General features: G+C 44.0%; 33 protein-coding genes, 6 long non-coding RNA genes and 1 other non-coding gene across 86 annotated transcripts in view; 20 read left to right on the top strand and 20 right to left on the bottom strand.

The window, feature by feature from the left end:
- LOC119031729 (transcription factor COE1-A-like) overlaps positions 1 to 19,481 on the bottom strand; it is an 86,920-nt gene extending 67,439 nt beyond the window's left edge. For both annotated transcript variants that reach the window (XM_037120390.1, XM_037120391.1), the window contains exons 1-6: positions 18,838 to 19,481; positions 18,152 to 18,308; positions 17,436 to 17,499; positions 16,454 to 16,509; positions 9,660 to 9,733; positions 4,436 to 4,504 (exon numbers count right to left, since the gene is read on the bottom strand). In XM_037120390.1, coding sequence (XP_036976285.1) covers positions 4,436 to 4,504; positions 9,660 to 9,733; positions 16,454 to 16,509; positions 17,436 to 17,499; positions 18,152 to 18,308; positions 18,838 to 18,965 — 548 coding nt within the window. In that variant the 5' untranslated portion in view covers positions 18,966 to 19,481. The remainder of the gene's footprint in view (positions 1 to 4,435; positions 4,505 to 9,659; positions 9,734 to 16,453; positions 16,510 to 17,435; positions 17,500 to 18,151; positions 18,309 to 18,837) is intronic.
- Positions 19,482 to 19,889: 408 nt separating this feature from the next.
- On the bottom strand, positions 19,890 to 23,422 carry LOC119031733. The gene is made up of 2 exons (XR_005078683.1): positions 22,139 to 23,422; positions 19,890 to 20,622 (listed from the first exon to the last, which is right to left on the bottom strand). It is a non-coding gene; the product is annotated as an uncharacterized LOC119031733 (long non-coding RNA).
- Positions 23,423 to 23,734: 312 nt separating this feature from the next.
- Positions 23,735 to 38,964, bottom strand: LOC119031728 (RING finger protein 145-like). Of its 2 annotated transcripts, none has more exons than XM_037120388.1 (12): positions 38,759 to 38,964; positions 34,750 to 35,001; positions 32,796 to 32,904; positions 32,550 to 32,641; positions 30,860 to 31,095; positions 30,525 to 30,700; positions 29,810 to 29,950; positions 29,544 to 29,726; positions 29,077 to 29,224; positions 28,839 to 28,961; positions 28,465 to 28,698; positions 23,735 to 28,007 (listed from the first exon to the last, which is right to left on the bottom strand). In XM_037120388.1, the coding sequence occupies exons 2-12, from the start codon at positions 34,931 to 34,933 to the stop codon at positions 27,414 to 27,416; spliced, it is 2,220 nt and encodes a 739-aa protein (XP_036976283.1). In that variant the 5' UTR covers positions 34,934 to 35,001; positions 38,759 to 38,964; the 3' UTR covers positions 23,735 to 27,413. The 2 variants fall into 2 exon arrangements, with proteins under 2 accessions (XP_036976283.1, XP_036976284.1); XM_037120389.1 differs by lacking the exon at positions 38,759 to 38,964 and adding an exon at positions 35,948 to 36,078.
- Positions 38,965 to 39,162: 198 nt separating this feature from the next.
- On the top strand, positions 39,163 to 67,477 carry ublcp1 (ubiquitin-like domain containing CTD phosphatase 1). 4 transcript variants are annotated; one of them, XR_005078681.1, is made up of 13 exons: positions 39,163 to 39,298; positions 39,742 to 39,927; positions 40,190 to 40,510; positions 40,705 to 40,796; positions 40,972 to 41,057; positions 41,176 to 41,291; positions 41,515 to 41,613; positions 41,732 to 41,769; positions 42,256 to 42,354; positions 42,645 to 42,761; positions 42,874 to 43,001; positions 43,825 to 43,949; positions 66,654 to 67,477. XR_005078681.1 is itself a non-coding variant. In XM_037120396.1 (12 exons), the coding sequence occupies exons 3-12, from the start codon at positions 40,357 to 40,359 to the stop codon at positions 43,850 to 43,852; spliced, it is 957 nt and encodes a 318-aa protein (XP_036976291.1). In that variant the 5' UTR covers positions 39,163 to 39,298; positions 39,742 to 39,927; positions 40,190 to 40,356; the 3' UTR covers positions 43,853 to 45,371. The 4 variants fall into 4 exon arrangements, 2 of the variants coding, with proteins under 2 accessions (XP_036976291.1, XP_036976292.1); XR_005078682.1 differs by lacking the exon at positions 66,654 to 67,477 and adding an exon at positions 52,138 to 52,172; XM_037120396.1 differs by lacking the exon at positions 66,654 to 67,477 and having other exon boundaries at positions 43,825 to 45,371.
- On the bottom strand, positions 45,411 to 49,344 carry il12bb (interleukin 12B, b). The gene is made up of 9 exons (XM_037120393.1): positions 49,136 to 49,344; positions 48,012 to 48,105; positions 47,793 to 47,894; positions 47,397 to 47,570; positions 46,565 to 46,670; positions 46,306 to 46,475; positions 46,008 to 46,168; positions 45,799 to 45,917; positions 45,411 to 45,670 (listed from the first exon to the last, which is right to left on the bottom strand). Exons 2-9 carry the CDS (start codon positions 48,103 to 48,105, stop codon positions 45,622 to 45,624), a joined length of 975 nt encoding a protein of 324 aa, XP_036976288.1. The 5' UTR covers positions 49,136 to 49,344; the 3' UTR covers positions 45,411 to 45,621.
- Positions 51,987 to 64,748, bottom strand: ubtd2 (ubiquitin domain containing 2). Of its 2 annotated transcripts, none has more exons than XM_037120395.1 (3): positions 64,591 to 64,748; positions 59,348 to 59,584; positions 51,987 to 53,343 (listed from the first exon to the last, which is right to left on the bottom strand). In XM_037120395.1, the coding sequence occupies exons 1-3, from the start codon at positions 64,658 to 64,660 to the stop codon at positions 52,832 to 52,834; spliced, it is 819 nt and encodes a 272-aa protein (XP_036976290.1). In that variant the 5' UTR covers positions 64,661 to 64,748; the 3' UTR covers positions 51,987 to 52,831. The 2 variants fall into 2 exon arrangements, with proteins under 2 accessions (XP_036976290.1, XP_036976289.1); XM_037120394.1 differs by lacking the exon at positions 64,591 to 64,748 and adding an exon at positions 64,316 to 64,580.
- Positions 67,478 to 83,144: 15,667 nt separating the features above from the next.
- LOC119031716 (beta-2 adrenergic receptor-like) lies at positions 83,145 to 92,042 on the bottom strand. Its single transcript, XM_037120367.1, has 4 exons — positions 91,400 to 92,042; positions 87,329 to 87,458; positions 86,953 to 87,244; positions 83,145 to 86,653 (listed from the first exon to the last, which is right to left on the bottom strand). The coding sequence occupies exons 2-4, from the start codon at positions 87,453 to 87,455 to the stop codon at positions 85,609 to 85,611; spliced, it is 1,464 nt and encodes a 487-aa protein (XP_036976262.1). The 5' UTR covers positions 87,456 to 87,458; positions 91,400 to 92,042; the 3' UTR covers positions 83,145 to 85,608.
- Positions 92,043 to 101,485: 9,443 nt separating this feature from the next.
- On the top strand, positions 101,486 to 148,075 carry LOC119031320 (actin-binding LIM protein 3-like). Of its 3 annotated transcripts, XM_037119721.1 has the most exons (23): positions 101,486 to 101,715; positions 111,715 to 111,879; positions 121,648 to 121,831; positions 124,157 to 124,269; positions 124,947 to 125,073; positions 125,906 to 125,999; positions 126,415 to 126,502; positions 131,412 to 131,470; positions 131,817 to 131,897; positions 132,611 to 132,769; positions 132,913 to 132,942; positions 133,952 to 134,063; positions 134,342 to 134,449; positions 136,641 to 136,691; positions 138,311 to 138,451; positions 138,550 to 138,614; positions 138,872 to 139,013; positions 142,346 to 142,375; positions 144,242 to 144,300; positions 144,601 to 144,667; positions 145,056 to 145,063; positions 145,892 to 145,972; positions 146,536 to 148,075. In XM_037119721.1, the coding sequence occupies exons 1-23, from the start codon at positions 101,697 to 101,699 to the stop codon at positions 146,647 to 146,649; spliced, it is 2,097 nt and encodes a 698-aa protein (XP_036975616.1). In that variant the 5' UTR covers positions 101,486 to 101,696; the 3' UTR covers positions 146,650 to 148,075. The 3 variants fall into 3 exon arrangements, with proteins under 3 accessions (XP_036975616.1, XP_036975617.1, XP_036975618.1); XM_037119722.1 differs by lacking the exon at positions 134,342 to 134,449; XM_037119723.1 differs by lacking the exons at positions 134,342 to 134,449; positions 136,641 to 136,691.
- An 811-nt stretch (positions 148,076 to 148,886) lies between these two features.
- On the top strand, positions 148,887 to 164,961 carry afap1l1b (actin filament associated protein 1-like 1b). The gene is made up of 19 exons (XM_037119720.1): positions 148,887 to 149,054; positions 155,225 to 155,353; positions 156,657 to 156,737; positions 156,881 to 156,966; positions 157,047 to 157,167; positions 157,286 to 157,375; positions 157,471 to 157,682; positions 158,413 to 158,592; positions 158,718 to 158,810; positions 159,308 to 159,446; positions 160,772 to 160,927; positions 161,278 to 161,492; positions 161,690 to 161,835; positions 161,961 to 162,039; positions 162,342 to 162,450; positions 163,014 to 163,181; positions 163,274 to 163,440; positions 163,871 to 163,996; positions 164,101 to 164,961. Exons 1-19 carry the CDS (start codon positions 149,033 to 149,035, stop codon positions 164,125 to 164,127), a joined length of 2,346 nt encoding a protein of 781 aa, XP_036975615.1. The 5' UTR covers positions 148,887 to 149,032; the 3' UTR covers positions 164,128 to 164,961.
- Positions 164,962 to 166,226: 1,265 nt separating this feature from the next.
- Positions 166,227 to 191,590, bottom strand: fgf13b (fibroblast growth factor 13b). Of its 5 annotated transcripts, none has more exons than XM_037120530.1 (5): positions 191,174 to 191,590; positions 176,598 to 176,708; positions 173,159 to 173,262; positions 171,718 to 171,916; positions 166,227 to 167,626 (listed from the first exon to the last, which is right to left on the bottom strand). In XM_037120530.1, the coding sequence occupies exons 1-5, from the start codon at positions 191,220 to 191,222 to the stop codon at positions 167,487 to 167,489; spliced, it is 603 nt and encodes a 200-aa protein (XP_036976425.1). In that variant the 5' UTR covers positions 191,223 to 191,590; the 3' UTR covers positions 166,227 to 167,486. The 5 variants fall into 5 exon arrangements, with proteins under 5 accessions (XP_036976425.1, XP_036976426.1, XP_036976424.1 ...); XM_037120531.1 differs by lacking the exon at positions 191,174 to 191,590 and adding an exon at positions 185,061 to 185,356; XM_037120529.1 differs by lacking the exon at positions 191,174 to 191,590 and adding an exon at positions 182,308 to 184,367.
- On the top strand, positions 178,038 to 193,516 carry LOC119031807. The gene is made up of 3 exons (XR_005078704.1): positions 178,038 to 178,161; positions 178,976 to 179,400; positions 193,189 to 193,516. It is a non-coding gene; the product is annotated as an uncharacterized LOC119031807 (long non-coding RNA).
- A 480-nt stretch (positions 193,517 to 193,996) lies between these two features.
- LOC119030678 lies at positions 193,997 to 196,772 on the bottom strand. Its single transcript, XR_005078372.1, has 3 exons — positions 196,291 to 196,772; positions 194,879 to 194,956; positions 193,997 to 194,761 (listed from the first exon to the last, which is right to left on the bottom strand). It is a non-coding gene; the product is annotated as an uncharacterized LOC119030678 (long non-coding RNA).
- Positions 196,773 to 197,177: 405 nt separating this feature from the next.
- On the top strand, positions 197,178 to 201,348 carry f9b (coagulation factor IXb). Its single transcript, XM_037118443.1, has 8 exons — positions 197,178 to 197,499; positions 198,498 to 198,667; positions 198,796 to 198,820; positions 198,915 to 199,028; positions 199,127 to 199,258; positions 199,764 to 200,149; positions 200,368 to 200,512; positions 200,641 to 201,348. The coding sequence occupies exons 1-8, from the start codon at positions 197,412 to 197,414 to the stop codon at positions 201,195 to 201,197; spliced, it is 1,617 nt and encodes a 538-aa protein (XP_036974338.1). The 5' UTR covers positions 197,178 to 197,411; the 3' UTR covers positions 201,198 to 201,348.
- A 678-nt stretch (positions 201,349 to 202,026) lies between these two features.
- LOC119031538 (proto-oncogene DBL) lies at positions 202,027 to 222,423 on the bottom strand. 2 transcript variants are annotated; one of them, XM_037120093.1, is made up of 26 exons: positions 221,959 to 222,423; positions 216,053 to 216,187; positions 215,782 to 215,898; positions 215,131 to 215,280; positions 214,900 to 215,024; positions 214,710 to 214,824; positions 214,501 to 214,620; positions 213,773 to 213,964; positions 213,398 to 213,589; positions 213,137 to 213,317; positions 212,246 to 212,334; positions 211,854 to 211,954; positions 211,613 to 211,679; positions 211,292 to 211,407; positions 211,105 to 211,174; positions 210,920 to 211,012; positions 210,669 to 210,761; positions 209,541 to 209,666; positions 208,886 to 209,101; positions 208,687 to 208,779; positions 208,503 to 208,581; positions 208,277 to 208,322; positions 206,364 to 206,536; positions 205,355 to 205,467; positions 204,861 to 204,973; positions 202,027 to 204,705 (listed from the first exon to the last, which is right to left on the bottom strand). In XM_037120093.1, the coding sequence occupies exons 1-26, from the start codon at positions 222,322 to 222,324 to the stop codon at positions 204,624 to 204,626; spliced, it is 3,363 nt and encodes a 1,120-aa protein (XP_036975988.1). In that variant the 5' UTR covers positions 222,325 to 222,423; the 3' UTR covers positions 202,027 to 204,623. The 2 variants fall into 2 exon arrangements, with proteins under 2 accessions (XP_036975988.1, XP_036975989.1); XM_037120094.1 differs by lacking the exon at positions 221,959 to 222,423 and adding an exon at positions 218,437 to 218,735.
- arr3a (arrestin 3a, retinal (X-arrestin)) lies at positions 218,947 to 229,804 on the top strand. 3 transcript variants are annotated; one of them, XM_037120097.1, is made up of 18 exons: positions 218,947 to 219,037; positions 225,075 to 225,106; positions 225,814 to 225,844; positions 225,955 to 226,015; positions 226,114 to 226,158; positions 226,250 to 226,440; positions 226,975 to 227,034; positions 227,126 to 227,202; positions 227,285 to 227,420; positions 227,501 to 227,585; positions 227,674 to 227,746; positions 227,827 to 227,964; positions 228,073 to 228,156; positions 228,688 to 228,711; positions 228,816 to 228,865; positions 228,992 to 229,011; positions 229,151 to 229,180; positions 229,361 to 229,804. In XM_037120097.1, exons 2-16 carry the CDS (start codon positions 225,099 to 225,101, stop codon positions 228,994 to 228,996), a joined length of 1,068 nt encoding a protein of 355 aa, XP_036975992.1. In that variant the 5' UTR covers positions 218,947 to 219,037; positions 225,075 to 225,098; the 3' UTR covers positions 228,997 to 229,011; positions 229,151 to 229,180; positions 229,361 to 229,804. The 3 variants fall into 3 exon arrangements, with proteins under 3 accessions (XP_036975992.1, XP_036975990.1, XP_036975991.1); XM_037120095.1 differs by lacking the exon at positions 218,947 to 219,037 and adding an exon at positions 223,098 to 223,334; XM_037120096.1 differs by lacking the exon at positions 218,947 to 219,037 and adding an exon at positions 224,243 to 224,986.
- A 1,120-nt stretch (positions 229,805 to 230,924) lies between these two features.
- On the top strand, positions 230,925 to 233,849 carry znrd2 (zinc ribbon domain containing 2). The gene is made up of 4 exons (XM_037118694.1): positions 230,925 to 231,051; positions 231,554 to 231,705; positions 232,220 to 232,304; positions 232,457 to 233,849. The coding sequence occupies exons 1-4, from the start codon at positions 231,036 to 231,038 to the stop codon at positions 232,897 to 232,899; spliced, it is 696 nt and encodes a 231-aa protein (XP_036974589.1). The 5' UTR covers positions 230,925 to 231,035; the 3' UTR covers positions 232,900 to 233,849.
- A 618-nt stretch (positions 233,850 to 234,467) lies between these two features.
- On the top strand, positions 234,468 to 236,911 carry fam89b (family with sequence similarity 89 member B). Its single transcript, XM_037118695.1, has 2 exons — positions 234,468 to 234,930; positions 235,696 to 236,911. Exons 1-2 carry the CDS (start codon positions 234,676 to 234,678, stop codon positions 235,978 to 235,980), a joined length of 540 nt encoding a protein of 179 aa, XP_036974590.1. The 5' UTR covers positions 234,468 to 234,675; the 3' UTR covers positions 235,981 to 236,911.
- Positions 236,912 to 239,434: 2,523 nt separating this feature from the next.
- ehbp1l1b (EH domain binding protein 1-like 1b) lies at positions 239,435 to 265,354 on the top strand. Of its 7 annotated transcripts, XM_037118686.1 has the most exons (25): positions 239,435 to 239,976; positions 244,667 to 244,724; positions 244,814 to 244,909; positions 245,325 to 245,378; positions 245,489 to 245,667; positions 245,800 to 245,918; positions 246,050 to 246,139; positions 246,867 to 247,514; positions 248,324 to 248,389; positions 248,512 to 248,652; positions 248,752 to 248,970; positions 249,051 to 249,177; positions 253,300 to 253,734; positions 259,187 to 259,370; positions 259,452 to 259,600; positions 259,756 to 259,804; positions 260,008 to 260,332; positions 261,329 to 261,396; positions 261,519 to 261,558; positions 261,690 to 261,736; positions 262,091 to 262,211; positions 262,931 to 263,030; positions 263,121 to 263,194; positions 264,067 to 264,181; positions 264,268 to 265,354. In XM_037118686.1, exons 1-25 carry the CDS (start codon positions 239,873 to 239,875, stop codon positions 264,353 to 264,355), a joined length of 3,696 nt encoding a protein of 1,231 aa, XP_036974581.1. In that variant the 5' UTR covers positions 239,435 to 239,872; the 3' UTR covers positions 264,356 to 265,354. The 7 variants fall into 7 exon arrangements, with proteins under 7 accessions (XP_036974581.1, XP_036974582.1, XP_036974583.1 ...); XM_037118687.1 differs by lacking the exon at positions 253,300 to 253,734 and having other exon boundaries at positions 239,436 to 239,976; XM_037118688.1 differs by lacking the exons at positions 246,050 to 246,139; positions 246,867 to 247,514; positions 253,300 to 253,734 and adding an exon at positions 258,200 to 258,772 and having other exon boundaries at positions 239,437 to 239,976.
- On the top strand, positions 253,931 to 268,899 carry LOC119030810 (CAAX prenyl protease 2-like). Of its 4 annotated transcripts, none has more exons than XM_037118693.1 (9): positions 253,931 to 253,948; positions 265,415 to 265,743; positions 265,846 to 265,948; positions 266,371 to 266,454; positions 266,868 to 266,946; positions 267,029 to 267,196; positions 267,300 to 267,371; positions 268,129 to 268,191; positions 268,591 to 268,899. In XM_037118693.1, the coding sequence occupies exons 2-9, from the start codon at positions 265,607 to 265,609 to the stop codon at positions 268,818 to 268,820; spliced, it is 936 nt and encodes a 311-aa protein (XP_036974588.1). In that variant the 5' UTR covers positions 253,931 to 253,948; positions 265,415 to 265,606; the 3' UTR covers positions 268,821 to 268,899. The 4 variants fall into 4 exon arrangements, 1 of the variants encoding a protein (XP_036974588.1); XR_005078425.1 differs by lacking the exon at positions 253,931 to 253,948 and adding an exon at positions 267,909 to 267,948 and having other exon boundaries at positions 265,490 to 265,743; positions 267,300 to 267,803; positions 268,591 to 268,613; XR_005078423.1 differs by lacking the exon at positions 253,931 to 253,948 and having other exon boundaries at positions 265,490 to 265,743; positions 267,300 to 267,803; positions 267,909 to 268,191; positions 268,591 to 268,676.
- A 7,426-nt stretch (positions 268,900 to 276,325) lies between these two features.
- On the top strand, positions 276,326 to 280,937 carry LOC119030814 (endosialin-like). The gene is made up of 2 exons (XM_037118697.1): positions 276,326 to 277,324; positions 278,991 to 280,937. Exons 1-2 carry the CDS (start codon positions 276,877 to 276,879, stop codon positions 280,727 to 280,729), a joined length of 2,187 nt encoding a protein of 728 aa, XP_036974592.1. The 5' UTR covers positions 276,326 to 276,876; the 3' UTR covers positions 280,730 to 280,937.
- A 367-nt stretch (positions 280,938 to 281,304) lies between these two features.
- trnas-gcu lies at positions 281,305 to 281,386 on the bottom strand. Its single transcript has one exon. It is a non-coding gene; the product is annotated as a tRNA-Ser (tRNA).
- A 200-nt stretch (positions 281,387 to 281,586) lies between these two features.
- dpp3 (dipeptidyl-peptidase 3) lies at positions 281,587 to 289,815 on the top strand. The gene is made up of 19 exons (XM_037118698.1): positions 281,587 to 281,740; positions 283,118 to 283,276; positions 283,438 to 283,582; positions 283,711 to 283,800; positions 283,970 to 284,107; positions 284,472 to 284,546; positions 284,761 to 284,851; positions 285,067 to 285,197; positions 285,604 to 285,734; positions 285,855 to 285,913; positions 286,239 to 286,433; positions 286,523 to 286,635; positions 286,738 to 286,830; positions 286,983 to 287,045; positions 287,135 to 287,259; positions 287,825 to 287,945; positions 288,273 to 288,452; positions 288,717 to 288,879; positions 288,979 to 289,815. The coding sequence occupies exons 2-19, from the start codon at positions 283,152 to 283,154 to the stop codon at positions 289,119 to 289,121; spliced, it is 2,181 nt and encodes a 726-aa protein (XP_036974593.1). The 5' UTR covers positions 281,587 to 281,740; positions 283,118 to 283,151; the 3' UTR covers positions 289,122 to 289,815.
- Positions 289,816 to 289,870: 55 nt separating this feature from the next.
- On the bottom strand, positions 289,871 to 296,312 carry LOC119030817 (ras and Rab interactor 1-like). Of its 4 annotated transcripts, none has more exons than XM_037118705.1 (8): positions 296,253 to 296,312; positions 294,325 to 294,566; positions 293,999 to 294,118; positions 293,710 to 293,913; positions 292,879 to 292,999; positions 292,438 to 292,510; positions 292,225 to 292,316; positions 289,871 to 291,460 (listed from the first exon to the last, which is right to left on the bottom strand). In XM_037118705.1, the coding sequence occupies exons 3-8, from the start codon at positions 294,002 to 294,004 to the stop codon at positions 290,343 to 290,345; spliced, it is 1,614 nt and encodes a 537-aa protein (XP_036974600.1). In that variant the 5' UTR covers positions 294,005 to 294,118; positions 294,325 to 294,566; positions 296,253 to 296,312; the 3' UTR covers positions 289,871 to 290,342. The 4 variants fall into 4 exon arrangements, with proteins under 4 accessions (XP_036974600.1, XP_036974598.1, XP_036974599.1 ...); XM_037118703.1 differs by having other exon boundaries at positions 296,118 to 296,305; XM_037118704.1 differs by lacking the exon at positions 296,253 to 296,312 and having other exon boundaries at positions 294,325 to 294,909.
- Positions 295,525 to 304,490, top strand: rbm14a (RNA binding motif protein 14a). 3 transcript variants are annotated; one of them, XM_037118702.1, is made up of 9 exons: positions 295,526 to 295,699; positions 296,323 to 296,502; positions 297,608 to 297,792; positions 298,043 to 298,228; positions 298,335 to 298,435; positions 298,650 to 298,931; positions 299,014 to 299,237; positions 300,295 to 300,699; positions 303,609 to 304,490. In XM_037118702.1, exons 2-9 carry the CDS (start codon positions 296,342 to 296,344, stop codon positions 303,610 to 303,612), a joined length of 1,548 nt encoding a protein of 515 aa, XP_036974597.1. In that variant the 5' UTR covers positions 295,526 to 295,699; positions 296,323 to 296,341; the 3' UTR covers positions 303,613 to 304,490. The 3 variants fall into 3 exon arrangements, with proteins under 3 accessions (XP_036974595.1, XP_036974597.1, XP_036974594.1); XM_037118700.1 differs by having other exon boundaries at positions 295,525 to 295,699; positions 299,014 to 299,219; positions 300,295 to 304,490; XM_037118699.1 differs by having other exon boundaries at positions 300,295 to 304,490.
- A 2,120-nt stretch (positions 304,491 to 306,610) lies between these two features.
- LOC119030843 (phosphatidylinositol-binding clathrin assembly protein-like) lies at positions 306,611 to 330,427 on the bottom strand. 3 transcript variants are annotated; one of them, XM_037118754.1, is made up of 19 exons: positions 329,555 to 330,427; positions 323,496 to 323,638; positions 322,059 to 322,134; positions 321,604 to 321,706; positions 321,062 to 321,155; positions 320,864 to 320,975; positions 320,395 to 320,501; positions 319,005 to 319,046; positions 316,343 to 316,428; positions 315,695 to 315,797; positions 314,872 to 315,005; positions 314,588 to 314,685; positions 314,259 to 314,372; positions 314,122 to 314,152; positions 313,829 to 313,982; positions 311,497 to 311,520; positions 311,013 to 311,069; positions 310,793 to 310,912; positions 306,611 to 309,244 (listed from the first exon to the last, which is right to left on the bottom strand). In XM_037118754.1, exons 1-19 carry the CDS (start codon positions 329,682 to 329,684, stop codon positions 309,230 to 309,232), a joined length of 1,743 nt encoding a protein of 580 aa, XP_036974649.1. In that variant the 5' UTR covers positions 329,685 to 330,427; the 3' UTR covers positions 306,611 to 309,229. The 3 variants fall into 3 exon arrangements, with proteins under 3 accessions (XP_036974649.1, XP_036974650.1, XP_036974651.1); XM_037118755.1 differs by having other exon boundaries at positions 313,829 to 313,970; positions 329,555 to 329,684; XM_037118756.1 differs by lacking the exon at positions 319,005 to 319,046 and having other exon boundaries at positions 329,555 to 329,684.
- Positions 310,824 to 315,789, top strand: LOC119030846. Its single transcript, XR_005078435.1, has 4 exons — positions 310,824 to 310,927; positions 312,626 to 312,710; positions 313,050 to 313,139; positions 315,710 to 315,789. It is a non-coding gene; the product is annotated as an uncharacterized LOC119030846 (long non-coding RNA).
- Positions 330,428 to 330,610: 183 nt separating the features above from the next.
- On the top strand, positions 330,611 to 336,618 carry LOC119030847. Its single transcript, XR_005078436.1, has 3 exons — positions 330,611 to 330,945; positions 334,508 to 334,646; positions 336,490 to 336,618. It is a non-coding gene; the product is annotated as an uncharacterized LOC119030847 (long non-coding RNA).
- On the bottom strand, positions 333,044 to 338,682 carry rab38c (RAB38c, member of RAS oncogene family). 2 transcript variants are annotated; one of them, XM_037118760.1, is made up of 5 exons: positions 338,555 to 338,682; positions 337,317 to 337,881; positions 336,559 to 336,689; positions 335,242 to 335,379; positions 333,044 to 334,606 (listed from the first exon to the last, which is right to left on the bottom strand). In XM_037118760.1, exons 2-5 carry the CDS (start codon positions 337,507 to 337,509, stop codon positions 334,439 to 334,441), a joined length of 630 nt encoding a protein of 209 aa, XP_036974655.1. In that variant the 5' UTR covers positions 337,510 to 337,881; positions 338,555 to 338,682; the 3' UTR covers positions 333,044 to 334,438. The 2 variants fall into 2 exon arrangements, with proteins under 2 accessions (XP_036974655.1, XP_036974654.1); XM_037118759.1 differs by lacking the exon at positions 338,555 to 338,682 and having other exon boundaries at positions 337,317 to 338,152.
- Positions 338,650 to 346,387, top strand: LOC119030844 (ras-related protein Rab-39B-like). 2 transcript variants are annotated; one of them, XM_037118758.1, is made up of 4 exons: positions 338,650 to 338,926; positions 340,382 to 340,629; positions 341,035 to 341,305; positions 341,622 to 346,387. In XM_037118758.1, exons 2-4 carry the CDS (start codon positions 340,415 to 340,417, stop codon positions 341,775 to 341,777), a joined length of 642 nt encoding a protein of 213 aa, XP_036974653.1. In that variant the 5' UTR covers positions 338,650 to 338,926; positions 340,382 to 340,414; the 3' UTR covers positions 341,778 to 346,387. The 2 variants fall into 2 exon arrangements, with proteins under 2 accessions (XP_036974653.1, XP_036974652.1); XM_037118757.1 differs by having other exon boundaries at positions 338,652 to 338,926; positions 340,397 to 340,629.
- On the bottom strand, positions 345,200 to 360,002 carry slc7a3a (solute carrier family 7 member 3a). Of its 3 annotated transcripts, none has more exons than XM_037118751.1 (12): positions 359,798 to 360,002; positions 351,241 to 351,856; positions 350,955 to 351,116; positions 350,278 to 350,461; positions 350,074 to 350,189; positions 349,459 to 349,681; positions 349,220 to 349,359; positions 348,830 to 348,932; positions 348,513 to 348,742; positions 348,252 to 348,418; positions 348,016 to 348,124; positions 347,679 to 347,830 (listed from the first exon to the last, which is right to left on the bottom strand). In XM_037118751.1, the coding sequence occupies exons 2-12, from the start codon at positions 351,605 to 351,607 to the stop codon at positions 347,679 to 347,681; spliced, it is 1,953 nt and encodes a 650-aa protein (XP_036974646.1). In that variant the 5' UTR covers positions 351,608 to 351,856; positions 359,798 to 360,002. The 3 variants fall into 3 exon arrangements, with proteins under 3 accessions (XP_036974648.1, XP_036974646.1, XP_036974647.1); XM_037118752.1 differs by lacking the exon at positions 359,798 to 360,002 and adding an exon at positions 358,746 to 359,094; XM_037118753.1 differs by lacking the exon at positions 359,798 to 360,002 and having other exon boundaries at positions 345,200 to 347,830; positions 351,241 to 351,607.
- A 7,748-nt stretch (positions 360,003 to 367,750) lies between these two features.
- On the bottom strand, positions 367,751 to 376,965 carry snx12 (sorting nexin 12). 2 transcript variants are annotated; one of them, XM_037119335.1, is made up of 6 exons: positions 376,599 to 376,961; positions 373,915 to 374,010; positions 373,461 to 373,585; positions 372,423 to 372,513; positions 371,863 to 371,873; positions 367,751 to 368,659 (listed from the first exon to the last, which is right to left on the bottom strand). In XM_037119335.1, exons 1-5 carry the CDS (start codon positions 376,755 to 376,757, stop codon positions 371,868 to 371,870), a joined length of 477 nt encoding a protein of 158 aa, XP_036975230.1. In that variant the 5' UTR covers positions 376,758 to 376,961; the 3' UTR covers positions 367,751 to 368,659; positions 371,863 to 371,867. The 2 variants fall into 2 exon arrangements, with proteins under 2 accessions (XP_036975230.1, XP_036975229.1); XM_037119334.1 differs by lacking the exons at positions 367,751 to 368,659; positions 371,863 to 371,873 and having other exon boundaries at positions 371,964 to 372,513; positions 376,599 to 376,965.
- A 216-nt stretch (positions 376,966 to 377,181) lies between these two features.
- LOC119031119 (cytokine receptor common subunit gamma-like) lies at positions 377,182 to 388,252 on the bottom strand. The gene is made up of 9 exons (XM_037119333.1): positions 388,116 to 388,252; positions 387,430 to 387,520; positions 386,140 to 386,309; positions 385,886 to 386,019; positions 385,630 to 385,795; positions 385,265 to 385,373; positions 384,754 to 384,802; positions 384,368 to 384,660; positions 377,182 to 378,695 (listed from the first exon to the last, which is right to left on the bottom strand). Exons 1-8 carry the CDS (start codon positions 388,177 to 388,179, stop codon positions 384,397 to 384,399), a joined length of 1,047 nt encoding a protein of 348 aa, XP_036975228.1. The 5' UTR covers positions 388,180 to 388,252; the 3' UTR covers positions 377,182 to 378,695; positions 384,368 to 384,396.
- Positions 378,687 to 382,427, bottom strand: LOC119031118 (cytokine receptor common subunit gamma-like). The gene is made up of 8 exons (XM_037119332.1): positions 382,291 to 382,427; positions 381,559 to 381,649; positions 380,432 to 380,601; positions 380,178 to 380,311; positions 379,923 to 380,088; positions 379,553 to 379,661; positions 379,070 to 379,118; positions 378,687 to 378,988 (listed from the first exon to the last, which is right to left on the bottom strand). Exons 1-8 carry the CDS (start codon positions 382,352 to 382,354, stop codon positions 378,725 to 378,727), a joined length of 1,047 nt encoding a protein of 348 aa, XP_036975227.1. The 5' UTR covers positions 382,355 to 382,427; the 3' UTR covers positions 378,687 to 378,724.
- A 3,116-nt stretch (positions 388,253 to 391,368) lies between the features above and the next one.
- Positions 391,369 to 404,202, top strand: LOC119030755 (sodium/hydrogen exchanger 6-like). Of its 4 annotated transcripts, none has more exons than XM_037118575.1 (17): positions 391,369 to 391,785; positions 393,053 to 393,252; positions 393,552 to 393,629; positions 393,789 to 393,865; positions 393,962 to 394,074; positions 394,210 to 394,315; positions 394,924 to 395,052; positions 395,694 to 395,835; positions 396,086 to 396,191; positions 396,996 to 397,084; positions 397,968 to 398,081; positions 398,292 to 398,403; positions 398,808 to 398,961; positions 399,047 to 399,077; positions 399,165 to 399,256; positions 399,530 to 399,635; positions 400,829 to 404,202. In XM_037118575.1, the coding sequence occupies exons 1-17, from the start codon at positions 391,509 to 391,511 to the stop codon at positions 401,150 to 401,152; spliced, it is 2,250 nt and encodes a 749-aa protein (XP_036974470.1). In that variant the 5' UTR covers positions 391,369 to 391,508; the 3' UTR covers positions 401,153 to 404,202. The 4 variants fall into 4 exon arrangements, with proteins under 4 accessions (XP_036974470.1, XP_036974471.1, XP_036974473.1 ...); XM_037118576.1 differs by having other exon boundaries at positions 391,370 to 391,785; positions 399,168 to 399,256; XM_037118578.1 differs by lacking the exon at positions 394,924 to 395,052 and having other exon boundaries at positions 391,370 to 391,785.
- Positions 396,201 to 411,499, bottom strand: LOC119030761. The gene is made up of 3 exons (XR_005078406.1): positions 410,479 to 411,499; positions 400,105 to 400,144; positions 396,201 to 396,417 (listed from the first exon to the last, which is right to left on the bottom strand). It is a non-coding gene; the product is annotated as an uncharacterized LOC119030761 (long non-coding RNA).
- LOC119030759 (four and a half LIM domains protein 1-like) lies at positions 404,819 to 416,775 on the top strand. Of its 3 annotated transcripts, none has more exons than XM_037118589.1 (6): positions 404,819 to 404,971; positions 414,492 to 414,671; positions 414,758 to 414,932; positions 415,154 to 415,323; positions 415,592 to 415,778; positions 415,879 to 416,775. In XM_037118589.1, exons 2-6 carry the CDS (start codon positions 414,516 to 414,518, stop codon positions 416,028 to 416,030), a joined length of 840 nt encoding a protein of 279 aa, XP_036974484.1. In that variant the 5' UTR covers positions 404,819 to 404,971; positions 414,492 to 414,515; the 3' UTR covers positions 416,031 to 416,775. The 3 variants fall into 3 exon arrangements, with proteins under 3 accessions (XP_036974484.1, XP_036974486.1, XP_036974485.1); XM_037118591.1 differs by lacking the exon at positions 404,819 to 404,971 and adding an exon at positions 410,326 to 410,470; XM_037118590.1 differs by lacking the exon at positions 404,819 to 404,971 and having other exon boundaries at positions 413,419 to 414,671.
- LOC119030758 lies at positions 416,304 to 430,614 on the bottom strand. 2 transcript variants are annotated; one of them, XM_037118586.1, is made up of 3 exons: positions 430,482 to 430,614; positions 424,853 to 424,940; positions 416,304 to 419,215 (listed from the first exon to the last, which is right to left on the bottom strand). In XM_037118586.1, exon 3 carries the CDS (start codon positions 418,337 to 418,339, stop codon positions 417,413 to 417,415), a length of 927 nt encoding a protein of 308 aa, XP_036974481.1. In that variant the 5' UTR covers positions 418,340 to 419,215; positions 424,853 to 424,940; positions 430,482 to 430,614; the 3' UTR covers positions 416,304 to 417,412. The 2 variants fall into 2 exon arrangements, with proteins under 2 accessions (XP_036974481.1, XP_036974483.1); XM_037118588.1 differs by lacking the exon at positions 430,482 to 430,614 and having other exon boundaries at positions 424,853 to 425,055.
- Positions 419,748 to 423,981, top strand: LOC119030760 (adhesion G-protein coupled receptor G4-like). The gene is made up of 3 exons (XM_037118592.1): positions 419,748 to 421,286; positions 421,408 to 421,683; positions 422,835 to 423,981. The coding sequence occupies exons 1-3, from the start codon at positions 421,079 to 421,081 to the stop codon at positions 422,966 to 422,968; spliced, it is 618 nt and encodes a 205-aa protein (XP_036974487.1). The 5' UTR covers positions 419,748 to 421,078; the 3' UTR covers positions 422,969 to 423,981.
- Positions 426,460 to 434,793, top strand: LOC119030756 (adhesion G-protein coupled receptor G2-like). The gene is made up of 15 exons (XM_037118580.1): positions 426,460 to 427,141; positions 427,658 to 427,862; positions 427,947 to 428,112; positions 428,668 to 428,814; positions 428,934 to 429,059; positions 429,148 to 429,193; positions 429,288 to 429,391; positions 430,071 to 430,192; positions 430,505 to 430,773; positions 430,883 to 430,979; positions 431,225 to 431,303; positions 431,535 to 431,736; positions 432,840 to 432,941; positions 433,246 to 433,410; positions 434,070 to 434,793. The coding sequence occupies exons 2-15, from the start codon at positions 427,681 to 427,683 to the stop codon at positions 434,204 to 434,206; spliced, it is 1,944 nt and encodes a 647-aa protein (XP_036974475.1). The 5' UTR covers positions 426,460 to 427,141; positions 427,658 to 427,680; the 3' UTR covers positions 434,207 to 434,793.
- A 1,219-nt stretch (positions 434,794 to 436,012) lies between these two features.
- adad2 (adenosine deaminase domain containing 2) lies at positions 436,013 to 445,369 on the bottom strand. Of its 5 annotated transcripts, XM_037118582.1 has the most exons (12): positions 445,219 to 445,236; positions 445,082 to 445,120; positions 444,154 to 444,304; positions 442,773 to 442,917; positions 442,471 to 442,513; positions 441,718 to 441,846; positions 440,975 to 441,125; positions 439,533 to 439,703; positions 438,986 to 439,200; positions 438,202 to 438,436; positions 436,410 to 436,542; positions 436,013 to 436,309 (listed from the first exon to the last, which is right to left on the bottom strand). In XM_037118582.1, exons 3-12 carry the CDS (start codon positions 444,288 to 444,290, stop codon positions 436,199 to 436,201), a joined length of 1,470 nt encoding a protein of 489 aa, XP_036974477.1. In that variant the 5' UTR covers positions 444,291 to 444,304; positions 445,082 to 445,120; positions 445,219 to 445,236; the 3' UTR covers positions 436,013 to 436,198. The 5 variants fall into 5 exon arrangements, with proteins under 5 accessions (XP_036974477.1, XP_036974476.1, XP_036974478.1 ...); XM_037118581.1 differs by lacking the exon at positions 445,082 to 445,120 and having other exon boundaries at positions 445,219 to 445,369; XM_037118583.1 differs by lacking the exons at positions 445,082 to 445,120; positions 445,219 to 445,236 and adding an exon at positions 444,789 to 445,023.
- Between the last annotated feature and the right edge of the window lie 17,131 nt (positions 445,370 to 462,500).

The following is a 462,500-nucleotide window of genomic DNA, read 5'->3' as shown; positions in this document are numbered from 1 at the left end:
GGAGCACTACGTAGTTTTGGAGAAGAAATTCACACTCAGAATATGAAATTGTGACGTCCTTCGCGAGGACGTTTGTTTATTCAGTCGTGAAAACAGATAGAATCCGTCACTTCTGATTAAAAAGTCTTCCCCAACACTACAGACGGCTCCTTTAACGAGCCAGTTTAACACATATGAACTCTGTCAAAATCAGTAAACAGCCAATCAGAGTCATTAGCAGGGTCGCTGATAGCTCGTGCCCAGGAGAAGATGATCTCCAACGACCCCCCCGAAGGTTTGATTGGTCCTTCTGTGTGATTTCTTGACCCGGGGCCCGGATCACTGACCCGGTGTTCCACCTCATCAGCAGACCTGGTTATTAGTGAAGCCACGAGAACATGAACACTGGAAAACACTGACAGTCAAACCAGAACCCCTGAAGTGTGACGCTCTTATTAAAGGTGCACTATTCTGATCTGAAATGAGGTGATAATACAAACTCAGGAATATTTATCTGATGAATATCTTTTCATAGCTACATAAACAATCTGTCCCAGAACACAGTTTGAAGCTGGAACGGTTCTGAAAATAGAAGCAAAGTAAAAACATACAAATTAAATTTGTTTATCGGTTTATTAAGTCATGAAAGTCAGTCAAAGAGGATTCAATTATTAAAATTTCTTTGCCAAAACTACACAGTGCACCTTTAATAATCATATTTAGTTTCCTCGAGTTCCACATGTAAATGGAAAAAACTTAAAAGAGCTCCAACAACATCTCCAAAAACAGTCCAGCTGGTTATTAAGAAGAAGAAGAAGAAGCTGCAGACGGCATCATTGTGCAGTGAGTCATGTGGGAAAACAGCCCAGCACGATGTTAACTTTACAAACCGAGTCTTGTCTGAAAATGATGTAACGTCAAACTCTAAAGGAAACAGAGAGAGGGCAGCGTGATGCACAGAGACCTGTTTCTGATGAATGATTCAGTGCTTTCAGCCCAGGTGCTGAATGGTAACTACTACCGGATCAGTTCTGGTTCAGCTCAGATCATTTATGTGGAGTAAAAGTGGAAATACTATAAATACTCCATAACAAGTAAACGTCCTGAATCCTAAATGTTGCTCTCGCAGAAGTAAAGTGGTGTTATTGTTGGCACAAAGACAAACTGATCGCTTCCCAGTTTCCCTCTGAGTGTCAAACAACAAACAACACGAGTTCATTCATTCAGTTGTTGTATAATGGAGACACGATCATTAGTTCAGTCTCTGATGGAGACGTGATAGCAGGTAGAAATGGTGCCAGGCTGCCAGTCTGACTGCATCGACAGCCGGCCTTCATGTTCCTGTTTACAGAGAACCAATCAGATGGTGCCGTTACTCTGCAGACAGCAATCAGCATTTACTCAATAACCATCCAGTAAAGCAAAGAGCTTGTCTACTGACCGTGCTAACAGCTCACCCAGTGCTGCTCTTTCATAATATCACTCCTCTGCTCCGCTAACTCCGCTAACTAACAAAAGGCAGTGACAGTTGGCAGCAGTTAGCGGTTACCATGGTGATATGCTTTGTAGGAATTCAGGCGGCCAATTCTGCATATTGCACCTTTAAGTTTTAACAGTTCAAAATGACTCGTCTGCTTTACTTGATTAATTTGAAAGTCACTTTGTCAAACTGCACAGTGAACAGTGATTCCCTCTGATATCTAATGGGGTGGGGATGAATAATAAATGTAGTATAGAATTGAAAATACTCAAATAAAGTACAAGTATATCAAAACTTGTGTTCCACCTCTGTTTCTGATCCAAACCCTGGTTCTGTCCCACTCCAGCTGTCCAGTGTTTCTGTTATATTAACGTTATAACTACATGTGATTCTGTCGGACTTTAAAAATATTTGCCTGTTTACGAGCGGCGACACTTATAGCTTTTATTTTGACTCTCGCTCTCTCCACATGTTTGGGTCGGACAGCAGAGTTCCAGATGTTAAGCTGAGAGGCTGTGAACCACTGAGGAGTGGAGAGGAAGAGGAGGAGGAGGAGGAGGGGGAGGAGGAGGAGGAGGAGGAGGAGGAGGAGGAGGGGGAGGAGGAGGAGGGGGGGGGGAGGAGGGGGGGGGGGGATACAGGAAGTATCCCACGGTATCCACGGTAACCTTGACATTCCATCCTGACCGAGTTCCCTGACATCTCCCACAATTCACTCTGCTCCTCTCCTCCAGCCATAAAACACACACACACACACACACCACACACACACACACACCACACACACACACACACACACACATTATGATTATATATCTATTATTTTGTCACTTTGTGTCTAATATATCATCTGTTCTCTCAGTGACCCAACCCACGTCACAACCACACACACACACACACACACACACACACACACACACACACACACACACACACACACACACACCCTTCCAGGCGAAGATATAATGGGGTGTAAGCTGAGATGTCTGAGATTAGCCGACAAAAACAAAAAAGAAGACTGTGCTGTAAAGATACTATAACGTCCTGCACACACACACTCACACATACAATCACACACACACATACACACACATACACACACAAGTGACGCAGTTGTGTGTAGCTGTCGATCATGAGGCTTTTTTGCACTTCGGGTCTGCGATTGGAAACACACAGCCGAGCACAAACTGAGATTTCTTGGCACTTTGAAATCGCTCCATCAAAGCTCACTTTGAGACACAAGTGTTTATCCACTTCATACGATTTCTCCAAAACACAAAAACAAGTGGGGGAGGTGCAGGAGAGCGAGGACGAGCGGAGCTGAGTCCTTAAAGCTGAAAGTGTGAATTAAGATGTTCGACTTCACAAGATGTCTGCAGCAGAGTACACACACACATCGCATACGTGACGTCAAAGCTGTTAAATCTGCACAGTTTGTTTATAATTTAGGTTCATTTTTGAATGTTTCAAACTATAACAAACCTCTCTGACATATATCTCCTCTAATAAATATCTTTTAAAGCATCTTATTGTTTGTTAACAGTCAAACAGATATAAACTACAGTGTAATCCACTTTAAATTTACCATGTATTAGTGTTTGTTGCTATAAAAGATGTTACATCATACACAACATCTGTTTCCTGGAAGACGAAACAGCAGCACTGATGAAAGACTTTAATCTGTTTTGTTTAAAAGGGTTTGTAAGGAGTCCGGAAAACATCTGCCACAACTCTGTTATCATTTAAGTGGAGTGAAAAGCATGTGTAAAGCTACAACTGCTAAAGCTAACAATCAGTTATTCCCTAAAAATATCAGACATGCACACATGCAAAGCCTGTTCTTTAATATTTTAAAAGTAATAAAAAAATGATGAAATGAATGAAAATCGTTTCACATAAAACACATTTTTTACTCTAAATCTGATCACACTGAATTATATTTTACCACAATCTCATTTTAAACAACTTGTGCTTCTATAAGACTGTGAGTAGATTCTACTTTCTGTACCGGTGGTCGTTATCTTCTGCTGGTTACAACAACAACAACAAGGAAAAAAAAAAAAAAAAGGATGAGTGGTTTCTGCAGAGTGACGAGAATCAGCCCTCCGTCTGACACACACACAGACAAACCTGCTCACACAGGGTTAAAACAACTGCCAAGAAGAAATCAGATTAAAATGAGGTTGGATCTCGTTTCAGTTTTTCTCTGTCACTTTTTTCTTTGCACATGACCCATTTTTCTGAGCTGCTGCTGCTGCTGCTGCTGCAGGAGAGACGGGGAGGGAGGAGAGGGAGGAGGAGGAGGAGTAAGGGAGGGATAACTTCAGTCCTCCACCGCGACAGAAAGACAGGAAGGAAGAAAGACGCAGACAGACAGGTAAAGGAAGAAGTGGCAGTAAAAATGACTGCCTCCGCTAGTAAACAGCTCTGTGTTTTGCATTACGTAGAGGAAACGCACACACTCGTCTGAGCGCTGCATGTTCACTCCAGTCTGATGTGCATGAGTGTGCATGTGTGTGCATGAGTGTGCATGAGGGTGCATGAGGGTGCATGAGGGTGCATGAGTGTGTGCACGTGCCCAAATCTGCCAGACATGAGGTGGTAACAGAGCAGCTGATGTGCTTCTATGCCTCCGACTGCACAGGTCAGCGAGTACATCACTGAAGTGCACATGCAGGTGTAAACGAGACGTGTGTGTGTGTGTGTGTGTGTGTGTGTGTGTGTGTGTGTGTCTGTGGATCTTTAATTCCTGCAACTTTCATCCATTTGCCACCAAACGCAGAGTTTCAAATGTCTCCCTCCGTCTTCCACCAGACGCCATCAGTTCTATCTGAGGAGCGTCAATTTCAGGAGTGACAGCGGATCATCTTCACTCACAGACATCCTGCCATTCACACAGGTCAACACAGCCCCTCATCCAGTGTGTGTGTGTGTGTGTGTGTGTGTGTGTGTGTGTGTGAGAGAGACAGACAGTACCTGTCGATGATGACGGGGTCCGAAGGTGTCTCGTTACGGTTCCCGCAGCTCTTCTTGTCACAGCACCGACTACGAGACGAAGACAGCAGAAGAGTCAGAGAACAGACGGTGTGAGTTCAGATTTACAGAATAATCCAGTTTGTGCTTTTGTCTGTACTGACGACTTAACGCCCGTCTCTGTTTCGCACAAATTGATCAGATCAGTTTGAAACAGGCCAACAGGAAGAGACTGCGGCGTCCACACTGACAGCACGGGTATAAAAATAGGCGAATGTGACATGAACAGTGAGCGTGAGGCAGGATCTGACAGAGACGAGACGAGTTTTCAGGGGAGAAGTCGGCTGGTGAGGTTCGCCACGAAACAGATCCATCACCAGGTGATCACCTCAGTGATCTGTGACACTGGATCTGTTCAAGCTTCAGTTAACAGTTCCTGCACATTATAATAACAGTTTGCCTGAGGACGGTGTGAACAGATGTGCATCCAGCTGCTCCTGACCGACCATCAGTGAGTCTGCATGTATTGACCATTGTATTCACCATAACTGTGACTCTGATCTGTCGGGAGCTGAGGAGCCACAGAGTCACAGAGGTCGGAGGTCAGGCTGGATGAAACGGTCATCATGAAAGTGTCCGTTTCCTGTTTCCTGCCGTCCGCCAACATTAGTTTCTTGTTTATAACTGTAACCACGATGACGTCCCCTTCGTCTAAACACACCAGTCATTTCTGTCAAAGTTTGAGTTTTTGGTTTTGCTGTTTCCTGTTTTATTTTGAAGTTCTGTCGTCCTCCGTCTGTTTTCCTGCCCCGACCCTCGTCTGTTCTGTTTTGCTCTTTCGTTCTCGTGTCTCTGCGTCCTGCGTTTCTGCTCTTTGCTTCCTGATTCTTCGCATTATTTCTGGTTTGTTCTTTGCTTTTGTGTCTACGTTTGTGTCCTCTGTTTGTTTAACTGTTGACTGTTTCAACTCAAACCACCTGGAATCTGAACCAAACCACAGCTTTGTCACATTGTTAAACAAGCGTCTCGTTCAGCCGTTCTTTGTCACGGTTTTCAACACTTTCCTTTCTTCTTCCACGACCATTAAAACATCCCCTGATCGAGCACTGGTTTCTGATGTCCAGATAAGTTGGTGACTTATCCAGCAAGTCTGACAAATCTTTTAGTAGAATACACATTCGGTCATTTAGCTAAACAGCACAGAACAAAGAAACGATGGCTCAGATTAAGATCTATTTGACTTTTCAAAGTGAACTGATCATGGAAAGAGGCGAGGACTGTTTCATAACGTCTGCAGTGGCTCTGGAGCTGCTTCATCATAATCTGAGAGGGAGAAAATATCCCCTGATGATGTCATAGTGATGTCATCAGTGCATTTCAACAGAACGTGTTGTGCACGTGTTGCAAACTAGACGTGGCATCTAATGAAAGTTGCATTATGGGACATGTTTGTGGATCTTAAAGTGGCTTTTTGTAACAATTTGCAGCAAATTTAAAGGTGATGATCTCTCTTTTACTCTCCACAGAGCTCCTTCAACCTGAAACACTAAAAACTGTGACTGACCTTTAATTAATGATCTCTAATATTGAAGCTTTCTGGTTTTATGTGAGTGCAAACACCAAATCACGAGCTCCGTTTCTGTCGTCTCCTGGGTGCTTCTTCAAAATCGACACTGAATTTAATCTTGAGGGAATATCTGGCGTGTGAGAAAAGCTGTAAAACTTCCACTCCATCCTAATTATGAACAGGTGGAGAAGGATTGAGGAGGCCTGAGGCTCAAACAGGAGTGGGTGGGACACACACACACACACACACACACACACACACACACAAACTGGCATGTGCTCCAAGATTCACACATATGTACGACGAGTCTGTCAAAGCTTTCTTGCGTGCATCAATTATGGATAAAGATGTAAGCAGGAGGGGAAGGGTGAGGCCGGGGGGGTGGAGGAGTGAAAGGGTGAGCGTGGGAGGGAAAGCTAAAAAACAAGAGGCTGGGAAGAAGAAGAGGAGGAGGAGGAGGAGGAGGAGGAGGAGGAAGGGGCGACAAGCTCAGGTTTCCCTCCGTCACAGATGGCAGGGGTGGAAAGAAAGAGGCTGATACGTTACACCTCACACATTGTCTCCACTATCTGCTGCTCGGCCTCGCGCTCCGACCCCGCTGTCACTTCCTTTCTGCCGCTCAGTGAACTGGGTCACTCCAGAACAGAACAGAGCAGCACCGGGCGAGGAGGAACCAGGCGATGAGGGGAGAACAGGGGGGAGGCTGAAGATGAGGAGGGGAGATTAAGGTTGGACAGCCGAGGAAGAGGAGACGGGAGCGGAGTGGAGGGGAGGCGGGACGGAGGTAATGTAGCACTTATTGCTCTGGATCCTGGTGATCTAATCATCTCCCCTCCTCCCACCACACACACACACACACACACGCACACACACACGCACACGCGCACACACACACACACACACACACACACACACACACACACACACACACGCACACGCACACACACACACACACACGCACACACACACACACACACACACAGACACACACACACACACACACACACACTTTTAAACAATGGAGCATCACCCGGAGATAGAGCCCGTTTTCACATGTTCCTCATGTCACAATTAAAGCAGTAAATGTTTACAGAAGCAATTTTTGTATTTTTGCAAATACATTTTTTTGGATATATTTGTTTTATGTTGTTTGTACAGATGCGCTGCAGCTTCCAGAGGTGGTGAACGGGCTCATCTATACATTACTATAAACTGTGACACTCTGTGTCAGCACTGATCCACAATCAGTCCAACGAGGGAAAGAAGAAAAGTGTATCGGAGGAAATCCCCGTTGATCATCAATTATTCACGTGTCAATAATCAAGTTCCAGCTGCTGAAACTTGAGGATTTGCTGATTTTTTTTCTATTTTGTATCCGTGTAATTTAAATGTTTGGATTGTTGGTAAAAAAAAAATCTGAAGACGTCATTTTCAGTTCATGTTGTCGACCACAGTCGTTCCTGTAGATCCAAACTCTTCAGATACGTTTTGTATCAGATGTGATGTATTGATTACTGATTGCGTTCGTCTGTTCCTCTGTGGCTCTTCCTCCATTTGTTTTCTTCTCCTCTTCCTGCTCACCTGTGTCCCCAGTGCACCTGTTTCCTGTCTCCTCCCCAGTCTGACCCTTCTGCTCTCTGATGACCTTTTTTCTACACTTTTGTTGCTCACATTTGCATTTCTGGACTTTGTTCTGACGTTCTGACCCGCCTGCTTCAGTCTCTCTTGTGTCTGAGTCTCTTTTTCATAAGTCTGACAGATTTCACTGATAACTTCTTTTTTAAGAAAACAATAAACATCTTGTGTTCATAATTTCTTTAAAAATAGGACAGTGAATGAGTTTGATGATCATTGAGTATCGTACAGCATTTCAATATAAAAGTAATTCTCGTTTTCAAGAAGTAATTAGTGCATCTTGTGCCCTGATGAAGACCCTCCAGGTCTGAACTGGTCGGTGTCTCATTGTTCTGTGAGCAGCCGCGTTTTGAATAAAACGCTTTTAACCCATTCGAGTGTTTTCATTGCTGCTTCACGCTCGAGCGCCTGAAGTCTGTTTATTCCTGTCGTGTGCTTTTCTTCAACAGCACCTGCGTTCTGCTCGAGTTTGGTGGTGTGCAGTCAGTCCTCGAGGGCCGCCGCCTCTGAAACGTGCTCACATTCCTCCTCTATTTCTTTAACTGCCTTAAAACCACAGCTGGTCAGTCGCTACAGATGTGGAGCCAGATCACGTCTTCACTCGCAGAACTTTATCTAAAATTCACTTTCCGAGGAAACCAAATGTGTCTGAATGTCTTTAAAATGATGCACAAAACATCTACAGGCAGAAGACGACAACAGTGTGTTAAATACTGCGACTGATTTGAACCAACGTCTGTGCTGAACAGGATCTGAACACCGAGTCGCCTCTTTTGTCTCTCTGGACTGAAACCATTCATGTGTTCGTGCCGGCGCTCCAGCCAGGTTTGTGACGACGGTCTGCACGGTGGCAGATTGGCTGGGAGCATATGGCTAATAGCACCGCCGTGACAATGAGCCACACTGATTAATGGACGCCCTGAGCTCTTTGTGCGTGTGCGTGTGTTGTGTGTTGTTGTGTGTTGTGTGTGTGTGAGGCCCCCGCTGCAGAATCAGCATGTGCGAACACGAGGCAACGGCCGTAACTTTGACCTGCGCTGCCGCTGCAGACGAGCGAGTGTTTACATTAGACATCGGAGGACTTTCTACAGTACGAGTTCACGCAGACATACATATGCAAAGAGGAGCGTATTCATGTCCGTAATAACAATAATGTGCGATAAAATCTGCTGCCAAATACAGTTTATTTATAAATTCCTCGTGAGCCACATCAGAATTTCAATGGGTTTACCGTGAAGCTCTGCAGCTGAACAGCCTGAGGGTTATTCAGAGAGCTATAGAATAAAATATTAGTGCGCCTGATTTCACGGCTAAAATCCTGCTTGTGCATAAAGATGAACCCCGATTTATATTGTTACGGTTAAAAGTTGTTCAGTGACAAGGTCGGGGGAATAAGAACAACTTAATTCATGTGCTAAATTTGAATTTTTACAACTGTGTGTGCGCGGGAGGAAGCGTGCATATGCATACTGTGTGTGTGTGTGTGTGTGTGTGTGCGTGTGTGTGTGTGTGAGACCCTGCCTATATTTTATAGTCAGATTGTGGAGGAAGGCCCATTTGTTAGCCATGAAACAACAGGAGGGTTCAGACTGACTAATGAGTTTCTCTGTGTCCTAATTAACCAGGCGTCACACACACACACACACACACACACACACACGCACATGCAAGCACACGCACACACGCACACGCATGCATTCACTCACACGTTTCCTATTGTATAGCATAGGTTGGTAAAATGCCTCTATAAATAGAACTCTTTGCTCCCAACCTACTTCCGAAGAAATTCATCTTTAGATTATAATTAAAGCGACGACTCTGATAGCTAAAACTCATCTTCCTCAACAGATTCGGCTCCGTGTGTCTGTGTACGTACGCGTCTGTGTGGGGGGGTTAATAAGGGTGACAAAATAAGAAATGTATCGAGGACAGAGAGGTGACTGGTGGGAACTTTCTTCAGACTAACAAAGTGCGCTGCTGGAGAGGAGAGAGAGTCGGAGCTGCAGGATGAAGGTGTGTTCTCACCTGCACATGATCTCGTGTGTCAGCAGCACTCTGCACATCTCGGGGTTTTTGTCTTGGCCTTCATAAACAATCGCCTGGAGAAGAGAAGATGTAAGGAGAGAGAGGAAGACAGTAAGTAAAGGCAAATGTTAACAGCAAATATTAAGAATGGGGGAGAATAAAAGAGCATTTTGTTGTTGTCGTGTTCTTCTGTTCACAAGATATGATGGGGGCGTCACACCTCGGCAAGACAGCGACCAAGTCTTTTCATTTTTTGCAACCATCGGGTCAGCGGGTCAAACTTTAAGTTGAAATGTATAATTTCAGCATTTTTCCTGGTAGTTGCTGAGTTAATTTAGTCACTTAAAGTAAGTAAATGAGCTTATAGTAGTCCATATATCATAAATTTCTAATTTCACACTGAATACAAGCAGGTGGTTCATAATCCTGTTTGATGACGTTGTGCCAATCAGAGCCTCTGATGGCCGTCAGCCTCCGTCTGCATCAGAGCGCGGAGGCATGACAGACGTATTTGCATGTTTTCAGACCGCTGCACTCGACATGAACCAGCGCTGCTGAGCAGAGACACAGTGATGATGTTAAACCAGGAGAGAAACTGAAGCCTCGCTGTACAAAGACTCTCCTCTGGTTACTGCAGTGACGCTGGCTGAGTGTCGCTGAGGAAACAGGTTCGATCCCACTTCACCTGAGAGAACCAGCGCTAACACCTCCACTTCACATGCACACACTCACACCTACTGCCTGCACTGTGTCTGTCGCCCCTCACACGCAAACACTTTGTTCACCTTGTTATAGAAAAAAAAAATAGACTAAGGAAATAACGAGCACGTCTCGTCTGCCGACATGCTGATCAGCTGAGCGAGAAGTTAAGAAGAGGATTGTTGTGTGTTCACGGAGCCGCGGCCGGCCGCAGTTTCAGCTCCTCAGCTCGAGCTTCACCCGCCGCCGTGGTGAAAAAACTCCTGGTTCTGGTGTGGAAGCTCAGAATAAAGTGAAAGCAAAATGTCACACACCGCTAAGCTATCTATCAATCAATACGCACGGCCCGTCTGTCTTTGGTCTATTCCAGTCTGTTTGATCTGTCGCTCCAAACTCCAGCAAGTCTCTCCGAGTGACACGCTCGCTTTTCTCTGAGAACGGTGAAGAAGTTTCACTGTCCTCTTTAATAGTCTTCAGTCGGGGTTCAGACTACCTGCTGCCATCCAGCCAACAGCACTGTGAGTTTATAAATGAGGCTCATTTAGCCGAGTGAAGGATTGAGAGCACTGAACAATATGCAGCGCCTGAAAACAGAACGTACTCACGGGTGATTTCTCCAACAGAAGAGACTGGATGGACACAAGCTGAAGGTTTCTGACTGGGTTTAAGGTCCAGTGTGTTCAGACTGAGACATCACCTTAATCATAACCAAACTGCAACCGTACGTCAAGACAAACAACCTCTTCAGTCGTTCAAAAGATTGGACTCAAATAATTAAAAGCTTGTGGAGACAGTGGATAAGAAAACTAAGGACCGACCTTTGGAAGACTGATATTATAAAAACCTTGTGGCCCATCAGGGGCCCCAGGGTGATCATGCTCCATATGGGGCCCAGCATGATCCGACGCCGCAGACCGAGCCCCTCATTTGTAGAAACTACAGCCCGACATGGACCTCAGGAAACAGCATTAACAGAGAGCAGCGACCGGAGCTGTTCAGTCTGAGGGCCCCATTACAATATTGTTGTAGCCTAAAGCGTTCCATACTAATAACCAGTTGTCTCCAGGACCCTCTGTGTTTTCTGGAATTGGAGCCCACATTTGTTTCAGGGCCCGGGGCCCCTGTCAGTCACGATTTCACATGCATGTGCATTTACATTCCAGCTGAAGAACCTCTGCAGGGAATTTACCCACACTGGAGTCTGCAGAAGGGCTCCTGGTGGTCCAGGACTGCAGCGCTGTGCACGCATCAGTTGTGTAATATGAAACAAAAATAATCTAATCACAAAGCAGGAAGTGAGCCAGAGTGTCAAAAGAGAAGCTGAACATGATGGCAGAGAAGAGGCTGTTGTGCAACTTCAGGCAACCATATTGAAATCTGTTCACCAGGCTGCAGCCAAAGCAAAGACGCTGCTGTTACACCCGAGACACCCGAGACTGTTTCACTGTGATACTTTCCTCCGATGCCGTCTTCATAAAAGCAAATCAGAGTGTGGGAACTGAGCGAAAAGACACAACAGACTGACGAGGAAACGCACTTTTATAAGTTGGGTCTATGATTAGAGCTGCCTGAGAACGGAGTGGGCCGAGACAACTCCCTGAACTTTTTCCTGGACAAACATGCATCAGTGTCATCTCACCCTCTCGCTTCTTCCCTCTTTTTTTTTGCACTTTTGCTCTTTTGTTCTCTCTCACACACACACACACACACACACAGACACGGAAACGTTCACACCTCGGGCCAGGTGAATACATTCATCTTTATGAACAGAATCAGGTCTGATGCACCTGAGCAGAAGAGGTCAGAACATCTTTATATACCACGCGTCTATCTGTACCGTGACTCTCAATAATAATCATCATTACCCGCGTTTGCTTTGTCCCAGTTGACCGTAACTTTAGCGGGACAGAGGACGGATGCAGCAGGAGAGCCAAAAGTTAAATATGTCGCCTAAACTCAGCAAAGCAGCGCTGGAAACAAGCAGAAATATCCACATTCTTGTGCAGAATTTAAGACTCATCATGTCAACAAAACCAGCAAAGGAAGAAAATTAACTTTAGTTTAACTCATTGATTATTTCTACTTGCTTGATTTAAACCAATCAGTGCATCTCACGCACAGAAGACGGAACAAGATAGAAGGATGGAAACAGACTCCTGTTAGTGTCGAGTGTCGAGGTCCGACGACACCAGAACAGATTCTGAGGAGCGAGACATTCCCGACCCGCGGCTGCTGGCGCCAACAAATAATTCTCTTTACTTTCATACTTTGAGGACGTTTCAGAGCTTCTGAACTTTCTGACTTTTACTTGTGTGAAGAAGTTGAATCGATACTTCTATTTTTCTCCAGAGTCATTTCATTTATTTTTTTTACACAGGTATCTGTAACTTCTGCTCCAGGACAGAGTGTGAGTACTTCTGCCACCTCTGGCAGATGGATGGTATATTTATATAATATCCACTGCGGTGCCGTCGACTCATCTCCCTCTGTAGCAGACCTGCATCACATCCTCGCCTTGTTCTGACCCCGTTCGGACCTGAAGGGGTGTCTTACACTGCATCAAATCCTGGATTACAAAAAGCTGACAGTCACTCAGAAACTGCATTAAACTGAGGTCTGAAGTTTCTAATATCACTCGGTCTGCCCTGCTCGGTAATCTGAGACATCTGGAGCTCCAATCAGGAGCGCAAAGAATAATGTGCGGATAATATTTCCTCTTGTGTGAGCGTCTAACTTCTTCTAGCGCTCGGCCCACGTTTGTCTTGGCGTCTTCATCACGCTGTCACCTCGCCTGCTCCTCTCCCGTCTTTCATCTTCCTCCGTCTCCTCCCTCTACTCCACCTCACCGGGCCTTTCATGCAGCATCTCCGCCGCGCTCTCCTCCGCCTTTGAAGTGGCGTGACATGCGCGGCGTGTAAACAAGGAGCCGTTAAGCAGGGGAACACACTTCCTCCTGCGTTAGTGTCAGGTCGACTAGCGAGCTAGTGATCCGACAGGGCCGCGGTGACAGACGCTTTATTCTCCGGGACAGAGTCGTGATAAACTCGCGCCAACGCTCTGCTTCTGAAGACTAAGAGGAGGCCCTCTCCTCCTCCTCCTCCTCCTCCTCCTCCTCCTCCTCCTCCTCCTCCTCCTCCTCCTCCTCCTCCAGTTAACACAATCAGTGCTGCCCCTCTCACACAAAACAGGTAGACGCACAGAAATAGCAGAGTGACAGGAATAAGTGCCAGCTCAAGGTGCCAGACGATGCTTTTCTGGCAGAAGAATCACAGTCAGAACCGTGAAAGAAGGCTCGGAGATATGAGCCTGACGGAGCAGCACAACAGTCTGGACTTTAAAGGGCCCGTCTGCAGGTTCTGTCCAATAAAAAAGTGTCCACATGTACACAGTCACTGCGTCATGTATAGACTCGTAAGGACAAGAATTTAGTTTGCAATCAGATAATCAGGACGTGGAGTCAAAGTCCTGCAGTCGCTCCAACACAAGCAGCTGCTCCACCTGCACTGTGGCTCGGTGTAATCTCTCATTAATGAGGGCGTCTCTCACTGATTGGTCTTTATGAAAATGTGAAACATGTTCCGGAGGTTCATTATCCGTAATCTGAGAAATTAGTATGTTCGGCACCTGCTGTTAGTATTTAAATCCATCATAATCACGAAGGTTATCCAGTGAGGCGGCGAGCGTGTCTGATGTCATCCTCCACATCACACCCACATTCTAGTCTCGACCACTTGGGATGATGGGAAATTGTGTTTATTGAAGGTTGTTAACACCAAAATGTCTAACTGAAGTGGAAGGGAGCGCTGTCTGTCTGTCTGTTCTTCATTTTTCCCGACAACCATTCAGCCGACCGGCTTCACGTTTGGCAGTTTGTATTTGAGGATCAGTGTTGAACGTGAAGATGTTTGGACCGGGTTTGTTCCCAACAGGCCGGCACCAGTTCCGTCTGCTTCCACGTCTCCATTAGAGACTAAATAAATCAAATAACTCGTGTTGTGTCCGGTGTTGCTGGTATTCGCCTCTCTGACGAAAACAGAAACGATCCGGTTGTCTTTGCGTCAGAGTTTGGAAGCACTTCGACACACGTGTGGTGAGAAAGTTGCCTGTTGCCACGTCTGTTTGGACTAATTAACTGAAGAGCACGACATACTTTAAGTTCTGTTGTAAGGTTTTATTTATAGATACTAGCATTATTACAAATGTCAAGTCTTGAATCAGGTTCTATTACTCATGGATCAGAAGATGATGTTTCGCTTTAGTCTGAGATACATTTTTAACAGCCTCGGTCAATTAGTTAATTTAGTAATGATGGAAGACTTCCGTATGTGAATTCTTTGGGAGCAACGTCAAGTTTAGTAACATTAGACAGCAGAGAAAAGTGCTGCTGAGGAGCAACAGTGACGAAGAACAAGCAGCGGCACACCAGCAGTGTCAGTGTGTGTGTGTTCATATGGTGTGTGTGTGTTCATATGGTGTGTGTGTGTGTGTGTGTGTGTGTGTGTGTGTGTGTGTGTGTGTGGTTAGAGAGACAGTGGCCATGACATCATTGACCGATTAAGCCAACCACACCACTGTTTTAGTTTGACCACCTGTTAGTGTTCCATTCCTTTAACGCTGAGAATCACACACACACACACACACACACACACACACACACACACACACACACACACACACATACTCAGAGTTGAGCATGCTTTATTGCTCCATATGCAGTTTTGCCCATGTCTCTACACAGATATTCAACACTTAATAACTCGGCTGTTTCCCATTTGTTCATCTCTTCCTCTCGTTCACATATAAACCTCTCACTACCCCACACACACACACACACACACACACACAAACACACACAAGAAGATGCCCACAGGTGCAGCACACACCTGCCTGCATCAGCATCTTGAGGAAAAATCACTTTTCCTTTTCATGTCGGCTAAAAAAAAAAAATTCTGTTTCATTTTTCAGACAACAGCGAGTGTGAACGTGTATTTGTGTGTATTAGCGTGAGTGTGTGTGTTCAGGAGGTTAAACCTCCGGACTTCCACTACACAGGCCGACTGAGTGTGTGTGTGTTTGTGTGTGTGCGTGTGTGTGTGTGTGTGTGTGTGTGTGTGTGTGTGTGTGTGTTTTAGGTTGGCTGTCACCCCACATAGCTGAAGCTAAACAGTGTTATTAGGGAACAGTGTGGTCCCTTCAGCCTGCCAGGCACACACACATGCACTACACACACACACACACACACACACACACGCACCATACACACACACACAAACACACAGTATATGATACAGCGTGGCAGCAGCAATGTGAGACTGGAGTCACATTAGCGAGTATATTCAGTGCATAGCGGGGCTTCTTGGCTCCTCGGACCATGCCAGACACACACACACACACACACACACACACACACACACACACATCACACCAGATAGAAATCTCACTGTTCCTCATACAAAATCCTAAAGCTCCATCTTCTTCTTCTCTGTTTACCTGAGCAACACTGAGCACTGAACCCGTCTGTCTGTCTGCCTGTCTCTCTCTCTCTCTCTCTCTCTCTCTCTCTCTCTGTCTCTCTGTCTCTCTCTCTCTCTGTCTCTCTCTCTCTCTCTCTCTCTCTCTCTCTCTCTCATGAAGTTGCACATAAACAACAACACAAACATTAACAGCAAAATTGGATCTGATCAGAACCTCCGTGCTCCTCGGCACAACGGATCCCTGAGGTGCTGTTACATCTTTCCACTTCCTACTGTGAGCGGCAGAATCACGCCGCTGTTCCTTCACACCCGCTCGCTGCCTCCTCGCTCTAATCACAGCGAGAGAAGTGCAGGCAGAAACGCCTGGAGACATGTGGTGTGTGTGTGTGCGTGTGTGTGTGTGTGTGTGTGTGTGTAGTGTATGCAGTGGAAACACCCACCCACAGAACACACACACACACACACAAACGCTTGTGTTAGTGTGTGTAAGTACATGCAGAGGAGGGCGGCGGATCAGTGGAGCAGCTCATTGTCAGCGAGGTAACAGGAGAGGTGACAGACCTCTGTGTGTGTGTGTGTGTGTGTGTGTGTGTGTGTGTGTGTGTGTGTGTGTGTGATTACCTGTTTAGTCATGGAGTCTATGAGTCGAACATAAAAGTCCTGCTCTGTTCTGATGCCTGTTGGGACGCAGAAGAAAAGAGGAATTATAGATTTTGCACAGATTTTGACGCGCAGGATCACATTCAGAACTCCATTTGAAAAAGTGTCAAATTAAGCAACATTTTTTTTAAAAAAAAGGTCATAATTAATTAATCCTGCCTTCAACAACTCATAATTTTAGGGGCTGCTAAAATATTTCTGATACACAGAATTACATTTATTATTTCAGACTTTTTTTTTTACGTGAAATTTTGTTTATTTTGATTATCATTTTATTTTTATTTTTTTATCTTTTTATGACTCAAAAAATGAGTCAAGGGAAACATGATTATTTGGTTGAATTAAAGGCTCAGAAGCCAATAAAATTAAAAAGAATGTTTCTCAGCATCTGTGTGTTTTTGTTTTTTTTTCCTGAGCCAATAAAATGTGTTTCATACAGATTCACACATTTTATAAAACACACAGACCTCATTAGACCCTTTAATGGTTCAGAGGTATTTAAATGTCAACACTTTACAGTCGATATCACTGATAAATGGTTTGGCGTGTTTGTTTTCTTTTTTCTTTTCTTTTCTTTTCTTTTTTTTTAAAGTGACATTAAAATCAATATTATCAGCTCTGTGGTGTCTCCTGCCAGTGTTTCTCGTCACAGGCCTGAACAGATCAGCTCAGTGTGTCAGTCAGAACCCTGCAGCTCCGGACCAACTGATCCAGGGACAGCGGCGCTGATGAAGCCGTGAAGCGGCCTCAGCAGCTGCTGCGGAATATAGTGACTTTTAGCCAGAAATCGTTCAAATTACACACATGTGAAACTCAACACATGCAGATTGTGTGACACGCGGATGGCAGCCTGTTGGCCTCCTCTGCCTCACGTGCGCCCACATCATATCTGAATATCGGCTGTGTGTGTGTGTGTGTGTGTGTGTGTGTGTGTGTCACTCACCATTACTGTAAAGAAGCTGCAGCCGGTAATGAATCCCGTTATTGGTCTTCTCTCCACTCGTCTCCTTCACACACACACACACACACACACACACACACACACCGAGATGTTTACTCACATGTTTTCAGGACAGATTAAAATAAACAAACAAACAAATAAATAAATAAAGACACGTCTCTCTTATTGGATTCTTCACGCGTTAAACAAACGCGTGATTTACGCGCGGTGGTCACATTACGCGGAGCAGCTCTGTAATTCCTCGGCGTGTAATCACGCTGTTATTGTGGCTTCTTCTCTGTAATTCCTCTGTAATTACTGGTTTATGTTTGGAGGGCGAATGAAAATCCACACAGTGAATTATGTCTAATTTAAACCGGTGTGATAATTGATGAGGGGCGCGCTGCCCGCCGCAGTGCGCTCGGGAACAAGTGGTTTGTGTTCAATCAGCTGCGAACTAAAACTATTTAAACAGGTTTTATTATTTATCAGATGAAGAACTGGATCGAAGGATTTTATGAGTGATGGTGTGTGCTTCAAATCCGATTTAAAACATAATAATAATATTGATTATTAGAATAGTAATAATACATTTTAAACACAGCAATTTATTTGTTTTATTCACGTGTTTCTGTAAATGTTCTGAATAACGAGGCCTTTACAAATTAAAATGTTAAATGTACTAATAAGATAAAATGTTTGGGGTTTTTTGTCCCCACCTTCTCCTTCTCGATGAAGTCCACGAAGTTGGTCCTCTCGATCTCCACCGGCTGACCCTGCCGGTCGTACAGCGCCAGGACGAAGTGGAAGAAGTTGGACTTGCGCAGGTTGGAGGGCGGCTGCTTCTCGAAGTGCGCCCGGGCCAGACCCACTCCGCTGCGGACACACAGGCGGAGGATGAGTCGGTGTTAGAAGCGAATGTCGTGGGAGGCGAAACAAGTTTACAAGAGCAAAGAAATATGAGCAGCAAATCTTTTATTATTGTTACTATCATTATTATTATTTTCTTGATTTGACCAGGATTTGTTTTATTTGATTTATAGAATTAAACCACACGTGTCTGTCTGCTGGTCTCTTCACATCTCTGAATTTCTGGATCAAGTGGAGAATTTTATCGCCATGAATCTGTTTTACAAAGATTCAGCTCCTCGTTGTAAAACCAGAGCTCAGGCCTGATTTATGTATTTGTCTCCTTTTGGCTTCATTAAACCTCAGACAGCTGTGCGTAAAAATCAGTGGCACCGGCACATGTTGCTGTTAACTGCTCAGCACGTTGTCTATAAATTATACAGTTAAAAAAACAACTAAATCAGCAGCAGTTAAAATCCAGAGTTGTTCCCGTCAGGTCACAGGATCCTGACAGAAGACACCACCTCGTCTCCGTCTCCTCCCGGGCAGAGCTCACCTTTGGGCGGCCGTGTTGGCGTCCAGCACGCCGCCCCCCTGCATCCAGCTCCGGACGTTCATGCCTCCCAGCGGCTCCTCCTTCAGGCTGCTGCCGCTTCTCTGGATGCTCTCTTGGATCCCAAACATGAACAGACCTCCGTGGCTCGCTGCTGTGCACTTGTCCTCCCGTAGATCCTGAAGCGTCGCGGGCTCAATGTGCTGCTGGGGAAAAAAACCAAAGCGGGTCGTAATTCTTGTCCTGAAGGAGCGCGTGTTAAAACAGACGGGACATCGTAGCGGGTCCAAAACTGTCCGAACACTTAAGACGCGCGTTTAAAATCACCAGCGGAGAGTTGTGAGGAGTGAGGAGCTGTTAGAAAAGTCTCTCCTGGAGCGCTTTGAGATCCACAGTTGAAGCTGTCAGGCAGAACAGAGAGATCAGCTATCACCCAGATCAGATGTCATCATCATCTGTCGCCTCTTTCTTCCTCTTTTTGTTCGCTTTCTCTCCTCTTCTCCCTCAGTCCGGCGGTCCGGGACGCGTCGGGCGCTCTGTGGTGTCCGGAGCAGCGCTGCTTTCCTTCGGATGACTCCCGAGCTCTCGGCTCTCCGCTCCCTCTCTGAGGAAAACGCTTTGTGACTCTTCCCAAAGGACTCTCTCTCTCTCCCTTCTCTCCCTCTCTCTCTCTCTCTGAGAACCAAACGCGAGCTTCTCCCGCCCCGGGGCGAGAGAGAGGGAGGGAGGTGGGATGGGAAGAGAGGGAGGGGAGGGGACCGGAGGAGAGGAGAGGAGAGGAGAGGAGAGGAGACGCCCCCAAACAAAGAGTGAGGTCCGGTGCGCGCCGTGGAGCGGCACGGAGCTCCTCCGTCCTCCGTCCTCTGTCCTCCGTCCTCTGTCCTCTGTCCTCCGTCCTCCGTCCTCTGTCCTCCGTCCTCTGTCCTCTGCAGACTTTGCAGAAACGTCTCTTCTCTGCAAATGTGGAGATTTAATCTTTAAAAATCGCCCGCGAAAGTTCCTGGAAGCTGCTCAGCGGCTCTTCATCAGGACGCACACAAACACAATCACATTAATGATCTCCAACATGTGCTTTTATTATAAAAATACAAAAAGGAAAAAAACGAAACACGAATAATTTAGTTTTGGAGGATCTGATTGGAACTTTAACACAATAATATTTCTTATTCTATAATGATGGAACGAAGAAGAAATCGATCAGGCCGATCTGATCCCACAGCGGAAGCTCAGCTGGTGTTCTGCAGACACTCTGTGATTCTGATCTGAAGCCTGAACTTCTCCACGCAGGTTTAATTTAGACGAACCGGTCCGGCTCGGATAGAGAAGCCACAACATCTCTCCGCTCCTCATTGTCCTCCGCCGGCCTCCTTATTGCAGGCTCGCGCCGCAAGACGCACAAACAAAAGCGACAATAACAATAATTAGCTCAAAATAACAATGAACATAATTGAGGATAATTGCTACCAGATCCCCGCTTTGTCTCCTGCAGCACCATCTGTTATTCCAAACTATTTATCACGCCGAGAGGGAATCCAAACCCAAACACACATATTAATAGATAATCGCGTCAACTCTCTCTTTATTTTAAATTATTTTTTAATAAAATAAAGCTGCAGAGTATCGATCTGCAGAGGTGCAAAAGGTCAACAACTTGTGTATTATTCAGCCGGCTGTGGGGATGATTGGCAGGACGATCTGGCGCAGCTCCAGGCTTTAATTCCCAAAGGTTATTGAAAAACGCTCCTGACCTTGATTATGGAGAATAAAAGTCTTTTCTGCTCCAGTTTCCTGCATATAGAAGAGAGAGAGAGACAGAGAGAGAGAGAGAGAGAGAGAGAGAGAGAGAGAGAGAGAGAGGACTGAACACACACGTGTGTGTGACGATCGATCCGAGCACGTGTTCAACTTAAACAATTAAAATATAGAAACTAACTGCAGGTTCGTCTCTGCGAAGAAATGTGACAAATTAATGTATTAATGTAAAACTTCAGGTGTTAGAAATAAAAATACGATAAAATATTCACTTGCAAAATTAAAACAAAAAACATTAAATACAATTTATAATAAATCAAAAGGTTCTTGTTGCATTGTTAGGAAATTATATTATCGATTTATAAACATTCTGAAATATTATTTAAATTATTCTGAAGATGATCAAAGATTTTTTTAAACATGAGACAAATGGACAAATACCAGCGGTGTCCACAGGTCACTGTGAAGATCAACTGATATTTAATCTGCATTAGAAATATAAATTAATAAGTTTTAAACGCAAGAACAAATCATTACAGATATTAAGAATAAAAATATTTAATTAATGAATTTAATAAATCTGTAGGAGCCCGAGAGAGCAGGAAGAACCCGGCAGATTAAAGATGGACACAGGGAATAAACTCACTGTGTGTGTGTGTGTGTGTGTGTGTGTGTGTGTGTGTGTGTGTGTGTGTGTCCAGCTGCGGGTCGTCTCCCGCATCAGCTCCCGCGCGCTCTAAAAACAGCCCAACAGCGCCATCTTCTGTCTGAGTCCTGCAGCTTCTCCAAACTCTGAACAGTCAAGAGAAAAAGACTTCAGACTGCTGTCCTGTCGTCTGGTTGTGTTTCTTTACATTTTCAGCACTTTTCTCCATGTTATTTGTTTCTTCTATCATTCTTGCACCAGTTGTGTTTAATTTCTTTTATTTGTGCTGTCGATATCATTGATTTAAAAAAAGGTTGAATAAATGAATTAATGAATCAAAGCAAACAGCTGTCATATCTTGTATGTATGTTTTGCTTCATTTAATCTTTTCAAAATGTTTTAAACTGTTTAGAAATTGTTTCCCTTTCTCCTTTTTACTGTCGCATTTAGGTTTTTTTCTTGTAAGTTGCAATCTTTAGTACATCTTGTAATAAAAGCAGAGCTATTCTGTTACAATATGTTCCAAATTATTATGCTTTTAGTGTTGTTATTCTTTCTTGTCCTAAATAACACATATAATTGGAAGTCAATGGGATTTTTTTTTGTTCTGTGAATTAGTTCCAAATAATTTTGTAAAACAGAAGAAAAGGATTGAAAACAGCCTGTTGTATGTTTTTGCATCAGGAGGTAATTTTTCTAAAATCAAAGTTTGTCTTAAATCGGAAACATCGTGACAGATCCAGTTACAGAGGAGCCCTTCTTTGACATCACACTAAAACATTATGTATATACACTAATGTTAGTCTATTTCTATACATCCATGTAAAGTTTCTGCCTGTACTTCCTTCGAGGATGCCAGAACTGCCTCCCAGACCTGCTGCTGCTCAGAGGTAAACTTTCGCTCACCCTCATGGAGCTTCTTTTAAAGATGCTTCATAGGTTGTCTGTAGGGTGGAGGTCTGGAGATGATAGAGGTCTGGTGATGATGGAGGTCTGGGGATGAAGGAGGTCTGGGGATGATAGAGGTCTGGGGATGATGGAGGTCTGGGGATGAAGAAGGTCTGGGGATGATGGAGGTCTGGGGATGAAGCAGGTCTGGGGATGAAGCAGGTCTGGGGATGATGGAGGTCTGGGGATGGTGGAGGTCTGGGGATGATGGAGGTCTGGGGATGAAGGAGGTCTGGTGATGATGGAGGTCTGGGGATGATGGAGGTCTGGAGATGATAGAGGTCTGGAGATGATGGAGGTCTGGAGATGATAGAGGTCTGGGGATGAAGGAGGTCTGGGGATGATGGAGGTCTGGTGATGATAGAGGTCTGGGGATGAAGCAGGTCTGGGGATGAAGCAGGTCTGGGGATGATGGAGGTCTGGGGATGATGGAGGTCAGGGGATGGTGGAGGTCTGGGGATGATGGAGGTCTAGGGGTGATGGAGGTCTGGGGATGATAGAGGTCTAGGGGTGATGGAGGTCTGGGGATGATAGAGGTCTAGGGGTGATGGAGGTCTGGGGATGATAGAGGTCTAGGGGTGATGGAGGTCTGGGGATGATGGAGGCCACACCATGATTGTTTCTCGCTTCATGCTCACAGCAGTAAAGACCTCAGCGGCATGTTTTGCAGCGCAGGACGGTTCTTTATCTTCTATGAAAATTATTTTACCATCAGCAGGAAATGGGCAGTTAGGAACTCCACATATATTCTGCAGAGGTCATTCTGACACCTTCCATGATTCCAGTCCAGAACAAAGACTCCAGCCCCTCCCTGCTGACGTCGCAGCCTTGTTGGGACATCAGTGAACTCCGTCCATCTGCACCATCCAGGGAAGCACGGCAGTCGTCAGTGAATACAACTGTTGGAAAAAGTAGTTTCATGTGTTTCTGAGCCCACTGTGATCGTTCCTCCTTGTGGGCATCGGTTCAGGGTGGATGAAATACAGCTGTATGCACATCAGCAAGCCTCTGGAGGATCCAGCGTTGAGGCACCAGCAGCTTCTAATACCTGTTTGCTGCTCATCTGTGGCTTTTTTCACAGCTGCTCTCTTAAAACGATGAGTCACTTTCCTTAATACGCCTTTATCACACAAATCTTTCCACAGTACCATGATCTCTCTTCATTTCTCCTGAAATATCCAACATTTTCATTTCTTTTGCAACATACTGCACTATGACATGCTTTCCATCTGCACACAGATCTTTCTGTTTCCCCACACTGCATGAAACCTGTGAGTTGCTTAACAATGTGGATCAACCTCCTTTAATTAGTCTCACCTGGCAAACTAATGACCAAACCTGTCTGAGGTTGATGTCAATGATCTAAATAGACCGGAGAAGTGCAGTTTTTTCTGATCCGGCTTTTCTACAAAAGTTGAGACCGGTGCCGTATTGTACCATACAGTAGTATCAGTAGTTGGCCTACTGCTACAAATAACAATCTCATAATAATACATAATATTATCACATGATGCGGTTTTAAATCAGGCATCTGAAATAAAAATCAAGGCCGAGTCCAGAGTGGATGGTTCGTTTTATTTCTGACATTCAATTTTTGTAAAATAACCAAAGGCAATGCCAGGCATCAAGTCCACAAGTCAACCGTGGGGCTTTTTAAACAGAACATAACTGGCATTCAGAGTCCGGTTTGACAGAGCAGGTCCTGAATGTGTGAGTGGAAAAACTAAACCAGACGTAAAGAAGAGAAATTAAACAGAGATGTGAAGTAAGTCTCAGTCAGAGGCGACAGTACGAGGCGGCAGAGCCCCGTCCTCTACAGATCTGTGGCAGCTACTGATTCCATCATATTTGCTTACATTTTTAATGTTATATTCATGGTTTTGCAAAGTATTGTCTGAGAAACATCTGGATTTCAGATGAGAGACCGACTTCAGTTCTTACACTGGCTGGTGGTCATCGAGGGAACGCTTGATTGTAAAGTTGTTTTTTAGCAGAAAATCAGTGATGACAGTGATCAAGTTAAATCTGATGACCTGACATGTTTAGTGCAATAATGTAATAATTTTAAAACACATTAAAGCTCAGGAGAGAAGCTGCTCTCTAACAGGTTCACTCCCTGATGCAGTTGAAACGATGAGCCGATAAAGCAATCAGCTGATTGATTATTTTGTGAGCAGAAAAATAGTTTCAGTCCTGTTTTAGTTGCTGGTTGAAGATTTTTAACTTAAAGCATTTGTTGATTTTTTGTTCTTTATGATGAAACTAATTAAATGAAGAGTTCTGAGGGGTTTTGGACTGTTGTTGGATAAAGGAAGCAATTCGAAGAAGCAATAACGGATCGTGAAGGAAGTCTGCAGCTCTGTTTCACATGAAGTCAGTCCCTCAGCTAAAATCTCAGAGGTGCTTTGAAATGCAAATAATGCATTTAAAAGAGTCTAAAAAACTTTAAATAGGTAATGTCCATAAGCTTCCTTCAGTTCTCAGATGAAGACGTTCAATAGTCAAATATTAAACATGGAGCTTTGATTAAAACATTTGATGTTAAACTGTCCCAGACAGTATGAAACAATATGTCACAGTTCAGCGCCTGGAGTCACTGCAACTACTGCAATCTCTCCAACATGGAGTATAAACAGAGCAAATACGTCTGGAATCAACAGCTGGGAGAACTCTCTGCCAGGTATCATTTAATTCTGCGATGCACATTCACATACAGTCGCCAGTGACAGTCATCACATCGTGGAGACGTTTCATCGTGCAGGTGATCGCTCTGCCTGACACGCTTCAAATGCTCCATGGTAAAAAAAAAAACCAAAAAACCAAAAAAAACAAAGAACAAGTGAGTATGAGGATGTTTTAAAATGTGTGTAAAAGGTTTCAAGTGCTTTTGTATGAAATCAAAGACTTAAGGAATGGAGCTGATGAGAATACAGAAAGATGTCCTTATGTTCACCTTTCAGAGGAACATGTGCAAAATACATCAAACTCTACATTTCATCTCTTAAAAAAAAAAAAAAAAAAATTAACACAAATAGATAAACGAGCGCTGGCCAGGTCGGATCCTACATCGAGTATTAATGTATTCATTCTGAGCCCTGCAGCCAACGCTTTCCAATGTCAACGATAAAGTCATTCATAGTAATAAGACCTTTAGTAATAGTGGTAGTAAGTAATACTGTCAATGGTTAACTAGTGCGTCTCCTGTCCGTCTGCGCCATGCTGATCCCACTCCTAACAGTAGAGGGCACCGGAGTGATCACACCAGCGTGAGGACGCGTCATACAGACCGGAGAGGCGGTAACACTGGCTGGTCTCAGGTCAGAGCGCTCGCCTTCCCGAAAGCTTCCAAGTTTGTCTTTGTCCACAGACATGTACAGTAACAAAGACTGTCGAACCACCAGGAAGCCTTGGAGAAATCGAGCCCCGATCTTATTCATATATCAACACTCCTCTGGTTTAATATAGATGCCATACAGGGCAACATTTATATACATTACACACAAACAGATTCGGCTGTTTCCTCGTACACAAACAACATCAGAGGGTATTTGGTTGCTGACAGCCACAGAAACGGCTTAGGAGCATCGCTAGTATAAATGACATTAGTGCAAATGCAATCCAAGAAAAGAAAAGGAAAACAAAAATGGCAGAAGAAGAAACATCGGTAGCCGGGGTGGAGAACACGGCGGGACAAACGAATAAACGCTATGGTAACAGTGGCAGCGTGCAGGCTCTACAAATAAGCGTGCATCAGGACTCGGCATTCTCTGGTTCTCAAGTCTTTCTATTAAACCTTCAGACTCTCCATCACACACACGTCACGGGAGCCATCAGTGTGTGTGTGTGTGTGTGTGTGTGAAAAAGCTTTCTTATCGAGCGGCTCAATTTGCTGGTAGAAACATTTCATGGAGGAGGAGGAGGATGGTGAGGGTGCTCTGATGCGACTGGATGGAGCCGTGAAAGAGTCAACGACTGCCGGCTCCACGACAAACATCGGATGTCCTGGTTCAGTGAGCGTGTGTGTGTGAATCAGCTGATCTCGGGGCGACGAGTGCGGATAAGTACCATGAATTAATGAGAGCCAACGACGACGAAGTTTGAGCTCTGAGGGCTAATTTACACTTCGCTCCACTGAAGGGTCAGATACAAGCTTAAAACGTGGCCTCTCTTGCACGTCTTCCCCGTCCTCTCCCTCACTTTCAGTCTGTCTGCACTGCGCGTCATCTGATAAAGCGGCAATGTAAAAATTATCTTAAAAATAACATTTCTTCAACAGGAATACAAAAGTTTGGCGATGAGGAGTGAAGCTGCTGTTGCTGGGACCAGCCAAACAAGTTTGATTTGAAGCTTTGACACATGAAATCAATTTGTCTTCCATGTGAACATTTGACTAGACCACATCATGTATCCTCTTTGAGCACCAGGCTTCAGGTCATGTGATGGCCTCGAGAAAAACAACATTCAATCTCTCTTGATGCTCTCTGTATTCTCCAATACACACAAATCTTTATCAAAACCAATGGAGAAATTTGTACTTTGTGAATCGCTGTTTAAAAACGCAACCGTCAAGGCTCTCTGAATGCTTTGAACCATTCGTCCACAGATCATGGCACATACAGGACTACAGAGAGAAACCAAATACTACGAAGTGTACAGCAACGACAGTGCTGCTGCACAAACCGAAGGCAGGATGGGAACGACCATCACATGAAATGTTTGGGACTGAAAGGAAATAAGCTTGATTCTATCAGTGTCACCATGGGACTAATATCAATGGGAAGTTCTAAGAAAAACAGCAAAAAAATAATTGAGTGATACTTCAGTTTCATTCAGGATTTCACATTTCGTGGACATGATGTAGAACTCCCAATTATTCATGAGATGAGATTACTGCTGTCCCCTTTTTGTGGGAAAGGAAAAAGAAACCCATGGAAAAAGTTATGCCCGCTCTAATGAAATCATCGCTGGCATGAAAGTTAAACTCGTCATGGAAACACACTGAGATGATCTGTTCCAAGACTGTAAAATGCTGAGTGATGAATATTTGCTTAGAGATTGTTTTGGATTTTTTTTTCCTCCAAATGAAAACGGAGGAATATGGAGTTGAATTTCTGACATGATGGGATAGCCGACCGCTGGACGAGTAGAATACAGGCAGAATACTGGCAGATGGAGTATTTAGATTGTGTGTTTATATGTGCATGCATGTATGTCTAATGTGTTGCGAGGGGGCTCAGAGGCTGCATGAAGGAGGACACTGTTCATCAGAAGGGGAAGTGGGCTGGTCAGGCTGTTGTGGTGATGATAATGATGATGGTGGTGATGATGATTCCTCAGGTTCAGCCTGCGAGGACGAGTGGTGAGAGACGGAGGGGGACATGTCCGATGTGTCGGAGGAAGATGGCGAGGGATGATCTGAGGGCAGCTGGTTCTTAGATTCAGTCACAAGTGGGGAAGGAGAAGAAGAGGAAGATGATGATGAAGTCTTCAGGTTCTGGGGAGCAGAGGGTACACCAGAGGAGGAGGAGGAGGAGGAGGAGGTTTCTCCAGCTGATATGACAGGTCTGTTATCTCCCCCTTGCTCTCCTGTTCCCCCCTCCTTCCCATCATCTGGAGTGCCATCTTTCTGCTTCTTATTGGCTTCGTCCTGCTCTGCAGGGCTCTGATTGGCCACAGGGGCGTCTTGGTTGGGGGCAGTGGTGGTTGGTGATTGGCCCTTGAGTTGCGAGTGACAGAGGGGGCATGTCTCCTGGACGTACAGCCATTTCTTCAGACAGCCAGCGTGGAAGAAATGACTGCAGGGAGTGATGACAGCACTGTTCATGTCCTGAGGGAGAGAACACAAACACACAGCGGCTGTGTCGTTATATTTATTTCATTTCAAAACCACTCTGGCCTATAAGATGCATCAGATCCACATTAACTCTGACTCTAAAAAAGTTGGTGTGCTGTGTAAAACATTAAATAAAAACAGAATGCAATCATTTGCAAATGAACTGTGTTCAGTGGAAACAGTTTACTATCACCTCTTGAGTTACAATATGGCTAGGAGCTAGCTGGTTAGCATGCTAACTTCAATAGCTATTTCTGCAACACAAGACAAACAAGATCAAACTGTTATTCTGAATGTTTTAAGCTAATATTTGTTGATGATCTAAACATGAAATACATTTCCCAGTCAGCTGTCAGATTCTGATTGATTTGTGGAATGGGGTTGTAGCTTCAACTGAAACACTGAAATATGTTGTTGGCCATGAACAGAAACAGGCAGAACCAGCACATACCTGGTAGCAGATAGCGCAGATGTCGTTGTACTGTTCCAGCTGTGTGTTGCTGGCCGTGGGGAGACTCTTGATCTTGTTTACAGCATCTCTCCTGAGCAGGAAACTCTGCCAGCCCAGCTGGGCTCTGAGCCAGACATTATAGTAGGAGTGGACCAGGATGATGGTGCTGCCCATCACACTCCACTCCCCAAACACAGTCTCTGACACGCCGTAACACACCACACACACCGCAACCTGGCAGAGGAGGAAACCAGCCAATGTCTTAATGTAACAGATGCAACACTGTGTTTCAACAATGCTTTTATAAACATCCTGCCTTCTCAATTGTGCTCCTTTACGAAGCTGTATACCATGTGTGCATGTGTGACACTCACCAGGAACTCCAGCAATCTGTAGGTCCCATTGACACAGTAGATAACTTCATCCATGTTCTCCACTGGAGCCTTACGAAACTCCTCCACCATGAAAAGAACGTAGATCAGCAGAGTGCCAAGAACCTGAGGGTGACAGAAGGGAGCGTCTGGATGTTATTCAGTTGAATAACTAATCACAAAATATAGATTCATAAGGATCCTCAGGCACAGTAGATAAAACAGGAGTTTGTTGTGTTACCTGCAGGGAGGTGAGGATGGAGGAGGAGATGATGATGAGAAGCCAGAAGTCCATGTGGAAGAACTGACAGATCATGTAGGCCATGTAGGCTGGAAAGATCAGCAAGAACAGACACAGAGACACAGCTCTGAAGTGTTTCCACAAACTCCTGCAGGGACAGACAAGAGAAAAGGATCAGCTTCATCTGTTCCAATGTGGAAACTTTGCTTCAACACCACCAGCCAGGTTTTTTTTCTTGTTTTCAAAAAACACTGCCTGCCCTTTGCGGCCATAATAACCAAATTTATTCCCCAGTTTTGACCTTTAAGCTTGTTGCAGTGAAGCCAAAGCACTCAAGTGTTCAGCAATTTTCACAGCAGAAATCTGTTTTTGGAAGACATGCTGCACTATCTTTCAAGACGGAGAGTAAGAATTGTTAAGGAAACAAATTCTCAGTAAAAACAAGATGTATGGTAAATTGAACTTACTTGTCTCTGGACGCTCCCAGGGCCAGGACTATGGGGTCAGCTATCTCCAGCATGGACTGCAGGATGGAAGCAACAACAATGAAGAGGATGATGGAGAGGAGGAAGGCTCTGTGAATGACCTGAAGCTCGATGAGGCCGGTCTGGACAGCGAGGATCAGCAGGGTGATGCCCTCGGTCATCCCCCTGCACAGGAACGAACACACAAGGTGATTAAAACTAGAAATCAGACACCCTCAACAAACCCACACACATCCTCGCTGACTGACCTGTGCATGGTGTTGTCATTCATAAAGGCTCTGTAACCTTGAAGGTAGAACTTGCAGAGTGTGAGAACTCCCAAAGCAATGAAGGAGACGGTGAAAACCAGACCCAGCAGGGAGTACGGTGTACTACAACATTCTGCAATACTGAGGACAGGGAGGGAGGGGGGGAGAAGAAGGAGGAGGTGGTGAGTAAAGGATGGTTACAACACAAGGCAAATAAAACACCCAAACTAGAATTACAGCCTCGTGGTTGTAAAAATCAACACACCAGTCCAGCTGCAGTTTAAATCCATTACAATCTGTACGGTGAACAACATCATCTGCCCCCAGAAGGAAAATCTGGGCCTTTCAGAGATATTGTGTCCAAAAGATTGAGGATGGCTTGGACATGCACCTACAGACTACCCAAAAACAAAAAGCCTCTGGCCACAGCTCTCGTCAAGGTGGAGGGATAAAAATCATAACCCTGTTTTGGCAAACTGAAGTAGCCCAGGAGACCTATAACATACTGATCTGGCTCCTGTGAGCTCAAGCAGGGTGACGTCAGTTTGGTCCAAGGAACATTTCTCCACAATTACTGACCAGTTTGCATGACCAGTTTGCATGAAATTTGCTATTGAGATGCACAAACCAACACGACAATGTATCTCAAAATATGAGGCTACAGACACAGACTGAACAAACTCTCTGTGATGCCCCACACAGATTGATCACTTACCTGGTAAGAAAGAGGAAAAGGAGCCTCTCTCTTGAGGTAGGCTGATCTCTGGTGCTGAAGTATGAGTAGATCTGCAGAGCAAACAGCAGTAGCCAGAAACACATGAAGAGAACGGGAAGGACCAGCTGGTTCCATAGAGACATTCCTAAAGCAAGCAGCCCGTACACTTCCACCACCTGAGGGACGAGAGACAGAGAGAGAGATGGAGGTCATTGGGCCAAAGACAGAATCACATTAATATTACAAACAAGGAAATCTCTCAGGACTAATACTCCTGAAATCCTGTCAAAGACTGAAAGAACGTGCACGATTAGGACACATATCGAATATATTACCTGAGCCAGCTCCCTGTAGGCAGTCTTGGCCAGGTTGTATGGTACCAACAAGTTAGAAGCCAGGAAGTAAATGACCTCCAGGCCCGTGAAGATCATGGAGAACTTATTGATGAAGACGATGGTCTCCAGTGGGACCAGACACAGTCTGGCCACCAGAGGGAGGAGGTGAGCAGAGAAAAGCCAAATCCTCTTGGTCTGCATCACACAGGAACAGAGTGTACACACCACCAGCTGACCTGAAACAGATGAAAGGAGACGTACGTACAGAAGCATGAGAGTGTGCACACACTGCTGCAAATGTGGTTTATGAACAGCTTGTTCTCATGTGCGGTCTGTTGATGTTTGTCTTATTGAGAGCTCAAATAAAACAACCGTCTGAAAACATTTAGATGATTTAGATCAGTGTGGTGACAAAATGTCAGCTGCAAAAGCCAAACAAACACCCAATAAGAAATAATCTGGAGTCCACTTTTATAATTAGTCGCTTTAATCCCCCCCTCTCTCTACACAGCACTCTATCTTTGTCACTGTAACCATGTTATTTTTGCTTTCTCAGGCTTTCACTGTGCAGCGAAATCAGCTCTCAGTATGGTCTATTTATAGCACAGGAGACTCCGTATCTACCCTCTAGTAAGATGAAACCAGGTCCTATGGTCCATGGTCTGATGAATTTCCAGTCACACAGAGTTAAGGTTAAACTTTACATCTGGACAAGCTAAACAGTGACAACAGAGTTTCTTAATATCTCCACTAGTAGGGGGTTTCAAAAAGCAATGTGTTCAGTGACCTAAAACACTGCCTTATGTGTGAGAAAGCACAAAACACAAAAAAAAGCTTTGTTACAGGAAATACCAGGCCAGTGAAACTCAATATCATTTTGTTTTTGGTTACCCTTCATTTGAGGTTACTAGCATACTGATCAGATTCCAAAAGGTGGAGTCAAAACACTGCAGACCACCAATCGGTCAGTCAGAACAAGTCGTCTCGTCCTCTGCACTCTGAGGTAGAATTTCCCAAACTCTTATTTGCTTTCTCAGCAGTCTTTTGTCTTGCTGCCTGCAGCGTTTTCTCAACCAAAGCTTGTTTCCCTGTTGTGATAAACAACCACACATGTGTTCTGCGCTGTGAGTATTGAGTGTGTGGTTGAACAAAAGAGAGAAGGGGGGAGGGGGCAGAAAAGAGACCAGGGGTGCGAGCAGAGCTAAAGGGAAAAGAGAGCAGCAGTTTGTATATGTTGTCAGTCAGGCAGTCGTGTACAGTATCGGTCGAATTATGTCACTTAATAAATGCATCAGCTTCTCATGTGTTTAGGCCAGTTTCCCCTGTTGTTTCCCAACAATGCCCAGCCAGTGACACTCCCGCCTACATATCAGAGTACTGTCCATGGTGGAAACAGAAAAAAGCTCTCCCACTGAGGTACAGTAACCACAGGTTACATATGGGTACTTTAGTGGAAATTGCAGGATTGTAAGTGACAGATGATCTGTGTCATTCTTGGTCCAGACTTTTATTGACTCTCCACATGCATGGGCAACCACGAAGAAGAGTGTGAGAGGGTAAAGAGTTGAGCTGTGAAAGCAGCTGATGAAATGGATCCACCTGCCTGGTGTTTAACTGTTTGTACGATGCATTCATGCCCCGTCATGTGTACTGCACACGTGTCTTCATGCATTCATACGTAATAACATACTTATAAGGGCAGTGGTGAATCTGTTCATGGAGAGAGGTTCCAGGTAGATGGGTCCTTCATGGCCAGACTCCAGTTCACTGCGCACGTAGTCCCTGACAAAGAGATCAAAATGCTCATTTTACAGGAAATCTATTATTATATAACGTCATCCTATAACTTAACACAAAGATTCCCGACCTCTCATCTGAACCAGCAAAAGGAGATCATGGGATAGCTGCATGACATAATGTCTAATGGTGTGTGTACCTTGAGACTTGGTGACCAGCAAACAGTAGCAGGGCCGTAAGGACATACAGGTAGAGTTTAACCAGGTGTTGACGAGGCAGAGTCAGGAGCACCAGGCTCAGGATGTAACCTGCATGTGGACACAAACAATCTTATTGACACTCAACAAAAACAGCACAAAGGAAGACTGTGAAAATACTTACAAAAGCTTTTCTTGCACTTTGCTGACCATGCTGTGTTTTCAATCACAAAACTGACATACTTGATGCGTATTATTATTATGTGTGTGTGACAGATGTTTCTTATGTAATTGCAGGGAGCTATTTTTGACGGTCAATCAAACATTCACCGCTGCCAACAGGCTTATCGTACAACAGTCCGCTACCTAAAGCTCCTCAGTGCATAGCAACAGTTACTTTGGTTTCACAGCCTCTCTCCCCTTTTATTCTGTCTGTCCACCCACAGCGCAAATCAGCACATACCAAGCCTATTGGCTCATTAACCAACTGCAGCCAAGTCTGACAGCACACTCACAAACGCAGACATAATAAAACTCAACACTGAGCTGGTCTGTGGTTTGAACAAACAGTTTTCTTTTAGCTAGCTTGGTTTCTATGTTAGCCTGAGCGTGTTGAGACTTTACTGTTTCAACTTCACCCTCACATATATGCTCCTTTGTTTCAGTGCTTCTGTGTCAATACACCGGACACCTGCCAAAACGGATGGGTCATTACTTGTAAGACAAGGTTAACAGCTTACAAAGACTTCACAATATGTTTGTTAACATGTTTGTTCATTGATATTTAAGTATAACACACAGAACTTATCACAAATCTGGGAAACCATCCAGTTAAAATTCAATCCAGGCCCACAGCATAGAAGAGTGTTTTAAAAGCAGGTTTCAACACATTTCTGTGGTGGTGAATCAAAAATGTAGCTGCCACTATTAAAAAGACTTCTGCAATTCAGGGTTAACTGTACCGCTAAGAGATTAAACTTAATGCTGCATTCCAGAAAACTCTCAACTTGAAAATGTTTGACCTCCTTCTAGAAAAACTGCAATGGAATGTCACTCCAGAGCAGAAGTCCTACTGGGCTGCCAAATCACTCTACCTGGACCTCATGAAGAAGCAGTTGTCTGACATCACACATTAATGGCAGCACCCATAGAGAGGCTGCAGGATGTATTTGTATTAGGCTAGTCTAGTATAAGCAGTATAAGTGCATGGAGAACACAAAAAACACAGACCACAGAAAAGGTTGGATTACAGGTCAGGCTTGATGAAGGATGGTGCTCTCACAGCCTTTTTGTTTGTTACTTTTCAATTCTACTGTGTAACTTTCTCTGTCGACAGAGCGACCTACACACTCGACACTCGGTCTCACAGCAAGTTTGACTGGCACCGCTGAGTCACGCTGCCAGAATGCCACTGCTGGGGCAAAAACCACACTGCTGGAGGAGGAAAACTGGTTTCACAGAGCATCCGCTATTGTTAGTTTACCATTGGACAAACAGGACAGTTTTAGGCAAATGCCACTTGTCATCATGGCAAACAAACTGTCCTGAATTCACCCCAAAGCACAGACTCATCATGGCTTACTGCCTACCACCCTGTATGAGCATTCTGAAACTGACTGAGTTGTGTAGAGAGAATCATGCAAATCCAACCAAGATTGTGACTGTTGTATCCTTAGCTAACGATAAAGCTAACGGAACAGGAGGCACTTTAGCTGATAGCCCAGTCAAATAGTATAAACAAAACACCTACTGCAGGCCATTAGAACTGAGAGACCATCGGCTACAATGTTACATTATCAAACCTGGACAATGCTACATGGTGCAGACAGAACAAGCCACTTGTATACAGTGTTTGCTTTACACTTATCCTTGAAGACCCATTAAAGAAAGAAGACTGCGCTGGAACAGACAGTGTGTGTTGTGTGTTGTGTGTGTGTGTGTGACACCAACACTGACCTACGTAGTGCAGGTATAGAGCCAGGTATTTGTACTGAAACAGGGGGTTGTTGGAGAGGCTGGAACGCTGGATCTTCTGGAAGAAGGAGCTGACGTCCCAGCGGTACAGGACGTCCAGCAGCATGATGCTGGGAACTCGCAGACCCACATTGAGCACCGCCTCGACACGGTCCTTCACTGCCATGGCCTCAGGTTTACCTCTGATCGGCAGGCAGAACTGACCACTACGACGGGATGTTAACGGTGGGTGCACTGCAGGGAGAGAAAAACAATGCACAAGAACAAATTTAATAGGATGCAGAGACTATAGGAAGCAGTGACAGAGTGCAAGGGCAGGAAATGAGGGAAGGATGAAAGCCAACCTGCAGAAGAGGAGGAGGAGGAGAAATGGGGTGGAGACAGAAGGGAGTTTCACAGGGAGGTAGAGAGATAGGTTAAGAAAACACAACATTTCAAATAAAGCTGGATCTACATCAAACAGGCTTTTCATTCTAACGGCTACAGAAGTGCATGCAAAACACACTAACTGCTAACAACAGTCAAATTTTATTGTGGCTGGCACTCTTCCTGCATTTGGCAGGTGGGTGGTGTTAAAATCCCCAACCTTTAACACTCATAACATTCAACGGGCCTTTTCATATGTGGAGCTAAAGCAACACAAATGTGTATAGATACACTTGCAGATTCATTGAAAAACGATGCTATAACTTACACAAAATACACTTAATTGGCAAACTGTTTAATCATTCACTTATGTCACAGATAAACAATATGACAGAACCAAACAATACAGGTTATTGTTCATGCAACAACTGGAGACTTTGACACTATTATCCCGCTTGTTATATCAACAAAGCAACACAACACTCAGAAATACTTGATGGAGGACAAAGAGCAACGAATTTATAAAGAGTCAACACACATCCATAAAATGTCATTTTCTCATCTAAATAGCTGAAACCTACGGAGCCCATAAAGGGACAATAAAGGAAAATAAAACAAACATTTCTCATGCTCACCAGGAAGTTTCCCGTGTGCACGAGAAACATGTCACTTTTTTCCCCCTGTCCCTTTACAATCTCTGTAGAAACCAATCCAATCACATCAGATATTAGGTTTTTTACAAGCTGTTCATTTTGGACCTGGTATTGTGAGTTTTAATGCTGTTGAAATGATTATCTGTGACAATTTAACAAACCAGTGGCCTTGCTGCCTCTCCAGTGCTTCTGTGTGTGTGTGCAGGGAGGACCAGTGAGGTGGGGCAGTCCACAGAACCAAGCAGTACCTCCAAACAACTCTTTACAGGCCGTCGCCCTGCCCTAACTCACGAGTGCCATCATGGAAAATCAGCTAGTCTGGAAAACGGTTGTTGCAGTTCCAAAAGACACAAAACAGATTCAAATGGTTCAATCCAAATCAATAATCAATCAAGACTTAAGTACATGTAAAGGCATCCAGGCCATTCTATTTGCTTCCAGACACTGATCAACTGCACAGAGATTAACATGAGCGCTGGACAAGCAACTGGGAAAATAAACTCTGGTAACACTGCCAGGTGTTCTAATGCAGGTGCGACTCTGCGACAGGCCGGACAAATTAGGCATACGGGCAAAAACTGCTTATTCACATATACACTTCCCCAGCTGTTCACACACTGTTCTGTTTATATCTACAGATACAATTAGTAGTGTGTTTATCTAGTTCTTTACAACACTTTCTACTGGCAGACATGTTGGTCAACATTCTCTATCACAGTATGTAAGATTCATAAAATCCATATTAGTGGAAAAGTACATTTTCATAAATATAATTGATAAACGACTGTTTAGAAAACAGGTGTGGACTACAGGAATCCAATATGTTGATAAGAAGTGTACTGAAGCACTCCATCTTATTGATGGAAGACTCTTATAGATCCAGTATTGCCATAAAACTGTCCTGCTCATTGATTTGCAACACTGCCCTGCAGAAAAGGCCCAATCAGAGATATTAAAAGGAGGGACATACATCAGTGGAAAAAAGGGTATTGCAAAATCTCTGAAGGCTACGATTTCATCGCGAGGTCTTACATTGTTGCAGCACGGACATAAGTGGTCCGCGAGGCTGCTGAGGTTCTGACTGAAGCCTACTTAATTCTACTTATCAATCTATCAGAAATATTAACATGATTACAGAATAGATAGAAAAAGAATCAGAATCAGAATCAGAAAAAGCTTTATTGCCAAGTACGATTTTACACATACGAGGAATTTGTTGTGGTGATATTGGTGCATGCATCAAATAACTATTAAGTGAAAATATAACAAATTAACAATATAAACTATTTGCTTTATCTTAGAGATGCAAAATGTGGTTTCAAAAAATGTATAGAGAGTGTATTCTAAAGATATTACTCCTGCGATTTGATGTGGGGATGATCATTTTTACATCAAATGTCAATTTTCTTAAATAAAAAAAAACTATTAAAATCCTGATAATGTGACATTTGTTGGAGTCTGAACCAAACAAACATGTCATCAGGTAATCCTGGCATCTCTGCAGCATTATGATGCATTTCACCTCTGAGAAATTGCTGCTTCTGCACCTGGACAACGTTGTAATTGATATTGATTAATTGTGCAGGCCAACTTACACTTAGACTTCAAGATTGCGTTTCATTCCTTTCCCCAACTAAATGAAATGATGCAGTTGCTGATGAAGCACAAAATACCAAATGAACCAAAACACTATTAGATCGCAAGCATTAAATATAACTCAATTAAGCTAACACACCTGATATAATTACTGTTTTCCAAACTAACTTAACCACCATTGAGAAAAAAAACATAGTCTATTGTTATTTTCAGGCTAAGCGATCCTGCTGTTCCCCGTTTTCTTAAATTAACAGACCAGCCGGCAGCGACTCCAAACAGAAGAGCTTCTCCAACATGTTTACAACCCTGCACCACCTGAGTCCTCCTCACACAGGGTGCTGCTTTCTGAACTGCAGGTTGAGACTATTCTTAGAGGCTCGAGCAGACTCAGCAGAATGAAGTTTGATCATTTCCACAACGACCCTCTGATTGTGGCACTTTAAAAGACAACTTCTCAGTCCCTGTTTAACGCCGGAGGATACATCAAAGTTGCCAATAGCAGAGTTTCCATCCATTAATATCCCTGTATCCCGGGACAGGACCCTGATAACTTACATAACTCTGGATTCACCACGACGAGCGCCGGCCAGAGAGAGATCACTTCGCAGAACACGAGCTTATATAACGCGGCAGTCTAACACTGTATTTTTATCTGTCGTAATCCATGAGCACTAACAGTGCATGGAGTAGTTGGATTACTTTAAATGGTCGTATTTATACCATTACTCACTTTACTGAGACACCATGACTACAAACGTTACGGATGAGTGAGTGCTGCATCTATTGTGGTGGCTACAACATGAACTCTAGTAACCCCGACGGGAGGAAATCTCTAAGCTACGCTGCAAATAACTGCAACACTTTGCTAGCTTCGCTGGTTTTATGTGTTGCAGCGTGTTTATGGGGCCGACAATCCAAATGTGAGGCTTCGGTTTCTCCAGCTGTGATGTTTTAAGTTGGTGATACAGCTGTAAGAGAGTAGGCTACGTGCAGAGTGGAGATGATGAGCTGCATCGAGCAGGCGGCAGGCACGGCGCCAACATTTCGAGCTAACGCAGTCAGCTAGCACGGAGCTCTGCTAGCTACTGTCAACAACCAACACAAAACATACCGCAGGCGTTAGCTTGGCTCTGACGCTGCCACGTTACACACCAGCAGCCGCGGCCACATCCACACACGCCCACAAATAAGCAGTTGAGGTTAGCTTAAACCATTTGAAGATTAGTTTGCGTTAGCATTAACTGTTGCCCCCTTGTAGCCACTAAGTCCAACCGGAGCTAGTTAGCTAGCTAGCTAGCGAGCAGGCTGGTAACGTTAGACATCCCGAGCTAGCTATGGCGCCCGACCAGAACTAGTGAAAGAAAACGGGAACTTACATTTGAAGGACGATGTTCGCAGTATGTACAACAGTCTCGGGATGCTTTTCGGGTCGGATATCGACCATTTTAACTCGGCACCGCCCGAGTTAACGGTCCTCTCGATGGAAGCGCCTCACACTCGAAGGATGCGGCCGATCCGCTCATCTCACCTCGCAGCCATTACCCCAAGTACCGAAGAGCATGTACTGCGCATGCGCATTATAGGCTATCCCCATTAAATCCTTCGGTCCCTTGAAGTGAAGCTAATGTTTGAGAAGTGATGCTTCTTCATGATTTAGACCTTTACTGAAAGATTTTATCAACCTTGTGTTTGGCCTAAAGTTTGGCCTTCCTAAGTTAAATGCAGGATAAATGTGAAAGTATTTGTTCATTATACTATTTATTTTAAGTAATAATAATAACTAGTGAGGATCTAAGTGAAAACAAAAGAAAAGAAAAGGAATGTTGTCAAAGTGGAAAACTCTGCTGCCACGTTAAACAGCTGTAATAACAGATGCCAGGGAATTTAACTGCATGCAAAACATGGAGATGGAATCTGTAAGTGACTGAATAACCACAGATGTATACAGTGATATTGAACAGTTAAAATTCAAACTTCATGTCACCAGCTGGCATAATGTACTACCGACAACTGAGTTTCAAAAAAAGAAAAGGAAAGAAAGAAAGAAAGAAAGCTCTGAGTTTCTTATTGAATTGTGAACAACATGATGATGAAGAGTGAAAACCAAGTGATCTCTACTTGTTTCTGTTTTTTTCTGTTCTTTCTTTTCTTGTCCTTTCTTTATTTTTTTCTTTGTCTTCTTTTGTTTTCTTTCTTTCTTTCTTTTTCTTTTCTTTCTTTTATGTCTTTCCTTTATTTTGTCTTTTTCTTTTCTTTTTTCTTTGTATTCTTTATTTTTTTTTCTTTTCTTTTCTTTTCTTTTCTTTTCTTTTCTTTTCTTTTCTTTTCTTTTCTTTTCAAGCGGTTTTATGTTAATCAGTGGAGATGTGGTCACTATGGTTACGAAGCTTCCTCCTACGTCACTACCGGCGGTCGCCAGGAAGAACAGCGCGTGCGTGCGGCTGCCGATGAATGAAACCGAACAGCAAACTTCATTCATTCATTTCACCTGCCGAGCAGATTTGACGGTGTTGGCCGACAGTCACATGTGAGCTCGTGCAGCCGGGTAAGGATACGTTAGCCGCGTAGCATAGTCAGCTAATGCTAGCTAGCTGGCAGGTTACCTCGCCTGTTTACATTGCTGCTAGTCGGTGTTAGCCGTCTCAAGCTAAAAATATCAACAGCACAGACTGTCGGTGTCTGCGCTCATTAGGAGGCATTCTGCCGCTGTGTCTTGAATTAGACGAGCGACACAACACACGCTCAACAACAGTGACGTCATGTTTCAGTCCCAGTGTGTCACCATCAGCTACTTTTGTGTGTTTCAGCTCCAGTGTGCCATCCTGACTCACCTCCTGTCACTGCCACCTCTCTTTGCTAGGAGTCCGTCCGCATGCTGGTGACTGTAGCTGGACGTCCCTGCCTCTAAGTGTGTGTGTGGGTGTGTGTGAGTGTGTGTGTGTGGGTGTGTGTGTGTGAAGAGCCCGTGTGTGCCATGTCGGTGTCAGTGATCATAAAGTGGGGAGGTCAGGAGTACTCCATCAGCTCCCTGTCGGAGGAGGACACGGTGATGGACCTGAAGCAGTCCATCAAGACCTTGACCGGGGTGCTGCCAGAGAGACAGAAGCTGCTGGGACTCAAGGTTAAAGGTGAGAGGATGTCAGGTGCGCAGGAGATCAGGACCTCATATCTGTTTGTGTGGTCGCTTTACTGTTAAAATCTGATAGGAAACTTCTGATTAAATAGTTTCATGTCCACGTTCTTAATAAAATGGGTTTGTTTGCTCCAGCGTTGCTTCCGTCTCGTCCTTCTGAACCGTCCTCACTTTCCTTTGTGCCGTCAGGTAAACCAGCAGAGGACGAGGTGAAGCTGGGCTCTTTGAAGCTGAAGCCCAACACCAAGATCATGATGATGGGCACCAGAGAGGAGAGCCTGGTAGGTGAACGTGTGCTGGAGAGTTTAACTGACTTTGTAGATATCTGGCTGGTTATGACTGGATGATCTGCAGCTTTATCAGACATAACAGAAGAAGAACTGCTGGCCGCTGACTTCATGTCTTCATGTTTGTAGGCCGCTCTGTAAACTGTGTGTTTGTTTTGTCTTTGTGAAGGAAGACGTTTTAGCCCCTCCCCCCGAGAACGATGACGTGGTCAATGATTTTGACATCGAGGAGGAGGTCATCGAAGTGGAGAACAGGTTAGATGTTGTGAATGTGATTTTTATCTTTTTTTTTTGTCTGCAACTTTTGTGAGAGAAGATGTGAAGGAAAATGTCCGTGTGTGTCTGAGAAACTAATGTTTGGCTGCGTGTCTAGAGAGGAGAACCTGGCTAAGATAGCCCGCAGAGTGAAAGACTACAAGGTGGAGGAGATGAACGCTCCCAGAGAAGGAAAGCGGCTGCTGGTCCTGGACGTGGACTACACACTGTTCGGTAAGAACGTTAAGAATATGACTGGGAGACAGCTGAGCGTATGGCTGCAGGTTTTCTTCTCTTCGTGTGGGCACAGGCATGTGTTCAGAGTTGTTGTTGTTGTAGTTGTAGTCAAAACAACAAGACACTTAGCAAACTATAAACCTAAAACTATGAATGTTTGTCAGCCGCTGATTGAATCCAGGACATTATGCACTGATGTCTGCATGCTGTGTGTGTTCAGATCACAAGTCGTGTGCAGAAACGGGTCAGGAGCTGATGAGACCATACCTCCACGAGTTTCTGACATCAGCCTACGAGGACTACGACATTGTCATCTGGTGTATGTATCTTTGTTTTACATCTACAAAGTACTTACTATTTCATAACTGTGTTTTGTTTCTCTCAGACTCAGGAATCTTTTGGAATAAACATCTTACACATGTTCTTTCTCTCCTCAGCTGCTACAAGTATGAAGTGGATTGATGCCAAAATGAAAGTGAGTATTCCACTTGTCAGAATAATAATAGTTTCATGTTTGTTTATAATTCTGTTTAGTTTTAGATAGTTTCCAGACTGAGTGACTTTGCTCTTTTCAGTTTAGTTTTAAGGAGTTTCAGCGTTAGTCTTAGTTTCTTCCATCACATTAAGAAGGATATTTGTCGGGGAGGATTTAAGAAGTTCAGAACAGGTTTTGCAGTTACATCACTGTCATGTCAATAAAAACATGCATAATTGCAATAGTTTAGTCAAATGTTTTTTTTTCACATTTAGTTTTAGACTTTTTGTCATCTTGGTTCATAAAAGTGAAATCTGACTGTCACCATGACTGTACTCCACCATTTTTCTTGCCAAAAGGTGGCAGTGTTAATCCAATAACCTCCTGTATTGTTGGTGGGGAACAGAAAATCATCTGTGTGTGTGTGTGTGTGTGTGTGTGTGTGTGTGTGTGTGTGTGTGTGTCTGTGTGTGTGTGTGTGTGTAGGAGCTGGGAGTGACGGACAACCCAAACTACAAGATAACGTTCATGTTGGACAGCGCAGCGATGATCACAGTGCACACCCCGAAGAGAGGCGTCGTCGAGGTCGGTACAAATCATGAATTATGAGTATATATTAATGTAACACACACTACTGATGCAACACAAGACCGTCTGTGTGAGTATACATTTAGAAAAAGAGGAAGACATTTTATTTCTCACTCAACTTGCAACAACAGTATAAGAATGTAACCTGCATGTTATCCTCTGGAGAGCCGTCCACAGCTGAAGGTGTGACTCTCAGGAATAATAACATGTCTCTTCCTGGTGTTTTTGGCTTTGTGATAAAATAAAAGCACTCAAAATAATGTGTTTGCTGACGTGTCTGTGTTTAGGTGAAGCCTCTGGGTGTGATATGGGGGAAGTACGGAGAATTTTACAACAGGAAGAACACCATAATGTTTGATGACATTGGACGAAACTTCCTCATGAATCCACAGAATGGACTGAAGGTAGCCGGCCAGCACCACCGTCACTGTGCCGAGCCTCTTCTCTTCCTCATCACTGTCAGCTTCATGCTCACATGTTGCTGAAACGTGTTTGGTGTGTGTCTGTGTTTGATAGATCCGGCCCTTCATGAAGGCCCATCTCAACAGGGAGAAGGACAGGGAGCTGTACAAACTGGCTCAGTACCTCAAAGAAATTGCCAAGCTTGAGGACTTCAGTGGACTCAACCACAAACACTGGGAAAGGTACGCACACACGCTTAACACTGATACGGACGACTGGAGAGTAGAAGAAAATGATGAAAATAAATCAGCCAACATGTGAACATCCACACATGTGAGACTATTTTCTAATGCAATTTAAATAGAAACGTTTAATATAAAACGTTCAACAACAAAACAGCCTCAGTCAATAAACATCTGCAGCCAAATGAAGTAGAAACTCTCGAGAAAAGCTTGTAATCTGGAACAAGAAAATAAATAATCAACATAATGCAGCTTTCATTAGAATATGTGAATCACTGCACCAGAATTGTTGCAGTAACTGAGGGAACTTATCACACACAGATAACTGATGCACAGTAGTAATAAAAGGAAGGACTGCACATAATAGAGGTTAATGCAGCAGATTAAGTCTGATATATTATAAATAAGAAAGAGAACATGAGTCCATACAGACTCTTTACAATAGACAGTCACATCCGCTCGTCTCTGAATATGATCCTCTGTATCAAAGTGCAAATCAAGCAGCTTCAAGCGATCTTTGTTTCCGTCTCATCGAGCCTCTGAACTCAAATTCTAACAGCAACATGTTGTTCTTCTTCTTCCAGGATCTTTTGTGTTCTCAGTGTCAAGTGTCTCTTTTATGTTTTAAGAAGCTCTCTCATGAAGCAGCTGTCGAACACTGTGTGAACGCTTTTTATGTTTTTGTGTTGTTTTTATATGAGCAGACACTGTGCCCCGGACAGACTTCCCCTTGGGGACATTCATGTTTCAATCAGTCTGTCTGAAATCAATTTAAATTCAGTGAAGTAAATCTAATATCTGAAATATGTTTGTGTGTCTGTAGGTACCTGTCGAAGAGGCAGCACCACTGAGAGGGGACGGCATCCTCGACAAAGACTGGGGCTGGGCAAGAACATCCCATCATCCACTACTCACTCACACACACACACACACACACACACACACACAGACACACACTCGACTATTACAAGTCCTTCGTTTCAAACCTTACAACAGATCCAACACTAACCCTCCTGCTGACAACACTCAAAAGCTCAGGACTGAGATGGGCTTCCCAATTTCTATATTTGCATGTTCTCTGTCTCTCTCCCGAGTCTCACACCTTGTTTTATTTCAAGTGTTATTTGCATTTATTCCAGAAATAATTCCAGTTGCTACCAGTCAGTGTGGCAAAAATCCACCTGTGTGGGTTAAAAAACAACTTCTTCATGCCAACTTGTCTAAAATACATCTTGAAATCCAGTCAAACAGCTTCTGAAAAAAAAGTCTGAGCTCTGTTAAACCTGCTTGATCCTGCAGATTGCTGAGGTTTACAGCATTTTCACATTAATTAATGTTTCTACCAAGTAACTTTAAAAAAAGAGAGACTTATACTTAGTGTCATCCACCTGTACAACGCTTACGTTTACATCTTTAAGAAGTAAGGATTGAAAAGGATTAAATCTGAAGTTCAGAGGAAAATAATTAATAAAAACAAGTTACATAAATGTATCTAAAAATGAGGATATATCCACAGTTTAAAGGTGCAATGTGTTAAGAATTTTAGTTGAAAACATTCTGAACAGAATGAAGAAGAATCTGTTTTGACGTCTGAACTGTCTGAGAGATCTAGTTAGCATGCTGACCAGCTAGCACCGGTGCTTCTGCTAGCAGTGTGAAGTCTGATCCAAGTCTGAGTCTTACTGCAGTACATTCAACATCAAACCCACATCTGAAACCCAAACAGTTGAATGATAATATGCAATAATCCTCAAAGCTGGTCGTAGCAAAATACTTCAAAACAATTGATGTACAAGCTGTTGTTCCTCCACCAGACTCAGGCCTGTCAGCAGAGGGCGACACAGGTGTACAGGTGACGGTCAGGTGAATCGCTGTGTGAGCATCTCCGTTGTTACATGCCACCGCTGTGGACGCACACAGTCGATGGGTTCTAGTTTTTGTTTAGTTTTTTTGATGCAGAATTCGTGGGTCAGTGTTTTGTTTAGAGATTTTACTGAAACGACATGGTAACTTGAAATGTTAACGAACAAAGCGAGGAGGAGGGATGATGATGATGACGATGATGATGATGATGAAACACTCATTTCACAGTTTGTTCTTCAGTTGCTTCTTCATCATCTGCACTTATTGTTAACGTGTATTTTAAGTTATGGGTGAAGAAGGCGGAGGTGTTTCTCCTCCTCATGAACAAGTAGCACCTGAAGCTCTTGGAAACGGGGGGATGTGATTTTTCTTTCAGATCTTGTCAAGTTTACAGCTCTCTTTTCAACTCCTCTTCATTTTTTAAGATCTGCCTTTTTGTGTTTTCCTCTTCACATCCCCGACTTCCTGGCTGTAAATATGACAATAAACCTTTTTTTTGTACCAATATCGCCTGTATTGTTCATTCTTTCTTCAGTCACAATCTTTTACAGTGTTGAAGCATTTCATCATAATGAACCAAAATGCCAAAAGCTGCAGTAAATAAACCATTTATTAAATTTATTGAGAAAAATCAGAGTTACAAAGGATTTGAGGGAGTTGGGAACAGATTTGAAACAGATGTTTTAAAGATCATCAATAAATACTGTACAGGAAAATATAAAAATATTTTTCTTCCATCTTTGTGTTCTTCCTTCCTTCATGGCTGCAGTTTGAGGAAGGAGCAGTTCACGGTGTTTCTGTTCACTCTGGAGACGGGACAGGTTGGACAGAGTCAGTACGGAGAAATCTCAAGAAATCATAAACTCAACCTGTGCAGAAAACTCAGTCACAGCAGTTCTTAATCTCAGTGGTTTGAGTGATGGACTGTACTTACGAGCAGTAGCTCCAGGGTCCGAACGGCCCTCTGGTGTGCTTGTCCTGAGCTCGCACGCAGATGATGTACCTCTTGGTTTTGAAGTCGATCTCAAACTTGTTGTCGTCAGTGTCGTGGAGCTGTGCAGCAGAAGAGGAGACTTGTTGAAGACAAACAGATGCTTTCTTACACTACAGAGAAGTGTAGCTGGAAGCTGATGTTGTAATCACCCGTATGTGCCTGTCGCTGTGACACGTGTCGTCGTTGTGGACCACCTTGACCTGAAACTGCAGGCTGAAGAAACTGCAGGGCTTCTCCCAGGAGTCGGGGTAGCTCCAGCTGAACTCCTTCCCATCAGTGATCTGCAGGTTCTGGAGGTTTTCTGGCCTCACTGAACAGGGTGAGGAGGAGGGGAGGAAATATCGGTTCTAAATAAATATCCTCGCTCCCACAGCTGAGATATGTCAGAGTACTCAAAAACAAACATATTGGCCATAATTGTTCTGTCACTGAAGCACAATCGCTTACCGATGTCTCTCAGGTAGAAGGTCTCTGTATATTCCTCCAGGCGAGAGTAGCTGTAGATGTAGATGCTGAGGGCGATGCGGTGCTGCTCCTCTTTGAACGGGCAGCTGGCGTCCTGGCACTGAATGCTGGACCCGTCAGCAGCCACCACACAGGGAATGTTCTCCAAATGACTGGAACGAAGACAGACTGGTTGGTACAGACACGGTCTACAGCAGGACACATGAGTCTGGGACGAGTGTTGAGTGTGTGTGAGCCTCACCGTTCTGCCTTCACCAGGAGCACGGCGGCGTCGGATCGGTACTGAGCTTTGGTCCAGCTGCACTGGAAGGAGCCTGAATAGTTGGGTGCTGAGCAGCGGATGTGACCTGCAGGAGCAGAGACACGTTCAGCTGTTTGTGTTGAATGTCACAGCATTTACACTTCAATAAATCAACTCTAGTTTCATTTGAGGGTGTTAATTTACTGACTGGGAACAGGAGGAGAGTTCTGCCAGCTTCACACCAGCTTGTTTACTATATTTTTTTTTTTTGGCCTTTTCTGGCTTTATTTGATAGAACAGCTGAAGAGTTGGACAGGAAACAGGGTAAGAGACGGGGAGTGACACGCAGCAAAGGGACCCGGGCCGGGAGTCGAACCCGGGTCCGCTGCAGAGCCTCGGCACATGGGTCGCACGCGCTACCGACTGAGCTACGCGGCGCCCCTTTACTATATTTAACATTTTGTTCAATCAAATCAGGCACAAAACACAAAACCAGAGAAAGGATGAAGTATCACCATCAGTTTAGCCAAGATGCTGTGCTGTATTTACTCTCTGTGTCCTCTAACATCCTCCCGTCCCGTCATTTCTCCTGCTCTGATCCTTGTTTTGTCCACTTTCTTTGTACATCCACCTCAGTGTTCATCTTATCTGCTGAACACTGTCGGCTCCTGGACCACAGCCCATCTTATTACCCTCTCCCACCATCTTTCTTATCTTTTCAGTGACATCTATCCTCCAGTGTCCCCCAATAACACAACAAATCTTTATCTGTCTCTGTTTGTCATTTCTAATGCGCTGCAGCTTCTTTGTCCTCCATCTTTTCTTATCGTACCTTCCTGAGGGGATTTTTCTTTCAGTATGACAGTCCTGTTCTCCACCTGGATCATGATCACAGTGTGGTTGAGGTATTCTCCGTCTGGGCCGAGGTGACAGGTGTAGTTTCCCCCATTCATCTCCTCCACCGGGACCTTCACCTGATTCCCCTGCAGAGCTGGAACCTCCACACCTGAGAGAAGAGCACATGTCAGCGTAACACTGATGCTTCTGCTTCGGCTGGTCATGACACAGATGATGTGCCGTATGACTGAAGTTTAATTTCCTGCACAAAATTCTCTATGTTAAAATTCATCTACCGTTAAAATGTGTTTTTTGCACAGTGTGTTATCTGTATATTTAGTGGCAGTAGAAGTTATATCAGCGGTGGTTCTGACAGAACTAGTTGTATTACCGTTCTTCTTCCAGGTCACAGGCTGGTTCTGATAAGCTTCTCCGCAGGTCAGAGGGACGAACACCATGCTGCCTTCTTCGTTAGGCAACCTCAGGACCAGAACTGGTTTATTCACAGACAGGAGACACAAACACAACCACACAGAGTTTATTGAGTCAACATATATTGCATGCGAGGTGAAGAGATGACTGAAAAGGAAAAGGACGAGGAGGTACCAACCGTTATCCATCAGGGTCTCTATCTGGTGCTGGCTGCTGTCAGAGGAGGCGCTGCACAGCGAGGCGCACAGGAGCACGAGGAGCAGCGAGAGCATCTGAAACCACAGCACAGAACAGAGACTGGAACAACTGAGTCACCGGTTTTAGTGTTTCTATAAAGCTCTGACTCTTCGATATGCATAAATATGGTTGTTCAGGAAGAAAAAGAATCCTTCAGGTCCAAAACTGTTGTTTGTCACCAAGTTAGTGTGTGAAAACATTACATTCTACAAATACAAGTAAAGTCTTCATCCGAGAAATCTACAGTCCTAAAATGAATGTGGTGGAGAAGAAAGTACAATATTATAGTATAGTAGAATATCAAGTATCCCAAAATGTGGATACTCCAGCAGGACGGTGGTTCACAACCGTTTTCTCTTGTGATCATCTTTTCATGAGTCGGTTGAAGCGTGTTAATTTTCTTCCCTTCCATATTTTTTCCACTTTGTTTATCAAGAAGGAAGATCAGCCTGTAGTTCACAAATAAAAACTTTTATCTTCTCTCTATAAATTGTGCAACCCCTCCTGGCAGTCACTATACTCAGGTGAACCTGTATTTCTGAAACACATTTAAGTAATTTCAGCACACGAGTGAAAGTATTTCTTATGATTCTGTGAGCAAAAGTTCCTGCTGACACAATCATCAAATTCAGCTTCGTCTAAGTCACAGTATCACCTGCACTACTGAGAATGTTAATGATAACAATTAATAAACTTAAATAACTAAACTTAAACTCATCTAAAAAGAATCCGAGACCAATGAAAGACGTGTTAACCTCAATATATTACAATTTATTACTTTAGTATTCATCTTGTTAAGTAAATGTTTGGTTCTGATGATCAATTTGATTAGAAATAGCTTCACATTTCACATGAAGTCTGACTGCTTTTAGAAGTTGAGCATGAGTCTAAAATAAAGTTGAGAATGAAGATTCCTTAACTGATGGTCACACAAAGTCGTAGTAACCTGATTAGTTGTTGCATTGATTCATAAATGATCATTTCAAGTGTTAGTCCTCCCTGAATATTTGCTCTGTACCTTGATTACAGTGTTACACAGACAGATAATGAGTGAGTCGATCTTACCTTGACAGCTGGACGGGATCCAAAGAACACACACTGAGCTCTGACTTGTTGAGAGGTGAGACGCCGGCGCTGAGTGTGAGTTCAGGTCGTCTGCAGAACTTGTTTATATGCAGCCCAGAAGCAGAAGGTCGAAAAACCCCTCGACACATAGAGGAAGTTTGTGTGTGGGATTTATTACCTGAGAGTGTGATGACATGAAATCGTGATCCATCAGCTGGAAACACCAAAGGAATTCATACTAATCATGCAGAAGAATGGATTATTTCTTCATTCCTGACACGGCTTTCAATCTGACTCTCCTCTGTTGTTTGGTCCCATTCAGGCGGTCATGAGGGAGATAACCACAGCAAAAGCAAAAACATACCATATTCCATTGTGAAATAAGTGCAGATACGCTTGGGGAAGGAAGTCGGGACAACAATAGAGACTGAAACCGCAGGATGGGGAACTGGAAAAGCATGACAGCGTGCGGTGGTGGTGGTGGTGAAAAACTGAACAGGTACTTTGGAGAATGGTCATCATGAGCATTCTGAGGAATAAGAACAAGAAAGCAAAAGTGTCCGAATGAATGAACAACTCCAGCGAAGTGGAAAAGGGAAGATGTCCCCGGGATGAAATAAAAGAGAAAAGCTTTGATCAGGGAAACGTCACACGGACGTCTCCTTCATGCAGTTTGTGAACACAACATTCTTTGACCGCAGACACATTTGGGAAGTTACCTGTGCAACGATTTATGGAGGAGTTTCCATCACTCATTCTGCACTTATTCTAACACCATGTTTAAATATATTGATCTGTAGTGACAGGCAGCAGCAGAGCGTTTCCTTTAAACACACTCTTAATTATAGCATGAGGTTTCTTTTGATTCAACATCACTATGTGGTTATGAAAAATAGATTGTTAGATGACTATAGTAGCTGACAGTTGGTGAGCTTTGTGGTTTTAACTGGACAAAATCACCTTTGCACTGAATCATATCGTCACTGCTCGTCGCTCCTCTGATGTCAGGCACGCTCACAGACTTCCCACTCTAGCTTCCATTTCACTTTTCATAGCCGTTATCCTGATCTAATCTTCTCTTTCGGGATGGTCGACATGACTACAAAGGGAAGAACGTGTGTTGTAACACCTTTGGCTTTGTGCAGGTGTGACCTCTAAAGGTATTTCCAGAAAAAGCCAATCGTGACGACGTGAGATTTAATGCCACGCTGCCCACAGATGGTACCGCTTCCCCTCTGCAGCCTGTTACTCATGCACAGGGTAACCTTCCACATTTAATGGCTTAATAAGTGACTTATGGAAGTTATAAACAATGGCTGATGAGTTTAAGTGATCGGCAGGTAGGATGTTGACCAACAGGTTAGTTCTTTCCTCATTCCACCGCAGGCGGAGTGACGTGTGATTACCTGGCTGGGAACAGCAGCTGGCAGCACTTCATACAGAGACAGTGTTGACTCTCTCCTGAAGGCCTCTGCATCATCGAATTTTTTGAGAAATTTTCCATGATTAGTCTGAGGTTTTCCAATAAGGAAGCTGACATTAAGAAAGGGAAGCTGCTATAAAGTATCATCTTTAAACAGGGCTGTATGTAACAGCTGTAGCAAGTTATATGTTTTAATCATTTTTTCAGTTTATATTTGTGGCGATATGTGAGCGGATTGTTGCGTGATATAAAAAATGAGACCTTCCCCGTCCGTCCCAGCTGCCTGTGGATGATTTGTTTAATTGATTGATTGATTGATTCGGGTCGGAGTCCAAAGAAGATTGGATGATGAGCTGAGCTGGGCATAAAGACTGGAAGCAGAACAGCTCGCCCGGCTTCGTCAAAGGTAAATAAATATATAAATAAATCCACCTGAAAGCATCTTTAAAGCGAAGTGTGCTGGAACGATTCCTCCGTCAGCCTGTTCTGTTTGCTCCCTGAAAACTAACACCAAACTAACGCACAAAGCTCCCCCTAAAACCTCCACGTACAGTTGGACATTTTTATTCGTGTACAGGTGAAACAAACAAGATGTGCCACACTGAGATCTCTCGAATCGTCATGAAGCAAGTTACTGCTGTGAAAGCATCAAAACACAAAACGTACGGAGGAAGGCAAACAGCCCGCCGTTAGAAGCCGTGACTTTATAAAAGCCGCCAGGACTTCTGTAAGGTTGTGATGTCACGGTGCCTGCTCAGGCCTGTGAGAGCCGACCAATCACAGCAGACTGGGCTTTTCAGGGGGGAGGGCCTTAAAGAGACAGGACCGAGGGTGAATAGAGGTGCTGCAGCAGTGGACAGTATGAGAAAATGTGTGTTTTCTGAACATTAGAGCGTGAAGACATCTCGCAGACTGAAGTATGAACCTCTAAATGAGCATAATGAGACGGTGAGAGCATCACAGGTGCTGGAGGACTCAGTCAGGCCGGCTGTTGTCCCCTGAGTCCCTTTATGAAGCTACGGTTTGATATTTATCGTCCAGACATGAGAGTCGTATTGATCTCCTCATCTGACCCTCGACAAGAGAGCAAGTAAGTTGATTACCAAAAGGTTTAATACTAAAAAAAAAGCCTTTAAAAATCCAGCACTGGATGTCAGTCAGCTTTCTGTTCCCATCTGTGGTCTGAAACCCACAATAGAAACACAAATGAATAGTTTGTCTACTTTTACCAAGTTAACAAGGGTATCATGAAGAAGGTGAATGTGAAATGTGTGATGCTGTTTAATACAACCTGATATCTGTGAGGGAAACAGTTAATATGTCCTACAAGTTCCCTAAAGAGTATCTGTACGTCAGCCTTTAAAACAACGATCAAAGAAACAGAGAGAGAATTAAATCATCAACACTAACAATCAGACAGAGACCGAGGGATAGAAACAATGATCCATTTTAATTAAAAACATTCTATTTTTAATCAAAATATGCAACTGTGTTTCTGATGTCCCGTCGTTTTGCCACATGAATAAGTGTGGTTGTGTCTTAAACATATATAGGCATCCACACACTCATAGTCCACACGCACACACACACACACACACACACAAACACACACACATAGGCTGACTACTTAATGTTTATTACATGATTGATCTGATTGTTCAGTGAAACAGAGTGAAATAAAGCGTCTAATCCAGCGGCAGAGAGAGGACACATCAGCGAACTCGCCTTCCTCCGCAGCTGCGAGCTCACTGAGGCAGTGTTCTTGATCTGATTCACTAATAATTAAGACTCGCCTGAAGAACTGTCATGATTGTTAAACTATCTGTGTTACGTTCTCTCTTATCTGCAGTCTGTGTTTAAAACGTGTATGAAACGTATGTGGAACCCTGTAGCCTCATGAACACAATTCTGCTGATCCAGTCTCACCAGAGAGCAGAACTTGAATGGAAACTGAAACATTCGAAACATCAGAAAACCCTTCGAGCCATCTGACAAAGTTCTCTTTTTGTTGTTTGGTTTCCATAGGAACAGTTAAAAAGACTTCAAAAAGGTCAAAATTTCAACGTGTAAAACCAAAATGGCGAGTCTTTGCTCAATTCAAGAGTCTTGTATCTCTGGCAGACAGCCGACCTCGGCCCAATCAAAGCCCTTCTCAGCAAAAACAAAGAGAGAAGAGAAAGAGTGCAAATCAAAAGAGAAAAGTCAGAATCAACTTGCTTTTATCTCCCTTGTTATCCTCCTCCTTTAATACCGCCGCCTCCGCCTGCCTGGAGCTAATTCTCCACCGGCATGGGCTCTTGCGGCAGAGCAGCCACTGCTTCCACTGTGACCGGCCCAGAGGCCTCTGGTGTGTGTCCTGGGGTCGATACCGGCTCTGGCGGCGGAGGCTGGCTGAGGATGACCTGCACTACATAGTCCCTGGAGATGTTGAGTTGGTCCAAGCGCAGCCTGTCTGTCAGTGGCCGACCTGAGAAAAACCAGCGCTGGGTCGCGGCAGGCACGCCCTCGTGACTTTGTAAGCGGCGCTTCATCATGCCCACCGTGTCCGTGGAACGGACCGCCAGTCGGAGGTCGCGACCCGTGGAGAGCCGCAGCCGAAGCTGGCACTCCCCTCCTGAGGCGGGGTCGCTGGCGCTGCCCGAGGACGGGTCTGCTGCCCCGGAGTCTGGATCTGAACCGTCAAGCTCTTCAGAGCGCTCCTCAATCATGTTGACGGGAGGAGAGAGGCAGTAGACCGGCAGCTGGTAACGATTTCCCAGTTCATCGTAACATTCAGTCAGAGCTCCTGGAAGAAAACAACAAGTGTCAGTGGTTCAATGTTCAACAGGCACCAGTTTCATCTTTAACAAACTATAGGAGACTTTTAACTGGTTGTTAAACAGTCTCAATTTAATAAGTAAACGAGACCATCAGCAGAAGATTTCTAAAGACTTGTTATTGTTATTGTTAATGCCTGGTTCTGACTCATCCCGGCTGGGATGAACTGATGAGTCTCGGTGCCGAGAGATGAAGCTGTGTGTCGTCTGGTGATACGGCACTAAAACAAAACTTTGATTTGATTCGCCATCACCACGTGTTCTCCCACATTCAACATAAATATTTCAGTCATTATTCCTATCAGTTATTATAACATGAACATCTTCAGCTCCAGTGAGAGTCTGCTGGGTCACAGAAAGACTTCTATGCAAAGCCTGTCATATTATAAGAATCACATACACATACTGAAAGCTTTAAATGATCATCAGCTCATCGAAACCCACGATTCGTGTTCTGAATAACTCATGATTTGGGAAGAAAGGTAAGAAATGTGCCTCAATATTCCTCTTGTCATCATCTTTCCAGCTAACAAAGCCAATATCTGCCCTCAGTGAAATGGAGAAATGAAAGTCCAACTTAGTTGAAAACAAAATAAGGAAAGATGATACAGTGAAAGTAGGAGAAAAGGGAATCTCGTGTGTCTGTGAGTACTACATACAATGCATTCTGTCACCGCTGTGATTCAGATGCAGAGCAGAGAGGTGGTGGAGAGTGGGGGGAAATAAGATGTAGTGTAGAGGTCAAATTATTCCACAAACAGAAACTTAATACTGTGGTATTCACTGGGGGGAGGGGGGCCCTCAGGGGGATTTCAGACAGGTCCGCTGGTGCCAGGATGAAGTGTCATTTCTGTCACACCTGGAAATGTCAAGTTATTGTGGTGTTTCAAACACAAGGTTTACTCAGCTTTTTACCAAAACAGCCAGTTTGTCTCCAACACTTTGCCTCTTCCTCAGTTTTGACAGGATACTAACAACGTCGACGTCCTAAAACCTAAAACCTAAAACCAAACACCAGCGTGACGACTCTCCTCCGCAGTCCTGACAGTGTGCTGAAAGGTCACTGCACCGCTCTCTTGTAGTTTTATGACTTTAAATTGAGGCGCGAGTCGCCCGCGAGAGACGAGAGTTTTGTGGTAAGTGAGCGCGAGATGAGTCAGCAGAGGATGCTGCTCCGTTCTCTGGATGACTGCTGCTGTGGTCAAGGTGGAGACAAAAGGGCAACTTTCTGCTAAGGTCATGGTCGACCAGAGTGAGTGAGGGAAAGTAAACCTGATGTTGTGTCACCTTGTGACAACAGCACTCACCAAACAGAGAAAGGTGTGAAAAAACTTCTTTCAACCACAATTTTCATACCACAATTGGTATTTTATAATATTAAAACTCTCTGCTGTTGTCAGACAACATGACATGACTGAAACAATGTGGGGAAATAATCCACAGATTCAGATTAATCATCTTCTAAAACACAATAGTTTCACCACACTTACAGCACAACTACATTGAAAAAGTGTCAATTGTTCTTTAGATCAGCCTGATTAGCGGAAAACCACATGAAGTCATCTCTTTTTGTTGTTGTGTTATTTCTTTCCATTACTTGAAAGAAAGAATAAAAGAGAACTTCGAGCAAATATGAGAAATGGGTCCTTTTTGGTGTCAGCTGGCTGAAGGGATGATCAGTGCCAGCAGCTTGAATCATTTTTCCAAACTTAAATTTAGATTTTAAAAGAGGACAAAGGAAAAAGTGATATGGGGGAACTACATTTGATAAATGTACAGCTAGAAGAGGAATTACATTACAAGAAAAACATCTCCTAACTGAGGTGGGTGTTGTTGAGTGATGGGAAACATCAGTCAGGAACTCTTTAACTCTTTAACCATTTATAGCAACAAATGAAATTACAGTTGAGCTTGGCGCTGATGGCTCGGCTCTGAAGCAGCATGCTGAGCCACAAAACACAAAGCACAACGCAGAAAAACTTCCGAATGAAGCCTCAGCAAAACGATGGAGACCGGAGAGGTGGCAGCAAGTTTGCCTGCACCGGCGATGTGTGGCAGTATTTCAACAGGAGGGAGTCAGAAGCAGAGACAACATGGAAACTGTCAGAGCCACAAAAGGTTAATATAAATACAAGATGGATGTTAAAACTGTGTCTGTGTATCTAACTCTCTTCTCCAGTCAGCTCCACCTCAGTGTTCATCCCTCTGCTGCAGAATGCTAATAGTTTCCAGGTGCTGCTAATGCCTCTGGTACAAAAACAAAAAACAAAACAAGAATACAGAATGAAGGCCGGATTAAATTTTATGATCAAAGCACGAAACAGTTGTTTACATGAACAATGCTTTGCTGCGGTGGTGTTTTCTGCATCGGCAAACAAAAAGCAGTTTCTGTTCTGGCTGAAATCACGATAATGACGTGAATCAGTGAACACGATGCTTTTATTTGTGGCAGGATGGACGGACGCCAGCATGTTGACCGACTGCTGATGCAAATGGATCTCATTGTCTGCCTCAGAGTCGCTTTTGATGACCACAGATCTCCAATCAGATTACATACAGTGAGCCCATCAATAGATGCGCCTCTAATGAGCTTAAAGTCTCCATTATGAATACAGAAGAAATACTTAATACTCAGCTCCTTATTTCATGCTTTTAAAGGACTGTGGAGTATCACTGACTGTCTGTAACAAGCTGCCGTTTAAGTAACCGAGGCCACAGTGACGTAACCACAGGAGCCAATGTGAGATTCATCCTGGAGTAGCTGATGGGCAACAGTAAACATTCTAGCCCTTCATGCTAACGTTAGCTAGCATACTATTGTTGACAGGTATTAAACCTAACAACTTAAACCTTAAACCTCACCTCCAGTTCTCACTGAACCCCCCAAACTTTTTCCAATCGTGCCAATTTCTTCTGCTTTTGTTTTCTCTAACTGTAGCGACAGAGTTGTTCAGCCAGTCTCCATTTGTTTACATCTGCTTCCCCACAAGATTGTGAGCTGGTAGATCACTCCCGCTGGAACGATCATCTCTACTGGAAGTGTGTGATGCACCATTATCAGTAGCAGAGAGTGCATGATTGAGATTAGAGACACGAACATCTGCAAAGTTTCTCCTTGTGTGTGTGATGCAACTTGATTTCACCGTCGGCTAGAATTTTAAAAGTCCTGCAGTCTGAGTCTGGACTAAGGTGGTGGAACAGGGCCAAGACCGTCAATCATTCAGCCGAAACTGGAATTGTAAAAGCAAAAAAAAAAAAAAGGGCAACAGAGAGGCATAAAGTTGTGAGTGGTAAAATATTTAAGTGATCTAGCTGCTTTTTGCAGCGGAGTGCTGGTTGAGTGAAATGGTGATGTCAGGTCTGGGGAATCCACAGCTGCAGCCCAGCGGGATCCGATCTGACCTGGACAAACTACTAAAAGGAACGGCGCAAGACAAGACACGGAATACATTTACATGCATGAATAGCCTGTCTGCTGGCAGCTACTACACCGAACATTATTCAGGTAGAGCTGTTTTTCCATCTTTGAAGCCTTGAGGTTGTGTCCCTGTTGGCCTACTGACAGAATAACTCTGCTGCCCACCTCTGCTTTCCTGCTGAGTTCACCGAAGAAGAAAAAAGTGGCCCGGCCCTCAAAATGAACTGCCAAAAGTAAAGTTCTGCTTATTTGTTGACTTCAAATATAGACTACTAAACTTCAGTAGGAGTATGAACATTTGTTTCATAACAGAGCATGTGATTAGATATTATTGTGATTCAATTTGCTTATGACATTTACCCTCACTGATTCATTAAAAAAAATAACCCTGATGAAAGTCAGTGAAACCAGAAGGTCACCACCGGGACAAAACTGGCCGAAACTCACCACGACAACAAGAAGCAGATCACCTCTCCTCTCCCCAGCGCAGCTCATGTGATTATGAGGTAATATGAATGAGGGATGAGGACACAGACGCACATCCACAAATAGAAAACCTGCTGAAGCAGCTGATAATTACTTTGTGGAGCTTTTGTCAATTTTCTATCGACTTGTTCAATATGGATGCTCTCCAGTGTGTGTTAGAAGAGGCCCTATCTTTGGTATACTTATGTGAGTAATAACCTCATTAAGTCTTCCTTTCTGGAGACCCAGCACACGCCCATATCATTTATTATTTATTGATTTCTTCTGAAGTACATACCTCCTAATAGCTAAAGCCGAAACTCTAAAATGCGGTCGTCGAGATACACTTAGACCTTCAGAGCATCATTAACTGGTTCTAACTGCAGGCTGAATACTGTCCTGTCCACATCCACTAAACTCTTCATTTTTCTGTGAGCTGGGAAAAAAAAACAAAAAAAACATGCAGACACGCTTCCTGTTTATGAAAGTTCCACATCAGAGGACACAACAGAAGATAATCTACACAGACTTCCTCAGAAGACTTAACTGCATCCTTGAGCTCATAGTTTCTCAAAATGCAGCCGGCAAGACAAAACCTGCAAAACCTTTAACTCCAACAGCTCCCTGCTGCACGCCGACACGTGGCACCTGACGACTTCCTGTGCAGACCTTAAAACATGTGCTGGTTCCCTAAACAGCATCTCTAATGTAACCTGTAAATATGTGCAGTCATCTCACAATCTCAGGTCCGGCCAAAGACACATTAGCTTGAGACGAATGTTTTCTAAAGTGGTCTGTACAAGAACTGATGGACGACTCGCTCTGTCACCCAGAAAACAATATGAACCGTTTCTTCACCTGTTTGAACTTTGGGATGTCCTGAGCTTTACTTCCACTTTTCAAGCTACAGGCTGTTCTGAAACTGTTAAGTGAAATCTCGGCCTGTGCAGCGGAAGCATCATGAGCCGTTTTCTATTCATAACATACGTAGATTCCTAACGGTTCCCAACACAGCGCTTTTAAAAATGTCAATGTCACAATTTGAAGGATTTCATTACTTATGTTTTTGCTTTCTGATGAGTTTTAACAACAGTAACTGTTTTTCATGTTTTCTAGCTGTTTTCTTTCTTTCACATGGACTAATTCAGCTGCTCGATTCTTAGTCAAGTTTTTATTCTGCAACCTGAAAGTCTGGAATATTCTTCCTGAAGTCTTTTATAACAGTGCGAACACACGACATGCTGGAGTCCTTCAGACTGTCCCCGTCTTTCTTCTCTCCTAAAATGCTTTCATGGCTTTTCCTGTATTTTTATTAATGTACAACCAAACAACCGGTTCTAAATCTTAAAACTAATCTCCAGCAAGTTTGCGATGAAGATGACAAACACAGGGATTAATTATTTTTCATATGGTGGATCATGACACATAAGAATATATTTCAATGGATTTTAGTTTTTGCCCAAAATGTGGCCGGCAACAGAACAGGTGAGCCGTGTTTTTAGCCTAGCTGACTGCCAGAGAAGCCTTTTGCTTGGTCGTAAAATACTTGTCAGAAAGACGGAACTGTAAGTTTTACGATGACTAAAAATTGATCTTATTAAAATCAATTTGAATTCACAACACATTCTGCTTTTAAAGGTACCAAAATGTAGCACAAGTTGATCTACGTTCCTCTTACATCTTAAGTACCGATGTAAGAGGAACGGCTTTAGCAGTCGTTATAAAACAGGTTTTCCAAATATTTTGAGTTTGGTCATAAAGTAGCATTATGTTAATGGTTCCAGTAATGTGCAAGATTAGCCGTGAACAGATGAAGGCGTGTCCAGACGCACATGACCAAAAGATTCCCTCCATGCTTAATAAGAAAAGAGAACTTCACGCATATCAAAACTAGCACAGAAAACAAGAACTACAGCCGAGCTCCTGAGTTTTAGCAGCTCTAGAGTATTTGGGAAGAGGGAGTTGAAATTCTTGAGGTGGTAATCATCCACTGCATGTCCTACATAACGTCCACCCAGCAACGGTATTTCATGGGGAGTAAAACACAATGAGGTATCGACTACGTCTGCGTCTGCGGACATGTGTGTTACCGTGCGGCAGTGTGATGCTGGCCCCGTCCAGGATGGCCTGAGCCAGCAGGTGGTCATTGCTCTCAAAGGCGCTGGCCGCAGCCCGCAGCGCATCCCAGATCTCCTTCCGGCCCTCGAATGCTGGCGCCGTATCCCAGAACTCATCTCTCTTGCTGCGCAGCTGGCCTTCAGTCATCGGGTAGTCACTTTTCCATTTAGGCCGCTCTCTCTTCAGGGGCTGGTTACGCCCTAGAGCCACTGGGAGGGGAGACGGAGAGAGCGAGGAGGGGAGGGATGGAGAGGAGGAAAGATGGAGGAAGACAGGAGGTTGGGAGGGGAGATGGAGAGGAAGCAGACGGGAAAGACAGAGAATGAAAGTGAGGGTGAAGGATGTGAGAAAAGAAAGCGAAATGGTGATGTAGGGAAGAGAAAGAGCTGGGATCAGTCTTTTAAGATTACTCAAGTACACAACTAACCTCAGATTACAGATTAAACATAAACCTACCACATCCTGTGATACATACATGGAGTACACGAACACTGAAGCTCAAAGTATTATGTTACTAAACCCAGTTAAAATGTTCGGGTTATAGCGTCTACGGTGCTCCATCTGCAGCGGAGTGGCTGATTAATAACACCATCTGGATCAACACCGAAGGGAACGACAGGTACAGGACAGCCTCTGTGTGTGTGTGTGTGTGTGTGTGTGTGTGTGTGGTTGTGTGGTTGTGTGTCGTACGTGCAGCACACACACACACACACACAATGAGAGGAGAGAGGAGGACGGCAGATCAAGGTGTTGCGTTACACCTGCTGCTGGTGCACATGTTCCCTGATGATCACACGGCACACCCTGATAACATCAACCTTCCGCTGGCTGTTTGTAGTAAATAAGACCTCTGACTGACTGTTTACACCCAACTTGACTTTTGTTTGGTTGTGTATGATTCCACCAGTATTCTCCAACAGCCAACAACATCGGAATGAAAGTTCAGTGGTACCTGTGTGGAAATGTAGACACTGCAACAAATAATGACTCATAAATATTAACCAGTGGGTTTGGTGCTTTACGACGTCAGCAGCTGCTCATTCTGACGGATGCAGAGATCCTCAATCACACCTTCGTTTCATCCAGGCTTGATTATTTGTCTGTCTGCCACAAGCTGGTCCCAAGAGTTAAAAAGTCGTCAGCTGGCTGCAGAGTCATTTTGTTTTGTTTTTAATCATCTCCCTTTCTCTAGAACAACGATGCCAAAATATTTTCCCTTGGAAGGCCAAAAGTGAAACTGAATGTTGGGACCACAGGCCAGAAACAAGCTCCTATTGAGACGCAAAATGGCATAAAACAAACACCCTCAGAGAGAAAGTGACAGAAAAAAAGTCCCGGTGATCTATTTTTCCTCCCGTGTATATGACTTCAGTTATTGTTGTTCAGTCTAGCCCCTCCTGTCCTGCATGATTAAGATGTTTCGCTGCCCAAACACACGATTCAAATGATCAGCTCGTCATCCATGAAACCTGACGACGACACACTCGTTGATTCAGGTGTGTTGGCTGCAGGGGAACATCTAAGACATGCAGGAGGTGATGTCTTCCCCCAATTATCTTTGTCTTTTCTTTTTCCTCCACTTGTCTCTCAGAATTGCCAGACTACCTGCACAATGTGTCACTCTGGCCTCCACACTCAAATCATAATAATTAGAAAATATACTTAACAGCAATTCATATTATAATTTTGGTGATCTGGTGGGCCAAATCAAACCTCATGGAGGACTTTGGGCAGTCCTGCTCCAGAATAACCTCCCTGCTGACATCAGACAATCAGACTCAATTCAGGCCTTTAAATCCAACTGTGTCAAACTTTTAATTAGTCCTTATTCTTCAGTCAGCTCAGCTGTCGCACCAATTACTATTACGTCCTCCAGTGGGTCGCTCTCGGTCTCAATAAATCTCTTAACCTTATATTTATTGTTCATGTCAGCCCTGCTGCCAAGAACACAACAAACGATCTGTAAACATTTCTCTAACTTCCATTTCTCCTATTTCCTCCTCCTCTCCTCTCATCTCCTCCTCCTCCTCCTCCTCTCCTCTCCTCTCTCCTCCTCCTCTCCTCCTCCTCCTCCTCCTCCTCCTCCTCCTCCTCCTCCTCTCTCCTCCTCCTCCTCCTCCTCCTCCTCCTCTCTGCTGGATGGGCAGCTGTCCGGGAACATCTCTCTCTCCTGGCTGTCGGTGCCTCACATATGCTGCATCTGGACCACTCTACCCTCAGGGCCTCCTTGTGGATTAAATATCACAATCTTCTTATAACTGCACTTTTCTTATTAAAATCTGTCTATATTGTGATATATTTTTGTGGCATGTCTTCTTCCAGGTCACCATGGAGGAGAGGAGGTCATGTGCCTGCTCAGTTGTTTTCCTCGACCAAACAATCTTCACATATACTTTATAATCTATCTTTATCAGATATTTTGTCGTAATCTACATACGCAAAATCTACTGCACGCCTGTTCGTCCCGGGAGAGGGATCCCTCCTCTGTGGCTCCTCCTGAGGTTTGCTTCATTGTTTTTCCCTGGTACGAGGGTTTTTTGGGGGGACTTTTTCCTTACTCAAACCGAGGGTCTATCAACAGAGGCAGTCGTACACTGTGCAGATCTTAACGCCTACTGAGGCAGTGAAACTGAAATGAAACTGAAGACAGTGGTCTGCCAGAAATACCTGCCCGCGATTCCTACATGTGCACTGCGTCCATCTCGACAGCGTGGCCCACTTTCCTGCTCGTCCATCCACCGATACTCCACCTTCACACACTAGCCTACTTGCCTGTCTTTCAGTAATTCCCAGAAACCCTGAGGGATGTATGTAGGCCAGTGTGTGCAGGAAGCAGTTTTATACTAAAATATCAGATTGTCTGAACTAGGAAAGTCGAGTTATGACACCTGCTGTGGTGAAAACAGATACATTTACATGTGTTCGGGTCTAATTGCCTTGTTTCTGTCGTCACCAAGCAAAGTGTCAAATAACAGCTGCTTGTTTGCATCCGTTTTAACACTGCGTAGCTTCTTGTTACCACAAACACACACTAAATAAAGATGTGTGTCCTTTCTGTGATGCAGCACCACATTTGTTTCCTGACAAATGTGAGGTTAAAGTATTTTTGGTCTGTTGTAGTGCAGAAAAAAACAACCAGAGAGTTTAACAACCAGGATATAGGACTCATCATCTCTAGTCCGCCCCCACCCCGTCGCTCTATCTCTCAATCTGTGATTAAAATAACTCAGACCAGACAACCAGGAAACTACAGTACAGACTTGTCGAATACCTCAGCTGGATGAAAATCTCTACAAACTGCGTGCTGAGATTCAGCATCTGTGCCTGCTTTTGTGCAAGCTCACACCAGATTTCACACAGAACATCTTCATGGCCTCAATCACCAGAAAAGTTAGCGACACACTGCTAAAACTGAGGGATGGAAGATGTGGATGTTTTTCGGCTGATACCAAAAACTATATAGATAACTAGATATTTACCTGCCTCTCATGAAGTTTTGGCGAGCAAATGTGATGACCTCCCATAAGATTTATTTCTGTTAAACTCGGCGACTTTGCCCTCCTCTACGAACACTTTTCACAACGTGCGTTACATGTTAAAATCGTGTCGTCCTCTGAACTTCTGGCAGCAACATGTGTGGCTCTTGTTTACATCACGCAGCTCTACACAGTCGCTGCCACGCTACGTCATGACAAGAGTGACGACCAACCCTGAAGCTGCAGACCGCCACCTACGCTGTTAAGTCAACTAAAGCACTCGGGGACGACTGATACGGCTTCATCAGGACTGATACTGATCTTTAGAAATCAAGGAGACTGCAAACAAACAATCTGCAGTAAAAATGACATTTTTGGGTCGAATTTTTTAGCAACAACTGACGGAATAAAACAGCTACACGCAGATAACTCAAGCACTGTTCATACTTTACATGAGTGTTTCCATTTTTTATTACCTTAAACTTCTTCTCCACACATTCACTTGATAAATGTAGTGACCAGTTACCTTGAAGATTTAGATTACTAGGTTATTAACTATGACGTGTTACGTATCAGATATTGTTGCAGGCGGGACATTGTGTTGAAGGACGCTGCACCAGAGCCAAAGTAGCACATTTCTAATTCACTGATAACTGGAAAATACTGAATATCGACCCGATTATCAGCCAGGGATGATGATGATGATCGGTCGGACCCTGGTTCCACTGAATATCCTTTTCACTGCTAATGAATATTGATTAGCTGCGTCCTCGATTTCTAATAATCAGTATCGGCCCTTTAAACGCCACATCGGTCGACCCCTACAGCCCACACTGACACTGACATAGGATTTCATGCACAAACATCTCCATGGCTTTAATCACCAGAAAATGAACTAACTAAAAATAACCTCTTTTGGTTTTTTTTGTTAATATAATCACATTTTCATTCACAAAGCTGCACTTAAAATGGCATCGCTTGACTTATCATGCCCCATAACCTCAGGCACTAACATGCTCTTCTGCTCATTACACAATTAATACAACAAGGACTGATTTCTGACGCACACTTCTCTCAGGCTTTGTTCACCAAAAAAATAACTATTATTTTAAAACACACACACACTTTATCATCACACAGCAGCCTGTAAGTTTTGACACCTCCTCTTGTTTCCTCCCCCCAACATGCTCCAGTGCACCTCGGTTATCACACAGAGCAGTCAATAAAAAACAGAAGCCTGGCGTTAAAAAAAAAACACAATAAAATGCAGTTTGTGTTGAGCTAACACAACTTAATAGTGATTTAAATCAGACTGAATCTCTCCACTGCGTCTCCCTGCATGCCATCGCCGCCTGTGACCCATATTTGTTATGCAGAGAAGCTAGCTAGCTAACTGCCAGGATGCTACGTTTTAGCCGGCTAGCATCGTCAACGGTTAAAGAACAAAGGGAGGCAGCGTCGCACCGTCAATATTTCCCGGGTTAGAAAGTACACACGAGCCGTCGTTTCTCCCTCCTAGGCCCGCTGTGAGGAGCACGGTACCCGGGCAAAGCAGGGGGGGAGGGGAGGGGTGTCTTGTCTCCGGCTCTGTCTGCCTGGCTCGGATATTAAAAAAAAGGGGAAGCGAGAGAGAGAGAGAGACCTCCAGCCAGGACAACATGCAGAAAGCCCGGAGGAAGCCCCCCCCCATGTTTGTACAACACGAGCCTGTAGGCGCTGAAAAGATGTCGACAAGTTACCTCCGGTGCCGTCCGAGTTCTCGTTCAAGCTGCCCGAGGAGTCGTGGTGGCTCCCCACACAGCCACCCATGGATGTTTCGGCAGAGCAGCCCGGGCTAGGTAGCTCACCCCCCGGCCCACAGCTAGAGCTACATCCACTAACACCCCCTCCCCTCCCTCTCTCTCTCTCTCTCTCTCTCTCTCTCTCTCTCTCTCTCTCTCTCCCCTTCTTTCCTTTCCTTCCCTCCTCGTCTCCTACCTTCCTCTCCCTTTCCCTACCTCCCCCCCCTTTTTTTCCCTCTCAGCACTCACAGGGCATCATCATCATCTTCTTCTTCCTCTTCATCTGTGAGGAAGGACAGAAAGAGAAGAGGAGCAAGGTGACCTAGAGAGGAGAGAAGGAGGGAACAAAGAGAGGATGCCATCTTCTTTTATTTGGGATATAGTAAATGTTTGTGTCTGATGATGAGAGAAAGTACTCTGTCATTTTTGTTTTGTGTTGTGTGTTCACAGAAGCTGTCCAGAGTAAAGAAACGTCAGATAACTGATGCTTGGAAACATAAAAGACGGCCTCCTGCTGCCTCGGGGATAAGTGGGTCACCGGTTCTGTTCTGGATAATACAGGTAAAAGGTTCAGCTGTTCATTTCTACAACATCAGGGTTGTAGAACACAATGTAAGATGAATGCAGTGTATGCTACATCTATACATCTATTCATATCTATATGCAAAGAGAGAGACAGAGAGGTAAAGAAGGCCCGTCCATACGAACCAGGCAGCGCCGGCATAAACCACACAGCATGCCGGTGTTACAGAACCAGACGAGGCGTGACATCATAACACTAAACACGTATCCACCTACTGTTCATGATCATATGGATGCTGTTATAAAGTGTTGTGATCGACCCAGCATGCATTGTGGAAAGTTACAAAGATGCCGCGGACAGACACTGTTTTTCAGACAGTAATGTGGTGTAGAGTCAGTAGGACAGACAGGATGGCAGACAGGATGACAGGCACTTTCCTGTATAAAATCTCTGTTTTTTATTTTCCATAAGTTGCCGAACACATCTGCTACCACGTTGCTGCTGTTTTGGTCCTGTAACGTTGTTGAAGACATTTCTCTTTTATGTGATGAGTGAAGGATGTGTTTAGTTGTCAGACTGTGGACGCCATCAGACCGACGACGTCTGTCCTGCGCTGCCGTCAGTCCCTGACACCCAGATGTCACCTCGCCGTCGCTGGGAGAGCAGAGATCCAACGTCAGTAGCCCCGCCTTTAATCCTGTGACTTTGTGACATCACACTACGTCACAAGTTTTCATAATTAATGAGTAGCGGCTAGTTTGGCATGTGAAAATTGATTGACAGCTGCTGTTGTTAGCATTGCTGGCTCAGACGTACGTGAGCTGACCAATCAGAGTGTCAGAGTATTCGGGGGGGGGCTTAAAGAGACAGGAGCTCAAACATACAGCAGGGGAGCACAGAGCTGCAGCCGTGGACAGAATGAGAAAACAAATGTGTTTTTTGAGCATTAAAGCACGTAAACCTGTTCTAGTACACCAAAATAAAATTAGCAACCTGAAAATTAACATAATATGCCTCCTTTAATGTTGATAAGCATCTCGTTAACCTTGATAAGAACCCTGTTAGCAAATAAAATGTTAGCAAGTTTCTAAGTGTCTCATAATCAGAATTAATGTAACACTAATTAATAAACACTTATAGTCTTATTAATGTTAATGAGCATCTTATAAGATCTTAAGGAGCTCATTCCCTACTAATTAACAGTTATTACAAGACCTTAATATAAAGATTAATTCATTTGTTAATGTTTTGCAGATGAAAATCCAAATTTTAACAGATAATGATATCATCATGTGACTAATTTGATTCTGTTTCAGTCTTGACTTTATTAATTATAGTCATAATAGCAATAAATACTCATAATAGTTTCTCTTCTACTAATAGTTTCTCGTCTACTCGCTGTGTTTCTGCATCCAAATGCTGCAGTGTTGAACACACTCCTGCCTGTCCACTATCTTTAGGACTGTCCTAAAGAGACTTGAGTGTAACCTGACACATGCACACACACACACACACACACACACACACACACACACACACACAGCAACAGGATAGCGAGGGGTAATTTTACAACAAGGCTGTCTGGAATTACAAGTGTTTCCCATTACTAGGAACTGAAAGAAGACGTGTCAGTGCAGGAGCGAGGTTACATGGAAACCCTCCTCTGATCGTCTGCATGATGTGACGTGGTGTAACATGTTACCGATAACATACTTGGCATGTCACTGCATCTGTGATCAAGGTCACAGTGGGAGGTTCAGCTGAATCGTCTACGTGTGCGTTGACTCCTGTTCATGACGCAAACATCCGTTTCAGGGTGTTTTGCTCAGGAGGTGCCACAGAACGCTGCCTGAGGAAGTGATTTTGTAGGTGTTGCTCTTTTAGGGACGAAGGAGAAAGTTTATGTAGAGATTACTGAGGCTGTTTCACTTCACAGAATCTCAAACCCACATTGTTTAGTCCCTAAAAGGTGAAAAGGAAACTATAAATGTGGTTTATGGTTCCAATTAAGATCCCAGAGCTGTTTGTTTGCTGCAGCGTTGTTAGAAGCCACAGTGAGCTGTGAAATGTTACCCACAGTGTTCAGGAGGAGAAGAGGCCGATCTTTACTGACTCCTGCAGTGACCTCTAGTGACTGTGGTGGAAAAGTCTGATGTAAATAACACAAATCATGTAACAGAATCACTGTGCCGGCAGACAGACTCGTGGCAGTTAAAACAGGACAAACTGTGGCGAGTGTCTCGGCTGGCAAAAACACTGTTGTGTTACATTTCAGTTTTAATATTTTTGTCATGTTTCTAATTAAACTTAGAGGGTAAAAGAGTTGATTTTTGCAGACTTCCTTGTATGTTTTGAACAAGAATAAGATCAGTTTCCACACCTTGTGTATCAATTACAAATATGTTTGAGTAACACTTAATAATAAACAGAATTACAGTTAATAATGAAAGTGGTAATGGTATATGGTAATATAGAGAAACATGATAATCAAATCAGAGATTTTAATATACAATCATAAAGGCAACAGCACAACAAATTGTATTTGAAAATATGGAATGGAGATGGAATAAAAATACAAAAAATACTCTGTAAAAATATGTAAAAACATCAATTAGCTTGACAATATAAATGAATGCATTTAAATAAATCAGATGTACTCTAAAATGTCCTTAGAATGGATATAACAAAAAAAAACAGTTTCTTAGGCATTTAACTCTTTGTTAACAGTGAAATCATTAACTGAAGTTTAACTCACCATGAATTTACCATTTATTAATGAATGTTATGATAGTTTTACTAAAGTTATTTTAACAAAACTTACTTTTTGACTGATATTTCAATTCAGTTCAAAACTCTAATTAAGCCTTGAAAGTAACTGAGGTTTCTCTCATTCGTGGTGTTGTCGAGGTTACACAAGAACACGAGTTCAAACATTTAAAAAGAACAAAACTCTGAAAACAGTTGTGTTTTGAGATCACGTCAGAGTAACGACCTGGAGAATGTTTTGTAGATATATAATCACTTGTTTGGTGTTCAGAAACTAAAGGCAGATTTTTCAGCAGAGCGAGGTCTGATTGGGTTCTGTGGTCCAGTCCAGCACAGATGTGACACAGATGTTACACAGAGCGCTGAATCAATGAATGAACAGATTCCTTTGAATCGTGTACAGTCTTCTGTCTGTGCATGGCTCAGTCGGTACAGTAGATGGAGCCGGAGAGTTTGAACTGCAGGCTGAGGATCATTTTATTCCCTGTTGAATAAAACATATCACACCTGGTTACAGTCCTGTAGTGCTTCCAGGTTTCTAACCCTGTGAGCACCTTTTTGTTTTAGTCATCAAAGTCACATTTCTGTTTTCTGTATTTTGTGCCTCTCACATGCACTTTGAACAAAACATTGATGTGATGCATCTGTTGAAAATGTGAAAGCAGAAAACTTCTTTGCTGGTGGTTTTCTGGCAGGTTTCTGGTTTTGCTCGGCTGTCGGTCTCTCCTGCAGGACGACCAGACACCAGACCTCCTTTTACACATGAAGAAATAACAAACAGAAGAGCCCGACCTCCTCCAACATCCACCACAGGCTTCAGAAGTTCTTCTCTGTCTGACATTTCTCTCTTATCTCTGTTTGTTCTGTCAGCGTCTTTGTTCTCCTCCGGCAGCCTCTCTTCCTCCCATCTCGTCAGCAGAGCAGCTGTCACAGAGGTTAATAGGCTTGTCATTGATTTATTCTCAACTGCCCGACACTTGGATGGCCCAAAGTCCTCAGCCTTATATCTGCCCTATTATCCGTCTGATGCTGCTGCTCCAATTGTCTGGCCATTTGAAGATGTTCGACTGCCCCATCTGTGCTGAAGATAAAGCCGCGAGTGGATCCATTGATTTACTGTTATCTGTAAAAGGCTCCCCCACCCTCAAACCCCTCACCCACACCTATAACCACGGAGTGTTTGATGATGACCGCAGAGGCCGGGCTGTATGGAGCTTTTAGAATCGCTCACATCCAGCTGTGTGTGAAGACGGCTGGCAGATGATTGTCCCTTTCATTGATTTACCATTACCTGCTTTGTCCAAACCAGTCACAGCCCCCCACCGACTGTCCAACGCGTTGCACGCTTCTCTGATAATGAAACCAGAGACGGAGACCAGACAGAGAGACGGAGGAAAAACAAGAGGGTGAACAAGAGACGAGGGAACAATCGCTCCGCCTCGGTTTTCATCTGTTTTATTTTATTTGTTCTAATTCAAACATAAACATCTTTTTGTCTGTGTAGTCAATTAATTAAGCACTCAGACAAAAGAACATGTGTCACGTTGTGGCTGTACTGGCAGTAAAACACTTACAGGCCGGTCCAACATACATACAGATATAAACATGTAAATCTATGAGGGAACGCCCCAGTGTCCGCTACCTGGACAATAAACCAATAAACAAATAAGTTCCTGTAAGACCCAGTGAAATAACATGTCAGGCTGAAGGTGCTTCAGGTCTCAGGGGTTCATGAACAAACAGTTTCCTCACTAGAATGACGTGCAGCAGAGTTTCTGTCTGACAGTCTGAGGGAACGAGATCCTCAGTGAGTCGGGGACAGATTCAGAGTGAGAGTCAGAACCACCTGAGTACCGTCCCAGGTTCTTTAAGCCTTCACAGAAGGGCGTCGTCACACCCTGATTGGCTGAGAGGGAAGTGACCCGGGCTGCCTCCACTCCTCAATCAGGAGTCAGTCTCTCCACCACCTTCACACAGGTGATCTGAATCCACTGCAATTAGTCAGCAATCAGTTAAGAAGTTGGAAAAATCCACCCAAAACAAAGACAGAAAAAGCAAGTCTCAAACAATGGGGCTTCTGAAACATAATCTAATCAATCGTTTCAGTCATTTCAGGTCAAACATTTGCTGCTTCCTGCTTTTTAAAATGGAAGGATTTGCCGCTTTTTGGACTGTGTGGTTAGATAAAAGATCTGAAGACGTCACTGTGGGCTCCGGGAGAATTATGATGAGCATTTTTCAAAATGTTTTTTACTAAATGAGACACTCAAGCAGGCGGGTTGAGATACAAAAAGCGAGACTGAACGACATATAGAGGAAGTCCAAAAAACAAAGGCAGGCAAGAAACCCAGAGCAGAAACTAAACAAAGTACAAACCAGGATAATACAAAGAAGTCCGGCAGTGAATGCAGGTGAGACACGGAGAGCACACCTGGGAAACTGACGTGAAAACACACGACCGGGAAATTGCAAACCAACTGACAAAAAGAGAGAGAAAACATTTAAATACACAAAAGAGGGCGGAGTCATGCGGGACAGGTGGAGCTAAAGGGAAAAAACATGAAGACAGGAAGTGTAAACCTACAAAATAAAACAGGAAACAGCTAAAGTAAAAACCCAAAAACCATGACAAAAAGCAGATTACTCAATAATAAAAGTCACTTTCCTTGGAACAGGATGAACTCTGTGTCAGCCACTCTGTCCTCACATCACTTCCATCCAAGATGTTGTGTTATTATTAAGATATGACAAGAAAGATGTGTTATCAGAAGCAGTTTTTCCATCATCAAACTCAAACAAAATCAGATTTACTCTCCCCAGGTGAATCATTAACACCAGCGTCGACCCCACATGCTGAGCTTTACGGTGCTAAAGTTGTCGTTGAGGGACAAGAGAAAACAGTGGAGGGTGATTCACCTCACCTCCAGAGCAAAAGGCTCATTCCAAGTTAATTCCTAGCATCTGCTCTCAGATACTTTAAGTCCTCTGTCTTATCCTCTGGCACATGCTGTTTTGTGGGAAAGCATCAATTCGGCTTTACAGGAACACAGATGGCTGCATGGTTAGACAGAGAAACATGGAACTATCAGGATTTAAAGCCGGTCTGGGCGAGAATGAGACGGACGACCTGCAGGCTCGTCTGACAGTGTTACGGCTGGACGGCTGCAGTGGGAGATGCTAACGTACGATCCTGTCACTGAACGCCTCAGACAAACAAAGTGTGCCTGAATCTACCATCAGAACAACATCCTCTCTGTGGAGCAGCATCGTGTCTCAGGCCCGTCGAGCTGCAGAGACGAGGGGAATGTTAAGCTTACTGTACAGGAGGACAACGACTGAAGCCACACGCAGGACTGTGAATACCAAAGACATGACGCCGTCCAAACAGAACAATGACTTAACATCAAACCATTTCAACATCTCCTGGCTTTTTAACAAGACTGTTTAAGTTCTTGACGCCGAGCCCAGACTTGAATCCCTTTGAGACTCTGCGGACTGACACCTCACTGACATAACGAGCTGTTCATCGACACTCCCCAACGTTAGATTTTGACCAAGCTGGGACAAACCTGTGAGGACTCATGGGAGTATCGTAAAGTCCAGATGAGCTAATCTGACACGTATGAATCATATCTGTGTCCAAGGGCTGAAACAAAACGAGGCTTCTTTACACAGCGGAAATTATTATAAACAGTGACGGAAGAAGTATTCAGATCAGCATTTTACTGACGCAGATGTTCAAGGTTGTGCTAATTTTAACTATTGTTGGATAGTTTCATTAAAACTAATGGCCTTAACTCGACATGGAATTCATATAATACCTATGTATAACAGTCTTTTTATATAACAGACTTCATTAAGTGGTGCACCAAATCTCAATCCTCATTTAGTATCTTAAAAAACTTGATGACAAGGTTCAACCAGCTCTTTGCATCAGAGCATCAGTCAAACTGTCGCCCCACCTCAGCTGTGTTAGTCCTCAGCTAGCAGCTCTCCGAAACTGGACTCACTCCTTCACATTATGATTCTTTATATCCAAAATGTCAGAGGTTTAAGTGAAACTCTGGCCAAAGTGCAACCTAGGCTTTTTTTGTGAATGAACCCGAGTCAATCCTTCGTTTAAAAGCATTATTACGACGACAGACACACTTTTAAGATTTACCGTATTTTCGTTTTCGGGTCAAACTCATTTTCAACTTTTATAATAGCATCAAAATCTCTATTTTTAAAACAGTAAGAAGTCTCGACACAACATGAAACTTTGCTGGTAGCATCACCAGGGTCTCTACACATGAACACCAGCACTGAGAACATTGTTTGTGTACACAGAGTTTGCTAAAAAGAAAGTTTTTGAACAGCTCATGTTAGCAGTAGCTTGTTCCACTCGCCGCCAATGTTGACCTTGACGTTGAAAAAGGAGCCTCATATAACAAACGATACTAAAATCAAAAGCCGGAAAACACGTGAGATCTCGTGGATAGTTGTTGCTGGAAGACAGTAGTTCCACCTGAACTGTCCTCCAGGTTACGTCTCATTCTGAGATCGATACGACAGCGACAATACGGTAAATCTTAAAAATTGCTTTTTCAGTTGTAGTTACAGCTAAATGCTGAAACATCTGAATTTGAAGGGTAACAAGTGAATAAAGCTGTCAAACAGATGCAGTGGAGTAAAAACCAGAATAAATCCTTTCTGAGATGTAGCACAGGAAGTCACACAGCACATTACATCATTTGTGTAAAGTGCTGTCAGAAACCTAAACATGCAGAACAACTCGAGGCTTCGTGTACGTTGTATAGCATCGTATAACGGATGCTTTATGAGACTGTAACTCAGAGTGTTATCAGCATTATCATCAACAGTAGCCCTCAGCCACCAGACCATAACAGACGTCCAGTGTGGAGAACCTCGCTATTAATTTGTCGCCACGGCCATAATTAAACCGTTAAATTACCGTAGACGGGGAGGAATGGTGAGACGTGGTACAGCCAACTTCCTCTTACTAATTTTGGGCATGGCTGCTGCTGCTGCCGGACCGCTGGCTTCGTATATCTTATCATTCCAGAGGCTGTCTCGCTCTCTCTTGTTGTCTCACACACACACACACACACACACACACACAAATCAGCGCCCACACACAGGCCTGCCTTGTTATGGTAAAGCTCAGTTGTATGTCTGTCCACTGGATGTACAACCAGTTTATCACACCACTTAGTGTATATAAGTGTATATCCTCCATAAACACGGCTTTAATCCCTCCTGATGTAAACCTTCAGCCTCAACACATCACACCACACTATGTGCATCCCTGACGTCCAAGACAAATCTCATTACGCAACTTTCACTGCTCCGGATTTTGATTTAGAACGGCGGAGTATTTAAAGGGCTTTGTGGTGAAATACTAACCTGAGCTGTCAGAGATTCATAAGCTTGTTTGATCCCTGTTGTCTTCAACACTCGTACAAAGAGGGGACTGAGACGTTTTGTTCCAGAGCTGACTGGTGAGAAAAGCAGTCTGCAAAGAATGAAGTGTTCAAGAAAGTCAGAATATTTGTATTTATTAGGTTACAGATAAAAAAAAAAAGTTTATGTGGGTTTATGTCAAATGTCAAATGGTGTTCATCTGATTTTTAACTTCTGAGTTGCATCCGAGTCTTTCGAGAGAAACGACTCTTTGTGACTCAGTTTGTTAATTATTGTAGTTTCCACAAAAAAGACTCGGCCAAAGGGAACACAGTGATCCAGAGGCTGAGAACAAAATGAAGCCATGCTGGAACAGAACCAGGACAACAGAACAACTTCCATGACACACCAAATCCTGTTTTGGATCATTATTTGCACAACATCAGTCAACAACTGTTAGTAAAAGCACTATTGTATGAATATGATCATGACCTTGACTATGAAATGCTAATTAGATGGATTCTGACTCGCTGCTTCAGGCGGCTGCTGTTCTTTCAGTGTGAAGAATCGATCCGACCGCGCTGCAGAGATAAATATCCCGTGGAGGATTAAACCGGCTCTCACAAGGACACGGCAGAATACTCACAGACGGAAACAGACATTTAATTGAAAAGTTCAACTTTCAGAGGAGGAGGACCGACCTTGATGATGAGCTTCAGGCATCACAGAGACGGAGCGGAGCGCTGAACGGGTCCAAATACACCGAGAGGAAAGAGTGATATCACACGTCTCGAAGCCTTTTGAACAGCTTCATACATTTAGTTAATAAATGTTGTTCTGCGATGAAAAGGCAGGAAGTGAGCTCTGAAGGAGTGAAGACGACTGTGAATGTGTGAATACGACTTAAGACGGATGTGTGGAGGACCAAGACTGCAGCAATCAAAAATAAAGAAACAAACAAACAAATTACTCAGTAAATAAATTAATATTAACATAAATTTAGGCATCAATACATTTTACAATATGACAGAGATTGATGTGTTTAATTTGATCTGTAATTGTTTTTTTCATCAATTTATTCATTTTGGAGTGAATGTATGTTTTATTTTCCTTTTGTATTTCCCGTTATCCCCACTAAACTTTCTTATTTCATCATTTTCTTTTTACATTTATTTATTTTTATTTATTTATTTATGCACTTCTGCTTCACTCTGCACATCAGAGTGCACAGATCGACGATAAATTAACACATTAATTCAAAGATATATAAATACAGAAGCAAATTACAGCAAATAACACAAATTGTTTATTTTTTTATATGATTTCTGGTGCATTTAATGACATATAAATGTATGTATTGGTCATAAATCCATCTATTTATCTTTATTTTGGTACTTTTGGTCTTCCGCAGTCAACAGAAGGTGTATTTCTTCTTCAGGGATCCAAAATGCAATCATCCGCCCACATTTTCCTTCCCTCCTCACATTTCTGCCGGCTTGTTTGTACTCTGTCTCCACAAGCGTCCTCTGCAATGAGACGTGCACTTTGGTTGCGGAAAAATCCAGCCGGCTTTGGCAGAGCTTAAAGGGCAATTAGCAACGTAATGAAATAAACCAGCAGAGTCTCCTGTTTGACAAGAGAAGGATTAAATAGGTATTGTACCAAAGCGGTAGCTGGGTACAGAACCTCTGCAGGCGGAGGTGTCGTCCTCTCAGCTCCAATGTGCATCACATAAGGCCTGATGCATGCATAGCTGTAATACCACATCCATCTGCATCTTTTCCTCCCAGTGTGTGTGTGTGTGTGTGTGTGTGTGTGTCACAGCTGGATCGCCTTCAGCCAACTCAGAAATGTGATCACAAAGTGCGCCTGAGACACCTCACCGTCTCATGTGGATTATTGCAGCAGCGTGAGTCAAATTAGATTTCCGTGTCGGAGTCGTCACCTAATGCGTCCTGGCGTGATTGGATGATAAAAGTCACAATGAAACGGCAGGAGCTCCGACGGCCCTCAGAGGGGCCGGCGTGAGTTAAAGCGCCTGGATATCTCCTCACCGCGTTAAGCGCTAAGGAGGTGTCTAAGTGACGCTCTGATCCTAATCTAATTAGAGCTAATCGAGCTTGATTTGAGGTAATCCGATGCTGTTAACATGCGCTGATTGGATTTCTTAGAATGGCGTCGAGGAGACTTGCAGGCGCCGGAGGGCACTTCTGTTACGTGGACGTCAGGCAGGAATATCGTGCTGTGAGTTTGGGGTTTATTCCCTCAGTGTCCACATTTATTGCACTTGTTGTCTTTGCACACTGACACCATGTCCACATGTACCAAAGCCATCTTTTTTCTCTTTGTCTTCCTTGGCATCATTTCAAGAACATTTGCATCCAAACGGATCCACTTTAAACGACTCAATGCGCTTTAGCTCGTTATCTTCTGCAGCACCAACACAGGCACGTAGTCCGCCGTTGTTGTTGTTGCTGTTGTTATGAGACGTCGCGGGGTTCAGAGGTCGGAGTCTAGAGGTCGAGGGGCGGGGCAATGGCGTCATCGATGCGCAAAGTGTGCAGATTCGCCGTCCACACAAGAACGCAAGGGCGGCGTTTTCGAATTTTTCCACCCTGAGACCAGGTTTCAAAAAAGTGCGTTTCCATGTGGATGGGCGCTGAGCCTCCCGTCAGTGCTGGTGTCAGGAAACAGCAAATAAACAGGAAGTGGAGCTCGTATCATCAAGATTAAGAGCCAAAAAGAACGGAGACGATCCTTCACTCACTCGCAGGTCAGATCTCTGCAGGACGGTGGACGATACGACAGCACTCGCCAAATCGTGATGTAGGCCGACAGCAGGACAATCAGAAAATATTTAACTTCCTGTGCTCCCTGGAACTGTACCACACACACACACACACACACACACACACACACACACACACACAAACAATATGTATGTATGGACTCACCGGCACACACATGCAGCCTGTTGCCAAGGCGGCCCGGTCAGCTGGTGTGACGCCATATGTCGCGGCGTTTGGCAGCACCGCAAGTGTTCAGTCGGCAGACACACTTACAAAATACTCAGGTGTCGTCTGATCAGCAGGAGGGAGGAGGCGCTCATGAGAACACACACACTCACTGTAAAGTCACTTTAAAGGTGTTGTTTGTAAGAAAAGGTGATTTTTGAGTCTCATAGCCAACTGATACTCAAGAATCACCTTTTCTTTCAAACAACACAGGTTTCTGGAGTGTTTCTTACAAATATGAAATGGATTAAAAGTTTCCCTTCGTACTGGAGGTCTGTGGGAAAAAGAAAAACACTCCTCTGAGCCAAGAAGATGTTTTTACTGCAGCTGGCTACAGGGTCACACTGGCAGCGAGGCCGACTGGCATCAAACCCCCAGGACGGTCCTGCCGTGCTGCGCTGCACGTTGTGTTACTCATTGTTCTGCCAGAAGTCGTCCCAACCTGAAGTCCACAGAGGGACGAGCGCAGGACCGGCACACACTGGAAGGGTTTGTGTCCTCTGGGAAGCCGGATGTCGACCTGTCACGGCCGATAATGTTTCTCGCCGTGTGAGTCCGTGAGTGTGCGTCATAACTGCAAAAGTGAGGCGGCTCCTGTGATGTGAGCTGACGCGGAGGTGATTCTGAGTGTTTATACGTCCGTCCGTCCGATTGTGGACAGAATTTTATCTGCTCGATCATCATCAACATCGCGGCCGTGAAAGACGCAGTCAGAAAACTTTACAGGTGTGTAGCTGAGATAAAACAGCATGTCGACTGGCTCTGCACACAAAAATAAAAGTTTGTAGTTGTAGTTTGGGATAAAATGGACCCTTTCACCTGGGCTGGCGCTGTAAGAACCAGGCAGAACAGTTTTATCGAGGTCTTTTAGAATATTCGTTGGTTATCCTTGTGTTTCTCCAGTTTAGCTTCAGTATTAAATGGTGCTGCTCCTTTAAATATTGTAAAAATAACACAGTTGGCTCTAAGACATTCTGAACAGGCCCCTCTTATTCTAAAAATATTTTTATAATAATTTTATGCACACAACATTTTGAAAAATAAAAAAAGTCTTTTGGTGCTTCAGGGTTTTCATGTGTTTGTTTACAGTGTGAAGAAAAAGTTCTGCAGAGAAACGTGAAATGTCAAATACCACACGTGATATAAAATACTGTCATGCTTTGTTTTAAAACTGTCCTCGCTGAGCTGGTAAAGCTGGACGGGATCGCCTGCTCGTCTCAGTAACATATGGATCTGTCAGGTGAATCTATACAGAGCGTACGGGAAGCTTAACACCTCGCGCTGAGGACTGTTTGACTTTCAGCTCCCAGAATACCAGCGAGGCCCCAAATAGCAGCGACGGGTTGAGATGTTGAGTGGGGCTCCTCGTCGTCTTTGGGTTTTGTGTTTTAAACAGACCTCTCAGGACTTCATCTTTACTTCTGAACAGCCTTAAACATCTGCAGGTCTCCTCTGTGTTTACAACAGCTGGATCTTTCACATCTGGGTCTCAACCGAACCAGACCTGCCACCTGTCACCTGACATGTTTCACCTCCAGTGTTCTCCATGTTTACCTCCTATCCTGTCCATCTTAGTTAACAGTAAAACACTCCACCTACTAACACCTTTCAATGTAATTTATGACCTTATTTAATAAACTAACTCTAAAATAAAACTACTGGCCGGTGTCGGCTGAAAAACCAATGTTTTCTTTCTCAGTTTGGCCCAAAATCTGATGGTTGGTTTCAGTTAAGTGACAGAAACTTTAAAAGGAAAAACAGTCTGAGAATATTCGAGCTTTCCTCCACAGAACCCGCCGCACAAGTGGTCAGGGCGCCGATCCAAAACCAGATCAAGGGTCTCATTTACAGTCAGACGCTTGGCCGGTGTGCCACCACAGGATGACGTGTGAGCGAGATAGAGAGGTCGTATTTATAGACCAAAGCCACAAGATCTGATCAGTGTGGTGTTGAGCCGGTCTGTGGTTGACGTGTTTGTTCCCATAACTAATTTCTTCCCACAGGATCCCACTTACGCTCAGGATTTCTCTCGCTTCTGGTCCGACTGAGCCTGAAGTCATGGAAGGATTATCATGAGTAGGTGGAAGTGTCCTTGAGCTTTTAAAAAGAGATGACGTCATCAGTGTCGAGGACGTTTGTGACAAGAAAGACCGATTAGCACATTTACTACCACTCCACAGTGTGGACGGGTCTCTGTGTGGTGGACGTGTTGGGAGACTGAAACACTTTTACTGGACGAGTTCCAGGGTCGTCAATATTTGACTCACAGAGCTGATCAGCTGTTTTCACTTCTCTTCTTCTCAAAGAAAAAAAAAGAAAAGAAGAAGCTGTTTGAAGAAGTTGAAGGCAACTGGTGTGTCTCTTCTTCTTCTTCTTCTTCTTCTTTGATGTTTACTGCCAGCACCAGGCAGCTGGTTCTGTTGCCAGTTCGCGACCTCGACCTCTTTTCCTCTCTGGTTGGCCGAGCATGAAACATCTCATACGGCTTCTTACTTCTGACGAAACCAATGTCAGTGTTGTAAAAAGTTCCCAAAAGTCTTTTAAAAAACTCTTACGTTGGTAAGAGTGAAAGTCTTCTGATATTGAGTGTTGTTAGATATCAAAAGTACATTTTGGGCCGCAAACACACTGAAGTTGAAGCAAATTACACATAAATTTAAAAATCCAGCTGATCTCCATATATTATTTTCTGTTTTTTTGACTCTTCATCAGTTAAGTGTGTAGGATTTATGATGTATTCACAGACATGTAATATAATATTCAGATGTTTCATTAGTGATTTATCAGCTGAAACTAAGTGAATAGTGTTTTGGTTGCTGTACATCAGTTCTGACTGACTGACAGTTTTGTGTTCATGTGTTTCTCTGACGCTTGTTGTTTCTCTCTCTCTCTCTCTTTGTACCCGGCTCTTGTTTTCTCTCAGTTTATTGCCTCAGTTCAGGAGGCCTGTGACTCTCGGATGCCTCCACCCAAGGACAGACAAACATTATGTAACGTCGCTGTGCAAACAGAAGTCCAGCGTCGATGAACAGTCACCCTGGTCACAAGTACACATCCGAGCACCAACACAAACAGATGCGTACATCAGAAATATAAATGTAGGTGGTCCTGACCCGAAGCCCAAATGATCCGATGATCAACCTGAACAGTTTAGTCTTCATTTTAAAATCTAGTGTTGCCTGCTGTCAGTGTTAAACTCAGCTGCATCAACAGGAGGGTCCTGGCTTGAGATAATTTCACGAAATAACTTCATTTCTTTATCAAATGTTGCAATAAATCAACCCCCAAACATTACAGCAGAACGATATCACACAGCGGGAATGTTGCACTTGCTGAACGTTTCCAGTTTTCCCTAGATTGCGTTTTTCTGGCTGCTGCTGCTGTGTTCCTCTTTCACAATGCATGGCCTCTTAAAAAAAATGAGTCCAGAGAGCTTTGTTTTGTCATCTTTGCCCTCGTGAGGTCTCTCTGACCGCCAACTGAATAGTGTAAAGGCGACGTGCTCGCCGAGAGGACACGAAGTCTCTCTTTCGCGGTACGTGTACAAAGGGGGCACGAAGACGCTCGAACAAAACATCCGACATCCTCTGACAAACACGCTAAAACATACTGGCTGCATCTGATCAGATGAACGCCACTTGTTGGAGTTTCAAACCGGTTCAACATTGCAGTTCATCTGGAACTTTGTCTTGTGTTATAAAAACAGCTCAGAGATAAGCCATGAGCTCACTGAATCTGTCTTCATTTTCTTTGTTTTCTCTCCACTTCAGTTTCTAGAAGTCTCACTGAGTTTCATAATGAAGCCAGATGTCATCGCTGCACATTTTTAAACGTGCACTCTGAATGCATCACACGGCTTCTGCAAAGACAATAAACGGGAGAACATCAGATCCTGTCGACACCGTTAGTCAATGTTGTTCTGAAAATGCTGGTCTTCATATTTTAGATCTAGAAGACTCAGATGCGTCTCAGCGACTCGTGGCTGCTCGGCTGTCGATGGTTTGGGCGTCGGTACATACTTCCTGTAAAGCGGAGGAAACAGGCGGAAAGATACTGATACGTTGTTATATTTAGTAGTGATGAAACTCTAGATAGTCACATGAACTCACACTCAACATCCTCTCTGGCCGATCTGTTTCCTCATCTCTTCCTCTTTGTGACCTAAAAGTTCAAAACTGAAGAAGACACGTGGACACGCTGCTCTGCAGGTCGCTGATGTTCAAGAAGAGACTGCTGTGTTCAGGTGTTGCAAAGGTGCACATCACCACCACCTTCAGACATGTGGCCCCCGCACTGCTTTTTGGGTTTCACACCGTTTTGGGATAAATGTGGTGTGTTCGTACGTACGTGACGCCGACAGACGGACAGAATCTGAATCTGTCTGTTCTCACTGTCCTTCTTGCTTTTTGGCAGCAGACGTCGGGTCGGCTTCAGTTCAGGCAGCAACACAAGCTCACAATCTATAAACTCTCTGTGATCATAAGATACACTTGGCAAACCTCACTTTCTCTGTAACACACACACACACACACACACACACACACACACACAAACTCAGGACATTTTGTATCTCTGCATATTCTGTATCATCTTTGCATGCATACACGTGTGCATTTGCATTTTACTGCTGCATGTATTTGAGAGATGAGGAGAGTGTGTGCGAATGTGTGTGTGTGTGTGTGTGTGTGTGTGTGTGTGGAGGGCATATCTCCAGCTCTGTGTTCTGTGTAGAAAGGCCTGAGGGCTCAGAGGGTCTCTGTTTTCATCTAGAGGGATTAAAGTGCATCTGCCTGTCAACAGGGGCGTGTGTGTGTGTGTGTGTGTGTGTGTGTGTGTGGCTGACTGATGCGCTCTGCTCGTTGTCAGCTCTATAATGCAAGTTAACACCTCATTGTGCGTTAAAACGCGGACACACCCAGACAAACGTTTGACGGGGAAGCGACGGCAGATAATCACACGCAGAGACGGAAGACGGGAGGATGTTAAACTCACAACACGACGCGCTGTTTCAGTCGGTGTAACGCAAAGTGCTGCAGAGGTAAATTCACTTAAATCAGATCAGTGATTCAAGGATGAGGTGGTAACCAAACACACAGATAAGATGTGTGAAGATGGTGACTGCTGATAGTTTGAGGTCAAATCCGCCTGTAATAAAACATCAGAGTTATGATTCTAGTTTCTGTTCTTGATGTTCTGCTTTCAAAGGAAATGTTCCCTCAGATTAAACTCGCAGCACTATTAATACACTATTTTATATCATCAAACATCACAAGACTCCAGCTGTTTTCTTCTTGATTCATGGAGCAACAGAACACCGGACGAAAACTTTGTTCCAGCAGGAGACATTCTGTGTTTGAACGTTCGAATGTTGCTGTAGTGACGCAACAAGTTCCGACTGCGTGTTTCAGGTACACTTTGAAGTTTACAGGTAAACAGTCCAGCTGCCAAGAGGTGCAACAGACTCTGACAGGAAGAGGTTTATAGTGGCGCTCATGTCAGGAGAATATTCTGAAAATCAAATGAACCGAACACACGGACGAGAACGTCAGCCGTAACATTTCTCAACTGGAAACTTGTTCCACAGAAACAAGTCACGTAGACACACACACACACACACACACACACACACGTTTTAATGTTGTAAAGCTGTGTGTGTGTGTGTGTGTGTGTGTGTGTATTGACTGGGTATAGCTGATTGTATTTCCTCTGCAGCAGCTGATACTGTAGCTGCTGTGACCGGCTGCACCTGTCACTGCACGTCCACCCCGTCCACACACACACACACACACACACACACACACACACACTTTAATGCAAACAGGCAAGTCTTTGGATGACTGAATAAGCACAACAAGCCTCCTGTCTCGTGAGCTCGGTGAAAAAGGTTGCAGTGTGAGGAGAATCACATGTCGTCGTGTTGACAAAGAGCCCTTTGAGGACTAACAGACATCATGAAACCTCATGAGGAACTCTTTAAAATGACATGTTTGATGAACGCTCAGCTCGATCAGCAGCTCGAAGTCTGACTGTCAGTTCTTCAGTCCAACTGGCTGCTTGACAGGCGACTGATTGACAGCGAGTGTCAGCGCTAATATGAAAACTCTGCAGTGTTGCTGTTGGACCCGTCTGAGGGAAGGATTAGATGAACATCCAGTCTGATAAACTGCGTCTGGAAGTGGCGTCGAGAACACTTTGATTTTCTAGTCATTTGTCACTGAGGAAATACTTCCATGCTGCGTGAGCATGTGTGATGACCCAGTGTGCTCCAGGTTCTTTGTTAGAAAGCATGCAGTGAATGTTAGTAGTGTCACAAGATAACATTGAACTGATAATAACTTTATTCGTCTGCCAAACTTCCTGAGGTTGTTTGTTAGAGAGCGAGCCGTCACAAGGTAATCAGATCATTTTAAGCCAGAATCTCATGCTGAAGGTTCTGGACGCCATTTCAGGAAGCGGTTCTGGTTCTGATTGTCAAACTTCAGATAAAGGTGAGGACCAGGTGAGCCATCCTGGAAACTTCCTCTAATGCAAAGAAGGAGCAGGCAACATGGCGGCTCAGTGCTCAGTGCTCACATAGACAATGAGTGGGAAGCTGCTGCTCTTTTGTTTCAAGTGAGGTTGTTCTGGCATCTGGTCAGGATCCCTCCTGGATCCAGAACCTGTTGGAGGGATCACAGATCTCATGTCGCCCTGGAGAGAAAACCCTGCTGTCACCGTGATGCAGCTCCGGTTACGTTTCTCTTTCTGATGGCTCGTCTCTTGTGATCACACACAAAAACACACAACAGATTCGAACAACGCTGTGATCAAACTTCATTCTTTTACTGACAAAAATATACAACAGCTTATGAATAAATATTTGCACAGATGAAATGACATTCACGTGAGTCCGGTGGAGGTAGAAAATGAATCCGTTCCGCTGGCGAAACACTTCTGAAAACACAGATTCAGATTTGTGTCGGTGTCCCAACACGGATCGACTAACAGAGTGAAGCGATCCAACGTCCACATGCTTCAACAACACTAAAACAGCTCGTCAGTTCCTTTCTGAGAACGTGATAAATTATTGAACTTGAAATAAAAAAAGGACAACATTTCCAACTTGTAGTTAATACAACACACACGTACACGTTACAGTAAAATAACAAATATCCAACGACACGTTTCAAGCTTTAAAATGCACAAATATCTAATCACATCACATCCCAAGTGCACGAAACACACACAGACAGACACACACATGTGCAGATCATATTTACAGTACAGAGCAGTCGCCAGGAACATGTTGGCATTTGACATTTATGCAAACTACAGACGGTGTCATTTCATGTTCACATTACATGTTAACGACCTACGTTCATATGTGGAGGTGGAGGGAGACGCTGGTGGAGTTTAAGGCTGCCAACTCAGTGACTGCAGATCAAGATGGTGTTTCAGGTTTCATAAGCGCGACGCCTCAGGCTGAGTACCCACACACACGAGCTCGGTGTGACAGATTACAGCGCTCGCACTATAACCGAGCTGAAAATGGCGAAACCTGCAGAGAGCGAGAGGGGAAACGGTTCCAGCAGTCGTGACAGTCACAAGTTTGGCTCTTCGATGTTTATCTGCGCTACAAATACACACCAGCACAATGATTTTTGGACCGGCTGTGAGGTTCATCAGCATGGAATGAAAAAGGTTATTATCATTATTGTAAGACTCTCAGCTGCAGGACGAACAAAAAGCCTTTTTAAATCTCTGCGTCATGGAGGTTTTAAATGGATGCTGCTGGCAGACGAGCTCGTTAGCGCTGCCAACACGGTGCCAGATTCCTGCTCGTGCTTCCTGCCATGTGGGCTCATGTCTAAGATAACAACTGAGCTTGTTGTGATGCATATCAAACACCACCCGAGGCTACAGCCGGCCTCCAGCTTGAACCTGAACAGTCGCTGAGGCCCGCTCCACACTGACACAGGTACTGAAGCCTTTTACATGCGATTTAGTCTTTTGTGCACATGAACAACAACTGAAGGTCACTGAACATTGTTGGAAAACTCTTGGATCGCACGCTTCATCGTCCTAATGGAACACATTCATAACACAACACACTGACATTGAAATGATGACGGAAAAGTGTTGTATGTTTTCATAAAGAGAAGTGAGTTAAAAAGCAACTAAACTGAAAATCATTAGTTGTATTTTCTGTAACCAAGCAGCCAGTCACAGTGTGGACAAATCTGCTCCCTCACAGTGTGAAAACTCTTGTGATGTGTTTTTCAGGTGTGTTGCGACGGAGGGAGATGACCTCTGAACCAGAGTCCAGTTCTGTTTTGAATCCTGTTTTCTGCGTACATGTGGACTTCTGTTCATGACAAACTATCTGAAGACCCTGAAAACATTTTAGGAGCGACGGCATCCCAGACGAACATGTCGCCTCCTGCCACAGTTAGAACAGTTCTGGGTGATTTTATGTGACATAGATTTATTCTCAGCTCTCCTCACTGGTTCTGACGGCTGATCTCTCAAATCCTCACAGTTTTTTTTGCTATTTTTGTCTTGAATATGTTCCATCATACAGAAACACAAACACACAACAACACAACAGAAGACAAGATTTCAGGGGCTTAAACATCCAAACTGTATGAAGGCTCATTAAACTGTCCTCAGTTCTCTTTGTGGGCACCACGCTGCAGCACATGCACAGGTGCTCTGATACCTGCAGTCCAGCAGACGTTGTTCAGTACATTCTGAATCTTTTATCGTCGGTGATTTACAGCGTGCATGATTCACCTCCTTGAAGCTGGACAGTGTGCAGGAATCTGAACCGGCATCCGTCCTGCCAGTTCTTGTCTAACAGCAACTTTTTTTTTTTTTTTTTTGGATTTTCCTTTTTGGCTGCTTTTAGTAAACGAGCATTTTGGAATGCATGATACTTTTTATTATCTAGCAGTCAGTAAAACTATTTCATTGGGTCACTGTGATACTGACATCACCTTCCTGTAAACCACAGTTTGGTGAAGCTCATAACGCAGCCCAGTAAACGTTTCTGCAAACCACTGATATATTCACATTTGTGCGTTTCATAAGTAACATATAACATCAACATCTGAGCAAGAAGGGAGCTGCAGATCAAGACTGTGAGAAGAAAACCTCGGGCTTTCACGCTACAAGATCACAGCCTTAAGAAGAAAACAAATGTGAGTCATTCTCAACCAAAAACAAACATTTTGAGCTTCAGCAGATTGCACGGCTTTGCACGCACAATTTAAGTTTAACATCGTAAACTGGTCAGGCAGTGGAAGCCAGGTTTTCTTTACAGCTCCCGTTGGCAGAGCTGTTAGCCTGCCAGCTTGCCAGGGAACCAGGAGCGACCTCCAGCGCCTGCTCACCAGAAGTCGTCGCAGGATCCAGAGTTAAGGTGCTGTCTCGAATCGAGCTCTCCAAACTGCCCTTCCACCCCAACCTCTGCGGTAAGTCCAGCCCCCGGACACCCCTCAGGTCTGAGTTCCCATTCGTCCTGTTTGGGGACTTTGAGTAATAATCTCTGTCCCTGCACCAGCTCCATCCTCTCCTCCCTCCCCAGCTCCTCCCTTTGCCCCTCAGACAGAGTATCTCCTGGAAGCTGTGCCTGAAGTCGGGGCTGCGGCAGTAGATGAGCGGGTTGAAGGCAGAGTTGGCGTATCCCAGCCAGTTGAGGAGTCTGAAGAGCAGCTTGATGTCTCCCAAGTTGAGGAAGTTCATGAGGATGTTGAGGATGAAGAAGGGAAGCCAACACAGCGTGAAGGTTCCCATGATGATCCCCAGAGTTTTCACAGCCTTGTGCTCCTTCAGACAGAACTTCAGACGCTTCGTGGCCGATTGTTTTCCTTCCCCCTTTTCTGTCCTCGCTCTGCTCTCTGCTGACTTCTCCTCCCTCTCAGAGTCTGCACCTCCTGTTTTCTGCATGTTCAGTCTGTACTCCCCTGCTTGTTCTTCCACCTTCTCCCCTGTTCTGAGTTGATTCAGCGCAGGACTGTCATTGGGAGTCATCTGTGCAGTGTAATGCAGGTTATAAAAGTGCCGCTCCCTCCCTCTGATCTTCTCCAGCTGTTTCTGAGCCTCCTGGAAGACTCGGCTGTAGAGGAAGATCATCAACACCAGCGGCAGGTAGAAGGACACGATGGAGGAGGACACCGCGTAGGCTGGGCTGGTGTTGAAATCACAGCAGCCGGTGTCGTTCAAGCACTTGAGAGCGATCATGTCGTCTGACACCCACAGCTTCAGATGGATGGGCAGGAAGGAGATGAGCGAGGCCACGACCCAAACCCCGAGGATCGCTGCGAAGGCTCGACCCCTACAGCGACAAGAGAGTGCACACAGATAAGTCAGAGATCGCAGGCTGATTTAATATTGTGCTGGCTGTCCAAAACGTCCTCTAAAAGAAACATGATAGGAACCATTTGTCGAATCACAAACAGATTAAATTAAACTGTTCTAATGAGCCAGTTTAGCAAAGCACATCTACAGAATCAGATCTCAGCCCGGCCGCTTCAGAACACAGCCCAGATTTTAGTTTATCCTTCCCACTTACCGTACAATGTGTAACTTCACTGTCAAAAAAATGACTGTCTAGAATTGAGCGGAGGCTAATACCTGGTGAGTAGCATGGGGTAGCGCAGGGGCGAGGTGATGGCGAGGTAGCGGTCCAGAGCGATCATGCACAGGGTTTCTATACTGGCTGTCACACACAGGACGTCCGTAGCCGTCCAGAAATCACACATGAAGTTTCCAAACTTCCAGGTTCCCAGCAGGATGTAGCTGGACCCAAACGGGACCACGACCAGACCCATGATGAGGTCGGCACACGCCAGCGAGGTGATGAAGAGGTTGGTGACGGTCTGGAGCCGCTGGTACCGCAGGATGGCTGTGATCACCAGCACGTTACCTGGACACAAGAACCAAGAGACATCACAATGTTTCCCAAATCAGTTCAGCTGATAAACTGCTGATGAATTATTTCTTAACTTACCAAAAACTATCACCAGGATCAGAATGGCCATTGCGATGCCCAGCAGCACGAGCTCTGCATCAGAGGAGAGCAGGGAGGTGGTGCTGTTCTCTGATTGGTTAGCCGGAGCTAAAACAACACTCGCCATGATCTACAGACGGAACAACACAGAACAACACAGCTTTGTTTGTAATAGAGGAACAACTCCCGACTACACATGGAGGCGACCTTCTGTTCGTACTCTGTGTTCATTTGGTTTGTATTTCTGAAAGTTTACGAATATTGACCAACAGAGCAGTACCTCCGGTCGCCACAGGGAGGCAGCAAAGCCAACAATTCATTCGACATGACCTCGGGAGAAGAGGACGTTATTAAAATGGTGGAACTTTTTGAGGAGAGGATATGAGCCCGGGCACAGAGACAAACAGTTACTACAGACGAGCTGGGAGGCTGTAGAGGTCCGTGTGGGTCAGTTTTCAATCTGAGTAGCGCCCTCTAGTGGTCGTATTGCTTTACATCCAGGAATGCATGGACTGTATGAGGGCAGGGACGATTATTTCATTGAAAAGGACGTATCGATTTTCATACATAAAGGAGAATAATGAACCTTACAAGGGACTTGAAGGTTCGTCCCACTTCACTGGGGAAGACCAGAAAACCAGGGGTTGGGGTGAAACCTGGAAATGGCTCAGGGTTACGAGCAGGCTGCAGTTCAGAGTCTATGGGAGGTGATTTACTGGTTAAATTCTAATGAATCCTTGCACTATCGAAGTGGAGTTACACACTCTGGATATCAAGAGATGAATCTCTGCTGAATGAAGATAAACACATGTGGTCGTTCATATAGACGTTTTATTCCCCTGACGTTTATTATGAGTTGATGACATCTCATCTCAGATTTTACATTTTCTTACTCTGTTTTCATGTTTCTGTCGCTTTTATGATATTAGATTGAAGTGTTGAAAGGAGAACAAGAGAAACGATGACATGAAGCATCATCAAGTTGTTTTATTAACACACAGTTTGAGCAGAGATTAAGTTTGGGCTCTTGGTTCAGATATAATCGCTCCCTGCGAGCGAACACCAAGTTTCCAGGTGAGGATGGATGTGAGCTGTTACAGCAGCATGTTTGTAAGATGACAACTGCAAAAGAGCAGCAGCAGCAGCAGCATCGAACGACCTGTGAATGAACTCTCCCACAGAACACTCAGCCCCTTAAACGCATCATCAGTAGTCCCGCCTTTAATTCCTGTGACTTTGTGACATCACACTACATCACCATTTGTGTAAACAACCTATTTGGCGCGTCAGATTTGCTGTAGCACGGCTGCTCTGTTGTTGTTAGCGCTACTGGGTTGGGCCTGTGTGAGCTGACCAATCAGAGAGGACTGGGCAGTCATGGGGGGGCGGGGCCTTAAACAGACGGAGGGGGAACGCAGAGCTGCAGAACTGGACCGAATGACACAGCTGATGTGTTTTGAGCACTAAAGCATGTAAACCTGTTCCAGCAGTAACCCAGAATGAAATGATGGACCTGATAATGAGCAGAATACGACTTCTTTAATGAAAACAGGCTGGATTAGCTGAGCATGAAGCTCCAGTTGGCTCCAGCAGACACCTGGTGATCCTTGGTCACTGTTCTGACGGTTCTGACTGTCGGGGGATGGGTCCGGACTGTAGGTACAGTGAAGTCTGCAAAGTTTCAGGATTTTGCGTCATCCTACAGAAGCTACTTACCGTCTGTTTGCTTCGCAGGCGGAGCTGTGTTGACTTTAGTTGTACAGTGTTGCAGCAGGTACAGCTCGTGTTTCTTAATGCCCCTCTGAGTTTCCCTCAGGGGATGTTGGCTTCACTCGATCTTCTGTGTACATGTGCACTTGCATTAATATGTATGTTGGCGTCATTCCAGCACAATCCAAACACACGGACACACGTTAATGTCCGCCGGAGAGAGAGATGCATTGATTCACAAGTGTTTGCCCAGCTCAGTGAGCAAAGTGTTGGATATTGGGGTGCGTTTCATAATGCCAGCGTGGATCATGACAAGATTATTATTCGCTCATGATGATCATTTGTCAGTCTTCTTACGTTACAGCAGTAAACGCCACACATTTACACTGAGAGGGTGTAGAGGTGGTTAGTTAGAGTGCAGAGCAAATGATGGATCTGCTGCAAAGTAATCTGCAGACTCCTTTCTAAAAATCAATCTTTCATCAGTGATGTTTTCAAAGGTTGTCTGAGTTGTAATGAACGCAGCTCAGTCTGCCCACGACTATAATAATGCATCAAACACTGTGAACCAGAGGAATGTTTTCATCTTTAATTCATGTCTGTGAGAGGTTCAGCACATTTCTTTCCTTGGCTCGGCCTGACGCTTGACCCTGCCACCCTTTACACTAATGACCCCTCTGACTCCCACTGCTGATTAGATCAATAATCTGGGCGGTTACCTGCACTGATGCATCGTCAGGCTCCGCTCCTCCTCCTTACGTGAGCTGTTTAAACAGTCACACAAACACAAAGAAAAACTTGACCAGCCCTCCCAGGCCGATGATCAAACACAAAAGATTTACTGAGTCGTAAGTGTCTCAATATTTAGGCAGAGATATCTCAGTGGTGGTAATTACCCTGAAAACACACACGGAGAACACGCAGTTTACCAGAATAAACTGATGAATGTAGACGGAACTGAGACAGAGGAGAGACGTCTTTACACATCTCGTGAAAAGCACGCCATAAAACACTTCAACGTCCTGATGTAAACCGAATGTGTTAGAGATGAAAGCTGGTTTGGATTCACTGAGTATGAATCAGACTCACACCAGAAGAATCTGACATATTTCTGCTAACGTTGGTGAAAGCTTCTTATTCTCCTGCGACAGCTGATAGAACAAAGAAAAGAGGATCTGAGTGAAGCTTTTTATACGTTGCAGACTTTCAACACGTTCAGTGAATGTTTCAGCTTCTGATTTCGGAGAAAAAAAAGGTTCAAATGTGTCGTTAGACCTCAGAAATAAATCAGTTATATCAACCAGAGTTGGGTTGTAATGTATTAGATGTAATGAGGATTAAGGCTGAAGAATCATGTTAAACATCAGTGTGCTGCTAATTAAGATCAGAGGATGTTAAGAGACACGTTTCATGATCCCGACTGCTCCATGTGAGTTTATGAATCCGTGTCGTATGTGAAAACAAACGTCTTGATCAGAGCTGTCAGAGGATGTGAGATGTATTTCAGGGTAAACAGTGTCGTTGAAGCTTCACCAGCGGTGGGAAGTAACAGAATACATGAAACAGGATTATATAATCTGGATACACAAGAAAAGTTACTGTATTCTTACACATTTTACAGAAACAAAAATGTAATTAGATTACAGATACGTCCAGTAAAAATGCAACAAGATTTTAATTTTAAAATGAAGAATTATTTAGTATTCTGTGAGCGACACTTCACGAGTGTGTCGTGTGTAATCAAACACACTCGTTATTAAGACTAAACAAAAGTCATCTCATTGATTTTTGCTTTTCAAGTTACAAGTTATCAAGTTAAATCACTTTATATCATTGTGATACTTGGATTAATGCAACCTGACAAAAAAATATGTAACTTTAATCAGTCCAGATTGAGTTATAGTGACATTATCAGTGATTACTTGATAATTTTCTATTACGTCTTTAAAACATGGCCATTCTAAAATGATGAAACCACAGTGTTGAATAAGTTCTATTGTGTGTCAAAGTGTCGCTGCCCCTCGGCTGCCAGTTTTCATCAGGGCAACTTGTATTTGTTCTTTTATCTCAGATGTCGATGAATGTATTTGTTGTGTGTTTATTTGCGCTGACTTGTGTGTCAGATAAACATTTGGATTTAAAAGAAGCTGCGACAGAAACTTCCTCCTGCAACAACAGCAGCTGGAACTCATGTCCACGTAATTTCCATTTTATATTCACATTAAAAAATGTGTAGAGTTGTTCAGGGAGCAAACTGACATGTTCTATAATGTAGCTTCATCAACTTTTTTAGTAAAAATCCAACACGTGTTTTATTAATACACCTGCAGACCAGAACACAGTGTGTAGTCAGCTTCTTACCTCCAGGCTGTTTGCTCTGCTTTACAATCCTGTGATCTGATAATCCACTCGCTTTTACATCCACAACACAAAGGATCATTATAATGTGTTTGTCAGGAGCTGTGTGGTTCTTCTTCTTCTTCTTCTTCTTCTTCTTCTGGCACACTCTGCCTCGCTCTCTCTCTCCAGTACTCGCTCATGTACCAACACACTCCTGCAGCCCTCCACCACACTTGCCCCTTTTGCAGCAGCTGAGCCCGTCTCCCTCTTTATATGCAAAGCCCTCGTGACATCACAGCAGGACAGTAGCCTATCAGAGGCCAGGGTTTGCGTTTTTGATCCACTGCTAGATGTACGTTGTATATTTTGCACAATATTACTCAACGTGACGGTGCGTTTTTATTTTGTCCCCTGCTGCTGTAACTTAGAGGAGAGAGAGAGAGTGAGAGAGTGAGGAAGGGAGCTGCAGAACATGACAAAAAGTAAAACCTCAAGAACGTTACCTCATCCGTGAACTCTTGCATCGGTGGCTGTTGAACGATGAAGACACGCTACTACGTCTTTCAGTTTTGATTGAGAGACAGCTAGCGGCACAAACGTCGTGCTGAGCTGGGAAACGATGCTGCTCAGTAAGTCCTGAGTCAGCGTTGTTTTTGGGGGAGAATCCTCAAAGATAACAGCTGTGAAACCCATCAACTGAGGATTTGTTCTTCCCGAGCCACGATCAACCCCCATTTCACACACTTATTGTAAAGTCCCTGTACACAAAAATATCTGCTAAATGAATGCAACGTAATCTGCAGACTAATCGCATTATAGTTCAAACCACATTTGGCGGCGCTGTGCAGAACACACAGGCATCTATATGAGCCCTGACCACAGAGTGTACCCAGCTCAATGTTCTGGTGAAACCTCAGTGACGCCTCACTGAACACTGTGTTCTGTCCGCTTTATGCACATGCACATGCACGTACACAACACAGCCCGCCCACACACACCACTTCATCATGTTCAGCATTTTTTAATCTCTTGTCGATGTCTTCTGCCATGGGAAACAGGAAACCACACTTCACCATCTCTCGGCCACAACTTCACCATCTCCCATCTCTTTGTTTCCTCTCAGTTTCAATCGTTATCTCGTCTCTTTTTTTAAATCCTCTCCTCTGTCTTCGTCACGTCCCTGCTGGGCCTTTTGTTTTGTCGGGGAGCCCAGAGAAACATCTACGCTGCCAAAAGGGACTGATTAGCGATAACGTTCTGATTGCCGTCATTCATCTTCACCGCCTGAGTCAATTATGTTTCGACCACCCAGCTGATCTGCAGTCACTCAGCTCACGCTGCCGTCATGCTGCAGTTCATCTGAAGGGCTCTGCGCCTGCAGAGGAAGCCACTACTGTACCAGGAAGAGCGTTCGCTGTGAGACGGTGTGAGCAGCTTTGGGTGTTTTCTCTTGTCAACACTACAACGTGTCTTCCTATGGGAGAAAGAGACGGTGCTGTCAGCGAGGCCACGTCCTGCTGTCTGTCTGCCCAACACATTCCTCTCCACACCTCTTCCTGTCCTCCTCCACATCCCCGTCTGTTGTCAAAATCACTCCTTGTTTTCATGCTCTCACATTTTTCTCAACATTGCATCCTCCTTTGTCTGTTTAAGAGATACAATAATGTGATGTGGAGGCTTGTATATATCCGTAAACCACATCATGTTACGGAATATAAGGAATCCAGCATTAAAATGTCTAAAAATGACTTTTGTTATGTACTTTGTTGAGACGTGTTCTTGTATCATTCAAGATGTTTCCCACCCAATATTTAAACCCAGAGAAATCAACATGTTTACTCAAGGAAATGGTTCTTTCTAGTAAGAAAGCTTTTACACTTCATCTGTAAACACGTCAGCTGGACTTTATCATCTGCAGGGTAAATGTTTGATGGTGTTCAGCACCAACCAGTCGTTACTTGTGTGAGTTTCACCCGATAACGGAGATCACTGACTGCAGATGCTGCTGCAGTCGGGTTGATAAACCGGAGTGAGGATGAATCCTAAATGTTAAAAGTGATCTCTGAGCTCTCCTCCTGTCTGTTCATGGCTCCGGATCAGAGCAGAATCCAGTGAGACTCTGGGTGTTCTGGTCCTTCACCCGACTCACTCGGGTCTCTGCTGATAATCAGCTCCATAAAATCTGTATTTCTGCTGAATAATGACAACAATCATCTTCACACACACGAGAAGCCTCCAGAACAAACTGTCATGTTTTATCTTGTCAGTGGGTTTGTTGAAATCATTTCAGGTTTACAGAACTTTACAGCGAGTGAAGCAGAACAAAACAACAGTGTTTTAACTTCCCGTCTTCAGTGTGTCACACGTCCCAGTGTGAGCTGAGTTCTGGGTGCAGTTTATTTGTTCTGCCGAGCGAGGCCCGCTCTCTGCAGTGTATCCTGTACATAATGTGCAGCGGGACCACAGAGACCACGCTGGACCGTTTCCTGCTGCGGTATCCTAACTGGATTCAGACCCCTTATCTTTCCTGCACCACAGTCCCACGGTGGCTCCCTGCCAAAGCGTTTCGTCAGTACCTTTTACCCGAACAAGATCAGAGTCCATTAAGGGAAATCAAATTAAAATACGTGGAGTATTCACCTGCAGGATAGTTTTGTTTTCTGTCCGTTTGTCAGCAGGATGACAGAAAAACTACACAACAGATTTCCATGAAACTTGGATGTGAGATGCGTCTCGGCCCAGAACGCTCTTCAGTTTTGGTTAATGCTTTCAGTACATTTAGCAGATAATGATTAATGTAGGATGTTGAATGTGAGAGTTTAACACTGTTGTTTTGGCACTTAGTCTTCTCCCACTCCTGACACTGTCTGTCTTCATGATCATGTGTTTGTGTGTCGATCAGAAGAGAGAGGTGAAACCAGAGAGAAGCTGTGAGCAGAAACATCATCAGTCAGCACCTTTCCTCTCCTCCTCTCTCCCTCATCATCATCATCATCATCTCTCTCTTCCTCCCCATCACTCAGTCTGTCTCTCATCTTCTCCGTCGCTCTCGCTGCGTTCCCTCATCACTCTCTCCTGTTTCATCTCCTCCTCTCTCATCACTCTCATCCGTTTGTTTTCCTGCTGCTCGTCTTTCATCCATCATCTTTCTTTTCCCCACTCGTGTCATTTGTCATCCCCTCCGAAGCGTCTTTTCAAACCATCCTCTGCAGCTTTTTTTCAGTGTTCTTGATAATACAGTTTTTAACATTTCAGCAGCTTTGGATGAGGATGTTTTACCCGAAGATTAATTCTTTCTGTGAACGTATTTTCAGGATGTGCTGCAGGTTCACAGATCTCTCTGATTCTCTCTGGGAATTCAGGTGTTTTAAGAACCTGGAGGCAGTTTGGATTCGATGTAGGTATTTTACAGGTTGATTCAAGTGGATCACAGCTATAACTCTGGTATTTTACCTTGCAAACACATTTCTGGTGGAAATACTGTTGGAAAGATGTCATTCACAGTACGGTTCTGTTACTGAACTGGACCCTGAAGCCTCGGCACATTCCCGTCTGTCCAAACACAGCTGCTCCGAAGAACCACACCAGGTTTGAACAATGTGAGAGAGAGAAGCAGCCAAGAGAGACGTTCAGGTTTTCTAATCTAATCTATTACAACAGCACACCTTAATGACACACTGATGTGTTCCCACGCAGTCTTTTGAAACGTAACACATGAAGCTTGTGTCTGATGTCGTCCTCACGTTGTTGCCGCAGGCAGAAATGTCTGACGGGGATCATTTTATGTCCTCCATGTGAAAGAAGACACCGTCGTTACAGCAGGATAACGAACAACAACATGTGTTTTGGCGAAAAGATGGTTTTGATAGCCGCCATCTGACGTGACAAAACACACACCAAGAGAAAAACCCTGAGGTGATTTTACCATGACGGTCGCTGGGAGAGCTGAAACTCCAGAATATCTTCTCATGTGCTCTTTTCTGGGACGTCATGGGGGAAGTGTGCTGTAATCTGAAGATCTGAGGACCTGAGGTGTGGTTCATCTGTTCTTTTAAAGAAAGAACACGAACATTATTTTAATTTATCAGCCCCACTATCATCTCCTACTGCAGTAAATCTAAAGTTCTGTGGGCGTCGACCGTGACTGTTGACCTCCAGATTCAGATCTATTAACAATAAATGTCACCGTGGAGAACAGGACCCTGACATATAAAGAGCCCACTCATGACCTTTTCATCATGGGGGATCAGGGTAGTCAGAACCAGACACACACACACACACACACACACACACAATGACAGTGACCTCATCTTCACCTCGTCCCGTTTCCTCACTGACAAACACACATCTGTACCAGGACCTCTGCTGTCGGTCCACAAGGGAAAGTCTCCTTAATGTGACTGTCGGCGAAGACTTGAGTCCCCACACTGTGATAAATACACACACACACACACACACACACACACACACACACACACACACACTACCGCCTTATTGTGAAGAGAAAATGTAGTCCATGCATAATGTCAGAACCTCGTGCAACATAATCGTTCATGTTTTCACGTCCTCAGGCTTTTATCAATAAACAATGGAAATGAAATTATTAATAATAAATCTCTCCAATACAACACACACATATATCTCAGTATACTGACATATTTCTCTGTCTCTGGATTTTTGATTTGGATTCAAACTTTGCATATTTTTAGTTGCTTCCATAATTATACACTTGCAGACCTCCACTGATGCCACAGTGCCCTTTAAAACAGTCAGGTCTTATTCAGTAACACAATAAATAAAACATGAAAACAAAAATAAAACAAATTAAAATCAACCAACCAGCCGGCCAAACAACCCACAAACAAACAAACAAACAGACAAACAGACAGACAGACAAACAAACAAACAAACAAACAGACAAACAGACAGACAGACAGACAAACAACCAAACAGACAAACAAACAGACAAACAGACAAACAAACAAACAGACAAACAGACAGACAACCCACAAACAAACAGACAGACAGACAGACAGACAGACAGACAGACAGACACGCGGCCTCCTTGTGGAGGTAATTACACTTATTGAACAACCTGTTCTAGAAACATTATGAAGCTTTTACACGACCTCTTCAGCCTCAAGCAACATTACATACAATTTTAATTAAAATAGGCACAGAGGAATCTTTAAAACAGCTGATCTTACATTATTAATACTTTAATCATGCAAAATGAAATAAGATCGTCACGTCTGTGATTCTCAGTGCCGCCAATTCATGATGACATGGAGGTCTGTGGATCAAGCAGCAGTCCATCACTCAGGATATATGATGGATTATGTTGAAGGTCGGGGATAATGGATCTTTGTACTCGCTCCTCTGCAGATCTCAGATCAGCAGCAGCTGCCTGCTTTTCACAAAACATGGATGGATGATGTACGGTGGACAACAGGAAGCTGCCGGTTCACTCTGTGTGATCCTCAGTCCTGACAGCTGATCTATACATCAGCCTGAGGAGGGATGAATAAAGACCTCTGTCAGGTTAAAGGCGCTACATGTGTTTAACCGTCCTTATATCAAAGGTACAATATGTATATTAGCTTAAAACATTCACAAATTAAATACAAGCATCAACAGAATGTGAGGAGAAAACTTGATGTACTGCGTTGTGGAGATATCTACTGATGTTAGCATGCTAACCAGCTAGCACTGTGCCTGAAACCATCTCCCTCCAGACTCCTGTCCCTGTTAGTTGCACAGTTATAGATATTCTAATTGATCATCAACAAAGGACCAAATGACCCCGTCTGATTTGAAAAGTGACAAACCTGACTAACAGGACTTCTGTCGAGGTCGTTGTTTTGGTCTTCTGGTCTCTCTACACTTCTTGATCGTTTCCAGCAGCAGTTTTCAGGATCTTCAGTCGCCGCGAGCATCAAACACACAGAGTCAGACACAGCGAGCTGCTGGTGACTGTGGTCGAGTGTTTCCAGCTTGTTTCCACTGACCTCATTTTGTAAACAGATGAATAAATGCTATAAAATCAAATAAATTCATGCAGGTTGTTCACATTATTTATTGTTGATTATATTCGTTAAGACAGCTGGCGGACTCGGTTTCACTGCATCGGTGTTTATAGTTACATAAATAGGTTTTCGTGCCACGTTTCCTATAAAGGCTGAGATTTCCCGTCTGAGAGGATGTGACCACTTGCTTTAGGAACCACACTGTGTGTGTTTGTGTTATCTTTTTCCATTTCTGTGTCGGCCCTCTCCACTGTTCTCTCTCTGTTCGTGCTCTTCATGTTAGCGCCATGTTGTATTTGTGCCACAGGAAGACGCTGATGTTACCTCTCAGAAACACCTTTAGATGGAGAAAAACCATCTTGTGTTCACCTGCGACACAGAGACATTTTACTCCAGAGCACCAACTCCCCCGTCAGCTGGTTCTGGTCCGACCTGCAGTAATCTCTTCATCTTTCACAGACAACAGCAATCAACATGATAAGACTGTAATGTTACTGTAATACTGGCCTCCTGTTTAATCACATAGAAATAACTGTGATAGTGATTTAAAATGCAGATTGTGCAACACAAAGCACACAAAGTTTAGTTGGCAGACCGTTTTATTTTGAAGGAGGCCTCCATTGTTTCCTCGCTGCTTTTAAATAGACTGACTCGACAATGGGTCATTAATCACACCCCAGAGTCCCCGGAGACAAACTGGGTGTGATTCTCCAGGTGACATGTTGTTTTTCTGACCCCGGTTCACTTCTGATTGCAAGCCGAGACCTGACGATCGACTGTGATCCTGGAAGCACAATGACGAGGCCAGAACAGCCACAAACAGCTCGGATCCTGCAGGAGGAAGTGAACGTCCTCTGACGCTGATGTTTACATGAGAAGGCGGATCAGAACCAGCACAGACCTGCAGATGATGCCGCGTTGCAGCAGAGTTGTTTTTAAAAGTTCCCCTTCTTGTGCAGTGACATGATGATTAGGAAGTGTCAGTGGTTTACAGGAAGCAGAGGAAGGCACCTGTAAACATGGTTCTGATCCGGAGAGTCTCACCTCACACTGGAGTCGCTTTCATTAGATCAACATGATGTCAGTTTATTGATTTAAACATACATATATAAAGAAGGATATGTTTTAAATTCAATACATTTATCAGAGTTCCTGTTAAGGGACAAAAGTCATTCACCTCTGATGGAACCGACACGACTACGTTACCCAGAATGCATCTCCTGCAGCCTGTAAACACAGCAGTAAATCAGTTTCTTATCTGTTTCCTATTTTGACAGTTCACCAACAGGAAACAATAAAACACCTCCTCACCTGCAGCATCTCCCTCTGTTTACATGAGCATATATTTAACTGTGCTGCCCCCCTGTGGTGCTGCGCTGTAACTACCGTTTCTGAGATTTCACAGTTAAAATAAGCACATTTTATTGCCACTGTGCCATTTTTTTAATGAAAACTAAAACTGTGACCTCCGCACTGACCATGATGTCCAACATACATCATGATGAATAGTTGATTATTTATTGTTTATTATCAGAAGCTCTTGTCTCCCTGTTACAAACATCCCACAGCTGATTATTAATAAAAAGACTTTGTTGTTATTAGATCTATCATTTCTTCTTTCCTACGGTCAAATACAAGAGTGAACATTTGGACTTAGAAGGTAATTGTCCCGGGCCTTAAACCATTAAACCATTAAACCCCAGAGGGTCCACAAAGCCTGGTTCAATACATTTGCATCACTGGTTTCTGGCTATTGATGATGATCAGGGGTCAGTAATTCTAACCTTGTATCAGTGACCTTTGTTTCTTTCTCTTATTATTTCCTGTCTTCTCTTTGGATAGTAAAAAAAAAAACATACGGATGCTTTTAGTTACTGATCATTGATTATATTTTCACCAGAGAAGTTGTTCTCTGGTTCACAGCAGATTAAAGTCGAGATACTTCCATCAGACGGCTGTTTGTTCTGTGTTTTGCGATATCGTTTCAGAATTACTGCAGTCGCTCGATACGAGATTCATTTTGCTGACGATTTCTCCTCTGTGAACTCTCGGCAGGATTATTATATGATAACTAAAGTGACACAATGAGATGAAAATACAATATAGGACTGAAGACTCACAGTCAGGCCACCTTTAACTGCCTATAGAGAGACATTGACCCAGTTTCCTGATTGGAACATTACAGGGATATTACACTGATACACGCAGGACCGACAAAATACCAAATTACAAACAAAGTGTGTCTCGTATAAAATCTCATTATAGGACTGCTGGTAATTAACCCTCCATATGGAGCCTGTGACTCCCCCCACAGGAGGATGTTAATACGTGCAGAGCTGCTCCTCAGGCTCCGTGGTCGTCCGCCCTCCTGCTATTGGCTGCTGACTCTGGGGACCTGCAGCCAATCACAGTCCAGCTGAGGATATAAACCTTTCAGGTCCTGGACGCAGCAGCCAGGGTGTTTGTGTGTCAGGCTGCTGTGAGATGTTTGTGTCCCTCCACTGTTTTATGTTGTTGTCACATTAAAGGTGCAGCGTGTCGGTACCACCAGAACTGAACCCGGTTCTGTCTGTTCTGTTGGGTTTCAGCCTGCTGCATCATCACGTTCATGCTCTCAGCTCCCCGATCGACACACAGGAGCAGTTAAAACTCAAACTGTGATGGCGAGAACCAGCAAGACCAGAGGAACGTTTCAGACCCGTTGAACCTGAAAAATGGGGGATTTTCTGAGTTTTTTTATATCTGTGGTATCAACAACACCAACACTGTCCCGGTGCTCCGAGCTCCCGTCCGGACCGCTAGCTGCACGGCTCACTAGGCTAACTAGCTAACAGCAGCTACAGCTAGCGGCAGCTGTTAGCTTCGTCCCGGTTCCCTCAACACAAAGACGGGAAGTTCTTCTCACATGAATTTTCAAAGTGTAGATTAAATCACCAGAAGTAAAAACCTGACGTCAGTGCCACCTGGTGTCCAGGTGATAGGACCACAAACTTCTCCTCCACAGGCAGTTTATTCTGCGTATCGCACCTTTAATGGAGAAAACACGAGTTTGCTGCTAAATTTCAGATACATGATGAATCATTTTAAGTTCAGGTTTCACAGTTTTTATATCTTTGTAACACTTTTGAGGAATTTAGTATAAATCTGTGCGTTTCTCTGCATTCTAACCGGATCAATAATCACTGAGGAAATAACATCAGAGCCAGAAGAACGAGAAGATACGAGACAAATATAACCAACTTTCACTTAAACTTATCAAACTTATTTAAAGTTATTTATATCAGTTTAGTTACACTTTATAATAACCATCAGTGATTAATGGTGAATGTGTAGTTCAGTGATTTGACTGTTAAGAAACAATAACATGGTTTAAAAACATTTATTAAGTAATATTTAAGGTTGAAAAGCCGTTTTTAAATGATATTTACCAGTTTATTTGAATGATTTGACAGATTTTATAAATGTGCTTCCAGGCTGTGGTTCGGAGCTCCGGCGCTGGGCGGCGCTCTGTCCCCGGGAGAGCGGCTCGTCCTGCCGGGTTGACAGCTGAGAACTCACCGGGCAGCGCACAGAGAGGCGGGCCGGAGCGGAGCGGAGCGCACTGACTCAGGGAGGGATGGACCTCTGCAGCCGGACCAGACGACCACAGGGGCTTGTTGGGTGGGAGAGGCTGAAGCGGAGGGCGTGAGGAGGAGGAGGAGGAGGAGGAGGAGGAGGAGTAGGATGGGACCAGTCAGTTTCGATTTAATTCCTCTGCCGGCGTCCTTTACGCAGGGTGGAGGGGAGCAGTGGTCCTGGCTGACAGTGTGATCCGCAGGGAGCAGAACCCGGTCCAGACTGAGAGAGAGGGAGCAGGGAGAACCCGGTCCAGACTGACACAGAGGGAGCAGGGAGAACCCGGTCCAGACTGACACAGAGGGAGCAGGGAGAACCCGGTCCAGACTGAGAGAGAGGGAGCAGGGAGAACCCGGTCCAGACTGACACAGAGGGAGCAGAGAGAACCCGGTCCAGACTGAGAGAGGGAGAACCCGGTCCAGACTGACACAGAGGGAGCAGAGAGAACCCGGTCCAGACTGACACAGAGGGAGCAGGGAGAACCCGGTCCAGACTGAGAGAGAGGGAGCAGGGAGAACCCGGTCCAGACTGACACAGAGGGAGCAGGGAGAACCCGGTCCAGACTGACACAGAGGGGAGTTGACTCCTTCATATCTGGACCTTCTGTCCGGCTGCTGGAGGCTGAACTGAGGTTCTGGACTGGATTCACTCAGGCTGCTGGACTTCTGCTTCACATCATGAGTGGACCGACTAATGGTGAGCAGTGTGTGTGTGTGTGTGTGTGTGTGTGTGTGTGTGTGTGTGTGTGTGTGTGTGTGTGTGTGTGTGTGTGTGTGTGTGTGTGTGTGATCAATAGCTCAGTGTCCTGGGAGGGTTCAACTTGAAGCAGCCGCTCACTGAGGTTATTGATCACTCGCTCACTTATTGACACTGTATTTCATCCCCTCATCAGTCAGCTGTGTGTCAGCGGAGGTTAGAAACAGAGGCTGATATTGTGTATTGATCGGTCATCAGTGTTTTCTTATTGTGTGTGTGTGTGTGTGTGTGTGTGTGTGTGTGTGTGTGTGTGTTGGGATCGATACAGATTTGTGGTTACATCTCTGCTGAAGAAGTCACAGGAGCTGGTTCATCAGTTGTTCTGCTCCTCAAGAATTGTTTCTTTGTAGCTGTTTTCAGAAATCAGTTTTTATTGGGATCAATAATATCCGGTGTGACAGCTGCTCAGGTGTTCTGGAGAGAAGAGAAGCCTGCTGACGCTCTGCTCTGTTTTCCAGGCAGCCACTTATTAAAATGTTGCAGCGTCTAAACATAGAAGCACACGAGCAGCTTTTTATTAACATGAAGCCTCCAAGTCCCAAAATCTATTTCACCCCCTAAACAAGCTGCAGACGTGACACAGCAGCAGCTCTCAGCCTCAGGTGGTGTTTCACCTGACGAAGGCTCAGGTGCAGTTATGACCGTGTTGGTGCAGCAGAGGCCCGGCTGACGGACCGGATCCCCAGAACTCTCCCACAGGACAGAAGAGGATTATCTGTCCTCCGGCTGACTGGTTTGATTTTCACTCTGAGAGACTTTTACTGTTGTTTATCCCTGAGGTCAAAGGTCACAGTGTGTTGACGTCCAACAGTCCAGACTTTGCTGGAGAATTTGCAGGAAAATAGAAATGATTAGATTTGATTATTGATCAGAATCTGTGGGATCTGATCTATGTCCACTGTGCTACATCATGAGGAGAAACAGCACTGAGGCGTCTGCAGGTGACGAGCAGGTCGATTCTTTCAGACAGATTCTTTTGACCTGGTTTCATTTTTCTAATTCTGCAGCATTTCCTTCTGTGTTTATAACTTTGTGTTGTGGCCTCATGTGAAACCTGCTCGTCTGTCTGAGGACGATTTGAAGTTGTTTAATGCTGCTGTTCATCCTGACTGCAAACACACCTCTCAGGTGTCAATCAATCAATCAGAGGAAACATAAGAAAACAAACAGAACAGAACCAAAAAATTAAATACTAATAAAAATGTGTGTGTGTGTGTGTGTCTATATTTTGGTTGTCAACATGCAAAATGTGAAACAACTTTATTTTAATGGGTCACGAGCAAAAAGGTTTCATTCATCCTCTCTCTCTCACACACACACACACACACACACACACACACACACACACACACACACACACACAGGTGGCTCAGATCTTTCTGTGTCTGTGGTTCCAGTCCTTGTGCTGCCATCTGGCTACAGAACCAATGCCAGATTCTGATGGTGGTGCACACACACACACACACACACACACACACACACACACACACACACACACTGATGATACAGTTTGTTGGGAAACATTTTTGTCCCAGTTTTATCTATTTTTTTTCTCCTGAACACATTTATAGATCCACAACCCTCTCTGTCTCCGTCCTGCTGTCATCAGCTTAACCTACCGGTGTGTGTGTGTGTGTGTGTGTGTGTGTGTGTGTGTGTGTGTGTGTGTGTGTGTGTGCGCGCTGCAATTACATAATACTCCGGGCTGCAGCAGCATTAACTGTAATGTAATTGAACGGAGCAGAGTACAGTAGAGTTGCTGCTCAGTCGATGACAGGAAATCAAATTCAGCATCGATCAAATCTGCTGCCAGTCAGTGAGACATTCTGCTGCCGGTTGTGTTGTTGTGTAACCATGATGAAGACACAACAGTGTGTGTGTGTGTGTGTGTGTGTGTGCGTGTGTGTGTGCGTGTGTGTGTGTGTGTGTTTCAGAGAGCGTAAAGAAAGGACTAGTTTCCCTAAGAGGGATTTGACCAGTTTCATAAGCGAGGATGAAAGAGGTTTAATCCCGCGGTGCCCTTTTCTGTCTCTCAGTCTTTGTGTTTCAGAGGACAGTCCAGTTATTGATGCTCTGCAGCTGCAACAATCAATCGATTAGTGACTCATCATTTTCTTCTGATCAACTAATCATTAGTCAATCACAAGAAAATGACTCAGTATTTTGATAATCCACTCATCGTTTGAGTCATTTCTCAAGCAGAAATGTCAAATATTAATGTCGTGAATTTAAGGATTTCTGCTTGTTTGGAAAACTGTGCCAGTCTGCACCTGCATGTCTCTGTCTCTCTACATGTCTCTCTGCATGTCTCTGTCTCTCTGCATGTCTCTGTCTCTCTACATGTCTCTGTCTCTCTGCATGTCTGTCTGCATGTCTCTGTCTCTCTGCATGTCTCTGTCTCTCTACATGTCTCTGTCTCTCTACATGTCTCTGTCTCTCTGCATGTCTCTGTCTGCATGTCTCTGTCTCTCTGCATGTCTCTGTCTCTCTACATGTCTCTCTACATGTCTCTGTCTCTCTGCATGTCTCTCTGCATGTCTCTGTCTCTCTACATGTCTCTCTACATGTCTCTGTCTCTCTGCATGTCTCTGTCTCTCTACATGTCTCTGTCTCTCTGCATGTCTCTGTCTCTCTACATGTCTCTGTCTCTCTGCATGTCTCTCTACAAGTCTCTGTCTCTCTGCATGTCTCTGTCTCTCTACATGTCTCTGTCTGTCTCTCTGTCTGTCTCTCTGTCTGTCTCTTAAGCTGCTACCTTCTAATGACAGAGTGTAAGTCGTGCTGATCCTCTCGGCAGAGTAACAGACTTTCCAGGAGTCACTTATCCTCCTTCGTCTGATCTGAGCGTGTGTGCGACCGTGTTGTGTCGGCCTCCGTGTGTTTCTGCGTATCGATTTGTGTGTTTGATTGTGTTTTTGGTTTATTGATCCAGCAGGATTGAGGAGACTGTGAAAGATGAAGATAAAGAAATTATTATCCGGAGCTGGTAAAGAATCATATTCAGCTGACTTGTGGATGAGACGTGTTTAAAGTGTGTAGAAGACGAACCTGAGCAGCAGCAGCAGCTTTCAGATTCATCGTACGTTAAAGCGTTTGTGTGTCTGTCACGCGTCCCTGTGAGAACACAAGGAAGAAAAAAATGTGTCAGATCTCTTTTTGTGACAGTCGTTCCACATTTAATCAGACTTTGATCAAATGTTTGAATTCAGCTGAAAGGAAGACAAAAGGGAGGCCGTCAAACTGACAACAAGTGACATGTTTTTGATCTCCTCCCCTCCTCTCCTCCTCTCCTCCTCTCCTCTCCTCCTCTCCTCCTCTCCTCCTCTCCTCTCCTCCTCTCTCCTCTCCTCCTCTCCTCCTCTCCTCTCCTCTCCTCCTCTCCTCCTCTCCTCCTCCTCTCCTCTCCTCTCCTCTCCTCTCCTCCTTTCCTCTCCTCCTCTCCTCTCCTCTCCTCGTTTCCGTTTCCGGTGAGCGTGAGTGAGCGTGAGTGGTTGGTTGGTGGTGGATGTGCGAGTGGCGCGGAGATTTGAATTGTTTTGCTGTCCCTGTTTATCAGTTTCTTCTGTATGTGCATGATCAGGTAAGCTTTTTGATACTTTACTGAGTGACCGACTAATCAGTAGGTTTTTGGTGGTTTCTGGGAGGGATGGCGTCCGCCGAGACGCCACCTCCGTCTATCCGGCAGGGAGTGCGGATAGTCCCGCCGGATAGCAGCGTTAGTGTTGAGGAGGTTCTGTTGGCTGCTGGTGAGCAGGTAGGACATGACAACCTCTGCTTTGCATCGCGGATGAACAAAGCGGTGGTTGTGTTCGTTAAAGACGAGCCACTTGTTCATCTGCTGGTGCAGAGCGGAGTGTTTGTCCGAGATTTGTTTGTGCAGGTGTCCCCGCTGTCCGCTCCCTCATCGCGGATCATCGTATCCGGTGTCCCGCCGTTCATTCCCAACGAGCTGTTGGAGAATGAGCTGCGGAGGTTTGGGAAGTTTGCCAGCGGCTTTAAAACAGTGAGTTTGGGGTGTAAGGACCCGAAACTGAAGCACGTTCAGTCTCTAAGACGACAGGTGTTTATGTTTTTGGATTCGCCAACACAAACACTGGAGGTGTCGTTCAGAGTAAAACACGGAGACGGCTCTTACATGGTGTACGCTAGCTCAGGACAGCTCAAGTGCTTTGAATGTGGAGATGTGGGGCATAAGCGCTACACCTGTCCGCACAAACAGCAGGCGGCAGCCCACAGCAGTGATGCGGTGGGGGGAGCGGATCGGGCGCCGGTCGCCGCCGCTGCTGCCGCCGCCGCGGCCCGTGCGGGCTCCGCTGCCGGCGGCGGTGTCGGGCCCGCTGCCACTGCCGACGGCGGTGGCGGCGCCGGGCCCGCTGCCGGTGGCGGCGGCGGTGGCGGCGACGGGCGCGCGGCCGGTGGCGGCGGCGGTGGCGGCGATGGGCCCGCGGCCGGTGGCGGTGCTACGATCGGCGCTGCGGACGGGGGCGCCGCGGTCCGACCCAGCGGACCTGAAGCCAGTGCCGATGACGTTGTTGTGGACGCGGCCGGCGCTGCCGGTGCGCTGTTGAAAGATAGCGTAGATAGAGAGGAAGAGAGTCAGCAGGATGATGTGGCTGCAGTAAACCTGAGCAGCTCTCAGTATGCAGCTGCTGAAGCTCAGGTAGGACAAAATGAGACAGCATCTACAAGTGTTGCAAATACACAAAACAGTGAGATCGCTGAAGAAGGACTGGGTGTGTTCAGCAGCCAGGTGTCAGGGGAAGCAGATGAAATGGAGTATGACTCTGAGTCAGACACCACTTCTGTAGGTGAAATAACCACCAGGGCCACAGATCTCTACTCGCTGGAAGAAATCAACCAGTTTTTGGACGAGACCTTTAAAAAATCTGTAAAAGTCAGTGACTACTTCAGTGACACTGACAAATTCATAAGATCTGTAGATATGCTAAAAAGATTAGTCGGTTTTGACCTTTTGGATGAGAAGAAGCGCTTTCGCCTCAAAAAACATCTGACAACCTTGAGAAAAGCAACAAAAGGTAAAACTGTCAGAAGAAGGACCAGAAAGTAAAACGCGATCATGCACCACATACAAGTCTTCTCCACCTACTGTACTCTGATAGTTTCTTTCTGTCTGTTTCTTTTCTCAAACTTCTTCATGGAGAGTCTCAAAATAGGGTCTCTGAACATCAATGGGGGGAGAGAAAGACAAAAGAGGGCCATGATAGCTGAAGTTTCCACTTTAAAAAACACAGATGTGCTGTTCCTGCAGGAGACGCATTCAAATCCAGCGGATGAAACAGACTGGAGATTATGGTGGCAGGGTCCATGTGTCCTCAGCCATGGCACTAACTTCAGTGCAGGAGTAGCTGTTTTGTTTAAGACAACAGCTAATGCAACTGTTTTGTCCTGCACTGAAGTGGTGAAGGGCCGACTGCTCATTGTACAGGCAGAAATACATAACAATGTGCTCTGCTTCGTCAATGTTTATGCTCCAAATCATGGAGCAGAGAGGGTAAGGTTCTTCAGCCTGATGGAAAATGAGCTGAGAAATTACCATCAGGACCAGCTCATCATCGGTGGAGATTTTAACTGCACATTAGATTTCACTTTAGACAGAACAAGTGAGGAACCTCACCCTCAGTCAGCCCAAAGTCTCAATAAAATCATCACACATCTGGATCTGCTAGATGCATGGAGGGTAAAACATTCACAGTCCAGACAATACACATGGGTGAGGGTCATTAACAGCAGGGTCAGTGCTGCACGATTGGACAGGATCTACATTTCCCCAAACCTAAGCTCCAGACTGATTCATTGCCACATAAATCCCGTTGGTTTTACTGACCACCATTTCATCAATTTAATTTTGAACATCTCGCCAGGTGAAAGGGTTAAGTCCTACTGGCTCTTCAATAACAAGCTCCTGCAGGACACTGCTTTTTGCCAACACTTTAAATCTCTGTGGCAAAAGTGGAGGCTTAAAAAAGCTAACTTCAGTTCTCTGAAGCTGTGGTGGGAGGTAGGCAAGGCACAGATTCGTGTTTTTTGCCAGCAGTACACCTCCCATTCAACCGCTAAGATAAAATCAACAGTTCAGGAACTCGAAGCGAGCATAAAGAGCATGGAAGAGGAATTACATGGAGACCCAGATCCAACTAAAGGCCAATTGCTGAAGGAGAAGAGGTTGGCTCTGAGCTCTTTTCTGCAGGAGAGGGTGAAGGGGGCTCTGGTAAGGTCTCGTTTCCTCCAGCTGAAGGACATGGATGCCCCAACCTCGTTTTTCTTCAACCTGGAGAGGACGGTGGCACAGAGGAAGCACATGACCTGCCTTGAGCTGCCAGGAGGTAGAGTAACCACCTGCCCAAATGAAATGAGGAACCATGCAATGGATTTCTACACCAAACTTTTTGCAAAAGAGCAGTGCAGCATGGAAGGCCGTGAGGAGCTCCTGGAGGGGCTTCCACAGCTCAGCGAGGGGGAGAGAGCTGCTCTGGATTTTGAGCTGACTTTACAAGAACTGACGATTGCTGTCAATCAGTTGGCATCAGGGCGGGCACCGGGGATTGATGGCCTTTCCACTGACTTTTTTAAACACTTTTGGAGTATACTTGGACCTGATCTGCACAGTGTTCTGCTGGAGTGTTTTAGAACAGGATCTCTTCCTGTTTCGTGCCAGCGTGCAGTGCTTTCCTTGCTGCCAAAAAAAGGAGACCTGGCATTACTGAAAAACTGGAGGCCTGTGGCTCTCCTTTGTACAGACTACAAGGTGCTTTCCAGAGCCTTATCGAACAGACTTAAGGATATACTGGAAATAATTGTACATCCCGATCAGACGTACTGCATTCCTGATAGGACGATCATGGACAACATTTTCCTCATTCGTGATATTATTGATGTGTGTAAATGTGACAATGTCAGTGTTGGCATTGTCTCTTTAGATCAGGAGAAGGCTTTCGATAGGGTTGATCACTCTTATTTGTTTTCTGCACTTAAGGCCTTTGGTATCGGCGATGGGTTTTTGTCTTGGGTGAGTTTGTTGTACAGGGATGCACAGTGTATGGTGAAGGTGGGGGCAGGGTTGAGTCGGCCAATCCCTGTACAGCGTGGAATCAGACAGGGTTGTCCTATCTCGGGCCAACTGTACAGCTTGGCCATTGAACCCTTGCTGTGCAGGCTGAGGGATCGCCTCGGCGGTCTCTCATTGACGGGTTCCTTCAAACCTAATCGAGGTTTTCCGGCCCTTTCTGCCTATGCAGATGATGTTAACATCTTCATCTCCCACCAGGGGGATGTTCAGGGTTTGAAGGACGCCCTGTCCCTATATGAAAAGGCGTCTTCTGCACGGGTGAACTGGGAAAAAAGTGAAGCTTTATGGGTTGGACACTGTAATAAACAGGTAATGCCAGGTCTGCCTGGAGGACTCAAATGGGGTAAGGAGGGATTGAAGGTATTGGGAGTCTTTTTGGGCACAGAAGGCTTCCAGAAGAAGAATTGGGAGGGAGTGAAGGAGAGAGTGTGTGCTCGGTTGTCTAAATGGAAATGGTTGCTACCCCAAATGTCATATAGGGGAAGAGTTCTGGTAGCCAATAATTTGGTCGCCTCGACCCTCTGGCACAAACTGATAGCGTTGACACCACCGAGAGGCCTGATAGAGGACATTCAAAGAGCCATTCTGGACTTCTTTTGGTCCGGAAAACACTGGGTCCGTGCAGCTGGCCTGTATCTACCGGTGGCTGAAGGGGGACAGGGACTGATCAACATCCAATCCAAGATCACCGCTTTTAGACTCAGAACAGCTCAAAAACTTCTCTATGACTGTGTCCCAAGCTGGTGCGACATGGCTCGCTGGCTGCTAAGAAGAGCCGGACGGCTGGAATACGACAAACACCTGTTCCTCCTACAACCTGAGAACATGGACCTAAACGGATTAACACCTTTCTATACCTCGGTTCTGGAGGCATGGCGGATACTCAGGATCAAGCGTGACACTGCAGAGACTCCAGGGCTGTGGCTGTTTGAGGAACCTCTGTTCTTCAACAGTTTAATCAACACGCGAACTCTGCAGTCTGCCAGCCTTCGAGCCAGTTTGAGAGGAGCCGGCTGCACCAAACTTGGCCAACTCATGAAGATGACGGCTACATCCCTGGATAACCTGAGGAACAAGAGTAACATCACCTCTATCAGGCTGATCAAAAAAGTGGTGGAGGAAGTCTGTGCTGCCCTGCCTCAACATCTTAAAGAGACTGCTGAAGATCGCTCACTGTGTGATCAGTGGAGTGAAGAGTGCGAATACAGCTTCCCCTCTCTGTTTATCACCCCAGCGGTGGGGGAGTGGCAGGAGGGAGAAGGTCAGCTGCTGTCTTTTGAAACCCCACACCTGGACAAGTTTCAGGCGGTCGGAAAAAAAGCACTCTATCAGATAAGCGTCAAGACCCTAAACGTACAGTCTCTGGCAGGGATGGAGGAGTCGAGGTGGACTGAGTTTTTTGGCCCAGACGCTTCCCCGAAAGGCAGTTGGCGGTCCCTGTACAAGCTGCCCATTGAAAAACGGACAGCAGACCTCCAGTGGAGGATTGTACATGGGGCAATAGCTACGAACAGATACAGAGTGCATCTTGATCCTGAGCTCGGGGAGGGATGCATTTTTTGCTCACAGGCTGAGACCTTGGCACACTTGTTTGTTCAGTGTCCTCGTTTGGACTCGTTGTTTCATTTGCTAAAAACCTGGTTTCGGGGGTTTGGGGAGGCTTTTTCTTTTGAGTTGTTTATATTTGGTCCAAAATATTCTGTAAAGAAAAGGCCTGTCCATACTCTGCTAAACTTTATATCTGGCTCTGCAAAGCTGGCCATCTGGCTGACCCGGAAAAACCAGGTACAAGCAGTGGGCAGTGTAGAGCCGGTACCGGTTCTGAGAGGACTGCTGAAGGCCCGACTGCGGGTGGAACATGCCTACTACAAAATGATGGGCACTCTGCAGGTGTTCAAAAATATATGGGCTGTTGAGGAGGTTTTGTGCTCTGTGGGGGAAGATGGGGAGCTGGATGTACATGTCTGAAACTCCCTCTGTGTTGTTGGTGGTGATCGTGTTGTTGTTGTTGCTGTTGTTGTTGTTGTTGGTGATGTTGTTGTCACACTGAGGCAAGTGAAAGAGTGAACCTGTTTGACTCCTGAAGTGGCTCAATAAAGGGATTTTTAAAACCTCCTTTCCTCTCCTCCTCTCCTCTCCTCCTCTCCTCCTCTCCTCTCCTCCTCTCCTCTCCTCCTCTCCTCCTCCTCTCCTCTCCTCTCCTCTCCTCCTTTCCTCTCCTCCTCTCCTCTCCTCCTCTCCTCTCCTCTCCTCCTTCCTCTCCTCTCCTCCTTCCTCTCCTCCCTCCTTCCTCTCCTCTCCTCCTTCCTCTCCTCTCCTCTCCTCCTTCCTCTCCTCTCCTCCTTCCTCTCCTCCTTCCTCTCCTCCTTCCTCTCCTCCTTCCTCTCCTCCTCTCCTCTCCTCCTCTCCTCTCCTCCTCTCCTCCTCCCCTCCCCTCCTTTCCTCTCCTCCTTTCCTCTCCTCCTCTCCTCTCCTCCTCTCCTCCTCTCCTCCTCTCCTCCTCTCCTCTCCTCCTCTCTCCTCTCCTCCACTCCTCTCCTCTCCTCCTCTCCTCTCTCCTCCTCCTCTCCTCTCCTCTCTCCTCCCCTCCTCTCCTCTCCTCCCCTCCTCTCCTCTCTCCTCTCTCCTCCGCTCCTCTCCTCTCCTCCTCTCCTCTCCTCTCTCCTCCCCTCCTCTCCCTCTCTCTCCTCCCTCTCTCTCCTCCTCTCCTCCTCTCCTCCTCTCTCCTCCTTTCCTCTCCTCCTCTCCTCTCCTCCTCTCCTCCTCTCCTCCTCTCCTCCTCTCCTCTCCTCTCCTCTCCTCCTCTCTCCTCTCCTCCTCTCCTCCTCTCCTCTCCTCCTCTCCTCCTTCAGTTCAGTACCAGTCGGGTCTGTATGGAGGCAACAACAACAGCAGCTCTCCTCTCTCCAGTCGAGGAAACTCTCCCATCGTGTGTGAGCGCTGTGGGGAGGTGTGTCGTGGGGAGGTGGTGCGCGTCAAAAACACACACTTCCATGTTCACTGCTTCACCTGCCAAGGTAACAAAAAACGCTGCCACACACCTACACACACACACACACATACACTCAGTGCACATTAACACCTCCTCGCACACACACACACACACACACACACACACACACACACACGCTTCCGTTCTCCACCTCCACACTTCATATTCATTTATTTCTCAATCTGAGACTGATGCTGGTGTTTCCATGTGTGGTTTCCACCCACGTCAATTTGAATAATTAAATATTAAATAATTAGCAGACAAGAAGGAACCAGAAACAATTGAATCAGCTGATGTGAACTGAACTGTGACTCTGTGAGGATTAAAGTCAGTCACAAGCTGCGTTACCTGAACCAGCTCAGACAGTCTGGTGCCAACAAGTCCAATAAAATATAACAAAGAAAAGAGCAGCAAAGTTTCTGCTAGGAACATTTTGTTGTTTCCACTGTGGTACAAAACCTAAAAAACAACACTGTCATTTCTGTAAATTCTACTTGATACCAGTAGAGTTAAAAATAATATGGCTGAGGTGGTAAAAATACAAACGTACGCTACATTAGATTAGCATGAAGAATGGAAGCTGGAGGGAAACAGCTGGTGTAGCTCCGTTCAAACACAATCTGTCTACCAGCACCGCAACACTTGCTAGTTAACACCCTGAATGTCATTTTATAAATTCCTACACAAACCGAAATGTCAGTTCACTTTTTCTCCCGCTAAGCTAATCGTCTGCTGGCTAGCTTCGTACTGAGGCACAGCAGAGTGTTCCGACCTTATTCCAGGCAATAAAACAACCACAATAAATGTATGTTTTGATGTATATTTACACATTATTTGTGATTTTCAGCTACTCTCTTGTGTTGAAATTAAACAGATGTTAATCAAACAAACAATCAGATGTTCTAAATATTTATGAATGTGTAGCAAGACTCAAACTAATGGAAACACACTGACATGAAATAATATCGTGTTAGAAATTCATGTTTTTGTAATAACAAACAAAGAAACAAGTTTAGCTGCTCGCACCGAAATAAAATAAAGCAGCCAAACCTTCATGAGCATCAGTGAAACACTGCTGCTGTCAGTACCTCCATGCATGTGCGTGTGTGTGTGTTGTTGTGTTTTCGTGTGCACACATGAGTCTTTGTGTGTCTGTGCATGTTGGCGCTCCGGGTCCGAGCAGGTGGGAGCGACTCAGCAGCCAGCTGAGCGATGCAGTCAGCAGGTTTTCAGCTCAGACTCCAGCTCACCTGCTTCTCTCAGGCCGGGACACACAGGACGACAGCGCCGCCTTCTCCGTTTGATCTGCCAGAAACATCCCCAGTTCACTCAGCCTCAGAGCGCCGAGGAGAAAACTGCAGATCTTATAAATCACCTGAGCCGAAGTTACAGGCTGGGTCGTTTGTTTGGTTGAATAATTGATCGTGTGATCGACCGATCGTTCGCTCAGTCGAAGTGCTTGTTCCCTCAGACGGGAGACGAGCTCGATGTGTCCGCGGAGGAGTTCTCTCGTTGATATTAAAGTATTTACTATCACTGACGACTGATCTTGCAGAGTAAGCTTAATGACTCGGAGCTAATGGAACGTGGGCGGAGGAGACGAGAATCTGATCGGCAGCTTTCAGGAGACGAGCGTCTGTCGTCTCTCTCCTCCCCCTCGCTGACGCTCGCTTTGTTTGTAGCTGTGAATGTCGCAGAGTTACGCCGAGTCTTTGTGTGGTGACTGTAATCTGCTGTTCATGTGGCTGCCCGGGATCGAGGAGGGAGGAGAAGAGATCTGGGCTGAATGAGAAACAGAAACAGAAGAGCGAAGTGACGAGCCGGCAGCCCTGTGAGCTCGTCTGTGACTCCAGATTGTCTTTTATTGGGCAGCATAGTGAATAATTCAGGTGGTGTGGCCTGAAATGTTCTGTAGGTCCTGTTGGACAGTAAAGAGTCACATCTGATACATAAACCCTCTTCTCATGAGTGCACTAAAACCTTTTAGATGTATTTAAAGTGAAACTCTCGCCAAAATGTAACCTAGGCTTTTTTTGTGAATGTACCCGAGTCAAACCTTCATGTAAAAGCATAATTACAGTGAAAGAGGCACTTTTAAGATTTACAGCATCTTTGTTTTTGGGTCAAACTCATTTTCAATTGGAGAGCTACGGGCACTTTAGCAATAGCATCAAAATCTCTATTTTTAAAACAGTAAGAAGTCTCGACAAAACATGAAACTTTGCTGGTAGCATCACCAGGGTCTCTACACATGAACACCAGCACTGACAACATTGTTTGTGTACACAGAGTTACTAAAAAGACAGTTTTTGAACAGCTCATGTTAGCAGTAGCTTGTTCCGCTCGCCGCCGTCCTGCCAGTGGAGACGAGTCGATCTCAGAATGAGACGTAACCTGGAGGACCCTGGTGATGCTACCAGCAAAGTTTCATGTTGTGTCGAGACTTCTTACTGTTTTAAATATAGAGATTTTGATGCTATTTTAAAAGTGCCCGTAGCACTCACATTGAAAATGAATCATTGACTCTTCTTGGATTTTGGATTACCATGAAATCCCCGACCTTTAATCTGCTTTGTGTCGATCCAGCAGGTGGATGTGAAAGAGATGAAGAGATGAATAATATATAAACGGTTTTGGCGAAAACTTTTTCCCCCGTATCAAAAATGTCAAACTTACTGGGTGTAAGTATAATTCCAACACTTAAATATAACAATTGTGACATGTTGAATTTAAATTCTAAGGGCAAATAGCCGAGTGGAAGCAAATTAAGTTCCCGACGAGGCCGATGGTCTCTCATAAAAAAGAAAGAAAAATGCAACTCTGCAAATATCTTTCTGCGCTCATAAAACCTCTCATGAAATATGGAACACATTCATAAATTTGCCCTCGTTTTAAAGCAAATGATGCCAGGAGTTTTTTTGGAGTGTCCTGCTGTGGATGCAAATACGTCGTCATAACTCTTCACTTCGACTGATAAAACGCTGTGATCCAGACTGTGGCACACGTTAGGCTGGTCAGAGTTTCTCCTCCCTTCTCCTCCTCCGTCATCCCTCCATTCATCACGATCACACTCAAATGCAAAAAGAGCTTCAGCGAGGATCCCGTGTTGATGATCTGAATAAATACAGGAAGACAGTGACAGGACGGCAGACGAGCGCTGGATGGACAGATCGATCGGCTCATGGATACCTCCCCCGGGTCCTCCCTCCTCCTCCTCCTCCTCCTCCTCCTCCTCCTCCTCCTCCTCCTCCTCCTCCTCCTCCTCCTCACTCGCGATGCTTTCTCTCCTCCTCCTCCCTCTAATCTCTCCCTCGACTCCCCTCTTGCCTTTCTTCTCTTTTTCTCTGCGCCTCGTCTTCTCGCCTCGTGTCTAAAATAATCCTCCCCTCTGCCAGAAAATTCAACCATGTTTATCATCTGTGACCTTACAAATGTCTTTTTTTTTTTTTTTGTTGAATAAACTCGGCTCAGACACTGTTTCACAAAACGGATGTACCGCTCAAATCCCATTTTTCAGATGGAGTCTCCCCTTAAAGGTGATGCACAACAGGCGCACACTAATTCATCTGGACTCCAGAGTCTTTACCTTCCCAACAGAATACAAAACAGACTCATCTGATTCTTCCTACAGCCTGACCCACTTTGGCTCGACACCAGTTTTGTGTTTTCGGAGGTGCATTCGGTGCATTTCATCAGCGTTAGCGTGCTCGCAGCTGAACAGACAGTCACGGATGGCTCGGCTCCGTCTTCAGACTTCAAGGGCAAACGGTGAAGCATGAAACGCTGCATCAGCTCAGCTGTGCTGCACTCTGTTGTGTGCGTCCTCACAGGAGTGTTTGCACAGTCGCTCATTGCGCTGCTGCTCTTATACATAAGAATATATATCCAGCAGCTAAACCAGAAGGATGAGACGGTCAGCATGCGTATCAGGCCTCCAGGAGTTCGTCTTTCTTGCAGCCATCTTCATTTGTATCGCTTCCTCTCCCTCGACCCTTCCTTCCTTCCTTCCTTCCTTCCTTCCTTCCTTCCTTTGCTTCCACTACAGTTGGAAGGTAGAAAAATAAGAAACATAACCCGACAAAATGATGTTAAATCTCTGCGGAACAGAAATATCTGAATATCAAAACTACTTTTTGCACAGATACAAATTAAAAAGAAATAGTACCATCACAGATTCGCCCTTCAGCCCCACACCTGCACATTTTTGTAGATGTTCAACCCTGAAATCGTTTTCTTTATCTGACAAGACCTCTGTGACAAAATACCCAAATACAAAACACCAAGCAGACAGCAGGAGAACATAAAGCTTCATCCACTGACAACAGCAGCAGACCAAGAGAAACAGAGGCAGGAAGTCAGCAAACACAAAGTGACTTAAATACACAAGAGCTGATGAACTGATGAAACACAGGTGTGCTCAGAAGAAGGCGGAACTAAGACACAAAACAGGAAGTGGAAGTCAGAGCACAACACCTGAGGAGGAATTCTACAAAATAAAACAAGAAGAATCTAAACTGACGACTAAAATCATTTCTTCTTCTTCTTCTTCTTCTTCTTTATGATACTCCAACATTAATTTGTTTCACCTGTTTTATTCAAACCTGAAACTTTGGTTGTCACTTATGATATAGAAGTGATAATCTACAAGCAGAGATATTATAAATCAGTGATTTGGATACACTTACCAAAGTACCATCGTATTATTATTATTATAAGAAATACTCTTTCAAACCTGATGTAACATCACACAGGTCTCTTCTCAGATTCTCGTGGTCTCACATAGAAAATAAAAAGGAGGGTTCTGCTCCTGTCCGGTTCTGACTCAGCAGAACACAGACTAAATATAGGAAAGCTTCAGAGTTTGGACCAACAGGTGGGTCAGCGTGAGCTCATGTAGGGGTCGTATAAGATCTCCTCATCTGGCACAGAAGTGACTGACTGAAGTCTCTGAAAATGAAGCTGCTGTCAGCAAGTTCAAGAGGCAGCGGGAAGATTTGTCCCGACTGTCCCCGAAAGACTGAAATGTCAAGTGACAGAGAGGAATAATGGATGATCGCAGGCCGGCTCAAACTCATTTAGATTTCAGGAGCTGGCATTTCCTGCCTCCGTTATAATTACACTGTAAATCTGCAAAATGAAAAACCTTTAGCCAAGTGAAATTAGGCTGAGACGCACTCTGAATGTGAATCCTGACAGGTTGAATGGTTTTAAGAGGGATTTCTCTCTGAACTGCAGCCTCACGCTCATCGTACGGAGACTGTCGGCCTCTTTAAATACAGCCGGATCCAAACATGATCACTTTCTGATGACAACATGGCTTTCTGCAGTTGTGCACTGAAAAATAACAACCCCTGACATTTTGGATAAATCAGTTTCCATTTCCTTTACAAGAGCAAACCTCAACATGAGATCTGCTGAGATTTGCTTGTTGTTCGTTCTTATTAGAAGCAAAGTTTCAGTACGGAGATCTGAAATAGGTTAAAGTTGATCTGATGAAGATGCACTGACAGCAGAGCAAAGACTGAAGCAATGCAAGCAGCTCTGTGAGGCTACATACCCGTGATGCTAACGTCAGAATGCTAACATGCTCACAAACACTGAACTTCTTCCTCTTCTTCTTCTCCTGTGAGGAACGAGAACGTCTGCATGAAGATATTTTATTGTCATCCATCCAGTAGTTGTTGTTGAGACATTTCCTTTAACACCACAGAGGTAAACTCTGAGGAGAAGTGTTGGACTGACTGCGATGCAGTTAGCAAGGCTATAAGATTAGTCTTTAAAGAAACACCATGAGGACTCTTCAGGGAGGAGGACAACAGGCGATACGCACAGTGTGAATGTCCAAACGTGGATCGTGTTCTGTGAGGATGTTTTTTTGAAAATGGCCTGCGGTCTGAAATCCAAATATACCCGCGGTCCCTGCGGAGAGGCCGAGCCCCGACAGCTCCTTCCTGCTCGCTTCTTAATAGCTTTCCATTCAGACGGTGATGAACGTGTGAACGCTGTCAGCCGGGTGAGAACAGATGATCTCCATCTTCAGTGAATCCTTGTTCCTCAAATTCATCCACATTCAGTGTCTTTGAGTCCTCTGGTTGACCTGTTGGACTGTTTACCAAACAACAAATAGATGTCACGTACTCGTGTGTGTGTTCTGGTGTGTGTGCAGCACATACAGCGGAGTGTGTTCGCTGTAGTCTGAGAAAGGTCAGGCTGGCATTTTGAAGTTGTGCGCCAGCAGCTTCGCCACGACAAGAATATCGTATCAGAGCCGGAGGAGACGCGGAAACAACAACACTGTAGTAGAACGATGTCCTGGTTTTTTCTTTCCTGTATGAATAAATTCACTTCAGCATCTTCAGAGAAGCTTGTGAACAACAGGGACGCAGCAGCTGAACGTACGTATCAGCTGATATTCACCTGCTGATGCAGTCGGTGTTCAGCTGTTGAGTCGCATCATATTGATGAGCTGTGAAACATCTCTGCCGTCAGTTTGTAAAGATGTTGAGTACTGAAATATTCTCCTCATTGATTAGTTGTGCGGTCGACTGAAAGGGCTTTTGAAGCCGTCGCGTTTCAATGAAATCCTCTTTTTTTATGGTTTCAAGGTTTTACTAACGGCTGTTTCAAAGACCGAGTGAATCACTGAATGACTTCCACACAGTCTGTTTGTTTTTTAAAACAGATATTTTTGATCGGTGTCGTGCAGGTCAGTAACTGCAGTGTGAGTACAGCAGGATTGTGGAGGAGGTCTCTGCTGGTTTCACTGTTTTTCTGGAGGAGTAAAGCAAAAACAAAACTGTTCGTCTCAGCAGGATTTAGAAACATGTGCGTCTTCAGACGTCTCTCTGAAGAGAGATCAGATCCCTGCAGGTGTCAGATCTTTACCCTGACTTTAGAACTGTGGGTTTATGAAGTGCGGCTCCGTTATGAACCGTCCAGACCTCTCAGCTGGTCGGCTTCTGTCTCCAGAGTCCAACCTGAACTCTGAGCAGTACTTAGTTTTTATGTTCCTCATACGTGAACAACAAGTCCGCTCGCATCTCTCCAAACACGTCTTTTATGTTTTTCTCTTAATGTCTTTCTGTCTAAAGTAAAGTGCTCTAAACGGCCTCGTTGTTAAAGGTGCTGTAAACTAGGCAGTAATCTGTTTACAGTCATGTGGCCAGTTAGAGGATATAAAGTTACTGCAGGCTGTAAACAGCACGAGCGTGTTAATATCTGCACAATATCACAAGATTATCTTTTTAAGAGGCCGTAGAAAGTTACCTGGACAAGATTCATGGTCTTTGGGTTTAATGGAAGCCTTTTAAAGTTTTTCTCTCTCTGTGTAAATCAAGTGATTCATGTGTTTGGTGGCAGATCTGTGAGAAGGAATACAGCTCGCTTAAATATTGCTTTACTGTCTTTATGTGCTCAGACCGGCTCTGCGTTCTCTCTCTCTCTCTCAGTCTGTCTGAGCCACTTAACACGTTGGCTCGGATCAGCGCAGATCCATTCACTCCACCGGGTTTAGAGCCATTAGCTTAATTAGAAAGCAGCCATTCACTTTACTGTCAGATATCCTGATCCGCCGGCTGCCTCTCCGATGTCTAACTTACAGTACGTCCAGGTCGCATCGCGGTGCCGCTCTGCAGTTTAAACCGGGCCGGCACAACACGGCTTACATCACAGTGACAGATATGTGTTAACTTGAGGCTTGGTCGTGGCCCCTGAATGCCACATGATGAGATACGATCAGTAAAGCTTCACCGACGGAAGGTGAGAGTAACTCTGTGGAGCAAATCACCGCTCAGCTGCTTTCTAACCGTCGAGCCGACGAGCTCAGCACAGCTGGACCAGAAGCAATCATGTGGCTGAAGGACTTTGCATTCGCTAAATAAAAGCCATACATCATGCTGACAGTATATAGAGCCAACACAGTGTGTGTGTGTGTGTGTGTGTGTGTGTGTGTGTGTGTGTGTGTGTGTGTTTGTACTCGCGGGTCTCTTTGCCTGGACATGCATCTATCACACAACACCGCCTCCACAGATACACAAGAGTATTTATTGTGTGTAAACATGATGCTGTAATATATAACTGAAGACATCTCGCACACACACAGACACACACACACACACACACACACACACACACACCGCACACACACACACACACACACACACACACACACACACACACACACACACACACACACACACACACACCGCACACACACACACACACACACACACACACACACACACAGATATACTGTAAAAAAACAGATTAGTTGATTACTGGTGTAATTCCCAAACCCAGATTAGTGTATTAACCCTTTAGAGGTCAGAAAAGGACAGATTGGACTCTCAACAACCCCAAACCCTGAAACCCCCCCACCACACACACACACACACACACACACACACACACACACACACACACACACACTGACTAATGTTATCTGGCCTCAGACCACAAGGTGAAAACGCCACACTAAACTAAATTGCAGCACCAGATTGTGGAATATGAAACTGATACTGATCACATGTTGGTTTAATTACAGACTAATGAAATATTCAGATGTTTGCGTTCACACCGCTCGGTCGCTGCTACAGCTCTGCAAAAACTCAAGTGGACAAAATCAAACGCTGCAGCGGCTCCATGAAGGTCGTCCATCACAAACCCAGTGAAACCCTGAGACACCGGACAGTTTGTTTACGGCCTCGTTCACTCGCCTCAGGTCTGCTGTGTGTTAATGCTTTTAGCTTAGCATCTACAGTTTAGTTTGAAATTAGCACTTCAGAATAACTGGATTACGCTGGATGAGTCTGTCTCCTTCTACTTCGGTTGTTTAGGAGAAAGCTGCAACACTGCTAGATAATGACACAGTGTTCATGTTTGGGTGACCTTTTCCTTCAAAGCAACATAATCCCTTTAGTCTCTAGTCCGACTCAGTGGATCTGCTGGTTTTAAAGTCTGTTGCTGGTCGCCTTCTTCCTTCTTCCTCTCTTCTGCTATCTGTGTGTACTGTTTTCCAAAAACCTCTTCGCTGTGTGAAACAGCTTCCAAACCAGCAACCTAAACGCTGAAACTGGTAAAATGTATCTGACACTAGCCTGTTTGCAGAGCTTTTGTTATCCCCTGTCCCAGAAGGAGGATTGGTGCAGCTGAGACCTTTTTCTCCAGCGCTTACACAGCATGGTGGAAATAAGTCTGGCTGTCTGAGACTACTTAGTCTCTTGAACTCTTCTCATGCTCCCACTGGTGTTCAGTTGATCTACGTCTTGTCCATCCTAGTAAAACCTTTCAATGACCCCTCGTGCCCTGTATGAAACATCTGCATCTGTCATGTTTCTCCACTCACTTGCTGTGAAGGCTGATTGCGTCACAACGCTGCATGAAGTCTGTCCCAGTCTGAAGGCTCCTCCAGATGCTCCTTCTTCTCCCAGTTTCTGGAGGATGCACCGCTACGATCCTTTGTGGCCTCACATATCCCAAGAAAAGAAAATGGCGACTTTGCATGGTGTATATCGTCACTTTTGCAGGCCTGGGCGGCAGAAATCGTGACGCAAGGGTAAAAACATCTGGTGAAGACTAGACCGTCCCATTCATCAACGGCTGACAAGGTCTCTGAAGGACTCAAAGGCCGAGTCCTTCAGAGGATGCAGAGCCTGAACTGAGACACAGCAGTTCACACGTCTTTAACCTGTCGCCGTTCTCTACATCCACAGCAGTTTTCTCTGTTTGATCGGTCTGTCTCTTATTTCTGAGAGTAAAGCGACCTGATTCAGTGTTTCCTCTCCGTGTGTCGCAGTGTGCGGCTGTGATCTGGTGCACTCGGGTTTCTTCCACCACTCTGGCGAGTACATCTGCACAGAGGACTACCAGCGGCTCCACGGGACCCAGTGCGACAGCTGCGATCAGTACATAACCGGAGAGGTGGTGTCGGCCCTGGGGAGGACGTACCACCCGCACTGCTTCGTCTGCAGCATCTGCAGGTGAGAGGGAAGCTTTCATGGTTTTATCCTGTGAAATCAGGGATGAAAATGAAAGAATACAATATATTTTTAAAGATGTACGAGTGTTATTGGAGTCAGTAACAACCGGCGTATTCCAATTTAAATATTTCAGATTTTTAATAGCAGTTTACAGCTCGACATGTTGCGTTCTCACACTGTGGCAACAACAACTTTACAGTTACTGTTCACAGCTTCCTGCACACCACAGGTGGCCCTTTACAATTAAAACACGGTGACATATGTTATTAGTACCGTGGGTCGTTAACTTCCTGTGTCTCACTAACCAGCGTCTTAATGAAACTACTGAGGAATCACTGCAGGAGGTGCTTTAATATATGTTTACAGCCAAACTGCAGCTAATTAAAAGCAACAAATCAAAGTTTTTCTAGGTTTGTCATAAAGTGCTTCACTGAAAGATAAAACATAAAGGAAAATAAAGGATCAGCTGCCTTAAAATCCACAATTCTACACCTCATAACACAACTTAATATTTTTCCCACATAATGCCCACATAACTTAGTGTTGCCTCTCCGGTCCGGTTTCTCTTCATGCTCTGTTTTCTTGGTCAGCAGTAACTTTAGGATCTTTTCACACGAGACTTCATCGTCGTAACAGCAGGTGAGCTTTTTATTAAAACAGCCAGGAGTATTAGAACAAAACAACAGCATCACAGTCAGTGTATTTGCAGGAGGGAGGTGAGACCAGAGCGTCTGCAGGAGGACGGACGAGGGCAGGACTAGTTAATCGATCACAGATGGCCTCGTTCTTGTCTTTAAACGATATATGAAATGCTAAAATGAGTCTCCAGCATCTCTTGGCAGACTGCCCAGGTAGAGTCTACGTGTGGGAAACACTGCCTTGAAATCTAAAGCCAGAACTGACATAAACCTGATGACATCACAGGCTCATTTTCTCAGACTTCAGAAAGACATTAAACAACTTTAACAATATATATATGTATAAAGTGAGCGGGCCAGACGATCCTTTTCATAATATTTGATACGCTCAGTGTCAGCTGGAGTTGGCTGGCCTCTTTTATTTATCATGTATTATGTAAATGTAGTTCTGGCCTCAGTTCAGTTCAGTCAGTTCTGGACTGGATGTGATGAAACGGACTGTAAATGAACTGAGACTGCTGAGCAGCACCGTAAATATTTAAAAGGCTAACCGACTGTCATTCAGAGCGTCGGATGTAAAGACGGATCATTAGCTTTTGGTTTGCTTACGACTGTGTGTGTGTGTGTGTGTGTGTGTGTGTGTGTGTGTGTGTGTGTGCGTGTGCGTGTGTGTCCACTGGATAATAACTGCCTGTACTGAGATTACGAATGAAGCTTGTTCATTTTAGAAGTTGCTCCGTCAGCATATTGAATCCTCTGAAAAGAGTTTTTGTCGCAGCGTTGACTGAACTCCCACATCGACTGTGTGTGCAAAGAGTCTCAAACTCTGACCAGACAGAAAAAAAAAAAACTGTTGGCTGAGCAATAAAATGAAAATAATGCTTCATCATCTCCAATTTAGTCTTTCAGAATACACTGTGAGAGCTACAGTCTGTGCTTCTGTTGTGAGACCGGACGTCCGATTGGAGAGATATCAGACAGACAGTTTGACATTAAGTCTATTTTTCCATGTTTTCCGGCTTCAGCAGAATCTATTGACTCTGCACACAGCTGCTGTCTGTTAGCAGAGATGGTTTGTCGTCATCACCACACCTGATATCACTCCTCAGGTCCGTTACTGACAGAACATGAACACCAGAACCATCACAAAATATTCACCGGGCTCATGAAATACAAGTTGCCCACAAGAACTGTTTCTGAGGTGACTGTAAAAGAGCCAGTGAGTTACAGTTTTTATATTTTCCACCCGAAGAGTTGAACATCTCTGCTGTGATGTGAATACACATTACGGTATAAAATGAAGAAGAATTTGCTTTAACCAAAGAATCACAGAAGCTCACCTTTGCCCTCACACAGCCGAACCCTCCGGCCAAAACACATTTATAGCACTGCACTGTGTTATTCCTTTCCTTTCCTTTGCTTTCCTTTCTCTCTTTCCTTTCCGTTATCTGAGGTTAGCTGTAAAAAAAATATCCTTGCAGTTGTCAGAACTTGTGCAAACAAATCAGAAACTGCACAGACAGATCCTGTCACTGAACTGGACGGGGTTAGAAGTGAAATACATGTTTTATTGTGATTCGGGTGAACTAGAGTTTCTACGAAGTCATATCTGCGTATCTTTACTGAAATGTTTCTGTGTGTGTGTGTGTGTGTGTGTGTGTGTGTGTGTGTGTGTGTGTGTTCTCAGGAGCCCGTTCCCGATCGGAGACAGGGTGACCTTCTGTGGAAAGAAGTGTGTGTGTCAGCAGTGCTCACACTCTCTGAGCAGCGACAAGCCCGTCAAGGTCCACGGGCCGAGCTGTAAGAAACAAACACACACACACACACACACACACACACACACACACACACACACACACACACACACACACAAACATAAGCTACCTGCACCAGATCACGCTGTGCATTATATACATTATGATATGGATTATTTCTGTTATTGCATTGTTTTAAGGAGATGTGGTACATTCTGAAATGTGAACTATTTGTGCAGATTTACCTGGAATAAGCTTCATTTTAGCAGCAGATTGAGACAGTTTTCTCCTGTTACACAAGCAACTTTATTGACAGTCAGAATATTCTTCCCCTTTATTTCTTTCCCTGTAGCTATGAACGCCTGCCCTCTGGCCAAAGCCAGGATCATCTGTGGCCGCGATCTTTAGCCCGCTGACATTTAATTAAAACGAACCATCTCAATCTCTGCGATTCATCTGGCATGTCCGACCTCCAGGTGAAACTAAAAACACCAGGAGACTTGTGCTGTCCACCTGCTGAATGCTGCAAAACATGGCCTCATTCCCTGCAGCCATACACACACACACACACACGCACACACACACACACAGGAGGTGGCCTGCTGCTCCAGGTAGTCCTGTAACCTGGTTCTGGTAGCTCCATCTGGCAAGGACAGTGTGACTCTCACGACGCTGAGCGAGGAGGGATGATAGATGTCCTGTTTCTCCTCTCGTCTCCTCCAGACTGCGCCGGCTGTGGCGAGGAGATCAAACAGGGCCAGTCTCTGCTGGCGCTGGAGCGACAGTGGCACGTCAGCTGCTTCAAATGTCGGACGTGTGGCTGCACGCTCACCGGAGAGTACATCAGCAAGTAGGTGACTCTGTCCCTTTATGTGTGCCGGAACAACGATATTCTCAAGTGACGCACAGTTTCCGTTTTCTGAAGCTCTGTAAACAACTTGTGTTAAAGGAACAGTTCACCCAAAAATCAAAAGAAATACATATTTTTGGTGTGAGCTGGCAAGTGTTGGACTTATCAGGCTGATGGTAGCAGGAGGTTAGGATGACATCAGCCAAGACAGACAGTGGGAAAAAGCTCACTTAGCTCCAGCAAAATGCTTGAACAACTAGCTAATGATTTTCAGGCTGTCTACACTCTGACGATGAGATGAAGTTCAGCGCCCAACCCTAACGATTAGTGGGCAACATTAGGTAGAAACACAATAGCTCTGACATGAAACTGGTCACAACAAAGTCGCTGGATTATCTTGAGTAACCACAACAAATTGGTTTTGATGGTTTGAGCCCCAAAAGTTCAATTTACTTCCATTATATTAAAGAAGATGCAGACGTCTCGTCTCTACAGCCAAGGAGGAATATGCATTTCAGGGTGAACTGTCCCTTTAAGATATGAAGCTAATCAGAGCCCTCTTATTTTTTATTCTCTTATTCTGGCAAGCCAAGTAGGATTTTCCCACCAGCTGTACTCGGTATATAAATTATATTTTCATTTGCCGAACAAGTCTTTAATCAACCAGAAGACACACACAGTATTTATGTAATGTTCATACTTGGAAGTCACAATGAAAGATCCTTAAAAAAAAAAAAAAAAACAGTGTGTTACAGGATAAATAATAGTGGAACAGTTGCACAAAGCCTTGAGATAAAGTCAAAGCGAGCGCTTGTTGCTCTGTCCTCGGCAGGGACGGGATCCCGTACTGTGAGGCGGACTACCACGCTCAGTTTGGGATCAAGTGTGACAGCTGCAACAGGTACATCAGCGGCCGAGTCCTGGAGGTGAGTGCACCTTTACAAGTGTGAGTGTGTGTGTGTGTGTGTGTGTGTGTGTGTGTGTGTGTGTGTGTGTGTGGGCTGATAAAAAGCAGCACGCAGCTGTCCATCTGTAAACGACTGAAGTGTTGACTGATGGCGGTGCAGCGACGGCCTCCCGTCTCCTCCTCCCTCCTCAGTCCTCTTCTGTTTTCTTCTCCAGCCGCTCGCCATCCGTCACTCCTCATTGTTTTCTCTGCTTCTTATCACCGCTCTCTTCTCATTTCCTCACTCGTATCATTTGGTTTTGCTTCTCTCTGCCTCACTAATTTTATCCTCTCCTGTCCTGTCTCCTCCTTTCCTTTCCTTTCCTTTCTTCTTATTTACTGTCCTTTCCTTTCCTTTAATTTCATTTCCTTTAATTTCATTTCCTCTCCTCCAGGCTGGAGGGAAGCGCTACCACCCCAGCTGTGCCAGGTGTGCCCGCTGTCACATGATGTTCCTGGAAGGAGAGGAAATGTACCTTACAGGTGAGAAGGAAAGAATAGAGCAGAGGTTGGTGAAAGTTCCAGCATGTGTAGAAACCTACAGAACCGAGTCTGTTCGTACGGAGGTGCTTCTGCATCCGCACAGCTAACAGGCGTAAAAATAGACTTGTAGCATCTATTGAATTAGCTGAACCCTGCAAGTATCCAGATGGCCCAATATCTCTGCAGCTGTGTGTGTGTGTGTGTGTGTGTGTGTGTGTGTGTGTGTGTGTGTGTGTGTGTGTGTGTGTGTCTGTGTGTGTGCATGGTAACTTAGAGAGCAGAAGGACTCGGTCACCTGATAAATGACTGCTTTTAACAAAGCACCGTTATATAGAGGTTATTGATCTCACATATAACACTCAGCATTTGTAAAGACACACACACACACACACACACACACACACTTTCCCCCCAGCCGATGTTTTCTTGATACACACAAAGGGGTTTGGAGTCAATTACCTCTCAACCTTCGCCTCTGCTGAGTCCATTACTCTGTGCCGACCCCGACAGAATTAATCTGAATGAAACGGGCTTCACCAGAGGTCCAAATCTGAATCACTGAGGAACTTCCATTCTACAAATTAAATGACTGTAATTGAAGTGAATGCGCTCGTGTATTCACCCTGCTGCCCCCTGTGGTGATCTGCTTAATATTTTCTTAATTAACCAAACAAATGTCCAGCAAATTACTCTCATAAACAACTATTGTGCCGCTGGAATCGTGTCCAGGTTGAGATGCTCCACCAGTCTGTATTTATATGGACCCACATGTAGTTTGATGGTCAGACGATGTTTACGTGACGCGTCAGTGACCATCATCGCTCTGCAGCCTTCACCTTAATCATCTCTTAAAGGCACACTACGCAGGATTTGTCCTTGCTGTTGGTAAACCCACCAATCAGAGACAGGAAGAGAGAGCAGCTGTAGCCCAGCGTGTTGACGGGTCTTCTGTAGCTCCAGAGGCAGCAGCAGGTAATATTAAAAAACCTTATACATTGCCTGCAGGTTGCATTGTGGGTAATGTAGGCACCAGGATTTGAAAAGCAGTCTGCTGAACACTACACCAGAATCGATGCAGCAGAACCAGAGATGTAGCAAATTTTTTCCACGCAACCTTCTTTATTTCAAAACCTGGTGCCTACATTACCCACAATGCATTTTGGCATAGAGTGACAACACTGTAGGCAGGGTTCCATGGCTTTAAACTACCACTAAGCACTGTGTAGTTTTGGGGAGGAAATTTTAATTAGAGGACTCGACTGAATAAACAAACCGACCTTAAAGGGCGACACAGTTTCATACTGTTTGTATGTGGCGGACCCTGCCACCTTTCTAGCTGCCAACACTGTTCTGGGGAACTTATTTTCCTCTAAGAACATGTTGTTTATTCATTCATGGAAAATATGAATATATCTGAGTTTATTATTACCTCATTCATCTTGTAAATATTAAAAGTCTGAACAACACGGTGTCTTAAACAACACGGTGCCCCTTTAATATTGCAGGACTGAACAAGTTATAGCTGCTGGCTGTGAATTCAGTATCCACAGGTCTGATATGTTGGACAGGCGTGAACAGCATTTCCATGAAAACATGACGTTAATGCAAATTAGCGGCACATGAACACACTGGAGGAGACAGACCGGAGTGAAAAGAGGAGCCCTGCTAATGTAAACAGCTTCACATGTTTCAGTACGATAAAGCTGGAATGGAAAAGGAAATTTAAACACACACACACACACACACACACACACAGTGACGGTTTCTGTCACACAGGTAATTTGGCCCGGCTGAGTCGAGTCCAGATTAAATGTAGAGCCACTGTACCGGAACATGTGGCGAAGACACACAGACGCCACACAAGTTGACGCCTCGTGTTTCCCCTCATTGACATTCTGCTGCATCTCCTGGCAGCCGCCAGTAAAACTGAGCATTTACATATCGTACCTGAAGCCTGCGTGTCCCCGAGAACAGGCTTTTTAATCTACACAGGCGTCCTGTGTGTGCCGGTGTTTCCACTCGGAAGCATGTTTGCACATTTGAGTGTCTGCATAAGAATGCAGGTGTGTGTGTGTGTGTGTGTGTGTGTGTGTGTGTGTGTGTGTGTGTGTGTGTGTGTGTGTGTGTGTGTGTGTGTGTGTGTGTGTGCGCCGAGGCTCAGTGAGCTGCCCCAAGGTTACATTCACTCCTTTTGATGACTTCAGACATGTAGGAGGGCTGAGCAATCACCCTCTTGAGACACACTCAATTACGACACACACACACACACACACACAACATATGTGCACACACCCTCGCAATCAATCTCATGATGCATGTCTGGAATAAGAATTGGTGTGTGTGTGTGTGTGTGTGTGTGTGTGTGTGTGTTGGAGGTCGGGTGGCCAGGAACTATTTTATGAACTAATCATGAATATTTAATCTCAGCAGCTCCTCTGAAGTAAAGCTGGATGGAAACATTACGTTTGTTGTTCCCACAGTTGTTTTATCGGAGCTTCAATGTTGAGTCGATTAGTTGTCAAATATTATGTTCATCTGTTAACTGTTTTGGTAATAGACAAATTAGTTTGATCAAGTTTTTAAGAAAAAGAGTTCAGATTATTTTAGTCCAGCGTCTTAAATGTTGTTATCTTCTGGTTTCTCTTCGAGACGTTTGTAGACGTCATCTTGGTCAGTGGAAACACTGATTAACAGATTTTCACCAACAACTAATTGATTAATTTAGAAAATTATGATTATTCAGGGTAGTGCAGATGTTGAATCTCATGCCTGCTCGAATTCATTCAGTGTTTTTAGTTTGATCCAATCTAACTTTCAGCTGTGGTGTATTTCTGACCTCGGTTGACTGATCAGTGGTGCTGAAGACGATATCTGTGTTTGTCAAAATCAAAATATGTTGCATTAAATATAAATATTCCAAGTAGAAACTGATAGTAGCCAAGTGTGTTCATGCTCTCTGACTCTCACACTCGTCACCTGACATCAGAAGGTAACAGATCACAATGAATTGTATTTAATTGGTGACATCAGTCCGATATGTTTCCTGTTTCTCGCGGCTGCATGATTCAGCAAAAGGCAAAAATACCTTGAGGTCATTTAAATATCTGCTGCTTTACAGCTTCAGAGTTCCACATGGCAGAAGCACAGGTGTCAGTATTGCTTCCTTAGATTTCACTGGCTGCCTTCATGCCTTCGTTTGAATATCAGGATAGCGAGGACAGTTTCACCGCTGATTAACCTCGCTGTGAACACAGTTAATGAAACAGGAACACGTCTGTCTGAGTGTGCAGCAGCTGGTGTGCAGCAACAAAGACGGACTCAGAATTAATCGCTGAATAAATATTTTCAGGCAGCTAATTTTCTTTGAGCTGATGCTCAGCTGTGGTTTGGATTGAACTCCTGTTTCTCTGCAACCTTTTAGATTCTCCTCTTCCAGGAGATAAAGGATCACAAGTCCAGGGCCATACATCTGAGGAGCGTGGGCGGGACGGGGGCGCACTGAATCACCACGCACGGTTCCTGTCTGCAGTATTGATTTTGTTTGTGGGTGTGTGTGGTTGTTGTGTGTGTGTGTGTGTGAGTGTAGTCCTCCATGTCTGTGTGTTTGTGCTTGTTTACGTGTGTGTGTGTTTGTGTGTGTGCAGCTCAGATTTATGGTGTTGATAGTGGTTGTATATTAGAGTCATGATCAGCTAACTGAGTCCATTCGGTCGGCCTGCGCTGCCCCGAGGCCCGGGAAAATGAGAGTGTGTGTGTGTGTGTGTGTGTGTGTGTGTGTGTGTGTGTGTGTGTGTGTGTGTGGGTTCAGAGAGGATATATTACTGTCATTATCATTATGGGATCCACATGCATATAACATCCTGACATTAGTGGTTTATTGTAATGATTATTATTATCTAATAGCCTCCATTCGTTCCTTCTTTCCTCTGTCGTGAAGTTTCCTCCCCCTCTTTTTCTCCTCCTTCACTATTATTTTGATGCCCCCCCTCGTCTCTCGTATTATCGATCAGATCAGTTCAGTTCAGTTCAGGAAACCTTTATTGGGATGACGGTTAAATGAGCGTGTCTCTTAAGGATTTATGCTTGCAGGGTTATCAATAAATGGGCATTTATAAATGAGATATGATCAGACTGAAGGCAGCTGGATGTGTAATTCAGCCTGAGTAGCTCTGTTTCTGAAGCCACTGGCTCTGTCGCCGCTCAGCCTTGCTTTTAAAGTTTAGCTCTGTCTAAACTCCAAACGAGGTCAATTACGACTCTTTGTATTATTAATTTTGGGTCCACGGAGGATTTATACAAGTAAAACGTAAAGTATTGCTTAGTGGCCTTCTCACTATGACAGCACAGATGCTCAGCAGGTTTAATGTTTACCATCATCATCATCATCTTCTTCACGTAGCATCTTAGCGCTCGAACACAAAGCCCAGCTGAGGCTGATGAGGAGTTCATTCAGTGGAATCTGTCTGGATCACCAGCGTCAGCCGTGCTCCTCCTCTGGAGACCTCGACTCTCTGAACAAAACTGTTTGGATGCTTCAGATCAAAGTGGATCGACCGACGTCCTCTGAGCCAGCAGGAAAACTCTTCTTCTTCTTTTGTTTGTGTTAGTGGAGAGACAAGAAGACTTAGATCTTCTGTCCTGAGAGCAGACACACTGCCTCCACAGCCTCCTGCATCTGTGTGTGTGTGTGTGTGTGTGTGTGTGTGTGTGTGTGTGTGTGTGTGTGTGTGTGTGTGTGTGTGTGTGTGTGTGTGTGTGTGTGAGTCTGTTGATTGATGTCGATGCACTTGAGAGAGGCTGATCTTCTCTTCACAGGATCCCATAAAAGTGTACGACTGCTGCCCACACATTGTAAACAAAACTGTGTGTGTGTGTGTGTGTGTGTGTGTGTGTGTGTGTGTGTGTGCAGGTTCAGAGGTTTGGCACCCCATGTGTAAAGAAGCAGCTCGACTGGAGAGAAAACTGAGGGTGAGCGATACTTAAAATACCCACAACCCCCTGCTCCTTCTGTTTCCGTCCTCTGAGTGTCTCTGAGTTTGAAATCTCTCATTCTTGTTTGACGAGCTGCATCGTTTTAAACTCAGGCTGCCGTCCAGATAGTAGAGAAATGTGGTATTGTGTAAAAACTAAACTTTGAATCTGACACTTTGTTATCTGGCACTTGATAAGAAAAACTAAGTATATTTTTTGTAGCTTTATTCGGTGGAACTCATCCAAAGATGCTTTTTAAATGTTTAAGAAAGACTAAGCTGACATTTTGGATGATGTCTTTATTGACTACATGTATTAAACTAACTTTGCTTTGTCTCGCCAGCTGAGACGAACCTCTGAGACGGCGTCCATCTCCCCGCCGGGCTCCTCGCCACTCCTCGGCTCTCCTCACCGCCTCATCTGTGTGAGTTCTGTCGTCACCGTTACATCCCGCCCTCGGCCGTCGCTGTCACGGCCTTCGATCAAAATGTAACTGACAGCAACAGAAATAGTTCCTGAGAGCCCATCTGTCTGTCTGTCTGTCTGTCTGACTGACTGACTGTCTGTCTGTCTGTCCGTCTGCCTGTCCGTCTGTCCGTCTGCCTGTCCGTCTGTCTGTCTGTCTGTCTGTCTGTCTGTCCGTCTGCCTGTCCGTCTGTCTGTCCGTCTGCCTGTCTGTCTGTCTGTCTGCCTGTCTGTCTGACTGTCTGACTGACTGTCTGTCTGTCTGTCTGTCCGTCTGTCTGACTGTCTGTCTGTCTGTCTGTCTGACTGTCTGACTGACTGTCTGTCTGTCTCTCTGTCTGTCTGTCTGTCTGTCCGTCCGTCCGTCCGTCCGTCTGCCTGTCTGTCTGTCTGACTGACTGTCTGTCTGACTGACTGACTGTCTGTCTGTCTGTCTGTCTTTTTGTCTGTCTGTCCGTCTGTCTGTCTGTCTGTCTGTCTGTCTGTCTGTCTGTGTCTCTGCAGCACCAGAATCGTCAATTCAGAACATCATCAGATCACTTTTCTTTTGGCCGGTTCGTTCTTCAGACTGTATGTTATCGTCATGTTTTGCTTCCTGCCAACATGAACGTGTCTTTCTTTCTTTCCTCATGTCCACCCGTCTCTCTCTCTCTGTCTGTCTGTCTCTCTCAGTCTAAAGCTGACGGTGATTTGGACTATAAGCAGCTGGCGGCGCTGCCCAGGGTCAAAGCCGTATACGACATCCAGCGGCCCGACATCATCCCTTATCAGGCCGACCAGGCGAACACACACCTCTCAGACGACACCCTGGAGCGATACAGCTGTGGACAGGTACACACAGACACAGTAATGACAGTAACAGCATTAGGTGAAGGAAGTTGTGACATTAATAAGAGCTTTATAGAAAGAAACAGTCAGTTTTGGTGGCAGCAGTCGTAGTAATGACTGATTATTTTCTCCTCCTTCTCATCCAGTCATTGGGATCGTTATCACCATACTCTCATGTAAGTACTCCACTAACAGTTTTCCTCCACAGGTATGTTGTACATGTGTTACTGTTCATCAGGGAACGATAGCGGCGTAAAAGCAGGACTATATGAAGCAGCTGAGACTGGATTCAGACTGCCAGCTCAAATCCATTTTCAGGCACACACACATTGGTTTTAAGAAATTTGGACAGCAAAAAGAAAACATATGAAATGTGATATTTGCAAGACGGATTCAAACGACCCTCTGGCTGCTCGTGTGGAGCGTCAGAGCGTCTTGTTGTGTGACACACGACAACAGTGACAAACCCAGAGAGACAGAAGAGCAGTCGAGGAGGTCTGACAGACGCCGCAGACAGCGACAGTCTGTAGATCCCGCTGAAACACACCGTCTGCTCCGCGATCGTTTGGAGGGCGAGACGATTGATCAAAGCTGCGTCACCAGAGTCCAGACACTCTGTCAGATCTGATTTGAGAAGCAAACTGGATTTAGCTGCTGTCTGAACATCGACTGAGAGATCTTCACATTCATATAACCAGTCGAACATTTCAGATTTACAAACAGCAGAGTTTTAAAGCCAAACAAACCAAGTCAGCTCCATATTAATCACATTAATCACACAGACATGAGGGTGATGCTGAAAAGTGAATGACTGTGTCTCACCAAAAGTAGTTAAAGGGTTAAACCGCCCAAAATAAACAGTTACTGGTTTGAACATCCACACATTACTGACCACATATCTCGAGGACATGCCTGGTGTGTGTGTGTGTGTGTGTGTGTGTGTGTGTGTGTGCATATTAAACTGCTTTCAACATGATTAAAATTGAGTTTTGGATGGAGCCTGTGTGTTGTCTAATTTACTGCATTGAGTAAATGAAAGCACATTACTCTCTCTCTTTATCTCCCTCCCTCCTTCTCTCCCTCCCTCCCTCTCTCCCTCCTTCCCTCCCTCCTTCCCTCCCTCCTTCCCTCCCTCCTTCTCTCCCTCCCTCCCTCTCTCCCTCCTTCCCTCCCTCCCCCTCTCAGGATCTCTTGGACGGCGTTGACTTGAGAACGAGGCGTTCCTCCAGCTCCGTCTTCACCGACTCTCCTGCTCACAGTCGCCACGGAGGCTCCCCACTGCATTGTTATCTCCCCGGTAATGCGCCCACTCAAGCAAAGACACTTGTACCACACACACACACACACTCACACACACACACACACACACACACACACACACACACACACACACACACAGACTGTAAAATAAAAGATATACTCGCTCTTTGAGTGGGTGCAGCCATGGTGCCGTGTCCCAGAATCCCTTGCAGCAGCCCTGACACACACACATCCTCACGTACTTCCTCAGTCTGTCTGTCCTTCTGCTGCTCATGCTTTGGTTTCTCTCGCTGTGATTGGCTGCGCTGCCTGCAGGCAGTGAGAGTGGCAGGAGTTCACCCTATTACAGTCAGCCAGAGCCCAGGTGTGTCACTCCCACCCCGACCGCCACACTTCAAGCCCCGAGACATTTCCATGTGCCAGGTAGGCCGCTGACCCCCGACCTGTTTACTAACCCGAATCTCCAAACCGCCCCCTGAAGACTTACCTCAGCCGTGCCTTGTAACCTAGACTCTACCCAACCATCAACCATCGAACGTGTTTCTGCTATGTGATTTAAAGACCCTGACCCACATCCTGACCCACATCCTGACCCACATCCTGACCCACATCCTGACCCCAGATCCTCATTAGCTGCAGGCAGAAAGGAGAATTCAGTCGTTATCCACTCACTCGCATGTCGAACAGCATTCTCCTGAAAATCTGAAGTGGATATGGACGAGTTTTTACCTTTCCTTTAAACCGACCACGGTGATTTGACATAATCGTATACAGATCAGCCACACTATCGTTACTATGCAGTGTTCTGTTGGGGAACCTTCGGGCCTGGTCTTCATGTGGGATGTGCGGAGGCCTGGTTGTACATCGGACTCGTGTCGGACCTGTTCAGGACTGGACACAGGTCCTCTCTGGGTATCTGGCAGTGGGTAGTGAGGTGAGGAGGTCCAATCGGACTTGTTCTGGTTGACATCTTGAGATTCTTTGTCGGGTTATTCAGCCATTTTCTGAGTGGTGTTGTGTAATGTCAGGTCACCACCACGAGGACTGAGGCTGCTGTGAGCGGCTGCACTTTGGGCTGCAGATGTGCTTGGATGAGTGGTTCTTATGAATAATCCACATGAACGCCAGGATCCAAAGTTTCCCAGCAGGATCATTGTTCTGTATCAGGATGATCAGTGTCATTAAATTCACCTGTTTGTGCTTTTACAGCAGTCAGCTGATGGATGACTGACAGCTGATCCATCGTACGCTGAGCTGGTCCAGGAAGATGAATCGATTTATAACAAAACGTAGCATAAATATTCATTGACGATGAAAAAGACTGAAACTAGACCTCGAGCTGTAATTCACTGATAATCGTTATCTGTCATCATTTCTTTACTTTTAACGTTTTTTAATTTTAACATCCATAAAAACGCAGCTGTTATCCTCTCTCTCCGTCCGTCTCCTGCGGGAAGCCTCCGTCTAATTTATCTCACTGATCCGGAGCTCTTGTATAACATATGAGCGCTTTAATCTAACATCTAATAAGCAATTCATTTTATTGAAGCATTCCATCCGCCCTCCATTTTATCACGTTGACGCCGGCCTCCTCCCTGAACGCTGCGCTCCGTCTCTGTTCCCTTCACTTGTAAAAGGCTTTTACTCTTCACTTTGCAAGCTGTGCGTTTGGTTCCCCTCCATCGCTCCTCTCCTCTCCTCTCGTCTCCTCTCCTCTCCTCTCCTCTCCTCTCCTCTCCTCTCCTCTCCTCTCCTCTCGTCTCGTCTCGTCTCGTCTCGTCTCGTCTCGTCTCGTCTCGTCTCGTCTCGTCTCCTCTCCTCTCCTCTCCTCTCCTCTCCTCTCCTCTCCTCTCGTCTCCTCTCCTCTCCTCTCCTCTCCTCTCCTCTCTGCATGTTCCCTCTCCGGCTTCTCTGAGGCTGTTACATTCCTTGCCAGCCCTGCGACAGCACTCCCTTCAAGCTTTTTCATCGCCGAGCAGAAAATGTATTTGGTGGATGCTTTTATCCGGAGTGCCTCGCTGTATCTGGAGTGCATACAGATTTAGCGTGGATGGCCTGTTGGGAGTCAAACCTCTAACTTTGGCAGCAGGCTCTTTACAGTATTTGGAAGTAATGGAATTATTTGTGCTGTATTTCTTTTTCTCTTTTATCTCAAGTGATCAGACAAACTATTTTTAATTTAATTTGATATGTGCGTTTCCAGCACTTGAAGCTGAATGATTACTCCACCAAATGAGAGCTTCAAGCACCTGTCATGTGGAAGTTTCTCCCTCTTCTGCCTCTTTATCTTCCTCCTTTGCCTCTCCACCCTTCAAACTGCTCTCCTCCCTCTTCTTTATTCCGGTGCCATCTGCCACTCTTTCCCATAATAAGCCTGTGAATCTGTATTAATCAGCCTCTCTGCACGTCCGTCAGGTCGTCTGGATGCACGACAGAGTCTCTGCCATAGCAGTTTATTACCCGTGCTGTCAGCTTTACGGTTAAAGAGACTGTAAATGTATACAACTAATTTAGTGGGATGGGATGAAAAGGAAATCCAGATTCCTCTCCTCTCCACCTCCCTCTCTCTTCCCTTTGCTTTTCACACTTATTCTCCTGTTGTTTCTCTCCTCAGCCTCTGAGGAAACCAACATCTACAGGAAACCTCCCATCTATAAGAGACCAGGTGAGTCGAGTCCTCACGATGTTGTGAGACGTTTGTGAGGCTGTTTAGCTGTCAGCCGGCCGGATGTTTGAGACTGCCTGCTCAGTCTTCATACCGGGGAAGCTGTGCTGTTTGTTCACAGTCACATCAGAGGCGAGATTACAGATTCAGATTGTGAAGTAACACTGAGAGCAGCGGTGCCAGATTCTCCTGGTGTGCAGGTGATCCATCAGCGCTCAGACGTCAGGTCCGACAGAGTTACAGTTCCTCAGAGCAGACACCTCCGGATGATTTACGCCAAGCTACAAAGTGCTGACGAACCTCTCTCTCTTCAGTCTGAGCAGGCAGTCTGTTGATCTGGGCTCCGTGGACGAATTCAAATTTACGGCATGAATCATTTATAGAGCAGATCACCATAATCAGGTAAATATATACTGTATATTTAGCGCCGTGATGGATGTCAGAGTCGAACCCGCCTGCACGTCAAACACAAACCAGCCACTCGAGGAGGTGTTTGGTTTTAATACCGGAGGGGACGACTGGGTTTGAACAGCAGATGTGGCACACAGATGATTACACCTGAGTGGTTCTGCCATAATTCAACAGCTCCAGCTGTATAAATAATACATATTTATCATTTTACATTTTATTGCTTCTGTAATATCAGGTTTAAAGGATCTTGTAAAAGTTTCCCCCACAGAAAACGCGGCTCCTGAATCGCCTCGTCAGTAGTCCCGCCTTCAATTCTGTGACTTTGTGACTACACACTTTGCATAATTTATGCCTGTAGTCACAATAAAAGTGAAGCTGATTAGAAGTAACAAACAGGAGAGAGACGCGGTGAGGGGTGCTGGCTCATGCGTGTGTGAGCCGACCAATCAGAGGAGACTGTGTGTTCAGGATGGACAGAGTGTTTCGGACAGAGGGAGTGGAACTGAACGCATGACTTCTGTTCTGCATGTTCTGCAAAACTTCATTAACTCAAGACTGCATTAAAACCCTCTGAATAAAATCACACATTGGGGACAGATTGCTCAGTTTTATTCTTCTGTCCGGTGCAATTTTTGGACTAAATGTCACATTCATGCGTCCTCAACATCAGTCAGAATCTGACCTTTAGTTACATGTCGCCAACTCGCTCTTTTCACACTGTACAAGATAAGATCGTAAGCTCGTCTGCTGCTGCAGCTCGTAATACACGACATTTTCCTTGATGTCTTCACGTAACTACAGAACCTTCCTTCATCCCTCATCATCGTTTGTTGCAGTGCATCACATCCCATCACTCTCCTCTGACCTCCTTTCTCTTCTCTGTTGTTTGTTGTTCGTGCCTCTCTTCTCCCCCCTGCTGTGCCTCCCCTCTCTGTCAGTTAATGCACTACTTTGTCTTCTTTCTCCTGCCAAACACAAAAAGACACGACGCCTCTCATACTGAAGTTGGTCGAACATCTCGAGACCGAAAACAAACACATCAGGATCATTTACATTAAAGCTGAGCGTGATTTAACATTCCTCCACTCGTCCCTCATGGTTGACTTTTCCCTTCTCAGCACCTTTTTATTATTCCAAATATGTAAATCAGCCTAAAAATGCTTGAAGAAGCTTGACACAGTTTCTCTCTCTGCTCGTCTCTTCCTCAGACATTTCTGCCTCTCCGACACCCATTAAGAGGAAGACCAACGAGAACCTGGTCAACTCCCGCCGCCTCTCCACCTCCAACTGTAACAGCAACCTTTATCACCCAGACTCCAACTACTATCCGTATACCGGCTCTCCAAAAGGTAATTCTCCCTCTCTGCACACACAAGTCTTCAGAAAACCTTCCACCAAATGCAGGATACACATCCAGGTCATCTTCTATCTCTGTCTCTGTCTCTAGTCTCCAGGACGAGGAGGTTTTCATCCGGAGGAGAGGAGGACGGATGGAATCAGAACATAAACAAAGTAAGAAGGACGACGTTCTCCTGCTTCTCCCTTTCATATTTTTAAGTGCATCATGTGTTAATGTTTAATGAGCTCCTTAATTAAACGCTTCCATCCACCATCACCCAGCGGACTTGATGCAAAGTGATGCTCTCTTCTCCGTCTTTCACTTCTTATCCGTCCCTCCATCCGTCCAAACAACCTCCGTCTCATCGCCACCGTGCATCCATCCGACTCCACCGACTCTTACTGCTCCATCCGTCTTGCTTCCTCCACAGGGCATCGGCAGGATGATCCTGAAGGAGGAGATGAAGGCGCGGTCAGGCTGTTACGACAATGACCAGTGGGGCAGCAGACGCAGTTCTCGCTGTAACAGCAAGGAGGCGCTGAACAATCTGGGATTCAGCTCCCTCAATGGCTGTAAGTCTGCGTGTGTGTGTGTGTGTTTGTCTTTCATGTTGGATTATATTAACTGTCATAACGATCATCGTAATGCACGATGACTTCTCAGACAGGTTTCTCATGATCAACGCTGAAGTCATGCTCGCAGCTCTTTAGGCACATTTAGACAGTAATATTTGCTAATTAGCGTCGAACACAAAGTGCAGCTGAGGCTGATGGGGATGTCGTTAGTTTGTTGTTTTATAAAAAAATGCGGTTAAAGTTGGAATTCATAAGAAAAGCTATGACACAGGAACAGGTGAAGGGGATGAAGGGAAGAAACAGGAGAACAAGCGGATTATCTGGAGAAAACACTGGGAACAAGTCTGATGTGGGGCTGAGGGAGCACAGGAGGGAAACACCGGGAACAAAAACCCAGAAAACCCAAAATAATCAGATGTTCCAGAGAACCAGACGACCTGATGATGTTGCAGATGAAAAGTAAAACCACAATAATTAAAAACAGTTCATCCTGTGCACGGCAAAACATTTAACAGTTGTCAGGACCTTTCACGTCCGTCGTGGAGGAGCGACTGAGGAGAACTGAGCAGGTTTCGTCCAATAGTTGTAGAGAGATTTCAGTTTGGACCGCAGACCGACAGCGACAGTGTCGTCCATGAAGCCTTGCTGCTGTCACGTCACATCAGTCTCAATCAGACTGCTTAAACACAGGACAGAGAAGAAGCAGCACATCATAAAGTTTCACCAGAGATCGCGTTCTTCTCTCCTTCAAGGCCGAGACGTGAAAGTAATCACTCACAATAACGTTTTACTCCACTTCGAAATGTGTTTTGTAGAAGTTTGCTGCTTGAAATGAGACCCGGGGGACAGAGTTGTCTCTCTGTAAGGTTCAGTTTGTTCAGGTAACGGTGATGACGGAGCGTCTCTGGTGGAGGACTGTGTGTGTGTCTCGTTGTGATGCTGGGCGAGCGGTGGTGTGGGGGAGTTTCCCACTTCTGTATTAACTCTCCCATTGATCCCATTCCTCATCGCATTCAGCGAGCGTACGGGCGAGACGAAGATGAAGAGACTGGGAGAGGGAACGAGAGAGGTGGGGGGTTTAGGCGCAGGTCAGACGGGAATAAAGGAGAGGGTGTTGAAACGGGAGAGGAGGGAATTAAATCTAAAAGAGAACGAAAGAGAGGGAGTGAGAAGCTAAAGCAATTTGGAGCTGCTGGGAGAAGATGTACGACACAGAGTGAAGAGGTAAATCAGGGTCAGAGGGAGCCGGAGAGGGAGGGAGGCGAGCTCTGTGCAGGTCAGACGCAGAGAGGTGAGGATGATGTGGCCATTCACACCTGCGTAATCTCTGTCTGCTGCTTTCATACAGATTATAAATACAGAGAGGTTTGTTCTCTTTCTTTAGAAGAGGCTAGCAGAAGAGTTCCAGGGACGCAGGACAAACCGTTCAGTCCACCGCTTCTGTTTACACACAAATATCTCAAAGACTCTTTAACTGATGGCTGTGAAACTTTGAGGAGACCTTCACACGTCTAATGCATCACTTCAGCTCGTCTGATACATTACTCAGAATGTTTATTATCGGGATATAGAGTCAAATATTCCATTTTGAGAAGTATATTCTGGTTTATAACCTGGAGAAGTGACATTCCCATCACTCTCAGCTGAACTGGTTTTACTGGATTCAGTGCTAATTCCTGTCGGTGTTGCCAGAGTTGCAGGAGACACAAGCAGGCAGGTCTGTGAAAACAGCTGCACTTGTTTGAACCCACTCCATGTTGAGTCCAGTCTTTTCATCGACTCTTTCCTCCAGTCTCTGTTCTAATCTTTCCATGTCGAGCCCAATGTGTCCCTACATTCTTAGCAAGTCAGCAGAAGGAGCTCCCTCCATCCTGGGATTTGATTTGAAGCGTGTCACTCGTGGACTGTTAGCGGAGAAGATGGAGGGACGGAGGAACCAAACATGCGTGTAAATAACTTATTAGACGGGTAAAGAGAGGAGACGTGTAGGGAACAGGCAGGAATAAGCAGCTCCTCTGAAGGAACAAGCGACACCAGCGACCCTCAGCTACAAATGTTTGTTAGTGGATGTCATGAGCCTGTCTGGGCTGGTTGCCGTGGTGATTAATTGCCTCGTTAACACGCTCGCTGCCTGAGCCTTTTCTTGAGTGATAATAAAGTAGAATATTTAAAGAAATACAAATATTCTCTCTGACTTATATGTTTATATGTTAGAATTATAAATGTGACGCTACAGTCGGTCCATTAAAATGACATAAAGCAGCAGGCGGATGGAACATATGCATTTTTAACACGAGTGCTGCTCCATGTTTAATACGACGTGTAGGTCGTGATGGTGATTTGTCTGCACGATGACGCTGTCAGAGGCAGATATTCACACAGCTGATGTTTTATACATGTCCCACAACAGCTGGCCTTTTTTTTATTCATCTCCCTTCTCCTGAAGATGAACTCTGGGTTTATTGTTTGTCCTCATTCTTTGTGGATGTGACGTGTTTATTAACTCCACTTAACACGGTCACACATGCTCTCGATTTCTTGTCACCAGGAGCGGCTGTTTGTGTCAGGAGACAGCAGGATCTGTGGTGGATGTGATGAATAAAGCAAAGTTTTTTAATTGTAATTGATGAGAACGACAGAGATTTCAGCCAGGCTCAAGATTTGGGATGGCAGTTGAATACTAATGCCATTATTGATTTCTTTGATTTATGATCAATAAGTCATAACCAAGTTGAAAAAGCCTTAGCGCTTCATCAGGACAAGGTACAAGCCTGACTTCTGTTTCTTGGATCCTAAGCACCTGAGTTTTGATACCTGCGTTGGTGAAGCAGCAGCCAAATGGGCATTTTCTCTTCATATTGATTCACCTATTGATTTCTGATCAGTGTGTGTGGAAAGAAGTGCTAAGCCTGCCTGCGCAGTCCTGATGTTATTAACACATTGTCCAATAAAATTGTTAGAAAAATAACTTAACCAATAACCTTAACAAATATTGATATTTGGTGCCATTACGAGAACATTGAAGGCAAGATAGATTAAATAAAACAAATAAATAAAATAGCTTGTGTGCTTGTGTACATCTGGGTTAAGTCACTTCTGGAGGAGGTGCTGTTGTATCTATACTGCGCATCGATCTGTATCAATATTTTTGACACCACAATCGATCAGACAATTTAAAACCAGTTCTCAACTGGAATTCATCTGCAAACTCCATCAATACTCAAGACACAAGAATCCTGATGATATATTTATGACTGTTGATGTCAGTTTGATTGATATATTATCTGTGTGTCTCTCTCTCCTCTTCTCTGCCGTCTCTCTGTCGTCAGCGCCGAAGTCCATCAACAGCACCGACAGCGGTGAGTGGTTCATCGCAGCACTTTGATCTCTGAGGTCATCTGAAGGGGACGGCGACACAGCAGCCCGTTCTCCCTCTGATCCCCTTCATCCTGTCTGCTCCGCTGAGACAGAGGCAGAGCTTTAAGTGGGAGATTGTTATCTGCTCACACACACACACACACACACACACACACACACACACACACACACACACACACACACACACACACACACACACACCACTCTTGTCTTTCTGGTTACAGGTTGGATGATGAATGGTTCTGCAGCTCAGGCCCGTATTTATCAGCTTTTCTTTAGCAGCGGCACTGATCCGGGATCAGTGACCTGAAGCCCTCAGCCATCTGTTTCTCGACCTGCAGTTACTCGCTGCACTTTTGATTGTGAACGATACAAACGCTTTAAAATGCTTTAAAATGCCATTTTATTGCTCTCAACTCAATATCATGACCAACTTGGCAACCAAATGCATTTTTTTACATCATAAATTATATTTGTGTTCATCCAGACGGTCATATGAATCTAATAATCTACAATAACTGATCAATAATTGTCCAGAACCCTGACTGTGAGGATCTGAAGGCAGCAGCAGCACTCGTACCATCAGGACTCTGATAAATGATTAAATGCTCAGACGTGGAGTTTTCAGGCTGTTTGTTATCAACACACACTTTGATGAAACAACTTTATTTCCTGGGCTGCATCTCATTTCTTGTTGATAGAGAGAGAGAGAGTTGTAGATGACAAACCAATTATAGCTCAGCGTCTCACACCGGCCGGTATTCTCCTGTGTCACGGTGTTTCTCCCAGCTCTGTGTCATCGCTGTGTAATTTAATTTCCTCCAACACCAGAGTGAATAGTGAACAGACAGAGAGAGAGAGATACAAAAAAAGGAGAAGGTGGAGGGTGAGAAAGCAAAAGAGAGGAAGAATGAATGATGAAGCCAAGAAAGAGGAAACGTGGATCGTGAGGACGAGGCAGGTGAAAGTCGATGTGAGACGGGAGAGCGTCAGTGTGACTCCACTGCCCTCTGCTGCTCCATCTGCAGCAGCACGCCACCAGTAAAGTCCTGCCAAAGGATGCTGGGATGCTGCTGGTTGCCAATGGTTACAGGAGAGCTGAGGCCCCAGTAGGTCTGATAACAAAAGAGAAGATGGATTCAAATTATTTCTGTTGTCTGTGTGCTAGTTTCACAGTCCACCAGCATGTTCGCTTGTGTTTGTATTACATTTTATTTTGGATACCAAGTTCTTAATGTCATAAACCAGGAAGTCTAAAAAAAACCACACATCTAGCTGACTGAAGCAGAGATCTGTGTGTGATCTGAGTCACGCTGATCATCAGCAGTCTGTCAGGCGGGAGGGAGGCAGCAGCAGCCTTGAGGTTTAAAAAGCAGCTCCAGAACATGAGAGGAGGAGAGCTGCAGCTGCTTTGAATTCTCGTACCACACCGGAGAAACAGCTTCCCTCAGAAAACTGGGTGACATGTGTTGTGCTTTAGCTCCTCAGTGATTACCTGAAGACCATCCTGTCCATGTTCGGTCATCAGGTTGGCTGTTGGATGACCAAATCATCCTAGACAGTTGCAAAAACAGAATGAGATTATTTGGCCGTGTCGCTCACTAGGATTAGCTTTATTGTATTGGCACTTTACAGATTATGGTCTTAACATTAAAACATATGATAAGCTTATTAAACATAATGAATTGTCAAAGATTAAAATGTTGGAGGCCACAAACAGATCAGCAGTGTCTGTTTTTTGCTGCTCAGATATTGTGCTCGATATTTTCCTGCACACATTGACTGTGTTGATATTTTTCTGAGTAACTCGTGTGTTCATGGTTGTGTGTTGATGTTTGTTCTTCCAGACTCGTACGTTGCCAAATCGGCCTCGTTGCCAGGCTACGGCAGGAATGGACTGAACAGGGTAAGCGATCACGATTAGCGCCTGAGACAGAGAGCGCGGTAGAGAATAAGACAGGCGAGGTCGTCCTCTGAACTGTGAGCTGCGACAAAGTCCTTCAGTCGCCACTGAACGTTTAATTTGTATTCGTTTGCAGCCTGAGGTCAGCAGACAGTAACTAACAGAAGGCAGAGATACTGTCAGTGTGTTGTTCCTTTTGATATACGACATTGATTGCTGCAATATTTTGAGATTTGCGTCTACTCTGTTTGATCGTCTCCCTCCAGTTCAGTGATGAGATTTTGTCTTGTTGTCTTCTTGCAGCCTGGGAGTGCCGGTGCAGATTATTACCAGTATGACAGCAGTAATGCAGTTAATTGGCAGATCAGAGGTAAGCCTTTAATCTGCTTATCTGCCCCAGTTCTTCTAGCTTTCTCCTGATTCACCTCCCCTCCATGATGCATGATGTCCACGGTTAATTGAGTGTGTATTATAATGCAATAAAGGAACAACACTTGCAAGAGTAAAAGGCGTAATATGTAACATTTCTGCATTTAAATGTCTAAAATCGTCAAGATCTTTGTTTTATATTTGTTTGTTTACGTTTCCAACAACGTTCAGTCCTGCAGAAATCCACCTGCTGTGATTTCATCTGATTCATGGCAGCAAACTCTCGTCTTTGGTTATTCTGTTGACTGCGAGACGAGCAGCGCCAAGATTCACATACTGTGTGTTCAACATGACCGATACTGCGCTTTCTCTTCCTCTTTTTCTTTCAGAATACAAGGTAAGATGCTGCTGCCAAAGCTGGCGAACTGAGCCAAGAGTGAAAGGTCTGGATCGATGGGTAATAGATAAGGATGATGTGTCTCCTGCTTTAAGTTCAGGCCGAATGGTGAATCCATCTCGCTCAGAAACACCCACTTGGCTCAGGGAAGTTTTGTGAAGCTGAGTGGGTCGTTTTATTGACAGGGAAGCAAATCAGCAACCAAAAGCCCACAGTGATGTCACACAGGGTCTGTGTGATGTTACCTTGACTCTGTATGGTGAATTACAGTTCTCTAAAAATGGAAGGTTTAATAGAAATGATGAATTATCATTATTCTTGTTTTACCTGCACATTTCATCAAACTGTACCATAAACATCCCACCAAAGATTGATTAGAGATAATTAAAAAATAGTTTTTGTAGCTCTCAACATTTCCTGCATCAATGTGAAAATCTGCAGTCAGCTTTCCCTTTCTCACACCTCTGAAAATTATTAATTTTTTGGACCATTGTTGTCGATGCTGCATGTGGCCACCAGAGGTCGACGATTAGAGGAGAATCAGTTCTTTCATTTGTGGAGCTGAAACATTCAAATCTAAGCTGGTTTTCTGGGATTCTTTTAAAACCGATTTGAATCACGTTGTAAACAACAACAAGCAAATACACTTCCTCAGTAGAGGAAGTTCCTTAGAATGACATCATCAGCTTCTTAATGCTGTGTGTAATGTGATTTGTAATGCAAATCCACCATGTTGCATCTCTGTTACTGTGTGTGTGTGTGTGTGTGTGTGTGTGTGTGTGTGTGTGTGTGTGTGTGTGTGTGTGTGTGTGTGTGTGTGTGTGTTAGATCTACCCGTATGAATCTCTCATCGTGTCGGTCAGAGGGCAGAAGCGTCTTCCAGGTGATGTGGACAGAGCCCGGCTGGAGGTAAACTGCTCCTGAACTCGTTTACAAAAAGTACTTAAAGGTGCAGTACGTGAGACTTTCCGCTGAAAGGATTTAAGACTTCCCTAACGACATGTTTAGCATGCTAACCAGCTAGCCTGTCTGGGTTCATAGCTCCTCTGCTAGTGGTTTAAACACAAACAGTTCCCAGCCTGGACTGCTAGCTGCACGGCTAACTGAGCTAACCAGTTAAGGGCAGCTGCACTTAGTAATTACTCTAATGACATGCTGACCTCTGTTTATTGTCAGTATGAATTCAAGGGGCCAGTTATTACATCTTGCATCTTTAAGTAACTGTCTTTTAGAGGCATCAGATAGAGGCTGACATAAATGTCATTTTGCAGGTATTTGTTTTAAAAGCAAAGTATTTGACGAGCTAAAAATTATGACCTGAGATGTTTCTAACACAAAAAAAAGATTGCAGTTCCCTCTGAGAGGACAGACAGTGTGCAGACAGAGACACACAGGGAACTATTAGCATTTACCAAGTCAGTCGTTATCATTAACTTTCTGTCTCTAAGCGCTCTGTCTCCTCTCTCCGACAGCGTCACCTCTCACCAGAGGAGTTCTACAGAGTCTTCGGGATGTCCATGTCTGCCTTTGATCGTCTCGCTCAGTGGAAGAAGAACGAACTGAAGAAACAGGTCAGACTCTTCTGAGAAAAATGAAGTCGTCAGAGCTGTCCAACCCAGCACAGGTCCACTGCCAACAGTGTGTCTGAAGCAGCGGCCTCCTGGATGGCGTCAGATCTGAACCCAGACTGGCTCCGTCTCTCAGTGGGAGAGGAACTGAAGGAGCAGGAGCAGATCTGTTGGCCTCCAGATCTTGGCGTGCTTTTAACTAATGTGTACTTGGACTTATTAAGCAATACATACGGAGTTAGCCAAGTGGCCAAATGGGAAAAAGAACTGGACGGAAAGCATGAAGACTTTGAGAGGCTCCAGCAGACAGAAAGTCGATGAGACGTCGGCTGCTTCTCCTTCTCAAACCAGCAGATGGCGGTGCGTTAACACGAGCACCGGGGCGGCCGGCTGATCCGTGACCTGATAGTATTTGGTATCATACTGAGGTCGGCCGCACTGAGCCAAACCTGCATTCATGCCGAAATTGAGGGAGACAGTTTGAGAAGCAAACAGGCTGGAATGTGGTCGATGGAAAACAGGATCCAGTCAGAGACTCTCATCAGACAAGTGGACCACATATGTGGGATCCTTAACATGAAGGCTGCTGAACATGACATACACCTGGGGTTTTTATAAAGTGCAAACACTGACAACCAAATGTTTTTCTTCTTTTTGTTAAAAAAAAACAAAAAAAACTGGCATGTATCTGATTTCCATGTCAGTTTTTCTGAAGCCATATCAGTTCTCCTCTGTGTCCTGAGCTGACTGAGCAGTTCACTGGAGTGTGTTTTAGAAACATGATGTGGTCGTGAGGTTTAATGTGAATGAACTGTGTGTGACGGCTCTGAGCTCAGAGAGGTCAGTCAAGATTAGAAGTCAGGATTTAGTGCCACACACACACTTTAGGATATCTTAGTTTTTACTGTTTTTATTTAAAGAAATCTGAAAGTTTGTTTCGTACTCGCTGCAGCTGCACTCATGACGCAGCAAAGAATTTCCGCTGCTGGATTACAATTAAACCAGACTGAATCATGTTTGTGGTGTGCAAGTGTGTGTGTGTGTGTGTGTGTGTGTGTGTGTGTGTGTGTGTGTGTGTGTGTGTGTGTGTGTGTGTGTGTGTGTATTTACAGCAGATGACAAATAGAGGATCATTCATGGAAGATTATTCAGAAAGCACTCTGAATAATAAGATAAACAATTCTGAGGTGAAGGAAGGACAATGAAAGTTTTACACATCACGACAGAATGAAACAGGTTGTCTGAGCTGAAATGGTAAAATAGGAACACGATTTATTGATAGTTTTTTTTTTTTTTGCAGAAGTGTTGTACTTGGATGTTAAAGATGGAATAATTTCTGCTTCAGGAACCTAAACCATGAGATGTGCATATGTGTTTACAGGTTTTTATTTATTTGAGTAACATGTCCGTCACTACAGCTTCTGAATAAATGATTAAAACATCACTTGTTTTATTAACTGTCCTCGTTATTGTTCATTTTCATGAACAGTGAATGTACATGATGATAACTGGGAGGGTTAAGGGGTCATTAGGTCAGCATTTATTTATTCTGCATCTTACTTTATAATTACTTTTTCTGTAAACTGATCAATCAAGTTGTGAAGTCATAGTAAGAATAGTTTCAAAGTGAAGTCGGCCTTTAATGACGTTTAATGTTCGCGACAGCTTCTTTAGACTCGTTTAGACACTTGGTAGCAACTGAACGCTTTATAATTTAAATTGTGGGACATTTAATGTTGTATTATATGTCATAGAATAAAAGAAAGAAATGTCTTAAACGTGAAAAAAAATGATTTCAGGGTTTTGGCTGTTTTACTGTTTTAGATGTGGGGCAGCTGTAGCTCAGGAGGTAGAGCATGTAATGGGAAGGTTGCTGGTTCGAAACCCCAGTTGGCAGCTTGCATAGTAACTTCTGCCATCGGTCCACAGACTGGGTCAAATGAATGCAGCTGAGTAAAACTACAGTATTTCCTCCTGAATTGTAGTGGAAGTATAAAGTAGCCTGAGGTGGAAATACTCCAGTGAAGTGCCTCCAGTTTAACCACCAATGAAAACACTAATGAAAAACATATTGAGAGTTCAAGACATTACATCCTCTCAAACGTGACTAACGTAATAAAATAAATGTACAAATTGGTCACCAGGAGCCTCAGTGTGTGAGTCTCTGTGGAGTCACAGCATGGGAACGTGAGGAGCTGACCTGACCGGCACTAGGACCCGGCGGAGCTCCGGATGATGAACCAGCCCGCCGAGTGCAGCTATAAAGTGTAGCGGGGCTGTGAGTCACTGTGGCCGGACGGAGGCTGACGGAGCTCCGCGGTGTCTGTGGAGAACACGGCGCACATGTTAATAACTGAAACAGACGAGGATTATAAAGAAAAAAAACATATCGAGCAACAACATGGAGTCCAAACGGCAGAGTGGTGAGTAACCGTCCGTCTTTTACAGAGAAGCGCTCATGTTTGTGTGTTGTTTATCCGCGGCGGAGAAGTACAGTAAGTTTACAGTTAGTGACTTTAACGAGACGAACTGATGAACTGGAGGCTTAAATGTTCATTGAGCAGATTAATGGACGTGTTTCATTCTCACAAACAGGATAAATTATTAAAATCTCACTCAGCAGCAGTTCTCTTGTTACTGTTGTGTCACCAGGACGCGACATTGGAGACAGTTTGACAGTTTAAACAACAAAAACAACGTGACGCGGTTTTATTTCATCAGTTGTCATTAACAAACACTAACGGAGCAGAGCATCAGTCTGCCTGCCTCGCGCCGCGCCGCCGAGTAACGGTTGTGTGGTGATGTCATGCACCTTGACGGCGGTTGGTGCGCTGCCTGTGATTGGAGGAGGGATCCTCGCGCAGGTAGAGTGATGCAACCCGACACCAACGGAGAAAGTGCCCCGCTGGAAGCTGCCGACGGCGGCCGGCTCAATGGCGGCTCTGTTCCCGGCAGCCTGCAGGCGACAGGCCCGCAGACAGGAAGCTGCTCCCCGGGACTCCAGGTGATGAAGCCGTGGCCTCCAGTTAACGGGAACAATGACCATTGTGGATGAAAGTCAGTCAAGAGGAAGAGCTTTCATTCATGCTCCTTTAACCTCCAGGACATATGGGCTCTTTTTTTTTTTTTTAAACAGGCCTTTTGTTAAAGGTTCAATTCACCCAAAAATTAAAATTCAGTCACTATCTACAAGTTATGGATGATATGGATGTTTCTCAGCCGATATGATAACGATAATTACCTTACCTCATAGACGATACCGATAAAATAACTAATGATAGAAAACCCTTTTCCACATTCTAAAAATGAACTGTTAACCTGTAGTGTGTGCACACCTGAGTGTAAGAAAGAGCCAAGATGGTTTATTTGATATTTCATAGCTGTGATAAGTCTTTGTCCCTCATGTTGTGTTCTTCTTGTGAGTTATATCTACTTTGCGTGGCTGTACGCAGGTGCAGCAGTTCAGCATCATGAGCTCGACAACAGCGTGTTGTGTACAGGTGAACTTTTACTTTGAGGGCATGCTATTAAATTATACAAAAATGATGACAGCTGCCTTGAATAGACAGAGAAATTTTAGATAAAAAGGAACTGCTCATCCTAAATTTAGAAACAACATTCAGTCAAAACTACTGATGCAGCCCCAGATCAGACTTCATCTCTTATAATTAACAGTGTTGGATCAGTTTTTACAATTTACATGTGAGTATAATGATAATATAGAATAAACATATTTCTTTGCCATTTTTTTTTATTCACACATGTGATCTTTGATATGATTCCATGAGAAAAAAGACCTATTAAACACTTAAACACAAGTAGGAGAGTGAAGAAGAAACTGGAGTGATTGATAATGGTGTTCTGGGCCAATAGTGCAACTGCTGCAATAAATGGGAGGCGTCAGTGGAAAGTAAAGTTGTAAAAAGGGCTTTTGAGGTTAATACAGTTTTCAGTGGAATTTGGATAATGGATTTCTCCTTTCTTACTGACACATCGGTTCTCTGTTTAACAACTGTCCTTGACCTCGCCTGAGCCGCTCTTACATTTCCTTTTCCCTTTTCCTCCTTGTTACGCGGTGATCCTCCACCCAGCCCCCTCTCTCCACCCTCCCTGAGTCATAAAGCTCCACATCTCTTCATTGAAATAACTTTAAAAGATTTCGAAAGAAATTACCACGCCTCGGGATGCTCTTTCACACAGTTTGGATATCTCTGTAATCTGCGACAGAAATATCTACAGCCACAGGTCTGCGCATGTAAACTATGAGGAAGGTGGAAACTAATCTGATGTTGTGATAACTGTCTTCTGCCAAACAGGAAAAACAGCATATTTTGTCCAGCTGATAATTGTATTATCATCAGCAGCAGCAGCAACATAGCGCTCCTGAGAGACACCGTCACCGAAAACAACCATAGCAACCTGCTAACCACATTAGAACATTAGAAGAAAAACAGTTTGTCAGACTCACTGTGTCCCCGTGTTTCCCCATATACTAAGCTAAGCTAAGCTAACTACCCTCTGTGTGCCAGCCTCATATTTACAGTACAGACTCAGCAGTGGTATTGATCTTTTTATCCAACTCTTGGGGAAAAAAGCAAATAAGCACACATTCCTGGCACCTTTAAAATGTTAATGTTTGAAATTACACTTGACATTGAGCCACATGATTTCTGTTCTCCAGTCTTATGCTAAGCTACGTTAGCCGCCTGCTTGCTGTAGCTTCACATTTACGTAGCATACAGACATGAGAGTGGTCGGCCAATTGATCTCCTCATTCAACTCTCAAACTTTTACCTCAGTGGGAAGAAAGAGATTTTTCACGCACATCAACTTCTTCCTCGTTGAGATAACTATCGTTGTCATGCGGCGTCCCGTGGTCGCCATATTGGTTGAATGGCTCTTAACGTGGTGCAGTCTGAGTTTTAGATTAAACCCATGCTGTGCTTCACTGTCTGCAGCCAGTGTCATGCTGCTGTTTCCTGTGTCTCCTCACCATTTACTATCTGAGGAAATTGATAAGATACTGAAAGAATGTGAGAAAGAGAGAATCTTCCCCCAGCTGTTTCTTTTAAAAGATCTCGCCAGTGTCTGGAGGGGACTTTTTAAAGTGTCTGACTGAATGGTAACCCCGGGCAAGTGGTGACACCATCCACTGTTGTCACGAAAATAAAAAATTACGGGATGCTGGATCTCTGAAGTAGACTTTTGTCTCAGTGGGGGCAGCCAAGACTTGAACTCTGACCTGCGTCTGAAGAGGACGGGTGTCTGGAGAAGGGATGGAGGGAGGCAGACGAGGGAGAGGAGTTAAAAGGATCAGAGAGAGGAGGACGAGAAGGCGGGAGGGAGAGACTGAAAGGAGTGGAAGGGAGAATGTGAGGATCTGGAGGGACCTCAGCCTCTGGGAGTGTGGGGGAGGCAGGAAGAGGAGTGCAGCATCGCAGCTTCACGCACTTGAAGGCTTGAAATTCAACATACAGAACTTATGAATTGTGGAAATAAAATGTGAGGATGATGAAGACGGGAGAGGCAGGTCAGGGTGGAGGTTGTGATTGATGGGTTGGACGTGTAATGGATGGGAGCGAAAGCCTCAGGTTAGGAGGGGAAAAGCATCTGTTCTCCGTGTGGTGAGATAAACAGCAGTAGCAGCGAGTGGTAGTTGTTTTTGTTCGGAGCTGCGACCAAACACGCCCAATCAGTTCAAATGAGAGTCGCATGGCTCAGGTCTCATGACTGACCTTCTGCCAGAGGAAGCTCATCTGCGGAAACACACAAAAATGTATGCAACAAGCACACAAACACATTCTCCAGCAGCCTGTGACTGTGTGTTTGCTGTGTGTGCAGAGTGATGCCTGTTTTCAGTCACACATTAATAGCGTGTGCGTGTCCTTGTGTGTGCTTGTGTGTGTGTGCTCGTGTGTGTGTGTGGAATGGGGAGTTACAAAGATCCCTCTGTGGGTGAGACCGACCACAAGCCTCGAGAACAGCTGATTCTCAGCCTCTGAACCCTCCAGTCCCCCCGAGAGAATGAGCGAGAGCCAGAGAGAGAAAGTGACAGAGAGCCAGAGAGAGAAACGGTCCTGACTGTTTAAAGTTAGACTTCAGGAAGCAGAAAATAGACCAAAGGCTCGCTACTGTCCTCGTTTACACTGAGATCGATCACACTGAATCTTGCAAAGTACAGTAGATGTTTAAGCTGAGAAGCGTCTGCTAATTGCTCCTTCAGTAGGTGCTGAATGAAGTGAGGATCTGAGAGTTTAAGGATGTCGGTGCATGAATGAGAAACAGCAGGATGGAGAGAGAAGAGTGAGGGGAAAGTGGGGAGGGATGGAGGAGAGAGTCCAAATCAACGTGGAGCGGAGAGAAGCTTCTGTCGACAGCTTTGACAGGAAACCACAGCTGCTGGCCGAGAAATATTACACACACACACACACACACACACACACACACACACACACAGCTGCTGAGATATATCCTCTAACCCTGAATGGCCGAGGATCGAGACGATGCAGCTGTGTCGCACCACGCCCCTCTTCCACTCTGTGTGTGTTTGTGTGTGTTAGTTCCTGTTTTGTGTTTCTGACATTGTGTTGTTTGCTCTGGTCTTTTGCGGAGCATTGTGCTCATCTAATTTTGGCCCTCGCCGAGACAATAGAGTATTGTCAGACTAGTTGGGGGGGGAGGCGGCGGAAGAGGCTTTGGGAGAATGAGGGCTTTTCTCCGACTCTCTCCGTCCTGACTGTGTGAGAGGAAGAGGCTGTTTTGATCTTATTTTAAGCTAACCCTTGTACCAGTTTCGTTACGAGAGCTGCATATTTCATAGAGTTTTTCATCTTCAGCATCTATATTTACCTGCTGCTAGAAACTTTTCCGTGTTTACTTTAACATCTGATGTGTCATCACAGAGGGAGGGGTCCGGTTTTCTAGCTATGGCACATAGAATATTATTCCTAACAAAAACTGACTGGATGAAGGCAGGACTGCAACTAATTTGTATTGTTGATTAGTCCACTGATTATTTTGTTGATGCATTTATTTGTGTTTTGGTCCATAAAATGTCAAAACATGGTGGAAAATGACTAAAGAATTATTCATAAGAATATTCAAATTCAAAACACTGGAATGAAAAAAGATTTCTTGAAAAATCTTGAAAAAAGGATTAATTAAATATAAACTAGTTAATATAAATTTAATATACACAATATAGCATCGCAACGTTCTCCTACAACTGAAGCTGATGGGGATTTGATTTGAAACAGAGCTCATGCAGTCAGATTTCAGAGCTTTCAGAGCCTTGGACTTTGCCAGACAAGCTGAATGGAGCCATTTCTTGTATCTTTTCATTTTTCTTTTACAATTTAAAACAGGTCTCTGTCTATTTCACGCTGTTTGCAATGGCTACAAGACTAACCTCCACTCTGGCCTGCCTCTCATATCCTAATTATCCATACATATCCATAGCCAACACTTTTTGGGTGGACTGTTCCTTTAACTGATTAATCTTTGCAACTCTAAATCTACCTGGTAAGAAAGAAAGACAGTGGGTCAAAATGGTCTTTCTTGGTTCACAACATTCCCAGAGAAGGTTTATAAAGATCACGTTCTCATTCGACAGCACAGTCGCCTTTTTGTGTTATGGGTGAACTGACGTTGTAAATGTGTGCACTTCTTTGCCAAAAATGACAAAGGTTAAATGTGTCCCCAAGATATTTCTCTTGGCAGCGTGAAAAAAGGAACACTTAAAAAGCAGGCGGGCCGTCGTGGGGCAATAAAACTTTCCACTGAAACTCAAACTGAAATGAAATTATTTTAAGGGTCAGCAGCTGAAACTCCGAATGATCCGTTCCATCTGTGTAATGGCAGGAATTATAATTCATCATCATCAATATTGGCCAGTATCGAGTGTTTAATTAAGGGTCAGTTAATTACAGGTCTAATGTCCTTGTCACTTATGAATGAAAGTCAAGTGAATGAACCAGCTCAGTGCTGTTTGGTTCCCACATCCTTTTCCATCTCTAGTGGAACTACAGATTTTCTTCTTTACTTTGGCTCCATTTCCTTTAGGGAAGGAAGCTTCCTCCCTCCTCCTCACCTCCTTTTCTCTCCGACTCCCCCCCTCGCCTCGCCTCCCCACCTTGTCTCTTTGTCGACAGGATGTGTGAGAGTGTGGCAGAGCTTTTGGAACAATGTCAGGGTCAACAACACACGGACACACACACGGACACACAGGATGTCAGTGTTGAACGTGAACACAATGATTTTTCAAAGAAAGGTCCAGACTCAAAGTAGGACGTGATCGAGGGGACAGCTAGAAAACTCACAATACACAAAGACGTGGAGTAAGAGAAGAGCACGACTTGTTGGATGGATGTTAAACATATCCTCCCTGTCAGCTGTTGCAACAGGCGGTATGCTGAGGGCCAAACTGACTTCATGGCCTTGCATGCGTGTGTTACATTGATATTTGATGCACAAGCATTTTAGCCATGCTAAGAGTCTGCAGCATGAGCTTCCCTATCCTGATGTGATGGTGCCAACAAAGTACTGTCTCTTAACTCTACAAACCCAAGTAATACGCTCTTTTTCTTGTGTCCAGTGGTGATGGAGCGACTTGTGAACGAGCTTGGTTCGCTGCTGAAGATGTTGGACCACGAGACGGTCAGTCCTGCCACCGCTGACAAGATGGCCTCCGTACGAAACATCCTGGACTCGCTGTCGCTGCCAGGTACAGAGTTAGATCTCACACAGAGCAGTGTCTGTGTTTCCTATCCTATGAGTATCAGGACAAATCCCTTTAGACTTTATTATCTGCAGAATGATAATAGTTGTTCCACATTTTTCACCTCTGTTTGTTTGTTGGTTGGTTGGATGTCAAATTCAGGGTGATTCAGGGTTTGTTTAAAGGTGCAACATGTAAGAACTGTTAACAGTCTAACAGGGAAATGTATCTTAGAGTATTAAATGATGCACATCTATAAATTAGATTTGTAACGTTATCTGCCAGACTTTGACCGAGCGTGCTTGCGGTTTTCCGCTGCATCCGGCCGCGCGTTAATTCAGTATGACACTCGCAGCAGTTCAACCGAAGCACTTCTGAGTTGAGCAATTCGTTCAAGGTCACTGCAGCAGTGTTTATTCAGGCTGGGACAGAGCCTTTCTTTCTCACTCGTCCTCGTGCGATGGGGAAACCCTGCAGTCATGAGCCAGCCACACTGCAACTGCATGAGAGAGCGATCCAGCAGAAGTTGTAATAGAACACACTACACAATGCCGTCCCCGTGACACCAAGTGTTTACATCCTTGTTTATCTTGGGGAGATACAGGATGTCGGAGAGGATAATAGGATTGAGGTAAGAGGATAATGAAGCGTAGAGTTAAAAAAGGATGAGAGGAGGTCATAGAAAGGCGACAAGTAAAAACATCCTGAGAGTAACTCAGCTTCACAGATGTTTCAATGGAGGCTGAACAAGTCTGCTCTCCTTCCAAGGTTGTCAAACACCGCCATTTTTTTACCCGTTCATCCAGCCCAGCCTCCTTTGTCGCTCTTCACACAACTTCACCTCGCTCGCTCTGAGTGTCTAATATTGAAGCCAATGAGTTTACAGTTGAAGGCCCTGCGAGTGGCAAAGCGTTAGTGTTTGATGACCCGGCAGTGAGAAAGTCTGGCGTCTCTTTAGTGTTTCATACATCACATTAGCATATTACACATCAATTCAGCTGTTTACAGCCAAATACTTGGAGATTTATTTCCAAGTCTGGGAGATCTGGCAAACTTTCACACACATTTTAAGACTTAGTTTGTCTTTTTATCTTCCACTACAAAGATTTACAGGTCTGCACTCCCTGGCTGTCTGACTTATGTCTCCATACAGTCGGTTTGTCTAAACATGCTGAACGTTCATCACTGATACTCGCTGATCTTTCTCTGTGCACTCTGGTGATCCTGACTCTCCTGACCTCAGCACCGACCACAGGCCTAACCCCCGACTTTGATCCTGTTTCCAACCCCTAATTTTTCTTCTCCACAGTCAATGGATCAGATGTCTACATGAACAGCTGTCTCTATGGCAACGGCACCAGTTTTGTCGAGTCTCTGTTTGAGGATTTTGGTGAGTGGACCTTCAAAGCAACACCATACCAGCTCGTCTCTGTGAAGGCTTATGTAGGATAAAACTAATCATTAATGTTTATTTCCAATCATCACACAGAACTGTATATTTATACTAACATTACTCCTCTGTTTTTCCACCAGACTGTGATCTGCACATGCTCAGTGTATCTCCAGTGGAGCAGAAAGAGCACAAAGAGGAAGAGGAGAAGACCCATCCTAACAAATCTGTAAGTCGTGTGCAGTGTAGACCTGTGAGTCCATCGTCTGGCTGCCTTTTCCTAAAACTCTGGTTTAACTATCACCTCAGACACCGACTGACACGCCCCCTCCTCCACTGCCAACCACCCCCCTCCCTGACGACTACTACGAAGAGGCCGTCCCTCTGGATCCTGGATCCACCCCTCAGTACTTCACCACCAACATGAACAGTTCTGTACACACACACACACACACACACACAAACTCAAAAACACAGATTTACACGCTGGTGAATTATTTAAACGAATGGGATTATAAGATGTTCATTTTCCTGCTCCTCTCCTGCAGCTTCCAGGAACTCTGTTGAAGACGCCTACTACGAAGATGCAGACAATAACTATCCCATCACCAGGATTAACGGGCCGCCCAAAAACTCCTGTGAGTCGACGCAGTTTGTGACTGTACACAGAATACATAAATGAAAAGAAGATGTTTTTATTAACTTAATGGTTTGTGTTGTTTTCCGTGCTCAGACAACGACTCTGATGCTCTGAGCAGCTCCTACGAGTCTTACGAAGAGGAAGACGACGAGGCCAAAGGGCGAGACCGACCTCAGAGATGGACGGCTGAGGAGAACCCAGACGCACCAGTTAGAGACTGTCGCATCTGTGCCTTCCTGCTGCGAAAGAAACGCTTTGGCCAGTGGGCTAAACAGCTGGTTGTCGTCCGAGACAATAAACTGCAGGTAAATAAAGCTGCTTATTGGTTTTCTTTAAAACCAAATGATCTGATGTGAATCTGGTGTTATTGACGGCCAAATGATAAAGTAACAACAGAATGTGAAAGAATCTGCAAAAATGTACAACAGGTGACCAAAATGAAGGGTATTGGCTGTTACCTTGGCAACCATACAGAAAACAAGGAAGTGAAGTCAACGGTGTTAACAATTAGAAAAAATATTGTACATTGTCAGCCACAAGCCCAACAGCAAAAAGAAAGAAAGAAAAATAAAGAATTGTATTTACGATTTAAATGAGAGAAGAAGTATACGGGGAAGATGTAGAAGAAGAAGGAGGAGGAGGTGATAGAGAAGGAGATGGAGGAGAAGAGAAGAAGAAAAGGGAGCAGAAGAAGAAATTAGGAGAAGAAGAGTAAAGACAGACAGTTTCAAAAGGTCACTTCTTAGATCATTTTAAGATGTTGTTTGTTAGAAAATACCTCAACTTATTGATCGAAAGGTTGCACGGCAGTAAATAAACACCACACTGATAAAGTTTTAGTCTGCAGCCTCACACAGCAGCACAGTTGGATTCCTGCATGAATGTACAAATGCTCCCTTTCATTTAGCTTCAGGTACTTTCTCTTCTGGGATGGAAACTTCACTACATTGCTAGAAAGTCTTTCAAAAGGTTACATTTCAGTACCAAAGTGAAACAGCATCAAGTGATACATCAGCGTGTATGTCTCTTTCACAGTGCTATAAGAGCATCAAAGAGAGCACTCCCCACACCGAGCTCCCGCTTAATCTGTGCAACGTCATCTACGTCCCGAAGGAGGGACGCAAGAAGAGACACGAGCTGCGCTTCTCGTTGCCTGGAGGCGAAGCGCTGGTGCTGGCTGTTCAGAGTAAAGAGCAGGCGCAGCGATGGCTCAAGGTACTTTTTATTCAGTGTGTTGGAAACGTGAGGGGAGGACACAGGGGAACGTGGCCGAGGGGAGAACAAGAACACAAGGTTTGTTTGTTTGTTTGGAAGTGAACGTTTTCTTTTTCTGGAACCAGGTAGTGCAAGATGTTGGCAGCCAATGTAGCAACACTGAAGGACTGGATGGATCCACTTCTCCCATCATACAAAGGAAGCTGGAGCTTGACAAGGTGTGTGTGTGAGAGTGTTCTCTGTCCAGATGAAGGCTCCAGCTGCCTCCAGCTACATCTGAGTTTCACTGTACTGTGTGTATTCCACTCTGAATCTATACCCTAGTTTTTTTGCATTTTAATGTCGGTTGCTGACATCACCTCTTCCAGCCCACGCATGACACAACTGTTCCTTTGGCTTTTAGTGAGGTGACATTATTGTGGTTGCTGAGCTGGCCGGCCTTCAAAGAGCTTTAAGAAGGTTTTGGCACACAGCTCCAGAGACAACAAGCTGTATGCATGGTGACATGGCAGTTACAGTCCACGTCGGCAGGATATGTTTAAAAATACATAAAGTCAATAAACCATATTTTTAGAAAGTTAAGAGTCATTTTTGTCCACTTGAGTTTCTCAGAAGAAACAGGAATAGATAAACTGTGTGTGTTATTTGTAAAATGTTCTCTCGACTCCTTCAGTGAGGAAAGAGAAGTGGTAAAGGTTTCTACTCTCTCCTTCAGGTGCTGCAGTGTGATCGTCAGGCGTCAGACTCAGACAGTGGACCAACAGCAGACATCCAGTCCACTGCACCCGGGCCAGGACCAGGACCAGGACCAGGACCAGGACCAGGACCAGGACGGGACACCACTGACACACTCAGTACGTTTACCTTCACAAGACATTTTCAGCAGCCTTTTTATGTAAAACCTTTTTCTCCGGAGATGACGAATGTTAAACAAATGGAAGTATAGCAATGTCAGTATATGATAACTTATAAATCACATGTATGAGCATATATGTGTGAGACGTACATGGACATAAAAATTAAATATGTTTAGTTTATATATTTTGTCATATCAGAATTAGCTTGTTTGCTACATTCATAGCCCTGTGTGCCTTTTACACTAATAAATACATAAAACAACCATGTAAATGAAAGCAAAATAATCATCTTGAACGCACCTCAGTCCTAAAAGTCCAACCAGTGTGACAGTTAATCCGAGTTTGTGCTTCATGCTAACGTTAGCCACAGGGGCTGTGTGTTTTATGCTAACAGCAGCAGCTACTAACAGTTTTAGTAGCACGTCTGTCACTGTGGAAGACTTCAGTACTATGCAGTGCAGAGACCAGAGTGCAAAGGATAGAGTGCGTGCAGGCAGGCAGGATGTTGGGATGTTAAGACACTATAACCTCCAGAATAACTTACCAACCCTTGCTTTAATTGTGTTACTTATTTATAAAGACTCTCTAGACTTAGCATAGAGACATTGGGGCAGGAAGCTGAGGGTGACATTAATAATTTAGACCTCGGCCACATTCTTCTTTTGGAAATGGAAATAAAATGTAAAATAAACACCTCCTGCTATGCAACTGCTCTGCTAGCTACAGGCTAATGCTGAAATGTGAAGGTCTGGTACACACAAACATACGCCCTTTTAAGCGTCGGATCAAAAGCACGCACACTATTTTTGTTTATCCATCCACAAAATCAGGAAGGATAAAGCCCGGGATCCCTGATGTCGGGTCAGAATATGGGTCAAACATGGTTGTGTTGTCACAACCCATTTACTGAGCTCGCAGCTCTGAACCTAAAGAGACATGAGAGAGAGGGAGAGACAGGAAATGAGGCGCGGACAGATATGACATCCTTCCTGTCCTCTTCCTGCGATTGTCTCCCACTGACATCACAGGAAGTAGGCTGGACGAAGCGCCGCAGCACCTGGTGCATGCAGCATGAACGAGCAAACAGCCTCCAGGGAAAGGTTGAATAAATACAGGACTTCACTGAAATGACACTGACATCCAGTCCTGACATTGAAGTGATTCGTCACTAGAAACGTTTTATTCTCTTCCACTTCTTACAATATGTTCACACACAGCAACGTAGCAGTGATGATGCAGAATCATCTCTTCTCGGTGCTTCACTCACAGAAACTCTACATCTAGTCCGCCACGTCACCTGACCAGGGTGTGTTTGATTTCAGACAGGGGGAAGCGCGGCGCGTTCTCAGAGCTGACGGGGTCGATGAGCCGGGCAGCAGGAAAGAAGATCAACCGGATCATCACGTTCTCCAAACGGAAGCCTCCTTTAGCTGGAGAGCACATGTCGTCCTCTGGTCACCATGACAACCCGCGCAGTGGTGAGGACACAGATTCATCAAGACGTTGTTTGACTGATTCGTTGGCTGGTTGGTTAGTTGGTGGAGTTTAACATGAATGTTAAAAAGTAAAAGGAGAAGTTTGGTTTGAAAACAGGATTTGAATAAATCACTTGATCTGACAATGAGCACATTCTCAGGGTCAGAGCTGTCAGATATATTTGTTATAACGTGTAGAATTCCTTGTAACTTTCAACTAACTGATGGATACTTACAGCAAAGTGAATACACAGATTAAAGGGTTGACATGAATGTAATCTGACTCCAGCCATGTGAAGACATTATATATCACCATCTTTCCATCACTGTCTCATCCCTCCTCCACCTCCCAGGCTACCTCAGCGTGTGTCTGAGCGGCTCGTGGAAGGAGCGCTGGTGCGTGGTTCGAGATGGAAGCCTTTACCTGCAGAAGGACCCTGGAGACCAGCGGCCGCCAGTCATTGTGGTGCCACTGAAAGGTGCAGAGGTGGTGCCGGGCGGCCTCGGCCCCAAGCACCCCTTCTCCTTCTGCATCCTGCAGTCAGGCAGCGAGCTCGCTTCTCTAGAGGTACGATACTGTCATCATGTCTGCAGCTCGGCTGGTTTTCTTGAGTGATTTCAGATGTATGGACAGAGATGAGACAGAAAGTTAACGTGCACGGGGATGACACACCTACATTTTAATGGAAACTAAGTAACTCTGTGTGTGTGTGTGTGTGTGTGTGTGTGTGTGTGTGTGTGTGTGTGTGTGTGCGCGCGCATCAGGCCAGCTGCTCAGAGGATCTGGGCCGCTGGCTGGGTGTGTTGTTTGCAGAGACCGGCAGCACCACTCTCCCTGAAGAGCTCCACTATGACTACATCGACGTGGACACGCTCACTGACATACGGCACGCCGCCAGAAACTCCTTCCTGTGAGTCACTTCCTGCGGAATATGTTTGTGTGTTTCTGCGTGGATTCATCAGGACTTCTCTGTCTCTTATCGTGGCGTTAATCCTGAAATGCATCTGTCTCTGCCTCTCTGTTTTTTCCTCTCAGATGGGCCACCACCACTGCAGCTTCCTCCAGCAGCGCCTCAACAGACTCCAGGACATATGACGAGGTCTACGAGAGCGTGGTGAGGAAACATCATGTGAACCACTGATAAAAAACTACATTAAACTTGGAGGCGCTTTAAGCTTTCCGAACCTTAATCTGCCTCACAGCACTGATCCTCCTCTTCCTGTCATGTTCCGTTGCAGATTTATCTAAAATGCCTTGAATTTTTCTGCCTTTTTTATCCTACTAGAAGACATGTTTGAATTTTTGGATGGATGTTCAGGAATAAACATCAGCTTAATGATTAAATTACACATAAATCTCCCTTCAAGACTAAAAATTGGCCCTGGGAATGTTGTAAGCCTTCTTGTTTCTCTGCAGGAGGGGGATGTTGACAGCAGAGCTGGACAGGTGAGACGTCACGCCTCCTTCTCCAGCAGAGACTCTGAAAAAACTGAGCAGCAGGCCGCCGTCAAGAGACACGCCTCCAGTGAGTCATATTACAGCTATATGTCAGAAAACATGGCCGCAGCTCTCTCTCTAACCTGACAACACATCTGACTCGTTAGCGACCTCAGTGACTGACATTAGCCGTGTTTGTTTCAACCTAAAGTCCCCGAAACTTTTAGTCCCAGGAAGGAATTCAAAAGGTTCCATCAAGCAGCTGTTGTCTGTGTTACCACTGCAGTCTAAAGACCTGTGAGGAGCAGTCAGCTGTTTACATGTTATTTTTGCAGGCGTTAAGGCCAAGACTAGCATAATAAACAAGAAACCAAACTGGTTTGTGACTGCAGATTCTCTAAAATGAAGGCTATATATCAAAAATGTTCAGCATGCCAGTTCCTTCACTTTTAAAAGTCCAACCAGGGACATTTCGGGGTGCAAAAAAAATATCCCCACAACATAATTTAAATGGTGTCTCTGTGGAGGAAACACTCCGAGTTCCTCGTCTCCAGGGAAAGTTCTTGCGGTGGAAACGCGGATGTTGTCTCTCATCATAAATCTGCAGCAGTGCTGCTCTGTATGTTTATGTTCTGCCATGTATTCTGTCAGATGTAAATCAGTATGCGCGGTATGGGAAGACGCGTGCAGAGGAGGACGCCCGGCGGTACCTGAAGCAGAAAGAGGAGCTGGAGAAGCAGAAGGCAGAGCTGAGAAACGAGCTGATATCCCTCCGCAGGGAGAAGAAGGAGGTGAAGGAGGAGATGAAGAGCGACACAGGTCAGAGGCAGATCACACACACGGCTCTGTTTGGACTTCAGGCTCGTAGCTGTACTGACTACGAGTGTGTGTGTGTTTGTGTGTGTGCGCAGGTCATAGTGTGGAACAGCGGTTAGCCAAGCTGGAGTCGCTGTGTAAACAGAAAGAGGAGGAGCGGGTGGAGCTGGAGCTCAGACTGACGGAGGTCAAAGAGAACCTGAAGAAGTCATTGGCTCGAGGAGCACTGGGTCCTCCCACCGACACCAAGATCAGCACCAAGGTAAAACTACAACATACACATCTCATGTCTGGTTGCTGAGTTATGTGTCACATCGCTGGATTTTGATGCCAAAAACTTGTTTCATCATTTTTGGATAAACACTTACTGACCTTCTTGCTGAGAGAGAGAGATAACAAAGAGTCAAACTACTCTGTCTGTGTCAAATGTTTATACAGATTTATACATTGTAAAGTGTAAAAAGAGTGGAATTACCCTTTAATCAATTAGTTGTTGGTCTATAAAATTTCACAAAATGTTGATCAGTGTCTCCCAAAGTCCAAGATGACACTATCAGATGTCTTGTTTTGTCCACAACCCAGTCTATTGTCATAGCTTATGGTTTGTGTTTAATGTGTGTGTGTGTGTGTGTGTGTGTGTGTGTGTGTGTGTGTGTGTGTGTGTGTGTGTGTGTGTGTGTGTGTACACACAGGCACAGGGCAGTAAGGTTGAAAAAGTTTACAACGAGACTTTGCCAGTGAACTCGGCATCAGAGCTTCGAAAACGCCCGCCGTCTCTTTACGCCTCGTCCAAGGGGAACGTCATGCAGAAAGCGAAGGTACAACGTGTCCTCTTTGACTCAGATGAAATATTTCAGATCACATGCTTGTAGAGATGAGGACAGATAGAAATGTTTTCCTCACTTCCCGCTGTCATTTTCAGGAGTGGGAGTCGAAGAAGGCGACCTAGATCGAACACGAACGGATCGACGGGTGGATTCACAGGGAGAAAAAACCTGAGCGGTGACGGGAGGATGTGTGAACGAGGCAGATGGAGAGGAAGATAACTGGCACTTAGAGGAAGAAGAAGAAGAAGACGCAGAGGAGGAGAAGATGACAGACTCTGATACAATCTCTCCTCGTCTTACCTGATAAGAAAAAAGAGGAATGCTTGCAAGTACAGGCAGCGTGACGCTGCGTCCACCGCTGTAAATACGAATGACTGATGCATCAGTACGGTGTTGACGTAGATCACTATGGACATGAAATATTAATGTTTGTGTGAGTTTGCATGTGTGTTTACATTTGCACAGGGCTGCAGGAAGTGAAAATGTGATTCATTCATAGAAATGTAAAGCAAAGGGAGAGTGTGGTTCATAAACACTGTGAGTTCAGAGTTACAGGCAGGACGTCCTACCTACACCCACTGACTTTATCCCTTTTCTACTAATGTAAAATGATAAAGACGTTATTAATATTACCTTAAGTTATCTTTATTAGTGAGAGAAGTATCCCACGTCTCATGGAAAACATATTGAGTATGACACTGTTCAAACCAATGAGTAAATCTTTATTAATGCAATGTGAAACTTTTGGTTTTTAACCATTATACGTGTATTTTTTTTTTCATATTTGCCTTTTTGCACTTTATCTTGTTGTATTTTGTAATTACACAAATGTCTTGGAAATTAGCTTTAGCATCCCACTTAGCAGAGTCATTGGAGGATAAATGCCCGTGTCCACTTTCATCACAGAGATATGAACAAACACACATGTTGGAGTAAAAGACGACTTTAGCAAGAAACTTTGTCTTCGTGGCTGTTTAATTTCCTTCTTTCTTTGTTTAAATGTTTGTAAGATTCTCTTCACTGCAGCATCTTTAACTTTCAGACTGGTTCTTCCTCCGAGGAGAAGCAGAAGAATCAACGCTGAACTACAAGCGCCATCTGGTGGTTAAAGCACCAAACAAGAAGTCAACATGCTGCTGACTAAGATACATTATTGTTTTTATTACATGCAGCTTTGTCTTGAGCCACAAATTGTGGCGCTATTGGCAGTAAAATGTTAACAGGCCGACCTACGTAGAAACATAAACAATAAAGATGTAAACGCCTCAGTGGACCAATAAACATGTGCTCCTACAAGCACCAGGGAAATGAAGGTGTGTAGTGGCGCTTTGGGTTTCAAGGGGTTCCAGAACAAACACAGTTTCCTCACTACAATGATGTGGAGCAGCCAAGAAAACACAACAGTGTGTGAACAGAACCAAGGTTCTGGTCGGCAAGATAAGAGGACAAAGTTCTCAGAGGTTCAGATCAAGTCCCAGTCTCTTTTAAGTCTTCACAAAAGGGCTTTGTCACGAACCTGATTGGCTGGGAGGGGAACGCCCCAAGTTGCTTCCACTCCTCAATCAGGAGTCAGTCTCTCCACCACCTGCACACAGGTGATCTGAATCTCCTGCAATTAGTCCAGAGAGATTCTGAAAATCAGCCCCCCCCCCAAAAAAGTCTCAACAATGAGACTGAGCAGTCATTCTCCTGGAGACCTGTGGACACACTTTAATGTGTAAAAGAGGTGGAGCTGCCCTTTAACAACCACAGACTAAATACATTTTTATAAAATGTGTTGTTTAATTAACACTAATGAATGTGGGTGAGAGAGGAATGTTCTCTGATGGCTCATTAGAAGCTGTGAGATGACTGAACACTGATGAATCATTCTGACTCACCTGCACGACGGATGGTTGGAAAGTTAAACACCAGTGACTCTTCATCAATAACTCTCCACTGACCTGAGAGCTGTTACCACTCATGACTGACTTATTAAGTCTTCCCACTGTAAGACTTGATAGATTATTATCATTATTATCATTATAAAGTAAAAGGAGCCCAACCTGTCAGGCTGGTGGTTCTCAAAACACAATTCACCCATATTTTTTAGATAAAGAGCATAAAACAAGCGAACATATCTCTGTTAGCAGATAGTTTACATTTGAATTTTAGGACACAGTATTTAAGAGTTACATCGACACATGGATGGGAAACATCGACAAAAGAAGACGAGACTCTCTTGTAACTTCTTTAGAAAGAGTTTATTTAGTGCATTTCTAGTTTTGTCCACAGCAGGAACCAAAATATTAAGTTAATCTGTGCTCCCATTGGTTAAACCGGTTCTGGTCCAACACCATTGGTCCGCTCTTGTTCTGGTGCAATACTATTGGTCCAGCGGTGTTCCGACGTCCCCTCCCGTTGGTTCACTAGTGTTCTGGTACGACACTATTGGCTCACTAGTGTTCTCTTTTGGTCAGGAACACGCAAGACCAGAAAAAAAAGGACCTTCGGCATGCTGCTACTGAGCAGAGGTCCACAAGCTTCCATGCAACAACAAACAAACAAACAAACAAACAGCGAGGACGACGACAACCAACAGAAAGATAAACAACAGCATTGCTTGTAAGAAGTAAGCATGGAAGCATATACAGTAAACCTTATTTTAACCTGCTAAAGCCCTCAGGAGGTTCGTCTGATATACAACAGATCTTAAAAAGGTAAAATCCCAGACCACCCCCCAGACTCATGCGTGCGCACACACACTCTCTCTCACACAAACACACACAACACTCCTACTGCAAGCACAGTGTGTACTTGACCCACACACACACACACACACACACACACACACACACACACACAGGTGCACCTGCATGCAAACATATGATCGGTCCTCATAAGTGTACAAGGAATACGTTCGTCATTTTTAAAAATATGACTTAACCCCATGAGCTCTGTGTAAACATAGCGTATGGTAGAGTAGATAAGGACTTCCCTCCTTCCTTCCTTCCTTCCTTCCTTTGTCGCTCTCTAACTTCCTTGCCACCTGCCTCCTCTCTGCCTTTACCTAGTTAGTTAATACTCGGACTCTTTGGTTCTCTGTAACAGTCTGTTTATCGGACTACGTGACTGACTGACTCTCTCTGTCCCTCTCAGCCTCTCTTGTTCTCTCTGGTTATCGTACATTAGCAGGAAGAGTAGTCGAGGGAAGAGATTCACAGGTCCTGCCCCCCCCCCCCACCTGCAGACCAGAGCAGCGGAGCCAGATGGATTGATTGTCCTTGATTTATTTACATCACAGTCAGTCACAGTGGGCTCCGTGAAGTGGAAGAACACTTTCCTGTCCTGCGTCCTGTCGTTCCTCGCCTCCTCGCTCCCCCTCACCAGCCTGATGTGTGGGCATGTCGGCCTGAGATCTGTGTGTGTGTCTGTGTGTGTGTGCAGTCGTGTGTGTGTGTGAGTGTGTGTGTGAGTGTGTGAGGTATGAGGGGTGGGGGGGCTAGGACAAGTCATTGTTGCTGGCCGACTTCCCTCCGCCGTTAAGTAGAGCCGACGCGCTGCGGCTCTTTGTGGGTGTGCCGCTGCCTGACCGCGAGATCTCAGTCAGGTCGTGGAGGGACGGCTCCCTATACATGGCCACTGCACACACACACACATACACACACACACACACACACACACACACACACACACACACACAGAACAAGACAAGACAAGACAAGAATCATTAATTCAAATATTAATCCAGTCACAGGTTTGTTGTGCACGTTCCATTCAGCTCCCCTGCATGTAGATAACGACGAGGTTTTCTTCTTCGCGTCAACACTTTTAATTAATTCTGTCTCCAGAAAAAAACTTCCCGCAGCAAGAAGCTTTAAGTTCTGAGCTGTGACGTAATGATCCGTACAGACGTGAGTCATCACGATCTCGAGTCGAGTCGAGCAGCACAAAATAAACAGATTATTCTCCCAGTAAAGTATCGATTTGTCATTTTTCACTGAGCCTGTTTCAGACCACTTGGATGCAATAAAAACAAGCTGTAATGCAACATTTACATAAAGCACCTTTAAAGTGGTAAACAGTCGCCTATTTACACACACAGCAGGTAGCGAGCAGCATCAGCATTCATCACAAGTCGTGTTTGTGTCCATCTGATGAATCCTTTATTCATCCTGCTCTTAGCTTTGTTTTGCTCTCAACTAACGAGTCAGTGAAATATCTGATGTTCCTCAGCGGGTCTGACTTCGTCTGACCAGCTGTTTGGTTTTAGAGCTTTTTCACTGAAAACATCTGCCGTTCATATCGAGCAGTCGAGTGAGACTGTTTTGATTTGATTTGTTATGTAAAATGATCCTTAAACACTTACTGCAGTCTGAATGTAAAGCCGTCGTTGGACCGTCTGGACTACAGACGTGATTTTGAGCTCTTTTGAACGGTTGGGGCATCTGACATTAATCAAACACACACTGAATTAATTATTTATTTTTTGCGCCTGCATTTTAATGCAAAAACAAGCCTGCAGCTGCCCCTATAGGCTGTACAACACAGTGGGTCCACATAACTGCAAAACGAACACTTAACACTTGATCATCTGGGGAAAGAAAAGCGATTTTGTCGAGGAGAAAGAGACAGAGTGAGTCTACAAGATCACTCACTGGCTGTTGTAGGTGCAAGTGTGGGCATAGAAGATCATATGAGCTTTAATAAGCTGCCGTCTCAGGAAATCTTTTTACAGATAAATGCATTTTATTACCATTTTATCACCATTTATTTACGGACTGAATAAAGTGAGCATTTGGTAAGAAGACACTTTTTGTTGGACGTACAACAGATTGTACATGTCGGTTTGTTAACACGTTTGTTTGTTTATTATACGTTACGGAATTCTTTTTCTCTTTTCATTAATAACAATGTTTGACACGACTTCTCTTTTTATTCCACCCTTTCTTCTTCCTTTTAAAACCTGGTGCCTACATTACCCACGATGCAACTTAGCCACCGTGTGACATCACTGGAGGACACAAAAGGATTTAAACTTGCTTTCACATACGCAGTCGTTTTCCACGAGGCCTGTAAACACACTTTCACATGTGAAACAGGTGGAGTAACAATCAGACTCTGATGACGGAGGTGGATTGTTCGCTAATTTCACCCGCGGGAGACGCTGCTGTCAATCAGCTGTGATCAGAGCACACCCACAGAGTCCTGATGAAGCACATTAGTTTTTCAACGTTAACCTTATTAAACAATAATTAATCTGTGACGTTTGATTGTCGCTCATCATTCAGAGATCCCCTGTTTTCTTCACAAGGCTGGAAAACTTATTTCCTCAATCAGCCTCCTGCCGTGAAAGACGGGCTCCTGCAGCAAATCACATGTTTCCTCTTTCGTTCCTGTTTTCCTCTCCAGTGTGAAGTCGGCAGAGGAAGAAACGTATCGGCACATATCGTCATGCACCAATCAGAGTCCTGAAATATGTGAATCAGAATATGAAGACAGTTTCAGTGCTGACCTGTCAATCAAATCGCTTCAAACCACACCTGCACAGTCCTGATGAATCAGACTGCTTCAGCTTATCTGCACGTCTGATCTGAGTACAGCTGCCAGTACAGACAGCATGAAGCCCTGTGAGGCTGCAGAGGAGTGAAGTCTGATCAGGTGACGTCAGGTGACGTCAGGTGACGTCAGGTGATGTCAGGTGATGTCAGGTGACGTCAGGTGACGTCAGGTGAGGCGACATCAGCTGGGACAAAACACGACAAATTTAAAAATGGATAAAAACTGGAGGTAAACACGTCGGTCGTCCGCTGCTAGCATGACACCTGAACCTATGACACACTGTCAGTGGTCAACTTGCATTGTGGGAAACGTAGGCACCATGTTTAGAAAATGAAGAAGAAAGCTTAGAATCACGACTTCTCTACTGATTTCCATCCTTTTCTTCAAAAGAATTTGTCCACTGTGAGTCAAACAATGTTTTACTTGAACCTTTTTAAATAAGTAACACCTCAGGTGTTCTTCTAACTCTGTACTGCTTGTTTCATCATGAATACATAATATTACACAGACAAGTTCAAATTTTGACATAGAAGAACACGCTGCACCAAATAAATATTTGTCTGATGAGTTTTTTCTACTAAAACAATTCAATTCAACTATTTGTTCCTAAATATTAAACCTCCTCATGAATCTATGAAAATGCAAATGTTTGTCCTACAGTTGTATCAAGTGTCAGTTGTTCACACTGAACCAAGATGGCTTCTAAACCAGTGTGTGTGTGTGTGTGTGTGTGTGTGTGTGTGTGTGTTATAAATCTCCCTCTTCTGCAGATTATCACTAAAACAAACACCTTCAAACGTTCTGCTCAAGAACCGACCAGCAAAAACACGTTTTTCAAGGTCAGTCGTGAGATTTTGTCCATGAATACATCAGCAAACAAGGATCTGACGTGGTGGAGTAACTACAGCAGAGGGCGAAGTCTGCTCGCTCTGTGTGTTCTGTAATCTGACCCGCTCGTTTCTTTGTTTTGTTAGCCGGGACAGCGGCGTGTGCACGTTAATGTGTGTGTGTGTGTTAATGCATGTGTGTCCCGCTCTGTCTTCCTTCTCATATTACAGCCGAGCCGTTCACTGAAATATGTTTCTGGAAACGTTTGAGGCGAGAAATGGGCCGTGCAGAAACAGAATCTCGATTCGTATTTGATCAGCGCCGCCTAATTTAACCGTCTGATACGAGTTTCATGCATCTTTCTGTTTCTTCCCCACATTTATTGCCAGAACGACACACACATTTGTTTTTTTTGGGTCTCAGATGCTGGTGCTTTGAGTCAAATTTAAAGGTGCAATGCATAAAAATTTAGTTAAAAACAATTTCAAAAATGTAACCCTAACCTAACCTTGACCCTAAGGGATATTCTGGTGTAAGTTTAATCCATGGTCCAACACACCGTGACACAGAGTAAGACCCCCTCCAGAGATCAAGTTTTCCGCTAGCTTATGTAGTTTTAGCAACCTCAGAAATGATCACATGATAACAATACACTGCAGTATACGCCTCCACCAAGAAACCGCCATTAAAAAGCCACAAATGATGCTCAGAACAGCACCAAACTTCAGCAACAGTATAAATACAGTCTCAGAACATAGTTTGAGGCATCAAACAGCAGCTAGCTTGAATAGATTTCTATTGAATAGTGAACACAACTCACCACTCTCCTGCAGCAGCTCCCTGTTGTGGGGAAGACCTGACGAGTCGACAACCGAGTGCGGTTAGAAATGCTCAATTCTGTTCTTTTCCCTGTCAGCTCTTGATAATAACTGTTATAAACTGGTAGGTAAGACAAATATGAATTTTGATGGCATTTCCATGGAGTAACAATCATACAGTTTCATCCTTGAGCTGTGGAACTCTGCTGCGCTCGGTAATCGACTCGTCAGGGCTTCCCCACACGAGCAGGGTTGGTTAGTGAGTGGTGAGCTGTGACCACGGATTAAACTTACGCCGGAATATCCCTTTAAATTCGTAATAATAAATGACATTATGTTTTCGTGTCGCTCCCTTCAAGCTTTCTCTGCCGGCCCCCGTCGGTCCAGAGTCTGAAAGCCCCCTTTAGGCAGGAGGTGCTCCCAGGTCTGGATCGCTAGCTGCACCGCTAACTGAGCTCACCTGCTAACAGTTAGCAGCAGTTAGTTTAAGCGTTCAGCTGCAGGTTCCTCCTCTGCTCGTCTTACCTTTGAGTGGTTTCGGTATGAAGTGTGCGGCGGCCTTGTTCTTCTTGACGTGGTTCCCCTTCATGATCCCGCCCTCCTTGTTGAGTCCCAGGTACCAGGCCCGGCCCGAGGCCTGCTGCCGGTACAGCATGGAGGAATAGGTGACGTAGTAGTTCTCAAACACCGACTCCTTGAACTTACACTCCGGGGTAAAATGCTCCTGAGGCGCAGGGGGGGGGGGGCAGAGAGGAGGACAGATATTAGAACAAATCATAAAAGATAGAAGACAAGAAGGTGACTAAGGAGACGTGGAGAGACGGGGGCGTTCTCCGCAGAGAGGGAGTCGAGTCACGGAAGATGTGTGCCGGTAATGGCAGCTGCATTAAAGAGAGCTCAGTCATTCCTCCGTATTGCCATCAGTGTATTCATCCATCAGCTGCTCCGCTCTTTGACTCATTATCTCGGCCGGGCTGTGGTCTCCGAGAACAAACCGCGCCGACTTAGGACAGCTGACATTTGCATTTCCTTATTCCTGCATCGCCATAGCAACCGGCTACTCCCCTGAATACCAACCAGCCCGCTGAGAGAGAGATGGAGCCCTGAGATACAGACAGAACGCTCTTCCTCTCTGTCGTCCATTAATCTTGTATGAATTCTGATTAAGTCTTGCATAATCTCCGAGTGGATTCAGCACGAACACACGGACAGAGTGTGATCCGTGAGTGCGTATTTGTGAATATATTGTGTGTTTAATATCAGGCGAGAAAGCTGAAAATGAGCGATATGGCCGTTGTGACCCAGAGCGTCCAGGAGTGGACACGATGGCGCCTGATACTGATGGTGGCAGACGTGCCTGCAGACGCGTAGCAGCACGGCCATTATTACAGCGAAGTGTTGGTTTCATCTCCTGCTCTGGAAGTGCGTGTTATTTCTGTTGATTCTTTGTTTTGTTGTTATTGCATCTCCACCACCCACCATCACAGCTCCAGAGCTAAAGTGAGGCACTTAATGCACTGCACTGCAGCCGGCGCTGCTTTCTGAGCCGTCTGAGAGGGAATATATATATACGCACGCCGCACGGACGCACGCGTAAATCTGTCGGGGAGAGGCATAAAAACAAATTCCAGGAGCCGTGCGTAAACGGGCGCACGGTAATCTTCCTATCAAAGAAAGACTGAAGGGAGATAAACAAAAGGAGGCTGGTGGGTGATCTGAAATCAATCCTGAGAAGCCACAATATCAGTGGATAGATAAAGAGAGGCTCAGACGCCAGATTATGGCAGCGAGTGGCAGCTGACTCACAAGACAACACTGTAGTTAAAGTATCGACGCGATGATGGGATGATAATGAGACCGGTCACACTGAGAGCTGCTGCTTCATTACTCAGCCTGACCCGAAGACGAGATTTCAGTCTCTAACGGTGCGTAATGATGGCGGCGGTGAGTGTGTGAGGAGACCTACCGAGGTGTAGAGGAAGCCTTCGTTGTTCATCGCCAGGTACAGTTTGGTCTGGACGCCCTGGATGGCCACCACACGGAGCCCCACCGGGATCAGGTTGAACACAGCTGAGGACGCACACAGAGAACAGATAAACACAAAGACACGCACAGCAAACACACAAGGACTCACACACGGAGAGAAACTCCTCGTCAGTATCAGCGGAGCATCTGGTACGCTGACACCTCCATCCAAGCTGTTTTACAAGGTCACTGAGGCGACTGGATTATACTAACGACTGAGCGCAGGATGTGAAGCGTGAGATGAAGAGATGAGGATCATCAGGAGGCCCGAAACAAAGGAAGGTTTGATTTACAGAAACGCCACAGACGGAGCTGCTTCTGACACGATACAACTACAATCTGTCAGCTCTTCTTCCATCGTTCATTTCATCTATAAAAAGTCAGATGGTGAAATCTGCACGTCACAAATGTCCCAAACAAAAGGTGAAGCGTTCAGATCAAGTGTGAACTCATTACTGTGGATTAATTAGTTGGATTATTGACTCACTTTCACTCCCTATACAATGTCAGAACATGATGACGCTCAAAGTCACATCCTGAAATGTCTTAAATTTGTCCACAACCCAAAGATCGTCAGTTTACCGTCAGAGAGAAATAAAGAGTCCAGACATGCTGGACTGAAGGAACTTTGACAGTTTCTCACACTCGTTATTCGACTGTCAAAAGGATCAAACGTCTGGTTCTCCTGAGGTCACGCTGTGGTAGGAAAACACCCTAAAACACAAGAAGGGTTGTTTTCTCATAAGCTTACATACAATCTGACTTCCTTTTTGCAACCAGTGGAAAATGAACATCGGGCTGCATTAAAGAAGAACTGAAACTAACGATTTCCTAGCAGCGGTCCTAAACCCAAAGATATCACACTGTTACAGTAAAGTAAACGATTTAAAAAGCAGGTTTGACATCTCAAAGCTGTTTTTACTCCTGATTTATAAAAACCGATCAAACGAACGTACTGACAGCGACAATATGTTTGTGTTTCAGCTCACGGTTTTGGTAGATTTTGATGTTAGCTAGCTGTAACGTGATGAGAAACATAAACATCAGCCATTATTAGTGGAGAATAATTCTTATAGAATGAGTCTGCAATTTATTTGGTAAAATTCCCTCATTTCTCCAGAAAAAAATGACAAAATCATATAAATCTAAGTGACTTTCTTCTATTGATGTAAGAATAAAATAAAAAACCATCAACCAGCTGATTGTTGCTCTTGAACACTTGAAGTAAAGAGTTTGTTATTAGCGTCATGGCTACCGTGGATGGATACCATGGATGTCAGTGATATGAAAAGGCAGAATATCATGAAGTATTAACAGGCAGGCAGGTTTTTTAAGAATGCTGGTGTTAAACTGTTTTGAGTCCGGCTGGTTGGAAGGAGCACAAACCAGCGAGGGAACAGACTTTAGCATAACACCGAGTGGATGCTCGTCCGTCTCCGCCTCCTCCGTCAGCAGAGCTCTGTTTCTTTTCAAGTTATTCCGGTTGGTCCACCGTCACCTGGGGAGAGCGACCGGGAAGATCAATGCCTCTTCCTGTTTTTGGTTGTGCGCCGGAGGACTTGCTTCCTCCTCCTGCGCCGTAACTCAACCTTTATTTTTGAAAGCGAGGTCTGTAAGGAATCTGGACGCGTGAGCAGTCAGACGTTACTCTGAGAAGAATCAGCAGTAGAAACTAAAACATGTCTGCTGCCAGTTTAAACAATGTGAAGCTGATCGAGCCGGCGAGCTGCGGAGAGGATCTGAACATATTTCTGGTGTCTGTGACGGCCACTCGAACTGTCCGTCATATTCCTCACTGCTGTTGTTTTCTCTGGTGCTGCAGAGGAAAAGTTATTTATGATTCTACTGTAAAAGCTCTGGAGCAGCGACGTAATTATTCCAGACAGTTTGATGAGTCAGGCCCTTGTTTAATTATACTCATTTAGCCAACCATGTTCTTTTATAATGACTGCGGTTATATTGAGACGTGGATTACATGGATTATCCGTTCAAATCCATTCGCGGTCGACCGGTTTCGTGTGGGTAGGCGTTTACATGATGTACACACCATGTAATCATCTAATTGGAGAACACGCTTCCTCTGTGGCCACGTCGCTTTCTTTGTGTCGGTGGCCTGAGGAGTGGCGGAGACTAATACGTGATGCTGGCAACCGCCGAGCGTGCACGAGGAGGAGGAGGAGGAGGAGGAGGAGGAGGAGGAGGAGGATAAGGATCGCCGTCTGAGGCACAACAACAGAATCAAATAAGTCGTATCAATCTCAGGTTGCAGCCGGTGCCAGAAGGAGCCGGGGAGAGGAAACCTCCTCCGGCTGTCACGTCTGAACGTTGCATCCTGTGGATATTTAATCACATTCTTCATCTGGGGAACATTTAACACAGTGAGATTGCCATGTTGCCATCTGACCTTTGGAGGAAGAGCTCGCGCCGCTCCACTAATTAAATGAACACTCGACGTGTTGTTGAGCGACTGTCGGAGTTAAACCTCCCACGTCAGATGGATTTCCACTGGGAGACTTTTATCACTAAATTGGATTCAAAGTGGTTCAGACTGATGAGTCCAAACTGGACATATGGGATTTAAACTCAATCAGACCTTGTGGAGGTATCGAACCTACAATATGTTGTGATGTTCTGTTGTACCAAGAAGAAACATCAGATTAAAAGACTCTGCTGACCTCTCTTTGTGAAGAAAAGTATATGTAAAGATTTCCAGCTTTGTTTTTTTTTTTATATCAATTTTCTTTATACAAGAAGAGAAAAGCAGCTTAAATACATTTTAATAACTGTATTTATAAATGTTTCCAGCGTTGGCGTAACAACTTGAAGGAGCCTCCGTGTTCTGTATCACATGTTCAATATTAACTGAATAAACAAGCTGTTCAAACAGGAAAACAAGGCCGCAGAACACAGTTTGAAGCTAGAGAGGTGGCGTGGTCCGCCACATATAAACAAAGTAAAACACAGTAAAAGGTCAGTTTGTTTATTCAGTCATGAAAACGAAGAGTCTGTTTGTTTTGTCTGTTTAGTCAGTGAGGATCTTTCTCTTCATCGTGCACCTTTAAGATCTGCGACGCTCTGATTGGTTAGTCGATTGACAGATAATCAACCAGCGAAATAGGTAATCAATAAATATTTAAGACTTTTTTCCAACATTTGCTGTTTCCAGTTCCTAAAAAAGTGATAATTTGATGCTTTCTTTGTCAGCAAACTGATTACTTTCGTGTTGTTGTGCCTCTGGTGGACATTTTACAGCCTAATCAATGTTTCAATTAGTGGAGAAAGTTAATCCATAATGACGAACGCAGCCGGAGCTGGTTCTTGAAGTAGAAGGTGAGTAAAGAGAAATCAGTGACATGGAGCGACGTGGAGGTCCGACTCACCGTAGGTGCTGTCTTCATCCTTGGTCCCGTCGATGGTGCCGTCCGGCTGCATCTGCAGCTGGAAGCCCTGGCGGCTGGAGAGCCTGGTCACAATGCCCTTTAACTGGGGCTCTGAGAGGAGCAGAGGAGACAGACACATTAACTGGATCCATTCCTGCTTATTGTTGTCATGTGATCACATCCAGCAGCCGGAAGTGTCGGAGCCGGAGAGGCTGTTTGTGTCTCGGGTCCGCCGGGCCTCCAGGGCCTCCAGGGCCCACATGGATCCCTGACCCCTGTGGACTGTGGCGCACACGGAAAATCACAGAACAAGTGACAGATGAACATGAAGCTGAGCACACACACACATGCAGACACACACACACACATATGGACACACACACAGACACACACACCACTACAACACTTTGCTGCGGGACAACACAAAGTTATTTACATGAGATGTTTGTGTGTCATGCAACAGGATTAATGCTGAGCCTGTCAGGAGGAGATGAAGCAGCAGCAGAGTGATGAGAGGAGAAAATGGTGTTAGCTGGTGATGAAGCTGCTGGTGATGAAGCTGCTGGTGATGAAGCTGCTGGTGATGAAGCTGCTGGTGATGAAGCTGCTGGTGATGAAGCTGCTGGTGATGGTGGTGGTGAGGACGGCTGGTGCTCCTCTCAGACCTGGTGGTCGCCTTCGCTTCCGTTTCTTCCTCGACCCAAACAGTTTGACTCGGGAGAACACATTGAGCTTGCTCGGCTTCTCGTTGGTGCCCTTGCTGTTGCTCGGGCTGCCGCTGCCGCGGCACGCGTTCGCCTTCTCCCGCTCCCTCGCCTGCCGCTTCTGGCGGATCAGGGAGCTGGCGATAGCCGCTGCCCGGGACATGTTCCCCCGGTGGAGCGAAACAAGGCTGTGCGTCCCGGTCGGAGGGAGGTGGGGACCGCGGATAAGGCGCTGGGGGTGTGTGGGGGTGCGGGAGGGGGTCTACACCACCCACGGCTCAGTTCGCATCACACACCGGCCGCTGCAGTCTCGCAGATATCCGTGATGTTAAAAAGCGTCCAGAATCCTCCATCGGTGCGTCCGGACGCTTCATGGAAGTCGTCAAACAAATCCAGAAATGTGCCGGAGAGTGAGTGTGAACGACGCCGCCTCACATCCCCCCACAGGGGTCTGACAGGCTCCGGCTGTCTGCGCCCCTCCGCCGGTGATCTGGCCGTCCCGAGAGAGCGCGGAGGAGGAGGTGGAGGTGGAGGAGGAGGTGGAGGAGGAGGTGGAGGAGAGGGGCTGCGTGAGGATCCAGTCCGGGTCCAAAAGGCGAATCAACAGCTGAGGATGTGGTGGAGACGACACCGGGGGCTGTTGTTGCTGATGACTGCAGCTCCGCTCCGCTCCCCCGGTGACGCTCCGCTGCTCGACGCGCTCCGTGACAGAAATGCAGCAACCGGGATGTTTGTCAATGAAACAGCTCGGGGCTGGATCAGTGGGGACGGGATCATGATGCAGCCGTGCCGTTCATAAACTGCTGCAGCCCTGCCCGCCCCGAGGAGGAAGAACGAGGAGGAGGAGGAGGAGGAGGAAGGTGGGTGTGTGTGTGTGTGTGTGTGTGTGTGTGTGTGTGTGTGTGTGTGTGTGTGTGTGTGTGTGTGTGGACGTGTGATGCGTGTGTGTGTGAGGTGAGGGAGGTTTGGGCAGCTTTCTGCTCATAGCGCACCTGTAACCCTGAACCCCACGTGGCATGATATTTACATGTTAGACTGATGTGTGATAGGAGGAGAGGGGGGAGGAGAGGGGGGAGGAGAGGGGGGGGGGGGAGTGATGTAGGAGGAGGGAGACAGGTGAATGAATGAAAGGGGGGGTAATGGAAAAGGGAGAAAGGAGGAGGAGTGGGTGGAGGAGAGAAAATGAGATATTGAGTGGAGCCTGAGAGAGGAGAGAGAGAGAGGACAAGACATTTAACACATGAGAAGAGGCAGATGGAGAATAAATGAAAAGGACAATGATGGAGGAGAGAGAGGGAGGGAGAGAGGGAGGGAGGGAGAGAGAGAGGGAGAGAGGGAGGGAGGGAGGGAGAGAGGGAGAGAGGGAGGGAGGGAGTGAGGGAGCGAGGGAGGGAGGGAGTGAGGGAGCGAGGGAGGGAGCGAGGGAGCGAGCGAGGGAGGTAGAGAGGGAGCGAGGGAGGGAGGGAGGGAGGGAGGGAGGGAGGGAGAGAGGGAGAGAGGGAGGGAGAGAGGGAGGGAGGGAGGGAGAGAGTAAAGGAGGGGCGCTCATCTTCTTTTGGTGCAGAGGTTCACCGCTGCTGCAGGAAGGAGGTGAAGAACAGAGGAAGCTCTTCAGTTTGTGTCGTTTTCAAGATGTTTCCCCCCATTTTTTTTTTTGATGCATTCGCTTCGCAGCAGCAGCAATCAGCCCATTCATGCGTGTCGGCTGGCCACAGGCGGACCCCCCGCGGGGAGGCAGATGCACAGCTGTCAGCGCCTGATACAGCTGCAGTGGCGCATGGCAACCGCAGCTCCAACCGGTCTGGAAGAGTGGAAGACGGAGGCTGGTGGAGGAAGAGACCTGTGGCACCTGCACGGCGCAGAGAGAGAGCAGGTGCATGGGGTTGAAAATCGATGGCTGGGGGAGCGAGGGGATGTGGAGAGCAGTAAATTAGAGGACTGAGGAAGAAGTGGAGGAGGAGGAGGAGGAGGAGGAGGAGGGGAACTCAGTAATCTGTAGCTGGGTGGAGGAGAGAGTGATGGACTGTGTGGGGTCAGGACCTGGTCACTGAGGTGGAGCCTTCAGACTTTGTGCCCTTGACCGGAGGAGTTGACGTTAGGTAAGAGCCTCGAAAATGTTCAGATAAATTTAGTTGAGGTGTTGCTGCTCGGCTCAGCCCACATGCCCTGCTTCTTTTTCTTCTTTTTCTTTTTTTTTTTCCTTGGAGGGACTTTAGCCGTGCAGGATTTCATAACCAGAAATCTGTGAAAGCATTCATCTTTCATTTATGAGAGCTTCGCTTTTAAACACCACACGCTCCTAAAAGCAAAAGCCGCAACAAACAAAACTTAATGTGCCAACACAAGCTGCAGGAAACGAGACAGAACCACCGACAGAATCTCAGCCGTGGCCTCGAAACCAGAACAATGACAACATGAAATGCCTCAGAAAACAAATGCATCAATACACAAATCAATAAGACCATTATAAAGGCAGAACAGAGGGGAGGACTGGGAGCAGAAGCATCCCGGAAAAGCCTTGATGAGAACATAAAGGTGCCGTGTGCAGGATTGACAGAAGATCCAGGTGATTATTTATCCAGGAGCTTAACCAGTTTTGGCTTCATGCGCGACTGAGCAGATTTGTACATCGATGCATCTTCCACGCAAGGATTCACATTCAAATCTGGACACAACTTTCAGTCCTGTGACAGATGCTCAGCTGTGCATGAAGCCGATATAACTCAACTCGTTCTAGATAATTAAAACATGCAGCTCTTCAAGACTTTCTAAATTTTAGTGGAACAAATGGCTGCAGGTCATTTTGGGGTTTGTGATGCTCATATAAATGTATCCAACCTTTTACAGGTGCCTCTTTTACAATGTAAGCTTACGGGAGAAAGTCTTTTGGCCCGAGTGCATCACATGACGTTGTAGCTGCACCGTTTGGCCACAAGAGAAACTGGCTTCATAGCTTGGCGCGCTTCCTGGAGGTTTAGTTGCAACAAAATGTCTGTGTCTCAGTTCAGGGTCTGCCTCCTCTGAAGGACTCGGCCTTTGCTGTCTTTGAAGGCGAGTCCTTCAGAGTCCTTGTTAACCTGGTCAGCTGTTGTTAAATGGGGCGGTCTCGCCTTTGGAGCATTTCCTGGTTGTGTCACCAGATGTTTTACCCATGAAAGTGACAATCTACGCCACGCGATGTCGCCAAAACAGGGAGAAGAAGGAGCATCTGGAGGAGCCTTCAGACTGGGACAGTCTTTGCACTGTGTTGTGATGTGATTGGCCTTCAGATGCTCCTCTGAACGATGCAGACGCTGAACTGAGACACAGCAACTGTTTCTACAGTGGCCCAGAACAGACAAACTACAGAGGGACTTTCACGTTTTAACACTTGTAGCTGTAACCGTAGCGGCGGGCACTAGATGCCACTAAATATGACACACCGGATAAAAAACTGAAGTCTGTACGTTCGAACATACATTCAAATGCAGGATTTAAAAGATGCGTTTGAACTGTTGCATCTCTTGTCTTTGGTTAAAAGCACGTCAGGTTTGGTCTGAGCTCTGGAACGTGACAAAACAGGTCAGAGTCGAGAAAACTACAGTTTATTTCCAGCAGATGTTCAGAGAGAGAGAGAAAGTCTTTATGTGTGTGACCGACACAAACCCAGCAGCAGCAACAACAGACTGACACAACCTGTTCAACAACCTTGAAATCCAGGTAATCTTTGCTCCAGTTTGTTGGAGGCAGAAAGTTATTTTGCTTCATCTTATTTTGCCGGAGCAGACGATGTAAGAAAAAGCCGCCCTGCAGGCCGACACAGAGTCCGACAGTAACGGGATTAGTCCGCGAGTAGAAGCGCTGTAGCGTTCTGATCCGGAGTCTCTGAGGGCGGTGCTGTGAACTCATGTTGAGCCAATTAAACAATTTATCCTGCGCCTCCAAAAGATGAGAGGAAAATATGTTCAGTAATAGATTCAAAGTTTGGAGTTGTGAAATCTGCTCTGTGAGCTTCCAGGAGACAAGCTGAGAGTCTCACTGCCTGAAATGCATTAAAGGTGCACTACGTAGTTTTGGGAGAAGAAATTTTAAATGGTAGAAAATGTCATCAGTGTTTCCCACCATGACGTCCTAAAACACCTCGTTCTGTCCACAATCCAAACATATTTCATTAGATTTCATAGAGTAAAGAGACGAGGAGATGTGCTAATTTAAGAGGCTGAAGTCTTTTTTTCTTTTGAAAAATGACAGAAACCGATAAATGATTTCCTGCACGGCTGATGATTAATTAAATGGAACACTCTGTTGTTTTGGGGACAAAATTTAAATCAGAAAAAGACTTTTTCTTTTTTTTTTTTTACGCCTAAACAATCTAAATAATCAAACTCTCATCGTCTTCATGACTCAATGAACAAACTGACCTTAAAGGACGACACAGTTTCATGCTGTTTTGCTTATATGTGGCGGACCCTGCCACCTCCCCAGCCTCATACAGTGTCCTGGGGACCTTGTTTTCCTCTGAGAACAGTAAATAGTTGATGAATTTCTTCTCCAAAACTCCATAGAGCCGCTTTACAGACGTGACTTCATGCTCGCGGAGAACAGCAGAATGGTATAAGAGAATAAATTATGAGGTTATCGAGTTCAGAATACTGAAGCTGTGTTGTTGTCGGGGAGAAGAAGGGCGCGTCCAGATCTGCTTCCAGCTCCACGGACACAAATACAAGTTTTAATCGCGTTAAAAACACACGTTTGTCCCAAGTTTACACCAACAAGATCCAATAATATAAAACACAGCGTTACAGAGGAAGAAAATATAGAGAGAGGATGTCGGTCAGTCAGTCGGTCGAACACTGACTGAAGATACACTGAGGAAACGTCTTAGCAGAGTCTGTTTGGAGACTTAAAGAGCGTCTTCTGACCTTCCAGCAGGCTACGAGATACGTAAAGTTCTACTGATATTAAAGAATCGTGTTCCAGAATAACAACGGTCCGGATGGTGTCGGGTTTTCCCCCCCCGGTCCTACCTGAGGTCGCTCGGCGGAGAGGGAAAGTCATGCTGCGCCCGTGGAGCTCCGGAGCCTTGTGCTCATGGCTTTTTCTTCGCTTCCTGTTGTGTTGCTGCTGCTCGACAAAAAGAGGAGGAATTAAGCGAAGTTCAGAGCGCACTATTCTCCACGGCATTGGATCCATTAAGGCCGCGCACATGGCGTTGACGGGAGATCATTACAGAACATTAGAGGCCATTAAGCCGTTGGAACCGGTCATTAAAGATTCATCTCAAGGCCCCGCTGATCTGGCACAATGAGAGAGGGAGGGAGCCAGCAGGCCGGTCCCAAATCCAAGGATCCATGGAGGAGGCACTGAGTGTGTGTGTGTGTGTGTGTGTGTGTGTGTGTGTGTGTGTGTGTGTGTGACATCAGAGTCGAACAGCACCAGCTCTCAAAGCAGGTCCGCTTTCAGAGACTCAGGTTCTCTCCAGAACTTGATCCAAAAATCCAAAAGTGATGAATCCTCACCAGACTGAGTATTTGTGCCACATTAAGACACTGTAAACTAGCCTAAAGAGTCCCTGTAGTGTTACCAATATCATCAATTAATCAGCTGATCACGTTTATTGATTAATTCGATACAACTAGTCTACAAAATTATTTAAAATGCCTCAAAATGTTCATCAAGATATGAGCCGCCTGTCTTCACTCTGCTGTCCACCATCCAGTCTGATGTCTGTGAAATCATTAAGTTGTTAACGATCAAATTAATCGCCAGCTACTTTGATAATCAATCAAAACGCACATTTTCTGTTTTCTTGACTGAATATCTTTGAGTTGTGGACTAAACGAGACGTCGTCTCCGGCTGCGGAAGAAATTTATCAACATTAATTTGATATTTTTAGACCGAGCGACTAATCAATGAATTGATCTCGCGTGGTCTACATTAAAACTATTTTAACTGCACTCTGTTGTTGTGTTGTCATCACCATCAACTAATATCAGTAAATCTTAATCAGGTCATTGATTAATTTGATACATTCAGTCGACAAAAAAAGTCTCAGAATTTCCCCAAAACGACCCGTCACGTTAACCAGTCTGATATCTGAACACTAGAACTGCTACGATTAGTCAATTAAATTATTTAGTTGTAAACGATTAATTAACCAACAACTATTTTGATGATCAGTTTATAATGTTGAGTCGTTTTTAACAAAAATAAATGTCCAGATTCTCTGATTCAGCTTCTGTAGAGGAGCTGTCATGTGACCCAGTGAAATGTCCTTGATTTGATTTGAACATAGCTTACACACACACACACACACACACACACACACACACACACACACACCTAATGGCTTCCTCTCAGTGTGTGTGTGATCACAGCACATTACATGTAGTGAGTACAGTAACCAGACTCGGAGTGATGCTGCCACCACATAATCATGCAGCTCTGTGCTGTCAGCCCATTACACCGTCGGGCTGTAACAGAGCTTCCTGTTAGGACACAGCAGCGTCCATATTACCGAGACCATACGGACGTTATAACAGATTGCAGAGTAGCGTCTATCTACTGCAGGGCAGCGGCCTATAAAAGCCGGTGAGGGCAGTGAAGCAGGATGCTGCTGCTGCTGGTGAACCTGCACACTCAGCAAAAATGAAAAAGTAAAGCTCACAGAAGAAGAAACATCAAAGTTGTCTTTGAAATACATGTGATCAAAACTCTAGGAAGTCGTTGCTGAATTTCAACATCTCGGACCGCACCAGTCAGAAACAAAGCAGGACCATGAGGCTCAGTTCAGCTTCTGCATCATTCAGAGGAGCATCTGAAGGCCAATTATGTCACAACACAGCGTGAAGACTGTCCCAGTTCAAACGCTCCTCCAGATGCTCCTCCTTCTCCCTCTTTTTGGAGGATGCACCGCTACGATCCTTCATGGCCTCATATATCCCAAGATTATTTGTGCACCCGAAAAAAGAATAAAGAAAGAGAGAAAATGGCGACATCGCGTGGTGTAGATCGTCACTTTCGCGGGCCTGGGCGACAGAAATTGTGACGTAAGGGTAAAACATCTGGTGACACAACCAGGAAATGCTCCAAAGACTAGACCGTCACATTTAACAACGGCTGACGAGGTTAACAAGGACTCTGAAGGACCCGGCCTCTGTGGTCTGTGAAGGCGAGTCCTTCAGAGGAGGCAGACCCTGAACTGAGACACAGTAAGAGCGAACATGGTCTGACAGCTAACGTTTGATGTCCTGGTTAAATGTTATTGTTCATCGTTAGGTCAGCACGTCAGCCTTTGTAATGGATGGTGTCAAAATGGCAGCGGTGGATAGCAACTAAGTAAAAATAACCTTCTTTGTTAGAGTTTTCAGGTATCTGTTGTTATTGTTTAGCTGAGTGCAGCCTTTTTCTTTTACTCGCCACATTTCAGCACGAATGTCTGAACTGTCTCCTCCTCACAGTTTCATTGTTATTTTAGTTTTAATGCATTTGAGGGAAATTATCGATTGTTTTTCATTTTGCCTCATCGCACGCCGACTTCCAGACATCACAGAAGTGATTTCAACCCATCAGTGCAGATTAACACACGGCAGACAAAGCAAAAGGAAATGACATAATAAGACAGAAACAGACAGAGAGGGGGAGCAGAATGAGGAGAAAAGCTGAACGCTGAGCTCAGGACCAACATGTCGGTGATTGGCGTCCCGAGGTTCGACACTCAACAATCAAATATGTTTGTGGTGCGTTTATGAGCAGCTCAGACGAATCCTCCTGATTCACCTTTCATCCATTATGTAGGCCCATTACGTAGGCCTCTGCACCGGTTGAGATATACTTGGTGGTTTTACATCCTTCCAGCTCACAGTTATCGCTTTCTTGGAAATCAAGACAAGTATCAGCAATACGAACGTCTGATCTGAGGTAGACAGCAGAGGATCTGGAGGACGTCAACTTCTAAAATTATATCAGTTTCATCTGTAACATTATTTTAAAACCATTTAATTATTGTGCCGTCCCAGATGAAATCCACAGTCTGTTATCTTGACAGGTTATTTCATGTATGTACGTATATTTGATCTTCATGACTGCTACTTAAGTTTTTTGTCAACACTTTCAATTTAAACTGTGTTTATTCTCTAATGGATATTAAATGAATATAAAGTACACGATCCTCTGTGTTCGTATCAGGATATCTTGTTTGTTGTTACACTTGCTCCCGGTTGCTGTTCAACACCCCTGCATGTGGGCGCAGACGTAACATTTGACTCTAACGTCGTTTATAGAAACTTTCTGTCTTTCTTTCAGCTGAACTCTGATACCATTTAAGCTTTGAACAAACACATAACACCTCTCATAAATAGCTTGGTAGCCTTGGCTTGAAATAGCAAACCACAAAGATGCCAGCAGTCACGTTTTTTGGCAAAGGTTCTCAGGCCGACAGCCCGGGACGGAAGCCAGTTTACAATCACTGTAGTCTGCTCGAAAAGTGCCCTCTCTCCCTTCAGATATGGAGATGATCAGCTGTCATTCACTGAGAGTAATTCCAACGGTTCGCCACTAGATGGCGCCATATTATCAGCTCATAAGTGGAGACTGTGGGTAACGCCGACGTTCAGCCCGACACCTCTCACAAAATCCAGCAGGGATGCAAAACACTGACGTAACCATGTGTTTGTTAGAATTCAGCCTGAGAGTTTATAAGTTGTAGGAGTTTGTGAGCACACATGTTCATCTTTCTTTATTCTCTAATATACTTTAAAGTCTATAAGCGATGACATCTGAACACTAGAACTGCAACTATTTGTAGTTTCATCAATTAGTTGACACCTTCTGAATGAATCACCAATTTTTTTGAATAATTAATCAATTATTCAGAGTGATTTTTTGTAAGAAAACACATGTCCAAATTCTCTCATGTAGAGCTGATATATTTCTGCGATTCTAAGAAAGTGTATTTTGTTTACTCTGTGGTTTTTGTCTCTTAATTCCCTGGAAAGTAACTCGTGGTTCATTGTTACTAAACTAGAAACAAAGTCATAATCCAGCCGCTCACCTCAGAAAACTGACGTCGCAGATTGTTGTTTGCGCGACTCTGCTTAAATCAATTAATGATACCGATGATAATGTCAGATGCTAAACTGTGAATATTTCTCAAGTGAAACTTTTATCAGACTTCACGGCCGACCACAGGGAAGAAGCTCTGTTGAAGTCTGTCACACCTCTATTTTTATCTGGACTCCCAGGAGTCGCGGTTTATGTCAAACCTCATCTTCTGTAGCGTAAGGCGGGACAGAAGGTGGACTCGGCTGTCACAGGTGTGACATGAAATGTTCCACTTCATTCATGACGTCACACACTGAACTCAGATTATAGAGTCACAGTCAGGTAGAGCTTTATGTAAAGACGAACAAAGGTAATAAAGTTAATTGAGGACAGGAAGTCATTAATCTGTTGGTGCAAATATTCCGTAAACTTTTCTCCGTCAGTTTCTCCGACTTTGTCATGACTAACAGGAAGTGGCATTTTATTGTGAAGTTTTTCTGTTGTGTGAATTAAAATAAAATCAAGCGCACGGCAGAGCGACACAGTTGTTTTACCGTCGTCATTAAACACCTAAAAGCTAAAGTCAGTCTAATGTTGTCGATATTATGTGGCTCTAATGAGAAGAAACATTAGAATAAAGATAAAAGTAACTAAAAATATCAACGACTATATCTAAACCTGCTGTTTATCTGGAGACAAGCTGCTGTCACGACCAAAAACATGAGGGGTGGAATTTTCCTTTCCAGTGTTGGAGCTGGGCTTCTATATTTATATATATATATATATATATTTTTAAATGTAATAAATCAATGTAAAACTGTGTTTTGTCTGGACCTCATGCTGACATCAGTGAGATATCAGACGGGCTTTAATTGCTGTGCAACGCTGACCTCTGCTGCCAGAATGCTGCGTCACAATCAGGGTTAATTAACAATCGCGTGTCCACAGTTAATCCTCCCCTGCTGCTGAGTCCACACACACACACACACACACACACACACACACACACACAGAGTCATGTTTCACTTTTGGAGACATTAAATAGGCTCTAACCTTAAACCAAGGTGTCATTTAAAAAGTTAAAGTTTCACGTTACGTTACGTCCCCATAAGAAAGTCGAGTCCCCACGATGTGTAAACAGACTCATGTCCCCACAACGTCACATACACAGACACACACACACCCCTCACATATAAGCCTAATCTCCTCAAGAACAGGATGTTAATGAGTTCTTGCTCTACCTCAAACTTAATCCTCTATGCCACTATTATTATATACAGAACAGTACAAGGTGACTTATGACCTTGTACGTCTGTCCGCCCGAGAGGAAGCAGTGAGTCCTCGATGAAGATATTTTGAAAAGTGAAACAGACTTGACATATTTCTGCGATTGTTAGAATCAGTATTTCTATCTCTGTGGCTTTGTCTCTTAATGTTTCCCCCTATGAAAGACTTTAAATATCTTTAATCTGGAAAGTAACTTGTGGTTCATTGTTAGTTTTATCGTTAAAAACTAGAATCAAAGTCATAATCCGGCCGTTTACCTCAGAAAACAGACCTCGCAGATTGTTGTTTGTCTTTTTTGTTTAATGCACAATTGGAAGACTTCTATCAATTGTTATGCTTGATTGGAATTGTTTTGCATAACCTTTTATCTTCAGCTGTACAGATTTAAGGCAGATAAAGTTTATGAAGCCAAATATCGATGTACGAACAGGCGGACCATTTCTTTGCCTGAGTTCAAAGGGTTAAGTGATTCCTCAGTTTTATGGAAACCACTGTGTTGAGCACTTTGTGATGAAGATGTTGTCTGGTAGGTCTAAAACTGGATTTGCCATATTTATAGACAAATAAACATGTTAACACTACAAAATCTATTCTCAAAAATGAGTTAAATCAGTCGTGCCACGGTGTTAACGTCAGTAACAAATCATCAGATTCACAAAGGTCGTATTTACTACAGGGCTGTTGAGTCCATTACAGTGTGCCGGGGTTATTATTGTTGTGACCTCTCGGTGGATTTATCATCACATAAATCACCCTCGGCTTTATTGGTTTGGTTTTATTGCTTTTCTTTCAGTTTATTGATGTGTTTTCGTATCGTATCTTGGAGCTTTATGAGTAAAAGGTAACCATAAATAACGTTTATTAACCTACTGGTCCACAACCAGCACTTACTGGACATTTTGTTGCTATAGCAACCCCTGCTGGCACACCTCCACAGCAGCTGAAGCCTCTTTTTGTTATAATTACTATTATTATTTCTGTGTTGTAGCTAATGTGTAACTTGGTACGTGTGCTGCCCAGCGAGCTGGGTTGAATATACATTTTCTCCACAGGATGGTGAAGGCAAGTCCTGAATATTTAAAGGGTAGCTCCTCCTAATTTTACACATTAAATTGTCTTTACGGGTCTTGTGGAGAGCTACTGCTGTGTAAAAAGTAGTATAAAGCCTTTTGTGGCTCCAGAGGAAATTTACATGAAACCTGATTAATGGTTTCAAGTGATGTATGAGGGCCTGTGACCACGTGGCCGCAGTGTCTTTGTTCAATTGTTCCCAATAAGAAACAAACATCTGCTGCAGCAAGAGGATCCCCAGAGAAAAGAGTAAATCAGGCCCAGAGTCTTTTTTCTGAACACCCCATATTTGTGTTGCAGCTCCAAAAATCCCTCAATTTTTCAGAAAGGCACAGGGTACCGCCGCTCCATTTCCTTTTCCTGGCTTAGGTGATAATAGTCATGCTCCCTCATCCTTCCTGCTCTGATGTCCAGATGTCAAATTGAAAACATAGTAATCCACAAAGCACCGTGTCGATCATACAGTGCCGGATGTCAAGATACTGTTGCCAGTGCATCGTTTTCTCTCTCAGCGCTCCTGGATGCACAGCCACCACTTTTCTGCCGGAAAAAAAAAATGCTATGTGGACCTAATCTGATGAATCGCCTCCAGGCTGAGTTGCATTGTGGGTAATGTAGCCACCAGGTTTTTATTTAAGTCCAGTGGTCTAGCATCCAGCTTCCTCTGGAGCCACAAAAGGCTTCATATTACTTTTTCACACATGCAGTCGTTCTCCCAAACAGCTGTAAACACACCTTAATGTTTAAAATTAGCGGAGTCACCCTTTAATTAGCCTTGAAAGTTCATCCAGACCAACATTCTTGACAAAAATGGAGGTGTAATATTCCTCCTTTTCCAAAAGCCGCCTCTGAGGTAGGCGTAAACATGTGACATGACGTGAAGCACGAAGTTGGGCTGTGAACAGTGACAAAGAATTTGTCTTCAAAATAAGAGCTTTACATTGCACCCCACTGGAGTGTAGAACTGGGTTCTTAGCAGGGGGCTTTTAATTTGAAAGTAGCGACAGTTAGCAGCTTGCTGCTACAACAACAAGCGGACAGTGAAGACAGCTACAGAGACGAGGAGACGCTGCATCTCCTGGATCTCTGCAGCTGTTCAGTTGTTCATCTTGCCGTCTGTGGATGAAGTGACGGACTGACTGCTGTGATCAGCTGTTTCCTGGTTTTAAAACTCCCGGCTGTGAGTCGCACAACAGTGCAGGTCTAGCTGCCTTTTGTCTAAATCCACAGACCTCGTCACAGAAAGGACGCTTATCGCCCAGTATAAAAACAGCTAGTGTGAACTATTTGACAGATGATCTTTAATGAATCCGGTCGCCTCTGGCTGTATTATTCATGTTTGTCTTCACTCTAACTCTGACAGCTTCACTGATTTCAGATCAGATTCAGACTGAAACTATTTTATCAATCCCACCGGGGACAAACGAACAGCTTGTAGATGAGTAGCGAATAAATCAGAATGAAATACAATCCAATAAACTGAAATATGCCGAGGAGTTTGATTAATAAATAAAACATGTTTCCTCCAGTAAAAAAGGCCGACTGCTGCCTGTAAACTTAAACATCAACTTAAATTCTCTCTTTTATAGGAAGACATGGCAGGTTTAACTCTTATCATTTAATAATTATATCCCATAATAATCCTTGTGTTGATTTATTTGTTTATTTATCTATTGTTGTTCCCGCAGCTCTTTATCCTTTTGCTGTTTTTTGTCTTTAATTTTCTTTTTTCTGTGAAGCTCTTTGAAATCTTTATTTCTTTATTATTATTATTATTATTATTATTATTATTATTATTATTATTATTATAACAATGTTCATAGTAAATGTTTTACTGAATCAGATGAAACCTCCTCTTGATGTAACTGGAAACAGTCAGCTGTAGTTTAGATGTTTAGCTGGGAAAATGAATAATTATTGATTAGGTGCTGATTGATTAAACCCCTGCACGAGGCTTCCTGCTGCTTTTTATGAATGAAGAGTATCTCATGAATACATTATGCTGCAGGACGCGCGCTGCTCGCGGGCAACTCCCTTTTTTTTTGTTGTCTCCATGGCAATGATAGTTTCCCAGTTTCCATTGCGGTGTACCGCGCGTCAATTTTATTGCTATCCAAAAGGGGAGGAGGGTGTGTGTGTGTGTGTGTGTGTGTGTGTGTGTGTGTGTGTGTGTGTGTGTGGCGGTTCTGCAGGATCGACAGAACCACAGAGTAACAATCAGCAGCAGAGGTTTGAGTCTGTATGTTGATTAAAACACGTCTGTAAATACATTTTCCGGGTTGTTTCCGCGGCTCACATATATAAAACACGCCTCCCGGGATGACTGTGTGTAGTGATCCAGTTCAGACGCTCCGTGTTCTGGACAATGGGACTGAAAAGTGCTGATCTCAGCACAGCTCCTGCTGTCTGTCTGTCTGTGCTGAGAACAAAGAAAGAAAAGATACAGAGACCGACCCGGTTCGTCCTGATGATCCGGGTTCAGCATCACTCACCTTTGGAGGCATGGTCCTTATCCTCTCTGCCTCTCGATTTTCCGCTCATGGAGTCCCGGAGCCTCTCTGCTGCTGCTGCTGCTGCTGCTGCTGCTGCTGGGAGTCAAACTTCAGCTGCTCTCAGTTCAGTTTCTCACTTTCTCATCCTCTGCTGGCGGCCACACAGTCCGTCCAACTCTGGCACTCCTCCTCTCCTTCTTCTCCTCCTCCTCCTCCTCTTCTTCTTCTTCTCTCTCTCTCTCTCTCGGTCCACACAGCCTCACCACACACCGGCACGAGCGCTCTCCCAGGCGTGCGCGCGCACATGTGACACTCGCACGCGCGCACTGAGAGACAAAAGACACAGCTGACACACAAACAATAATTGACATGAACACTTTCCAATAAAGATGCCTTTATGACGTGTTATGACGTCACTAACAGATAACTAATAGATGTATTTAGATTACTTTATTGATCCGCAGTGACAAAAACTCACAATAACACAAAAAAAGAGAGAAGAATGGTTAAAAAAACCCCACAATATTTACACACACACACACACACACACACACACACACACACTGATTTGAATGATTAACAAGAGACAATATGAATCTTTAATGTGTAAATTAGGAGCATTCCTGTCAGACAGGTATTACACTTGTTTTGTCTCTTTAACTCTCTACACTCAAAACCCTTTAAACAACATGATCACTGGACAAATAAACATATAATACTGTTTATTTTCTGCTGGTTGTCAGTTTTATAATGTTTCTCTCCATGTTTAAAGTTTTTACCTTCATTTCTGTTATAAAGCCCTTTCAGACGTCTGTTCTGTGAAGGTGATGTATGAATAAACGTATTATTTTAAATAAAATAAGTTTTATTTAATACAGCAACATCCTCTGTCCTCAGACCCTCGAGGCCAGTGAGGAAAAACTCGCCATGCTGAGGAAAAATAATCTTTCAAAAGGGAGGTGGAATAAAAGACGGAAGAAAACTCATGAAGAGCGACCAGAGGAGGATCCGTCTCTCAGGAAGGAAACACGTGTTAAAGATGCTGCATGTGCAGAACAGAACAACAAAAATCACAGTTTGCAAATTTACATTTAATTGATCTGAAGCTTTTTAACCCGAACAGGTGCAGGAGAGTAAATAACCATGGTAACTAATGATGGGAGAGCACGGCGCTGCTTTACCTGTAAGAGAAATCTACACGTGAGCTGAATTTTAAAAGGTTGCAATGAGAAATCAATAAAGTCGACTATTAGATCTCGGCTGCTGGCGTCAGATCGATGTCAGTATCGGCACCTGATACTGATTCTGATGTCAAATCGGATCTGTTATTTAATATCAGTGTATCAGAGGGAAACATTTACAATGAAAGTCTGCAGGTCTCTGTAAACGGCAGTTATAAATGTTGATGGATCGTTAATCGATCTGATCAGCAGCTGTAAATATTAAGACGTTCACAGCCTGATTCTCTCGATGGAAACGACAAGATGCTAATTTTCGTTCTTGGCGTCTTAAAGAAGGTCAGGTCGCCCTCGGTCAGAAACATGTAGATCCATGTGCAAACTCAGCAGTCTAACACGATGCTGATGAGTCAGTTTATTGATCACTTAATCAATTTGTGCAGTAAAACGGCTTATTTTGATTTCCTCCATGGAACACACACACGGAGTCCTGTGTGTGTCGTGCTTATTAAAGTGCAGAGTGTGTTTTTGGAGGTTTTCCAAGGTGCCAACTGCTCATCAGAAGCAGTTTGAGGTTCAGTATGTTGCTCAAGGACACTTTGACATGCAGCCGGGATTCAAACCAGCAACCTTCCGATTACCAGACGACCTGATCCACCTCCTGAGCTACAGCCGTCCCAGAATCAGGATGGTATTCCGGGTTAGGGTTAGCAAACAACACGACTCTGTTTCTGGGACAGTAAAATGTTTAATATAATAACTTCCTTCTGCTTCCTGTCGGATTCTTTCTGCTGAATTCTGATTCACGTCTGTTTTTCTCCTCTCTTCTGCCTGCAGAACCGCCCGGTCCAGTTTCCGCTGGACCACAGTGTCCTGGAGGCTCCGGTTTGTTCTCAGTCAGTGTGAAGAAGAAGAAGAAGAAGAAGTCGGGTCGGAGATAAATTTAGTTTCAGCCTACATCAGGCTGATAAATGGCACAACAGGACTGGAAGGAGGCCCGGTTTTATTTTGTTTCTGCCTCAAACAGTGAAGAAATCATTACAGGTGACCCACTTCATGCAAACTTTTTAACAGAGATGGAAGTTTAAGATATTTACTGTAAACCAACTTGAGTCGACTGTTCCTGTGAGCAGACGGTGAGAATAAAGAGTCCTGATGTTTCCTCTGTGAGTGTCAAGCTGTCTTATGTATGTAATTAGTTTTAAGGGTAAAAGATATTTAATACTTTAGGTGTCTTTTGCTAATATAACTTAAAGTTTGTTTTTGTTTTACTTGCTCTGGGCCGACGGCCGACCCGACTTACAATCCCAGAGTCAGAAACAGTTTTTGATGAGTTGAGAATGAGACTAAAAACGATGAACTTTTCTTACAAATAGGACCTTTTATTCACTTTTACTGGGATCTGAATACTTCTGCCGCCACTGTTCTACTGAGCAAAATGTACAAAAGCTCAGTTTAACCCTTAAAGCAAGTTTTAATCCTCAAACCGTGAAAACACACAGTCTCCCCATGACGTCAAGGCAGCTTATTTCTGCAGCGCGTTCATACATCAAAGCAGTTCAATGTGTTTGATTATAGCAAAGATGAAAAGATGCACAATTTGAAGGTGAAGAAGTAAAAACAGGAATCACAAGAAACACAGAACTTAAAGTTAAAGTGCAGTTTAATGAAGAGATAATGAAAGATAAAAGAATAAAGAAAGGCCCATGAATAAATCAATTCAAACATTTGTTTTTTACATAAAAGCATTTTGAAAGCTCAGAGGTTTTAGTTTTCAGTCATTACTGGTTGGAGAAAGTGTAAAATAAGAACAGTTTTAGCTTCAGAGTCTAAAGATGAACGGAGATCACTGCAGGTCCGAGTCGCACGACAAACTGCTGAAGGAAACAAACAAACAAGACTTTCAGACACGGACACTGAGCTCAGGTCCAGACAGTGAAGACGTCCTCGTGTCTCTTCAGACTGAGCTGCAGGCTGCAGGCTGCAGTGAAGAGCACCTGCAGTCGGAGCTCAGCGTGGAGTATTGACGGCTGTTTGATTAGACGGTGAGTTACTGCGGGTGTGGCTGCAGACAAATCACTGTGACTGACGGTCGGATGGCCTTCAGCCAGCTGCCTCCTGGCAACACTGGCCTCGTGATGACTTATCGGCCGAGGCTGATTTAAAAAGAGGCCGAGGGAGGGTGACATCTTTCATTTTAATGCAGCTTATGCAAGACATTAAATTCATCCTCCTCCATTGAACTGCAGATTTACAGCTGGGGAGAAAAACTGGGAGGGAATTCAACAATTAGCATGTTTCTCTTGCTCCGTCTGTGAGAATTATGTTTAAATCACTTCCTGCAGATTACTGTCCTGGGAACAGACCCGTGACGGAGGAGCGAGTCACTGACGGAGGAGCGTCCTGAGATCTAAACACACACAAGAAGATTTTGAGAAGATAAGATTAATATCAGGACGGGCTCAACAAGTGAACAGAGTCCAGTTGAGACTGTGTTCCGTCACGTCGGCTTATCAAATCCACGTACATCTTGTATTCTTTGCCCACAAGTCGATGAGATCAGTCTTCCTCTGATCTGATTGTCTTGTTGTGAATGGACTGTGAACTGCTGAGGAAAAAAATGAAGTCACAACACTTTTTTTATAAACAGCAATCATCCGATCGTGGCTCTAAAATAAGCAAGGAAAGTTTTGCACCTCACAGTTAATTAGATCAAGATTCTATTAAGTCATTTCTGTGTGTCTGTATTTGTCCCATAGCTGTGGGGAACATCTGACATCAATACTTCTTGAGTCTTGTCTCTGTTTTTATTGTGTCAACATGGCTGCTGTCCTGCAGCTGTTGAAGCACGACAGAATGTCTTCTGGGAGTTTCAGGTGCGACTGGTCAGATTTTGAGACGACGCAGTGATGAAGACGCTGGTCAATAACCTCGTTTCTCATGTCAGCCTGTCATCAGTCGGCACACAAACGTCCCCTCTCCTTCTCAGTATTATCATGCAGCTGCGTGTGATTCATGAGGTCAATGTCTCTTGCTGTCAACTGTTCCCTCAGCCAGCACTGAGCGCCGACAGCTGACCTGAGACCAGTTCACTGTGCTCAGAAACTCCTCTGACTGGCTGGCGTGCTCCGGGGCTTCGTCAGGTTTGGTGTTTGCACTGAGTCGGGAGCTGATCTGGAGGCGTGTGTCACATCGGAAAACATAATGAGGGATATTTCACCAGTGACAGGAACACATTTCAGAGGCGGATTAATTAAACACTTCTCGTCTGCTTCACACTCCGTCATTATCTGAAGTGGTGTGATTTAATTAACCTAACACACCTGTGGACAGGTACACCACGGGGACAGTTTGAGACCTAACTGAATAAAGGTAAATAAAGGGAAGTGGCCAGTGAGTGTCCGTGTGTTCGGACAGGGACAGAAGGAGCCATGTGTTGCACTTTTTGTTCTGACTTTGTTCTGACTGACAGCTGGTCCCAGAACAGTAATCCTCCAGAGGAAGCTCTGGCAGAGGGACAGCTGCGCTCTGGTCAGTTGGCTCATTTGGTAGCTGGAGTCAAAAACCCACAACAGCTCTACGTCACCGACCTGTTACACAAGAGCCAGGCAAACCTCCCAACTTCACTTCTACTTAGATTCAATTTCTATCTTCCTCGGTTTAGTGTGAGGCTCAGAAAACACTTTGTCGGGGTTAAAATACCCGTTCAGTTCTCCACAAACACCTGGAAGTTTCCCCAGGTCTTGTTAAAAACACCTGGTTTTGTAGCCACAAACACAAACAGGAGATGGTCCAACTTCCTGTCAAAAATATCAGTTCAGTCAGGACAGACCTCATTTTTTAAATTAATAAATATTTATCACACTGTTCACATCAGATAACCCCATGGTGACGTATTTTAAGAGGGAGGGTGAAGGAGTGAGTGGTGAGGAAACCCACCAGAGGCTGGTGCTGGTGCTGGTGCTGGTGCTGGGATGGAGAAGATGGCTGAAGATCCGGATGAGATGAGGTGGTCGCTGCTGATCTGGACCTGAAGAGAGTCACAAAGACTTCACACTGGAACGACAGCTGACAACTGCAGAATCAAAATTAGACGGCAGGTCAGGTTGAGCTCGTTTTAATCACTTTGTTAAGTTGCGTGGTTTAATCTACAGCGGTGTCTTCTGTCCTGGTCCTCAGTGGTGACGAGCTGATCATGTGACTCAGGTGTGCTGCAGGTGGAGGCTGCAGGAGTAACGAGCACTGATCGATTCATGATATTCTGTGAGATTAACAGATGTTTACTGTGTGGCTGTCACACTTGTCATGTGTTTTTAGCTTTGTTACAACACATTTTTAATCAGTTTATCTATGTTTTTGTCATACCTGTTGAACAGGTTGGATACATTACATCATTAGACAGGTTCTAATACCTTGTCTGTTCTCTTGATACAGATCAGAGTCACGTCTGGATCAGCAGTATGAAGGGTTGACTCACTGTGAAGCGGGGTAGGGTGTATGTAAGGTGAATGAGGGTTCTCACAAATATACAAGAACAAGTGTGTGTGTGTGTGTGTGTGTGTGTGTGTGTGTGTGTGTGTGTGTGCGTACCCCATTTGGACAGACCATCACGTAAGCCATGCTGCAAAAGCTGCTTATCGGACACAAGACTCATCACGATAAACAACATGATTAACAGCTGGTAATGTCAACACACGAACACACGAGTCGTCCTGATTTCTCACCAACAGTCAATATTTGTTGTTGCTCAATTTAAATCTGACACGACTCAATAAAACCATCTGCGTTCTGACTTTTACTCAGTTTATACTTCTGATTTTCTTGCACATACAGATTTATAATCTCTCACACACTCTTGCTAACCTTATTTTCTCTTCTACACACAAAAGTGAACACACACACACACACACACACACACACACACACACACACACACACACTTGGCCTCCCAGGTGAGTAAACAGTGTGCTGCTGTACTTTGGAGCGGTGGATCCGTCTCTATATGAGTTCAGGCTTCGGCTGTGCGGTTCAAAAGCAGACGGACAGCTGAAAACGACAACATGGCCGGAGTCTGTTTGCTGGCTCTCATCGCTGGTTTGCTGCTGGAGGTGAACGGGCTGCCGGCTGACATCCCAGAGGAGAACACAGGTAACCGACAGAGAGAGCAGGTGTGGACTGAGGAGAGGTCCAAACGTCAGGAGAAGACGAGAAGATGAGTGAAGGTGGTCTGATGTCTGATCCCAACGTCTGAGAAGCGACACTTCAAAATCTAAGTTTTGATTATGACAAGAAGTTCTGACCTGTGGGAGGAAAACAGTGTAGTAAATAGTCGAATCAATGGAGAAATATAAACCAGGTGTACAAGATAATATACTTTAAAAATGTTTGGCTGGACGTGTTTATTCTGGCTGAGCTTCAGAGCTTCTGGGAAGTTTCTTTGGACTTCACTTTATTGCAACTGTAAAACTGAACAACTCTTCCTCAGTGGTATCCATTAAATCCACCATGAGATTAAAATGACACCAGGCACTGTGTTCTGATTAGCATATCTACAATCAGTAAGTTTATAATCTACAGACAGATTATCCTGTAATGTGAGGAGATTACAGATCCAGTCTCATCTGGAACGACCTGATAATATCAGACATAGTTTTAAAATCTGGAATACTGGATCAGTACTTTCAGAGCGTCCTGGTTCTGCCAAGAGACGGTAAACACTCTAGCCCCTGAAGCTAACATTAGCTAGCATACTGCTGTTGATAGAAACTCAAATTCTCACCTCCAGTTCTCGCTGAAGAATACAAAACCAGTGTCCATCTTGTCTCCCCAAATCTTCAGATGCGTTCAGCCTTCCCATGAGATCACATGATCAGGTGTGAAGGCAGGTTGTTATTTATTAATGACGCATCACACGTCCAAATTTCCAAAGTTAGAAGTCGATCGGATGAACAGTTCCCAAGATGACAAACAAAAAGCCGGACAGAATTTATCTAGTTTTGAAGTCCAGTGACGTTTGTCGTTATATTCATGAGTGTTTTGAAAACAGGAATTGCAATTAGTGAATTTCAACACGGTGCTAAAATGGGCAACTTGAAAAACAGTTTCCGTGTTTCAGAAGCCCTTTTTGTCTTGTGTTTACTTTTCAGGAGCTGTATTTTTGTCTCGGCAGGCAGCGAACAAGGTGCTGATTCGCCAGCGCAGGTACAACAGCGGCCTGGAGGAGATGCTTCACAAAGACAACCTGGAGAGGGAGTGTAGGGAGGAAACCTGCGACATGGAGGAGGCCAGGGAGGTGTTCGAGGATGATGAGAAAACTGTAGGTCGCACACACACACACACACACACACACACACACACACACACACACACACATCATCCATATCCATATTTGCTGAACTCTGAAGTTTCTGAAGTTTCTCAGTAACGTTCCTGTTTCTCTGTCAGATGGAATTCTGGGCCTCCTACGTTGGTAAGACGAGCGAAAGACAAAAACCTCGTAATGACTCTTAACTTGGCGCCTCCGCCACTGAAGCTGTGTGTTTGTGTTGTGTACCTGTGTGTAGACGGTGACCAGTGTAAGCCACCCCCCTGCCAAAATGGAGGTGAATGTAAAGATGGGATCAAGTCGTACGTTTGTTATTGCAAACCGAACTTCAATGGCAAGAACTGCGAGATCGGTCAGTATGAAAGGCTGAATCTGACTGTTTTCCCCCCCAAGTTTTGTCGTCAATCTATGGAAAAATATCTTCATTTTGCTTTCCCGTGTTTTCCACAGAGGTGTCCAAGCAGTGTTCGGTCAACAACGGCGGATGTTCCCATTTCTGTGCGATGCGGAATGAGCAGATCGTGTGTCAGTGTTCGGCTGGTTACGAGCTCGGTGCAGACAGGATGACCTGTGAACCGACAGGTGACACAAAAGAAGTTAATTTGTCTCTCGAAACAGAACTAACGGTTTTACTCCAAACACTGCACACATCACATCTGCACAAATGGAAACTAATGGGAACACTTGAACTTCATTGTGCAAATATTGATTCTGAGCTACACCCACACACCAGACCGAGACCAGAACGAAAGGCTGGTGCACGTAAACCTCCTCTGGAGATAAACGATTCATACAAGCGGCCTTTAAAAGAAGAAGACGGACGGCTGGGCTCATCGTGTTACATGTTCCATCCTTTTGTTTCCATGATGGGCTGACAGAGCGGCTCGTAAACTGTGTGCTGCAGGTTAAAGCTGTCAAATAAAGATCATGATTTATGGCCGCAACAGAAAACCAGCATCCTCTTCTGACCCTGACCACAAAAATCATCAACACATACACATTCTCTGACTAGAAACTGTTAGCAAATAAATCGAAATATTTCATGTTTATCAGACAGAATTATAATATTGTTTTTTCTGCCCATCAGCACAGTTCAGCTGTGGTCGTGTGGACGTCACGCCCTCCACCTCTGCCAACAGAGTCATGTTAGCTCCTCGCTCATCGCATCACAGACCTGACAGAAATCACAATTCCAGCGACTCCCTGCTGGACGACTACGACGACGACACCAACATCACACAGCTGTACGATTACTTCGACTTCGCCGACGTGTCAGACTCGGGGAACGTCTCTGCGGCGGCGGTGCGCTCGGTGAGGTCGGCCGAGTCGAGCAGCGTCACAGAAACGCCAACGGAGACGAAGAAACCACCCGCCTGGGCTTTCCCAACACTCCCCACCATCACTGCGGAGCAAAACACTGACCAGAGGATTGTGGGAGGAGACGAGGCCTCTCCTGGACAGATACCTTGGCAGGTACGGCAGTGTGACTGAAGGTTAATGGACGATGGTTGCTGCGATCCCCGATGCTTTTACATGCTGATGTATTCTGAGTCCTCCACAAACACAAGGAAATATGAGTTTTTGCCCATTGCAGCTAAAGTCTATGGCATTTATGTCACTTGATTTGAATGTTACCTTTGTGTTGAATTATGGGACATGTAGGCTACATGTGTTTGCTTGTGTGTCTGCAGGTGGCCCTGATGTCTCACTCAGCCACCCTGCAAAGAGCAGAGCCTTTCTGTGGAGGATCTCTGCTCAGTGAATACTGGGTCATCACCGCTGCTCACTGCCTGGCACAGGCTGATATCGCCAACCGAGTTTTCTTCGTCAGAGTGGGTAGGAACAACACATGATTTCTGTACTATACACACTTTACATCTCTGATCCAAATCTCTAAAGTACAGACTTTTAATATCACATGGTCGAGACAGAAAATCCTATAATTAATGCGTCTGTACTTCTAGGTGAACATGACGTGAAAAAAGTGGAGGGTGACGAGCGAGACCACGAGGTGGCCGAGCGGCACATCCACCACATGTACGATTTCAACAACTCACCGTATAACAACGATATTGCCCTGCTGAAGCTCGCCACTCCGGTGGAACTGTCCAACAAGCGGCGTCCCATCTGCCTGGGCCCCAAAGACTTTATAGAAAACCTGCTGAGGGAGTCCCGCACCTCTCTGGTGAGCGGCTGGGGACGGATAAAGTTCCTGGGCCCTGAGGCCACCAAGCTCCAGAAGCTGGAGGTCCCCTACGTGGATCGCACCCTGTGTAAAGAGAGCAGCCGGTACCACGTCACACGCTTGATGTTCTGTGCTGGCTACAAAGATCAGCAAATGGATTCATGTCAGGGGGACAGCGGGGGGCCACACGCCACCAACTACAAAGGCACCTGGTTCCTGACAGGCATCGTCAGCTGGGGGGAGGAGTGTGCCAAAGACGGGAAGTATGGCGTCTACACTCGAGTGTCGATGTACTACCCCTGGATCAGAAAGACAACAGGACTACGAATACACTGACTGACCAGTGGAGTCACAGGTAAAGGTAACGTGGCCTGTCAGCCGACCAAACGGTCTCATATGTCTAGTTTTAGCACCTGAGGAAGTTTGTCTTTGACTGAATGAAATGAGAAATCACTCACGCTGCAATAAAATGTATTTCAATATCAGAGTCCTCGTTTCTTCAAATACTGCACAAAGAAAAACCCTGTGGCGCTTCCTCGAGTCTTGGAAATGATGAAATTGTGACGTCTGTGTCTTGTGCTGCAGAGATATCAACTAAAGTTAGCATGCTAACCAGCTAGCGCCAGCCCATCTTCATCCAAAGCTTGTGTGCTAGCAATGTAAACAGTTCCCATATGCACAGTCCAGACTGCTAGCTGCACAGCTAACTGGGCTAACTAGCTAACAGCAGCCAAAGTTAGCAGCACTTAGCAGAAACTCGAGTGACGTGCTGCTCGCACCGCCGGTTCTTATATAGTGTAAAAAAAATATATTAAAACTCAATTTATGTTATCTGAAAGACATGTCTGAAGTCCTCCCCTGGACAAAAATAAAAAGAACTGGATACAATTCAATCTTGTGTGTCTGCCAAAAAATGTTTGTAGCTGCTGGCTCTGACTACTTCCTGGTGATGCAGCCCATTCAAAATGTGCAATGGTATTTTACCTGCTGGCTCCGCCCACTCGATCCAGCTAATTATGATGATTTTTAAATCACTTTTCTGGGCTCTGGGAACGTTTCACACATACAAAGAAAAAAACAATCTCAGAGCAGACGAACGGAGACGTCAGTCAGGTGTCGTCGGTGCAGCTCAACTAAAGAAAATAAATCACACGAGTCCAGTTGAATCAGTCAAATAATCCTGTGCTTATATTTTTGAAAATAATCATATATATTATGCGTTATCATACAAGCGTTAACAATGACTCAAAATATCAAAAAAGTGCAAAATGAGCAAAAGTAGGACGAGACAAGTGAGAGCAACATGAACAACGAGTCCAGCTGTCGGGTGGATTAAAATGTTTTCAACATGTTAGACTGTTACTGATTAATGAGTTAGTTGTCCCACTGTGGGTGTTAAATACTGTTTGCAGTGTGAATCTTAGATTTAATGGTCAGATTTATAAAGTCCAGAGATACAGTAAGAAATCTATTGTACCGTTTGTCACTTGACCTATGAATGTTAAACATCTAAAATTTAGATTTTCTCACCATTTACATATTCACAGCTGTCAGTAACACAAGTCATCACACTGTTCATCACACTGCTGTCATAAACACTTCTCACACTCTCGGTTTTAAAGCTGCTTTCTGTTCACGCTGTAAAGAAAATGAGCGCAGCCAGTTTTAAAAGCCAAACGATGAATGAATCCACGATGTAACTGTACGAGTTCAAGCTGGTAATTACAACAGTAGTCTACTCTACTACTGACAGTTACGACTCCACACTGAGACTGAGGCAGAGATGAAGCAGGAGGCGCGTGCCGTGATTCGTCCATGCAGAAACATAAAGCTGATCTCAGCTCAGCGGTGGGAACAAGTGCACAAGATTCGTTTGAGAGGAAGCAGACAGTCAACAGCAGCACAACTAAAGAAGAAATTCACCTTCGACTGAACTACAACAACCAGCTCCACCTGTCAGTCCTGCGACACCTGCAGAGCTGCGTCAGAGACATTTTCACTGGTCGTAGCAAGAGAAGCACAGGAGGGACGATGTCATCATTTCACGTCACGATCATCCCGCCCAGAATGAACCCAATTTATATCACCGGACCAACATTTTGTTCTGACAGAGCCGGAGTGAAAACTGGAGGTGTTGGATCCGTTTCCGTTGGGAGATACGATGGGCAAGTAACTGAAGCCCTAAAAGGTCACGGGACAAACACCTGACGTTATTATCCGTGATAACAAACTCTTTTTATTTGTTTTATTTGTTTTTAGGGGTCATACTTCATTTTCACAGAATAACAAACTTTGTCATGATATATAAAATGTTGTTTTCTCGAGATAATTTCCTGAAGAGGTTAGCGTGGATTGTTGAACACTGAAGGTTTTTCTAGAAAAGACGTTTCCACTCCTCTGCAGACTGAACTCGATAAGCTGGCTGAGCTCTCCTACTGTTGTTCTGATTGGCTGCAGTTAGCCTGTGACAGACGGTGACAGACAGATGGTTCATCCAATCACCTGCCAGGTATTTTTTGAAACAGCCTGCTCTTTTCCAAAAAGTTTCTGGCGGCTCGTTCCCAGATAATTAGAAAAACCGTCTGGCGTGTCGGGTGCTCGTTAATCTGACATTGTCATCTTTAATCAGATGCTTCACTTGTTAAGACGCCGTGTACTTGATCTAATTAAGCTGCATTAAACTACAGGGAATAAGAGGGAACAACCTTTCTTGTTATGACAGATTAATTTATCTTAATCTTGGGTAAACAACATTTGTTATCCTGTAATAATGACATAAATAACTTGTGACCTTGAGAAAACAAAACGTTGTTCCCTTTTATTCCCTCAAGATTGTTTATTAAATCAGATTAAATAAAGTTTAGCTTGTTATCAGGGGAAAGACTCACGAGCGACAGAGATGGGTTCGACTGAGAACATGTGGGCTCCTTGTGGTAATTCAGAATAATCCAGAAACCACCACAGAGCTTGATGATGTTCATGATTATCCTGATCATTGAAATTCACGACAACCAACTTAACCTGAGTACTTTCATCGTGATCCTCCACATTATCTTTTATCATCCCGTCCCTATATTGATTACACCTGTGCTTTTCTTGCCAGATGTCAGAAGAATCTCTATAGAGGGAATGAAATGACTATCGCTGCCATAAGATCTGCAGTATCTTCTCTCAGTATCGGCATTAACATCACATGCGTCACCCTCTGGAGACGCAGCTGGCTGTTGTAGGAAAGTAAGAGGCTTTAACTTCATTGTAAACAAGACAAAACTGACAGTGATGTACAGAAAGAAACCACGATAACCAGCCGAGCTGTTTGGCACATGAACAGTGATGATATGTTTGTAGGCAAACGCACGATTTCTGGGATATTTCATAAGAAAATAGAAACAATACATCCTGAAGTCTTCAACAAAAGTCCACTCTGTACGTATGAAATAAAGCTCCTGTTCTGCATCTCCGGTTATAAGTCCAAAGAATATATATGCTGTGTAAGGCTGGAAAACAGAGATAAAGGAAAACAAGAGGTCCAACGTGTGTGTGTGCTTTGCATTGATCCGGTCTTCTGAGGTCCAGTCTGCAGTTTACAGCCTTCTGAGGTGGAAGAGTCGTCTGAGGAGTAAAACAATCGGCTGATGTGCTTCAATCGGATGAGCTGATGAAGAGTGTGTGTGTGTGTGTGTGTGTGTGTGTGTGTGATATGGTTGAACTAAAAACAGGAAGAGAAGCGAACACGTCTCTGTCCTCTGTTCTGATTGGCTCTTAGCAGGTTTCTCCCAGAATCCTGTGCAGGTCCTCGGAGAGAACACGGCCTTCCTCGCCGCGGCTTATATTCCTCACCATCCTGAGATTAAATACACACACACACACACAATCGCAACACACACACAATCACAACACACACACGCAGAGAAATTAACACGTTCAACATGAATCCCACGATTGTTTTCTTTACGTTGTAATTTTGAAAATGCCTGAGCGATACAAAGCGTATTTTACCACATTCCTGACAGCTCCTCATGCAGCAGCTGGATGACATCACCACAGTTAAAGATGATGTCATCAGCGCTGGCCATACTGCTCTCTACCATGACCCTGTACCTGCCCGCCACCTGGAGCAGAAGACAGACAAAAAAACCCACAGGAGAACAGTTTGATACTCGTCTACGTGAGTCCTCATCAGTCCTGAATCTGTAACGTCAGAGAGCCTGAGAGAGACGAGGACGTTCTGCTGCTGCAGGATCACTTGATCAATACTGATTAATCGTCCTCACGGCAGAAGTACGCGGCTTTTCTTTCTGACTGTGTTTGCCCACCGAGCTGTGAGCGATTGTCGACACAGCAGGTGGCGAGTCGAACTCCCCGTTTGGTTCAGGCAGGACCTGAATCCTGAGCGCCGGCACCTGTCCTGGTCTGTTAGACCCAAGGTGCTACACATCACAACACATCATCTCTGCAGGACTCCCTGCGCCATGACAGTAACAAGATCTCACCAGGGGGGGGGGCTGATCCTCCTCCTCTGAGTCCGATATGTTGGAGAGGTCCGTGGCGCCCCAGTCCTCCAGGCCGTCACAGATGGCCACTGAGTGGGCCGGGCCGGGCCAAGCTGCAGACGACAAGACAGCTGAGACGTCTGAGGACTGAAAGTGTTACACTGACAAAGATGCTGCGAGTTCACCGCAGCTCCTCTGAACTAAATGCTCCTTCTGACATACTGACAACACTTTTCTACAACTTTGTAGAGCGACAGCAACGGGTTAAATGCTTCTAATTTGCAGGTTTAGCATTTTACATTTCTGATATTTAACTCTCTGTGTGTTTTATGTTTCCAGTTTAAAATTTAGATGAATGGTGGAGGAAAGTAGACACGGGGTTGATGACAGGATCTGTTTCTTCCTCGTCACTCGTTACAGGAAAAAGCGTTCAACGTGATGTTTAAACACAAAAGTGTTTTTATATTCTGATGCACATTTCAAAGCAGCACATGAGAAAATCTTCATGAAAACAGATAAATTCAAAGAAACGTTCACTTGCTTTTGGTGGTTCTTGCTTTTTTCTTAAATGTAATGTTCTTAAAGGAGCAATACGGGAAAAAAATGTACTCAAGACAAAAGTGGGCAGCATATTGCTACAAAGCTAACTCATGGTAACTATAGCTGCCACTAGCTAGTTAGCTTAGCGTTAGGGTTAGGCTGCTAGCACATTAGCTTTGGACCAGGACAGGGCTAGCTGGTTAGCATGCTAACTTCAGTAGTTATCACTGCAACACATGGAAGCGCCTTCCCAAATTATTTCTGACGTAGTAAACATTTAACTCACGTGACCAATCAGCAGAACATTTGCCAACTTTTGACAGAAATACACTCTGCAGTTTTGTTTATTTGCTCCAAACCAGCTGATAAAACCAATTTACATTCTTCATATCAAATTTACTGAACAATTAGCTGGAAACACCCTGCAGATGCATTGATCGATGTGTGTGTGTGCGTGCAGGCGACTCACTGCGTCGAGGCGAGTGAACCACGGGCTCGGAGTGGGCGGGGCTGGCGTGTGCGGACTCCTCCCCCCGGAGCCTGTGGGAGTGGCTTGTTGCCGAGGAGCTGTGAGGAACAGGGAGACACGCTGAGCAGCCTCCCACCGACGCTCCGCCCCACGACACACACACCTCTGATGCACTAAACCGCATCACCAGGGGAACAAGACACGACCACACCGGACACAACACGACGCACAACAACAACAACAACAACCACGGTGTCACAAAACGAGCTCATCCACATTCTGTTAAATAAAACTGCATTCCAGTCAGTTCACAGTCACATATATTTCAGCGTCAGGATGTTGGAGTTTATAACTTAGATGTCAAATAAAATATATCAGAGATCGCTGGAATATATGGAAATATGTATTTTTAGTACCCAGCAAACAAACACCAGGACTCGATTAAACATCCACAGTGAGGTTCAACCTGCTTTACGCAGCAGACGGGTGGAGCTGCTAGAGGTGTACCCATCTACTGCATAGAGCAGAGACACTTTACTGATTATCTACAAGTGACCTATAAATCAATCAATAAGTGACAAATAGAAACAGTCTCCTGTCATGATGAGTCTCACATGCTCAGACGCTTCTGAAATGTTTGTGCGTATGTAAAAGAAACGACCGTCATCAAACTGATGAAAAGACCAAAATCAACAACGTGTTTCATAAAAATGTAAATAATCTGTTATTTTCTAGAACAGTTGGACAAAAGTGATTAATACACGAGACACAATATACGTGTGATTGAGTAAAGATAAAAGATAATATCCATGTCACAATCTGAGCCGGAGTATAGTCAAATATCATGCTAAAGATATATATCACATGTTTGAGGAGTTATATATAATGTTTATATCAAACAACTGATCAGCAGACTGTTGATTTTGACCTTTTCATTCAGTTTGCTATGAAAAGAAAAACACTGCTCACCTTCTTCTTTACGTTCTTAAACTAGATCGTCGTATTAAAACATTTGATTTTAAGAAAAAACAAAATGTGTTGACAGTTTTCCGGCCTGATAAGTCGACAACAAGCTCTGAAGATCTGAACATTCGTCTGATGATCAACATGCTGCATGCCGTCAGTCAGCACAACACAGGTGTGTCCAACAAACACACACAAACACACACAAACACACATCTACGCCCACACAGCTCCATGTTTGACACCACCAGAGAACCAACAACCATCAGAGCTGTGAGATCTCAAACAGTCCTCCAACAATCTTCATTGATTAAAGCCTCGTTTATGTTCGGGGTCCTGACACTTTTACTGAGCGCTCCTCGTTAAAAGTCAACGCAGGGTTTTTAATTCAGTTGTCTCCATGGTAACCAGGTGGCGTCCTGGAGCGTCACATGAACAGGGAATCGCTGAGTGACACTTTTCCTTCTTCTGTCAGAAGGCTTCTGTTAGAAACTTCTCACATGTCGACGCACCTTTTTATCACCGTGTGATCTTTAAACTCTGGAGTCAATAAGACGACTCACTTTAAGGACTGTTTAAGCAGCCTGACAGGCGTTAAAACGGAGTTTCTCAGTCTGGGAGAAGTCAGGTGAATGAAGGTAACCAGCGGGCGGTGCAGAAGTTTGATCTTTGCAGTAGATTTAGTGTAAAACTCTCTCAGTGGGGCTGAAGTTCAGCAGCCACAGACGGCATTCATGAATATCAGTTCTGACGGCTGATGACAAAGATGCTAATAAATCACACAAACACACAACAACCCTGTGCACAGAGAATCATGATGCTCTGCTGTGAAAATAACAAGATGTGGGTGAAGATGAGGAGTTATTTAAAACTGAATCACTTCAGAAACTGTTTCTCATCAAGGTGAGAGACGGTTTAAATCAATTTCTGAAGTGAGAACAGACACTCACCTGTCTGACAGAGGGTTGTCTGAGAGCGGGAGGGCAGGAGTGTCCTCTGAGGAAGAGGAGAGACAGACGACAGGTAACTGATCCAAAACAACTGGACTCTACATGAAGAGCATATAAACCGACCGTGACAGACGTAAATTCACGTGTCTACAGTTAAATCAGAGTCCAGGTTAAACAGAATGAAATCAGGCATTTCAAAGAAGGAAGTCGACACAGTGATAAAAACCTTGTCGCAGTTTCAGCTGGTTGGTGAGGATCTTTCGGATCTCCGTCAGCCAGGCGACTTTGACCTCCAGTGTGGGCGCCTGGACGAGACCACAGCACAAGAACCGGTGAGTCAGAGAGCAGCAACACTTAAAACCAGCACAGCAACCCCGAGAACAAGAAAACGGGGATACGAAGGTCGATACCTGGACTATGTAGACCACTTCTCTGCCACTGTACCAGATTTCAAACTTCTTTATGTCTCCTTTCACGTTTTCTGTGATTCCCACGGCACTCATCTACAGAACGAGAGGAGAGCAACACGTCACCCTTACTGACCCGACACACACCGGACAGAACCACAGACTGACTGCTGCCTCGGAGCGCGAGTATCATGATTGTTACTCTGAGGCAGGATTTGAAGCTGTAGAAGGGCGTCCTGTCGGCGGTGTCCTCGTCCCGCCGCTTGCAGAACAGCAGGGCGTGGTCGTAGAGGAAGAGGTGTCTCTGCATGGGCTTGAACCGGGCCAGCTCCTTCATCCGCACCGCCGCCCTCTTATGGCTGATCCACACGCTGAAGCCTCCCTGCATCACCACCCGGCCCAGCTGGCTCAGGTCTCCCTGGGACAGACGGACGGGAGACGCAGATCAACTGTGAGAACTTCAGCAATCCTCGTTCCACCGCAGAGACATGACGAGGACGTTATCTATAAATCTGATTCTCTGTCCTTCATACAGAATCACTGATTTACAGCTGCAGTACACAATCAGTCAAACTGTTTTTTACTTGTTTGATCGACTTGTTTGGTTCTATAAAATGTCAGATTTCTTGTTTTTGTCCACAACCCAAAAAATATTCTGTTTCTTGTCAAAGAGGAGCAAAGAAACCAGAAAATATTCCCATTCAGGAAGCTGGAATCATACACAGGATGGATCAAACACCTCCAGGCCCTCAGCTGACCCAGACAGTCATATTAACACATAACGACGTGTCATCAATCTGCCGTCCTGTCACATGATCGGTCACTCCATCTTCCTAATTGATCCGACTGGCCGGTACCTGATATCCAGTGATGGCTATCTGATGCATGGAGTCGTTGACAGACTTGAGCAGCTCCAGCATGGAGTCCACAGCCTCCTGGAGTTCACAGCGGTACCGCTCCTCCGTGCAGTGTTTCAGCAGCTCCTGGACCAGAACACACACACGCACACACACACGGGTCGACAGGTCAGTGTTATATCAGATCCAGTCCGTCCTGATGTCTGACTGCATGAACGTCCGCGTGCACAAATCAGTTTTGTTTGCAGTAATCTTGTCAATCTGTGTCCGTCTCTTCCTGCAGGTCTGGGTCTCTGTGCCGGCGTCCCGTTATTCATTTATTGATCCAAATCAAACATTATAACTCTCTGATCAGAACTCATTACACTCACACTGACCTCTGCACAAACAGCCAGAGTTTCAGGGCTCATGGAGTCACAGTCAGATCAGCAACATGACGCACGAACGAAACCATATTTTCGTTCATCTCTATAAACAGATATCTGCAGGTAATGTAATGTAATGAATGAATTCTGACCAATGATTTGCGCCTCTTCTGCCCTCGACATGGATTGTTTACGTTCATAAAACCAGATCATGCTGCAGACACAGACTGCAAACTGAGACCGAACACTTCTGAGAACAAAATCGTACAAAACGAAACAAACATAAAAATAATAAAGGGAGTTTTAATAAAAGGTGCGTTTCCTGTTGATCTGGGCTTATTCTCATATAGAAAACTGGATCAGACACTCATCCGGCCCACTAACTGGACCACGTGGAACGGTGGCACCATCACCCCACCCAGTATGTGGGTCAGATGAAGGTTCTGGTACAGTTCTGATATCTGGGATTATCTTGTTTATAAATGTTTGCTGTCATATTGTTTTAATTTCCTTTTCACTTCTCTGTACAAAAGATTTATTTCAAAGATTATTATTGTTATCATCACTACAGATTCTGCATCGTACTGACTCATAAAATACTGCTTCTTTTTCCCTTTTTGACATTTTTTTAATTATTTAAAAAAAAAAAAACGATTTAGGGATTTTATGAAACGATGGACTAAATCTTTCAGACATGCGTGTGATTGTGCGCGCTGCATCTCAGCAGGCGTCTCCATGACTGACTGGCTCGGATGAACAGAACCTTGAGTAGCAGCTGGTACTTGGTGAGGCGCTGGACCGGTTTCAGGAGGTACGAGTCCAAACCCAGTTTGTGGTCCAGCTTCTTCTGGCACTCCTGGAGAGAGAGAGAGACAGAGAGATTCATCGCAGACGGATTTTTGCACAAATGATGAATGATGAACCAGGACTCTGTTTGGACCGGGCCTCCTGTCTCATCACTGATCCGACTGACTCGACATGGACGACAACTTCAAACACGCAGGATGTAACTACCTGAAAGAAGGGCGAATCAGAGCACTGTCTCCATAGCAACTCGGAGCGCGGCTTGTTTTGGCAGTAACGCTCGTACACCTGGAACTTCTCTTTCTGCTCACACACACACACACACACACACACACACACTTAGATATTTCACATGACATCACTTCACATGTAGTTGGCGTGTTTTGTTTGCTCACCCGCTGCACGAAGCAATCTCCCACCCTCTCCGGTGTCTCCAGGCAACCCTGCAGATCCTGGAGGAAGATCCTGAACGAGCAATCCAAGAGGAAAATGAGAGGAAGCTGTCCTGGTGAGCAAAGTGTGTGTGTGTGTGTGTGTGTGTGTGTGTGTGTGTGTGTGTGTGTGTGTGTGTGTGAGTCTTGCCTGCTGTGAAACTGGTAAATCTCTGGCATGTTACCAAACAAAACGTCCTTCTGGCTGCGTAGAGCTGAAGGAAGAAGATTAGACATGGACGGGTCCTCCATTTCTGCCCTGTAGCCCTGAGGAGAGGAGGAGGAGGAGGAGGAGGAGGAGGAGAAAGAGAGGAGAGGAGAGGAGAGGAGAGGAGAGGAGAGGAGAGGAGGAGGAGAGGAGAGGAGAGGAGACGAGAGGAGGAGGAGGAGGAGAAAGAGAGGAGAGGAGTTTTCGCCACCCTGCAAACTAATAAGAGTTAAATTACATCAAAATAATCCAAAATAAACCCACCAGAAGGACGGAGAGCAGCTCGTCCACATAGATCCGCTCTGTAGCGATCAGTTCCTTCATAATGTGGCTAGAATGAGTTAAAAAATGAGAGAAAAAGAGACAAAAAGACTTGACACCACTTGGCTCCGGTGAAACACAATTGTAATATATAATCCTGTAATGTAATATACACAAGCAGTGCAGGAGTCACAGGTGAAGCTTCAGGTTAAGGATCCTGTGTGACAGGTGAGGGATGGCGTACCGTGTCACCTGCTCTGGGTTGTCTTCCGCCTCTGAATCAGTGTCGGTGGTGGCGCCGTACAGGCAGCTGCGGTTTCCTTGGAAATCATGCATGACCTCGATCTGACAAACACACAGGAAACAAAGATCTCAGCCCCGAGCCCTCTGAGGCGAGGTCTGAAATATTATATACTGTAAATAATATAAAAGAAACATTTATTTTTTCAGCTAAAACAACAATTAGTATTCTCAGAAATAACACATAATTACATCCTAAAAATACATTGCAGTGCAGAATGTGAAAGCCTGTACAAAGTGTTCATGGTAATCTGTCAAAAGCTGATATATTTCAGTCTGGACCGACCAGCAGAACCACACACACACACACACACACACACACACACACACACACACCTTGCGTTGGCTGTTGTTCCTCCTCGCGGCTCTCTTGCCAGGAAGCAGGTCGAAGGAGAACTTAGAGTTCAGGACGTTGAAGTCAACACCTGTGAAGAGAAACACGGTGGAAGATGCGTTCAGGTCCTTCAGTAAAAGAAACTGCTGCAGTACTTGAATTGCCATTCTGGGGATCAATAATAGATTATCTTATGTTATCTTATGTTATCTTATCTTATCTTATGTTATGTTATCTTATCTTATCTTAAAAGTAAAAGTGCATTTCCTGCATTCAAAACTGTAGAAATTGGCACATTGTGGGATTTGGCGCCCCCCACAGTTTCTGAGTGTAACACCACTGTCGTAAAAACACAGATCCCAGGTCTGTAACAGTTTGTCAGAAGCTCTACAAACAAAACTAATTACGTCCTAACAGTGTTATGAGTTGTATCGTTAAGTAAGCATGAAGGTAACGCTGTGATCCGACCTGCTCTCAGTGGTTACAGTGCAGAAACAAGCGACAGGAGGACGGAGCGGCTGAGACAGAGACACAGTCACTCTGTTACAAGACACTGAAACATGCACATGAGTTTGAAGCTGATATTTATGAAGCTTCAGACTGAATAAAGTCCTGAGGTGTTTATTAACTTCTGACTTCGAGTCAGTTGTGTGAAAAACATTTAAATTCCACCCAGCTGACTGTTTCTGTGATCTGTCTCTCCAAACCAACACATGTATGTTATTCTGTCTGATCTCCTTTGATAAATTATTTAATGACTAAAGTAATATTTTCATACTTTTAATCACATACTTTTAAGCCTGCTGAATGTGTTTCCACTTTGAAAAACAGCTGCTGCAATAAAATCAGAACCGGTGAAACAGCACATAAGTCTGCCTCAGAGCGGGTCGTACCATGTTTGGGGGAGAAGAGGGGTGACTTGCAGCGCTGCGAGGTCTGGTCGGGTTCGGGTCTCGGTGCCACCAGCTGAACTGGTCTGACCTGCACATCGGCCAGCTTCTTCAGACACAGCTCTCTGTTTCTGATCATCGACTGCATCACGTTCAGCTTCTCCGTTACCATGGAGATCTGGGACTGGGAGGAAAGAAGAGGATCTGTGAGTTGAGCTCAGATGTGGGTTATCTGTGTGTCTGCATCAGTAGCGGAGAGTTAACCTGCAGCTGTGGGGTGAGAACAGCCTCAAACTCCAGGCTCAGAATGTCCTGGCAGCTTTTCAGAGCGGACGGCGCCCTCTCCTGGTGACAGCTGAGGCACTGCAGCGCCTCCTGAGCTCCCTCTCGGGTCTGGAACCTGTCCACCATCTGACTGGCGAGGAGATAGGCGCCCTCGTCACACCACCGCAGGGCCTGCACACACCAACACAACACACACGTGTTTTAAAGCACTTCATTACTCAGATTTCTAAACTTGAGAAAGATTTTTAATCCTCTTCTGTCAAAGCATTTTCTTAACATGGATGCATCTTAAACTACTTGCTGGGCAGCGACAACAATTTATGACTTTCCGCTGCATCAGTTCTGCATTTTTACCCCTTCCAGGCGAAGCAGCAGGTCTCGCGCTCGAGTGAGCGAGGCCCGCTTGGTGCGTATGGCGTTGGTGATGACGTCACAGTAGTGTCGCAGCTCGTTGCAGCGCTGGACGATGAGCGCCAGGGCGTAGTGGTGGTTGGCAGCCAACTGATGACCGTGCAGGATCACCACCTGGGCACGAGCCATCTCCTCCTGCAGCACAGACACACACAAAGGCAGATCGATTGTTTTTTGGGTTTCATGATCTCACACACACACAGAAGTTGTTGTTTCTTGATGCAAGAGGACGTTAAGAACTATGGAAAACTGTGGAGATTTGCCAAAATAAACTGATTATTATATTAATCTATGAATATCGCTGCAGTAGACATATGACATCGTACATGAATATGATGAATTTCCTGATAACAGTTTTGATATAATTCTACGTGTAGAAATTCAATAGATAGAACAGACAAGACGGAAATAACAAGAAAAGTAATTCCGGTGAAAATAGACACTTTCCTGAGTTTACGAGGTGCATTTGAACGCACCATGAGATCCTGTGAGTGGGTGCGACAAACTCCAAATGTATAAAGACTCTCAGCACCATTTTTAATTACATGACCATTTTGTTTGGCAGAGCGTCGGGTCTCTGAACTACCTGACCTCCATCAGAAACAAACATGTTGCTTCTTTTCCTCTCTCATCTCAAACTGTAATCGTGTGGTGCTGCGTGACTTTGTGACCTCAGCACGGTTGTCGAGCATCTCCAGGTCTCTCAGCAGTTGTTCTGTCTGCACCACCGTCGTCCCCACCAAGCCGATCTCCTTCTCCTGGTTAATGAGCCTCTCCAGCACCTCCTCCATCTACACACAAACACCCACACAGGGTTGATCATCGCGTAGACTCAGGGATCATAAAGGGAAAGACAAGAGGCAGGCGGCCGTCGTCCCACCTGCTGGAAACTCATCTCGTACTGCAGCAGCTGGAGGTACTGCTGCAGCTTGAGGTGGTGTTTCTCAAAGAAGCCGTCGAACGCCTCCTCCATGTCCCGGAGCTGAGCCAGGAGTCTAAAGCACACACAACACACGGGTGTTCACACAATCTCCCTGTTAGACTGAAGGCTTGATCAGATGTTGGAGTACCTCTGAACAGTGTCCATGTCTGCTTTTATCTCCCTCTCCTCCTCTGCGTCTCTCTTAGAGGCCTTGACAGTTTCCAGGTTGGACAGCAGCAGACGTCCTTCCTTCAGAACGTTACGGATATCGTCCTGAAACAACACAAAAAAAAAAAACAACCGGGAGAAGACGAAGAAGTGAGAAACAGAGATAAGAGAGCGACAGAGGGGAGGGAGGGAGAGAAGAGCCGGCTACAACCTTCATCTGTCGGTATCGGTGTGTGTGCGAGTGCAGCAGGAACTCGATGGCGCTGGCTTCGTCTGGAAGTTCGGACTCGGACAGTTCTGATCCGAAGCCCTGCAGCAGCTGGGCGATCTCCTTCACTGTCACAGCAAAAGTCTCGATGGCCTGGAGACAACCAAACAACAACAAACAGGAACTTATCACACACACACACACAACACCTTTTCAAAACAAAAGACGAGAGATTCAGGTGCAAAGACTCGACACCAGACACACACCGGACTCGGTTCTGATCACGGAGCTCAGTGATGCCTTTTATTTATCTTCACTCCTGTTTATCAGCCCGACTGCAGCAGCTCGAGGTCGAGATGGAGATCTGAACTGATGTGTGATGTTTTTGCTACGTTACCTGAGTAAACTTGTGGATTCCTCTGGGTTTGAACATTGTTGGGAAGATTTGGGATATAAAACAAAGGTTAAGGCCCGTATGGAGGCCCGAGTAACATCATCAGAACAGACGACACACAGCGCTCCTGCCTGCTGCTGTCTAGTATTTCTCAGTTGTTAGATTCATCCTTGCACTGGGTCGTTTCTGATCCGAACACCAGTGGAAGGTGCGCAGCTTTGACCCGGTTTCACCTTCAGACACACATGAGAAGTGTTTACCGTGCGGAGGACGATCCAGTCGCTTTGGCAATATTCCACTTTCGCAGTGAAGTCTGATGTCAGGTGGTTTTCATCGATGTAGCGCAGAAGGTCACCGACTGAGCGCAGCATCACCACCTACGAACACAAACACACGCAGCCGCAAGGCATCGACGTCAGCTACCGCCTGAAACTACATGATTCAGTTTGTTGGAAGAAGAAGAGAAGAGAAGAATTCATGTTTTCTACATGTTTTCATACTCTGTAAACTCTGATTTGAACCTTCTCTCACCGGCATCTTTAACAGGAAGTCATCCTGGCTGAAGCGGAAGCCCAGATCGGTGCTCGATGATGGACTGGGGGTGGAGCTCAACAGGCCGGTGGGGCGGAGCACCAGGACCAGATGCAGATTGCCTGGAAATGACGTCTGAAAGAAGAAGAATGGTGTTAAATCATCATCAGAAACTAAGACGCAAGCAAAGTGTCGTCTTGTGCAGCAGGCAGGAGGAGAGAGGAGACGCGCTGGTGTTTAAAAATGTATAAAGTCACACCCTGCAGATCGATACCAGGCAGCCATTTAAACCTGCTCCGGCTGCTGAGGGTCGAGGATTGTGAATTTATTTAGAGGAAGTATTTATGTGTGGTCAGCTGAGGAGGTTTGTGGATCAGGGGGGCAGTCAGTCAGAACCGTGGACAGCTGAGCGGTGTTCTAGCAGAGCTCAACACGGCATCAACGTCTCTCCGTGTCAATCTGTGAAGTCTCCGCAGGTCCGACTGTCGGCCATCGCCTCGCTCTGATCCTCTGTGCAAACACTGAGCTGTTGTTGTCTCTGAGTGGGTTCTGATCCTCCTCCAGGGCTGCAACGTACAGTTATTTGATTTGATTAATAAATTAGTTGTTTGGTCAATTAAGTGGCAGAAAATATCAATCAGTGTTTCCCACCATGACGTCTTAAAATGTCTTGTTTCATCCACAAATCAAACATATTTCATTTTACTGTCACAGAGGAGTGAAGAGACGAGGAAACGTGATTATTTAAGAAGCTGAAGTCAGAGAATTTTGTCTTTTTTCTCTTTGAATAATGACAGAAACTGATAAATAACTTCCTGCAGTTGATGATTAATTAAAAAGAAGCACTCTGTAGTTTTGGGGACAAAATTTGATAAGAAGAAGACTTTTTTTTATGCCTAAATAAGTTGAATAATCAAACTCTCTTTGTCCTCTTAACTGAAGAAACTGAATAAACAAACTGATCTTAAAGGAAAACACAATATATACTGTTTTACTGTGTTTACATGTGGCGGACCCTGCCACCTATCTAGCTTCAAACACTGTTCTGGCACCTTATCTTCTACATCGTGCCCCTTTAATGTATCACTATTGTCTGTGATTTATCCCTATTTTTTGGTCTTAAACTGTCAGAAAATGTTAGAAAACGTTGATAAATGTTCACAAAGATGTTGTCAAATGTCTCGTTTTATCTGCAATCTTAAGATATTCAATTTACTGAACATGGAGGAGCAAAGAAACAGAACATATTCACATGTAAGAAGCTGAAATCTGTGAATTATCTTTCTTTTTCTCTACAAAGTGACTCAAACTGATGAATCACTCCCCAAATATTAATAGCTGCATCTCTTTTTTCTGCTCTTGTTTATTTCCGTCTGTCTGTCTCTGTGTTTTCCTGCAGCAGACGATTTCTCTGATTAACACTTTTGAGTCCAGAGACACGAGGATTAAAACCCAGCGCTGTTGTCTTGTTGCCTCCAGTGAGGAGAAGGAGTTTCCACAAACCAGATCTCGCTACTCGAGAGCTTCAGCTGATGTGGTGAAACTTCTCTGCTCACCTGCTGCCAACTTCTACAGATCTACTTGTATTATCTCTGCTGTCCATCTCAACAGTGTCTGCACAGAAACTATGGCCTCTGAAGACTTTTACACTTCATGTTAACCTCTCCAGGGAGACTTTACTCTGATAAAACAAGCACAAGCCTTTTTCTCTCTCCTCTTCGGCTTGTAAGTTTGTGATCCGCCTGCAGAAACGAGGCCACAGGGTTTTGTTTTCTCTGACAGGTGCAGAGGAAACAGCTTCCTGCGGTCAGGAGAGTTGGAATCATCTCAACCAGACGCTGCTCACCTACAGCCGCCCTGTTAATGATTAAAACTGACCCTATCAGGTAAAAGGTGACCCCGAGCCCTCAGGATGAGCCTCCTGCAGCAGCCATGATGGATCTAACTGACGGGTTTCTCTGCAGCCCACAGCTGCAGTTAGATCATCCAGGATGTGACACATATTCTCAGATCTGTTACATAAAGCTGCACAAGTTGAGACCCTCCACAGTACCGGACTGTACATGCGTCCTGTTATTGTCCCACACACACACACACACACACACACACACACACACACACACACACACACACACACACACACACTCTTAACGTTTGTCATTGGCCTGTCCTGCACACTCTGTCCTAACCCTGCACATCCTTCTGAATCCGAACCGAGCGGCGTCCTGAACGTCTGCTGCAGTTTGCGCTGTTCTCGGATCAGATCCCAGCCTGTGTGTCGCAGCCCTGAACTGTCCTACAGAACATCTCGTGTCCGTGCTGCAGTATCCTCTCCGCCCCGTCTCAAGCCTCCCCACCTCCCGAACCTCCCCGCAGCTTCTTACCGCGGCCCGGCGCAGACGGGGGAACCCCCACAGCGGGTTGGACTCGGCCATGGCTCTCGGCGGTTCCCCTTCTCCCCCCCGGTGTTCCTCCCCGGACCCGGCAAGTCTGCAGCGGGACGCGGTGTCGGGAGCGAGCAGCACGGTACCGTCCTCTGCAGTGTCCGGGCGGGCCGAGCGGCGCGCGGAGTGCGCACCTCTGCTGCTGGTGTGGAGCGATGACGGCGCGAGCTCACCTGACGTCAACGCCAAAACAAGTTCCCACGCGCCACGTTAATGCGCAAATTAATACGGAGTCTTTACTAAATTATGATTGGATCATCCGTCCTGCTGCTGACAAGCAAAATGTGATTTATTTTATATTTTATTCACCCTGAAAAAAAAAACATTCTGCTTCTGTTTTTACAAATTATTTATTTATTTTTGTCTGTTTTTGTTTCATCGCCACATTTGGAAACATTCAGTCTGCGCGGTGCTGCTGGGAGGTAAAGAGAGAGAGAGAAGGTCTCCAGTAACACCTGAACACCTCTAGATGGCGCTTTAAACTCAGGAGCCTGTGACACGAGCAGCAGCAGCCACCTGAGAGGAGGAGCTGAACACACAGGTGCATCATGGGAAGGTTCACTTGATTCCAGCAGCCAGACCAGCATATGTTGTGTGTTGGTGCTGGTCTATGCTGTTTTTTTTTTTGTTTTTTTCCCCAGCAGGGTTTAAATTATAGACATTTGTGTGATCAATACCTGAACCGTATAGATCATCTACGGTCACACCACGGCCAGCAAACCAGCCACCAGTAGTTCTGCACTGTGGGCAGATCCCAGGTCAGCTGCACGAACAGAACTGAGATGCTGATCTCCTTCTCCAGCAGGACCAGCAGCTGGTTTGCTGACTGTGGTGTTACTGTGCTTAATGAACCAGAACCAGTAGAGAACCTAGACGAAGATAAGCAACGGCAGACTGAACGATGAAGACGAGGACTGATGCAGCCATTTGTGCAAAAGGAGCCTCAACCAAGTGTTCAGTGCAAACATTTTTAAAAAATTACAAAAAATAATGATAAATAATTGGTCTTATGTATTTTCCATAAGCTGTAATCATCAGTCTACAAGAGAAGGCTGAGATATTTCACTTTAAGTGTAATACAGACGCATCGATCAGCTCCATTTGCACACTTACAGACCAGAACACCTGTGCTGGACTAGGATTTCTTAAAACCAGGTTTTCTCACTTGTGTTAATTGAGTAAATCCCCTGGAAACCTGGTTTTGAAGCCCCGTCACACTAAAGAGCGTCGACAGCAGCGGCCTTCATCCGTTATCCGTAACAGATTATCCTGCAGGGTCGAGCGGGGCTGCAGCAGATCCCACCTGTTAAACCGGACAGGTCAGCAGTTCACCAGAGGTCCGACACACAGGATCAGAACACTTCGCACAGTCGGATCATTAGTTTCTGTAATTTTTTGGTCTTAAACTTTGAGAATAATGTAGAAAATGTCAGTGAGTGTCGACTAATCCCAGCATGATGTTCTCAAATGTCTTGTTTTGTCCACAAACCAAAGATTTTTAATTTACTGTCATAGACGAGGAAAGAAACTAGAAAATATTCACACGTAAGAAGCTGAATTTGTCTTAATCTTCTTTACAAAATGACTCAAACCGATTAATCAGTGATCTGATAATTAAAAGTTGCAGCTCGGTGTTTGTTCTCTGCGGTTCTGAAACACAAACACATGAAGCCTCCACACAGAAGAGACCCGGTCAGGAGTCCAGTCCAGGACCCGGTTCAAGTTTACAGTTTATCATACTGAGTTCTTGTAGGACCCAAGAGGAGTTACACAGTTCTGGGATGATGGGTCATACCAGCAGTTTACTAGAACCGCTGACACAGAACTCCTCGTTCTACAGGACAGAACCAAGCTTCATGTCCTGCAACACATAAATAATTCATGATGCCGACTCTCCTCATGAGACACTTCTCATCACAGAACCGGACACAGAACTGACCACAGTTACTGGACGAGTGCAGGTTTTTATCCGTGTGGTTTGAGGAGGTCGTGTTGGACAAATTCAGAAAAAGAATTTAATTAATATTCATTTTTTATCATTTGCATTTCAACCTTTAGATATATTCACTTTCTCTGTATTTTATAACCAAACTCTGTCCAAACAACCGACTCTGTTTCAGCCAAATCAATCTAATACAGCCAGTTCAGTGGGTGTCGTTGTACAATATATGCATCTAACATTTTATTCACATACCACATGAATATTTCCAGAAAATGTCCAAACTACAGACTCTCTCTCTCTCTGTCTCCATCTCTGTGTTGTTATTTAGACACAAATGCATGTGCCTGTCCGTCATGTGACCGGCGGGGATCTCCTCCTGAGAGGGAATCACTCCGTCACGTTGTGTTTCTGTTGTTGGCCAAAAAGACGGCGAGCCAGATGAGACACACTCTTCCAGGAAGCTTAATTTTAAAAGCAGAGGAAACAGCGATTAGTGTGTGGACGCAATGTGACCCGTTCAGATAAAACCTCCGCCTGCCGCACATGTTTTATTTTAACTCGCCCGAGCCTCAAAGTTTATTCAGAGAGTTTTATACAACCTGCTTTAAATTCCTGTTGCAGCGAACGACGCGTGCACAGATCAGATAAAGCTCGTAAAGCTTTCACATAATCTTCACCTGCACGGCGTCCGTATGAGCCTGTTTGATGTGAGCGGACTAACACCTTCACTAAGCCACAGATGTTACAACACAGTGACCCCTCACGCTGTCGGCCGACCTTGGCTGGAGTCCAGTTAAGGCCCTTAGTTCCATATTCTAATAATAACAACAACATTTCATTTAATTATTTTACCAGAAAATATAATCTAGTGGTCTTTATTGGTCAACTAAACCCACTTTTACTCCACTAAGTTTAACTGACAACTTTAGCTACCAGTTACCAGTTACAGCTACTAATTCAGAGTAATATTATCTTATATAATGCAAAAAACACATCAGTCATGATGTATTGTTGTAGTTTCAGATAGAACGCGTCACCCTTCTCTGGGATTTGTGATTTAAGTCCAGCAGGAGGTCGAGTGTAAGGAAAGAGCCATAGCAACCTGATGTTAGCGCGTGGCTAGCTAGTGTCGCTAACAGTTGTACCTCTATCTAAAGCGTCAACAACATTATCAACACTGCACAAAACAAAGTGTTTTTACTACATGATGGATGAAAAAGCGCTGAGATAACAACAGATAGTAGAGTCGACACCTGGCCGGTTTGTAGAGAGATTATACGTCACTACACCTTGATTAAGACCTGATATCAACATTAGCATTGAACCACTTCTCAGCCAACGTTTGACAGTAACAAAGGAAGTAATTTATCGTCAAATATCAACGCACATCTTTATTATTATTCATTTAAACCTGGAGGTAAAATGTTCTGGATGTAATCAAGCAGTAATTTTAGCTTGGAAGTGGTTGAATGCTAACGTTAGCTGAAGCGTGATCCAGTACGTAGTTTGTCTCGTGTTACCCTGATGGTCCCATCACTGTGGAACAGCTTCAGTCTGGACTCATCAGAACCACAGGACCGTTCTCCGTCGCTCCAGAGTCCAATCTTTATGCTCCGAGCAAACTGAAGCCCTTTTTTTTCCTGACTAGCGTCACTGAGACGTGGTTTTCTTGAGACTACGCAGCTGTTTAGTGACGATCCCTCGTGTTCTCTTTGCATTGTTATTTTTAAACAGAGCCGTGATTTTTTATGATTTGATTTCACCAAATTGGTCTTTGATTCTTCTCTTCCTCGAGGATGATGGTTCACTACCATAACTCCAGGTTTTAATAATGTGCTGGACAACAATTGACCCAGTTTTAGTGTTTTCACCATATTCATCTCCATGGTTGTTGTTTTATTTGCTTGATACAGGCCGATAGTTGCTGGGTGAAAAATATTTACCACTGCAGTAATCCAATGGAAGGCTCTAACCTGTTTGTCTGCTTAAATCCAGGCGGTGACTGTTTTTTTTGGACAGGCAGTGTGTTGTGGACTTGTGGAAAGATTCGTGGCCTTTCAAAGGTCAGAAGGGAATCATTCTGGAGATTCAGCCTAATCTCTACCAAGCAGAGCCACCGTTGAATAAGACAGCTTACTCTGATGTTGCCGCCGATGCTCCCATCATCCATCCAGCCCTTAATCTGCTGAGATCAGACAGACTGGACTACTTAGAATCTCCACACCGCTCCACAAACACCTACAAATATTACACATTTATTCATCGAACAATCATCTGGTCACTTGTGTTTTTGTCCATCAGTTGCTGGACACGAGCAACACTGATGAGTCAATGAAGAGAGATCTGCAGTTCTAAACAGCCTGACTTCTTGTTTTAAACAGGTGCAGCTCAGTTTTAGATCAGACTATCAATAGCAGCGCTAAAGTCTATTATTAAACACAACGCTGACATGCAGGACAGCTGAACTCACACCGAGACACATCTGGGACTTTTTAAACAACAGAAATAATAATAATCCCTCTCAGAGAAATTGTAAAAAGCCTAAACTTTTTGATTCCTGGTTCATTTTGAATTAAATGTGACGCGATAGGTCATTTTGTGGAGGTGCAGATGGGATTATCATCCTACTACTACCACCGCAGCCATGTGGCGACTGTGTGTTTGTAGGCCGGTGATTTAACTGGCTGGTATTATTGAACCCTTTGTAGTCCCAAAAAAAGATATCCGTTGATTGCTTAACTGGATTACGAAGCAGGCGACGGCAAGAATAATGAGTCCGTTAAGCCTGAGTGATGCCCAGAGAGAGGCTGGGTGTATAAAAAGGGACATCAACTTTTGCAGGATTCACTCTGCACTCACCCTGATACCCTGCTGAGCTTCCACACCGCTGAAGGAGGTAAGACATCTTCATCTTCATCTTCATCTTCATGGATGGGTGTGGACGGAAAGATGGATGAATTTTTGTGATGATGATGAAATGCAGCTGCTGCATGAAGTTTCACTCGGAGAAAGATGCATGATGTAACTTTTCTTTAAGAATATAATCCACTGATCAGGAAAAACTAACTTTAAAGTCTGTCTGTGGTTGTGCTGGATGTCCTCCACATGTCAGTGTCAACAGATGAATGTGTTTGAGAAAGATGTGTGATGAATATTTACCAGGCTGTGAGGATTCAGAACGAAGCTGCTGTAGATTAAACCAGGCTGGATGGTTAATGTGAGGCAGGAGTGACATTAGACACAGGAGAGTTTGAGGAGCGATAATCCATCAAATCACCTGTTTGATCGATTATCAGTATCGATCATCCAGCATGAACTGTCCTGAAGTGAACAACAGTAACAAGTAAACACAGTGTTGACTTTAAAATACAACATTTAAATGAGAGTTTGTGCAAAATGGTCGCAAGAATCCAAAGAAAATTGCCCGACTGGTGTTTTCACTGTTATCAGAAGTGAGGAATGCACCTGTACACCTGTGTACCTGTCCCTGGTCCTGACGCAGTCTCCATCCTCATCAGTCCAATCCAGAGGACACATGAGGAAAACACAGATTATATTGACTCTGTCAGCATGATGAGAGGGGAGTAACTACATGTTGTAAAGTGTAAAGGGCCAGTTAGTCAAATTAAATAATTTATTGAATTTAATCTGATTAAATGTTGCTGACTTGATATAAAGCTGAGGGGAACTTTTACACAAGCATAAAGTTATAACATCAAGTTATTTAATTTATTCACATTTATTGGAAATATTTAAAGTCGATGTTTTAGTTTTAATGTTTTTTATTACAAGGATGTAAAATTTAACTTACATGTACTTTAAATTCCATCTGATGTTCAGAGTTATAGTTTCCTTACAACATTTTTTTGTTTGTTTGTTTTATTTTGAAGGGGAAAAAAAGAAAAGAAAAAAGGGTCAAATTCCAAAACATGATAAATTTTGGGGGGTATTTCAAGTTTAGAACAAGCAGCCGAACCTGATCAGTGTTTGGTCCACAGACACCTCACGTTGTAATCCTGTTAATGACGTGAACATTTAATAGATTTATTAATATTACTGAACCTGGAGTTCAGCTCCATTTTTCCTGGTTAATATTTTGTAAATGTCACCTGTGAGAAAGACGGAGCAGCGACTGATGTCCGATCTCTCTCCTGGTGCTTCAAACTCTCTGACGAGCAACAATTAAACAAATGCAAACCTCTCTCTTGACCTGTGTGTAATAATCCTCATTAAAGAGCTATAGAGAGCTGCTGTTTGGATTTAGTGTCTCATTAAATCCAGGAACACTGCAGCCAGCAACTGAACTGGTTTGATCCATTTAACCACCCTCGAATAGCTTTGGATTGAGGGGAACATGGCGTGACATAATGGTTTGTGTGTGATCTCGTCCTGTAAGTCCGACACAGAGTTTGGAGTGAGGTGTGTGTATATATATATATATAATAAAGCAGAACAGATTATCTCGGGGAGCCCCTCTGATGGTGTAATCTCATCTCTGAAGATTAACTCCAGCTCTGAAACTAAACATCTCTCCGGCTGAGCTGAGAGGTGATGGAGGGTCAACGTCTTCATCACAACATCTGACTGATGCTGTGACCTTCTCATAAGTCACTTCCTCTTTCTTTTCATCCAACAGAAAACTCCCAAAGATCCTCCAGAGATGGCAAAGTAAGTGTTACAAACCTTTTCTTTCTCTCGTTACATCCAAAGTTATATTTACTGGAAATATTGGACTGAAACGCCGACATTACCACCTGTAATCTCTGGGTGTTTGTGGAGGACGCACTGGTTCAAATGTGCTCTCAGACGCTAACGCAGGTAATAAGCTGTTTGGGAAATGTGCCACACCTCTTGCAGCTCCCTCACCTGGGCCAGCCTCTCAATCCGGGCAGAATGCGGCAAAGCTGCTCCACACTTAGCTGTTCCTAACTGGATAAAAGGGAATAAGGGATTACTGAACCTTATGCTGCCCGCAAAGGAACGAGTCTAAAACTATCATCATTATTTTATCTGGTTAATCCAGACAGTCACTCTGCCAGTGGACATACTTTTATTTAGGTGGCTCTACAAAAGCCACTTACCGTGTTGGCTCGACTGCTACGAATCTGATATAAAGTTAGCTTTTCACAAACTGCTTTTTCTGGTGAGAGACATTTTGGACACAAGCCTTCTAGTTCCATCACATCAACAAAACTCACAAACTCACACCAAAACAATCTGGACGGATAAATAACGCTACAGGTTGGAGGGAAAATACGTGCTTTTGATTTGTAGGTTCGTACTCGAGTCGGTTTTCTTTAACATCAGGAGGTGCAAACTGATGAATTCACACACAAGTAGTCTTAAAAAGTACGTTTCTCTACGTTTGTTCACAGGGTTTTCAAGAAGACCAGTGGGAATGGAGGGGTGAGTCGACAGATTTCTTCTCTTGTTTTAAAGTTTTTTTTGTAAAGCTACTATTGAAAGGTTGAAAATAGACTCAAGAGCTGATGTTCCTCTTCCCTTCTGTCTGACAGCTGACCCTCTACCTGGGGAAGAGAGACTATGTGGACCACATTTCCGGTGTGGATCAAGTTGGTACGTTCCTTCTTCAGTGTGTGTGTGTGTGTGTGTGTGTGTGTGTGTGTGTGTCAGGCTGATAAATCTCATGTTTGGCTGCTCTGTCACATTCACAGATGGTGTCGTAAAGCTGGACACGAAGGATTTTGGAGAAAGGAAAGGTAACGTCACACTGAATCTCAACAGACAACAGTCACCTGGACGGTTAGCGACCAGCTACATGCTAACGACTCTGCCGTTGTGCGTCAACAGTGTTTGTGCAGCTGGCATGTGCCTTCCGTTATGGTAGTGACGACCTGGATGTGATGGGCCTGTGCTTCAGGAAGGACATCTGGGTCCAGCAAGTCCAGATCTACCCCGAGAGCCACAAGCCCACCCTGACCCCCATGCACGACACCCTGATGAAGAAGGCTGGAGACAACACGTATCCTTTCACTTTCGAGGTATGAGAACATGTTCACATGTTACTTTAAACTGAAGGGTTTAACGCTTCAGACAAATGAGCGGTTTACTACCTTTACTGGATTGGACCTGGGTCGAACACAACCCTGTTGAAATCCTTCCAACCGGTCACGAGTACAAGGTTTTCCTTTGCATCCTTTCAACTTGGAACCAGGAACTGTGTTTCCTATGAGCTAGATAGATTATGATAAAGAAACGTCTGGATCTTAAAGACCATCATATGCTTGGTAACGCAGGATTAGGAACAACTTCAACTTCAATATAATATGTGGTTTTGTTTGGTTTTAACCACAAACAAAAACCATGACGCAATCTACTCCAAGCACACGACGCAAAAATAAAACACTGTGTCGTCCTCAAATACACAAAATGTGATTCTCTATGAAAAGGCTCATAATAAACACGTCTGAACTCCTATATCTGATCCTTATTCAGTGGTTTCAATACAATCTCTTAAAACAAAGATGAAAATAACTCTTATGTACAGCTGTAAATGTTCTTCTGTGTCTCTTCAGATTCCCAAAGATCTGCCGTGCTCAGTGTCTCTGCAGCCTGGACCAGACGACAAGGGGAAGGTAAACCTGCACCTTTCTCCTCTCTGTGTACGTTTAACGTGGATGCAGGTAAATGTTACCTCTGTCACACCTGCTTGTGTTGTATCCTCAGGCTTGTGGTGTCGACTTTGAGATCAAAACGTACCTCGCCATGGACAAGTGCAACCCTGATGAGAAGATTGAAAAGAAGTGAGCGTGCTTTTCATAATTTATGACTGTTTATCTTACTATTCTGCCCGACTAACATCTTCTCTATCTTCCTCTTCGACAGGGACACTGCTCGCCTTATCATCCGCAAAATCCAGTACGCCCCCTCTCAGGTGGGCGCTGGTCCCAAGGCTGAAATCTGCAAGAGCTTCATGATGTCCGACAAGCCTGTTCATCTAGAAGCTGCGATGGAGAAAGATGTACAGTAACTTTATCATTTACTACATTTCTCTGCGGTCCTGACTCGACCACCTCTAACTGGTCTCATTTCTGACTGCAGCTCTATTTCCACGGCGAAGCAATCCCCATCAAAATCAAAATCAACAACGAGAGCAACAAAACAGTCAAGAAATTCAAAATCACTGGTGAGCACCTCTAAACTCTCTCATATAGATTTAACACGACTGCCACTGAGAGCACAAGATGATTGTTTTCTGTCTCGATCTCTCACAGTGGACCAAACCACAGACATCGTCCTCTACAGCGCCGACAAGTACACCAAGGCTGTTTACACCCAAGAGTTCGGGTACGTGGAACAAAGACGTCCAGATCTGCCGCAAACACGTGCACATGTCATGATTGTGTTCACGTCTGTGTTTCATTTAGAGAGACGGTGGAGCCCAGCAGCACCTACGAGAACACTCTGTCCATCACGCCTCTGCTGTCTGACAACAAGGAGAAGCGAGGACTGGCGCTGGACGGCCGACTGAAGGACGAGGACACTAACTTGGCCTCCACCACTGTGTGAGTACAAAGTGATGCTCATCTCTGGGATTTGTGCCACGGTGATGCTTTACATTCGCAATAAATCTAATCAAATCCTCAACTTCGTGTCATTCCTCTTTCCCACAGGCTGCGACAGGGTTTAGAAAAAGATGTGTTGGGAATCCTGGTTTCCTACAAAATTAAGATTAACCTCATGGTGGCCGGAGGAGGGTGAGTGTGAGCTCCTGCTGAGGCGCTTCAAGCAGAAAGAAACTCAACTCAGTGACGTTTAAAAGAGTCAAATCAACTAATGCTCCTTGTATGTGTTAGCAAATGGGTAATAAATCCCTTATAAAGTCCTTACACAACACTTATTAACACTAACTAGACTATGTTTGTGTTGATAACAGCATAATAGAAATGTTATTGTCAGATTATAAAACATTTCTGAGCCCTTTTAGAAGAGCATTTGTTTTGGTTTGGATCTCATCGTTTAAGAAACTCAAGGTTTTATTAATGTTCATAAGACGCCTTTAAACTTGTAACAAGTTTCTTAGGCGCTTATGAATGTCTTCTCAGAATCACTGTGCTTATGATGCTATTAATAACACGTATATCACAACATGATAAATAATAATAACAGTAATAGGAAGAAAAGATTTAAAATAAATCATAGAGTCTTGTTATTGTTAATAATAAGAATTTATTAACTAATAAAGTCTTAATATAAATGTAATATATGTTCCTCTTGTCTTCATGCAGCCTGCTGGGCGGCCTCACATCCAGGTGAGTGGGTTTATTTTACCTCATATCTCTTCCCGTACAGCCAATCAACAGTGACCTCCGATCACCTGTGCTGTTCTGATTGGTTGGTTTGTTTTTCTCTGCAGTGATGTCACAGTGGAGCTGCCACTGCTGCTCATGCACCCCAAACCCTCAGGTATTATTGATTACTCACACAAGCCAATATTGGATTTATGTGTACACTATCCTCTTGATTCACGCTTCTCTAATGATCGTAACTTCTTTCTTCCGTTCACATCAACCTGCCTTCCGATCTGAGCAGAGTAAAGACTGCATGTCAGCGTAAGTCAACATCACCTGGAAATCTTATTGTCGAGACTGGTTTGGAAGTTTGAGGTGGCATTTTTTAATATTCTTATCAGGTGATGATGTTCAGACATTTTGAATTAATTAATTTGTGTTTTTATGTTCTTCTTTACAGTATCTTAAAAGAAACTCCCCTGTAGTGAAGGTGAGGTTCTGCTCTGTTGGCTCGGACTCTGTGCACACGTGTTGAGATTTAAAGTTATAAAAATTAAATGCTACTGATCGTCCACGTGGTGACTTGATATGTAATGGCGTGTATTAGTTGCTGTGTTGTACAGGATAATGCGTCTGTATGTTTACACGCTTTGTATTCTCTTATTTCCAGAGAAGATGTTACACTGGAGGTTGTGAAGAAAAACCCACGGAATGACAGAAAAGCAACAGGGTGAAGTGACACCGAACAAAGAAGAAGAAGGATGCGACTGGTGTTATGAAAACAAATAACAATAACTGAGCAATTTTCGACACACCAAGGAGACAGATCAGTAACATCAGTCCCCTCACAGACGTAACTGTTGTTGTCTTTATTGCCTAGCTGTAGAGGAATTAGGTATTTGGTTTGCAAAATAGTACCAACATTTAGAGACCAATGACTTTTGTAGATCTACGTGCATAAATGTTCAAAATAAAGATCTTTTCTCTTCACTTCACGATACGAGCGGTGGAACATAGGAAATCACTTCTGAGATGATATAAACCACGGTGCTTTGGATTATAGCGATGAACTCATGTTGAATGATTTTTTTTTCTGTGATACCTGTCAGACTGTTTATAACCCAAAAAAAAACAATAAAATAATCATAAAAACAGAAATATTGTTTAAGTTGTCTTTTGATTATTGGGCCAGCATGTTGTTCTGGGAGGAAAGATGTCTGAACACTTTCATCAACTATCATGCAGCAATTTGTTTTAATGTTAAACTGAAGAGGACGTTTGTGACACTTGTTTTTAAGTTAAAATACCAAAGTGCTAAAATGTAAATTTTCTAGAACCAAATGTTCAACCCCTCATAATTCTGAATATACAGAAGTGTATGGTTGTGGTTGCTAATAATCGGTGGCGGTCCTAGTTTGCATGCCGACCCGCCTCCCGAATTGTTCCGTCCTGCTGTCAGCCTTTTATGAGTTGTATTGGCCCTTTAAAGGTATTTCAAGAGGTATGAAGGACTGGGTTGGTTATAATCTGTCAAATACAACCATCAGTGAGTCCTACAAATAGGAAGTATTCTAAGTTCTTCAAAATTATTTTTCTGGTTTAATCATCAGTTTGTCAATCGTACAACTGCGTTTTGGAAAGAGGCTTCAAATGCTTCATTAAAACAGATCAACAGAATGATTTCAGTAAACAGAAGGTGAGATGAGTTAAGTGTGCACATTGAGAACAGTATAAGATGCAGTGAAGATGCACAAGAAATGTTATTTTTAGATTATTTACATAGTAAAGAGAGATACTACTAGGAGAAAACAAACTAATACATTAAATACAAGAGCAATTCTTGTCTGCAAGAATGAAGAAAAACAGACGTCTGTTTACTGCAAATGGCTGCGAGTGAATGTGGATTCAAAATTCAAATAAATAATTTAATCAGCAGCTGCATTGAATGGCAAATAGACATCACATTGTTTTGGTCATAACAAATATTTTATTTGAATTTGAATATAGATGAATAATGAATGAATAGATAAACAAATTTCAAAGTTTTATCGTTTTTACTTAGAACATCAGATTACTTTGTGACTGTGTAGAAACACAACAGATTTGTACTGTAGATGGTCACATGGTATTCAGAGAATGTTTACTGATATAATGAACCCTGACTGAGCGGTTTTCAGCTGAAAAATATGACCTATGACCTTATAGTAGTAGGAGAAGGACTTTTTTCCAACAGGGGGCAGTGTTGTGCCGTAAAGGCTACAAAACGTCGTAAAACCCCACAGACGAAGAAGAAAACATTCGGCGGCTCTGACGTCATCACGTACAACGTGTGGCACTGAGGCAACATGGACCTGAATGGAGGTTTGTGAACTTGCTCTCTGATACACAAGCTAACTTTGACACTTCTCACATTAACCTACACTGTTTGTGATTAACTGTTGTGGCGCGTGTGCAGGTGAAGCCTCCCGTGTGTCATTGTGTTGTTTACAAAGAAATGTCGTCCCCAACGTATTGATAACCGCTAGCTGACGTTAGCCGGGTCGATTAGCTAGCTAGCTTAACATCATTTCCTAGCAGAGCACTGCGGCAATGCTAATCACGTTTATATTCAACACAACACAAGTCGATCAAAGTTTGGTGAATATCTGATAATAAGTGAAAACGTTTATTAGAATGTGATTAATAAATGTAAGCAGTATTTTGATAGATGGAAATAACATAAACACACGTTACAGCGATGCTAATGATGTTTATAAGCTGTGTCACAGCAAAGCGCTGAATCCTGATATGATAGCAGTGATGTGCAGTGACCGTGTCGGTTCAGTTCAGTTAAATTAAACCAGCATTTCGGTTCCGACCACAGATGACGAGGACTTTGAGTGGGAGCCTCCGACAGAGGCAGAGATGAAGGTGATCCAGGCTCGCAGGGAGCGACAAGACAAAATCAGCAAGCTGATGGGAGACTACCTGCTGAAAGGATACAAGATGCTGGGAGAGTGCTGTGATGTGTGTGGGGTGAGTCAGGCGCCTCTTCACGGTGTGTTGTGGTGGTGACGGTTCATTTAATCAAATAGGAGATGGGGCAAGTATTCATCAAGGGAGAATGAATTTAATATATATATTTAGGTTCAGTAATGGATGAAAAGCTCACGGGATACAAACTCAGGTGTGATCTGTAGGATACCATTACCTGGTATCTCAACAAGAACAAACACAGTCAGTTTTAATAATATATCTACAATAATACAGTATGTCAGTACACTTTGTGAAACCAGAGTGGAACAGAAAGGATTTACAAACTTCAGTGAAATAAAACACCCTCTCCATGGTGAGGTGTTACCATCAGGAGGAGTAATCAGCATTTATACCTGCCAATACAAACCCTGTTAAACACATCCTGGTGATATTAGGTGTGTTGTAATGTCGTCGCTCTTCTTGGATGTTTGGACCTTTTAACCGTTGCTACAGACAAAAATAATTTACAAAAGGATAATAAACCAAACTAACCAAGTTGTTTGTTTGTTTTCAGACAATTCTTCTCCAGGACAAACAGCAGAAAAACTACTGTGTGTCATGTCAGGAGCTGGACTCTGATGTTGACAAGGACAACCCTGGTACACACTGACACTCTCTTGTATCTTCTGTTCCATCTTCACACACATTTCATTTCCTCCATCACCGCTCTTCTTACCTCGAGCTGTTTTGATACTGAAATTTAATTTGTGTGTTCACATGTCTTCCTTTCTTCCTTCTCCACCCCTCTCAGCTCTGAATGCCCAGGCAGCGTTGTCCCAGGTGAGAGAGCGGCAGCTCGCGGCCCAGTCCCCTGCACCGTCCCAAGCCCAAGAACTCAGTGGAGGTCTCAGCCAGCCAAATGTGTCAGTACCCAGACCGGAGCACTGCGAGGGGGCTGCTGCGGGAGGAAGAGGCCTCCTACTTCCACCCGCCGCCCTACCTCCACCCACTACCCCGTCTCCATCAGCTCCTGCCACCACCACAACCCCAGCACCTGCTCGTCCTCCAGTTTCTCCGCAGAGTGCTGCCATCCAGCCGGTGGTGCAAGAAGCAGAGGAAGCTGTGCTAGCTAAACTTCGCTGGGCCACTAACCAGCTACAGAGTTCGGCCTCACTGGAGGCGAGTATCCGGCTCTGCAGCCTCATCACCAGCTGTGCCAGCTCGCTGCGCAGCCTCAAGGAGCTCAGCCAGTAAAAGGTTGAAACTATGGATTGATGGGAGTGCTGTTTCTGCTCGCGTCTGTCCTGGAATACTGACTCTGGTTCACTCTCGCTGACTGACAGAATCCTTGCATAGAGCTGAAGTCAGATCTGGTCAGGAAATGCACTTGAAAAAGGATTTAAAATGTCAAAAGTTGCTCTTCAGGTGGCAGAAATATCATGTTACATGTTACGTCTCTTCATGTTCGAACATTTGACTGGGCAATTTGTAAGCTACGATGATAAGAACATAACATTTATCAATGCACATTCATCATTGGTACTCATTCAAAACCATCTGGCCAATAAAAGAGAAATGTGTGTACTTAATATAGTATCAGGATCCATATATCCATATTTAATTGGCTTTGATTAATCCAAAATTGCTGCTAACCAGAAGTGATGTTTGTTCTCTGATTGTTTTGTAGCATCATCAATCAAACCGTTCAGTAAATGATTGAACACACACACACACACACACACACACACACACACACCTCTGTGATCAGACCCTCACTGCTGCATTCTGCTACTCTACTGTTCAGCCTGGTTTCTCTGGTTTTCTGACCGTCTGGTTACGCAAAGATTGTCACTGTTCGTTTGCAGTTCTGAGGCTTTTATTGTAAATATATTAGACACATGATGGTTTGCGTGATTCAGTGAGACAGGATTCGTATGACTCTTTATTCATTCAGAGACATCTAGAGCAAAACAAACTGCGCTGTACATCGATAGACGGCAGATTAAATGAAAGTCAGCTTCAGTGTTTGTTGGAGGCAGTTAAGAGTTTTCTAATTTTGTACCTGAATAAAGTCTTGGTGTGTTCAGGAGCGCTGCAGTTTGTTGTTTTCCACAAGAGGTCGCCAAATGCCAAAACAAAGCATCAAGTTTAATTTGAGAAAACGCTGTAATTAAAACAAGCACCAATAAAACACGTGAACTGCATTTCTGTTCAGAAAGTGTCCTGAATCACAGTTTCACCTGCAGCCACACGTCAACACAACAGTTCATTACTGATGCGCTGGTTTAAGGTGCATCTGCTTGTCTGTCCAATCACAGCTCAGCTCCAGTGTCATGCTGCCTGAATCTGAATCTGTTTTTTAAGATGTTTCTTCTGAGATTCTGCTTAAATTCTGACGGCTGATAGACCTGAACTAAGAATGATTTTATTGTGTTTTTACCTTTTTTACCAGCCGAGCAACTCTGATCTCAAGTCATTAGACTAAAGAACAATATTTCTTTACCTATTTTAACTAACTTACTTAAAGAGTTCTTGTCAAATATCATCACGTTCCTTCACTGGCAGATAATTTAACTTGTTTTAAGTCTGTCTCATCTTAAATCCAGCACATCTTCTATATAAAGAGCTTTCTGCAGCTTGTGAGGAGCTCAGCGGTCTTGCTTCGCCCCCCTGACAGCCTCCTCTCCCCGCAGGCTGTCTCGGGGCGGGGCGCGGTCCCGCCGGGCGGAGCGGTGCGGTGCGGGGCGGTGCGGTGCGGGGGTCTGTCGGTGAACTCTCCCACACAAAGGAGAGGAAACAAAACAAAGGCAGGAAGCCTGACAGCAGCTCGGGACAGACCGCCGCTGCCGCCGTTCACGTCCTCAGACCTGAGCAGCGTTACTGACCCGCTGCTGTGTTAGTGAAGCTGATCTCCAGGAGTCTGGACCGGCTGAGTTCTGCTGCAGTGACAAGAATCAGCACCTTTTGGTGATGGTGAGACGCGCGTGACGCACCGGACTCCCTCGCGTCTCCTTCAGCGGCTCGGTGGTGATGAACGGGGGTCGGTGCGGCGCGGCGGAGCGTCCGGTGGGCGGTGTCCTGTCGGCGGAGGGGCTGCCGCCGCTGCCCAAAGGCCTGAGCGGCATCCTGAACTCCAGCGGCGGATCGTGGCGGGACATCGAGAAGGTGCACAGCACGAGAGCGCGCATCCAGGCCGACATCAGCCGGGGCGGCGGGGACGCGCAGCGCGGCCACAGCAAACCGTGTGGACTGGACGCGGCGCTGGCGCTGCTGCGGAAAGAGATGGTAACAACCTGTCTGACTGTCTGACTGACTGACTGACTGTCTGTCTGACTGTCTGTCTGTCTGACTGACTGTCTGACTGTCTGTCTCTCTGTCTGTCTGTCTGTCTGACTGTCTGTCTGTCTGTTAGAGACAAACTGAGCTTGATTTAATATGAGCTATAACAGTAGAAAGTGTCAGATTGAAAATATGCATTAAAAAGTCCTAAATATTAAATAACAAAAGTCAAAATTATGAGATAAAGTCTTATGAGTGTATTATAAGTTATGAGGCACAAAAGTCATAAATATGAGACCAAAGTTGTGTGATAAAATTCAAAATGACGTCATACAAAACATGTAATTATACGATTAAATTCAGATTTATGAGGCACAAACATTTGAGATAAAAGTCACAATTAGGACATACAGAAGACATAAAACTCAATTATTTTTTTATTTCTGTCTCATTATAACTTCTTATCTTTTACCTTTTTTAAATGACGCTCAGCCTCTCGTCTGTTTTTCTGTGGGCTTCCACACAGAACAGCACAGATCGCTGCTCTGCAAAGAAAATTGCGCAACAACCATTTTGTGTCTTGAACAAACCTGTTTTTAAACAACTATTTACTCAAAGTCCAGTTGCAAGTGTTTGTCCTCCACATCAGAAGTGTTTCAGTGTCTCAGACGTGGATCAGTTGTCATGATGTGAGCTCAGATTATGAACGTTCACGCTGAAGTTTCCTCGTCGGTCGTCTGATCCTGGATGTTTCGTGTTGTTGTGCACCAGGTCGGCCTGCGGCAGCTCGACATGTCTCTGTTGTGCCAGCTGTGGTCTCTCCGCGAGGCCATCCAGGAGTACAAGGGCTCCACGCTGCTGTCTGACGCCTCCTTCTCTGCTGATAATGGATACTCTGAGGAGGAGGATGATGAAGTAGAAGAGGAGGAAGAGGAGGAGGAGGAGGAGACGGGAGCTGTCTCACAGCCCTCTTCCTCCTCTTCGTCCTTGTCTCTGCCTCCACCCGGCGGTAACTCCAGGGACCAGTGGATCAAGGACTCCTTTCAGATTCCCTAATAAAGACGCACGACATCTCACTCACGTCTCGCTGTATTTAACTTCATCCACACTGTTTTGCCTCTTCTGTCAGACGAGAATGACTTTATCTGGTGTTTCACTGCTGCTGGAGGTGTCTGACATCACACACGTGGCCTTTGTGTTGTGACGTACGCTTGTTGTATTTGGCTGCACTGCTTCTAAATATCAGGTTTGATATTCAGCTTCAGCCGTCTGATAGGACGATGGAGCCTGAAGTGCCTCATCAGGGACTCTTCAGTCATCTCAAGTGATTCAACAGTCTGGATTCATGGAGACGGATCGTAGTTTTTACTCTCTGTTGTTCCACTTGCTGTTGTGTCACGATTGGTTTGTCCTGTGAAGTTTCAGGGTTTTCCATGCAAACAGGGTCAAAAACTGAATCTGACAAGGTAAAAGTATCTCCAGTGATGCTCGAGATTAAAAGAATATTGTGTATTTGAACCCCCGTCCCACAGTTTATCAAAATGACTCTGATATCCAGCTGTTGACTTTCTGATTAACTCACACTTCCTGCTGAATTTGCAGTTTACAGCATCTGCTGATGTTAAAATCGATTGAAACAGAGACATAAATCCAGACTGAGTGACACCAGATCTTATCAGCTCTCTGCTCTTCATTGTGCAATCTTCATGCTGCTACATGCTGCTACATGCTGCTACATGCTGCTTGGCATTAAAATTAAACAGTTGGTGTTTCAGAGCAATATTGTGACATCTCTGACTACAAGCGTGGGATGAAAACAGCTCTCAGATTCTGCAGGCTCTGTTTTTTTAAGCTGAATAAGATAATTTTTCTTATCACGTTGTTTTCTCAGACATTCAGCCTCTGAACTGAAGAACGTATAAACTGTGCTGTCATTAGTTCTACAAGCGTCTGACGATTTCTTCTTATTAAATATGAGGAAAGATTATTTTCAAAGTGTTCGGTCATCATTCTGTCAAACCAGAGCCCCAATAAATCTCAAAAACTTGATATTTCCCATTGAAAATAAAACCAAACAAACAAACAAACAAGCAAACAAACAACAATCCAATCAACAAACCAACAAATCAACCAATCAATCAATATGCTAGCTAATAAACCAATTAACGAACAGACGGAGACACGGGTGGTGGAGGTAGAAACATTGAACAATCTTTCACTTTTCACCAATAAGGAGGTTTTTTCAGTATTTTGTATCTGTAACTACAAAATAAAACAACTCATTAATGCAACATTAATCACTTTACAGTGGATTTCTTTGTTTGAATCTCTGTTTTGTTTTTATAACATGACAGTTACGACTGTTCGAGGTTTCTCTAACAGAAGAGTTGCTGTCCGCCCAGAGGAAACGCTTCAACAGTCCTTCACTGAATCTCTCAGACAAACTTTAGTACAGCTCTCTCCACAGGGAAACAGATGAAAGTGTTTTAACTACAGACACACTCAGTGAAATGTCTGTATTTGAATTAACAGTAATCAGGGGTGATATATCCACTAACGACCAACAGAGGACAGACTGTCTCTGGTAAAGAGAGACTCTGAGGTCACGTCGAGTCATCAGCGTGAGGAGAAACTGAAGGGGAGCGGCGACTCCTGCTGTTGTCTATTTATAATCAACATGTGTTGTGGTTATTGTTAGAAGCCTGTCTGTCTCTCTGTGCATCTGCTGTCTCCCTCACAACACCTGTTTCTGTGGTGACGACCATCACCTGGATGTGAGCGTGGGTTCTTCTCACCTGTCGGCCTCTTGTCGTCCATCAGTTATAATCACAAGTATTATTGGTGATCTGCAGCGAGTGTGTGTGCTGGACGGGCCGTCAGGTGTTAGCGGGGGAGCTACAGAACAAAGGATGGTGAGATCCGTCCTTCACGAGAGGAAATACCCCCAAGTTAAATAAATATGTGTGACATGCTGTTCCACTGAAGGAAGTAGTAACACCAGGAAGGACGAACTATATAAAGGTCTGTGTTGGATTCAGAGCAGAAACTTTGGTGCAGCAGTGGAGGACTCCTGCAAAAGACAAGCTAACAGCTACTAGCTTCAGGTCGCCACCAGGTTATGTGTTGTCAGTCACAGATTATATTCATACAGCGGCCTTTAGTCTCTGACATCACACTCGGGGTGGGAAACGTGAATTCTGGGATAATATTACTGTGTTCCAGGTTGAAAGTTATATAAACAGGGAATCTGATAAATTCTTGTCTTTTCGCCACTTCCTAATAGTTCAGACAACAAATGGTGATGATCTGGATGAACATGGAGCCACATGTCAAGTTCGAACAACACATCTGATCAGCTGTTAGCATCTAACCACTTGTATTTCACTTTCACAAGTGTGTTATCACTTCTAGGCTCAGGTGAATGTGTCCGAGATGTGCGTTGATATTGCAGAATTAATGTATTCCTTGTCTATTGTATCACATGACACTATCGAACATTCAAGTTAGCTGGGAAGCGGTAGAATGCTAACATTAGCAGATGTCTAATGGAAGCTAACGTATCGAATATGATGCTCAGCATTCACATTCTTATTCAAAAGGCCTGTTTTAGATTTAAAGGTGCAACATGTAAGAATTTGGTAGTAAACAAACAGCATAATTAACCTTTCAGCTAAAGTTTTAAGTTGGCCTACATGTTGATGCTAATAGCCTAATATTGTAGTTTAAGGCTGCAGTTAGCTGGTTAGCTCTGCAGCTAGCAGCGTAGCGGTTGGTCTGGTGATATGCTGCCCCCTGTTTTGTTTGGAATATGATTCTGAAACTTACATAATGCACCTTTAAATCATAATCTCTGTTTGCAAGGAAGTTTGTTTTTAAAACTGAAGCCGTACGAGCTGCAGGTCGGCCGTCTGAACCTGAGTGTTGGACCGGCGCTGTAACTCTAGATCGGCTCTGAGTCATGAGAGAGTCGCTCCCCCTGCTGCTGCTGCTCCTCCACCCCAGCTGCCTCCGTCCATCCATCCATCCCTGCTCCCCCACCTAAAAATACCCTCCTGCTCTCACTGAGGAAAATCCCTTTGCCTCGACTTAGCCTGAACACACACACACACACACACACACACACACACACACACACACACACACACACACACACACACTGGCACACATCATGGAAACTATTCCTCTGTAACTCACACACACTTCTCTGCAGAGCGCTCGATGACGTTGACTCAGGAAGTGACATGAGTTTTAAAAACCCCATGAGCTCAGTTTATTATAAAACCCAACAATAAGTGTCAGTGTGTTTGTCAGAGGAGCCGCTCGCTGATTGGCTCCTCACACAGCTGATTAAGTGAAACAGTAATTGTCAGATAAGCTTGTTGCTGCAGTGACACAGACAGTCAGGATCAAAGTGCAGCCACTGTTACCTCACTGTCTCACCTATAAACCTTTGCATGCTGCTGCATCACTTTTGCATATCCTGTCTCTCTCTCTGAGGGGAGGGAGGGAGGGAGGACTCACTCTCCAGGCAGCTCTGACACAACACGGCTCGAGTCAGAGGTGCTGTCTGCTCGTGGATCCCTGCCAGAGAAGAACAGAACCACAGAGGAAGAGAAGAAGAAGAGGAAGAAGAAGAGAAGTTGTGAATGAAGGTTTGAAGTTCAGCCTCAGGTGTGAGTGACAGCAGGACTTCCTGTCTCTCTCCTCGACTCATGGCGACACTTCTTTATTTATTCATTTGAAGGTTTGAGGGTGATTCAACTTATTTCCCATGAGCGCGAGTCGCAGCTTGTGTGATCATCATCATCATCATCATCATCATCATCACCAGACGCACGCGGAGGAGAAGAAGGAGACCTTTTAAGGAGACAAGTTGGATTATTTGTGATTCGGAGAAGTTTCATTTTTTTCCTCTCCCTGTTGTGTAGAGGAGGAAGAAGAAGAAGCCATGACTTCTGTTTGGAAGAGACTGCAGCGAGTTGGCAAAAAGGCTTCGAAGTTTCAGTTTGTCGCTTCTTACCAGGAACTGTCTCTGGAGTGCACGAAGAAATGGTGAGTGTTCACATCCCGCCCGTCCTCCAGACATGAGGAGGTTGTGTCTGTGTGACACGCTCACAACACACGGAGGACATCTTTATTATTAGGTATAATAAAACTCCGCTAGGACCGCGTTCATGCTCGTGTTGCGTGACTTTCCGCTTCACTGTGCGGGATGAGGGCGGCTCTCATGTGTGTACATGTGCGGAGCTGCCGCGGGTTCGAGTCCCGACCCTTCCACCGAGAAGCAGCTGAGCAACACTCCTTTACTTAAAGGGGCATTATGTAGGAATTTTATTTAAAAGGTTAATTATTATCAGAACAGAACGCCAGGAGGTAAAATTAATGTGAAAGACTTATTGTGTAGAAGAGATGTCAGGTAGTTAGCATGCTAACAAGCTAGCACCAGTCCTGAAAATCTCTTTCAAGTGTGTAAGCGGCGTAAACACAAACACTCCCCTGGTAGTCAAGCTAGCTGCACGGCTAACTGAGCTAACAAGCTAACAGTAGCAACAGTCAGGGATGTATAAAAAGAGTACACCTAGCAGCAGTTAGCAGTTACAGTATGAATTCAAGATGGCCAACTCTTACATATTGCACTTTGAAGTTAAAGTAGCGTACCACATTGTAGAAATACTCAGTTACAAGGAAAAGTTCCAACTTAAAGGGGCTATATGTAAAAAATTATCTAAAACGTTAATTATTATCAACAGAATGTGAGGAAGTAAAAGTAATGTGAAAGACTTAAGTAGTCGCTAACAGGCTAGCACCGGGCCGAAAACCTCTTTCTCCCTGCAGTCCAAAGCTCCTGTGCAAACGGTGTAAACATGAACACTCCACTGATTGTCAAGCTAGCTGCACAGCTAACTGAGCTAACAAGCTAACAGTAGCAACGGTAAGGGATGTAAATAAACAGTATACCTAGCAGCAGAAGGTGCACTTTTAAGCTAAAGTAGCGTACCACAGTGTTAACATTAATGTTTATGATCATTGCCTATTAGCATCAAAATATAGGCCAATTTAAAGGGGCTATATATGAGAAGTAAACTAACTTTAAACTAAAATTATCAACAGAATGTGAATTGATAGCAGTTTTCACATCATAATGTCTATGTAATGTGTTGCAGAGATGTCAACTGAAGTTAGCATGCTAACAAGATAGCCACAGCCTGTCCAGTTCCAAAGCTTCTGTGCTAGCGCTGTAAACAAAGGTGTTACAGTTAACCTGTTGGAGGCTGAGCGCCATTCATTCCTATAAAAGGAATAAATGGTGACTTTCTGGCTATGAAATTATCTTCCACGTTGTGTAAAACATAATTTTAATACCACTGATACAGTAGCATTCAGTATAACAGATAAGCAAATGAAGGCCTTCACGGTCTCATAACATGAAACCATGACATGTTGTGCTGCTTCAAACCCACAAGCACTTCAGAATTTGATATTTTCTTTGATAGTATTTTGTTTGAATAACGTGAATCTGCAAATTAACCCGTGGCTTAAAATATTGTGGAGTAAAAAGGACAATACTATTTGCATCTGTATTTAGTCGAGAGGAAGTTTGAAATAGCAGAAAATGGAAAATACTGAAGTAGAAGACCTAAAAATACAGTAAATGTCCCTCACACAGCTGTGGAAAAGGTTGTGGTGGTATGTCAAGAGAGCGATCCATCAAGATCATTGATATTAACATGTGACACAATACTGACAGGAAGTTAAACAATCATTGTACAATTATTGATGTACGTTCAAAGTCAGTATTTAGTAATTCATCATTATCAGACAGCAGCAGACTCACTCGTCTCCTCACTGTTACTTTCAGAGATGCAGTCAGATCACTTGGCACATGTCGGGCTCGAGGTTTCCTCCTCCCTCTTGTGCAATTTCCTGTTTTACAAAAACATTTGGGAGGTGTCCAGGTGATGCAGCACGGCCTTCATACAGCTCTGACGCAACACTGAACAAAAACACCAACCTATTTAATTGTCACTTTGCGATTTCCTCTGACGTATCACAGAGAAGTTTCTGTATTATCTGTGCTAACTAACCCACGTTGCCTCTTCTTATCTGGGCAGATTACTCTGAAGTAAAGAATAATTGTGTAATCGTTCTGTCAGCAGCACGATAAGAAACACAGATTAGGTTTTTTTTTACCACAATGACTGAAAGCTCTCGTCAGTAGAGTTTGATCGGCAGCAGAGAGCTTGTGTTGTGTGGACACAGAGAAGAGACTCTGTGATTTAGAAAGAGTGACAACTCCCACATGATGAAATCAGAGTTTATGAGTCTTTAGTGCTGATGTTCAGTCAGAAACCACAGACAGGAGGAGGAGGACAGAGGAGGTAAACCCAACGTTTCAGTCGCTTTTACTGTCGGCTCGGTTCTGAAAATGAAATCTTCACAATGAAGTTTGTGTGATTAAAGTCTGAAGATCTCATCAGACAGCAGAGGCAGCAAAAGGAACTCTTTCTGCCTGGAGGAGTTGAAAATGTCTCACAAGTCACATGTTTGTGTACACAAAGTTGTGTGTGTGTGTGTTCGGGAGGGTTGTTCTAATTTAGTGTGATGATTTGAGACCTCTGGCTTTCTTCTCCCACACAGACTCGTTACTGAGACATATTTAGACTTCGCAGCAGATGATGTGCGACTGAAGCTGCTGGAAGTGAAACTCTTAAATCATTCTGATGAGACGTTCAATTGTTGACATGAACAATAAAGTCATTTCGTAAGGTGTGTGTTTATGCGCCCCGAAGCACTTAATCGGATTAAAGCCTTTTTTTGACAGAGCGAAGTGGTTCTGCCTGTTGTGAAGCCGCTAATCTTAAACAGAAGATTAATAAATTTAATAAAACTTTATTGAGAAAATTCAGGGAGCGATAGTTTGCGTTTCTGGTTCGGTGGATTCCTCCTTGTTTGAACTTGTTGTTTCGAAGACTTTAGACCGCTGAGGCATTTAACAAAACTTCTTAAAGTCTTAAAGGTGCATAACTTTTTAATAGTACAGGCCTATAAATGTAGAAGCAAAACTCTTGACACAAGATATAGCAGTTTGCAAGTAGAGATTTTGACGCACTACAAAGCCAGAAACAGGCTTGTATTTTGAGTTTTGAGAACAAAAAGAGCGCATTGTTCATCTAGAAGTCCTAAAGTTCAGTAATATAAGACTCTACAACCAAAACTGTCACTGAAAAGGTTACAAAGTGCACCTTTAAGATGTCCGACAAAAGAGTGAATGTATCAGTGAAAGACCAGTTCTGTTTCTCTATCTCCAGGTTTCTGTCACCTGATGTCCTGATTAGCAGAGAGAAATGTGAGTTGTTTATGGAAATCAGCAAATCCTGGAGAACGATAGTCGACTGTTTCCTCCCAGGTCATCAGATACCGTCGCTAAATTTGTTTGACTGGTTTGTATTTGCTGATCTGGGTTTGATCTGTAAATATCTTTCTCTGGAATCAGTTATTTTACCTTCGAATTGAACGTTACAATCAGCAAATCCTGCATAGTTTGCCTGTAAATCTACATTTTTGGAATTACAAATGAATCACATGGAAACAGAAGAGGAGAGAATCATCCTCTGAGTCTGAGTGTTACTGTTTTGGATCTGACTTGCTGTTTTTGGCAGATAAACTCTTGAAACTCAGACCGACAGCCGACAGCAGGCCTATGAAGCCTGTGAGGTTGTATTTGCATGATAGCGCGGCTGCATGAACAAGATAAATCCTGCAGAAGTTCTGTCGGATGAAAGGAACGAAAACACAAGAGGACAAAGATAAGAAGGGTCGACGCGTTGTACATGACAGCAGTGAGACAGAGACTGTATGGTGCAACAGACTAAACACGATAATTAGAAACATCAGTATCTTTACAATAACACATTTAGGAACATGAGAAATGTTTATTGATCATCTCGTCAGCTGTGGCATAAAAACCATCGTCATGGTCGTTTCGTTTTCATGTTCTGAACCGTTCTGTAGTCACTGTTCCTTTGTCGTTCGTTGTTCCTCTATCAGGTTGTATCTGACGCCTCGCCTGACCTCCTGACACAGTTCATTTAAACTCAGACACGCGCACACACACACACACACACACGTGCACACACACACACGTGCACACACACACACACACACACACGCACTTGATCCACTGAAACACTGAAGCCTGAGACACATAAACTGTTACATCCGGATATGTAGAGTTGAGGAGTGTGAGGGTTTTAGTATGTGCTTCAGGATGTGTGTGTGTGTGCGTGTGTGTGTGTGCGTGTGTGTGTGTGTTCCTGTCAGGAGGCACGCCTCACATTCAGATACTGTCTGGTCACGTGACTGCACAGCTTCCAGTTTCACTTCCTGTTCTGCATGGGCCTGAGAAAACACAATGAAGCTGACACACAAACCTTGTACACACACACAGCCATACATAGTAAATGCACACACACACACACGCACACACACACACACATATTGTGTAGCTTTATTACAAAAATACAAACATGTTAATACGATGTGCAACACTCACATGTCACATGTCTTTGACTTCATGTGATCATTATTCAGCAGCGACGGTCTTGAGACCTTTAGTTAAACTCTCCTCGTCCATTTTGTTTGGAGACATCTTTTAAATAAAGTTTGAACATGGTGACGTTTTAATTTTCCGTCTGCCGAGACGTCACTCTGTGTTTTCTTCTGTGTTTCTGTGTTTCTACAGGCAACCAGACAAGCTGCGGGTGGTTTGGACCAGGAGGAACCGACGCATGTGCTCCAAGGTGAAACCACTAAAACGCCACACATACACACATACACACACACACACACACACACACACTCGATCTCACTGTGTTGCTTGTGTGTGCAGCTCCACAGCTGGCAGCCTGGAATCAAGAACCCCTACAAGGGGATGGTGGTGTGGCCCGTCCCAGAGAACATCGACATCTCTGTGACGCTCTTCAAGGTACCAGAACCAGAACCAGAGTCAGAATAAACAGCTGGAGGATCAATACAAACATCATCACGCTGCAGCAAAGTGAAAACCTTCAGTCCAGAGTTCTTATTGATCCCAAACTTATAGCTTTACAATAAAGCAACATGAAATAAATGATTTAATGGAAGATCACATGACGCAAAGCCCGTCAGCATTTTAAGCTTCTTACTAATTACCACTTAGAGAGGGTGAGACCACGTTCATCCTCGGACTCTGTCTTCGTTTTTATCTCAACTACACATCAGTAAAGTTTTGTGAGTGTGTCTTGCTCGGTTCTGACGCTGTTAGACTAAAACCACAGACAGACAGACAGACAGACATAAACACAGAGACTGCAGTCAAAAGTTTTACTGGTAATAATGTTTGTTTGTTCTCATGTCCTCAGGAGGTCAACGCTGATGAGTTTGAGGACAAAGAGTGGACGTTTGTCATCGAGGGTGTGAGTATCTCCCGTCTGTTTGACTTACAAGAGTTTCCAAAGCAGCAAAACGAACCCAAATAAATTACTTTCTTGATAAAACCTCCTTCGGTTCTGTCCGTCACCTGCAGGAGAACAAAGGGCATCGTAAGGTGCTGGCATCGGCCGACATCAACCTGAAGCGGTTCGCCAGTCCGACGCCGACGCAGACCGACCTGACGCTGAAGCTGAAGCCGCTGTCGGTCAAAGTGGTGGAGGCCACTCTCAAGCTGTCGCTGTCGTGCGTCTTCGTGCGCGAGGGGAAAGCGACGTGAGTCAGTTTTACCGCTCTGGTGGCGTTTATTGTTGGAGGCAGATAAATGAAGCCTCAGCAGTTTAATGTTGTTTGTCATGAGGAGTGTTTCCTGTGTTTCCAGTGAGATGATGAATGTTTGTTCCTCAGCGATGAAGACATGCAGAGTCTGGCCAGTCTGATGAGCGTCAAACCCGCTGACATCGGCAACCTGGATGACTTCAATGAGAGTGACGAAGAGGAGGAGAAGAAGTCCGTCACTGCCACAGGTGAACTGTCAGACGCTGCGTCTTCTCCGCTGACCTTCACTCAGTTGTTTCCTCTGACATTTCCTTTTCCTTTTTCCTCTCCTATCCTCGTCACCTTCTTCTGCTTCACTCTTCTTCTCTGGCTGCTGCAGTCGCTCCTCACACTCTAACTCGCCCGAATCGCCCAGCTCCCCCGCCGCCCGACAAGAGAAACTCCACCGGACTCTCTTCATCGTCCTCAGGTAGCTTCCTCCTGTCTTTTTCTTTTCACTCGCTGCTGCTGCTGATGTTTTCTCTCCCCGAGGCCTGAACAGACTCTCCCTCTCGTCCTGTCTGTTGTTGAGAGGCTCAGTTTGTGTAACAGAATTTCACACATTTGTTCTGCATACCGAAAAATGTCTCATCTGGACATCAGGCGCTGCTGAGAGTCATGTGATGGTGCTGCAACACGGGACATAGAGATCGTTGTGTCCATCGTGACAGTAACTCTGATTTCAGACGGCTTGTAATGTAATGTAACTGTAATTGACTCCCATGTTTTAGTTGAAAACATCTGACTGAGCATGCAGCACTCATGACTTTCTTCCTCTTTGTCACTGAACTGACAAAACACAACATGTCGTATTTTAAAATAAGTGCAACTCTGCAAACTGAGCTGCTGATTCACAGTGTGAGGTGAACAGAGTAAAAAGATCAGGAGCGTCCCGAAGCCGTCCGTAGTTTCAGTTTCAGTTTTTTTCCAACCGTCGCCCCTCAGACGAGCTTCATGTTGTGTTTGTTTGAGTCACGTGATTAACAGATGATCCTCATCTCACCGTGTGGCGACATGAGGATCCCAGCAGTCCTGTGATTCTGATCCTCATTTCATTTTCACTCTCAGTTCATGATCTTTTCTTTCTGTCTTTTCCATCATTTCTCTCCACTCATGCTGATCCATCCTCCCGTCCTTCCATCCATTTGTCCATCCAGCCTGTGAAGGGGATGGCGTCCTCTCCCGCCCCCCTCTGCCTCTCGCTCCACGCCCCTCGCCCCGTCGCAGCCGACACCCCTTCAACACCACGACCACCCCTGTCCAGTCAGAGATCCAGCCGTCTCCCGGCCCGTCCCCTCAGCCCTCACCCAGATCTAAGCACAAAAAATCAGCCAGCTCTGTTCTACCTGAGGTTCTGGCCTCTCCTGAGCCGGATCCTCACAGCTCCCCGGTCCCTCCCTCAGTCCAGAACGCCTCCTCTGTCCCGCCTCTCTCTGATGTGCCTCCTGCAAATCCTCCATCCCCCAAATCCTCCGAGCCTTTTCCCCAAATCACCCCCCCGTCCCTTCAGCCTCCACCTGCCAAATTCTCTGAATCTGCGTCTTCTTCACCTGCCTCTGAAATCACCTCCTCAGCTCCCGATCATATGATGCCCAAGAGTCTCATAACATCGTCCTCCACGGCTCCACAAAAGACATCTCTGACTGTGTCCACTAATCTGACCCATAAAACCATCCTGTCCACGTCCTCCTCTCCCCATCAGCCCTCCCCGTCCTCCGAGCCTCCGTCAGCTCAGCCTCCTCTCACCCGGAGCCTCTCACAGCCTCCATCTCTGCCCAGAATCTTCCAGTCGGGCTCAGGAAAAGGTACAAACGGGGCTGGAAGAGAGAGTCGGGCATGCTGCATGGTTCAGATTTAACTGATTCCTCGTGTGTGATGTTCTGCTTTAACTTCATTTTCCACATGATTTAAAAATAGTATGTACAGTGCAACTTATGGCTCGATGTGAGGAGGATTTATACACGATCAGTTTGAGTTCAACATGAGAACTTTGTGTCAGAACTGAAGGCAACAACATTCCTGTGAACTGAATTTATTTACTTTAAAGTTAGGCTGGTCTAAATTCAAACAATCCTGAGTATCGTCCCCCCATATCCCACTGGGGATCGATCAAAATTGTTTTTTTAATTAGAGTCGATAATTATGATGGAATATTTTCATCAGTGAAATAATTTGTGAAGTTTTTTGTATTTTGCTCGAGCATTTCATGAGGCAAACATTTAGAAGATAAGCAGAATAATTAACTTATTATTTAGTAGATTCAGATATTCAGATATTTGGCAGCTTGTTTTTAAATTAATTTACTTTACTGGGAATCTGACAGAAAAAAAAAACAAAAAACAAAAGAAAGAAACACAGAAACACAGATTCTGTTTATAAGAAAGATTCAGAATATCAGATCTAATAACTGATCAGTCGCTACATTAAATTAGATAAAAGTCTGTCGACTATTCCGAACAGTACATACATCATTAGGAGATCTTTGAAAGTGAGCTCCTCTGTGGTCAAACTCAGAGAACTGCCTGTTAGAAAGCTCCGCTGTTCCCCTTTCACACTTACATTGTTTTTCTCTTCTTCCTCTTTTACTTCATCACTCCTCCTCACCTCGCCTCAGTTCCTGTTTCACACCAGCGGCGCCCCCTGGAGGCTCAAACGTCAGATGATCCAGCTTCAGTCTCCGGTTCGTCTCTGCTTCAGCTGTCTGAAGAGATGCCAGTCTTCTTCTTCTTCTTCTTCTTCTTCATCTTCTTCTTCTTCTTCTCTTGTCTTATCTCCTCTGTCGTCCTCTCTCCTCTCTGACAGGCCGTTCTCACACTTTCAGACCTCAGATCGTTAAGTCCATCGCCCGTCCCACCTCCCCCTCTCCTTTCTCCGTCGATGCTCCTCTTCCTCTTGTGTCGACGCCTCCCGTCCCCAAATCTCAGCCGTCTACCTCAGAGTCAGGTAACCTTCTCTTTCTTCTCTCTGCCTCATTCTTCATTCTGCTTCATATAATCTCTCATCTTTCCCGTTTTCCCTGTGCGTCCTCTCTGCTGTCCTCAGGTGCTCAGGGGGCGTGGCTTACCTCAGGTGCTGACATCACCCCTGTACCTCTGTTAAGCAGTCCGGACCTTGATGCTCTGTGCGACCCCGTTGCTCCGGCCCTCGCCGCCTCCCTCCCTCGCTCCTCCCCTCCTCACTCTTCTTATTCCACCTCCGTTTTATTCTCCTCTCCTCGTCCTCAGCTCCTCGTCTCTCCCTCTGCTCCACCTGCTCCGCCAGGTACATCAGCTGGTGATAAACTTTCCTCTCTCACCCACGGTGTAGGATTCATCGTCTGACCTGACTTTTGCTCTTCGTAGGCTCGACGTTCCCCTTCAGCCAAGCAGACAAGGAGACAGCTGTGAGCCCCGGTTCAGTCCAGATCAGACCGGCCCAGGATTCAAAGGCAGCCATCACAGAAAACAAAGCTGGACCAGCGAGGATCAGGTGAGGTTGTGTGTTCAGTGTCTAAATCTAGGTTGCTTGGTTTGGCTGCGCGAGTAAAGAATGTGTGAGCAGACCACAGAAGAAGAAGAAGAGGCGCCGTGAAGGCCGGTGGAGCCGCGGAGAAACAATGTGGATCACAAAATGTGTCAGAATCACAGTGTGGGTCAGAAAGTTCAGAGTCTTCTCGCTATTGTTGTGTTGAGAAGAAACAGACTCGTGAAAATGTAAATGTAGAGCGCACATCTCTAAATCTGAGACTTAAGACTAGGTATAATTACATAAAGGAATAGTTCAACATCGTGGGAAACGTTTGCTTTCTTACTGAGAGTTACATCAGAAGATCAATAACACTCTCATGCCTGTCTGTTAAAGGTATAACAGGAAATATTTCTATCAAAATTTCTATTAAAGCCCAGAAAAGTCTCTGAGTTTAATCAAGAGTGAGGGAACATAACGTGATTCAAACTTTAGACAATAATTCCCAAAACTTAAAAGTACAATCAGTCTGAATTGTCTGAGCAGTTTGTAAACACAACAGAATTATAGCTGAGTGTTGATTCTCATTCCCGGGACATCAAATATCGACATTTATAGTTGGTAAAGCGTCCGGAGCAGCAACAAAATAAGACAATCAGACAGTCCAGGCCGACGGCTGCAGCGTCCCTGCAGATACGAGACACTAACACGCATTTCCTTCCCGTTCCAGTCTCAGTCTCCGTCCCTGTTTCCATCTTGTCACGTCTTCTGTGCCTGATGATACTGGAAACAGATTAACTGAGGAGACCAGGCTAACTGTGCCCCCTGTTTCCAGTCTTTATGCTAAGCTAAGCTAACCGCTGGTGTTAGCTTCAGACATGAGAGTGGTATCAATCTTCTCCTCTGATTGTGAGCAAGAAAGCAAATAAGCATTCTTCTCTAAATGTCAAACTATTCTTATTGTTATTATACTTTAATATGGAGACACTGTGTCCACGCTGTGACAATAAGGATGTTTGGACATCAGTGTATCTTTCCTCTGAGTGGATCACTGATCACTTATTCCTCCTTTAATCCTTTTCTCTTTGATTTTATATTCTAACTTTGCACAACAAACCTCCAACAATGATCCTGAGCTAACCCACCTGAGAGCTGACGGAGGCGAACCTGCCTCGGCTCGCTGACACGTGTGTGTTTTAGTAACTCTTCAGTTTGTTGATCGAGGATCGAGGCCTGCGTCGATCCTCAGGTGCTGAAGGCGTGACGGCTGCTTTGTTCTCGGTGTCTCCTGGATGCTAACGTGTGCTAACAGCTGCAGAGTGTTTTGCACGCTGCCTCTCGTTGCACTGACCTTCCAGCACACGTCCGGCTGTGTGATCTGTCTAATCACCTCCTGCACGCTCAGCTTGAACTCTCACCCGCCCGTGTCTCGAGGCTGACCTCCAGTATTTCTGTCCCCAGTCCGGCCCATTCACGCTCAGAGCTGATTGTAGCCCCGCCCCCTCCGTGGCCTTTCTCCTGCGGTGAGAGCTCCGCCCCTCAGCAGCCCTCCACCTCTGTTGTGGCGGCGTTTATCACGCCCAAACAGCCAAACGATTTGAAAAAGCCAACCAATGAGAGTATGATTAGCACTTTAAAGACCGATAAGCCGCCGCTGGCACAGCCCGAGCCCGATCCTGACTTTGACGACATCGTCTTCGAGTCGTTTAACCAGAGACACGAATCGGGCGGCTTGTTTCTGGAAGACGATGACTCTAAGACGGAAACTATCAAACGGTGTCCTCCAGGGTGAGTATTTATGTTCGTAGATAAAAATCCAGATCCAGGTTTCAAAATGTGAAGTGAAAGTGCTGATGATGGTGAAACACACACACAGATTCAGGATTAAGGAGTTATTGTTTATCTGTTCTGCAGTCTTGAACAGAAAACCAATCAAAAGGCCTCTGGAGAAAAGCTGCAGGTAACGGGAGCAGCGATGGAGAAGGAGGTGATGGAGAAGGAGGTGATGGTGAAGGCAGAGCAGGAGAAACAGAAGGACAAAGAAATCCTTAAAAAAGAGGAGGAGGAAAAGAGGAGGAAGGAGGAAGAGATGAGAAAACATGAGGAGGAGAAGAAGAGGTTGTTAGAGGAGGAGAAGAAGAGATTCTTACAGGAGGAGGAGGAGGTCAAGAAGGAGAGGGAGAGGAGGAAACGCGAGGAGGAGAGACTCCTGAAGGAGAGGAGAGACAAACAGGAGAAGCTAAGGGAGGAGGAGGAGAAGAGGAAGCAGGAGGAGGAAGAGAGGAGGAAACAAGAAGAGCAGAGGAGACTCCTAGAGGTGGAGGAGGAAAAGGAGAAACTCAAGAGGGAGGAGGAGAGGAGGCTCGAGAGAGAACGATTCCTGAGGAAGATGAAAGAGGAGGAGGAGAAAAAGATGGCGGAGAGGAGAGTGTTTGAAGAGCAAAGACAGAGGAGGGAGGAAGAGAAGAAGAGACTCCTGGAGGAGGAGGAGGAGGAGAGGAAGAAGATGGAGGAGAAACGCTTGAAGGAGGAAAAAGAGAAGAAATTGAAAGAGGAGGAAGAGAGACGGAAGAATGAGGCAGAGAGGGAGAGGAAGAGGAGGGAGGAGGAAGAAAAGAAAGTGAGGGAGGAGAAAGAAAGGATGGAGAGGAAGGAAAAGGAGGAGAAGGAGAGGGTGAAAGGGGAGGAAGAGGAAAGGGAGAGACGACTGCAAGAGGAGAAGAGAAGGCAGGAGGCAGAGAGGAAGAAAAAGGAGGAGGAGAGGAAAGTAAGGGAGGAGGAGGAGAGATGTAGAGAGGAGAAAGAGAGAGCAGAGAGGAGAAGGAAGGAGGAAGAAAACAGGAAGAAGCGAGAGGAGGAGCAGACGAAGAAGCTTCTGCAGGAGAAGGAAGAGATGGAGAGGAGAAAGAAGAAAGAGGAGGAGGACAGGAGGAGGAAGGAGAAGAGAGCTGCTCCTCTCATCAGTCTGGAGGCCAACAAGTCAGACGAGGACAAGATGAGAACTGTGGCTTCACACGACCTCCCCGGCGTAGCTCCTCCTCCCTCCTTCACGCCCTCAGCTCTCGGCCAATCAGGAACCAGAGAGACGACCCGTCAGTCAGTGAACAAACCGAACTCTGCGTCCACGAACAGCAGTGAGCGGTGAGTTCACTGTGGGTGTGGATGTCTCTTTGTTTGTCTTCCTCAAATCTGCTTTTCTTAATCAGCCAATCAACCAATCAATCAATTAATTAATCAGTCTGAGCTCGAAAAGCTTCGAAAGATGATTATTTTTAATCTGTGGGATCAATTCAGGCTGAATCAATCATTATTTCTGTGTCCTGATTACTTTGTGATTCTCGGCTCATCTAAGACTTCATTGATTATCTGGGTAGCATCGATACCGCTGGTCCGAGTATCGATACTAGTCAGACTGATCGTGATGTGTCTCGCTGCACTTTTCTTTCTCTGCTGCTGTCGTTCTGTGCGACCTTTACAATTACATTTATGAGACTTTAAACAATAATAAAGCAGCAAAAATTTATTTAAATTTACTATTTTTCGCCTCCAGCCCCTCAGTGATCAGCTGTCACTTACTGCAGATGTAGCTTGTTGCTCATAACTCATAAGAGATGCTGCTTCTAAAAATAAAAAAGAGTTTTGTTGTCAGTAATCCTGGTTGTGGTGTAACTCAGTGTCCGGTTCTGTGGTGTCACTCAGCCTCTGCTGTTTGGATTCACTCTTCTTTCCACCACCACCTTTTATTTTCCTCTTTCTTTCCCCTTGTTCCAGTCCGGGGCAGTCCTCTTCCTTAAAGGACGGTTCATTGTCAAACGTTGTTGTCCCAGAAAAGAACGTATCTGTCACTCGTTCTCCGCCTGGCGTCCATTCAGGCCTCGCTGCTACACCACCTCCACCCAGGCTGTCTGCAGCAGAGGTTCCTCTATGGAAAGTGCTAGAAGGGAGAAGTGAGATAAACTCTGACAAGGAGGGTAACGAACCTTTGTACAGAGGGTAAGACAGGACGAGGGGACGCTGTCTGTCTGTCTGTCTGTCTGTCTGCTTCATCTTCCTGACTGACTGTCGGTGTGTCTGCTTGGCTGATAGCAGCATGTCGCAAATGTAAAGCTGTCCGTCTGTATTCATGTGTTCTGTCCTTTCTTACAGCTCACACACAGAAGATGCTGCAGAGGTGAAGCACCAGCCAATCACAGCCAGCGACTCAGCTCCTGCTCCACCCGGCGCTCCATCAGTTAAAGAGGAGCCCACAGAGCCAGAGGGACCCGCCGTGGAATCCCAGGTTTCTCCCCCCAAACCAGCCACTGAGCGCACGGCTCTGGCGCTGGAGCCGCTGCTGCCCTCAAAACCAGAACCAGAACCAGAGCCGAGGCCGGAACAAGGTCTCCAAGCATCCGGAAAACCTCAACAAATGGGAGCGGATGAGGAGAAACCAGCCGAGGTGGAGGCCGGTGGTCAGGAGAGTTCGGTCAGCAGTAAGGAGCCGGTGTGCGAGGCAGAAAATCAGCTGTGGGCGACTGTGGAGGAGACCACAGCGGAGAGTAGTGAGGCGAAGCAGGAGGAGGAGGGTGGTGTCACAGGGGGGTGAGTCAGTGACGGAGCCTGCAGCATGGCGTGACACCACACACGCACACACACACATCTACCTGCACACACACCGACTAACACCCCTCTGCGGCGCTGCAGCCTAATCAGTGTGTTCACATCAGCTGCAACTAACCTCGTCTGACGTCAGCCTCCTTCTCTAAACGTCTCTGATGAGAGTCAAATGTGTGTGTCTGTGTGTGTGTGTGTGTGTGTGTGTGTGTGTGTGTGTGTGTGTGTGTGTGTGTGTGTGTGTGTGTGTGTAGTAGTGCACACACACACAGAAGCAGATGCGTGTGTTGCAGAGCAGCAGATGGAGGCGGCTGCTTCATGTCCGCAGTAGTTTTGGGTTGTTGTACAGAGGATGAGTCTCTCCGCCTGATGTGTTACGGCATGAGACGATGTGCAGAAATCTATAAAACAAGTCAGATAATCGATCAATGTGTCCTAAAGACAGACGTGACGTCCTCAAATGTCTTGTTTTGTCCACCACAACACAAAGATACTCAGTTTACCATCACAGGAGAGAAGAGCAACCACAACATATCCATTAAGAAATGTGATTAAAGTTTTAACTTATATTGATTATTATATCAGAGAGTATGAGTATAAATTAATGAGATTACCCATCATACACCAGGATAAATCTACAAAGTAAAACAGGAAACTTCAATTGGCTTTAAGTAAAGTTAACTATCTCAAAAAGGAACTGAAGAAAATGTAAGTATCAGTATATATAGTCCAGCTGTAGTAAGTGTGTGTTAGTGTTTAATGTTGCTGAAAACCTTCAGTCTGGTGCAGAAACAGTTGAGCTGCACATTAAAAACATCATTTCCCAGAGTTCCCCTTGTCGTTGGCCCCTGTGTTTGGTCATTTGGTTGTTCTCGGCTGCGGTGCTGTTGACTTCAGTGAGTCCAGAGAGAGAACAGCTCTGTGTGTCTTCATCTGAGCGCTCACCTGCATGACACCTGCTTTAAATCATGCCAGCGGTGATTAAAAAAATGCCCGTTTTGGGTTTGGTTTGTCGGGCTGGTTTCTCAGTGGATCCAACAATGAGCGTTTCCTCTGTGTGCTTTGGACGAGCACCAAAACAAAGTCTGAGAAGGAACTACTTAATCCAGCATGCTGTCTGGCTTTCTGTCTGGCTGAGGTCACTTCAGGGTGAGCCCGGTCTCACAGTGGTGCTGACCCTCCTGTCTGTCTCTTTAGCTGTGAGACAGCCGCCTCCATCCTGCCGACAGCCTCCACTGACGCAGCTCCTCCACACCAGCCACGCCTCGTTCTGAGCGATGAAGACGACCATGTGCTGATTCCCATCGGTGTGGACGTTTCGCCACCCACGGCCTTCTCTGACCCGAGAGAACACCAGACGATCAGTCGACACGCCGAAGTCGCTCAGAAATCAAAGTGTGTGTCGTCAAGTGGACTCAGCCTGGTGGCAAGTCTGAGACTGGCAGCCACTGAGCAGGAGAAGGAGAGGGAGATGGAGAGGGAGAGGAGGGAGAAGGAGAGGATGGAGGACGCAAAGAGGGAGGAAAGAGAGAGGAGAGAGAGGCAAGAGGCAGAAAGGAAGGAGAGGGAGAGGGTGGAGAAGGAAAGGAAAGAGCAAGAAAGGATGGAGAGGGAAAGGGAGGAGAGAGAAGAGGAGGAGACGAGAAAGAGGTTGGAAAAGAAGAGAGAAGACAGAGAAAGGATGAAGAGGGAGAAAGAGGAGATGAGGAAGAGGATGGTAAAGGAGAGAGAAGAGAAGGAGAGGAAAGAGAAAGAGAGGATGGAGAGGGAGAAGGAGGAGGAGAGGAAGAAGTTGGAAAAGGAGAGAAAAGAGATGGAGAGGAAGGAGAGAGAGAGGATGGAGAGGGAGAAGGAGGAGGCAAGAAAGAAGTTGGAAAAGGAGAGAAAAGAGATGGAGAGGAAGGAGAGAGAGAGGATGGAGAGAGAAAGGATGAAGAGAGAAGAGATGGAGAGGAAGGAGAGGGAGAAGGAGGAGGCGAGAAAGGAAATTGAGAGGAAGGAAAGAGAAAGAATGGCGAGAGAAAAGGAGGAGGCCAGGAAGAAGTTGGAAAAGGAGAGAGAAGAAATGGAGAGGAAGGAGAGAGAAAGGATGGAGAGGGAGAAGGAGGAGGAGAGGAAGAGGATGATAAAGGAGAGAGAAGAGATGGAGAGGAAGGAGAGAGAAAGGATGGAGAGGGAGAAGGAAGAGGAGAGGAAGAGGATGATAAAGGAGAGAGAAGAGATGGAGAGGAAGGAGAGAGAAAGGATGGAGAGGGAGAAGGAAGAGGAGAGGAAGAGGATGATAAAGGAGAGAGAAGAGATGGAGAGGATGGAGAAAGAGAGGAAGGAAAGAGAAAGGATGGAGAGGGAGAAGGAGGAGAATCGAAAGAGGTTGGAAAAGGCGAGAGAAGAGATGGAGAGGATGGAGAGGGAGAAGGAAGAAGAGAGGAAGAGGATGATAAAGGAGAGGGAGGAGAAAGAGAGTTTGGAGAGGCTGAAGGAAGAGGAGAGGAAGGAAATTGAGAGGAAGGTGAGAGAAAGGATGGAGAGAGAAAAGGAGGAAGAGAGGAAGAGAATCAAGAAGGAGAGAGAAGAGATGGAGAGGAAGGAGAAAGAGAGGACGGAGAGAGAAAAGGAGGAAGAAAGGAAGAGAATCGAGGAGGAGAGAGAAGAGCTGAAGAGGAAGGAGAAAGAGAGGAAGGAGAGGGAGAGGATGGAGCAAGAAAAGGAGGAAGAGAGGAAGAGAATCGAGAAGGAGAGAGAAGAGATGGAGAGGAAGGAGAAAGAGAGGATGGAGAGGGAGAGGATAGAGAGAGAGAAGGAGGAAGAGAGGAAGAAGTTGGAAAAGGAGAGAAAAGAGATGGAGAGGAAGGAGAGAGAGAGGATGGAGAGAGAAGAGCTGAAGAGGAAGGAGAAAGAGAGGATGGAGAGAGAGAGGATGGAGAGAGAAAAGGAGGAAGAGAGGAAGAGAATTGAAAAGGAGAGAGAAGAGATGGAGAGGAAGGAGAGAGAGAGGATGGAGAGAGAAAAGGAGGAGGAGAGGAAGAAGTTGGAAAAGGAGAGGGAAGAGATGGAGAAAGGGCAGAGGGAGGAGAAGGAGAGGGCAGAGAAAGAGAAAGAGAGGAGGAAGCACATCGAGAGAGCAGATGTGGAGGAAAAGAAAGAAAATTGTCTGTCACTGCAGAACAAACAGGAAGTCACGTACAGCCAATCAGAGGTCTGGCCTCCTCTGAGGGAAGCAGAGCTGGATGATATTGCATTTGACGATAATCTGCAGGGAGATGAAGAGTCTGATCCCAAGTTACTCAGAAAGACTGACCCTAAAACTGGAGTCCGAACGGGTTCTGACAAAGATAACCTCCCTCTGAGATCTGGTGCCATCCCAGTGTGGCTGAGAGAGGAGGAGGACGAGGAGGTGCAGTATGAGACGGGACAGGAGGAGCTCGGCTCCATCTGGCTGGCTGAGCTGTACATGGAAGGGGAGGCCGGGTGAGTAAAAGGGGGAGAGAGGGGTGAGTAGCAGCAGGTAGAGACAGAGGTGAGTAACCAGGAGAGAGTCGGCTATCTGAGATCGCTGCCTCGTGTGTTTGTGAGTGTGCTTCCTCTTACGGCCGAGCGTCGAATGACTCACTGTATCTGCAGGGACGTATTAATTACAAAGCGTCGCTGCCCGTCACTGACTGTGGGTTTGGTTGTGTGTTGGCATGTGAGTCATGTTCTCCTCCAAACAACATCATTACCAGCAAATTGGAATTCTCTCCTTAAATCTTGCATCGGTTTTACGACTTAAAACAGCGGTTTTCAAACCGAGGAGGCAGAAAGATGTTTGCTGGGGGGGAAGTTATAGTTTGAGCTCATGGATGCAGTTAAGATACTGCTGAGTCATAAATCTGAACACACATACACGGTTTACACCTTTTTTTAGAAGACATCATTCCTTCAAAGTCCGTCAAACATCCGTAAATTTGAAACCACAGAACTAAAGACGCTCCTGAAAACAAGCATGGAAACGTGTGTTTCTGTCCATGACAGTCTGAGCGACTGACACTAGAGATCAATGAAAGGCTTCTTGCATTTCTTCAGTACTCATAAAGTAGCGTGTGAGGTAACACGGATGAATGGTTTGGTTTGGTCGTTGCAGTTCAGTGGAGGCTGCAGCATGTTGTTTGTGCCTCAATTTGGTTTAATCTCACATAGCCAGACCTCTGTCCCGTCAGACGAGGGAAATCTTGGGGATGTTAAGACTTCTGGAGAGCTCGAGACAGCCGTGAGACTAGCTGAGTTCGGAATAAGGGCCTCTGTGTCTGTGTTTTTGGGGTTTTTTTGCTTGAGATTCTCCCAAAACTTTTGTGAGATTTACAAGACGGAGCTCTGGCTGCGTGAGATGAATGGTGGCTTGTTGTTCAGAGGGGAACAGAGCATGACAGGCACATTGCTTTGGGTTCAGCTCTGAAATCTCCTTTTCTGTCTTCAGCCCAGGCCACACATCCCTCGCTGTTACCCAGGAGGCCTCCTCACTTCCTGTCAGCGGACAAACCAGTCAGCCAAATAAACCTGAGCCATCTCTAACCAGCCGGGCTCATCCTAGTTCTCATCCTAAACCTCCATCGGGCTCTAAGCCAGAGGTAGCAAACAAAGAGGAGGGAGACCTTGTCGAGTCATCGGCGGTGCCTCGGCCTCGCCCTCCAGGCAGAAACACTGCCGACACACGTGCCGACGCGACAATCAGTGACACAAAAATGACTACAGATTCACACCAGAGTCTCACCCCTGATCCCAACCAGTTATCAAAAGACCAGCAGCTCAGAGACGAGGAGAGGCTGTTGTTGGCTAAGATCCATCAGATGACTGGTGACACGTCCCCCGTCTCGGGCCCTCGCAGCATGAAGCGCCTCATCCCCAACCCCAGAGACATCGACTGTGACACCACAGAGCGAGTCGATCGCAGTCGGCACATGATTATTACCTGCTTCGACAGTCTGCAGGAAATATCGCTAACTGAGGCAAAAGAGCCGCCGGGGCGAAATCAAGACGGCGTGGAGGGCGAGTAAGTCAGCATGAGCCGTCCGCCGCTGCTGCTCTGTGAAGCAACACGCCGATGACGCCTTTCTGTTTGTGTTTGTGAGACTTTAATCGCAGAAATGACCAGCTGACACTTTCTCAGGAGGTTCCAAACAGCTCTGGCCAGGTGTGTGTGTGAGTGTATGGACGGTGTTGACGACGTTCTGGTGGAATCTGATTGGTTCTTTGGTGATTAAAGAACAGCGCTGATCTGTGCAGACTCAATCATCGTCTCGATGCTGCTTTGTGTTTTTTTATCCCGCCCTCTAACATCAAGCCTGTGCTGCAGTCTGTCATCAGCGAGCTCGCATGTCTCTCATTCGCTACCAACCATTGTTTATCTCCTTCCTTTCGCTAAACAAAACCCGTCTCTTCTTCTGTTGTTTACGTCTCCTGACAGTGGAAAGAAGAAACCACGCAGCAGCGATAAACACAGTGACGCATACATCACGCCTCCACATCACTGCGAGATGAACACCTCTCGACTTCCTACGTTACCAGAAGAGGAAACCTCCGACCTCAAGCACCCACGTCCTGTCCCGACGGTCAGAGAGGAGGCTGATGGGAAGGACGATGCAGCTGAGGTGAAAACACACAAATTACATAAACAAACAGACACAAAAACAGACACACACAACCAAAGCTGAGCCTCTCTCCTCCTGCAGGCTCTGGTGAACTCCAGCCAGTCGCTGCTCCAGTGGTGTCAGAACATCACCAGAGGGTACCGCGGCATTAAAGTCACCAACTTCAGCACGTCGTGGAGGAACGGCCTCGCCTTCTGTGCCATCCTGCATCACTTCCATCCAGAAAAAATGTACGACAGGCGAGCAGCAAAACCTGCTTCTCATCTTAAAGTCTCTTCTGGCATTTTACAGACCAAACAATGAATTGATTCATCCAGAAAGTAGTGAGCAGGTTATAAAACCTGCATGTTCTCATTGTATTCTTCTCTGCTTTTGTTCATTTTAGAGATTTTGACCAGTTGGATTCTCATGACATCAAACTCAACAACAAGAAGGTGAGAATGGGGCTCATGTTAATCTAACAAGATGTTTTTAATCTTTCTGTTGTATTATTTTCCTTACAAACGCAGATGTTTTTTTGGCAACCCACTCAAACTACAACAAAAGATGTCTTGTCTTATTAGTAATGGAGGCTACAGTTATCTTCCTTTTGACTGAAATATGCTGATGATGTCTTCCTTTTCTCTGACACCATCAGGCGTTTGACGGTTTTGAGGCGCTGGGCATCTCTCGCCTGTTGGAGCCGTCCGACATGGTTCTGCTGTCCGTCCCTGACCGGCTCATCGTCATGACCTACCTCAGCCAGATCCGCTCACACTTCACCAACCAGGAGCTGAGCGTGCTGCAGATCGAGCGCAACAGCAGCCAGACGAGCTACGGCCTCGCCCTCTCCGGTCCGGCGCCGTCCGACGTCGACGCCGCCGCCTTCTGCATGGCCAGACTGAACGAGGGGGTGAACCTGGAGGAGGGAGGAAGCAGCACGCTGGTCGTCCCGCCACCGAGGACCAAACGACTGCTTAAAGGTGTCAGCTTCTGTTCCCACTGTCTTTATTATAAATCCATGTCCAAGCTCATGATTATCTTTTATCGTCTTTTATGTGCAGTCAAACTCACTAAAGACTCCAGTCCATATTCCAAAATATCCAACCTTTCTAATAACAGCGAGACAAATAATGAAGTGGAGCTGAAGAGAATCCAGTCAGACAAACAGAGGAGAAAAGAGGACAGAGGAAACATTAGTGCGTCTCCAGGGGACTCAGGAATGTGAAGCAGCACAATCTGAGCTTACGAGACAAGAAGGGAGGATAAACAGATCGCTAAATCAAGTTTACACCACCACAATTAAGATTCTACAAGTTCCCAAGCTTCCCAAACATCCAAAGTAAAGTACGTCATGCTGAATTGTTATGGAACGATGCGGTGATAAACTGGACATTTTGGTTATAAATATCTCTCCCATCATAGATTGTAGTGATTTGTTTCCAAAGCTCCTTAAAAGGTCCTAAAAACACATTTTCTTAAGCAGCTTCTCACTGTGACTGATGGCGTCCTACATTAAAAGATTTAATGGAGCCGTTCTGGTTGGATTATGATAATATTGTGTGTTAACAAGACTTTAAAAGTGTAATACAAGATTTGAAAATGACATTAAAGGTAAGTTAAACTGAATAAATGTGTTTATGCCACTATAAATAATTACAAGATCTCAAAAGGCTTTTATAAACATTTTCAATCTGTCTGTAAATTGTTAACAAGTTTCTTATAAGTGCTGGAAAATGTAACAACAAAGATGTTAATGGTGCTTTTGGTGCTTGTCCTGTGTAACTATCTTGAAACAAGGTTAACAAGGTCGAAAATGAGCATAATGTCTCCTTTAATAAGCATTTTATAAGGATCTTATTAATCAGCGCTTATTACAAGGATCTTAATTTAAAGCATAGTAATTAATAAGAATGACTCAGGAAACTGAGATTCAAGAGGTGAAAATATAACTTCTTGTTGTTCTCGTGTGTTTGTAGCCGACGAGTCAGTAACTCCAGTCGCACCTCCGAGGTCCATTAACAAACCAGTCAAGTCTGGATCTCAGGTAAACTCTTTTATTCATGTATCTGAATGTCATGTTTTAATGTGTGTAGCTTTGTTAATCCACACACACTCATTAATTACTGTGATAGTTAGTGTGTGAAGGTTTCATGTGTTCTTGTTCAGGATGAAGACACGACGACAACAGACAGCTCCAGTAATAAAGGTGTGAACCTGAAGTCTGAGCCTTCATTAACAACACAGCAGCGTTTAGATTATTTATCTGACGTCTCGTCTTTCTGTTCGTCTTCTTCTCGTTCTCTCACACGTCGACCGTCTGTGTGTTTGTGTTTGCAGAGCTGCAGAGTTCAGCTGAGACTCCAAAACCAGAGGAAGAAACGATGGTCAGTTATTTGTTCTTCGCTTCATGTTTCTTCTCCACTTTACCTTTTCCCACGTCTGATACTCTCAGATCAAATCAAATGAACGTCATTGACATCACTCATGGCTGTAAGAGGGACTGAATCATGTTTCACCTTAAATCTACTGTAAACAAACCATTGTGATGATTTTGAACATTCTGCGTTCCTCTTCCCATTCCTTTGGCCTCGCTCTAATCCTTTGACCTTCTTCTTCTTCTTCCTCTTCTTCTACTTGTCTTCTTCCATCTCCATTCTTCTCTTCGTGGCTGTCGGCCATTCGTCTCGTGTATGTTCATGTGTGTGTGTGTGTGTGTGCGTGATGCGGCTTGTGGTCAGTGTCTGCAGGACACCAGCCAGTACGTGCTGAGTGAGCTGGCGGCGTTGGAGACGGAGCAGAAGCACATCGACAGCAGAGCCGCCGTGGTGGAGAGACGCCTGCGAAGCCTCATGGAGACAGGTGAGCGACACGTACACCGAACGCATCGTCCGCAGGTGAGCGACAGAACGTCCTCGGTGAGAGCAAGACGCAACAGATTTATAACCTTTCTTTCTGGTTTTACTAGTTTCACGTCTCTGGGAATCAATAGTTTGTCTGATGGGGTGCTTAAACTTCCTGTATGCTACAGAAAAAATTATAAATATTTTAAATACAAGGACATTTTTCATCTCCCAGTCTGAACCTGCCAGAATCAAATAAATCTATGAAGAAATATATAAATAGCTCTTAAAATAAACTAATATGCCATTAAATGCACCAAAAGTAAAAGCTGAAAATAAATATGAATAAACATTTCTGCTTTAATTCGCCTCTGTATTTATTTAGCTTTGTATTGATTCATCTGTTTGTTTAGCTTTGTATCACTTTTCCATTTTATTTATATGATTTATTTGATCATGTTTTATGGAAAGAATATTTTGTGGTGTTCCCTCTAACGTCGTGCAGCTGCTCTGATTGGATTTCAAGGTTTTTGTTTCTTTGTTTGTTTTTTTCCTGCTACAAAGTTTTTCCTCCTCGGGGGGTCTGAGGACAGTTGATGCCGTTTGGTTTACAGATTTTAAAGCCCACTGAGGAAGTGCGGTTGTGATTTTGGCCTAAATAAATAAAATGTACTCGACTTGTTTTTTCCCCTGATTTATTTGTGTCTAAACTGTCGTGTCTGTGATTTTGTGGCACAGGAAGCGACCGTGATGAAGAGGAGCGACTGATCCAGGAGTGGTTCACGCTGGTGAACAAGAAGAACGCTCTGATACGCAGACAGGACACACTGGAGCTGCTGTAAGACGTCACACACACACAGTCGGACACACACTCGTTTTTATTTGTTTTAATTTGTTTTCATGCGTCTGATTATTATTGTGTCTGCAGCCAAGAGGAGCAGGACCTGGAGAGGAGGTTTGAGCTCCTGAACAGAGAACTTCGAGTCATGATGGCGATAGAAGGTACTCAGATGTTGATGTTACAGCTAGCTGAGGTGGAGCTAATGAACACAGTTATTAGCATGACACACACTGTTATCTGAAAGTAATAGTTATAATAGAATAATATATTAATAGAAATTATTAGTTCAAAACATCCAGTTAATGATCATTTCAGATGATTGGCTGAAGGAAAATGTCTGATAAGTGTCAAGGTTGATTTTTAGTTTAGTTATTTCCTGTCTCTTTGTAAATTCTCTCTTCATGTGTCATGTTTTTCTTTTCACTTCCTGCTTTTGTCCTTTTCCCTTTTTTCCTGTTCACCTGTGTTTGATTTGTTAATTCTGTGTTAGCTGGTATTTTTCCTGTTACCAACTGGTTTCATCACGCGTCTCTTTGTTCCTGTTCCGTTTCCCCTCGTCGCTCCCGTGTTCCCAGTTTCTTCTTTGGTTTTCAACGTCTTTATTTAGTTTTTGGACTAACTGATAAGTGAAACACGGTTGAACAGGAAAAATGACAAAGGGAGGAAGTGAGAAGCAAAACAACACAGGAAATAGCTCAACCAACAACTGAACCTATGACAAAAAAGCCTGGAAGTTGGAGTTGATTTTTATTAAAACATCATAATTATCAAGATATTACAATGTTGTGTGGGGAAAAATGTATTCTAAAACTGTCAAGCATACGTAGATCTGTAAAGAGAAGTTATATGATATTGATTATTTTTGATTATATGATTTACAGATGACCTGAAAGCCGATGATGAGACAGAACAAATGTAGACAGTAAAGCTATTTAAGAATAATGAATTACTTGTCTCCTCCTTGCTGTGCTGGTTTTATATATTTATATATTTATATATATAGTTACGTAACGTTGTGCTGTTGGTCCTGCAGACTGGCAGAAGTCGTCCTCTCAGCAGCAGAGGGAGCAGCTGCTCCTCCAGGAGCTCGTGTCTCTGGTCAACCAGCGGGACGAGATCATCAGAGACATCGACGCCAAGGAGAGAGGGTGAGTGTGTGTGGACGTCCTGCAGGATCTGATGCAGAAGCGAAAATATATTCATGTATATATTCACTGTGTTTGTGTGTTTTCAGGGCTCTGGAGGAGGACGAGCGTCTGGAGCGCGGCCTGGAGATGAGGAGGAGGAAATACAGTAACAAAGACAAATGTGTCCTGCAGTGAGAGGACAGAAGAGAGGACAGAGCTTTTACTACTGAGCCTCTGAAGCCCAGAAAAAAACATGTTTTTAAATCTTTTTCATAATTTGTGCACACAAGGTAAAATAACTTTTGTGGGGTTTTTTTAGTGCCTTTTACTCTCCAGGATCCTTCATGAGGAAACCTGATCGGCTGCAAACTGCAAACTGTGTCATCTTCAATTTCATATCTGTTCAGTCCGTCTTAACGTCAGAGTATTATTTTGATTTTTATTTATTGAAATGTTGTTGTACATCTATTGCACATTTTTTGTGTGTTTGTGTGTTTTTATCTGTTTGTATTTGATCCCTGGCTTTTCATTTCCTCTTTGACAAAACAAGAGCTCGTCAGAATCTGTTCGATTCAGGCAGAAATGTGCTTCTGTAACTTTGACGGGAAATCGTTTACAGTTGTTTAGGATCTGGAATTCATTTCTGGTGATATCCGTCTTTTTATTTCAGACATTTCCACCATGAAAGTGAAAAACATTTGGTTCAAACATGCCAAGACACATTAGCTATAACAAATAACATGTGATTGGTCGTGAGCTGGACTCAAACACACAATGTTAAGAGTGACGGTGCATGTTTTCATTTCAGTAAAGCCCTGAAAGCATTTCCACTTTTTCCACTTGCCATATTGTACTTTACTGTTGTTCTCTTTTTTTTTAGACGTTAGAACGAGTTTTTCTGGCGCGCAGACAAAAGATGTTTGAGGTGTTTTTCAGCTAAAAGCGTTTATTTAAAGACCCTGAGTGCCTTAAATCAACCATGATGTGATGGTTGAGATGTTCGTGCCTGCTGGATTCACAGAAGTGAACCTGTTTCCACTGACTACTGTGTGCTGATAAAGTGGTACTCTGCTTCACATCACTACTGTATATCACTGTACACCTGATGTGGCCGTCTGTATTTATGAAGTGAGGATGTGATGGATTATATTGATAATTATGTTGAAGAAAAAATAAATACTGGTTGGTTGCTTAGATGTTTGTTTCTTTTTTTAGCTTCAGAAAAGGTGAACCGATGGAACACACAACAAACAGCTGTGTGTGTGTGTGTGTGTGTGTGTGTGTGTGTGTGTTTACGTGCACACCTTGCTCGTGTCTCCTCCCACTTGAGTATTAGAGATAATCAGCTTCCCTCTCCACCTCACTGGGATCTACTAACTAATCTGACATAATGAACCTGCTCTCTCGCTGCAGCTCACCTGAGGATCCTCCTGCAGCTCTGACAGCATGCTGGAACCAGAACACGGCCCCGTAACGCAGGTAGAGCACACCTTTACAAGGTGTCAGGTGTGTGTGCTGAGCTGCCTGCTGCTCGCCTGTCTGTACGTTGGCAGTTTGTACGTCTGGAGAAGCAGCTTACCCAGGTACACGACTCAGCAGCGGACATGAGGCGGTGCTGTCAGACGAGTATTTAAACTGCTGCTGTGTGTGTGTGTGTGTGTGTGTGTGTGTGTGTGTGTGTGTAGGGACCATCCCAGTGTGATAAAGCGCCGCTGTGCGAGTGTGCTGCTGGTTTCTGCTCTGTCACCTGCAGCGGTGAAGGTGTGGATGCACTGGGCCGACATCCAGGTGAGTGTATGTGGACACAACACGCTGCTCTCCGTCTCACCTGCTGGTTGTTTACGACAATAAATACAATATTCTAACTTCTAACTTCTTCCTGGTTTCCTGTAACTCAGTATTCACGGTCACAGTTTGCACTCAAACTCTGATGTGCTGTCAGTTCGTTCCTCCTCTAGCTAAAGAAAGAAGCTGCTTGAAAGGTGAACAGTTGAATACTGAAGGTCAGAGGTCAGCGTCAGTCAGCTGAGAGGGATTCAGAGATACTGAGTTGAACCCTGAGCGTCCAGGTGAAGGCCGGTGTCCTCACTCCTCGGCGAATCATCGCTGTACATAAGGTGTTCTGTGAGGTCACCCGGGTCACACTGGCTTAACTTCATAATCGCGTCAGGGTAAAAACACATTTATAAAGCTTCATTCTCTCCTTCCAGGTCGACGCGTCCGTGCTGGAGCTGATGGGAGTTCGTCTGGGAGGTCTTCTTCCTGCAGCCGTGCTGCCGCTGCTGCTGACCGTGGTACAAAAAACAGATGTTTATGTCGACACAGAGAGGTTCAGATTTACAGGAGCACCTGTTTTTCACATTTGATTTCACAATAGCAAACACTGATTGCATTGAGAAGTTTCAGGACAGAATAAAAGCAGCTGAATATCGGGTGCTCTCTCTGGCTCCTGTTTCCCTCTTACAACCTTTTATTTGTGTTTCACTGAAGCAGTTTTGACATCTCAGCGATTAAACCTCCAGTCCCAGTGCGACACAGCGCGGCTTTACAACCTCCATTAAACATCTGCATTTTGCAGTAACGTCCCATGGGCATGTTTAAACCATACGTTGATAAATGTGTCCTGTAGAGACCAGAGCCTCCTCTTTAATCTGTGTTTAATACAGCTCCACTGGATGTAATAATCACATTTTATCCCAAACGTCAGGTATTTTATCTCGGCCCCCTGGTTCATGCTGCGATGGACGACCCTGAAGGCTTCAGCAGGGAGCTGCAGTCTGCGCTGGGTGAGTTCAGCCTCGTAAGTCGGGGTTGTGTTCATGTATTTGATGTGCACGCCATCATAAATTCTTGACTTCACGTCCCCAGATGTTCAGTCGTGGAGGCTGTGTGTGGGAGATGCAGTGTGGCTCAGGAACCAGGTGGTGGCACCTGTGACGGAGGAGCTGGTGTTCAGAGGGGCCCTGCTGCCCATGCTGGTGCCCTGCGCCGGACCCACGGCCGCCATCTTTACGGCGCCGCTGTTCTTTGGTGTTGGTATGGCAACCAGATGTTCAGGCTGTGGTTACAGTGTAAACATTGATGACTTTATGTGTTTGAGTTCACCACAACTCACAGCTGCCGTCTGCTGTCGTTCCAGCCCACCTCCACCACATCACAGAGCAACAGCGCCTCCACAAGGACAGCATGAGCGTCGTCCTCACGGTGTCGGGTCAGTGGACGGCTGCACATCCAGTCAGCTCACACACAACCGGGTCGGACAGCAGAACCTCACGCTGCTACAGTGTCAGCTGTACTGTTACTGAGACGCTTTATAAACCATTTATTGAGCAGCTGATCCAAATAATGATAATGTTTCATAAATGATTGAATTCTTTATTAATAGTAAACCAAACTACCACATAAAGTTTAATTTACTATAATGTTACCGGTAATTAATTATGTGTTAATTAAGTCTTACTGTGTCAGTGTAGTAATAAGATGCAGCAACATGTCGAATCTGTCACATTATATTCTGCATGTGAGAAAAAAAGGAAAGACAAACAGGAAAATGTGAGATTCCACGACATAATTTGATTTATTTTCAGGAGAATATTCCTAGAAACTGGATCTCGAAAGAATGAAAACATTGGCAGCTTTCAAGGTCAGTCGGCTCACAGAGCGAGCAGATAAACCTGAGTCAGTGAAGTTAAATAAAGTTCTGTAACGTTTCGTTTTGAGGTTTACATCCTGTATGTTGGTGTTCCAGGTCACTAGAAGACGTTCTAGAAGACGTGTTAGATAAAGAGGTGAAACAGCTCTTACATATGATTTATATGATTACTGGATCAGTTAGGAAACTTTGTAACACTGTAAGTAACTTTTTATTAGTCCTCAATATCTGAATCTATGCTGATGTAACTGAGGAAGGTCGTTATCGTGGCTCATTTAATGGAAATATTAAAGTACCCTTTTCTTTCTTTCTGCAGGGCTGCAGTTCTTGTACACGACTGTATTCGGTGCGTTTACTGCCTTCATATTCATGAGAACAGGTGAGAGAGGAGCTGAGCAGCACATATCAGACATATTATGCTTTTTTCTGTTTTATTCATCTCCTTCAGTGTGTTACATAAAAGGTCTGGAGATCAAACAGACAGAAGCTCCTCGCCTCGTCAGTAGCCCCGCCTTTAATTCTGTGACTTTGTGACATCACACCACGTCACCATGTCACATATTTTAAGCCTGGCATCTAGTTTGACACGTCTGAACTGATTTAGCACAGCTGCTCTGTTGTTGTTAGCGGTGCTGGCTCAGGCGTGTGTGAGCTGACCAATCAGAGCAGCCTGGACATTCAGGAGGGCGGGGTTTAAAGAGACAGGAGCGAAAACAGAGCATGTGTCCCCGTTCACACCTGAAACACAGGCCTCGTTAAACCCGCCCTCCTCCTGCAGGTCACGTCGTGGGTCCAGTTTTGTGCCACTCGTTCTGCAACAGTCGCGGACTGCCGGACATCAGCGCCGCCCTGCAGCACCCTCAGAGACTGGCTCTCCTCGTCTCATACGTGACGGGGCTGCTGCTGTTTCTGGTGCTGCTCTTCCCGCTGACGGACCCCTTCTTCTATGGTGCCATTCCCGTCTGCAGCCTGGCTCCGCCCCCAACGTCTGCATGCCAGATTCAGTGAAATGAAATGAAATGAAACACAGTCCCGCTCCTAAAACTACTTCTTTTATTGTGGATTTCATTGTGTGCTGGGCTTTCAAATAAAAAGACTATTTTTATACAAAGTGAGAGTGTGTGTGTGTGTGTGTGTGTGTGTGTGTGTGTGTGTGTGTGTGTGTGTGTGTGTGTGTGCGCGCATGAGAAAATAACCATTCTAGCACTTCAGACATTTCCTGCATGGTTGAAAATATTTCCTACTGTATTGAAACGCAACACCAGTACAAGTGAGAGAGCTCTGTGTGTGTGTGTGTGTGTGTGTGTGTGTGTGTGTGTGTGTGTGTGTGTGTGTGTGTGTCACAGAAAAACAGATGATCTGTGAAAGTGAATGAGTGAAGAGGGAAGGCGGCCGAGGAGACAGACACATGTGCAGACAGACAACACAGACACAGAAGCCAACAAACACACAAAAACAACCGAAGTGCAGAGGGACAGTTACGTAAAGTCGCTTTGTTCAGACGATGAGAGTCTGAGTGGTGAGAAAAGGAAGTCAGAAGCCAGAAGCAACAAGAGAAGAAGAAGAAGAAGAAGAAGAAGAAGAGTAAATGAAATGTGGAGGGGGAGGATCGGCGGGGAAACGTTAGTGCGTCCCCGAGGAAAACCAGAATGTGGAGTAGTGGAGCTGACAGAGGAGGTTCAGGGTCGGTGGAAACACTGAAGCTTCAGGACTGAGAGGTGAAAGGTCGCGGCAGACTGTTAAGATTTATGAGCCGGGACAGATGAGCTAATTATAGACATCTTTTCTCTGCAACACAACACCAGGGAACAAAAGTAGATTCACATTAACGAACGTCTGGTCTCCATATTTGTACATGTGGCTCGTTTTTAAACTCTGGTCTTGATAAAAAATGAAAGAAACTGGATTGTTGTGGGATTCACTCTCTTTTCTTTTCTTTCTTTCTCGCTGAGAATTCCACTGAGTAGGCTGTTAGCTTAGCTTAGCATGAAGAATAGAGACAGGGGCCTCTCACAAACTGTGGGTGCCCAAAGTGCACAAAGTGCCAATTTCTACATAATGTTGCTTTAGTCTCCAGGGTTACTGGATCTTGCCATCATATTAATACGCACACACACAACGTGTATATTTTGTTATGTCAAAAGCAAAAGCAAAAGTGTCTAACCTGACAACTATGTGTATACAACACCTCCAACATGGCAGGTTAGACCCACAATGCACTGCGACAACAACAGGTTAGCGAGCTGCAGAGGAGCTCCAGGCTAATCCAGGCTAGCAGTTTACTTCTTTTTTCTTGTCTTATCGAGCTACTGACTGTATCTGTTGAACTTGTTGTGTTGAACTTGTTGTGTCTACGGACCGGAGTGTGCTGAGTGTGTAACAGCCTCCTCTGGTCGCACACTCGGGTTTATGTTCTGTTCAGCATTCTGTCAAATGTTGGAAGAGAGATTAAAGAGATGAAGGAGGGGGTGTTTTCACATCGCTCTATATTCGAGGATCGACGGCTGATTTGTCATCGTGCTTCGCTCTCATGCGTCTCCACTCAGTCATACTTGGGGTCGTTCCAGTACGACACAGTTTTCAGCTGCGGGCCGCTGAGAGTTCGGGGATTTGGATCGAGCCTGACGGCAGCTTTTGCAAGAATAAAACTGTTTTACCTCCCTGATGTTTCTCCCTGCGAATTACATTTGAGTCTAACGACCTGCAATTTTGGCGACCACCTTCCGAGAGCACCGGGCGACCTCGGCCTCGCGGTGGGGAAATATGAAATGAAGACAGCAGCATCAGGCTGTTATACAACTTCCCTGCACAAAGCTGGTCTGCAGAAGATTTCAGCATTGTGGTCAGAGGATGATTTACATCCTGTTACTGACGCTGAGTCAGGTAGTTTTACTGTTTCTCTGCTGTTTTCTTTTTCAGGTTGGGTTTTTTTTTTTCCTGCGAGGCACGAGGCCGGTCACACGAGGGATGTGGGCTAAAAAAAAAAAAAAAAAGTAAAGTTTGAACTTGAGGAGGAGGAAACGGTGCAGCGAGAAGGCAGACGGGTGGTGGGTCTGAATCTGGGTCTTTGTCTCGCGTCCCTTTGTTGTGGAGTCCATTGTTAATGCATTTACTGCTGCACACACACACACGTCTGGAGAAATATGACTGCATCATGGAAGACACTACAAAGAACTGTAAGATGTGTGTGTGTGTGTGTGTGTGTGTGTGTGTCGATGGAAAAGCTGAGCCTATCATCTGGTAAAGGAATAATCTGTCGTCTCTCGGCGCTCTCCCTCCATCTCTCTCTTCTCTTTCTTGCCTCTCAGCAGTTTTTTTTTTTTCGAACACTTTTTTCGTCCTCAGTTTGTCTGAAGTTTGTTTGTTCGTGTGTGATTCTTCATGCAAAACTCCAGACGATGGTTCGTGTGTGTCATCCGAGCTTTGGCTGGTCATGCATCATCCTTTTTTCTTCTTCTTCTTAAAAAATGTGTTTTTGGATGGAGGGAGCTCTGTCACTGCAGTTTCCACCAGCAGCCATGTTTGTCTGAAAAACTTGCCATATGACTTCTGACACGTTCAGTAGCAGCTGTTCACACGGCACTTTAAAGGGACACTGCGTCATTTTGGAGAAGAAATTCACACTCGGTCTTTTAGTATTTACAATATTAATGAGGTAATTATACAAACTTTATATCAGAGAATAAACAAGCTGCTCTCAGAGGACAATGAGGTCTCCAGGACACTGTTTAAAGGTAGAAAAGGTGGCAGGGTCCGCCACATGTAAACACAGTGAAACAGTATAAACTGTGTCGTCCTTTAGGGTCAGTTTGTTTGTTCAGTCATGGAAACAAAGCAAGTTTGTTTATTTCGTTTGTTTGGACATAAATCAGACGTCTCCTCTCGTCTGATTACAGCTTCTCTCTCAAGTGCACCTTTAAAGAATTTTCTACTAAATGAGAGCAACTTGCAACTTGTTTTTCAGCCAAGTTAAGAAGATAAAACTACAAATTAGATTTTCCAGGCGCTCACCCCCGTCCTGGTGGCTTCCAGCTCACAATCTGAAAATCTTGTTCCACTGGAGCTAATCAGCGGCGAACAGTAGGAGGCTGTGTTTGCACTGGGCTGCTCCCAGGTGTGAACATGAGTGAAACTGAGCATGAAAGAATGAGAACACGGCTGAAAAGTGAGCTCAGTAAACTACGCCGAGGTTAAGAAAAGGTTAACAAAGGTCACCTGGTCTGAAGAAAACTGTCGCGACAACTAGCTTGCGGCTATTTTCCAAACTCTTTAGGCTGACGGCTCGAGTACCAGTCGACTGAACTATTCCCTCTGGGCACAACCATATGATAGTGACCCGAGTGTGCTCAGATATTTGTGGTGAGGCTCTGTTGACAGTCCGGGTGTGGAAGGAGAGCATTCGTGTCTGCTGGTGGAGATGAGACACATGGACCTCGTAGAAGAAGTGGATAAAAGTATCGTCTTTTTCCTCCACTCCACAGAAATCACCAGAAATGCCTGCACTCCATTATTTAACCACAAGGCCGCAGCTAATTGCTTCAGCGTGTGTGTGTGTGTGTGTGTGTGTGTGTGTGTGTGTGTGTGTGTGTGTGGGACATAGGACACCAGCGGTCGGGAAAAATGAACGACTGACGTGTCCTCCTGCTGTATTTGATACGGTGCGAGCGCTTCAATCGCTCTGAATGACCCGAGACAAGCAGGAAATAACAGCGCAGCGTCTCTGACATCAGTGATGTCGTGGCCAGTTGCAGCTTTAATTTAGAAACAAAGTCAACAAAACATTTTAATTATAAAAAGCAGAGGCAGAGAAGCGTGTGACACTAGTAAAATGTGTTAGTTTCCAGACTGCCGGTCCTGCACAGACACGTGATTCAGGTTTGAGTTCACATACTGTAGATTAATAAATGTATTTTCAATAACAATAATAAAGATAAGTTAAGTCCCTCAGTGATTCATCTCAACAAATTTGCTCACTGTCTGCACGTCCAGTGACTCAGACTTGAGTATCTACATGTTCTGCTGCTTTATACTTTCACTTCACCACGTTTTGTACTAACATGTTCACATTTTACTCACTACATTTATTTGTTCACATTCTTGAACTTCTTCATTACTTTACTGAAGAAGATTTCACGTGAGAGACTTTCATTCAGTTCGACCCACTGGCACTAATATTTTCACTTATTATCTCTGCTTTTAGTAAATAATGACTTTTGAGTACTTTTTACAGTGACGTCCTCAGCTGTGATCCAACATTAGAGCTACATCACATCTTTAGCCCCTGGCTAAGTGCTAACTGAGGGGTAACTGAGCCCCTTTTCTCACAGATTGTTTCCCAGGTTTAAGCTCAGCTCAGCACTATTTGATTCACACTGCCCAATAATTAGCTGTGAGTTAACGGTCTGTTGTCACGAGTCCTCTGCTTCAGTCGGGGTTTGGGATGAGCCAGTGTGAAAGCTTCCTTAGCCACGAGCTAACAGTTCTCTTAACCAGGGAACAAGCATTTAAAACAACTACATAACGAGTGAGTACTTCAGTCTATTTTAGACCACATGTATGTTGAGCTGAGTGCTGATGTTTCCCAGGCTGTGAGGCTCCTGAACTCACCTCAACAGAAAGCACATTTGTGTTTAGTGCTAGCAAATGTTAGCATGCTAACACACAAAACAAAGATGATGGTGAACATGGTAAATATTTCCCTGCTGAGCCTGTTAATGACTGTCAGTGAAACCATGTTAGCATGCTAATGTTTGTATTTAGATGTGAGCGTTTAGCTAAAAGCAATGCTGTGTCTTAGTAGGCTAGCACCTGACAGAGATGCTAGCATGGCTATAGACTCTGTTTTCTTGAGACGTTTCATTCTCGTCTTCGTTCTAACACCCCATGCTGTCAGAATATTTAGTGTTAGACGTATTTAGGTACAACATTCGTTGTTTTCATGCTAAGGCTGTGAGCCCTGCTGGAAAAACCAACATAATCTAGCACCAAAACACAACATATGCTGGTCTATGCTGGTTTTTCCAGCAGGGAGCTGCGATGGATTTGGAGCAAGACGGTCAAAGCAGTAGTATGTACTTTGAAAGGACAGCTGCAGTACATTATAAAAGTAAAAAAGAGAAAGTAAGTGAGTGGGAACGCACCCCGACTCTTTCCAGTGTCTCACTTCAGAGGATTTACATCGAGTCAAGCGAAGCAGCGATGCGCAGCGCCTGGATTGTACAACATTTCTGTCACTTTGCGTTCAGGAGAAGACGTCTGTTACGATCCGGTTCTTCTCTGGCAGAACCGAGCTCCATTATTCATCATTAAAGTCAGGGCACATATTCTCTGAGTGAGGGGAAACGTGTGCTTTTAATCCGGATACCAAAGCTTTGGTGGCCACAGAAGAACATCACATCCAGAAAAAGTCTGCTCTGCAAATATGCGGTCGCAGTGAAATGGATAGAGGCTCTGGTGCTGGAGGGTTCTGTTCAGCTTGCATGGAAGCTGGGAGCTGAGAATGAATCAGAGCCAGTCATGATATGTGGCAAGTGGCTAGGAGTCAAGGAGGTAGATGGCAGGCTGTGACCTAGGAGGCAGGGAGACAGAAATCAAGACGTCTGTATGTTCCATTAGAGGTCTTCGGGTTGGGAGATAGAGCAGCTTTGAGGTACTGTAAGTACATTAATGTGAAAGAGGGGAATTGGGAGTGCAGGACTATGGAAAGGAGAACTTCTGTCTGTTCTATCAATTACATTTGTGGTATGCGTCTCTGGGGGGCGTGGCCGTCTGTGCAGGGGGAGGAGTCTAACAGGCCGGAATGATAGAATAAACAGAGCGAGAGTGGGAGTTCTGGGGTAGGGGATGGTGTTCTGGGAAAGAGATTGCTGACTTTGGAGGCCAGATAATTAGACTTAAAGAGAAGAAGGGGGAAAGGCAAGTAGCAAGGAGAAGATAAGCAGAGAGAGGAGAGAGAGAGGATGTAAGCAAGAGAGGAGGGGGGATGAAAGAATAATAAGGAAAAGGGAGAGAGAGGAGGATGGGGGTAGTCCAAGAAAAAGAAACTCAGAAGAAGACAGGAGGAGGAGAAAGGGGGTGGGGGAACAAGACCAAAAGGCTCTTTAGGTTCTCCAGGATCCTGAGGTTTTATGTTTGTCCTCCCTCTGCTTCTGACGCGTGTTACATAACTGGAAACGACAGCTGAATAGTTATACTGTATATATTCTGTCTGCCAAAACCAACAGGGCTCAGAGCCAGCCGACTCATCTGCCATACGTACAGAGAACATATGCACCATCGCACACTGAAGCGTCCAGCAACTGATGCAGCGAGACTTTTCCATCCCATCATCCCGTGCAGAGGAGCCACAGCTGCCGAGACGTCGCTGTCACTTTTAATTTTGCGTTAAACAGCCGTTCCGCCGAAATCTGCAGCGTGCGATAACGACGTCAAGCTGCCAAAGAGTGTGTTGTTGTGGCAAGTCACACTTTCCACTGAGGAAACGTGATGAATGTTTATACGGACGGTTATTGTTTGCAGGAGCACTTTCCCACTTTTGTGTTTAGATTGTTAATAATTCAGCTTGTGTGTGTGTGAGTGTGTGTGGCAGACCTTGATTTACATGCTTTGCCCATTTGTTTGTCCTTTAAAATGTCCAACATCTCAGAATCACAGCTACTGGCTTCAGTTACAAGTGGGGGAAAAAGAAAAATGATCCTTATTTTTCTTTGGAAAAATCCAAAGCTCGCCTCGCTCATGGCGGACGGATCATGTGACGGCGGCGGAGGTACCCCGAGTCTACACCCCGGCTCCCCTTCAGCTACCGAGAGGTCAGGCTGATGCACATCTGGCATTTCCTGTTTCCTCTCCTCCATATGCCCCCGAGTGGTCGCCACATACACACTGAGGAGCACTTACGCCTCGACATCTGTGCCCACGTGAAGTTATTGTACAAGAGAGTAAGAATGAACTCCTGCACGACCAGGTCAGCAGGTACTACTGCTCCAAACTGAAATGCTTTCAATGTAGCTAGTGTGGCAGAAACAATGAGAGCAAAGAGCGGGATCAGGACAGATGATGAAGAGACAAAAATAACGAGAGGCTGAGAGAAATCAGGAGACATTTTCAAGGTGGAAGAGAAAAAAGAGGAGGAGGAGGAGGAGGAGGAGGAGGAGGAGGAGGAGGAGATCTCTGCATCTCACAGAGCTGACAAACACTTTCCACTCCTGTGGATGCTGTGCAGCGCTTGAAGGATGTGTGTGTGCATGAGTGTGTGTGCATGAGTGTGTGTGTGTGTGTGCGTCTGAAGCCATAGGCGAGATGGGGGGACAGAACGGTGCCGTATGGTTTTCATAACTCTCTGAGGGTTTCTCGGCTCTGCAGCCCTCCCCGGCCCGTCAGTCCCTCCAGCCTTCCCTTATACACTCACACACTTCACCAGCCCCCTCTTCCAAAAACACACAATTCTTTTTCCTCTACGTAGCCTCCCCCCCCCCCCCATTCCACCCTCCCCCATCTCTCTCCCTCTTTCTGAGGTTCAGTCAGAAAGCCAACTTTGCAGAGGCGAGCGAGCCCCAGCAGGATCAGATACAGGAGAGCGGTTCTGTCACTGAAACTCATCAGACTCATTTATGGACTCTATTGGACTCTTCTGGACTTAGCTGAACCCTGGACTCTACCGGTGCTCCTCTGGACTTTAATTTGGACTGTGCTGGACTCAACTAGGGGATTCCACTGGACTGTGTTGGTTTCTGCTGGTTTCACATAGGATCTGTTGAAATTCAACAGTCTGCATATGAATGGAGTTTGACTAATTCTGCACTGCAGGGCTGTTTGAGTTCTTGAGCAGCTCGCGGTAAATCTAATGTGAGTTCTGGATTCATCTGCTTCAGATTTCTCCAAATAAAAGGCTCTATATAATTAGACATCATAATTTATTTAAATCCACTAACAGGACAGAAAACAGCAACAAGTCTGGCAAGCTGCAAGTGTTTTGTTTGAGAGGCGAGTTCTTCCCTTCATCGGGTTATTTATTCCGACAGTAAGGTTCTGGTACTCATTTGAATGTTGGCCTAGTTTTGACCTCATGTCTTGGTGGAGGATGAAAAAGAGCGCCAGCAGCAGCAGCAGCAGCAGCAGCAGCTGCAGCAGCATGAGTCTCCTGTGTGTCCTGTGGCTGCTGATGGTCTGTCTGGCTCCTGAGAGCGGCGGCCAGAGGCTGAAGGAGGCGGAGGGGGAGCAGCCAGCAGCCAGAGCTCAGCTGGCCGAGAGAGACGCTCTCTGCCACCAGGATGGATGCTACAGCGTCTTCCTCCAGAAGAGATCCTTCAGGGAGGCTGGGCGGAGCTGCAGGGAGCGAGGTGGGACCCTGGCAACCATGCATACCCACGAGGCAGCGGGTGTGGTCCACGAGCTCCTGTCGGCTATCGAGGCGCAGGGTGCCAGGTCCAGGCTTCGCCTCTGGATCGGGCTGCACAGACCTCCACGCCAGTGCTCATCCACCAGACCCCTCAGAGGATTCGTCTGGGTCACAGGCAAAGTCTCCCTTCATTGTTCCACATATTGACATCATCACCACATCAGACACTTGATTTGATTTTAAGAAGTGAGTCAGACCAAATTGCCCCAATTTAGGGAAACAAGGTACATAACTGCAATTATTCTTACAGTTAAACATCCAGGCGTCCCTCCGCCAGTCTGCTGTTAAAGATCACTGACTGTGATCTAATGGAAAAAGTCTGAGTCACTGTGACTTCAGCTAAATCTGTTTAAAGATCCATTTGTCAGTTAATTACCTACTTGACTAAATTGGTTCTGGCAGCGTTTGTAGCCTAACACACACACAACTAAACTGGGATTAAGGCCGATTTAACTTTATGGATTAATTAAACATCTGACACAACAGTAGACTTTCATTAACAACCAGTGTTACTACATTCACAAACACATTGCATAAAATATAAGTACATGTCGTATCAGGTACTGTATTGAACTTGTGAATCACAGAGAGATGAATGTGTTGGACTGCTGTGTGGCCCTCAGCCTCGCCTCTCTGCACCGCCTGGATGGTTATTACATTAACTTCTTTTGTTTCGCAGAGACGGAGCTGGCGCGACGGGGGGAAGTTCAGTCCCCCCTCTTGACCTCACAGCCACCCCTCAACCTGATTTAGCCATTACACAAACGTCGCCTGCTAAAAACCAGATGGGCTTTTTATCACTCGGAGTGTCTGCCACGGTTTTCAGTTAAAAAAAGACTTTACGTTGTCGAGAGTTACGTGCTGCTTTTGTTCCATCGGCCATGATTTAAAGAGTTGGCTTACCATGATTATAAAATAAACATGTTTTCTCACTTATCCCTCGTGGTATTTAGCAGTTTGGGTTTTATTGAGCTAAAGTTTGATTTAGAGTTTTCTTCCCTTTCATTCTCAAAACTTAAAACGAATACGAAGTAGAATAGAATCAGTGTGTCTTTCGGGAAAATAACGTCCTGGTTTCAAGAATAGTTAGTTCATCATTCAACTAACGACTGTGTCACAAAACTCCAGTTTTAGTTCCCTATGAGACACAAAAAAACTAAAAACTATACAAACTTTTAATGAAAAGAAGCTGCTCTGTAGTCTGGTGGTACGGCAGTGAATCTGTATGACTTATTGTATTCATAGGTACAATAATGATGCCTACAGATATATGTAACTTTATTTAAAGAAAACCAATTACCTATAAATTACCAAGTAGAGTAGACAAATAATTTAAAGTTTTTAAAACTTTTCAGCTCATATAACTTTAACAAGTCAGCTTTTAAACGTGGCAGTAGGAGGTGAACATAGAAGGGTAACTGACTCATATCTTACCACTGGAAAACTATTGCCACAAAAATATGAGAAAAGATGAATTCAGTGTTTTTAAAGCCCGTGTGTGCAGAACCAGAACATGTCTGACTTTGGTGACTCCTAGTGGTCGCGTTGAGAAAGACACCAGGAGAAGATAACAGCATAGACTGACTGCAGAGACTCTCTCCATCAGCTCATTTGAACAAATATATAAATTCACATAAAGAAATCAGCACATCTTTAATCGTGATCGTGTCACAACAATATGAAAATTAATCACTAGAAGAGGAATTGCATGTAGTTAAGAAATAACAGAATCAAACTGAATTTCTTCTTCGCTGACTTGCTCCTTGTCTTTGAACCAACAGGAGACCAGGATGGACAGTTCACCAACTGGCTCCGTGAAGACGCCCCCGGCACCTGTGCAGCGCCGCGCTGCGTGGCCATGACCGTCCACACCTCTGAGAGTGGGCGGGAGAGCAGCGACAACTTCAAGTGGCTGGACGGATCCTGCGCTCTCCCGCTGGACGGATTCGTCTGCCAGTACAACTACAAAGGCATGTGTCCGCCGCTGGAGGCCGAGGGAAGCGGCCCGGCTGTCTACACCACCCCGTTCCACCTGGTCAGCACCCTGCTGACTCACGTGCCCTACGGGTCTGTAGCTTCTGTACCCTGCCCTGCAGACAGCTCGGATCCAGATGGTCCAGCTGAGCAGACGGTGCTGTGCATGGAGAGAGATGACGAGACGGTGGGCTGGTCCAGGGACGCCCCGCTCTGCTCGTCTGGTGCCACTCCAAAGAACCAGGACTGGTGTAGCGGGGACCACGGATGTGAGCAGTTCTGTCAGAATGCAGACACAGACTACTACTGTTACTGCTCTGAGGGCTTTATGATAGATGAGGACGGCTACAGCTGCAAACCCGACCCCCTGAGCGAAACTGACTCCCCTGAACTGTCCTCTGACTCCGCCGGTCCCACCGACCAGCCCCACATGAAGGAGGTCTGTGTGGAGATGGGGTGCGAGTACGACTGTGTGGAGACGTCACGGGGGATCCGCTGCACATGCCCCCCGGGGTACCAAATGGGTCCAGATGGCCGCAGATGTTCTGACGTAGACGAGTGTCAACAGCAACCTTGTCCCCAACAGTGCGTCAACATCCCGGGCACCTTCCACTGCACCTGCTTCCCCGGGTACCAGCAGGATGACGAGGGCGAGTGTGTGGACGTGGACGAGTGCCACGACGAGGGCACTTGTGAAGGCACTTGTGAGAACACAGTGGGGTCCTACACATGTCTGTGTAACCCCGGGTACCAGCTGGGCTCTGAGGGGGAGTGTGTGGATGTAGACGAGTGTGTGGGGGAGTCGCCCTGCCAGCAGCAGTGTCTCAACTACATGGGAGGATACCAGTGTTACTGCGACAATGGCTACGACCTGCAGTCAGATGGACTCACCTGCCAGCCGTCAGCTGACGACGAAGAATACTCCACTCTGACCCCCGACCCCAGCGACTCCGCTCACATACCAGACTTGAACCCTCGCCATGATATCCCCTGGTCCTCCTCTTTCACCCCGGACCCAAACTTTGAAGCTGAGACTAACTTTGACGTGGACTGGCTGACAGAAGCCCCTGACTTGCTCTCACCTGACATGGCTCACGGGTCGGATAACCACCTGAACCAGTGGGATGCCCTCTCACCGAGGCGATACCAGACAGCCCCATCCCCGACGCAAAGAGACAGCACAGGTAACGAAATTGATAACGAAGCTGAAGCTAAGACGGGAGGTAGAGGAGCCAGTGATGGGGTGGGAGCTGAGAATGGAAAGGGGTCAGCCGCTGGGACGAGGGAGGGATTTGAGGCGGACAGTCCAGAGGATGTCAGCGGCACAGCAGAGGGATCAGCTGACGGCAAACGGAAGCATGACAAGAGCTGGCTGCTGGTGGCCCTGCTGGTGCCTCTGTGTGTGTTCCTCGTAGTGATGCTGGCTCTGGGGATCGTCTACTGCACCAGCTGTGCTGTGGACAAGAGCCTCAGCTTCTCAGACTGCTATCGCTGGATACTCCCCACGACGCCTCCTGAGAGGAGGGACGGCAAAACCCAAGCATGAACGCTAAACCAAACAAACACGTACGCACGCACACGTGCACTGAACGCCCAGATGTTTGTTAAACATTTTTTCTTATCATTTGGATTTAGTACAGCTGACTGGCTCTCCCCCATTCATCGAGGAAAAAGTAATACCTTCTGTTGCACACCCTTGTAAATAATTCACTTTCTCATCATGTTTTTAGAATTCAATAAAACCAATAAACTGATGAAACACTGTGTGGTTTGTACGCCTTATATAGCTTAAGAGAAAATAATGTCAAACCGAACCGGTGGAAAGAATGTGTGGTTGTGGTTTCATGGTTCCATCCATATGTGTGAAAGAAAATTAAAGACTCTGGTGAATTTCTGAAGCCAAATTTTCAGAATAATGAGAGGAGGGGGAGGTTTGGTGTGGGGGAGGGGTCCAGGAGGAGGAGACAGCTGGGTGGGTAAAAATCTGCCTGAGCTCAGCGTGGTGTGTCACCTCGTCACATGTTCCAGCAGCGTGGCCCTCCTGCAGCGAGCTATTAACAATGAACAGAGTGTACCGGAGCCAAATAACATGGAAATGTCTCCGGTTGTGGAAAAGGGTATCGACGAGGATGGGATTCGAACCCACGCGTGCAGAGCACAATGGATTAGCAGTCCATCGCCTTAACCACTCGGCCACCTCGTCGCGTGAAATGCATGTCACAAAATATAGGTAATTATTAATCGTCTATAATTATGGATACGTCATTCTACCATTAATTAGTATCATGAATCCTTTGTGTGTGTTGTTACGGTCTGCTGGTCCCGTTTGAGACGTTCAGAGGTCGTGGGTTTATCTCTTGTTAGTCAGGACATTAGGACGTGAAATGCACCGAAAAGTCCGGCGCAGCCACTTTGTGATTGGTTAGCGTTTCTATCCGGCACGGATTTCTGAGCTCTGATTGGTCGAGGGGCGGGTTTAACGTTGAATGAACACAGGAAGTGTTCACCAGCGTGAGACTGCAGTTTGACGTTCGCCGGAGCTATTGCAGAAAATAAGGTAACAAGCTGTTGAGTTTGTTTCGGCTTTTACGCCTCTCGAAATGTACTAAATATTGTCCTATCATGCACAGAGGTTTGCATCCGTAATATGTGTGACTTAATGTTTATCTTACAGAAGTTGTGGCAGCGTGTGTGAATGCTCTTAGCATGCTCGCTAGGAGCTAACGTTAGTTAGCTGTTTGAAGCAGCCAGAAGACGAAACGTTTTTTACAGTATTTAGTTACTTACACGCAGTTTTTGTGTTGTTCTGCTGTTAGTATGCTGCTCAGCTTACATCGACATGTTGCTATCAACTTACAGGCGCTTACAAATGTTCCAGATATTTTTTTTTAATTAAAAGTGAAACAGAAAACTGTCTTCTGTTAACTGTTTCCTCTTGAATCTGTGCCATGGTCAGTGATGTTTGTTCAAGGTTCAGGGACGAGCATCTGGTACCTTTTACTGTAGGTGTACCTGTTATAGATAAGAATTTAGTGGGGTTTTTTTTTTTTACAAGAAGGAAGAGCACAAAATGGTCAGATCATCATATTTTAACAGGCACAGTCAAATTTAAAGCAGTGCAGATGAAGAGGTAAAATACTGTAAGAAGACAACATCACATCAGAAGAAATACAAAATGGATTAAGAAAAGTAAACAGATGAAAAGATCATTTATAGAATATGGAAATAAAAGCTGTACTAGATGTTGATGATGTGTGAGACAAGCTGTGATGCTTTTTATTAGTTTTATATCCTACTAAATTATATCTTTGATGTTTGGGGTTGTTAGTTGAAAGATGAAATAATTGTAGAAATTGTCTACAGATCAGTTGACAGATGATGAGTTAATGGCAGCCCTTTTCAATGAATACCCCATTGGTATAATCTTAAAATTACAGTTTTACTTGGTAAAAATCAGCCTCTGTTTTCCAGTATATGTGCAACATAAAAACAACAACACTCACTCAGTAGAACGTACTTGAAGACAGTTTAAGCAAAGTAAAATAAGAATAGAAAGGCTAAAAATATATCAAAGTTATGTTGACTTTCAAGAATGCTTTTATTATTAGAGTGCCAGTTCAGTGGTTTACCTGCTATAAATGAGTATTTGTGTGTTTGTACAAGCTCACATGCTGATTAACCTGCGGAAAGCTTAGACAGGTGTGCAAATACCTCCCAGAACTCACGGTAAAATGCTGTTAGTTCCAACTTAATCTTTTTATCCCACACTCTACCAATTTCACTGCAACCTCTGTTCTTTCATGTGCATCTCCTCATTTTCCACATTTTCTTTCTCGTCACATTCTCTCTTCCTTTTCTGACCTTCATCTGTTTCCCCTTTTCTAATTATTTTATCCATCCCCCCTTTCTCCTCCTCTCTCCTACTTGTGATCAGTTCCTTATCGTCAGTATTAAACCTCAGAGTAAAGATGGTGGACTCCCAGTACTACCTCCCAAATGACATTGGTGTCTCTGCGCTCGACTGTGGCGAGGCCTTCCGTTTGCTTTCACCTCAGGAGAAGATGTACGCCCACTACCTGTCACGCGCCGCTTGGTATGTTGCTGATCTCAGGATGTCGCACATTCAGTTCAAGTGGTGTTGAAGGAAGGAACTTACTGCTGTGAAAAGACACTTCCTCCGTGTTTTAAAGACTAAAAAAGGTTGAACATGTTGAACTGAAACCCTGCTGACCAAATAACCACATGCTGTTTTAGGTATGGTGGTCTGGCAGTGCTGCTGCAGACTTCCCCGGAGTCGGCAAACATCTTTGTGTTGCTGCAGAAGATTTTCAGGAAGCAGACGCCTGCACAGCTGGAACAGGTCGCTACAGCCGCTGGACTCAGCGCTGAGGAGTACCAGGTGTGCAGTGTTTGTGTCTCTGGCTTGTTTTGGTGTTGTCTTGACACTTTATAACCACAAATATGTAGAGAGATTAGTAATGTAAGACACCGTGTGAAACTGTATTTTTCTTTTTGTGTGATGTTTAGGCCTTCTTGGTGTATGCAGCTGGTCTGTATGCCAACATGGGAAACTACAAGTCCTTCGGAGACACCAAGTTCATCCCAAATCTGCCGAAGGTAAGAAGGCTTCTAGTGTCAGTGTCACTTAACACAAATGTGAAAATTCTAATGTACTAGTGTAACTAAAGAAACTAGCAAGATAATGTATTATATATGATCTGTGATGCTCCGTTGCTGCTGCTGCGGCCTGTTATAAGCCGTCTACATTCGTGGTATGTCTGTCCAGGACAAGCTGGAAGCTCTGGTGAAGGCCAGCCAGGCCTTCCAGGAGCAGCCTGCCGAGATGGAGGCTCTGTGGGACAGCTGCTCGTGTCCTCTCTACTCCCTGGAAGACAAACAGAAACAGCTGGGACTGGGTGACAAGGTGGGATCTTATATAATTTAGAAAACAGTAATAATGTGATTTGACATTTCTGCATCATAGGTGCTTGTTTTTGGGATTGAGCTGGAAAGTTTTATTTTTTCTGGTCGGTGTCTGTTTCTGATCCTGAATCTCACTGGAGGTGCTCTTCCTGTCCTCTTCCCCTTTTGTCATTATTGAGATGTTACATTTGCACGAAAAATGTTCAAAGAAAGAAACTCAAATATTTCTCTGGTTCGTGTCAGCAGGAGGCCACTGAACCCCGAACTTCCAGAGGTCACTGCAGGTGATCCAGAACTGTGAAACCTGTGACCCCAGTGAGAAAATGCATGGCTCATGAAGTTTTTCTGCTTTTTCTTGTCTTCAGGGAATTACCACCTACTTCTCAGGAAACTGCTGCCTGGAGGATGCTGAGCTGGCTCAGAAGTTCCTTGACTCAAAGGTAAACTGAACTCACACTAAAATGGATGTTATCACTTCACTGATCTTTACTGAGTCTCTTGTAATAATCTTCCTTGACTCCATTCTGACACCTCGTTCTCTCCCTTGTTGCACTTGATTTTTCTTCTTCCTCTCACTCCCCCTCCCACAAGTTTTGATGTTTCATGGCCGTTCTTTCTGATTCTTGGCTGTGCACTTCGTGTTGTTTTCTCCAGAAACTGTCTGCTTACAACACCCGCCTGTTCAAGAGGGATAATGGAGGTAAAGCCTGCTACGAGGTGCGCTTGGCTTCAGCTGTGCAGAAAGGTCAGAACTACAGTTTTACACAAGAACCGTGATACGATGTGAAACCATATTGCTCTCGTGACACATTTGGCATGAAGAATCTAGAATGCATCTGAACTCAAAAACATTAAGATTTATCAGCACACGAAACAAATGGATGTACAGAGATTTGTTTGTGTAACTAATGTTGTTATTGATGCTACACAGCAATGAAACATACATTTACTGTTTGACAGACTGCGCAGTGGAGGGGGAATGTGAGTCCTGCTGCGGCAGCTTCAGCTTTGAAGACAAAGAGTTCACTGTGAAGAGGGGAGACTACGCTTCTCTCATGGAGAAAGTCAGCTGCTCTCTCAAACAAGCAGAGGTGAGTGCGAGGGATGCGGAGCGGGATACTGTCAGCGTTTAGCTTGTATTCTATTAGCTGCTTGGAACCTCTGCAGGAACAGAACCACCAAAAATCGTCAAAGTAAAAGAAAGCAGAGGATCAAAAGGCACTCAAAATATAAAACTTTAACTAACAAGGAGGGAAATATGGGAACCTATACAGCAAAAACGTACAGAAAACACATGAAGTCTTATGTGTGTCCTCATTGGAAGCAGAATACTTTGTCACAATTGCATCTTAAAGTGAATGTAAAGAGTATTTAAAAGAGGAAGGTGAGATAGAAGCCGTGTCATAAGGTCAGTAATCTCAAAACAATTGTCCTGTAACACTTCCTCTTTTTTTTTTTTTTTCTTAATTCTTGCTCTGTTTCCAAATACTTACTCAGGCGTACGCTGCCAATGACAACCAGAGGAAGATGCTGGAGGAGTACAGGCGCAGCTTCACTTTCGGCTCCATCGACGCTCATAAAGAAGGCTCGCGCTACTGGATCAAAGACAAAGGACCAATTGTTGAGAGGTGAGTTCACTGGACCAGAGTGATATATAAAATTTACACACCTGCATAATTCCAAACATTCTTGAATACTTCTCTCTTGTAATAATCTCTTAAACCCGTCTCTCTGCTCTTTACTTTCAGTTATATAGGTTTCATAGAGAGCTACAGGGACCCATTTGGATCCAGAGGAGAGTTTGAAGGTAACAACCTCGGTGATCAACAACAGCCGTATTGACGTGTTTATTGGCCTGCGTGCTGTGATGCTGTGTTCCTCCGCAGGCTTTATTGCTGTGGTGCACACCTGAAGACTTGTAAGGGAGAAAATTAACAGAGTGAATGAGCTTCTTAAAACAGTTGCTTAAGCAGATACAGCAGCAGCTTTTAACTCCAGTGGGTCATTTTGAATCAGGGGTTTAATTCTGGCAGTGATTACTTTGAGTTTAGGAAAAGGATGGCTCATTGAAACGTTCATGTCTTCTCCTCAGAATTGGTTGAAACATTTTGTCTATAAATTGTGCCCTCCAGGTTTCGTCGCGGTTGTGAACAAGGCCATGAGTGAGCGTTTTGCCAAACTGGTCGGCTCTGCGGAGGTCTTGCTCCCCGAGCTGCCGTGGCCCCGGGAGTTTGAGAAGGACACTTTCCTTAAACCGGACTTCACCTCGCTGGATGTCCTCACCTTCGCTGGGAGTGGAATACCAGCCGGCATCAACATCCCAAACTGTATGTACACTGAATCATGGACGATGTTTAAACCACACTTCATATCAAAACCCACAGTTCACATGAGTGTAAAATGTTTCTGTGTGTAGACGACGACATCAGACAGTCGGAGGGCTTTAAAAACGTGTCGCTAGGCAACGTGCTAGCTGTAGCCTACGCTACGCAGAAAGAAAAGCTCACCTTCCTGAAGGAGGAGGACAAGGTAACACATGCAGCTTCATGACTCTTTCAAACCAGCGTTTATCTCTCTCACACACTTTGATAATCATACATTCCCCTGTGTGTTTGTGTGTTCTTGCGGTAGGATTTGTTTATCAAGTGGAAGGGGCCTTCCTTTGAGGTGCAGGTCGGACTCCATGAGCTGCTGGGACACGGAAGTGGGAAACTGTTTGTCCAGGTCAGTCACACACACTCTCGTTTCAGCAGAGAGTTGAACTACATCATTTATAGTCACATGAAAACAATTACCTGTGTAGTAATTTAAGTGAAGAATCATCAGTAAGGAGATAAACCTGATCTGGATTCATTTGGTTTCATCTCCTGCAACAGGACGACAAGGGCAAGTTCAACTTTGACCAGAGCAAGGTGATCAATCCAGAGACCGGAGAGCCAGTGAGTTTGTTAGATTCTACACCTGATTTTAACTCTGTAAAAAAGTCTGTAAAAGAGACTAAAGGTGTGTGTGTGTCTTTGTCTTTCAGGTGTCCAGTTGGTATCGAGGCAGCGAGACATGGGACAGTAAATTCTCCACGATCGCCTCCTCATATGAAGAATGCCGCGCCGAGTGTGTCGGACTCTACCTGTGTCTCAAAAACCAAGTGCTCAGGTGCGCCATGTGTTTCCTGTAACCTGAACTCACCAAGTGTCTCTGTCAGTTTAACATAGAGGTGGATTTTTTAGTGGCAGCTAATTCTGCTCGACAGTTTGAAGTTGGGGTGGTAACTGACTTCTGAGGGGCTCAGAAATACAGAACATGCTGCAGAGTGGACGCTGATATGAGCTGCTCCTCTTCCATCACTCTCAGTTACAGGATGAGGACAAAGAGCTGAGCGTTGTTCTTATTCTGGACATCATGAAGCTATTTTTGTTTCAGCTTTTGTAAACAGACAGCTGCCTGTGCTGGTGCCCAAAAACTTAATTAATAAAAACTAGAAAAATGTTATTTTCCAATCATAGAGTTTTGTATCAGCTGGCAGCTGTCTGTTTACAGGTAGATTTAGGAGGCCTAGTTAGTCTATTTTTGTATAACCAGTTTAATCTGAGCAAATCAGTGAGGAGTGTTGTGTAAGAAGAGGGACACTAACAGTGACATTATCCCCACATGATCTGAACTGTAGAGCTTCATGATGACCATGTTAACCCCATCACCTTTGTTTTCGTGTGTGTTTAAGTATTTTTGGCCATGACGGCCAGGATGCAGAGGATGTGGTGTACATCAACTGGCTCAGCATGGTCAGAGCCGGACTGTTGGGCCTGGAGTTCTACACACCTGAGAGCAAGAGCTGGAGACAGGTACTCTCTCCGACTTTTTTTCTTTTTCCACCACATGCCGTCTCTCACTCTTAACTTTACAATTCAACCTGGTTCTCCATATGAATAATGATCCTCTCATTTATATGGAGCTTTAGAGATACGTAGTGTTGGGCGAGGAGTGTTTACGAGACGAGTCAACATACAGACCATTAATCTTGTGTCTCTTACAGCCCGACTGGCTCGGCTTCATGTGTCTGTGTTGTTTTATAATATAGCTTATATTAAGTCTGTCTGTGTTTATATGAGTGTCAGGAGATGTATACAGTGTATGACACACTTATGTATGTGTGTGTGTGTGTGTCTCAGGCTCACATGCAGGCTCGTTTCGTGATCCTGCGTGTTCTGCTGGAGGCCGGGGAGGGCCTGGTGGGCCTGGAGGAGGTGACGGGACAGGACGGCAAGCCCGACGCCCGAATCACACTGGACAGAAGTAAAATCCACACTGTGGGCAAGAACGCCATCCACAGGTTCCTGTGTAAACTGCAGGTGCGTCCTAAAATACTAAGCTACACAGAGAATATATACTGCAGTTATAGTTTTAAAAATATACTTGTGGACGAGGCCTGAGTTTCCGCTGTATCACCCAGTGACCTGTCGACTGTCTGTCCCTTCATATTGACATGGCAAAAGGAATTATGACTCCATGGTGGCTGTTAGACTTTGTCTATAAATGAATACACAGTTTCTGAAAAGGGGAATTGTAAAAAGCTCTACAGACAACACTGTTAACCTGATTACACCATTTCGTAGGTCCTCAAGTCAACAGCAGATGTTGAAGGAGGCCGGGCTCTCTACGACGGATACTCCACCGTCAGTGACAGCGGCGCTCATAACTTCCTGCGTCTACGCGAGACGGTACTGCTGAGGAAGGAAGCTCGTAAGATGTTTGTCCAGGCCAACACCAGAGTCAGCGGTGAGTACCTGCACCTAACCCTGCTGTTGGGACTCCTTATGTTTAGTGCAGAGGCAGTTGTAGACTCCTGTGCTTGTTTATTTTATGTCTGATTTCCAGGAGACAACGTCGAGCTGGTGGAATACGAAGGCAGTGCAGCAGGTTTGATCCAATCCTTCACCGAGCGCTTCCAAGACGAGGCAGAGCAGCTGGAGGCCGACCTGCTGGAGATGAACAGAAGAGACGCCCCCTGCTGGTGCTGATGGACGGCTCATCTGCACCAGACGCTTCAGTAATACATTCAACTGCAAAACGATCCAAAATCCTTTTAGAAAGCACTTCTGAACAGAGTAAATTAAAGTTTCATACTTCAGATAAAGCCATAAGACAAGAACAGATCTGCCAAAGACACCAGCCACGGTCCAATATCAGGTCGACCATTGATTACTGGATCAAATACAAAACAATGAGCTAATGATTAATGTCGCACACATTTTTCTAATGAAAAGCACTGAGAACTATTCATTAAACCAACATCTGTCAATGAGAATGGTTAAAAAAAATGACTAAAAGTTACTGTAGTTCATTTTTTAATCAGGACAAAATGGAAAAAAACAGAAATCTTTGCAAAGTGCTCATGATGACATTCTGTCGGTGCTTTGAATGATGTTCATGAATCAGTTTTTACAGTCAACTTTTAAACTCAAAATTTCTCCTTCTTTTTCCAGTAAGCTGAATGTTTTGGTGTTAACGATGATTTGACAGGTCAGAGCTGTTAACGAGCTGCCAGACAGCTGAATGTTGACTGAGAGGCATAAAAACACTTGTATCTGCCCAGTTTGGTGTAAAGAAGTTTGGATTGCTTGAGTGAAAATGTTCTGTGTCTCGACGGCCTACAAAAGACGATGTACGCAAGAAATATGTTTAATCTGCACAAATAAAATTTGTTTGATAAGATCTCAGCTGTATTTTTTTCCCCCCAGAATCAAAGAAAATTTCATCTACAGTCAGATTGAGTTTCAGTATATTTTAATAACATAAGAACACAGGTACAAAAGCAGCTTTTAAGGGACAACGTGTAAGAATCTCAGTTAAAAACATTAAAAAATGACCTTTAAATAACAGTTTTGTCATTATGACATGTTTTGCTTTGCAGAGATATCTACTGATGTTAGCATGCTACTGGCTAGCCTCATCCTCATCAACACGAAAGCTGCACAGCTAAGTGAGCTAACGGTGGCTACAGCAGTTAGCAGCTACTCTGGTGATGTGAATTTGAATTTGAAAATATGACCAATACTTACAAAAATGTTGGCATTGGAATATAAAAGGTTACATTTGCAGTTAAAACACCATTAAAATCTTTGGTTTTGTTCAACTTGTTTAATTTAAAGCTTGTCTCTCTTCTAAAAACATCTTCTGACTCTCTGGGATGCTGTCATGAGATATCACAACATTCTGTTACAGTCTGTAATGTTTGATCGTTAGAGGCTCGTCCCGCTCACCTGTTCGACAGGTGAGTGCGGTGGAGTCTCTGCTGCCCCCTCCAGGCTGCAGAAGGAGCTGCAGCTGTCTGTGTCACTCAGAGTAGCAGCATTCATCCCTAACACCAAACCCTCCTCTTCCTCCTCCTCTTTCTGCTTTTTGCACAGTTCCTCATCAGTCTCATCATCATCATCCTTGTTTTCAGGCACACCTGCTCCCTCCTCCTCTGGTCTCTGCTGATCTGGTCTTGAAGGAGCAGCCGGTGTGTGATAGGCCTGCTCTGCCAGCGGGCAGAAGGATGGAGAGGTGAAGGGAGACAGAGAGAAGGGGGCCTTAGGAGAAGGAGACGGGGACTGATAAGGTGAGAGAGAGGGTGAGTTGCCGGGGGAGTTATGTGGAGAGAGGGACCGAGACACTTTGGGGAAAAGGGGAGGCGCCATGGGAGCTGCAGACGGGGCGAGGTAGGGAGGGAGTAAGGGAGGCTTGGAGAGGCTGATCATTGGAGAGGGCTGCATGTAGTCTGAGTCCTCTTGAAGATTCTCTGTTAGTGTTGGTAGCGGAGCTGTAGCCCGGTCCGTTTGGCCTGGTTCCACCTGATCCTGCATCTGACTGGGGGCGTCCTGGACTGTGGGATCCAGCTGACTGTCTTGTTGTGTCCGTTTGAGCGCTTTACATTTTCCTTTGGCTTTGGGCATCAGAGGTGGTGGAGGAGGAGGAGCAAGCGGGGGCGACAGCAGGGTCGACGACTCTGTGGAAATCCGAACTTTGAGGCTGCGTTTGAACATGCGCCTCCTGGACAGGGCGGTCTGGGACTGCAGGAAAAGGGGGTTGATGAAGCAGAGAGCGCCCATGCCGGAGCCACAGTCCAGCTCTCGGGGGCTGCGTGTCGTGATTGGGCAAAACTCGTGGAACAGGGTGGCATTGGGACCGGATCTTTGGGTGGCGCTGTCCGACTCAGGTGCTGAGTGGAGCAGGCTGTCTGAGTCGGGCTGCGGAGCTGAATCAGGCTGAGCTGCAGAGCTCGTCTGCGGAGCCGCCTTCTCCTCCTCCTCGTCCTCCTTCTGAGGCTTCGGTGCCTCTCGTGGCCCACGGACGTTTAGATGGGAACTCCAGAATTCTATAAAACAATACAGATGTTGTGATAAACGGTTCACAGCTGCAACCAACAATTATTTTAATCATCGAGTAATCTGCTGAGTATTTACTTGATTTCATATTGAAAAATATGAGAAACACTCCTCACAATTACCCAGAAACCAAAGTGGAGACTTTAAATTGCCTCTTTTGTCTAATAAACAGTTGAAAAACAAAACACTTATTTCTAACTTTAACCAAAGAAGAACAGGAAATCCTTACATTTCAAAGTGACTGAAACAATCCATCATCTGTCAAAATAATCAGTAACTAATTTCCTTTTAATTGATTTATGGATTGAATAGTTGTTGCAGATGTGGGTGGCAAAGATGACAAAAAATATTACTGCATTTCATACAAGATCAAAAATATTAACTCTTGAAAACAACATTCTAAAAATTGTCAATGTCATCCTTTCATGGAAAATATTTATTTTAACTATTACATGAAAACAAGTGACTTTTTTAGAATGTTATAAAAAGCAAGACTATATTCCATGGCATACATACTGTTGATTATATTATTATTCATAAGTAAACTTGTCTACTGCTTCTCCCTTTGATGGCCTGGAGGAATTAAATCCCTGCACACTCATTATCCAGTGTTTGTTTGTTACTCAGTAGCTGGGAGTTAATTACTGTGTTTAATATGCATGCGCCTTGTGTAAATAATTCCTTTAAGACACGTGTCTTTGAGGTCGAGGTTACAAAACCTGCTGTGAGGAAACAAGGCGAAGTCTTCACCGACCTATTCCCATGTGTGAGATGGACTCCAGCTCTTTGTGGGACGTCGCCTTCGCGATGGCTTCAGGAAGCTCCAGAGGGAACGGCAACACATCTCTGACACACAGTGACAATAAGAGACATTAACACCAACACTGTGGGTCAACACATGTTGATAGTGAAGGAGAAGAATGACCAAAATAGACTTGAGAGGAAAATAAGACCAGGAAGATTTTACCTGCTGACACAGTAGAAGGAAATAAGTCTTGGGAGATCTGGGAAGCTGATGGCTGAAGTCTCCAGAGACAGAGCTGTGGGCACAGGGAGGTCAGAGGGTGGTGACTCTGACTCTGACGTCTAAATACTCTGAACAGGATCTCTGAAAAGTTTGATTGATCTAAAAGCCAATCCTGTGGAAACACCTAGTGACACTTGTGTGTTAAAGATCCGTAGCGGTACATTTTATAAACTGTACACAAGCTTTACAATTGATTTCCTACATTCCAGCCACCCGTCGGTTACCAGTCGATTAACTTCAGCATCTAAATACACTTGCAGAGACTTGCAGAGACACCAGGAAGTTACTTCACGACATGGTTTGTAATTCTATAAACACACACAGGATCTTAATTTGGATGATGAGATGTGTGTAGACAGACGTGACTCGAACGCATCTTACTCTTGCTGGACTGCTCCTCCCTGATCCCAAACTGCTGGACGAACGACGGAACGCTGTCGTCCGCCAACCGGACGCACAGCACGTTCCTCTGGGATGTGCGAGACTTGCGCACCAGGAAGTTCTGCGGGTCAACACAGCTGATCACTGAGGGCACGTGTGAGTGTGTAGAACATGGACAGAGGTCTGTGTGTATGTGTGTTAAAGGGGAATTCTGTATTTTTAAACCTGGGCCCTATATTTACATGTTCGGCCCAGTAGCCCTGACACAGCTGTGAAGCTCCAAAAACCTGGTCCAAAACCAACGGTCCTGTACTAGCGGTGTAGACACAAATATTCCGGCTAACTGCGCAGCTAACTGAGCTATAAAGCTAACAGTAGCTACAGTCATAAACAGAAAGAAGTAACCAAAGTCGTAGTTTTAGCTCCTGTCTCTTTAAGGTAGCCAGTCTGCTCTGATTGGTCAGCTCACACACGCCTGACCCAGCACCGCTAACAACAGAGCAGCTGTGCTAAATGAATTCGTACGCCCCAAACTAGCCACTCGGCATAAATCATGCAAATGTGTGACATGGTGACACAGTGTGATGTCGAAAAGTCACAGGATTACAGGCGAGGCGTTTGAGGAGCAGTGTTTTCTGTGGGAGAGAGGAGCGTCTGTCGGTGCAACTTTTGACCTTTCTAACTTTCAAGATCTTTTACATGCACATTAACCTATTTAACTTTCACACAGTGAAAGAAAAAAAAAACATAAGAATTTATCTTAAGTTCACTGGAATTCCCCTTTAGCACAAATGCTGTGCGTTCTTGTGTTTGAGTGGATGTGGTTCTGACCCCGGGCGGCTCCCTCTGCAGAATGTGCAGCGCTGTGGCAGGATTGATTGACAGCTGAAGCCAGACAGGAACCGTGAGCAGGAGACGGTCCAGTACGCTGATGCTCCTCAGAGACCCCCGGCCCCTGTGGTGCCCCATGAGCTTGCGCTGCGAGGGCTGGCTGGGCTCGGGGAAGTCGTACAGTGGTTCTTCCTGCTGCGCCATCTACACACAAGAAATAAACCCACATGGTAATTAATTGTCCTGCAGCTGATCATGCAGACTGTTATTATCTGTCCCTGTGGCTCACATTCATCAGCAGGATGGGTGGGATGGCTTCACACCTGCGTAATAAATGTGCCTGGCTTGGGACAGCAAGTCCAGACTTGGTAAAGTGCAGCGGCTCAGACAGAGCTTAAATCAAACAGCACTGTGGGATGCAGACGTGTGAGACACAGACACACAGATGAGACAGAAGGCGACGTGTTAACTGTTAAAAATAAAGACAATTATAATTATATAGTTATTTCCTGATAGCCTGTTTAATAAATCTGTCTTTAGAGCTACCTGGGTCTGCAGCACACATTCCTGCACACCTTACAGCTGACTTTTCCTTCCTGCTGTACAGTCACCCACCTGGTCTGATCTACTGGATCCTGCGCGGTGCTTCCAACATTCCCGGACTTGCTGTTCACCTCTGCGGCCGGAACCTTCTTCCTCTTCTGTCCACCGACTCCACTTCACGGCGACATGTTCCTCAATCTCCCATTAACTTTTCCGCGATGTAAAGTCAACTTCTCCTCCACTCCGGCCTGTCACAACCTGTGCTCCGAGATCCAGAGAGGTCGCGCTCCTCTTTGGCTCCTCCCCCCTCCCACCTGGAACAGACACGTCACAGTCATGAGAGCGAGGCTCACGTGTCCCAGTGAATTATTACTGTGGTAATACTTTATTACACCCACAGCAAGACCGTCAGTATGCTAGTATGTATAATATTAGTAGCATAGGCTCATTGTATTTACATTAAATACTGTGCCACAATGTTTCCTGTACAAGTTTCAAAATAAAAGTAGGCTCCTAATATTGGTAATGTAACAGTATAACAACAAAGCTTAAAAGTTGCCCAACTTCTCCTTTAGCTTCTTTGGTGAATTATATGGAAGCACATTTTAGCCAGTAGAAGAAAAGAGTGTATGAAAACTATGAACTATGAAAATATTGCTATGATTATGAAAAGCAAAATTCTAGATAAAGTCATAATGATGAGATAAAAAATTGAGGTATTTTATATTTATCTCATAATAAATCATTATTTGAATTTTTATCTCGCCTTTGAATCTCACATTTTTTCCTTTTTATTTAATGATTTGATTTTTTAATATATTAATTTCGATTTTTTTTTGTTCCATCACACATACAAAAACAATTCTTATCTTTTTATGTCATGATTATAACCTTTAAATTAATAAATATCAGTGGGATTTTTTTTTAAATTTTAATTTCATTATTAATCAACGCGATGTTTTCATTATTTATTTATTTTAAACTGGTAGAAATGGCCCTTCCACATCATTGACTGAAAATAATTTCCAAAGAAGCTTGATTTATAACCAGTAATAATCTATTTAATACTCTTTGCTTACTTGTTTTATAACTCTTTATCTTATAATTGCGACTTGTTTTTTAATTTTGATTTTAATAGCCACTCAGTAAATCACTGTTGTTTTTAGGCCTTGTGAACATTATCAAGTGGATGACGTCATGCCCAACCCAGAAACATATAATATTAAACATTATTTATGATCTGATGAGTCATTCAGTTTGTAGCCTGCAGACCGAGAACCATTTGATGAGCCCGTGGTGTCAGGAACCATCTTGTGTGAGCCGCAACACAAACGTGATGGAATAACACGGGGACGGAGGAAACTGCGCCCCCATGGCGGCCACAGGCACCGAATGAAACCGGAGCCGGATGTGAGGTTTGAAATACAGCTCCACACGACCGCGTTGGGTAAGAAGCCTGTCTAGCTACTGTGCTGGTGTAATTTACGCTTTTCCTTCATCTTTCAATCAATTTAAAATGCCAAAGGATTTACGGCAGCTAATATACATAATAATAGCTCGTACAGGTGGCGGAGCGGTAGTTTAAGCGAACGTTTTGAGCCACTATGATGAAAACCAGTACGTTAGCTTTAGCTAGCTAGCATAGCTAGCGTTAGCCTCATCGGTAATGTTTGCGTTTTACAAAATGGCCAGTGGTATTAGTTTTAGCTCACTGTTGGTCGTGAAACTGAGCTTCCGTGTAACCATACAGCCATAATCATGTCACCGTGTATTCGTCGATCGGCAAGTAAACCGGCTGCCTCTAATTTAATTGGATACATTTTCGCCGCGAAAGTTAACGGTTTTATTAGCTTTGCTAATAATACCTAACTAGCTAATGGTCATTTCCCTTTCATCGAGTAGCCGTGAAATACATTGAATTCCTAACAGTAATTCCATTTGGTAAAAGCACTCCAGCTGAATTTGGTCAAAGCGTGAATGATCTGTTGAGATTCACTAACTAGCTAACAGTTAGCGTTAGCCCGGTTAGCGCTGTCCAACCTAACCAACGCCTCCTGTTGACTCTTGCAGATGCCTGGTTGATACAGAGATGAGCGGTGAGAACGTGAAGTTGTTTGTGGGGAACCTTCCTTTAGATGCAACTCACGACGAGCTAACCAAGCTCTTTGCTCCATATGGAGAGATCAACACCTGCTCTTTGCTCCGACAGTATGCCTTCGTTACACTGAAGGGAGAAGGGGCAGCAGACAGGTAATCCACTGTTCATTACCACTGTTTTACATTATGAATGAACTGCTGCTCTATAAATGTCTTTGCATATCATAGATATTACGTACGATGGGGCTTTGAAATGTTATCTGCAAATATCTTTTGACACACACACTTAAACAGGTAGTTTTGGGTACTTTTGTCCAGCAGGTACAACTATGAGTTGCGTTAGTTTCCTGAACTGGTTGGACCAGTTTGACATGAAAACCAGTCAACATTTCAGTGAAATGTGTCTCACAGCTGTTGATTCTCCTGTTGTTGTGTATTTAAATATGAGATAGAAGTTTAAACAACCTAAAGAAAATATTTGCACTGGTAACGTTCAGAATGAATACAAAAATACATACACTTGTTGTATTCTCTATTATTCTATATTATAGAAAACAAGGAGACTGAGGCCTGTTATTTGGGACAGATACTCATAAGTTTGTTGTGGAAATCTTGGTGATCAGAGTGTTGAGTGTTAGACCAATCAATAATGAAATAAACTTTTGTACAACTGTTCTTCGGTAGAAATTTGAGGTCCTTTTTACTTGAGTATTTTCATTTTTTTAGCTGATCACATATATAGTGAAACAAGGTAGAAATTACCTGATATGAGCTGATTATAAAGGCATTCTGTTATTAGTTTTATTAAACTTAAACTTATATTATATTTTAGGGGGGGGGATTATAATGCATAAAATAGAGATGATTTTTAATTAAAATTCTCAGTGATGTTCACTGCTTCAGTGCACTGTTGTAAGTTAGGGCAGTAAAGATTAATATAAAATATCCTGCGTCCATTTCATATCTTTTGTCACAAGCGTTTGACAACCAAATATGTGAGATCACTGCAAGAAATTTGCATATATTTCTGATATCAATTCAAATTTTTACTCCTTAATATTGGTATCCTCATTAACCCCCAAAAAAGGTATTGGTCATGCGTTATATATATTACCAGTATTTGACGAGACTCCAGCACCAATTCTGTGCCCTGAAACTCATCTTGAGATTTAGAGGGCAGCCCTATTTGTAATATTACTGTTAGCCTCATCTGCTGTACACCTGATGATGATAACAAAGATAATTCTTGCTCCAACAGGGCCATCCGGCATCTTGATGGCAAAGAGTACAGAGGCAGGCCCCTGGTGGTCGAGGAGTCCCGTGCACGTCCACCCAACTCCACTAAAGTGTTTGTGGGGAACCTCAGCGCCACATGTTCGGCAGATGACTTGCACGGGCTGTTCTCAACCTTTGGAAGAGTTTTAGACTGTGATAAAGTCAAAGGTGAGTTAGGAAGCCACTAACTGACCAGTCACCATGATGCGACAGAAATAGCAGTCAGATTTTAGATAAGAAGTTCTGCTTTGCATGTGAGATTAGTGTTGTAAAGTTTTCTGTGAGCCCTGTATTTAGACAGCTGGGTTTCTTTGAAATGTACAATGCCAAACAAAAAGTGACAATGTACAAATGGAATGTTTTCTTTTTATTCTGAAATCATGCCAACTAATCTCTCTGCTTCCTGTGCGATCTACAGCCAGATTATGCTCAAATGTTGGCTATGCATTTGTGCATATGGAGAGAAAGGAGGAGGCCATGGCAGCCATTGATGCACTTAACGGGACCATGTACAAGGGCCGCCAGTTGGCTGTCGAGCTGTCCAAAGCCCAACCTTTGATCAACCAGATTGCAACAGCTGGAAATTCAGGGGGTCTAGCAGCAGGTGGAGATTAAGGCTCAATTTGTTTGCAAGTGTTTTGCATGTAATTGAATGCATTAGGCAGCCTGTGCAAGTTCTCATTATGTTTTCTGCTCTCTTCTCCTTACAGGTGGTCTTCTTCCAAGACCACCCCCATCACTAGAGCATCACCAGAGCCAAGCAGCAGTGTTAGCAGCCGCTGCAGCAGCTGCAGCTGGACTACCCATCCAGGTGAGTTGAGCCTCTAACAGAGCATCGACCATCTTAGACGATCTGAGACAGCTGTGGAAAGGCAGTTGTTAGTTAGTCCATCTCCCCACTTTTTGTAAAAAATAAGATAAAAAATATTTTGAATACCCCTATGTATTCATCTCCATTATTATTGTGTAGATGAATTAAGTTTGGGTGTACTGAGAAAGTTTTTGTCTTTCATTTTTCTTTGCAGGTTCAACAAAGTGTCCATAATTCATTCTACAACACCACATCTTTTGACCCCACGTACGCTGCTCTTAAAGGCATCACAAGCGCTAAAGGTGCAGATGGGGTGATATACGGCGCCCTTGCCAGCCAGGTGTATGGATCTGTCGCTGACCAGGTGTACCAAGATATTGCCAATCATAGTTCTGCAGTAGCCGCCCCCGTTGAAGAAGTAGAGCCACAGACTGCACCAGATCCAACAACGCTTTTCGAGGCAGCAAGAGCCAAGTTCTTCCAGGAGGGACAGAAGGTCCTTTTTAAACATTTATTAGTTAATGTTCTCCATGAATGTTGTCGCTTTCATGTATTGACTGACATATCTTCACTTAAAGGTTCTGGCAGAACAGCAAGCAGGGAGAAAAGCAGCAGCTTCAGAGAACGAGCGGGACCGCAGCCCAATCCGAGGGAATCGAGCACCCCTCCTCCCCGACCCAGTTCCAGGTTCCTTCGCTCAGATACGACCCAAACGCCGCGCCCTGCTGCCGACACCACCTGGAGGACCTGAAGAGCCCCCAGCTGCAACCAGCGCTCCTGAAGGGTCAGATCCTGTTGCTAGGTACACTTATCACATGTGTTATAGGATGGAGGCAGATGGAAAAATAAACATATTAAAGCCCTATTCGCACGGGTCTTGTAAGACGAGGATAAGTTAGGCTAGGTTAATTTCTTTTACCCACTTTATGCATTTAAGCAAAAACACACAAAGCAGTAAGTAACAGATGCCTTGTAGCTGTTGTTGAATGTGACAACTTTTTTATTTCTCCTCTTTTAACTGTCCAAAGCAGTAATATATCTGATCCCACATCATAGTGTTGACTGCTGTACCTCATGTTAAGAGACAGGGTTATGTTCCATCCTTGTTTAGCAGTCTGACAACAGAAAACAGTTGGAAAAATGACTGCGAATAACTGACGCCACTTTTACACAGAAAATGTGTGTATATGTGGGTCTCTAAAACGCATGTGGAGCTGTTAATAATCAGCAATTAACTCCTTCGACATGGCCAGTGGACAAGTTTGCCTTTTCTGTTTCCCCCCCCCATGTACTCAGTCATCATCATGAGCGTGGCCGGAAAAAATGGGAAACAGTAGCAAGCAGCAGATCACATGCATCATCAGACTACATCTAAGTAGTCAAGTCAAGCTTGTTTTAGAAAGTATTAATCAAAACATTTATGAATTAGACACATCATGTTTTTTATGAAGCTGATGAGGGAAGTTGTTAAGGGTGGGAGGGAGTCATGTGGCTTCTTAGTGATGTCTGAGGGAGTTGCCCATGCACAAACCACACGGAAGCCACAAACAGTGGCTACTTCTGTCATATCCTTAACTTCAGTCTCTCTTTTAAACTCAGCGCTGACTGAACAATGTTCAGTGGATTTACTACTGACTACAAATTACGGACCTGACCATTATGTGAATAAAATCACAGATGATCTCCACAATTTTTGCTAATTGCTCGAGTAATACGAGGCCCGGGCTAATACGGCGCAAGTCTGCTTCCATTCGCACATATAATAACAATGATAATTTGTTAACATAGCACTGATCGAGCAATTATTACAAACTGCTTGACAACAACGTTAAACAATGGAAAAATGTGTTTCTGCTCAGGTCTTACTCAGAGTACTACCAGCAAATGCATCAGTATCAACAGTATCAACAGTACCAGCAACAGTACCAGTACCTCCAGTATGCCTACACCAATCCCCCTCCCCCTCCACCACCTCCTCCACCTCCACCGGCCACAACACAGGCACAGGCCTCCACCACAGCACCTGCGCCGCCGGGGACGTACTCAGCACCTCCATCCTATGCCGCATCAGGAGCCTACCCACCGCCGGGAACATATGACACTTCAGGAAGTTACGACTCCTCAACTGGGAGCTACAGCGCTTCATCTGGGAACTACGACACTTCGTCAGGAAGCTATGCCGCATCCGGAGGCTACGGCGCACCGGGAGCATATGATTCATCGGGAGCTTACACAGCAGCAGGAAGCTACTCCTCATCCACACCGTATGAGCAGACAGCCGCACACGGGCAACCCATGCCCCAGCGCAATGATTACCCTTACCACACGCCAGAACCCCCTTACCGATAGTCCCAACCCTAAACACTCCTTCCACACTGCAGACGTGTGTGTGTGTGCGTGTGTGTGTGTGTGCATGTGTATTTACATAAGGGACAGTTTAAAGAGGAAAATCAGAGAGGGAGCGATGTTGCAACTCGAGTGTGCTTTAAATCTGAAGCATCTCCCCTTTTCTCCATCGTATCCGAGTTTCTAACTAGCTTGCCTGTTAGTCGGTGGCGGTCGAGTGGATAATCAGTTAACGAGGCGTTTGGAGAAGCAGAGAGGGAGATATAAGTTGGACAGCTAATGTTGGAGTATCATCATTCATGTTCACAGATTCTGTTAAATGTTATAGAGGCACAGCGGGCTCCTGGTTGAAAGTTAAAGAAGCTGAAACGTTTCTTGGCACAGAGTCAGACTCGCTGGTGAAGCTTTTGTTTGAACTCGATCAAGGCCTTTAAATACTCTGCATAACGCGTACATACAGTACAAACTTCATGTCAAACTAATACAATAAACGGTTATATTCCTTCATTAACAGTGAACTGGCACCGCAGCAAAAAGAGAAAACTATCCATCTGGCAAATTGGCTCTATTTCTGGTTGGTTCAGTCTTGCAGTGTTTGAGATTCAGGTCAGATTAGACAAATTTTTTTCTTCCATGATTACAATTAAAAACAAAATGGATCCAACCACACACACACACCTGAGAACATGTTGTGTGGAGTATCTAACAGGCTGTTGTTTGGGTTCAGCTTCACTGACCCTTTCGTAACAACCTGTTCTTTTGCTGAATTTTAACACATGTTGACTAGAAAAGAAAGCAGAACTGATGTTAAATCGGGTTTGAGCGTCACATCGTCCGGTTCATTATGCCTCTCCTGGAGAACCTTTTTCTAAAGACTGAGGATGTAATTGACCAGACAGTCTTATGAATATGTTTCAGGCTGGATTCACTGAGCTGACAGGTTTAGTGCTTCTAAAGTGATTATACATGATCACTCTTAAGTGGTGTATAATTTTTGTCCCTCTCAAGTTTGGGTCACGGGAATCTTTGATCTGTAAAAGAAACCCTGAATAAATTGCAGGATAAGCGTGTCACTCAGATTATGTTGCAGCAGATTCTACCTGTTGGTTTTGAGATGTGAGGAATTAGCACAGGGTTCATTTGTAGTCCACACAGGCCTTCCTGTTCAATCCAGTTTGCTTAATTTATGATGGAAATTAGCAGTCTGTTGTTATACGTGCATTCCTGGAGGGATAGCTGAGTGTGAATTTTTGACATGACCTCGATAACGACAGAGTAGAAATACACTGCAGTCGTTCAAATGTTTCAGCCATTTAAATTTAGATAAATGACTGGGCTGTTGTCTCTGAGCAGTTTGCCATGATGTACCTTTGTTGTGTTTTCCTGCTCGGCTCTCTGTATGTCCGAAACACAAACACATGAAGACGGAACAAACAAATCCCGCTCTCAGGAGTTGAATGTGTCCTAGAGTTTTTGTTTTAAAGGTCGGCGTTTGCCTCTAAAACATTTGAATAGAAGTAATTCATCTCTTTCCAGTTCAGTTTTGTGTTCAGTTGCATCCTGTGTGAAACAGAAAAGTGAATGCATTCACTTCTTTCTTTAGTTTTGGGTGTTTCTCAGTTGAACCCAGGTTTTTGGAATATTTTCCCACTGAAGGAGAAGAGTTGCTTTTTTTTGTTGGTTTTGTACATATTTGCATTTATAAAAGCAAGAGGAATGGCAGCATTCAGCCAGTGATGTTAAAACAATCCGACAAATTCTACTTAGATTTCCTTTTGGTTTTTTTAGACATTTTCTATCGTTGGCTTTAATTCTGGTCCCGTCAGCTGCCGTCATCACCTCTGCTCTCATTGGAAACCTGAAAGTTGAGTTAGTTTTCATACCTGAAATTGTACAACTTGGTAACTCTTGTAAATACTAAAAGAAAAAACCAAACTTATTTTAAACTGAAAATGAAATGGCGACCAATATTTGGTTGAACGGGGAAAACATTGACTGTTAATACTAAGATGAATTGATTGTATTTCTTCCTTTAACGGTTTGAGATGGCAAGTAGGCGAGATGAAGTAGGACAGTTGTGTACCAGTGTGTATAACAATAAGAACAGGTGAGCCGTTTGTGTGGCAGTGGCTGGGAAGGATTACCATCATGCTTGTAGCATGTAGCGAGTGGTGGGTTGTACGAACTAAATGCGCTATGAAATCACATTTGAAGTGAAAGGTGAAGCATTTTTCCAGCGTTTCTGAGTGCAGAGCAAGTACAGGTTTATCTTTTCCTGACTGCGGTGCAGTGTGGTGTGTTGCTCTGTATTGTAGGGTTACTGACTGAGCGGATACCAGGTGACGGTGTAGGTGCTGCAGGTGAGCACGATGGTGGTTTCAGATACAGCAAAAGGCGGCAGATTTATCCCGAGCAGCAGTGAGAAGGGCCGACGACCTTTTCCTTTACCCTCGTCTGATCTCACCAGAAACACACACCTCATTTTTGACACAGGATCACTCTGCATTCATTCCACACCTATACAACCCCACACTGTATTTCAACTGGGTTCATTGCATTACTCAAGTAAAGCAGACTCGCAGGTGCAGATTATACTAACGCACACCTGATTCCACCTGTATTTTAATATCACTTGCAGTAGCTGTTCCGTTCGTGATTGTCACTCATTTCTTACTCGCCACCTCAGTTCGTAGTGCTTTTTGGTTAAGTGACACATAGCCTCTCAAAAATATCCACATTATTCCACCTTCTCCATGTGAACTGTTAGTTGCATGCCTTGTTGTTGCTGCTGCTCCAGCCACCTTCTTCCTCTTGCTGATTATTGCAGCTAGAGTGGGAGGGAGCCAAACTGAGCCCTTGCCCTGGACGTACGCCACACGCAGCTGTAGCGTGGGATGGGGAAAACAGCAGCGTTAGGCCTGAAAATGCTGTGGACGATGGGGTGTCCCCCCGCTAAGGTAAACACTCAGACCACACACTCCTGCCCCTCCCCGAAACACGCGTACACACTCTCAAACATACACACATTACTGATACACCTGTGTCCATACTTCCTATTCCTTACCTGTCTTCAGGGATTTTTCTTTGTAAGGATTTTTGGAGATGGATCCCTTGTCTCTCTTTTCTTCTTTTTTTTTTTTTTTTTTTTTTTTAACAGGAGATAACCTTTTTTCCTGCTTTGATTTTCCTGATCACATCCCTACATTTACCCCCCCAAGCATACTCTGCTCATACATTCCTGCTCCCAACATACTGACCGCTCACACACACAAGATTTGGAGGACACGTCCTTTAGTCTAAATCTGAACCCTTTCAGAAGCAGTCATGTTGTTGTTAGTACGTCTCGTACCTAACAGCCCGTCATTCAAGAGTACCAGGCAATCACAGCCAGAGCTGGACGTGGGACATTTAACGGGGATGGGTTGTTAGTTTTTGTAAATGCGCCCCTGGGGCCACTTCGGGGTTAAGTGCCTTGCTTAAGAGCACATCTCTAGGCCCTTCATTTCAGAGTTGAATAACACTGGCTCAGGATCGGTTGCTGGTTCAACGCTCGACTCCCCCTCTCCCCCAAAACAGCGATTTTTTTGATGCCACATTCAACTTGTATGAATGACAATGAACACAAATATCATTTTGTTTTAAATTACATTTTGTCCTATGTTCTTTGAAATGTTTAATTATCAATAAATGAATTTCAACTGAACTGTAACTTCTCTGTGTGAATATTTGTGAATAATATCTTCTCTTTGAGCAAATCAAATGAACAGTAGCAGCTCGGTGGAACAATTTGTGGCAATTTACATGAATTGTTCACTTCACTTATGAACCATATATGAGCGGTTTGTAAAGTGATGTGAAAAATTGGTTATTCATTTATTCTTTGTGAAGGACTCTTGTCAGACTGTCCGTGACAGTCCAAGGGATGTGACTTTATTCATCTTTTTGAGTGCCTTGTGTCATTCCTCCCTCTAACAGAGCGACAGTAGCTTAAAATAAGAAATGGTGTTCACTAAAATAAACTAGGGACCAGCTTCTAACACAACAGAAGCTCCGCAGAGCTCCTTTCAAAGTGTTGGTGGAGGAGTCACCGAATAACTAAGAGCTCAGCATCAGATGACGTTTTATTCCATTTTCTCCAAAAACATCAACCTATGCTTTCAAATAAAAACCAATAATTTGATAACAATCCAAACCTGTTGATAATTCAATCACTTTGATATACAAAAAAAGAAAATGAGAAGAAATCGAAGGTATGGAACCTCACTCCCTGCTAACAAGACTTTTTCATGGACAGTGCTGAGTTTCATGCCCTCAGCAACGATCAACAGTTTACAGATGTTTACTAGAGTTCTGAATGAATGCAGTGTACACAATACTGAGGTAATATGATGAGTAGTTCTATGTATGTAAATAGACGAAAGGGTGGAGCGCGAAACTGCGTAGACATCATGCGCCTTTCATCGGCAAAACAACATGGAGATGCAGTTTCTGCCCTGCTAACATGTTCGTCTGGTTTCCAGCTGCCAGATAAGTCTGAAGTAGCTTCAGTGACGAATACAAAGGGCCAATTTATTTTATGAGCTGAGTGCAAGATAAAATATTAATTTCCCATAATAGACTCGTCCGTTGAAGCTGGTTTTCTCCACTTCTACTTCTGAAAGACTCGTCTGAGGACGCTCTTTGCAAAGTTTGTTTACAGCTGGTATGTTGGGTTCCTTACATTAATTTAGCAGCGGAGATTAAAGATGGAGTGTACTGACTACTGAGACATCACTGACAGACAAGGAGATACTAAATTTAGTCCTGAATCTCACCCATCTGCACTGTAACAGAAGGGTTAAAAACTATGTTGTGGGTCTCTGAACCCCTCGTCCAGGTCTGTTTCAGTCGTCTCAAAAACAAAGTTGAAGCTTCTTCCAAGCCTGGTTTCAGGAAACCAGTCTGTGCTTTAGAGGATGACTGGGAAAGAATAAGTCCAGTTGATGGCAACAGACAGGACAAGACTGGGCAAACACGTTTAAAACACCACACAATATGGACCAGACCAAACACGTATTACAGTACTTTGACTTCCAATCACAACCTCCCATGATGCTGCTGGCATAGTATGAAAAAGGAGCGAGCATTCAAACACACGTATTGAAAATAGCAACGCTTTAATAAAGAGCGATTTTACAAGACTGCAATGTCTAGCTAGCTAGGTGATAACTGGCATTGACATCCATGGTGTTTTACAAAGATGCAGTTACGGTAACTGGGTTTGAAGTTTGATGGGTTACTTGCAAGTTGCATTTCTGCATGCGAGGCAGCCTTCAAACAGTTACAGACCCTCCATTGTAAAACAGTTGATTATGAATGTCAATGAATGTTCATGTCAAGAGGTAAGTAAAAAATCTCATGGAGAAATTTCCTTAACAATTCCAAACACACCGGTAAGTGAGAGTTCACACAATGGTCATGCTTTTACCGGGCACACAAGCCAATAAAAAGACGACACTTAATCATGCAAAAGAAGAGACAGTTTCTTTGTCTTTAAAAGAAAAAAGAACAAAATAAATCCTTTTGAGTTCTGATATCATCCATCCGTAGTGACCTTGAATAAGAAGAAGCTGCGCTTTGATGATGACTTTGGTGCAAAAAAATGTTCCTGTTTCGAAGAGGACAGACCCTGTCCTGTCCACTCCCTCGATGAAGACACTCTTGGTATAGACCAGTTGTGATAGTTTACCCCTGTACCCTCCCGCCCCGCCCAGACCCCGCCCCCTTCCTCCTCGAGATGGACACAAACATCACAAACATCAAACCCCCCCCCCCCCCCCAACCATCCCTGGATGATGACACCTTCAAAATACAACCATTCAAACACAGATACAGCAATAAATTGTCCCACGTACAGTACGTCATCCAATGGGGCTTCGATCACTTTACAGAGAGAGCACGTCTATAAACACATGAACGGCATTACCTATATACAGAGGACACATTAACAGTCAGAGGTTGGCCCAGGATGGATCGAGCTGCGTCGTGGGAGTGAAGTGCACGATGAGAAGAGCATTCGGCTGACGGAGAAAGACAAACCACTGGAACGACGAGTAATGGGGGAGTGTGGAAACGACAGTTTTCCAAAGGAGATATCCAAATGTCAGTTGGCCTCTTAATCTGTAACGTCGGAGAATATCTGCCTGCGTGGTAGCGATTTCTAACTCTGAAGTCTCGCTCTGCTGGCAGTAGAGTCGTAGCTGCGGGGAGATTGGTTTTTGCGTAGCCAGCAGTTACAGTTCAAGGGTGAGTGATAACGCCACCAACACGGGCGAGATTCTCTTGACGATTTTGTTTTGGAATTGGCGGCGTGTGCAGCTCCAGCTCTCTGGAGAGATTCGCCTCAGGATTGGCTTCGAGACTCCAGGTCCGATGACAACTCGGGGCTTGTTGTTTTGTTTGCGGTTTCAGCAGATGAGTGATCCTGGAGCCACCTTAGTTTGATGTTGGGTTGTACAGACTGAGACACGGACACAGTTACACTCACTGCTAAGTTAGAACACGCTACCAGCTCACGAGAGACCTTTCATCTCTTAACCGAGGAACATGACCCTGTTTATCTCTATGGGAAGGCATGTGCACACAAACACACATACAGTACATGTACATAGAACAGACACAATCAATAGAAAACGACTTCATCCCCAATCGATTATTGCCCCTTTCAACTGTACATCCCAGCAATGATTTTAGGTTTTTGTGCAGCAGAGCGTTTGTCCCCTCTTCAAAGGTTTGTGCTATAATATATATATATCGCCTGTCTGTGGGTCTAACTTGACCTTGGATACGCCAGAAAAGCCACAATTAACATTTAACGTCTCATTAAAGCCTCCGTGTCTGGCTGTCTGAACTAATCTGTACGTCGCCACTGTGGGGCGTTACTAGAGTCGTGATCGACAGACATTAACCCTCGGTCGCTTTCCGACAGTCTGGTCCTCGTTTGAATCCCCGCAGCTGACCTTTAGCTGTCCTGCCCATGAATGTCAACACTACATTCACAAACTCCCTCCCTCTGTCGGCCATGTCTTTAAATCCTCCAAGCGAAGGGTGAGACATAAGCTGCATGTTTACGGGAGACTAACTTTGGACAGGACGAATGCTCCGGACAGGGAGGACACCGAAACAGTTGGGACGTGGACCGTTTCTTGATTGGCTAGACTGAAAATTGCCCACTTACTAATATCCTCTTACTGGCTCTCAGTGCATTTTTCATTACTTTTAGAGCAGTACGGGTTTAACAGAACATGTTTCTAAAAAAACAAACAAAACGGCATTCTGTACAGAAACCTGATGTAGACACACAGGAAGTACGACACGACAGCAGGAAACAAGCTTCTAAACAGCCTACAGATGGGTGGAAAAAAGACAAGTGACGAGGTTGCATGATATTGCACAGCTGTAGAGGAGAAAAACAAAAGAACACAGTGTGTACAGCACGTCCCCAAGTAGCAAAGTCAGTGTAAGAGGTTTACATCCAGATGCGATGCCTGGGTCTGGCTCAGTGCTTTCATCAGTTAGTTCCAGTGCAGTAACACGTCGGTACCTGGCAACACAGCGATGACATCAGGTACCAAAAGAGAAACACATACAGTACATACAGCCACGTCCGTCCACACACACACACACACACACACAAAATCATCGTTCCACGCCGGATTTCTTGATGTGAAGTTGGCAATTAAGAACAAACGGGAGCTCGTAAAAAGACTCAAACGTTAATGTCGATGCAGCACGCTGAAATGTAGAAAAAGGGGGACACGCATTCAAATCAATTACATCTGACATCAGGTGATGGATGACACACACAACACAAGGGAACCAATCTGAACAAGATGCTAAAATCACTGACACACATACACCCTTGGCAAAGTTCACATTGAGTAAAGTGCCAGCAAACAATCCAATCAGAGAAAAGAGATGCGTGACCTCCGAGTTTGACTCATTTGTGGGATGGAGAGGAAAGTTTGTTTTTTTGTACAGGAAATAATCGGGATGAGGTGGTTGAGGAGGTGCCATCTGCACTTCCATCGAGCTGTCAAGTCTTCGTAGCGTCATCACAGGTCGTAATCGCCGTTTGAGTTGGCAAATCAAACAGAGGATGAGTGGGACTGATGCGGAGCGTCTGGTGCTCCGGCATTATACAGATTCAAAGACAGAGAGATCAGTAGCCTCGTGGAGAGAGAGGAGAGGAGATCAGAGCGTCGGGCCTCGCATGGAAACACACATCAGCATTTCTTCTGGGCCTCTCTCCGTCTTCCTCTCCCCTCCCTTTTTTTTCCCTCTCTCTCTTCTTTCTTCCTTCGGCGCTGGATTTGGTTCTGGATTTGTTTTCTTCGACTCTTTCTCTCTCCATCTCTTTCCTCTCGCCTTCTCCGTCTCGGCTTTGCTGCCATGGTTACCACATCATCCCTACATGAAGTGCATCTGCAGAGGATACGAGAGAATGGAGAGTGATTTACTTCAACAAAACACCTCATCAAGTGTTCAGGCATCTATTGACGAGCACATTACCTGCCGCAGTGCCAGGAAAAACAGCTTCTCGGTAATCGTGAGTGCTCCGTGAGCAATTATATTACCCCGCCATGTTTTGAATAATTGGTCAAAATACTTGTTTGTTCTGATCGTCGTGTAGCTGCAGCCTCGCCGTGAAAAACACTCTCTGGTCAATTATAAATTATCTGACAGCATGATTCACCCTCCTTCTTGAAGGCGCCGCAGTTTGACCGCAGCCAATTATCATCTTTAAGAATAGCTGTGAACGAGGGCGATAGTTATTCCAGAGGCAGACATACATTTTTATTTTTTTTTTTGCCTTTTTTAATACTCCAATTAGTATTTTCACTTTGCTGCTTCTGCCCTCCCAGCAGCACTTTCCAAAGCATAAAAGAAAGTGCAGCCCAGCATTCAGTCAAGTTTCAGTTTGGATCATCTCCGCTCCCCTTTACTGCCTCTTAAACATGTCTGCATTTATTGGGAGATAAACTGATTTCCTGAGAGATTGCTTAAACTATTTATTAGAGAAGAGCTTCATTTTTATGTGTGCGAGTAAAAGAAGAAAAAAAAAGAAGCTTCAGGTCGTACGGAAACCAGGGGTGGAGCACAAGTCCGTGAGGTTGAAATTAAAGTGTTTCTTTAATAACAGTCCATCGCTCATAATGTCAAACCGACTCAGTTCTACCATTAACCTCCATCGGCATTATAAAACAGAAGTCCATGAAACTATTCAGGACACGTCAAACCGCAAACAAGGTCAGTTATGACCGTTATGAATTTTTGATCCAAGGTTTCATATTTCATATTTGTCCTGGAGCCAAAAATCTGTGACATCATTACAATGTCAGGTTCAGAGCCTGAGCTGATATATGAGGCCAAAACCCGTATTAGAAACAAAAAACAAAGTTTTGTAGAGACCAAACAAAAAAAAAGAAAGTCGCATCTTCGGCCATGGCGATTATGAGAGGCATCAGTGACACCACGAGACAGCTGAGAGCAGACACACTCAAATCTGAACTGAAGGATTAGAAAATAAAATATCTTTTATGGCTCTGAAGTTGATGAAATTGATGTTCTGGATCTTTGCATCAAAATTTTTCTCTAACTTCATGTATTTTTCTTTTTTTTTTTTAAATCCTGCTGTTATGTTTCATTTTGGATGTATAATCCAGTAGCCGGTTACTCGGTGGTGACCAGCATATGTGGTGTTTTGGTGTTGGTCTATGCTGTTTTTTCCAGCAGGCTAGCTTAGCTTAGCATTGTGTGAAACCACTAGAGTAGCTTTGTTACATCTTGTTAGTTTGACCCACAAGTCTGGAAACGACAGGATGTGGTTCCTGCAGGGAGGAATACTCTGAGTATCCTCCGGGTCTGTATGCTAAGCTAAGCTAGGCTAAGCAACTGCTGGCTGTGCAAATATGTGCATGTGTGTGTGTTTCCCCACTACAGTGTAGTGATTCATGTGTGTGTTTGTGTTACCTGTGTCCCCGGGATGGGCCCAAAAGGATTGGTGGGTCTCAGGACAGGCTGGTTGTACATGACAGGCTGTGGGGGCATCATGGGAACGCCCCCCATCTGATGACTCATCTGAGGAGGGAGCTGGATGGAGGACAGGTGAGGAGCAAACACATCAGATTAAGAATGGATTAATCCCTGCAGAGAAGGAGTGAAAGCTCTGTGAGATCAGGCGGCTCGTTACCATTCCATACACAGGCACTTGGGGTGTCGTCATAGGAAAAGCCACTGGTGCTGGAGCCTGTGCACAACAACAGGAACACAACAGACTGTTTCTGGCTGAGCTACAGTTTGATCTGAAACTGAAAGTTGATTGCAAATATAATCCTGATTCTGTTGGCCTCGTGTCTAACCTGCTCCCCAAACAAAGACTGACATATTTTGACTTTCTTAAACATTTGCATGTAGGAAGACACCAAATCCTGAGCAACAACAGGAGGTGCAACATTTAACAGAGATAAACGGAGGAGGCAGCCTGTAATAACCACAAAAGGATGAAATAACAATGCAAAGCAAAATAATTCCCCCTCTCCGTCTGATGATTCATGTCTCACACAATACAAACAGTCCGGTAATGAAAGTGCCACAAATAAAGATTTAGAAAAATCAAACTAGACAGGATGAAATCAGGTACAAAGAGAGGACTGAAGGAGAATAGAAGAACTTACATAGCCAGTATAGATCATCCCATTCTGTGGAGAGTGACAGAAAAACAAGAGTTACAACAATAAAAGTTACACATGTGCAGAGAAGATAAACCGACCTTCGCTCATTCCTCGCGTTCCCGTCGCTTCTACTTTCTATTCTGGCCGTGCCGCCTGCTTTCCAAGCCATTTGCTGAATAAATGAGCGGTTTGAGTTGAGAGGTCAATCAGTCGAACATTTAAAAGATGAGACCGGTTTGATTGGAAGAGACGTGGAGATAATTAGAGTGCAGCACAGAAAGGACAGAGGCACGAGCTCCTTCAGAAGCCTGAACCAGGCAGAGAAAGTCACATTTGGCCGACAGGTGTGTTTGATGAGTTTCACTCTAGAAGGAGAAATTGTGTCATTAAGAGAATCTGACTCCTGACAAAGTGATGGATGACACCAACACTAATGCACATTACACGATTCTGCTGCAGTCCAGATCTTGTTTGACATGAAGATCTGAATGTTTCTGTAGTTAGTTTGTTGCTACCAGAAGATTTCTGCCGTTTATATAATCATGTAATGAAATTCACTACAGACGGAAGTGATAGTTCATTCTGGGAACGTTTTTCTGTACTTCAGAAATCATGATGTCAGAGCAGCAACAATCAATCGATAGTGAGAAAATGATTCTGCAAATCTGAGACTTTTCTGCTTTTTCTCTATTTTATTTATCATTGGAAACTTATAATCTTGATGTTTGTTAAAATCAACAACATGATGTCACTGAACCAATAACATGATGTCACTGAACTAACATGATGTCACTGAACCAATAACATGATGTCACTAAATTAACAACATGATGTCACTGAACTAACATGATGTCACTAAATTACCAACATGATGTCACTGAACTAACATGATGTCACTGAACTAACATGATGTCACTGAACTAACATGATGTCACTGAACCAACATGATGTCACTGAACCAACATGATGTCACTGAACTAACATGATGTCACTGAACTAACATGATGTCACTGAACCAACATGATGTCACTGAACTAACATGATGTCACTGAACTAACATGATGTCACTGAACCAACATGATGTCACTGAACCAATAATAACCTGGTGGTTGCTATGTGTTTGCTCATGCAGGTGTGAGACTGTCAGGCAGCAGCAGTCGGTGCAGGTGGAGGTGGAGGATGCTGATCAAACCGAGGCACGTCGTGGAGACGCGGTGGTAAACTTTAATTTAATCTTTCACAGCTTTTAAGCGTCGGCGGAGACGCTGCAGTGGCCTTTGCATCTGATTCCACCACAACAAGCTGTGTGAAATAAGCTCATAAAATGTCCCTCAGGTGGATTTATACGGTTTTTAAATTATTTTACGAGCGCTGAGTTATATCGTTCTCTTCGTTTACATCAGAATCATGACTTCCCTGTTAATGTGCTCATCTTTTAATCATGAAAGCAAACTCTTATAACGCCTGTTTCAATATGAGCTTAGCCATCAATCATTGATCATCCCTCTGATGTTTAATAATGATGATTGAGATATCACCCTGACGATGGTTCACAGGTTCATGTGCAGAGTCCATGAATAACCACAGCAGCGGTACTGATGCTGTTCTGATGCTGCTGGAGAACCTCGGTGGTGGAGCGGGCTCAGGTACTGACGTCAGTTTCTACATCAGTGTATGGATCATGTTGGAAAGCTTGTGAATGTGAAGCTTTATAATGCTGAAGATCAGAACATGTCCTCACAGTTGAATCTACAGAGCAGTGTTTTGTATGTTTGCTGAACTGCAGCGGAGCGAAAGTCAAACGGGTGCAATCAGCACCGAGCGCCCGATGATAACGGTGTTTAATTGTCCTGTTTATGACTAACGAGGAACATGAGCGAGCTGCAGGGCTTCATCTGTGTCGGGTCCTCCCAGAACAGAATCCAGGAGCTTACAGATTGAGGCCGGCACCTATTTTATCTGTTCTGTTGTTCTTTCATTGCCTATTGAAGTTACCTGTGATGTGAATGTATTTTGAATCTGACGGAGAGAAAACAGTCTGGTGCAGTGAGTTTTGTGTATGTCAGGTGAGCTGACGTGTGGTTCAATGCTTCTTAATGGCTAAATATTGTGGGATGTGATCATGTTGGTGTTGTGTGACGGCTAAATTAGGACTGAAGACTGAAGCAGTCAGTCGACCTGTATGAGTCCATTCTGTGCTGAGCAGAAGTCTAATCAGCCACTGTAACTGACTGTAACACCTGTGTCAGTGAACTCCAGGTGTGTATGAGCTTTGTAGAAATCATGTAATCATGCATGAAACTTGACGACAACGTGAGCGTGGCTTCCAAGTTACCATCTGAGGGACGGGCATGGGTGCAGGTGCCATGGGATGGGTGGTGTGAGTCCAGTTGGTGCTGGTGCACATCGTCTTCGACTGCCAGCCGCTTCCTCCTGTTGGCTTCTTCTCCACCAGCTGACTCCACTGGAGCTCCGGCCTGATGCACACACAGTATTTACAGATGCACAGATTATATGTAAAAATAAAAATTAATCATACGAGAGTTTGAACGGTGATGAAGCTGCATCATAGACGGCTGAGTCATTTGCTTGTGGCCAAGTTTAAGATGTCAAGAGAAACCCACTCACTTTTTAGCTGGCGTCCCTCCGAACTGCAGGTCTGAGAGAAGGAAGAATAAAAACATGAGCTGAAAGAAGAAACACAACAACAACAACGACCAACAACATGATGGCTGAATGTTTGGAGAGAGAAACTGTTTACTCACTGCCAACGAGGTTGGCTAATGAAGAGTCCAAATCATTGGGCAGCATTTTCCCAGAGTGCAACGGGGCTCCAGGGCTGTGAATTTGAGTGGGCGGGGCTGGCTTTAGCAGGTCACCTGATGTCCAAAGGTTACCATGGTAACGTGAAAAGAAAAAAAAAGGGGGGGGGGAATAGAGTCAAGAGCACGAAGCAACCGAGGCATCACTGTCACAGCAGATCCGGCTCTGAGCAGAGTGTGTGTGATATTTGCATGCTCTGTTGTATGTTTGCATGATTATCTGCGTGTGTGTTTGTTTGTGTGTGTGTGTGTGTGTGTGTGTGCCAGCCTACCTCCCCAGGCATTGTTATTGTTGGGCACAGTGTGTGTGGTCTGGATGGGGGTGAAGTTGGGCTGCAGGGTGAACAGCTCACTGGTCAGGTTTGGCACACTGCAGGAAGCAGAACGGGAGAGGAGATGTTGATTCTCGTGTGTTGTGTTTACGTAACCAGAAAAGATCGTTTTCACAACGATCTGATTTATAACGACAGCCAGTCAGAAGGCCTCTTGTTGCAGAACTGGGGCACAATGATGGCTAGAAGTTGAACTGCGACGCTGCAGGTCAGAAGACACTCACTGGTTGTTGACGGGTACGATGGGTGAGTTGGAGAAGAGATCCGTCGCCCCTCCGCTGCTGTTGGCGCTGCCCACTGATTGGCCGCTGGGCGACACGTTGGGCGTCTGGATGTCGATCACTTTATGACCGTCGTCCTGCACGAGAAGCACCAATCAGTGTTACATCACCACGGTTTGTAAAGAGCCCTGCAGTGCACATGACTGTGGTTCACCTCCTCTCCTGTCCTGTCTGATCGGTTTGTTAGTGCCCGGCACGTAAACGTAACAACACAAAGATGGCCGCATAACATCTCATAATCAACAGTTCCACAAATTCAAATAGAGGATTTCAGGGTGTCGAATCAATGCCAGTAGATGTGTTATCATCCTGGAGACAGCATTCTCTGCATTATTAGTATTTCTATTGATTTGTGCGGGATGCTTCTTTATTTGAATGAAAAATCCACCGCAGAGCATCTCGAGATTGTGACTTCATTTTCATTCCGGGCGCATCAGTGCAGGCTCCGGGCCAGCAGCCAGGAACAGACAGTGTATTTCACTGTATTGCAGGATTAATGCACTCGTCCATTCAACTCCAACAACAAGTGCGGAGGACAAAAAGACTTTGACGCACAGTTCTGTTCACGGTCCACACGAGCTGAAGCGATTTCAGCGTGCCTTCCTCACATTAAAGCAGAAACAGCTATGTAGTGAAAAGGGTTTGTGCGCCAGCAGCGATCATGTTGTGTTTTCATTACGTGCGGCTTTGTTGGCGTACAGTTGTGTCTTTCTAAGCCTTTTATATAAGTACATGTGAGTTTAATACTGTCTTGCAAATGTCTCGCCTTGTGTTGCTGCAGTCTGTTGTCGTCCGTCTTGTCGTCCATACGGCTGAGAGAGATCCCAGTGCTGGAGAGAGAGGACACTGCACTGGACAAGGTGCTGGATCTGAGGGCGACACACACACACACACACACACACACACACACACACACACACACACACACACACACACACACACATTTTTTGGCAAACGGCTGCAGAATTTACACGGCGGTGATATTACTTTGTTCTGTTTGTCTTTTTCTCCGTGTGGACGTTACACTCAGAGCAAAGACGAGGGTCGGACGGAAAAGTATTGGACAAGCTGGGAGTTTAATTAGATGATGCAACAGACGAAAGGTCTGAAGATCATGAAATCAATCAGGGTCCTTCCTCTGGAGACCATGACTGTCTGGAGTTAATTTCATGGCAATCCATCAAGTAGTTTTTTGAGATATTTAAGAATGGCGGACTGACTGATAAATCACTTCACATGCTGCATCGACTTGTGTTTTACATCATGGTATCAGGCTGTAACTGTTCTCTAAGAGCGACTATAAAAATGTTATTTATTAGCATTATTAGCAACATTTCCACGGTATTTAAGACTGTTCTGGTTCAGCAACAAGGCTGGGTCTTTGCAGAACAGCCTCCCGGTGATCGGACTGTACCTGCTGGCGGTGGAGAGGTCCTTCAGCTTCCGGCCCTCCAGAGAGGCTAGATGCTGCTCCAGAGCCTCCAGGAGAGAGCTGGGAGCCTGCGGGGGGGTAAAGGTGGGGCAGGGAGGTGTTGATGGGGAAACATTAGAACCACGGCCAAGTGGACAGAACTGGACACACTGCTCTCTCTCTCTCTCTCTCTCTCTCTCTCTCACCCGTCTCCTCACCTCCTCACCCGTCTCACCCGCTCACATTCACACACACACACAAAGCAGCAGCAAATTTCAGACATCATCCTCAGATTCGTTATCTACTCTACGACAGCGCTTTGTTCTTTTTTTTCTGATTATTATAATTATTATGATAACTTTTTTTTTTTTTTTTTTTTAGCATTTGGTTTCATCAGGTTTGGTTGACCAGCACATGCACACATCATCAGCCCTTTAGGATCATGCAAGCGAGTCCGCGGTGGGACTAACAGGTCAGGACAGAGCAGAGCGTCGTCGCTGCGGGGCTCCGGAGAGGAAACACAACAAACACATCTCTGAACCGTCTAATGCGCCCATGCAGAGGCCAGCAGTGCACAAACGCTCTCGTTAACACGCACACTGAACACACGCATACACAGAAATTAAATCACAGTCCTAAAATTGAGAGTTAACTCGTGGCTTCCACTCAGGCTACAAGTCAAATTCAAGTGTTTTATCTGGAAATCAAGGCAGCGACTAAACGAATGAGCCAACAAAAAAAAAAAGTTTTGATCCCACTGGAAGCCAAAGAAGTTAACTCAGTGAAATGTAAACGTCCGGTGAAAAACCAGGTATACACATCGAGCAGCTGGCCAGCACTCTTCACCGGGAAACAAAATGGATGAATGGGTTCATTTTGACCACATGTGATACCGCGGCCTTCACCGAGAGCCTTACATTTCAGCACCAGAGAACACAGTGCAAACACAACAAGCAAAGAAAAGATTTCTCATATACTTATTTTAAGGGGGAAAGAGAGTAAAATGCGAATTCTGGATATCCTTCTTCAGAGAAATCTAGAATATGCTAAAAGTTTCAAAGTAAAACAGACACATATCTAGAGCTCAGTATAAGGCATGGGTCACTATGTGGTTGAATAAGAGCATATAAGGTCTTCATAAGCACTACAAACATGCCCTTAATTTGAAGTCGGCTATTTTCAGTTTGCTAGCAGATTTGTCACATTGTAAACATCCAATCATGTGTCTGCTGGAAAGGATGAGCTGGATTTGGGGCCTCTGAGCGTGATGTGCAGTGCTTCTGATGACATTATGTGCACCTATCCAAGTCATATTTGCAGAAACCTACTTAATAAAAACCATTCGCTGCTCTCCCCACAGCTAATGCAAAGGGACATGACCTTTTTTTTTCAGGGAAATGATTTGAACACTGCTTATATGGGCAAAAAAAAACAACAACCTATTTCATAAAGCTGTGCTGACTTGTTTGTGTGGTAAGCCTTCGAATGAAGAGACAAGTCCTGATATTTACACTGTGAAAATGCCGGAAAGACTGCTGGGAGAAAAAATCTCAGACAGATGCTAAGCCCAGCTGAAATAGAAATATGCAAACTTCTGTTACACAGCCACAAAAACGCTGCTTTGAAAATCCCTCAGAGTAAAATTTGTTCTACAGAGTCAGATAAAAAAAAAAAGACTATTAATATCCTGCAGCAGGTGCAACACGGTCTCACTCCTGACGTGTCACATCCAGCAGCAGGTCAGAAGCCTCACCATCCTTCACCTGGATGCAACATCCTGTGTGGACTTTCACAATAAAGGCTCTGCGGTCAAGTGCGCAACAACCGTTATGTGTAATGTCCAAACTTACAGCTACACGATAAAAAACGTGCTGCATGTTGTTGACCTTGTCAAACAGTCAAAGTTTGGTTACGTTTTCACAACTACTCCGTTTAACTTCGGATGACGTGTTTTTTTAATGCACACCTGGAAGTCGCCCTGGTTCCCTCGTCAAAGGATTTCTTAATTGGATTTTGGATTATTGCAGAAAATAAGTTCTGTGGCGAACACAAGTTTATGTTCCCTCTGTTCAGCATGATAATCTGCACAGATGAGCAACACTTTTGTGATTTTTGAAGCGTAAATTAAAAGACTAGAAGTAAAAAGCTAATGTTAGTCTATAAACAGACATAAGACGTCTTGTGCTGTATTCAACTGCAAACCAGTTATCTGCTAACAAAACACAAAGAACTGGCTCCGAACCAGCCCCGGAACCACACTGGTCGAAAAGGGACTCGGACTTTGTTGCTTTACACTAGACCGGCGCTCCAGAACTGACGTGAGAGGCGTCAAACCGAGACGCTGAGAGTTTCTGACCAGGCTGCTGTATTTGGCGTGTCATGAGTGAGAACCGGCACTAAGGCATCGAAATTGTGAAAAAAAAAGAATGATTGTTTCCTCTCTATTCTAAACTCTGTCCAGGGAGAAAAAAGGAGACCAAGGCAAAGGAGTTACGGAGAGTGAAGAAGAGAGGAGGAGGACGGGCAGCTGCAGTGTGGGCAGGTCTGTAGGGTGAGTAGGGAACGGGAGCGTTTAGAATGAAGCATTATGGGATTGACTTGACGGATCTTAAATACTGGTTGACTGACTGGTTGATTGACTGATTGAGATGAGATGTAGACTGACCTGTGTGAGATCGGGGCTGTCGCCCTGATCTATCCCAACTCGCTGTGTCACAAAAAAGGAGGGGGGAGGGGTTGGGGGGGAGGGAGGAGGGAGGCAAAATAAAAAAATAAACCAAATGTAATAACAAAAAAACAAGGAGTAAAACCAAAAAACCCAACAGAGTCAAACAGAAAAAAGGGAAGAGGCGTGTGAAGGAGGAAGAGGAAGAGGAGGAGGGAGAAAGAAGAATCAAACCCAAGCATTCATTACTTCATGCAGTGGCTGGAAAGGAAAACAAATAAAAGACAACAGAGGAGGAAGGAGGAGGGCGCATGCACACGCATACAAACACCGATATATACACAGTATATGTACACACACACACTTATAAGTACACACACACACACACACACACACACACACACACACACACACACACACACTGAGATCTGGAGGTTTGAAATGAATGCCGAGCACACCGACTGATCGAACAGGCAGGGCGGACGACAGGTCACGTGACTGCGAGGTAAGACATCCAAAAAAAGGAGAGACACTCAACTAATGTTGACTTTGAACAGACGGACAAGGGGGAGGGACACAGATGACAACACAAAACAGACAAACACACATTTTGTTAGACAGGTAAAATGAATGGGTCCTTAAAGTCAACGTTAGTCTCTTGTTGTTGTTTTTTATTTTTTTCTTTGGATCGAGCGGCTGAACTCCAAACCTTCTTCCAAAAGGGAAAACGAAACCAAGCAGAGAGAAAAGCCTGTGAAGATGGATGCTACGCAGCCTACAGAGGATCAGACTGTTTGTGTTCACTGTGAAGCCTAGCGAGGGATGCAACTGTTAACTGGATAACAGCCGTCTTCTTTCTTTCTTTTTAAGAAAAGGGAGGAAATAAAAGAAGAGGAGACAGAGATAGTGATAGAGAGAGAGCTTGCTTTGGGCATGCAGTGCAGGCATGTGAACAGGCAGCAACGCGAGGGGTCCCTCAACTGGAAGCTCTACATGAGTGGCTCTCTGAGAGGCCATTAATCAGTGTTATCGAGTAAACCCCCTCCCCAGGTCAGGGCAAGAGAAGGACAGAAACAGGAGGGAATCTAGAGGCGAAACAAAAAAAAAAAAAAAGACTTGGAGGATTAAGGAGCAGAAAGCCTCTGGACGCTGATCTACGGTCGGGTTCAGGTTCAGAGATATCGACCGTAAATCAGATCCGGCAGGCGACAGAAGTCTGGAGCGAATCTCAACCGGTGACAGTGGATTATTTTCTCAACGGGAGAAATTAAAACGACAGAAGAAAGAAGGTGGAGATTTTGTTTATAAGGAGGAGACGACCGCCGAGATTCGCTCCGGACGGATATTCGCGCCCTCTCTGCGGAGGAGCGGCGGGACAAACGGACGTTACCTCCGCCACTTTGAGGAACTCGGACAGTTTGGTCATCCTGTTGAGGAACGTCTTGTAGATCTCCAGAGCTTCTTTGCACTGGTTCTTCTTCATGTCGAAGTATTTCTCTGCGTATCAGAAGACCAGAATCAACAGGAGAGAAAGCAGAAAACGAGGGAGAAGTAGAGTAACTTTATCCTCAATCAAGTCAAGTAATTGATCATTTAATGAACCGGTCACTGAAGAGTCTGCGGGTCGGTTCTCTGTCTTTCTTCCTCTCCGACTTAATAATTAATGAAAGAAAAGAAGGTGATATTTATAGTCTTTAATTGGACTTTGAGAGACAGTTGCAGGAAACATTGATTTCCCCTTAAAGACCGACTGAGTGGACTCACGGTCCTGTGATCTCGACGTCGGAGGCAGATTACTGAATAAACACGAAATGCAATCAATGGAGATTAACTCGTGTTGTGATCTGTGTGAGGTTTACCCAGCATGTTGATCACCCCCTCGTTGTAGGCAGCAAACAGCCGTATGGAGTCTTTAAACAGCAACATGAATGCTGTGTTGATCACTCCGTTGGTCAGCTCGTTAGAGTTCGGCTGAGGAGATGAAGACAGAAGAAGAGTGAGAATCGGGTCGAGACGTCACCGCGACGTCCCGCGTCCTCCTCCGGTCGGGTGTTTACCTGGAAATCCAGCAGCGCGTCCAGCTGGTTCTGAATGGTGGGCAGAGTCTTAATCAGCTTGTCTGTGTTCATGGTGCGCATCACACCTTCAGCCCTGCTGACACACAACAACACATGCACACAAACACGCATGCAACACACACACACAGGACTCGTCAGACCTGCAGACTGAGGCGTGTTCGTGTGTGAGGAGATCCTTCAGAGTCCACAACGAACTCTCAGAAACACATTTTAAAGTGTGAGGGCAGAATATCAGCAGAGTTACGTTAACTGCTGCTGGCTGTAGCTGCCGTTAGCTACTTTAGCTCAGTTAGCCGTGCAGCTAGTTGTTGGACTGGGAGCTCAGAGCGTCAGGGGAGTGTCGGCTGCTAGCTGGTTAGCATGCTAAGTACAGTAAATATCTTTGCAACAATGCTCATAACATCAAAACTGTTACTTCTCTGCAATCTGTTCAACTAAAACTCTGACATGTTGAACCTTAAAGGGAAAAATAGAAAATGTGTTTGTTCTATTCGTGTCCATGTCGCGCGTGAGTTCGTTACCCTCGCTTCATCTTGGTGAAGTCCACGGCTGCTAGTCTGTACGACATGGCTTTTTCATTCAGGTAGCGGCTGTAGCGTCTGATGAAGGTGGACATGTTGTACCCTGCAGGACAGACAGGGGGCGCCGCTGTTACAGACCCATCACCTATTGGCCTCTTTTCAAAACCCGGTTAAGAAACATTAATCACTTTCATATGGGACAGACTAAACCATCTTACCGTCACACTCAACATATTTAGGAGGAGCCTCTGAACAACAACATGCAGCAGCGTCTTTTATTTTCTTTTATCTATAAAAGGCACATTTGTCTGAAGCTTTTCATCCCCCGTCTGCAGCTTTCCTTTGAAATCGGCTTATTGATGGCGCAACAGATCCGGGGAGAGTCGGACATAAAGTCATTTTCTCAGATGTACAGCGCTGCTGAGTTTACAAACAGCCAAATGGCATTAAATCACCTTGTAGTGCAGCCTTATCGAGGAAGTTGTTGAGGTTGAAGAGCGTGTTTCTGGAGGCAAGGTACTGCATCAATCTCTGACGGGGGGAAAGGGAGAAGAGGAGGAGAGCGGTGGTGAGTTATCTGATGGTGTTTCCTGACAGGCCTCAGTCACGTCCACACAGACACAATCACAACGCAGAGCTCATTTTGAACAGCAGAAAAACAGACGATCACATGCAGAAAGTCAAATGTCCAATACTGATAATGCAGCAGGTGAAAAATGGCATTGAAACCAACAAAAATGTGTGTTTTCCTCTGACTCTACTCTTACCTGGAGTGACTCCAGGCAAGTTTTGGCTCATCTTGCACAAACATAAACAAAACAAACGAGCAGTAAAACAGTTTTAAAATATTCCCCTGCTGGCAAATTAAGAGCCTTCCTCTCTTTAAAAGATATCCAGTTGGTTTACAGTTTACAGTGAACTCTCTCCAGCCTCCTGCTTTATCAGGAGATACATCATGTTAAGTAAGTAAAGGTGCTTTAAACCTCGCGGCTCTTCTGGTCGGCTGACAGTAAATATTCGAAACATCGTGTCACTATTTGTGTTGCAGAGCGCTGTGTCGTCTGAACGCTTTGTGAGAGCCACGACCTCAGTGTCCAGCCCGAGACGCTCATCACTCGACACGTTTGATGTTTTGGTTATTGATCTCGTGGTGTGAGCGGTGCAGGGAGTTGATTTCCCACGTAAATGTCAGCCGGATCGCTCACCGGTCCTTGTTGGACACGAGGAAGATGCACCTTCAAAGAAACTCGCTGCGGGAGTTGGAGAGCGTTTGGCGAGCGGAAATGTCGGGAACTGTCCGCGTTTCATCCTTTTGATGACTCCAGCGATTATTACATGAGGGCCTGAACAACCTGTTAATTGTTTTCCTGATTACTAGATGAATCGCTCAGCCAGAAAACTTAACTTTACAACATAGAATAAGAAAAGGGCAACAAATCCTCAAAATTCAGGAGCTACTTCACAGAGAGTGGTTGATACTCTGGGTTACTGGTTATTTGTTTCCTGTTTTATTTTGTAGAGTATACCCATGTGTGTCACATTGTACGTCCCACTTCCTGTCTTTGTCTTTTTTCTCGCCCTTTTTTTAATTATAAACTGTTATTTCTTGTAAAAAGAAATTATCAAATTTGATACAGTAGACGGAGATATCAGCTTATTTTTAATTCCTCTTCCTTGGTGCCTTCATTACCCACAATGCAACGTAGCCCCTGAGTGACATCATTGGAGGACATTTTTATCAGATTAAGTGCCAGTTTTACTCCTGGAGACCTGGAAACACACTTTAATGTGTGAAATCACACTTGTAATGACTTCTAATGTCTTGTGGTTTTGTTTTTGTGACACTACAGGTTGCTCCCCTCCCTCCCGGGCCTCCGTACGTCCTGGCTCACCTCGTTGCCGTACATCATGAGGTGGTGTGTCGTGATGAGCGCTTTGAAAACCACGATCCAGCTGTTACTGGCCGTGCGCTCCAGCAGCGTGTCTGCCAGGTGGGGGATGCTGACGTTCAGCTCATTGGTGCAGTGGATCAGGTCTGCAAGACACACAGAGACGAAACACCATGACATGATTAACAGATTAAGAATAATTCCAGGAGTGTGTGTGTGTGTGTGTGTGTGTGTGTGTGTGTGTGTGTGTGTGAGGTTAGAGACTATAAGCGTCCGTGTGTCCTTGAAATCAGAGCCGGCGTGTTGACTCGCTGTGAGTCACGGTGAGTAACAGCAGCAGCGTCTTGTCACCATCATCGTTCATCACCTCAGAGAGCTCACAGGTTCAGTTATGAATCGATCGGGAACGAGCGAACAAACCACGCTGAACGCGCTCTCATCGACCGCTGCACGCAAATCAATGAACAAATGATTATTTAATAATAGAGGCCGTATAGACGGGTGAATCTCAGCTGCGGCTACTGTATCACAAAATCCATTTTGTGGCTGGAGTTTAGTGCGACTCAGCCAAAGTACAGACACGGTGTCATCCCAGAGACAAGACTGTTAGCGGTGATGGACGCAGACGTTCAGCCTCTGACAGAGTCTGAGCTTTATGTTCAGAAGAAAGAGAGAAATATGTCTCAGTTTTATATTTGCAGAAATATTCTGGCACAGATAAAAAAAAAAAAGGTGTTTCAGATCTGGAGCTCCAGTCGGACAGATTGGTGGAACAGTGGCCCAAATTCTTCAAGGATTTTTCCGGTTTAAGATCAAAATGTGAAGTATGTGAGGCGTCTGTTTAATCTCACAGATTTACTGACTCTGAGGTGAAGAAACAAGCTTTACATTATTCTGTTTTACAGTAAAACCCTTCATATGATCAAACTGCTCCGTGTTTAATGTGTCCGATGGCATTCAGCAGCAAGTTTGATCCACCCAGGGTCGCTGGACGCTGCGAGAGGAGAACCTGAATATAACAACCATGAACAGAAATCTGAAATAGTGTGCAGAACAGCAGTAAAATCACGAGTCAGCTGAATTAAGTCTCCTGCATTAGTGCCAAATATGAAGGTCGGTTAACTTCCAGTATCTGGTAACTGGAAGTGAAACCTGTGGAAAACAAAAGAGGAAACATGTGACAGATATTTAAACCTGAGAGCTGTGAATCACCACATCACAACTATTTATAATCTGTTTTAATTGTAAGAAGAATTTATGCTCCTGATTAAGTCTCGGTGCTTTAACATCTCGGCCGTGTACGGTGACGGTGGCGTTCAGTCGTGCTTTACACATTGTTAATGTGTTTGTTTGTGAATTTCCTTCTGGCTCAATAATTAATGGGACAATATTGATTCCAACTAATTAATGTTTCCTGTCGAACATGAACAAACACCAACGCACCAGCGAGCCGGACGTGCAGCCGGGTTTGTTTTTTTTACGCCACCACTTTGTTCAACGACCGGACGGATTATTCTGACGTTTGACGCAGGCGTTCACGTTCACCTGAGAATTAACTGTGATGACCCATCAGCCGCACTTCATCTGATCTGTTTGAGCTGCACGGCGTCTGTAACAAGATGTTCATCTTCATTACTTCCACCTGTCGCTCCTGCAGAACAGATCAACTGTTCTTGTGGTTAATAAAGCTGATGTTCGCTTGTTAAAGTTGTTTTTATGGAGCTTTAGCTAATTAAAAGCTAAGTTGGCTTGCTTGACATTTTAGCTCCAAGATTTTACACATTAGCTTTCAGTTTTGCTAATTGTTTAAACGTGTAATGTTTGGTTTTGACCAAGTCAGCAGTCAGTCTTCGATATCAACTTGCTCGACAGTTAATCTTAAGTATTTTACATTTCAGCTTTGTTTTCTTGTTTTTACTGTCGCACGATTTTATATAAAATTATAAAACCATCAGCGTTTGGATTGTTCGCCACCGAGCAAAATGAAGTCAAGCAGGCAGAATCTTTCTTTCTTTCTTTCTTTCTTTCTTTCTTTCTTTCTTTCTTTCTTTCTGTCATTCATTCATTCATTTGTTGTTTCTTTATTTCTTTCGTTCATCTTTCCTCCTTTCTTCCTGTATTTCTTTCTTTCTTTGCGCTCCTCCCTCTCACGCCTCCACTTGAACACATTTACACCTGAATAATAATAATAAAACGTCTCCGGTCACATATTTTTGCGCTGCGTCCTCGTGTGTTTTCCTCGGGGCGATAATACATCAGCTCTGATTTAATCATCGACGTGTGCCGGTGTCGATGGGATGTGATGAAGTATCGACTGTGTGATCGCCGACTGGGATTATTGATAAGCTGCAGTCCACGTAGGAAATAATGTGCATCAGTAACGCAATTAGAAGTAAGATTTAGACATGCAGACAAAGAATAAAACGTCTACAGAAGTTAAATTCCAGGATTTTGTTCGGATAAAATAAAAAGCCAACGCTTAAAGTATGTTTGGCTGGAGGGACTTCTCATAAAGACTGTTACTGTAAAATGCAATAAAACATTCAATATGTTTTAAATCCTCAGCTTGAGAGAAAGTGAGTCACTCTCAGGAGCTGAAGCTGCATTGATATTAAAGGTCATTACACGATGTGGGAGTCCGTGTTCGTCGGCGGTATTTTAGTTATATCGACATTTCAGCTTCTTCTCTTCAACTTCTTTAACTTAATTGTGCTTCAAGTTCAGAAATGTGGCTCAAGGAGGAAGATGACGGTGATTATTATCAACATGTCACAATCTCAGCCCACGACTAAATAAATAACACAATGAGTTACACAGTTTATTCTGCTTTCAGGGGCAGAAGATCATTTTTTTGTCCTGATTGTTGCTCCTCGTGTGATGAATCTGGTTTCTGTCGCCTCTTTCTACCTTCTCAGCCACGCAGAGTGTAGTGAAAGTGAAATCTCATTACTCCATCTGTCGCACTCATCATTCGCTCTGTGGGTTGTAAATAATCAGCAGTGGCTGTTTATGTCACCGACCGGTCTGTCAAGGTCAGGACGCTGGAAGAAGAAGAAGAAGAAAAGCTGATGGTTTGTTCGCTCTGAGCTTCAACGACCAGCATCCGATTTATCACGTGTTGCATTTTGAGAAACGGCACAGCGATTCATCTTTTCCTCCCACTGCGTCTGGCCAGGACGGATCAATAACGAGTCGAGTGTGTTTTAAAGGAAACTAAAATGTCGTCAGTATTTATTGAAACCTCTCTGACGATCAGCTGATGTTGATCTAGAATCAGTTTCCAGCTGCAGAAACAGAAAAAAATAGTTTGATTTCAAACTTTTCTGGCAGGTTCTTAAAAGTTAACAAGGTCAAAGAACCAACAGAAGCTCCTGTCTCCCACTGGAAACACGGCTCCTTGAACGCCTCGTCAGTAGTCCCGCCTTTCATCCTGTGACTCTGTGACATCACAGTGTGTCACCATGTCACACATTTGCATAATTTATGTCTAGTTTGAGCATTAAAGCCTGTAAACTCTCCACAGACTTGAATGTTACGGACCTAGTTTGAAAGTCTAAAGTCGGGTTGTTTCTACGCAGGCTGATGAGACCGGGTCACATCCAGCGCCGGTTCTGTGCGAGCTGCACTCGTCTGAACTCTCAGACGGCAGATGGACCCACAGTCCTGGACCGCTGCCTCGTCAGGAGCTCCGTCGGATCAGCTGAGTTCATCGTCTTTTCTCTCCGCTCTTCACTCACTCACATCCACTGACCTTCTGATCAACTCACTTCCTTCCTCTTCGTCTTTTCTTTAACCTTAAAAGCCGCGTGATGACGTCGGCGAGTCGTCCGTGACATCATCTCTCACAGAACGGGTTTCATAGTGCGAGCTGTCAGAACAGCTGCGTCTGAATGGCTCACGCACAAAAACATCCATTCAGCCGACGCGTTTCTTTCTGAGCCTCCACACAAGAGTTGAACTGATTCAGACTTACAGCTCAGAGCTTTTTCTGCCATTAACGATGAGAATACGAGCCGGATCAGAACCGAACCGCCTCATGTTAGCCACCTCGACCAGAATCAAACTGACCCGTCATAGTAAAACTTCATTGTCCTTGAGCGTGTTTGGTTTGAACCTTATTAGAATCCATGTGGAGGATGAGACCTTGTCATGTAAATGCTCGGGCTCTATTTTTAGATTATCTGCTCCCCTTCAGTTAAATGACATTTACTAGTTTCTGAGAGACTCAGACTCGTGGCGGCGCCGAAACTGGACGACCTTCTACCGTTTAATAACTGCAGGGGTGCTGTGTTCTTATAAAACTGTGGCTCCGCTGCAAAATAAAACCAATAATGGCTCCAGTCACTCAGCGTCCTTCAACCCACTGTTTCCTTTTAGCCTTCGAAACAACACTTCATTTGTACAATTGACGTTCATCTCTTACGTATTTCCGCACATTTTCAGAGAGTTTGGAGATTTGAAGCAGAAGTCGTGAAGCAGCGTAGACGATGATCACGAAGAAGAAGAAGTGTTAGGAACGGTGGATCTTTTTGAAGACAGTTTCTCTGAGTTAGTCGAGGTTTTACGAACGTGTCGATTCTGTTCTGCTTTAGCGGCGGGATCAGAATCGAGACAGCAAACTATCACATCACTTCCTCTTGCTCTACATTTTCGACACTCTGCCGCCAAATGTCTGTAAAAATAGGAGGAAGTTTCTGCCGCGATTGTGACCGACGCCGCGTGGCTTGGATCAGGATCGACTACCAATCCCAGCGCTCCTGGTGACAGTTTATTCTACCAGACGGGCAGAGCGACGAAAAGCAGCTGAAGAAAAGAACAAAGCGAAGAGAGAAAAAGGAAGAAGTCGTACAAATGTGTCGATGTAGAGACGAGGGACGGACAGGAAGTTAGCTAAAAGGGTTAGCATTCTGTGATCTCGTACTTTGTGGTAATTTTAACGTGACCCCACCGTGATCGTGGACAATCTTTCATGAGCTGCTGCAGCGGTAACACGTCTGAAACCCTCCGTGACGACCTCTAACCGCTGGTCACGTCACGATTAAAGCACCAAAGCAGCAGAAATGACTCGACGCCGCAACTAGAGACGCTTTTCATCGCGAGTCGATCCTGAAAACTTGCCTCTGAACCTTTCCCCTGCGCTTCAGTGGCCTTCTCTTAGTGACACAGCCTCTGATTTAGACATCCTGGTGGCACCTTGTGCATCTTGTGAGGGAGCCCAGAACTCCCAGCATCACCTCTGCTGTGGGCACCACCGACTAATCCACTGCCAAACTTGCCGGCTGGCTGGCTGGATGAGTGACTCTGGGGCTGTTTGGCGACCTGCCTCGCTGTTGATTTATCCACATCTCCTCTTGATTAGCCATCTTTACCTCCCTCCTCCTCCCTCCCTCATCTCTCTCTCTGTCTGTCTGTCTGTCTGTCTGTCTGACTGTCTGACTGGCAGCTCCATTGATTCCTCTCGCTCTCCATCGATCATGTCAAGTAATTATAGCGAGGCAGGGGAAGCCACCTGACCTAATAATCACCGGTGGAAATCTACATGTGAGGATCCCTCCATCACACACACACACACACACACACACACACACACACACACACACACACACACACAAACTCAGCACTGACAGCAGCAACACCTTCATTAATGATAATAACGCAGCAGAGGACGTGACAGTGAACTTGAAGTCGGTGTGTGCGGCGCGTCTCTGCGCTGGAGTGTCTCCGGGTGATCGTGGCGTTAATAATGGATGGGCCTCCTCACTGTACAGCGGCCGGTTAGCCTATAGCAGAGCAGAGCGGAGCGGAGCGGGGCACAGTGGCCTATTTCCCCTGGATGACATGCACACACACTACCTGGCCCGTCGCCCCTCTGCCTGGTATGAAAATGTACCGCTCGCGTTTCAGCCGCGCTGCGTAAAATCACGTTTAACTCCCGGAGAATGTGACGTTAAAGCGGCTGCAGGAGGCTGTTTACAGGCGACCCTTTGTGAGGAGGAGGAGGGGGGAGATGGAGAGGCATGCAGGTCTATCTACACAGTATATGATGGGATGCTTTAACCTACAGTCAAGGTGTTTCTTCTTGGGTCCGCTGACTTCGTGCGTCGTGGCCTTGCAGACGGCTTTGCTGATGGCAGACCCGGTCATGCTGTGCTGCGCGGCGGCGATCCGGTCCGTCAAAGACTGTCCCGACATGTTACTGAGGAGGAGGAGGAGGAGGAGGAGGAGGAGGAGGAGGTGGTGGAAGTGGTTGGGGTGCCGATCAAAATGTCTTTAGCGGCAGCAGCAGCAGCGGCAGCGGCAGGGAGGACGAGGAGGAGGAGGAGGAGGAGGAGGGTAGTGCCCTCTGCGAGAATGGGCCGTCTGAGCAGGAGCAAGAGGAGGAGGTGGTGGTGGTGGAGGAGGAGGAGGAGGAGGAGGACAGCAGCAGCAGCAGCAGCAGCAGCAGCACACACCGGCGAGGATCCGGTGGGAGAATTCATGCGGCGGGCAAATAATCAAACAAAAAGACGCTCACATCCAAAATTCACTCGATGGAGGAAGAAAAAAAAAACAAAAAACAAAACAAGAAAAAAAACCTTCCAGTCCTCGATACCGTGACACAGTGTTCAGCGAATGATCCCTGAAAGAGAGCCGCTGCCCGGTTCCGACACACGGAGGGCAATGATCGAAACACTACCGGTGATTAGACTCGGAGCTCTGCGGCATCATGTTCGGCTCAGAGACGATGTGAGAGCATTGTCCTTCCTCTGCGCTCCTCTTCTTCGCCCGGTGCCTCCTCTCTGATCCGCACAGCTCCCCGCGCTGGCTGCATCCAACCTCAGCCCCCCTCCACTCTCTGTAATCTGCTCACAAAAGGGTGTATTTCTGTGTCGAGGGTGCCGATAGGCCAGTTCTCCCGTTTATATATTTATTTTTTTCTGTGCCAGTCAAACTTGTGCGTAAAATGGCAGAACACGAATCAGGTGACTGGGAGCGGAGGGCGATTGGGCCACTTCGTCTTGTCCGGGGAGGGCATCTTAAAGCAGAAGGCATCAGCTGGTCCATCATCACCTTGGTGCCGGAGAAGGTTCTGATGTGCAAACTCTGCCGCTGTCCGGTGAAGAATCAGGAGTGTTTCAACACCAGATGTTTCATTTTGTGTCACTGCTGCAGCTGAAACAACCCAAATCTACAGAACCACAGACGAGCCCAACATGTCTTCATGCTGCTGCTTTATGCTCAGTTTTTTATGAGGGTCCAAAGAACCCTCGGTCCGGGTCAGGAAAAGATCATGTTCCGGCATAAAACCGACCTGGTTCTGTGTCCAGAATGACGCTGCAGACTCACACACACACACACACACACACGAGGCTGGAAGTTGACCCGAAGTTTGCAGCAGCTTAGATTCACAGTAACACATGAAACTGAGACGCAGTCCTGAACAGCAGTCACTGGCTTCACCCTGCACCCTCAGGTAATAACCAGGTGATGTGAGCGTGATGTGACCGGTTTGGTACACAACCTCTGACACGTGCGTTTGTATCGGTGGTTCAGCTGGACTGGACTGAAGCGACCCGATCACCAGAACATACACAGATCAGCTGTTTATCTGTAAAACACAGATCATTAAAAACGACACTGAGCTCACGCTCCGGTTCAGTTTACAGACTTTGTTAGAGTTCAGAAAAGATCCAGTTCTGGTCACAAACACACAAAGTGTTCAGTATGTCGACTAACATGTTGATGAAGTCGTAATCACAGAATGATTCGTTCGGATCGATTCTTCCCGTCTGTTCTTCAGTAACTCGACCTTGAATCTGCTGCTCGGCAGGTTCTTCTGCTTCGTTCCGTCCTCACGTCTTTATGTTCCATGTTGTAAAGTGTTTCCTGTCAGTTTGATCCATTTAGTTACAACAACATTCCCAGTGTGTGTCTGACTGACGTCACGGTTCTGGTGACCGAGAGGAGCTTTCAGTCTCTGTTGGTTCTGTCGTCCCCTTCTGGTCCGACACTGGCGCCGGCTGCTGTAGAGATCTTTGTTGTGGAGGCCTGACAGAGAGACGGCAGGTGGATCGTGTGTTGCTGACGGTCTCGTCTGCTGTTACTGATCAATTATAATCATCAGAAGAATCACGAGCTGATTCAAAAGTTCCTTGTGGTCACTTTCAGTAAAATCTTAAGTAAAATCTGTCTGTGACTCAGAAACATTTATTCATACGGAGATCAGCAAGTTTGTAGCAGCTCTGTGGGCAGTTTCACTGAATTTTATTGCTTATATGCAGCCGTATGTTAATATCTCAACTCATTTTGAGTCGTGTGTATAAAGTTTCGTGTCTATCAGGATGTTATATTTCTAATCTGTCTAAAACAGATATTTCTTTTGGCTCATTTTCTTCATGGTGCTAAAATCTTTTCTGTTGTTCTGCTTTCCCTCCACACCTCCTCGTATCTGTTTCATGACTTCATCCACTCGTAAGTCTTTTTGTTCCGTCGGTTCAGTCCTGATCCGTCTTCCTGTTGTTCCTGGTTTTGGTCGCACTTTGTTCAGATGTCGTGTTTCGGTCTTTGTTCCATCTTCATACCTGAAGCTCGTCTTTTGTTCAGTTTCCTTTCACAGCAGAAAAACCTCACGACCACATACCAAAAGCAGTCGAGCTAATTTGCAGCGCAGTCCCAAGAAACACACAAGAGACGATGTAACTCAGAGATATCTGGAGATATTAAGAGCACAAAACTCAGAAGTCGACGGGAGAATACAGACTGAACAATGTTGCTTCACTTCTTCTTTGTAAAATAAAGGCCGATCTCCAGATTTTGAGGAGAAACACTTGATCCTTCGTCTGTTTGTCTGTCTTTTCTCATCGAGTTCGGACCTTTTGTGTTCTTAACGTTGGACCCACTCTGGAGTTTGTGTTTTTGCTGCACGCTAAATAAACGTTTCATTGTGTGTTTGTGGTCTGCTGCCGTTGCAAATGTGTTGCATTACAAGTTGCGGCGCTGTCACACATCAAAGGCAGCGGAGTCGAACATGAAGCAGACGCTTAATGTGAGAACACAGAATTTCAAATAAGACTCGAGGCCGATTCAACAAAGAGCCGCGCGGAACGTGTTTCCACTGGTGAGAAATTGATTTTAGGGGGTCGTAGAAAACGACCTCGTTCCAGCAGAAGAGGCGACGGTTCGACAGCTGCGTCGGTTATTTTTACCTGACGTTTATAGAGTGAAATCACACAAACATACAGAATATAATGAACTGAATGAATTAATGCTTCATTTAAAAAGAGATTGTGGTCACGGAGGTGGAAACACAGATGTCGTAAAGCGTTTAAACGCTTTACGACATCTGTGTTTCACCACCGTGACGACAATCTCTTTCTAAATGAAGCACTTGTGTCCAATTTCATCTGTTTTATTTCATCATTGAGTTGCTCATTTTCCTCCTCGACGTTAGCGTTTATTCCTGACATCGCCGGCCTCTCGTGTGTTTCTCTGGGAGGAGACGTTCCGGCCCGTCGGTCCAAAGATCCAGCGTGAAAGAAGAACAGCTTCGCTGTAAGCAGGCGATTCAGATGCTGCCTGTTAATGTTACATGAAGTCAAGTCGTTAATCAGGATTTATTTCCTGCTTTGAACCATTAAACTTAGTTACCAAACACAGTGACACGCTGCACGATTCAGAGGAAGATAACAACAATGATTTCACCGTGAAAACTGACGCTGAAGATCGTCGGGAGAAAACAGGAAGCACGTGTTTGGATTTCAATAGTTTGATGTTGCACGAGGAAAATAAGAATTAAAAATCTCTTAGGAATAATTTGAGAAGTTTGATATCGGTGGTCAATAAACCAGATATCAGCTGTTAACCTGATTGGACCGAGCTAGGCTAGCTGTTTCCCCCTGTTTTCAGTCTCTATGCTAAGCTAAGCTAACGGCTGCTGACTTTAGCCTTATTTTCAAATTTTCTGATTCAAAAAAGAAATCTGTCAATAATTTGGAGCACAATAAGAGCATCTGTTTTCCATAATCACATTATTATGAATGAGAATCAATAGTTTTAAAATGTCTGTCAGGTCCAAAATGATTATTTTGTTTATGTGAGATTGTGACGGTCTGGAGCCGATAGTGTAACGCTGTTGGGATCATGTCGTATCTGTGTTAAAAGCTAACAGGCACATTTATGTTATCCTCATTCTGTATTAAACATTAGAAGATGTGAGCAGAACGAAATCCTCTGACTGAAACAACAGAAACCAAATAGTAACCTGCATTAAAGAAAATACAGAGAAGACATGAAGGCTTGATGTTTTTATATGTGCGTCAGTTCAGCTAAACGTCAAAGGCACAACGTCAGATGTTCAAAGTGTACATGTTAGTTACTGTACGTTTATAATAAAAAGTATTCAGTTTAAAGATCCTTTAAACCTCTGAAGAAAACTTAATTCTGTACAAGTTCCAAGGCAAAACTTTGTGTTTTCTATAAGTGAAATATAAATTGTGACCAGTAACCTAAAAACAAATGACACAGATCAGCCTCATCTTCTGAATTATCAACAATTTTCAAAACCTAAACTTTTACGTGTCAGACATCATGTTGCTGTGTGTCTGTCGAGCCGATATTTGGTCTGTATCAAATAAACAAAGCTACACAAAGTGCAGCTCTGTCAGAAGAAACAGAGAAGAAGAAGTGGAGTGAAGCCAACGCTGCCAATAAACCTAAAGAAGAAGAAGAAACACATCCGACACCATGTGGGAAATAATAATCTTCTTCTTCTTCTTCTTCTTCTTCTTCTTCTTCTTCTTCTTCTTCTTCTTCTCTCTGATGCACTGACGGCGACTCAGCTTCAGGAACACAAAAGTTGATTTACTGTTTTAATTTACTTCTCATACAAACGGTCCCTGAGCAGAACTTCTCTCCGAGGCCGTGACGCTCTCAGCCGTCCACTTCCTGGTCGTACGGTGGGTCAGGAGTCACCACTTCACACACGACGAGCAGCTGAGATGATCTTTTTGTGTCTTTGTGTTTGTGTACCCGGACAGAACCAGGCTGCTCGGGTCCCTCTCGATCATCGGGCTCTCCTCGTTGTTCAGGATGTGCTCGACCAGGCAGCGCACCGCCTCCTCGATGTTTGTGTTTTCCTGAGGGAGGAATAAAAGAAGACGCCTGTAAAGAAACCAGGTACCACACGTGTCGACTCTGAGTGCCGTATCGTCTGCAACTGGACTTGTTTCACCTCCAAGAGGCTCCTTCAGTTCTGAAACAAGTCCGGTCGCCTACGATCTGACCTGGATGACTCAGAACCTTCATCAACATGTGGGTCAATTCACCAGTTTACAGTTTACGTATGCTAACGGTCAGATCAGACGTCAGGCAGCATCGAACCTTTCAGTCCAACTTCTTAATTTGCTGCTTCACAACTTTTCTTCTCTAGGTAGAAAACACAGCAAATAAAAAAAGTCTTATTTGGATTTAAATGTCTGTAACTAACGAGAACCCAGGACTGTATACACTGTTAGAAGCTCTTAAGTCTCGGCCCGGTTCTGTCCGGCTCTTCTGTCTCTGACTTGCAGCCCGGTGTGTAATTCACTGGACGGGAGGAACGGACATAACTCACACCAGACTGCAGACATTCCTCTGTTTTTCTCCTGACGGCGCGACAAATCATGTTTTCTAACGTTCGGTGTGTTCGCACGATCGTTTTCTGAATTTTTCATGTGTGAAGTTTACATTTATTTTCCCCTGATTTGGTTTGTTCAAAACTCTCCTTTCGTACCTTCGCTGAGGTCTCGAACCAGCCAACGAAACCGTTCTCCCTGCAGAACGAGTCCAGTTTTGGCTGCTGGGAAGCCAGCTGGTCCGACTTGTTGGCCAAGAGTACAGCTGGAACCGGCCTCCCGTGGTTCAGGGTCACCTGAGGGGAGAGGAAAGGTAGATGACACGACTGTGACATCACTGACTCACATTTTAGGTTAGTTAAAGTTAAACGGAACAAGTATATCAAGTTATATTCAGCTACAGAAGAGCCTGAGGAACCGGGTCAGAACTAAACTACAGAGAGTCGTTGATGCGAAGACGACACACCGTCTCGTCCGGTCACGTCGGTGTCGACTGGCAGGTTTTCTGAATGTTCCCTGAAGGTTCTCTGGGGTTATTGTTATGAAAAATCCAAAAAACATCTTGGAATCATTCCTAAAAGGTTATTCTTGAAAAACCTATTCTTGAGAACGTTCTCTAAAGGTTCTCTGGGGTTTATTTTGGTTAAGCCTTTAACAAACATCTTGGGATCGTTCCTTAAAGGTTCCCAGAAGGTTATTTGTGAAAAAACTTTACAAACATGACTGAAGGTTATATATTCTTGCAACCTTTAAAGAACATTTTAGGATTTGTTCTTTACGTTTTAACTTTTGGAGAACTTTTAGAAAATGTTCCCTGAAGGTTCTCTGGGGGTTGATTTTGTGAAAACATCTCAGGATCGTTCCCTAAAGGTTCCCAGAAGGTTATTCTTAAAAGACCTTTACAAAAACTTAAGGGAATGTTCCCTTTGAGAGTTATATTTTTTACAGACTTTAAAGAATGTTCTTTTAAAAAAAATGTTCAAGGAACCTGTAGAAAACGTTCCCTGAGGGTTCTCTGGGGGTTATTTTTGTGAAACATCTAAAAAAAATTCTCATAATTGTTCCCAGAAGGTTATTCTTGAAAAACGTTTACAAAAACTGAAGGGAACGTTCACTGAAGTTCATATTTTTCTGCAACCTTTAAAGAATGTTTTAGGTTTTATTCTTTACATTTTAACTTTAAAAACTCTAAAGGTTCTCTGGAGGTTATTTTTGTGAAACCTTTAACAAACATCTCTGGATTGTTCCCTAAAGGTTCCCAGAAGGTTATTCCTGAAAAACTTTACAAAAACTTTTGTCATTGTTGAAAAACCTTTACAGAACCTTTACAGAACAACTCTAGGGTTCAGGTTGGAGGTCCTCACTGTTATTTCTCTTATAGAAAAACAGCTTTTACACCTCTGCAGGTGAGACAACAGGAGAGAAACAAACGCCTCGATAAGTTTGACTTCCTCTGTCGGACGTCGACCTCTGACCTTTGAGTCCAGGTCGTCCTTCCACTTCAGCACGGCGTCGAACGTCGAGGCCCGCGTCACGTCGAACACCATCAGCGCTCCCACCGCCTCCCGGTAATACACCCGAGTCATGTTCCCATAGCGCTCCTGTCCTGGGACGCATGAACAACCATCACACACACACACACACACACACACACACACAGTCTGTGAAATCAAATCAGTGATGAATCTCGGGAGTGTGTGTTTGTGTGAGCATGCATGTGTCTGTGTGTGCTGGTTCTATGCTGGCCTCCATCATGTGACTGATATTATGAGCATGGGATCACTTGAGTCACAGCCAGGCACAAGATCCACATTCCTCAACCAGGCTTCAGATGACAGGGAGGGACCGGGCCGACACGCCGTCCCGTCGGGTCAAAGTGAAAAACAAGCCGATCCTGACACGAGCCGACCGGACCGGAAGCTGTTTGATAAAGATCTTTAAGAACTGGAAGAAAACAAGACTCTTTGGGACTCGTCTGTTGTTTTTCTGTGTTGCTGCCTTTACTGAATGTTTATTGTACTTCACATCTCACTTTCCTGAAGCTGATTGATTTTAAGTGTTTCAGCTCTAAACCCTCCAGACTCGCAGCTGAAGGAGGTGAAACAAAAGGTTTTTGTTCCCAGAGAGCAGACAGAATAAATCCTGGTCCTGATCTGCAGCAGAGCTCGTTAACGATCAGCTGACTGGGTGTGTGAACCTGTTCTGTACTGTCGGGTCGTGAGGTTCTACAGACCTGCTATGTCCCACAGCTGGAGCCGGATCACAGTGTCATCGTCCCACTGCAGCACCTTCAGGGCGAAGTCCACCCCGATGGTGGCCCGGTAGTGCTGGGAGAAGATCTGGTGGACGTACCGCTTGATGATGGACGTTTTCCCGACTCCCAAGTCCCCGATGACCAGAACTTTGAACAGGAGCTCCTGCTGCATGGCTGCAGCTCTGCACAGATGTGGAAACTCCTCAGAAGACTTGTGGAAACTGAACGAAGGAGCGCAGGAACCTCAACAGAACTGTGACGAGTCATGAAAGATGGTCTCAGCAAGACGTGGGCCTGTTGTTCTGATCCGGTCTCATCCGGATCTGTCAGAGCTGCCTGTGGTCGCTGCCCGTCTCATCACACATGACAGCCGGAGTCCGTTTACTTCACAGCCGACTGTCAGAGACTACGCTGCACTGGTGGTGCGTTCAGCGCCCCTCGTAAAAATCTGCTTTGGAATTTGTCACACATTTTTCTACATAGGCCTGAATAAACACCAAAGTGTGTCTTTTCTCTGAGAGGTCACAGTCCTCCGTTCACAATGCTGCTGAGTAAAGAGATAGATGAGTTCACAGCGAAATACATAAATATATAAAATATTAAATATGGCTCCAAAATGTTGTAGAGTGGAAGTCGTAAATAGTAAATAATAATAAATTCTCAAATAAAGTACCTGAACCTCAAAGTTGTACCTGAGTAAATGTACTCAGTTACATTCCATCACTGGTTACCATCTTTCAGGGTTTTATACTATTAGACTTCATTATTGGATCATTATCACGTTTGATATTTAGGTTGATCATACTGTATGTTTTGTGTGTAAATATTGTATATAGATATATTTTCTTTGTTTTTTGAATATAGTGGTAAAGTAATATTAAATCTTTTAAAAAAAATCACTTGTTTGACTGTTTCATAAATGTATGTATTTTGTATTTTATTTTCATTTCTTATATAAATTTAATCATTAATACATTTTAGAAAAAATAATAGAAATGAATAATACATTGCAATCTATCTCTCTATCTATCTATCTATCTATCTATCTATCTATCTATCTATCTATCTATCTATCTGTCTGTCTATCTGTCTATCTGTCTGTCTAACTTAATACATATGAAATAAAAATCACCTGATTGCTAATGTAACTACATTGTGCTAAATGATTAATTTTTTTAATAATAAAAATAAGGATCCGAATAAAGATTCTAACTCACGTCGTTAATGTCTCCGACGGTCTGTGAAGGCAGCACGGGGTGGGTTGCTGCTGCGCAGCTGCGTGCGCAGTTACGGTACTGGTGCTGATGAGGGCGCGTGAGTGATGCTGCTGTTGTGTCCTGCTGCCATTTCCTCCTGGATCCTCGCGAACACATCAACACACCTGCTCACCTCCGTCTGACGTCAGCCTGCTCTGAGCTGTTAGCGAGGCCCAGGTGTCGGTTCTGGTCCGGAGGCCCAGTTACCGTGATGCGTGTTATCGGTGCCGGTCATCTCTGTGGGCAGTAACACAAACACCGCCGCTCCGGAGGATCATTCTCACAGGACATCATCATCGATATGGGGATTGATTTCTAGCTGCTGACTCTGAGGTGGGTGATTCTTGACGGATCGGTTCTTGTTCTGATTGTGAACCCAGTGGAGTGAAGCCCGGCGGGCCGGGCCTGATGACCAGAACCAGTTCTGTGTGAGGTGTCTCCTGATGAGGCCAGCAGCCTCCTGTAGCTTAGCATCAGGCCTCCGAGTGTCACAGCAGCCTGTCTGTGGTCCACATGGGGCGGACTGACTACACCTCTGTTTACTGGGCAGGAGAGGAGTGGCCTGCACCTCCTCCTCCTCCTGCACCTCCTCCTCCTCCTCCTCCTCCTGCACCTCCTCCTCCTCCTCCTCCTGCACCTCCTCCTCCTCCTCCTCCTCCTCCTCCTCCTCCTGCACCTCCTCCTGCACTTCCTCCTCCTCCTGCACCTCCTCCTCCTGCACCTCCTCCTCCTCCTCCTGCACCTCCTCCTCCTCCTCCTTCTGCACCTCCTCCTCCTCCTCCTGCACCTCCTCCTCCTCCTCCTCCTCCTTGAAATTAGATCACCCAGCTGTAAATCACACGGAGCTGCTGAGGTGACCCGAGCCTGTGAGTCTGCTCCTGATGGCTGCTGTGATCCAACCAGCCTCCGTGTGGTCGACAGTGTTGTGATCTTACATTTTAACAGAGACGCACAGATGAGACATGAACAGAGCTGCTGCTACGGAAGTCCTGAGGGGACATTAAAAACAATATGTGCATGATAATCTGTGAAAATGTGAAAAAAATAAGAATAATAATTAAGTTCTCTTTATTTTTACATTTTTCCACCTGGTTTGACTCATTCCAGCAGGGAAAAATCAGGAGAGGAAAAATGTTTTCTTAGTTTTCACAGATTTTGTTATAAACACAAGGGAGAGAAAGTTTGGATCCAAATAATCTGAAGCAAAAATAATATTCTAAAAAAAAAAACAAAACCTGGTTTGAGGCAGAAAAAAAGAATTTCAGAGAAACGTTTCTATAGGATTCTTTTGTTCATGTTTGTTGATCGAGTGGAAAAACATTTCTGAAGAAAAACATTTTGTTTTTGTAAAAGACCAAAAAAAGAAGAATAAAAAAAAATCCATCTTTGTAATCTATGAAAAAAAATAATGTTTTTCACCCGGTTACACAGCTGCAAAAAACTTTTTCTCATGAATTATTTTTTCACTCTGAAAAACAGAAATCCTTCAAAATGTTTTCATACTGAAGTAAACAGGGGCTTGATTTTATTTTTTGAAATCTAAATAAACAGAAGAACATAGTTTTCTTAGTTCTTATTCACACAGCGGCCATTTTCCTCCAGCGTCAAGTTGAAGGTGCTTTAAAATGTTTCTGACAAACACTCGGTGGCTCTTGATTCTTCTTTCCACTTGGTTTGAAACGAAAGAAAGAATTGCAGAGAAACATTTTGTAGGATTTTTTTTTCTTGTATGTCCATGTGACACCAAGTGAAAAAAAGTTTAACTTCGTCACATGACTGTGAACTCAGTATCTTCTGACACAGGTGTTAATCTGCTGAGACATGGAGACGATCTGGCTTTATCAGTTCCGTCTGATCGTCATCGGCGACTCCACCGTCGGGAAGTCGTGTCTGATCCGCAGGTTCACCGAGGGACGCTTCGCCCAGGTGTCGGACCCGACCGTCGGGGTGGACTTCTTCTCACGCCTGGTGGAGATCGAGCCGGGCAAAAGGATCAAACTGCAGATCTGGGACACGGCAGGACAGGAGAGGTTCAGGTGAGGACGCAATTATTTATCTCTCTTTTCTTCGTCATCAAAAACGTCATCATGACCTTTAAATCAAGATGGCTGAACATCTGGAGGGACGGCGGCCATGTTTCACATTAGCGTTAGCATTCAGCCACTTCCTAGCTAGAATTTCTAACCCTTCAGACTTTCACCATCCAGTGTCTTTTCAGTTGCTGATCAATTAGAAAGCAGTGAAATTATAACAGACTGGACAACTTGGAACATCATCTGAGCTTCTCAACAAAATGGCCGCTGTGTGAACAGGGTCTGTAAGTTAGTTTCTCTGTGAGCTCCTTCCTGTTCTTTAACCACAGGTCACAGCACTGAGAAGTGTTTTGATTTAAGTGATTTCCTCACGCAGCTCGTCACAGTCGGCCGTGTCTTTCTGTCCAGGTCGATCACCCGGGCTTACTACCGTAACTCGGTGGGCGGGCTCTTGCTCTTCGACATCACAAACCGCCGCTCCTTCCAGAACGTCCACAACTGGCTGGAGGAGGCTCAGAGCCACGTCCAGCCGCACAGCATCATCTTCCTGCTGGTGGGGCACAAGTGTGACCTGGAGGCCCAGCGCCAGGTGACCCAGCAGGAGGCCGAGAAGCTGGCCGGCGCCTTCGGGATGCGCTACGTGGAGACATCGGCACGGGACGCCATCAACGTGGAGAAGGTGTGGATGATAATTGTTCTGTGTAGATACGAGATCAGATGTGGTTCTGTAATGGAGTCTCATCTACAAAAGTCTTGACAGAAAATGTTAATCAGACTTTTAATCACATGTTTTGGTCTTTTTAAGAAGACGGAGTTGCTCAGTTGTCATGGAGATGATTTAGTTGCTACGACATGACACGAGTTTGACATTTATGCCGTCACGTCTGCTGTAATTCCACCAACTCACGTTCCTCTTTGACACGTGCACTTCAGATGGTCGTGTTAAAGAGACAGCAGAGAGTTTCTGATCCGTCACAATCTGATTTTTGTTTCAGGCGTTCGTAGATCTGACGAGGGACATCTTCGAGCTGGTACGGACCGGAGACATCAAGATCCAGGACGGCTGGGAGGGCGTCAAGAGTGGATTTGTTCCCAACACCGTCCATTCCTCGGAGGAGGTGGCCAAGGGCAGCCGGCAGTGCTTGTGCTGATTTACCTGACAGGTGGTGAAAAAAACTGAAGTGGACTCCGTCTGCAGGAGATCTCTCTGGTCTCAGACAGTTTTCTGGGTTTGTAATTTAAATCCCTGCTCTGTCACACACCTCTATATATATAAATAAGACGTTCAGGTGCCTGTTTACGGCTCCCGACATTCAGACACTCGATGTTCCCGACAGGTGTAGAAGCACAACAAGCATCCCGTCACTGTTCTGTGTGCATGTGTGTGTGACTGTAATAGTCCTGCAGCTCTCAACACTTCAGCTTTACTGCACCTTTGGCCTTTCCTGACGTGTACAGTTATTCTCCAGTGGACAGTTTCGTCTCCTGCGTGGTGTGAGCCTCTTCCTTTTTCATGCATAATACTCTGAATATATTGGGACCTTTTATCCGTTGAGAGACACGAGACAGGAACAGATCGTCACTGATTGTACTGCATTTAAACTCCAGGTGGCTCTCACATGATGAGAGAGAGGAGGGACGTGAACCAAAGCTTCAGATTGTCGTGTTTGTTTGTCTGACTGCGACCTGCTGATGAAGACTGATGAAGAAGAGTTAGCACTGTGAAAATGTTTCATGTTGTGTGCTGAGAGGAAAAGTTAGCGTAGCTGCTCACTGATAGACATCATGACTTCTTTTTAAATCAATATGGTAAGTACTCAGATCGTGTTTACTAGACTGTGTTGGTTGAGATATTTAAGCCATTTGTATGGAAACCCAAAGTCTACAATATTAAATACAATTTAAAAAGTCAAATTAAATGAATCAAAGAAATTATAATAACTCAAGTCATGATATCTTTATTTAAAAGTGACCCAGTTAAGCTAGCTACCAGAACCAGAAGTAGCCATCTATGTAAGCTTGTGATCTTAAATTATTATTTAAAAAAAAAACAGTGCGCTAGCATCGTTGCTACACACAGAGAGGCAGCTAACTGGCTAGCTAGCTTGGTGCTGTTGTGAGTCTGAATTATCAGGCTGGCTAGAATTGCTAGCTCTTGTTAGCACCACACACACAAAGAACCTGCTTTTTACAGGGTTTGTTGGGAACTGAATTACCTAATGCTAATGTTAGCTGCTGCCTGCTAACCACACCTGGCTAGTTAGCCTCATAGCTAGGTATTCTAGGTAACATTTGCAGCTTTGTTGAGCTACACAACAGATTGTATTCATGACTTTATTATTAACAGAAGCAGCAGCAAGGTAGGTGATTCAGAAGCTAAGCTAAGAGAAGCTAACTGGCTAAATTTGATGGCAGTTGTTAAGCTAGCTGAAGCAGGTTGAAGTAGCTGCTGCCATGAAATATTATGAAATAGAAAAGTCACATAAATTAAACAAATAGAGGAAAAATATAATTATGAGATGAAAACATTAACTCATTAAAAAAGGGTAAAATAACATTTCATGATCATTTCTGTAATGTTAGTTTGATATTGGATACTTTGGGCCTCCATATGTTTGGAGTCTGTTTGCTCTTAAACACAACACGACGCCTTCAGGTCACACTCTCTTCTCACGCTTATGCCTACAATCCATTTATAAATCCAATCTGTCACATATTTATAATCAGTGCATGCCTCCAGCTGGACTCAAATTTTCCAAAGAAAACAAGTTTTTATTTTTGATAAAAATGTAAATATCCTCTTCACTCAGTACCGACGCTCAGCAGACGCAGAAGAATCGATCTCGTGTCCGATTTGCTTCTTATCTGGTGAGATGACAAAAATGTTTGTGAAACACAGGAAGTGAACAAATGAGGATTATTTGAACGTCACTGCAGCTTGTTAGTGTTCAGATGTTCAGACAGAACATGGAAGCGTCTCTCTCGAGTGCCTTTTGGAAGAAAGAAGCCTAAACACACAAAATCACCAACAGAACCGTGTGTGAATATCAAGATCTGAGCCGTCAGCTGACGAGAACACGTTGGTCTCACGAAACACAAACTGTAGATAATTAATTTAAAGAAACCAAGCCTGATGAAGCTGAATCTGTGATGTTGTTGTGACTCTGAGATTATTATAGCACAAGTGTCATCAGTATAAACGCCCCGAGGCATTAATAAAGATCTGTGCAAAGTCTGGAGGGATGCTGCTGTTTGTACCGGCTGACAGTAACGCTGTGTGTGACCACCAGAGGGCGACTGTAGCACGATCCTTCAACACACCATGAGTTCTGAATTTAAAGGACGTTTACTCAAGTTATTGTATTAAATAACATATTTGATGTTCTTGTTATTAATATTCGATTGGCTGGAGAAATATCACAGACCTCAAGTGAGGGAAAATGATGATCTTGTGAAATATGATGCTGTAGATTAAATCCAACTGTATATAAAGTAGTTAAATAAATTAATATCCACTGCGATTGATCTAAAAACACAATATATGATATTTAACAATATATCATTATATATATGCTCATATCATAAATCTGTTTGTCTCTCATGATTTCACACCTTTGTATAAACTTTCCTCTATAGTTATTTCACTGATAACAATGAAATACTTTAAATAACCATTTATTAATTCATTGTTCACTATAAAGCTGATAATTACATTATAAACCTTTACAGCTGATTAGGAAATGGTTTCATTTTGTTAACGATGAAATACTTACTAATTAATGTTTAATTAAAGGGGCACTATGTAGAAATTCCAAATCATAATTTTATTATTTACAATATTAATGAGTCAATAATACTCAAAACTCAGAAATGTATATTTTCTCCATAATTGAATAAACGAGCTGAGCAGAGAACACTGTCTGAGGCTCGGCAGGTGGCAGGGTCCGCCACATGTAAACAAAGTGAAACAGTATATACTCTGTTGTGTTGAGTCACCGCGTAATAAGTGAACAAAATAAATTCACATCATGTCGAGAAATTAAATACTTATGTTTTCTTTACCGAGCAGAAGATCCGACTGTAAACCATCTGAATTCCACTTCCTCTCTCTGACTGAACTAAGACGAGCTTAATTGCCTCGTTAACTCCTCATAAACAACATTTCATTCAAGCGTCGGCACTTCAGGCCCTCTGATTTTAATAGTTGAATTTATGAATGGTTCCTGGTTACATGAATTAGTCTTAACAAGGTGTTTTACCTCCCTGTTACAGATCAGTGCTGCAGTTTGTTTATTCAGTGTGTTGAGTCACAGTGACGCTTCTCACGCTGTCCTGACTTTGGAAATGATGCTTCGACAAGTTTTTAACTCGACAAACAAGTTTTTAGGGCGTCATAACACTGGTGTTTGGATATGAAATGTGTGGTGAACACAGTTCTTTAAAATAAACCACTAACGCTTGGTGGCCTGAAACGATTGTAGTCAGGAGTTTCACAGTGAAACAGCCCGAGGCGCTCCGACACTCAGCTCAAACTTCTTTAACAAATAAAGAGATCAAACACAGACGCTGTTTCTGCCGTGAGCAAGAATCATTTTATTTAAAAAAACAAAACAAAACATTGAAAATACAGCTCGTTTTGTACATGACAGCCATATATACAGGATATAAAACAGAGACAACAAAAGATAGTTGCTGTTAACGAGTCAGCGCTGAGAGGGGAGATGACGGGATTGACTTTTGAAAAGGCACAAGGGCTGAGTGTGAAGAGCTCGCTGTGATATGAGTCACGTAACCTTTAACGACAAATCAATTCTTCCTGGGATTCATCATCATCGTCAGGAAAACTAATTCTTTAGATTGAGCAGCCCCGGTGCCTCCGTCAGCAGGTGGATCGCTTCTTCAGGCACCAGATAATCGACTGATATCATCCAGAAACACTGTGTGAATCCAGATCTACGCTCACTGAACACACTCCCTCCTCTACAGCGTATGCTGGGAGATCTGTCATCACCTGACAGGTGTGACGGAGGAGAGCAGCAGCTTGTAAAGATCTGCAGGAATGCTCCAATACTTCCATTTTATGTAAAGAAACTGGTCTGGGATCTGTGTGATGTGGATTTCAGCAGCATCAGGTGTCAAAGAAATGCCTTCAAGTGTACGTCACAAAAAACATCTCTTACCAAATTATACTTGAGTTCATATTTTAACAAAAGTACATTTGTATAATTTACAGCATTATACAAATACAAGATAGATACTGTACACATACTGTACATTCTACAGTAAAGCACTTTACTAGAACAACAAAAAAACATTTGCTATTAACAATAAATTATCTTGACTCCAGAGGATCGGGGTAGAAAGATTTTAAATTACACAATTTAAAGACCAAATTCTTAGTGGTCATTCTCCGTTTTGGAAAGCTTAGCTTCCCAAAAACACGTTCAGTTGGTCAGGAAGGATATCACAATTAAATTATTTGATGCTGCGACATGTGTGCAACAAAAAAAGGAAGATAGAAACAAACATGAGCAAAAGAACATCAGCACACTAACAACTGTACACGAACGATCCAAATCTACAAAGCATATTAATTGATTGAGAAGACAAAAAGGCAATAATGACGAAAGCTATCCCAGAAGAAACATTTAAATATTAACAAGTCTATCAGAAAAAAGTTTAGTAGTAAAAATAAAATAAGGTTGAATAAAATACATGTGATTGTTGCTCAACAGACCAAGCTGCCAAGAACAAGTTTCAATTGAAACTAAAACCAGAACCTTTGTGAAAAAAATCTAATTTTCACAAGAAAGTAAAAAAAAAGAAAAGATATCTTGATGTGATTAAAAGACAGGCCCTCGTCCACAGAGAGGCCCCCCGGCACCCCGACACCACCGAGACAGTTCATCCTGGACTCTCTGGGTTTTTAAAAAGGAAGCTCATCGAGCGATTCGTCGGATCGCTCGATGAGCTTCCTCAGATCTGCAAAACAGATCTGAGTACAGGCCTGCAAACATGTAAAATAAACCTGGAATTAAAAGGATTGTTTTAAATTCATACAGATCTTTCCATGCACTCTCATTATACAACTCATGAAAGCCAATTAGGTCGTTTAACTCCCGCTTTCTTTCACTCTTTTTCCTTTAGTTTTTGGGTTAAAAATAGTTTTACTGGATTCCCGGGAATCGTAATAAAATATAAAAGAAGCGACTGATTTCATAGGATTCAATAATGCTGCTGTGTACGCATACTGGCCAGCTGTTCTCTGGGAGCAGGGGGGCACAAAGGCGATAGTGTGTTTAACCTTGCGAATCTGTAAAGCGTGTACTTAAACCTCAGACATCGAACTGTGTAGATGACATCGACCACGTGCTACTGACCTATCTGAATGTTTGCGGCCCTGTCGCTGTCGACCGCACAGCTGCAGAGCTACCCTGTTCACACGAAAAACAAAAAAACAGGAAGGTGCAATAAACTGTGACAGTAAACTAGACATGTTAACCCTACTGACGACTACTGGTGTTTTTCACACTCTGTGCAGTCTAGCTCACGGATCGAGGTCTCTCAACGACTGTAAACTCACCGTCTCAAGTCATAATTTGTTTGTCATGTGCCGATGACTGCACACAAAGCTACAGCGCACTGACGGCAGAGGAGGAGCGAAGACTAAGTTAGTATAGTGTAACATTCATCCAGTTAACGAAAACTTCAAGAGAAGCGCCACAGTACTCGTTGTTAGTTCGGTTCATTTGAAGCAGTTTTTACAGGTAGATCTCCGGAGGGCTAAGGCTAAGTACAGACAGACAGGTTAAAACAAACACACGGACCAGAAAGTGGCTCTGTCACAGTGTCTGGCCGTCAAGTTAATTAGCCTCTGAGTGAGAGGTAAGATGTGTGTGGCGTTTTCTTGCCTCCTCTTCCTTTTATAAACCCAGGGCTGCGTTCCAGGGCCGCCTACACCGCAGCGTTTGGCAGCCATTTCGACCAGACGGCCAAAAAAACGAATGAGTGTAGAAGATCTGCAACACTCCCCAGGTCTACGTCAGTCTGTATCAGGGGCTGCCCGCCTCCAGGTCGCTGTCATCAGGGGCGCCCTTGTAGATCGGGCTCTTGCTCTGCAGCGCGGGCTCATATTTGCGCGGGGATGACCTGTTGGCTGCTTCGCTGCTGTTCTTAATACCATAGAAGAAGTAGATGGCGAAACCTGGCGTGGAGGAAAGAGCGAGAAGAGGAGGTTACTCAACAGCTACATGGAGGGTTTAAACAGCTCTGTCAAGGTATCTATGGCAAAATGTCTCCAGACTCTCAATTGTTACTTTAAATGCAACTGTGGAAAATGAAAAGAACATGTGGCTGTAGACATGGTGATTAAAAAGGACTAAGCTTTACCGATAGCCATCCAGACGGAGAAGCGGATCCATGTACTCAAGTCCAGCTGCATCATGAGGTAGATGTTGACGAAAACACTGAACAGGGGCAACCAGGGCAGCAGAGGGACCTTGAAGGGGACAAAGAAAAGTCACCATAACTCTCGTGAAATTGACCCCGTGGCACCAACTGAGGGAATCAGAGTCGACATCAGTGTAATAATTACAGCGTCACGTGGTCCTGGGTTTGAGCGTTACCTTGAAGGTGAGAGCCTCTTTGCTCTCCGGCTGCCTCCAGATGATGATGACACAGACGGCGCAGAGCAGAGTCAAAATGATGACGGGCACCACGACGCCTGCACTTCCGTCCCGCAGCTCTTGGAGACAGTTGGCCAGGATGACGCAGAGTACAGTGATAAGAATGGCTGCAGGGAGACAAGAAGGACAGAAAGTTACTAAAAGATTGTGGTGGCAAGATGCACTTTACAACATACAACTGTTTTATTCTGTTATTCTTACAAATAATAGCAGTGGTGGCGTAGACGATGGCCCCGGAGGTCTCTGTTGGGTTCTTTCCACTTGGAGAGAAGAGCAGCTTGGCGGTGAAGGTCTCTCGTAGCGGCTTCTCATCCAACTCCATGCCGGACTCGTCACCGCTGTCCCCTCCACTTACAGCCACCTTCTCTCCTTCCACCAGCTCCACCAGCTTCTCCGTCTGGCTGGATGAATTCAGGTTGCCTGGCTGGTACCTGTAAATAAATGCTATGCTTTGAAACTGTCGTCCTGGATACTTAATAACAACTTCAAGAGACTCAAAGAGAAGAAAAGGCGCCTACCTGAGGATGAGGACGCAGATGGCCACTAAAGAGTATGCCAACAGAGTTCCAATCGACATGAGATCGACCAGAGCAGCCAGGTCGAACAGGAAGGCCATGAGCGCTGAACAGGGAAGTAAAACCAGATTCATTAGAAACATTTTTCCTTGTTAAGTTCTTAAGCAAGACAGAGAGAGGAACAAAGAAGCTGCTCACAACAAATTAAACCTTAGCATTCATAAGAGTGAAGTGTCAACAGACAACAGGTCGGAGAGGCTGATAGATACAGAGCTGTGACCCAGACATACAAAGCAAAGATGGCCGATCTGAGGTCATGAGCAAACATGATAAAGAAGATACTCGGAGACAAAACACACGATCAAGAAAAATAAATAATCACAGTGAACGTACCTGCAACAATACCAGAAGCGATGGTCGCCAGAAGGGGAGTCTTTGTGCGAGCGTTCATCCTGGACAGAGTCCGGAACAGCAGCCCGTCCTCTGCCATGGCGTAGATGACACGAGGCATGGGGAACATGGAGCCGAGGAGACTGAGACAACGTTAAAAGTTAGTATTATATTGACACATTAAAAGCTTTACACTGCTGTAAAAGAGCACAGCATAGCAAGAAGTTTATTTCCTTCCTTACCTGGTGGACAGAGCGCAGAGCGAGCCCACAGCCACGATGTACCTGGCCGGAGCCCAGCCCACATGTGTGAAGGCCTCAGGCAGAGGACTCTGCCGGTCCAGCTGGTAATACGGCATCATAAGGGTCAGAGCTGCAGACACGCCGAAGTATGCGAAGAAACAGATGAGCAGCGAGGCCACGATGCCAATAGGTATGGAGCGCATGGGGTTCTTTGCTTCTTCACCTGAGGACAACAGAGAGAACGGAGCACGAAGAGGACGAGTTGATTGGAAGAGCTCAAACAAACAAGCGAAACAAAAAAGCCTGTCAATCCAGCTGCCTCGTGAGTAAAGAAAGATAAGAGCTTCAGTGGACACTGTCAGTAAGAGGCAACCAGCTACAGTAAATAAACAAACCTCTGAGCAAACAAGCACAAGGTCCGGAGCGAACACACGTGTGTGTTGTCTCATCTCATCTTTCCACTGAGATATTGTTTGTAGAGATGATCCACGAATATGTGTCAGTTTTTATGTTCATACCAATGAAGAAAGCGAGTGTGAGGTTTGTGTTTTAATGTCTGTTATCTGTGAAGCCCTTCTCTACAGTGATCGTCATGGAAATAGTAAGATTACTCACTTGTTGTTGCGATGCAGTCAAAGCCCACAAAGGCGTAGAAGCAGGTGGCGGCACCAGACAGAACTCCAGCAATACCAAACGGAGCAAAACCACCACTGCCGAATTCCTTCTCAACTCTGAGAGGCAGAAGAAAAGAGACAATCAGAAACAGATAAAACACTGTGACTACCATTTAATTTGCAGACAAAGGCAGCGGTCGTTTACTTGTTTGTCCAGGTGCCATTGGTCTGGTTGATGAAGCCGACGTAGTCGTCTTCTGTCAGCTTCCAGTTGGCCGTGTCCCCCTTAACAAACCCAGAGATGATAACGAAGCCGAGAACCACCAGATTGATGCCTGTGAAGATCTTATTCACCAGCGCTGACTCGCTCACGCCAAAGGCCAGAAGTCCTGAGTGCACAAAGTACAGGAGGTGGAGGAGGAGGGGGATGTGACGGAGAGAAGAGAGAATTCATATTTCAGCAGCAGTAACAACATGATCTGCTACGTGGGTGGACGTGTTCATCACTTCCAACATGCAATCAGTCACCAAGCCACCACTTCGCTCTAACACTGCTACTGGCATGCAACGCGAGCTGTAATATCAGTGTGACATTTGTTCTGGCTGTTACGTAATGTTTTTTTCATGAATGCTAACAATTTCTATGGCGCTCAGCTTGTGTGCTCAGTTAGTTTAGTCAAAACTTTAGAGGTAAAACTTTCCAGTATTTCAAAATAAATCAAAACAATTACAGGGAATTGGTAAGAAATTTCTTCTTTAAGGTTAAGTCGCCAATCAAATTTGACAGTTAAGAGCAAGCAAAAGTCGTAACAAAGTTTCTGTAGGTTGAACAGGTTCCATCATCTCTCATATAGAGAGCATAGTGACTGATGGTTCACTCACCAGTAAGCAGCAGGATGAGGATGAGGGCAAACAGGTCAGGGTACTCTGCCAGAACCCCTCCTGGCACCTTCATTGCCATCGAGGCTTTGAAGAAGTCAGAGATCTTCTGCTCCACCAGGTTGTCGAAGGTGGAGCTCCACGCCCTGGCCACACTGGCTGTACCTAAAAGACAAGACAGAAACGTGTCACCACAGGAAATCCTTTCAATCATTCTCCATGTTCTCGGTTTAAAAAAGTTCTGAATTGATGTTGTATCTACGTTTACAGCAAACTATAAGAAGCTCACCTATCACATAGGAGAGTATGAGGTTCCACCCCGTGATGAAGGCCCAGATCTCTCCAACCGTCACGTAGCTGTAAAGGTATGCAGAGCCCGTTTTGGGGACACGGGCACCGAATTCAGCGTAGCATAGGCCGGCCAACATGGAGGACAGAGCAGCGATGAGGAAGCAGAGGACGATGGCGGGTCCAGCTTTATCCCGGGCGACCTCGCCTGCGAGGACGTAGACACCGGCGCCGAGCGTGGAGCCCACCCCCAAGGCGATGAGGTCCAGGGTGGACAGGCAGCGGGCGAACTGGGACTCCTCGCCCCCGCAGTTTAATGCCCGGCGACGCAGCAGGGTTTTGCCAAAGTTGGACAGCTTGCTGGCCATATTTGCTGTGACTGTGTGGGCGCTGAAGCAGGCTATGTGTTTTAAACCGTCTAGTGTGGGTGTGTGTGATTGACACAGCTTAAACAGAACACGTGTGACTGGCCTGACAGTAGCAGTACTTTTGGGCAGATGGGTAGGTAAACCGAGTTCTCTTATTGGTCCTTTAGTGGAGGTGTGTTGACGCAGAGAGAAAAGGAAGTAGCAGGTCTACAGTCTCAGTATTCAGCAGCAGCAGCAGCAGATTAGGACCTGTGAGGAAACACAACAAGAAAATGATTCAGTAACTGCCAAACATTTCACACGGCTGTGGGATTTGCAACAGTGAACATTTTCCTGGAAAAACTGAAGGCACAATCACAAACTTGACACTTTCTCTCCCAACGATCAACTCGACAACTTTGTAACATAGCCGGGGAAGTTTTCTGTCGTCTGATATCGTGCACGGTGTCTCAGCAGGGTTTAGATGCATTTCAAGTGACCGCAGGCAGCACACTTTGCACGACACGAGAACTCATAAAAAAAAAAAAAAAAAAAACACACAAAAAAAAAAACAAAAAACAGTTACACAACTTCCAGGAATTCATACCTCCACCTCTCACGTCGTAGTAGCACATCGTGAGACGCAGTGGGACACAGAGAGGCCTCACGAAGACAAAAGAAAACCTACCAGGCTTACAACTGATCTTAAATTTGTCTCCACAAATAAACCTGTCCCAGCACACACCCCTGTAAAAACAAAAAGAGCACCTAGTCTGAATCCTCACCACTCCCTTACTGCGAGAGTATGCACTCCACCACTTGTGTTATGTTTTTTCAGCAGATACAAGCTGACAGGGAGAAGCCTGGGAACGCCAGAGGCTGCGAGGGGACGATATGGTTGATTTCTGCGAATATCAACAAGGATAGAGGAGGACAGCGTGAGCCAGCAGCTCGATAAAGTGAACCAGCTGCACTGTGAGAAGGTTGATAGACGGATAAAAACTGACCTTTACTCTATATCAAACCTGCAAGACAAGTTCAAATGACTAAATCCTCAGTGACTGCAACACATTTATATCACAAACTCTGATTCAGAAGGTAAGTTTAGTCTTACTGTGGCTCTACAAAGAAATGAGCAATTGCGATTTATGCTTACCGGTACTCTGAATTGTTGTCTCCCTGTCGAAGGTTTCACATCAGGACATTTCAGAGGCCTTCAAATTCTGATTTGGTTATTTAAAAATGTGATCAACACTTACAAATAGCTCATAGATTGAACTGTGCTCAATTCTAGATGGTTTATGAGTGTTTTTCTTACTTTTAGACACAAGTTTAAACTTCTGTTTAAAGATTCAAAGAAATATTTCTTTGCTGATAGTCCAAGTGAAAATGCAGTGTAGGCTCAGGCTGGTATTAAATGTGATCAAATATTTAGATATATGCAACATTTTTCACAAATTGAATATCGACCAGCTGTGTGACTCGTCATTCTTCAGTCTGACTGCAAAGTGAAAATCGAAGATGTGAACAGCAGATCAAAATCTCACTTAGCTGTAATTTATGTTACCATGATATCGTCGTCTTTATTAAGGATGAGAAAATTTGGTGATATAAAATGTTGGATGTTGCCTGGGCCTAATGCATTCTGTCTATTGTCTAACTGGCCTTTATGAAATACTATCTGCAACAAAATGATCTGAGACTCGAAGGTCATCATGATCACTCCCCCTCTATCATCATGATGTAGAAAAAAAGGACACAAACAAAAGCCCCTTCAAGGACAACAGCAAACATTTTACCTCAGTAGTAATGAACTTATCAAGTTCAGTAAAGGCTGAATGATAGGGATTACTCCTGTGCCAGTAAAGCAGATGTGCACACACTCGAATACACCGGGAACAGGTAATAACAGGCCAAGGACAGAAACATCTGACCTGAACATACACCATCTCTCTGTTTGTCTTTGGGGGCCTTTCAGACTCAATCACACAAAAACAGGTTTGACGTAAATCCCTGACTGGATGTTGGAATTGAGGGCAGCGACACAGTAAAGAATGCCGCCATGTGACATAAAAACACACCCCAGTAAAAATGTTACACCTGGAACTTATGTAAATGTTGTTACATAAGACTCTTTATTTTATTTTTACTCCAAGCTGTGGGGACACATTCTGGTTCTTGAACAGGTTAGGCTGTTTGATCCATTCCACCACATTCTCACAATAAACCAAGAAAAAGAGGAAATGTTTTTTTCCTTTTTTTCCTCCTGACAGAAAGCAGAATCATCCTGCTGCATGATTTTTTCCTTTTGAAGGACTAAAACATGTCGCTAAATAAAGTTGACTTCGAGATCCAAGCTTTGCACGTCGAGTGAGTGTGTGAATGACAGAGTGTGAATGTCTTCAGCGAGCCAACATTTGTTTTTGTCATCTCGCTACATGTCTTCACGTGTTTTGTTTTATTACTTGAGCAAGAAATGGTAGATTAATTTAGTGTTGCAACTCCAGGCACATGTCAGTCTCAGCAAAGCCATGCTTATAGTCTCCCGTGTGTAGCAGGTTTATCTTATCTGCAAATACTACACTACATTATGACCGCTACAACTGCAATAGATGAACCATTAAGAGTAGAAGAGGAAGTTTATTGGAAATAAAAAGGCTGAACTCAGTTCTCGAGGACTGAGGACAAACTTTTGGTTTCCTCTCAGTTGGAGCAATTCAAAGCAACATTATGTAGAAATTAGCATTTTGTGTAACAGAAATAAGTGATGGTGGGACGGAGTGGCTGATGCACAGTCACAAAACACTTTACCATCAACACAACTTTGAAGCTGTTATTTTAAAAAGGTAAAAAGAAGTTACGTAACGCTGCGTTAAAAAGACTCATCAGTTTTTTCCAACATGGGGCGAGCGAGGCCGCGTCAGAGGCAACGGTGCAGGTCAGAGGCTATTAATGCTGCGACACCTGATTCCTCGGTGTCAGCGCTGAGAGGGCGGATGAACGTTTCAGGCCTATCAGTCACTTCACCGGTGAAGCAGCAAAGAGGAGAAGTGAAACACAAACCAGGCAGCACAGTCACAGGGCAGTCCCTCTGTGTGGATGCACTTCTGGTTGTTCTTTTTGTTGTACCTGCTGTGCCAGGTAAAGCCAGAATTTAGGTGCTGTAAGCCTGAACACAAGGCGAAGAGAACAAGATGAAGCCACTGAGTTTGTGGGGAAAAGCTCGGAGAATCCTTGCTCAGGAGAACAAAACAAAGTTTCAGGTACAGTCAGGCGAGCTGGAATCAGCTGCAAGACACAAAAAGATGTGTCGTTTTTCACGGTACAATAACCATATCAGAGAATATCATGGTAGCACACACTTAACACTTACAATAACCTTTACAATACGCACAGTGGCACATTTTCCCACAGACAAATTAGCTTGTGGTTATAAACTTGGATAAAAAAATCTACACGGTGCGATAACTGTCTAGGTTTTATAACAATCTATAGATTGAAAGAAGTATATCGCTGCAACCTTATGTTACCTGCTGACCTGCTCACGAGTTCAGGTCACAAAGTATATGTGAGACAATTTGACAAAAGGAAGTCTTCCAGCTGTATATTATGTTATGGTCTAATTTTGGCCCGTTTCTTCTTAGTACACCGGATACATGTGCTCACAATGATTCAGTACAATGACAATATTCCTATTAATACCATAAAAATAACATAACCCATTTATCAAAGCGCTTGTAGTCTTTCCGTTTCAAAAGAGAATATCCTGCCCAGTACAGCAAAGTGTTGGGAGAAAAAAGAAGACAAACACTGTCAAACAATGAAATTAAATAATAAACAGTCGGCCCTCTGAAGACTGATGGGAAACTGGTACACGGTGGATACGCTCCCACTCCCCACTTGGTGTGACATTCCAGTAGCATTTTCCACTCGCACACCAGGAACTGAGATCTGAGAGTGTAAATGTTGTGTCAATAAACATTTAATACTTAACTACTGTGCCCAGCTGGCTGTGATCTCCACAGGGGTTCGTCCAACACATACCTTCACTAAGTAGGACAAAAGGTGCTTAACTGGAGCTATGCTGACTGTAAGACTGTCAAAATATCAATTTCTTGGAAAATGCTGCATTTTCCCTTCAAAGTAAGGTTTTCTTTCATGTCTGCAGACTAAGTCGTGGCACAGTTCCCACCGTAAGGTTGGAGAACTGCAGACCTACTTGCTGTATGACCCCATCTAAGTGGGGGTCTCATTAAAGCGATGCTGGAGCCACCTTCACCCTGCTCGATGCCTCCGTCACGTCAGCTCGTTGCTAATCTTTTCCTTGTGGTTTTCACGAGGGTGCCCGTTTGCGTAAGTGGGGCAGATTTATGCCAGGTTGCTCGGAGGTGTGGCTCACAAATGTGCCGTCTGTAAGCTCCACTACGCCACAGCCCACACACACCCACATGAAAAGACTAGTGAGCTACCTGCCGCCATTTTCTCTTCCTGTTTTACACACGACTCTCAGCGAAAAGCAAAACATTAAGTGTTGACAAGAGAGACAAGTTGATTTGCTGTATCATATCTCACTTCCTTCAGCAGCAACACAACCAGAGTATACTGAATTTTCTTTGAAAGAGCCTCTTTCTCTCAGAGGATTCTGCCCAGACTTGGGCCAACACTGCTCCGGTTACAACAGGCTTCAGGGATAATGGTCCTGTTACTTGACTTAGCGTTGCTGCAACTGCTGCCGTGGAATCTAAGAGGATTATTTGGAGAAGTAATAAACCTGCTAACCCCATTATAGCGTGTTGCTGTGCCTCATTCCACCAGGTATAAACAAGGCATGGCTTTGTTTTGACTGCCACTGTTGACAACAACAATAAAAGTGCAGCGCGGTGGTTATATGACCATTTCTGCTATGTCATAGTTGCATCGTCAAGTACCAATTGCAAACTTTGGCGTCAAAGTTCTCAAAAAGACAAAAAAGACTCCTGGGCTAAAATACATCGCGATATAATTGTCCGATTCACAAATGCAAATTAAGCGACGAGTGTTGTCAAAAATATCAAAACAGGGCTGCAGGAGGAGACTGTTGTGGATGCACGAGCACCACCCCAAAAATCTGTCACGTGCCCCTAAACATCGTCACTGGTCGCACTGATGCACCTATTATTTACACAAATTCTTGTTGTTAGTTACAATCACCGACGTAATGTATAAAGAATTCATTTAATATTATTTGATGCACCTAAATTGATGCAGTTGGACACAACAAACTGTACAGATGCGTTAGCATATTGATCTTTTCATTAAAATCTAAACTTTTATACCATCAACGTTGTGTAAAGTTTTTCCTGTGGCACTGAACATGGTAGCGAGGATCATTATTCCAAGGTATTGTGTTGGAAGTTAGAAATTGCAGTATTGTGACAACACAATGAGCCACAAAGATTTAATTTTAATCTGCAGCTTTTTTCATGCAGGAACCTGAAGCTTTTGTGTAATATGTAAATACCGGAACTTAGTGAAGGCTGACTGTGACTGGATGGGACTGAATGACATGAAAATATTTGCCTGTGAGTCAAGCTGAACTTTGTGTAACTAAATAAATGTTGACATTCAAGTCTTCAAATTTGTCCACACCTAATTTCACGTTTCTTCATTCTTCTTCTGAAAATGTGTAGCAAAACTGTTAAGTGACCCAATTTACTGCCAATCCTGCATCTACGTAACAACAATGTTCCGAGTGATAAAGCAGAAGTATGCTCACTGTTGGGTCAGCAGCTGAACAAAGGGAACATCGTGTTCAGTACCCTGTGGGGCTAAACACCCAGCGTAGAGTGCAACTTTGACCTCACGTTACCCTGGAAGGTACCTCGCATTATAACTGTCCGCACAGAGTCCGTGGACCGTTCTGTAGCCGTCACACACGCACAATGGTTTCCCAGGTGTTTGAAGTCATAAACAGTACGTTTGTATGCATAAGACACTGTGTCCTTCACATGAAGGCCGTACGTGTGGACGGACTGACCGCTGAGACTGAACTGAACGACCCTTTAAGTCACCTGGCTGAAAACCACGACTCCTGCCAAAAAAATGCCTTCGTTGTGAGATGGAATGTGACAAACCAACTGATCTGTTCTCTTTCCCATAACCAAAGCCAACAGCATTATCATTTAACTGCTGCGAGAGCAGAGCTGCAAATCTACACGTTGGAAGGATAACCTGTCAGCTGGACGCAGCTTTTCTCAGAAATCATGTCAGACGCAGATCATTGGATGTAGACTGCTGACATTAACGGTGTTGGTGCACACCCCCCTGTTATGACACGTACACAATACTATCAACTATGTTTTTCCACGGTTTAACTAGAAATAACTTAACAGACACCGGATGACTAACCAGAAATTAGCAAATAATCTTACTCAAGAGAGGCAGGGTTGGACAATTAGATGATGCAATACTGCACATATTTAACTGCAACTCTGGTAAAAAAAAATAAATAAACAAATTGCAGATGCCTTAGCAGGCATCACAATAGAGCACAGCTCACGTATAACACATTTACTATGTTTTTATACTTGGCTGGGATTTCATCATAATGATACAGCCTGCAGTGAGTCTTACCTTCATGAAGGTGTCTTCTAATTATTAACCTAACCCTACTGATTGTCAGACACAGCAAATGAACTGAACTAAAATCACCATACATTGGATGTAAATCTCTTACAACAACATAAATAAACCTGATTAGGGTTTGTTTGCAGGGTGTTGGCAACTGTATATGTACAATATTTCCCTTTTCTGTCATTTGAAGCTACTCAAGTGTAAATAATGCCAAGATCTGAAGAGAGTAAGGTGGCATGTGGGTGATGACCTCTCCCAGCCCATCACACACCTGGATCATTCATCACCGAGCAGGTTTGTCTCACACACACTGCACAACCAGACTCTCTCTACTCTTTTTTTTGGTCCATCACAGCTAATTTCACCACATTTCTTGGTTGTGGAACCGGCTGATGCAACACGAGCATGGAAACACCCCGACCGCATGCTACTACACCCGGGTAAAGAATCCTACCCGGAAGGATGAGTCACTTTCATGGCACTCACTAGTGTTTGGAATTTAGGCTACCTTAAAGGCGACAATGGCAGAAACTTAAAATAGCCTTACCTACGAGCGGTGCTGACCAAACTCGGCGTTGTTCAGCGGTCCGTTTAGCCGACAGCCCATCTGTCATGGACCGTAACACCAGCTAGCTACGTGGCTCGTCGGCTCTCGCGTGGTGCCAACGGTGCGTTCACAACTTAAGGAAATCTCGTAATTGCCCGGTCTGACGTACACATACAGCTCGTGCCGGAGGTGTTTTGTACCTGTGGTTATTTACTAACAAAGAGTGTGTCTCCTGTACAGCAGACACACTCTCTGTCGATCAATTTAAACGTATTTAAATAATACTGTGCGAGTATTCATAATTTACAACTATGAACAGAAAAGAACTTGTTGTTGTGCTTCGACTCCTTCTTTTTTTTTTTTTTTTGCAGTAACAGCTGCGTGAATCGAATCAACACATTAATAACTACGAGGTAATTAACAGTACAGTACAAGAGCAGCACCGTGAACTCAATTGATTGTTAGAATTTCGGCGCTGTTTGGGGGTCTTTGAAGGCATCATTACCGTCATCCCACGCCTTGGTTGCCCCCCCCCAACACGAGTAAGCGGGTTGTGTTCGTCGCCTCGGACCAAAACAATGAATGAAACGCGCGATGGAGGACACGGGAGAGCGTCCGTCCGTGTGTTTTTTAACAGAACACACTCGTTCAAACGTTCCCCCGCTGCGGTCACATTTCACTGACTGTTTCCTCTCTACTTTGTTTAGCTTTTCCGTGTAACGTCACATCGGTACCCGCTCAAATGAGACGCCAACCGCCGTACAAACCGTAAACTGCTGTGAATTAAAACAGAAAAAAAAACAGCGCGCGAAGCCCGTCTGTTTACGAGTTTAATTCCCCAACACGTAAAAAACTACAACCGGAGATGAGAACCGTCGCGTTTTAAACCGCGAGTGCGCCCATACAACTGACAAACGCACGAGGGAGGATTGCGTCAGTCTACGAGTACAGTAGTGAGAACACGACACACGGCGGGAAGTGTCTTCAAAACACGATTCAGAGAGAAACAAAATGACTGACCGTCACATGAAACACGGTGAAGGAGTTATTACCTTGGATGTCTTGCGCTTGGAGCGGTCACAGGACGCGGAGAGGCGGACAGAGAGATGCTGAGGCTGCGGTCGCGCTGATGAAATATCCCGCTCGGTTGGGGGAGTGCGTACGGCTTTCATCAGCGGGGCGGGGCGGGAAGTATAAACAAACTGACGCAGACGAAGGGCGGAGCTTCTATTTTTTTCCACTCATGAATGGAAGAACACACATAAGTATATTTATGTTTGTGATAAGGCAGCAGCCCGCTGCTCGGCAGAATAAAAGGAGAGTTTGGACTACAATTCCAAAGATCTGACAAAGAAAGTTGCCGCGCGTGAGAAAGAACGTATGTTCTGTACGCGGGTGCGTCTTATAGTAGAATGCCCATATATGGAGCCGTTGCGTCAGTTTCCGCCCCCTGTTGGCAGCTATGTATAGGTAGGCCCCAGTCTCTGCACTGTGTCCCCTGGTGCTTTTTGTTCCACAGATTAAAAGAAAAGGAGGGAAAAACCAAACTATCTCTTTCATGTGCATGTGCACCTGCTGACCTGGGAGAGCCGGAGGGTCAGCGCCGTGTCAGACCATGAGACGTTCAACGTTTAATTCTCATGTCACTCACCCACTGGAGGTCTGAATCACACCCAGAATCTGTCCCCATGCATGATGAAATTCTGTGACATCACAATGAAGGGGGCTCAAATATTAAAAAATTCTGATGCAACACTGACACTACATGGCATCAGACTTAAAGGAGCATCTCATCAGTTTCCCTTCATGGGACGTTATTTCAGAAAAAAAAACCTTGTATTGTTGTGAATGGAGAGATATAAATCATGTTCTGAGTGGACTGAAGTGCCATGATTTACCTTAACTTAAACTCTGTAGAGCTGCTCCTGCACATTAGCAGCTGGCAGAACTAACAAACTCTCCTCTCACGTCACTGCAGTTGCCAGTATGAGCAGCTTCTCTGTGCAGTGTCGGCCTGTCACATGAAAACGTGTTCATTTGTAAGATGAAAGAGAGACAATAGTGATTAATGTGAAGGTATTTAAATCACTTTGCACCAGCAGTTGAAATGAAAGACGACATTTCAACTCATTTCTGTTCCATATGAAATGTCAAACATATGGAACTATACAGTCGAGGACTTTACTTTATGTTTGGCACCAGAACCTGTTTGGGGTTGGACATTTACTTACCTTAAACTAGGTTTACTTTACATCGTCTTTTTCCTCACTACTTTCTGTACCTGCTGGGTCAGACTTGGTGAGACTATATGACACACCTGGTCCTGGACTCAGCACAGGGTCAGTCTGCATCAGCTCGTCTCCAGGTCACAAGCCAGCAGATGTACTTTCGTTATTATTAACCAGTGAAGTCACTGGAACTTACAGACTCATTTCAGAGAAATTCTGTGTGATGCAATACCAACACAAGGTGGCATCAGACTGGAATCCATCCATCACAGTGTAAAACCCTTATCTGCGTTTTCTTACACAGAATAATACGACATTTTATTAAAGGATCACCTCCATGGAAAATATGTGTAAGTTGTTACTGTGATCCAGTAAATGAAGCAGGATGTGACACATTGCTGAGCTTGGTAGCACAGTTTAGGGAGTGTCTCCATCAGTAAATTATCCAAGTCACGCCACAGTCTTAAGTCAACGGATGCACAAGAATACAAGAACCAGATGTAGTTTCATTACCATTAACCAGTGAAGTCATCCGGTCATCATGTTTTGCAAGACAGTAAATGGGAATGTGGACACGATTCAGTTCGTGGAAATGTTTTTTTTTTTTTAAATTTGTCTCTCTTTCCCGTAAGTTGTCTATTTTAAAAACATTTTCGATTTGACTTGACCCCCGATTTGATTTGGCGAAGTTTGCAACTAATCACTTGTGGAACTGGACATTTTACAGTTTTAGAGATAGAAAAAAAATCACATCACGAGGCAACTTTGGCTGCGGTACCACTGAAAGCTCCATAAGTTCAGAACTAAAATGGACCCAGTGGTGAGACTATTTAGTCAACTGCTGTTTCCAAGACCAAGAATTACTTTTCACTTTTTACCTCTGACATTAAGATGTTTACATTATTCAAACCCATGTTGTCTTTATGGCTGCTGTTAACATACAGAGCAGATAATACAGAAAAAGATGAAACTTTATAAAGAAAACTCCACAGGGAGCATCTCCATCAGGTCATCAAGTCATCACATGTACTTTCATTATTATGCACTGGTGAAGTTACCCGGAGCCTCCTAAGAACACTTTACATTTATCAGTAAGAAAATAGGCAATTTCAAATCATTTATTATTACCATATTTGTAACGAGCAGATAATAGCTAAACAACAGCAAAATTATACCTGACAGAAATGTTGGCATGTTGGAAAACGCAGCTTAAACATTGTGACACAGCTCCGCTTCAATGCAGACGGACCATACGGGTGATAAAACTGGTGAAGGTCCTGAGTTATTTTAGCTAATATGCTTCTTGGGGCCCCTGCAGCTCACCGTGCTCGGTTCGTTGTCCAGCCATGAACAAAATACGTTTGTAGTTTTACAGCTAATAAACTCAAACTGAAATAAATCACACTGTGTTGTAGCGTCGCTGTTTTTAGCATTTGATCGACTCACAGTTTTGTAGATGTTTAATTAAGTTATTAGAGAGTTAATTTTTGATCATTGGAGGAAAAAAAAAATCATCTCAACTGAAATGCCTGCTAACAAACTTTTTCTGAGCTTTCAGCAGAATCCTGTGGTCTTCATCATCCAATGGAGACGGTTCAGGTCAGTGTTTTACAGCTGAGTCACTGAAAACCTGCTGCAGTCTCACTTGTCTTTATTCTCTACTTCTGTTTTTTACGGTTGTTATAATCATATTTTCTGTCTGACTGTATAAACTCTGTAACAGCTTGTTCACACTGTACAAAACAAAGACTTTTATGGCTTAAAGGTGCATTACGTAGTTTTGGGGAAGACATTTTATATCAGATGATAAAGTTCTCCGTCGACTGATTTTTGTTAATGCGTGAACAAACTAAATAAACAAACTGACCTTAAAGGACAAAACTATTTATGCTGTTTTACTTTGTTTATATGTGGCGGACCCTGCCACCCTTCTAGCTTCAAACAGTGTTCTGGGACTTTATTTTCCTCTGAGAACATCTTGTTCAGTGATGGAAATAGAAATGTTTCGTTTTTGTTTTTTCTTGCTGAGGAAGTCCTCCATCAGGTCACAAGTCATCAGATGTACTTTCAGTATTATTAACTAATTAAGCTCCCTGTCACGTAATGTAAGAGCGTAAAAAGGAATGTGAAAACGATTAAGTTCACGGAAACATATTGAATTGACTGATTAAATGTGTTCACAGTCATGAAAATGATTTCATTATTTTTCATTACTGTGTATTTCTCACTTTTTTATGTGACATTTATTGGATTTTATTGTTTTCGTGCATGGGAAAGGCTGAATGAATTGTTTTTCATGCCTCGGACCAGAACCAGAGGTGTAACTCCAGATAAAATGGATTTGTAAATCTCATTTTCTCCCTCTCCCATCGCTCTCCGTCCGACGGTACCATAGCAGCCACTCGTCTCAGCTTTTGTCCTTGCCCAGTCACACTGCTTTGGGTTGCTCTTTCAATTTACTTCCACTTTATCAGTCTAACCCAACTGGGTGTCTCTGCAAACACAACAAGCGTCATGGCTGCACACTGGGCTCCAGCGCTGGAACCGCTAACAAAACACCACCTAATCTCCGCCTTGGCCCGCTGTGTCCGTCCTGTCTGCCCACTTTCATTACTCAGGACATCAAAGCTCACTAGTTTTGTAGGTCACAGCTCTCAGTGATGAGGGAGGTCAGGGAGGGTGCATGTATCCCAGAGTTCCTGGGAAATTTCATTGTTCATTATGTGTTTTTTTCTCTCTCTGGATTTATAGATGTATGGTTGCACTCTGTATTATTTACTACATGAATGGATGGTTGGAAAAAAAAAATCTTCATAAGGTAACATTCACTGAAAGCTCCAGAAGTTCAGAACTACTAAATGGACCTTGTGTGAAGTTGCTGTTGATTATGTCAAAGGTCAAGAATGAGCTCTCAGTGTTTAACTCCAACATTATCTCTCCTAAAAATGTTTTCAATAAAAGAATAAGACAATTTCACATAATTCTGGATCATTATTTATATATACAGTGTGCAGTAATATAAGAGTAAAGAGAGATGATACTGGAAGCAGTTTTTTTTTTCATATGATAATCAGATCTGAGATCCAAATTACACCGTTTCTGGTGATTTGTGCAAACGTTTGGTGGATATCATATTTTGGGTTTTGGTGCTAACTAACTGGTGCATACCAGTGTTTTCTGTTCAATATTTAACATCTGCATATTTTTTAAATATATCAGAAAATGTAACTGTCTCAACATAAGTAATCACACTGAGAGTTTTTATATCTACCCATTAATTTCTTACCTTATTTACCATTTTCTGTCTTTATTGGACCGTTGACCAGAACATCTGTGGAGACATTTTACAGGTGAAAAATTAACTAATATGTTATAAATCAAACTGCGTAATGGCTCCACTGTTTCATGACCACGTAAAGCATTTGTTGACAGAAAAATCTCACAATTTACCTCAAAATCAACATTTTTCTGATCACCTTGTATGACTTCCATTCACCTTTTCACACCTGAGCTGTGGAACATCAAACCCACATGAGCCCTGTGGAGATCAGGGTCACGGCACCATTTCATGGATCATATGTATTTGTCGGAGGTTCTTATTGTGTTCTGGAAAGGATGTAGGACTCTGGATTGAATTACTCATGGAGCGTCTTCATCAGTTTGTCCTCTAAGCCACGTTCAAAACGTTCAAGCCAACAGATGAAGTTTCGTTATTATTTGCTGGTGAAGTCACTTGAACTCAGAGGGTCATTTCGAAGAAATGCCGTTTGATGCAACACCAACACGATGTGGCATCAGACTGGAATCGATCCATCGCAATGTTAAATTGTGTTTTCTTACATAGAATAATACATTTTATCACAGGATCACTGAATTTATTAATTAAAAGGTTTGTGACTAGGATATGTGAAGAATCTGGACATTTTGAATGTTGAATAGCTTCATGGAGAAATATGTGTGAGTTATTTTTGTGGTCTGGACGGGATGTAGGATGTCAGACATGGCTGAATTTGGTAACACAATGCAGGAAGAGTCTCCCTCAGATCTTAAGTTTCACTATTATGCACTAATGAAGTCATCCGGAGCTGCTTCATATCTGTTGTAAGACAGTAGAGGGTAATGTGGACATGATTCAGTTCATGGAAACGTATAAATATTATTTATTCCATTTTAGCAATTCAAGTGAAAGCGACAGCATAGATAAGTTTTTGTCTAAATTGTCTGATATTTAATATATATCTTGAAAGTCACATCTATATTCAGAAGTTTATTACAGAGGGGTTTGTTCTTTGTCTGATTTATAAAACATGTTTTTCCTAAAAACCACCTGGCAAAAATAGATTAAATAAAAAAAAAATCAACAACTAACCATTAGTTTTAACCTGACTTTATCCAATGTTCAGATTTCTGTTTCTGAAATAAATGCAAATCAGTGCATTTTTAATTAGATATGCCAAATTTGCATATTCTAACATAACATTTCAGAAAACTTGTGATACAAAAACATAATTGTGTTCATGTGAATCATCAGCTGTGGACGTTTCATGGTGAAAACTACGAGTTTAATTGTGTAAAGATGAGCAGCAGCAGACTGTTTGAAGGATAAACAATTCTGAATTAATTTTTCTGTCTGTGATTATAAACCTGTGATTTGTTTTCTATCAGGGAACCTTGTGAACTCGTGCAGAAGTGTTCAGCTTGCAGCGCGGTATGAGTCTCCAGTTTATAATACCTTTCTTTAATTCATGTGGAAGCAACAATTGTGTCCAATTACAGTCACGTCTGCTTCAGATCGCCTGCAGGTTGAGATCTGCATCACAAGATCACTATTCTGGGACAACTCTAATCCACCTGTGGCCAGAATTCCCCCGTTAATCCCCGAGTTTCCTGATGGCGAAGTCCATCAAGAAAAAGATTAGAGGACTTTAACATCCATGTTCAGTGAAACAAACAGACCAGTGTTTCCACTTCAGGGCCACAACTTGCTTCCTTCCTGCTTCATAAACAAGACTTTGCTCAGGTTAAATCTTTCTGTTGGTAACATCAAGAATGTTTAAAAGCACTTTGTGTGTATTTTTGTTACATTATTTGACATGTTACTGTTTAAAGGCCTGTTTGTCTTTACACACAAAGAGCTATTTCATTTTTCAGGGACTGGGGATGAGTAAAGTAAGTAAGAGCGAGGGTATTTTTATGCCTTCTTTTAATAAACAATATGTCTATTGTTTTTTTTCTCACCAATAAATTAATTTTCCATAAAATGCCCCAAAGTTGGAGCCTCCAAATTGCTTGTTTAACTCGATGAACAGTTCAGTAGACATGACAGAAAAAAGCATAAAATACCTGAGTTTGTAACACTGATAAAATACTGCTTGTAACTCACTAACTGTTCTTAAATACAGTTTTGAAGCACTCATCTGCATCAGATCACTCTCACTCACACCAGCCAGCCAACAAGCCTGATGTTCTTCATCACGGTCCGAGTGTTATTTCCTGCGGAACTAAACGGAAACGTTGAAAAACATCTTGCAATTCTTAATAAAGAGAGAAAGAACTCTCACCGAAAGTGAACAGGGTCTAATCTGGACAGAGACTCATCCTCCAGGCACGTTTCATGGTCAATCCTGCTGACAAACCAACAAACCAACCAACAGATATATATGTACAATTGATTCGGTACATTTGTTGCCAGAAATTAACTTTTGATACTTTCAGACTTCAACTCAACATCTATTCATACTGATGAATTTCACTTTTTCTAAAATAATATTTTAACACATAATCCTGATTTTGACTCAACTTTGACTTTCAGGTCCTTCTGACAACATCGATAAAGAGCCGTAGCTGCCGACCTTCAGCATTTCTAAACCAAAACGCTTTCTGAGAGTCCAGCAGTGGAACAGTTTGAGATTCAGGGACTGTGTTTCCTGCATTCTGCTAACTTTTAAAGTTTAAGTAAAATGCAACAGCACGTTTATATTCCATACTTTAATTCTCAGAAAGTAACTGAGTATACGTCGCCCTCTAGCGTGAATCTGTGACATAGATTAATATTTATCACTTCTGACTGACTCATCTTTTGCCGCTCTTTAGAGACACTACACACCTCGCTCTTCTCCCCGAGGCGTCTGACATGAGTTTAAACATTCTCCACAACATTTCTGTTCGTCTGTCACGCACCGAGGAGAGCGAGACAGCAGACTACAGGCTGCACAGCGCCATGAAGAAGTTATGACTGAAGGTGTTAAAAAGAATTGTCATAAATTGGAGGAAGGAAACCAGGAGGGCAAAGAGAAACATGAGTGTAATGAGAAAATAGTGATGTTAGGTAAGGACGCGAATAGTTGCCAATAATCCATGTCGGTCGTAAATAGTTACATAAACAGCTTTTAACTGGGAGACAAGTTGTACCAATTTAACACTGCTCATTTATGTTAGACATGGTGTGTTGAATGAACATTTAACCATCCTCAGAACCCAGAAAGTGAAACATGGAGCTCTGCTGATCTCACTGCACCTGTCGGGCCAGAAGCACTCAGCGTTCTGACTGGTTTTATCAAAATGGAGTCAAATCTTTTTTTCACATGTTTATGCCAAAAGTAGTAAAACTTCCTATAAACGTTCACTCAGCTCAACCTCTTCATGCTCTTTCACATTTCACTGTTGAATTAGGTCAACCTGCCTCTCAGTGTGACGCACTGATCACAGTAACTGAGCAGTTTGAGTGGCTTCATTTCCATTTCTTCACTTTAAAAACTGAAAAGAGACATTCAGACATGGAACAGCAGGCAGCAGGAAATTTAATTGGTGGACAGAATTAACAAGGAAGTTCCTCGTCACCCATAGTGGAACTGCAATGATAACATGTATTAATACACTTCACAATAATATTGATAGAAAGAATTAAACAGCTGAAAATAAGCGCAGAATAAGCCTTATTTCAGATCAATAAACCAGATGCTGATTATGCCTTTAAACAATGAAATATTGTTCATATAATGAACCTCTTGTCACAGTGCTTAGATATGGTTATTTATCTAACTTAACATTCCCAATAGCTGATTTGACAACACACAGCCAAAGTGTAGGCATGATGATGTAACTGAGACAGCAGAGTTAAAACAATTCATCAGGGAACAATCGCGTCTAAGAGCCAGAAGAGTCCAGAGCAGAAAACTCAGGGGCGAGGGGGGAAACATTTTGATTGGAATGACGTGTCTGTGTCCTTTTTCATGATGCTACATGTTGCTCAACTTTGGGAGGTTATCATCAAAATCACATCTCTGCTAGCGAAAGAAAAACTCTAATCAAAGCAGGAGATTACCCTCATTTAAAGTTGATCAAATCAATATATAAAAAAATGAAACACATTCAGAAAAAAAACAATCATTGTAAAAAAAAAAAAAGAAAAAAGAAAAAAAAAATCTAGCTATGACAAAATGACAAAAGGATATATGGAACATTTTCTTCGCTGATTACTGAATCAAAAATAATGTACATACTTTATGTGGAATGACTGAATAAAGACACAACACCAAACAATTTATAGAGCGGATCTCCGGGAGCAACAGTTGTGTTTTCTCCTGCACCGTTGATTCTCATCAGTTCTGACATTTTCCACCGGCTTTTTAAATGACGTGATGTAGAAATAAATGTACATGGGGCAGGTGCAGCAGTCTGTATTGTCTTTGCAATAAGAGAAGAGAGAGAAAGAGACAGACAGCAAACATGAGGAATAACGAACAGACGTGGTCGGTGCTGTGAGTCTGAACATTTGAGTATCATATATTGATAATGTTTCCTGTGCGGCTCCTCATTTGTATTTCTTTGTTGGAGCAGGCAGTTGCTTGGGCGATACAGTCAAACACACTGAAGAGAATTGCATTGTGGTCTCTAGAAATCGCTTTTAAATGAGTGTTTTCTTGTTTCCCTTCCCTTCCCCAGCTGTTTAATGTATTGATTATATATTGATGTTGTGATGTGAGACGGCAGAGTTAGGATATCATTATATTGTGATATATTAGAGTCTTGTTTTGTTCCTGGTTTTAAAAGCTGCATTACAGTAACATGATGTCATTTTATCAACATACCAAAATGCTCTTCTTGTTCTAATTCTGGCTACCATGTAGTTATCACATCAACATTATCTATCAGCACTCTCGTGCAACAATATTCATCTCTACAAAACTGCCGCAATATCAATATTTAAAAATATCACATTTGATTTTGTCACCCAGTCCTAATATCTATTAAGTGCTTCAGAGGAGATTTCAAAACATCAAGATTGCAATATATAAAAAAAGCCTCTAAATCATTGCTTGTAATTGTTTATAACTACGTTTTTTTTTAATATAATTCTAAATCATTTTACACGATTGTCTTTATATTTTACCATATAAATTATCTGACGTAACTGCAAACTTTCAGGAGTTTTATGTCACTGATTATTATATAACATTATCTTAATTTGTATCAACTTTTTCAAACTTTTTTTGTTTTGTTTTCTTTTGTTTGGCTGTTTTAACATGTTGTGTTTCACAGAATCTTCATGGTTATATTTCATCCTTTTAATTTGCTATCATGTAATTATAAATGAGGTTCACTCCTCTGTGTTCTCTCAGGTATCAGTAAAGCTTGATTGATTGCTGGAGCGCCACAGGAAGGAGTCCTAACACCCGGAAAGTAATCAGCATTTTTGCACTTCTGGCTTCCTCAGAAGTCAAACACCTTTGAACTGGTTTTTGGTTAAATGTCAGAAATCAGGTCTGTGGTTAAGACAAGCCTACTAGATTTGAAAGGTTGTTTCTATGACATAAAATACGCCACTTATTACCCCACATTTGAATTATAAAGCCTTCCCGTGTGGTTACTAAATGTGGTTGCTTACAAGCGGCGAAATGAGACTACAGAAGTTGTCGGTGACATTAAACGAGACTTAAACAAGGTTCATCAACTCACTGAACTGTTGTAAATGTAAACTATCTCTGGTAAAGTGTGTGCAAAACAAGTCATCCCTGCAGCACTCTACAGATATCCAGGTATTATTTTAAGGCCATGTCACTGAGTAGCAATTAGTAAGTGTCGTTAAATCCTGGAATAAAACTCAACATGCTAACGCATGCTTGTTGTTGGTGTCAGGTTTGAAGCAATAAAATTAAACTTTCTGAGAGAGAGAGCTGATTGAGTCTCATCCTCGGGTCATCAGTCTCTGACATCAGTACCTGACAATCTGGGGATGAGACGAGACAATCAACCATCTTTCTCCAGAGAGTTATTCACACTCAATCATTTTCTTAAATAACTGTTTACTTCTTTTAACATTCTAAGATGGACAACACTGTTTGGACTGAATGGTAACTGCTTCTTATTCAGTTAGTCAGGCAAGTAAAAACATAAATGATGGCAGCTCTAATAGGAGCTAAGCAGTAAAGGTACATCACAGGACCACATGCAGTTTTCATGACATGGAGTCGGAGCTGGCTGAGGGTTTAACTGAGCATCAGACTTCACACGTGGGCTTCATGCAGTGAGGCTGTTCGCATCACTAACGTGTTGTGTTTCTGCAGTGCTATTAATTCAACACTTGCATGTAACCTATACACAGTTAGTGCAACACAATCTTCATGTACGAACATTCAATTTAACTCATTTAGTTCATTAGACATAAACAATGTCTAATGAACTGCACACACTGATGGTAGAATGCAAAAAACAAGCGTGACATAAAAAAACAGTGTTTATCAATATTTAATTATCAACTGCTTTGTTTTTAATGCCTAAAAAAATATTAAAGGGTTACTCTGCCAATTTTCTACATTAAAATGTGTTACAGGTCTTGGGGAGTATTACTGCATGTGTGAAATAAGTAGTATAAACCTTCTGTGACTCCAGAGGAAGCTGCATGTCATCTGATAAAATGTCTACGCTGATGTCACTCAGTGGCTAAACTGAATTGTGGGTAATGTAGGCACAAGGTTTGACAAGTATCATATCTTTGGTTCTGCTGTATTGATTCTGATCATTTGTTTTTAAACTGTCCTTAATGAGTCCAAACGTGTCAGAATAATTGATAACGGTCGATCATTTGAGGGCAGTTTATCAGATTACATGCGGCTTCCTCTGGAGACTAAACAGGTTGTATACTAGTTACTTCACATATGCAGCAGCATCTTCAGGACCTGTTAACACATGTCATGGTGTACAGTCGGCAGAATCACCATTTAAGGAAGTAAATAATCTGAATCAACAGACTGAACAACATGATGGTGATCAGAAGCATGTGAAACGAGCTGTCAGCGAGACTGACACACATATATTGCAAACAAAGCGTGCTAGTGTGCCATGCAGCCAATGATTAGTGCTTTTGATAATGACAGTGTATCAGAATTAGTTTGAAAAGACATGTTTGAAACAAAAACAGCTCTATTCATTGGTGATGTACAGAACTTAATCCCATTAAACAATAGTTCACATAACTCAAAACATGAGTGGTGGTTTGTGTTTCTACTGGTGGACTAAGAAACTTCTGCATGCCTGTTTCTGAGAAATTAACTTTATTGCACACATTATCAATTAAAACAAACTGATTTTCTCTTTTTTTCCACAAATTTACTCTACATCAAAAACAGGCTTGCAGGACGTTCTTCCCTTTGCAACACACCATGATCACTCCAACATTTTGGGGGGAATAACTGGTTGTTTTATGTGACAACCCGGGACTATGTGTGGCACAGATAGCAGTCAGATCTCTTGTGATCGTTTACATGTGGTATTACTGTTGTTTTCCTCAAGTATTTGTGAACTATCGCCTTTGGTCTTTACGATGCCCATGCAACCCCCTTTAACTTCCAGAAAGCTCTTGAAGACAAGATAAAGTAAAGCAAACTTACTTCATTCATACCTAAAAAAACAAAGAGAACAAAACATGATCAGTACTCTCCTTCACAGCCTACATGTATCCCTATGGTACACATTAGCGCCAACACACGTATTTGGACATTATTCTACTTTATTCACATTATATTACAATCATAGATAATGACACTTGTAGGGGGAAAGACTGAATGTATCATACACTGTCTTAACTACTGAAGATTGTGATTAAGAGCCAAATCCTCACGATACAATCACTACTACTGAGGGGTTTCTTTCCTTATTGTACAATTATAAAAGAAATGCACAGAAAGGGAGAGAGAGTCACAGAGTTGTTTGATACATTATCAATATGTCCTGATGTGTAGCAGGAGAACATACTCTAACTCGATGATAGTGTCAATATGACTTAATAATGATATACACAGACTGAGAGAAAGAGAGAGAGAGAGAGAGAGAGAGAGGCAGAAAGAGAGATTAAAGAGACGACTGCAGGGAAAAGAAAGGCAAGAGACAGTCCAACCACCACCCCAGAGTTTAACCACCCCCGCCTCCCTCAATAACCCTAGTGTCGTACTTTTCCAGGAATGTAGTTACGGTCAATGCTTTCCTCTTGCAGAAACATGTGAAGACAGCGCTCGTTCTGGGCCAAGGGGTGACCTGCAATTCTACAGAGACGTACACACAGACGGACAACAGATAAAAGGTCAAACCGTGTGAAGGGCCTGATACCTTTGGTAACGCCTGACCCTGCTGGATTAGTGTGATCAGTCTGTGATCAGTTTGTGGCAAAAAAAATAAAAAAATAACATAATAATAACTAATATTCTTCAAAAGTGATTAATGATGTGACAGGTACAGAAGAAAAGGCTGCTGGTACTTTTCCCTCTGTCTTTGATCAAGCAGCTCTCGAACATTGTTCAGTTGATGCTGAGTTTGATAGAGAGACTGAAGCAAAAGACATTTAAAAGTAACTTGTTCGTGTCTTCTGTGCTTGTCAGCATGTGCAGCTGAACAGAGATGTGTAAGAAGTGAGATGTCTAATTAAGGTTGTCTTTGATTAAGACTTTTCAAACAAATCTTGCTGTCGTCTGGATGAAGAATAATGAGGATTATAATTTGCTGCTTACTATTAGTAAGATATATTGAGGCTAATTATTAAAATGGTTTCAATACACATTTTTTGCAGTATCAACACCATTTTCTCTTTTCTTTCTTCTTCTCTCTGACAGCAACTTGACACACACACTGCTGAAGAGCTCTTTTAGTCCAACCTCCTCCAGAAGTAAATTTACTTGGATGCTGTTGTGCACAACAGACAGTAGCCTTGTTATACTTATTTTCAAATACAAATCTGAAATTCTACTCCCTCAATGTTCTGTCATTTCTTTCCCTGTGGTACTGAATATGGATATTTTAAAAAGTACTGAATCAAAGTTAGGCATGCTAGTATTGTGACAACACTTTATACCGTTCCCTGTTTTTAAACTGCATTTGTGATGACGAACGCTGCACAAAAAACAAAAAAAATATAAAACAGAGAGACAAACTTTCCTCCTGGCGCTTGAAAAAGTCTCACACCAGTAGTGGTGTTAGGACTGTTGAATAGACTGACCTGTTGATGAACTGCTCCAGGCCCATTCGCCGCTCCTCAATGAAGGACTCATCAAAAAGGCCCTCATCTGAGCGGAATGGCAACTGTCTCTTCAGGGCTTTGCCCGGCAGAGATGGTACTACAATCTGCAGGTGTCAGGGGTCAACACAGGTGATGGCAACAATCAAAATCATGACATCCAAAATCCACACCAGCTGTACTGTAAAGTCAAAGCTGCTGACATTTCTATAAATATACCTAAACTACTTTTCACTTACTGTCAACACGGAGGACAAACCAACAATGTAATCCTACTGTTTACTTTATGTGATCATCGACGTCGGACTTCTATTGTTGCAAATGTAACACAAACATACACAAACATCGTCGCTCATCACATTATCTTAATTATTACTTCGTACCCACCAGCCGGCTTAAATTATGATCCTGAGCCGTGTCATTATCATGAGCTCACCTTACTGTCTCTTTCCAGCTCATTCTTTAACCACTCAAAGTCACTGTATCTTCTTCTCACACAGGAATCCTTCAGTTTGAAAATGGGAAGGTTTGTCTGCACAAACAAAGAAGAAAGAAAACACACAAAATATCCACTGATTTAATCTACATTCAATCATTGCAGAGTCGGTTACTATCATGAGTGCTGAGGATACTGTAGAAGTGCCTTCAGAGACAAAGGTGTGACAAAACATATCTCTTACTGACATATTTTGACTAGTATTAGTCTAACACTCTAGTCTGGGGTGACAATTGTTATTCTTCTGTGTAAATCTCTGGTTGTTCATTATTTCATAGGCAACTGATCATTTAAATTTCATGTCGGAAAGTAGTGGCGTTGATTCATTCCATCAAGTATCGCTCAGTGTTTTTGTGGTTATAGAGGGGGAGACCCTTTAACATGACTTCCCCATGATTCACTGCTGCAGACAGTGAGTGGGCTGTAATGAAACAATGAGTTCCAGTCAAGATCGGCTGGTTTGTTTTGTTCTGTCTATAGTTATGAGACAGCAGTATTTGGATATGCAAAATAACTAAAATTAACTCTGATTAGTGGACATTACCTCTGGGGTTGCCACGTTTGTTTATCATAAGTGACCTTGATCTTGTTTTTCTGCAAAGTCGCTTACAAATTTTCACAGAGTTGCATTTTTTGGGCTTGTTTCTCGAGTGTAGCTGCTTCTTTGAGCTTGTTCCCAAAGCCCAAATGCTATAGTTTGACATATTCTAGTGTCAGTTTACAATCCTGTTCCCTCTGAACCTCCCTGCCACCAATACACAACACGAACACGGTGACATTTTAAAGAAAAACACTGATTATAAGAGGTACATTTCAGCTTCTCAGCTAACAATGCCAGGGACAGGGTGGGCCAAATATGGAGGAGTGGGAGTAAGAGACTGTATTGAAAGACTGGATTTGACATCAGATGTGGGATGATTCAAAGGCACTCTGCAGATACTGTAAGTTTATTGTCTTCTTCAATATGTCAGTTTTCACAGGCATTATTGCAGTAGCCTACTTGATAAAGTGTAAAGTGTAAATATGAGAATATACTAGGCTACAAAGTTACCATAACATTCACTAAAACGTTCCCTATGACATGCAAAATAAGTTCATACATTCTTCATATACAGTTTGAACTGAAGTGGCTTCTCTTTCTCACATCAGATTGAATCATCTCCCACTGAACAATTTTTTGATGGCTCAATTCTGCTCCATGCAGCCAAAGCTACGAAGGGATTTGAACCACTGGTCTCAACGTGATCTGAATCAGGCATGCAGCTATTAATCAGCTTTATTACAGACCAGTTTAAGTAATCCAACCTTCATCATGTAGGCTAGAATTACAAGTTCTTTAGACCTGTGACTGAAGAGGAAGAGCTGCAAAAAACTACACTGTAAAAGCTGTAAAATATTCGAACCCTGTGTAGATGTCACCTAAACCTCACCTCATGACACTGAAAACACACCTAGGACAGGTGTTTAAGTCCTTCATTCTGGCACTTTCTCCAATGGATGTCTTTTGGATGTTTTTTTTTTACAAGGTGGTCTTAGTCAAAGCCAGGTCGCTTGTTTTTCCTCGCCAAATCTGGCAACACTGCTCACCTCAGATCCAAGAAACTATCACTCAGGGGGCAGAACACCTGCTCGGGATCACTAATATTACTGTTATTTGTTATGGGCACACTGTCCTGGGAGGAGGGATCTGCAAAACACCTTGAGTTACAGGCTCTCTTGTCGAGACAAGCCTAATAAGTCTCAATTACGCAATCACAGCTTTAGCATAAGCTTCCTGAAAATGTGGTTCCCAAAGTCAGCTGTGTCAGGGATTTCACAGCCGGAAAAACTCAACTGCCAGTTGACCAAACGAGGAAGTTACACGTATCACACACTACAAGTGTAATTATTCGTGTATGTACCATTAAATAAATGAGAGTGAAAAACAAATGACACTGCAAACCACTTCTTCCGTTTTCATACTAACACCGACATTGTTAGCATGTCCATGTATTTAGCTACGCTGCCGGCGTTTCCACTCGCCTCATGTTTGCAGAGCAGTAGTATCGTTTCTAGTCTGTTGGTTGACCGACCTACTTTCACATCTTGTAAAAGGCAGATAATATTAAATAAGTTCTTACTCTCTTGACAGGGGATGTCTAAGCGCCAGTAGCTTTTGACGCTAGCTCCTAGCTTCACCGTGTCTGTTAGGACTCTCGTACTGTTTCGTTACGTTTCTCAGGATTTAGTTTATTTAAAAGACTGAAACTTTAGCTCCAAACAAGTGACATGACTGAAACTGTAAGCGTGCTTTCACCACGTATTGTCACAAAACTTCTATCTAGTTACACGCCAACCTTTGCTGCTTAACAAACTACACCGAGCAGCCTCTGGTGATTAACCCCCCCCACACACACTGCAGGCCGCAGCCGATCCCCGGTGCTTGATTTTTACTGGCGCGCCATCTTGAGCTCCTCCAACCGCCGAACGTCAACGTCACAGCCGCATCCGCTGCGGGCACAACGGCTAGCTATGCTAACTGGCTAGCAACAACACTGTAATTACCAGTTAGCCTAGCGAATAAGAGCTAATGCTGCGAGAGAGAGAGAAAAACAAAACAAAACAAGGTGTTGTTGGACACCTACCCGCATGCGAACTTCGTAAGTTGTGTACCGGGTCCGTCCAACTCCAATGGTTTGTGGGTCGTAAACGTCTATTTCCAGAAAATTGCTGGGGGGGCCGTAAGCATCCAGCAGGTCCTGGGGCTTAGAATTCAACCGGCGAGTGTCGGCCACCTCTGACATTTTGTCGGGCTGTAATTTTTTTTTTGTGGGCGACCAACGGCGAATTCAGACCAACTTAGCTGCACATTAAAGTCTTAAATCTCATCTGAAGACATCAAATGGTTGCAGTAGCTGATCGGTTCAGCTAAGGAAGTAGCTGAGTTGTGTGTCCGTGTCTTGTTGCGGGGGCCAGCCGCCCTGCGCCCTTCCCTTCTTGAATCTGAAAAATGCGTTGACTCAGTTCCGTACTGTGCGGGACACTGCGCTCCCTCTAACGGGCAGTGTGGAGAAAAGTGGACCGGGCAGATCGAACTAGGTTATCCTGACACCGTGTACAGCTGCAGACACACTGTAGCAGAGACTCTGACGTGAGGAGATAAGATTTATTTATTTATTTAGTGCGCAGGAACAGCTGAGATACAGATGCTGGACACAAACATCTGAAAACACACGTATAAAAACAACTGAATTGAAAAAGTACAGTAATGAAAAATGTACCAAAATACAGTAAGAGAAAATAAAAAGTACATTCAAATACAATAAGCGATTCAAAATTAAAGGAATATGATACACAAATTATGATGTTAATATTGATATGAATATATCAGATCATCTGGGTATTAAGCTATCAGTTGTGGTGTCATGATAAATAAGCACTAATGGCTTTATTGATGCAATATACATTATTCAGCAGTCCTTTGTAGATCAATTGCAAGGGCTTAATTAACTATAATGGTACTCAGTGGAGTGCATACCTCCGCCAAGGCTCCACAGTCCCTTTTAATTCAATCAAGCAGAATCAAAAATTCAAATACAACACATTTATTTCTGCAATATTTGTGTGTTTATTTGGATGTGCTTTATTATATACTCATTCATAGATAGCAGCCACCTCAATACGCCAGATTCTTTTTCATCAAAGAGCATTATACCATGTGGGATTAACGAAAACATAGAAAAACACCCTGATCTCACAATGTTAAGAAAGTCAGAAAAAAAACACAAAACAATCCAGGATTCATCCAAAAGTTAAATTCTGGTCTGAGACTCATTCACCATCCAAGTTTTGTGGAAACCCGTTCAGCAGTTTGTCTCGTACGCAAACAGACAAATGAACAGACAGAAACATAAACTCAGAAAACATAAATTGGAAAGTACCTGAGAACAATGAACGCTGCCTTCTTAGACTTTATATATTCATATATTCATCCAGGTCAATCATGGAAAAACTAAAGGCAAGTTAGAACTGAAGAAGCCTCTTGGATTAGAAGTTAAACAACCTGGGCACCTAGATTATATATTGTGTTATCTGTCAGTTCTTTATGGTTAAAATAAAAAGTCACATCTCAAGTATTGTCACAATATTATTAAGGTATTTTGCCCAACATATTGGGATATTCTACTTTGTCAATTTATGTCAGTTGTCAATGAAATTGCATGTAAAATATTTCTTATTTTTAAGTTGAGCTAACTTTCAATCAGCTATTGAAATGCTGTCCTGGAGCAGTTGAAGAGAGGTGAGTATTTCAGCTTTGGGCTTGACTTGGACGGCGTCAGAGTCTGTAGATCAGATTCCCAGTGCAGAAGACAAACTAGTCTCCAATTTAAGCAGAAGAATAAAACTTACAAAAGCTGAAAATAAAGCTGCAAAATTTATAAAGTCAGTGAGTTTTAAGAAACTTCGGATATTATATTCCTCATGCAGACTTTAATATTATGTGCTTCTCATAAGTGAGTCTGCAATGTGAAAGTTTTTTCTCTCCTAATAACTGATATGTTTTTGGAACATGTATTGTCATTGTTAACCTTAAACCAGATGTTGTAAAGGATTAGAGGAAGTGATTGTTTTAAATGGCCTTTGTCTAATATGTGAGGAGAACTTCCCTCGAGGTGCCTGCTGTGATCAAACACACAGACCACTGATAAAGAGAAGACTCACTGTTTGATTATGAATCTTTGGTGAAACCCAAACGTGCCCGAGCAGCTTCCTACACAGAAACCTTCTCCGGCCCCTCAGATGAGACGGACACCGTGGAGGTGGACGAGGAGCAGGAGGTAGACAGGTCTGACCCGTCCAAAGGCATGGAGATGGAGCAGTCGGTTTGATCGGTGGTGACGGAGGAGGTGGAGCAGTCGGAGCTGTCGCTGCTGGACTGGGAGACAAGAGCGTAGTCGCGGACGGGACAGACCCGCTCGATGTAGTCAGGGTAAAAATTTTCAGGCTTCGGGCAGTCGGACCTGGAGAACCATTCCTTTAAAGACAGAAAATGAATTATGACCAGTTTTCCAAAATGAAAAATACAAAGGTTCACAGAACTCTGGATGCTACTGACCTTATCTAATTTCGGCGTGAGGACCACCGGCATCAGCCTGATTCTGACCCTGTATGGGAGGAAGGCACATTTCACCTGTTAGACAATCAGATCAACAACAGCTCACGTTTGTCATGTTTGTTCTCGACTCTTGTGTTTGTTTTGTTCTTGATTATCCCTGTACGTGACACATGTCACCAACATCTCCTGAGGACATAATCTGAAAGTGCTTTAAACAAACAGGATGTTATAGCATCATTTGATGACATCGAACGCGTCACAACCTCCAGTAAACTTTCAGATTTCTCTGCTTTTTACCCAGTTCAAGAAAATATTTGACATTGTTTGTTGTTTTGATGCAGAAATGTCACAATATTTTTAAAAATGTGGGTTTTATTCCCATCAACTCTTACATTTACTCTCCTTTTATACAATTCACATGTCTACAGCATGATGCTAACAGCTGATAACCACAAATTACACATGACGTTTGTGCCAACTCACCTTTCATAGTGCAGCAGCATCATGACCATTAGGATGAGGGTGAGAGCGCCCAACACGTACATCACCGGGGTCCACGCAGATATCGAGGTGTCCTTTGGTTTTGATTTGTCTGTCAGTCAAATTCAAAATAAAGCATATATTTACAGGAATTCAGTGACGTTAGTGGCATTAAACATGTTGTTATTTCTAACTGTTGTTCTGTTTTGCACACTGTCACACAGTTTTAGCATGTGACTGTATGATATTAGGTAATGATGACATTTCTATTGGTTGCCAGCAGAAGTAAGTGTTTACGTCATTCTGGAAGTACAAACTACTATAAGTTATTGTACATAAGCTTTATTTACAGAATACAATTTTGCTCTTTTACCTGTGCTGTTGTTGGCTCCCCAGGCCACAGGCTGACTCCACTCGCTCCAAATTTGAGATCCTCCACAGTCTCTCCCATATTTGCTCCGGACCTGAACCTCATAAAGTGAACTGTCGGAGGGCAAGTTGATGCAGTAGTACTTAATCCCAGTACTGACAGGATCTGACTAAAATGGATTCAAGAAAGGAGATAAGGTGAGGAAACATGAACAAAAAACAACTATTAAATATGGAATGGAAACTTTTTGTCACCTACATTCCAGGTCTTGTTATTGATCCTGTAGCGGACTTCACTCTCCACACAGCCTGAATAACTCTGGTTCCAGTAGAACCACAGGTTACTGTCAGATCCAAGCTTGACAGTCAGGTTGGTTGGTGGATATAACTTGACTGGAGACAAAACAGACTATTCAGTGATAGGTGTAAACAAAACTGCCTCTCCTTCATTAATTAGTTTACCATTTTAAATGAAAACTAAATATTATATTGCCCCCCAGATGATGAGCTTACCTTTCTCTTTAAGCTCATGCTGCATCTCAGATTTGTCGCTGCCATGTTGCAGTTTGGTGTTAAATGGACCAAACCTGTCGTTTCTGTTCTGATAGGGATGGTTACATCCAGTGATTGTACCGTTCTCTGACAGATACGTGGTGCACTCACGCCAGGCGTTAGATCCGAACCTGTACAGAAATTATATTCAGTCATTCAAACACAGGGCACAGGGTACTTGTGCTTACCACAGGTGTGTGGGTCCACAGTGCTACCACCACAGACAGTGGAAAGCAGCTGTGCCACAAACCAACAAAAACCGGCGCAGTATTTTTCCTGCTAGCTAAATAAGCAAGATCACAGTGGAGGCACACTCTGCTTTAAGTCATTTAAAACATTTCCATGCATGCAGTAATTTCACTGCAGCAAGTAACATGGAATATTCAAGCAGTAAAACTAAAAGCTTCAGTTATAAACCGGACAGGACGGGTTGAACTCTACAGAGGTAACAGAATTAAACTGTTTTGTTTAATTGCTGGGATATATGTATTTCAGACAGCTCTGATGGAGCTCGGGATTCATCAGACAAGTTCAACAATTCCACAATGTCTGACGTTTTGATGCACAGAAGCAACACAAAACTGGTCCCTGAATGGTCCTGTTGGCATGTTGGGTGATTTCAGTGCCCTGCTGCTGCTGCACCAGGTACTAGAGGTGCACCAGGTACTACAGGTGCACCAGGGATTTAAAGGGAAAGGGAGATTACATTGTGATTGCTTCAGTTCATGTTACCCCCCTAAAACACAGCTATGATTGAAGACTAAATACAATCGCTTCGTACCCTCATTGTGTGATGTTTAACTAGCAAAATGAACCAGACATGCTTTAAATACACTTCAGACCATGAACTATAGATTTGTTGATAGAGTTACACAAGAGATAATACTCTTCAGTTTACAGAGAGGTCCCTTAACTCCCTTAAGTGATCACATAATTAATCGCAAACACGCAAAAGAGCCTGTTAGTTCAAAAGAAATGCCATTACAGCTTTAAGTTTGAGGGTGAAAGTAAAAGTGTCCAAAAGGTTTCTCTCAGCAGTTTGATTAATTCAGACGTCTTTACGAAAAGTGTTTCGTGTTATTACAAACCTGCCGTGGAAGGTGTAGTTGACCTCTGGAGTCCCCTGCTTGTTCCAGGTACAGTGAACATATTCCAAATGCACCACGTAACAGTCTACATCTGTCAGAGACACAAGAGGGACGGGACCAACAGCTTCATGAGGAAAACTGAACAAAATTCATCAGAGTGACACACACACACACACACACACACACACACACACACACACACACACACACACACACACACACACACTAGAGTAATAGCCCTCTACTCACACACAGAAAACTAGGAAATAGCCTCACTTATGACGTCATGGGGAATTTACAAAAAAATGCCTTAAATCGACAGTTTAATTCAATTTATTATTTAATTTCAGTTCTATTATTTATTCAGTCACATTGATTCAGTCACAATACATTAATGATTTACAATATTACGACTTAATCATAAGTAAAGACGCATGTGCCATCCACGTCTTCTTTCTCAACTGGGTTTTATTCTCAGGAAAGTTTAAAAATGATCATGGTGACAATAAAGATTCCTGTTTATTATCAATTATTACTGATACAAGAAGACAAGAAAGGCAGATTCACCTCATGATGACCAAATGTAAAACAATATGATTAGATCAGCAAAAAGCCCTTCAGCAAATTGAATAACTACTCAGACAAATATAAATAGGTCAAAGTCAGCTATCACTGATGTCACAGTTTGCCTCTAATAATAAAAAAAGATTTTTTTGGTTTAAACGTTCGTACCTGGTGGTTTCTTGGCAAACACATGTCCAGTCAGACAGAGAAGTAAAAGCAGGCGAGTCGGCATCGTGGAGCTTTGAAATAGGAAGCTTTCAGCTCGGCCCGAGGTCGTCTACATCTGAGTTTCTCTACATCGTATCGTTCACTTCCTTGTTCGCTGCTTGATTGTAGCTTCCTGTCAGCGGAAGCTGATTGGGCTGTAAATTAATATGACAGACGGGCCTCATGCTGCATGCACCATGGATAGTGTAAAATAACACACTTTCCTGATATACTTTATAATGAAAGTTCTTTTTAAACGTTCTATAACCAAATTGTTATCTTTCAGAAATGTGTGATTTAAAGTGAACAAACATAGTGAAGATGGTCGGGCTGAGACCGGGTCACAGATGACCATGACATGGTCCTGGGTTCTGGGCCAGACAGACGGATACAGCTGGCTAAATCCAGGCCTATTTCATGGGCACCTACATGAGGCATGGCTGCCAGATCTGGACCACCTGCAGCGTGTAGTTCATTGCTGTATGTGAGCATTACGGGAGTCCATTTATAAGTTATCCACCTTTATGTTATTTATCCTCCACGACAGACTGAATCCTCCAACAGTAAAAACTATGCCTGCACAAGAGTGCGGACATTTTTGTGGCCCCAACAACCGACTTACAGACGGATAACATCTGTGGAAAATGTCTTGCAGGCCGATGCAGATATAAATCTGTTTTGCAAATTTAGCTTGTAGCAGATAATAAAGTCACAGTGCGTTACAACACTTTCTGAGTCTTGAGGATACCTGACAGTTGTTAATGAGCACATGAACAGTCAATGTCTGTTTTGAGGATAGTTGTTAGAGAGAAAACTGTCAAATTGGAAATTTCAAGATACTGGATGTTTCCAGCAGCACATGAACAACATGTCAGAAAAGTCTCATGTTGCCTCGATTATGGACAGTAAGCAGAGACGTGGTATGAAACTGTGTCACTTTACTTCCCATGAGAAGTCGCCACGGCCGTAAGCAGCCGTATAATTAATATTCAGATCCCTATGAGGCATTATAAAGAAGATTCACTGAAATTAAAGAAAATACGAGGAACAAAATGGACTTTGTTTTAGTGGAAGAGCAGCTTCTTTCTTCAGGCTGTGAAGCTCAACTCATCCTCATCATGCTGCCATGGATGCTTGGTTGGTTTTCTTTTCTGAATATTTGGACGAGTATGTTATGTGGAAATCATCACTAAATCATAATTTCTACACTTTTAACAAGATACGATTTATTCATTTATTAAATACACAGGAACAGCTAAGATACAGATGTTGGACACAAACAACTAAAAATACAAGTATACAAACAACCAAATTAAAAAAAAGTACATTCAAATACAATAAGACATTCAAAATTAAAGGAATATGATACACAAATTATGATGTTAATATTGATATGAATATACCAGATCATCTGGGTATTAAGCTATCAGTTGTGGTGTCATGATAAATAAGCACTAATGGCTTCATTGATGCAATATACATTATTCAGCAGATATATATCTATATATATATATATATATATATAATGTGCAATATATATATATATAATGTGCAATATATATATATATATATATATATATATATATATATATATATATATATATATATATATATATATATATATGTGCATCTTCCCTTCTTTTTTGTACCATTACTTCATGTTCTATGTTTATACTGTATATATTGTTTATTCTTTACACTGTTTTTTGCACTGCCACTGGAGTTGGCTTTTTAATTTCATGTGTACAGTGACAATAAAGGCATTCTATTCTATTATATCATCACAATGCTATTAAGGTTATTTTGCCCAACATATTGGGATATTCTAGTTTGTCAATGTCAGTTATCAATGAAAATTAAATTTTCCCTGAAAGTATTTCCCATTCTTAAGTTGAATTAACTTTCAATCAGCTATTAAAATACTGATAATGAGTTTTAAGAAACTTTGGATATTATATTCCTCAAGCAGACTTTAATATTATGTGCTTCTCATAAGTGAGTCTGTAATGTTGACTCACTGTTTGATTATGAATCTTTGGTGAAACCCAAACGTGCCCGAGCAGCTTCCTACACAGAAACCTTCTCCGGCCCCTCAGATGAGACGGACACCGTGGAGGTGGACGAGGAGCAGGAGGTAGACAGGTCTGACCCGTCCAAAGGCATGGAGATGGAGCAGTCAGTTTGATCGGTGGTGACGGAGGAGGTGGAGCAGTCGGAGCTGTCGCTGCTGGACTGGGAGACAAGAGCGTAGTCGCGGACGGGACAGACCCGCTCGATGTAGTCAGGGTAAAAATTCTCAGGCTTCGGGCAGTCGGACCTGGAGAACCATTCCTTTAAAGACAGAAAATGAATTATGACCAGTTTGCCAAAATAAAAAATAAAAAATACAAATGTTCTGTACGCAGAACTCTGGGTGCTACTGACCGTATCTAATTTCGGCGTGAGGACCACCGGCATCAGCCTGATTCTGACCCTGTATGGGAGGAAGGCACATTTCACCTGTTAGACAATCAGATCAACAACAGCTCACGTTTGTCATGTTTGTTCTCGACTCTTGTGCTTGTTTTGTTCTTGATTATCCCTGTACGTGACACATGTCACCAACATCTCCTGAGGACATAATCTGAAAGTGCTTTAAACAAACAGGATGTTATAGCATCATTTGATGACATCGAACGCGTCACAACCTCCAGTAAACTTACAGATTTACCTGGTTTGTGCCCAGTTTAAGGAAACACATGACATTGTTTTTTGTTGCTTTGATGCAGAAATGTCACAATATCTTTAAAAATGTGGGTTTTATTCCCATTAACTCTTACATTTACTCTCCTTTTACACAATTCACATGTCTACAGCATGATGCTAACAGCTGATAACAGTTTGGTGGTACTAAATTAACTAGCATGAATGACACATGACGTTTGTGCCAACTCACCTTTCGTAGTGCAGCAGCATCATGACCACTAGGATGAGGGTGAGAGTGCCCAACACGTACCTCACTGGGGTCCACGCAGATATCGAGGTGTCCTTTGGTTTTGATTTGTCTGTCAGTCAAATTCAAAATAAAGCATATATTTACAGGAATCAATATGATGTCGTTTTACTGTTGTTCTGTTTTGCACACTGTCACATTGTTTGATTTATGCTTTAAGAGGAAGAAGAAGAATCTTTATTCTATGACGACACACGGGGGTTCCAACATTGACCTGCAGTCATGCGTTGTTACAGAACATTAAGTTCACCTGGTTAATCGTCCTGTACAGACGGTCAGTGGCTCGCTCTTTGTACTTGCACTTTTACCTGTGCTGTTGTTGGCTCCCCAGGCCACAGGCTGACTCCACTCGCTCCAAATTTGAGATCCTCCACAGCTTTGCCCATATTTGCTCCGGACCTGAACCTCATAAAGTGAACTGTCGGAGGGCAAGTTGATGCAGTAGTACTTAATCCCAGAACTGACAGGATCTGACTAAAATGGATTCAAGAAAGGAGATAAGGTGAGGAAACATGAACTAAAAAACAACTATCAAATATGGAATGGAAACTTTTTGTCACCTACATTCCAGGTCTTGTTATTGATCCTGTAGCGGACTTCACTCTCCACACAGGTTAAAAAACTCTGGTTCCAGTAGAACCACAGGTTACTGTCAGATCCAAGCTTGACAGTCAGGTTGGTTGGTGGATATAACTTGACTGGAGACAGAACAGACTATTCAGTGATAGGTGTAAACAAAACTGCCTCTCCTTCATTAATTAGTTTACTATTTTAAATGAAAACTAAATATTATATTGCCCCCCAGCTGATGAGCTTACCTTTCTTTTTAAGCTCATGCGGCATCTCGAATTTGTCGCTGCCATGTTGCAGTTTGGTGGCAAATGGACCGAACCTGTCCTGTATGTTCTGATAGAGATGGTTACATCCAGTGATTGTACCGTTCTCTGACAGATACGTGGTGCACTCACGCCAGGCTTTAGATCCGAACCTGCGTAGAAATTATATTCAGTCATTCAAACACAGGGCAAAATATGTGGTAGTGAGCATTCAGTCATATGCAATGGGAATATTTGGGAATTGTTGTTGTTGAATTGATACAGAAAAGGTCACATATGACATTAGCCTTGGAGCAGGATGAATTAAACACATTACAATATGACAAGTCGGGCCCAAAGTGGTGCACAGTGCAGCACAAGTGTCTCTGCTAGTTGACACATGATGTAAATAGCAAAGGTACTTGTGCTTACCACAGGTGTGTGGGTCCACAGTGCTACCACCACAGACAGTGGAAAGCAGCTGCGCCACAGACCAACAAAAACCGGCGCAGTATTTTTCCTGCTAGCTAAATAGGCAAGATCACAGTGGAGGCACACTCTGCTTTAAGTCATTTAAAACATTTCCATGCATGCAGTAATTTCACTGCAGCAAGTAACATGGAATATTTAAGCTGCAAAACTAAGAGCTGGACAGGACGGGTTGAACTCTCCAGAGGAAACAGAATTAAACTGTTATGTTGAATTGTTGGGATATATATATTTCAGACAGCTCTGATGGAGCTCGGGATTCATCAGACATGTTTGACGTTTTGATGCACAGAAGCAACACAAAACTTTTGTTAACATTAGACTCCAACTGGTCCTGTTGGCATGTTGGGTCATCTCAGTGCCCTGTTGTTGCTGCACCAGGTACTACAGGTGCACCAGGGATTAAAAGGGAAAGGGAGATTACATTGTGATTGCTTCAGTTCATGTTACCCCCCAAAACACAGCTATGATTAAAGACTAAATAAAATCACTTCGCACCCTCATTGTGTGATGTTTAACTAGCAAAATGAACCAGACATGCTTTAAATGCACTTCAGACCATGAACTATAGATTTGTTGATAGAGTTACACAAGAGAGAATACTCTTCAGTTTACAGAGAGGTCCCTTAACTCCCTTAAGTGATCACATGATTAATCGCAAACAAGCAAAAGAGCCTGTTAGTTCAAAAGAAATGCCATTACAGCTTTAAGTTTGAGGGTGAAAGAAAAGTGTCCAAAAGGTTTCTCTCAGCAGTTTGATTAATTCAGACGTCTTTATGAAAAGTGTTTCGTGTTATTACAAACCTGCCGTGGAAGGTGTAGTTGACCTCTGGAGTCCCCTGCTTGTTCCAGGTACAGTGAACATATTCCAAATGCACCACGTAACAGTCTACATCTGTCAGAGACACAAGAGGGACGGGACCAACAGCTTCATGAGGAAAACTGAACAAAATTCATCAGAGTGACACACACACACACACACACTAGAGTAATAGCCCTCTACTCACACACAGAAAACTAAGAAATAGCCTCACTTATGACGTCATGGGGAATTTACAAAAAAATGCCTTAAATCAACAGTTTAATTCAATTTATTATTTAATTTCAGTTCTATTATTTGTTCAGTCACATTGATTCAGTCACAATACATTAATGATTTACAATATTACGACTTAATCATAAGTAAAGACGCATGTGCCGTCCACGTCTTCTTTCTCAACTGGGTTTTATTCTCAGGAAAGTTTAAAAATGATCATGGTGATAATAAAGATTCCTGTTTATTATCAATTATTACTGATACAAGAAGACAAGAAAGGCAGATTCACCTCATGATGACCAAATGTAAAACAATATGATTAGATCAGCAAAAAGCCCTTCAGCAAATTGAATAACTGCTCAGACAAATATAAATAGGTCAAAGTCAGCTATCACTGATGTCACAGTTTGCCTCTAATAATAAAAAAAGATTTTTTTGGTTTAAACGTTCGTACCTGGTGGTTTCTTGGCAAACACATGTCCAGTCAGACAGAGAAGTAAAAGCAGGCGAGTCGGCATCGTGGAGCTTTGAAATAGGAAGCTTTCAGCTCGGCCCGAGGTCGTCTACATCTGAGTTTCTCTACATCGTATCGTTCACTTCCTTGTTCGCTGCTTGATTGTAGTTTCCTGTCAGTGGAAGCTGATTGGGCTGTAAATTAATATGACAGACGGGCCTCATGCTGCATGCACCATGGATAGTGTAAAATAACACACTTTCCTGATATACTTTATAATGAAAGTTCTTTTTAAACGTTCTATAACCAAATTGTTATCTTTCAGAAATGTGTGATTTGAAGTGAACAAACATAATGAAGATGGTCGGGCTGAGACCGGGTCACAGATGACCATGACATGGTCCTGGGTTCTGGGCCAGACAGACGGATACAGCTGGCTAAATCCAGGCCTATTTCATGGGCACCTACATGAGGCATGGCTGCCAGATCTGGACCACCTGCAGCCTGTAGTTCATTGCTGTATGTGAGCATTACGGGAGTCCATTTATAAGTTATCCACCTTTATGTTATTTATCCTCCACGACAGACTGAATCCTCCAACAGTAAAAACTATGCCTGCACAAGAGTGCGGACATTTTTGTGGCCCCAACAACCGACTTACAGACGGATAACATCTGTGGAAAATGTCTTGCAGGCCGATGCAGATATAAATCTGTTTTGCAAATTTAGCTTGTAGCAGATAATAAAGTCACAGTGCGTTACAACACTTTCTGAGTCTTGAGGATACCTGACAGTTGTTAATGAGCACATGAACAGTCAATGTCTGTTTTGAGGATAGTTGTTAGAGAGAAAACTGTCAAATTGGAAATTTCAAGATACTGGATGTTTCCAGCAGCACATGAATGAACAACATGTCAGAAAAGTCTCATGTTGCCTCGATTATGGACAGTAAGCAGAGACGTGGCATGAAACTGTGTCACTTTACTTCCCATGAGAAGTCGCCACGGCCGTAAGCAGCCGTATAATTAATATTCAGATCCCTATGAGGCATTATAAAGAAGATTCAATGAAATTAAAGAAAATACGAGGAACAAAATGGACTTTGTTTTAGTGGAAGAACAGCTTCTTTCTTCAGGCTGTGAAGCTCAACTCATCCTCATCATGCTGCCATGGATGCTTGGTTGGTTTTCTTTTCTGAATATTTGTGGAAATCATCACTAAATCATAATTTCTACACTTTTAACAAGAACTAAGAGCTGAAATGTATTGTGTGCATGATAAGTGGGTCATGATGAGATGAAGGCCTCTGCATGTTAGTTTCTGTATGTGCTCCTCCAAAGATGAGTTTTGCAGGTTTCTGTTTCCTGTCAGAGGAAACTGTGTTAAAAATAATGATTCAGCCGGTACATCTAGTGTGCACGACAGCATCCGGGCACATTTTTTAATCTTCATTGAATTATCAAAGACATTATGATATTTTAAGTACTGCAGTACTGGGAGATAATAACCCTCCAAATATGTACAAAGATTCACGGAGAAGAATACAAAACGCATGCAATGGCAAATTACACAATTCTGAGTTAGGTTTTATAATGTTTCTTCAGAACACAGACACATTAGTCAGTCATCTTCGTCCCACTACCACATCTGCAATATCAATAATTTCATCAGGAATGAGCACCCAACCCCCACATATGCGTCAAACGCCTCAGTCGACAATGAGCTCATCTCAGCTCATTTCCAGTGAATTGGACATTGGGGTTTTTAGTGTGAACAAACTGCGGTTTCCTGTTTTATGTCCATTACACATGAAAACGCAGATTATCTTTAGCTTTCATCAGATATTTAAATTATTCAGAAATGCTCAAATACCACAAATGAGCCGAGGCTGAAACTACATGCAAACACTTATATTTGATCAAGGTTAATGGAAAAAGCCCCACAGTGCATGAAACAAGGGCTGATTGATAAGTTCACTGCCGAGGTAGAAGGAGATGAATTATAATATATAATTGAAAATTGTAAGCCAGGAATGTAGATTTGAACACCTGCCCTGTCCCCCTGATTTGGCCCTGTCAGACTAAGACATCTTCCCCAGAATGAAGACGAAGACATTTTGACAGTAATGATGACGTTAAAGCTGCTGTGGACCTCAGACACATTCAGACACAGACACAGAGCTGCAGCACCGGCCAGTACGAGAAGCATTAAAGCATGCAAAACTTTTACAGTGGTGACCCAAAATAAAATTATGAACCATAAAATAAGCACAATATATCTCCTTAAAAGTTACACAGATAATGCTTCATTAAATATATATGATTGAAAATTATATTTCAAAATCAACTACGTCTTTCAGTTTTTTCTTTTGTGTCATTATCATGAGTCTGCTTATTCTATTTCTATTTTATTTCACGTCATTTGTTTTTTCACTGGGTGTTTGTGTCTTTATTCTTATCATTTCCTGGTCAATTTCATTCTCTAATGTTTTTGTGAAATGACAAAAGTCCCCAACATTGAAGGCTATGAAGACATTACTGAAGATACTAATACTACCGTTATTATTATGGTTATTATTATTGTACTACAATAATAGTAACAGAGTATCATAGAAAACGATGGCATGTAAGTACATTTTCTTAGTATTGTAGTACTGTACTATGGTACAATTTTAAGGTACTTTCATTTTACATGATTACTTGGTATTGGTATGGAGTTTTACTCCACTAAGTGTTTTGATAACATTAGTTTCTAGTTACTTTGCAGATTACATGCTGCATCAGAGCCAAAGTAACATAACTGTAAATGTATTTATTTAACTTTATCAGCAATCAGATTTAAAAAAACAACAACACACAAGTGGAATCGATTAATAAAAAATAGTAACGGAGGTATAACAACACAGAACCAAAACTGAAACAATGACAAAACAACAACAGGAAAACAAGACATAAATGTGAGCGGATGGACAAATGTATCTACAATAAACAATCACAATGATTGTGATGAGTGATTATATCAGATGACATGAGTAGAGTTCAGGACTGGTGCTGGTGTGTGAGTGAGGTCAGAGGCCTCTGAGGTCAGGACATGTGGAGAGAGGGAAATAAAATAAAACCAAGATATTGACACTGTGATACTGAATATCGTGTTATACAAAAAGTAGGAGATAATGGTAAAATATATGTAGAGTAATACACAGATACAATTAAAACAAATGATATATAATAGTTTCAATGGTCTTTTATTTTGAAGAACCGGAAGTCGCTGTGTTTTGATAACGGCTGCGGATGACGCTGTCACTCGCCGCTGTTTCACGTCCGAGCGGTAGTTTCCCAGCAGAAGAACGATCCCGATCAGACGGCAGATGTAACCGTGTCACAGAGAGACACAATGGGACTTTCACCGAGACGCTCTCCCGACGTTCACCCGTCCAAAGCGCTCCTGTCGTTGCCTTTTCTGTTGACATTCCTGCTCGTCGGGAGCCGCGGAGAGAGCAATGCGATGGACAACGTCGCGACGGAGAGGATGGCTGAGGAGAGCCACCGACAGGACAGTGCCAACCTGCTCATATTCATAATGCTCTTAACACTCACCATTTTAACCATATGGCTCTTCAAGCACCGGCGGTTCAGGTTCCTACACGAAACGGGACTCGCCATGATCTATGGTAAAGAGCTCTCATGCTAAGCTAACGGTCGTGTTAGCCAGTCAGCCCGACATGCTAGCTGGGCTAATGATGCCGTTAGCGCCACAACATGAACCGCTAAGCTAACGTTAATTTGACAGCTTAGTCTCAGGTGTCAGGTAGGCCTGCGCGAGGGAGGCTCCCCTGCTTATGTACCAGCACTGATCACCTTAGTAACTCATTAAGAGTATTAAAGATCTGCTGCTGGTGTGTTTGTGTTGTTGGTATTCAGTGGTAACAACAGGAAATGTGGAACTGTGGTGTTTTTGTTAGAGTGTGTCTTCTGTCACTACATAGAAAATACAATAAGATAGGAGGTTATAACAGTAACAGCCTTTGATGGAATGTGAATTTACTCAAGTACGATTCTCAAGTGCAGGTTTCAGTTTCAGTCCACAAATTGGAGGCCAACAGTGTACACACTTCTATTCACTACATGTGTTTGATAACTTTTGTTTTGGGTTTGGGAGAGGAAACCACATCACTGAGGTAATAATACAAAATCAGAATTAAGTATTTTCTTTCCACAACTGAATGAACAAGCTGTCCTCTGAGGAAAATAAGTATTCGAAGCTAGGAAGGTGGCGGAGTCCGCCGACAGTAAACAAGGTGAAACAGCAGTGTTGTCCCTTAACCTAAGCTGGTTTATTCAGTTTATTCAGGCATAAAAAAAAATAATCAATGAAGGTGTTTCTCTTCTGACTACACTTTATTCCCAAAAGCTACACAGAGCACCTTTAAGAATACAGAAATTAATGTATTTTTATCAGCAATCACATAAAAGAAAAAAAATAATAACAAGTTCTGACTGTCAGAAAAATGCTGAATGTCTAATTTGATGATTGGTCCTGGTGGGGTAATCTATAACTCAAGTATGACTTCAGGTACTTTTTTATGAGACTTATAGCAGCGAAAATTGATGGAGAATGTCAACCTATTCAAGTAGTAACCTGAAAATAAACTAATGAACCTGACAGTGAGCATAATGTCCTTTCCATCATATTTTAAAATCAACTGTTTCAGTTGTTCTCAAATTGCTTTCAGAAAAATTAACTTTCTGTAAGACCACGATCTAATTAAAGTATTTAGCACACCCAAATAACTCAGAGCAGGTGTTATAAGTAGGATATCTGCCTACTGTGCTGCAGCCTCAGATGATTTTTCGTACACTCGCTTTTCATTCCTTTTTGCATTCTTTTAGTAAACATTGTTAACTTGCCTTCTCTTCTCCTCCTCCTCCTCCCTGCAGGCCTGCTGGTGGGTGTTATCTTGCGGTTCGGCGTCCACGTCCCGCAGAGTATGAGTGACGTGATCCTCAGCTGTGCCGTCAACGCCAGTCCAGCTACTTTGCTGGTCAACGTCAGCGGGCGATTCTACGAGTACACTCTGAAAGGAGAAGTCAGCCGGGGCAAAGGTCACCAAGTGCAGGACGACGAGATGCTGAGAAAGGCAAGAGGGTTACAGAAGGAGGTGTTTCGTGTGTCGCTCTCACTGAGCATATGAAATAACCAGCTGACAGGCTCTAAAAATGTCTGATAAACTGAAGGATTGTCAGCAGCTGAGATTAAAATCTAAACATAATCTCTGACGAGTAAATGTAAAAACGTTGGCATTTAAATTATATGTTGATCTGTTTGTCTGCATTCACAAACGGACACTATGGTACCGCTAATGTTTGGTGTCTGATTCAGAACGTGGGGAATTAACTTCTTGATTAATGTAACCTGATAACCTACTGCTGTCTTCAGGTGACCTTTGACCCAGAGGTGTTTTTCAACATTTTGCTGCCTCCCATCATCTTCCATGCCGGCTACAGTCTGAAGAGGGTGAGAGGGTTGAAACGACTGACTGCACTAATAGACTTGTCACGATAACAACTACGATATATTCTGAGATATCTTTACGATTATAATGATACATGTCTACATATAGCACAGTACTAGAAAGCCTCCGTTGTAATAAATCTGTGTCCTCGTCTGTCTCAGAGACATTTCTTCAGAAACATAGGCTCCATCCTGGCCTACGCCTTCATGGGGACGGTCATATCCTGCTTTGTCATTGGGTAAATCTTTGTGTTATTTAAAAAACAAAAAAAATTTTTTTTGCCCTACACTGCCAGTGTCTTAACTGACTTGTACATGTCCCGGTTTCCTTCCAGACTGATCATGTACGGCTTTGTGTCGTTCATGAAAGTTGTGGGCCAGCTTGGGGGAGATTTCTTTTTCACCGACTGCCTCTTCTTTGGAGCCATTGTTTCAGCAACAGACCCGGGTAGGTTGCGACATAAAACATGGTATTGTGCTTTAATTTTCCCCCACGTTTTCCATCATTTTAATAAATCTGCACTCCTGTCCTGCTATATGATATTTGTGTATCTTTGTGGTGTTTCTCTCTTCTGTGTCTCAGTGACAGTGCTGGCTATCTTCAATGAGCTAAAGGTAGACGTGGACCTGTATGCTTTACTCTTTGGGGAGAGCGTCCTTAATGACGCTGTGGCCATCGTCCTCTCTTCGTAAGCATTAAATAACACACTGCAGAAATACACACACACAAACACACTCACACAAACACACACACACACAGCCCAGGCACCAACAGTATGTACATTTCAAGAGTTATTACTCACCTTCCCCCGGTCCAAAGTTTCCATGAATAGATCCCTTCGTGTTCTGTCTCACATAGAAGAATAGAAAATCAACAAAACCAGCTTTTTGTTTTCCTATACAGTGTTTTCATACAAAATTAAACAAGTGGGACGACTGAACTCTAGAAGAAGATACCTGCTTGTTTTGACAGTTGTAGCCTAATATCAGCTTCTGTCGAGCTTCAGAATAGCATCGACTGCAGATCCCCCTCACTTAACTAAGAATAATATGAGAAATAGAACTCTTTAGTAACTCTTGAAATGTACACAAGTATTGTGAATTTAATGTGAACACACGCTTCAAATTTCTACAGAAGCTGTCGCAGATTCATCTTTGTGTCTTGTTCGTATTGCACATGATTGTACACTAATCATACTAACATCCCTTGTTGTCATTTCACTGCTTGCCTTCTTTCACCTGTCCGTGTCATTCATCGCCCACCTGTACGTACGTATGTATGTATGTATGTATGCAGTGTTCTCCTCCGCCTGGAGAAGCAGAGTAGACGGGGGGCTGGAGCTGTGCTCTCCCCAGGTGATGATGGTCCAGTGTGGCCAGACAGGGCGGAGGAATGGCTGGAAGACAACCAGACATTTACTCCCCGGTGGGTGGGTGGTCTGGTGGGCTGTTATAGAGTTAGAACCTGATCATCTCAGCTGAATAGATGTGATGCAGATCTTTACTTTTAGCCTTGAGCCACCACCCACTAGGACGATCTCCACCCTCCCTACACCCTGCTGCCAATGCAGCCCTTTCTTTCTGTTTGTCTGCGTCCTATAGGCCCTGTAAACTACCAGAAGACAATCTTGTAATCTGTGTGCTGCTGAATATTAGTGCGAGTGATTTGCTTTGTTGGTCTCGAGGTAATTTGGACATCACTCCTCATAAAGTTGTAGCGCTCTTATTGGATATCAACCAAACGATGTTGAGAGATCTGAGATCCTGTTAGAATGAAGCATGCAGGACACAAACTCCCTCCATTTTTATGACTGTAAAACCCAACTCCAGTCCTCGTGTGTGAAATCTTGCATGAAATTTTTTAATGAGGAACCAAAATCCTCTAAATTTAGACAAAAACACTTGACTGGAGATTTGGGTTTCTGCAGGTTTGATTTGAGAATCTCTGTTTTTGTGTTTTTATGTGAGCATGAACATTTGGCCACTTCCCCTTTCTGGATTCTTAGTGTCTACTTCTTGTTTCCATGTAAATTATTATGATTTTTTTTATTCCTCTCCGTCACTCAGCTCCATCGTGGCGTACCAGCCTGCAGGAGACAACAGCCACAGCTTCGAGGCCATGGCCTTGTTGAAGTCCTTTGGCATCTTTCTGGGTGTCTTCAGTGGATCCTTCGCTCTTGGCGTTGCCACTGGAGTCATGACTGCTTTCATATCCTTTCACCGGTTTCTTATCGTCACATCATGCACATTTCTGTTCCTAAGCAGTGACAGAATGATACAACAGAGTCTAGAACAGCTGCTCTCGGGCTGTTTGAACATGTATATAAGCACCTCCGAGTTTTATTTAAACCAGAGAAACTGGTGTGTGATGTCTTTCTGTGTTTACTTGTGAGGGCTGCGGGTTGATGGTGGATGTGTCGCCTCTTTGTTTTTGCTCCTTGACTTTCAATTTTGTTCACGTGACCAAGTTCACGAAGCTGAGGGACTTCCCCCTGCTGGAGACGGCTCTCTTCTTCCTCATGTCCTGGAGCACTTTCCTGTTGGCGGAGGCCTGCGGGTTCACAGGTACGCCTACACACAGCACTCAGCCACGCAATATAAACAGTCAGTTGTTTTGCATCTCGCTTTAACATATGACAAAAATATATAGAACTTGTAGTGGCTTTTTAGCTATTTAATAATTCTTTGTTTTCATCTAGTTTTAATAGATAATGTGTAGAGCTGTTTCTTCAAGCATACATATATTTTTACCTCTCTCAAGTTTTTCTTCTGGGTCAGTTCCAGTAATCACCTAAAAATGAAAACATGATTAGTCATTAGGGTAGTGAAGCAGGATGAGTCAGTGACAGCAGGGCAAAACATCAGACCCTCTCAAAACACCCCCTCAAGCTGTTGATGTTGGTTATCACACCATGTATTAGGTCTGTTATGCTCTTAAACAATGAGAGAAGTAGAACTAATACACAGGATTTGTTTACTGACTAAAACTGCTGGTCACTGTTGTTTCAGCAAACATTACTCATCTTTAATTCATTTAAAGCAGCAGACGAATAAACTTGCTTTTGCTCTATTGAATATTACCAGCATCAGGACTCTGTACAGTATGTTGGATTGACCTACATCTAAGATAAACAGGCTGTGTTTATGATTATGGGCCGTGTCACCATGATACAGCTCGCACAGTATTTTAAGACGGATTCGTTGCCTGTTTTGTACTTTTCATGGGTTTTACCGACAACATCAACAAACACAGAATATCACCAGACTCATCTGATTTTTAAATGTGTTCGTCTCCTTCAGTTAAAACTAATTTGGTATGTTTTGAGAGATGTTTGATTGAGATCTAATCTAACCTGTGTTTTCCTTCAGGCGTAGTGGCTGTGCTGTTCTGTGGGATCACTCAGGCTCACTACACCTTCAACAATCTCTCCCCTGAATCTCAGGACAGGTCCAAACAGGTAATCACATACTGAATCTTTTATTATATTATATTGGTGATAATAAACAACACAGAGGTGATTAAAACAGAGAAATGCCTTGAAAGACAATGAACAGAAGGGAGGAAGTTAGGAAACAGCCGTGCTTCTTAAGAACTCGTGCAAATGTCAAGTCATATTTTTATTAAGTTGCGAAACGTTCTGAGAAATCCAGCTGATGTCTCTAATGTGCTGAGATACAGAGCAGTTTCTCCTGAATACTGCTGTGTTTCATCTGCTGCTGAAAATAGATCAGATGCTGAATAACATTTAGTGCCACAGGTGAGCACAGCACTGCTCATTTACCTTTTCTTTTTTTTTTTTTTAAATTCTGTAAAAATATGCAGGTGTTTTACAACAACAGCTTGACTTTATCCTGGTGGTTTGGGTTTGGCAAGTTCAGCAAAAGAATAAAGAAATTCAGTTAATTACAGAACTCAGTTTCTCAAATCTGTTCAGACGGATCAATAAAGGATCTTTGAAGAAGTAAAGTAACGCAACAAGTGTTTTTTTTCTTCGGACGTGTGCAAGTAGGCAGGAGAGAACAATACTGGAAGAATCACTGATCCTGCTTTTGATTGTGATGATTGAAACTGGAAGCTTTCCGGTCGATGTTTGATTTAGAATCTAAACTACAACACTGAGTAAAAGTGTTGAATATATAACATATTTTTCTTTATCAATTTGACAAGACAGTTTACATTTTCAGCACTAGTTCCAGCTTGAGTTGTCCAACAAGTGCTCAAGTGAATGTATGAAAAGTTTAGCCACAACAGAGTTTCTCGTCAAACTTGGGTGACGTGAATTTTTCCGTTTCTGTTTAATTATTAACAGTATGTATATTTGTTTGTGTCCTCCCCGTCAGTTGTTTGAGCTGCTGAACTTCTTGGCGGAGAACTTCATCTTCTCCTACATGGGTCTGACTCTCTTCTCCTTCCAGTCACACGTCTTCAACCCTCTGTTCATTATCGGAGCCTTTGTATCCTTCACTGTGTTGAGGGGCCACGCAACGAAATCAGAGTGTTGTTCCACGTAACCACTTGTTCTTTTGACTCCCAGAAATGTAGTAAATGTTTTGATGATGCCATAGTTCTTAAAGCAGCTGATTAGTATTCATACAGAACATGTATTTTAAAGATGATGTAAGGGAACACGTCTGTTGTGTCCTTGACCTTCCTGCGTTGTGTAGATTGCGGTGTTTCTTGGCCGGGCGGCAAACATCTACCCTTTGTCCTTCCTGCTCAACCTGGGCCGCAAGAACAAGATTGGATCCAACTTTCAGCACGTCATGATGTTTGCAGGTACGGACCTCAGTCCTTTAAGTTTCTGAGGCACAAATCGAAATGACTCGTCCCACCTGGGAGTTGATTCCATTAAAGCAAAGTGGAACAGAGCAGACCGAGCAGAAAACATTAGCCTAGATAATGTTGCGTTCAGAGTCTGCGACTAGAACATCAACTCCCACTCAGAAACAGTCATGTTGTGAACAACAGCCCCAACGTCAGCTGACATTTACATATGAAACCATTTAATAATAGAAATCCCCTAAAATGTCTCTGCAGATGTTTCTGTGTCTGAACCCACCACAGAACATATGAACCATTTCTGAGCTTACCGACAACTGTGCAGCTGCAAGTTAAAAATATACTGACTCACTTTTTTGGTGAAACACGCACACTGCTCATCATTCTCATGTGGCCCACAGGTCTGCGTGGGGCGATGACATTTGCTCTCTCCATCCGAGATACGGCGACTTACGCCCGTCAGATGATGTTCTCCACCACCCTCCTGATTGTTTTCTTCACTGTCTGGGTCTGTGGCGGTGGCACCATGCCCATGCTGTCCTTCATGAGCATACCGTAAGACTGCATCTGTTGGTGTGTATTTTATCTTTCCGTCTGTCCTACTGAATATTTTTCACTGGTCCTACCTTCTCTCCTTCAGGGTGGGTGTGGACTCTGATCAAGACACCTCAGTGAGTAATAAATACAGACTGAAATATCATTTAAAAAAGTAAAAAAAAAAAGTAATTAAAGTTATTTAAAAAAAATCTTGTGCTCAGCAGAGTTCTGCGGTGTTGGATGGGTCACAGCGGAGGAACACCAAACATGAGAGCGCCTGGCCCTTTAGGATCTGGTATAACTTTGACCGCAAGTATCCTTTGAGCTGCAGATCACATATTTAAGAGCCTGTCCTCAGAAGTGTGGCTGCTATTTTCACCGTGGACACCAGGGGGGGCTCTTTACAAGCTGAGAAATATGGAGCAAGCCTCATCTTTGTGTTCAGGAGGTTTACAGCTCTCCAGCATCAAACACACTATTTCAGTTCTTTGTAGCTCGAACCCTCGACGTACCAGAGTCAGCACAGTTTCCTTTAATTGTTTGACTGATAAACGTGTTAATAATCCTTGACGAGTTTGTTCTCCAGCTACCTGAAGCCTCTCCTGACCCACAGCGGTCCTCCTCTCACTGCCACTCTGCCTGCTTGTTGTGGCCCGCTGGCACGATGCCTCACCAGCCCGCAGGCCTACGAGGTTCAGACACACAGCAAACTACAGAACACTTCTTTATGTTCTTTAAAAGCCTGATATGTAACTTAACAACCATCTGAAATGTATTTATACTTACATTTATAAGAAGATTAGTGTCATTCATGAGTTTGATATTTTTGCTTAATTCTCATTTGAAATTTAGGTAACACAAGAGACACGTATTCATCATTAACTCATTACTTATTAGCAGCATGTTAGTGGCATATTAGCTCTCTATTAGTCATTATAAAATACTTGGTAGTAGAACCTGACAGATATTTGATTCTTTTTCTGCATCATACTCTCAAAGCACAAAAGTTGTAATAAAAATAAAAAACAAATCAATAAATCGGTCAGATGTCATGGAGGTGCTAACTTCAAACAAAACTCATTATGTCTTAACATTGTTACGTGTTATTTAAGGTAAAGAGTGACATAATGTTGCTTTATTAGATAGTTAGCAGACAGGTACCTGATGCTTTAGATGCTCTGGTAGATGAAGGTTGTGTCATCTGCAAAGGAAAAGAACAGAGTTTCAAAAGATACTTAGCAGGTGATTGGACGAACCTTCCGTCTGTCGTTATCTATCATACTTCAACTTGAGATCAACCAGTGGAGGAGTTAATCAAACTGTTACTGAAACCAGTGGAGAGAAGAGAATACGCTCAGGTTCTGACATAACTGATGCTACAGCAGCTGCTACGCTAAACTCAGCAGGAGCTGCTGTAGTTGTTGCTTCTCTTGCTGGTTGTTGCACCTAAACACAACATCAGCTGCCAGTTCTTCCTCAGAGGTTTCAGCCGCTGTGTGTTCAGCCACAAGCACGAAGCCTGAAGCCAGGCTGGACTGTAAGGCCTCAATTCAGGACGGGAGACATATTTTGAGTCAGAAAGGTGTAATTCAGAGTTGATTAGAAACTGTTTTCATTCCTTGTTTTGTTACAAAAGAAAACGCAAAGCAATTACAGATGCTGATTTTAATTAATGCACATCAACTTCCTCACTGACTATAAATAAGCAGCAGTTAGCAGTTTACTGAGGGAAAACTATAGGTTAAAGGCCTACATACCTGTTTTATTTAATTTAAGAAAAAACTCAAACAGATTTTTGAGTCCTTGCAGCATATAAAGTTGTGTGATAAAATTAGTTGGCAGTACTTTATTTCTTTTTCATCCTCATCTCTTTATTCCCTCTCAGAACGAAGGCCAGCTCCACGACGACGACTCTGACTTCATCCTGAACGACGCCAGCGTGAGCTCCATGTACGCCGACGTCACAGTCAGCACAGACGCGTCCGGATCCCGCACCATCAACCGCAAGCGCTCCTCCACTGCCAGCACCGGGGTAGGTCCGTTTGATGAAGCTCTGGATCACGAGCTCGCCTTGGCGGAACACGAAGTGGCAATCAGGGGCACCCGCCTGGTTCTGCCCATGGATGACCCGATCGAGCCCCCGACCACCGTCACCCTGCCTCCGCCGCCCTCCCCGCCCCGCTCCGACCCTCGCAGGCACAGACTGTAAGACGACTCGCACTTTGTTGCTCTTGACTTTGAAAACCACAGCGTCTGATTTGTTTGGGTTTTTGATCGAGACGACAAACTGCTGCGTACGAAAGCCTCTCTGTCTAACGTGGTTCTAAACTAGTCTCAGCTTCATGACAAACTTGAGGCTTGCTTGATTTAACTCACCTGTTGGGTGGATCACTGTAATCTCGGATGTGATTGCACTACAAGTAAGATAAGGTACCGTAAATCAAGTGCACCTCAAGTTGTAAAGGTTACTAAAAATCATCCAAGATGCACATTTAGCAACCGTTTGAGGAAGCTAAAAAAAAAAAAAAAAGGGGCTACGTGGTATTTGCTCCTGAGTTTGTACTACTGTGGTGATATGCCAGTGCTGTTATCTATGCTCTCTGACAGCTCCACCTCTGGGGCCATTCCTAAACGTTTCATATGCAGTTTACTCTTTTCTGTGAGGTGAGTTTCTCTTGGCTACAGGACCTGTGTTCATCTAGCTTCCTTGTGATACGACCGACAGTATCTCTAACATGAAGAGCGGTTCACTTCGCTCTGGTACTGCTGGTGAAGAGCATTTACACTACAGTTACTAATCTTACTTACCCATCCTGAGATCGCTCAGCGCCTCGTGTTTGCCTGCCTCTCAAAGCTCACTAACTGAGAGGATTTATTGATTACACAAAGACGGCGATGTCTGAGATGGAGGCAGTCGTTGTAGTTTTGAATTTTTAAACTTTATTGGGCCAAAAACTCAAACTGCTTTCACAACAAGCGTCCAGCAGCGTCTCGGCTGTCTTACATTTTTCGCTCTGCCTGCTCTCTTCTCTCTTCTCGATCAATCTTTTCAGTCATTAACTTATTTATTTAACAACAAACTGATTTATTTATGTAATGATTTATTTTGTTATTTATTATTTATTTATTGTTTTGTCCCGTGTGTGACATTAGTGATTATCTTGCCCCGTTCAATCGTTGAAAGCACTACCACTCTTCCCGAACAAGCTACGTTGTGCAGGAGGGGAGTCATGTCGGATATTCCTTCCTTATCATGTGTGCATGTTTAATATCTCCTTCTGTACTGTAGCAGATGCTTCTACTTTATACGTGGAAACTAGAGCTTCCCTGTGTGTGTATTTTACAAGTGTGTGACTGTGTGTGTGTGTGTGTGTACGTGTGGCTGAAATCCGAGTTGTCTAAATCTACTGATGTGGTTTTTAGGGCTAAAGTCTGTTTCTGGGTTTTCTGTCGTCACCTGGTTTAATCTTCTTTTCTAAACAAAAAACAAGGTAACTGCCGTGTCTTTGTGACGTTGTATCGTCAAAGATGACTGAGGGCTGGCTGAACTGTTTATGAATTAAAGTGCCTATTCAGAAATTCAATTACTTAATGTAGATTTGTACATATTTTGAGTTGCAAATGTGCAGTAAGATGATCTTTCTTGATTTTTATATGACCCTGTTGATTCCTTTTGAATACGTAATAAGCATAATTAGGCCATTCGGTGACTTCCTGTAGTGCAACTGTACTGAAGAGACTGTAAAGTAAAACATTATACTTTTATTAATTAATAACAAGTATCACTAATATTCTATTGGATATGAATATTCTGAGAACAATGTCCTATAAAAAGTACATGTTGCTTTATAACATATTTTTCGTATCAGGGGCCTCATTTATAAAACGTGCTTATTTTGACTTATTTTAGTCTGAAGTAGAATTATTATTATTATGTTTTAAAACATTGCTTTTATGTGGAAATGATCTTTCTTTTAAACAAAGTCACGATTCGACCAAAGTGACTTTCCTGCTGGTTGTGGAGTCGTTTTCTCCACTTGACGTTCATCTGATTTATGACCTGCACGTCCTTCTTGCTTCTGGTGCCAACTTAACATATGATATGTTTAAAGTGACCTCAGTTCTCTTTCATCTGTAACTCACATTTTCTCTATTAATCCTCTAGTATTCCTGACTAAACCCTCACTTGTGTTGGCATTATTAGAGGTCAAATTAAAAGGCAGGTGTCATTAATGTAGGTTGACTTGGGGATTTATAGATCACATGTGCATAAGGGACAAATTACATTTTTAGAATCCCTTTTTTGAAGTAATCAAATGTAAACACACTGCAGAAAGTATCTGAAGTTAAAGTATAGACGTGGCACGGTGCATGGCAGCCTCAGTGTATGCATGTGTGAATGTGTCGTGTGTGTCAGTAGAAATGCAAGTCCATTTACCTTCTGTTTAATCTTAAACACTGTTATAAACGAGGCCCCTGTATATCGACACTTGGTGATATGGTTTAAGTACACAGTGAATGAGGTCAGGTGACAGTTACACTACAGGAAGACACTTCCAACTTTGTGCCGATGCAGTTTTACGTCTTTTCCTGCTTCTGGTTTTGCAGCTCAGCTCGTCTGTTCTGTTCCACCTCAGTGAGATATTTTGCACGGAGGCATCTCGTTACAGAAGAGACCCTCGATTTTCCTTTTTTTTTTCTGTTGATAAGGTCTGATTTTATAACTGAGGTAGAAATGAGGTCTGGGTCGATGCTTGTTTTGTGTCAAGGTGCACACGAGTTGTCTTTTTGATCTTTACGCAGTATTTTTAATACGACTTTGTGCATAATCATCCAGAGATGTGGACGAGAGTGAATCTACATTTTCTTTCTTTCAGTATAGGTACCCATTGATTTTCCTTTGTTGTCTAAATGCAATTAAATCATAAAGACACTCATATCTAAATATATACTTTATATGGGAATTTTGAAGGAACAGTTATAACATGACAATAGCGACCATAACTTAAACTAAAAACACAAACGCGTTTATGTTTCTGCTGTTTGTAGGAACTTAACGACAGGTGTTTCTGTGAAGAGTTCACCTGCAAAAAGGTCTTTATGTAAATGTTTTGAGAATAAATGTGAACTTCTGTTGAGCGGGAAAGTAATCGGAGGTTTCCCCGTGTAGTCCTGATTTCTCCCTGTGTAGTTATTAACAGTGTTTCCTCAGTCGGACATCTTGCAAGTGTACTAAAAAATAAAACATTTCAAAAACAACACGTCTCATTATTACCTTCTTTCACGTGGCTTGTTTTATATCATGAGGCTACTTCAGCTATTTGTATTTTCCATCTCTTCAGTCATTCATGCCTCAAATTCTTTTTGTATTAATTCTCAGATACAATTTCCACCTTTGAGAAAACAATCAGAAGAGTCTGACAAGAGACAAGACAACGTCTGGAAAAAGTCTAGAATTTATCTGGAATTTAAATATTTATGACTTTAGAAAAATGTTTCTACTTAATTAATAATTTCTTTACTCTTTCTTTAAATTGATAGTAAGCTGCCTTAACAATCGCTCATCGATCAATCATTAATAATATGTGAAATATGTTGGGATGTTCTTCCTTTAGAAGAATGTTTTAACCACCAACTTAATAAAACAATAGATATTTTATTGATCCTGAAGGAAATTTAGAGATCCATTAGTTTTGAATTTATATTATCATTGATATTCAGCGAAATAAATGTAAATTATATATAATACATATAAAGTAGAAGGACTCATTGTTTGCAAACACTCCTTTTCGAACAGTTACTTTTATTTTGAAGGGAAAACGCGCTCTGCTTCCTTTCCGGACACTTTTATTTTGACAGTAAGATATCGTATTTCCGGTGTGCACCTGGTTGCCTGGTGTGCAGCTTGACGCAGGCGCAGACGGCAGTACTTAAAACGTGTGCAGGTCCGGTTCGAGCGGAGTTCCGCTGCGTCCACTCAGCCCGGACAGAGCCGCTGTCTCCCGCCGCAGCCGTCACCCTGAGCCCGGTAAGCCCGCTGCCGAGCCCCGCTGTGTCAGACAGAACCGGTTTCTTCTCAAACTGGTTTTAGACCAACCGAACCAGTTTCTGCAGTTCTGCCGGGTTTTTTTTAGTTATTTATTTTTTTTATGACGCCCGCTGAAAATATCTCCTAAATCTGTTTTATCTGTCATGTTACCGGCCCAGCTGTTGATATGTGAGCATCATTATACGGTTATCGATCCAGATGTGGTCACTTGAACGCAGCACGTCTCTGTAACAGTCGCGTGTCCTGCTGCTAAAACAGGGTCCAAACCCATCCACCGCTCAGAACTGTGTTCTGATACCGGACAGGAAATCAGCCTGAAAGTTGTCTGGGGCGTTGGCTGTCTGTCTGTCAGTCTCCTGTAAGTGTGTGTGTGTGTGTGTGTGTGTGTGTGTGTGTGTGTGTGTGTGAGAGCTACAGTTACATGCTGACTTGTAGAAGCTGAGCTGCTCCTGAAATCTGTTTCCAGTTAGGAAGTGTGCTTTTTTTTTCTCTCTCTCGCTCTGTGATGGAACCACTGAGGCAAAAAAAATGCATCACAGAGGACGATTAAAATTCCTGTACTGCTATTTTTCATTGTCCTGTGTGTGTGTGTGTGTGTGTGTGTGTGTGTGTGTGTGTGTGTGTGTGTGTGTGTGTGAGATGCATCTGGCTTCAGTTGTGTCTCTGCAGGCAGCTGTAAATTATAAATTCAGGATCAATACCTGCAGCTGACCTCTGTCTCTCTGACACACTACGGCTGCAACAATTTATAAGTTAGTCGTCAACTATTTATGATATAAATAATATTTTGAGGTAAAAAAAGTCCTGAATCCAGCTGAAGTCCTCACATGTTTTGTGTCAGTAATAAATGAAAGGTTAAAAACTGGATCTTTATCTTCTCCTCATGCTGATGAAAACTGAGCTGCAGCTTCGTCCAACAAAACATTTCTGGAGCTTAACAGCGTTCAGCTTGATTTAAAACAGAGAAGTGTTATAAAAATATGTTTAAAACAAAAGTCTGTAACTGTGAAGTGCCCTGCTGCGCGGCTTTGGACCAGCTGCATGGAGCCCTTTAATGTTTTTTCTTGGTTGTTTTTAAATGCTGCAGTTTTGTTTTGCTGTCTGAAAGAAACTTTGGTTGAACCCTCGACATGTTGGGGGAGGAGGAAACACCAGAACTTTCAAGTTTGGGTGAACTTCTCCTTTTAAATGAGAATATTTTCTGGTTTCTTTACTTCGCTAAAACAAAACGTCTGATGATGTCATCTTGAGCTTTGACTAAATTTCACCATTTTTCTGACATTTTCAAATGTGACTGCAACCTTTAAGATGAAGCAAGAGTTCGTTTTCATCTCCGTTTATGAAAAGATGTCAGATAAATAAAAAATAAACGATGGAAGAGGAAGAAAACATGCTGGACGTGTTGTGAAATAACTGAAACGCCTTCAGTGTTGCAACTGAGGTAAAATGTCGTCTGAGGGCCGAATGTCTGATGTTAACAGTCGATTTGATGAATTTGCAGTTTTTCTAGCAAAACGTGCACAACAGCAAACACACACACACACACACACACACACACACACACACACACACACACACACACCCTGCATGTTAAAGAAATTACCATGAGCTCATTCCCATAAAATACATCACAGGCTCATAAAACTTTATGCAACTTGTCTGACTTCATGTCGAGAAACTCCCTGTTGTGTTTTGCGTGTTGTGATTTTATGGAGAGAATGTAAAAATGTAAATGTGATGCAGTTGCTGCCTTTTTTCCTTTCATTGATCCGCAGCTCTGTACTTCAATCAGAGGAGGTAACAGTGGAGTTTTACAGCTCTGACAAGTTAAGAGAGTTTGATTAACTTAACTTGGCAGCGTGTTATCTTCGACCTGCGGCCACTAAAGCCTGTTGCGATGTGTCGATCGCCGGTTGTGAAATCGATGGAACAAAAGCTGCTTAGTTTGTGAAGGAAAGGTGGTAAAAGTTCGAGCGCTGTATGCTCGACGAATCTCAGCCTGCAAGACGTCTACAAGAACACTGATGTTCTCTGAGAAAAAGAGAGTTATTATTTCTAGATTTCCAGTGAAGTTTACTGTTGTCAGTGCTCAATAAAACACATTTAAGGGATCATTTCAGAAAACCTGTATCGATATTAGAATCTTTTAACTGATAATTACTGATTCTCATGGCCGATAGCGACAAGATAACCGATCTTTCCAACACTGTTGTACAAAAAGACGTTCCTAATCTGCAGTTAATCCACCCGAGGTTAAGAAACGTAGAGATGCAGCGAGCGAGATTTAATATTCTGCAGTTTTCATTTGATTTGTCCTGTTAAAACTTGTTGACTCTCCGAGCAGAAGCTCTCCGGTCTGCGTGCTTTAACCCGTGAGTGTGTCGCGCTCGTCTTTCTTCTTCTTTGGTTTAATCGGCGGATTGTGAAACGACTTCAGGGTGCGAACAGTCACCTGCTGTCTCAGGACCAGCGTGTGAGGATGCTGCATTTATTCACTCCCAGTGATAAAACTCCCCCACAGGCACAATATTTATAGTGCATCACCGATGCTAAGCTAAGTTAAGCTAAGCTAAGCTAAGCTAAGCTAAAGGTCTCCTGGCTGTAACTTCATATTTCCCACACTGTCGAATTATTTAAACAAACTTTAGCATGAATATATTTATTGAGAGTTCAGTTTTATGTCTTCTGTCCAGTTAAAGACGGTTTGTGATCTGGACCTGATGTTCTGAGACTCCGTGTGGCCCGACATCCTTCAGAGACACTTGACTGTGTTGGTTTTTCCTGCAGTTTGGAGCCCGTCTGTGGCTGCGTTCAGCCTCGCGGTCCAACAGTTAAACCAACCATCTAATGTTTGGAAATTTATACACAGGCCTGTTATTTTATACAGACGTCGTTCGTTTAGAAATGTAGCTCAGTTCGGTGCGGTCGTTGGTGAGGTGAGAATCTGGAAAAATGGAGATTTTCAGGGATTTTGTTGGGTGGAGATTTACACACACACACACACACACACAAATTGTCATAGATATTCATGGTAATGGAAATTAGCCATACATCACTGCTGCTGGAGGTTTCCAGTTTTGTCAGCTGCTCGGTTCTGAAAGACGTCTCAGTTACAGACTGGAGAACGGAGAGGAGGAGAGGAGAGGAGAGGAGGAGAGGAGGAGGAGAGGAGAGGAGAGGAGAGGAGAGGAGAGGAGGAGAGGAGGAGGAGAACAGAGGAAGAGCAGAGGAAAGAGAGGAGGGAGGGAGGGAGGGAGGGAGGAGGACAGCGCAGACTGAGCGAGGTTGGTGGGTTAGGGACTCAGCAGCAGCTTCTGGTAAACCCATCACGTCGGTTCTGTTGCAGCGGGACATGCTGCGTTTCTTCAGCCTCGCTCTACACGACTCGGATCTGTTCTGATCGGCTCTACTCCACCGTCTGGAATGTGGCTCGCCGACCAGAGCCAAATAAAACAATTATCTTTCTTTTGTAGGCTGATTCGGAGCGCAAATGTTTATCTGAACTCGCTGCTCGGTATCAAATACTGATGTGTATTTATGTTTGAGTTAGTGTGACTGGACTCAGGGAGGGAACGGTCCCAGTGTGACGGCGCCGCAGTCGGGCACAGCGACTGTGTGCAGTGAAAAGGTTCTGATGCACAGAGAAGCATTTAGAGGCTAAAGTCAAGTATTTATTTACTGATTGAGTAATACAGCCCAATATGATAAATCAGAGGCCTCATGATCTGGATAAGAGACGCTTAGTGACCAGCTTACATGCAGGAAATATTGCAGCCTTGGTCCTTAACCACGAAAAGACAAAAGATGTTCCTACTTAGCTGCTTACACGTCTGATGAAAGTGAATATACTTTCCTGTAAACTCAGATTAATGTTGTTTATCAGAGATAAAACTGACTTGTTCGACCTCTTTCACTGCTTCAGACTTGTGATCTTCGCAACATGTTAAAGTCAAAGATTGTTGCTTTCTTGACCTGGAAAATTACCTTTTAAATTGTCAAACATCATGTGTGGTCTCTCTTCATTCACTACTGTACAGAGTTTTTCCAAAATAAGGTCACATGAGGTCCACCAGGCGAGACTCACTTTGTTCAGTATCGACATTATAACCACAATGGGAGGAAATGTAGCTTAGCAGGCGCGTTGAACAGACGTTTCTTGGCTTCAGCTCCGCTCAGGATTAATAGAACGTCTATTTTTAACCTACCAGGATATCTTTCAGAGAGGCATTGTTGACTGGCGGCTGTAACAAGTCAATGATTAAAGGTAAAGGTCAACACCTGCAGCACACACTGACTGTAACAGAGTTCAGCCGAGGAGCACAGTCAGTGAATGTGCAGGTTTAATCAGATGTTAATGTGAACACAGAGAGTGACAGACACTACATGAGAGAGCAGAGTGTGTGTGTGTGTGTGTGTGTGTGTGTGTGTCCGTTCTGTGCCAACTTCACCGTTCTGACGCAGACTTCCTGTTTCTCAGTTTTCCACCACATTCTTCGGCGATAAGCTAATGCCAGCACACACACACACACACACACACACACACACACACACACACACACACACACAGATGGTTGGTACATGTAGACGCTCTAAAAAATACAATATACACTATTTTAGTTATTTAGTTATTTCCTGTTTCTTTACTTTGCCGTCTCTTTCTCGTGCGTGTGTGATTTTGCTCTCGTCTACGTTACGTGGTGTCATTTTCTCACCACAGATCTGCTGCAGACTCGCAGGTCGAGGTTTCTGAGAACGAGAGCCGAGCTGTACTTCTAACAGTCGAGTGGCTGAAGCTTTAGTTGGATCCTGCGACTCGGTGTCACAGAACTCCATTCTTGTTAATTCTTGGAAAATGTAGAGTAACTCCTGTGTGTCCTTTACTCATAACCACGCACCCCGACCCTTAGTCGAACCAGAAACCAAGTCTTAACGATGAAATGGAACAGTTTACTCTCAGGGAGGTTTCTGAGTGACTTCCCTGAACAGACTCACGTCACCACAATGTGATTAATAGAAACACACACTTGGAGTTATCGTTGGCTGCAGCCGCAACTACGTGACACAACTTCAATTTCAAATTACACTGTTTCCATGGCGATCAAACAAAGAGTTTTGTATTGGCAGCTCGACTCCGAGAGAATAATGATGTCTACATGCTGTCGTGCCGTGACACGGCCAGAACATTTATTGCGAGAGAAATAAAAAACAAGCTGCAACACCGTCCTCAGAGCCGCCTGACGTCACGTTCACGCAACCTGTGTGGACACTGGCTCGCTTCCTGTCAGCCATTGTGCGCCTCCCATCAGATAACATTTTCTAGATGCTGGTAGACGAACATTATTATTGCTTGTTCATGAAGGTGTAGACGACTACAGTCTGCCAGTGGAGGGGAAAACAAGAAAAGACAGGAACAGAGAGAGAGAGCAGAAGATGGTCACCAGCTTCTGGAGAAACAGGAAGTAAGATACAAAATAAAAGGTAAATACCAGGCGTTGGCTTCAGCCGGCTTGACTTGTAGCGCTGGATGGGTAAGTGTTAATAAGTGATGAATTAACAGGTCACTGAAAGGAAGACGGATGTCCACTCCACATGATGTCGTGTCTGCTGAGGAGACGAGAGCACAAAAGAAGTTATTTAATCAGCTTTATGAACAGCAGCACCTTTAACCTCAGACACAACAGGCTCCGGGTTACAAACTCAGATATGTGGACATTATTAAAGGTGGACTGTTTAAATCTTTCACTTCCTGCATGTTGTGCTAACAGCTACTGATCAGACTTATTTCCTTCCTGATCGCTTTAAAGTGTGAATTCTATGTTACAGTGTTGGTTTTAATGATTTGAGGGTGTCCCATGTCGCTCTGAATATATTTCTGTTTTAATGAAGGAGATAATTATTGGCTTCTCAGCAGTTACCATGTTGGTCGTTTGGAGCCAGAAGTGACGTCGCTCCACCGCGTCACCTCCATCCTGATCGGTTGCCGTAGTAACGACTTAAAACAAACACATTAATACATCGTCTGTTTACTTCAAGCAGGACCATAATTTACTAAATGAACTTGAAACCAGCAACTGAGACCTTCACTCAGTAGGAAACTGGTTACAGAGGCAAGACATCAAATGAGAAGTAATTTCCTCATAAGCTTATATATAACCAGACTTCTTTTTGAAACCAGTGGCCATTTAGGATTGACTTGACTTTTCAGACCTGGAAGCTTTGTTTACTATTTGTCACTATTGGGTTTTCAGCCGGATGCCTTTAAAAAACATTACGTATTCTGTCGCTACAAGACAAAGGTTCAAAGCAATTTACAGCCAAACACTGTCGTCTGTCGGGTCAGAATAGAAAACCCAAAATATCCACCGAGTCGTAACTGAAAAACACACATTGTTTAACTGCACGCTGCTCAGACTGCTGATGATATTTAACCCTAACCCTTAAAGAAGAAGAAGAAGCAGTTCTAACTCAGATTTTAATATTTACAATATTAAAGGAGTACGCCACCCCCAGGTGAAATTGAGTCACTCCCCGCAGTCCCTAGAGTTGGATGAGTTAGCCAAAGTGTTTTTTAGCCGACCCAGCCATTGTCCTAATCTAGAAACGCCGCGGTTAGCTTTAGCTTAGCGTAGTCGCTGTAATCCGGAGTGTCCAGCTAGCATGTTGTTGCAAAAGTGAATCAAATAACTCAAGATTTTTTGTAATTATCTCTCGTGACCTATACATTCATATCGAGTACACATATAAATGCAAATTAACACGAAGGGATTTACTAGACCAATTTATATCTGGAACTATTTGCGGCCACAGCACAGGCAAAGCACTGCTACCACGCGCAAAGACCTGAAACCTGAGACCAGCACCTGAAAAGCCTCAACTTCCGTCAATACACCAGCGTGGCTACTAAGTTCTCTGCCTCTAGGAAACGACAATGCGAGTCGGACTAACGTGAAGTTTCAGTGATAATGTTAGCAATGTATAAACCAAGGAAGGGTAAAAATTATAACGTTACTTACAGGCATGGATGATGAACTCTGTTCTGCCTCTGTACTGAAAATGGATGGGACGGCCGTATCCTTCAGATGTAGCAGCATCTTTCTCGTAGCATACTGCATTTTCTCTTCGTAGTCCTCCGGTTTAAAATGCTCATCGCAAACACGATATTGATTGATTTTATCCACTGGTGTTGTTGCAGGAATGTCGAGGACAGCAAGCCAAAGATTTCTTCGTTCCACTGGTTTTGGAATTCTGTGAAACATTATGTTCGTGTATGTCCTCTGCTTGTTATCGCAGCCCTTCACACAGCAAATAACCATTTTTCCTCAGTAGATGTGAAACTAACTTCAAACTACTAACGTAACAACCTTACTGCAACAACTTCTTCTCTTACTGCAACTACATGCAGGTAACACTGGAAGTTGTGGTGCTGTGTGCTGTCAGTGTATTGACGGAAGTTGAGGGTTTTCGGGTGCTGGTCTCAGGTTTCAGGTCTTTGCGCGTGGTAGCAGTGCTTTGCCTGTGCTGTGGCCGCAAATAGTTCCAGATATAAATTGGTCTAGTAAATCCCTTCGTGTTAATTTGCATTTATATGTGTACTCGATATGAATGTATAGGTCACGAGAAATAATTACAAAAAATCTTGAGTTATTTGATTCACTTTTGCAACAACATGCTAGCTGGACACTCCGGATTACAGCGACTACGCTAAGCTAAAGCTAACCGCGGCGTTTCTAGATTAGGACAATGGCTGGGTCGGCTAAAAAACGCTTTGGCTCACTCATCCAACTCTAGGGACTGCGGGGAGTGACTCAATTTCACCTGGGGGTGGCGTACTCCTTTAACATACAAACAAAGTCAAACAGTATGAAAGTTTGTTGTTTGAGAGTTTATTTAATGGAGATCTTTCTCTTCTGACTGAAAACTACAGACTGCACCTTTAGATGAATGCTGGCGTGACTCACAGTGTTGTATAAGAGCTGCTGGAGACCAAAAAAGGACGGACGACTCGCTCATGTCTTCAGTCTAAAATAAAACAAATCTATTTTTATGCCAAAACCTTCACATGATGATTTCCACATTCACAGAGTGAGAGGATGTAAAACTGTCCACCTGTGAGCGACGTTAACAACAGGCATCTGTGGACACTTTGCTAGAAGAAAAGGAATCCTTGATCCATCTGTGACTTCAGCTCGGAGTTTAAAGAGAGACTCACAACAAGAAAGAGGATCTGAATGTTTGTGAACGCAGCCAAAACCTGCGGTAACATCGGACCTGGGCCAAAACCAGAACTTCCTCATGAATCTGTGCTGACATGCTGCTCCAACTGGGAGGGTGAACGCTATAGTTTGAGGTTTCGGTGGTCTGCAAGGGAGTGGTCCATGTAAGAGGTGGAGTGTGTGTGTGTGTGTGTGTGTGTGTGTGTGTGTGTGTGTGCGTGCAGAGGTTCTGTCAGAGTTGTCAACCTTCCAGATCTCACCACAGTCGTCATACCAGGCATTCCTTCATGTGTTCACCTTACTTACACACACACACACACACACACAGACACACACACACACAGACAGACAGACAGACAGACACACACACACACTCTCGCAGCACTTTTGGAGAATTCCTCGCGGTCGGCCAGCGTGAACTTGATGTGGGAAACGCAGACTCGTATGTCCGTCGACATTCCTGTTTGTGTAGTTGTGATTCTGCCGTCATGTTGTTTATTATCGACCCGCTGCAGTTCTGACCCTGTAATCACGGCTCTGTGATGGAGTTCTGATGACCAACATGGTGATTTTGGGTCTATGTTTGGGAGGTTTGTGTGTGTGTGTGTGTGTGTTGTTTCTTCTTCTGGACTGTCGTGTGAGAACTCAGTTTCATGAGGACGCCGACGACATTCTCACAGTAATTAGTCTCTAATTAGTCTGTCGTCCAGTTTTGGAACTTTATATGTAAATAAGCTTTTTGACCCTGAAACAATAAATCACACTTGATGGTTAAACACTGTGCGTTATGCAAACTGTATTTTATTTCCTAATAAAACAGATTTGAAGCTTCATGGTCGAGTTATCGGCTGTACGAGCTGTTTGATCAGAGATGTGACGACGTGAACGTTACACAGAAACACATAAGTGCACCTGTTCTCCTGCTGTGTTCTCTCACAAAACAAATATTAAAAACACAGGAGGCGGGATTCTTATCAGCAACTTGCAGCTGTAAATATTACATGTTGTTATTCTGCTTGAGCCCCACAGCAAGTGGGACAACAGCGCCTCCATGTGGTGGGTTCAGGTAAACTTCTCAAACCTGGAGAGCATCTCACTGCTCCGTGTCCAGACACGCTGACAAAGTGATAATTAAATAATAAATACTCTTGATTATAGTTTAGATTTTAGAAATGCAGCCTGATATTTCAAAGACTAAACAACTCTGATAAATCTTACTTGCCACCATGAATCAGCCTTGTTTTAAACTTCACCTTTTCTCTCTCGTCTTGCTTCATCATCTGCAGCTCTGAGTCTCCCTCGGCGTGACGATGGCCGACAGCTCACACTGTTTCTACTGTCGGGAGGACCTCGGGGGAAAGAGGTTCGTCCGCAACGAAGGCAAGCCGGTGTGCGTCCGCTGCCACACCAAGTTCTGCGCCAACACCTGCGCCGAGTGTCATCGACCCATCCCTGTGGAATCAAAGGTGCGTCTATCATGCATGTACTTGTTTTCAGGTCCGTGTTTCCTCCACGTACCTGTCATCAGTCTCTCCCCTCCTTCCTCCATCAGGAGCTCAGCCATAAAGGCCGGTTCTGGCACGAGGAGTGCTTCCGTTGTGCGAAGTGTTACAAGCCTCTGGCCAAAGAGCCCTTCAGCACCAAGGATGATCGCATCATGTGTGGGAAGTGCTGCTCCAAGGAGGACGCTCCACGCTGCCACGGCTGCTATAAACCCATCCTGGCTGGTAAGACAACAGCTTTAGACCCTGACTTCATACTGTGAGCAGACACGCTTTGGGAGACTGGATACTTAAAGTTAATAGAGAAAAACCTCTAATTTCCCCAGTAGAAACAAATATCACCGGCATTTATAGTTCACAGTAGAGTTGAGCCTTAATCCTGAGACCTGACTTCCTTTCGTTAACTGCTTTTCTGACCTCATGAATCCCCCCGTCCTCTCCTGCAGGCACAGAGAGTGTGGAGTACAAAGGCAACTCGTGGCACGACGAGTGCTTCACTTGTTACCACTGTAAACGACCAATAGGATCGCAGAGTTTCCTCTCCAAAGGAACTGATGTGTACTGCAGCCCCTGCTACGACAAGAAGTTCGCCAAACACTGCGTCAGCTGCAAAAAGGTTTGCAGACGACTTTCCTTATTCCTCCTAAAAGCAGGAGTTGAACATGAAACACCTGAGCTGATATTTTCAACATTTTCAAGATTGTCTTTTTTAACTCGAGGCTGGAGTGGAATTAAAGGTGGTACCTACACATGAACTCTTTTCATTTTAAGATCCCTGTGTTGTTTTGTTGCATTGAAGGCACAGAACTGTACCACTAAAACAAAAATGACTCCAACATGAAGTTATGGTAACACTGCTGTTGTCCTCCTCCACCCGTCTCCAGCCTATAACCTCTGGAGGAGTGAACTACCAGGATCAGCCTTGGCACAGCCACTGTTTCGTGTGCAGCTCCTGCTCGATGCCTCTGGCAGGGACGAGTTTCACCAACCACCAGGACCAGGTCTTCTGCGTCGACTGCTACAAGACCTCTGTGGCCAAGAAATGCAGCGGCTGCCAGAAGCCCATCACAGGTAGCTGTAAATTCAAGCCGAGAGTGATGTTGTTCTAGAAGACAGATGCGTCTGTGGTCGCAGGTCTGACGGTCGGTCTCTACATCTCGTCTCTCCTCAGGTTTCGGTAAAGGAGTGAACGTGGTGAACTACGAGGGCAGCTCCTGGCACGAGTACTGCTTCAACTGTAAGAGATGCTCCCTCAGTCTGTCCAACAAGCGCTTCGTAACCAAGGGCAACGACATCCTCTGCACCACCTGCAGTGACAAGTAGCGACGGAGCGCCTGCACACTGTCTAACAGCGGTTTATACAATATCGCCATTATTTTTATTTGTTTGGTTTTTACATAAAGGAAAATGTTCAACATTCTGTTTGATATCTGGGCGATTACCCGAGAAGTGATGGAACATCGGGACCTAAATGTAGTTTGTGTTCATGGTTGATTGTTTGCTGAGTGACGGTAATGAAATCAGGTAGAAGGACAAGTATGAAAACAAAGTTTGTGTTTTATAAAGTCGCGTTTTGAACCGCCGATTCTCCGTTAAAGCAAATGAGCAGTGGAAGAAAACAGCAAGAGACTTTTTTTTAAAAAATGAGCTGATGGTTTTAAGATTCATCACTTTTATTCAACACAGCTTTATGCTACAGTGTTAGCATGAAGCTAAAGCCTGGACTGTCAAAGTTAAAATCAGTGTTTGTGTTTCAGTTAAGTGACATAAATTACAAATTAAAACATGAATTAGTCTTTTTGATTGTATTTTTGTAAAGCTCAAATATAAAACCATTAATGCCTTTGTTTTTCTGTGTTTTGTGTTTTTATAACCAAATTTGTATCTATATTTGTAATTGCTAATTGCCAAATAATTACGATTTTTATTATATGTGTCAAGTAAAAAAACTTATGCACTTTTCTTAATCATCTTCCCTCCAAAACAGAGGAGATATAAATATTAAATTGGACTCTATACAAACTGTTTAGTGTGCTCTTAAAGTGAAATAAACTTTCTACAAAACTGAGCAGTTCACTTGTTTTTATTAGCAACGTGTCATTATTACCACAGAGTTAAAGGGTTTAAGAATGAATGTCGTGGTTGAGTAATTGTACAAAAAAAGCTGATGTCAGTTCTTAACGTCACCTGTTGAAACATTAAACGACCTTCTGAAGTCACTTTAGTGTTTTTATAGGAGCTTTATAGAGTAATTAATCTTCACATGAGTGTTCAGAGGACGCAGCGCTCGTTTGTCACAGCCAATCACGTCTTTGTGTGCTGACACACGTGATTAAACGAGTCGACCAATCACAGCAGCAACACGAGGCCGGACAAAATACGATGAAGCGTATGGGTAGAATAAGAAATTAATAGTTTTATTCACCACAAGAAGATCTCAACCCCAAAAAAAACAACCAAAAGAACACAAAGAAACCACGAGGCGCTGAGACGGAGCTGCGCCCAGCTCCGCCACTGGAACGGAGTGACGAAGAGAGAGAGCGACCGGAAGAGGCCGACACCCTCTTGTAGCCGACACCTGGGGACTGGCCAGGCCCACACAGGTGACAAAGCACCAACCACCAGCGACCTGCAAACAGACACAGATACAAGGGAAGACAAGACAACCACGCAAACATCCAACAGGCACCACCGGCAGGAGGCCGTCACACCCCCCTTCCTAAAGAACGGGGACCAAACCCCGAGACCACAACCAAAAAGAAAAGGTTACTTTTTTTTTTTTTTTTTGAATTTTTAAATTGCTCTAACACAATTAACTCTGACAGATCCTCAAACGTTTCCACCTTTAGGGCGGAACACCAACGCACAAAATGACCGGTCAGGTCACGAGCAAACTCGAGATGCGTCTGCTTCTCCATTCTCTTCCATGTACGAAAGCGTTGGCGATAAGCCTCCGGAACAAGCTCATACACTTTTAACACCGCTGACTTCACACGTTCATATTCTTTTCCATCTGCCACGGACAGAGCGGAATACGCTTCCTGCGCCTTGCCCGTCAGTGCGCACTGGAGCATCACTGTGCGGGCTGCATCAGGCCACCTCCTGGCCTCGGCAACTCGCTCAAACAAAGAAAAGAAAGCCTCCGGCTCTTTCTCGTTAAACTTAGGCAACAACCGAAGATTTCCCAACACATCAAAACATTCAGATGACTCTGACGGTGGTGACAAAACAGATTCATCCACCATTTTACCACTCCTAATCAGCTCCAGCCTACTCCTCTGCAGAGACAGCTTCGCCTGCTCCATCTCACAAGGCATCTTCTCAATGGCTATTTGTTTTTCAATTTCCGTCCTCTGCTTTACCTTCTCATGCTCCAATTGCAACAGTAACATTTCTTTTTGTTGTTCGAAAGTTAAGTTCGATGCTGCCAGAGGTGGTAGATGTCTAGACTCCTCATCCAACACCCCCATATCAGCCAAATTAGCCTTTAAAATACTCCTTATTGCGTCCTTCAGCCGCTTGTCTCCTACCTCAATTTGATAGTGGTCTGCGATCTTCAACAGCTGCTCCCTCGTGCATTTATCCAATAACGCCTCCGACGGAGCTTTCACAAAGTCAGCCACTTCCGCCATATCCACCAAACTGATGCAAACACCGGAACACTCACAATTGCTGCTACTACCCAGGTAAACCCAAACTAAAAAAGAAAAATATATATAATAGCCGAGACACCCCAACCCCTCACTACCTAACCACCATAATACTTCCAACAACCTCACCTAGTCTTCGTCGGCTTGCCGAGCTCGAAGCATCACCATCCCCAGAATACCACATCTGACCTCAAATGGCCAGCTGCAATAAACCAAGTTTAGCGCACCCCCTCCTCAGGATTACCGACAAAAACAAAAAAGGAAAAATAACAAAGTGGCAAGATCTGCTCGCCCGCCGGCTAAACTGATCAGGGTGCTCGAACAAAACACAAAAATATTACTTTAACCTATCGCAGCAGTATAAGCAACGTGCTCCACAGCAAACAAACTACATCCCATAATCTTACCCATACGATTCAACACCACACATGGCGAACACCACACACACTCGCGGCTTTGCGGTTCCCACGCTACACTATAGTAACACCAGCAGTGCCATTCCATTCATAAACTCCCCGAATTCATTCACAAATCTGAGCATCTAGCCAGTGCGTAAAGACGACGAGCCCCCACATTTTGTCACGACCCGGCTCGAGGCCGGACAAAATACGATGAAGCGTACGGGTAGAATAAGAAATTAATAGTTTTATTCACCACAAGAAGATCTCAACCCCAAAATAAACAACCAAAAGAACACAAAGAAACCACGAGGCGCTGAGACGGAGCTGCGCCCAGCTCCGCCACTGGAACGGAGTGACGAAGAGAGAGAGCGACCGGAAGAGGCCGACACCCTCTTGTAGCCGACACCTGGGGACTGGCCAGGCCCACACAGGTGACAAAGCACCAACCACCAGCGACCTGCAAACAGACACAGATACAAGGGAAGACAAGACAACCACGCAAACATCCAACAGGCACCACCGGCAGGAGGCCGTCACACCGCTCTCCGCTCCAGACACTCGAACTCTCTGTTCATCTTCTGATCGGACTCTGGTTGATGTTTGAGGTTCTGTGCAGTATCAGGTACCGCTTCTTCTGTGAGTTTGGACCAGGATTCACTTTCAGAGATCTCTTTTAATTTTAGGATTATATTTATGCAGGTAAGTGGCTTCAGTTCTTTCAAGGCTTTAAAGGTGTGTTTCAATAAATCTTGTGTTTTAAAATCAGCATTACAGAATATTTACATGTTTAAATGATCCTAAATTTTAAACAGAGACAAAATGATGAGAAGTTTGTTTTATTTAGTTTGTGTGCAAATGTTCTTCTAAATGAAACACTAAAATGGAAATAAATTGTTTCTGTGATTAAAACACTGAAAATCTAAATTTCAGATGAATAAAAAGAATTCAATAGAATGAGAAAATTGTTTTTTGTCACATAAAGTCTTTGCAGAAGTTGTTTTAATCAGTTAATAGATAAAAAAAAAAAAGTTCCTCTAACTTAAACAAAAGAAAATAAACTTCTTGTTTCAGATTTGAGATGATTTTTCCTGGTCGCGTCCTGAATGTGTTGATCAGTTTGTCTCTGCTGAGCAGCGCTGCCTCCACGACGGAGCGAGGTGGGAAAATTATTTATAGCTTGGTAGAATATAAAGTCTACTTAAATATTGATAAAACCATCTTATAGTAATTCATAGTTATATTTATACAAGAATAAGACAAGTTAACTGACTCTTCCAGACAGAATCTAACACTGTGTCGATAGAGAACAAATCAAAAACATCTGAAGCAAACACAACGTTCAGTGAAGAGATTTAACTGTGTACTCATGTGAATCTAAAGAGCAGCAGTCTGTTGTTTCTCACCACATTTGAATCTTTTATGGACTGGAATTCTTATTTTCTATGCAAAATGTTAAGAAGCATGAATGAAAAAGAACAAATAAAATATATTAAACCTTGACGATGACATCTGTTTTCAGACTGATGCAGCAGCCTTTCAACAACACTGATGCATGTTGTGATGTTTTTAAGCAGCTTTTTTCTGTAAACAAACAGCATCATTACGATGAGAAACAACTGAGCGAGTTACGTTCATGTGGTTTGACTTTTTGCACACAGCTCTGACTGTTGAAACTCCTGAAGAAATAAGAAGATCGGTCAAATCTGCAGAGGACGTTTTGATGACAGGATAAAAGGTTGCAGCTGAATTTGAGTTAGCTGTTGCAGTCGCGACATGGAGGGTTTTATCCATCTGCAGAAGTAAATTAAATCTCTTTATATGGTTCATACAGTTTGTATCAGACAAAACAAACAACTAGAAGAAGGTACTGACCTGCAGTTCAAAACTGTGTCAGGCCTTTTTACTATTTTCTGATATTTTACACTTTAAATGGTCTAAAACGTTTTGGAGAACCGACACAAAGCAGCTTCAGAGAAACTATCCAGCCATCTCGTCTTCTCAGGGCTGAACAGTTTTACTTTTTCACTCTGTATGTTGATGATTTACTGTTCACCGTCTCCGTCAGCCCCCGGCGTCAGTCTCTGGGGGAAGGTGGCCGACTTCACGTTCAAGGGGAGCCACTGGAGACTGAAGCCTCAGGTCTCCATCCCCGCCCTGCAGGAGCTCACCGTCTGCTTCAGCCTGAAGCTTCAGGGGGTACTGATAAGAAAACGTCCTGTAATCCCAATAATTTATATAACAATAATCCTCAAATTAAAGGAATCTTGTGTCATATTTCAACCATATCTAGGTTGCAGCTTCTTCAACGTGGACTGCCTTCATGTACCGTCACCCTGCAGCCCAGTACACCGAGCTGGGTGTCGGGGGAAAGTGGGATCGTTTGGTGGTCTGGCTGTTTGGGATGGAGTGGACGACCAATCGGATCAGACCTGATGTGTCACAGTGGTACTCGCTGTGCCTGACCTGGACACACACTAAAGACAGACCCGCTCTGTACATCAATGGTAAACCAGTGGACCTCATGGCAGGTGGGTTCAACAACTGGGTTACAAGTTTCTGAACTCTGGAGGGCGACACAGGGTTCCTTCAGCTGTTCAGCTGTACTGTTGGTCTGGACTCTCACTTCTTCCCCTCCGGCTCACACTGTAGGTTCACATCCCTCCGTTTCCCTGTTGGGCTTCAAACTGGCCCCCAACGGAACGCTTACTCTGGGCGCGGCTCACATCCTGGCTAACGGGAACATCCAGGTCATTTCAATTACCAGCATGCTGGGCAAAGTCTCTCTGTTTCGGCTGTGGGGCCGAGAACGCAGCGAACAGGAAGTGACATCACTGGACTGCACAGAGGGCGACCTGGTGAGGTGGAGCAAAGACCACTGGGACACTCGGAGCCGAGCTCCAGTAACTGATCCCAGCCTGCAGTGTGGTGAGCTGCAGACAAACCTTTACTTTAACTGATGTGTTTTCACTGAGGGGAATACATCGATATGATGCTGTTATCGTCATATGAGGCTATGAATTATCCTCCCCTGGTTTTAAAGGCAGCCTAACAGTGATGTTATCGTCTCCACTTACTCATCTCTGACCAGGAAAAGTAAAAAGTCACAATTCCTTCGTGTAATCCGACTTCCTGAAGGAGCAGCTGCCTGCTGCAGCACCACAGGGAGGATATGTGTCAGTGGAGTATCGAGAAGCCTCATGAACAGAATATTTAGATGTTTCCAAGTGTAAAACTGTTGTTTTCCCTCCTCCGTCTCATTTATTGATGCAAGGAGGAAACAATAATGGTCAGCCAAGTTTTTCTGATATCCCCCCAGTCTGTGTTTCCACTGAATCAAAATGCTTTGTTGAACAACATCTCCCTCAGCACCTTTAAATTCTGGAATCGTCGACCAGCCGAATATTTATTCACACAACAGTCGATTGACTCTTCACCTGAATGCAGTAAAGGGTTTCCTCAGTTTCAACAAGCGTTTTACAGCTTGTTTGCAGCCGCCTCAGGTTTACTGCATGTCCACAGCGCTCTGATTAAATATTGACCCCCCGTCTATTTGTGAGTTAAGTAAATATAGACATTCTGTGATCAATACCAGTAAGATCAGAGCCATTAACCACAAAGCTGTCATAGCTGCCATCAGATTTTTATACATTGTTATATGAATTAATCTGTTTAACGATTATTAATGATACAGATTTCTTGTTGATGTAGGAGAATAAAGTTTCAAAGTGTATCAATAGTCAAAACGATCAATTACTGTCTTGCACTCCACACCTCAGTAAGTGAGGGGAAGTAATTATATCACAGTAAACGCTGGCAGGTGATAGTAACGATCAAACAGTTGACAGGTTCTGCTTGTCAAATTAAGTCCAAGTTCTGGTTCGACAGACTCAGTTTTGGCTCAGCGATGAATTAGAGGTTTCTGTCATCATCATCATCATATTTGACATTTTCTATGTTGAATTAAACCATAGTGCATTTGTTTATCACAGGGAAAGATAATCTGGAATAAAACTAAGACATTGGACCTGTCTGTAGAAAATAAACTGTTTACAGTATGTTTCTATTACTGCATACAGAATGGTCCATTTACGAAGTGAAACTGATGTTTGTCATCATCCGTCCTGACGGGCACACCGACGTCTACACAGCCAGAGAGATCGCACACCACTGGGTAAAACAAACACACACGCAGAAACAAACGATGTCGTGATGAGTAAATCTTAACTGCTGTTTGTTCCTGTAGCTCAGAAAAGTTCTGCCGACAAGCTTCTATTTACACAGAGTGTCTGTGTACGAAGTGTCCAGGTAGGAGAAGATTCAAGTTCACAACACCAGCATGACTCAAACAAGCTGGAATATAACCGAGTGTCACATCAGTTAAACTTTATTCAGTGACAGAAGAGGAGGCACATTAAGACTCTCTGATTTCTCACGCAGATCAAATACAGGAGGAAGTCTCGTGAAATCACGGCATGAAGACGGGCAGGTAAGCAACACATCAGCCTCCTGCAGAGCTGCAGCGGTCGATACGTGGTGGCAGGAAACCGTCAGCGCTCTGAATCAAACTCAAACACTGATGTTGGTATTAACTTGGACAACCTCTGTAACTGAAATCTATCTGAAGTGTAACTTTAAAATCTCCTGTGTGCATTTTATTCTTCAGGTGCGGTGGATTCCCGCTAATGACAGGTAACAATGTCTGTGTGCTCGATATGTGAATCTCAAGCAGCACTTTCCTGTTCAGTATTAGAGACTTCGACTCAGAATGAATCGCTCCACCCTCACATCCATATTCAGGCCTTAACAAACAGACCTTATTTCATTTAAAGTGGTCACGTGTGGGAGCAGCAGCTGCAGCAGGCGACAGTAACAACACAACATCTTCCCTGTAGGTTCAACTGCCTGGTTCATGTAACCGTCATCCCCTGCACAGACGTGGCCACCGTGCAACAAGAGATGCACGCCAACCTGAGCAACGCCTACAACCACCCCAGTGGTGTGCTTCAGCTGCTGGCTGATCCAGACAGCATTCACACTACAGCTGTGGGTAAGAAACAGCTGCGACCTGCTGACGTGTGTCTGAAACTAATTCTGCTGCACAATAATCTCTTCTCTGTTTCTAGAGCGTTTCGAAGCCGCCACCATCAGTCCTGCAAGTCCCGATGTTGTGGTGACGAGTCCCTCTCCAGTCGCAACTACCACGTTTAAAACCACATCATTCGTTACCACCACCCTCTACACCTCCACCACCAGTCCCTCCTCCACCACCCTCTACACCTCCTCCACCACCAGTCCCTCCTCCACCACCCTCTACACCTCCTCCACCACCAGTCCCTCCACCACCACCCTCTACACCTCCACCACCAGTCCCTCCACCACCACCCTCTACACCTCCTCCACCACCAGTCCCTCCACCACCACCCTCTACACCTCCTCCACCACCAGTCCCTCCTCCACCACCCTCTACACCTCCTCCACCACCAGTCCCTCCACCACTACCCTCTACACCTCCACCACCAGTCCCTCCACCACTACCCTCTACACCTCCACCACCAGTCCCTCCTCCACCAGTCCCTCTTCCACCACCCTCTACACCTCCACCACCAGTCCCTCCACCACCAGTCCCTCCTCCACCACCCTCTACAGCTCCTCCACCAGTGCAGCCACAACTACCACCTTCACAACGAGTCCTGCAAACATCTCTGGTCAGTTGATCACATGTGGATTATGATCGTTACTTATGGAAAGTGACTAGTCGTTAATGTTGATCTTGTCTGCAGCTCTGTATTTTGAGGTCAGAGTGAATTTTTCCTTAAGAGGAGACTGTGACGCAGAACAGACTCTCTCCACCTGGGTATGTCCGACAGATCAGTGCAGCTCTTTAAATTTCAGGAATACAAAACAAAAGTACCTTCACTGATCTGAAACGTGGCCTCTGACTCTCTGCAGCTCAACTCCAGCCTACCAGATGAGATGATGAAGGTGATAGACCTGCAGCTGCTCCCCACAGCTCACAGGTACTGTATGTGAGCCAGCGGCCACATCCACAACTCACCATCTGAAACTATTTGAATTAGTGACTGATCTCACTTACAGACATCATCGCGTCCTGCGGTCAGATCGCTCCACCGCTGAAGAAGTAAGTAACGCCTCGTCAAAGTCTTCTCCGAGCTCAGTTAGCGCTGAAAGAGTGAAAACAATCTTTCAAATAAGTTTACTGATTGAATGTCAAACTACTCCTTTAATATCTCCATTTCTTTTTGCTGCTACAATCAAGACTTTTATTCTAAAAAAAAAGGTGGAAACACCTTCTTTCCACTGACATCTTGAGGTATCAAAATGATTTTCACGTTGTCACCAGATCAACTGAACATGTTGGTGAAATTATTGAATACTTCCCTCGAAATAAACAAAATACACACATAATGGTATAAGTGTACACAACATGGCAGGATGCATACAGTACATTTCACTGGATTAATAAACTTTACGTCTGGCAAAAATTAGTTCAACAGAAATACAATTTTAAATTGTCTGTCTCAAAGTGACGCACAGTAACTTATTTCCTCCATTTCTGAAGCTTTATTTATGTATGTATTTATTTTCCAGGTGTTCCTATACAAAGTTTCAAGGTATGGCTCTGGCAGAAAGTAAGGAATAATAAGTGGGAATAAACATCGGACATATTTACTTGCACACTGCTTTCATCATATATGTCTGTTTGGGAAAACGTTTACTGCCTGAGAGGTAATAAAATCAACTCAGTCAGGAGCTTCTTGCAGCCCATAATTAAATCTTTTTACCGTCTGCAGAGAGCGCTGCGTTTTCCAGGTTCAGGTCATGATGTCGCTGTCAGACACACAGGAAATAGAGGAGCACATAAGAAACCTGCTGCTGACGCAGTATAACAACGGATCCATAACTGCCGAGGACGTACAGATAAGCCGAATACGTGAGTCGAGTTCAGTGAAAGATTACAAAGACGGAAATTTGAACACAAGAATCATCTTCCTCTTGATGATTGATATTAAATTCTGGACTAGATAATACGTTTTTAAAAGTTGAAATAAGTTTGTCCTTCTCTTTCTCCGTCTCAGTGATCGTTAACTGCGAAGCAGAAACCCACCAGACGAGGAAAGGTCTGTTTGAGTGGCCTGCCAGCCCAGGAGGACAGAATGCAACTCAACCGTGTCCAAAAAACCCAAACCGGTCCGCCACCCGGCACTGGTCAGACAGTTCATTCATCTATTTGTATTATACTATTATAATATAATAATATTATTGACTGTGATGTTTGTGGGAGAAAATCTAATAAAATGCATGTAACCACGTCCAGGATCTTTAAATGACAAACTCCCAGTGAACAAAACTATCTGACAGTGAGTGTTAGTGGAAACATTATGTTTAGTTTCAACTATTAAAATATAATCAAAACAAATTAAATATGCTTGAGTCTAGGACGCCTACGTGAAAGATCATTTTCTGACACATATTTAATAACTGCTAAAGATTAAATCACATTCCAAAAACTACATGTTGATAGTTTCTGATACTTTACTGAGTAAAAGCAAAATAACTTGTTTTGTCTCTACCAGTTGCAGGGATACGTTTTTATTCATTTGTCTTGATCAAATCAAATAATCACATCCAGCAACATGATAATCTGAAGGAGGAGAGAAATGTAATTACATCATTTTAAATTGAAAAAGCAGAATTTTAGAAAAGCAAAAAACAAACTCTTTTCAGCTGTAAGATTTTTTTAAAAATTTTTTTTAAATATCGAGCTCTTTACAAAGTTTGTTGCTTGTTTCTGTTGGTGCTGCCGTCATTGATCACTGAGCTAATCATCATGCAGTCACGCTGAGAAAAGAGAACATGTGTTCAGCTGGTTGTCAACTTGAATATAACACATGAATACATAAAGGCCTATGTGGGATTTGATTACATCCGTTGGTATATTTACACGGCTGTGTCACCGTGTTCAGGACTCTTTCTGAGTGTTGACTCAGTGTGACGTCATTGACGGCTGCTTATGAGCAGAAGGAGGCCGAGCTGTAAATCCATTAATCAGACGGTCGTGTCACTAATGAGTGGAGTTAACAGATCAACAACCTCCCAGCTGTCTAAGACCTGTTAGATCCAAGATCTGATTTTAAAGGAGGCAGTTTCTACTAGAATAAGCATAAATAATGTAAAATTAAATATGGAATACAGATGTTTGGATCAAGGATAAACAGATGATCAAAACATTTAGTAAAGCTTCCTCTCCGTCTCCACACCAGTAAACTGTGTCTCAGTACCAAGTGGTTGGTTGCCGACCTGGACGACTGTTCTCTTGTGGTGGAAACTATCCTGGACCTGGAGCACGTCGAAGTCACCACCGGTACGTTACACACTTCCAGCTTCATCTGTCTTGTGTTTTACTCGTCAGATTATGGAATAAATGTGTACTTCACACTCATGACTTCATATAATAATAAAAAAAACAAAAAAAAAACAGTTGAACATTCAATCTGAGTTATGGAAAAGAGCAGGATTGTGATACTTGCTGTATTTTTTTCTCTTCACCTTCACAGACGTGCATCAAACACGAGTCCAGAGACAAGCTGACAGATGACAAGTTTCTATTGTAAAGTGTTATTCTGCCATGTATTGACACTCAACTGCCTAATGAAGTACTGTTTCACATTTCAGATTAATTAACAAAGGATGACCATACGGCCTTTGAATGAATGACTTAAGCTTCTTAAACTCAACAGAGGCTGCTGGTCATCAATGAACTGAAACTCTCTGCTTGACGATGCTGATTTCTGATTTGTAAACCAGTCAGAAGCTCAGGAATTATTCCCTGAAGGATCTGTTACGTTACTTTTACGAGTTGTACCCTTCTCATCTCCAGAGAATGCACTGGACGTGGTGGTGATGATTGAAAGTTTACTCAGAGACCACTCCACCCTCAGCTACCAGGAGCTGGTGACGGTGCTCAACAAGCTGAAGGACATCATCAGCGTCAGTGTGGTCACACCACACCTGGGTCAAGGTCTCGTCAACATCCTGTCTGACATACTGGAGTCTGACAGCGACCTGCTGCCTTTTACAAACACGTGAGGATGGAAAACTAAAACTAAAGATCCAAATGAAGGAACGTCTCTGTGTTACATCAGTTCACACTCCGTCTTCCTCTCCAGGATCCTAAACATCACCGAGGCAGTGGGAGAGAGGATGGTGGGCTACGAGGGCTGCTCCACCCTGGTCGCTCCAGCCATCGCCATCTCAGTGGTGGACGTCGTTCCCAAAGACTTTGACAGTTTGACATTCGGAGTGTCGTCTGACCGCGCCGGCAAAAAGCCAGAGGTGAACAACGTAACAACAACCAACACAAGTCTCCAGTCTGTGCATCGTCTGCCTGGTTACACAAATTAATAATAATACAGTTAATAACTTCCAGTTCAAAAGCTTTAAAATATGACAACTCATCTTGTTTTACACCATCAGTCAGTCGGCCACACATTTATAATCTGCACCATCTTGTTCCTGATCTGCACGTTCGGCTGCCTGTTTCCAATAAACAGGAATATTCTGGATGTCTTCTACATTGTTTTAGACACATTTCCAGCAGTTATCACTTGAATTTAATATAATTCTGTGAGTTTGAACTATGTTTTGCCACAAAGCATGAACAATGGTAGCTATAGTTTATATTTTCTAGAAGTTTACTGACTTGATACTCATGAAATTTAGTCGCTTCGATAAAATTCGGCAAAATTCTTTGTAACGTTCTGCTGCAGTGAGCATCACAGGTCCATTCTAACTTTTTTACACTCATATTCTTGACACAGAGATCTTTTAGAGTGTTCCTGTTGAGTCTTGGCTGAACAAAGAGTGAACAAATGTGTCTTTATGTGGTAGATTTTCATCAACAGGTATCCCTTCAACAGCACAGTGGCTTTTATCTCGCTGCCATCTGTCCTGCAGCACAGCTTCCCACAGAACAGCTGGAACCAGAACCCACCGAGGGTTGTGTTTCAGTTCTTCGGCATCCCGATGCTCTTCAGGGTAAAACTGTCTCTTAAAGAGACAGGAAAACAATGGAATTCAATCTGAATATTTAAGACAATTCTTGGAGCATCAGTTTATTATTTATATTCATACATATACGCTGTTATTCTTTCCAGAGCAGCAAGAATGGGCAGACCCTCAACACCTTCGTGGTGTCAGCCAGTGTGACCAACACCAGCGCTCCGATCAGAGACCTGGAGGAGGATGTCAAAGTCACGCTCCACCACATCATCCCCAATAAAGTAGGACTGACTGTCCTTTAAAAATACGACTGACTGCTGCCAAAAATAAAGAATGACCTCTGATCAACAAACATCTTCTCTGTTAAAGCTTTACAAGGACGTCCAGTGTGTTTACTGGAACTTCAATAAAAACAGTAAGTCCTGATCCGACTAATCACTAATCCAATCAAATTCTTTTTTATTAGCGCTGTATGAACTGTGTGATGCTTAATGTCTGTCATTGTGTAGATGGACACGGCGGCTGGGATGATTATGGCTGCAGAAAATACAACAGCAGCTCCGACTACACAACGTGCCTGTGTGATCACCTCACGCACTTCGGAGTTCTGCTGGTTTGTGTTTTTGTTTCACTGTTTGCTCAAACAGTTGCAAGAAGGAGGTTTGTGTAGAAGCATCAGCAGGTGATGGTGGTTCAACCCAGACGTTACCAGCAGAGGGCGCTCAAAGCATGATGGATAAAAATGAACCACTGTCGAGGAAAGACTGACTCAAATTCTATTATTTCTGAGCAGCACAAGAAATTGAGGGATGTGCTTCTTGTTCTCTGGAGAGCAAAGACACCTTTAAACCAAGAACACCTTTGAGTATACGGCTTTACAATAATCACATACAGTTTGTGTAATTCATCATTATATGAGAGCGTAGTACAACCCCCTTCATACGACAAATCTTTTTTTATTGGCCTTATGGCAGCAGACTGTAACCAACATGAAAAATGAGAGCCTCCCGTCTCTCTCGGTTATCTAAACAAGCCTTTGGACGATTTGTTGAAGTTGTTTAATGCTGCTGGACTGTGGATTTCTTTGTGAATATGCGACTGTGTGCACGTTCTCGCTTGACTCGATTCTGACACTAATTTACACACAGTGCTGCAAGACGGAGCTGGTAATGTTTCGCCGAGTAGAGAAAGCTCTTCATGCTGGTTCGTACTTGGTTGCAGGAGCAATTGTTATCACTGCACAGATACTCACTAACAAGTGTTTGTTTGTGTGTGTGTGTGTGTGTGTGTAGGATGTTTCCAGGACTCAGGTGGACCCGGCTAATGAGCAGATCCTGACCATTATCACCTATGTTGGTTGTGGAGTTTCCTCCCTGTTCTTGGGAATCACTGTTCTCACTTACACAGCTTTCGAGTGAGTCTCACCGCCGAGTTGTTATTTTATAAATGTTTTCTTCTTGTCGCACGTCGACTGTGTTTACGTGCAGGCTGGTAAGATGTTGGCAGACAATGTCAACACCAGTGAAGACACATCTGAACACTATTTCTGTTGGTTCTAAACTATTGGCTCCACACTGAAACAGGAAAATATGAACACATGTTTTTTCCTGGTATTTGATTTGTACTATCTTTGTTTCCTGTTTAGTGATCCTACTTCATTACAGACTGTAGTTTTGTGTATGTTTGTGTTGGGTTTGTCTTACCTTTTGTTTCATCTCCGTCTCAGAAAGCTTCGTCGAGACTACCCCTCCCAGATCCTCATCAACCTCTCCCTGGCGCTGCTGTGCTTGAACCTGGTGTTTCTGGTCAACTCCTGGCTGTCCTCCTGGGGTCTGTACGGTCTCTGCGTGGCCGTAGCGTCCACCCTGCACTACTTCCTCTTGGCGTCATTCACCTGGATGGGACTGGAGGCCGTTAACATGTATTTCGCGCTTGTCAAAGTCTTCAACGTCTACGTGCCCTCTTACATCCTCAAGTTCTGCGCTCTGGGTTGGGGTGAGTCATGTGTTTGAATGGCTGACCTTCAGGCTCAAACAGCGTCACGCTCCAACACTTATTTTCGAGGCTTTGACGCAGTTGAAAGTATTTCAAATTGTGGCTTCAGGGATTCCTCTGGTGATCTGCATCCTGGTGCTCATCGTGAACAGAGAGGCCTACGGCAGTCACCTCTACACAGAGTCGCTGGACAACTCTGACAACTTGTGAGTTTTCACTTTCCATCTACTGACTCATAGTTGAAACTGAGTTGATTAAAATGTGACAACTTCTTTCTGTCGGCTGCTGTTACATGGTTCTTTACATTTAGTTTTTATGTCCAGGTGACCATTTAAAGTTATATCATATACGCTGGGACAACAAGACGAGCTGCTGTTGTTTCCCCTCTCTTCCTCCATTTTTCTCTTCACCCCTGACTCTCATTTTCTTTATTCCCTTCTGCATCCCTCAGCTGTTGGCTCCAGGACGACGTGACCTTCTACGTGTCTGTGGTTGCCTACGCTGTGCTCATCTTTCTCTTCAACATTGGGGTAAGTAATTGCAGATACATACAACACACAAACACTGACTACTGTCCATATTTTCCTGGTTACTATATCACAGTATTCTCATTACATTTCAGACATTACTCAGTTTGACATATGTAACCTGTTCTCTACCAAATCTCTCATTTGAGGCTACTTATATATTATCTATAACTGTATTACTGTTTTCCTGTATTTTAACAACTCTACACCTTCTTCTCTCACATTTCACTGCAGGTTTTTGTGGTGGTTCTGATCCAGATTCGCCACATGCGAGTTAACAGCCCGGCTGGAACCCGCAGTGGACTGTTGCATGACCTGAAAGGAGTTGCGAGTCTCACCTTGTTACTGGGACTAACATGGACTGTTGGCTTCTTTACCTGGGGACCAGCCAGAATAGTTCTGCTTTACCTTTTCTCTGCACTCAACAGCCTGCAAGGTTAGATAATTACTGACAGCAGTGCTGGGTGATAATATGTATGTGTGACCACATGTGGAAACACATCTGTTCTCAAGCGGCACCTACGAGTGAGACAGACCTATTTATATACCTGTAAATAAACTAAAGACGAACAGGATCAGCAAGCAAAAAGTGTGAAAATACACTGAAGTGAAGAACAAACTGACTTTTCTGTCTGAGTATTGTGGGCTGGAAACTGATGCAATGAAGCGCTCTCTGGGTTTGTATGAAGGTTGTGGTCAGGCAGCACATCCTCTACGACAGGCTGATATTTTCTTTTCTTGTCCATCTCCATGACTGTTGCACTGCCTTGACTATCTCCCATGAAAGTAACGTACAGAGTTGCTTTTCAGCATCTAACTTAACGTCAAACCTTCACTCTTTAGTTCCCTAATATTTGGTTTTCTATTTCAGGTTGTGTAATATGCTGCAACTTCCCATGTGTTAGATTTTAACAGCAGACAATGCTCAATGCTGTAAAGTTCTTTTTACTTCTTCTCTCTGCAACACTGTCATGGATGATACTTGTCCATGGAGTGAGCAGAGCGAGCTCCTCCTCATGGTCAGGTCGCATTCATCAAGTCGATACACTTAAAATTTAAGAGTTTAGTTCCTCTGACTTTAAATATTCATTATAAGAAGCCTCACTGTTTTTACGTTCTTGTCCTGAAGCTTTTCTCTGCCGTGCACGAGATCTTTTGTGTGCTTTGCTGTGTGTTTATTTATTGAGTGCAGGTTTGCTAACCACAATGTGTTTTTCCTCAACATCCTGCTTCACGTTCACAGTTCAAAGGAAAGCAGCAAAACTCACAGATAAAAAAGCAGAAAATCAAATGCGTGATGCAACTATTTCACAACTGCCTTTACCTTGGCTTCCCTTTGTTATATTACTTTCTTTTTTATCTGAGTGACGCAACAAAGAGTCTCCACTGTTTTTTTTTTTTTTTTAGTTCTGGGAGAGAAATGCCTTGCTCAAGTGCAAATTAAAAACTATGTGCTGAGAGAGGAAGGAGCGACAAACCAAGAACCAATTTTTGTCTTCCGAAGCTCACGACTGTATCTCACTTTTGTTTCTGTTCCAGGACTTTTCATCTTCCTCTTCCACTGTCTGATGAAGGAAAATGTCAGGAAACAGTGGAGGATTCATCTCTGCTTCGGACGTTTCCGACTTGAAGAATATTCTGGTACGACAGCCACACATAATGAGAACGGACTTAAAGGGGCGCTATGTAGTTTTAGAGGAGAAATTCAAACTCAGAATTTTTATAATTACAATTTGAATGATACAAACTCTGGGATATAATATTTTTCCACACCTGAATAAAGAAGCTGTTCAGAGGAAAGTAAGTTCCCAGAATGCTGTTTGAAGCTAGAAAGGTGGCAGGGTCCGCCACACACAAATTTAACCTCCCTTGTCAGGTTGATCAGTTAAAATAAAGACAATTCTGGGGTTGATTTATGTCACCTGTGTGTGTTGTTGTCATCCAGAGGGTAGCAACTCTGCATCCGTTGGAGTCATGGCCAAACCCAGACCGAATCCTCCCAGAGCATCAGTACCATCGGTCCGCTCGGTCAAGTCGAGCTCCACAGACAGCACGTCAGCATCCTCCGACTCCAGCCAGAGAGACTCGTCCTGCAGGAGACCAAACCTGGGTGAGGAAACGACACATAGTGATTCCAAAGCAGCTCAGATCCTGACAACAGTTATTACCATCATAAAAAACATTAAAGCAACGTAAATTAAAAGTTCAACGATTCAAAAATGTAACAGAATCATGTTTGAGAAACGTGTTTTGCAAAAGAAATGACCAAGATTTTAACTTCAATTTTATTCTTTAATGAAGTTATTTAAAACTAAATAATCAGTGAGATATATTTCATTTCACAAATGTCCATCTTCTTTTGACATTTAACTCTTAATGAATTCCTTAATCCTAAACTATTGTAAGATGTTTAAGGTCGCAATTAAAAGTTGTAATTCGTCTTGTTGAGATTCAGCCTCCTTTTGTATGAAATGATCACAGATTGAGTCAGACATCACAGTCCCTCGGCTGCCAGAATCACAGTGAAGGTCACTGCATACATTAATGAGACTGCATTGACGTTAAATAATTACATGAAAGCCTTTGTAATTAAGTCGGTTTAAACGCAACTGAAAGGACATAATTGTTGTTTCTTAAAAGGTTTCCTTCAACATCTGACAGCTCAATTTAAGCTCGCCCCCCAGCTCCCAGACATACATCCTCAAACCACATATGAGAAACTGATTTTCGCACCTCCAAATTGTTGACAGATGTTTAATTATCTTGCAGGCCTCTTTGTGAATTCTTTGGCTCTCCCTCGAGCCCAGAGGAGCATCTCAGGTTCAGCAGCTCTGCCGTCACACAGGGGAATGAACCAAACACCTGGCTGGAGGAATCACTTGCTTAACCAGCAAGAACGAAGATAAAAATTATACACTCAACACATATTTTCATTTTCGTACAAACACATGAAAACCTACAAATAACAGAATCTGTCATGAAAAGCTTTAAAATGATGTGATGTACTTCTATACGAGCCACAGATGTGTAATTTATGCAGCGTGGTGCTGACATTAACTGTGAAGCCTCATTGTATCCCAGCTTCATTAGATTATCTCATCATGCAATTCTTTTGTTTTTTGTTTTTGCTAAATATTGTAAAAGAGCCTGTAATTACGAGGACATGAGTAGTTGCATCGGTTCCAAGGAGGAGTTGGTTGCCAAGCAACTGGTGAGTGGAGCCATGGTGACAATGAACCGTGGTACCACAGTTTGTATGAAAAAAAAAAAAATACAATTTTGAATTTGGGATGATGCAAGTCTCCCTGTGTTCTCCTCTATTCGTGCCAGAGAATCTGTGCTTCAGGTTAAACCGAGTCATTATTCTTCAATCACTTCATAATCTCCTCATGAATTGATCACCGTGACGTCTTTGAGTCCGACTGCTGGCTTGTTCCCACACGTCCGTTATGATGGTTCGACATATTGATTTTACAGGCACCACTGGTGTGAGGGAGGCGGATTGGTAGACTTGTGTTAATAAATTCTTCTACCTATAAAAGTTTGACAGAAAGTGTTCGTGTGGATTATTTTTGATCGTCTGTATCATCTGAACACCTGCACATTTAATGTAAACCACCACAGAACTTCTGCTACGGCCTCCATAAAATATCACGACACTTGTGCATCTTTATTTACAGACTAGCAGAGAAGTACTGTGTTAAATATATGGTGACAGTCACAGGTGATGGTTTGCACAAGCTCCTGTTGCCAATTAGTTTTATATTTGATTAATCATTTGTAATTTTTCATATTTGCTGGTTCAAACTTCTTAAATTTAAGAATTTGCTGATTTTTTCTTTGACATATGACAGTAAACGAGGAGTCTTCAGGTTTTGGACTGTTTGTTAGACAAAAGAAGCTACTTGAATTTTTTTTCATCCCAGAGTAACTGACAATTTTGCTTTTTTGGATTTCAGGTTTTGAGTTTATTGGCAAATCACAAACAGTGTGGTGGTGCACAATTATACCTTCTGTATCGAGTGTGCAGATGCTGTGTTTTTTAAGTCTGCAAAAGCAATTTAGCTTCGTGTTACATCGACATTCATCAGCTATTATTTCATATTATCAATAAAGAGTTGATAAATTATATCTCGATATATGTCATGCATCTAACTTGAAAACATCACCACAGGCTCTGAGAAAATCTTCTTTTTGTTGTTAGTTGCAGTCCTATTTATTATTGCCACAAAATACTGAGTAAATGTAGTATTATATACTTTATCATTCACTCTTTTAATACAGGAACATTGAGAGGAAAGTGCTCATGTAGTGTGTCAGAGTTTAGTCTGATGTTCTGTACTTACCTCTAATTTTGAATCACTGAATCAAACTTTTAACTTCGCACCTCATCAGCTGTTTATTTGAGCTCTTGAATCTGAACACACTGGACTTGCTGTGGAGAGAACGATCAGAATAAATACGTGTTCAATCACAGAATGTTTAAAATGACACAAAACACAAAACGAGGAACAGAATCATTACCTGTTCATGACGCCTCTGTTTTTTTTTTTGGTTTAGCACAAAATACTTTGCTGTTAATCACAACAAACTTTTGGCTCTGAACAACAGAACAACTGCTAATTGCTCAGTTCTACTTTACAGGGTAAAAACAATGTGAGCCTTTTACCAATGTTTTTCCACCCACAACTCATTCAACTTGACTACTTCACTGGTGCTCGGCAGCAGGGTCTCCTTTATTTTTCTCAGACACCTACACAAACTGAAAACAACAACATTATGCATAAAACAAAACCCAGATTACTTTTTATGGGTAATTAGTGAAGTATACAGAACAACAGAAACAACATCTCCAGAGGAACTCGGATGATCTGCACAGCTTGTTACTATGAACACATTCAGACGCTAAAACAGTCCACCAGCTTTTTTGAACTCCAGACGCCGGCGTGGTTGCTCAGAAACTGTTCTTTGACATGATCTTTGACTGTCTGGTAGGCGAAGGCCTCCACCTATAAAACAAAACCATTTATGACATCATTTAACATATTTGGGACAGTTTTACATAACAGTTTTTTGCATTTTCACATCATCATTCAATAGGTGACACACCTTGACACTGTGGTAGGTGGGCAGCTCCAGCAGGTAGCTGTGCTCACCGAGCTGTGCAACTCTGAGGAAGTAACTGTAGAGAGCTCTCTTACAAAGTCTGCTAGAGAAACCAGGTCCACTCACAGATGGAGAGCTGGGAAATAAAAAAGTACACCACAACAAATATTCCTATGATTGCATTCCTGTACACTTATCGAATATTCATATTAGAGCATTTCAAATACACCAAATAGTAAAAGATTTTTATAAAACAGTACCTTGTCTTTGTTAGACAAGCTACCTCAAGATTTCTCACAAAAACACATTACTTGACCTAATGAGTTTCCAGCCTCATAACAAATATTTGCAATGCACATTTTTTGAAAGTATCACTCTTACTAGAGATTCAGACATTATCCAAAAGCTGTTAGGATTATCTGTGTGACAAGTTACCAGCTAAATGAAATAATGGCCTTTTGTTTTTCGTATACTGAAGATGTAGATTTGTTTTTAAGTGTGTAAGACACACACTCCCCCAGCAATCTATCACAAAGAAGCTGGCCAGTTAATTAGCAGAAGTGAGAGGTGAATGATGTCACTCAGAGGATCTAACCTGCAGATCTGTGCATGTTTCAGTGTATCACTTCTGCATTTTCACCTTCAACACTATTTTGGAGGATGCAGACTGCTTCAGGGGCTCAGCTGTGCTAAACATAAAAATATATTTGGCAAGCCAATTTCTTCTGAGCTCTTCCAGCATAATGCTGTGTGGAGTGTGGTCTGAGTGAGAGTGGGCTGGGTTTCCTGCAGGCAGCACTTAGCACTGCTGCTGAGCAAAGTCCTGGGGGAACCCCCGGAGTGGTCGCCTGGAAAAAGGACCAGTGTTGAGAAGCCCAATGTTTTCAATAAAGACAACATTTGGGGAGAGTTATGAAGTATGACAGCACTGATGGAGGCTGACATTAGCAGATGCCTGTGCAGGGTGACTTATATAAAATCATTTTAAGGTCTGTTCCGGCCCCTGATATTGATCATCCACTCCAGTTTTGTTTTTTATCAGTGATGCATTGCACAAATAATGAATTCATCCTGGCAGGATTCAAGAAATTTGGGCGCGAGCCAATGTTTTTAGGAAACAATTACTTGCTTCAGAGCTGAAAAAGATTCTCGGAGTAATTGGCATGCAACTTCTACATCACTAAATTAAAATGGCCTTGTGTGATCTTTTGTTTTCACACTAGAATTTCTTTTTCAGTTGGTGTTCTTGCCATCCTTTCAATTCCTCTCCACCTCCCCCTGCACACTCAACGTCCTGCATTCTTGCCCTTAAATGCATTCTGGTGTTTTTCAGAAGCCTATTCTTCTTTGTCTATTTTTAGTTTATTGTTTGGAACACTCTGCAGAGCTCACCCTGACATGTTAAAACCATGGTGTTGCCTAAAACTAATAGTTCAGGGCTGCAGGACAGAGGCAGCTACATTGCGGGCGCCAAGCAGGATCTCAAATCTATTTTTGGCTGTAATCTCTGCTCAAGGACAACACAGCCTCCAGTCTGTGTCACACTCTAGCTACTGGACATCAGCAGTACAAAACCAAGGGAAGGCAGGAGCCGCAGGCCTCGCTGAGACTTGTCAAACAAGCAAACTGCATCAGACTCACCCATCAGTTACACTCCTCACCTGGAACTGGCTTCAGGAGGGTAAATGATTTAAGCTTTAGTCAGTACAAGACTCTGCAGGAGTGCAGGACATCATACTGGACCCATGAGTCACTGTACATCTTCACTTGTCTTTGAATATCAAAACAATCTTACCCATCAACAATGAAGCCGTTGCTACTGTCCAGAACTTCAACATCCTTGTCTCCGAGGCACCAGTTGATGCCGAGATCGTTGTGCTGTCGTGAGGCCACACTGGGCCCCACGTAGTCGCCACAGACTAAGAAGATGTTGTGTTTTTTATAGGATGGCGGCAGAAAGTCCTCCAGTTGATCACTCAGTCGCTTGTTGGTGATATCAGACATTTCGGCATTCAAGAGCTTCTGGGTCCCTAAATTAACACAACAATCAGTATTGGCTCCAAGTACCTTCAGAAACACACAACTAGTACATAATTATCACTTCAGCTCAACAGCTTAACTTGACAAGTTTTAAAAACATCTCGCTTTCTGTTCATGTACTGGAAGTTACACCACCTAGATCTAAAATACCAGGATTTATTGTGTTAATAAAACACCACCATAACACATTTACTGACCTTCATGCTAATGGATATATGAGAAAATTGATCTCATGTCTTTACGGTAAATATACAATTGCTCAGCATAAAGACTGTAAACGGGAAGAAACAGCGAGTCCGTCTCTGACCGAAGGCTGAAAAAAATCTGCCTACCAGGACAGTTAAGCTCAGTAACTCCAATGAGAAAGTGTAAAAATGAGGCATGGAGTTATCTGCCGGACTGTTTCCTGGCTGAGAGCAGGAAGCTGCTGGCTGTAGCTTCATATCGCGTGTACAGATATGAGAGTCAATCTTCTCACACAACCCTTGGCAAGAAATCAAATAAGAGCACCTTCTAAAAACTGCTTTGAGGCTCTTTACCTAGCACCATGCTGGTGATGTAGAGTGGCTGGATGAAGTGGCTCAGTAAGGCTCCCTGGACCCCAGTGACGGTCCAGCGGCACAGCTTGTCACTTCCAGACATGCAGCAGACTCTGGAACCCAGGAGGCTCGGGTCGAGGTAGGCTGCAGGGACCAGCAGGCCCTTGGTGTGATACTGCAGCTTCATGGTGGTATAGATGTTGTTAGCAGGGCCTCTAAACAGGACATCATGGTTTCTTTCACTCAAAGCTAGTTTTACTCAAAATAACAAGCACACTTGTAAAGAAAGGTGAACCATATATATTAAAATGTAAATTAGGAATGAACTCAAAGAGATTCAGTATTCAGTTCTTTTCATTTTACATAAATGTATTGAAAGGTTAATAATAAAGTGTAAACCTTTGCGGGATGCCACTATTCTCAGAAGTCAAATCTTTTAAAAGAAATCCTTCAAATCTATCACCCCACGGCGCTTCACCTACACACTGCAAAATGCTGCTTTAAACAGAGCACACAGGACAAAGATGGGAATAACAGACGGCTGTACTTGAAGTGGAAGTTCTTAGCTGCTCCTTCAGGACACTGATTGGTGTAGAGATGCAGACTGATGTTGGGTTTGAGCTGAAGCTGGTGGCTGTCTGCACTGCTCTCAAAAATACAGTTCTCCTTGGCCTTTGGATCGGCATCAAAGAACAGCAGAAGCTGTTTGTACAGAAACCTGAACACAAGCCAGAGAATACCATTCTCACTTTGAGCCACAGCGGCGCTTTCAATGCACCAGAAACACCATCAATGATAGGAGAGAACGAGTGAGATGATTCAGACTGCAAGCTCGAACATTTGATGAGAAGGAATGTCAACACTTCATCATTATTATTCATAAAAAAATTGTGCTTTTATATACATTAGTTTGTGTAAAACACAAGCAAAAAGTTTAGCGTTGCCTACTTTCGAAGCTTGATTTGATTTAATGAATGGTCTTTAATGCTTTTAGGTTTTAGAAAATCCTTTTTACATTTTATTTTGTAAGAACAGGTTGAAAAAAAAAAAAAAAAATACCAACAAAACGCTCCACAGTGGGTTTAAACAGACTGACAACTGAAAGGGCTGGAAGAGACAAAGATACCACTGAGCAACACTTACATAAGAACAAAATATGTCCCCAGTGTTTGGTGAAAGAAACTGGAAGGTTAGCATGAAAGTTTGTGCAGATATAAGTAGGAACAGGCTCCTGTTTCAGTGTCTAGTGTACAATAATGGATAAAACAAGCTGGAATTAACAGCTGTGTTGCTTCAGCAAAGCTAATTTCAAAAATTGGGCTATTTGACGGGAGATGAGCGGAAAAATCATGTCCCCTTTTTTGATAACATGACCAAAATGCATCACCCTGCCATTCCTATGCATCTCTACTGAGATCAAAAACAAGTTTCAAACATTCACAGAAGGAACTCACAGACCATGTGCACTTGTTGTAAATCAGCTCACGTGATGCTACTAAGATAATCAATTCTGGAATGTATTAAAACTTTCTCACTTAAAACCTGAGAGAGATGAACACAGGAGAAAAGAGATGAAGGACAACAGCTGTTTAAACCTGTTCAATACTGCAGACTGCAGACGAGGAAAACACATTCCAGAAGTATTTACAGCCTGAAAGCACTGCTGTGGTTCTGTAATGACTGAGGGTCACCTATATTTTTCTGGAGTGGAAAATAAATTCTAAATTGAAGGTTATTTGAAGGAAAAATGGTATTATATATTCTGCTCTTGTGGAATCAAATGTAAGTGAAACATGTGGTGTTATACTGTTCTTATCTGCAGTTGGTGAAGAAACCATCATTGAAACAAAGAAGAAAAAACATCAGTATAGTGTTAAATAAATATAAGACGTCATAAAGCAAAAAAACTCGACATAATCTCTGACTCAAATCTAATTTTGCATGAGGTGGTTCTTCACTCTTATTGGAAATCATATTAGCAGACTGTACCTAAGAAGAGCTCGTCTGGCGATGACGATAGCGTGACAGTCATGGACCATAATCCCGTTGTAACAAAGCCACGACTTGCTGCTTGAGCGTCCGGCTCCCAACGCCACCACCTTGTACTGCTCACATGGGCGACCCTCCGTGTCCAGCACCTCTGATGGAGGAGATGGAAAGTTTTCCTTTAACAATTCATTGTTTACTTTGTACATTTCGATAACAGCACCTGCTACAGATAGGGAGACAGAGACATGACTGAGATGGAGGATGACGAGTGAAGGGAATGTAACTATAAAGTCAGATACAGAAACAGTAAATTTCAGGTTAGCTTAACAATACATTTTAAAAGCCTTGGTAGAATGTAAAAGTCCTAGAAGAAATCAAAAGTTTAATGACTTTGATATCAAACTGTCTCGTGTGACTAAAAGACTTGCAGGTCTTTATCAGATAGGCTTCTCTGAATAAAAAAAAGAAAGATAAGAGCTCCACAGCACAGAAACGTCAAACCTGTGGAGGGAACTGGCTGGCAAAACACCTTTTTTCTTCCTTATTTACAATACGTTAAGACATTTCTGCTAAAGTAGTTCTAATACTAGAAGAAGGTTAGTTTTTGCTACATTGTATGTCACATATACTCTTTATCAACTCATATGAAATCCCTTGAAATCCAGATCACATTTCAAGTGGTGTATACATGATAAATAATAATGACTAAATAAACTGGTCATATGCAGAGGCTAGGTGCTTACCTCTTATCAGTACAAATGCTGCCATGTGGCTCTTACAGCCATAGAAATCAGGACACATCTTCAGGAGGCTGTCGAACTTCTCGCTACTTATGACGGCCATGTGACTCTTGTGCCAGTCAGTTCTCCAAACTAGAAGAAAGATAAAAGCAAAATCCAGAGACAGCTATAAGATCAGAAGAGAGTCGCCATGTCAGTGCTGTTAAGAAACCCTTTCAAGTTACAAGTGCAAAGTAGTGTTTGCCTTGAATATTTTTATAAGCTGCTATTGAACTCTTAACTGTTAGTCGACTGCCTAAAGCTCGGTGACACTTCTTAAGGTTTTTGTGTTGTAAAATGACAGTAAAGCAACAGCAGTCAGTGCTTTGTAGTGCTGCGATATACTGACGCAACAAGAATATTAAATAATTAACCAAATGTATGTTTTGCTTGACAGCTTTCCATTACTTTGTATATGTTTGAAAGACCCTTCAGTCCGAAGCGTAAATGCTTCTAACCTCCACAGGAACAAAAGTTTGTTGGATTTGTTTTCAAAATTGGAAATGTGTGCTAGCACGGGGTGTCTAGATCTGAAGAGATAATTTACAGACTGAGTTGGAAGATGTGTGTTGATTCTATGTTTGACTACAACTACTGCACCTTCAGTGTTTGTGCTTTTGTCCTGATTCATTATTGTTTGTTTCTTTTTTTGGAAAAAGCCTGCTGTCTGGTCAAGGAGGAGGTCTTATTCTGAATGTATGTCAACAGGAGACATACCGGGGAGAGAGAGGACAGCTGTGTCATCATCTGATCCTTCATCCTGACATAAAGAAAAAAACCTCTGGTTGAAAAAGGGACTGCTGTTTCCGACTCATTACAACCTTTAACCTACGTTCTTAGTGTTCATTTAGTAAACAATACTTTTTAGGTGACAAACAAGATGCTACCGATGGTTTTGAACACCATTTCTAATCAGATAAGTAGGTGAAAGCCTAAGAAATAAACACATTTAACAAATGGTCTTTGCTACAGTAAACAGTGGGAAACCAAGACATTACATTACATTTCCATTTATTTACCACGTCTTCCAATATGACGTCGTCAGAATCAAGTTTGTCGTTGAGATTTTGGATGGGAGTCCTCTTCAGTCTGGGTCTGTCACCTCCTTCAGGAAGTAAAGCCTCTTGCATTTGGTCATGGTGTCCAGAAGCGGGTAGATTATTTCTATGACAGTGATACAAACAGTGACCAGCTTTAATATTGTAAACTGAGCTGATGATCCCTCAAAACATCTGGATGGATGTAGATAACCTGTAACAGCAACAGTACAATATTTAAGTATTGTATCTGACTCTGAACACATTTGGTTAGATTTTCTTCTCAGTGGAAAAACCTTCAAGAGAAGAATTGTTGAGCAGGGAAGGGGTCTGAAAATGAAGGGTGACATTCATGAGCAAGGCATCATTACAAGGCTCACCAGTGCCTAATAAACCATTTCTCTACCTGCATGCTTAAGTAGAAGCATAAAGGAATAAGCCTGTGGACTCACAAATGAGATCCCACTGCTTCATTTAAGTTTCAGGTATTCAGCTGAAAACTTCTCAGAGACTTTGGGGGAATATTTTGGTCTTTAATTAAAAGTAGAATTTTGATTGCCATTTTTTTGGACAGAGAAAAAAAATGGAAAGAAGAGGAGGATTAAGGCAACAAAGGTTCAGAGTAGATCAAAACCAAGTACATCCAAATGAGCCCGTGGGTCGTCCAGCGTCCTGTTATTATGGGTGCAGTCTTTAATGAGCTTCAGTAACTTTCAGTGTGTGTGTGTGTGTGCGTGTCCAATTCTACATGGACACACTTGCCTGCAGACTCCTCACCTGCCCGATGTGAAGCCTTAGTAACACAAGCAGCCACAACAGAACAGAAGAAGCCAAAGTGCCTTTACTCAGAAACAGTTTTAAAAAGAGGCTGTTAACCTGAGCTATAAGGTGCAGCCCCAAGATATAAGAGAAAAAAACATGTAGTGAAACAGGGAAATGATTAAGTGGATACAGGTGGTTAAAAAACATCCAGACAAATATACATTTAAACTGGTTGTACTAGTGGTGGCTGCGCTCCATCATGTATGTTAGACCTGCTTAGAAATCTATTAGCCAGACAGACCTCTTGGATCATCTGGGTCAAGTTTCTTTTCTATACTTATAGGTTTTATTGCCCTAGATACAAGGGCAGCATCCCCAAGGACCTGACATATGTGTTCAGTTATTAAAAAATATCCTAAATTATTCATTTTTTCTGTTGACTTCAAATAATATGAAACACAACCTTTGCAGCTGAAAAATATATGTATGAATCTTCCCATGTGCTTATTATTAAAAAGCAATGTTCTGTAAAAATAAAGCCCACCTCGGCTTGTCGAGTGTTACTGTTACTAAAATACAACAGCGCCACTTCTTTCATTACCTCAGTTCAGTCCTGCCGCTGTAATCAGAAACATCATCAGTCAGGTGACGAGGATGGTGAAGGTGCAAGTCGGATGGAGACTGCAAACTAGCAGCACCTCCTCTTGGACTGTATTTGAACGCATCCTTATCCTCCATGCTTCTCAAGCTACCTGTGGAAAAATTAAATTTAACAAAGTTAGTCAGGCAGCTGTAGTTTCTAACTGTGGACATACAATCAACAAAAAAACTTTATTTTAGTGACTTTCAACTGATAAATTTCCATAAAGCAGTGTAATGGAGACAATGCCACAATCATAAGGATAAACAATGAAGATCATCTGCATGCCTAACTTTGTTTAAGCATATGAACTACATGACACTGGCAATGGCAGAAAATACATCAAATACATCTCACATGAACTCTTATAAACCCTTTGTTTATATTCAAGCTGCAGTGATAACTAGATAACTGTCAGCTATTATTTTCATAATCAATTTGTCAGTTTAAGTTATTTTTTCAAGAGAAGAAAAGATTAAATGTTCTGTTTCCTTTAGTGCTTTTTAAAATTGTGGGACCAAATGATTTACTAGCTAACAGAGAGAACAACCAAACTACGTATGGCTGATAAAATAACCTGTTAACTTACTACTCACCTAGAATTAAAATCTCTTAAGGGTCGTTAATCAACAGCTGCCAGCCAAGATGAACGTCAAGTGTCAGTGAGTTAGCAGTTAGCTTGCGGCGAAGCTAACGTTAGCAGCTAGCATACGTAGCATTCACAAATGGCTAACTTAAATGCTTTGTCACCGCCGAAAACATGCAACATTTTACGACACCTTTCTGAAACATAACATTTATCCACTCTTCACCCACTGCTGTGTTTCGTTTTCACCGCTCAAATCTTTGAAATAATGTCTGCTAATGTGAAAAGCTTTAGCTAGCTCACCGTTAACGTCTTCTTCTCTGCAACAAGAACACTTCCGGTCTGGACAAACACATCCCGCCGGCGTGTTACGAGTTTAAACGTTTATAAAATGACGCATTAATGAAGTGCAGCCACATGTTGGTGAAAGTTTACTGTACCTTAAGTCTTTAAGCGTTACTGCTGAGGACTGAAGCTGGATGAAGGTTTGGTCCGCCTGTCTGGATCCAGAGCCGTGTGGAGGATGTGTCGAGTCCAAACTGGCAACCTGAGAGGAAGGCGACGGACTGAAAATCATCTGTTTGTCTAATAATCAACTAAGAACTGTGCCGAGCAGGCGCCACCTACTGGACGAACACAAACATAACGTGATAAAATACTAGAAACGTTTTCTTATTTATGACTGATCAGGATATTACCTCACTGATCTCCTCATGCAATTCCCAGGGATCGTGATTGACTCAGAACCAGAACCAGCATCAGAACTCCTTTATTGGTCCAATAATAAACAATAATAATAGTACAAAATAAACCATAAAATAAACCCTCTACATATACATTATCCCTTACATATGCACACATGACCCGCCAATTTCTGTGACGTCATCACCCCATGAACTCACGTGATTTCATTCACATTTGACTTCCAAAGGTGTTCAAATTAACTGAATTCACCTGATTACAATATTAAAGTAATGTAACTTGATTGAATAAGAACAAATAAAGACCAGAGAAACTGAATATAAATGGTACTCTTTCAGTCCTTTTAACAATTTAACTATTTTAGTCTCTTTGGGGAGTTGCTCTACCAGCTGAGCTGGTTTAATCTACGTAGAACTGGCAAAATAAGTCCCGCCCACAGACTCTCTGACCAATGCAGGTGGTGCGCGCTAAAAGGGGGCGGTCTCACACGTTTCCCGCCTGAAGTTAGTGCATTTCCCTCCAAAACTTCAGATGTGTATATCAGTGGTTCACGGATCGTCACTCTGGTCGGAGCAGCTCTTCTCTGAGGACACGAACACGGTCAGTAAACTGTTCTGTAAGAATCTGCTTTATGTGTCCAGTTACCTGCTCAGTACAGGTGTATTCACGTCTGAGTGGGAGGTGTACATGCCCACTTTCTGTTTTGGGCAGCTGAAGAACACAAACTGGAGCTGGGATGGTTGAGAATAAGCTGCGGATGTAAACAAAACATTTTGGAAATATTGTTCCGTATGATTATGGCCTGACCAGAACTGGACTTTGGAGGCCAATACCAATATACAGCCAGGGCTAGCTGGTTAGCATGCTAACTTCACTAGATATGTCCGCAACACAATAGATAAATGTTAAAATGTCAAAACTGCTATTTCTTCACATTCTGTTGCTAATTTCAGTTCTTGTTTTTCATGTTTCCAACTAAAATTCTTACATATTGCACCGTTACTCTCAGCAACAATAAAGTAGGGGACTTTATTAATTCATTTAATTCCAAAAGGGCAAAAACTCCTACTTCAAAGTCAAACCACTCGTTTTGCAAGCACCTGTTAAAACATGCTAATTCAACATTTTCGGTAAAGGTTAAAAAAAGTGTAATCTTTGTGTGCAACATGTTTGTGTGCGGCTTGAACGCAATCACGACATTTTAATCTATCATAACAGTGAAGTCGCTGCATCCCTGCTGACAACTGGATGTGCAAATAAACTGAGACAAACATCTGAATGCAACTGTGGCATGAATTCAAAATACCCCAATGTGGAATTGGAAATGACCGGGGAGACGTCCACTCATGTCTGCGACACAGTTGAGTAAATATCATAGTTTGAATCCTCTATTTACACATCGATGTCTGTGTGGGTGTCATCATGTTGGTGGAATCTAGATGGAATGTGGGGAATAAGATGAAATGAAAGCGCGGCTCTGTCATGTTTTATGTATAGACGCAGTAAATAAGCAAATAGGTACAGAATGGTTTGGAGATTTCTATGAATTTTAAATCACACACACACACTCATTCATAGCAGTATAAACACAGAGGGCATGCGCTGTAAAGCTCCCGGGATGGAATGAGTTTGCAGTTGTTGAAATTAAATCCCCTCTCGCACGCAGACACACACTTTCTCGAGGCCGACAGTGAGTGTGTGTGTTCCCCTGATCATTGTAAAACTCCAGTCTGAACTCTATTTCCTGTCACCTCCAGAGAAAGCCTTCATATCTGTGTCTCCTGAGCCAAATGAGGTTTTCTTTTGAGTGTGTGTGTGTGTGTGTGTGTGTGTTGGCATATGTCTGAGTGTTTGTGTGTTTCACATGAGACCGTGAAATGTTAAGTCACTCCCGTCTCAAGAGAGCCGCTGAGACGCAACGGAAACCGTCCCGCGTGTCATCTTCATTTTAAATACCACCTATTCCCTCCCTGCCTCCCCTCTCTTTGTCTCTGTCTATTCCCCTCTCTCGCCTTATCTTTGCCTTTCTTTCTTTCTTTCTTTCTTTCTTTCTTTCTTTCCTCTCCCGCCCACACATCCACTCACAGGCTGAGAGATTTCCCTGTTTATTTTTTAATGGGAAGAGAAATGGAACGGTGGCGGCTCACAGAAATCACAGAACACCAGCGAGCTCCATTCAATATTTGTATTTTCTGCTCAGGGACGCTGTTTCCCGAATACATAGTCACAGCTTTTGTGTTGGAATATGGACAGGCCGAAACTGTGAAATATTATGCCCGCTGACAATTTCTCTTAACATATGCTGTTGTGTTACAGTGTGATTGTGTTGGGTGTGAAACAAACAGCACCAGGCTCGCTTAACCAGGGTTGTTGTTGATGCTCGACTGTCACAGAAAACGCTGTGATGGATTAATTCATGTCAATTAAAGCTGGAGAAGAAAACCTGAATTTAAACCAGCGAGATGTTTCCCTCTGATGTGCTACATGTGTAGCTACTGCTGTGTGTGTGTGTGTGTGTGTGTGTGTGTGTGTGTGTGTGTGGTTGAACCTTGATGTTCCACAACAGAATACATGATGCATCAGCTGATGCCGTGTTAATAAGGGTCAGATGAAATATAGCCAGTTATTAAATACAAAATACGTGGCATTTGTCTTTAATTAGTAAGGTGTTATTCAACTTGGTCAAACATTTTACATTTCATCAACAGAACCGGTGTATCCGAGTCCAGTCTGTCAGCCTCCTGGGTCTCACACACACTTCTTTGGTTCTACCCACAGATCAGAGGTCAGTTCTTTGTGATGGCCACTCTATCACAGTACTTCTTCTTGTTTTCCTTTAGACGTTTGCTCCATTTCAAAAACCCATTTGCACCCGAAGCTTTAACTTCCTGGATGATGTCTTGATTAATCCACTAGTTACAGTTTTGGACTTTTGGACTCTTTGTCCACATGTGCAGATGAAAATCATTGTCTGTTTTCTTTGTGCTGGTTTTCAAGCAGCGGGAGCTTTAAGTGAAATTATTATGCACTGAGGTGCCCTTGAGCAAGGCCCTTAACCTGAACCACTTCAACAGAGCTGCAGTGGCCGGCAGATCACACTGTGAATGTGATCGCGGCGCTTGAAACTCCCCTGAGTCAGTGAAGGTAAAAGAAAAGATCCACTCATCTCTAATAAATATCAAGGCTGGTGAGAACATACAGCAGCAGTCAGAGAGAAAATACGCAGGATTTTCCTCTAGTTTAATCCAGATTTATATGTTTAATCATTTATGGCACAAGTAACTGCAGAGAGAGGCTGTGAATCTCTGAAAAATCAAGCTTGAATGCATGCTGGATGTTTTAAAAGCATTTTGGAGTTATATTTTCTACCACGTCTGTAAAACAACGTGAGCTCACCTCATTCTGCTGCAGTGTTGCAGGGTGACATCAGACTCGGTGATCGTGCTCTCCACAAAGAGAAAACTTTGGTTGTACTTGTTCAGCATCACTCTCTCATTCACACCTAACTGTAGCAGACGTGCAGTGCTAAATAAAATATGAAATTCAAAAAAATATAAAACTGATTTTCCAACTGGGTCACTGCCTCCATGCACAAGTGAACAGGGATAATTGGACATTCGCATTTTTATTTCCTAAATGAATTTGACAGGCCTTTCCCCAGGCTCACCACTAGAGGGTAAAAGTCCTTTGCTCACTCACTCTTTCAGTTTATTTCTGACGCTCACACATGACCCACAAATCAGCTGCATCAGACGAACAGAGGGAACAGAGAGGAGAAGAGGGGGGGATTTACATCCAGCACTGCTTTCATAGAAACTGTGAGCCAGGGACGATCATTTTCTCCTCCAGTTCAATCTAAAATCCTCCGATTCATCTACATCTTCATGGTGTTTGAAGTATTTGTGACTGGATTAGTTGTGCAGGCAAATGTGACTAATCAGATGCTATACTGAGCCAGAATATGAGACGAGTGACAAGTTATTTAAAAATATGAATTAAACAGGACATTGGATGAAAATCAGAGGCAACACAACGGCTGAAAGGCAACAATGATGATAAGATTGACATTAGATAGATAACAAGACGATGGACCTGATGACTGACCTTTCATTTGGTTTTGAACAGAATTTCTCACCAATGTCTGGATGGATTCTCATGAAAGGTGACGACACACATTCACCTCAGGATCGACTGCCAAACTTTTCATCATCAGGTCAAAAATCACCCCGTTCAGCTGTACTGCAGCTCAAGTGTTCATCAGTTAATGTTAGCATGCTAGCTCCAAACTAAGACGATAAGGGTAAATATTTTACCTGCTGAGCGTCAGCATGTTAGCGTTGGCTGTGACTATATTAGCATGCTGATGTCAGCATTTGGCTCGAAGCGCGCTGTGCCCACGCACGGCCTCACGCAGCTTCTAGTGTGTCAATTAGTCCTGTAAAGACCAGTGGAGGAAGAAGTGTAGAGATCTTTTATTTAAGTAAAAGTAGAACTGTATCAGTGTGTAGGATGCACATGTTGCATGTGCACATGTGGTCTGTGATTAGCTAGTTAAGTCAAACTGTGATGGAAAGATAGAAAACAAAAAATCCACGAGTGAAACAAAGTTAGCCAGCTGCAGCAGCTGCACTGAGGAAGCTAAGCTAAGAAAACGCAAATAACAGCAGCTTGAATTAAAGAAACACTGTTACAGCCTCTGTTACAGTAACAGAGCGTCTTGGGTTCAGCACAGCACGACAAAAAACAGCAACAAGCAGCAACAGAGTTCCTTCATGTTCTCTCTTAAAGTCCAACATCTCTGCCTCAGCTGTGAGGGGACACGATCCTTCTCTGTGCCTCTTTCAAGTAAAGAGATTAAAACCACGTCACTGTGACAGGTTATCACTAGCCTGAAGCCATTCTCTGACATTTCAGCAGAGAAGTACACATCAGATAGCAGCATGTGTGATACGGACCTATATCACATGAAAGGACTGAGTGTGAGGTGTGTTATAGTGTGTGTGTGTGTGTGCTCGGACAGGTGTGCACGCTCCACACAACACCTGCGCTTGTCTTTTAGTCTTGGGCGATGCGGTGGATTGTCGAGAGACGCAGATCAAGCGCTCCCACCGGTGCATGAAGAAAGAGACTGGTGTTGATTCTGTTTTTGATGTGCTGCCATCCAAATGTGCCGGGCAGAATCTCAAAAAGGAGGCGGCGGCTGATATTAGGATGCACGCGGCGGTCCTAATATCAGCCGCACTGACACACACTCGACCGGCCTCTCAGTCTCATCAGGGGAGGAAGGAGGCAGACGGCAAAAAATTGATAACGCACTCATATTCGTCGTCTCTACACTCATTCTTTTGTGTCTCAGTAGACAGAAACCAAAGAGGTGCGAGTGTACGAGGAGCTGCTCCTTCTCTCTTTATCCCCCCGTACAGTCGCCTCCTGACTCGCTGCTCCTTCATGCATCTTTAAAAGCTGAGAGGGAGGCTCCACTTTCTCACGCCATGTATGACGAGGAGCGTGACGACACGAGACACATGAAGGGGGAACAGTGCGTACCGACATGCCTGACACACACATCTACACACTCTCCTCTACAATATGTTTATGTTCACTTCTTCACCCTTTGTCTCTCTTTTTTTTGTGTGTCGTGAGGTATTTCCCAAATCCCACCTCCTCCTCTTCCTCTGCATTTCGTGCCAGTCTCTGTGAATCTCATCAGGATAATTATTTGCACACAGGCATCCAGGGTACGGGCATCTGCCTCTCCTTCTGTTGACCTCCCCCTGCCTCCCCCACATTTTTTCCCCTTTCATATCCTCCTCTCCTCCTCCGGAACACACCTTTCACTTCTTTTGCCATCCTCAACATGCTCCTCCTCTCTCCTCTTTCCTCTCCTCCTCCTCTTCCTCTCCTCTCTGTATGCTCACGCCGTTTGTTTGTTAACTAGAGCATCTCTCCCGTTTATTAGCCACTTCACAGTCTTTGCAAATTGTAAACATATTCTGCATAAATTCAAAGGGGAAAAGAAAACGCTGCGAGGAGGAAACAAAACAGAGATGAAAGCTGACGAGGAGAAAAGAGAAGATCTGCTGAAAATATTACAGGAAAGACAAAAGGTGGAGGATATACATATTATATGGCGTCTTCTTCTTCTTCCACGACTCCTGATCGTAACTTTGCTTTAGGCTTCAGTTACTGCAGACATGAGAGAGGAAGAAGTGATACACAGCAGCCTGTTGTAAACTATACGATCTGTGCATTAGCTGAACATCCGGCTGCAGCTCTTTGCTGGATCATTTTACATGTAACAACTACCAGGTGAAAGATCTGATCTCCAACATGTCATTTTCTGTGTGATGCAGGGAACAGATATTTGATTTTATGGTCTTTGTAAATAAAAAGGTTTTGAAAGGGCTTAAAAAACGGCAGAGACTGACATGAGGGATTGTCGATCAGGATAAAGTAAACACAAGGAACAGTGGATCTGTGAGAAATGGTGACCACCACCCTTCAACTCTATATGTGCCTTTTAATGCCTTAATGGATTCAATATTGCATCAGAGGTGAGCAGACAGCATCCACAGAGCATATGGTCCACAGATGCTGACCTTGATTTATCACATTTCAGATGATAGATGCGTCTGCGTTGGTAGGACCAACACATTACTGACCTGCCGGGAATCCAGGAATCATATTAAAGGGTGAGGAGAAAACCACGCCGTGCACTCTTGGCCTGAGATAAAAACCGGCCCACTCTGTTGCATCTCGACCTGATTCAGGTGAAGTATTAAAGGTGACTCCTCAGCCGTCCCTCAGAAACACACAACCAAGTGACACCTCAGACAACAGACACTCGGTTAAGCGTCTGTATCACAGTGCGAGCGTATTCTTGCTGTTTGAAGATCTGTTGACAGTGCACAAAGCCAGAGAAGTAAGAGTCAACATGGCCATCACGCCAGCAGGCTGGCACCATTACAGCCGAGATTTGCTGACGATTTAAAAGCCGTGTTTTGGAAGAGAGTGTGTGTGCTGAGAGTGCAGCAGCATGCTAGCAGCACGGCTTTATGTAGCTCTATACTGAAACACCACAGCAGCCACAGTGTGAGATGGGCTGGTTCTGGTCGTAGTGGTGGTCATCAGTCATTAACAATCAGCTCTCTTTACCCAGAATCACCTTCCTTACCTTTGAGTTACTTCATGTGAAAAGCTGGGAGTTCACCTGATGCTTTCTGTTTATAAGCCCTGAGTGGCAACACACCATCATACATCACCTCCTTACCAAACTGGTTCCATACTCATTATTTTACCTGTTCAAGTGACTGGCTAATGCATCGTATGCTAACTTTAAAAACACACCTTAAAACTGAACACAACTGTACCATTCTGACAAACAGACTTCAATCTTTGATTAGTGTTCAGTTGTTTGTAGATTCTTTGAGATTTAAATAAAGGGTTACAGAATGAAGCTGGTGAGTTAAACTAGTATAGTTAACATTAACTGCTAAATGTCTGGATAGCGTGTAGCATGGAGTCCTGCATTGGTCTTAATTTGCAAACCCGCCCGTTTTCCAACAGTAGCACAAATTACATTCTGCACCCGAGCCGACCCGCTATAAATGTATACTGACGCCCGACCCGCACCCGAAAGGAAAATTAGACAGATGCAATTTTTAAAAATGAAAGTAAGCTAGCGTGGGGAGTTTTGGGAGCACGCGTGAATACGCTCATATGAAATATAAATGCTCATCATTTTGAAATGCAGCCTTATTTTTGTAGATGGCCAACACGGTGCGTTATTTTCTGGAGCCCGTGCAGGACTCTGGTGTAGCATTTAGCTCAAAGCTCAGCTGTGCCTCCTGGAACTGCGAGCTTCGCTGAGCTTTATCCCCTCATATGCATCTTTAACGCCACACAGCGTTATTCCAGGCCTGTCCTGAAGCATCACTGTCTTCACCTTCTGTCCTCGCTATATGTCCTTGTTACACCCAGTGCATCTGCTGGCACATTTCTCCGGCACATGCGGCGCTATTAATAGCAAAATGGCATCTGCAATGAATGTGCTGCTCTGTTATGTTGCTTTGAAACAACTGCAACTTCCTACATGGAGGGCTGGGATGTGCATTTACCTCATGATACTCACTGTGTTGGCGGCAGATGGTCTTCACAAAGCTCACGGATCAGCGCTGGTGCTGAGGCAACAGAGAGTTTGATGGTAGATTAAAGTCATTTATTGAGAACAAATGCAGAGTGTTCATGTGTTCCAGCTTCTCAGTTGTCATGATTAGCAGTTTTTCTCTGAGCAGAGAAGAAAACTAATCATCACATTCACTAATGATGAAAACAATCACTGGTTGCAGCCCTAGATGTTGAGTATATTTTCTTTTTTTTTAAATGCATGATGTGCTGCACATACTGCAGGATGCACTGCAGCACATCATGCATGACAGGACAGCACTTTCTGTAACATCCACTAAAGAGGTTTTCTGTCATCGCTCGGACTCATCGTCATCTGAAACAAAGGCATTACAGTCGAAGGCAAACAGAGAGAGAGGAGAGAAATATGAGGCTTAGTTAATAGAAGGCACCGCTAATCAAACATCTAATTATATGCCCATAAAATGAATTGAATGGAAGATAACATTACAGAATGGGGGGGAAATCTTTCACGCATATGCAGAACAGATTCACATTACACTCTGGGTGAAATGTGGGGGGATGGGAGCTCCTCCTCGTAGCCACAGCGGGGGATCTGCAGTATACATATTCAGATACAGTATGGCGTACAGTGTGCGCTTATAGAGGCTTTTCAAGGGCAAGCGCTGCAGTGAAGTCTCTAGTCACACTCACACATATTTTTAACATCATGACCTGCATTGGGGAAATGTTTAATGTAGATAAGATCCGTATAGAGCGGACGCCGGTCGCTGGAGGAGGCTCTGGATTCGAATGGAGCATAAAAATAAGGGTGGTTTGTGGAAGCGAGGCATGGAGGGGCAGGGGCATCTATAAGACATCGCCCTCGCTCAGACGTATCAATTAAACATCAATGGCCGGCAGCGGGGCGTCGTTCAGACGCACGGGACCAAACCCAGCAAAGACTTCACGTCCAAAAATAGGCCTGCGAAGATTAAACATAAATGAATTCCTGATTGTTTGATGAGTTTTTGTGTTTTCATGCGTGTGTGCGTGTGTGTGTGTGTGTGTGTGAGAGAGAGTGTCACGCCGGTTACCATGGCAGCAACATCCGCTCTGAATCTCTCCTCCTTCCTCTTCCTCCTTCTGTCTTTCTCTCTCGCCCTCTTTTTTATCCTCCTCCTCCTCCTCCTCCTCCTCCTCCTCCTCTCCGCTGCCTCCATCACACACCACAGTAAGCAGGCCACCAGCCCTCATTTACATGACACAGTTGGTCCTTGGCCAGGCTTTTCTCATCTCTGCCAGGGAGATACAGTATATGGAAATTAAGGAGATGTTACACTCCACATCGCTACAATGCTCGCACACAGTTTCTCCGAACTTAGACAAAGAATTTATGATATTTCTTCTGTATGTTTTGTCAGCAGCGACACCAGAATAACACCAAATATACCGTTTTTCTTAAAAAAGAAACCTCGCCGCCTTTGCTGTAATTCACTGGAGTGTGGCTCTGTTTCCCTGAAGTGGGACCTTTGTTTTGCATATTTTCCACAGTGATCGTTATTGCTCTTCTTCTTCTTCATCTTCTTCTTCTACAGCTTCTTCTTCTTCTTCTTCTTCTTCTTCTTCTTCTTCTTCTTCTTCTTCTTCTTCTTCTTCTTCTTCTTCTTCTTCACATTTACATTGAACAATGAAACGAAAAGCTTCAGAATAAGGACAAAAAGAACAGACGGGCGAGTAGAGCAGTGTAATGTAGAGGAGGGATTTCCATTCCCAGTAGAAATCAATAGACTGAGATCCAACATCTCAGGAGTGTGTGTATGAGTGTGTACTATGTGTGTGTGTGTGTGTGTGTGTGTGTGTGTGTCTTTGTTAAGCGTGTGTGCGTATTTTAATCTATCTAAATCTACATCTTTATTCATATGTGTGTGTACCCTTTATGTCTACCTGTGTGTGTGTGTGTGTGTGTGTGTGTGTGTGTGTGTGTGTGAGTAATCAATACTGACTGTAAATGATGGCTATAATGGGACCGAGCCTGTGGTGGGACGTTTGCAGAAGTGATGTGGATGGAGTCTGCGTGAGTGTGTGTGGAGTGGATATAGTGCTGGTATTTGATCTGTGTGTGTGTGTGTGTGTGTGTGTGTGTGTGTGTGTGTGTGTGTGTGTGTGTGTGTGTGTGTGTGTGTCCTCTAGTGCAGGGCAAACAGAGGGTGTGGTTGGTGGGCAGACAGGGTCCCACTCTCAGTCCTGGGTGTACGATAACAGTAATTCAATTGAGCTGGCGAGCCTCGGCCTGTGGGATTCACTGCCTGTGTGTGCGTGTGTGTGTGTGTAGGTGTGTGTGTGTGTGCGCGTGTGTGTAGGTGTGTGTGTGTGTGTTTTCGTCATTAGGAAACCTGATCCTCCTGGCTCTCTCCTCAGGTCTGAATGAATAAGTGATCAAGGTCTGAACTGCTGTGTGTGTGTGTGTGTGTGTGTGTGTGTGTGTGTGTGTGTGTGTTTATGTTTGTGTGCCTTTGTGTTTCCTACTTCCTTCGCTTCATCCCTTCATCTTTCTTTCCTTGTTTCCTCTCTCTGTCTCTGTGCTGCCCTCCTTCACCTCAATGTTGTTTCTTTCTCTTTTTTCTGCTCTTTCGCCTTTTTTAAAACTCTTTTTGTTTTTTTGCTTATCTAATTTAAAAAAAAAACATAACATAACAATAACTTCATTGTTCAGGATGTATTATTGTCTCTTTGCATTACAACACAGAATAACTGTGACGACTAACTGACAGTCAGCTGTGTATAGAGCTGGTGGTTGATCTGAATCGTGGAGATCTGTGTGTAAATTTCAGCCATATCGGCCGAACCGAACAACAATCAAAGAATAATCCTAATAACTGATGCACTGGTGGCTTTTTTAAAGGCTTTAGAAATGTTGGAAATGAGCTAAGCATTAGTTGCAGCACTGAACGTTTTCACTCATTATGTCACAAACCTCGATCTTCTGCGTGCTGCAGGGAAAATGGCAGATCTGGTTGAGTGATGGGAAGTTGCGTCCATAATTTGCGCAAGATATCCCAGAGTCTGGGAATTTTGTTTTATTTTAGAAATAATTGCAATAACTTAATAGCCCGGATAACAAACAAACATGTTCTCTCACCGACCTCTGGTTCCATCGAGCCACACAGATAGTTTTGAGCAGAAATAAATAACATTTAGTTTGAGGTGTTTAAAAATCACACAGTGATTAATTTGCATTGGGATTATTTCTTCTACATAAAACTAAACATTAGGTGTTGATTGATTAGACCATTAGACTTTAATTAGGATGTTTCTGTTTTTGTGATCTAGGTGAGCTGCATCTCTCTCATCCTCCTCGTTTCAATCCCCCCCTGAACTCCACCATGCTTCTCTCCCCGACTCTGCTGAGCCGGTCCTTGGCAGCTGATCGTCCTTTGCGGGCCAAGGGCAAACAAATGGCAGCCTCCCTCGGCAACAGCACGATGCTCTGACACACACATGCATAAGCATGGCTGGCCACGGCCCGATCACCCACCCATGAGCAAGCCGAGGCACATGCAGTTCCGTGGATGCGGTACGCCTGCACATATGTACCAAAAAGCTTACGAGTGAATCGTCCATCGTGTAAGTTGTGTACGGCGGACACACACACACACACACACACACACACACACACGGACAGAAATGGAAACACTGTATGGACACAAACATGCTCTCCACTGCCCGACAACCCTGTGGCTTTATATTGGTGTAATCCTCGGTTTTAATATGAATCCAGACCTAAGCTCTGCCTATTCTCCCAGAGGAGATGTTGCCATGGCCTGGTTTTACTAGGACAAAGTCATTTAGCCCACACACACACACACACACACACACAGTCAGGGTGGGATCAGGCTGTATTAATGCCAACTAGTCCCAGATTGGGTGCTCATGGTGACAATGTAATGAGTGGAGACCAATATGTCGCCTGCCTCCCTGTTTTCTTTCTGCCTCCTTGAGTGTCGAGATCCCTTTTTTCCTTCATTCGCTGCCTCGGAGCGCCTGACAAACTCCCACTGCGCCCACTTATGTGTCTCCCTCTACTGTCATATAGCTTCGTGTCTGACGTGTCGCGGGTCTGTGAAGCCTGCTTATCACGACGGCAGTACGACGTGTCAGAAGCAAGAGGAAAGACATCTTTTGTTCCCATCAAAGTGTGCCATCACAGTTTGAATAATGATCTGGCTCGGAAAATTGTCTTCTCTGGGTTTAATTACTGTGCTGCACGTTCGCTGCCTTTGGCCCAATTTTGAAGCCAAAGACTCAATTCCTATTGTCACATTCAACTCGTTCAGATACGTAACTGAGCTGCCACAGAAAAGCAAAAGAAGTGCAATGAAATCCAAACGTTCAAACATCTTTCTATCTGCACCGAGCAGCAACCTCTGATCAAATAAAGGATCAACCAGACTTCACTCCTACTGGGAGGTAAACAGAGTCCATGAAGCAGGACAGCCCAAAGTGGGGAAGATGTGACTGAAAGAAAGACACTTTTCACAGACAGTCGGCCAATTTAGAGAACTTGAGATCTTAGTCACTGTTAATCTTCACCGTACAATCCAGTAACATCAGGAGTTTGCACCATTAAGACCACCACATCTGCCTCCATCGTGTAACTGTACAGTTCTTACAACATTTCACTAACCTGTCATTATTACCTGAGAGTCATAACTGAACATTCTGAAGCTACAATTCAAATAAAATCACAAACCTCACAATGTGAAACATCAACAGGAGGACTCGGTTACATGAATAGCTCTGCGTAAGGATCAACTCAGATCCCCTGGCAGCGTTTGAAAAGGAGTTTGCTCGGCTGAATACGAGACTGTTTAATTCAAGAAGCACCGCACGCCTTCGCCGGCCCGATTCAACAGTCTGCAGCCGCGCTAACGGCTCCGCGAGGCTGAACTTAAAGGGATAGTTCGGGTCTTTTGATGTGGGGTTGTGTGAGGTGCTTATAGCTAATCACTGTGTTTCCTGCAGGAGACGACCGTCAGCAGCAGGGAAGCAGAGCATCTAAGAAAATATACACCGTTTTAAATACGCTATATTCTGATCATTTTTAGCACTCCACTGCTGTCAGACAGCTACATTCTCTCAACCGTTCAACATCTGTATTCTTACACACAAGCACATCTGTATCTGCCCTGCACTGTGTTATACTGCTGCCTGTTCAAATATAGTGTACACTTAAACAGTATTGCAGGTATTTGGTCATCCACCAAGTGTTTGGACGCACTGAAACTGTTCCCTGATGAGGATGCATGTTCTGCGAACCATGAATGTGTTCACCAAATGTAACTGCAATTCATCAAACAGTTACCAAGATATTTCAGTCTGGACCAAAGTGGTGGACCGACCGACCGACAGATGACCACAACTGCCGGCCCTGAAGCTGCACACACAGGTTACAGCTGGAATAAATCAGCAGACATGAATATGTGAATTTCAGGCCCCTAATAAAAAATATAAAGCTGCCGTTTGCCTTCAGAGCCTCTTCAATTGAATTTCTCGAATACGTTATTAAGATAAATGTGCTAACTCTAAAGAAGGTGGGACCTAATGTCACTCATAATAATCCCCTTTTCATAATAAACGTGCAGTGATGAACCGAGGTGAACAGGCAGGGCATCAAAGGTGTACTCATGGGACACTTTGAATATGCAAATATTGTGAGGAAACAGTATTTGCATGATAATAGTATCTGTTGCTCACATAATGCGGCCCGCAGTCCCTCTGCACCCGTGCAGAGCAATCACTGGAGCTAATGACTCTCACGAGATGGCTGCCACACTCTTACTGATCCACCATCTTGTTGTAGAAAAGACCGTGTTGATTACATGATTTGATCTCCTCCAAATGTGATGAATGGAGGCGAATGGTTGAACGACCACATCAGACCATATTGCTGTTTTCCCTCTGCTCAGTGGTCCAGATTGTGCTCTCTGTACCTCAGGCTGTGCATATTTGTGCTCTGGCTTTGCTTGTTTGGATATAAGCAGTTTCCAAATGCAGCCACGGCCAATAAATGCCGGCTTTGTTTAGTCCAATGTGCAGATTTTTGTTGTTGTTGTTGTTGAGATTACGCCACAGAGGTGAGTTAATCTGTCAGGAGATCAGTTGTGTCGGCGCCGGTCTGTTTAGTTCTTGATGCTGTTGTGACTTTCAAGACTCTGCACATTCATCACTTTTCCATCATATTTGCCCTCGACTGACATGCAATTTGTTTGAGCTATTTTAAAAGCGGTGATTCACCGACCTCTGTGTTTGTATCAGAGTTAAAATGCTCTTCGTGGTGCATGTTCTTTTCCCCTTTGAATAGCTTCTGGACCCTTTGAACCTGCTTCCATCCCTCTATGAGGTTAATAACAATTTAATTTTAGAGGCTCGACAGCTCATAAAAAGAAATGTGGTTTCTGTGTGGAGATACAGGACTTGTGGGAGATGCAGTCATAATAGATTTAATAGATTTGAAATCCACAACAGACCGTATTCACACGATGTTCTTTTTCCTCTGATGTGGCGCTCAGGGTGGGATAATATAATGCTGCTGCGTTCCATGTTGAACGTCACATAAACGAAGGTAATCTGACAAATGATCCCCAGAGTCCTGAAACTGAAAGGACAACAGATTCAGACGTACACGGGTCCAAATTTCAAGATAAAACAACATATTTGATGGCTACCAGTAGACGACAGCTGACAGTAGCATCCACCCACATCTGAGCTAACGTTACCATTTGATAGTTTTACACAATATGATAAAAAAAAAAAGGCATAAATCAAAATCACGTCCCTCCAGATGTTCTGATCAATCAGAAAGCAGTGGAATAATACCAATCTGTCAAATTCCTTATGTTTGTACAACTTACAACCTGAAACACAGCAGCGTAACTTTAAGCTAACATGAGCGTCTCCACCCCGTCAGAGGAAATATGATCTATTTCCTGCGTCCCACAGAATGACACTGAATAAGAAGAAATATAAATCAGTCAGTCATTAATGATCTTATTACCTCGTTATATTACAATATTTAAAACATTACACAGTGTCCAGGTTTGTGCTCTGAAGATGTCCTGAACTTATTAATAATAAAACTAATACTCCTGGATGAAATTGTGTCTCCCTCTCTGTTTCCAAACTGCTCCCTCCTCTCCTCCTCCTCCGTCTAATTGAACTATTCTTCATTATAATTACCGTGACACGACGGCCTTGTGCTGATCTCTTCCAGTCGTTCATTACTCGAGATCAATGGAGCCTGAGTGACAGATTCTGGCCCAGAGACTTCAGTGTCAGTCGTGTTTATAATCACTACATTAATTAATAACACGGTTTATAATATAGGACGTCTCCGGTGCTGAATCCAGCCTCTTAACACGTCAAGTGTATAAATGCTTTGACTTTCAACTTATTAAGTGTTCACTGTTATTACTGTTGGACTGTCACACCGCTTCGCTCCATTAAAACTCTCTGGAGGCAGTGAGTCAGAAACGTCTGGATGGAGGAGATTCGTTTGTTAAGAAAAGGCTGACGGCAGATTATACAGACGCAGAAAACATCATTTTAAAACTAGACGAGTATAAACTTGGATGTACTGTAAATCAAGTTCATTGATCAGTGTGACTGTGTGAACACTGTGGCGGCTGTGTAAAGATTGTAAAATGCTAATAAACTGGATTATTTGACACATTATTGCAAAACATTTACAAAAAAATAATGTTTAAAAGTGCCAGTTAACAGTTTTTGCTCATTCGGCCTATGAAGCATCATTCTGGGGACGTTTATTTTCCCATCAGTGACCCAGAGAGCAAAATCCTACCTGATACATTCATCTGGCTGCTAGGAATGATGGCACTTGGGTCGTCCACAACTGTTTGCCGGATGTGAGCCACAACTCAGTCAGGAGTGAACACAATAAACCAGAACCGGCCCGGTATTCTGTCACTGCATCACAGTCAGCGTAACACACACACACAGCGTACGACACAAACACAGTCGTATGTTTAGAAAAGCGGACGACGGAAACTGAACCAGTTTATTTAAATGAAAGAATAAAGGGTAAAACTACATGACAGAAGTCTACAGTAGCATGTGTGAAGACAGTCGGTGTGTTTACAGTATGTTGAACACAACACAGTCCAACATGATATAAACCAGATGTAACAGTCCATCTCTGTATCACACCTCGCTCCCTCCTCCTCTGTTTCTCACTTGTGTTTCACTTGTGTCATGAATCTGTCGGCTGAGGCTTTCACACCGAGGCAGATTATTGGTTTCCAACTAATACCACTGACATTTCATGCTCAAGTATGAAAAGGGATTTAAGGGCGGAAATCTAATCTACTGCAGTGTGCAATGATGAAATATCAGTGTAATATCTACCGAGAAGCTCAGGAAACCTCAATAGAAAGCCAATCCCAGGAATGATGGCGCATTTCTAATCCTGTTTTGTCCTCAATATCACCCTCCTCTTCTTTTACACTCTCCTTTCCTTTCCTTTCCTCTCCTTTCCTTTCCTCTCCTTTCCTTTCCTGTCCTCCATGCTGCATAATCCAGGGCATCAGAGCAGATTGTGGCTGCTGTAGTAGGTGTAATCTTAGAGTCGTGTGTCTCTCATCTGCAGATCTCCCTCTGCAGCCTCGCTGATGCTATTTATGGCCACAGGCACATGCAGCAGCATGGCTGAGGGTGAGGCAGGGATTGGGAGAGCCTTGAGGGGAGGAGGGGGAGGAGGGGGAGGAGAGGAGGGATGCCTTCAGCGGAAAGCACCGTCGTGTAATCTGCGGCCGAAGCTTGAAAACTGGTCGGGTCGAGGCTGCGCTGGACTGAGATGATTGTCGGACATGTTGGGCTG

Source organism: Acanthopagrus latus, chromosome 13 (assembly GCF_904848185.1).
Source record: "Acanthopagrus latus isolate v.2019 chromosome 13, fAcaLat1.1, whole genome shotgun sequence".
In the NCBI taxonomy this organism is placed as follows: Eukaryota; Metazoa; Chordata; class Actinopteri; order Spariformes; family Sparidae; genus Acanthopagrus; species Acanthopagrus latus.
Note: the sequence above shows the minus strand (reverse complement) of the source record. Positions and strands in the feature narration are given on the sequence as shown.

What these genes read in the sequence shown, in the direction of transcription:
- LOC119031728 (XM_037120388.1), bottom strand. Translation starts at nt 34,933, where the DNA reads ATGGCAGTGAAGGACCGTGTCGAGGCGGTGCTCAATGTGGGTCTGCGA. An exon ending in TCTATACCTGCACTACGTAG is followed by an intron (nt 32,905 to 34,749) that starts GTCAGTGTTGGT and finishes GTCCACATGCAG; the next exon opens with GTTACATCCTGAGCCTGGTG. An exon ending in CCATCCTCACCTCCCTGCAG is followed by an intron (nt 28,962 to 29,076) that starts GTAACACAACAA and finishes TGTCACCCTCAG; the next exon opens with GTTCTTGGCACTCTGCTGAT.
- ublcp1 (XM_037120396.1), top strand. Translation starts at nt 40,357, where the DNA reads ATGTCGGTGTCAGTGATCATAAAGTGGGGAGGTCAGGAGTACTCCATC. An exon ending in CGTGGACTACACACTGTTCG is followed by an intron (nt 41,292 to 41,514) that starts GTAAGAACGTTA and finishes GTGTGTGTTCAG; the next exon opens with ATCACAAGTCGTGTGCAGAA. An exon ending in AACCACAAACACTGGGAAAG is followed by an intron (nt 43,002 to 43,824) that starts GTACGCACACAC and finishes GTGTGTCTGTAG; the next exon opens with GTACCTGTCGAAGAGGCAGC.
- il12bb (XM_037120393.1), bottom strand. Translation starts at nt 48,105, where the DNA reads ATGCTCTCGCTGCTCCTCGTGCTCCTGTGCGCCTCGCTGTGCAGCGCC. An exon ending in TGTGACCTGGAAGAAGAACG is followed by an intron (nt 47,571 to 47,792) that starts GTAATACAACTA and finishes CTCTTCTCTCAG; the next exon opens with GTGTGGAGGTTCCAGCTCTG. An exon ending in CTCCTGGTGAAGGCAGAACG is followed by an intron (nt 46,476 to 46,564) that starts GTGAGGCTCACA and finishes TCTTCGTTCCAG; the next exon opens with TCATTTGGAGAACATTCCCT.
- ubtd2 (XM_037120394.1), bottom strand. Translation starts at nt 64,541, where the DNA reads ATGGGGGGGGGCTTCCTCCGGGCTTTCTGCATGTTGTCCTGGCTGGAG. An exon ending in TAACCCGGGAAATATTGACG is followed by an intron (nt 59,585 to 64,315) that starts GTGCGACGCTGC and finishes CTCCCCTCCCAG; the next exon opens with TGGCTCTAGGGCGTAACCAG. An exon ending in CAGCATCACACTGCCGCACG is followed by an intron (nt 53,344 to 59,347) that starts GTAACACACATG and finishes GTTTTCTTCCAG; the next exon opens with GAGCTCTGACTGAATGTTAC.
- LOC119031716 (XM_037120367.1), bottom strand. Translation starts at nt 87,455, where the DNA reads ATGGCGAGTGTTGTTTTAGCTCCGGCTAACCAATCAGAGAACAGCACC. An exon ending in GATCCTGGTGATAGTTTTTG is followed by an intron (nt 87,245 to 87,328) that starts GTAAGTTAAGAA and finishes TCTTGTGTCCAG; the next exon opens with GTAACGTGCTGGTGATCACA. An exon ending in TACCCCATGCTACTCACCAG is followed by an intron (nt 86,654 to 86,952) that starts GTATTAGCCTCC and finishes TTGTCGCTGTAG; the next exon opens with GGGTCGAGCCTTCGCAGCGA.
- LOC119031320 (XM_037119721.1), top strand. An exon ending in TCACTGCTTCACCTGCCAAG is followed by an intron (nt 111,880 to 121,647) that starts GTAACAAAAAAC and finishes CGTGTGTCGCAG; the next exon opens with TGTGCGGCTGTGATCTGGTG. An exon ending in GACTGGAGAGAAAACTGAGG is followed by an intron (nt 131,471 to 131,816) that starts GTGAGCGATACT and finishes TTGTCTCGCCAG; the next exon opens with CTGAGACGAACCTCTGAGAC.
- afap1l1b (XM_037119720.1), top strand. Translation starts at nt 149,033, where the DNA reads ATGGAGTCCAAACGGCAGAGTG. An exon ending in CTTCACCACCAACATGAACA is followed by an intron (nt 157,168 to 157,285) that starts GTTCTGTACACA and finishes CCTCTCCTGCAG; the next exon opens with CTTCCAGGAACTCTGTTGAA. An exon ending in CGGGCCGCCCAAAAACTCCT is followed by an intron (nt 157,376 to 157,470) that starts GTGAGTCGACGC and finishes TTCCGTGCTCAG; the next exon opens with ACAACGACTCTGATGCTCTG.
- fgf13b (XM_037120528.1), bottom strand. Translation starts at nt 177,464, where the DNA reads ATGTCCCGGGCAGCGGCTATCGCCAGCTCCCTGATCCGCCAGAAGCGG. An exon ending in GGATGAAGACAGCACCTACG is followed by an intron (nt 173,263 to 176,597) that starts GTGAGTCGGACC and finishes GTGCGTCCTCAG; the next exon opens with CTGTGTTCAACCTGATCCCG. An exon ending in AAGGCTTCCTCTACACCTCG is followed by an intron (nt 171,917 to 173,158) that starts GTAGGTCTCCTC and finishes CCTGCGCCTCAG; the next exon opens with GAGCATTTTACCCCGGAGTG.
- f9b (XM_037118443.1), top strand. Translation starts at nt 197,412, where the DNA reads ATGGCCGGAGTCTGTTTGCTGGCTCTCATCGCTGGTTTGCTGCTGGAG. An exon ending in TCGAGGATGATGAGAAAACT is followed by an intron (nt 198,668 to 198,795) that starts GTAGGTCGCACA and finishes TTTCTCTGTCAG; the next exon opens with ATGGAATTCTGGGCCTCCTA. An exon ending in ATTCTGGGCCTCCTACGTTG is followed by an intron (nt 198,821 to 198,914) that starts GTAAGACGAGCG and finishes ACCTGTGTGTAG; the next exon opens with ACGGTGACCAGTGTAAGCCA.
- LOC119031538 (XM_037120093.1), bottom strand. Translation starts at nt 222,324, where the DNA reads ATGGAGATGAATATGGTGAAAACACTAAAACTGGGTCAATTGTTGTCC. An exon ending in CTGATTCGCCCTTCTTTCAG is followed by an intron (nt 210,762 to 210,919) that starts GTAGTTACATCC and finishes CTCTCTCTCCAG; the next exon opens with GAGTGCCAGAAGAAGCTGGA. An exon ending in TAGCCATCACTGGATATCAG is followed by an intron (nt 209,102 to 209,540) that starts GTACCGGCCAGT and finishes CGTCTGTCCCAG; the next exon opens with GGAGACCTGAGCCAGCTGGG.
- arr3a (XM_037120097.1), top strand. An exon ending in GACCAGACGACAAGGGGAAG is followed by an intron (nt 227,035 to 227,125) that starts GTAAACCTGCAC and finishes TTGTATCCTCAG; the next exon opens with GCTTGTGGTGTCGACTTTGA. An exon ending in GATGAGAAGATTGAAAAGAA is followed by an intron (nt 227,203 to 227,284) that starts GTGAGCGTGCTT and finishes CCTCTTCGACAG; the next exon opens with GGACACTGCTCGCCTTATCA.
- znrd2 (XM_037118694.1), top strand. An exon ending in AGTGCTGTGATGTGTGTGGG is followed by an intron (nt 231,706 to 232,219) that starts GTGAGTCAGGCG and finishes GTTTGTTTTCAG; the next exon opens with ACAATTCTTCTCCAGGACAA. An exon ending in TGTTGACAAGGACAACCCTG is followed by an intron (nt 232,305 to 232,456) that starts GTACACACTGAC and finishes CACCCCTCTCAG; the next exon opens with CTCTGAATGCCCAGGCAGCG.
- fam89b (XM_037118695.1), top strand. Translation starts at nt 234,676, where the DNA reads ATGAACGGGGGTCGGTGCGGCGCGGCGGAGCGTCCGGTGGGCGGTGTC. An exon ending in CGCTGCTGCGGAAAGAGATG is followed by an intron (nt 234,931 to 235,695) that starts GTAACAACCTGT and finishes GTTGTGCACCAG; the next exon opens with GTCGGCCTGCGGCAGCTCGA.
- ehbp1l1b (XM_037118686.1), top strand. Translation starts at nt 239,873, where the DNA reads ATGACTTCTGTTTGGAAGAGACTGCAGCGAGTTGGCAAAAAGGCTTCG. An exon ending in CTGGAGTGCACGAAGAAATG is followed by an intron (nt 239,977 to 244,666) that starts GTGAGTGTTCAC and finishes GTGTTTCTACAG; the next exon opens with GCAACCAGACAAGCTGCGGG. An exon ending in GACCAAACGACTGCTTAAAG is followed by an intron (nt 260,333 to 261,328) that starts GTGTCAGCTTCT and finishes GTGTGTTTGTAG; the next exon opens with CCGACGAGTCAGTAACTCCA.
- LOC119030810 (XM_037118693.1), top strand. Translation starts at nt 265,607, where the DNA reads ATGCTGGAACCAGAACACGGCCCCGTAACGCAGGTAGAGCACACCTTT. An exon ending in TGCACTGGGCCGACATCCAG is followed by an intron (nt 265,949 to 266,370) that starts GTGAGTGTATGT and finishes CTCTCCTTCCAG; the next exon opens with GTCGACGCGTCCGTGCTGGA. An exon ending in GCCGCTGTTCTTTGGTGTTG is followed by an intron (nt 267,197 to 267,299) that starts GTATGGCAACCA and finishes CTGTCGTTCCAG; the next exon opens with CCCACCTCCACCACATCACA.
- LOC119030814 (XM_037118697.1), top strand. Translation starts at nt 276,877, where the DNA reads ATGTCTTGGTGGAGGATGAAAAAGAGCGCCAGCAGCAGCAGCAGCAGC. An exon ending in AGGATTCGTCTGGGTCACAG is followed by an intron (nt 277,325 to 278,990) that starts GCAAAGTCTCCC and finishes TTGAACCAACAG; the next exon opens with GAGACCAGGATGGACAGTTC.
- dpp3 (XM_037118698.1), top strand. Translation starts at nt 283,152, where the DNA reads ATGGTGGACTCCCAGTACTACCTCCCAAATGACATTGGTGTCTCTGCG. An exon ending in TCAGCGCTGAGGAGTACCAG is followed by an intron (nt 283,583 to 283,710) that starts GTGTGCAGTGTT and finishes TGTGATGTTTAG; the next exon opens with GCCTTCTTGGTGTATGCAGC. An exon ending in AAAGGACCAATTGTTGAGAG is followed by an intron (nt 285,735 to 285,854) that starts GTGAGTTCACTG and finishes CTTTACTTTCAG; the next exon opens with TTATATAGGTTTCATAGAGA.
- LOC119030817 (XM_037118705.1), bottom strand. An exon ending in GGAGGAGCAGTCCAGCAAGA is followed by an intron (nt 292,511 to 292,878) that starts GTAAGATGCGTT and finishes CTGTGCCCACAG; the next exon opens with CTCTGTCTCTGGAGACTTCA. An exon ending in TCCTTCTACTGTGTCAGCAG is followed by an intron (nt 292,317 to 292,437) that starts GTAAAATCTTCC and finishes ACTGTGTGTCAG; the next exon opens with AGATGTGTTGCCGTTCCCTC.
- rbm14a (XM_037118699.1), top strand. Translation starts at nt 296,342, where the DNA reads ATGAGCGGTGAGAACGTGAAGTTGTTTGTGGGGAACCTTCCTTTAGAT. An exon ending in TTCAGGGGGTCTAGCAGCAG is followed by an intron (nt 298,229 to 298,334) that starts GTGGAGATTAAG and finishes TTCTCCTTACAG; the next exon opens with GTGGTCTTCTTCCAAGACCA. An exon ending in CAGCTGGACTACCCATCCAG is followed by an intron (nt 298,436 to 298,649) that starts GTGAGTTGAGCC and finishes TTTTCTTTGCAG; the next exon opens with GTTCAACAAAGTGTCCATAA.
- LOC119030843 (XM_037118754.1), bottom strand. Translation starts at nt 329,684, where the DNA reads ATGTCGGGACAGTCTTTGACGGACCGGATCGCCGCCGCGCAGCACAGC. An exon ending in TTCACCAAGATGAAGCGAGG is followed by an intron (nt 321,156 to 321,603) that starts GTAACGAACTCA and finishes GTGTGTCAGCAG; the next exon opens with GGCTGAAGGTGTGATGCGCA. An exon ending in ATTAGCCAACCTCGTTGGCA is followed by an intron (nt 314,153 to 314,258) that starts GTGAGTAAACAG and finishes TCCTTCTCTCAG; the next exon opens with ACCTGCAGTTCGGAGGGACG.
- rab38c (XM_037118760.1), bottom strand. Translation starts at nt 337,509, where the DNA reads ATGCAGCAGGAGCTCCTGTTCAAAGTTCTGGTCATCGGGGACTTGGGA. An exon ending in CCAGCTGTGGGACATAGCAG is followed by an intron (nt 336,690 to 337,316) that starts GTCTGTAGAACC and finishes CATGCGTCCCAG; the next exon opens with GACAGGAGCGCTATGGGAAC. An exon ending in GGTTCGAGACCTCAGCGAAG is followed by an intron (nt 334,607 to 335,241) that starts GTACGAAAGGAG and finishes TTCCTCCCTCAG; the next exon opens with GAAAACACAAACATCGAGGA.
- LOC119030844 (XM_037118758.1), top strand. Translation starts at nt 340,415, where the DNA reads ATGGAGACGATCTGGCTTTATCAGTTCCGTCTGATCGTCATCGGCGAC. An exon ending in GCAGGACAGGAGAGGTTCAG is followed by an intron (nt 340,630 to 341,034) that starts GTGAGGACGCAA and finishes CTTTCTGTCCAG; the next exon opens with GTCGATCACCCGGGCTTACT. An exon ending in ACGCCATCAACGTGGAGAAG is followed by an intron (nt 341,306 to 341,621) that starts GTGTGGATGATA and finishes TTTTTGTTTCAG; the next exon opens with GCGTTCGTAGATCTGACGAG.
- slc7a3a (XM_037118751.1), bottom strand. Translation starts at nt 351,607, where the DNA reads ATGGCCAGCAAGCTGTCCAACTTTGGCAAAACCCTGCTGCGTCGCCGG. An exon ending in CCTCATCCTGCTGCTTACTG is followed by an intron (nt 350,462 to 350,954) that starts GTGAGTGAACCA and finishes TTGTGCACTCAG; the next exon opens with GACTTCTGGCCTTTGGCGTG. An exon ending in CTCCGTCTGGATGGCTATCG is followed by an intron (nt 347,831 to 348,015) that starts GTAAAGCTTAGT and finishes CCTCCACGCCAG; the next exon opens with GTTTCGCCATCTACTTCTTC.
- snx12 (XM_037119334.1), bottom strand. Translation starts at nt 376,757, where the DNA reads ATGTCAGAGGTGGCCGACACTCGCCGGTTGAATTCTAAGCCCCAGGAC. An exon ending in CTTACGAAGTTCGCATGCGG is followed by an intron (nt 374,011 to 376,598) that starts GTAGGTGTCCAA and finishes TTGTTTGTGCAG; the next exon opens with ACAAACCTTCCCATTTTCAA. An exon ending in CTGGAGCAGTTCATCAACAG is followed by an intron (nt 372,514 to 373,460) that starts GTCAGTCTATTC and finishes ACGTCTCTGTAG; the next exon opens with AATTGCAGGTCACCCCTTGG.
- LOC119031118 (XM_037119332.1), bottom strand. Translation starts at nt 382,354, where the DNA reads ATGCCGACTCGCCTGCTTTTACTTCTCTGTCTGACTGGACATGTGTTT. An exon ending in AACTACACCTTCCACGGCAG is followed by an intron (nt 380,602 to 381,558) that starts GTTTGTAATAAC and finishes ATTTCTGTACAG; the next exon opens with GTTCGGATCTAACGCCTGGC. An exon ending in TCAATAACAAGACCTGGAAT is followed by an intron (nt 380,089 to 380,177) that starts GTAGGTGACAAA and finishes AATCCATTTTAG; the next exon opens with TCAGATCCTGTCAGTACTGG.
- LOC119031119 (XM_037119333.1), bottom strand. Translation starts at nt 388,179, where the DNA reads ATGCCGACTCGCCTGCTTTTACTTCTCTGTCTGACTGGACATGTGTTT. An exon ending in GCATGAGCTTAAAAAGAAAG is followed by an intron (nt 386,020 to 386,139) that starts GTAAGCTCATCA and finishes TTCTGTCTCCAG; the next exon opens with TCAAGTTATATCCACCAACC. An exon ending in GGGAGCCAACAACAGCACAG is followed by an intron (nt 385,374 to 385,629) that starts GTAAAAGTGCAA and finishes TTTGACTGACAG; the next exon opens with ACAAATCAAAACCAAAGGAC.
- LOC119030755 (XM_037118575.1), top strand. Translation starts at nt 391,509, where the DNA reads ATGGGACTTTCACCGAGACGCTCTCCCGACGTTCACCCGTCCAAAGCG. An exon ending in GGGACTCGCCATGATCTATG is followed by an intron (nt 391,786 to 393,052) that starts GTAAAGAGCTCT and finishes TCCTCCCTGCAG; the next exon opens with GCCTGCTGGTGGGTGTTATC. An exon ending in CCGGCTACAGTCTGAAGAGG is followed by an intron (nt 393,630 to 393,788) that starts GTGAGAGGGTTG and finishes CGTCTGTCTCAG; the next exon opens with AGACATTTCTTCAGAAACAT.
- LOC119030759 (XM_037118589.1), top strand. Translation starts at nt 414,516, where the DNA reads ATGGCCGACAGCTCACACTGTTTCTACTGTCGGGAGGACCTCGGGGGA. An exon ending in CCATCCCTGTGGAATCAAAG is followed by an intron (nt 414,672 to 414,757) that starts GTGCGTCTATCA and finishes TTCCTCCATCAG; the next exon opens with GAGCTCAGCCATAAAGGCCG. An exon ending in CTGCCAGAAGCCCATCACAG is followed by an intron (nt 415,779 to 415,878) that starts GTAGCTGTAAAT and finishes GTCTCTCCTCAG; the next exon opens with GTTTCGGTAAAGGAGTGAAC.
- LOC119030758 (XM_037118586.1), bottom strand. Translation starts at nt 418,339, where the DNA reads ATGGCGGAAGTGGCTGACTTTGTGAAAGCTCCGTCGGAGGCGTTATTG.
- LOC119030760 (XM_037118592.1), top strand. Translation starts at nt 421,079, where the DNA reads ATGTACCGTCACCCTGCAGCCCAGTACACCGAGCTGGGTGTCGGGGGA. An exon ending in ACCAGTGGACCTCATGGCAG is followed by an intron (nt 421,287 to 421,407) that starts GTGGGTTCAACA and finishes CTCACACTGTAG; the next exon opens with GTTCACATCCCTCCGTTTCC. An exon ending in TGATCCCAGCCTGCAGTGTG is followed by an intron (nt 421,684 to 422,834) that starts GTGAGCTGCAGA and finishes TACTGCATACAG; the next exon opens with AATGGTCCATTTACGAAGTG.
- LOC119030756 (XM_037118580.1), top strand. Translation starts at nt 427,681, where the DNA reads ATGATTGAAAGTTTACTCAGAGACCACTCCACCCTCAGCTACCAGGAG. An exon ending in GCGCCGGCAAAAAGCCAGAG is followed by an intron (nt 428,113 to 428,667) that starts GTGAACAACGTA and finishes TTTATGTGGTAG; the next exon opens with ATTTTCATCAACAGGTATCC. An exon ending in CTGGAACTTCAATAAAAACA is followed by an intron (nt 429,194 to 429,287) that starts GTAAGTCCTGAT and finishes GTCATTGTGTAG; the next exon opens with ATGGACACGGCGGCTGGGAT.
- adad2 (XM_037118581.1), bottom strand. Translation starts at nt 444,290, where the DNA reads ATGGAGGATAAGGATGCGTTCAAATACAGTCCAAGAGGAGGTGCTGCT. An exon ending in GCCAGACGAGCTCTTCTTAG is followed by an intron (nt 439,704 to 440,974) that starts GTACAGTCTGCT and finishes GCTTGTGTTCAG; the next exon opens with GTTTCTGTACAAACAGCTTC. An exon ending in CATCACCAGCATGGTGCTAG is followed by an intron (nt 438,437 to 438,985) that starts GTAAAGAGCCTC and finishes GTGTTAATTTAG; the next exon opens with GGACCCAGAAGCTCTTGAAT.